The 566877-nt window shown below is 52.5% G+C and overlaps 1 protein-coding gene and 64 non-coding genes across 65 annotated transcripts; 36 read left to right on the forward strand and 29 right to left on the reverse strand.

Moving 5' to 3' along the window:
• The first annotated feature begins 1480 nt into the window (after positions 1-1480).
• LOC120375373 (zinc finger protein 850-like) lies at positions 1481-478956 on the forward strand. The gene is made up of 3 exons (XM_039495995.1): positions 1481-1504; positions 12562-13436; positions 477950-478956. Exons 1-3 carry the CDS (start codon positions 1481-1483, stop codon positions 478881-478883), a joined length of 1833 nt encoding a protein of 610 aa, XP_039351929.1. The 3' UTR covers positions 478884-478956.
• On the forward strand, positions 20527-20598 carry TRNAG-UCC. The gene has a single exon. It is a non-coding gene; the product is annotated as a tRNA-Gly (tRNA).
• TRNAI-UAU lies at positions 28815-28908 on the forward strand. The gene is made up of 2 exons: positions 28815-28852; positions 28873-28908. It is a non-coding gene; the product is annotated as a tRNA-Ile (tRNA).
• On the forward strand, positions 64395-64466 carry TRNAE-UUC. The gene has a single exon. It is a non-coding gene; the product is annotated as a tRNA-Glu (tRNA).
• TRNAA-UGC lies at positions 65710-65781 on the forward strand. The gene has a single exon. It is a non-coding gene; the product is annotated as a tRNA-Ala (tRNA).
• On the forward strand, positions 69013-69085 carry TRNAM-CAU. Its single transcript has one exon. It is a non-coding gene; the product is annotated as a tRNA-Met (tRNA).
• On the forward strand, positions 70329-70401 carry TRNAK-UUU. Its single transcript has one exon. It is a non-coding gene; the product is annotated as a tRNA-Lys (tRNA).
• On the reverse strand, positions 93476-93547 carry TRNAE-UUC. The gene has a single exon. It is a non-coding gene; the product is annotated as a tRNA-Glu (tRNA).
• Positions 101584-101655, reverse strand: TRNAT-UGU. The gene has a single exon. It is a non-coding gene; the product is annotated as a tRNA-Thr (tRNA).
• On the reverse strand, positions 129897-129969 carry TRNAV-AAC. Its single transcript has one exon. It is a non-coding gene; the product is annotated as a tRNA-Val (tRNA).
• Positions 134131-134202, forward strand: TRNAA-UGC. Its single transcript has one exon. It is a non-coding gene; the product is annotated as a tRNA-Ala (tRNA).
• TRNAK-UUU lies at positions 135426-135498 on the forward strand. The gene has a single exon. It is a non-coding gene; the product is annotated as a tRNA-Lys (tRNA).
• TRNAS-AGA lies at positions 150909-150990 on the forward strand. Its single transcript has one exon. It is a non-coding gene; the product is annotated as a tRNA-Ser (tRNA).
• Positions 152806-152899, reverse strand: TRNAI-UAU. The gene is made up of 2 exons: positions 152862-152899; positions 152806-152841 (listed from the first exon to the last, which is right to left on the reverse strand). It is a non-coding gene; the product is annotated as a tRNA-Ile (tRNA).
• On the reverse strand, positions 155428-155500 carry TRNAF-GAA. Its single transcript has one exon. It is a non-coding gene; the product is annotated as a tRNA-Phe (tRNA).
• Positions 156642-156714, forward strand: TRNAR-CCU. Its single transcript has one exon. It is a non-coding gene; the product is annotated as a tRNA-Arg (tRNA).
• On the forward strand, positions 168685-168766 carry TRNAS-GCU. Its single transcript has one exon. It is a non-coding gene; the product is annotated as a tRNA-Ser (tRNA).
• TRNAI-UAU lies at positions 188567-188660 on the forward strand. Its single transcript has 2 exons — positions 188567-188604; positions 188625-188660. It is a non-coding gene; the product is annotated as a tRNA-Ile (tRNA).
• Positions 192035-192116, reverse strand: TRNAS-AGA. The gene has a single exon. It is a non-coding gene; the product is annotated as a tRNA-Ser (tRNA).
• On the forward strand, positions 199995-200067 carry TRNAK-CUU. Its single transcript has one exon. It is a non-coding gene; the product is annotated as a tRNA-Lys (tRNA).
• Positions 222236-222317, reverse strand: TRNAS-UGA. Its single transcript has one exon. It is a non-coding gene; the product is annotated as a tRNA-Ser (tRNA).
• TRNAR-CCU lies at positions 227604-227676 on the forward strand. Its single transcript has one exon. It is a non-coding gene; the product is annotated as a tRNA-Arg (tRNA).
• Positions 236153-236234, reverse strand: TRNAS-AGA. Its single transcript has one exon. It is a non-coding gene; the product is annotated as a tRNA-Ser (tRNA).
• On the reverse strand, positions 249688-249760 carry TRNAR-CCG. Its single transcript has one exon. It is a non-coding gene; the product is annotated as a tRNA-Arg (tRNA).
• Positions 253423-253516, forward strand: TRNAI-UAU. The gene is made up of 2 exons: positions 253423-253460; positions 253481-253516. It is a non-coding gene; the product is annotated as a tRNA-Ile (tRNA).
• TRNAS-AGA lies at positions 255364-255445 on the reverse strand. The gene has a single exon. It is a non-coding gene; the product is annotated as a tRNA-Ser (tRNA).
• TRNAC-GCA lies at positions 257429-257500 on the forward strand. Its single transcript has one exon. It is a non-coding gene; the product is annotated as a tRNA-Cys (tRNA).
• LOC120376221 lies at positions 269368-269531 on the reverse strand. The gene has a single exon (XR_005587126.1). It is a non-coding gene; the product is annotated as a U1 spliceosomal RNA (small nuclear RNA).
• LOC120376001 lies at positions 273216-273331 on the forward strand. The gene has a single exon (XR_005586928.1). It is a non-coding gene; the product is annotated as a U5 spliceosomal RNA (small nuclear RNA).
• LOC120376246 lies at positions 275271-275434 on the reverse strand. Its single transcript, XR_005587150.1, has one exon. It is a non-coding gene; the product is annotated as a U1 spliceosomal RNA (small nuclear RNA).
• On the forward strand, positions 277023-277207 carry LOC120376401. The gene has a single exon (XR_005587282.1). It is a non-coding gene; the product is annotated as a U2 spliceosomal RNA (small nuclear RNA).
• LOC120376439 lies at positions 277909-278095 on the forward strand. Its single transcript, XR_005587317.1, has one exon. It is a non-coding gene; the product is annotated as a U2 spliceosomal RNA (small nuclear RNA).
• Positions 280403-280595, forward strand: LOC120376513. The gene has a single exon (XR_005587376.1). It is a non-coding gene; the product is annotated as a U2 spliceosomal RNA (small nuclear RNA).
• On the reverse strand, positions 294427-294591 carry LOC120376279. The gene has a single exon (XR_005587179.1). It is a non-coding gene; the product is annotated as a U1 spliceosomal RNA (small nuclear RNA).
• Positions 296795-296876, forward strand: TRNAS-AGA. The gene has a single exon. It is a non-coding gene; the product is annotated as a tRNA-Ser (tRNA).
• On the reverse strand, positions 300186-300259 carry TRNAF-GAA. The gene has a single exon. It is a non-coding gene; the product is annotated as a tRNA-Phe (tRNA).
• Positions 328626-328789, forward strand: LOC120376192. The gene has a single exon (XR_005587099.1). It is a non-coding gene; the product is annotated as a U1 spliceosomal RNA (small nuclear RNA).
• Positions 333174-333369, reverse strand: LOC120376395. Its single transcript, XR_005587275.1, has one exon. It is a non-coding gene; the product is annotated as a U2 spliceosomal RNA (small nuclear RNA).
• On the reverse strand, positions 336632-336703 carry TRNAE-UUC. Its single transcript has one exon. It is a non-coding gene; the product is annotated as a tRNA-Glu (tRNA).
• TRNAL-CAA lies at positions 338899-339007 on the reverse strand. Its single transcript has 2 exons — positions 338970-339007; positions 338899-338944 (listed from the first exon to the last, which is right to left on the reverse strand). It is a non-coding gene; the product is annotated as a tRNA-Leu (tRNA).
• TRNAK-CUU lies at positions 343643-343721 on the reverse strand. Its single transcript has one exon. It is a non-coding gene; the product is annotated as a tRNA-Lys (tRNA).
• Positions 345189-345297, reverse strand: TRNAL-CAA. The gene is made up of 2 exons: positions 345260-345297; positions 345189-345234 (listed from the first exon to the last, which is right to left on the reverse strand). It is a non-coding gene; the product is annotated as a tRNA-Leu (tRNA).
• Positions 349217-349288, reverse strand: TRNAE-UUC. Its single transcript has one exon. It is a non-coding gene; the product is annotated as a tRNA-Glu (tRNA).
• Positions 349941-350013, reverse strand: TRNAK-CUU. Its single transcript has one exon. It is a non-coding gene; the product is annotated as a tRNA-Lys (tRNA).
• On the reverse strand, positions 362881-362952 carry TRNAA-UGC. The gene has a single exon. It is a non-coding gene; the product is annotated as a tRNA-Ala (tRNA).
• TRNAE-UUC lies at positions 364180-364251 on the reverse strand. The gene has a single exon. It is a non-coding gene; the product is annotated as a tRNA-Glu (tRNA).
• Positions 369809-369881, reverse strand: TRNAK-UUU. Its single transcript has one exon. It is a non-coding gene; the product is annotated as a tRNA-Lys (tRNA).
• Positions 392480-392551, reverse strand: TRNAG-UCC. The gene has a single exon. It is a non-coding gene; the product is annotated as a tRNA-Gly (tRNA).
• Positions 423511-423583, reverse strand: TRNAF-GAA. Its single transcript has one exon. It is a non-coding gene; the product is annotated as a tRNA-Phe (tRNA).
• Positions 424741-424813, forward strand: TRNAR-CCU. The gene has a single exon. It is a non-coding gene; the product is annotated as a tRNA-Arg (tRNA).
• TRNAQ-CUG lies at positions 427134-427205 on the forward strand. The gene has a single exon. It is a non-coding gene; the product is annotated as a tRNA-Gln (tRNA).
• On the forward strand, positions 431067-431139 carry TRNAK-UUU. Its single transcript has one exon. It is a non-coding gene; the product is annotated as a tRNA-Lys (tRNA).
• TRNAS-AGA lies at positions 436199-436280 on the forward strand. Its single transcript has one exon. It is a non-coding gene; the product is annotated as a tRNA-Ser (tRNA).
• A 5429-nt stretch (positions 478957-484385) lies between the features above and the next one.
• On the forward strand, positions 484386-484458 carry TRNAK-UUU. Its single transcript has one exon. It is a non-coding gene; the product is annotated as a tRNA-Lys (tRNA).
• Positions 484459-490497: 6039 nt separating this feature from the next.
• On the reverse strand, positions 490498-490571 carry TRNAI-AAU. Its single transcript has one exon. It is a non-coding gene; the product is annotated as a tRNA-Ile (tRNA).
• Positions 490572-507864: 17293 nt separating this feature from the next.
• TRNAD-GUC lies at positions 507865-507936 on the forward strand. The gene has a single exon. It is a non-coding gene; the product is annotated as a tRNA-Asp (tRNA).
• Positions 507937-509097: 1161 nt separating this feature from the next.
• TRNAD-GUC lies at positions 509098-509169 on the forward strand. The gene has a single exon. It is a non-coding gene; the product is annotated as a tRNA-Asp (tRNA).
• A 12361-nt stretch (positions 509170-521530) lies between these two features.
• Positions 521531-521720, forward strand: LOC120376398. The gene has a single exon (XR_005587279.1). It is a non-coding gene; the product is annotated as a U2 spliceosomal RNA (small nuclear RNA).
• A 10661-nt stretch (positions 521721-532381) lies between these two features.
• TRNAS-UGA lies at positions 532382-532463 on the forward strand. The gene has a single exon. It is a non-coding gene; the product is annotated as a tRNA-Ser (tRNA).
• A 1516-nt stretch (positions 532464-533979) lies between these two features.
• On the forward strand, positions 533980-534052 carry TRNAF-GAA. The gene has a single exon. It is a non-coding gene; the product is annotated as a tRNA-Phe (tRNA).
• Positions 534053-535971: 1919 nt separating this feature from the next.
• Positions 535972-536044, forward strand: TRNAR-UCU. The gene has a single exon. It is a non-coding gene; the product is annotated as a tRNA-Arg (tRNA).
• A 5748-nt stretch (positions 536045-541792) lies between these two features.
• Positions 541793-541865, reverse strand: TRNAY-AUA. The gene has a single exon. It is a non-coding gene; the product is annotated as a tRNA-Tyr (tRNA).
• A 1615-nt stretch (positions 541866-543480) lies between these two features.
• TRNAT-UGU lies at positions 543481-543554 on the forward strand. The gene has a single exon. It is a non-coding gene; the product is annotated as a tRNA-Thr (tRNA).
• A 5473-nt stretch (positions 543555-549027) lies between these two features.
• On the forward strand, positions 549028-549100 carry TRNAV-AAC. The gene has a single exon. It is a non-coding gene; the product is annotated as a tRNA-Val (tRNA).
• Positions 549101-551033: 1933 nt separating this feature from the next.
• On the reverse strand, positions 551034-551105 carry TRNAG-UCC. The gene has a single exon. It is a non-coding gene; the product is annotated as a tRNA-Gly (tRNA).
• Between the last annotated feature and the right edge of the window lie 15772 nt (positions 551106-566877).

Genomic DNA, 566877 nt, shown 5'->3' on the forward strand with positions numbered 1-566877 from the left:
AAGGTCGGTGGGACGCGGGGGGGGGTTGAACTGTCCTGTCCCAGGAAATCCCCCGGGGGGGGGCGGGGAGTGAATTGGCTCCTGTCCCTGTTGGCGCCTCTCGCCCCCCCCGGCACAGAGTCTCTCCGGTTCTGCCCCGTTTCTCTCTCGGGGTCTCGCTCGGGCTGTAACATCCGGGGAGATTCGCCCCCCCCCCATCCGCGCTCTCGGCTCCCCTGTCCCCCCCCCCCCGGTCTCTCCATGAGTCTCCAATGTCCATTTAAAATCGCCCCGATGGGGTTCCCCCGTTTTCCCGGCAGCGATTGGGCCTGGTCCGGGGGGGAACTTTTTGCCCTGGGTCAGGCCCCCGCACGTGGCTGCCCCTGGCGGGGGGGTGAGATGCCGGGTCTCTGCCGGGGGGGCGGGCGGGGCCCGTGTCCCCCGTGGGGGCTGCCCGGACCCCGGTGTCCCAGTTACTGCCCCCAACTACCACCTGCCCATCCCCCACTGCTGCCCCCTTCCCTCCTCCAGGGACCTGCCAGCTCCCCCCCCCCTTTGCCCTCTTAAAGCAGCTCCTCACAGGGCTCCCTGCTGCCTGTGGGAATGGTGCGGGGGAGCCATCACTTTCTGTATATGTATTGGATAGTAATATAAAATCCAGTCCAACAGTCCCGCTTTTCCATCTAGTTATTCAGGTGATAACTTTCTGCAGCTGGTCCTAGCCCCTTGGGGCAGCCCTGGGCCCTGTTAATACAAATTCTACCACAGACTCCAGGTAACTGAAAGACCTCTGAGAAAGTGCTGGGGACTGGCAAGAAAGTGACTCTACACAAACAGCCTCTCCTCCCATTAGCAATTGCCAGGAGCAAATCCAGCCATGGGAGAGCAAAGCCCCCAGGAATGGGACTTTCCCAGCCAGAGGGGCAGGGAGAGAGGACAGGGGAAAGAGAGACTGAAAGGGGCAGTGGGAGAAATGTGTCGGGGGGGGGGGGGAGATTTCCAGCTCTCTAGTCCACCCAGACACATGTATCGCACCATCCCTGGGCAGAACCACTTTCCAGTGAACAAGAAAAGGCTCAGACAGAGGAAAAGCCAGTTCCTGACTCCATATTCCCCCTGCTGGGGTGTGACTGCCCTGGGGTCAGTGTCCGAGGGAATCCCCCACAATGACTGATTTGGTTCTGCTCTTTTCCAGCCTTGTGTTCAGAGACTTTGTTATGCGATCGGGGGAGGGAGAAGGGAGGTTAAAAATCTCTCTGTGGGCTTAGCCCGGCAGGAGGGGCCAGCTCCACACTGTAATAAAGAGATTGAGCATTTTCCCAGCATGGCAGAATCTAGGATGTCTGTCTGCAGGGAAAGGGCCTGGGAGAATCATCCTGGGAAATTAACTAAAGCCTGTTCTGTAACCCCCACAACTGCCGTTCTCACCTTCCCAGGCTGCAGAATGACGTCCATGTTTCACTCCAGCTCATCCCATCCTCCCATGGGACAGGGGAGAGAAATGGCTGCAGAGGAGGCTGTTCAGGTAGGAATTGTCGGGGGGGTAGCTGGTGGGTTCCTGCAGGAGGGAGAGGGACAGCAAATACACCGGAGATAGGAAGTTTTGCACAGTCTGGTTTGGAGCCGGGCAGGAAATGCACAAGGTGGGGAAGGGAGGAGGACAGCTTGTGACATTCCTGCTGGAGGGAGTTTAAGAAATGGCCCAGATTCTAGGAACAGACCCATGAGATTAGGAGGTGGAAATACCCTAATTTGTGAAACAGAAAATAACCCTCCTACATGGGGCTATGGAAAACTGACCAGACTCCCAGTGCTGGAGCCTGACCTGACTAATCAGTGGCTGCTGTGAGATATGAAGGGGGCACCCATCAGTGAGGTTTAGGGGAGATTCCCCTCCCTTCATATCCAGCTCCTCACAATGAGGAGGGTGTTGGGCTTCCTGCTAGGGGCTCCATCTCCTCTATTGGTCTGTGGCTCGTAGGGGTATGACGGATCTGCTGGGAGAGAAAAGGGGCTCTCGCTTCGTCCCCTTAACCTGGTGTTTCCAGGATGCTCTGAGTGGGGTGGAGGTGGGACTCTGACTGTGATCCACCCAGAGCTTGCATTTGATTGGCTCCTCTCCCCCACAAATAGTGGGGTTGTGAGTGGGGCATCAGGTACTGAGTGCTGGACCCTTGCTCTTTCAGGGACCAGTGACCTTTGAGGAGGTGGCTTTGTATTTCTCCAGGGAAGAGTGGGCTCTGCTGGACTCTGCTCAGAGAGCCCTCTACAGAGACGTCATGCAGGAGAACTATGAGAACGTGACCTCCCTGGGTAAGGATTCCTGTCCCCTCAGTTCTTGGAAGGGGAAATGAAGAGATACGGTTCATGCCAGCCCCACAATGCCACCTCTGCTCTGTCCTGTCTCTGCATCACCCCAATATGCCAGTGACCCACACACACTGCCACAGACCCTCCCCTGCTGCAGAACACAGGAGCAGTATTGCACAGTGTCAAATATCTCCTGTTTGCATAAGTAAACTTCTTTGAGATGGGGTGACCACATCTGCACGCAGTGTTATGCTCCTACAAAGCACACGGGATCTTTATAGAGGAAGGTAAATACACAGCATTTATTGAGAATACAACAGTTAGCATATCTCTCTCTCACACACACTCACACTCTCTCTCTCTCTCTCTCTCCCAGAGCTGTTCATGGTTACCAGTCTGTTGTAGCTCGAGTCAGTCTAATGGCCAATTACACTGAGCACGAGTGTGGGGCTGGGCTCTTGTTGGTCGCAATCCAATGCTCTGGGAGTCTGGCAAGATGAACCCAAACTCCCATGGCCAAGCACCCTGGTTCTTATAGGGTTTTTTCCTTTGTTGAACTCTATGGATTTTGCTGTATCTGTTTGTGATCGGTTACTTCTTAACTGGTGTAAACATTCCAGTGCACCTCTGAGAGGGTCAGCCTGTCCTTTTGTTCTCATTTAATCAATTGTCCTCAGGGGTGCCAGCCTTGACCTCAGGGTCATCAATCTGCCCTTCATTATTGTCATAGGTCTCACCCCCACTTGGAGCTGTTGGGTTCCAATATGGGGACCTGCATGGATTTCTCTAAACTTAAATCCTAGTTTAGATCTGGTAAAAGCTGCCACCACCCAATAATGTACGTGTATTGGGACACAGTCCTTCCCCAAAATCCTTGGGGATCCCAAGAGCCCCAAATCCATGGAGATCTTACACCTAGGAGAAATAAACCATTCCCCCCTGCGTCCTCCCCCGTCCCTTTTCCTAGGAGAGATACCGGGATCCAACTACAGAGGATGCCTCCTCCTACCCTTTCCCTGAGAATCCACCCAAGGAAAGATCAACCAAGTTCTTAACAGAAAAGATTTATTAAAAAATAAAAAGAAAGTAACTTGTCTCTGTAATCCAAGATGGAACAATACACAGGGTCTAAACTTATTAATCTCTGGAGAGAATCCCCCCCTCCTTTCTTTCTCAGTAAAAGCAAAGTAACAGCAAACAGAAATAAAGAATTTCCTTCAGCAAACACACAATTGCAAATGTAGAAATCAAATTATAAGACTAATCCGCCTTTCTAATTAATACTCACTATTGAATAGTAGGAACTACTCCAGGAGAACCTGGAGACGTCTGGCCTCTCTTCCATCCAAAAAGAGAACGCAGAGCCAACAAGGAACACAGACAAAGGCTTCCCTCCACAGAGATTTGAAATTATCCTCTCCCTTGATTGGTCCTCTGCTCAGGTGTTTCTCAGGTTACTGAGCTTGTTAACCCTTTCCAGGGAAAAGAGACCTTAACCCTGATCTGTTTATTTATGACAATTATGGATGCGCGTTGATGATTCTTTGATGTCCTTTAAGTCTCTTGACTCCTTCTTCCTTGACTCTGGCTATAACAATGGCCTTTACACCTTCTCTTTTCCTGATGCATACATCCTCATTCACACAAACCCACTGAGAATACAAACAGTAGTATTTTATATCGAGCAAAAAGGCATTGCAAATGAAACCTTGCCTTCAATGTTTCTCTAATCTACTTAACATAGACACAATAGAGAATCCTGTCTCTTATTTACTAAACCTTAAAACAAAGACGTAGATTTAACTAGAGTGCCTAATTTGTAATACATAGAGGAAACCACAGTAGACAGTGTAACTTATCCTAAAACAAAAGGTGACCATAATCAGTCAGGAGGATTGTTCTGGTCTGTCATTCCTTTCTGCTATTCAAACAGGGTGGCTGACAGGATGAAATCAAATCGTACATTAAATTCTCCCAGTACATTATAAAATCCAGCTCCTACAGCCGTATTCGAGATGTGGGCGTACCATAGATTTATATACAGGCAATATGATATTTTCTGTCTTTTCTATCCCTCGCTTAATGATTCCCAGCATTCCGTTCGCTTTTTGACTGCTGCTGCACATAGAGTGGATGTTTTCAGAGAACGAGCCATGACTCCAAGATCTCTCTGTTGAGTGGAAACGATAATTTAGACCTCATCATTTTGTATGTCTAGTTGGGATTATGTTTTCCAATGGGCTGCACTATGTGCTATCCTGACAGCTAGTACTGCTGAGATCCTGCATTCAGTACTATCCCTGCCCTTCCTGTTCCCTTTCTCCACTGAACCCCACCAGCCCATGCTTCCTGTTCCCAGCTTCCCCAGGACTCTCTCATTGTCTCTGGACCTCTCCGTCAGCAAGAAGCAGTGGCAGGGAGACTTGCCCTCTCTCTGGAGTCTTGGATTTCTGGGACATGGATTTACTTTCTCTGTGTTTTGGGAGCCTCTTTGAAATTGACATTAAGCACAGTGCAACCTGGAGTGTTGAAAAGCTGTGTCCCCTCAGTTTCCCAAGCTGGGGTGACTTTTACACTGTTTTACTGTGAGAGCAGCCACTCCTGGGCAGTTAACACACAGTCTCCAGCATGCAACTCACTCCCAGCTACACAGTATTTAGTGCTGCTAGTCAGCGACTCAGGAGTTACAGTGCAGCACAGGAAAACCCCAGAAAAGTCTCTGTTCCCAGACTTCCCCCAGAAATGTGCATCTTTCCCTGTCCAGCACACCACTGAACAAGGCAAGCTCATATCACGTCTGTCATTTCATCAGCGGAAACTGACATGCACCAGCCTTGTTATCCCATGTAGATGAGTGGACTCATCCCTGCGGCACCCCCTGCTGGTGACTTCTGGGAATTAGCTCATTCCAGCTCCCGCGCACCCTCTGCAGGCCGGTGATCCGCCTGTCCTCTGGCCCCCCATGTCCCTCCCTGGACCTGGTGCCCCTTTTACCTGGGGTGCTGCCCTCTGGCAGTAACCCCTCAGTCTTAGGGTCTCCCCTCCCCAGGGAACTCCCACCCTCTATGTTTATGTATTGGACTGTAATATAAAATCCGATCAAACAGTCCCCCTTTTCCCTCTAGTTATTCAATAGCTGCCCAGCCCAGGTGATGACTTTCTGCAGCTGGTACTAGCCCCTTGGGGCAGCCCTGGGCCCCGTTAATACAAATTCTACCACAGAGTCCAGGTAACTGAAAGTCCTCTGAGGAAGTGCTGGGGACTGGCAAGAAAGTGACTCTACACAAACAGCCTCTCCTCCCATTAGCAATTGCCAGGAGCAAATCCAGCCATGGGAGAGCAAAGCCTCCAGGAATGGGACTGTCCCAGCCAGAGGGGCAGGGAGAGAGGACAGGGAAGGAGAGACTGAAAGGGGCAGTGGGAGAAATGAGTGGGGAGAGAGATTTCCAGCTCTCTAGTCCACCCAGACACATGTATTGCAGCATCCCTGGGCAGAACCACTTTCCAGTGAACAAGAAAAGGATCAGACAGAGGAAAAGCCAGTTCCTGACTCCATATTCCCCCTGCTGGGGTGTGGCTGCCCTGGGGTCAGTGTCAGGAATCCCCACAGTGACTCCTTTGGTTCTGCTCTTTTCCAGCCGTGTTCAGAGACTTTGTTATCCGATTGGGGGAGGGAGAAGGAAGGTTAAAAATCTCTCTCTGGGCTTAGCCTGGCAGGAGGGGCCAGCTCCACACTGTAATAAAGAGATTGAGCATTTTCCCAGGAGGGCAGAATCTAGGATGTCTGTCTGCAGGGAAGGGCCTGGGGGAATCGTCCTGTGACATTAACTAAAGCCTGTTCTGTAACCCCCACAACTGCCGTTCTCACCCTCCCAGGCTGCAGAATGACGTCCATGTTTCACTCCAGCTCATCCCATCCTGCCATGGGACAGGGGAGAGAAATGGCTGCAGCGGAGCCTGTTCAGGTAGGGATTATCGGGGGGTTGCTGGTGGGTTCCTGCAGGAGGGAGAGGGACAGCAAATACACCGGAGATGGGAAGATTTGCACAGTCTGGTTTGGAGCAGGGCAGTAAATGCACAAGGTGGGGAAGGGAGGAGGACAGCTTGTGACATTCCTGCTGGCGGAGTTTAATAAATGGCCCAGATTCTAGGAACAGACCCATGAGATTAGGAGGTGGAAATACCCTAATTTGTGAAACAGAAAATAACCCTCCTACATGGGGCTAGGAAAACTGACCAGACTCCCAGTGCTGGAGCCTGACCTGACTAACCAGTGGCTGCTGTGAGATATGAAGGGGGCACCCACCAGTGAGGTTTAGGGGAGTTTCTCCTCCCTTCATATCCAGCTCCTCACAATGGGGAGGGTGTTGGGCTTCCTACCAGGGATCTCTCCCTGGTCCCTGCTAGGGGCTCCATCTCCTGTATCGGTCTGTGGCTAGTAGGCGTGTGATGGATCTGCTGGGAGAGAAAAGGGGCTCTGTCTTAGTCCCCTTAACCTGGTGTTTCCAGGATGCTCTGAGTGGGGTGGAGGTGGGACTCTGACTGTGATCCGCCCAGAGCTTGCATTTGATTGGCTTCTCTCCCCCACAAATAGTGGGGCTGTGAGTGGGGCAGCAGGTACTGAGTGTTGGACCCTTGCTCTTTCAGGGGCCAGTGACCTTTGAGGAGGTGACTGTGTATTTCTCCAGGGAAGAGTGGGCTCTGCTGGACTCTGCTCAGAGAGCCCTCTACAGAGACGTCATGCAGGAGAACTATGAGAATGTGACCTCGCTGGGTAAGGATTCCTGTCCCCTCGGTTCTTGGAAGGGGAAATGAAGAGATACGGTTCATGCCAGCCCCACAATGCCACCTCTGCTCTGTCCTGTCTCTGCATCACCCCAATATGCCAGTGACTCACACGCACTGCCACAGACCCTTCCCTGCTGCAGAACAGTTTGGGAAGAGAGCACAGGAGAAGTGTCACACAGTGTCAAATATCTCCTGTTTGCACAAGTAAACTTCTTTGAGATGGGGCGACCACATCTGCACACAGTGTTATGCTCCTACAAAGCACATAGGATCTTTGTAGAGGAAGGTAAATACACAGCATTTATTGAGAATACAACAGTTAGCATATGCTTTTTAGTCACCCACCCGTGATGTTCATAGTTACCAGTCTCTTGTAGCTCGAATCAATCTAATGGCCAGTTAGATTGAGCACGAGTGTGGGGCTGGGCTCTTGTTGGTCACGATCCAGTGCTCCTGGAGTGTGGCAAGACAAACCCAAAGTCCCATGGCCAAGCACCCTGGGTCTTATAGGCTTTTTTCCTTTGTTGAACTCTATGGATTTTGCTGTGTCAGTTTGTGATCGGTTACTTCTTAAGTGGTGTAAACATTCCAATTCACCTCCGAGAGGGTCAGCCTGTCCTTTGTTCTGATTTAATCAATTGTCCTCAGGGGTGCCAGCCTTGACCTCAGGGTCATCAATCTGCCCTTCGTTATGGATGCGCGTTGTTGATTCTTTGATGTCCTTTAAGTCTCTTGACTCCTTCCTTGACTCTGGCTGTAACAATGGCCTTTACACCTTCTCTTTTCCTGGTGCATACATCCTCATTCACACAAACCCACTGAGGATACAAACAGTAGTGTTTTATATCGAGCAAAAAGGCATTGCAAATGAAACCTTGCCTTCAATGTTTCTCTAATCTACTTAACATAGACACAATAGAGAATCCTGTCTCTTACTTACTAAACCTTAAAACAAAGAAATGTAGATTTACCTAGAGTGCCTAATTTGTAATACATAGAGGAAACCATAGTAGACAATGTAACTTATCCTAAAACAAAAGGTGACCATAATCAGTCAGAAGGATTGTTCTGGTTTGTCATTCCTTTCTGCTATTCAAACAGGGTGGCTGACAGGATGAAATCAAATCATACATTAAATTCTCCCAGTACATTATAAAATCCAGCTCCTACAGCCGTATTCGAGATGTGGGTGCACCATAGATTTATATAGAGGCAATATGATATTTTCTGTCTTTTCTATCCCTTGCTTAATGATTCCCAGCATTCCGTTCGCTTTTTGACTGCTGCTGCTGCACATTGAGTGGATGTTTTCAGAGAACTATCCATGACTCCAAGATCTCTCTCTTGAGTGGAAACAGCTAATTTAGACCTCATCATTTTATATGTCTAGTTGGGATTATGTTTTCCAATGGGCTGCACTATGTGCTATCCTGACATCTAGTACTGCTGAGATCCTGCATTCAGTACTGTCCCTGCCCTTCCTGTTCCCTTTCTCCACTGAACCCCACCAGCCCATGCTTCCTGTTCCCAGCTTCTCCAGGACTCTCTCTTTGTCTCTGGACCTCTCCGTCAGCAAGAAGCAATGGCAGGGAGACTTGCCCTCTCTCTGGAGTCTTGGATTTCTGGGACATGGATTTACTTTCTCTGTGTTTTGGGAGCCTCTTTGAAATTGAGTGTCTGTGACATTAACTACAGTGCAATCTGGAGTGTTGAACAGCTGTGTCCCCTCAGTTTCCCAAGCTGGGGTGACTTTTACTCTGTTTTACTGTGAGAGCAGCCACTCCTGGGCAGTTATCACACAGTCTCCAGCATGTAACTCGCTCCCAGCTACAGTATTGAGTGCTGCTAGTCAGCGACTTAGGAGTTACAGTGCAGCACAGGAAAACCCCAGAAAAGTCTCTGTTCCCAGACTTCCCCCAGAAATGTGCATCTTTCCCTGTCCAGCACACTACTGAACACTGCAAGCTCATATGAAGTCTGTCATTTCATCAGTGGAAAATGACATGCACCAGCCTTGTTATCCCATGTAGATGAGTGGACTCACCCCTGCGGCACCCCCTGCTGGTGACTTCTGGGAATTAGCTCATTCCAGCTCCCGTGTACCCTCTGCAGGCCGGTGATCCGCCTGTCCTCTGGCCCCCCATGTCCCTCCCTGGACCTGGTGCCCCTTTTACCTGGGGTGCTGCCCTCTGGCAGTAACCCCTCAGTCTTAGGGTCTCCCCTCCCCAGGGAACTCCCACCCTCTATTCCCACCTTGGCTCAGTATAAGGCCAGTCATCGTCTAGCCCCACCCCCTGGGGCAGGCTGCAGTATCAGCCACTCATCACTGGCAAGGACGGTTTGGACCGGCTGCCTTTGCCTACCGCTGGGCTGCCCTCTGCAACCCCCCAGTACCTATTGCCTTCTGCTAGGCCGCGGCCTGGGGCTTTCCAGGCTGGAGCTCCCTAGCTCCTCTGCCTTTCCCCAGCCCTGCTCCACTCAGGTACCCTGTGTCCAGCTCCCTGCAGCCGGGCCCATCTCCCTCTAGAAACAGAGAGAGATTCTATCTGCCCCTGGCTTCTCTGCCTTTATAGGCCAGCTGAGTCTGTTTGGGGCGTGGCCCCAGCTGCAACCACTTCCCCCAAGCAGCCCAGCCTAAAAGCTGCTTTCTCCAGCCACAGCCCCCTCCCAGGGCTGTTTTTAACCCTTCAGAGCAGGAGCGGACGTCCACCCCGCTACATCCCAAATGCAGTTTCCAACACACTTTAATCCAAACACGCTAGTTGGATAAAACAATAAAACAAGATTGTTAATTACCAAAAAAAAAGATTTTAAGTGACTACAGGTAACAAGTCATAAAAGTCAGAATTGTTTACAAAAGAAATGCAGATAAACCACAAATAAATTTGTTAGTCTCTAAGGTGCCACAAGTACTCCTGTTCTTTTTACAAACTAACGTGTAAGTCAGGGGTGGGTAAACTACGGCCCACAGGCCACATCCGACCCCTGAGCTCCCGGTCGGGGAGGCTCCCCCGTCCCCTCTCCTCCCCTCCTCTCCCCTGTTGTCCCCTCGCCCCCGCTGTCCCCCTGCAGCCTCAACATGCCGCGCCACCAGCGCTCTGGCCCACCGCTCCTGGGCAGTGCTGCAGTGGTGGGGCTGCGAGCTCCTACTGCTCTGAGTGGCATGGTAAGGGGGCTGGTCTGCGCGCTCCTGAGGGACCCCGTGTCTAGCTGCAGCAGGCCGCGTGGCTGTGGTAAGGGGGCCAGGGCCAGGGGGTTGGATAAGGGGCAGAGAGCCCTGGGGGGCAGTCAGGGGACAGGGAGCAGGGGACGATTGGGCGGGTGGTCAGGGGATGGAGAACTGGGGGGTTTGATAGGCGTAGGAGTCCCGGGGTCTGTCGGGGGTGGGGGTGTGGATATGGGTTCATATCCAGGACCCCACCCCCTACCCAACCCCGCTGCTACCTGTCCCTTGACTGCCCTGACCTCTATCCACCCCCCTGCCCACTGACAGACCCTTGGGACTCCCACACCTATCCAGCCCCCGTCCTCCCAGAACCTCCGCCCCATCCAACTGTCCCCTGACTGCCCCCTGGGACTCCCTGCCCCTTAGCCAACGCCCCCACCTCCTTACCATGCTGCTCAGAGCAGCGTGTCTGGCAGCCACGTGGACCACGCAGAGCCAGACACACTGCCCCGCAGGAGCGCACAGCCCCGCCCAGCAGGAGCGCTGCCCGCACGGTGGTGTGGCTGTGGGGGAGGGGCTAGCCTCCCCAGCCAGGAGCTCAGGGACCGGGCAGGACGGTCCTGTCTGCTGGATGTGGCCCGTGGGCCGTAATTTGCCCATCCCTGATCAAGGGCATAAACCTGTTGAGTCAGCAAGACATGCAGGGGTATGTCTGTGTGCTGAGACTTCCGAGTCTTTTCCATGCCCTGTGCTGTGAAGCTTGTGTTTGGGACACAGGTAGTACAAGCCACATGGCAAAAGGAATATAAAGGGCAGCTGCATCATCTCCATTTTGTCTTCAATCCCTCTTCCTACCTCTGGAGCAACTTCTCTACAAATTGAAGCCTGAAACAAAGGACTGAAAGACCCATCGAGCTTGTGGATGTGTTCCAGATGGACTTTCAAGCCAGCAGCTCAACAATACTGCTAATAACCTGATATATAGATTTTGGAATGCATCTCACTGCTTTCCCATTTAACAACTTTTTTAGTGTCGTGTCCTGTCTTGTCTTTCCATGCTAAAGGATTGGCTGGCAGTGTGGTCTTTTGGGTAAGATCCAAACCTATAGTGATCTTGTAATGTGGCTGACCTTTTGGGGTCAGAAAAACATTTTGTATATGAGCAGAGTTTTTAAATAACCTCTCACTGTACTGGACCTAGGTGCTGATTGGGAGTCGGAGAACTGGAATGCAATAAAGGGGGCCATGTGATTTCTTTTTTCAGCTTCTCGATAACCCGTGTGTGGGTTCAGAAGCACAGTTTGTGACTGGTCGTTGAGTTTAACTTCAGTGTTAACCACCAGTTTTGGGAGCATCTGCTCTCCCTTTTTCAGCCTGCCCTGACCCTGGCATTTTCAGTGTGGACTGCCCCAGGCACACCCGTCACACTAAGCACTGAAGTTAAATTAATAGAATGTTTTTTATGACAAAGTTATGAAATCAAGTGACCTCCTTTGTTTTCTTTCATCTGAGCAGGGTTTCCAATTTCCCAACCTGATGTGATCTCCCAGCTGGAACAAGGGGAAGAGCCATGGGTCCCAGACCTCCAGGGTTCAGAGGAAAGAGAGATCCTGAGAGCTCCCTGCACAGGTGAGGAAACATTAAACCAACTCAGAATCTGTAAGTGCCTGAAGGAAACATCTGGGATGCCCTACAATGCCCTTGGAAGGTCTCTCAGTTCAATATTGTCCCTAGCAGGGGTCGTATCCTTAGGGTAAATATAGCTCATGGCTTCCTGTAGACCCTAGCAGACACCAGGCAGTAGCTTCCTCCCTTCCCCCTGTGAATTTGGATGGGATGTGAAGCCTGAATTGATCCCCTCCTCTCTCCTGTTTGGGGAAGAACTTGGGGGAGTTCAGTTCCTGATTTTTATTTGACCTCTCTCCAGTACTTGTATTGGTTTGGCCTTCCCCTTTCCATCCCTGTTTGAGGTTTCTGTCTCTATCACAGCAGGTGACGCAATGGTATGTGAGAAAGAGGAGCAGAATTCTCAGCAGGAAAATGTTGAGCAAGTGGATAAACACCGAGAATTATCGCAAAGATCGAAAAAGAATGTGTCCTGGAGTCATGAGCAGGAAAAATCCCATGACATTCAGCACAGACCAGAAGGAGAGCAGGGAAACCAGCCAGGGGAGAAAGTGGGTAAATGTATTTCCTGTCAGGAAACTAAGAAGGACCTCAAGGAAACCACAACACAACAGGAAATCCTCAGCAGAAAGAGAAAAAATACATGCAGTGAGTTTGGGGAAAACGTATGTGATTACTCCATCCTTATAAAGCATCACAGAATCCACACAGGGAAGAGGCTCTATGAATGCAGTGAGTGTGGGAAAACCTTCAATCGCAGTTCAAACATTCTTAACCATCAGAGTATCCACACAGGGGAGAGGCCCTATGAATGCAGTGAGTGCGGGAAAACCTTCAGTCAAAATTCACACCTTATTAGGCATCAGGGAATCCACACAGGGAAGAGACCCTATGAATGCAGTGAGTGTGGGAAAAGCTTCACTAGCAGTTCAAGCCTTTCTAAACATCAGAGAATCCACACAGGGGAGAGGCCCTATGAATGCAGTGACTGTGGGAAAACCTTCAGTTGCAGCTCAATCCTTCTTACCCATCAGAGAATCCACACAAGGGAGAGGCCCTATGAATGCCGTGAGTGTGGAAAATGCTTCACTAGCAGCTCAGGCCTTACTAAACATCAGAGAATCCACACAGGGCAGAGGCCCTATGAATGCAGTGAGTGTGGGAAAACCTTCAATTGCAGCTCAAACCTTCTTACCCATCAGAGAATCCACACAGGGGAGAGGCCCTATGAATGCAGTGACTGTGGGAAAACCTTCAGTTGCAGCTCAATCCTTCTTACCCATCAGAGAATCCACACAGGGGAGAGGCCCTATGAATGCCGTGAGTGTGGAAAATGCTTCACTAGCAGCTCAGGCCTTACTAAACATCAGAGAATCCACACAGGGCAGAGGCCCTATGAATGCAGTGAGTGTGGGAAAACCTTCAATTGCAGCTCAAACCTTCTTACCCATCAGAGAATCCACACAGGGGAGAGGCCCTATGAATGCAGTGAGTGTGGAAAATGCTTCACTAGCAACTCAGGCCTTTATCAACATCAGAGTATCCACACAGGGGAGAGGCCCTATGAATGCCGTGAGTGTGGGAAAACCTTCAATCGCAGCTCAGTCCTTTATCAACATCAGAGAATCCACACAGGGGAGAGGCCCTATGAATGCAGTGTGTGTGGGAAAAACTTCACTAGCAGCTCAAACCTTTCTAAACATCAGAAAATCCACACTGGTGGAGACCCTATAAATGCAGTGAGTGCGGGAAAACCTTCTGTGGGCACTTAGCCCATGTTAGTCATCAGAGAATCTGCAAGGGAGATCAACAACATAAACACCTCTAGGGCTATCAATACTTTTTTTTTCTCTAATAATTTTCCTGATTCCCACATAGTAACTTTTAAAGCTGTTTGAACTGTTTGCAGCATGGTTATCCCTCAGTTTGATCAGAGGAGTGGCCCATTTTTGCCTTTTGCAGTTTGCCCTGTTTTGAGGTGGACCCATTTGTCCTTTCTATCAACTCCATTATCCCATGAGTAATTCGAGTGTGCCCTTCCTATCAGGAACCAGAGAGCATCACATTTATACTATTCTTCCTATTTCAAAGTTATTGTCAGTCACCAGTGATACAGATTGTATCATTGCCAGTTGTTCTCACGTTGCTCTGGGTTGTGCTGAAGAGCAGATATAATGGGAATTTTTCAAATTATAGTTAAATGAAGAGGAGCAGGGGCAGGAAAAAAAGTGTAATTTCAGCCTCTGTGACACTGGAAGGAGATGGGGAGACGCAGAGATTCCCTCCTTCCCCATCACTGCAGAACTGTTACCTTTTGTCTGAGCCATGCAGAGGTTATCATCATCCCATTCTATCCATCCACTTCTCAAAGTGTCCTGTGAGGACGAGTTCTCAGCTGTCTGTGCTTGGAGATGATGCTTTGACTTCTTTAATCGTATATCAGAGTTGCTATGACTGGAGATGAAAGTGTCAAAGACCTGGAAGGGGAATTCAAATGGATCCCAAACACAGTGTGCTCATTGGGAGTTTAAATCCCAGGTTCCATCTATTGGTAAAGCCACTTCTGGCAAGGTGAGTGGTTTTGTCCCCCATTATGGCAATGCTCGGATACTAAAAATTTTGTAAATAACATAACTGGCTATTGAGACAGTGCTGAGTGAAGTATGTTTGAATGGATCAGAGGAGAATGTGATGGGAGAATCTCTTGTCCTGATTCTGAATAATCAGATGTAACCTGCTCTGGAATTTCACTTCACACTTCCATTGCCGTGTATTCTATCTCTCTGTGATGTGGGTTTCTATCTTTCCTGAAGGCTGTTTGGTCACTCAGTTGGATATTAGTTTAGTTTGATAGGATGTAGCTCAGATTTATTGGAGAATTTAAGACAAATGACTATTTGCTAAAGTCATCATTTCTCACTTCAGCTTTGCTTTTTCCCCATCCCTGCATGATGTCATGGAGAAGGTTGGAGTGCAGTTCTGTCAGCATTAGAGAACTCTCCAATTTACTGGACAGGCTAACAAAGAAACAGCAGTGATTTAAAATCTCTACTCAGAAATGGTGAACAACAGCGAAACCCCAACTAACTGAAGGAAGTGCATATGATCACTGTGTAGTTCAATTGTTTAAGTCAATATTGTCCCAGATGTTCTGGGGAGAAAATTCCATGGTAAGTGATTACCACACTTGTAGGCACAATGCCCATGTATTTGGTTCCAAAGCCTTTGTAACCCAGGCCCTACAGAAGATCTTTCCTAGCTAATCTTATTGTATCGGAGATGCTGCCCTTCATGATGCAGATGTTGAGGAAATAGAAGTGGAGTTTTGTTGAATTTATCCTTTGTAGGTGCTAAAAATGTATATCAAATCAAATCAGTTTTGGAAATCTAATAGCTGCAGAAAAATAGCTATTTTTGAATAGAAACTCCAACTCTGGTCACTAATGAAGATTGTGATCCAGCCCTGTATCCAGTCCCTTGCCTGAAACTGTGCCACCAAATTATAGAAAAGCTTGGCATGTTTTGGTAAGCCTCCATGTTTTGGTAAGCCTCACTAACACTGCTGAGATTTGGAGTGGTTTTGTAAAGGATTCTACTTCGGAGAAGTGTAAATTTACCCTAACCAAGACCAAGGATTTGGAAAGAGCTGGGGCTGAAAGAGTCCACATCCCGTTCTTGGTTTCCACCCCAGTAAAGGAAGCTATGGTGACCAATGACCCAAGGAAAATTGTTTGTACAACTCCATTTCCTAGTTCAGTGTCACTGATTACAGTTCCAAAGGATGCCAGGTTACATTGAGAACAATCATCCTTTACCATTTGGATCCAAAGAGAGAGAGCTTCAAAGGACATTCCTTCCCCGTGGATCCCAAACTGGCTGCCTGATTGGGTAACAAGGACTTCAAGGCTGTAGAAATGATGGTAACCAATGAGGCAATGAATGTATCAGGCTCCAATTTCAGACTTCCGGATACTCGCATGTTGAGTTCTGGTTCTATGGTTTTGTGTCTGATGCTATGGCTACACAATAAAGCTGATGTTGGTGCAGCTGCGCTGCTGTAGCGCTGCTATTACAGACGCTTTCAGCCAATGGGAGAGATTTCTCCTATCGGACTTGATTAGTCCAACCCTCGCAAGCGGCAGTGGCTCTTTTGGCAGGAGAAGTTCTGCTGCTGATGTATAGCTATCTACACAGGGGGTTAGGGCTGTGTAACTACATTGCTCAGTGGTGTGGATTTTTCACACATCGGAGTAATATAGTTAACCGATAAATGTCTTTAGTGTAGACCAGACAGTTCTCTCTTGTGTTTTATGCATTTACATCACTTCTCTATCTTCTCTCACTTTGAAAGATTAAAAGTGTGACACGAGAGGTATTTTTCCTCATGATGCAAAGATTCCCACATAGGAGACCCCTTCCACCAACACATACTGCAGAAGATCCTGAGATATCTGAACTCACAGAAGTGGTTGGGACAAACCACATCTTGAGCCAAGGTTCAGTTGTTGGCAATGGGCATTAGAAGAAAACTAACATATATGATAAGAATTTGTGATCTTTGAATATGTTTTTATCATCTATTAAAATGAGATTATTGGTGAAGTTATTGGTTAAAGAAGAAGAGACTAAATGTGTGATAATCTGAAGTATTTTGGAAAACTGAAAGTTGTCTTGGTTTTTGTTTGTTTTGTTAGTCGTACAGGAAATGATGGCTAATCTTGAAAAGTTAATTTGATTTAATTTACCCCCTGTAATATAAAGGGTTCTGGTAGAAAACCTCACTCCAAAGGTTGGGGTGGGAGAATGTGTGTGAGAAAGTGTGTATAAGAGAATATTGGCCCAGTATAGATTTTAATATTTTATGTTTTCAAATAGAATTTATTTTGTTTAGTTTCGAAGTCAATTTCTGTTCAAAGGAAAGCTACTCGAGGTGACAAGTTGTATAAGTTTTTACCCACTTAGACTGTAAGGGTCACTGTCTTCCCCACTTCTCTAATTTGCAAAGGAAAGGCCTGACATCTGTCACAGGATGTGTCCAGCAGGTAGAACAGCTGCACTCATCAACCATCAATATAAAGAAAAAGACTGAAATCCATTGCCTTTCAGGTCAATAAGCCAGCTAAAGGCTGGTCGATGTAGAAAAGCTCTGTTGGCAGAGCCACATCTCTCAGGGGTGTGAAAAGTCCTCTCCACTGAGAGAAGTCGTTAATGTGACCTGAGCCCCAGTGTAGGTAGTGTTGGGTTGTCAGAAGAATATTTCCAGTGTTTGAAGTGTAGAGACTCTTAACATCAATTCCAATTTTGACCCATCTCCCTATATGTGAGAAAGTTACTCGTATGGAGGGGGAGCCAGCTGTCCGCTCACCTGGTTCCTCAACTGTAGCTACAGCTCTTAGTGCCCATGAATGCAAAGACTGAGAGAAATGGAGAGTTCCAGCCATTGTCATTTTAGTATCTTATTGTTCCTCTCTCTGTTTTTTGTGCTGGCCTTTCTGTTCTATCAGGATGTGACTGTATAGCTCAGTGCATCTGTGACAAAAGCTCATTGGTGCCAATTGGCAAAGGGGGTCACTGTTCTTCACAAGCAACTCCTGTGTCAGACCTGACAAACTCCCCAGAGCTAATACACTGCTTTTATGATAGTTATCCAGGAAGCATAGCAGTGAGATCTCTACTGAAAGCTTGTAAATTATTGATACTCCTACTCACTGCGAGAGGTGTGTCCAAGTCATAGTTAAGGGGTAATGTAAGTACATGGAAAATTATGCCCATATGTTATTGTTGTGAAAGTGAGTCACCCCAATCATAGGTCTTGTTGGGGACGGCCCATTCCAGTGGGAGGGAATTGGCACCTCTCCCTTGCTAGCCAGTTATGTGATGTATTGCTCCATTGTCAGCCTCTGCACCAACCCAGAAAAGCCAATAGAAAACCATCAAAGACAAATTATAGACATTGAAACCCTGTGGAAGTGACAAGGACAATATGAGAATGAGTAGATCGTCCTTTCTGTGAATATAAAGACAAAAGACTGATTCAGTTCATAACAGGGTGGAGAAAAACACTCTAGGTCCATTCACCAAGGAGATTCCTAATGACCAGTGATGCTTCATGAAAGGCAGGGCCATGGCGCCTAGGGACTAGCAATCAGTGAAATTGACTGACGTGTGAGGTGAGAATCTACTTAGATAGGAAAGGTAACTATTAAAAAGTGTAGGTTACATTTTCTGATTTTGTTTAGTTGGTAACAGTTGGTTTCCATCACTCACATTTGTTTGTTTAAATCTCTATCGGTTGTTAAATAAATTTCTGCTTGTTTGATAACTATACTCAAGTGCTGTGTGAGATACAGTAGCCGTGGTCCACAGTAAAACTAGTAACCGGGGATATACCATTGCTTTGGGCAGAGAGAATCTGGGATTTCTCTGAGTATCTGGTGATCTGGGCTGGACCCCAGAGGGAGACACATTGAAGGAACTCAGGGGTTAGGGTGGCTGCTGTAGCTCAGAGGAGGGTTCTTGAGTTCCTGAAGGGCTGGGTGAGTTTGGTCACTAACATCCAGCTGCCAAATGCAAAACTCCCTCTTCCTAGTGGCAGGTGGCAACAAGGAGACTCTCAGCCCTCAGCTCCCTGAGAAGGGTCACAATATGTCTCTATGTTGATTCACCTGTCAAATTCACACAGGAAAGCTCCCTATAGCATAAAACTCTGCCATATGAAATCATGGAACATGTGCTCTTCACTCTGTGAAAGCACGTAAAGAATCCAAGCGCTGGAGGACAGGGTTTGGGCCCAGAGTGACCTAGACAAATTGGAGGATTGGGCCAAAAGAAATCTGAGGAGGTTCAACAAGGAGAAGTGTAGAGTCCTGCACTTAGGAAAGAAGAATCCCCTGCACTGCTACAGCCTGGGGACCGACTGGCTAAGCAGCAGTTCTTCAGAAAAGGACGTGGGGATTACAGTGGATGAGAAGCTGGATATGAGTCAACGGTCCCCTTGTTGCCAAGAAGGCTAACAGCAGATTGGGCTGCGTTAGTAGAAGCATTGCCAGCAGATTGAGGGAAGTGTGTTCATTTCAAACCTGCAGCTTATTCATTTCATTTGGTGACCCCTACTAGTTCTTGTGTTATGAGAAGGAGTAAATAATACTCCCTTCCTTGGTCCTTTAGAAGATATTATGTGACCCCCTCCTCCTTGTGTCTCATGTCTTGGGACCAACATGGATACAACAACACCGCAAACAACAAGGTTCAAAGTCAATGCACATGGGAGAAGCATCTTGTGTTTCATTCCTTATGTCCTAGTCCCATCGTGTGGCCATTTCCTTTTCTTCCTTTCTGTCAAAAGCTTTGGTGTTTTGCACAGAAACATTATTTCCCCAGGAGAGACCCAGGAGTGAGGGCTGCATTCCTGTGCCAAACAGTCACTGGAAGGGGGCAGACAAAAACCTTTAGGATGAGGCATCCGTCACTGTCAAAAATCATCTTCCTCCTGTGGTTCCGCGGGCAGCAGGAGCAGCCGCAGCTCGGTGGCCCCCGGCAGCAGCACTCCTGGGGTGGCCGGAGCAGCAGCAGGCCCCCTGGGGCTCCCCCCGCCGGGGCAGCAGCTGGAGTGGCAGCAGGTTGGCAGGGCTTCTCCCCTGGTAGCTGGTGCTCATTATCCATCAAATAAATCAAAACACTTCCACCTGCAAGTGGATTTAGCCCAGGACCCTCAGAGTCACCAGCTCTTACACCCCCCACTGAGCTCTCTGGTCAGGTGCCCTAGAGCCGGAAGCCTCCTGTTTAGATCCTAAAATAGCATTTTTGCACTGGGGGGGGGGCCTGAAATTTAGGACTGGACATTGCAGCTCCACTGTTATTTTATTGAATTGCTTCAAAACAGCAAGTCAAGATAGTCTCCTAAGTGCCAGGCTCTCTGCCATGGAAACAGCTGCCCCTGCTCTCCAGGAGTCTGTGCGTTCCACCCAGCAAAGTACAAACCTCTGCACTGAAGGGGGGTCAGACAGTGATGGTAACACAAATCTTCCGACTGTTAACCCAAGTCCCTTCCTTTCTTTAACCCAGGGCGTGCCAGTCAACTGTGAGCCATGGTGTTATCTTCATCTTAAAATACCTCTCAGGACATTGAACAGAGGAAGTGAAACCCTCTCCCCCGAATGGCTCCCTGTTGAGGCGTTGTACCGTACCTGCCCCTGGAGCCTGTCTGGTTTTATATCCTTAGAGCTTTTTCTCTTCAAACCCCTTATCCCAATCTATGGGCCACCTCCACATTTCAGAGTTTAGAATTTACTGTCATCACCCTCGTATGGCACTTTCCATGTGACTGAGACAAAGTGAGGGGGGGAAGCTCTATGGCTAATGAAAGCCGATGCTTTGGGTGAGGCTTGAACTCATAACCCCAGCAGTGCACCTCCCTCACTAGCCAGGTGTGCCCCTGTAAGTGCTTCATAGACAAGCTTGGGAAGTGTAGGGTAGTTACCTGTGTCTGTGGTTAACCACTTAGGTGACCTAATTGAGAGGCTGATGGTTCAAACCCAGGGGAAGATAGAGGTAGTTTTTTTTTAGTGATGAGACTCCAGTACATTTTAACAGGCAGTAAAATGCCTCAATTCTGGTCTAGCCTCATTGGACAAGCATAAGTAGCACTTTTGCCAGATGCATTGGTGGTATAATGGTGAGCATAACTGCCTTCCAAGCAGCTGACCTGGGTTCAATTCCCAGTCAATGCAGGTAAGTGATGTTTTCTCCGCTGGGAATGGGTTTAATTTCACTCACATTGTATCACCTTAGCAATGGAATGAGAGAATCAATGTCCTGCAGCTCATTAAACACCCAGTGGAGAAAGAAAGGGGTGGGACTATACAATGAGCAGGTGGAGTCATCCTGGTATTGCAGTATTTGGGTTTTTTTTTCCTTTACTTCCCTCTCCCTTTTAGACTCAGAGCCTTTAAGGTCAGAAGGGACCAGTGTGATCATCTAGTCCGACCTGCTACACCTTGCAGGCCAAAAGACACCACCCACCCACTCCTGTAATAGACCCGGGAGGGGAGGCAGCTCTGTGCACTGCCCCTCCCCCAGGCAGCACATGGAGGCCCTCTGCTCCCCTCCCCCAATGGGTGTGCAGAGATGTGCCAGCAGCACTGAGGTGGCTCCCTGCCCACTCTGCCTCCGTCCCTCCGTGCCACTCCCAGAAATGGCCGGCATGTCCCAGCATCCCCTGGGGTGGGGGGAGTGTCTCCATGCACTGCCCCTGCCCCGAGTACCAACTCCACAGATCCCATTGGCCAGGAACTGCAGCCAATGGGAGCTCTGGGGGCAGCGCCTGCAGGTAGCGGCACACGGAGACCCCCTGGCCTCGCCCACCTAGGAGCTGCTGCCAGAGGGTTGTGTGTACTGGTCACTTTGGGAGCTGCACTGCCCGGGGTAAGCGCCACCCCTCCTGTACCCAAACCCCCTCCCCCAGCGCAGAGCCACGCACCCAAATTTCCTCCAGAGCTTTGCATGTCTTCCTTTCATCCAGAACCATCCTTCTTCTCCTGGGCTGCAAGTAGCCATCCCTGGGAAGCCAAGAGGCAGGCACAGGATTCTGCCTCCCAGCAGCCAACCGCACCTCCCCAGGCTTTGCAGAACGACTGGTGGTGCTCTACTAACCCCACCTAGCCACACTGAGGCACTTAGCTTCTGCCCTGCCTTCCTCAGCTCGACTTTCCTCTTTTGCCCCATTCCTGCCTCACTTCCTCCTTTGGCAAGTCACACAAAGGAGGCAGCAGGAAGAGCCGGCCGCCATAGGCCAATCTCCAAGGGCAGAGGAGACCAAGCCACAAATCTTCAAAAGGTGACTGGCCAAGATCCTCTAGCTTTCCCGTGCTGATGCCAAGGCTTTTCTCAGCTCATTTCACCACCTTCTGCCCTGCAGGGGTTGAGTTTATCGTAGGTGTTACCCAAAATTGGGCCAGCTAGTAAGCATAGGGAGCACTAATGACCCACCAGAGTTTGGCAGAAAGCAGCACATTTATTATACTGACAGCTAAGCTCAAAAGAAGAAGTGGGGGGTGTCACACTCACACTTGTATACTCACGCTCCCTGGACAGGCACAGCACTGGAGATGTCAGGATTCGGCAAGGTAAGTGTCCCACAGCACAGCTATGGATGGTGTGATGAAGGTAACTCTTCCTGAGGCACAATGAAATACAACGCAGAGAACCACTGGCCAGGCGGTCCGGGCAAAGGGCATTCACTGGAGGTACAAGCTTGTGAGTGCTCTCCTGAGCACAGGGCCCCTTCCCTTTTAAGGACCTGCACCTCATGGCCTGCGACTAGAGATGACTTGGCTGCATCTGGTTGGTCACACTCCACCTTGGGCAGTGTCCATGCTCTGGGTGTGTGATCGCTGCCTAATTCGAGTCCCAGACACCTTGTCTACCTGGGAGCTCTTCTGCTCTTCAACCAGCCCATTCATCCCACGAGCATTCCAGGGGGGAGCGGGATAAATGACTAAATGAAAGAGTAACATGGCTTTAGTTATAGAATTTTAATTGAACAGCTGTTGCATGTCCACCCTATGCCCCTGTGTCACCAGAGCACATCCATGCTAGCATCTCTTGGATTGCCACAGAGAGCAGTGCATTGTGGGTAGCCATCCCACTGTGCAGCTGGCTGCAGGGTGCTTTGGGAAGGGTTTGCAATGCCTCACAGGCTGGTACAGCATCACATGATGCAGGTTTCTATCCCATTGTTCCATGGGCATCCTACTAGATTGCCAGCTGCTTTTCAACTGCAATGTGCGTGGTGGGGTAGAGAGCGTGTGTGTGTGGGGGGGGGGGAGAGACAGTGTGTGCGTTGCGGAAGAGTGAGTGTGTCGCACACTGCCTCTAAGTTTAGACAGCTGCTGGAAGCAACCAGTCCTGAGGCAGGGGACAGGCCCGACATCAGCCCCCCTTCTCTCACTGCCTCAGCTCAGCACAGCTCTGTCACACACACACTGCTGCCTGCTTAGCTCTGTGTCAGGGGTGCTGGAACAGGGGGTTTAGAGGGCCATGGTCCCACCACTCTTTACTGGCTGTTAGGACAAATGATGGGGGGGGGAGGGTGCAGTCTTGGGGAAGAGGCGTCTGTGGGTGTGGCCTCGGGGGGAGAGGTGCTGTGAGTGGGGGTCCTTAGGGAAGGGGTGTCATGGGGGTGCCACAGTTCAGACAACGGTGCCCCCCCACCACTGTAAGGAAGCTTCTGCCGCCCCTGCTCTGTGTTGGCAGAGCGGGAGAGAGCAGCATCCATGGCAGTGATTTGCTCCCCGGGGCTCTGGCAGGGGGGCTCAGGAGGTGATTTAAAGGGCCTGGGGCTCCGGCCGCTCCAGAGAGCCCTGGACCCTTTAAATCACCAGCCTGGGGAAGCCGGGCGGGGCTGGCACAGCGTACTGGCTCTTGCCGGTACCCCATACCGGAACATACCGGCTTACTTTCACCTCCAGAAGGTCCTCACGTGGATCAAGAACTGGTTAAAAGACAAGAAACAAAGGGTAGGAATAAATGGTCAGTTTTCAGGATGGAAACAGGTAACTAGCGGTGTCTGTACTGGGACCAGGACTAGTAAACATATTCATAAACGATCTGCTAAACAGTGAGCTGAAAAATTTTGCAGATGATCCAAAACTACTGGCTTGCTGCCTAGAACGAACGCTCCTTGAGTGGGGTGATCCACAGGGAGTAGCTCAAACCTCCACAGTGCTTGGCCAGGGGCAGGACATTAGCACAGCAAGGGAGGGGTGCGGCAGTGACATCACAAAGGCCTTTTGCAGGACTTCAGACTATTGGTCAAAGGTGGTGGGGAGGTGGTGACCTCACAGAGAGATGCTGACATCAGCCAGGCAGGACAGGGGCGAGGGGCCAGGGAAACCTCAGAGACCCCTGTGGCTTTGCTTCAGCAAGTCTCCTTCTCCAGGTCTCTCTTTGAGGACTGAGAGAGAATTCGGGTTCACGTACGTGAGCGCCAGGAGGAACCTCTTTCAAGTTTTCTCCTTCCCTTTTCCTGATTTTACTAGAAAACAGCCATCCCTGTTTAGAAGGTAAGAGCCTCCTCTAGGTTTGAAACCTGTTCAGTCTGATCCATCTGGTGACAGTTGAATTCTAGGCATGGAAAACACGAATTTAAGGAGCCAGAATTTAATCCACACCTGGGATTTTTCCCTTAGAATCACTGGAGTCATTAGGGTTTGTCCTTTTTGTTTCACCTTTTCCTCCATCCATCTCTTCCTCCTTTCTCTTTTTCTCTTGCTTCTTTTGTCTTTTCACCTGTTCCCCTCCCAACACCGGGAACAGGATGTGTATGTGTGTGTTGCGGGGGAGCGCTCTGCAGCTCCCACTGTGGGAGGTCCACCCAAAAATGTGGGGCTGAAATAGTGCTCGGGCAGTGATCCCCACCAGTGACCTGGGCCATCCTTTTGGGCTCTCTGGTGAGAACCCTCAGCCTCCTGTCCTCAGTCTCTACCCTGTTTGGCTGAGCAGGGGGTTATTGACAGGGAGGAGACTCAGGTCCTTGTTGTTCTCTTTTAAGACCAAGGAAATAAGTCATAACCTGTTATATGTTTGACAGATTTTGCTGCTTTGCTGCATTAATGGTCTCTGAGGAGTTCATGATTCTCTCTAACATTGCAGTTCTCCTCAAATACTTGCTGAATAATTACTGTGCACTGTTGTTGGTCTGGAGCTCATCTGAGAGCACTTTATTCAGGTCATTCAATGTGTGAAATTCAAGATCTGACAGTCAGTTTGAAAAATCAGGGCTCTTGGGTCCTATTCCCAACTCTGCCACTGACTGGCTGTGTGACCTAAGACAAGTCAATTCTCCTTTCTCAGCCTTAGCTTCTCCCTCTTTCAAGTAGGGATAATAGTGATCCGCTCCTACCTACCTCACGGTGGGTGGAGGATGGGGATCCATTGGAGAGTGTCACTAGGAGTATCAGAGGGGCCGTGTTAGTCTGGATCTGTAAAAGCAGCAAAGAGTCCTGTGGCAGCTTATTGACTAACAGACGTATTGGAGCATGAGCAACTGCACATGGCTAAGCAAAGAGAACAAACCCCAAATCCCCCCTGTGCTTTGGGAGCCAGGTTTGCGGTGGGAATTCTGTAGTTCAGATGACTTCACACCTGGGCATTGTGATTCTTTACCAGTTTCTCTGGCATTGGAGCAGTTTTGTGCTCACAGCTGTGATGGCCGAGTGGTTAAGGCGTTGGAGTTGAAGTCCAGGTTCAAATCCTGATCACAGCGAGGCCTGTGTTTTAGCCAGTCCCTCACCCGGGCAATACCTCTGTACACCCCCCTGAGACACACTCAATTTTCTCCCCACCCCAAGTAAATCCTGTTCTGCTCCTTTCATAGAGATCCCTGGGACACCCCCTCACACTGTGTCCCTGAGGGGTCAGGCAAACTCTCAGCGCCTGAAGCCTCTGCCACTCACCTGGTGCCCCATTGATCAGCCATAGCCCTGGTTCTGCTCCTCTCTCTAGAGTGTGAAAGGAGCCAAGTCAGCGACTCCATGGGAGCTACGGGGCTGCAGAACCAACAGAGGAAAAAATAGGAGCTCAGCGCCCACTGGCAGCCACCTCCCCCCCACACTCCGCCACTACAGGCCTTGCTGACAAGCTCCTCCTCTTCCCCTTCAGCACCTGCCAGTGATCAGCTGTTCAGTGGAGTGCAGGAGGCGCTGGCAGGGGATGGGGAGGAGCAGAGATGGGAAGAGGTGGGGGAGGGAGAGGAATGGGGCAGGAAGGTGCAGGGCGGGAAGAGATGGGACAGGGGTGGGGGTGTGGGGGACGGGGTGGAGTGGGGGCAGGACCTGGGGTGGAAAGGGGGGATTTGTCCTGGGCCCTGCACCCCTCTAGGGCCGGCCCTGAAGGGAAGCACCGACTATCACAGTGACAATAGAAGTGACCAGCATTGCGGGGGAGGCTGAGGGAGATCCGCACTCACCAGGTCTCTTCTCTCCCCCACGGTGAGCCAGACACTGCTCTCTCCTGGCTCTCACTCTAGCAGCTGGACGCCAAGGAGCCATTTCCCCACAGGAAGTGCATCGAGTGCCCCTGTGGTGCTGGGGGGGCTGGCGCTGCTGCTGCCTGTGGGGGCTGGCAGGGGGGCTGATGTCTGCACAGACTCTCAGCTGCCAGGCCGGAGGGGGCACTTGGGACCTTACCAGACCGGCTCAGTGAAGACGGGGGGTTGACAGAGCAATACAGACGCTCTCCAGAGCACGGAGCAGCAGCTGCCCATGCAGCCAGGCAATGAGCATTTCCCACAGCCTGGAGCCGAGGGGGAGGCGGCAGCTGCTGTTCCAGCTCCTCGGGGACAGGCCCTGTCAGCCAACAGCCACTTCTTACTCCCCACAGCTAAGTTTTTTGGGGCTCCTGGAGTGGGGTCCTTCACTCGCTCCAGGGGCCCCAGAGCTTCTTCTGCTCCCAGTTTTCGCCGGCTGGGACTCGCCACTGAAGTGCAGCCGGGTCTTCGGCGATGAGGGCCCTTCCGTTCCAGGACCTGCCAATGAAGTGCCCTGAAGACCTGGCTGCACTTCGGCGGCGGGTCCGCTTTGGCAGTAATTCGCCGGCAGGGGGCCTCCGCCGCGGGTCTTCGGGGCACTTCGGTGGCGGGTCCCAGAGCAGAAGGACCCCGCACCACCGAATTACCGCTGAAGCGGGGGCCCCCCACCTCCGAAGACCCCAGGCCCCCAGAATCCTCTGGGCAGCCCTGGGGGAGCCAGTCAGTGTGTGACTGTACGACTGGATCAAACAACAGCTGGCCGAGTTCCAGGAGATGAGTCAATAGAGGAGGAGAGAGAGTCCCGCGAGAGGAAGCTGCTTGTTGGAAGCAATAAGTGCAGAGTGCAAACCAGCCAGCTGAGAGTCACAGGGGTCTAGAAAATGAAATAGCAGCAGGTCCCATGGTGTAATGGGCAGCACTCAGGACTCTGAATCCTGGAATCTGAATTCAAATCTCAGTGGGACCTCTTAGATATATGTTGCTTTGCTACAAAGCCCTGGAGCTCAATGTGTTTGGTTACCTTCTCTCAAGGTGAACTAGAGTGAGTTTTTTTCCCCTCACGCTGGGTGACTGATGCCCACTGGCCTGGCTGGTTCAATGGGCTGGCGGCTATAGGTTGGGGTCCCAGAACTTAACAGTCTGGCTAGAGATTCCTGCGGGTTGATCATATGGTTGTTTCTCGCTGCTTCACCTGATGTCCACAACTTTGATCCCTGCAGCTGCCACATGCCACATGCTTCTGCTTGCCCACATGGCATTCAAAGGAAGGAGGGCCAAGGCCAGGCTTCATAGTCAGGGAAAGGCAGGAGGGAGGCAGAGTCCCAGGCTGGAGCCCAACACACCTCTCCTCCTCTGGGCACCTGGAGCAGAGGCGGCTCGTGGTGCTGACAGCTCCAAGGGAAGGCTTAAAAGCCACAGAGCAACCAGGGGCAGGGCAAGAGGAGGGGAGAAGCATGCCTATGAGTAGCCAGCAGACAGCCTGGCATGCCGAACCCTCACTGAAGGCCACCCACAGACCAGCATTCGTTCTGCAGCCAGCCAGCATCACAAGGTGGTTGGAAAGCAGGTAGGGCCTATGACCGGTCCCACTCAATGGGCTTCTTTTGGCGGTGGGGCAGGAGATATTTCCCCAAGAGGCTCTTTCCCAGCTGCTGAGAAGCACAGAAGTACCCGGTGTTTGCTCTTGCGGTGAAAGGGGTTAATACGTTTAGGCGGCCTGGCTAGCTCAGCTGGCAGCACCTCTGGCTCTTACTCTGAAGGTTGAAGTTACAGTTCCCTGTTTGGGTGCTTGGGGCTCCTCTTCAACAATACAACACACAATCTGCTTAAGCCCCCACCCAGTAACCTGGGGAAACTAATCCTGGCCACTGGGTGCCCCTAAGAGGCGATACTTTCCCCACTCACAACCACTGAGTGTAGAAAAGAAACTTTAATAAAAAGGAGGAAAATCACCTTGTATTAACTTGGGAAAACACCACAATCAGGATTCATAACACAACACTATGAGCAAAACACCCCCCCACAGTGCGCTGGGCAGTGGCCTTTTGCCTCGGGCTCCTAAATCCAGACACCAGAAGCTCTGTGGATGTGCCCCTCCCTTCACTGCACCTCACCCACAGCTGCTGTCCTGGGTCACTGAAAACCCAGAGTTCACCTCTCACCTCCCGGGGGGAAAGCCCCTTTCTCCCTCCGCTGTCTGGCCACATTGCCGGCCACTTGCTGTTCCCCCCGTCACTGCTCTGCTGGCCACCCTCTCTGCTCTGGGACGTCTTGTGGTCCCACCAGGAACAGAACAGGCTCCCTAAAAGTAGCAGCCGCCAGAGCCCGAACAGTAGCCCCACCCCTTCCACTCGAGGCCACGCCCCTGCACCACCCCTCTCCCCAAGACCCCACTCTTACGCTGCCTCTTCCCCCCAAGACCCCACCTCCCGCTCACTGCTCTCCGTCCCCTCCCCCCCTCACTCGCCCTTACGGTCATTACAAAGTGGCAAGGCAGAGCCCTCCCATTTTTAAAAGTCCTGGGGTGTTGTTCCCCCCTGTCCAGGCACCCCTGGGGCCCTGCACTTCACACAGCTCTCCCTGATTTCAGCTGTTAGTGAGGGAGCCTCACTGCTAGCGCAGACTGGGCAGTTTCTTGCATGAGAGACACTGTCCCAAAGCAGGACTAATGCTTAGAGCTGATTCTCAGTGATTTCAGCTCTGTTGGTCTGCAGCAAGACTCTCCATTGAGTCTTAACCAGCTCTGTTATTACACAGGAAAGAACAAAAGGGTCAGATGGTGCCTGGAACCCTTAAGAAGAATCCACCCCACCAAGTACAACACTTGTCGCTACCTGCTCTCAGCCCCACTGAGAATGTTTTGGGGTCACTCCTTGCCTGTATCAACCTATGGGACTGGGAGGCCAACAATTTATAGGTGCTCCAGTGGTGCAATTGGTTAGCGCACAGTACTTATAGGGCAGTGCTGAGAGGAGCTATGCTGAGGTTGTGAGTTCAAACCTCACCTGGAGCACTGGTTTTCATTAGCCAAATGGCTTCACCCCCTTATTTGGCCCTGTGAAATGTACAATTCCAGCCCAGGGACACTGAGGAGGAGTCAAAAATGCCCCCTTCACTTATTACCTCCTCTCCGGAGCGCAGGTCAGAATCTACCATCCTTTCTCCCCACCCCAGCACCTGTGCCAGGATCCCTCAAGCGGAGCCTGGAGTCCTGCCCATCCTTGACCCCTGAGCCTGGAGGGAGAGGAGCAAGGAGCCATTGTTACAGGGCTTTCCCTCCCCCCACCCACTTCCCTGGCTCTTGTCACACAGACAGCAAGCAGCAAAAGACCAGAAGTCGGAAGCGCAGACAAAGGGATGTTTACTGGGGTTAGTTTCCAAGCCAGCAGATTTCAAAGCCCTTCACACCAGTCGGGCTTATCTCTATACACCGACAGAGTCTGTTCCACGTTGTTCCCTTCCCAGCTCTGACACTGCAGAGCATTTACCCCACATCCCTACAGACAATTCTTTCCTGGGTGCTGGCGGGTGAGTCCTGCCCACATGCTCAGGGTTTAGCTGATCCCCATATTTGGGGTTGGGAAGGAATTTTCCTCCAGGGCAGGTTGGCGGAGACCCTGGGGCGGGGGCGGGTTCACCTTCTTCTGCAGCATGGGGCACGGGTCACTTGCTGGAGGATTCTCTGACCTTGAAGTCTTTAAACAACGAGTTGAGGACTTCAACAGCTCAGACATAGGCCAGGGGTTTGTTACAGGAGTGGGTGGGTGAGAGTCTGTGGCCTGCGTTGTGCAGGAGGTCGGACTAGATGATCATAATGGTCCCTTCTGACAAAGTCTATGAGTCTATGAGCTCTGACACTGCAGCGTGTTTACCCCATGTCCCCTTCCCAGCTCTGACACCGCAGAGCTTTGGCTGTGTCCCTGTTCCCGTTCCTATTCCCATCCCCGTTAGCATGATTCCAATTTCCTCTTCCACTTCCTGTCTGACCCCAGTTTACACAGTAATATTGTCAGCTAGACCTTAACCAATCATTGTAACTAACCAATTCTAACCTATTGTAACAGAATTCTCTAACCAATTACATCCCACTCCCCTAATTAACTTACACCCAGCAAAATTAACTCGGCATCAGCCAGAAACAATTAGAGAACCAGAGAGATTGACACTAGAAAAGTGGGGGCCAGAAAGATAAACCCTACAGAAATGAGGGTTTCCCAACCACAACCATTGAGAAAGGATTTCTTGCCAGACCGGATGCTCTCTTAAGATCTGTTTCGTTATCTGGTGGTGATGGGCACTATCGGGACAGGATCGTCTTCCTAACAGCCCAACCCCACCTTAGTTCAGTGTGACGGGTTTGGGAGGTGAGGATGGGACCGTTCGCTTCCCAGCTTATGGCTGCCCCTGCTGCTTAGCCAAAGGCCTTAGCCTACGAACAAGGCTCAGACTCTCCGAGGGAGAGAAGGCCCAGACGCAGGCAGACTGGGATTTTGGGTCTTTCTTTTATAGCCCTGTCACTAGCTAAGTGATAAAAATACACCTGAGTTCTTAAAGTCTAGTCCTGTACAGGCAGCCTGAATATCTCTAGTCTAACAGCCATCGGTCCCTGTGGGAAAATGATCTATTCAGGGTTGTCCCTAGACATTTTGGTGCCCTACACGGCACCCCCGTCCCCCAGCCCGAGCTGACAGAGCGGAGCAGGCTGGGGCCAGGTCACTCCACTTCCCGCCACCCAGTAATTGCAGGGCAGGCCTGACCCCACACTCACGGCGCGGCGGGAAGTGGAGTGATCCGGCCCCAGCCTGCTGCACTCTGCTCCCAGCCTTGGAACTTGGGGGTGGGGGAAAACACCCCCCAGCACTCACCAGTGGCGGGGCTGGGAGCTGGTGGAGCAGAGCAGGCTGGGGCCAGGTCGTTCCACTTCCCACTGCTCGGTGAGTGCAGGGTGCGCCTGATCCCTCCTGCCGTCCACCGGGATGTAGCTCAGGGGAAGGGGCGGAGTGGGGGGGGGGATGGGGTGGAGCAGGGGTGGGAAGAGGGGGGTGTGGGCAGAGGGGGGGCTTTGGGGAAGAGGCGGAGCAGAGGCAGAGGCAGCTTTCCTGGCCGGCTCAGCCAGCCAGGGGATCGAGTTCGCCGCTGGAGAAGTACGCAGCTGCGTAGGGCACCAGGAAATTTGGGGCAATTTGGTGCCTCAGATTTCCTGGCGCCCTACAGAGCTGCGTAGTTTGCATATGGGTAAGGACGGCCCTGTATCTATGTAGCTCACTGAGTGGTTGGTGGGCTGAGTTCCCCCGTGCTGGAGCTTTCCAGGGATGAGATTTTGATGAATTTCAACAAGAAGAAAATCTCCCCTGTTCCTGTTTGTCACCTTGGCCCCTTCTTGTGCCCACCTCAGCCTCTGTTCTTCCTGCTAGGGGAGATACAGAGCCAAGCCCCCATCTTCCTGAGTCACAGAGTCTGTGGCCACCTCTGAACTATTGCCACTGGAGAGCATGACTCCCACTTCTTCCCCAGAGGGGCTGCAACAGCAGCTACCCAGTTGGGTTTGGGGGTGTCAGAGATCCAGGCTATAGGGTGCAGGGGATCCAGGGCCTATAAGTCCCCTGCCTGAGGGGAGGCCAGTGCATGTGGTGGGCCATAAGCACCACAGGTTTTAACCCTGTCTGCTTCCTTCCCCACGGCTCTGATTTCGATGACACTGAAGTCCCCCTGTGGCTGGGGAGATGGATTTGTGGGCCCAGCACAGTGCAGTGGGCTTCCAAGACAGCCTGTAATTCAGCAAGAGCTTTGCAACTGGGCCTTGGGCTGGGGGTGATTTTCTCTCCTCGCAGCGGATGGGGGATGCGCTGGGACCAGCTCCTGGCTCTGTTTCTGGGAGCTGGTTTCCCGTGAGGACACACCAGACATCACTGCTCTCTGCCTAGGGGAAAACCCCCTGGGAATGTGCTCCTGGCCCAGCCGATCTGGAAGGGTAAACGGGATAGTGGACAACACAGCAATGTGGGGGTAGGCCCCTGAGAGAACAAAGGGGGTGAGAGCAGAGACGAGAACTAGAGATGGGGGAGGAGACAGGGTCTCGAGGGAGGGAACAGCTGGAGAGAACCAAGGAGCGCAGTGGACAAGTCTGCCATGTGAATACTAGTGGTCACAGGTGATCTGCAGAAAACCCACAGCCAGCTGGTCCCGTGGGGTGATGGTCGGCCCTCGCGACTCTGACTCTCACAGTCCCAGTTCAGAGCTTGGCAGGATCTGCTGGAGCTGCGTCGTATTGCTACGAAGCCCTGGAGGCCCTACTGCTCAGCTTCCCAATTGCACAAAAGTCTCTCTTTTCCCTCCTGCTGGGTTACTAATGCCCACTCAAGGGAGATCTTTGGTCCAGATGGCCCCCTGCTATTGAACCCGAGAATCCAGCTAGAGATGCCTTCCCTCCTTTGGGCTGACTCATCGCTGCATTCCTGGCTGCCTCAGCTGATGACCACAGGCTCTTCGGCACCCCGGCCCCTAGCCCAGGGCAGGTGGAGGGTTTGGAGCTCCCCACAGAGCCTTGGGCTCCCTAGGTGGCTTTTACCATGGCCCGACTTCAGTGTCTGTCCTGGCTTGGGGGCAAGGCCTCCAGGGGAAGAAGAGAGTTGGGGCCATGGAGAAGGGCAGGGCCTCGGGGCTCCCCCACTTCTACCGAAGTTCCGGTGCTTTTGCTCAGGAGCAGAGGCTGCATCATTGTTTAAATCTAAACCAACTCCAGATGGGGGTGGAGACATTCCCCGGGATCTCAGGCCGAACCTGCAGCCCTCAGCTGTTGCTGCTGGAGGGTGTGAAGCCCTTTCACTCGTATTGCCTAGTGTCCCTAGCTCTGAGGCCTTCATCTCTCCTCGTCCTGAGGGACCTTCCACTCCATTCCCAACCCACCTCCTAATTATCCAGGGGCTCTTCTCCCAGAAGAGGATCACTCAGGGGCTGGATCCCTCTTTGCCTTTTCTGTGTGTCTAGCACAGTTCGAGGTGCCCATGGGTGGGGTGTTTGATCACAATGACCCTACGTGGAGCTGCCATTCAGCTTCCCTCATTTCGTCTCATCTTTCATTTTTTCAATCCCTCATCACCATCCTCCCAAGCACATTTCAATTGCCGCCACATCCCTTAACCAGGCAGCGTCCCTGTAGTGTGGGCTGCTGTCTGCATAGGTCCTTTCTCAATCTTTCTCACCCTCTTGTCTTGAGTCTCCTGTGTCTCTGCTTTCTAAGCACAGACTAACTCTGGCTGTTCAGAGGAGGGCAGGACCATGCCTATGTGTGGCCAGCAGGCAGCGACAAAGACCCCTAGCCAGCCTGCTCCCTGCCATGCCAAACACCCACTGAAAGCCACCCACAGATCAGCATGCGAGGCGGCTGCTGATGCTCTGTGGCCACCATCAGAAGATGGTAGGAAAGCAGGGCCAGCCCCCCTGGTGGGGCCTCTGACCGTTCGTGCTATAGGTGGTCACTTTTGCAGTGGGGCAGGAGATTTTTCCCCAAGAGGCTTTCCCCAGCTGGCAAGAAGCAGAGAAACACCCAGGCTCCCAAGGCGCTATGTAGCAAACCCCCTCCAGCACAGGGACAGGCGCACACTTGGAAGAGGGAAAGTGCTCCACACTCTAGCCTGGGAAGCTGCCCATTTTCTTTGGCAAGTCAGGAATGGCAAAGGCGAGACTGAAGCACCTGGGGCTCATGCCCCATCCTTTGTGATGCCCGACCCCCAGCTCCTTCCCAGAGCTCTAGCTGAAGCCAGAGCATTGGCCTGAGCGGCCAAGAAGAGGTTCCAGCCCTGAAGGGAGCAGGACTTTCAGCACAATGGTAAAACTGCAGAAACACAACCACCGAGGAACTTGAACCTTCAATCGCCTGATCCGAAGCCAGATGCCTTCTCCATTAGGCCACGTGGTCACATAAGAAAAAGATCTCTCCAAGAACTTCTTTAGAGAAGACGGACCCTGTGTTTCTCAGACTCGGGTCATCTACTGAGGGCTGTTGAGACTCTCTGGGCACAAGAAGTGGCGTTCCCAGCCAGATGTGAGACTTAATTCTATGGAGCCAGGTGCAGGGCTTTGGCAGGGAGGCTCAAGCATGGATGATTGAGGTGCAGCGGATGGACCGGCTGTCTAGGTGTGGAGATTTAGTCACATGAGGCACAGAAGGGAGGAGGAGGAGGAATCCCGCTGATGGTCAGTGGCTGTGCAGAAAAAAGGGTGTTGATTCCCCCATCCTAAATGGGCTGGTTGGCTTGATCCTTCTCCCCTCTGCAGAGCATGGTGGGGATGCAGCTCACCCCTCCTGGGGCAGGAGGGCACAGGTGCAGGGCGCTGGGCTCCGATGCACCTGGAAGGCCGCTCCGGTGGGGTGGGGCAGGGCCGGGCCGGGCCGGGCCTGTGGTTTACGTCCTGTGTTGCCTGGTGCTAGGCCATTTCACAATCCCCAGCCACGCCGCACAGCGCACCCCGAGAGGGGGCAGGGGGCCAAGCAGATGATCCAGCACGAGGGGGGTGAGGATGTGTGGTTGGGGGGAGGAAAAGCCTTGGGCTGCACTGGGGGAGTGCAGAGCAGGGGTGACACCCCAGAAACCTGCAGCAAAGGGATGGACAGGTGGGCTGGGTGGATAGAAGAGGCAGCGAGCCTAAAAGGGGAGTGGTGTCGAGTGGTCAGAGCAGGGAGGGGGCTGGGCACCAGGACCTCTGGGTTCTATCCCTGGCTCTGGGAGTGGAGGGGGGTCTAGAGATGAGAGCAGGGGAACTGGGAGCCAGGACTCCTGGGTTCCATAGTGGTGGCTATTTTTTCCTGTGTCTCCTTCCCTACAGATCCCAGCCCAGCCCCCTAGTGGAATCTGACTGGGGAAGGGGGTTGCCCTGCCACTCCAGACTATGATTCAATCCTCTCCCCCCAAGGGCTCTGACATCACGGAATCTCCCCCACCCAAATCAGAAAGTAGGAGCCCCTCCCCGCATGTGGAGGAACCTAGTGAGTCTCTTGGGGGTTTCTGGTGGAGGTGACAGCACCCACCAGACATCCACTCATGGTTACAAGGAGACCCCTCTGCATCCTCCTGCTACGAGGGGCCAGGGGCGCCCAGCCAGGGTCAGGAGGTGAGATGGGGTCACAGTGGCAGGAAGGGGGCAGAGCTGGGGATGGTGCCAGGTCTGGTGCTGGCTACATGGGGAAAAACCACACTGCTCCCCCGCAAAACACACACACACACCCCTCCCGGTGTTGGGAGGGGAACAGGTGAAAGGACAAAAGAAGCAAGAGACAAAGAGAAAGGAGGGAGGGAAGGATGGAGGAAAAGGTGAAACCAAAAGGACAAACCCTAATGACCACAGTGATTCTAAGGGACAAAATCCCAGGTGCAGAATAAAATTCTGCCTCCTTAAGCTCGTGTTTTCCATGCCTAGAATTCAACTGTCACCAGATGGATCAGACTGAACAGGTTTCAAACCTCGAGGAGGCTCTTACCTTCTAAACAGGGATGACTGTTTTCTAGTAAAATCAGGCAAAGGGAAGGAGAAAACTCAAAAGAGGTTCCTCCTGGCGCTCACGTTCGTGAACCCGAATACTCTCTCAGTCCTCAAAGAGAGACCTGGAGAAGGAGACTTGCTGAAGCAAAGCCACAGGGGTCTCTGAGGTTTCCCTGGCCTCTCGCCTATGTCCTGCCTGGCTGATGTCAGCATCTCTCTGTGAGGTCACCACCTCCCCACCACCTTTGACCAATAGTCTGAGGTCCTGCAAAGGACTTTGTGATGTCACTGCCACACCCTCCCTTGCTGTGCTAATGTCCTGCCCCTGCCCAGGCACTTTGGAGGTTTGAGCTACTCCCTGTGGATCACCCCACTGAAGGAGCATTCGTTCTAGGAAGCAAGCCGGCTAGACAGGAAAACATCAGATGCTGCTCCCAATGCTACACTCAGTTTTTCAGAAATTAGTCGACTTGATGGCCAGAAGAGCATCTAATCTGACCCCTGCATATCACAGACCTTCTGTATGACACAAGATCTACTTTTGGGGCAAACACATTCCAGAAAGGCATCTAGTCTTCATTAAATGACATCAGGAGATGGCGAATCTACCACTTTCCTTGGTAGCTTGTTGCTGTGGTGAATCATCCTCGCTGTTGAATATTTGTGCCTTAGTTGTAATATGAATTTGTCTCTTTTCACCTTCCAGCCATTGGGTCTTGTTAGGCCTTTCTCTGCTGGATTAAAGAGCCCTTTAATACCCAATCTTTTCTCTTCATTAAGGCCCTTCAACGCTTCAATGAAGTCACCTTTCAATCTTCTTTTGATAAGCTAAACAGGTTGAGCTCGTTCATAGCTCACTAGAAGGCATTTTTCTCCAGCCCTCAGAACATTTGGTGGCTCTTTGCTGCCCCAGCTCCAATGTCACAACATCTTTTTCAAATGAGGACACCAAAACTGGAGGCAGTATTCCAGTATCAGTCTCACTGATGCCGTGTCACCTCCTGTGACGTTATTGACATAATCTGTAACTGTATAGATCACCATTGCAACCACTGTTCTATATTTGCAGCCAATATTGTAGATACGTTGTCGTGTAAAGGGTCTAAGGAGAGGCTATGATTTGGCTGATTATAATTATGCTATCTCTAGATGTGTATCATTTTTGTAGTTGACGTTATGAATATTGGCTCTATGCTGCCCGTATTTCAAAGTTGTGCTCTGCTTCCAGGGAACACCCCAGACAAGTTGGTGTCAGTTCTACCTAGCCTGCTTGATGGCTCATTAAGGACCATCAGCTATACAATCAACCCATTGAGAGAAGGCAGATACACTTGTGACTCAGCAAGGTAAGCAGGGACCTGCCTGAGGACAGAACTCTAAAGTTTTTCTAAGGCACATGCTGGATAGAGTGTCCTTGGGACAAAAAAAGCAAACATCACATGGCAAGAGACTATAAAATGCTGATGTCTCATCTTCAATCCTACTTCATACCTCTGGAGGGACTTTGCTACAAACTGAAGCTCTCTACAAAGGACTGAATGACTCATCCCAGCTGTGGATGGACTCCAGAGACTTGATTTGAACCTGCAGTTTATTCCATCACTGCTATCAGCCTGAACCAAGAACTTCACCATTACTGTATGTGAAGGGTTAAAATCCATGTGCATTTTATATAACCACCTGGTCTATGGATTGTGCCAGCTCTTTCCAGGCCCAAAGTCCAGAGTATGGTCAAGGGACCAGAGACCTAGCAAATAGTGATCAGCTAAGAGAAAGCTGGGTAAACAGAAAGCCTTGCTTGCTAAGATAGGCCTGGTCAGCAAATTGCCAGGTGTTGGAGCTAAGAACTAAATAATTGTATCTTATTCAGAGTTGCAAATTGAACAAAGGATCCCTGTTCCTATTGTGTTAGTCTCTCCTGTAGGGAGACGTTCTTCCCACAGATACAGCCTTACATTTAGGAAAAGTTGGCACATGTCAGTATAAGATAGGGCATCCTTCCAGGAACCAATTCCTGCCTTTAGACACACAAAAAACAATCTTTATTGCCATATACTTTCACTGTTTCTTTGTTTTAACCCCTAGGAATGTACCTGGTGGACAATCAAAGGAGTTGCTCCATTCCTATGGACCCCAAATCAGAATTCAACATTTATATTTTATACTAATAACATTTTATCAAAGTATTCATTAAATGTTAACTTGCTAACTTGAGACCATGGGCGGACACATTATGTAACCTGTTAACCACTGGCTAATGTGCTATCTTGTCTTGTTGCAAAACCTATTCTGGGAGTGGAACTGCCTACCCGTCACTTTCCCCCGCCCATGGAAAACCTATATATTCTATTGTAATCAATTGGTTGGCAGTGTCTCTGAGCCTAATAAGCCAGGTGACACTCCGCCAGTGCTGTGTGTAATAAACTCCTATGCTTGACCTCGCTATGGTGTGGATTTATGTTCTTCAGTGGGTAGTGATTGATCTATCAGGGATCCATTTTAACACGTCTTGTATAGAGGCAATAAAATGGATCCCCAATCGCTCTGCCGTCGACTCCAGAACTCCACCGTGGTGAGAGGCAGAAGCGGAGTCAAGTGGGGAGCGGCAGCGGTCGACTTGCCCCCATTCTCATGGCCAGGTAAATCGACCTGAGATACTCCGACTTCAGCTACACTATTCACATATCTTAGGTCGACCTCCCCAGTGTAGACCTAACCTAAGAGAGATCTAAGGGCTGGTCTATGCTAGAAACATCTGTTGGCTTAGCTCTGCCTCTCAGGGGGTGAGAAACCCACCACCCTGAGCAATGTGGTTCAGCGGCCCTATGCCCTGGTGCAGGCAGCGCTAGCTCAGTGGAGGAATTCTTCTGTTCCCTCGCGTCTCTACTCTGAAGGGAGGTGATACTGTCACATTTTATGGGTAGATTTGCCTAGAGGTGAAGCCAATCCCAGCTCCACTTGGCACCAAGTATATGGCGGCACTACAGCAAGTAGAACTCTAGCCCTTCCATAGGTAGGAGGCTTCACACCTGTGTAGGGAGACCCCCATAGATCGTGTGTCTGTTCTTATGGTTTAATTTACACTCACAGCCACTGATAACAGAATTATTGAAAGTTTGGGAGTTAAGAGCTGATAGGTCAGTGGTCCAGTCCCCTCGCAGACGACCCCCCTCCCTCTCGGACAGGGGCAGGTCTGGGATCTCACACCAAATGCTCATTGTGGCTGCTAGATCCTGTGGGCAGCTCATTTAGTTTGCACCGAGGGTTGAGTCCTGCTTTGTGCACCGTGTGTGAGAATGAAAATCCTAAACCGCCCTATGAAATAACAAATGCAGCAGGACGTGGTATTGTCCCTGCCCCAAAGCAGACAGACCCATGGAGAAATGCCATTGAGTCCAGGCTAATACTCCACTGCTATTTTACCATTTTTCCTTGCTAAACTCCCTCCCAACCTTGTGGGGTCCAGAGCCCAGTATTGAGCTTGAGCCGAGATGTCTACACTGCAAATTTACCACCCCACGGCCCTAGCCTGGGAGCCTGCACTGGCACGGGACAGCCGTGGGTGTTTCATTGCAGTGTGGACATAGCCTAGCATTATGTCTACACTGCCATTAACACACCCAAGTCACTATTCTCAAACCCTGGGTCAGTTGATTCAGGCTTGTGGGGCTTGTGCTGCAGGGTTATAAAATTACAGTGTAGACACTTGGGCTTGAGCCCAGCCTCCGAGACCCCACGAGGGGTGAGGGTCTCCGAGCCTGGGCTCCAGTATGAGCCCCAGGAGCCCAAATCAGATCATCCAGGCCAGCCAGGCCAGTGGGATTTTATCACAGTATAGATGCCCTCTCAGGGTATGTCTACACTGCAATGTAAGCCCAGGGTTAGCAGAAGTCATGTCAGCAGCCCCAACACATAAACATAAACCACAAGGGAAAGTCCCACCCCCAAATAAGCTGGGCAGTGTCCTTCTCCCTACGGTTCATAAGTCCAGCAACCAAAAGTCCTTTAACATGAGCCATCCCCTCTCTGTACCCCACTCACAGCTGTTGTCCTTAGTCAGTGCAAGCCCTGAGGTGCCTCTGTAGAGTTCACCTGCCATCCTGGGTGGAAAAGGGGGAAAATAAGAAGGCACCGTACTCACTATGGTGTCTAGGGACTCACTCATCCCTCCACAGCCACCCTGTCCTAACGTTGGTCTGACACCTACATTTTAGTGTTGGGACCCAGGCCCCGGCCCACTTGGCTTTGGAACCCCTGTCCCCTGCCTAGCAAGTGCTATTGAATTGAGGGTGAGTCCCTCAGTCAGGGTCTGCCAAGCACAGTTGTGCTGCCCTTGATTCACACAGCAAGGATAACAACCCTTTATTTCTCCTGCCCCTGTAACATGGAGACTGGGAATCCAACACCAGCCACAAGTGATCATTTCAGCAAGCAACCCAACCTATTTCCAACATACTGTAAAATCCACATGCAGACTCACTGTCTTGTCCAGGCTACACTGCAGGGGCTATTCACAGGTGCGATCCCACTACTGATCAGCATGGGAGATTTGACCTGCTCTGTTTTCAACCTGGGCCGGTTCACCCCTCCTTAGGCAACCTGGGAACCCCAAGCTTCCCCGGGATCACCATATTGATGCTGAACTTAGTGCGGACACCTGATCGGCACAGCCCCCTACAGCCCAGAACTCCTGAGCTCAAGCGATCCGCTGGCCTCAGCCTCCCCAGGAGCTGGGATCACAGGCACCAGCCACAGGGCCCGGCTGGTTACAGGGTCTCCCGCTTCCAACTTCAGGCTCAGCCTGGGAGCTCTGCGCTCTGAGCGGGTGGAAGTGGAGCCTGGAACTGAGCTGATGCACTGAGGGTTATTTGCACTGTGTGCTTCACATGGAGGTGAAAACACGGGGCACAGATCTTTGAGCACAACCCTCGTCCTGAGCAATGGGTGAGGCTGCATAAAGAGAGACCGGCTCCCCCTGGCGGGGCTGCATAAGAACATAAGGACATAAGAACGGCCGTACCGGGTCAGACCAAAGGTCCATCTAACCCAGTATCTGTCTACCAACAGTGGCCAATGCCAGGTGCCCCTGAGGGAGTGAACCTAACAGGCAATGATCAAGTGATCTCTCTCCTGCCATCCATCTCCATCCTCTGACGAACAGAGGCTAGGGACACCATTCTTACCCATCCTGGCTAATAGCCATTTATGGACTTAGCCACCATGAATTTATCCAGTCCCCTTTTAAACATTGTTATAGTCCTAGCCTTCACAACCTCCTCAGGTAAGGAGTTCCACAAGTTGACTGTGCGCTGCGTGAAGAAGAACTTCCTTTTATTTGTTTTAAACCTGCTACCTATTAATTTCATTTGGTGACCCCTAGTTCTTGTATTATGGGAATAAGTAAATAACTTTTCCTTATCCACTTTCTCAACATAACTCATTATTTTATATACATCTATAATGTCACACCTTAGTCTAATCTTTTCCAAACTGAAGAGTCCTAGCCTCTTTAATCTTTCCTCATATGGGACCCTCTCTAAACCCCTAATCATTTTAGTTGCTCTTTTCTGAACCTTTTCTAGTGCTAGAATATCTTTTTGAGGTGAGGAGACCACATCTGTACACAGTATTCGAGATGTGGGCGTACCATGGATTTATATAAGGGCAATAATATATTCTCAGTCTTATTCTCTATCCCCTTTTAATGATTCCTAACATCCTGTTTGCTTTTTTGACCGCCTCTGCACACTGCGTGACATCTTCAGAGAACTATCCATGATAACTCCAAGATCTTTTCCTGACTCGTTGTAGCTAAATTAGCCCCCATCATGTTGTATGTATAGTTGGGGTTATTTTTTCCAACGTGCATTACTTTACATTTATCCACATTAAATTTCATTTGCCATTTTGTTGCCCAATCACTTAGTTTTGTGAGATCTTTTTGAAGTTCTTCACAATCTGCTTTGGTCTTAACTATCTTGAGTAGTATATTATCATCTGCAGACTTTGCCACCTCACTGTTTACACCATTCTCCAGATCATTTATGAATAAATTGAATAGGATTGGTCCTAGGACTGACCCTTGGGGAACACCACTAGTTACCCCTCTCCATTCTGAGAATTTACCATTAATTCCTACCCTTTGTTCCCTGTCCTTTAACCAGTTCTCAATCCATGAAAGGACCTTTCCTTTTATCCCATGACAGCTTAATTTATGTAAGAGCCTTTGGTGAGGTACCTTGTCAAAGGCTTTCTGGAAATCTAAGTACACTATGTCCACCGGATCCCCCTTGTCCACATGTTTGTTGACCCCTTCAAAGAACTCTAATAGATTAGTAAGACACGATTTCCCTTTACAGAAACCATGTTGACTATTGCTCAAGAGTTTATGTTTTTCTATGTGTCTGACAATTTTATTCTTTACTATTGTTTCAACTAATTTGCCCGGTACCGACGTTAGACTTACCGGTCTGTAATTGCCGGGATCACCCCTAGAGCCTTTTTTAAATATTGGTGTTACATTAGCTAACTTCCAGTCATTGGGTTCCGAAGCCGATTTAAAGGACAGGTTACAATCCTTAGTTAATAGTTCCGCAACTTCACATTTGAGTTCTTTCAGAACTCTTGGGTGAATGCCATCTGGTCCCGGTGACTTGTTAATGTTGAGTTTATCAATTAATTCCAAAACCTCCTCTAGTGACACTTCAATCTGTGACAGTTCCTCAGATTTGTCACCTACAAAAGCCAGCTCAGGTTTGGGAATCTCCCTAACATCCTCAGCCGTGAAGACTGAAGCAAAGAATCCATTTAGTTTCTCCGCTATTACTTTATCATCTTTAAGCGCTCCTTTTGAATTTTGATCATCAAGGGGCCCCACTGGTTGTTTAGCAGGCTTCCTGTTTCTGATGTACTTAAAAAACATTTTGTTATTACCTTTGGAGTTTTTGCCTAGCCGTTCTTCAAACTCCTCTTTGGCTTTTCTTATTACACTCTTGCACTTAAGTTGGCAGTGTTTGTGCTCCTTTCTATTTGCCTCACTAGGATTTGACTTCCACTTTTAAAGGAAGTCTTTTATCTCTCACTGCTTCTTTTACATGGTTGTTAAGCCATGGTGGCTCTTTTTTAGTTCTTTTACTGTTTTTCTTAATTTGGGGTATACATTGAAGTTGTGCCTCTATTATGGTGTCTTTAAAAAGGGCCCACGCAACTTGCAGGGATTTCACTTTAGTCACTGTACCTTGTAACTTTTGTCTAACTAACCCCCTCATTTTTGTATAGTTCCCCCTTTTGAAATTAAAGGCCACAGCGTTGGGCAGTTGAGGTGTTCTTCCCACCACAGGGATGTTGAAAGCTATTGTATTATGGTCACTATTTCCAAGCGGTCCTGCTATAGTTACCTCTTGGACCAGCTCCTGCGCTCCACTCAGGATTAAATCTAGAGTCGCCTCTCCCCTTGTGGGTTCCCGTACCAGCTGCTCCATGAAGCAGTCATTTAAAGTATCGAGAAATTTTATCTCTGCATTTCGTCCCGAAGTGAAATGTTCCCAGTCAATATGGGGATAATTGAAATCCCCCACTATTATTGGGTTCTTAATTTTGATAGCCTCTCTAATTTCCCTTAGCATTTCATCATCACTATTACTGTCCTGGTCAGGTGGTCGATAATAGATCCCTAATGTTATATTTTTACTAGAGCATGAAATTTCTATCCATAGAGACTCTATGGAACCTGTGGATTCGCTTAAGATTTTTACTTCATTTGAATCTACACTTTCTTTAACATATACTGCAGCGGCTCTTCACAGGGGCAGTCCCACTGCCCAATGGGTACCAGAGTTTTGCCAGCCTCCCTTCCTGGCCTGACCTGGTTCCCCTCTCCCCAGCGGGACCTGGTGACCCTAAACTTCCCAGAAACCAGCATAGCGAGACTAATCTGAGCACAGACACCTGCTCAGCACCCCGGGGTGCAGCCCTGAACTCCGGCAATCAGCTACACTCAGCTGCCCACCTAACAAGCGTTACACGCAGGAGCCTTCATGCCCCGCGTGTTCAGGTCCCTCCCAGCTCCAGCTTTAAACTCCGCTGCTCAGTTCTAATCTTTGGCTACACGGGGGCAGCATGGAGCTCAGCCAATGCCTCCCGTTGCTGGTTGCGTTTCCCACTCCTCGTGGCAGGTTCACACCCCGCAGGCAGATCTCTGAATCGGAGCCGAACCGTTCCCCAAATCCAGCGCTTTAGCAGCAGCTTTGCTAGGAAAGCGCTGATGTCACCAAGTAAAGTAAGAGCCAGAGCGCTGTGTCCAGGATCTTCTATCGGGCCCCTCACCGTGGTGTCTGTCAGGCACAAAGGGAAACCAGGGAAATGTTTTCAGGGCGTTTAAGGGCAGAAGGGGCCATTAGCTCAGCTAGTCTGACCCCCGAATAACACAGAATTACACCATGACACGTATTGATCCCACAGACCTTAGATAGATCAAAGCGTTTCAGCCCTCAGGACGGAGGCTAAACTGGGTGCCAGAGGCAGCGAACAAGGGGCCCCCAAGGCAATGGCAGGGAGCTGACGAGGTGAAATATGCCCAGATGATCCCAGCAGGCGACCCACCCCCATGCCTCAGAGGTGGGAGTCCCTGTTCCTCCTGCCCTTAAGAATCTCTGGTGGTAAGTGGGTCCCCCCAGTTCCCCAGATAAGAATCCTCCATGTGGTTTCCCTGGCTTCACCTCCAGATAAGAACATTGTGTGGAGGGAGTGGGAGGAAGGTTGTCTGGCAGATATGTAAAGGGGGACTGTGTCTCCCTGTCTGGCCCAGGCTCCTGGGAGGAAGTGATCTCAGTGTGTCTGGCTGTCTCCATTCCTCCCACCCATAAGAATCCCTGGTGTGGGTGCACCCTAGACCATTAAGGATATCTGGGGGTGGGTGTCTCTCTCCCCCTAGTCAGGATCTCTGGGACGTGCCTGTATAAAAGGAGACTTTGACTCACCCAGGCTGGGCTGCCATCATGGAACAGACCAGGTCCTTCTGTGGAGGGTTTGTGTTCCTCCAAGGACGTGATCTCAGTGTGTGTGGGTGTCCCTGTCCCTTCAACCCTTAACAATCCCCGGTGTGTGGGTGCGCTGGGCCCCATTATAATACCCTCTGTCTTACCCCCCATGAGGGATCCATTTGATGTGGGTGTTCTCCACACTACCGGGGGTGTCTGGTGCCCCTGTCCCTGCTGGTTAATAGTGGAGTGTGTGGGTGTCCCCCCGCCCGTTAAGGATCCGTGTTGTGCGGATGCCCCCGTTCTTCTCATTAAGAATGGTGCAATGGAGCATATGGGTGTGTCCCCCACCCCATGAACTAGCTCCCGTGTGTGGTTCCCCTGCCCCCATCCAGCCTCTGTGGTGTGTGGGTGTCGCTGTTCCTCTTTTCAAGATCCGTGTGCAGGGGGGGTCCCTCCCCCCAAGTCAGAATCCCCAGCATGTGGGTGCTCCCATCCCCACTCCAGGCTCTGCGGGGGGGGGGGGGGTCTTAAAAGAGACCGTGTCTCACTGTCTTGCCCAGGCTATGCTGCAGGGGCTACTCACAGGCACAACCCCACTACTGATCAGCACAGGAGTTTTGACCGGCTCCATTTCTGACCTGGGCCGGTTCACCCCTCCTTAGGCAACCTGGAGACCCTGAACTTCCCAGGGATCACCCTATTGATGCCGAGCTTAGTGCGGACACCCGATCGGCACAGCCCCCTGCAACCCAGAACTCCTGAGCTCAAGCGATCCACCAGCCTCAGCCTCCCCAGGTGCTGGGATCACAGGCACCAGCCATGGAGCCCGGCTTATTTTGCTGCCTGGCAGCTGGAGCTTTAAACTCTGCTTGTGAGCTCTGTGCCTTGGCCAGACAGGGACAGCCTGGAACTGGGAAATGCTCCTGCTCCCCCCGCCCCCGTCTCATCTCGAGCTGCAGGCGCCGCTGTCCTGCCAGGTAAGATCCCGGATGTTTCGGTGCCCCCATCCCCCGTCCAGGTGTCCGGGTACCTCTGCCCCCCATACAGAATCCTGGGTGTGTGGGTGTCCGTCCCTCTGCAGAGGATACCGGAGTGTGGATGCCCTTGTCCCCCCCTACAACATCCTGGGTGTGTGGGTGCCACTCTCCCCCCCAGCAGATCTCTGGTGGGTGGGTCCCCAGGGTGTGAGTGCTCCCATCCCCCGATACAGGCTGGGGGAGGGGGGGGGTATAACTGGCTCTCCCTGTCCTGCCCAGCCGGTGCTACAGCCATAGGCAGCAGGTTTGTATAATTTTTGGTGGGGCCCAAAATGGTGGTGCCCCCCCACTCCTCCCGCCCTGTAAGCCGATATAAAATGAAGCTACAAAGCATCAGTGCCACAAGATTACAAAGGTCAATTAAAAGTGGAAAGTCAGAAGCAGCACTTGCCTACTTCAATATACAGTATTATATTTTGTTACACCTGTTGTGATGAAGTGGAAATGTCCTTAATATTTTCTCTGAATACTGTATGGGTGCCTCAGTTTCCCCTGCAAGATGCCAACTGAAGGTGTTGGGGACAAAGAGATCAGGTGGCCTCCTTGTCCGGAAGAGACACAGAGGCCAGAGGAGGGAGTGTCAGTTTGGAGCTGGCTGGGGAAATGGGGAGAGACCCAGAACTTGGTTCTGGGCACCCCACCCCCCAAGATGGACCTGACAGAGGGGTTCTGTTTTCTGTACCTACAAGCTCTGTTTAAACTGTGTTCCCGTCATCTAATAAACCTTCTGTTTTACTGTCTGGCTGAGAGTCACATCTGACTGCGGAGTTGGGGGTGCAGGGACCTCTGGCTGCCCCAGGACTAGCCTGGGCAGACTTGCTGTGGAAAGTGCATGATGTGGAAGGACATGCTGAATGCTCGGAGGTCAGACCCAGGAAGGTGTAAGCTTCTTGCCCTGGAGACAGTATGCTCCAAGAGAGGAGGCTCCCCCAGAGTCCTGACTGGCTTTGTATGGAGTTGTTCCAAAGCATCACAGCATCCCCTTCCACACCATGCACTTCCCAGAAGTCCGCACAGGCTCTGACACTCCCTCCGCCGGCCTTTGTCTCTTTTCCAGGCATTAGGAGGCCACCCGATCTCTCTGTTCTCCAACACCTTCGGTTGGCACCTTGCAGGGGAAACTGATTTGGGAGAAATGAAGTAAAAGCTGCCCAAACCGAGCTTGAGCACTCCTGAATTTTGAGGTGTTCAAATCTGGAAGGCAGGTGCTGGGGGTGGGAGAGGGCTGTGGGCTCCATGGGGGAGCATGGCAGCAACTGTCTGGAGCTGCATGGAGCCAGATACGCTGGTCTGAGTGGCACAGTAAGCGGTTTGGGGGTTGGAGAAGGGGTAGGGGATTCCGGGGGGCAGTCAAGGGACAAGGAGCAGGGGGGGTTGGCTGGGGCAGAGGTTCGGAGGGGCAGTCAGGGGACAGGCAGCAATTGGATAGGCATGGGAGTCCAGGAGGTTTATCAGGGGACAGGTAGAGGCGTTCTGGGGGGAAGTTGGGTGGGGTCTCAGGAGGGGGCAGTTGGGGACAAGGAGAAGGGAGGCTTAGATAGGGGCTGGAGTCCCAAGGGGCAGTTAGGGGCAGGGGTCTCGGGAGGGGTAATCGGGGACAAGGACCAGTGGTGCTTAGATGGGGTGGGGCCCTGGGGGCAGTTGGGGCAAGGGTCTGGGGAGGGGCAATCAGCGGCCAGGGGTTGGGATTCAATGGGCTCTGGGCTGCTGGCAGCTGCGGGGAGCCCTGAGCCCTTTAAATCCCAGCCGCCTCCCTGGCTGGGATTCAAAGGGCTCTGGGCACTCTGCCCCTGGGGCAGTGCAGAGCCCTCTGACTCCCGGCCGCGGCTGAGATTTAAAGGGCGCTGGGCTCCCCACGGCTGCAGGCAGCCCAGAGCCCTCTGATTCCCGGCTGCGGCTGGGATTTAAAAGGCTCTGGGCTCCCTGCAGCAGCGGGCAGCCCAGAGCCCTCTGATTCCCAGCCGCGGCTGGGATTTAAAAGGCTCTGGGCTCCCTGCAGCAGCGGGCAGCCCAGAGCCCTCTGCTTCCCAGCCGCGGCTGAGATTTAAAGGGCTCTGGGCTCCCCGCGGTTGCAGGCAGCCCAGAGCCCTCTGATTCCCAGCCGCAGCTGGGATTTAAAGGGGCAAAACCTAGCTCCAAATATTGGTGGAGCAGAGCCCCTGATTTTGAATATTCCTGGGGCTTTAGCTCCACGAGCCCATATAAGTTGGCGCCCATGGCCCTGACCCTGACAACCAGCTTCCCTCCGCCTCCTGCTGCACAGCGAGGATCCCACGCGAGAGCCTTTGTGCCCCACGTGTCCAGCCAGGTCCGTTCCAGCTCCAGCTTTCAACTCTGATTGTGAGCTCCCATCTCCGGCCACACGGGGGCAGCACTAAAGGCCTCATCTAAATTTGACCCTTCAGACTGCAGATTATAACCCAGCGGGCAGATTATAGCCCAGGAAGCCAAATCCTTCCCCAAACTGACAGCTGAAGCAGAAGATCCCCTTGGAAAGATCAGGAATTTTGCCTTTAAAAACAAGGAAAATGTGCATTGGTCTCTTCTGTCTACAGCGAGAGATTGAAGAAACTCAATTGATTTCATTGACTGGAGGTTAAGAGGGGATTTAGTCACTGATTTTAAATACACAGTTTTAAAAATTCCCAGAGGGGGGAATATCTGATTTTAAAGGGTTCTTTAATTCACCAGACAAAGGTTGAACACGACCCCCTTGGTTTGCAGTCAATGTCACAAAACGCCAACTGGAAATTACCATTTTTAGCCGTGAGGCTAATTATCTAGTGGAACAAGTTCTGCGCAGGAATTGGTTAAATCCCCATCACTGCCCTGTGTAAATGAAGACCGCAGCTCTTGCTGCAAGACACCTGGTGTGTGAGTGTCCCTGTTCCCCCTTCAGAATCTCTGATACATGGTGCTTCCCTCCTCCCAGTTCAAGATCCCCATCATGTGGGTGCTCCCATCCAGGATCTCTGGTGGGTGTCTCTGTCCCCCACCCCATGAACTAGCTCCCATGTGTGATTTCCCCTGCCTGCCCCCATCCAGGATCTGTGGGTGTCTCTGTTCCCCTTTTCAAGATCCGTGTTGCTTGGGTGCGTCCCTCCCCAAGTCAGAATCCCCAGCGTGTGGGTGCTCCCATCCCCCCTCCAGGCTCTGCGGGGGGTGTCTGTGTAAAAAGAGACCGTGTCTCACTGTCTTGCCCAGGCTACGCTGCAAGGGCTATTCACAGGTGTGATCCCACTACCGATCAGCACAGGAGTTTTGACCTGCTCTGTTTCTGACCTGGGCCGGTTCACCCCTCCTTAGACAACCTGGGGACCCCAAGCTTCCCTGGGATCACCATATTGATGCTGAGCTTAGTGTGGACACCCGATCGGCACAGCCCCCTGCAGCCCAGAATTCCTAAGCTCAAGCGATCCGCCAGCCTCAGCCTCCCCAGGCGCTGGGATCACAGGCACCAGCCACAGAGCCTGGCTTGTTTTGCTGTCTGGCAGCTCGAGCTTTAAACTCTGCTTGTGAGCGCTGTGCCTTGGCCAGATGGGGACAGCCTGGAACTGGGAAATGCTCCTGCTCCCCCCGCCCCTGTCTCATGTCGAGCTGCAGGCGCCGCTGTCCTCCCAGGTAAGATCCCGGATGTTTCGGTGCCCCCCATCCCCTGTCCAGGAGCCCAGGTGTCCGGGTACCTCTGCCCCCCATACAGAATCCTGGATGTGTGGGTGTCCGTCCCTCTGCAGAGGATACCGAGGTGGATGCCCTTATCCCCCTACAAGATCCTGAGTGTGTGGGTGCCACTCTCCCCCCCTAGAAGATCTCGGGTGCGTGGGTGGGTGCCCCTGTTCGCCCTTACAGCATCCCTGGTGCACGGGGGCCTCCCTCCGTCCCAACTCAGGGGCCCCAGGGTGTGAGCGCTCCCATCCCCCGATACAGGCTGGGGTGGGGGAGAGGTATAACTGGGTCTCCCTGTCCTGCCCAGGCGGTGCTACAGCAGCTGTTCACAGGGGCAGCAACCCCACTGTCAACCTGCAGCTTTAACCTGCTCCAGGGGTGACCCATGCGGGTCGGTAGTGAGGGGCACCAGCAGAGCTGGGGGGAGACCAGGGGGCTGCGGGTCGGGAGTGAGGGGCACCGTCAGAGCTGGTTGACGCCTAAGGGGCTGCGGGTCGGGAGTGAGGGGCACCAGCAGCGCAGTAACTGGGGAGCTCAGCGAGGAATCGAGGGGGCTGTGGGTCGGGAGTGAGGAGCACCAGCAGAGCTGTGAGTCTGGAAGTCAGGACTGGGATAGTAGGGGCTGCGGGACGGGAGTGAGGGGCACTGGCAGCGCAGTAACTGGGGAGCTCAGTGGGAAATCCAGGGGGCTGCGGGTCGGGAGTGAGGGGCACCAGCAGAGCTCTGGGTGTGGAGATCAGGATTGGAATAGGAGGGGCTGCGGGTCGGGAGTGAGGGGCAGCAGCAGAACTGTGAGTCTGGAGGTCAGGACTGGGATAGCAGGGGCTGCGAGTTGGGAGTGAGGGGCACCGGCAGAGCAGGAGGGAGACCAGGGGGCTGCGGGTCGGGAGTGAGGGGCACCGTCAGAGCTGGTGGACGCCTAAGGGGCTGCGGGTCGGGAGTGAGGGGCACCGGCAGCGCAGTAACTGGGTAGCTCAGCGGGGAATCCAGGGGCATGCAGGTCGGGAGTGAGGGGCACCAGCAGAGCTGTGGGTGTGGAGATCAGGACTGGGATAGCTGGGGCTGCGGGTCAGGAGTGAGGGGCACCACTAGAGCTGGGGGGAACCCAGGGGGCTGCGGGACGGGAGTGAGGGGCACCGGTAGAGCTGAAGGGAACCCAGGGGTCTGTGGGTCAAGAGTGAGGGGCACCAGCAGAGCTGTGGGTGTGGAGATCAGGATTGGGATAGGAGGGGCTGCGGGTCGGGAGTGAGGGGCACCGGTAGCACAGTGACTGGGGAGCTCCGCGGGAAGCCCAGTCGCTGCAGGTCGGGAGTGAGGGGCACCAGCGGAACTGTGCGTCTGGAGATCAGGATTGGGATAGCAGGGGCTGCGGGTCGGGAGTGAGGGGCACAGTCAGTGCTGGGGGGAACCAAGGGGCTGCGGGTCGGGAGTGAGGGGCACCGTCAGTGCTGGGGGGAACCAAGGAGCTGCGGGTCGGGAGTGAGGGGCACCAGCAGAGCTGTGGGGCTGGAGGTCAGCACTGGGATACCATCCAGCCTGATGGTAAGCGATGCCCAGCTGAGCCCATGGCCAGTACGTCCTGCTCCACCCACGGCCGGGCTGGGAGTCAGGACTCCTGGTTCTTCTCCCCAGCTGTGGCAGGGCAGTGCAGGCTAGTGGTTAGAGTGGGGGTTGGGAGCCAGGGTATCCGGGTCCCACCACTGGCTCTGGGAATGGAGTGGGGGCCAGTCGTGGTGCCCCCCCCCCGGCTTGAAGTGGTTTCCATCCTGTGCAGGGTTTACAGGTTTGTTCACTGGCTCTCAGCACCTCCCACTATACAAATTGTCCCAGTGCCGCTGGGTCTAGTGCTTAGAGCCGGGGAGGCCGGGAGACAGGCAGGGGCGGTGGGTATAAGGGGCCCGGGGAGGCACCTGGCCCGTGCTCCACCCAGAGGCCCTGCTCCCACTCGTCCTCTCCCCCGCAAGGCCCCATCCTCACTCCGCCCTTTCCCAAGCTCCATCCGGCCATATGGGGCCGTGGGGGGAGAGGCCGGGGGTGCAAACGGCAGAGATGCAGGCGGGGGGGCCTTGGGGTGGGGGCGAAGAGGCACAAGTGGCAGGGCCTCGGGGGAAGAGACGTGAGAGGTGGGCGGGGGTCAGGGAGTGGAACAAAGGGGTCCTGAGGGGGCGTGTGGGCGGGGCTGAAGGGGCGTGTGGGCGGGGCTGAAGGGGAGTGTGGGCGGGGTGGAGGGGGCGTGTGGGCGGGGCTTTGGCAGGAGGAGGCTGAGTGGCAGCAGGCCTTGGGGCAGGGCCACAGTCCGGGCAGGCCCAGCCTCCCCAAGTGGAGGAGTCTCAAGCTGCCCATGGAGCCAGGACTCCTGGGTTCTATTCCTGGCTCTCCCCCAGACTCCCAATCTGAGCTGGTGCAGCCCATCTCGCCCTCCCTGGTGCCTCAGTTTCCCCCGTGTGAGACGGGTCCCAGTGTGAATGGCTGCAGAGCCGTGGAGAATCTCGTCCCTTCTCCTGGCGGCTCCTTGGTAGCCCTGGGGAAGCAGCCAACTGCTGCAGCCCCTGGCTCCCGTCTGGGCAGCCCGGGGTGGGGGTGGGATCTGGGCAATGGGAAGAAGGGGTCTAGTCACTGCACCCCCCCCATGCACACTGCTGGGGGCTCTGGTCACTGCAGCCCCAACCTCACACTGGAACTGGGCGGGGGAAGGTTTCTTCTCGCGCTCCCATTGGTCAGGGCTCTGCCTCCTCTTCCTATTGGCTGTCTCGGGAGAGGCGGAGTTTCCGAGAGGGCGTCACGTGGCCTTGAAGCGTTCGCGAGGTGGCTCCTGAGCAGCCCAAACTCCCCCCCGAGCTCCCCTCCCCCACCGCCGCCCCTCCCCCTCCCTGCCCCGCCCCCAACCCCCTCGAGCTCCCCTCCCCACTGCCGCCCCTCCCCTCTCTGCCCCGCCCCAACCCCTGAGCTCCCCCCAGGGCCGCCCATCCCCTCTCTGCCCCGCCCCAACCCCTCCTGAGCTGCCCTCCCCAGTGCCGCCCATCTCCTCTCTGCCCCTGCCCCCAACCCCTGAGCTCCCCACCCCGGTGCTGCCCATCCCCTCTCTGCCCCCGCCCCAACCACCCCCGAGCTCCCTCCCCAGTGCCGCCCATCCCCTCTCTGCCCTGCCCCAACCCCGAGTTCCCCAACCCCGGTGCCGCCCATCCCCTCTCTGCCCCCACCCCAACCACCCCGAGTTCCCCCTCCCAGTGCCACCCATCCCCTCTCTGCCCCGCCCCAAACTCCCTGAGCTCCCCTCCCCACTGCCGCCCATCCCCTCTCTGCCCCCGCCCCCAACACCCCCAAGCTCCCGTCCCCAGTGCCGCCCATCCCCTCTTCTGCCCCGCCCCAAACACACCCCGACACTGCTCCTGGTTTTGGGAGGGGAACAGGAGAAAGGACAAAAGAAGCAAGAGACAAAGAGAAAGGAGGGAGGGATGGATGGAGGAAAAGGTGAAACAAAAAGAACAAACCCTAATGTCCCCAGTGATTTTAAGGGACAAAATCCCAGGTACGGAATAAAATTCTGCCTCCTTAAGCTCGTGTTTTCCATGCCTAGAATTCAACTGTCACCAGATGGATCAGACTGAACAGGTTTCAAACCTCGAGGAGGCTCTTACCTTCTAAACAGGGACGGCTGTTTTCTAGTAAAATCAGGAAAAGGGGAGGAGAAAACTCAAAAGAGGTTCCTCCTGGCGCTCACGTCCGTGAACCCGAATACTCCCTCAGTCCTCAAAGAGAGACCTGGAGAAGGAGACTTGCTGAAGCAAAGCCACAGGGGTCTGTGAGGTTTCCCTGGCCCCTCGCCCCTGTCCTGCCTGGCTGATGTCAGCATCTCTCTGTGAGGTCACCACCTCCCCACCACCTTTGACCAATAGTCTGAGGTCCTGCAAAAGGCCTTTGTGATGTCACTGCCACACCCCTCCCTTGCTGTGCTAATGTCCTGCCCCTGGCCAGGCACTTTGGAGGTTTGAGCTACTCCCTGTGGATCACCCCACTCAAGGAGCGTTCGTTCTAGGCAGCAAGCCGGCTAGACAGGAAAACATCAGACGCTGCTCCCAATGCTACACTCAGTTTTTCAGAAATTAGTCGACTTTATGACCAGAAGAGACCATTAGAGCATCTAATCTGACCCTCCTGCATATCACAGGCCTCCTGTATGACACAAGAGCTACTTTTGGAGCAAACACATTCCAGAAAGGCATCTAGTCTTCATGAAATGACATCAGGAGATGGCGAATCCACCACTTTCCTTGGTAGATTGTTCCTGTGGTGAATCATCCTCGCTGTTGAATATTTGTGTCTCATTTGTAATATGAATTTGTCTCTTTTCACCTTTCAGCCACTGGGTCTTGTTATGCCTTTATCTGCTAGATTAAAGAGTCCTTTAATACACAACCTTTTCTCTCCATTAAGGCCCTTCAACACTTCAATGAAGTCACCTTTCAATCTTCTTTTGCTAAGTGAAACAGGTTGAGCTCACTAGAAGGCATTTTTCTCCATCCCTCAGAACATTTATTGGCTCTTTGGTCATCAGACTCCTGAACTGTAGCTGGATGTGGCTCTTGTTCTTCTGCACAGCACAGCTCCTGGAGAAGAGGGATCTTCAAATGTACATTCCTATGATACCTTTGTTTAATTGATGAAAACATAAACTAGACAGTTAGAGGATTGGAACTGATTTCAGCTGATGGACAGCTTTGCTAGGTTTTTGTGCATTTGGACAGTGAAATGTTGAGTGTTTACATTCATATCAAGCACCCCTGTATAGTGGAGCTCCTGAACATAATGAAGAATGGAAATGAAAATGTTTTCCTTTTTTAAAAAAAAAGAAAGAAGGTTATAAGTGAACACTGGGGCTTGAATCAAGGATCACTTGATCTACCATCAAGCACTGTACCACTAAGCTATACCCCCATGACCATGGACTCATGATCTCCAAGACTTTGAAGGACAGACCCTGCTTCCTCGAGATCCTTTGCCATTCCCAGACCACAGGTGGTTTTAAAAATGGGGTTTGATTAAACTTCTTAAATGTGGTGAACACCACAGCTTGCACACCCACCGATATAGCTTCTCCCACTGACATAGCTGCCACCTCTTGGGGAAGTGGATTAACTACACCCCCAGGAAAACTCTCTCCCCTCAGCATAGAGCAGTGGTTCTCAAACTGTGGGTCAGGACCCCAAAGTGGGTCATAACCCTGTTTTAATGGGGTCACCAGGGCTGGCATTAGACTTGTTGGTGCCTGGGGCTGAAGCCAAAAGTCTGAGCTCCACCACCCAGGGCTGAATCCCTCAAGCTCTGGTTTTGCCCTCCCCCAACTGGATAAGAGGGCACAGTGTGAAATGTTTGGGGACCACTGTTTTAGGGTGACGTTCTCAATCACTTCTATGAAGTCCAATGAAAGCTATTCCTCACCCACCTACCCCTCCATCAGGACCGACTAGGTATGTTCTGCTGCCCTTCACTCATACAGGAAGGATAATAACATTTCATTCCACTCAATCCTAAAGTGATTTGTAACCCGCCACCAGCCAAAACTGGTCATTCTGGGAAAGCGGCCCCATCATGCTGCATAGCTAGGCAGAGTAGGTGTGTCTGTGCAAACACCGTCTGTTCCTGAAGTCTTTCCCCCAGCTCCTCACTAGATGTGAAGGGGGAGCTCATTCAGCCTCTGCTTCCGCTTAGTATTTAAAAACTCCTTATTGTCCCTATCTCTGCTGTAGCAGAGCAGGAGCTGGAAGAAATTGTTACGGCAGAGCTAGGCATTGTTTATGCTCGCTTTCTCAGCTCCGGTTATTATCGGTCATTTTGTATCAGTTCTAGCCAAGTATGACCGGTTTAGACTGCCAAGTGAAGAGTCCTTGGCGGTGGGCCATGGGAAACAGGTGTGTGAAGTAGAGAGTTATGTTTTATTATGTCTATGCTGCTTTGCTGCTAGTGGGATTAAATAGAAGCTTGTTTTTATTAAGTTTGGACTTCGACCCAGGCCGACTGGTAGGGTGCTGGGATCCCCATATCAGTGGCCGCAACGAGCGGAGTCCCCGTTGCCGGTGTGTCACGGTATCCTTCATTAAAAACCAATTACTCTCAGTGTGGAGTCGGTCTCGTTCTTACAGAGTACCTTGGGCTAATTTGTGGGCAACAACAAGTGGCGCAGCGAGCAGGGTACTCTGTGAGACGATGCCGTTTTGGTCGAAGGCAGGGGAGGTAGGGAAGCCGTCGCTGTCCCTACAGCGCATACCGGGGTGGCCCCAGTCGGAGCGTTGGGGACCGGTTGCGCGGGTTTTGGCAGGCTGGGCGGCTCCAGCCGATTGGCCGGAGTTCCAGAAGTCGGCTGAGGTTACCCCATAGCGGTTACTCGAGGGGTTGCAGCGGCTGCGGACAGGCCGGCGGTCTGGGACGGAGCGGCGAGCAATGGGGGAGCTGGGATGGCTCCTCCTCACCGCGCTCCGGGCTCAGGACGAAGAGGTGCTCCGCTTGCGGCGGGCCCTGGAGGGGAAAACGTCCGAGTGCACGGCTTTAGTTGAAGCTCGTGCTGTGGCTCAGGAGGTTGTTACCTCCCAAGCAGAACGAGCCCAGGAGTTGACAAGACGATGCGAAGTGCTGGTGGCCCGCATGGCGAATAAGCGGCGGCTTAAGTTGGGGCGCCGGCCGGTGACCACGGCGCAGGTGCGGGCGGTGACTGCGGCCCCTTCTTGGGACCCCGCCACCTGGGATGGTAATATATGGGACTCTTCCTCCTCATCGGATGAGGAGGAGGGGGAATCAAAACTTATGATAGCCCGCGCCCGTCCGGTACGGGAGTTGCGGGCAGAAGGTGACCAGCTGCAGCCCCCGGTCTGGCGGACGTACAAAACAACGGAGTTACAGGAGATTGTGAAAACATTTCGACAAGAGCCGGGTGAGAATGTCTTAGGCTGGCTGGTCAGAGTGTGGGACTGCGCGGGGAACACGGTCCTACTTCTCCAGATGGAGTTGCAGCAGCTAGGAGTCCTTTCTCAAGACTCACAGGTACGCGCACAGCTGTCAAATCCCCCGCAACCCCAGGAGAACGGGATTGAGATAGAAGCCCCATCTCTGTACCGCTGGCTAGCGGTGGCGGTAGATGTAGCCTATCCGTCAGTGGGCGAGCTAGAGGCTCTAGTAACTCCCTGGAAGACCATGATTGAAGGGGTGCGGGCCCTCCGACAGTTGGGAATGGCGTGGGCTGTCGGGATGGGGGGCACAGAGGGACCTGACGACATTCCGGTCTCTAAATCGACTAAAGCCACTCTTCTACGTTTAGCCCCGGATTAATTGAAGCCCTCCCTCCTTGCGGTCGTTATGGCAGCAGATGGGCGAGTGGGTGAATTGGCGATTACTTTTACACAGTTAGAAACGGCGTTAGCCGGAACGCGGCCGCGAGCCGTTCGGGCTTCTAAAGGACAGCAAGGGAAGGAGCCCGCCGGGGGGGGCAGGAAAAAGGGGAGGTGCGGGTACCCCAGAATATTTTGTGGCAAGACCTGTTGCGAGCTGGTGTTTCCAGGGATGATATTAATGGCAAGCCGACCGTAGACTTATACAAACGGTGGATGCAGCTGCCCCCCTCGAAGAGAAGCGTTGGGGCCGAGGGGGAAAAGGGAGTGGATCACACTGATACAAGTGAGTTGCCCCCTCCACCAGCTGAATGGCGACTCCCGAGACCCTATTGAGGTGGGGGCGGGTCCTCCGCCCCGCGTGTGGCAGCGGTCGCACCAGGGAGGGAGGCGGGGGACCAACGCCCCTATGTACCTCTCACGATACGTTGGCCGAGGGGAGGTGTGCAGCATGTATTGGCATTGATTGATACAGGGGCTGAGGTCACTATTCTGCATTCAGCGCAGACTCACGGCCATGTGGCCATGGTGAGGGGCCTTGGAGGGGCCGAGATTCAGGCATATGAAGTTACTGTTACGTTTACTATGGGGAAGGCACCCCCATTTCGGGCCACAATTCTAGCTGCAGCTATACGGGAGTATATCTTGGGTATTGATGTTTTGCGAGGCCGGTCTGTGGATACGCAGTACGGTCTCTTCGCCTTTGGCCACCCTCGGTATGTGAATGCAGCACGAATACAAGAAGTGCGATTACTGACTATTCTGCGGGGTGCTCCACGCTGGGAGCCGGTGATCTTACCACCCCCAACAGCTGTGGTTTACAGGAAACAGTACCGTCTCCCTGGAGGGGAGGAAGAAATTACCCAGACAGTGGATGCCTTGCTAGACGCTGGGATTATTAGACCTGCGTTGAGCCCCTACAACAGCCCCATTTGGCCAGTGAGAAAGCCAGATGGAACGTGGCGAATGACAGTGGATTATAGAGAGCTTAATAAAGTGACTCCCCCGTTGGCAGCTGTTGTGCCGGACATAGTAACCGTGATAGAGCATATAGCAGCAGCTGCCCAGCCATGGCATGCTGTTGTGGACCTTGCTAATGCTTTTTTCTCAATTGCTATTGCCCCCAGCTGTCAGGATCAGTTTGCTTTTTTATGGCAAGCTCGTCAGTATACCTTTTGTGTATTGCCCCAAGGATGGAAGCACTCCCCCACAATTTGTCACCAGCTGGTCAGTGCGGATTTGGCCCGAGTGCAACTACCTCCTATGACCCACAGTTACCATTACATTGATGATGTTATGGTCTCTGGCCCCTCCCGGGAAGTAGTGGCCGATGCTTTGCATGCAGTAGCTACCGGCTTGGAGGGTCGAGGCTGGACCCTGAACCCACAGAAGATACAGGGTCCGGCTCAGACTGTTATTTTCTTGGGGATTATGTGGGCAGGAACGGAGCGGCAAATTCCCCAGAAGGTGCGGCAAACGGTCCAGGGATACCCCGTGCCGCAGACCAAGAGGGAATTACAAGCGTTTCTAGGTCTTTTGGGGTTTTGGCGGGCTTTTATTCCTCACCTTGCATTTTTGATGCGGCCACTGCAGACCCTCGTTCGTAAAGCAGCTCCCTGGAAGTGGGAGCGCAGCCATCAGACTGCATTTGAATTGTGCAAGGATGCGTTGTTAACACATGCCCGGCTCCACGCCCCCTTGCCAGGGGTTCCTTTTGAGTTGGAGGTTACCACTGTGGCAGATGTGGCGTCCTGGGGGCTGTGGCAGCCAGTGGGGGGCCAACAGAAAGAGCCAATAGGTTTTTGGTCCCGAACCCTAAAAGGGGCAGAACCTGGATATACTCCGTTGGAAAAGCAAATTTTGGCAGTTGTGTGGGCGCTACAGGATACCGAGCGCATAACCGGCCCCACGCCAGTAGTGGTGCGGACGCCCATCCCGTTGGGCCGTTGGGTGCAAGAGGATTCCGGCCAAGTGCAGACTGGCGTGGCGCAAAGTTCCACTCATTTTAAGTGGCAGCATTACCTGCAAAAGCGCATGTTGCTCGGCCGACCTGCAATCTCCACCCCCCATGCTATATTGTTGGGGGCGGTTACTTTTGAACATGTGCCCTCCCTTACGGATGATTTGCCCCCCGTGGAGGACCCAGCACCCCCCTCACCTGTAACGGAGGCCCCGTCAGTGGACCAGCTGTCGGTTGAAGAACGCTGTTATGTGTGGTTTACAGACGGATCAGCAGCCTACACTGCCCAGGGGACCCGGCGATGGAGAGCCATTGCGTATGCCCCATACGCGGACATTGTGGCTATGGCATGGGGAACAGCTGGATCCAGCCAGTGGGTGGAATTGAGGGCGGCGACCTTGGCTATTGAAGGGTCCCCGCCACGTGTGTATTTATACACTGACAGCTGGGCGCTGTACAAAGGTCTCCGTACTTGGATAACAGCCTGGGAAGCTAAAGATTGGGAACTAGCTGGCCGGCCTTTGTGGGGGGCGACTCTTTGGCAGCAGCTGTTAGAGTATGCCAAACGAGCCCCTCTGGCTGTACGTCATGTGGACACTCATACCAAAGCTGATACAACGGAGGCCCACTGGAATGCCGCAGCTGATGAAATGACTCGTAGTGAGGCGGTTCAGATGGCAGAGCGCTACCATGTGGAGGGGGGCCATCGCGGAGCCCATGCAACCCGATATGCAGCATCAAGACATGGCGTTTATCTCCCACTGGCCGCATGCCGTACTGCCCGTGCGAGTTGTTCAGTATGTTCCCATGTAACGCCCCTGGCCCTTCCGGGGCCAACCGGCCACATTTATCGGGCCACCGGCCCCTGCCAAGATTGGCAGGTAGATTATGTTGGTCCGTTGCCCCGGGAACGACGTTGGTGTTATGCACTGACAGCAGTGGATACCTATACTGGAGTGTTATTTGTGCACCCAAGCGCATCAGCAACAGCAACAACTACATTGACTGCGCTGCAACAGTTGTGCTCTCGTTATGGGACCCCTCATTCATTGCAAAGTGATCAAGGTACCCATTTTACAGCTCAGTCTGTTCGTACCTGGGCTGCTGATGTTGGTATTGACTGGCACTACCATCTTCCGTATGCGCCAACTGCAAGTGGTCTCATAGAACGTCTCAATGGGCTTTTGAAGGACCAAATTCGCCGTCTTACACCCACTCATACACTACGAGGGTGGACGGGGGTGTTGGAGCAGGCGATCTGGTTGCTTAATAATCGCCTGCTGGGGGGAGGCCAAACACCTTTTCAGCGGTTAGCAGTGGCCCCCCAGATACCAACTGTTTTGCGGATGGAACTCCAGAATACACCAGGAGTTGTAGACCCAACGCAAGGTATAGTGGTGTTACATGCCCAGAGCACCTGTACTGTGCCGGTGGGACACACAGTGGTCCCCTGGCCTGATCAGTCGCAGTTGTGGTGTACCCCTCCCTGCCTGTTTTATGTATCACCGATTGTTAAGGATATAAGGTGCTATCCCCCGTATTGGCTGAGCACTGATCGCTCCTTAAGTTGCTTTACATGTGCAAATGAGGGCACTGAGCCTGTGCAATGGGAGCAAGGGGAGGCATTATGTAAACTTATTCCGTTACCTCCTGCAGGTGTGGAGTTACAAGCCCCGAGTGATACAGCATGGCACGTTCTGGCAAGCGTGTGGTGGACGATACCACAACGCGATCCGCAAGCTGCCGTGGTTCTAGCAACAGGAGATGGCTGGATTTATATTTTACCAGACGGAGAGGATTATCCCCGAATGGTTTCATTATCACGTTTGTCACAGCGCTCCTTGTAAGGGGCAGCGCTGCTTACAGTGATACATTATCTGAGAATGCCTGGATGGTGTTGGCACAAAATGCTGTGAATGCAACTGCCTTTTGCCTCCCTCGAGTGTATGCTGTGGGGGCCCTTATGGAAACTTGTTTTGTGGGTGTTTGTACTGATTTGGATGTGTTAAGACAACACTCGTGGCTGTATGCAATTCCCAAAGATTGGTCATATAAGAATTTGTATGCCCTAGGTCCTGGAGCTGCTACATACACCATGGATGCAAGCATGTATTCCTTTCGCTTAGCCAATGTGACAACCGCTGGAATGTGTGTGTATTTTGTGAATGCTCGACAGGTGGCAGTGAATCACACCAATAATGAGTTAATTTGCCGCCATAAAAGTGAGGCATCTTTTGCATATGGGCATATGAAATTACCTACAGGCTGGTTTTTGCTGTGCGGCCGTACTGCGTTTACATATGTTCCTGCCAATAGTTCTGGGGGTCCATGTGCTATTGGTCGAGTAGCCCCCCTTCTTTTTCCCCATCCGGAGGAAAGTGCTAAAGGCCGATACCGTTATCGGCGGGGGAGTATTCCTCTAGATTCCACCTGTAAGGCAGAAGTTACTTTGTTTTCAGAACAAGAGGCGGCAGCCCTTACTTTTACCTTGATTGGTCTTCCAGGCATGGTAGCACATAATTATCATGCTATAGTGCATCTTGCTTGTGTTGTGGCCAAGGCTCTTAATTTAACCTCTACTGCTCTTGCTTTATTGACACAGGAACTTGGAGAAGTTCGACGAGGGGTGTTGCAGAATCGTATGGCTATTGATTATTTGTTATTGAGACATGGTCATTCCTGTATGGATTTTGCTGGCATGTGTTGTTTTAATATTACAGATGTAGAGCCTGCAGTTAATGAGGATGTAAAGCACCTTCAGCGTTTGGCAGACGGCATTCGTCAGCAGCAGGAGGATTCCTGGCTGTGGTCCTGGTTGTCATCGTTGCGTGGATGGACTGCTCATATAGTTCAGGGTGTAATACTTGGTATTATATGTCTGTTTAGCCTTGCTTGCTTGTATGTATGTTGCCTATGTAGTAGACGTTGTTGTGGTATGGCCCACGCCCTGGTAAGGCCCTCTTGGTCCTTGGAGTCGCTGGAGAAAGCGAGGGGAGGATTGTAGCAGAGCAGGGAGCTGCGGAAGAAATTGTTACGGCAGAGCTAGGCATTGTTTATGCTCGCTTTCTCAGCTCCGGTTATTATCGGTCATTTTGTATCAGTTCTAGCCAAGTATGACCGGTTTAGACTGCCAAGTGAAGAGTCCTTGGCGGTGGGCCATGGGAAACAGGTGTGTGAAGTAGAGAGTTATGTTTTATTATGTCTATGCTGCTTTGCTGCTAGTGGGATTAAATAGAAGCTTGTTTTTATTAAGTTTGGACTTCGACCCAGGCCGACTGGTAGGGTGCTGGGATCCCCATATCAGTGGCCGCAACGAGCGGAGTCCCCGTTGCCGGTGTGTCACTGTATCCTTCATTAAAAACCAATTACTCTCAGTGTGGAGTCGGTCTCGTTCTTACAGAGTACCTTGGGCTAATTTGTGGGCAACAACAACATCCCACTCCTGACATTTTACCATTTAATTCTATCTGGAGAAAATGGCCTCACTTCAATCTCCTTTGCAACAATAGAACCCCATTTGCTTAGCTTTGCTATTCCAGTAGTTGTGAGAGAAGCTCCAAACCAGGGGGAAACAGGGCCTGTTCTCTCGACCCATCAATTTTTGTCTTCCTTCATTCCAAGCCATTTTCTCAGATACGTCCGTATTTCCCACACTTTTATGAAACTTTAGGGTCATCACTTAATTGCCACACAACTGTACTTATGAAGTGAAGTGAAACACAACATTTTTTGGATATTCTTGCAGAAGAGTTTTGCTTTCTGACCTGGAATTGAACAGGGGCTGCCCGAGGGGGACAATGCTGTTCCCTTTTCTTCACTCATTCAAAAAACATGAGTTCTTGGTGCCCTTTGTTTCCCTGTTCTTCAAACACCTGTCGGGGTGGCCTAGGGAGACTTGGCCCTGACTCTCGGGGTCCTTCCCTGCCCCACCTTTCTATATGATTCTGTTGTGGGGGTTTGTGCTGTGTCATTGTTCCATGCTGAGCTGTTTTGCACAGTGTCACTTTGCACTCTGATGCATTGCTTCATGTTGTATGGTCTTTGCACCGCCTTGTGTTGCGTTGGTTTGAGCTGAGCTCTTTTGCAGTGTGTCATTTTGCCCCTGGGGCGTTCATTTGCATGGTGCTGAATTGTCGGGCTTTGCACTCCTACGTGTTGTCACTTTGTGCTGTGGAATGTCAGTTCACGCTGAATTGTTAGATGTTACATTGGGGTGTTTCCACTTTTGTTGTTGTTTATATTATATTGCGATAGCATCGAATTACAGAGCTGTACGGCTGCAAGGGCCCTGGAGAGGTCATGAAATCCAGCCCTCTCTGCTGAGGCAGGGCCAAGCAGAGACGATGCGTCAGGGCCATGTGGGATCAAGTGCCCACAGCAGCCGGCCCAGGCAGGGAGCAGAAGGAGGGAACCAGAGCCAGAGCAGGTTGTCTATGGGACCAAGTATATGGAGAGTATCCTTGACAGAGGTTTGGTCAACCTGTTCTTAAAAACCTCCGAGGACAGAGACTCCACAGACTCCCTTGGGAGCCTATTCCAGAGCTTAACTACACTCAGAGTTAGAAAGCTGTTCCCAACATCTAACGTGAATCTCCCTGGCTGCAGATTAAGCCCATTACTTCTTGTCCTACCGTCAGTGGACATGGAGAACAATTGATCGTTGTCCTATTTATAAAGACCAAACTTTTCTCTCTGCAGTCATCCATTAAATGGTTATTATCCCCTCTTCTTGCCTGGGGTAAAATGGAAGAGGAGAAAATTCTATTTGTTCTTACTTCATGTTTTACTGAAGCTCAGAGAGGAAGGAACCTGATCTGCCTTAGATTGTAGAGCGGACAGAGAATTTATTTCATTTTGGGCTGTGACTATAAGCATAAGAGTGACACCTAAGAGCTGTTGCTGCTGCCCAATATGGGGCTTAAACTTATGCTGGTAGGATTAAGAGTCTCATGCTCTACCAACTGGGCTGGCCGGATTTGAAGTCAGTAAAGTGCCCAGTCGCAGTGTAGAAGGAGCCCTGAGGGCATTTATTTGCGGAGCTGAGGTTCCCTGTCTGACATTTGCCTTCTTTCCTGGTTCATTATGTCTCCAGCGAGAAAACCGGAGCTGTCACAAGGCTGGTTAGATGCTGCTCTCTAGCCCAGAGAGCTGGGGTTGATTTAACATGCTGTCGCCATCATCTGGTCAGAGTAACCAGCGGGGAGGGTGGCATTTAGGATTCTCCCACCAGTGGGAGGTGCTGTTGGACTCATCTAGTGGGGGAGAGTCTGAAAAAGCTTCTCAGCTCCCAGAGAGGGGGTAGACAAGCCAGTTCCCCACACACACATTTTCACAGGGAATCAGGTCCCCTGAGGAAAAACTCAAAAGAAGCCTGACCCAGGAGTGTCAGAGAAGGGAATCACAGTTTGCCTTAAGAGGTGGGTGAGGGAAACCTGCAGGTCCTTAGATCCCTCCAGCGCCTGATAGAACCATTTCTGGGGAAGATCTGGGGAAGCCGAGGAGGACAAGGAGACGGGAAAAGGGCTTGCAGCTGTTGTGCAATCACCATGCTCCCAGCAGAAGGGTCCAGGGGGGTCAGCACTCAGAACTCACAAGATGGCAAAGCTCAGAGCCCCGTTACATGGAATCCAAATGTGATCAGCTCACACCCAGGGGGAGCAACACCCCTCCCTTGGTCTCTATGCCAGAGCTCCTATCAAATCAGTGTCCTTCCTGCAAGAGTCGGCTGCTGAGAGGGTTGCAATGGGTTAAATGAAGGCAGAGGAAGATTGTTCCTCATGGGGTTTTTTGTGTGTCTCTGTGATCCTGCTGGAGGAAGCATGATTTGAGTTCGTTTCAGTGGCTTGGGTTGGGCTCAGGTTGTGACCCTGAGTACAGGGATTCCTGCACTTTCTGCTCCCAGCCCCTCAGGGAATGGACAATGGAACAGTTTCAGAAAGTGGATAGAAAGTAGCCTAAGAAAGTGTAGCATAAGAGAGAAGAAAAATAACATCAGTTCCCTGGTGGTCTAGTGGTTAGGATTTGGCATTTTCACTGCCAAGGCCTGAGTTCAATTCCCAGTCAGGGAAAAGTGACTTTAAACCAGAAATGCTTCAGTTATTCTTCACTTGCAATGTAAATGAATCCATGGTATTTCCCTGATTCCCCCATCTTCCCACTGTCTCCATGGCAGGGCTGACTTCAGGCACCACAGCAGCAAGCAGGTGCCTGGGGCAACCAATGGAAAGGGGAGGCTTCAGCAGCAGTTTGGCCCTCTTGGAGGGAAGGACTTGCTGCTGATTGCAGCTTTTTTTTCCCCCCTCTGCTTGGGGCGGCAAAAACGCTGGATCTGGCCCTGCTCCATGGAAGACAATTTGTTAAATCCCAGATGAGTGCAGTTCTATCAGTTCTCAGCCTGAGTCATTAGGTCTTAATCCTGAGGATATTGTCCCACCATGGGGCCATTTCCCACCTCTCTTTCCTAGGGAAGCACAATTTTCCTTGCACAGACATTGGAACAGCAAGATCTTTCTCTGTCCCTTGTGCAAAGCAGGGGCCAAATTCCATGGAAACAATGGACAAGCAGGGGGTCCTGGGCACATCCAGCCCTGGCCGTGAGATGTTCCCTCCCCTCTTTCTTTATGCCCCTGTTGTTATTTCATGGATTGTCTGGGATGGGGGAAAAGCTGAGTTCACTCCAGCTGGAGGGGAAAAAGGACCCTGAAAATCTCAGGACCCAACCCCTGCTACCAGGATCACCGAGGTGCTGGGGATTTGAGTAGGAAAGGGACTGTGTGAATTGTCAAGGTGGGGAATGAATAACAATCTACCACAAGATCCACCTCATTAACCACTGACACAGGCTAATCCTGCTGTCGATAGAAGGGAAACTGGGAATGATTCTTTGCTGTTCAGCCATGGAAACAGTGACCCAATTGCACCGCAGTGAATGTGCTGGGGAAAGCTGGACTTCACAGGCAGGTGGAAACACCTGGAGCTCCCCACCCCACTTCTGCCGCCAGGGTGAGGTGTTGAGCTGCTCACAGCGTCCCCCACCATGACCTTGCAGCAGGGGGTGGCAGCACCGCCCCACCCAATGCAGGGGAGAGGGCTGAGCGTATCTCTGCACCCTGAGTCCAGGGCACAAACTCTCTCTGCCCCACACATAGAATCTGGCCCTGCTGCAAAGTGACCCCTATGAACAATTAACCTCCAGGAGAGCAGGATTGGCCCTCAGAGAGGGGAATGGGCTTCTCGTGATGCTTATAGGTCACTGGATGCAGTGGAAACAGGAGGGCTCTGAGTGTAACCCATAGCCCCCCTAAACCATCTGAGGATGTAGCTCAGTGGTAGAGCACATGCTTTGCATGTATGAGGCCCTGGGTTCAATCCCCAGCATCTCCAAGTTCATTTTTTCACCCTGGTGTTTTGCTCATGCCCAGCGGAGATGTGGCCCAGCAGTCTCCCTGCACCAGTTTCAATCCTGCTCACTAAGGGGCAAGTGCCAATTGCATGGAAGGTCTGGGGGGTGGTTTCTGCTCCTAAGTCACCTTGGTACATGTAAGACTCCCACCCGCTGTGCTGCTTGGGACAAGGGTAGATGAGAAGGGCGAATCCTCCAGCACTGGAGGGAAAGGTCCCATCTGCACAGACTGAGAGGCAAGGAAACACAGGGGCAGTCAGTGCTCAGGGAGGAGAGAGGTCAGTGATTTACACCCACCGGGGACACTGTCTTTTTGAGGCGAGTGCAGTTTGCTTGGGATGATGCTGATGATGGATAGAAAAAAGGCTGGAGTCAATGACAGACGAGACCACAGAAGGGGAAGGGGAATGACAGCCCCACAGAAGGTCCTGGGTGCTCAGATGCCCCAGTTATTGCACCCTGGCCTGTCACAGAGAGAGAAAAGACCCAGCGGGACCCAGCCCCCCTACAGTGATCCCATGGACAAGAACCTGGCTGGGAGTGGGGTGAAGGTTTCCTCTGGGCAAAGGGGAGCTGAAATCCCTCAGTGTCCTGGAATTTAAGCAATGGAAGCTTCAAACCCTGCACGGGTGTGGGCTGAGGTGCATCATCAGAAGGTTGGGCTGGACAGGGGCGGCAGGTTTGTACAATTTTTGGTGGTGCCCAGAATGGGACCAAGTCCTGCCCCACCCCCCACACACACGTGCCTAAGGCTCTGGGAGGGAGTTTGGGTGTGGGAGGGAGAGGGGCTGGGCTCTGGGAGAGTTTGGGTGAAGGGTCTGGACTCAGTCAGGGGGTTGTGCTGCAGGAGGGTGTGCAGGGGGCAAGCTCTTGGAGGGAGTTTGGGTGCAGGTGTGGGGTCTGGGTTGGGGTTGGGGGTGCAGGAGAGGGTGAGGGGTGCAGCATTTACCTCGGGCATCTCCCAAAAGCAACCTGCACCCTCCTCTGGCAGCAGCCCCTAAGCGGGAGGGCCAGGGGTGTCTCTGTGCATGGCTGCCCGCAGACTTCACCCTTGCAGCTCCCATTGCCACAGCTGGCAGAGTTGGCACTCAGGGCGGGGCAGCGCACGGAGACCTCCCCCACACCAGGGACGTGCCAGCCACTCCCGGGAGTGGTGAGCCACATGGAGTGAGGGCGGGCAGGAAACCGCCTTAGTCCCCTTGTGCTGCTGGCGGTGGTGGCGGGGGTCCCCGGGCCCTTTTAAATTGCCCAAGGGCGGCAGGCAGCACTGAGGGGGACACTCCCAAGGGCCTAACGTTGCTTTGCACAATGATAAATCTTGGAACAGGACAGAAATGAAATGGCAGCAGAACCTAAGGAATTAAAAGCCTCCGGATTCTTGTGTGTGCACTGACTCCAAACGGAAACTGTAATTTGACTCGCTTTGTGTCTGCGGCTGGTAAAATATCAAGGCAAAATCATTCCAGTGATCGTGACCCTGGGATTGAGGAGGCTTTGGTGTTATTAAAATGTAACTAGCATGTTACACTTGTGTTTTTAAAGGTGGCTTCCCCATGCAATCCCAAGTTGTTCTTCCCACAGCTGGCTGATGGGGGGCAGCAGGGGATCTCCCCAATCTGGGGGAATCTCTCTGGGCCCCACTGTTAATTCTCCATCCTTTCTCCCCCTAACCATGCCCACCCCTCCCCACCCCATTATCAGTGTTTTGGAGCAACCCCCCCTCCCTCCCTCCCTTTATGGGATACAGACTCTGTGACAGAGACTAACTGGGGCTCCTCTCTGCATGGCCCCAATGGGGAAGGAAAGAGACTGGAGGGAGGGGGAGAAGACGAGCAGAAGGAGTCAAATGGGGCTAAACCAAAACAGAGGAGATTTTCTTTCTGTCAAAATGTCCTGGAGTCTCATGGCTGAAAAGCCGCATCTTGAGTTAGGTTTGATGCATCAACCTTTCAATTACCAGGCAAAGGTGTGAATCACAGAGACTGATAACTGCCTGCTTCCCAGCTTTGCCTAAGAGGCACCTGCAGTGGTGCAACTGGTTAGCGCAGAGGGGGCTACTGCTGGGATTATGAATTCAAGCCTGTCCTGGGATCTCACCCCCACTTTGAGCTTGTGGGTTCAAAGATGGGGACCCGACTTGGTTTCCCTCTAAACTAAAATCCTAGTTTAGATCTAGTAAGCTGCCACCACTCAATCAGGGAATGTGGATTGAGACACAGTCCTTCCCCAAAATCCTAGGGGATTCCAAGAGCCCCAAATCCATGGAGTTCTTACACCCAGGAGAAACAAACCATTCCCCCTGCTTCCTCCCCCCTCCCTTTTCCTAGGAGAGATACCAGGATCTAACTACAGAGGGATACCTCCCCCTTCTCTTTCCCTGAGAATCCACCCAAGGAAAGACCAAACAAGTCCTTAATAGAAAAGAATTTATTAAAGACTAAAAAGAAAAATACAGAATCTCTATGAGCCCAAGCTGGACACTCATAGGGTCTAAGCTTATCAATCTCTGGAGAGAATTCCCCCTCCCCCCTTTCTCAGTCAAAGCAAAATCAGCAAACAGGAATAAAGCATTTCCTTTAGCAAACACACACTTGCAAATGTAGAAAACAAATCATAAGACTAATTCGCCTTTCTAATTAATACTCACTATTAATTAGTAGAAACTACTCCAGGAGAACTTGGAGACATGACTGGCCTTTCTTAGATTCAAAAAGAGTTCTGAGACAAACAAAGAAAACACAGACAAAGCTTCCCTCCACAGAGATTTGAAATTATCTCGTCTCTGATTGGTCCTCTGGTCAGGTGGTCACCAGGTACTGCATGTTAACCCTTTACAGGTAAAACAGACTTTAACCCTTAACTATCTGTTTATGACAAAGCCTTATTTGGAGCACTGGTTTTTATTACCTGTGTAGTTTCCCCAACTTGCTTTGCTTAATTTGCATGGAAAGTGCCCTACTAGGAAAAGGAGAGTAAGTTCTAAAATGTGGAAGTAGGTGCATAGCTTGGAAACATCCCCCCTGTGCTGCCATTAGTTCCAGTAGATTGTTCACTGGCAGCCTGAATTGATTTCTTTGCTGCTGTGAAAGCTGCCAGGAAAAGTCTCTGGTCACCAGAGCTCCCTGCTTCTTCCAGCACATCCCTGGCTCCTTCCCTGCCCCAGTCACTGCTGTAGGAGGGTCCTATATACACTGAGCCGAAAACTTTTCCAAGCCTTCTTAGCGCAGTTGGTAGCGTGTCAGTCTCATAATCTGAAGGTCCTGAGTTCAAGCCTCAGAGAAGGCAATGGCTTCTGCTCCCTGCTTCAGATTTTCTACAGGAAATCAGAGAAAAGAAACTAGAGGAGAGTGGTTTCTAGACACCCTCCCACCCATCTCACACACACACACACACACAGAGACTTTTCTAAGGCATTTTCTTTTCCTTCTCTATGGACCTTGTATTTTTCACAGAGCAAAATAAAACAAAAACATGCAAGTCCAAGCCTAATACAGTATGAAACTCAATACAGATCAAATCTCACCCTCAGAGATCTTCCAATACGCTTATTTTGCAGACTAGACTTATTTAATGTCTGGGCCCAATCTTTTCACCTCGTATAGTCCGTGTTCCAGCTCAGGTGGTAGCTAGGGGATGTCTCATGACTGCAGCCATGTTTGTTCAGTTCCACCCCCTTATACAGCTTTGGTACAAGGCAGGAATTCTTGTCTCTCTCTTGGGGAAGAGCCCCAGGTTTAAGATGGATTCCTGTACCAGGTGACATGGTCACATGTCCTGTGAGACCCCCAAGCCTTCATTCTTCCTGGCCTGACTCACAGATGGTTCAGGACAGAGCCATCTCCAGTCAATTGTCCTGGTTAATAGGAGCCATCAAGAGTCCAAACCACTATTAATGGCCCACACTTTGCATCATTACAACAGGACCTCAGAGTTATAGTTCATAGTTCTAGTTTCAGATCCAAGAATGATCGGTTCATACAAATAGGATGATCACACACAGTAGATTATAAGCTTTGTAATGATACCTTACAAGAGACCTTTTGAATGAAGCATAGTCCAGTCACTTTATATTCACACTCATTAGCATATTTTCATAAAATCCTATGGACTGCAACGTCACAGCTGGAAAAGGGTTTCTGCGGCACCTGGGAGCAGTTGAGTTTCATGTTCAGGCTGTGGTATGAGTTCCTCCAGGTTTCTCGTAAGCACACAGGGACCTTCGCGGGTGCTCTCGATACAGGAATGGCCCCGACACGATAAAGTGATGGGGATTGCATTTTCCTTTTTTATTTCTGTATTTCCAATGACATTTCTGTTTGTGATTTCGTTTTGCTTTGTATAACTGTGTTTTCTCAGGGATTTGATATTTAACTGAAAAAAGAATAAGGCCTCAGGGCGCCGGATGGAGGAGCAGGCTGGGGCTAGGACTGCTAAGAGAGTGAGAGTAGCAGGTTTTCTGTATTGTTTCCTGCCCTCATTTTCATGACTAGTTTCTCTTCTGCATGAAATTTGCTTTTTTTATGTGTAAGCCTGGCTAGCTCAGTTGGTAGAATATCAGACTTTTAATCTGAGGGTCCAGGGTTCAAGTCCCTGGTCAGGTAAAGGGAACAGTTCCCCACAAAAGGAAAGAAGGCATCTCTCCAAGATGTTATTTGATATCACCTTTTTCCCCAGGACTTGTTCTTTCCTAGGAAGGGCCATGTACTGCCTGGGACTGAAGGGGCAACTTCCTCACATGGCCACTGGCCTCTCAGGCTGGATTAAGAAAGGCCTCTGGGAGCTGCAGCAAACTGCTGCATGACAACTTGGTGAGCAAAGGCAGGGCTGCCCCCACAGGGTCATCCTCACCAGAGCTCAGCAGAGGTCTGGGGGTTCCCTATTGGTCCCATGGTGTAAGGGCAGCACTCGGGACTTTGAATCCTGCAATCTGAGCTGAAGTCTCGGTAGGATCTGAGGGCAATTCCTGTGCCACAAACCCTGCTGGGTCTTCCAAGGCTCGATCTTGCTTTCTCAAAGGCCATGAAAGCCTGTCTTTTACCCGCTAGCTGTTGTGACTTGAGCACAAGAGGGACGTTTGATCCAGAAGCCTGGCCGTGCCTGGAGTCCTGTAGGTAGGGATACAAGCTCCATTTCCTCTGAGTCCTGAAGCTGGGCTGCAGCCTGGCCTAGGAGGCAGCCCTATTGGTTGACCTACTGGCCCAAAGTCACTCAGGCGGCGTTGGTGTTCCCCAGGGATGCTGAAGGGCCTAAGGGAGGGAGGCTCAATACTCCCCCCATCAGGCAGGGCGGAAGAGGAGGGCTGCAAGCAGGGCCGGCTTTAGGCCGATTTGCCCGATTCCCCCGAATTGGGCCCCGCGCCTGAGAGGGCCCCGCGCCGGCAGCGTCTCCCGGAAGCAGCAGCTGTTGTTGCTAGGCAACGAGAGACCCTGGCCGGCTGAGGCAGAGGCAGCCGCCTGGGTGTTGCAGGTCAGGGGGGGGGAGGGGGAAGGCACATGTGCTTTGCAGCCCTCCTTCCCCTCCCCCACCCCCAGCACTCACCTGGAGGAGACGCCGAGGGGGCTTCCTGTCCGGTGGGAGACAGGAATCTCTGCCGTGCACCTCACTCACCTGAGCAGCTGCTGGGGCTTCCAGCCGTGAGTGTCTGACCCTGTGATTCCCCGGAGGGTTGTAATATTGGGCTGGTTCTGTGGTTTTCGTGGTGTTGCTGTTTGAGGGTGAGTTGGTGCCTGCCTGTGTCTGGTTCAAAACTAAAGTCGGGATCATGTAACCCAGGAAAAAAGCCCCGAGCCGGTACTTAGTGCTGTGAACTCCAGGTGAGAGAGAGAGGGAGGTTTGGAGGAGGAAACCAAATACATCAAGAGGGGAGAATGCGAAAGGTCTGCAACAGGCAGGCTGAGACTTCTCTCCCCCGCGCCCCCCTCCGGCAAGAGGGGAAACTGAGGCACGGAGTGATCTGATTCCCCTCTCCAAATTATTTTGCACAGGAAGAGGACTGGGGCTTCTATCCAGACCAGTTCCCTTCCCATCAACTCTGCTTTCCCTGCTGCAAGACCGCTGTAGGGGCTGAATATTTCCATAAAACTATGGCTCCTTTGTTTGCCCTACAACAATAAATTAGACCGGCTTGGGGGGGGCTATCCCCCCCCAAAGCTGTGTGGATATTAAGGTTTTTTTGAGGGGGGGCATGATAATATACCAGACCAATCAAATGCCCAGCTCAGCTTTCTAGCCATCCAGCAGCTCTAGGCAGGGAAGGAAGGTGCTCTTGGTGCAGAGTGGTTGCAAAACAGGGGTGAATTTAGCGGGGAGAGTCCGGTTAAGATCCCGCCTGATGCAGCCATACAGAATCGCTGGAAGTGCTGGGAGAGGCCAGGAGTGGAAACAGGTGGCCTGAGGGTGGGGGGACATTTGTCCTCAGTTCTGGGCTCTGGGATGGACTAGGCTGGGTGGTGGGTTCAGTCTAGTCTTCCAGCCTGTTGCTCTCACTGGGGTTTGTGGTTTTCATCTGGCTCCACCGAAAAGAGCAAACAAGCCCAGTAGAAAAGCGGGGTGAGAGAGGCGGGAAAGGGTGTGTAATGGGTTAAAGTGACCCATCAACGAAAGAGTAAAACCAGAGTTTGACTGGGTTTCCCCCCAGCCACCACTCCTGCAAACACTGGGCAAGGAGCAGCCCCATTCCCCACCGAGGCTATGGTGAGGGGCAGCAGAGGAGGAAGGAAGCCACATGTGATGGCAGTCCCCTCCCCTCCCCTCCCCCTCCCAGCACCCACCACCCCCTCTCCGGCCCCCAAACTCTGTCCCAGAGCCTGCACCCAGCCCTCTGCACTCCCTCCCAGAGCCTGCACCCCTCCACCCTTCCTGCACCCCACCTGTGCCCCAGCCCAGAGCCTGCACCCAGCACCCAAACTCCGTCCCACTCAGCCTGGGCAAAGCTCTCCTCCGTCTGGCTCCCAGCCCCTCTCCAAGGGTTGCAGGTGTCTGGAGGTGCTGCCTTCCACACCTTCCTAATTCACTCCTCATTCATTCAACAGGGCAACTGATTACAAAGTGGGGGGAAGATCTTATTCTACTCCAAGCAAAAAGACATTTTTCTTTTACCTTAATTACACTACCTTTAGGGCCTGCTATAACATATTACCAAGGTTCAATACAAAGTCATATAAAAGTTATACAAAAATGCATAATGCAGAGATTTATCTACAACTGCATTGATTGACTGCAATGTGCAGTAATATAGTGACCCCTGGGTCTTTGAATGAGGCGTTATACTTGGAGGGAAGGGTGAGGGGGTGAGTGGGCAAAGAGGCGAGCAGTGAGCCAGCAGGAGTTCTCGGGGGGGGCAGGGGGGTTTCTGGCAGGGGAGGGAGAAGGTGAAAGGAGGCGAGTGGTGGGGGGGGACTGACTAGGAGGGATGCAGCAAGCCAGCGGGGGCTAGGGGTGAAGAAGGATGTGATGGTGGGGCTGAGCAGGAGGGTGCAGGTCCTATTTTACTGCTGTGATCTGGTCACCCCATGTGTGCTGTTTCTTCCTCCCCGCCCCTGAACCTTGTTTCAATGGGGCAGAGCTGGGAAGGAGGGTTTGTTTCCACAGGGCCGGGTGGCGCTGGAGGGGGGGGAAGGATGGGGGCAATTTTATAATAATAAGGAAATAGTTTATACATTTTAATAAAATAAACATTAGTGAAGAAAATCAGTTGTACAACTATCAAAACAAATTATTTTCCTAATATGAAAGTGCAAATCAGCTAATTAATATATGATGCAATGTCTGTAATAGATAATTTTGTTATTATTATTTATATAGTCATGGAAAGTAAATAATACATGGAAGAAATGAAAGGGGGTTTTTTAAGTGTGTTTTTGTTTTAGTCATCCCTGCCGGGGCCCCATCAAAACTTCAAATTGGGCCCCGCACTTCCTAAAGCCGGCCCTGACAATGAGGCTAATCATCTAGTGGAACAAGCTCTGCAAGGGACGTGGTTAATTCCCCATCACTGCCCTGTGTAAATGAAGACCGCAGCTCTTGCTGCAAGACACCTGGTGTGTGGGTGTCCCTGTTCCCCTTCAGAACCTCTGGTACATGGTGCTTCCCTCCTCCCAGTTCAAGATCCCCAGCGTGTGGGTACTCCCATCCAGGATCTCTGGTGGGTGTCTGTCCCCCACCCCATGAACTAGCTCCCGTGTGTGGTTTCCCCTGCCTGCCCCCATCCAGGATCTGTGGGTGTCTCTGTTCCCCTTTTCAAGATATGTGTTGCTTGGGTGCGTCCCTCACCCCAATACAGAATCCCCAGCGTGTGGGTGCTCCCATCCCCCCTCCAGGCTCTGCGGGGGGTGTCTGTATACAAAGAGACCGTGTCTCACTGTCTTGCCCAGGCTACGCTGCAGGGGCTATTCACAGGTGCGATCCCACTACTGATCAGCACGGGAGTTTTGACCTGCTCTGTTTCCGACCTGGGCCGGTTCACCCCTCCTTAGGCAACCTGGGGACCCTAAGCTTCCCCAGGATCACCATATTGATGCTGAACTTAGTGCGGACACCCAATCGGCACAGCCCCCTGCAGCCCAGAACTCCTGAGCTCAAGTGATCCGCCAGCCTCAGCCTCCCCAGGAGCTGGGATCACAGGCACCAGCCACAGGGCCCGGCTTGTTTTGCTGTCTGGCAGCTCGAGCTTTAAACTCTGCTTGTGAGCTCTGTGCCTTGGCCAGACAGGGACAGCCTGGAACTGGGAAATGCTCCTGCTTCCCCCGCCCCCGTCTCATGTCGAGCTGCAGGCGCCGCTGTCCTCTGATGTAAGATCCCGGATGTTTCGGTGCCCCCCATCCCCTGTCCAGGAGCCCAGGTGTCCGGGTACCTCTGCCCCCCATACAGAATCTTGGATGTGTGGGTGTCCGTCCCTCTGCAGAGGATACCGGAGTGTGGATGCCCTTGTCCCCCCCACAAGATCCTGAGTGTGTGGGTGCCACTCTCCCCCCCTAGAAGATCTCGGGTGCGTGGGTGGGTGCCCCTGTTCGCCCTTACAGCATCCCTGGTGCACGGGGGCCTCCCTCCGTCCCAACTCAGGGGCCCCAGGGTGTGAGCGCTCCCATCCCCCGATACAGGCTGGGGCGGGGGAGGGGTATAACTGGGTCTCCCTGTCCTGCCCAGGCGCTGCTACAGCAGCTGTTCACAGGGGCAGCAACCCCACTGTCACCCTGCAGCTTTAACCTGCTCCAGGGGTGACCCAGGCGGGTCAGGAGTGAGGGGCACCAGCAGAGCTGAGAGTCTGGAGGTCAGGACTGGGATAGCAGGGGCTGCAGGTCGGGAGTGAGGGGCACCGTCAGAGCTGGTTGACGCCTAAGGGGCTGCGGGTCGGGAGTGAGGGGCACCAGCAGCGCAGTAACTGGGGAGCTCAGCGAGGAATCGAGGGGGCTGCGGGTTGGGAGTGAGGGGCACCGTCAGAGCTGGAGGGAGCGCAGGGGGCTGCGGGTCAGGAGTGAGGGGCACCAGCAGAGCTGAGAGTCTGGAGGTCAGGACTGGGATAGCACGGGCTGCGGGTCGGGAGTGAGGGGCACCGTCAGAGCTGGTTGACGCCTAAGGGGCTGCGGGTCGGGAGTGAGGGGCACCAGCAGCGCAGTAACTGGGGAGCTCAGCGAGGAATCGAGGGGGCTGCGGGTCGGGAGTGAGGGGCACCAGCAGAGCTGTGAGTCTGGAGGTCAGGACTGGGATAGGAGGGGCTGCGGGTCGGGAGTGAGGGGCACTGGCAGTGCAGTAACTGGGGAGCTCAGCGGGAAATCCAGGGGGCTGCGGGTCGGGAGTGAGGGGCACCAGCAGAGCTCTTGGTGTGGAGATCAGGATTGGGATAGGAGGGGCTGCGGGTCGGGAGTGAGGGGCAGCAGCAGAACTGTGAGTCTGGAGGTCAGGACTGGGATAGCAGGGGCTGCGGGTCAGGAGTGAGGGGCACCACTAGAGCTGGGGGGAACCCTGGGGGCTGCGGGTCAGGAGTGAGGGGCACCGGTAGAGCTGAAGGAAGCCCAGGGGTCTGTGGGTCAGGAGTGAGGGGCACCGGCAGCACAGTGACTGGGGAGCTCTGCGGGAAGCCCAGTCGCTGCAAGTCGGGAGTGAGGGGCACCAGCAGAGCTGTGGATCTGGAGATCAGGATTGGGATAGGAGGGGCTGCGGGTTGGGAGTGAGGGGCACCGTCAGATTGGTGGACGCCTAAGGGGCTCCGGGTCGGGAGTAGGTGGCAGCAGCAGAACTGTGAGTCTGGAGTCAGGACTGGGATAGCAGGGGCTGCGGGTCGGGAATGAGGGGCACCGGCAGAGCTGGAGGGAGACTAGGGGGCTGCGGGTCGGGAGTGAGGGGCACCAGCAGAGCTATGAGGCTGGAGGTCAGGACTGGGATAGTAGGGGCTGCGGGTCGGGCGTGAGGGGCACCGGCAGCGCAGTAACTGGGTAGCTCAGCGGGGAATCCAGGGGGCTGCGGGTCGGGAGTGAGGGGCAACAGCAGAGCTGTGGGTGTAGAGATCAGGATTGGGATAGGAGGGGCTGCGGGTCGGGAGTGAGGGGCACCAGCAGAGCTGTGAGTCTGGAGGTCAGGACTGGGATAGCAGAGGCTGCGGGTCAGGAGTGAGGGGCACCACTAGAGCTGGGGGGAGCCCAGGGGGCTGCGGGTCGGGAGTGAGGGGCACCGGCAGCGCAGTAACTGGGGAGCTCAGCAAGGAATCCAGGGGGCTGCGGGTCGGGAGTGAGGGGCACCAGCAGAGCTGTGGGTGTGGAGATCAGGATTGGGATAGGAGGGGCTGCGGGTCAGGAGTGAGGGGCACCAGCAGAGCTGTGGGTCTGGAGGTCAGCACTGGGATACCATCCAGCCTAATGGTAAGCGATGCCCAGCTGAGCCCATGGCCAGTACGTCCTGCTCCACCCACGACCAGGCTGGGAGCCAGGACTCCTGGTTCTTCTCCCCAGCTCTGGCAGGGCAGTGCAGGCTAGTGGTTAGAGTGGGGGGTTGGGAGCCAGGGTATCCGGGTCCCACCGCTGGCTCTGGGAAGGGAGTGGGGGGCCAGTCTTGTGCACCCCCCGGCTTGAAGTGGTTTCCATCCTGTGCAGGGTTTACAGTTTTGTTCACTGGCTCTCAGCACCTCCCACTATACAAATTGTCCCAGTGCCGCTGGGTCTAGTGGTTAGAGCCGGGGAGGCCAAGAGCCAGGCAGGGGCGGTGGGTATAAGGGGCCCGGGGAGGCACCTGGCCTGTGCTCCACCCAGAGGCCCTGCTCCCACTCGTCCTCTCCCCCGCAAGGCCCCATCCTCACTTCACCCTTTCCCAAGCTCCATCCGGCCACATGGGGCCGTGGGGGGAGAGGCCGGGGGTGCAAATGGCAGAGAGGCAGGCGGGGGCCTTGGGGTGGGGGTGAAGAGGCACACGTGGCAGGGCCTGGGGGGAAGAGACGTGAGACGTGGGTGGGGTCAGGGAGTGGAACAAAGGGGTCCTGAGGGGGTGTGGGTGGGGTGGAGGGGGCCTGTGGGCGGGGCTGAAGGGGGGGTGTGGGCAGGGTGGAGGGGGAGTGTGGGCGGGGCTGACGGGGCGTGTGGGCGGGGCTGAAGGGGGCGTGTGGGCGGTGTGGACGGGGCGTGTGGGCGGGGCTTTGGCAGGAGGAGGCTGAGTGGCAGCAGGCCTTGGGGCAGGGCCACAGTCCGGGCCCGCCCAGCCTCCCCAAGTGGAGGAGTCCCAAGCTGCCCATGGAGCCAGGACTCCTGGGTTCTATTCCTGGCTCTCCCACAGACTCCCAATCTGAGCTGGTGCAGCCCATCTCGCCCTCCCTGGTGCCTCAGTTTCCCCCGTGTGAGACGGGTCCCAGTGTGAACGGCTGCAGCGCCGTGGAGAATCTCGTCCCTTCTCCTGGCGGCTCCTTGGGAGCCCTGGGAAGCAGCCACCTGCTGCAGCCCCTGGCTCCCGTCTGGGCAGCCCGGGGTGGGGGTGGGATCTGGGCAATGGGAAGAAGGAATCCCCCCTTCCCCCACCCCACCCCGGGGACATGGGGGGAGGCTGGTGCTGCGGGGGCAGGGAGTCCTGCAGCCCTCGCAGGAGAAGGGCAGGTTCCCGGCTTGGCTGCTGATGGGGCGGGGTGGGGGCACTGCTGGACTGGGGCTCCCCCTGCGGGGTGGAGATGGAGCACGGCCTGCTGGGAGCGGACGTCTCCTCTGGATGGGGAGGGTGACACTGGCCAAATTGTGGGAGCCCTGTCCCCAGACAAGGGAGGGGCCTCTCAGCCTTGCCGGCTTGTCTCTCTTTCACCAGGATCGGCCCAGCACCTGGCCTGGCCCAGACCCCCTTCCTCAGCGCCAGCAGCTGCCCATTGTGGGGAGTGGAGCGGCCGGGGTGGGGCCTCTCAAGCCCCGGGGAGCAGGGCCGGGGCACTGGGGGCAGAGGCTGCGATGGGGAGGTGGGTTGGAGAGATGTCGGGGTGAAGCTGGGACTCAGGGGAATGGGGCAGGCTGCAGGGAGGAAGTGTGGGGGCCACCGGAGGAGCTGGGGCTGGGAAGCTGCGGGGACACAGCGGTGGGGTAGTGGTGACACCGCAGGGGGCTGCTCAAGAGGCAGTGGGCTGGGGGCAGGGCGGGAGCTCGGACAGGGGTGGGGTCAGGCTATTGCGGGTCTCCCTGTGAATGGCACCAGACTGCCGGGACCCCCACGGCCGGCAGCCCCCCGGCGGGGGGGTCGGGTCAGTGCAGCCCCCCCCCCCCGCTGCACCCTGTTGGGGGGTCTAGTCACTGCAGACCCCCCCGATGCACCCTGCTGGGGGCTCTGGTCACTGCAGCCCCGCTGCACCCTGCTGGGGCTCTGGTCACTGCAGCCCCCGCTGCACCCTGCTGGGGCTCTGGGCACTGCAGCCCCACTGCACCCTGCTGGGGTCTGGTCACTGCAGCCCCCGCTGCACCCTGCTGGGGCTCTGGTCACTGCAGCGCCCCGATGCACCCTGCTGGGGCTCTGGTCACTGCAGCCCCCGATGCACCCTGCTGGGGCTCTGGTCACTGCAGCCCCGCTGCACCCTGCTGGGGCTCTGGTCACTGCAGCCCCGATGCACACTGCTGGGGCTCTGGTCACTGCAGCCCCGCTGCACCCTGCTGGGGCTCTGGTCACTGCAGCCCCGATGCACACTGCTGGGGCTCTGGTCACTGCAGCCCCCGCTGCACCCTGCTGGGGCTCTGGTCACTGCAGCCCCCGCTGCACCCTGCTGGGGTTCTGGTCACTGCAGCCCCCGCTGCACCCTGCTGGGGCTCTGGTCACTGCAGCCCCGCTGCACCCTGCTGGGGCTCTGGTCACTGCAGCCCCAACCTCGCACTGGAACTGGGCGGGGAGGCAGGTTTCTTCTCGCGCTCCCATTGGTCAGGGCTCTGCCTCCTCTTCCTATTGGCTGTCTCGGGAGGCGGAGTTTCCGAGAGGGCGTCACGTGGCCTTGAAGCGTTCGCGAGGCGGCTCCTGAGCAGCCCAACCCCCGAGCGCCCCCTCCCCAGTGCCGACCATCCCCTCTCTGCCCCGCCCCCAACCCCCAGGCTCCCCCTCCCCAGTGCCGCCCATCCCCTCTCTGCCCCGCCCCAACCCCCAGAGCTCCCCTCCCCAGTGCCGCCCATCCCCTCTCTGCCCCGTCCCCAACCCCTGAGCTCCCCTCCCCGCTGCCGCCCATCCCCTCTCTGCCCCGCCCCAATACCCCCAGGCTCCCCCTCCCCAGTGCCGCCCATCCCCTCTCTGCCCCCGCCTCCAACACCCCCGAACGCCCCCTCCCCGGTGCCACCCATCCCCCTCTCTGCCCCGCCCCCAAACACCCCCCCGAGCTCCCCCTCCCCCAGTGCCGCCCATCCCGCTCTCTGCCCCCGCCCCTAACACCCCCAGGTTCCCCCTCCCCAGCGCCGCCCATCCCCTCTCTGCCCCTGCCCCAAACACCCCAGGCTCCCCTCCCCAGTGCCGCCCATCCCCAGGCTCCCCCTCCCCAGTGCCGCCCTCCCCTCTCTGACCCCGCCCCAACACCCCAGGCTCCCCTCCCCAGTAAGGCCCCCTCTGCCCCGCCCCAACCCCACCCCGTGGTTCCACCTCCCCAGTGCCGCCCATCCCCTCTCTGCCCCGCCCCAACCCCTGAGCTCCCCTCCCCAGTGCCGCCCATCCCCTCTCTGCCCCGCCCCAACACTCCCCAGGCTCCCCTCCCCAGTGCCGCCCATCCCCCAGGCTCCCCTCCCCAGTGCCGCCCCACCACCTCTCTGACCCCGCCCCAACACCCCCGAACTCCCCTCCCCAGTGCCGCCCCTCCCCTCTTCTGCCCCCGTCCCCAACACCCCCATCTCCCCTCCCCAGTGCCGCCCATCCCCTCTCTGCCCCGCCCCCAACACCCCAGGCTCCTCGATGCCGCCCATCCCCTCTTCTGCTCCCGCACTCAAACACCCCAGGCTCCCCTCCCCAGGGCCGCCCATCCCGTCTCTGCCCCCACCCCCAAACACCCCAGAGCTCCCCCTCCCCAGTGCCGCCCATCCCCTCTCTGCCTCCGCCCCTAACACCCCCAGCTCCCCTCCCCAGTGCCGCCCATCCCCTCTTCTGCCCCACCCCAAACACCCCCAGGCTCCCCTCCTCCAGTGCTGCCCATCTCCTCTCTGCCGCCGCCCCAACACCCCAGAGCTCCCCGATGCCGCCCATCCCCTCTTCTGCTCCCGCACTCAAACACCCCCAGGCTCCCCCTCCCCAGTGCCGCCCATCCCCTCTCTGCCCCTACCCCAAACACCCCTGAGCTCCCCTCCCCAGTGCCACCCATCCCCTCTCTGACCCCGCCCCAAACACCCCCAGGCTCCCCTCCCCAGTGCCGCCCATCCCCATCTCTGCCCCGTCCCCTAACACCCCCAAGCTCCCCTCCCCAGTGCGGCCCTCCCCTCTCTGCCCTGCCCCAACCCCTGAGCTCCCCCTCCCGGTGCCGCCCATCCCCTCTCTGCCGCCCCAACCCCCAGGCTCCCCTCCCCAGTGCCGCCCATCCCCGCTCTGCCCCGCCCCAACCCCCAGGCTCCCCTCCCCGCTGCCGCCCATCCCCTCTCTGCCCCGCCCCCAACACCCCCAGGCTCCCCTCCCCGCTGCCGCCCATCCCCTCTCTGCCCCGCCCCCAACACCCCGAGCTCCTCCCCGCTGCCGCCCATCCCCTCTCTGCCCCAGCCCCCAACACCCCCAGGCTCCCCCTCCCCAGTGCCGCCCATCCCCTCTCTGCCCCGCCTCCAACACCCCCGAACGCCCCCTCCCCGGTGCCACCCATCCCCTCTCTGCCCCGCCCCAAACACCCCCAAGCTCCCCTCCCCAGTGCCGCCCATCCCCTCTCTGCCCCGGCCCCTAACACCCCTGAGTTCCCCCTCCCCAGCGCCGCCCATCCCCTCTCTGCCCCTGCCCCAAACACCCCCAGCTCCCCACCCCAGTGCCGCCCATCCCCGAGCTCCCCTCCCCAGTGCCGCCCCTCCCCTCTCTGACCCCGCCCCAACACCCCCAGGCTCCCCCTCCCCAGTGCGGCCCCCTCTGCCCCGCCCCAACCCCCACCCCGTGGTTCCCCTCCCCAGTGCCGCCCATCCCCTCTCTGCCCCGCCCCAACACTCCCCAGGCTCCCCCTCCCCAGTGCCGCCCATCCCCGAGCTCCCCCTCCCCAGTGCCGCCCCTCCACCTCTCTGACCCCGCCCCAACACCCCCGAGCTCCCCTCCCCAGTGCCGCCCCTCCCCTCTTCTGCCCCGTCCCCAACACCCCGATCTCCCCTCCCCAGTGCCGCCCATCCCCTCTCTGCCCCCGCCCCAACACCCCCGAGGTCCTCGATGCCGCCCATCCCCTCTTCTGCTCCCGCACTCAAACACCCCGAGCTCCCCCTCCCCAGTGCCGCCCATCCCCTCTCTGCCCCTACCCCAAACACCCCTGAGCTCCCCCTCCCCAGTGCCACCCATCCCCTCTCTGACCCGCCCCCAAACACCCCCAGGCTCCCCCTCCCCAGTGCCGCCCATCCCCTCTCTGCCTCCGCCCCTAACACCCCCAGCTCCCCCTCCCCAGTGCCGCCCATCCCCTCTTCTGCCCCCACCCCAAACACCCCAGAGCTCCCCTCCTCCAGTGCCGCCCATCTCCTCTCTGCCCGCCCCAACACCCCAGAGCTCCCCGATGCCGCCCATCCCCTCTTCTGCTCCATGATCAAACACCCCAGGCTCCCCTCCCCAGTGCCGCCCATCCCCTCTCTGTCCCTACCCCAAACACCCCTGAGCTCCCCTCCCCAGTGCCACCCATCCCCTCTCTGACCCGCCCCAAACACCCCCTGAGCTCCCCTCCCCAGTGCCGCCCATCCCCTCTCTGACCCCGCCCCAAACACCCCCAGGCTCCCCCTCCCCAGTGCCACCCATCCCCTCTCTGACCCCGCCCCAAACACCCCCAGGCTCCCCTCCCCAGTGCCGCCCATCCCCTCTTCTGCCCCCACCCCCAAACACCCCCTGAAATCCCCTCCCCAGTGCCGCCCATCCCCATCTCTGCCCCGTCCCCTAACACCCCCAAGCTCCCCTCCCCAGTGCCGCCCATCCCCTCTTCTTCCCCAAACACCCCCGAGCTCCCCTCCCCAGTGCCGCCCATCCCCTCTCTGCTCCCGCCCCAACACCCCCAACCTCCCTTTCCCCTCTCTGCCCCCATCCCCAAACACCCCCAGGCTCCCCTCCCCAGTGCCGCCCATCCCCTCTTCTGCCCCGCCCCATCATCCCCAGGCTCCCCCTCCCCAGTGCCGCCCATCCCCTCTCTGCCCCGCCCCCAACCCCTGAGCTCCTCCCCGTGCCGCCCATCCCCTCTGCCCCGCCCCCAAACACCCCCAAGCTCCCCGATGCCGCCCATCCCCTCTTCTGCCCCTGCCCCAACACCCCCAGGCTCCTCCTCCCCAGTGCCGCCCATCCCCTCTCTGCCCCGTGCCCAACCCGCCCGAGCTCCCCTCCCCGATGCCGCCCATCCCCTCTTCTGCCCCGCCCCAACACCCCAAGCTCCCCCAACCCCAGTGCAGCCCAAACCCCAATTATGCCCCCGCCCCAAAAACACCCCCACACAGTTCCCGGTTTTTGGGGGGGCACAGGAGAAACGACAAAAGAAGCAAGAGACGAAGAGAAAGGAGGGAGGGATGGATGGAGGAAAAGGTGAAACAAAAAGAACAAACCCTAATGTCCCCAGTGATTTTAAGGGACAAAATCCCAGGTGCGGAATAAAATTCTGCCTCCTTAAGCTCGTGTTTTCCATGCCTAGAATTCAACTGTCACCAGATGGATCAGACTGAACAGGTTTCAAACCTCGAGGAGGCTCTTACCTTCTAAACAGGGACGGCTGTTTTCTAGTAAAATCAGGAAAAGGGAAGGAGAAAACTCGAAAGAGGTTCCTCCTGGCGCTCATGTACGTGAACCCGAATACTCTCTCAGCCCTCAAAGAGAGACCTGGAGAAGGAGACTTGCTGAAGCAAAGCCACAGGGGTCTCTGAGGTTTCCCTGGCCCCTCGCCCCTGTCCTGCCTGGCTGATGTCAGCATCTCTCTGTGAGGTCACCACCTCCCCACCACCTTTGACCAATAGTCTGAGGTCCTGCAAAAGGCCTTTGTGATGTCACTGCCACACCCCTCCCTTGCTGGGCTAATGTCCTGCCCCTGGTCAGGCACTTTGGAGGTTTGAGCTACTCCCTGTGGATCACCCCACTCAAGGAGCATTCGTTCTAAGCAGTAAGCCGGCTAGACAGGAAAACATCAGACGCTGCTCCCAATGCTACACTCAGTTTTTCAGAAATTTGTTGACTTTATGGCCAGAAGAGACCATTAGAGCATCTAATCTGACCCCCCTGCATATCACAGGCCTCCTGTATGACACAAGAGCTACTTTTGGGGCAAACACATTCCAGAAAACCATCTAGTCTTCATTAAATGACATCAGGAGATGGAGAATCCACCACTTTCCTTGGTAGCTTGTTCCACTGGTGAATCATCCTCGCTGTTGAATATTTGTGTCTTATTTGTAATATGAATTTGTCTCTTTTCACCTTCCAGCCACTGGGTCTTGTTATGCCTTTCTCTCCTAGATTCAAGAGCCCTTTAATACCCAATCTATTCTCTCCATGAAGGCCCTTCAACACTTCAATGAAGTCACCTTTCAATCTTCTTTTGATAAGCAAAACAGGTTGAGCTCACTAGAAGGCATTTTTCTCCATCCCTCAGAACATTTATTGGCTCTTTGGTCATCAGACTCCTGAACTGTAGCTGGATGTGGTTCTTGTTCTTCTGCACAACACAGCTCCTGGAGAAGAGGGATCTTCAAATGTACATTCGTATGATACCTTTGTTTAATTGATGAAAACATAAACTAGACACTTAGAGGATTGGAACTGATTTCAGCTGATGGACAGCTTTGCTAGGTTTTTGTGCATTTGGACAGTGAAATGTTGAGTGTTTACATTCATATCAAGCACCCCTGTATAGTAGAGCTCCTGAACATAATGAAGAATGGAGATGAAAATGTTTTCCTTTTTTTAAAAAAAAGAAAGAAGGTTATAAGTGAACACTGGGGCTTGAATCAAGGATCACTTGATCTACCATCAAGCACTGTACCACTGAGCTATACCCCCATGACCATGGACTCATGATCTCCAAGACTTTGAAGGACAGACCCTGCTTCCTCGAGATCCTTTGCCATTCCCAGACCAGAAGTGGTTTTAAAAATGGGGTTTGATTAAACTTCTTAAATGTGGTGAACACCACAGCTTGCACACCCACCGATATAGCTTCTCCCACTGACATAGCTGCCACCTCTTGGGAAGTGGATTAACTACACCCCCAGGAAAACTCTCTCCCATCAGCCTAGAGCAGTGGTTCTCAAACTGTGGGTCAGGACCCCAAAGTGGGTCATAACCCTGTTTTAATGGGGTCACCAAGGCTGGCATTAGACTTGTTGGTGCCTGGGGCTGAAGCCAAAAGTCTGAGCTCCACCACCCAGGGCTGAATCCCTCAAGCTCTGGTTTTGCCCTCCCCCAACTGGATAAGAGGGCACAGTGTGAAATGTTTGGGGACCACTGTTTTAGGATGACGTTCTCAATCACTTCTATGAAGTCCAATGAAAGCTATTCCTCACCCACCTACCCCTCCATCAGGACAACGTAGGTATGTTCTGCTGCCCTTCACTCATGCAGGAAGGATAATAACATTTCATTCCACTCAATCCTGAAGTGATTTGTAACCCGCCACCAGCCAAAACTGGTCATTCTGGGAAAGCGGCCCCATCATGCTGCATAGCTAGGCAGAGTAGGTGTGTCTGTGCAAACACGGTCTGTTCCTGAAGTCTTTCCCCCAGCTCCTCACTAGATGTGAAGGGGGAGCTCATTCAGCCTCTGCTTCCGCTTAGTATTTAAAAACTCCTTATTGTCCCTATCTCTGCTGACATTAGATTTCTCCTCCTGTCTTTTCCTTGATAGTTCTGATGAGGTGGCTTAGTGGTTAAGGTGATGGACTGCTAGTCCATTGTGCTCTGCACGCGTGGGTACAAATCACATCCTCATCAGATGCATTTAGTCATTACTCCTCCTTTGTAGACAACCATGTCCCCGTTTGGTACAATGACAGATCAAACAATGTTGCTTCTTGCAAACAAAAACCTTCTCAGAAACTCAGAACTCTCTTGCTTTAAATAAAATGTCTAAATCCCAGATTTCTTAAAAAAAGAAAAATTCTCTAGTCCTGTATTTCTTAATTTATATCTCAAAAGGGAACATCCTCATCATCTCCCCCAAACACCCTGGGACCAGCCCAAATTATTAAAATACCCTCAACCCGAGCAAGGCCAGAGCAGTGACCCACAGCTAGTGTCTAGGCCAAGCTGTTCTGAAGGAGGCAACTCAAACATTTTCTCCCTGCTTCCCTTGGCAAGGTCTGACTGGGAAAAAAAAATTCCCCAAACTGAAAAACCAGTACTAATCTGTTTGGGGACTTTGGTTTGAAAGTATTATTGTTATTATTCTCTTCTGAATCAGTTCAGTTGAGTCTTTGTCCTCCAGGTGTGTTTCCAGCTAAAACCACATTGAGGGGACTGGACCGCTGACCTATCAGCTCTTAACACCCAAACTTTCAGTAACTCTATTATCAGTGCCTGTGAGTGTAATTTAAACCATAGGTTCATCTAGCTCTGAATCTTGTCTTCTGACAGTAGCCAATACCAGGTGCTCCAAAAGCCAGTCTTTAAGGTACCACCGGGAGTTGAACCCAGGATCTCTTGTTTACAAAACAGGCGCTTTAACCAGCCAAGCCATGGTAACTACTGTTGCTTAAAGCAGCGTGTTTGCTCACACCTGACTCTCTGCCAATCCCCACTGGGCCCTTACAAGTGTTGCTCGTGTTTGGCTTCTGTAAAGCAGAGGAGCAGGTGAAGTTTTGCTCCCAAGGTGTGTGTGCGATTCTTTGGACAGGTCTACACTATGAAATTAGGTTGGTGTAATTACATTACTTAGGCTGGCAATGCAGTTCTATCAACCTAATCCCGGTGTAGATAGCAGCTCAGCTGTCAGAACTTTCTGGAGCTATGAAAGGAGAAAGGTCCGGCCTCTGTAGCAGGAATGCAGGGCAGGCGAGTTCATGGTGGGTTACTGGTGGAGACCAGTTATGGTGATATAATGACCAGCAGCATTTACACTGACAATTTGGCACAAAGCTCTAGGCCTCTTGTCGAGGTGGTTTTATTTTGTCGCCAGACGTGGCATTGCAGTGTGTGCACCAGCCAAAAGCTGCTGACCGAGGGAGCGTTGTGTGTTTTTCACACAGCTGAGCAATATAATGATGCTGAAATAACTTTGTAGTGCAGACCTGGCCAAAGATATATATATATATATATATATATACACACACACACACACACACACACACACACACACACACACACACACACACACACACACACACACACACACACACACACACACACACACACACACACACACACACACACCTTGCAAGGAAAACCTCACCTGCTCCTCTGCTTTGCAGAATCCAACACAAGCAAAGCTTTTCAGGCCCCAGTGGGGATGGCAGGGAATCAGGTGTGGGCAGAGAGTGTCCCTGAGCCACAAGCAGGCAACATGGCTTAGCTGGCTAAAGCACCTGTCTTGTAAACAAGAGATCCTGGGTTCAACTCCGAGTGGTCCCTTGTTGAGTCCTTGCTTCCTCTTGGAGCACCTGGTATTGGCAGCTGTCAGAGAACTAAATGGGCCTTTGGTCCAGCCCAGTATGGCTGTTTCAATTACACTCACAGGCACTGATAATGGAATTACTGAGAGTTAAGAGCTGATAGGTCAGTGGTCCAGCCTGTCACAGATGACCCCCTCCCTCTGGGACAGGGGCAGGTCTGGGCTCTCACACCAAAGGGCTCATTGTGGCTGCCAGAATCTCTGAGCAGCTCATTTAGTTTGCACTGAGGGTTGAGTCCTGCTTCATGCACCATGTGTGAGAATGAAAATCCTAAACCGCCCTTTGAAATAACAGATGCAGCAGGATGTGTTATTGTCCCTGCCCCAAAGCAGACAGACCAATGGAGAAATGCTGTCAAGTCCAGGGTAATACTCCACTGCCAGTTTATCTTTTTTGCTTGCTAAACTCCCTTCCAACCTTGAGGGCTCCCAGAGCCCAATATTGAGCTTGAGCTGAGATGTCTACAGTGCAAATTTACCACCCCATGGCCCTAGCCTGGGAGCCTGCACTGGCACAGGAAAGCCATGAGTGTTTCATTGCAGTATGGACATAGCCCCAACCCACTCAGCTTTGGAACCCATGTCCCCTGCCTAGCAAGTGCTATTGAACTGAGGATGAGTCCCTCAATCAGGGTCTGCCAAGCACAGTTGTGCTGCCCTTGGTTCACACAACAAGGATAACAACCCTTTATTTCTCCTGCCCCAATAACATGGAGACTGGGAATCCAACACCAGCCACCAGTGATCATTTCGGCAAGCGACCCAACCTATTTCCAACACACTGTAAAATCCACATGCAGACTCATACACGAAACCTTGCAAGAAAATCTTCCTGGGGGGGTCTGAAGCACCTGCTGCTGGAGGGATTGAGGGAGCTGTGGGTTGGGATTGAGGAGCAGCATGAGGAGGGGGGTCTGTGGGTTGGGATTGAGAAGCAGTGTGAGGAGGAGGGGCCTGTGGATTGGGATTGAGGGGCACCGGGAATAGGAGGGGGCTGTGGGTTGGGACAGAGGAGAAGGGTGAAGAGGAGCAGGCTCTGGTTGGGAGTGAGGAGCAGTGAGCATAGGAGGGACTGAGGGTTGGGACTGAGGGGCACTGGGAAAAGAGGGGACATGGGTTTAGGCTGAAGAGCATCTTTATTTGGGGATCCAGCAGGACAGGGGAAGGCAGCAGGTGATTCTAATTCCTTAGGGATATTCTATGTGTGTGTGTGTGTGCAAGGGAGGAACATGCTCTATGCCCAGAGGCCTTTATTCCTCCAGGCTGCAAGGACAGAGGGGCTGTCAGGAAGTTGCCCTTCAAACCCACACACAAAAAGGCCCTTCTGAGGAAAGAGAAAATCCTGAAGAGAAAAAGTAACATCAAAGAGGACATGGGAAAGACAGTGTAAGATCTTGGTGAGTAGTTTATCACCTGACCAGGGACTTGAACCCTGGACCTTCAGATTAAAAGTCTGATGCTCTACCAACTGAAAGCAGCAAAGAGTCCTGTGGCACCTTATAAACTAACAGATGTTTTGAAGTATGAGCTTTCATGGGTGAATACCCACTTCAGCTAGCCAGGCTCATGAAGAAACAGAGCAAGTTGGTGCAGAGGAGAAACTAGTAAAGAAAACAAGAGCGGGAAACAATATGGGAAACCTGCTGCTCTCTCTGGCCCGGTCAACACTGTGAGTTTATATCGAATTTAGCAGCGTTAAAGGGCATTAACCCTGCACCCGTCCACACAACGAAGCCCTTTATATCGATATAAAGGGCTCTTAATACCGACATCTGTACTCCTCCCCGACGAGGGGAGTAGCGCTGAAATCGGTATTGCCATGTCGGATTAGGGTTAGTGTGGCTGCAATTCGATGGTATTGGCCTCCAGGTGCCATCCCACAGTGCACCATTGTGACTGCTCTGGACAGCAATCTGAACTCGGATGCACTGTAAAATCGGAATAATCCCGTAGTGTAGACATACCCTGTGATTAACAACATTGGTGGCTAATTGAAAGGCTGATGGTTCAAACCCAAGTGAAGATGGAGGTGATTTTTTTAGTCATGAGGGTTTTTTTTAGTGATGAGAATCCAGTACATTTTAACAGGCAGAAAAATCTCTTCAACGCTGGTCTAACCTCATTAGGTAAGCATAAGTGACACTTTTGCCAGATGCATTGGTGGTATAGTGGTGAGCATAGCTACCTTCTAAGCTAGTTGACCTGGATTCAATTCCCAGCTAATGCAATGATGTGATGTTTTCTCTGCTGGGAAGTGATTTAATTTCAGTCACATTGTATCAGTTTATCAATGGAATGAGAGAATCCATGTGCTGCAGGTCATTCAACACACAATGGAGGAAGAAAGGGGCAGGACTATACAATGAGCTGTTGGAGTCATCCTGATATTACAATGTTTGGTTTATTTTTTAAAAAACTTCCTTTACTTCTATCTCCCTTTTAGACTCAGAGGCTTTAAGGTCAGAAGGGACCAGTGTGATCATCTAGTCCGACCTGCTGCACCTTGCAGGCCAAAAGACACCACCCACCCACTCCTGTAACAGACCCGGGAGGGGAGGCAGCTCTGTGCTCTGCCCCTACCCCAGGCAGCACATGGAGGCCCTCTGCTCCCCTCCCCCCATGGGTGTGCAGAAATGTGCCAGCAGCACTGAGATGGCTCCCTGCCCACTCTGCCTCCGTCCCTCCGTGCCACTCTCAGAAATGGCCGGCATGTCCCAGCATCCCCTGGGGTGGGCGGAGTGTCTCCATTCACTGCCCCTGCCCTGAGTACCAACTCCACAGCTCCCATTGGCCAGGAACTGCACTATAACAAGAGTGAGCAGTTAAGGTGAGCTATTATCAGCAGGAGAAAATAACCTTTTGTAGTGATTATTGGGATGGCCCATTTGCAACAGTTGACAGGAAGGTGTGAGTAACAGTAGGGGGACAAATAAATATGGGGAAATAGTTTGACTTTGTGTAATGACCCATCCACTCCCAGTCTTTATTCAAGCCTAATTTAATGGTGTCCACTTTGCAAATTAATTCCACTTCAGCAGTCTGTCGTGGGAGTCGGGTTTGAAGATTATTTGTTGTAATATTGTGACTTTTAGGTCTGTAAATGAGTGACCAGAGAAACTGAAGTGTTCTCTAACTGGTTTTTGAATGTTATAATTCTTGACATGTGATTTATGTCCATTTATTCTTTTACGTAGAGACTGTCTGGTTTGGCCAATGTACATGGCAGAGGGGCATTACTGGCACATAATAGCATATATCACATTGGTAGATGTGCAGGTGAATGAGCCTCTGATAGTGTGGCTGAAGTGATTAGGTCCTATGATGGTGTCCCCTGAATAGATATGTGGACAGAGTTGGCAAAGGGCTTTGTTGCAAGGATAGGTTCCTGGGTTAGTGTTTTTTGTTGTGTGGTTGCTGGTAAGTATTTGCTTCAGGTTGGGGGGCTGTCTGTAAGCAAGGACTGGCCTGTCTACCAAGATCTGTGAGAGTGAGGGATAGGTTGTAGATCCTTGATGATGCACTGGAGAGGTTTCAGTTGGGGGCTGAAGGTGAAGGCTAGTGGGGTTCTGTTACTTTCTTTGTTGGGCCTGTCCTGTAGTAGGTGATTTCTGGGTACTCTTCTGGCTCTGACAATCTGTTTTTTCACTTCAGCAGGTGGGTATTGTAGTTTTAAGAACAGCTGATAGAGATCTTGTAGGTGTTTGTCTCTGTCTGAGGGGTCGGAGCAAATGCAGTTGTATCTTAGAGCTTGGCTGTAGGCAATGGATTGTGTGGTGTGCTCTGGTGAAAGGTAGAGGCATGTAGGTAAGTATAATGGTCAGTAGGTTTACGGTATAGGGTGGTGTTTATGTGACCATCGCTTATTAGCACTGTAGTGTCTAGGAAGTGGATTTCTTGTGTGGACTGGTCCAGGCTGAGGTTGATGGTGGGATGGAAATTGTTGAAATCATGGTGGAATTCCTCAAGGGTTTTCTTTTCTATGGGTCCAGATGATGAAGATGTCATCAGTGTAGCGCAAGTAGAGTAGGGGCATTAGGGGATGAGAGCTGAGGAAGTGTTGTTCTAAGTCAGCCATAAAAATGTTGGCATACTGTGGGGCCATGCGGGTACCCATAGCAGTGCTGCTGACTTGAAGGTATACATTGTCCCCAAATCTGTTATGAGTGAGGACAAAGTCACAAAGTTCAGCCACCAGGTTTGCCATGACATTATCGGGGATACTGTTCCTGATGGCTTGTAATCCATCTTTGTGTGGAAAGCTGGTGTAGAGGGCTTTTTGGCCTGCTGCTTCTCTGTCTGGGAGGTTTTTGTCAGCCCTGGCACACAAAAAGGGCATCATTGCGAGCGCCCACGAAGGCGAGATGAATTTTTGCCTGCCTTGCTCAGCTTGACTTGCTTCCTCACCCCATTCCTGCCTTAGATCCTGGGTCACCTGGTGGCTGAAGATGGTCCATTGTCTCAAGCGGTGCCAGAGCCTGACACAGTGCCCCGGGCAGCCTTTGCTCTGCACATGCTGGCCGTGCACATTTGCAAATACTTTAAAGCTCCTGTCAGTAAGTTCTGGGGACAGTTGCTCACCTTCACAGGAAGCTCCTTAAAATTGGCCTGTCTCACCCAGTGGTACATTGACCTCTGTTCAGACTGAGCCGAAGGGGGGCGGGCCTCGCTGCTGTGGCCGCCACTGCTGTGAGGGTGGCCACTGTTGCGGATGAAGCCATCCTTCAAGCACCTTCCGCCTAGCCACCCACTGAAAATACTGTAGGGTGTAAGGTGGGGGTAGAAGAACACTGGGGGGGGCTCCTCCTTCCCCCACCATTCGCCATCCCATACCCGGTGCTGCACCCAGTGGGGTAAAAAGAAAATACGGCCATATCGGAAGAGTCAGTTGCGTTCTTTGCGGTTGCCCCACCGTTCCCCTCGGGCCTGACCTGACCTCCAGCTCAGCCACCACTGAAAATTGAAACACAAAACAGTAGAGCCGTACAAGGCTTCAAAGCCCACCAGGCCCAACCCCTCTTCTAATACGGCAGAAAAGCCGCACTTCTCCTGACTAGGCAGGGACGTCCTATGGCCCCACAAGAAGTGGAAGGCCACCGTGTTCGGTCTCAGCAGCACTCGTGGAGCAGAGGGAAATACCTGGCTGAGGAAATTCCCCACAGATGGGTCTTGAGCATCACAACCTTGTAGGTAATGACAAGGTCCACTTACGCCACCGGCTGAGCCATTCCTCACAGGCCAGCAACCATTTCTCCCAGTTCGCGTTCCCCACCTCAACCCCAACCGAACGCTAGAAGGCCCAGCCATCAACCTGCCCACTCTTGCAGCCCTCCTCTTCCGCCCTGACTGATAGGGGGGAGTATTAAGCCTCCCTCCCTTAGGCCCTTCAGCATCCCTGGGGAAGACCAACACCGCCCAAGTGACTTTGGGCCAGTAGGTCAACCAATAGGGCTGCCTCCCAGGCCAGGCTGCAGCCCAGCCTCAGGACTCAGAGGAAATGGAGCTCGCATCCCTCCCTCCAGGACTCCAGGCATGGCCAGGCTTCTGGATCAAACGTCCCCTCTTGTGCTCAAGTCACAACAGCTAGTGGGCAAAAGACAGGCATTCATGGCATTGGAGAAAGCAAAATAGAGCCTTGGAAGAGCCCTTCTATCTGCAGCAGGATTAGCCTGTGTCAGTGGTTAATGAGGTGGATCTAGTTGTAGATTGTTATTCATTCCCCACCTTGACAATTCACACAGTCCCTTTCCTACTCAAATCCCCAGCACCTCAGTGATCCTGGTAGTGGGGGTTGGGGCCTGAGATTTTCAGGGTCCTTTTTACCCTCCACCTGCAGTGAACTCAGCTTTTCCCCCATCCCAGACTATCCATGAAATAACAACAGGGGCATAAAGAAAGAGGGGAGGGAACATCTCACGGCCAGGGCTGGATGTGCCCAGGGCCCCCTGCTTGTCCATTGTTTCCATGGACTTTGGCCCCCTGCTTTGCACAAGGGACAGAGAAAGATCTTGCTGTTCCTGTGTCTGTGCAAAGAAAATTGTGCTTCTGTATGAAAGAGAGGAGGGAAATGGCCCCATGGTGGGACAATATCCTCAGGATTAAGACCTAAGAACTCAGGCTGAGAACTGATAGAACTGCACTCATCTGGGATTTAACAAATTGTCTTCCATGGAGCAGGGCCAGTTCCAGTGTTTTTGCCACCCCAAGTGGAAAAAAAAATAAAAAAGCTGCAATCAATGGCAGCTCTACCTCTGCTGCTTTTGGCCACAAGTCCTTCCCTCTGAGAGGGACGAATTGCTGCTGAAGCCTCCCCTTTCCATTGGCCGCCCCAGGCACCTGCTTGCTGGGCTGGTGCCTGGAGCCAGCCCTGCCATGGAGACACTGGGAAGATGGGGGAATCAGGAAAACACCACGGATTCGTTTATGTTGTAAGTGAAGAATAACAAAAGCGGTTCTGGTTTAAAGTCACTTTTCCCTGACTGGGAATTGAACCCAGGCCTTGACAGTGAAAGTGCCAAATCCTAACCACTAGACCACCAGGGACAGGCAGATGCTGTTTTTCTTCTCATTTATGTTACACTTTCTTAGGCTACTTTCTATCCAATTTCTGAAGTTGCTCCATTGTCCATTCCCTGAGGGGCTAAGAGCAGAAAGTGCAGGAATCCCTGTACTCAGGGTCACCACCTGAGCCCAACTCAAGCTACTGAAACAAGCACAAATGATGCTTCCTCCAGCAGGATCACAGAGACACACAAAGAAAACCCATGAGGAACAATCCTCCTCTGCCTTCATTTACCCCATCACAACCCTCTCAGCAGACAACTCTTGTGGGAAGGACGCTGAGCTGATAGGAGCTCTGGCATAGAGACCAAGGGAGGGGTGTTGCACCCCTTCAGTAAGAGCTGGTCACATTCTGACTCTGGAGGAGGAGGGAAAAGCGATGGCCACATGATGGGGCCAGTATGTACCACAACATGGTTCTTTTATGTGGGATGACTCTGAACATTGACTGATCTCCACTCCCTTGGATTTGAAGAGATGTTTAGTTGTGCACTTAGGAGGCTGAAGCAATTTTATGGATGGTGACACTATGATTAAAGGGTTATTTAATGTTGTAGAAATTGTTAAAAACACTGAGCTTAAACTGGAACTGCCTGTTATTAAAGGCTGGTTTCCGCACCTCAGTTCCATAAGCTCTGCTAGAAACACCCTGGGTTCTCTCCTGCCTCGGTGGGAACTGGAGGGAATCGTCCCCTGCTGCCCTTGGCTCCAGGCTGGTTTTTCTGGGGAGGGGGCGTGGAATTGATTTGTTTGCTGTTGAGAAGGGAGCCGGGCCAGCTCTCAGGGAACGAGAACTCCCAGCATCTTCCCAGCCCAGCCCAGGCTGCTGCCCTGTCCCAGCCTCTGTTCCCCTGGGGGCCCTGCGTGTTTGACTCTAGAGCAGGCCGGGAGCAGCAGCTGAGGCAGAGGACAGCCTGGGCCGGGCAGATAAGAAGGAGTTTAGCAAGCAAAAAAGGTAAAATGGCAGTGGAGTGTTACCTTGGACTCGACGGCATTTCTCCATTGGTCTGTCTGCTTTGGGGCAGGGACAATAACACGTCCTGCTGCATTTGATATTTCAAAGGGAGGTTTAGGATTTTCATTCTCACACACGGTGCACAAAGTAGGACTCAACCTTTGCTGTAAACTAAACAAGCTGCTCACATGATAGCATGACCCCGAACTGCCCAGAATCACCTGATTGATGCCGAGCTTAGCACAGACACCGGCTCAGCCTGGCAGGGAGCTGCCCTAAGCCATGACAATCAGCTTCCCTCCGCCTCCTGCTGCACAGCGAGGGTCCCACGCGAGAGGCTTTGGGCCCAGTTTGTTCAGGAGCGTCCCAGGCTCCAGCTGTAAACTCTGCTGGTCAGTTCTGATCTTTGGCCACACGGGGGCGGCACTAACGGTCCCATCTAAACGCTGTTTGCGTTCGACCCTTCGGATCGCAGATTGTAACCCGCGGGCAGATCTCTGAGCGCAGCCAAATCCATCCCCAAACTGAACATTGAAGCAGCAGCTCCCGTTGGAAAGATCAGGATTTTTGCCTTTAAAAACAAGGGAAATGTCTCCAGCGAGAGACTGAAGAAGCTCAATTGATTTCATTGACTCCATGAATGTTCTTCTGTGTCCCCCTAGGAGTCATGCCCCACATTTTGGGAACCACTGAACCCTACTGGCTAAGCAGGGGCTAGTGATGCCAAAGCCCAGGGAAAGGGAGAACAAGTGCGGGGCCCCCAGCACTGGAGCCATGTGAGGGGCTGCAGGAGAGGGGCAATGGCTGGTGGCCCAGGGAGTTAAGGGCAAAGGGGGCACAGGAGGGGGCAGGAGTTAGGGGAGAAGGAGGCGCAAGGGTTGGGAGTGCAGGAGCTAGCGGTAAAGGGGGAGGGGAATCGTCCAGGGGCAATGGGGAAGTGCCAAAGTACAAGCTTTGCCCAGGGCACCATTTTCCCTAATGCTGGTCTGAGCAAACAATTGGAAATGACCCTTCAGTGAGACCAGAACCATAGTGTAGAAAAGCCCCTTTGTTAAGTGGTGGTGGCTGAGGGCTTAGGGAGATGGGTTAGAAAACAACGGGCGTTTTTCTGTGGAGGTTTGATTCTTGCCTGCTAGGCCAGGCTGGGGTGTGGTGTCTCCATGGCTGTACTTCCAGTGTCTGATCTGCCACAGGGAGCCAAGTCTAGACATACTCAGAGGCTCTATGCCAGGGTTTCTCAAACTTCCTTTCACTACAACCCCTTTTTGCAAAAAAAAAAAAAACTTACTACATGACCCTAGAAAGACGCACCAAGCCCCTCTACACTGGGCACAGGCAGAGGAGACAAAGCCTGAGCCCTGCCCCAGTTAGGGGAGGGCAAAACCAGAGCTTGAGGGATTCAGCCCTGGGTGGTGGGGCTCAGACTTTTGGTTTCAGCCCCAGGCCCCAACAAGTCTAATGCCAGCCCTGGCGACCCCATTAAAACAGGGTTATGACCCATTTTGGGGTCCTGACACAGTTTGAGAACCACTCCTCTATACTGAGGGGAGAGAGTTTTCCTGTGGGTGCAGTTAATCCACTTCCCAAGAGGTGGCAACAATGTCAGTGGGAGAAGCTATATCGGTGGGTGTGCAAGCTGTGGTGTTTGCCACATTTAAGAAGTTTAATCAAACCCCATTTTGAAAACCACCTGTGGTCTGGGAATGGCAAAGGAGCTCGATGAATCAGGGTTTGTCCTTCAAAGTCCTGGACATCACGATTCCATACTCCTGTTGTCATTGGGGATATTGCTCAGTGTTAGAGTGCTTAACTGCAGTTTTCACATAGTCCTCAGTTCAAACCCCTGTGTTCTCTTATAACCTTCTTTTTTTTTTTTTTTAAAGTTAAACATTTTAATTTCCATTCTCCATTATGTTCAGGGGCTCCTCTATACAGGAGTGCTTGATATTAATGTAAACACTCAACATTTTGCTGTCCAAATGCATAAAAACCTAGCGAAGCTGTCCATCAGCTGAAATCAGTTCCAATCCTCTAAGTGTCTAGTTTATGTTTTCATCAGTTAAACAAAGGTATCATACGAATGTACATTCGCAGATCCCTCTTCTCCAGGAGCTATGTTGTGCAGAAGAACAAGAACCACATCCAGTTGCAGTTCAGGAATCTGATGACCAAAGAGCCACGAAGTGTTCTGAGGGCTGGAGAAAAATGCCTTCTAGTGAGCTATTGAATGAGCTCAACCTGTTTAGCTTATCAAAAGAAGATTGAAAGGTGACTTCATTGAAGTGTTGAAGGGCCTTAATGGAGACAAAAGATTGGGTATTAAAGGGCTTTTTAGTGTAGCAGAGAAAGGCACAACAAGACCCAATGGCTGGAAGGTGAAAAGAGACAAATTCATAATAGAAATGACACAAATATTCAACAGCGAAGATGATTCACCACAGGAACAAGCTACCAAGGAAAGTGTTGGATTTGCCATCTCCTGATGTCATTTAATGAAGACTAGCTGCCTTTCTGGAATGTGTTTGCCCCAAAAGTAGCTCTGGTGTCATACAGGAGGCCTGTGATATGCAGGGGGTCAGATTAGATGCTCTAATGGTCTCTTCTGGCCATAAAGTCGACTAATTTCTGAAAAACTGAGTGTAGCATTGGGAGCAGCGTCTGATGTTTTCCTGTCTAGCCGGCTTGCTGCCTAGAACGAACGCTCCTTGAGTGGGGTGATCCACAGGGAGTAGCTCAAACCTCCAAAGTGCCTGGGCAGGGGCAGGACATTAGCACAGCAAGGGAGGGGTGTGGCAGTGACATCACAAAGGCTTTTTGCAGGACCTCAGACTATTGGCCAAAGGTGGTGGGGAGGTGGTGACCTCACAGAGAGATGCTGACATCAGCCCGGCAGGACAGGGGCGAGGGGCCAGGGAAACCTCAGAGACCCCTGTCGGCTTTGCTTCAGCAAGTCTCCTTCTCCAGGTCTCTCTTTGAGGACTGAGAGAGTATTCGGGTTCACGTACGTGAGCGCCAGGAGGAACCTCTTTCGAGTTTTCTCCTTCCCTTTTCCTGATTTTACTAGAAAACAGCCATCCCTGTTTAGAAGGTAAGAGCCTCTTCGAGGTTTGAAACCTGTTCAGTCTGGTCCATCTGGTGACCATTGAATTCTAGGCATGGAAATTTATTTTGTCCCTTAGAATCACTGGGGTCATTAGGGTTTGTCCTTTTGGTTTCACCTTTTCCTCCATCCATCCCTCCCTCCTTTCTCTTTGTCTCTTGCTTCTTTTGTCCTTTCTCCTGTTCCCCTCCCAACACCAGGAGGGGTGTGCGTATGTGTCTCAGGGGAGTGCTCTGCAGCTCCCACTGTGGGAGGTCCACCCAAAAATGTGGGGCTGAAACAGTGCTCGGGCAGTGATCCCCACCGGTGACCTGGGCCATCCTTTGGGCTCTCTGGTGAGAACCCTCAGCCTCCCGTTCTCAGTCTCTACCCTGATTGGCTGAGCAGGGGGTTATTGACAGGGAGGAGACTCAGGTCCTTGTTGTTCTCTTTTAAGCCCAAGGAAATAAGTCAGAACCCGTCATATGTTTGATGAATTTTGCTGCTCCTCTGCATTAATTGTCTCTGAGCAGTTCATGATTCTCTCTAACATTGCAGTTCTCAAATACTTGCTGAATATTTATTGTGCACTGTTGTTGGGCTGGAGCTCATCTGAGAGCACTTTATTCAGGTCATTCAGTGTCTGAAATTCAAGATCCGATGGTTAGTTTGAAAATCAGGGCTCTTGGGTCCTATTCCCAACTCTGCCACTGACTGGCCGTGTGACCTAAGACAAGTCAATTCTCCTTTCTCAGCCTTAGCTTCTTCCTCTTTCAAGTAGGGATAATAATGATCCGCTCCTATCTACCTCACGGTGGGTGGGGATCCATTGGAGAGTGTCACTAGGAGTAGTGCATAATATGCGGTGTCCTATCACGTTTACTCAGAGCAGATTATGACATAATAGAATAGCTGAAATAGTCTATTTGATTTGTATTTTTTTATTTTGAAATTGTTAAGAGCAGCAATTACTTAGCTCAGACTGAAGCATCTTATCTAATGTTTGAGATCTAAGTGTCTCCTCTTTGTGTGCGACGAGACAATTTAACACACTGTGACAAACAGGAGATGCTTTTGTTTTGCAACAAAATATTTTTGCAAAGAACTTTCATCTCACTTGTTTTGATTTCGAGAAACAAACTGGTTTAGTCTGAAGGGGATTTTCTGACAGAAATGGTTTCAATGAAATTTCCCCACCATCTCGATTCCTGGGCTCTATCCCTTTCTCTGTTTGTTTTTTTTTTTTGTCCATTAGAACAGGAGTCAGGGCTGTTGGCTTCTCTTTCTGGCTCTGCCACCACCTTGCTGTGTAGGCCCTTGGGAAGGTCACTTCCCTTCTTTGTACTTCAGGCTTCTCCCCATCTGTCCAATGAGAACAGGGACAGTTCTCGAACTCTGGGCAGTCATTTTCAGCCGGGCCCCGGCAGGGATAACTAAAAATTTATATATATATATATATATATGTATATATAAAAAAGACTTTCATTCCTTAGGAACCGGTTCCCTATAAAAAGTTCTGATTTAAGGGATGTGCCACAGTATGTATTTTTTGTACCAATAGTGTTACCATGCGTCCGTATTTTCCCAGGAGGAATTTTTAAATTTTAAAAATTCCTCCCAGACAGTGATTTAAGAACCAAAATGCCTGACATGTCCAGGAAAATACGGGTGTATGTTAACCCTACCTAAAGTTCTTTTTTAAAAAGATGGGCCTGAACTAGAAACGAGCTCCGTTTTACATGTGTGGGTCCCTGCCACTCCCTGGGGGTGTGCTAGGGTGACCAGATGTCCTGATTTTATAGGGACAGTCCCAATTTTTGGGACTTTTTCTTATATAGGATCCTAATAACCCCCACCCCCTGTCCCGATTTTTCACACTTGCTGTCTGGTCACCCTAGGGTGTGCACATGTGTGGGTTCCAGCTGCTCCCTGCCCCCCTCATTGAAGCAGGTGTGCAGGGTTACTGCCCTGGGAACTGCAGGCACCAGTGGACATGGGGCTGGCTGGAGGCAGGGCAGGAGCTGACTGGAGGTAGGGTCTGGCTGCAGGCAGGGCAAGGGGTGCGGGGCTGGCTGGAGATGGGGTGTGCGGAACTGGCTGGCTTCAGGCAGGGGGGTGCAGCAGGGGTTGGCTGCAGACAGGGCAGGAGTTGCAGGGCCGGTGGTGTAGGGCTGGTGCGGGCAGCGGGGTGTGGGGAGCTGGCTGTCTTCAGGCAGAGCCGCAGGGGGTACGACGGGTTGGCTGGAGACAGGGCACGGGGTGCAGGGCTGGCTGCAGGGGGTGCGGGGCTGGTGCAGGCAGGGCAGGGGGTGCAGGGCTGGCTGGAGATGGTCTGGCTGTGGGCAGGGGGTGTGGGGCTGGCTGGAGGCAGGGGCTGGTGCAGGCAGGGCAGGGGGTGCAGGGCTGGCTGGAGATGGGCTGGCTGCAGGCAGGGGGTGCAGGGCTGGCTGGAGGCAGGGGCTGGTGCAGGCAGGGCAGGGGGTGCAGGGCTGGCTGGAGATGGGCTGGCTGTGGGCAGGGGGTGTGGGGCTAGCTGTGGGCAGGGGCTGGTGCAGGCAGGGCAGGGGGTGCAGGGCTGGCTGGAGATGGGCTGGCTGCAGGCAGGGGGTGCAGGGATGGCTGGAGACGGGCTGGCTGTGAGCAGGAGGTGTGGGGCTGGCTGGAGGCAGGGACTGTTGCAGTCAGGGCAGGGGTGAGGGGCTGGAGGCAGGGCAGGGGGTGTGGGGCTGGCTAGAGGCAGGGGCTGGGGCAGGCAGGGCAGGGGGTGAGGGGCTGGCTGCAGGCAGGGGGTGCAGGTACAGAAGGTACAGCCCACCCTGTACGGTAAGTGCCCCCTCCTCCTCCCTCAGCACCGGGGTAGCAGCAGCAGCACGGGGCTTGGGGGCTATTTAAATGGCCCGGGGCTCCCCTGCTTCCACCGCCCCGGCCCTGTAAATAGCTGTGGGAGCCCTGGGGAAGCAGCGGGGCTCTGGGGGCTATTTAAAGGGCCGGGGCGGTAGAAGCAATGGGAACCCCGGACTTTTTAAATAGCCCCCAGCGCCCCGCAGCCCTACCCCAGCCCCTGCTGGGAGCCCCAGGCCCTTTAAATTGCCCCCTGGGGAAGCCGAGCCACCCCAGTGCGGCGAACCGGCTCTTGCTGGTACACGGTACCGGGGCTTGGGCACGGGGCCCTCTTAGGGGTGGGGCCCAATTCAGGGGAATCGGGAGAATCGGCCTAAAGCTGGCCCTCTGTGGGGGTGGGGTGGGGTGGGGCAGAACTTGGTCCCATTCTGGGCACCACCAAAAATTATCCAAACCTGCCGCCCCTGTCCAGCCAAACCTTCTGCTGATGCACCTCAGCCCACACCCCTGCAGGGTTTGAAGCTTCCATTGCTTAAACTCCAGGACACTGAGGGATTTCAGCTCCCCTTTGCCCACAGGGAACCTTCACCCCACTCCCAGCCAGGTTCTTGTCCATGGGATCACTGTAGGGGGCTGGGTCCCGCTGGATCTTTTCTCTCTCTGTGACAGGCCAGGGTGCAATAACTGGGGCATCTGAGCACCCAGGACCTTCTGTGGGGATGCCATTCCCCTTCCCCTTCTGTGGTCTCGTCTGTCATTGACTCCAGCCTTTTTTCTATCCATCGTCAGCACCATCCCAAGCCAGCTGCACTTGCCTCAAAAAGACAGTGTCCCCTGGTGGGTGTAAATCACTGACCTCTCTCTGAGCACTGACTGCCCCTCTGTTTCCTGGCCTCTCAGTCTGTGCAGATGGGACCTTTCCCTCCAGTGCTGGAGGATTCGCCCTTCTCATCTACCCTTGTCCCAAGCAGCACAGCAGGTGGGAATCTTACATGTATTGAGGTGACTTAGGAGCAGAAACCCCCCCAGACCTTCCATGCAATTGGCACTTGCTCCTCACTGAGTAGGATTGAAATTCCTGCAGGGAGACTGCTGGGCCACATCCCAGCTGGGCATGAGCAAAGCAGCAGGATGAAAAGAACCTGGAGATGCTGGGGATTGAACCCAGGGCCTCATACATACAAAGCATGTGCTCTATCACTGAGCTACATCCCCAAATAGTCTTTGTTTGCTATGGGTTACACCAGGGGTAGGCAACCTATGGCACGTGTGCCAAAGGTGGCACACGAGCTGATTTTCAGTGGCACTCACACTGCCCAGGTCCTGGGCACCAGTCTTGGGGGCTCTGCATTTTAATTTAATTTTAAATGAAGCTTCTTAAACATTTTAAAAAAAACCTTATTTACTTTACATACAACAATAGTTGGTTATATATTATAGACTTATAGAAAGAGACCTTCTAAAAACATTAAAATGTATCACTGGTATGCGGAACCTTGAATTACAGTGAATAAATGAAGACTCGGCACAGCACTTCTGAAAGGTTGCTGACCCCTGGGTTACACTCAGAGCCCTCTTGTTTCCAGAGCATCCAGTGGCCTAAGAGCAGCATGGGGGACACATTCCCTGCTCTGAGGGCAAACCTGCTGTCCTGGAGGCTGCTGGTTCTTAGGGTCACTTTGCAGGGCCAGATTCGATGTGTGGGGCAGAGAGAGTGGGTGCCCTGGATTCAGGGTGCAGAGATATAATCAGGTCTCTCCCCTGCATTGGGTGGGGGGTGCTGCCACCCCCCGCTGGAAGGTAATGGGAGGGGAGGGGCGCTGTGAGTCACTCAACACCTGACCCTGGTGGCAGCAGTGCTGTGGGGAGCTCCAGGTGTTTCTAGGATCTGCTTTTTCCACCTGCCTGTAAAGTCCAGCTTTCCCCAGCACATTCACTGCGTGCAATTGGGTCACTGTTTCCATGGCTGAACAGCAAAGAATCACTCCCAGTTTCCCTTCTATCTGCAGCAGGATTAGCCTGTGTCAGTGGTTAATGAGGTGGATCTAGTGGTAGATTGTTATTCATTCCCCACCTTGACAATTCACACAGTCCCTTTCCCATGCAGATTCCCAGCACCTCAGTGATCCTGGTAGTGGGGGTTGGGTCCTGAGATTTTCATGGTTCTTTTCCCCTCCACCTGGAGTGAACTCAGCTTTTCCCCCATCCCAGACAATCCATGAAATAACAACAGGGGCATAAAGAACGAGGGGAGGGAACATCTCACGGCCAGGGCTGGATGTGCCCAGGGCCCCCCGCTTGTCCATTGTTTCCATGGAATTTGGCCCCCTGCTTTGCACAAGGGACAGAGAAAGATCTTGCTGTTCCTGTGTCTGTGCAAGGATAATTGTGCTTCTGTATGAAAGAGAGGCAGGAAATGGCCCCATGATGGGACAATAGCCTCAGGATTAAGCCCTAAGGGCTCAGGCTGAGAACTGATAGAACTGCACTCATCTGCGATTTAACAAATTGTCTTTCATGGAGCAGGGCCAGTTCCAGTGTTTTTGGCACCCCAAGCAGAAAAAAAAATAAAAAAGCTGCAATCAATGGCAGCTCTACCTCTGCCGCTTTTGGTAGCAACTCCTTCCCTCTGAGAGGGACTGAGAGGGCCAAATTGCCGCTGAAGCCTCCCCTTTCCATTGACCAGCCCAGGGACCTGCTTGCTGCGCTGGTGCCTGGAGCCAGCCCTGCCATGAAGACGCTGGGAAGATGGGGGAATCTGGAAAATAACATGGATTTGTTTACATTGCAAGTGAAGAATAATTGAAGCTTTTCTGGTTTAAAGTCAGTTTTCCCTGCCTGGGAATTGAACCCAGGCCTTGGCAGTGAAAGTGCCAAATCCTAACCACTAGGGAGGTGATTATAGGAGCTGTCTCTCTTATACTACACTTTCTTAGGCTACTTTCTATCCAATTTCTGAAGCTGCTCCATTGTCCACTCCCTGAGGGGCTAAGAGCAGAGAGTGCAGGAACCCCTGTGCTCAGGGTCACAACCTGAGCCCAACCCAAGTCACTGAAACAAACTCAAATGACGCTTCCTCCAGCAGGATCACAGAGCCACACAAAAAGAACCCATGAGGAACAATCCTCCTCTGCCTTCATTTAACCCATTGCAACCCTCTCAGCAGCCGGCTCTTGCGGGAAGGACTGAGCTGATAGGAGCTCTGGCACAGAGACCAAGGGAGGGGTGTTGCTCCCCCTGGGTGTGAGCTGATCACATTCTGACTCTGTGTAACGGGTCTCTGAGCTTTGCCATCTTGTGAGTTCTGAGTGCTGAGCCCCCCGGACCCTTCTGCTGGGAGCATGGGGATTGCACAACAGCTGCAAGCCCTTTTCCCGTCTCCTTGTCCTCTTCGGCTTCCCCAGACCTTCCCCACAAATGGTTGTATCAGGTGCTGGAGGGATCTAAGGACCTGCAGGTTTCCCGAACCCACCTCTTAAGGCAAACAGTGATTCCCTTCTCTGACACTCCTGGGCCTGGGCTTCTTTTGAGTTTTTCCCTAGGGGGCTTGACTCCCTGTGAAAATGTGTGTGTGGCGTGTGGGGAACTCAGACTCAGACTCTCCCCCACTAGATGAGTCCAACAGCACCTCCCCTTGGTGGGAGATTCCTAAATTCCACCCTCCCACCCTGGTTATTCTGACCAGCTGATGGCGGCAGCATGTTAAATCAACCCCAGCTCTCTGGTCTAGAAAGCAGCATCTAACCAGCCTTGTGACAGCTCCGGTTTGCTCGCTGGAGACATAATGAACCAGGAAAGAAGGCAAATGTCAGACAGGGAACCTCAGCTCACAAATAAACACCCTCAAGCTCCTTCTACACTGCGACTGGGCAGTTGACTGACTTTAAATCTAGCTAGCTCAGTTGGTAGAGCCTGATGCTCTTAATCCCACCATCATAAATCCAAGCCCCATGGTGGGTGGTAGCGACAGCCCTTAGGTGTCACTCTTCTGCTAATAGTGACAGACCAAAATGAAACAAACTCTCTATGCTCTTCGGCAGGTCATGTTTCCTCCTCTCTCTGAGCTTCAGTAAAACATGAAGAGAGACCAAACTGACATTTGCACCCTCCGTTAAGAGAGGAATTTCTCCTCTTCCATTCTACCCCAGGCAAGAAGAGGGGATAATAACCATTTAACAGATGACTTCAGAGAGAAAAGTTTGGTCTTTATAAATAGGACGATGATCCATTGTTCTCCATGTCCACTGACGGTAGGACAAGAAGTAATGGGCTTAATCTGCAGCCAGGGAGATTCACGTTAGATGTTGGGAACAGCTTTCTAACTCTGAGTGTAGTTAAGCTCTGGAATAGGCTCCCAAAGGCGTCTGTGGAGTCTCTGTCCTCAGAGGTTTTTAAGAACAGGTTGAACAAACCTCTGTCAAGGATACTCTACATATACTTGGTCCCATAGACAACCTGCTCTGGCTCTGGTTCCCTCCTTCTGCTCCCTGCCTGGGCCGGCTGCTGTGGGCACTTGACCCCACATGGCCCTGACGCATCGTCTCTGCTTGGCCCTGCCTCAGCAGACAGGGCTGGATTTCATGACCTCTCCAGGGCCCTTGCAGCCGTACAGCTCTGTAATTCGATGCCATCGCAATATAATATAAACAACAACAAAAGTGGAAACACCCCAATCTAACATCTAACAATTCAGCATGAACTGACATTCCACAGCACAAAGTGACAACACGTTAGGAGTGCAAAGCCCGACAATTCAGCACCACGCAAATGAACGCGTCATAGGGCAAAATGACACACTGCAAAAGAGATCAGCTCAAACCGACACAACACAAGGCAGTGCAAAAACCATACAACACGAAACAATGTGTCAGAGTGCAAAGTGACACTGTGCAAAACAGCTCAGCGTGGAACAACAACACAGCACAAACCCACACCACAGAATCATATAGAAAGGTAGGGTTGCGAGGGAACCTGAGAGTCAGGACCAAATCTCCCTAGGCCACCCCTGACAGGTGTTTGAAGAACAGGGAAACAAAGGGCACCACGAACGTATGTTTTTTGGATGAGCCAAGAAAAGGGAGCAGCATTGTCCCCCTTGGGTAGCCCCTGTTCAGTTCCAGGTCAGAAAGCAAAACTCTTCTGCAAGAATATCCAAAAAATATTGTGTTTCACTTCACTTCATAAGTACAGTTGTGTGGCAATGAAATGATGACCCTAAAGTTTCATAAAAGTGTGGGAAATACGGATGTATCTGAGAAAATGGCTTGGAATGAAGAAAGACAAAAAGTGATCAGTCGAGAGAACAGGCCCTGTTTCCCCCTGGTCTGGAGCTTCTCTCACAACTACTGGAATAGCAAAGCTAAGCAAATGGGGTTCTATTGTTGCAAAGGAGATTGAAGTGAGGCCATTTTCTCCAGATAGAATTAAATGGTAAAATGTCAGGAGTGGGATGTGAAACCACATGTCCATGCAGAGACCAGAACACCCAAGGGATTGGAAAAAAAAGAGTCTTATAACTAGCACTTTAGACCAGTCCACCATCCTGATACCACAAAGAATATGACTTATGAACCCTAGTTTTCATTAATAGTTGATTAACTCTTTAGGGTGGTCAAGATGGCACATCTCTTTCAACTCCTAGAGACCTTCTACAGCACAGCTGATTTTTAGACACACTCACCCGGACCTAAAGTTACACGTTTCCTGGAGCTCCATGAGTTCTGCGGTGTTGTAATGTCCCTGCTCACATTTTAAGTGAACAAAAGATGGGGGCTGGCATTCTGAAACAGTAATGGTGAACCTCAAAATCCTGCCCTGGGGGCCAGACAGTTAAGCAACCAGCACCCACAACCTCTACCATGATAGCATCCTGTCTGGGAACAACTCACTTACCAACAGCTGGGGTGTGAAATCCCCATTTCTTTGTTGTTCTGTCACTGTAGTCCCCTCTTTCCTATTGCTTGTCTGTATAATCTCTGTCTGGTGCTGTGACTGTTTCTGTCTGCTGTATAATTAAATTGTTGGGTGTAAACCAATTAAGGTGGTGGGGTATAATTGGTTAGATAATCATGTTACAGTATGTTAGGATTGGTTAGGTACATTTCAGTAAAATGATTGGTTAGGGTATAGCTAAGCAGAACTCCAGTTTTACTAAATAGTCTGCAGTCAATCAGGAAGTAAGGGGGGGAATGGGGATGGGGATGGGGATGGGGATGGGGGTAGGGGAACTGGAATTCTGTTTTGCTAAGGCGGGGAATAGGAACAGGGAATGGGAACAGGGACACACGCAAGTCTTTGTGGTGTCAGAGCTGGGAAGGGGGATCCTGAGGAAGGAAATTGGAATCATTGCTTGCTGGAAGTTTACCCCAATAAACATTGAATTGTTTGCACCTTTGAGCGTCGTGCATTGCTGCTCTCTGGTCACGTGAGAAGGACCAGGGAATGGGAGGGTGATGGGATAAACCCTCTAACAAGTACCTCTTATTTTGCTGCCTGGCAGCTGGAGCTTTAAACTCTGCTTGTGAGCTCTGTGCCTTGGCCAGACAGGGACAGCCTGGAACTGGGAAATGCTCCTGCTCCCCCCGCCCCCGTCTCATGTCGAGCTGCAGGCGCCGCTGTCCTCCCAGGTAAGATCCTGGATGTTTCGGTGCCCCCCATCCCCCATCCAGGAGCCCAGGTGTCCGGGTACCTCTGCCCCCAGACAGAATCCTGGATGTGTGGGTGTCCGTCCCTCTGCAGAGGATCCCGGAGTGTGGATGCCCTTGTCCCTCTCTAGAAGATCCTGGGTGTGTGGGTGCCACTCTCCCCCCCCAGAAGATCTCTGGTGGGTGGGTCGCCAGGGTGTGAGAGCTCCCAGCCCCCGATACAGGCTGGGGGAGGGGGGGTATAACTGGCTCTCCCTGTCCTGCCCAGGCGGTGCTACAGCAGCTGTTCACAGGGGCAGCAACCCCACTGTCACCCTGCAGCTTTAACCTGCTCCAGGGGTGACCTGCTTCACCCTCCTGTGGGAGCCTGGGGACCCCGAACTTCCCAGAGTCACCTGATTGATGCCGAGCTTAGCACAGACACCGGCTCAGCATGGCAGGGTGCAGCCCTGACCATAGGCGGCAGGTTTGTATAATTTTTGGTGGGGCCCAAAATGGTGGTGCCCCCCCCACTCCCGCCCTGTAAGCCGATATAAAATGAAGCTACAACACGTCAGTACCACACGATAACATGTTTGGTTATGGGGTCGGGGGTTCCAGGGGCCAGTCACGGGACATGGAGCTGGGGGGGTTGGAGGGGGCATAGGTTTGGAGGGGCAGTCAGGGGACAGGCAGCAATTGGATAGGCATGGGAGTCCAGGGGGTTTATCAGGGGACAGGTAGGGGGTGGGGTGCTGGGGGAAGGTGGGGGGGGGTGTGAGGAGGGGGCAGTTGGGGACAAGGAGAAGGGAGGCTTAGATAGTGGCTGGGGTCCCAAGGGGCAGTTAGGGGCAGTTGTCTCAGGAGTGGGTAATGGGGGACAAGGACCAGTGGTGCTTAGATAGGGGGTGGGGGTCCTGGGGGGCAGTTGGGGCAGGGGTCTGGGGAGGGGCAATCAGCGGCCAGGGGCTGGGATTCAAAGGGCTCTGAGCGGCTGGCAGCTGCGGGGAGCCCTGAGCCCTTTAAATCCCAGCCGCTGCGGCTGGGATTCAAAGGGCTCTGGGCTCTCTGCCCCTGCGGGCAGTGCAGAGCCCTCTGACTACCGGCCACGCCTGAGATTTAAAGGGCTCTGGGCTCCCCGCGCTTGTAGGCAGCCCAGAGCCCTCTGATTCCCGGCCGCGGCTGGGATTTAAAGGGCTCTGGGCTCCCCGCGGTTGCAGGCAGCCCAGAGCCCTCTGCTTCCCAGCCCTGGCTGGGATTTAAAGGGCTCTGGGATTCCCGCGGTTGCAGGCAGCCCAGAGCCCTCTGATTCCCGGCCGCGGCTGGGATTTAAAAGGCTCTGGGTTCCCCACCGCAGCGGGCAGCCCAGAGCCCTCTGATTCCCAGCCGCGGCTGGGATTTAAAGGGCTCTGGGCTTCCCGCGGTTGCAGGCAGCCCAGAGCCCTCTGATTCCCGGCCGCGGCTGGGATTTAAAGGCTCTGGGCTTCCGCGGTTGCAGGCAGCCCAGAGCCCTCTGATTCCCGGCCGCGGCTGGGATTTAAAACTCTGGGCTCCTGCAGCAGCGGGCAGCCCAGAGCCCTCTGATTCCCAGCGGCTGGGATTTAAAGGCAAAACCTAGCTCCAAATATTGGTGGAGCAGAGCCCTGATTTTGAATATTCCTGGGGCTCTAGCTCCACGAGCCCATATAAGTTGGCGCCCATGGCCTGACCCTGACAACCAGCTTCCCTCCGCCTCCTGCTGCACAGCGAGGATCCCACGTGAGAGCCTTTGTGCCCCACGTGTCCAGCCAGGTCCGTTCCAGCTCCAGCTTTCAACTCTGCTTGTGAGCTCCCATCTCCGGCCACACGGGGCAGCACTAACGGCCTCATCTAAATTTGACCCTTCAGACCGCAGATTATAACCCAGCGGGCAGATTATAGCCCAGGAAGCCAAATCCTTCCCCAAACTGACAGCTGAAGCAGAAGATCCCCTTGGAAAGATCAGGAATTTTGCCTTTAAAAACAAGGAAAATGTGCATTGGTCTCTTCTGTCTACAGCGAGAGATTGAAGAAACTCAATTGATTTCATTGACTGGAGGTTAAGAGGGGATTTAGTCACTGATTTTAAATACACAGTTTTAAAAATTCCCAGAGGGGGGAATATCTGATTTGAAAGGGTTCTTTAATTCACCAGACAAAGGTTGAACACGACCCCCTTGGTTTGCAGTCAATGTCACAAAACGCCAACTGGAAATTACCATTTTTTAACCGTGAGGCTAATTATCTAGTGGAACAAGCTCCGCACGGGAATTGGTTAAATCCCCATCACTGCCCTGTGTAAATGAAGACCGCAGCTCTTGCTGCAAGACACCTGGTGTGTGAGTGTCCCTGTTCCCCCTTCAGAACCTCTGGTACATGGTGCTTCCCTCCTCCCAGTTCAAGATCCCCATCATGTGGGTGCTCCCATCCAGGATCTCTGGTGGGCGTCTCTGTCCCCCACCCCATGAACTAGCTCCCATGTGTGGTTTCCCCTGCCTGCCCCCATCCAGGATCTGTGGGTGTCTCTGTTCCCGTTTTCAAGATCCGTGTTGCAGGGGGGCGTCCCTCCCCCCAAGTCAGAATCCCCAGCGTGTGGGTGCTCCCATCCCCCCTCCAGGCTCTGCGGGGGGTGTCTGTATAAAAAGAGACTGTGTCTCACTGTCTTGCCCAGGCTATGCTGCAGGGGCTATTCACAGGTGTGATCCCACTACTGATCCGCATGGGAGTTTTGACCTGCTCCGTTTCCAGACCTGGGCCGGTTCACCCCTCCTTAGGCAACCTGGGGACCCCAAGCTTCCCTGGGATCACCATATTGATGCTGAACTTAGTGCAGACACCCAATCAGCACAGCCCGCAACTCCTGAGCTCAAGCGATCCACCAGCCTCAGCCTCCCCAGGAGCTGGGATCACAGACACCAGCCACGGAGCCTGGCTTGTTTCACAGCCTGGCAGCTGGAGCTTTAAACTCTGCTTGTGAGCTCTGTGCCTTGGCCAGATGGGGACAGCCTGGAACTGGGAAATGCTCCTGCTCCCCCCGCCCCCGTCTCATGTCGAGCTGCAGGCGCCGCTGTCCTGCCAGGTAAGATCCCGGATGTTTCGGTGCCCCCTTCCCCCGCCCAGGTGTCCGGGTACCTCTGCCCCCCCCTACAGAATCCTGGGTGTGTGGGTGTCCGTCCGTCTGCAGAGGATCCCGGAGTGTGGATGCCCTTGTCCCCCGCTACAAGATCCTGGGTGTGTGGGTGCCACTCTCCCCCACTAGAAGATCTCTGGTGGGTGGGTGGGTGCCCCTGTTCGCCCTTACAGCATCCCTGGTGCACGGGGGCCTCCCTCCGTCCCAACTCAGGGGCCCCAGGGTGTGAGCGCTCCCATCCCCCGATACAGGCTGGGGCGGGGGAGGGGTATAACTGGCTCTCCCTGTCCTGCCCAGGCGGTGCTACAGCAGCTGTTCACAGGGGCAGCAACCCCACTGTCAACCTGCAGCTTTAACCTGCTCCAGGGGTGACCCATGCGGGTCGGGAGTGAGGGGCACTGGCAGCGCAGTAACTGGGGAGCTCAGCGGGAAATCCAGGGGGCTGCGGGTCGGGAGTGAGGGGCACCAGCAGAGCTCTTGGTGTGGAGATCAGGATTGGGATAGGAGGGGCTGCGGGTCGGGAGTGAGGGGCAGCAGCAGAACTGTGAGTCTGGAGGTCAGGACTGGGATAGCAGGGGCTGCGGGTCAGGAGTGAGGGGCACCACTAGAGCTGGGGGGAACCCAGGGGGCTGCGGGTCGGGAGTGAGGGGCACCGGTAGAGCTGTGAGTCTGGAGGTCAGGTCTGGGATAGCAGGGGCTGCGGGTCGGGAGTGAGGGGCACCGTCAGAGCTGGTGTACGCCTAAGGGGCTGCGGGTCGGGAGTGAGGGGCACCGGCAGCGCAGTAACTGGGGAGCTCAGCGAGGAATCCAGGGGGCTGCGGGTCAGGTGTGAGGGGCACCAGCAGAGCTGTGGGTGTGGAGATCAGGATTGGGATAGGAGGGGCTGCGTGTCGGGAGTGAGGGGCACCGGCAGCACAGTGACTGGGGAGCTCTGCGGGAAGCCCAGTCGCTGCAAGTCGGGAGTGAGGGGCACCAGCAGAGCTGTGGGTCTGGAGATCAGGATTGGGATAGGAGGGGCTGCGGGTCGGGAGTGAGGGGCAGCAGCAGAACTGTGATTCTGGAGGTCAGGACTGGGAAAGCAGGGGCTGCATGTCGGGAGTGAGGGGCACCGTCAGAACTGGTGGACGCCTAAGGGCCTGCGGGTCGGGAGTGAGGGGCACCAGCAGAGCTGTGGGTCTGGAGATCAGGATTGGGATAGCAGGGGCTGCGGGTTGGGAGTGAGGGGCAGCAGCAGAACTGTGAGTCTGGAGGTCAGGACTGGGATAGCAGGGGCTGCGGGTCGGGAGTGAGGGGCACCGGCAGAGCTGTGAGTCTGCAGGTCAGGACTGGGATAGCAGGGGCTGCGGGTCGGGAGTGAGGGGCACCAGCAGAGCTGTGGGTCTGGAGGTCAGGACTAGGATAGCAGGGGCTGCGGGTCAGGAGTGAGGGGCACCGTCAGTGCTGGGGGGAACCAAGGGGCTGCGGGTCGGGAGTGAGGGGCACCAGCAGAGCTGTGGGGCTGGAGGTCAGCACTGGGATACCATCCAGCCTAATGGTAAGCGATGCCCAGCTGAGCCCATGGCCAGTACGTCCTGCTCCACCCACGGCCGGGCTGGGAGTCAGGACTCCTGGTTCTTCTCCCCAGCTGTGGCAGGGCAGTGCAGGCTAGTGGTTAGAGTGGGGGTTGGGAGCCAGGGTATCCGGGTCCCACCGCTAGCTCTGGGAAGGGAGTGGGGGCCAGTCTTGTGCACCCCCCCCGGCTTGAAGTGGTTTCCATCCTGTGCAGGGTTTACAGGTTTGTTCACTGGCTCTCAGCACCTCCCACTATACAAATTGTCCCAGTGCCGCTGGGTCTAGTGGTTAGAGCCGGGGAGGCCGGGAGCCAGGCAGGGGCGGTGGGTATAAGGGGCCCGGGGAGGCACCTGGCCCGTGCTCCACCCAGAGGCCCTGCTCCCGCGCGTCCTCTCCCCCGCAAGGCCCCATCCTCACTTCGCCCTTTCCCAAGCTCCATCCGGCCACATGGGGCCGTGGGGGGAGAGGCCGGGGGTGCAAACGGCAGAGAGGCAGGCGGGGGGGCCTTGGGGTGGGGGCGAAGAGGCACAAGTGGCAGGGCCTCGGGGAAAGAGACGTGAGAGGTGGGCGGGGGTCAGGAGTGGAACAAAGGGGTCCTGAGGGGGTGTGGGCGGGGCTGAAGGGTGTGTGGGCGGGGCTGAAGGGGAGTGTGGGCGGGGTGGAGGGCGTGTGGGCGGGGCTTTGGCAGGAGGAGGCTGAGTGGCAGCAGGCCTTGGGGCAGGGCCACAGTCCGGGCCCGCCCAGCCTCCCCAAGTGGAGGAGTCCCAAGCTGCCCATGGAGCCAGGACTCCTGGGTTCTATTCCTGGCTCTCCCGCAGACTCCCAATCTGAGCTGGTGCAGCCCATCTCGCCCTCCCTGGTGCCTCAGTTTCCCCCGTGTGAGACGGGTCCCAGTGTGAACGGCTGCAGTGCCGTGGAGAATCTCGTCCCTTCTCCTGGCGGCTCCTTGGTAGCCCTGGGGAAGCAGCCAACTGCTGCAGCCCCTGGCTCCCGTCTGGGCAGCCCGGGGTGGGGGTGGGATCTGGGCAATGGGAAGAAGGAATCCCCCCTTCCCCCACCCCACCCCGGGGACATGGGGGGAGGCTGGTGCTGCGGGGGCAGGGAGTCCTGCAGCCCTCGCAGGGGAGATGGGGCAGGTTCCCAGCTTGGCTGCTGATGGGGGCGGGGTGGGGGGCACTGCTGGACTAGGGGCTCCCCCCTGCGGGGTGGAGATGGAGCACGGCCTGCTGGGAGCGGACGTCTCCTCTGGCTGGGGGAGGGTGACACTGGCCAAATTGTGGGAACCCCTGTCCCACCCCCCAGACAAGGGAGGGGCCTCTCAGCCTTGCCGGCTCCTCTCTCTTTCACCAGGATCGGCCCAGCACCTGCCTGGCCCAGACCCCCCTTCCTCAGCGCCAGCAGCTGCCCATTGTGGGGAGTGGAGCGGCCGGGGGGTGGGGGCCTCAAGCCCCGGGAGCTGGGCCGGGGCACTGGGGGCAGAGGCTGCGATGGGGAGGTGGGTTGGAGAGATGTCGGGGTGAAGCTGGGACTCAGGGGAATGGGGCAGGCTGCAGGGAGGAAGTGTGGGGCCACCGGAGGAGCTGGGGGCTGGGAAGCTGCGGGGACACAGCCGGGGGTAGTGGTGACACCGCAGGGGGCTGCTCAAGAGGCAGTGGGCTGGGGGCAGGGCGGGAGCTCGGACCGGGGTGGGGGGGTCAGGCTATTGCGGGTCTCCCTGTGACTGGCACCAGACTGCAGGGAACCCCACGGCCAGCAGCCCCCCTGCTGGGGGATCTGGTCAGTGCAGACCCCCGCTGCACCCTGCTGGGGTCTAGTCACTGCAGCCCCCGCTGCACCCTGCTGGGGTCTGGTCACTGCAGCCCCCCCCCGATGCACCTTGCTGGGGGGTCTGGTCACTGTAGCCCCCCCCCCGCTGCACCCTGCTGGCGGCTCGGCTCACTGCAGCCCCCCCCCGCTGCACCCTGCTGGGGGCTCGGGTCACTGCAGCCCCCCCCCGCTGCACCCTGCTGGGGGCACTGGGCACTGCCGCCCCCCCCCGATGCACCCTGCTGGGGCTCTGGTCACTGCAGCCCCGATGCACCCTGCTGGGGCTCTGGTCACTGCAGCCCCCCCCGATACACCCTGCTGGGGGCTCTGGTCACTGCAGCCCCCCCCGATACACCCTGCTGCGGGGTCTGGTCAGTGCAGCCCCCCCCCGATGCACCCTGCTGGGGGCTCTGGTCACTGCAGCCCCCGCTGCACCCTGCTGGGGCTCTGGTCACTGCAGCCCCCGCTGCACCCTGCTGGGGTCTGGTCACTGCAGCCCCGCTGCACCCTGCTGGGGATCTGGTCACTGCAGCCCCCAACCTCACACTGGAACTGGGCGGGGAGGCAGGTTTCTTCTCGCGCTCCCATTGGTCAGGGCTCTGCCTCCTCTTCCTATTGGCTGTCTCGGGAGGCGGAGTTTCCGAGAGGGCGTCACGTGGCCTTGAAGCGTTCGCGAGGCGGCTCCTGAGCAGCCCAAACACCCCCAGGCGCCCCTCCCCACTGCCGCCCATCCCCTCTCTGCCCCGCCCCAACCCCAGCTCCCCTCCCCACTGCCACCCATCCCCTCTCTGCCCCGCCCCCAACCCCCAGCTCCCCTCCCACTGCCGCCCATCCCCTCTCTGCCCCGCCCCCAACCCCCAGGCTCCCCTCCCCACTGCCGCCCATCCCCTCTCTGCCCCGCCCCAACCCCCAGGCTCCCCACCCCCACTGCTGCCCCTCCCCTCTCTGCCCCGCCCCAACCCCAGGCTCCCCTCCCCACTGCCGCCCTCCCCTCCTGCCCCCGCCCCAACACCCCTGAGCTCCCCTCCCCACTGCCGCCCCTCCCCTCCCTACCCCGCCCCCAACCCCAGGCTCCCCTCCCCACTGCCGCCCATCCCCATCCCTGCCCCGCCCCCAACCCCCAGGCTCCCCTCCCCACTGCCGCCCATCCCCTCTCTGCCCCGCCCCCAACCCCTCCTGAGCTCCCCCTCCCCAGTGCCGCCCATCCCCTCTCTGCCCCCGCCCCAACCCCCAGGCTCCTCCCCAGTGCCGCCCATCCCCTCTCTGCCCCGCCCCAACCTCCCGAGCTCCCCTCCCCAGTGCCGCCCATCCCCTCTCTGCCCCGCCCCAACCCCCAGGCTCCCCTCCCCAGCGCCGCCCATCCCCTCTCTGCCCCTGCCCCCAACACCCCCAGGCTCCCCTCCCCAGTGCCGCCCATCCCCTCTCTGCCCGCCCCAACCCCAGGCTCCCCTCCCCAGCACCGCCCATCCCCTCTCTGCCGCTGCCCCCAACACCCCAGGCTCCCCCTCCCCAGTGCCGCCCATCCCCTCTCTAACCCCACCGCCAACACCCCCGACCTTCCCCTCCCCAGTGCCGCCCATCCCCTCTCTGCCCCGCCCCAACCCCCTCCCGAGCTCCCCTCCCCAGTGCCGCCCATCCCCTCTCTGACCCCGCCCCAACACCCCCAGCTCCCCTCCCCAGCGCTGCCCATCCCCTCTCTGACCCCGCCCCAACACCCCTGAGCTCCCCCTCCCCAGCGCTGCCCATCCCCTCTCTGCCCCTGGCCCAAACACCCCCGACCTTCCTCCCCAGTGCCGCCCATCCCCTCTCTGCCCCGCCCCAACCCCTTCCCGAGCTCCTTCCCCAGTGCCGCCCATCCCCTCTCTGACCCCGCCCCCAACACCCCCAGGCTCCCCTCCCCCAGCGCTGCCCATCCCCTCTCTGACCCTGCCCCAACACCCCCGAGCTCCCCTCCCCAGCGCTGCCCATCCCCTCTCTGCCCCTGGCCCAAACACCCCCAGCTCCCCTCCCCAGTGCCGCCCATCCCCTCTCTGCCCCTGCCCCAAACACCCCCAGCTCCCCCTCCCCAGTGCCGCCCATCCTGATCTCTGCCCCTGTCCCCTAACACCCCGAGCTCCCCTCCCCAGTGCCGCCCCTCCCCTCTCTGACCCCGCCCCAACACCCCCAGGCTCCCCCTCCCCAGCGCCGCCCATCCCCTCTCTGCCCCTGCCCCAAACACCCCAGAGCTCCCCCTCCCCAGTGCCGCCCATCCCCTCTCTGCCCCCGCCCCTAACACCCCCAGCTCCCCTCCCCAGCGCCGCCCATCCCCTCTCTGCCCCTGCCCCAAACACCCCCGAGCTCCCCTCCCCAGTGCCGCCCATCCCCTCTCTGCCCCGCCCCTAACACCCCTGAGCTCCCCTCCCCAGTGCCGCCCATCCCCTCTTCTTCCCCAAACGCCCCGATCTCCCCCTCCCCAGTGCCACCCATCCCCGTCTCTGCCCCTGTCCCCTAACACCCCAGAGCTCCCCCTCCCCACTGCCGCCCATCCCCTCTCTGCCCCGCCCCAACCCCCTCCCGAGCTCCCCCTCCCCAGTGCCGCCCATCCCCTCTCTGACCCCGCCCCAACACCCCCGTGATTCCCTCCCCAGTACCGCCCATCCCCTCTCTGTCCCCGCCCCTAACACCCCCAGCTCCCCTCCCCAGTGCCGCCCATCCCCTCTCTGCCCCGCCCCCAGCACCCCGTGATTCCCTCCCCAGTGCCGACCATCCCCTCTCTGTCCCCACCCCTAACACCCCCAGCTCCCCTGCCCCAGTGCCGCCCATCCCCTCTCTGCCCCTGTCCCCAACACCCCCCAGCTCCCCTCCCCAGTGCCGCCCATCCCCTCTCTGACCCCGCCCCCAACACCCCCGAGCTCCACCTCCTCCAGTGCCGCCCTCCCCTCTCTGACCCCGCCCCAACACCCCCAGGCTCCCCTCCTCCAGTGCCGCCCCTCCCCTCTCTGACCCCGCCCCCAACACCCCAGAGCTCCCCTCCCCGATGCCGCCCATCCCCTCTCTGCCCCTGTCCCCAACATCCCCAGCTCCCCTCCCCAGTGCCGCCCATCCCCTCTCTGCCCCCGCCCCAGACACCCCCAAGCTCCCCTCTCCCAGTGCCGCCCATCCCGTCTCTGCCCCGTCCCCTAACACCCCAGGCTCCCCCTCCCCAGTGCCGCCCATCCCCTCTTGCCCCCGCCCCAACACCCCCGACCTCCCTTTCCCCTCTTCTGCCCCAGCCCCAAACACCCCCGAGGCCCCTCCCCAGTGCCGCCCATCCCCTCTGCCCCCGCCCCAAACACCCCAGGCTCCCCAATGCTGCCCATCCCCCTCTTTTGCCCCTGCTCCAACACCCCCCGAGCTCCCCCTCCCCCAGTGCGGCCCATCCCCCTCTCTGCCCCGCCCCCAACCCCCCCCGAGCTCCCCCTCCCCCAGTGCCGCCCATCCCCTCTCTGCCCCGCCCCAACCCCCTCCCCAGTGCCGCCCATCCCCTCTGCCCCCGCCCCAAACACACCCTGACACTGCTCCTGGTTTTGGGAGGGGAACAGGAGAAAGGACAAAAGAAGCAAGAGACGAAGAGAAAGGAGGAAGGGAGGGATGGAGGAAAAGGTGAAACAAAAAGAACAAACCCTAATGACCCCAGTGATTTTAAGGGACAAAATCCCAGGTACGGAATAAGATTCTGCCTCCTTAAGCTCGTGTTTTCCATGCCTAGAATTCAACTGTCACCAGATGGATCAGACTGAACAGGTTTCAAACCTCGAGGAGGCTCTTACCTTCTAAACAGGGACGGCTGTTTTCTAGTAAAATCAGGAAAAGGGAAGGAGAAAACTCGAAAGAGGTTCCTCCTGGCGCTCACGTGCGTGAACCCGAATACTCTCTCAGTCCTCAAAGAGAGACCTGGAGAAGGAGACTTGCTGAAGCAAAGCCACAGGGGTCTCTGAGGTTTCCCTGGCCCCTCGCCCCTGTCCTGCCTGGCTGATGTCAGCATCTCTCTGTGAGGTCACCACCTCCCCACCACCTTGGACCAATAGTCTGAGGTCCTGCAAAAGGCCTTTGTGATGTCACTGCCACACCCCTCCCTTGCTGTGCTAATGTCCTGCCCCTGGCCAGGCACTTGGGAGGTTTGAGCTACTCCCTGTGGATCACCCCACTCAAGGAGCGTTCGTTCTAGGCAGCAAGCCGGCTAGACAGGAAAACATCAGACGCTGCTCCCAATGCTACGCTCAGTTTTTCAGAAATTGGTCGACTTTATGACCAGAAGAGACCATTAGAGCATCTAATCTGACCCCCTGCATATCACAGGCCTCCTGAATGACACAATAGCTACTTTTGGAGCAAACACATTCCAGAAAGGCATCTAGTCTTCATTAAATGACATCAGGAGATGGCAAATCCACCACTTTCCTTGGTAGCTTGTTCCTGTGGTGAATCATCCTCGCTATTGAATATTTATGTCTTATTTGTAATATGAATTTGTCTCTTTTCACCTTCCAGCCACTGGGTCTTGTTATTCCTTTCTCTGCTAGATTAAAGAGCCCTTTAATACACAACCTTTTCTCTCCATTAAGGCCCTTCAACACTTCAATGAAGTCACCTTTCAATCTTCTTTTGATAAGCTAAACAGGTTGAGCTTGTTCAATAGCTCACTAGAAGGCATTTTTTCCAGCCCTCAGAACATTTGTCATCAGACTCCTGAACTGCAGCTGTATGTGGTTCTTGTTCTTCTGCACAACATAGCTCCTGGAGAAGAGGGATCTGCAAATGTGCATTCATATGATACCTTTGTTTAATTGATGAAAAAATAAACTAGACACTTAGAGGATTGGAACTGATTTCAGCTGATGGACAGCTTCGCTAGGTTTTTATGCATTTGGACAGTGAAATCTTGAGTGTTTACATTCATATCAAGCACTCCCGTATAGAGGAGCCCCTGAACAGAATGGAGAATGGAAATGAAAATGTTTTCCTTTTTTTAAAAAAAAGGAAAGAAGGTTATAAGAGAACACTGGGGTTTAAACTGAGGATCACTGGAGCTGCAATCAACCACTCTACCACTGAGCTATACCAGCACAATGAGCTGAATAGAGAATTGTGATCTCCAGGACTTTGAAGGACAAACCCTGCTTCATCGAGGTCCTTTGCCATTCCCAGACCACAGGTGGTTTTAAAAATGGGGTTTGATTAAACTTCTTAAATGTGGTAAACACCACAGCTTGCACACCCACCGATATAGCTTCTCCCACTGACATAGCTGCCACCTCTTGGGAAGTGGATTAACTGCACCCACAGGAAAACTCTCTCCCCTCAGCACAGAGCAGTGGTTCTCAAACTGTGAGTCAGGACCCCAAAGTGGGTCATAACCCTGTTTTAATGGGATCGCCAGGGCTGGCATTAGACTTGTTGGGGCCTGGGGCTGAAACCAAAAGTCTGAGCCCCACCACCCAGGGCTGAATCCCTCAAGCTCTGGTTTTGCCCTCCCCTAACTGGGGCAGGGCTCAGGCTTTGTCTCCTCTGCCTGTGCTCAGTGTAGAGGGGCTTGGTGCGTCTTTCTAGGGTCATGTAGTAAGTTTGGTGTTTTTTTTTGGTTTTTTGTTTTTTGTTTTTTTTTTTTTGCAGAAAGGGGTTGTAGTGAAAGGAAGTTTGAGAAACCCTGGCATAGAGCCTCTGAATATGTCTAGACTTGGCTCCCTGTGGCACATCAGACACTGAAAGTACAGCCATGGAGACACCACACACCAGCCTTGCCTAGCAGGCAAAAATCAAACCTCTACAGAAAGATGCTTATTGTTTTCAAACCCATCTCCCTAAGCCCTCAGCCACCCACACTTAACAAAGGGGCTTTTCTACACTATGGTTCTGGTCTCACTGAAGAGTCATTTCCAATTGTTTGCTCAGACCAGCATTAGGGGAAATGGTGCCCTGGGCAAAGCTTGTACTTTGGCACTTCCCCATTGCCCCTGGACGATCCCCATTCCCCTTTTACCGCTAGCTCCTGCACTCCCAACCCTTGCACCTCCTTCACCCCTAACTCCTGCCCCTGCTGTGCCCCCTTTGCCCTTAACTCTCTGTGCCACCAGCCATTGCCCCTCTCCTGCAGCCCCTTCACATGGCTCCAGTGCTGGGGGCCCCGCACTTGTTCTCCCTTTCCCTGGGCTTTGGCATCACTACCCGCTGATTAGTGAGTAGGGTTCAGTGGTTCCCAAAAAGTGGGGCAAGACTCCTAGGGGGACACAGAGGAACATTCATGGAGTCAATGAAATCAATTGAGCTTCTTCAGTCTCTCGCTGTAGACATTTTCCTTGTTTTTAAAGGCAAAAATCCTGATCTTTCCAATGGGAGCTGCTGCTTCAATGTTCAGTTTGGGGAGGGATTTGGCTGCACTCAGAGATCTGCCCGCGGGTTACAATCTGCGATCCGAAAGGTCGAACGCAAACAGCGTTTAGATGGGACCGTTAGTGCCGCCCCCGTGTGGCCAAAGATCAGAACTGACCAGCAGAGTTTACAGCTGGAGCCTGGGACGCTCCTGAACAAACTGGGCACAAAGCCTCTCACGTGGGATCCTCGCTGTGCAGCGGGAGGCGGAGGGAAGCTGATTGTCAGGGCTCAGGGCAGCTCCCTGCCAGGCTGAGCCGGTGTCTGCGCTAACCTCGGCATCAATCAGGTGATTCTGGGAAGTTCGGGGTCCACGGGCTCCCACAGGAGGGTGAAGCAGGTCACCCCTGGAGCAGGTTAAAGCTGCAGGGTGACAGTGGGGCTGCTGCCCCTGTGAACAGCTGCTGTAGCACCGCCTGGGCAGGACAGGGAGAGCCAGTTATACCCTCCCCCCAGCCTGTATCGGGGGATGGGAGCACTCACACCCTGGGGACCCACCCACCAGAGATCTACTGGGGGGGAGAGTGGCACCCACACACCCAGGATGTTGTAGGGGGGGACAAGGGCATCCACACTCCGGGATCCTCTGCAGAGGGACGGACACCCACACATCCAGGATTCTGTATGGGGGGCAGAGATACCCGGACACCTGGGCAGGGAAAGGGGGCACCGAAACATCCGGGATCTTACCTGGCAGGACAGCGGCACCTGCAGCTCGACATGAGACGGGGGCGGGGGGAGCAGAAGCATTTCCCAGTTCCAGGCTGTCCCCATCTGGCCAAGGCACAGAGCTCACAAGCAGAGTTTAAAGCTCCAGCTGCCAAACTGCAAAGCAAGCCGGGCTCTGTGGCTGGTGCCTGTGATCCCAGCTCCTGGGGAGTCTGAGGCTGGCGGATCGCTTGAGCTCAGGAGTTCTAGGCTGCAGGGGGCTGTGCCGATCGGGTGTCCGCACTAAGTTCAGCATCAATATGGTGATCCTGGGGAAGCTTGGGGTCTCCAGATTGCCTAAGGAGGGGTGAACCAGCCCAGGTCGGAAACAGAGCAGGTCAAAACTCCTGTGCTGATCAGTAGTGGGACTGCACCTGTGAATAGCCCCTGCAGCGTAGCTTGGGCAAGACAGTGAGACACAGTCTCTTTTTAGACACCCCTACCCCGCAGAGCCTGGAGTGGGGGATGGGAGCACCCACACGCTGGGGAATCTGACTTGCGGGTTAGGGACGCACCCAAGCAACACGGATCTTGAAAAGAGGAATAGCGACACCCACACACCACAGAGCCTGGATGCGGGCAGGGGAACCACACACGGGAGCTAGTTTATGGGGTGGGGGACACACCCATATGCTCCGTTGCACCATTCTTAATTAGAAGAACAGGGGCATCCGCACAACACGGATCCTTAACGAGCTGGGGGACACCCACACACTCCACTATTAACCAGGAGGGACAGGGACACCAGACACCCCCAGTAGCGTGGAGAACACCCACATCCACCGGATCCCTCATGGGGGGTAAGACAGAGGGGATTGTAATGGGTCCCAGCGCACCCACGCACCAGGGATTGTTAAGGGTTGAAGGGACAGGGACACCCACACACACTGAGATCACGTCCTTGGAGGAATGCAAACCCTCCACAGAAAGACCTGGTCTGTTCCATGATGGCAGCCCAGCCTGGGTGAGTCAAAGTCTCTTTTTATACAGGCACGTCCTAGAGATCCTGACTAGGGGGAGAGAGACACCCACCCACCAGAGATCCTTAATGGTCTAGGGTGCACCCACACACCAGGGATTCTTATGGGTGGGAGGAATGGAGACAGCCAGACACACTGAGATCACTTCCTCCCAGGAGCCTGGGCCAGACAGGGAGACACAGTCCCCCTTTACATATGTAAGGGGACTGTTGCCCCCTTACTAACATTCAGTGGGGGTGTTTTGGTTGCTAGCTCCCAGCACTAAAAGGGGAGGGATCGATGGCAAATCAGGACCCTGAGACTGACAGTCCCCAGGAACAATGGCAAGAGGCCAATGCTCCAGGTCAGCCTGATTGACAGGGCAGGCCGGCTAATCAGGAAGACAGAAGGCCAGGGTGGGTCCCGTCCTCCATGTGAGCAGGAATGTGCCGGAGTCAGACGGAGTGGGGCCGAGCTAAGGAGAAAGCAGGGGCCCAAGCTGAGCTGGAGAGCAGAGCCGGGCCAGATCCATAGGGGCCACAGGCACAGCGCAGAGAGAGCAGACCCTGTGCTGGGAGCGGAGCTGGAGCCAGAGAGCCAGAGGCACAGCCCAGAGAGAGCAGATCCTGTGCTGGGAGCGGAGCTGCAGCCAGAGAGCCAGAGGCACAGCCCAGAGAGAGCAGACCCTGTGCTGGGAGCAGAGCTGCAGCCAGAGAGCCAGAGGCACAGCCCAGAGAGAGCGGATCCTGTGCTGGAAGCGGAGCTGGAGCCAGAGAGCCACAGGCACAGCGCAGAGAGAGCAGACCCTGTGCTGGGAGCGGAGCTGGAGCCAGAGAGCCAGAGGCACAGCACAGAGAGAGCAGACCCTGTGCTGGGAGCGGAGCTGGAGCCAGAGAGCCAGAGGCACAGCACAGAGAGAGCAGACCCTGTGCTGGGAGCGGAGCTGGAGCCAGAGAGCCAGAGGCACAGCACAGAGAGAGCAGACCCTGTGCTGGGAGCGGAGCTGGAGCCACAGAGCCAGAGGCACAGCGCAGAGAGAGCAGATCCTGTGCTGGGAGCAGAGCTGCAGCCAGAGAGCCAGAGGCACAGCACAGAGAGAGCAGACCCTGTGCTGGGAGCGGAGCTGGAGCCACAGAGCCAGAGGCACAGCCCAGAGAGAGCAGATCCTGTGCTGGGAGCAGAGCTGCAGCCAGAGAGCCAGAGGCACAGCCCAGAGAGAGCAGATCCTGTGCTGGGAGCAGAGCTGCAGCCAGAGAGCCAGAGGCACAGCACAGAGAGAGCAGATCCTGTGCTGGGAGCAGAGCTGCAGCCAGAGAGCCAGAGGCACAGCCCAGAGAGAGCAGATCCTGTGCTGGGAGCGGAGCTGCAGCCAGAGAGCCAGAGGCACAGCCCAGGGAGAGCAGATCCTGTGCTGGGAGCGGAGCTGCAGCCAGAGAGCCAGGTGTAGTGAGCAACTGGGGCCAGCCAAGGGGGGACCTTGGGCAAAGGGCCCAGCACAAAAAGACACCCCCAGCCAAGGGTCCATGCAGGCCAGGCTGGGAGGGGGACCTTAACCTGACTGGGGGGCTGGCACTGGGAAGAAGGATCCCACCACCCAAAGCCCGGAGGTGTGTGGTCACCACCATTTCAAGTGTCCCACCCACAGCATCCCTGCAGCACAGCCAGGGCCTGAGAAGGAGGCCTGGGACCTACAAGGAACAGACTGCAAAGGGCCTTGATGTCCAGAGACATTGTTTGTAATGTTCCCTGCCACAGAGCAGGGTGATGTGTTTCCCTATAACCGTTCCCATTTATTCTTATTCTTTTCTTCAAATTGATTGTTAAGTAAACAACTTGTATTTGCTTTAAATTGTCTGGAATAATCAGTGGGTCAGGGAGGTGCCCAGTGCAGAGAGGGTACCCCGGAGTGGGGACACCTTAGCCCCTGTCCTAGGTGGCCACAGCAGGGTTGGGGGTTGAGCCCCCCAGGAATCCTGGGTCCAGTATTGTTGGGGCTACGAGAACTCTGCCAGACAGGAGAGTCCTCAAGGGCAGGGAGGCCTCTGGGTAAAGGAAGTGGGAGCGAGGACTCAGATCCTTTCGCTAGCCCACTTCACCGGGGTAGCACAGAAGCCAGGAAAGTTCCCCACAATAGCGGGACCATTCCCCCGCTTACACATATCTGCCAGACAACCTTCCTCCCACTCCCTCCACACAATGTTCTTATTTGGAGGTGAAGCCAGGGAAACCACATGGAGGATTCTTATCTGGGGAACTGGGGGGACCCACTTACCACCAGAGATTCTTAAGGGCAGGAGGGACAGGGACTCCCACCTCTGCAGCATGGGGGTGGGTCGTCTGCTGGGATCATCTGGGCATATTTCCCCTCATCAGTTCCCTGCCATTGCCTTGGGGGCCCCTTGTTCACTGCCTCTGGCACCCAGTTTAGCCTCCTTCCTGAGGGCTGAAACGCTTTGATCTATCTAAGGTCTGTGGGATCAATACGTGTCATGGTGTAATTCTGTGTTATTCGGGGGTCAGACTAGCTGAGCTAATGTCCCCTTCTGCCCTTAAACGCCATGAAAACATTTCCCTGGTTTCTCCTTGCGCCTGACAGACACCGCGGTGAGGGGCCCAAGAGAAGATCCTGCACACAGTGCTCTGGCTCTTACGTTACTTGGGGACGTCAGCACTTTCCTAGCAAAGCTGCTGCTAAAGCGCTGGATTTGGGGAATGGTTCGGCTCCGATTCAGAGATCTGCCTGCGGGGTGTGAACCTGCCACGAGGAGCGGGAAACGCAACCAGCAATGGGAGGCGTTGGCTGAGCTCCAGGCTGCCCCCGTGTGCCAAAGCTTAGAACTGAGCAGCGGAGTTTAAAGCTGGCGCTGGGAGGGACCTGAACATGCGGGGCACGAAGGCTCCTGCGTGTAACGCTTGTTGGGTGGGCAGCTGAGCGTAGCTGATTGCCGGAGTTCAGGGCTGCACCCCGGGGTGCTGAGCAGGTGTCTGTGCTCAGGTTGGCCTCGCTATGCTGGTTTCTGGGAAGTTTGGCGTCGCCAGTTCCCCCTAGGGAGAGGGGAGCCAGCCCAGGAAAGGAGGCCGGCAAAACTCTGGTACCAATTGGCAGTGGGACTGCCCCTGTGAAGAGCCGCTGTAGCCCCGCCAGGGAGAGCTCTTTATGCAGCCCCCCCCCCCGACCCCATTCCTCAGGACAAGGGTTGTACTCAAAGATCTGTGCCCCGTGTTTTCACCTCCGCGTGAAGCGCACAGTGCAAATAACCCTAAGTGCATCCGCTCAGTTCCAGGCTCCACTTCCACCCGCTCAGAGCGCAGAGCTCCCAGGCTGAGCCTGAAACTGGAAGCGGGAGACTCTGTAACCAGCCGGGCCCCGTGGCTGGTGCCTGTGATCCCAGTGCCTCGGGAGGCTAAGACTGGTGGATCGCTTGAGCTCAGGAGTTCTGGGCTGCAGGGGGCTGTTTCAATTGGGTGTCCACACTAAGTTTGGCATCAATATGGTGATCCCAGGGAAGCTTGGGGTCCCCAGGTTGCCTAAGGAGGGGTGAACCGGCCCAGGTCGGAAACGGAGCAGGTCAAATCTCCCGTGCCGATCAGTAGTGGGATCGCGCCTGTGAGTAGCCCCTGCAGCTTAGCCTGGGCAAGACAGTGAGACACGGTCTCTTTTTATACAGACACCCCCCCCCCCGCAGAGCCTGGAGGGGGGGATGGGAGCACCCACACGCTGGGGATTCTGACTTGAGGGAAGGGACGCACCCAAGCAACACGGATCTTGAAAAGGGGAACAGAGACACCCACAGATCCCGGATGGGGGCAGGCAGGAGAAACCACACACGGGAGCTAGTTCATGGGGTGGGGGACAGAGACACCCACCAGAGATCCTGGATGGGAGCACCCACATGATGGGGATCTTGAACTGGGAGGAGGGAAGCACCATGTACCAGAGGTTCTGAAGGGGGAACAGGGACACCCACACACCAGGTGTCTTGCAGCAAGAGCTGTGGTCTTGATTTACACAGGGCAGTGATGGGGAATTAACCACGTCCCTTGCGGAGCTTGTTCCACTAGATGATTAGCCTCATTGTCAACACTATGAGTTTATATCGAATTTAGCAGTGTTAAATCACATTAACCTTGCACCCATCCACACAACGAAGCCCTTTATATCGGTATAAAGGGCTCTTTAAACCGGTTTCTGTACTCCTCCCTAACGAGAGGAGTAGCGCTAATATCGGTATTACCATATCGGATTAGGGTTAGTGTGGCCGCAATTCGATGGTATTGGCATCCGGGCGCTATCCCACAGTGCACCATTGTGACCGCTCTGGACAGCAATCTGAACTCGGATGCACTGGCCAGGTTGACAGGAAAAGCCCTGCGAACTTTTGAATTTAATTTCCTGTTTGCCCAGCGTGGAGCGCTGATCAGCACAGGTGACCATGAAGTCCCAGAATCAAAAAAGAGCTCCAGCATGGACCATATGGGAGATACTGAAACTGATCTCTGTATGGGGAGCTGAATCTGTTCTATCAGAAATCGGTTCCAAAAGACAAAATGCCAAAGCATTTGAAAAAATCTCCAAGGCCATGATAGACAGAGGCCACAACAGGGACTCAATACAGTGCTGAAACTTAAGGAGCTGAGACAAGCGTACCAGAAAGCCAAAGAATGAAATGGACGCTCACGGAGGGAGGGGCGACTGACGTCTGTAGCTATCCCACAGTTCCCGCACTCTCCGACAACCATTTGAATTCTTGGCTGAGTTCCCAAAGCCTGAAGGGTCAAAAACATTGTTGCGGGTGGTTCAGGGTTTATGTCGCCCCCTCCTCCCCCCATGAAAGCAAAGGGAAAAAAATCATTTCTCGCCTTTTTTCAATGTCACCGTATGTCTACTGGATTCTGCTGTCAGACGCGGTGCTGCAGCGCTACACAGCAGCATCCCCTTCTCTTCCCTTGCGGACGGCAGATGGTACACTAGGACTGGTATCTGTCCTCGCCGTCCTGTGAGTGCTCCTGGCTGGCCTCGGTGATGTCACCCGAGGGCGCCTGGGCAAAAATGGGAATGATTCCCAGGTCATTCTCTTCTTTAAGCTTTGTCTAATGGAGATTCAGTCCTGCCTGGAATATCATAGCAGCTGGAGGCTGCCCTCCCTTCCCCCCTTTGAGCTCTACTTGCAGAGGCAATAAAGTCAGTGTTGTTTCAAATTCCTGCATTCTTTATTACTTCATCACACAAATGGGGGGATAACTACCACGGTAGCCCAGGAGGGGTGGGGGAGGAGGGAAGCAATGGATGGGGTTGTTGCAGGGGCACCCCCTAGAATGGCATGCAGCTCATCATTTCTGCCAGATGTCGGGGGCTCTGACCTGGAGCGGCCGTTTGCTTCTCTGGTTCTTTTGTAGGCTTGCCTGATAATCTAGACAGGACTGACTCTCCCTTTAGACAAAACTTAAAGAAGGAAATGACCTGGGGAGTCATTCCCATTTTTGTCCATGTGCCCCCAGCCAACCTCACCAAGGCAAGCCAGGAGAACCCATGATAGCAGCAAATGGTACAGTATAACTGGCAACTGTCATCGTCAACTTGCAAAGCAGCAGATGGGACGGTATGGCTGGTAACCATCTCTGCTAACTTGCGAAAGGCAAGGGGATGCTGCTGTGTAGCGCTGCAGTACCGCGTCTGTCAGCACCATCCAGTAGACATACGGTGACAGTGAAAAAAGGCTGAACAAGCTCCATGGTTGCCGTGCTTTGGCGTCTGCCCGGGCAATCCAGGGAAAATGGCACGAAATGATTGTCTGCCGTTTCTTTCATGGAGGGAGGATTGAGTGACGACATTTACCCAGAATCACCCACGACACTGTTTTTGCCCCATCAGGCACTGGGATCTCAACCCAGAATTCCAATGGGCGGGGGAGGCTGTGGGAACTATGGGATAGCTATGGGATAGCTACCCACAGTGCAACGCTCCGGAAATCGACACTAGCCTCAGTACATGGATGCACAACTCCGAATTAATGTGCTTAGTGTGGCCGTGTGCACTCGACTTTATACAATCTTTCCAAAAAACAGTTTATGTAAAATTGGAATAATCCCATAGTGTAGACATACCCTGTGATTAACAACTTTGGTGGCTAATTGAAAGGCTGATGGTTCAAACGCAGGTGAAGATGGAGGTTGGTTTTTTTTAGTGATGAGAATCCAGTACATTTTAACAGGCAGAAAAGCGCCTCAATGCGGGTCTAGCCTCATTGGGCAAGCATAAGCAATACTTTTGCTAAATGCATTGGTGGTATAGTGGTGTGCATAGCTGCCTTTCAAACAGTTAATCTGGGTTTGATTGCCAGCCAATGCAAGGATGTGATGTTTTCTCTGCTGGGAATTGGTTTAATTTCAGTCACATTGTATCAGTTTACCAAGGGAATGAGAGAATCAATGTGCTGCAGGTCATTAAAAACCCAGTGGAGGAAGAAAGGGGCGGGACTATACAATGAGCTGTTGGAGTTATCCTGGTATTACAATGTTTGTTTTATTTATTTTTAAAAAATTCTTTACTTCCCTCTCTCTTTTAGACTCAGAGCCTTTAAGGTCAGAAGGGACCAGTGTGATCATCTAGTCCGACCTGCTGCACCTTGCAGGCCAAAAGACCCCACCCACCCACTCCTGTAATAGACCCGGGAGGGGAGGCAGCTCTGTGCACTGCCCCTACCCCAGGCAGCACATGGAGGCCCTCTGCTCCCCTCCCGCAATGGGTGTGCAGAGATGTGCCAACAGCACTAAGGTGGCTCCCTGCCCACTCTGCCTCCGTCCCTCCGTGCCACTCCCAGAAGTGTCCGGCATGTCCCCATCCCCAGGGCGGGGAGAGTGTCTCCATTCATTGCCCCTGCCCCGAGTACCAACTCTGCAGCGGCCATTGGCCAGGAACTGCAGCCAATGGGAGCTCTGGGGGCGGTGCCTGCAGGCAGCGGTGCACAGAGACCCCCTGGCACGGCCCACCTAGGAGCTGCTGCCAGAGGGTTGTGTGTACCGGTCACTTTGGGAGCTGCACTGCCCGGGGTAAGCGCCACCTCTCCTGCACCCCAACCCCCTCCCCCAGCGCAGAGCCAGCACCCCACACCCAAATTTCCTCACAGAGCTTTGCTTGTCTTCCTTTCACCCAGAACCGTCTTTCTTCTCCTGGGCTGCAAGTAGCCATCCCTGGGAAGCCAAGAGGCAGGCACAGGATTCTACCTCCCAGCAGCCAACCGCACCTCCCCAGGCTTTGCAGAATGACTGGTGGTGCTCTACTAACCCCACTTAGCCGCACTGAGGCGCTTAGCTTCTGCCCTGCCTTCCTCAGCTCGACTTTCCTCTTTTGCCCCATTCCCGCCTCACTCCCTCCTTTGGCAAGTCACACAGAGGAGGCAGCAGGAAGAGCCGGCCGCCATTGGCCAACCTCCAAGTGCAGAGGAGACCAAGCCACAAGGCTTCAAAAGGTGACTGGCCAAGGTCCTCTAGCTTTCCCCTGCTGATGCCAAGGCTTTTTCTCAACTCATTTCACCACCCTCTGCCCTGCAGGGGTTGAGTTTATCGCAGGTGTTACCCAAAATTGGGCCAGCTAGTCAGCGTAGGGAGCACTAATGACCCACCAGAGTTTGGCAGAAAGCAGCACATTTATTATACTGACAGCTAAGCTCAAAAGAAGAAGGCGGGGGTGTCACACTCACACTTGCATACTCACACTCCCAGGACAGGCACAGCACTGGGGATGTCAGGATTCGGCAAGGTAAGTGTCCCACAGCGCAGCTATGGACGGTGCGATGAAGGTAAATCTTCCTGACGCACAATGAAATACAACGCAGAGAACCACTGGCCAGACGGTCCAGGCGAAGGGTATTCACTGGAGGTACAAGCTTGTGAGTGCTCTCCTGAGCACATGGCCCCTTCCCCTTTTAAGGACCTGCACCTCATGGCCTGCGACTAGAGATGACTTGGCTGCATCTGGTTGGTCACACTCCACCTTGGGCAGTGTCCATGCTCTGGGTGTGTGAGTGCTGCCTAATTAGCGTCCCAGACACCTTGTCTACCTGGGAGCTCTTCTGCTCTTCAACCAGCCCATTCATCCCACCAGCATTCCAGGAGGGAGCAGGAGGGGGAAAGCCACTTCAAAGGCATTCAGAGAGGGACAGGAGACAAAAGTGGGAGCAGGGGAATTATAACAGACCTTTTGAGCATAGAAATCACTGCTGCTCCTACAACAGCAGGGACAGGCCAGTAGGAGCTGGGAAAAACAAGCCAGCATGTTTCTGCCTGGTTTTGAACCAGGGACCTTTTGCGTGTTAGGCAAACGTGATAACCACTCCACTACAGAAACTCTGTCATAGGTATCTCCCCCTCCCTTCATAAGAACATAAGAATGGCCATACTGGGTCAGACCAAACGGCCATCCAACCCCGCATCCTATCTGCCAACAGTGGCCAATGCCAGGTGCCCCAGAGGGACTGAACCTAACAGGTAATGACCAAATGATCTCTCTCCTGCCATCCATCTCCACCCTCTGACAAACAGAGACTAGGGACACCATTCCTTACCCATCCTGGCTAATAGCCATTCATGGACTTAACCTCCATTCATTTATCTGCAAAAAGAAAGAGGAGTACTTGTGGCATCTTAGAGACTTACAAATTTATTTGAGCATAAGCTTTTGTGGGCTAAAACCCACTTCATCAAATGCATGCAGTGGAAAATGCAGCAGGAAGATATATACACAGAGAACATGAAAAAATGGGTGTTGCTATACACACTATAACAAGAGTGAGCAGTTAAGGTGAGCTATTATCAGCAGGAGAAAATAACCTTTTGTAGTGATTATTGGGATGGCCCATTTGCAACAGTTGACAGGAAGGTGTGAGTAACAGTAGGGGGACAAATAAACATGGGGAAATAGTTTGACTTTGTGTAATGACCCATCCACTCCCAGTCTTTATTCAAGCCTAATTTAATGGTGTCCACTTTGCAAATTAATTCCACTTCAGCAGTCTCTCGTGGGAGTCGGGTTTGAAGATTATTTGTTGTAATATTGCGACTTTTAGGTCTGTAAATGAGTGACAAGAGAAACTGAAGTGTTCTCCAACTGGTTTTTGAATGTTATAATTCTTGACATGTGATTTATGTCCATTTATTCTTTTACGTAGAGACTGTCTGGTTTGGCCAATGTACATGGCAGAGGGGCATTACTGGCACATAATAGCATATCTCACATTGGTTGATGTGCAGGTGAATGAGCCTCTGATAGTGTGGCTGATGTGATTAGGTCCTATGATGGTGTCCCCTGAATAGATATGTGGACAGAGTTGGCAACGGGCTTTGTTGCAAGGATAGGTTCCTGGGTTAGTGTTTTTTGTTGTGTGGTTGCTGGTAAGTATTTGCTTCAGGTTGGGGGGCTGTCTGTAAGCAAGGACTGGCCTGTCTCCCAAGATCTGTGAGAGTGAGGGATAGGTTGTAGATCCCTGATGATGCACTGGAGAGGTTTCAGTTGGGGGCTGAAGGTGACGGCTAGTGGGGTTCTGTTACTTTCTTTGTTGGGCCTGTCCTGTAGTAGGTGATTTCTGGGTACTCTTCTGGCTCTGACAATCTGTTTTTTCACTTCAGCAGGTGGGTATTGTAGTTGTAAGAACAGCTGATAGAGATCTTGTAGGTGTTGTCTCTGTCTGAGGGGTTGGAGCAAATGCAGTTGTATCTTAGAGCTTGGCTATAGACAATGGATTGTGTGGTGTGCTCTGGTGAAAGCTAAAGGCATGTAGGTAAGTATAATGGTCAGTAGGTTTACGGTATAGGGTGGTGTTTATGTGACCATCGCTTATTAGCACTGTAGTGTCCAGGAAGTGGATTTCTTGTGTGGACTGGTCCAGGCTGAGGTTGATGGTGGGATGGAAATTGTTGAAATCATGGTGGAATTCCTCAAGGGTTTTCTTTTCTATGGGTCCAGATGATGAAGATGTCATCAGTGTAGCGCAAGTAGAGTAGGGGCATTAGGGGATGAGAGCTGAGGAAGCGTTGTTCTAAGTCAGCCATAAAAATGTTGGCATACTGTGGGGCCATGCGGGTACCCATAGCAGTGCTGCTGACTTGAAGGTATACATTGTCCCCAAATCTGTTATGAGTGAGGACAAAGTCACAAAGTTCAGCCACCAGGTTTGCCGTGACATTATCGGGGATACTGTTCCTGGTGGCTTGTAGTTCATCTTTGTGTGGAACGTTGGTGTAGAGGGCTTTTTTGGCCTGCTGCTTCTCTGTCTGGGAGGTTTTTGTCAGCCCTGGCACACAAAAAGGGCATCATTGCGAGCGCCCACGAAGGCGAGATGAATTTTTGCCTGCCATGCTCAGCTTGACTTGCTTCCTCACCCCATTCCTGCCTTAGATCCTGGGTCGCCTGGTGGCTGAAGATGGTCCATTGTCTCAAGCGGTGCCAGAGCCTGACACAGTGCCCCGGGCAGCCTTTGCTCTGCACATGCCGGCCGTGCACATTTGCAAATACTTTAAAGCTCCTGTCAGTAAGTTCTGGGGACAGTTGCTCACCTTCAGAGGAAGCTCCTTAAAATTGGCCTGGCTCACCCAGTGGTACATTGACCTCTGTTCAGACTGAGTCAAAGGGGGGTGGGGCTCGCCGCTGTGGCCGCCGCTGCTGTGAGGGCGGCCGCTGTTGCGGATGAAGCCATCCTGCAAGCACTTTCCACCTAGCCACCCACTGAAAATCGTGTAGGGTGTAAGGTGTGGGTAGAAGAAAACTAGAAGGGGGGCCTCCCCCTTCCCCCACCATTCGCCATCCCATACCCGGTGCTGCACCCAGTGGGGTAAAAAGAAAATACGGCCATATCGGAAGAGTCAGTTGCATTCTTTATGGTTACCCTGCCATTCCCCTCGGGCCTGACCTGACCTCCAGCTCAGCCACCACTGAAAATTGAAACACAAAACAGTAGAGCCGTACAAGGCTTCAAAGCCCACCAGGCCCAACCCCTCTTCTAATACGGCAGAAAAGCCGCACTTCTCCTGACTAGGCAGGGACGTCCTATGGCCCCACAAGAAGTGGAAGGCCATCGTGTTCGGTCTCAGCAGCACTCGTGGAGCAGAGGGAAATACCTGGCTGAGGAAATTCCCCACAGATGGGTCTTGAGCATCACAACCTTGTAGGTAATGACAAGGTCCACTTACGCCACCGGCTGAGCCACTCCTCACAGGCCAGCAACCATTTCTCCCAGTTCGCGTTCCCCACCTCAACCCCAACCAAACGCTAGAAGGCCCAGCCATCAACCTGCCCACTCTTGCAGCCCTCCTCTTCCGCCCTGACTGATAGGTAGGATTATTAAGCCTCCCTCCCTTAGGCCCTTCAGCATCCCTGGGGAAGACCAACACTGCCCAAGTGACTTTGGGCCAGTAGGTCAACCAATAGGGCTGCCTGCTAGGCCAGGCTGCAGCCCAGCTTCAGGACTCAGAGGAAATGGAGCTCGCATCCCTACCTACAGGACTCCAGGCATGGCCAGGCTTCTGGATCAAACGTCCCCTCTTGTGCTCAAGTCACAACAGCTAGCGGGCAAAAGACAGGCTTTCATGGCATTGGAGAAAGCAAGATAGAGCCTTGGAAGAGCCCTTCTATCTGCAGCAGGATTAGCCTGTGTCAGTGATTAATGAGGTGGATCTAGTTGTAGATTGTTATTCATTCCGCACCTTGACAGTCCCTTTCCTACTCAAATCTCCAGCACCTCAGTGATCCTGGTAGCAGGGGTTGGGGCCTGAGATTTTCAGGGTCCTTTTTACCCTCCACCTGGAGTGAACTCAGCTTTTCCCCATCCCAGACAATCCATGAAATAACACCAGGGGCATAAAGAAAGAGGGGAGGGAACATCTCACGGCCAGGGCTGGATGTGCCCTTGTCCATTGTTTCACTGAGGTGCTGGGAATCTGCATGGGAAAGGGACGGTGTGTATTGTCAAGGTGGGGAATTAATCACAATGATCAACAAAAGCCACCTCATTAACCACTGACACAGGCTAATCCTGCCGCAGATAGAAGGGAAACTGGGAGCGATTCTTTGCTGTGCAGCCATGGAAACAGTGACCCAATTGCACCGCAGTGAATGTGCTGGGGAAAGTTGGACTTCACAGGCAGGTGGAAAGAGCAGATCCTAGAAACACCTGGAGCTCCCCACAGCACTTCTGCCACCAGGGTCAGGTGTTGAGCGACTCACAGCGCCCCCCCCCAACACATGACCTTCCAGCAGGGGGTGGCAGCACCCCCCACCCAATGCTGGGGAGAGGGCTGAGTGTATCTCTGCACCCTGAGTCCAGGGCACCCACTCTCTCTGCCCCACACATCGAATCTGGCCCTGCTGCAAAGTGACCCCTAAGAACCAGCAGCCTCCAGGACAGCAGATTTGGACGCAGAGCAGGGAATGTGTCCCCTATGCTGCTCTTAGGCCACTAGGTGCTCTGGAAACAAGAGGGCTCTGAGTGTAACCTATAGCACACATAGCCCATCTGGGGATGTAGCTCAGTGGTAGAGCACATGCTTTGCATGTATGAGGCCCTGGGTTTAGTCCCTAGCATCTCCAGGTTCTTTTTTTCACCCTCCTGCTTTGCTCATGCCCAGAGGGGATGTGGCCCAGCAGTCTCCCTGCAGGAGTTTCAATCCTGCTCAGTGAGGGGCAAGTGCCAATTGCATGGAAGGTCTGGGGGGGTTTCTGCTCCTAAGTCTCCTCTGTACATTTAAGATTCCCACCCGCTGTGCTGCTTGGGACAAGGGTAGATGAGAAGGGAGAATCCTCCAGCACTGGAGGGAAAGGTCCCATCTGCAAAGACTAGACTTATTTCTTGTCTGGGCCCCATCTTTTCACCTGGTATAGTCCTTGTACCAGCTCAGGTGGTAGCTAGGGGATGTCTCATGACTGCAGCCATGTTTGTTCAGTTCAACCCCCTTATACAGCTTTGGTACAAGGCAGGAATTTTTTCTCTCTCTCCTGAGGAAGAGCCCCAGGTTTAAGATGGATTCCTGTACCAGGTGACATGGTCATATGTCCTGTGAGACCCCCAAGCCTTCATTCTTCCTGGCCTGACTCACAGATGGTGCAGGACAGAGCCATCTCCAGTCAATTGTCCTGGTTAATGGGAGCCATCAAGAGTCCAAACCACTATTAATGGCCCACACTTTGCATCATTACAACAGGACCTCAGAGTTATAGTTCATATTTCTAGTTTCAGATCCAAGAATGATCGGTTCATACAAATAGGATGAACACACACAGAGTAGATTATAAGCTTTGTAATGATACCTTACAAGAGACCTTTTGAATGAAGCATAGTCCAGTCACTTTATATTCACACTCATTAGCATATTTTCATAAAATCCTATGGAGTGCAACGTCACAGCAGGGAAAGGGTTTTACTGCAGCACCTGGAAGCAGTTGAGTTTCATGTTCAGGCTGTGGTATGAGTTCCTCCAGGTTTCTCGTAAGCACACAAGGATCTTAGCGGGTGCTCTCAATACAGGAATGGCCCAGACATGATAAAGTGATGGGAATTGCATTTTCCTTTTTTATATCTGTATTTCCAATGACATTTCTGTTTGTGATTTCGTTTTGCTTTGTATAACTGTGGTTTCTCCTGGATTTGATATTTAACGAAAAAAGAATAAGGCCTCAGGGCTCTGGATGGAGGAGCAGGCTGGGGCTAGGACTGCTAAGAGAGCGAGAGTAGCTGGTTTTCTGTATTGTTTCCTGCCCTCATTTTTATTGACTAGTTTCTCTTCTGCATGAAATTTGCCTTTGTTTAAATGTGAGCCTGGCTGGCTCAGTTGGCAGAGCATCAGACTTTTAATCTGAGGGTCCAGAGTTCAAGTCCCTGGTCAGGCAAAGAAACACTGTCCTCCTGTGACATCCCCAAAGAGTTTCAGAAGGACTCTCCTTGACTTTAGTTTTTCCTTTTCAGGACATGGCCTTTCCCAGGAAGAGCCTGGGACTGAAGGTGCTACTGCCTCACCTGTCCACTGGCCTCAGTCTGGAGGAAGAAAGGCCTCTGGGCCTGCAGCAAAGTGCTGTGTGCTGACTTTTTCAGCAAATGCAGGGCTGGCCAGAGAGGCATGTTCCCACTGAGTCCTCCCTGCCAGAAAAAATTGTCCCCACAGACAGGGGCAGCTCCAGGCCCCGGCACGCCAAGCGCATGCTTGGGACAGCAAGCCGCGGGGGGTGCTCTGCCGGTCACCACGAGGGCGGCAGGCAGGCTGCCTTCGGGGGCATGCCTGCGAAGGATCTGCTGGTTCTGCGACTTCGGGGGACCTCCCGCAGGCAAGCTGCCGAAGGCAACCTGCCTGCCGTGCTTGGGGCGGCAAAATGCCTAGAGCCGCCCCTGCCCACAGAGTCCTCCCTGCTGGAAGTCTATAGTAATCAACAGGTGCTCTGCTGGTCCCATGGTGTAAGGGCAGCACTCAGGACTTTGAATCCTGCAATCTGAGTTGAAGTCTCAGTGGAATCTGAGAACAATTCCTGTGCCACAAACCCTGCTGGGTCTTCCAAGGCTCTGTCTTGCTTTCTCAAAGGCCATGAAAGCCACTACAAAAGGTTTTTTTCTCCTGCTGATAATAGCTCACCTTAACTGATCACTCTCGTTATAGTGTGTATGGCAACACCCATTTCTTCATGTTCTGTGTGTGTGTATATATATGTATATATGTATATATATATATATATATCTTCTTGATGTATTTTCCACTGCATGCATCCAATGAAGTTGGTTTTAGCCCAGGAAAGCTTATGCTCAAATAAATTTGTTAGTTTCTAAGGTGCCACAAGTACTCCTTGTTCTTTTTGCAGATAAATTAATGGAGGTTAAGTCCATGAATGGCTATTAGCCAGGATAGGTAAGGAATGGTGTCCCTCACCTCTGTTTGTCAGAGGGTGGAGCTGGACGGCAGGAGAGAGATCACTTGATCATTACCTGTTAGGTTCAATCCCTCTGGGGCACCTGGCATTGGCCACTGTTGGCAGATAGGATGTGAGGTTGGATGGACTTTTGGTCTGACCCAGTATGGCCATTCTTACGTTCTTATGAAGGAAGGGGCAAAGCCCTGCGACAGAGTTTCTGTAGTGTAGTGGTTATCATGTTTACCTAATGCACAAAAGGTCCTTGGTTCAAAACCAGGCAGAAATATGCTGGCTTAATTGTCCCAGCTCCTAGTGGCCTGTCCCTGCTGTTGTAGGAGCAGCAGTGATTTCTATGCTCAGAAGGTCTGTTATACTTCCCCTGCTCCCACTTTTGTCTCCTCTCCCTCTCTGAATGCCTGTGAAGTGGCTTTTCCCCTCCCGCTCCCTCCTGGAATGCTCGTGGGATGAAGGGACTGGTTGAAGAGCAGAAGAGCTTCCAGGTAGACAAGGTGTCTGGGACGCTAATTAGGCAGCGCTCACACACCCAGAGCATGGACACTGCCCAAGGTGGAGTGTGACCAACCAGATGCAGCCAAGTCATCTCTAGTCGCAGGCCACGAGGTGCAGGTCCTTAAAAGTGGAAGGGGCCCTGTGCTCAGGAAAGCACTCACAAGCTTGTACCTCTAGTGAAGGCTCTTTGCCTGAACCGCGTGGCCAGTGGTTCACAGCGTTGCATTTCATTGTGCCTCAGGAAGACTTACCTTCATCACACCATCCATCATGGCGCTGTGGGACACTTACCTTGCAGAATCCAGACATCTCCAGTGCTGTGCCTGTCCTGGGAGTGTGAGTGTGACACCCCCTGCCCCCCCTTCTTTTGAGCTTGGCTATCAATATAATAAACGTGCTGCTTTCTGCCAAACTCTGGTGGGTCATTAGTGCTCCCTACACTGACTAGCTGGCCCAATTTTGGGTAACACCTGCGATAACCCCAACCCCTGCAGGGCAGAGTGTGGTGAAATGAGCTGAGAAAAAGCCTTGGCATCAGCAGGGGAAAGCTAGTGGATCTGGGCCAGGCACCTTTTGAAGCCTTGTGGCTTGGTCTCCTCTGCACTTTGAGGTTGGCCTATGGCAGCCGGCTCTTCCTGCTGGCCTCCTCTGTGTGACCTGCCAAAGGAGGGAGTGAGGCAGGAATGGGGAAAAAGAGGAAAGTCGAGCTGAGGAAGGCAGGGCAGAAGCTAAGTGCCTCAGTGCGGCTAAGTGGGGTTAGTAGAGCACCACCAGTCGTTCTGCAAAGCCTGGGGAGGTGCGGTTGGCTGCTGGGAGGTAGAATCCTGTGCATGCCAACCACTTCTGGGAGCGGCACGGAGGGATGGAGGCAGAGAGGGCAGGGTGCCACCTCAGTGCTGCTGGCACATCTCTGCACACCCACTGGGGGAGGGGAGCAGAGGGCCTCCATGTGCTGCCTGGGGTAGGGGCAGAGCACAGAGCTGCCTCCCCTCCTGGGTCTGTTACAGGAGTGGGTGGGTGGAGTCTTTTGGCCTGCAAGGTGCAGCAGGTCGGACTAGATGATCACACTGGTCCCTTCTGACCTTAAAGGCTCTGAGTCTAAAAGAGAGAGGGAAGTAAAGGATTTTTTTAAAATAAATAAAACAAACATTGTAATACCAGGATGACTCCAACAGCTCATTGTATAGTCCCACCCCTTTCTTCCTCCACTGGGTGTTTAATGACCTGCAGCACATTGATTCTCTCATTCCCTTGGTAAACTGATACAATGTGACTGAAATTAAACCAATTCCCAGCAGAGAAAACATCACATCCCTGCATTGGCTAGGAATCAAACCCAGGTCAATTGCTTGAAAGGCAGCTATGCTCACCACTATACCACCAATGCATTTACCAAAAGTGTTACTTATGCTTGCCCAATGAGGCTAGACCCGCATTGAGGCACTTTTCTGCCTGTTAAAATATACTGGATTCTCATCACTAAAAAAAAACAACCTCCATCTTCACCTGGGTTTGAACCATCAGCCTTTCAATTAGCCACCAAAGTTGTTAATCACAGGGTATGTCTACACTATGGGATTATTCCAATTTTACATAAACTGTTTTTTGGAAAGATTGTACAAAGTCGAGTGCACGCGGCCACACTAAGCACATTAATTCGGAGGTGTGCGTCCATGTACTGAGGCTAGTGTTGATTTCCAGAGCGTTGCACTGTGGGTAGCTATCCCATAGCTATCCCATAGTTCCCACAGTCTCTCCCGCCCATTGGAATTCTGGGTTGAGATCCGAATGACTGATGGGGCAAAAACAGTGTCATGGGTGATTCTGGGTAAATGTCGTCACTCAATCATCCCTCCATGAAAGAAACGGCAGACAATGATTTCGTGCCATTTTCCCTGCATTGCCTGGGCAGACGCCAAAGCACGGCAACCATGGAGCTTGTTCAGCCTTTTTTCACTGTCACCGTATGTCTACTGGATGGTGCTGACAGACGCAGTACTGCAGCGCTACACAGCAGCATCCCCTTGCCTTTTGCAAGTTAGCAGAGATGGTTACCAGCCATACTGTCCCACTGCTGCTTTGCAAGTTGACAATGACAGTTGCCAGTTATACTGTACCATTTGCTGCTGTCATGGGTTCTCCTGGCTTGCCTTGGTGAGGTTGGCTGGGGGCACATGGACAAAAATGGGAATGACTCCCCAGGTCATTTCCTTCTTTAAGTTTTGTCTAAAGGGACAGTCAGTCCTGTCTAGACTATCAGGCAAGCCTACAAAAGAACCAGAGAAGCAAACGGCCGCTCCAGGTCAGAGCCCCCGACATCTGGCAGAAATGATGAGCTGCATGCCATTCTAGGGGGTGCCCCTGCAACAACCCCATCCATTGCTTCCCTCCTCCCCCACCCCTCCTGGGCTACCGTGGCAGTTATCCCCCCATTTGTGTGATGAAGTAATAAAGAATGCAGGAATTTGAAACAACACTGACTTTATTGCCTCTGCAAGTAGAGCTCAAAGGGGGGAGGGGAGGGCAGCCTCCAGCTGCTATGATATTCCAGGCAGGACTGAATCTCCTTTAGACAAAGCTTAAAGAAGAGAATGACCTGGGAGTCATTCCCATTTTTGCCCAGGCGCCCTCGGGTGACATCACCGAGGCCAGCCAGGAGCACTCACAGGACGGCGAGGACAGATACCAGTCCTAGTGTACCATCTGCCGTCCGCAAGGGAAGAGAAGAGGATGCTGCTGTGTAGCGCTGCAGCACCGCGTCTGACAGCAGAATCCAGTAGACATACGGTGACATTGAAAAAAGGCGAGAAATGATTTTTTTCCCTTTGCTTTCACGGGGGGAGGGGGGGGGCGACATAAACCCTGAACCACCCGCAACAATGTTTTTGACCCTTCAGGCTTTGGGAACTCAGCCAAGAATTCAAATGGTTGTCGGAGAGTGCGGGAACTGTGGGATAGCTACAGATGTCAGTCGCCCCTCCCTCCGTGAGCGTCCATTTCATTCTTTGGCTTTCTGGTACGCTTGTCTCAGCTCCTTAAGTTTCAGCACTGTATTGAGTCCCTGTTGTGGCCTCTGTCTATCATGGCCTTGGAGATTTTTTCAAATGCTTTGGCATTTTGTCTTTTGGAACTGATTTCTGATAGAACAGATTCAGCTCCCCATACAGAGATCAGTTTCAGTATCTCCCATATGGTCCATGCTGGAGCTCTTTTTTGATTCTGGGACTTCATGGTCACCTGTGCTGATCAGCGCTCCACGCTAGGCAAACAGGAAATTAAATTCAAAAGTTCGCAGGGCTTTTCCTGTCAACCTGGCCAGTGCATCCGAGTTCAGATTGCTGTCCAGAACGGTCACAATGGTGCACTGTGGGATAGCGCCCGGATGCCAATACCATCGAATTGCGGCCACACTAACCCTAATCCGACATGGCAATACCGATTTCAGCGCTACTCCCCTTGTCGGGGAGGAGTACAGATACCGGTATTAAGAGCCCTTTATATCGATATAAAGGGCTTCGTTGTGTGGATGGGTGCAAGGTTAATGCGATTTAACACTGTTAAATTCGATATAAACTCATAGTGTTGACAATGAGGCTAGTGGAACAAGCTCCGCAAGGGACGTGGTTAATTCCCCATCACTGCCCTGTGTAAATCAAGACCGCAGCTCTTGCTGCAAGACACCTGGTGTGTGGGTGTCCCTGTTCCCCCTTCAGAACCTCTGGTACATGGTGCTTCCCTCCTCCCAGTTCAAGATCCCCATCATGTGGGTGTTCACATCCAGGATCTCTGGTGAGTGTCTCTGTCCCCCACCCCATGAACTAGCTCCAGTGTGTGGTTTCCCCTGCCTGCCCCCATCTGGGATCTGTGGGTGTCTCTGTTCCCCTTTTCAAGATCCGTGTTGCTTGGGTGCGTCCCTCCCCCCAAGTCAGAATCCCCAGCGTGTGGGTGCTCCCATCCCCCCCTCCAGGCTCTGTGGGGGATGTCTGTATAAAAAAGAGACTGTGTCTCACTGTCTTGCCCAGGCTACGCTGCAGGGGCTATTCACAGGCAAGATCCCACTACTGATCAGCATGGGAGTTTTGACCTGCTCCGTTTCCAACCTGGGCTGGTTCACCCCTCCTTAGGCAACCTGGAGACCCCAAGCTTCCCTGGGATCACTATATTGATGCCAAACTTAGTGTGGACTCCCAATTGGCACAGCCCCCTGCAGCCCAGAACTCCTGAGCTCAAGCGATCCACCAGTCTTAGCCTCCCGAGGCACTGGGATCACAGGCACCAGCCACGGGACCCAGCTGGTTACAGAGTCTCCCGCTTCCAGTTTCAGGCTCAGCCTGGGAGCTCTGCGCTCTGAGCGGGTGGAAGTGGAGCCTGGAACTGAGCTAATGTGCTGAGGGTTATTTGCACTGTGCGCTTCACATGGAGGTGAAAACACGGGGCGCAGATCTTTGAGCACAACCCTTGTCCTGAGGAATGGTGGGGGGGGTGCTGCATAAAGAGAGACCGGCTCTCCCTGGCGGGGCTGCAGCGGCTCTTCACAGGGGCAGTCCCACTGCCAATTGGTACCAGAGTTTCTAAAGCCTTCTTTCCTGGGCTGACCTGTCTCCCCTCTCCCTAGGGGGATTGGCGATCCCAAACTTCCCAGAAACCAGCATAGCAAGGCCAACCTGAGCACAGACACCTGCTCAGCACCCCGGGGTGCAGCCCTGAACCCCGGCAATCAGCTACACTCATTTGCCCACCCAACAAGCGTTACACGCAGGAGCCTTCGTGCCCCGTGTGTTCAGCTCCCTCCCAGCGCCAGCTTTAAACTCCGCTGCTCAGTTCTAAGCTTTGGCCACACGGGGGCAGCCTGGAGCTCAGCCAACGCCTCCCGGTGCTGGTTGCGTTTCCCGCTCCCCGTGGCAGGTTCACACCCCGCAGGCAGATCTCTGAATCGGAGCCGAACCGTTCCCCAAATCCAGCGCTTTAGCAGCAGCTTTGCTAGGAAAGCGCTGACGTCCCCAAGTAACGTAAGAGCCAGAGCGCTGTGTCCAGGAGCTTCTATTGGGCCCCTCACCGTGGTGTCTGTCAGGCGCAAGGAGAAACCAGGGAAATGTTTTCATGGCGTTTAAGGGCAGAAGGGGCCATTAGCTCATCTAGTCTGACCCCCGAATAACACAGAATTACACCATGACACGTATTGATCCCACAGACCTTAGATAGATCAAAGCGTTTCAGCCCTCAGGATGGAGGCTAAACTGGGTACCAGAGGCAGCGAACAAGGGGCCCCCAAGGCAATGGCAGGGAACTGATGAGGTAAAATATGCCCAGATGATCCCAGCAGGCGACCCACCCCCATGCTACAGAGGTGGGAGTCCCTGTTCCTCCTGTCCTTAAGAATCTCTGGTGATAAGTGGGTCCCCCCAGTTCCCCAGATAAGAATCCTCCATGTGATTTCCCTGGCTTCACCTCCAGATAAGAACATTGTGTGGAGGGGGTGGGAGGAAGGTTGTCTGGCAGATATGTAAAGGGGGACTGTGTCTCCCTGTCTGGCCCAGGCTCCTTGGAGGAAGTGATCTCAGTGTGTCTGGCTGTCTCCATTCCTCCCACCCATAAGAATCCTTGGTGTGTTGGTGCACTCTAGATCATTAAGGATCTCTGGTGGGTGGGTGTCTCGTTCCCCTAGTCAGGATCTCTGGGCCGTGCCTGTATAAAAGTAGACTGACTCACCCAGGCTGGGCTGCCATCATGGAACAGACCAGGTCCTTCTGTGGAGGGTTTGCGTTCCTCCAAGGACGTGATCTCAGTGTGTGTGGGTGTCCCTGTCCCTTCAACCCTTAACAATCCCTGGTGCATGGGGCCCCATTACAATCCCCTCTGTCTTACCCCCCATGAGGGATCCGGTGGATGTGGGTGTTCTCCACGCTACTGGGGGTGTCTGGTGCCCCTGTCCCTCCTGGTTAATAGTGGAGTGTGTGGGTGTCTCCCTGCCTGTTAAGGATCTGTGTTGTGCGAATGCCCCCGTTCTTCTCATTAAGAATGGTGCAATGGAGCATATGGGTTTGTCCCCCACCCCATGAACTAGCTCCCGTGTGATTCCCCTGCCCCATCCAGGCTCTGTGGTGTGTGGGTGTCACTGTTCCCCTTTTCAAGATCTGTGTTGCAGGGGGGTGTCCCTCCCCCCAAGTCAGAATCCCCAGCGTGTGGGTGCTCCCATCCCCCCCCTCCAGGCTCTGCGGGGGGTGTCCGTATAAAAAGAGACTGTGTCCCACTGTCTTGCCCAGGCTATGCTGCAGGGGCTATTCACAGGTGCAACCCCACTACTGATCAACATGGGAGTTTTGACCTGCTCCATTTCTGACCTGGGCCAGTTCACCCCTCCTTAAGCAACCTGGGGACCCTAAGCTTCCCTGGGATCACCATATTGATGCTGAACTTAGTGCGGACACCCGATCGGCACAGCCCCCTGCAGCCCAGAACTCCTGAGCTCAAGTGATCCGCCAGCCTCAGCCTCCCCAGGCGCTGGGATCACAGGCACCAGCCATGGAGCCCAGCTGCTTTTATTGCTTGGCAACTGGAACTTTAAACTCTGCTTGTGAGCTCTGTGCCTTGGCCAGACAGGGACAGCCTGGAACTGGGAAATCATCCTGCTTCCCCCGCCCCCGTCTCATGTCTGGGTGCAGGCTCCTCTCTACTCTCATGTAAGATCCCAGATGTTTTGGTGCCCCCCATCCCCCATCCAGGAGCCCAGGTGTCCAGGTAACTCTGCCCCTCCTACAAGATCCTGGGTGTGTGGGTGCCACTCTCCCCGCCAGTAGATCTCTGGTGGGTGGGTCCCCAGGGTGTGAGTGCTCCCATCCCCCAATACAGGCTGGGGGAGGGGGTATAGCTGGCTCTCCCTGTCCTGCCCAGGCGGTGCTACAGCAGCTCTTCACAGGGGCAGCAACCCCACTGTCACCCTGCAGCTTTAACCTGCTCCAGGGGTGACCTGCTTCACCCTCCTGTGGGAGCCCGGGGACCCCGAACTGCCCAGAATCACCTGATTGATGCCGAGCTTAGCACAGACACCGGCTCAGCATGGCAGGTGCAGCCCTGAGCCCTGACAATCAGCTGCCCGCAGCCTCCTACTGCACAGCAAGGATCCCACGTGAGAGGCTTCGTGCCCCGCGTGTCCTGCCAGGTCCCTCTCAGCTCCAGCTTTCAACTCTGCTTGTGAGCTCCCCTCTCTGGCCAGACGGGGGCAGCACTAATGGCCTCGTCTAAATTTGACCCTTCAGACTGCAGATTATAACCGAGCGGGAGATTATAACCTAGGAAGCCAAATCCTTCCCCAAACTGACAGTTGAAGCAGAAGATCCCATTGGAAAGATCAGGATTTTTGCCTTTAAAAACAAGGAAAATGTGCATGTTCTCTTCTGTCTACAGCGAGAGATTGAAGAAGCTCAATTGATTTCATTGCCTGGAGGTTAAGAGGCGATTTAATCACTGTTTTAAATACATTTTACAAATTCCCAGAGGGGGGAATATGTGATTTAAAGTGTTCTTTAATTCACCAGACAAACACTGAACAAGACCCCCTGGGCTTGTGGTCGATGTCAGAAAATGCCAACTGGAAATAACCATTTTATAACCGTGAGGCTAATTATCTAGTGGAACAAGCTCTGCAAGGGAGGTGGTAAATTCCCCATCACTTGCAGTTTGTAAATCAAGACTGCAGCTCTTGCTGCAAGACACCTGGTGTGTGGGTGTCCCTGTTCCGCGTTTCGGGATCCCTGGTACATGGTGCCTCCCTCCCACCAGTTCAGGGTCCCCACAATGGGTGCTCCCATCCCCCCCATACAGTCTCTGCGGGGGATGGAGGGTGTCTAAAAAGAGACCGTGGTACTGTCTTGCCCAGGCTAAGCTGCAGGGGCTACTCACAGGCGCGATCCCAGTACTGATCAGCACGGGAGATTTGACCTGCTCCGTTTCCAAACTGGGCCGGTTCACCCCTCCTTAGGCAACCTGGGGACCCCAAGCTTCCCAGGGATCACCATATTGATGCCAAACTTAGTGCAGACACCTGCTCGGCACAACCCCCCATGGCTGGGAGCTCTGGGATCCACCCACAGTAGCTGGGAGCTGTGGGGTCCATCTGTGGTGGCATGGGCCTGTAGGAGCCCCTTCCGACACTGGTGGCTGATAGCTGTGAGGCCCCCACCGGCCGACAGCTCCAGTCTTGCTGCCCCAGGGCTGAGGCGGAAAATGTCACTGAGATCTCTGAAAGTCACAAATTCTGTGACCCCCTTTATATAATCTTAGCCTTAATAGTTGTTGACTGTCTCTCTCGATCTAGTGGTCTGCCCTAGCGCAGATGGGACAGGGAAGACAGAAGCTCACCCCCCAGCACAGGTTTGGGCAGAAATGGCTCTTGGGCTATTTGCTGAGCATGCAGAGGACTTGTCCAGGCCAGTGGAGCAGCTCAGCCAGATGAGGAGCTGGAAGAAGGAGACCTGAGCAGCCTGGAGATCCCTCTTTTTCTCCACAGCCACTGCCTATCAGCAGGATTCCTCCTTCTCCTCAGTGAGACCAAATCTAAGCACCTAGACAGCTGGTCTGTCCACTGCACCCCAATCCCTCATGCCTGAGCCTCCCTGCCAAAGTCCTGCACCTGGCTCCAGAGAATTAAGTCTCACATCTCGCTGGGAACTCGACTTCTTGTGTCCAGAGAGTCCCCACTCAGTAGAGGACCTGAGAAACACAGTGTCTGCCTTTTCCAAATAAGTGCTTGGAACAGTTTTGTTCCTGTGGCCTAATGGATAAGGCATCTGACTTCTGATCAGGGGATTGAGGGTTTGAGTCCCTTGGTGGTTGTGCTTGTGCAATTCTACCTTTGTGCTGAAAGTCCTGCTCCCTTCAGGGCTGGAACCTTTTCTTGGCCGCTCAGGCCAATGCTCTGGCTTCAGCTAGCGCCCCAGGAAGGAGTTGGGGGTTGGGCGTCACAAAGGCTGGGGCATGAGCCCCAGGTGCTTCCAGTCTCTCCTTTGCCCTTCCTGACTTGCCAAAGAAACTGGGCGGCTGCCCGGGCTAGCGTGTGGAGCAGTTTCCCTCTTCCAAATGTGCGTCTGTCCCTGTGCTGGAGGGGGGTTGCTACATAGCACCTTGGGAGCCTGGGTGTTTCTCTGCTTCTCGCCAGCTGGGGAAAAGCCTCTTGGGGTAAAATCTCCTGCCCCACTGCCAAAGTGAGCACCTGGAGTGGGAACAGTAAGAGGCCCCACCAGGGGGGCTGGCCCTGCTTTCCTACCATCTTCTGATGTTGGCCACAAAGCATCAGCAGCTGGTTGTGGGTGGTTTTCAGTGGGGGTTCGGCATGCCAGGGAGCAGCCTGGCCGGGTGTCTTTGTGGCTGTCTGCTGGCTACGCATAGGCATGGTTCTCCTCTCCTCTTGCCCTGCCCTTGGTTGCTCTGTGGCTTTTAAGCCTTCCCTTGGAGCTGTCAGCACCAGCCGCCTCTGTCCTAGGTGCCCAGAGGAGGAGAGGTGCTGGGCTCCAGCATGGGACTCTGCCTCCCTCCTGCCTTGCCCTAACTATGAAACCTGGCCCTGACACTCCTTTCTTCAAGCGCCACATGGGCAAGAGGAAAAGTGTGGTAGAAAGCACAAGGGCCAAACTTGTGGGCATCAGAAATCCCAAACACCCAGTCAAACCATAGCCACTTCTAGACCCCATTCCAACCAAAGACCTGGCTCCAGTGGGTATGAGTCACTCAGCACAAGGTAAACAACTCATTCTTAGACCACTGGAGATAGGAAAGGGCTTGGATCTCCAGGGATTTACAACAAGGTCCCACTGAGATTTGAACTCAGATTCCAGCCTGCCAACCATTACACGATGGGACCAGCTTGTGCTAGTTTCTCTGAACATTGGTGACCCTATCATAGAATACCAGGGTTGAAAGGGACCTCAGGAGGTATCTAGTCCAACCCCCTGCTCAAAGCAGGGCCTATCCACACACAGATTTTTATCCTAGATCCCTAAATGGCCCTCTCAAGGACTGAGCTCACAAACCTGGGTTTAGCCGGCCAATACTCAAACCACTGAGCTCTCCCTCCCTCACAGGGTCAGCTTGTGTAAGGGACTGTTGGCCCTTTACTAAAACTGAGTGGGGTTTTTCTCAATAGAAGAGGGAAGGGCCAATGGGAAATCAGGACCCTGAGACTGACAGGCCCTTGGGGCGATGGTCACCAACTGGTAGGGAACAAGTGAGAATTTGTTAATGAGTAAAATTCCTGGTGAAAATTGGCAAAGCCGTGGAGAGTTTGAAAAGTTCCAGTGAATTTACACACAAAGATACAAACAGAGAGACAAATAGAGAGAAAGAGAACATCACAGACTGCACAGGCCCACACAGACATAAACAAAAACCAAACCCACACAGCACACAGAGCCATATACACATAAGGGAAAGCCACAGAAAACATAGAACAAATCCACACCAAAAAGTACAGCAAAAGCCCACAACAGGAAAGCACAAAACCACATACCAAAAGAATACTTAGCAAAAAACAATCTGCATGCAAAAATCATACACACACACACACACACACATACAACTATATGGCATCCACAAAAATTACACAGGACCCACATGCACATCAACACGACAGTCAACAAAAACCCAACATACCGAAAGCCAGGCAGGGTTTGAGTCTCACAGTGAAGAGGGTGAGCACACAGGTGGTTTGGGGAGCAAAGACTGAGGGGGAGTCGGGGGCAGTGCTCTGGGCTCTGCCTGACCCCTCCTGACACAGGCGGCTGGTGGAGAGCAGAGCCTGGTAGATCTGTGGAATCTGCCCTGCTCTCTGTAAAGCAAGGGGACCTCGGTGTCTTCTGAGCTGCAATTGTATTTTCTGCAGGGCAAAATGATTGGCAGAAGCCATTTGCTTAAAGGAAACTAGTGCTGTAGGTGAGGTTTGAACTTACAAGCTCAGTATGACTCCACTCAGCACTGCTCTGTAAGTACTGGGCCCTAACCCATTCCACCGCTGGACCCTGTTTTTAGGAGCTTGTCTCCATGTTTCATGGGTGGATTAGCGGGGGGGGGGGGTTGCATAAGCTAAAACAAATCCATATTAAAGGCTGCAGGATGGCAGCAGCAGAGGTGGGGAGCCTCCTTCCATGTGATAGAGCTGGTTCCCCCCTCCATTGCTCAGGGGAAGGTTGGAGCTTTAAGCCCACCGGGTGCTGGAACGTCCCATGGGTGAGATTAACGGGACTCTTGGGAAGGGAGGGGAAGTCTTTTCTATCCCTGCCTAGCTCCATTGGTCTCCTGTGGCCCTTTCGGCTCCCTGCTCCCCTGTTGGGGAGATGCAGAGACAAGCCCCCATCTGGGTGAGTCACCGAGGGGCTGTGTCCCATGGCGTGTGGGGGAGAGGGAGAGGGGGAGGGGTGGGATGGGGCTCAAGGGGAGAATGTTGTGTGTGACAGTGTGTGGGGGAGGGGGAGGGTGTGTTCCTTGGGATAGAAATGATGGAAAACACAGGGGCAGTGACAGTGAAGCCCCGTGTCTGAGTGTTATGACCCTGTGTGGTGCTGCCGTTCACCTTCCCCTCCTATGGGCTCAGCTTTCATTGAATCCAGCATTTTTTCACCTGTCCTCACCACAGAGGTGTCCCACGTGCCTCAGCTACCGAGTGTCCCTCTTAGAGACCCCGAGGACTGGAACTGATTTCAGCTGCTGGACAGCTCTGCTAGGTCTTTATTCATTTGCACAGGAAAATGCTGAGTGTTTAAATTCATTTCAAGCCCCCTCCCGCCCACCCGCCAGCGAACTCCTGAACATACTGGAGATGGGTCTGGAAATCGATTTTCATTTGAAAAAGCTTTTTAAGAGAATCACTTGGATTGGAACTAGAAACCTATTACCCTGCAGGGAAACATTCACCCACTGAGCTATACTCTCAACAAAGAGTGTCTTGTATATCCCAGAGCAGGAACAGTTTTTAACCTGGGGGTTAGTAAACTTTCTCTCTGTACAAACACCACAGTTTACAAACTCCCCACCCCCGCTCTGTGTCACCAGAGCACAACAACAACTCTCCTTGGAGCACACACAGCTCCCCAGCTCCCTGCCCGTCAGTCTCTCCAGCATTGCTCCAATCCCTTAAAGCAGGGTCTCAACCTCAATTTACCTTAGGGCCGGTGCCAGTCCTCCAGTCCTCCCAGTGGGCCAATAATGTCACTCATACTGCCCAGAACCCGCCTCCCAAAACTCCACCCCCCACCTGCCTAAGGCTCTGGGAGGGAGTTTGGGTGGGGGGAAGAGGTCTAGGGTTCAGGCCCTGGGCTGGGGCTGGGGATTGGGGTGCAGGCTCTGGGAGGGAGTTTGGGGGTGGGAGTGAGTATATGAGGAGGGGGTGGGGGTGCAGGCTCAGGAAGGGGTCAGGAGTGTGGTGCTTACCTGGGGCTCCAAGGTGGGGCAGGCTGGGGAGCGTCCGCATGCTGCTGCCCCCAGGCATCACCCCCACAGCGTCCCATTGGTCACAGGGGTGAAAAGGCAGGGGCAGCGCGCGGAGGCACCGACCCACCCTGCCCTGCCATGGGGAGGGGCCAGCAGCCACTGGAGCGAGCAGGCAGATGCTGCTCAGCTCCGCTGCACTGCCAGGGCCCCTGGGGGGGGAGCGCCTTGGGGCAGCAGGTGGGGCCGAGGGAGTGACCCGGTCCCAAAACTGCTGGAGCCCCACGGGCGAGACCTGGGAACCAGGACTGCCAGCCAGACAAACACCTTTAAGAGGAGGCGTCCCTCTGCCTGTCAAAAACTGATCTTCCTCCTTCAGTTCAGTGACAGCCTGAATTGTTCCTTATCCCGGCAGAGCCAGAGGACTGAAAGCAGCAACATCAAACCCCTGTGTAGCTCGCAGGAATGGACATAAACACTCCCTGGTATCTGAGGAGATGTTCAGCTTTGCCCTTGGTCAACTACAAGGCTAAAGGGAAAGGAGGTGGCGCCAGATATAAAGAGTGAAACACGACACATCATAGTTATGCCCATGGCGGCTGCAAAATCTTTTGATGTACTTCTTCTTATCAGCAGTGTATTGTTTTCTCTGGAGCCTAAGCCTTGACCAAGAAATTTGTACTTTGCTAAAATAATTGACTGCCCTGGTGAAGACAGTGGACTTGACACCCACTGGGGTGTCCCTACACAGGTACAAGTACTAACAACAGTGGCTGCCTTTTAGCCATAGATTTTAATCAGGGCAATAAATTGAAACAAACCCCTGTTAAATCATTTCTCAGCCCGAGTCCTTCACCCACATTCCATAGAGCATTGGGCCACCATGTGGACGTTTCATGTCTGACCTCAGTTTCACACAGAGACAAAATTTCCTTTGCACAGATCCATAAACAGCAAAACCTCCCTGTGTCTCTGGTCTGAGCCAGGGCATTCGATGCCAGTGAACCTTTTTCTCCTGCAATGGCGACGGTCAGACAGAGGGGTCATGGCACCTGCATCCCTGCCAGGGAGATATTGGCTCCGCTCTTTCTTTCTGCTGCTGTTGTTAGTCCATGAAACATCAAGGGTGGAATGCAAGGCTGAGTTCACGCACCGGCCCTCTGAAAAATTTCAGTGCCCCAGAGAAATCCTGCCCCCGGCTATTGGAACGATGTGCTGGAGATTTGACTAGGAAAGGGACTGTCTGAATTGTCAGAGTGGGGAATGAACAACAATCTACAGCAATGTCGTTCACACAAACACACTCTCATGCTGCTCCAGCCGGAAGGGAAATGGGCAGGAATTCTTGCTGTTCAGCCAAGGACACACTTACACTAATGCAGCCATGAGTGTGCTGGGGAAGCTGGTCTGAGCAAACAATTTGAAGTGACAATTCAGTGAGAACAAAATCATCATGCAGTGAAACACACCCACGTCAAGTAGTTGTGGCCGAGTGGTTAAGGCGATGGACTAGAAATCCATTGGGGCCTCCCTGCGCAAGTTCGAATCCTGCTAACTACGCAAGCGCTGCGCTGCTGCTGTTGTTATTATTGCAGTCTTAGTGCCTGAGCATCCACAGTGCCAACTGGAGATAAATCTAGTTTCACTCTGTCTACACTTAAAACGCTGCCGTGGGACTGCTATAGCACTTTGGAGTAGACGGTGACTGGAGGGATTTTCCCATCCCTGTAATAGCTGCATGGACAGAACAATTCTTCATTTTCTTTAGCACTATCTAACCCGGGATTAGGTCACCTTAACTATATGGGTTTGTGGGGGGGTCACACCCTGGGAGACATCGCTTTGCCAGTTCAGTGCCCAGCGTACACCAGCCCTTAGATCCCTCTTGGTATTTCAATGCAGGCACTGACCTGTGAGAGGAAAACATCAGCTCACAAACACAGAGACTGAATTTCCCACATTTAATCTCACTGCACTTTCCAGAAAGTCACAAAATTCAATTCATTCTTGCTAGGACAGAGAAAAAATAAGTGACACTAAGTTTTTGGCTTGATTAAATAAAATTAAGTGTTTAATTAATATAGTAAAAAATCTGTACTGATTCCTCTAACACCATAGCGTGAAATAGGAACAGAGACAAATCTTGTCAGTGACAACTAATTTCACAAATGATCTTCCCATTATTAATTTCCACATTGCCCCTATTGGAGGTCTGGGCATCTCCAATGTCATTGCTCTGCGTTCACCTTCCCCTAGAATTGTTCTCGGACATTCGACTTCCTCTGCAGCGTGGGGCTCGGGTCACTTGCTGGAGGATTCCCTGCACCTTGAGGTCTTTAAGCCACAATTTGAGGACTTCAATAACTCAGACATAGGTCAGGGGTTTGTTACAGGAGTGGGTGAGTGAGATTCTGTGGCCTGCATTGTGCAGGAGGTCAGACTAGATGATCATAATGGTCCCTTCTGACCTTAAGTCTATGAATCTATGAATCTAGTCCCAAATTTGGAAAACTGTGCAGTTCAGCATGAGAATAGTGACCCCGTCTCCTTCCTGCACTTGCTCCACAGCAGCTTCTCTACCTGCATTCACCCCAGCACTGCAGTGCAGCCGCCCAGGGTTCAGCAGGGGCCCCTGGCAAGGACAGTGGGTGCAGCTAACAGCCCAGTGTGCCTGGCCCTGAGGCAGCTGTAAAAAAGCAACCCCCCCCCGCCCAGAAGTACAGAGACTGAATTCCCCAACTTTAACATCATGACCCCATGTAGAAAGCCACACGTGTCAGTTGTATTTTCACAGGGAGATGCAAAAATCAAGTGACCAATTTTTAAGTTGAGTAAATAAAGTTGAGGAGATAGTTATTAACCTCACAAAAATGTACTAAAGATCCCTCAACATAACACCTGAAGGTGAACTATGAACAGAGACAAACCTTGTCAGCAAAGGCTCATTTCCCAAACGATCCTCAAAATGTTACTAATTCCCACCCCTCCTCCGCAGGAGCTCTGTGCAGTGTCACTGTTCTGCAGGCAGCTTCCCATTAAATGCTGTTGTGGGACATTCCCAGGCCTGGAAATGTACGAACGACAGAATTTGAAGAGCAAACCTGGCTCCCCGCACCAGGCGGGATTTGAGTGTTTTGTCCCCGTCACTTAGTCTTTGTCAATAGTACAGACGCCAGGGGCAGGACTCCAGGCTCTGCTTGAGGGATCCTGGCACAGGGGCTGGTGGGGAGTAAGGATGGTAGATTCTGACCTGGAGAGGAGGTAATAAGTGAAGGGGGCATTTTTATTAGCCCCCTCCTGAGGGTCCCCAGGGCTGGAATTCTACATTCCACAGGCCAAATGAGGGGGTGACACCACTTGGTTAATGAAAACCAGTGCTCCAGGTGAGGTTTGAACTCACAACCTCAGCATAGCTCCTATCAGCACTGCCCTATAAGTACTGTGCGCTAACCAAGTGCGCCACTGCAGCACCTGTTAAATAGGATTCTCTGAGACTCCTAGGTTGATACAGGCGAGGAGTGACCCCAAAACATTCTCAGTGGGGCTGAGAGCAGGTAGCGACAAGTGTTGTACTCAGTGGGGTGGATTCTTCTTAAGGCTTCCAGGCCCCATTTGACCCTTTTGTTCTTCCCTGTGTAATAACAGAGCTGGTTCAGACTCAATGGAGAGTCTTGCTGCAGACCAACAGATCTGAAATCACTGATAACCAGCTCTAAGCATTAGTCCTGCTTTGGGACAGTGTCTCTCATGCAAGAAACTGCCCAGTCTGCGCTAGCAGTGAGGCTCCCTCACTAACAGCTGAAATCAGGGAGAGCTGTGTGAAGTGCAGGGCCCCAGGGGTGCCTGAACAGGGGGGAACAACACCCCAGGTGCCCAGAGAAGGAGAGGTGTGTTGGGCTCCAGCCTGGGACTCTGCCTCCCTCCTGCCTAGCCCTGACTGTGAAGCCTGGCCCTGGCCCTCCTTCCTTTAAATGCCATGTGGGAAAGAGGAAGAGTGTGGCAGCTGCAGGTACAGAGATCAAAGTTGTGGACATCAGGTGAAGCAGCGAGAAACAACCATCCGGTCAACCCGCAGGAATCTCTAGCCAGACTGTTAAGTTCTAGGACCCCAACCTATAGCCGCCAGCCCATTGAACCAGCCGGACCAAAGACCTATCTCCAGTGGGGATCAGTCACCCAGCAGGAGGGAAAAACCTCACTCTAGTTCACCCTGAGAGAAGGTAGCCAAGCACATTGAGCTCCAGTGCTTTGTAGCAAAGCAACATATCACCACGAGGTCCCACTGCGATTTGAACTCAGATTCCAGGATTCAAAGTCTTGAGTGCTGCCCATTACACCATGGGACCTGCTGCTATTTCATTTGTTAGACCCCTGTGACTCTCAGCTGGCTGGTTTGCACTCTGCACTTATTGCTTCCCACCATCAGCTTCCTCTCGCGGGACTCTCTCTCCTCCTCCAGCGACTGTGGTCCTGCTCTACCGGATCCATGGGTCCTGCCCTGAGTCCCTGCATCCCCCTGCTTTGTCTCCATTCCCTGCAGGCTGCAAAAATGTCAGGGGAGTCTGCTCCTCCCTTCACTCGGTGCTCCCGCTCATATCAGCCAACTGCAGCCTCATCTCCTGGAACTCGGGCAGCTGTCGCTTGATCCGATTGTACAGTCACACGCTGACTGGCTCCCCTGCCTGGATGCTCTTGTGGAAATCCCACAGGTGACGCTGCAGGACTTGGCACTGTTGGTTTCTTTAATGTTGTGGTGTTTCCCCAGCCACCGGAACAAAGCAGCCAACTCCTCCCTCACCGACTCCCACCAATCCCCCTGGTTGCCACAGAACCCTCTGATGCTTTCCTGTTCTGCCAACACTGCCAGGCCTCACCCCCCTGCTCCTTTATCTTGCAAGCTCTGGATGTTCAGTTTCCAATGTCCTCTGCCCTGGGTCAGGGAATTGCCCACATTGAGCACACGGTGAGAGTTGCATGATCCGAACAGTCCATTGGCACCACCCTGCACTGGGCTGTCGACGTGCTCTCCTTCACGGAAATCCGGTCAATGCGACTCCTGGCCTGTCCCCGCAGAAAGGTGTATCCCCTCTGCGGCTGGTGTGAGCTCAGGTCAGAGGAATAGGAGGCTACCGCCCGCCCTCCACTCGTTGCATTACGGAGAAACACGTCCTCTGAGCCGATCTCACTACAGACCTGCGCCAGGCAGTGCTCATCATAGAAGAGTTTCCTCTGACGGTCGGGAAAACAGGACCAGCAGTCCTCAGGCCGGTGCAACAATTGAAATCCCCCCCGACACCAAACACCGTGCGGTCTAGAAGAAGGGAGCCAGTTCCTTCATAGAACTTTCCTTTCATGCCTTATCTGGGGACCATACACACTAAAATAGCAGTAACCAGTGCCATGGAGCACAAAGCCCACCAGTAATGCCCTCCCTGGTCGGAGCTCCAGCACCTTCTGTACTCGCACTGCGAATGTGAAGAACAAGACTCCAACCCCATCATTCTTCCCTGGCCTGGAGGACCAGAGAGATGGGCCCTTCCTCCAATCACCCTCTGCCCATCAAGCTACCCTAGAGTTGTTAATGTGCATTTCCTGAACACCCACCATGTCCAAGCCCAGCTGCTCCAAGGCACTGAACATCAAGTGCCTCCTCCTGTGCCCCCAACTCCCTTCCACAGGGCCACTTTCACACATGCCCCTTCCCTGGTACTGCCCTCCCTCAGCTGCACAGAAGAGTTTTCATCCTCTATACCTGCCTGTCACTGCCCAGCACCCCCTCTAGCACTCTCTTCCTGCCATATTGGGTCCACCAATAACTCACTTAGGAGAGACAGCTCCTGTCCCTCATTGTTAAATGTCAGGCCAGCCAATTAGGGGCAGAAGCCCACAATATCTTTTCCTACTGCAGAGCCCAAGCTCAGGGACTCACCTTGGGTGCAGGGACCACTGTGCTCCCAGAAAACAAGCCACCACTGGGCAAAGAGGGATGAAAGGGCCTGCCAAAGCCTGGGATTGAACCAGGGACCTTTAGAACTTCAGTCTAACACTCTCCCAACTGAGCTACTTTGGCAGCTGTATAGCAGCCTTTTGGCCTGTTGCTTCTCTGCCCGAGATATTTTTGCAGCAGTTGCACACAAAAAGGACGTCATTGTGAGCGGCCCATGAAGACAAGACTCGCTTTTCCCTGCCTTGCTCAGCCTGACTTGCTGCCTCACCCCGTTCCTGCCCTAGTGCCCGGGTTGACCTGGTGGTGGAAGGGGACTGGGGGCCAGTGGCGCGGGGAGGAGGTTGAGCTGGACCCTGACCTAGACTAGACCCTGGCGGTGAGAGTCTGGCCACCACTTGCCGCCCCACCCTGTTGTCCTGGCTTCCCCCTCTGGGCATCATTTCGGGAGGGAAGTGGTGCTTCTGCCTCCCCTCCCCGATTTTCACACCGCAGAGGAGTGCGAACAGGAAAATGAACGGCTGCTCCACACCCCCACCGGAGGAACCCGGCACCCTTAGCTGCTCCCTTGGCTCCCCCCCAGCTATGCTACTGAGTGGAAGCGTCCTGTGCCCATCACACAGAGGTCAATTAATCAAAACCCTCTTCTGCCAGCACCAGGCCTCCTGCTTCTTACACTGGGCCTGCAAGCGAGGGGGCGGTTGGCACAGCGCCAAGAGTCTAACCTGTGAGGCAGGAGGCGGCTGACGCCCACAGCCTGCTGGGAGCTCCCAGAAGTTATTAAGGGACAGAGACTCCTCAATGCCCTTAGTAACAAGGGTTTGGGGGTCACCGAGGCCAGTAAGGGGGTCACTGTGTCGGCCTTATAACCCTGGGTGTCAGGTCACTGTGCAGCTTTGAACTAGAGCTCGGATCCCAACAACCAACCAGCAGCCCACAGCCTCCCCCTGGGTCTGCCCCACCTGGTTCCTCCTTACAGGCCGACCTTACCCCCCTTCCAGCCCCGGATTCACCCCCTAATCATCCTACTGCCGCTCAGAGCCACAGATGTGGAGGTGCTGAAGGAGGGAGGGGTGACTCTAGGGTGCGGTTCTTCTCCAAAGATGGCTGGCAGAAAGGTGGTGCTCAGCTCTGTCCGTTGCCTCCCTGCCAGGGGATGCAGACGTTTCTGTAAGGCCATTAAATGGGGTATTTGGCTTCTGAGTGAATGTGAGGAATGTGCAACCATGAGAGAGAATTTCCATCCCTCATTCTCCTACTCTTCAGGGCCCCAGTGGCCTAATGGATAAGGCATTGGCTTCCTAAGCCAGAGATTGTGGGTTCAAGTCCCATCTGGGGTAAAAAAATCCCTTTCCCGTTGTATATTGCAAAGAAACATGGTGTTATTTTCACCAAGGAAGCTTGGAGACATTTGAACCCAAAGTACTGGATCTTGGGAACAATCCCCCAGAAACAGTATCTTCCACTTGACAAATGCTTTCTAGACCCATCAGTAGCAAACACTTAATACTAGTGTTTGTCTGAGAATAGAAGGAAGGGGAGTGTTTACGCCGACACCTCAATTAGAGAAACAGACAAAAAAGCAAGACTGTTCTGAAAGAGAATGGATCTGTCTGGAGACAAAGCAGACCCTGAGAATGAGCAACAGTGTGAAAAGAGGTTCAAATGTGTGTTATGTTTTAGTTAGATTGGTCTGGCAAATGTCAAGAAAATACCAATGCTCGTAGACTGATGCAGACACTGGCTGCTTCTGATCTTTTACTGAGAATTCATTGAGAAATATTTTCCTTAACTCTGTTATGGAATATTGGGTGGGCTATGAAGGCACCATTCCTCCTGCTTTCGCCCTTCGAGACAACACGGCTACATGGCATGCGGCCAGTGCTCACCTTCCAGTCAACTGCTAGAGAAGACAACACAGACAGGGATGGCAGCAGGGCAGACTGGAGCTCCATGGAGATGGTGGGACCAGGTCTCATCAATGGGGAGGTGGCCACCCCACCATGCACAAGGCTGAGCCAGCCAGTGTGGTGTGTGCTTCACCGTGCCCCTACTCACTGCACATGTTGGGGGGGGGCAGTTACTGAGTTCGGTTGGTCTGGCAAATTTAGGGCTTGGCTACACTTGCAGAGGTAGAGCGCTGGGAGTTAAACCACAGCAGGGAAACCGCTGCCGTGTGTTCACACTGACAGCTGCAAGCGCACTGGAGTGGCCACATTAGTGGCCAAGTGTAGCCGAGCCACTAGACTATGTCACTTGTGTGACTTACTTGTGCTATTGTAATAAATACAATAGACGTGCAATGGTCAGAAATTGCACCAGCAGAGAAGTATATTGCAGGGAAACCGTAAGGAAATTAAGAGTTTAAATTATCCTCCACATGTCCCGCGTCCCACTAAAATGAATCCAACCCACAGGGCACATGGGCAGAAGTATCGGTGTCAGGATGCTACATTGTTAGCACAGTAAATGAAGCTGCAAAATAAATGATGTTTAAATGACCTCACTCTATTTTTTACAATCCGGTATTAAGTGGTAATAGATACAGATGGACACCAGGCAGGGTCGTTTGGAAGACGAAGCTTTTATGCTTCCATTGTCCACCACTGTCAAGTTTTAGCAAATTAGGACAAGTCAGCAAATAAGAACAACCTCAGGGCTCAGTAACTGCTGCAGGTAGCAAAGTCCTACAGGGAGCATTTTCTGGCACTACACCTGTGCAGCTCTGCTCCCCGGCTCTTCTCTGGCTCCTGCTCTCTCCTTAGCTCTGCCCCACTCTGGCCCAGGCAGTTCCAGCTCCCACAGAAGATGGGACCCCCTGGCCTGGTGACTCCCTCATTACACTGCCTGGCCTGTCAGTGCGGCTAACTTGGAGCTTTGGCCTCTCCCCATTGCCCCTGGGGACTGTCAGTCTCAGGGTCCTGATTTCCCATTGGCCCTTCCCCCTTCTATTGGGACTGGGAAGTAGGCAACCAAAACCCCCACTAAGTTTTAGTAAGGGGTCAACAGTCCCTTACTCAAGCCAGCCCTGTGAGGGTCACCGATGCACAGAGACAGCAGCATGAGCTGGTCCCATGGCGTAATGTTCCATGGGCATCCTACTAGATTGCCAGCTGCTTTTCAACTGCAGTGTGGAGACTGTTTGTCTGTGGGGAGAGATAGTGAGTGTGTTGGGGAAGAGTGAGTGTGTTGAGGTAGGTAGGAGAGGATCATTATTATCCCTACTTGAAAGAGGGAGAAGCTAAGGCTGAGAAAGGAGAATTGACTTGTCTTAGGTCACACGGCCAGTCAGTGGCAGAGTTGGGAATAGGACCCAAGAGCCATGATTTTTCAAACTAACCATCGGATCTTGAATTTCAGACATTGAATGACCTGAATAAAGTGCTCTCAGATGAGCTCCACACCAACAACAGTGCACAGTAATTATTCAGCAAGTATTTGAGGAGAACTGCAATGTTAGAGAGAATCATGAACTGCTCAGAGACCATTAATGCAGAGAAGCAGCAAAATTCATCAAACATATGACTGGTTCTGACTTATTTACTCGATGTTAAAAGAGAACAACAAGGACCTGAGTCTTCTCCCTGTCAATAACCCCCTGCTCAGCCAATCAGGGTAAAGACTGAGGACGGGAGGCTGAGGGTTCTCACCAGAGAGCCCAAAGGATGGCCCAGGTCACCAGTGGGGATCACTGCCCGAGCATTATTTCAGCCCCACATTTTTGGGTGGCCCTCCCACAGTGGGAGCTGCCGAGCACTCCCCCGCAACACACACACACACACCCCTCGCTCCTGGTGTTGGGAGGGGAACAGGTGAAAGGACAAAAGAAACAACAGACAAAGAGAAAGGAGGAAGGGATGGATGGAGGAAAAGGTGAAACAAAAAGGACAAACCCTAATATCACCAGTGATTCTAAGGGACAAAATCCCAGGCACGCAATAAAATTCTGCCTCCTTAAGCTCGTGTTTTCCATGCCTAGAATTCAACAGTCACCAGATGGATCACACTGAACAGGTTTCAAACCTCGAGGAGGCTCTTACCTTCTAAACAGGGACGTCTGTTTTCTAGTAAAATCAGGAAAAGGGAAGGGGAAAACTCTAAAGAGGTTCCTCCTGGCGCTCACGTTCGTGAACCCGAATACTCTCTCAGTCCTCAAAGAGAGACCTGGAGAAGGAGACTTGCTGAAGCAAACCCACAGGGGTCTCTGAGGGGTCCCTGGCCCCTCGCCCCTGTCCTGCCTGCCTGATGTCAGCATCTCTCTGTGAGGTCACCACCTCCCCATCACCTTTGACCAATAGTCTGAGGTCCTGCAAAAGGCCTTTGTGATGTCACTGCCACACCCCTCCCTTGCTGGGCTAATGTCCTGCCCCTGGTCAGGCACTTTGGAGGTTTGAGCTACTCCCTGTGGATCACCCCACTCAAGGAGCATTCGTTCTAAGCAGTAAGCCGGCTAGACAGGAAAACATCAGACGCTGCTCCCAATGCTACACTCAGTTTTTCAGAAATTTGTTGACTTTATGGCCAGAAGAGACCATTAGAGCATCTAATCTGACCCCCTACATATCAAATGCCTCCTGTATGACACAAGAGCTACTTTTGGGGCAAACACATTCCAGAAAGGCAGCTAGTCTTCATTGAATGACATCAAGAGATGGAGAATCCAGCACTTTTCTTGGTAGCTTGTTCCTCTGGTGAATCATCCTCACTGTTGAATATTTGTGTCTTATTTCTAATATGAATTTGTCTCTTTTCACCTTCCAGCCACTGGGTCTTGTTATGCCTTTCTCTGCTCAATTAAAAAGCCCTTTAATACCCAATCTTTTGTCTCCATTAAGGCCCTTCAACACTTCAATGAAGTCACCTTTCAATCTTCTTTTGATAAGCTAAACAGGTTGAGCTCCTTCAATAGCTCACTAGAAGGCATTTTTCTCCAGCCCTCAGAACACTTCGTGGCTCTTTGGTCATCAGATTCCTGAACTGCAGCTGGATGTGGTTCTTGTTCTTCTGCACAACATAGCTCCTGGAGAAGAGGGATCTGCGAATGTACATTCGTATGATACCTTTGTTTAACTGATGAAAACATAAACTAGACACTTAGAGAATTGGAACTGATTTCAGCTGATGGACAGCTTTGCTAGATTTTTATACATTTGGACAGCGAAATGTTGAGTGTTTACATTCATATCAAGCACCCCCGTATAGTGGAGCTCCTGAACAGAATGGAGAATGGAAAAATAAATGTTTTCCTTTTTTTAAAAAAAAGAAAGAAGGTTATAAGAGAACACAGGAGTTTGAACGAAGGACCACTTGAGCTGCAGTCAGGCACTCTACCACGAAGCTATACCCCCATGACAACAGGAGTATAGAATTGTGATCTCCAGGACTTTGAAGGACAGACCCTGCTTCATTGAGCTCCGTTGCCATTCCCAGACCACAGGTGGTTTTAAAAATGGGGTTTGATTAAACTTCTTAAATGTGGCAACCACCACAGCTTGCGCACCCACCGATATAGCTTCTCCCACTGACATAGCTGCCACCTCTTGGGGAAGTGGATTAACTACACCCACAGGAAAACTCTCTCCCCTCAGCATAGAGCAGTGGTTCTCAAGCTGTGGGTCAGGACCCCAAAGTGGGTCATAACCCTGTTTTAATGGGGTTGCCAGGGCTGGCATTAGACTTGTTGGTGCCTGAGGCTGAAGCCAAAAGTCTGAGCCCCACCACCCAGGGCTGAATCCCTCAAGCTTTGGTTTTGCCCTCCCTTAACTGGGGCAGGGCTCAGGCTTTGGCTCCCCCCTGCCCCTGCCTGGTGTGGAGGGGCTTGGTCCCTCTTTCCAGGGCCATATAGTAAGGTTGTTTTTTTTTTAGCTGAAGGGGGTTGCAGTTGTCGGGGACTCGAACCCCAACAGCGAAGTTCGTTGTCTGACCGCAGAGAGACCAGGCAACACCAGCAAGGTCCGATCAAAAGTTCTTTATTGACAAGTGCACGTATCAGTAAAGAACAGCTCGTATCCGAAAAGAACCAGCCCCCCCTTTACAGCTTAGTATTAGCTTATATAGACAGTTTTATTACGTCATAGATCATTCACTAGAGCAATCCACCCCCTTTGTCTAACAACTAGAAATTAGACACCTTTTAATATACACGCATGCCTAGTCTCTACAGCATTGAATTGTTAATATCTCAACAAGCGCCAAAGGTTAGGAATGTGAGGGAGTTAAAAACACACCGAACACTAAACCAGGGAGTTAGTCAGAACTGTGAGATGCTTGTGTTTCTTATCAGTACTTGAGACAGTTTGTCTCTCAACATAACACAGCTGGTCCCAGCCCCTTCACTTATTTTATTCTTTCCCAGGGCTTTATGAAACATGCTGACTTCAGTCAGATTGACATAACTGGTTTTTGTGCTACATCTTTATTCAGGCCTAACAATCCCCCCTTTGTCCCTAGAGGACCAACGGGACTCTTGGGACAACAAATGATCACTTGGCAGGGCACAACCGGGTTACGGTTTCTTCAGTTGCAGACGAAGCTTCAAATCGCCTTCAGGGGTAACAGTTCATTGGTCTGGGGCACTGACTATAAATCAGTTAGGTATACCAAGGGGTCTAATGTCCCAGATGTCTCGGTAAATAATTCAGTCCCACACGCCTCCTCCCCATGGACCCGGCAGGATCTGGTATGTGGGAGCCCACACCCACCCTAACCGGTCCAAATGCTTGGAAGGAGCACTGTGAATGTCCACACTTCCATCCAGAAAGTGTCCAAGTATGTCTTCATGACCACAGATCAGATGGTACTCCTGTGTGTCTGTAAGGGCAGTGGGCCAAGTCCAGTGCTCAGGATCAATTTAAACATACTAGATCCCACTGCAATGCCATTCCAGCCTCAGTGATATTTAGTACCATCTCTGTCAGTAACTTCTGGGTCACAGAACTAAGGGTGGAAATGACATGTAACTCACCAACTCCAGCCTGTACTTAAGATAGCTGAGCATCAAAAATAAGTCTAGTGGCCTTTTCTAGTTGGCCCAATTTCTCATCATTTTCTTGGCCTTTAAGAATATTCCAAATGGCAGTGTACCATTGGCCCCTAGACCACAGGGATTTGGTCAATTCTCTTTCTTTCCAGAGGAAATAACCCAGGCCCTCTGTTGTGCTAATCTAATGGCAGCCCCTTGTGAGCAATCTGGGTATGTAAAAGCGATCTGAAAACTGGATAAGGACAATGCTATTCAAAATGCAATGAGGGAGGGCAATACATGCTGAAGGATTTATCCAAAACACAGGGCGCAGCCTGTAGAATAAACCCCAAAATCCAATTAATACCACAGTTCCAAACATAAGTCCCACAAATTTAGTCCTGCCAGTGTGTAATTCTTTGTTTCGTCACCAGGGTCAGTTCTCAATGTCCTTTCTGGTCAGGAATTCCTGGACTTTGGCAATGTCAGTGGAGTGAGTGTTTCTTCGTCTTTCCCACAACAGATGTAGTTTAGCATTCTACAGGGGAGAGATTATCAGTACATCACCCTGTAATGGTTTTGCTTCTTTTAGAAAAATTCAAAGGCACAATAGATTTGTCCGTGGACAAGGGAGAGGTTCAACCAGCACGTCACCTTGTCCTTTTGCCATGCTGTTCAGAAGCACAATAGAACTAGAAAAAAGAATAGGCTTATCATCAGTAGGAGAATTCTTGTGAGGTGGAGGGGTCTTTTTGCAGAGAGAATCCTGGGTCCAAACAGTCAGTCTTTGGCACTTCACAGCGGTGTTGGTAGTCAGCAGGACTCAATACGGGCCTTTCCAGCATGGAGCCAAGGCAGTCTTTCGTTGATGGATCTTTATGTAGACCCAGTCTCCTGGTTCCAAGGAGGGGCAGGCTGCTAGGATCGTTGGGTTGTTTCTTCTTTACCTGTGAGAAAAGAAACCTAACACATTGCATTAGTATCTTTGCAGAGTTTACAAATTTTATAGCTGCATGGGCAAATTTAAGTCCCCCCTTTGTTCCTTTTGAGGGTTAGCCAAGTCTTAGCTGTGAGGAGTGTCCTTGACGTCTCATCTTTAAACCAAGCATGTTAACTATTTTTTTCTCAGTCAACTTGTCCTTTTTCCTTTTCCCTCCTCGGCTGTTTTTTTTTTTTTTTGTAACCTACAAAAGAAACTTTTACTTTTTACTTATGTACCTTTTGTTAACAATGAACACATACACATTGCTGTTATACAGTACCTTAGTGTTATTATTTAATATATGCCACATATACCCTTTAACTAAAATAACCTTATGACAGAGCTTTAAAACAACAAACCAGGACAAGCACACCCACTTTGATGAGTTCATTCAATACAAACTCTAGTCCAATAGCTTCCCACCATCCCCAGCCCTCTGGCTAGAAGTCTGAGGTAGCCAGAAGGATCCCATGTACAATATGGGGAGTGGGTTAACTTTCCATGCCCTTGCTTTCAAAGACTGTTAATATGCAAATTTCAATAACAATTGTCAATTAAAAGGTTTGGCCAATGTAGTATCTTTCTCCTACTTAAGAAAATGTATAAGACTTTAGTATATCACATTTTTCTGATGCATCCAAACACTTTGTATTCTAAGTTGAACAAAACAAATATCTGCATTTTAATCCAACACTGCTGCTTGATTTTAAATCAGACCATCCCATAAAAATATTAAACACATCAATTTTGGCCACAGGACAAACACCACAAGACAGAACATAGAACACAAAACACAATTTTTACTGTGCCAGCAAATCATGGTACGTTGAATGCTGTTCAGCCGGCATCAGTGTTCTCTGATTATCTGAAAGACAGAAACAGAAGTCTACCCCTTCTGGGCAGGCAATCATTACTAAAAATATACAAAGACTTTTGTTGATTTTAGGCAAAACAAGGGAATTACCCCATATTAATTAGATAATTTGCATTAATACAGATGCTCACTGGCTCGCTTTGTACTTGTAACTCCTGCTTGTAAACACTGAAAGAAAACATCATCACTCACAGTGCTCTTAGAGCCTAATACAATTTTAATTACATAGCACTGTATACATTCTTCAGCTAATTTAACAAAATTGTTCATAGCCAAATGATTGCAATCTAATAATTTCTTTGCCTGAATTTATTTACAAACATTTCAAAGACACCAAGAACTTTTCTCTTTAGTATGTTTACAAAGTTCAACTGCTGTTCCCTCCAGCAACTAAAGAGTTAACTTTTCACTGTGCCTTAAATCACTTGCTTGTCCTTTCAACAACCACTTACCAACTCAGATCACCATTCCAAATATTCTTCTGAGTATATGAACCCCTATGCGTATACTTACTTACTCTGTTCTTTCACTACACCCGAAAAGTTTTCAACCTGTTTAACAATTCGTCTGTCTGTTGCCTGGCCGCCTGGGCCCGATCCTTTTTTCCTCGCTGAACCGTCACTACCAGTGTAGCCAGGAGGGTGGGCTTCGTAACTAGCCCCCACCCTTCTGGTCTTTGCCCTAAAACATTTCTACTCACAAAACTACTTGAGTCCTCCCCTGTGAGGCTTGCCACCTGGGCAAAACACATGGCCCACTGGCGTTGAACTATTCAATTTCCTCTTGTAGCAAACACACTGCTGTTACAACATATGCTGAGCACAAATGGTTAAATTTTAACAAGTCCCTGAAGGACTAGTACTTGCTTAGCCAGGGCTTCCTTTTCTAACTGGAAATCCTGTCTCAAGGCCTGCAACTTGCCCTGGCGCAGGTTTGAGTTGCCGCCTGGTTCATGTTCCATGCTCTTAATTGCTCAATTCTAGTTATCAAGTACATATCTCGTCCCTTTTCTCCAACTACTCTATTGCCCAGTCCTGCTACGACTGGGGGCAGATCCACCTGCCACCCTTCCGGTCAACCAGGGTGGAGAGAAAAATGCTAAACCCCTCTCCAGTTCTCAGACTCACTGCAGTTGAGAGTGGGCTCACCTTTAATCATGCAATCCTCAACATATAAGACCAACAGTACCAAACAAAACAAACATAAAATAACAAGGGTAAAACAGATAGATGGTGTAAATTCTATAGGGCTCCCCTATTCTCAATTGCTCACCAAACTGTGACAAATTTGTTACCAATTTATCTACTGCAGGACGTTGGGGGAACACACCATATAATCAAATTTTAAAGCTTCATTAGAAATAATAAAACAACAATGAAGAGTGTTGGGAACACTCCCACATTACTCAGGAAGAACATGAATACTTCAACCCTTAAGCCACTTTAATACTCACACGTCCAAACTGGCCACGTCTGTATAACGTTCAGAGAAGGGGAATAGGCAGACGGGAGATTATCCTGTATACAGCTTGTCCAGAATTTCCAACATGCTTCCGCTCTTGGGAGAGCTGTTTTTTACACCCTGGAATCTCCTCCAGTGTCTCTTTCAGAGAGTCCAGTTCAGATTCCAGCCTGTGGCTTCTCCTGTTTCACCAAGTCAGGCTGAATTTCAAATTAACCCGTTCCTAGACAAATTGCTCACACTGTGTCAGAGGCTTTTCTTTGGTGATTAAAAGCTCCTTTGAGATATATGATCTTATCTAGATTAAAGGTACCTTCTAATGGGCATTGTTTAGATAGATTTTCACGCGTGTAAAGATTCCAATTCTCTAAATACCTGCAGGTTTTAGGACCATAATGTACGTACATGTAACATGCTGGGGTACCCTTAGGGGGTGAGGTGGAATATTTAGACTGTCCCTCCCCCATTTTCCACACACACACACACACACACCAAGGCCATTATTTCCTATTACCACGATGCATCTTATCTTGCTGCACAGTCAATAAATTCAGATGGCGTGAGACCAACAGAGACAGACATCCCCATGGAGTTCCTCCCAGTGTGGCTCTGGGGCATATGCTGGGGGATTTTTACAAGAGCTCTCCATACAGCTTTAAACATACAGCTCCAAAAGCTACCTGGTTCCAGAAATCTTCTTTCAATCTTTAAGTATTAGAGACAATGGGGCATCCCCCAGACACTTACTGCCAACTTGTTCCATTTTGTAAGGGGACTCTAACCCCCACCTCCCGCGTCGAGCGCTCACTTACCTCTCCAGGGGACTCGAACACCTGGACTGGGACTCAAACCCAGGCTGGGACTCTAACCCAGACTACTTGGATCCTGTGCAAACCTGGACTGGGACTCTAACCCAGACCTGGACTGGGACTCTAACCCAGACCTAAGTTGTCAGGGACTTGAACCCCGACAATCTGCACTGGGACTCTAACCCAGGCAACCTTAACCCTACTCAACGGGTAGGTGGATGTTGCTGGATTTCTACGAGCTTCAGCTGGTTCACAGAACTCGCCTTATCGCCGACGCAGAGATCAGATTACCAGGCAAGGCTCCTCTAAACCAGAGGATGCGCGCTGCGTTGCCTCAGAGTCTGATCCCCCGCCGGAGAGTCAGACAAAGTCCCGACCGGAGTCGCCAAAGATGTCGGGGACTCGAACCCCGACAGCGAAGTTCGTTGTCTGACCGCAGAGAGACCAGGCAACACCAGCAAGGTCCGATCAAAAGTTCTTTATTGACAAGTGCACGTATCAGTAAAGAACAGCTCGTATCCGAAAAGAACCAGCCCCCCCTTTACAGCTTAGTATTAGCTTATATAGACAGTTTTATTACGTCATAGATCATTCACTAGAGCAATCCACCCCCTTTGTCTAACAACTAGAAATTAGACACCTTTTAATATACACGCATGCCTAGTCTCTACAGCATTGAATTGTTAATATCTCAACAAGCGCCAAAGGTTAGGAATGTGAGGGAGTTAAAACACACCGAACACTAAACCAGGGAGTTAGTCAGAACTGTGAGATGCTTGTGTTTCTTATCAGTACTTGAGACAGTTTGTCTCTCAACATAACACAGCTGGTCCCAGCCCCTTCACTTATCTTATTCTTTCCCAGGGCTTTATGAAACATGCTGACTTCAGTCAGATTGACATAACTGGTTTTTGTGCTACATCTTTATTCAGGCCTAACACAGTGAAAGGAAGTTTGAGAAACCCTGGCATAGAGCCTCTGAATATGTCTAGACTTGGCTCCCTGTGACACCGTGGGTGATCAGACACTGAAAGTACAGCCATGGAGACACCACACACCAGCCTTGCCCAGCAGGCAAGAATCAAACCTCCACAGAAAGATGCTTGTTGTTTTTTAACCCATCTCCCTAAGCCCTCAGCCACCACCACTTAACAAAGGGGCTTTTCTACACTATGGTTCTGTTCTCACTGAAGGGTCATTTCCAATTGTTTGCTCAGACCAGCATTAGGGAAAATGGTGCCCTGGGCAAAGCTTGTACTTTGGCACTTCCCCATTGCCCCTGGACGATCCCCACTCCCCCTTTACTGCTAACTCCTGCACTCCCAACCCTTGCACCTCCTTCACCCCTAACTCCTGCCCCCTCCTGTGCCCCCTTTGCCCTTAACTCCCTGGGCCACCAGCCATTGCTCCTCTCCTGCAGCCCCTTCACACGGATCCAGTGCTGGGGGCCCCACACTTGTTCTCCCTTTCCCTGGGCTTTGGCATCACTAGCCCCTGCTTAGTGAGAAGGGTTCAGTGGTTCCCAAAATGTGGGGCATGACTCCTAGGGGGACACAGAGGAACATTCATAGGGGCACCTCAGGGCCTGAGCCAGCCCCCATGGAGGGAGCAGCACTGAGCCCCACTCTGTCCCAGCTCTTCCCCAACCCCACCCTCAGCCTGGGGCTCTGGCTCCCAGCTCAGCCTCGACCCCCTTACCCCTCTCTGCACCCCTCTCCCCAGCAAGCAACGGCCCCACTCCCAGCCTCGGTTTCTGACTGTGGTTTCCGAGGGTCCACAGCCATGGATAAGAGGGCACAGAGTGAAATGTTTGGGGACCCCTGGTTTAGGATGATGTTCTCAATGGCTTCTATGCAGTCCAATAAAAGCTATTCCTCACCCACCCAGCCCTCCATCAGGACGGACTAGGTATGTTCTGCTGCCCCTCACTCATACAGGAAGGATAATAACATTTCATTCCACTCAATGCTAAAGTGATTTGTAACCCACCAGCAGCCAAAACTGGTCATTTTGGGAAAGTGGCTCCATCATGCTGCATAGCTACGCAGAGTAGGTGTGTCTGTGCAAACACGGTCTGTTCCTGAAGTCTTTCCCCCAGCTCCTCACTAGATGTGAGGGGGGAGCTCATTCAGCCCCTGCTTCCGCTTAGTGTTTAAAAACTCCTTATTGTCCCTAGCTCTGCTGGCCTTAGATTTCTCCTCTTGTCTTCTTCTTGCCAGCTCAGATGAGGTGGCCGAGTGGTTAAGGTGATGGACTGCTAATCCATTGTGCTCTGCACGCATGGGTTCGAATCCCATCCTCATCGGATGCTTTTAGTCATCGCCCCTCCTTTGTAGACAAACATGTACCCCTTTGGTACAATGACAGATCAAACAATGTTCCTTCTTGCAAACAAAAACCTTCTCAGAAACTCAGAACTCCCTTGCTTTAAATAAAATGTCTAAATCCCAGATTTCTTAAAAAAAAATTCTCTAGTCCTGTATTTCTTAGTTTTTATCTCAAAAGGGAACATCCTCATCATCTCCCCCAAACACCCTGGGACCTGCCCAAATTATTAAAATACCATCAACCCGAGCAAGGCCAGAGCAGTGAACCAGAGCTAGTGTCTAGGCCAAGCTGCTCTGAAGGAGGCAACTCAAACATTTTCTCCCTGCTTCCCTTGGCAAGGTCTGACTCAGAAAATAAAATTCCCCAAACTGAAAATTTTCTGCTGAAAAACCAGTACTAGTCTGGTTGGGGACTTTGGTTTGCAAGTATTATTGTTATTATTCTCTTCTGATTTCTGAGTCAGTTCAGTTCAGTCTTTGTCCTCCAGGTGTGTTTCCAGCTGCTGAGTTGTGGGGGAGAGAGGCCAAGTCATGATGTCTCTTCCCCTCTTTCATAGTTTCTGCCAACTTGCTAGGAAGCTCCTTTGCTACGATGTGAGTCAAGCAGTGTCCATTGTCGCTGTGCTATCTCGGAGAAGCCTGCATTGTACACGGTTCCTGGGATAGTCCTTGGGAGTGTGGATCCCTTCAATGGGCCAGCAGTGAGTCTGGCTCCTCCCTTGTCGCACCTGAAAGGCTGGTGGGGGGCATTTCCCAACCTCATAACATATCTCAGTAACGCACACAGAGCAAAACTTCATAACTTCCCAACCAATGCGAGCACACACAATCCAACACAATATTAATGTTCAACAGATCAAGACTTTTGAAATGATACTTCACCAGGCAGACTTTGTACAAACCATGTCATCATTATATGAGAGTGGTGAATATGGGGCTTGCAGGGTGCTGCTTTGAGCACAGCGTGCCACACCTGGGCTTACACTGCAATGGAGACGTCCCTTTAGAGTCCATCTCTCCTGGGATAAAGATGGCAGCAGGGCTGGGCTGGGTCATCTGACTTGGGCTCCTGGAGTTAAAGCTGAGGGGCTAAAAACAGTGGGGCAGATATTTGTGTTCACGCTGAAGCCTGGTTCAGAAACCCTCACCCCTCATGGGGCCTCAGAGGTTGGGCTCAAGCCCATTTGTCTGCATTGTAATTTTATAGAGGTTGGGAGGGAGTTTAGCAAGTGGAACTGGTAAAACCACACTGCAGGGACTGGACCACTGACCTATCAGCTCTTAACACCCAAACTTTCAGTAACTCTATTATCAGTGCCTGCAAGTGTAATTTAAATCATAGGTCCATTTAGCTCTGAATCTTCTTTTCTGACAGTAGCCAATACCAGGTGCCCCAAAAGCCACTCTTCAAGGTACCACTGGGAGTTGAACCCACAATCTCTTGTTTACAAAGCAGGTGCTTTAACCAGCTAAGCCATGGTACCTGCTGTTATTTAAAGCATCCTGTTTGTCCACACCTGACTCTCTGCCAATCCCCACTGGGCCCTGACAAGTGTTGCTCCTGTTTGGTTTCTGTAAAGCAGAGGAGCAGGTGAAGTTTTGCTCCCAAGGTGTGTGTGTGATTCTTTGGACAGGTCTACACTATGAAATTAGGTTGGTGTAATTACATTACTTAGGCTGACAATGCAGTTTTATTAACCTAATCCCGGTGTAGATAACAGCTCAGCTGTCAGAACTTTCTGGAGCTATGAAACAGGAGGGACCCAGCCTTTGTAGCAGGAATGCAGGGCAGGCGAGTTCACGGTAGGCATGGTGGGATAGTGGTGGAGACCAGTTATGGTGATATAATGACCAGCAGCATTTACACTGACAATTTGTCACTTTAAGTTTGCTGCAAAAAGCTCTAGCCTTCTCATTGAAATCATTTTATTTTGTCACCAAATCAGGGCAATTTTGTCGCCAGACGTGGCATTGCAGTGTGTGCACCAGCCAAAAGCTGCCGACCGAGGGAGTGTTGTGTGTTTTTCACACACCTGAGCAATATAATGATGCTGAAATAACTTTGTATAGTGCAGACCTGGCCAAAGATTCATACACACACACACACAGCTTGCAAGGAAAACGTCACCTGCTCCTCTGCTTTGCAGAATCCAAACACATGCAAAGCTTGTCAGGCCCCCGTGGGGATGACAGGGAGTCAGGTGTGGGCAGACACTGTGTTTTAGCCACAGGCAGGCACCATCGCTTAACTGGCTAAAGCACCTGTCTTGTAAACAGGAGATTCTGGGTTCAACTCCCAGTGGTGCCTTCTTGATTAACTTTTGGGGCACCTGGTATTTGCGACTGTCAGAGGATAAAACACAGAGCTAGGTGGGCCTTTGGTCCAGCCCAGTATGGCTTTTTAAATTATACTCACAGGCACTGATAACAGAGTTACTGAAAGTTTCAGAGTTAAGAGCTGATAGGTCAGTGGTCCAGCCTGTCACAGATGACCCCCCTCTGATACCAGACACCTCTGTGTTTTTGGGGAACCAGGGTGCAATATCCAGCCTGACTCATGAAAGACTCCCCCCAACCCCCAGCCTCTGCTTAAACCAAAACCCATCAGAGAAAAAAAAACTTGCAGAGAGCAGTGAAGGGTATTGGGAGACACACCTAGACTCCTCCTGACAAGGGTGACAAGATTAAGACATCCCCATTAGCATACAGAATGGAGAGCAGAGACAACTCCCCTAGCCTCATCTGCATGAAAGATGGGACAGGAAGACATCTCAATTTGCATACAGAATGGAGAACCAAGAACCACACTGAATTCTGGGACCAGAAAAAGCAGGGAAGCACTGCATCATGGGAATCTCTGCTCCAGATGCTAATGAACCTATGTCTGCACACACCCAGCTCAGCAATTACCAGACCAATTCTAGTAATGAATCCCTAACTGATATCCAAATAGTGAAGTCGCCTAGTGGCATTGTGAGCTCCCTGGAAGAAAACACCACCCATAGCCAAGAGTGATCAGCTCCTTTTGTCTATTCTAAAGAAAACCCTTGAGTCATCAGCTTACCTATAAACAAATCTAGTCTTCTCCCTTGAAGCACTGTATTTTCTCTACAAAAATCCCTACTTACCTTCCAGTAAGGCCTTGGCTACACTTGCAAATTTGCAGCGCTGCAGCAGGGTGTGAAAACACACCCTCTCCAGCGCTGCAAATTGTGGCGCTGCAAAGCGCCAGTGTGGTCAAAGCCCCAGCGCTGGGAACGCGGCTCCCAGCGCTGTCCGTTATTCCCCACAGGGAGGTGGAGTACGGACAGCGCAGGGAGAGCTCTCTCCCAGCGCTGGCACTTTGACTACACTTAGCGCTTCAAAGCGCTGCCCCGGCAGCGCTGCCGTGGCAGCGCTTTGAAGTGCAAGTGTAGCCAAAGCCTCAGGGTTCTGATGCTTAGATCCAAACTAGGCATCAGTTCCACTGGAACTCCATCTTCTCCTGGATGATCGTGCTGGGGACTCTGCCTGTCTCCTCCCTCAGGCCCCTCAGCTACCACCATCACCTGGGAACCCCGACCAGTTCAAGCCTCATGGAGTGGTGAGATCCCCTTCTCTCTCTCTCTCTTTTCAATTTTCCTGTCTACCTTAGGTATTAACCTTTAATAATGTATGTTATGCTGGTTTAGCCTCCTTGTGTAGTTATCACCAGTATTCAATAAATAATTTGTATGGTTAAGCTGGTTGCTTCTCTCTCTCTTGCTGAACCTCACTCTTTTGTGTTTTTAGCTTCCCCCATTCACTCTGCAGCAATGCTGCTTTTACCTAAGCTAAAGATCCCTGCAGCGCCCAGAATACTGTGGGGTTTGCTCATCAAGTAAGTTACTGCCAGTACAATGGTGATGTGAGAGTGGGGACAGGGCCGTGCTGAATCTGGGACACATCAGGGTAACAGCTTGAAAGTGCTGCTTGACCCAGTCCATGGAGCCCAGGGGCATGTAAGGAGAGTCAGCTTGAAAGTGCTGCTTCATCCAGCCCAGTGAGTCCAGGGACATATAAGGGGTCAGCTTGACAGTGCTGACTGACCCGGTCCGCTCAAACTTGCTCTGTTAATTTATGTGTGGGTGGGTGTGTGTTCAGCCGGTTCTTGGGCTGGAGAAACCCAGCCCTAGGGAACCTAGGTCCTGCAGGATAGCTCCATTGGGGGGGGACTTGTAGAAGGGAGGAGTAGAGCTCCAAATGAACACACAAAGTGACACAAGCAGCACATTGACAGAATTACAGAAACCCTTCCCCAGAAAAGTAACCCGAATAAATGAGCGTACCCCAAAGTAAGGGGCAAATCTGGTAACACTGTTACTTCTCTGTCCTGGAGGTTTTTGCAGCAGTTGCACACAAAAAGGACGTCATTGGGAGTGGCCCATGAAGACAAGACTCACTTTTGCCTGCCTTGCTCGGCTTGACTTGCTGCCTCACCCCGTTCCTGCCCTAGTGCCCGGGTTGACCTGGTGGTGGAAGGGGACTGGGGGCCAGGGGTGCGGGGAGGAGGTTGAGCTGGACCCTGAGCTAGGCTAGACCCTGGTGGTGAGAGTCTGGCCACCACTTGCCGCCCCACCCTGTTGTCCTGGCTTCCCCCACTGGGCGTCATTTCGGGAGGGAAGTGGGGCTTCCGCCTCCCCTCCCCGATTTTCACACCGCAGAGGAGTGCGAACAGGAAAACGAACGGCTGCTCCACACCTCCACTGGAGGAACCCGGCGCCCTTAGCTGCTTCCCCTGCTCCTCCCCCAGCTGTGCTACTGAGTGGAAGCGTCCTGTGCCCATAACACAGAGGTTGATCAATCAAAACCCTCTTCTGCCAGCACCAGGCCTCCTGCTTCTTACACTGGGCCTGCAAGCGAGGGGGCGGCTGGCACAGCACCAAAAGTCTAACCTGTGAGGCAGGAGGCGGCTGATGCCCGCAGCCTGCTGGGGAGCTCCCAGAAGTTATTAAGGGACAGAGACTCCTCAATGCCCGTAGTAACAAGGGTTTGGGGGTCACCGAGGCCAGTAAGGGGGTCACTGTGTCGGCCTTATAACCCTGGGGTCAGGTCACTGTGCAGCTTTGATCTAGAGCTCAGATCCCAACAACCGACCAGCAGCCCACAGCCTCCCCCTGGGTCTGCCCCACCTGGTTACTCCTTACAGGCCGACCTTACCCCCCTTCCAGCCCCGGATTCGCCCCCTAATCATCCTACTGCCACTCAGAGCCACAGCCGTGGAGGTGCTGAAGGAGGGAGGGGTGACTCTAGGGTGGGGTTCTTCTCTAACGATGGCTGGCAGAAAGGTGGTGCTCAGCTCTGTCAGCCACCTGCCCAGTTGCCTCGCTGCCAGGGGGTGCAGACGTTTCTGTAAGGCCATTAAATGGGTATTTGGCTTCTGAGTGAATGTGAGGAATGTGCAATCATGAGAGGGAATTTCCATCCCTTTTGCCACTGCTTTTCAGTGGCCTAATGGATAAGGCATTGGCTTCCAAAGCCAGAGATTGTGAGTTCAAGTCCCATCTGGGGTGAAAAATTCTTTCCTTTTTGTATATTGCAACAAAGCCTTGGTGTTATTTTCCCCAAGGAAGCTGGGAGACGTTTGAACCCAAAGTACTGGATCTTGGGACCAATGCCCCAGAAACAGCATCTTCCACTTGACAAATCCTTTCTAGACCCATCAGTAGCAAACACTTAATACTAGTGTTTGTCTGAGAATAGAAGGAAGGGGAGTGTTTACTCCGACACCTCAGTGAGTGACACAGACAGAAAGAGCAAGGCCGTCCTGAAAGAGAATGGATCTGTCTGGAGACAAAGCAGAACCTGAGAATGAGCAACAGTGTGAAAAGAAGAACTTCAAATGTGTGTTAGGCGTTAGTTAGGTTGGTCTGACAAATTTCAAGAAAATACCAATGCTCGTAGACTGATGCGGACACTGGCTGCTTCTGATCTTTTACTGAGAATTCATTGAGAAATATTTTCCTTAACTATGTTATGGAATATTGGGTGGGCTATGAAGGCACCATTCCTCCTGCTTTCGCCCTTGGAGACAACATGGCTACATGGCATGCGGCCAGTGCTCACCTTCCAGTCAACTGCTAGAGAAGACAACACAGACAGGGATGGCAACAGGGCAGACTGGAGCTCCGCGGAGATGGTGGGACCAGGTCTCATCAATGGGGAGGTGGCCACCCCACCATGCACAAGGCTGAGCCAGCAAGTGTGGTGTGTGCTTCACTGTGCCCCTACTCCCTGCATGTGGTGGTGGAGGGCAGTTACTGAGTTCGGGTGGTCTGGCAAATTTAGGGCTTGGCTACACTTGGGCGCTGGGAGTTAAACCACAGCAGGGAAACCGCTGCCGTGTGTTCACACTGACAGCTGCAAGCGCACTGGAGTGGCCACATTAGCAGCTCTGGCAATGCCACAGAGAGCAGTGCACTGTGGTAGCTATCCCAGTGTGCAAGTGGCTGCAACGTGCTTTTCAAATGGGGGGCGGGGGTGGAGTGTGACAGGGAGTGTGTTGTGTGTACGTGGGGGGAGCGACAGTGTGTTTGGGGGGCTGAGAGTGTCTCAGCATGCTGTCTTGTGTGTTCGGACAGCAGCAGACCCCCCTCTATCACACACACTCACAACAGCAGCATTCCACACTAATGGCTGCTTTGTCCCGGAGCAGATAAGCAGCCAGCTGTCAGAAACGGAGCTTTGAAAGGGGATATCCGCATGCCTGCAGCCGATTTCAAAACAATGACCAGAGTGGGCACTTGACTTCAGGGGATTATGGGACATTTCCTGAGGCCAATCACAGTGCAGTGATGCAACACGTCGTCCACACTGATGCCCGGGTATTTCAGCAGGGCTCAGCAAGCTTTATGCTTCTCATGGAGGTGGATTACCGGGAGCGCTCCACCTACAGAGCCCAGGCGCTCCATGTGCCTTGCCAGTGTGGACCCCTCAGGAGTTAGGGCGCCCGGGGCTGCTTTAATGGGCTCTAACTTGCAAGTGTAGCCAAGCCCCTAGACTATGTCACTTGTGTGACTTACTTGTGCTATTGTAATAAATACAATAGACGTGCAATGGTCAGAAATTGCACCAGCAGAGACTTATATTGCAGGGAAACTGTAAGGGAATTAAGAGTTTAAATTATCCTCCACATGTCCCACGTCCCACTATAATGAATCCAACCCACAGGGCACGTGGGCAGAAGTATCAGTGTCAGGATGCTACATTGTTAGCACAGTAAATGAAGCTGCAAAATAAATGATGTTTAAATGACCTCACTCTATTTTTTTACAATCCTGTGTTAAGAGGTAATAGATACAGATGGACACCAGGCAGGGTCGTTTGGAGGATGAAGCCTTTATGCTTCCATCCCCCACCACTGTCAAGTTTGAGCCAATTAGGACAAGTCAGCAAATAAGAACAACCTCAGGTCTCAGTAACTGCTGCAGGTAGCAAAGTCCTACAGGGAGCAGTTTCTGGCACTACACCTGCCCAGCTCTGCTCCCTGGCTCTTCTCGGGCTCCTGCTCTCTCCTTAGCTCTGCCCCACTCTGGCCCAGGCAGTTCCAGCTCCCACGGAGGATGGGACCCCCTGGCCTGGTGACTCCCTCATTACACTGCCTGGCCTGTCAGTGCAGCTAACTTGGAGCTTTGGCCTCTCCCGATTGCCCAGGGGACTGTCAGTCTCAGGGGCCTGATTTCCCATTGGCCCTTCCCCCTTCTATTGGTGCTGGGAACTAGCCAACCAAACCCCCACTAAGTTTTAGTAAGGGGCCAACAGTCCCTTACTCGAGCCGGCCCCGTGAGGGTCACCAATGCACAGAGACAGCAGCATGAGCTGGTCCCATGGTGTAATGTTCCATGGGCATCCTACTAGATTGCCAGCTGCTTTTCAACTGCAGTGCGGAGACTGTGTGTGGGGAGAGACAGTGAGTGTGTTCGGGAAGAGTGAGTGTGTTTAGATAGGTAGGAGCGGATCATTATTATCACTCCTTGAAAGAGGGAGAAGCTAAGGCTGATAAAGAAGAATTGACTTGTCTTAGGTCACACAGCCAGCCAGTGGCAGAGTTGGGAATAGGACCCAAGAGCCCTGATTTTCAAACTAACCATCGGATCTTGAATTTCAGACATTGAATGGCCTGAATAAAGTGCTCTCAGATGAGCTCCACACCAACAACAGTGCACAGTAATTATTCAGCAAGTATTTGAGGAGAACTGGTGAGGCCTCATTTGGAGTACTGTGTCCAGTTTTGGGCCCCACACTACAAGAAGGATGTGGATAAATTGGAGAGAGTCCAGCGGAGGGCAACAAAAATGATTAGGGGGCTGGAGCACATGACTTATGAGGAGAGGCTGAGGGAACTGGGATTGTTTAGCCTGCAGAAGAGAAGAATGAGGGGGGATTTGATAGCTGCTTCCAACTACCTGAAAGGGGGTTCCAAGGAGGATGGATCTAGACTGTTCTCAGTGGTAGAAGATGACAGAACAAGGAGTAATGGTCTCAAGTTGCAGAGGGGGAGGTTTAGGTTGGACATTAGGAAAAACTTTTTCACTAGTAGGGTGGTGAGGAACAGGAATGCGTTACCTAGGGAGGTGGTGGAATCTCCTTCCTTAGAGGTCTTTAAGGTCAGGCTTGACAAAGCCCTGGCTGGGATGATTTAGTTGGGTTTGGTCCTGCTTTGAGCAGGAGATTGGACTAGATACCTCCTGAGGTCCCTTCCAACCCTGAGATTCTATGATTCTATGAACTGCAAGGTTAGAGAGAATCATGAACTGCTCAGAGACAATTAATGCAGAGAAGCAGCAAAATTCATCAAACATATAAGTGGTTATGACTTATTTACTTGGTCTTAAAAGAGAACAACAAGGACCTGAGTCTCCTCCCTGTCAATAACCCCCCTGCTCAGCCAATCAGGGTAGAGACTGAGGACAAGAAGCTGAGGGTTCTCACCAGAGAGCCCAAAGGATGGCCCAGGTCACCGGTGGGGATCACTGCCCAAGCACTATTTCAGCCCGACATTTTTGGGTGGACCTCCCACAGTGGGAGCTGCCGAGCACTCCCCCGCAACACACACACACGCGCGCACACACACACACCTCGCTCCTGGTGTTGGGAGGGGAACAGGAGAAAGGACAAAAGAAGCAAGAGACAAAGAGAAAGGAGGAAGGGATGGATGGAGGAAAAGGTGAAACAAAAAGGACAAACCCTAATGACCCCAGTGATTCTAAGGGACAAAATCCCAGGTGCGCAATAAAATTCTGCCTGCTTAAGCTCGTGTTTTCCATGCCTAGAATTCAACGGTCACCAGATGGATCAGACTGAACAGGTTTCAGACCTCGAGGAGGCTCTTACCTTCTAAACAGGGACGTCTGTTTTCTAGTAAAATCACGAAAAGGGAAGGAGAAAACTCAAAAGAGGTTCCTCCTGGCACTCACGTATGTGAACCCGAATACTCTCTCAGTCCTCAAAGAGAGACCTGGAGAAGGAGACTTGCTGAAGCAAAGCCACAGGGGTCTCTGAGGTTTCCCTGGCCCCTTGCCCCTGTCCTGCCTGGCTGATGTCAGCATCTCTCTGTGAGGTCACCACCTCCCCACCAATAGTCTTTGACCAATAGTCTGAGGTCCTGCAAAAGGCCTTTGTGATGTCACTGCCACACCCCTCCCTTGCTGGGCTAATGTCCTGCCCCTGGCCAGGCACTGTGGAGGTTTGAGCTACTCCCTGTGGATCACCCCACTCAAGGAGCATTTGTTCTAGGAAGCAAGCCGGTAGTTTTGGATCATCTGCACATTTTGTCACTTCACTGTTTATTAGATCGTTTATGAATATGTTGACTAGTACTGGTCCCAGTACACACACCACTAGTTACCTGTTTCCATCCTGAAAACTGACCATTTATTCCTACCCTTTGTTTCCTGTCTTTTAACCAGTTATTGATCCACATGAGGACCTTCCGGAGGTGAAAAATCAGGTATTTTTAGCACTTTGGTTTTTTTATGACAACATATTGTTAAAAATTTTTGGGGGTGTTTTCTGAGTTTACACATGTGAGTTTGTCTTGCTGGAGGATTGTTTTAAAAGCTGGGTTTCTTCTGTTTGTTATGACTCTTTTCAACAATATGAGGGATGAATGCTTTTTGGACTGAGGGTCTGTTTGGGAGATGGTTGGTTGGGGGGGGGGGGTTGTGTGTGGGGGGGACACACAGATTGGTAATATTTGAGGTCACATGTATATCAATAACTGGTTGAGTTACACAGACTTCTCCCCTCCCAGGCTACGTTCCATGTATCTTGACTGAGCCTGTCGCCCATCATCCCAGAGCTGAAGCCTGAGCCCCACCGCACGTGGGGAGGAGGGGAACTCCCACTGGTTGCCGGCTCCTGCCGTGTTTATGACTCCGGAAGGGGGTAGGGACCAGCCCCTGCAGGCAGCCCGGGGGAAGAGCCGCTGCTTTGCTGCCCCCGACTCCCCCTCAGTTACAGCCCAGGAGGCTGTGGCCACAATAAAAGCCCCTGGTGGCCACACTTGAGAAATGCTGGAGCTTCACAGTAAACAAATCCCAGCAGGTTTATCACACCCTGTCCCCCACCCTGGGGATTTCCTGCCCTCTCCCACCCAGACCAACCTTCCCGGAAGTTCCCACCCCCTGTGTATTTACTGCCCTTTCTCCCCGCCAAGGGAACCCGCCAGCAACTCCCTGATAATCCCTCCCTCAACTGGCTCCACTGCAGCCATTTCCCTTCCCTGGCCCCTGGGAGGACGGAATGAGCTGGAGCAAAACATGGATGTTGCGCTGCAGCCTGTTAGGGCAAAAAGGGCAACTGGGAACATGTCAGAACAGGAAATAATTTCCCAGCACAATTCCCCCCAGGCTCTTTCCCTGCACACGGATATTCCAGCTCATCCTGCATGGGACAGAAACATTTAAATCTAGGGCTGTCAATTAATCACAGTTAATTTACGCAATTAACTTTAGAAAAATCATAATTAATCTCAGTTTTAATCACACTGTTAATAGAATACCAATTGAAATTTATTATATTTTGTTTTTCTACATATTCAAATATATTTATTTCAATTACAACATAGAATACGAAGTGTACAGTGCTCACTATATATAGTTTTATTGCAAATATTTACACTGTAAAATATAAAGTACTGTAGTGCAATCTCTTTATCATTAAAGTGCAACTTGCATATGTAGATTTTGTTGTTGTTGTTGCAGAAGTGCACTCAAAAAGAAAACAATGCAAAACTTTAGAGTCCAGTCAGTCCTACTTCTTGTTCAGCCAATCGCTAAGACAAACAAGTTTGTTTACATTTACTGGAGATAATGCTGCCCGTGTCTTATATACGTCACCTAAAAGTGAGAACAGGCTCTCTCATGGCACTTTTGTAGCCAGCATTGCAAGGTATTAACGTGCCAGATATGCTAACAACCATATGCCTTCATACTTCAACCACCATTCCAGAGGACATGCTCCATGCTGATAACGCTTGTTAAAAAAATAATGCATTAATTTGTGACTGAAGACCTTGATGAAGAACTGTATGTCTCCTGCTCCATGGTTCTATCCGCATTCTGCCATATATTTCATTTTATGGCAGTCTTGGGTGATGCCCCAGCACATGTTCACTTTAAGAACACTTTCACTGCAAATTTGACAAAAAACACACAGAAGGTATAATGGGAGATTTCTAGAGACAGCTACAGCGCTCGAGCCAAGGTTTAAGAATCTGAAGAGCCTTCCAAAATCCAAGAGGGACGAGGTGTGAAACATGTTGTCAGAAGCCCTCAAAGAGCAACACTCTGATGCAGACACTGCAGAACCTCAACCACTAGACAGGAAAATCAATCTTCGGTGGGTGGCATCTGACTCAGATGAGGAATATGAATGTACTTTGGCTCGTTATTGAGCAGTACCTGTCATAAGAATGTCCCTGGCCTCTGATTGCTAGAAGCTGGGAGGGGAGAACAGGGGCTGGAGCTCTCCATGGCTGCCTGGTCTGCTCACTCCCTCTGAAGCCCATAGCCAGGGCCAGCCTTAGGGGTGGGTGCCACCAGGGAATTGCCCAGGGGTAGCGTCACCCCCGGACAGACCTGAATGAGTCCTTCCCCCAGCCCCCCCCCGCTGTGCCCGCCCCCAAAGCCCCGCCCGGTCACTGCCCACCCCCGTGTGGGGGCACCAGCACTGTGCCGGGTCGTGATGGGAAATTGTCCAAGCTGGCCCAGGAGAGACGTGTGTGTCCCTGCTGCCCCCTGCTGGTGGGGCTGAGCCCCGCTCTGTGTGTGTGTGTGTGGGTGGGTGGGTGAGACACTGTTTGTATCCAGTAGGAAATGGCTTTGCAGCAAGTGACACTGACACACACACACACAGACTTACAAAGGGACTCACACAATCCCAAGAACACTCACACACAACACACCCAGAGGGACATGCTAGCCCAACCCCAAAGAGAGAAACAATCACACCCCCAGCCGCACTCACAATCACCCCCCCACACCACAATATTCACAATCGTGCACAGACACACAACTGCACACAGTTCACTCCCACTGCTCCCAACACAAGGACCTCCTGCCCCACACAGCGTGTGCCAAGGCCTGTGGAACTCACTGCCACTGGACAGCTACCAATGAGAATGATCTCCTCGTGTTGGATCATCTCCTTGGCCCCCCACTCCCTTTCAGGGCGCGCTGTGCGGCATGGCTGGGGATTGTGTAATGGCCCAGCACCAGGCAATGCAGAACGGACACCACACGCCCTGCCCTGCCTCACCTGAGCTGCTCTCCAGGTGCATCGGAGCCCAGTGCCTGCACCTTGGCCCTCCTGCCCCACAGGGGGTGAGCTGCAGCCTCTGCCACACTTCACAGAGGGGAGAAGGGTCAGGCCAGCCAGCCCTTGTAAGATGGGGAAATCACCACCAGGGTCAATGGTATGGGGGCTGTGACATACAGAGAAACGGTTGTCGCGCCGGCAGAAGGCAGCAGAGCACACACACACACAATTGCAAACATACACGAACACACACCTTCACTGCACCTCACCCACAGCTGCTGCCCTGGGTCAGTGAAAACCCAGAGTTCACCTCTCACTTCCCGGGGGGAAAGCCCCTTTCTCCCTCCTCTGTCTGGCCACATTGCTGGCCACTTGCCGTTCCCCCCTGTCACTGCTCTGCTGGCCACCCTCTCTGCTCTGGGACGTCTTGTGGTCCCACCAGGAGCGGGGCAGGCTCCCTAAAAGCAGGGCCGCCCAGAGGATGCGGGGGCCTGCGGCAAAGCGGGGGAGCGGACATAAAAAAACACGCCTCCCGCTGTGGCGCTTGTACTCACTGGGCGGCGTCCGAGTCTTCAGTGGCGGCGGGTCCTTCACTCGCTCCGCGTCTTCGGCAGCACTGAAGGACCCGCCGCTGAAGTGCTGCCAAAGACCCGGATCACCGCCCGGTGAGTAAAAATTAAAAAGGTGCCTTGTGGGAACTTGGCAGATAAGTATGTGAGAGCTGAAGTGTTTAGACTTCAAGGTCGAGGCTAGTTTTTATCTGCTGGTAGGCAGTAAATAGGATGATAAGTCAAACAGGTGTTAGGATGATAATTACCCTATGGGGTTACAGCTGCGGCTGTGTAAATTTTTGTTAACCAATTAGCAATTGCTTGCTTGCCTGCTTCAAGAGTATAAAGATGTATGCTGGAAAGAAATAAAGGACCTTTTGCTGCCAATCAAACTGACTGAAGAGCTTTGCTCATATACGCCTGCGATGCAACAAATGGTGACCCCGACGTGATTGAATGAGGATAGTGTTGGTGGCCTGAACTGAAAGGAGGAAAAGGAGGCGCACCTGAGTCTCAGTGTCGAGCGGCTAGGAGCCGCAGGGCGTCCGAAAAGAGGGGCGCACCTGAGCTCAGTGTCGAGCGGCGGCTGCAGGGCGTCCGAAGAGAAGGGCGCACCTGAGTTCAGTGTCGAGCGGCTAGGAGCCGCAGGGCGTCCGAAAAGAGGGGCGCACCTGAGCTCAGTGTCGAGTGGCAAGCCGCAGGGCGTCTGAAAAGGGAGGCACACCCCAGCCCAGAGGTGAGCAGCTAATATGGGAACCACTGCATCAGCGGAAGAAAGGACGGTGCATGAATGTTTGATGCGCATCGCGGAGCGGCAGGGAGAGAAGCTCCCCTCTAATACGTTATCCCGTCTGCTGCGGTGGGGACGGAGAAGGGGACTTTCTGTTCAACCAAGTACAATTTTTGATAAAACTGTTTGGGAGCGGCTAGGCTCCGAGCTTTGGAAGTCGGTGGCTCAGGGCGATAAGGAGGCCTTCTCCCTGAGTCCAGTATGGAATAAGGCGAAGGAGATAGTAGAAACTCTCACGGCCGAGGCAGGAGTGCAGGCGGCCCTTTCTGAGCTTTGCCGCCCAACGCCCGGAATGCCTTCTGTGTTGCCGGTTGGAGCCAGAGAGTTTTTCGGTGGTGAGGACACGGTGATACCTTTGGCTTCCAACCCCTACCCTATGGATGATGTTGCCCCTGCTACGGCCCCACTACCCTCCAATGTGGCTATCGGCCCCGACATGATTGATCCTGCTACGGTCCCGTTACCCCCCGATACGCCCGAGCCTATGGAGACAGCCTTGCCGTATGCACCCCCTCCAAAGCCATGCCGTGTCCACGGGGCCTGGGGGTGCCACGATTGCGGGGGGACAGAGGAGGCTCGGGTGGAACATGTGCCATCGAACCCATATCCCGATTTGACTACGTTTACTCAGTTTACTCAGTCTGATGCCTTCTATAAGGAGATGGAGCGCCAGGGTCGACAGCTGCAGCATATATGTGACAAGTTGGACCAATTGGAAAGTCTTCCACCTGGATCATCGCGATCGCATCTTCACAAGCGCTTTCATTCGACTCGCCCCCCCGCCCCACCTGGCCCCGGGGACCCTCCAACTGGGGACCCTCCGGATCCGGTACAGCGCTGGCATGGGGTTTTAAGAGAAGCCATCCTTGAAGGTCTAACACCTGAGGCCTTTCCGGTGATTACGCCAGACCCTCAACACCCTAATTATAGACGGTGGGCCCTTTGGACTGGAAGTTGATCCGTGAGGCACAGAAATCGATCATGGCTTATGGACTAGATAATCCGTATGTACAGTCTATCATTGAACAGGTATTTGCTGGCCAAGCAATGTGTCCGTATGATGCGATTAAGCTAGCTGACATGCTTCTTACACCTACACAGAAATTGTTGTGGAAAGATGATTGGGCTAAGAGAGTTGACTTGGCTCTTGTCCGCAATTTGGATTTACCGGATGATGATCCTCGGCGCGGGCCACTGCTGATATGTTTTTGGGAGCCGGTCGCTTGTTGACCCGCATTTGCAAGCCCGCCTCGATCCCCGGATCCTGCAGCAGTCGCAGGAACTGGCTTTGGCTGCCTTTAAAGCGGTGCCCCAGATGGGAAAGCCGAGCCCTCCCTACGCTAAAATTATGCAAGGCCCATCGGAACCGTATTCCACCTTTTTGGATCGCCTTCGAGAGGCTATTGATAGATCTCCTAATCTGACGCCAGAGGCCAGAACTGCAGTTGGACTTGATCTTGCAACCCAGAATGCAAATCCCACTTGCCGCCGTATATTAGCCACCTTGCCCAAGACTGTGACCCTGATGGAAATGATTGAGGCATGTGGTAGGGCCGCTATGCTTGAGGAGACGGATAAGGCAGCAATTCATGCTAAGGCACAGGCCTCTGCACTGGCCGTGGCGTTACAACCCCTGCTCGGGCGACAGCGGGGGGCTAGAAAACCGACCCGGCCAGCCGGCCCTGTTTTGTTGCGGAAAACCCGGCATTTCCGGCGGGACTGCCCTATGCAAAATGAGCAGCGGGCCTCTGATGTGTTACCTGAAGCTGCAACTGGCGCTTGCACACGATGTGATAAGTTTGGACATCGCGCCGACTGTTGGGCGCATAAGAAGGATGGAACACCGCTGCCGGAACGGATCACGGAGCGCCCTCGGAGGAGCGCGACGACACAAGTGCCTCCACCCGCCAACCCGCTGCCTGGAACACCTCCCGAGCAACCTGCGTGGCAGTGCCGGAGTGGATTTGGCCACAGCGACAGATGTAGTTTTAGAGACTGACGAGGTTCAAGTTCTTCCTTCCAACACCGATGGTCCATTAGGATTTGGCCTGAGTGCCCTTTTGATTGGCCGCTCGTCAACATCAAAACAAGGTATTTTTGTTTTGCCTGGCCTTATTGATGCCGACTATACGGGGAATATTGGGATAATGGTACGTGCCCTTTGTCCCCCTGTGACTATAACTGCTGGTACACGTCTTGCTCAGTTAATACCTTTCAAGGGATGTGTGCCCCGATCGACCCCGATTGACCGCGGGTCTCGAGGGTTTGGATCCACTGGCCCTCCCCAAACTGCCTTTGCTATGGACATCACTTTGCGCAAGCCCACCCGAACCGCTCGGCTTCAGGGATCCGATGGGCGGCAGATCACTCAGGAAGCTTTTATTGGGGATGCAATGCAGAGTGGGGTAACTGAGGCACCTGGGACGACAGAGGTAGAAGATCCTGTGTTTACCTTGGAATCAGAGCCCACTGAAGCGGTTGCAGCTGAGGCCCCCATGCAGAATGATGTAGGAGATGCGCCATCTAACCTAGTATCAGAATGCCCAGGGGCAGTTGTAAATGGGGCCCCTCTACAGAGCGCCATGTGTCCTCAAGAACTGCCTGTGTGTGGAAAGGGAGACGAAGAGGAGCAAGAGAATTTAGCTGTGCAGCTGGCAGATACTGGCTCACCCATTTTTAGTATTGAAAGCTCTGGGGCTCAAAAAACATTTGTGCCTGTTACAGCTGCAGCAATTGAAGAACAAATCATTGCAGAAACTGTAACATCTATGGAAACCTCAGCTGAAACTTTAAAGCCTTTAGAAGCAGTGCCTGGAAAACTATTTCCTGAACTAGTCCAAGATATTACCACTGCTCATTCAGGATTTGAGGCTGCAAACAGTAGGACTGAAGAAACTGCAACAGTGTCAGTATTAGAGATGACTGCTGCAATGGTGGATGGAATGACTGAGAAAGCAACAAGATGTACACACCCTGAGCCCCTGGAGGACAACTGCTTGTTAGCTGTGCCAGGATCCTTTTTGTTTGATCCTCCCTGAATGATTTAATTGATTGAAATAATTTTTGCTTTGCCTGAATGTATAGGATGATATCCTGATAATTTCCCCCGTAGAACTTGAACCACGATGGTGGTGGACCAGAAGAAAAAACACTCACATCATTGATATTGCCAATGTCTAGAAATTCCTGACTAAAAGGGCATTGAGAACTGACCCTGGTAAAGAAGCAAAGAATTGCACACTGGCAGGAAAAAATGTGGGACTCCTGCTAAAAAATGTGGTATTGATTGGATTTTGGGGTTTATTTTACAGGCTGCGCCCTGTGTTGTGGAATTTTTTTTAGCATGTATTGCCCTCCCTAATTGGATTGTAAATGGTATTACCCCCCCCCCCATTACTACCCCTGTTTTTTAGAGCCTAATTGTTTTTTGTTTTTAAAGTTTGAGAAAACTCAGCCAAAAGGTTTGTTGAGTATTCTCAAAGGGGGGGGGGAGTTTATGGTGTTATTTAGGCATAAATTTAGGTAATTTGGGAGAATGGCTTTGAATTTATGTGACCCAAAATACCTTTATGTAAAGTGCTTTGGATCGGGCCCAGGCAGGCACGCGATAGATAGAGAACTTGAAGAGGAAAAAAGGATCGGGGCCAGGCGGCGGGCAACAGACAACAAGCTTGGAATACTGGTTGATAACCTTGAGGGTGTAGTTGATAGAAAAGGTAATTAACTACTAGCGAGTAATGTTAGGCAGAGTACAAAGTTAACTCTGTGGTTGCTGGAGGGAATAGCAGTTGAATTTTGTAAAGATGCTAAAGAGAAAAGTTTTTGGTGTTTTTGAAATGTTTGTAAATAAATTTAAGCAAAGAAATTAGTTTGCAATTGTTTGGTCATAAATAATTTTGTTGCATTAGTTGAAGATTGTATATTGTGTTATGTTATTGTAATTGTATTAGGCTAAGGGTATATAAGAGGTGATTTTGGTCGGGTGTGATAAAAGGTAGAAGTTAATAGTAAGAACCCTTAAGCTGTGAATAGCTTTGAATTTAGAAGTAAGCCAAGATGCAATTGTATTACTGTAAATGATTTAATTGATGAAGTGATTCTGTTTTGTCTGAAATTAATAAGGGTATTTGTGTATTTTAAGTAATGATTGATTGCCCAGTAGGGGTATATTTGTTTTTGTATTTTAGATAATTGAGGAATATGGATGTTAGCTGCTTAGTACTTGATATACCATGCATTTGTTTACAGAGTTAAATTTATGTTATGTGTTTTATGTTTGTTTGTTTGTTTCTTTGTTTGTTTCTGGCCAGAATTGTTTTTTGCGTTTTATGTGGTTTATGTTGTGTTTTTCTAGGACCCCCCCCCTCCCTCAGTGTCAGTTTGATCACCTGACATCTGAGGGATGATTTGGTAATAGAAGTTTGCCACAAGTTGGTGTGCTATAGAGAAGGGGGGAATCCTGTAGAATTTACACCATTTATTTGTTGTGCTTTGTTTTTGTTTGGTGTTGTTGGGGTTATGTTAAGAATTGCATGGTTATATAGGTTGGTTTTATAAAGTTTTAATTTTGGTTTGTGATAGATTGTAGTGTTATGATGTTATGAGTTGGGAATGTTTTGCTTATGCCTTTTTTCTTTTTTTTATTTTTTTATTTTGAGAAAAGGCGGGAGATGTGGGAACTTGGCAGATAAGTATGTGAGAGCTGAAGTGTTTAGACTTCAAGGTCGAGGCTAGTTTTTATCTGCTGGTAGGCAGTAAATAGGATGATAAGTCAAACAGGTGTTAGGATGATAATTACCCTATGGGGTTACAGCTGCGGCTGTGTAAATTTTTGTTAACCAATTAGCAATTGCTTGCTTGCCTGCTTCAAGAGTATAAAGATGTATGCTGGAAAGAAATAAAGGACCTTTTGCTGCCAATCAAACTGACTGAAGAGCTTTGCTCATATACGCCTGCGATGCAACAGTGCCTCTAGCCAGGGAAGGGATTCTTGGCCAGGGCTTGTGGGGCAAATTGCCCCACTTGCCCCCCGCACTTGCCCTGCCTAAAAGTAGCGGCCACCAGAGCCCAAACAGTAGCCCCACCCCTTCCACTCGAGGCCACGCCCCTGCCCCACCCCTTATTCCCAAGGACCCAGTCTTACGCTGCTTCTTCGCCCGAGACCCCGCCTCCCGCTCACTGCTCTCCACCCCTCCCCCCCGCACTCGTCCTTACGGTCATTACAAAGTGGCAAGGCAGAGCCCTCCCATTTTTAAAAGCCGTGGGGTGTTGTTCCCCCCTGTTCAGGCACCCCTGGGGCCCTGCACCTCACACAGCTCTCCCTGATTTCAGCTGTTAGTGAGGGAGCCTCACTGCTAGCGCAGACTGGGCAGTTTCTTGCATGAGAGACACTGTCCCAAAGCAGGACTAATGCTTAGAGCTGGTTCTCAGTGATTTCAGATCTGTTGGTCTGCAGCAAGACTCTCCATTGAGTCTGAACCAGCTCTGTTATTACACAGGGAAGAACAAAAGGGTCAAATGGGGCCTGGAACCCTTAAGAAGAATCCACCCCACCAAGTACAACACTTGTCGTTACCTGCTCTCAACTCCACTGAGGATGTTTTGGGGTCACGCCTCGCCTGTATCAACCTAGGGGTTTTGGAGAATCCCAATTAACAAGTGCTCCAGTGGCGCAATTGGTTAGCGCATAGTACTTATAGGGCAGTGCTGAGAGGAGCTATGCTGAGGTTGTGAGTTCAAGCCTCACCTGGAGCACTGGTTTTCATTAACCAAGTGGTGTCACCCCCTCATTTGGCCTGTGGGATGTAGAATTCCAGCCCTGGGGACCCTCAGGAAATGCCCCCTTCACTTATTACCTCCTCTCCAGGTCAGAATCTACCATCCTTACTCCCCACCAGCCCCTGTGCCAGGATCCCTCAAGCAGAGCCTGGAGTCCTGCCCCTGGCATCTGTACTATTGACAAAGACTAAGTGACAGGGACGAAACACTCAAATCCCGCCTGGTGCGGGGAGCCAGGTTTGTTCTTCAAATTCTGTCATTTGTACATTTCCAGGTCTGGGAATGTCCCACAACAGCATTTAATGGGAAGCTGCCTGCAGAACAGTGACACTGCACAGAGCTCCTGTGGAGGAGGGGTGGGAATTAGTAACATTTTGAGGATTGTTTGGAAAATGAGCCTTTGCTGACAAGGTTTGTCTCTGTTCATATTTCACCTTCAGGTGTTATGTTGAGGGATCTTTAGTGTATTTTCGTGAGATTACCGTATTTTTCCGTGTATAAGACTATACTTTTTCCTAAAATCCTTAGCCTAAAAATTGAGGGTAGTCTTATACACGGAAGTAAGCCTCCTGTTCCCTGCCCTCTGACCCCCCCAACCCCTATCCATCCCCCCCACCCCGGAACTCCCCTGCCCTCTCTCCAACACCCCCTCCCTGCCCCCTTACCGTGCTGCCTGCACGTGGCTGGTGGCGCTACTATCCATCCGCGGCTGGAGCTCGGAGCGCGGGGCCGGGCAGTGTCCGGAGCCGGGCATCCGGGTAGGTGGGGTCGCGGCCGCCGCAGTGCCCGGACCGCACTACCGGAGCCGGGCAGCTGGGGACGCGGGGAGCCGGGGAGCGGGCGGCTGGGGAGCCAGGGAGCCGGGCGGCTCCCCGCGTCCCCGGCTGCCCGGCTCCGGTAGTGCGGTCCGGGCACTCGGCGGCTGGGGACCGGGGGAGCCGGGGAGCCGGGCGGCTGGGGACGCGGGGAGGGGAGCCAGGCGGCTGGGGAGCCAGGCGGCTCCCCAGCCGCCCGCCTCGGCTCTCGCGTCCCAGCTGCCCGGCCCGGTAGTGCGGTCCGGGCACCGCGCGGCTAGGGACTGGGGGAGCCGGGCGGCTGGGGAGCCGGGGAGCCGGGCGGCTGGGAGCCAGGCGGCTCTCAGCCGCCCGCTCCCGGCTCCCGCGTCCCCAGCTGCCCGGCCCGGTAGTGCGGTCCGGCACCGCGGCAGCTGGGGACTGGGGAGCCGGGGAGCCGGGCGGCTCCCCAGCCGCCTGGCTCCCCACCTCCCCGCGTCCCCGGCTGCCCGGCTCCGGTAGTGTGGTCCGGGCACAGCGGCGGCTGGGGACCGAGGGAGCCGGGCGGCTGGGGACCGAGGGAGCCGGGGAGACGGGGAGCCGGGCGGCTGGGGACGCGGGGAGCTGGGGAGACGGGGAGCCGGGCGGCTGGGGACCAGGGAGCTGGCGGCTCCCGCCTCCCAGCCGCCTGGCTCCCGGCCCGGTAGTGCGGTCTGGGCACTGCGGCGGCTGGGGACGCGGGAGCCGGGCGGCTGGGGACGCGGGGAGCCGGGCGGCTGGGGACGCGGGGAGCCGGGGACCCGGGGAGCCAGGCGGCTGGGGACGCGGGGAGCCGGGCGGCTCCCCGCCACCCCGGCTCCGGTAGTGCGGTCCGGGTACTGCAGCGGCTGGGGACACGGGGAGCCGGGCGGCTGGGGACCGGGAGAGCCGGGCGGCTGGGGACCGGGAGAGCCGGGGAGCCGGGCGGCAGGAGTCGCGCGGCCGGGGAGGGACGCGGCAGGAGCCGGGCAGGGCTGCCGCCGGAGACCAGCCGGGCGCACGGCCCTCGTCCTTCCCTCTACCCCTACCTCCGCGTCCTCTTCCTGGGCCTGAGCAGCAAAGTCGGGGGGGACAGCTGCAGTGCGGCTGGAGGGAAAAGAAAACAAAACAAAAAAACCTGGGGCATGGCCGGAGCGGCAAAGCAGGGGAGAAAAAAAAACAAAAACCTGAATTTGGGGTTAGAAAAGTGGGGGCGTCTTATACATGGGGGCGTCTTATACATGCAAAAATACGGTAATAACTATCTCCTCAACTTTATTTACTCAACTCAAAAATTGGTCACTTGATTTTTGCATCTCCATGTGAAAATACAACTGACGTGTGGCTTTCTGCAGGGGGTCGTGATGTTAAAGTTGGGGAATTCAGTCTCTGTACTTCTGGGGGGGTGGGTTGCTTTTTTACAGCTGCCTCACTGCCAGGCACACCGGGCTGTTAGCTGCACCCACGGTCCTTGCCAGGGGCCCCTGCTGAACCCTGGGCGGCTGCACTGCAGGGCTGGGGTGATTCTGCAGGTGGAGAAGCTGCTGTGGAGCAATGTAGAGCAGGTGCAGGAAGGAGACGGGGTCACTATTCTCATTCTGAACTGCACCGTTTTCCAAATTTGGGACTAGATTCATAGACTTAAGGTCAGAAGGGACCATTATGATCATCTAGTCTGACCTCCTGCACAATGCAGGCCACAGAATCTCTCTCATCCACTCCTGTAACAAACCCCTAACCTATGTCTGAGTTATTGAAGTCCTCAAATTGTGGCTTAAAGACCTCAAGGTGCAGGGAATCCTCCAGCAAGTGACCCGAGCCCCATGCCACAGAGGAAGTCGAACGTCTGAGAACAATTCTAGGGGAAGGTGAACGCAGAGCAATGACACTGGAGATGCCCAGACCTCCAATAGGGGCAGTGTGGCAATTACTTACTAATGGGAAGATCATTTGTGAAATTAGTCGTCACTGACAAGGTTTGTCTCTGTTCCTATTTCACGTTATGGTGTTAGTTAGAGGAATCAGTACAGATTTTTACTATATTAATTAAACACTTAATTTTATTTAATCAAGCCAAAAACTTAGTATCACTTATTTTTTCTCTGTCCTAGCAAGAATGAATTGAATTTTGTGACTTTCTGGAAAGTGCAGCGAGATTAAATGTGGGAAATTCAGTCTCTGTGTTTGTGAGCTGATGTTTTCCTCTCACAGGTCAGTGCCTGCATTGAAATACCAAGAGGGATCTAAGGGCTGGTGTACGCTGGGCACTGAACTGACAGAGCAATGTCTCCCAGGGTGTGACCCCCCCATCAAACCCATATAGTTAAGGTGACCTAAGCCCGGGTTAGATAGTGCTAAAGAAAAGGAAGAATTGTTCTCTCCATGCAGCTATTACATTGATGGGAAAATCCCTCCAGTCACTGTCTACTCCAAAGTGCTATAGCAGCACCACAGCAGCATTTTAAGTGTAAACAGAGTGAAACTAGATTTATCTCCAGTTCGCACTGTGGATGCTCAGGCACTAAGACTACAATAATAACAACAGCAGCACAGCGCTTGCGTAGTTGGCAGGATTCGAACCTGCGCAGGGAGACCCCAATGGATTTCTAGTCCATCGCCTTAACCACTCGGCCACAACTACTTGATATGCAGCCATTTCACTGCATGATGATTTTGTTCTCACTGAATTGTCACTTTAAATTGTTTGCTCAGACCAGCTTCCCCAGCACACTCACGGCTGCGCATGAGTGTAAGTGTGTCCTTGGGTGAACAGCGAGAATTCCTGCCCATTTCCTTTCTGGCTGGAGCATGATGGGAGTGAGTTTGTGTTAATGACATTGCTGTAGATTGTTGTTCATTCCCCACTCTGACAATTCAGACAGTCCCTTTCCTAGTCAAATCTCCAGCACATCGTTCCAATAGCAGGTGGCTGGATTTCTCTGGGGCACTGAAATTTTTCAGGGGGCTGGTGCATGAACTCAGCCTTGCATTCCACCCTTGATGTTTCATGGACTAACAACAGCAGCAGAAAGAAAGAGCGGAGCCAATATCTCCCTGGCAGGGATGCAGGTGCCATGACCCCTCTGTCTGACCATCGCATTGCAGGAGAGAAAGGTTCACTGGCATGGAATGCCCTGGCTCAGACCAGAGACACAGGGAGATTTTGCTGTTTATGGATCTGTGCAAAGGAAATTTTGTCTCTGTGTGAAACTGAGGTCAGAAATGAAATGTCCACACGGTGGCCCAATGCTCTAGGGAATGTGGGTGAAGGACTCGGGCTGAGAAATGATTTAACAGGGGTTTGTTTCAATTTATTGCCCTGATTAAAATCTATGGCTAAAAGGCAGCCACTGTTGTTAGTACTTGTACCTGTGTAGGGACACCCCAGTGGGTGTCAAGTCCATTGTCTTCACCAGGGGCAGTCGATTATTTTAGCAAATTACAAATTTCTTGGCCAAGGTATAGTCAAGGCCTAGGCTCCAGAGAAAACAATACACTGCTGATAAGAAGAAGTACATCAAAAGATTTTGCAGCCACCATGGGCATAACTATGATGTGTCGTGTTTCACTCTTTATACCTGGTGCCACCTCCTTTCCCTTTAGCCTTGTAGTTGACCAAGGGCAAAGCTGAACATCTCCTCAGCTACCAGGGAGTGTTTATGTCCATTCCTGCGAGCTATACAGGGGTTTGATGTTGCTGCTTTCAGTCCTCCGGCTCTGCTGGGATAAGGAACAATTCAGGCTGTCACTGAACTGAAGGAGGAAGATCAGTTTTTGACAGGCAGAGGGACGCCTCCTCTTCAAGGTGTTTGTCTGGCTGGCAGTCCTGGTTCCCAGGTCTCGCCCGTGGGGCTCCAGCAGTTTTGGGACCAGGTCACTCTCTTGGCCCCACCTGCTCCCCCCCAGGGTCCCGGCAGTGCAGCAGAGCTGAGCAGCACCTGTCTGCTCGCTCCAGTGGCTGCCGGCCCCTCCGCATGGCAGGGCAGGGTGGTGCTGTGCTTCCGCACGCTGCCCCCACCCCGAGCCCCTGCAGCCAATGGGACGCTGTGGGGGTGATGCCTGGGGGCAGCAGTACATGGAGGCCCCCCCAGCCTGCCCCACCTTGGAGCCGCAGGTAAGTGCTGCATCCCTGACCCCCTCCCAGAGCCTGCACCCCCTCCCCCTTCCCACATGTCCCCTCCCGCCTGCCCCCAAGCTCCCGCCCAGAGCCTGCAACCCCACCCCTCCTCCTGTTCCCGCTACCCCCTGCCCCAGCCCAGAGCCTGCACCCTGCACCCAAACTCCATCCCAGAGCCTGCACCCCCGAAACCCCTCCCCCACCCAAACTCCCTCCCAGAGACCAGCCTCTCACCCCTTCTGCACCCAAACTCCCCCCAGAGCCTGCACCCCAATCCCCAGCCCCAACCCAGGTCCTGCACCCTAGATCTCCTCCCCCCACCCAAACTTCCTCCCAGAGCCTTAGGCAGGTGAGGGGCAGAGTTTTGGGGGATGGGTTCTGGGCAGTATGAGTGACATTATTGGCCCATGGGAGGATTAGAGGACTGGCACTGGCCCTGTTCTGGGCTATACAGGACACTCTTTGTTGAGATTATAGATCAGCGGTTGAATGTTTCCCTGCATGATAATGGGTTCCTAATGCCCTCCCTGGTCAGAGCTCCAGCACCTTCTGTACTCGCACCATGAATGTGAAGAACAAGACTCCAGCCCCATCCTTCTTCCCTGGCCGAGGACCAGAGAGATGGGCCCTTCCACCAATCACCCTCTGCCCATCATCCTATCCCAGTCCTGACCTCCAGCCTCACAGCTCTGCTGGTGCCCCTCACTCCCGACCTGCAGCCCCCTGGGCTTCCCCCAGCTCTCATGGTGCCCCTCACTCCCGACCCGCAGCCCCTGCTATCCCAGTCCTGACCTCCAGACTCACAGCTCTTCTGGTGCCCCTCACTCCCGACCCACAGCCCCTGCTATCCCAGTCCTGACCTCCAGACTCACAGCTCTGCTGGTGCCCCTCACTCCCGACCCGCAGCCCCTGCTATCCCAGTCCTGACCTCCAGAATCACAGCTCTGCTGGTGCCCCTCACTCCCGACCCGCAGCGCCCTGGGCTTCCCCCAGCTGTACCGGTGCCCCTCACTCCCGAACTGCAGCCCCCTGGGCTCCCACTGAGCTCTGCAGTCACTGCACTACTGGTGCCCCTCACTCCCGACCCGCAGCCCCTGCTATCCCAGTCCTGACCTCCAGACTGACAGCTCTGCTGATGCCTCTCACTCCCGACCTGCAGCCCCTGTAAAACTGATGAATGAAATTGTTTTTAATTGTTCAGTTTATCCATGTAACTTCTGTTCACCATTCACTACACTTGTCTATATTGTAACTTCTGTTTGCCATATTGTAATTCAAACCCCGTTTTAAAACGCTCACTTCATTTTGTAATAGCTTCCTCCAACCTTCATTTTTGCAAACCCTGCTGTACTCTTATTAGTTTAGGTTAGATGTGTGAATGAGGCATGTGTGGATGATGGAATCAACCTCCAGCCCCAGCCTGTCCTGATGAAATAAAGTTCAAACCCCACCGGCTGAAGATGCAGACAGGAGCCCTAACAAAGTAAGAAGAGGCCACCCTAAAAAGAAAAGGTGCAATAGAAGGAAGATCAATGCCAGGTCCCGGGCTGAAAGTCACGCCTGCAATTGACGGGTGATCGCTCACCAAACCCAGAGGCAGTGACACAGCAAGACCTACAGGCTCTGGATTCAAACTAAAGCCTACAAAAAGGACAGGTGAGATGGGAGACTTTGGAGGGTAACATTCTGCTGCCAACATGGAAGGATGTCGGTGCAGGCCCCACAGAGACCCAGCTCGTCCTTGTGCCCGGCTTTCCTGGCCAGTTACCGCCACAAGCTACGAACCCAAGCTGCAAACTCAAGTCACAAACTCAAGCTGTGTTCAGGGCTGGTAACTATGCAGCAGCTGCAGAACATCTGATGGATGGGGGTGTGTGTGTGTGTGTATAGGTATTAGGTATAATGTGTGTGTGTATAAGGATTAAAATATTAGTTACTGGCCATAAATCGCACTGTTCTCATAATAATTGTGGCGTCTTTGTCTTTCCCTCTGAAAAGCTCCTGTGTAGCTTTGTCTGTCCAACACTTGTGGCTTGTCCAGGCAGGCTCCAAGCAGGGGACACCAGGTGCTGCAGGGCGGCTGCCCCCCAACACCACAGCAGGGGGGCCAGAAGCAGCAGCAGCAGCAGCGGGGTCATAGGGGGCGGGGCGCTGCCATGCGGGGCCCACGTCCCGCTCTCTGGGGCTCCACTCCCTCTGGGGCTACCCTGCCCTGGCTCCTCAGCCTCCTGCCAGGACAGTCCCCCGGCTCTGCCCTCCCAGGTCCCAGCTGGTCCTGGAGGCGGGAGCCCTGGCTGGAGGGACCCTGGGCTGAGGCCCGGCCCAGGAGCCCCACTGCTTACCCCGACCCTGCCAGCGCCCGACCAGCTGGAGGTGAGGGGGGAGTGGGCAGTCAGCACTGGTGGGGGGGTGCCCAGGGCCGGGGCAGTAGGGGTGGGGTGGGGTGCGGTGAGGGAGAGAGCCCAGCACTGGGGCAGCAGGGGTTGTGGGTGGGGGGACACTGGGGGGTGGGGGGTGAGAGCCCAGGGCTGGGGTGGGGGGCACCCCAAATTTTTTTTGCTTGGGGCAGCAAAAAGCCTGGAGCCGGCTCTGCAGGTGGAAGCCCCCACTCTGTGGTCCTGCTGGGGAGCTCAAAGCCAGGTACTTGCCTCAGGTAAAGGAGCTTCCAGAGGACAAGCTGCCCCTGTATAAAGAGAGATGAAAGTACCCATCAAAGGCCAGGATTGAACCAAGGACTTTAAGGTTTTGAAGCTAACGTTCACCCAACCAAGCTACTTTGGCAGCTGCGTAGGACTGTTGGGGTTTGATGCTTCTCTGCCTGGGATGTTTTTGCAGCAGTTGCACACAAAAAGGATGTCATTGTGAGGTGCCCATGAAGACAAGACTCGCTTTTGCCTGCCTTGCTCAGCTTGACTTGCTTCCTCACCCTGTTCCTGCCCTAGTGCCCGGGTTGACCTGGTGGTGGAAGGGGACTGGGGGCCAGTGGCGCGGGGAGGAGGTTGAGCTGGACCCTGAGCTAGACTAGACCCTGGCGGTGAGAGTCTGGCCACCACCTGCCACCCCACCCTGTTGTCCTGGCTTCCCCCACTGGGCATCATTTCGGGAGGGAAGTGGGGCTTCTGCCTCCCCTCCCCGATTTTCACACTGCAGAGGAGTGCGAACAGGAAAACGAACGGCTGCTCCACACCCCCACCGGAGGAACCCGACGCCCTTAGCTGTGGGGAGTAAGAAGTGGCTGTTGGCTGACAGGGCCTGTCCCCCAGGAGCTGGAACAGCAGCTGCCGCCTCCCCCTCGGCTCCAGGCTGTGGGAAATGCTCATTGCCTGGCTGCATGGGCGGCTGCTGCTCCGTGCTCTGGAGAGCGTCTGTATTGCTCTGTCAACCCCCCGTCTTCACTGAGCCAGTCTGGTAAGGTCCCATGTGCCCCCTCCGGCCTGGCAGCTGAGAGTCTGTGCAGACATCGGCCCCTCTGCCAGCCCCACAGGCAGCAGCGGCGCCAGCCCCCCCAGCACCACAGGGGCACTCGATGCACTTCCTGTGGGGAAATGGCTCCTTGGCATCCAGCTGCTGGAGTGAGAGCCAGGAGAGAGCAGTGTCTGGCTCACCGTGGGGGAGAGAAGAGACCTGGTGAGTGCGGATCTCCCTCAGCCTCCCCCGCAAGGCTGGTCAGTTGTATTGTCACTGTGATAGCTGGCCCTAGAGGGGTCAAGGGCCCAGGACAAATCCCCCCTTTCCACCCCAAGCCCTGGCCCCATCCAACCCCCACCCCCCCACCCCTGTCCCATCTCTTCCCGGCCTGCACCTTCCTGCCCCATTACTCTCCCTCCCCCACCTCTTCCTCTCCCTGCTCCTCCCCCTCCCTGCCCAGCGCCTCCTGCACCCCACTGAACAGCTGATCACTGGCAGGTGGGAGGTGCTGAAGGGGAAGAGGAGGAGCTTGTCAGCAAGGCCTGTAGTGGGGCGGGGGAGGGAGGAGTTGGCTGCCAGTGGGCCCTGAGCACCTATTTTTTCTCTGTTGGTTCTGCAGCCCCGTAGCTCCCATGGAGTCGCTCACTTGGCTCCTTTCACACCCTAGAGAGAGGAGCAGAACCAGGGCTATGGCTGATCTATGGGGCACCAGGTGAGTGGCAGAGGCTACAGGTGATGAGAGTTTGCCTGACCCCTCAGGGACACAGTGTGAGGTGGTGTCCCAGGGATCTCTCTGAAAGGAGCAGAACAGGATTTACTTGGGGAGAGAATTGAGAGTGTCTCAGGGGGTTGTACAGAGGTATTGCCTGGGTGAGGGACTGGCTAAAACACAGGCCTTGCTGTGAGCAGGATTCGAACCTGCACAGGGAAACTGTAGTGGATTTTGACTCTAACACCTTAACCACTCAGCCATCACAGCTGTGAGTGTGAAATTTCCCCAGTGCCAGAGAAACTGGTAAAGAATCCCAATGCCCAGGCGTGAAGTCATCTGAACTACAGAATTCCCCCCGCAAACCTGGCTCCCAAGGCACAGGGGGGATTGGGGGTTTGTTCTTTTTGCTTAGCCATGTGCAATCGCACAGAGAGCAGGTTTAAAAGTCTCCCCTCCCACAGAGCGGGAAGGGGAAATGATTCTCAACTTGAAGCCTGATGTTGGGTGACCAGAGGTCCCGATTTTATCGGGACTGTCCCGATATTTGCTTGTTTGTCCCACGTCCTGACCGATGTTTGGTCGGGACACTGGACAAACGAACAATTTTGCCCTCTGCTCCGGCACACAGGCAGAGCCCGGAGGGACACTCGCCCCCGACTCCACCCCTCCTTCCCCATTGGATCCTCCCCAAATCCCGCCCTGGCCCTGCCCCAGCCCCACCCCTCAATGCCCCATTGGATCCCTCCCCAAATCCTCGCCCTGGCCCTGCCCCCAGCCCCACCCCCTCACTGCCCCATTGGATCCTTCCCCAAATCCTCGCCCTGGCCCTGCCTCTTCCCCAAGCAAGCGGCATCCTCCTCCCTCCCAGGTTTGCAGACGGGCCATGGCCATGGCCGGGAGCGCAGCATGGAGGGAGCAGGGCAGCGCAGTGGGGCTGGGGGCAGCACGGAGCAGGCAGGACCCATGTGGGTGGTGGGTGGAGACACACGTGGGGCAGACATCCTCCTGCCGGGAGGACCCGGGCCTGGCTGCCTGGTTCGCCCCTTGCCCGGTAGCTGCAGGAGGGACCTGGAGTGCAGCTCGGCTGCAGAGCTCGGAGCCCAGGCTGGGCCCAGGAGCGAGGGGATGGGGGAGCTGGGGGTGTATCGGGGGTCGGAGCCAAGAATTGGGTGGAGACGGGGCTGTGCCACTGCTGCCTGGTGGTGGTGGGGAGCCTCTGGCGTTTTTTTTTTTAGCTCTGCCGCCGGCTTTTTATTTTTTTGCTCAGCCCCCCGCGTCCCGATATTTCATCTTTGACATCTGGTCACCCCAGCCTGGTGTGAATGAGGATGTCTGGACCAAGGGGCCAGGGACTGGCCTTTGCTAGAGAAACCTCTGTCAAGTTTTAGCCAATTAGGATAAGTCAGCAAATAAGAACAACCTCAGGTATCAGTAACTGCTACAGGTAGCAAAGTCCTACAGGGAGCAGTTTCTGGCACTACACCAGTGCAGCTCTGCTCCCCGGCTCTTCTCGGGCTCCTGCTCTCTCCTTAGCTCTGCCCCACTCTGGCCCAGGCAGTTCCAGCTCCCACGGAGGATGGGACCCCCTGGCCTGGTGACTCCCTCATTACACTGCCTGGCCTGTCAGTGCGGCTAACTTGGAGCTTTGGCCTCTCCCCATTGCCCTGGGGACTTTCAGCAAAGGCAAGACTGGAAGCACCTGGGGCTCATGCCCCAGCCTTTGTGACACCCACCCCCCAACTCCTTTCCGGGGCTCTAGCTGAAGCCAGAGCATCGGCCTGAGCGGCTAAGAAGAGGTTCCAGCCCTGAAGAAAGCAGGACTTGCAGCACAAAGTGAGCACAACCACGAGGGGACTCAAATCCTGAATCATCCGATCCACAGGGAGATGCCTTATCCTTTAGGCCACATGATGAGGGGGTCTAAGCTCTTCTTTGGAAAAGCCGGACACTGTGTTTCTCAGGTCATCTGCTGAGGGGGCCGAGACTCTCTGGGCACAAGAAGTTGAGTTCCCAGCGACACGTGAGACTTAATTCTCTGGAGCCAGGTGCAGGGCTTTGGCAGGGAGGCTCAGGCATGGGGGATTGGGGTGCAGCGGACGGACCGGCTGTCTAGGTGCGGAGATTTAGTCGCACTGAGGCACAGGAGGGAGGAGGAGGAGGAGGAATCCTGCTGACAGGCAGTGGCTGTGCAGAAAAAGAGGAGGGGATCCTGGGACTTTTTTTGCCTCCCTTTTGCCTGCCTGCTCACTCTTGTGCTGAACGGTGAAGGTTTTTTTCAACAAGCCCAGATAGCTCAGTCGGTAGAGCATCAGGCTCTTAATTTGAGGGTCCAGGGTTCAAGCCCCTGTCTGGGTGCTCAGCTTTTAAGTTCCCTTGTGTGCCAGGAGCCAAATTCTGTTCACAGCCACACAGGGATTCCCAGAAGCTGTGGCCATTTCCTGGAAAGGTTCCTTTCCTTAGCAATCAGGAGAGAGGCCACATCCACAGGAGCAGGTGTAGAAAGTGCAGTCTCTGGCTGCCAGGAAGCGCTGTGGGGGCAGGTGCTGAGAAAGCCCAGAGGGGGAGCAGCAGAGATGAGGGGAAGAGAGACAGAGAAGCAATGAGGACAGAGGGCAAGGGTAAAGGGGGCATCTGGTCTGGCTATTGTGGGGAACTTCCCTGGTTTATACACGACCCTGGTGGAATTGGCCAGGGGAAGGATCTGAGTCCCCACCCCCTTACCCAGAGGCTGCCTGACCTCGAGGACTGTTAGGATACAGATATTCAGGCTTGTCTGCAGAGGCCTGTACTTTCAGAATTTAGGTGTATTTTTATCACTTAGCTAGTTATAAAGATATAAAAGAGAGAATAAAAAATCACTGTCTGTCTGTGTAATGGCCTTCTCTTACTGTGACAGTCTGAGGCCTGGTTCTTCGGCTAAGCAGCAAAGGCAGCCATAAGGTGGGAAGTGTATGGTCACATCCTCACATTCCCAACTAGTCACACTGAAATAAGGTGCTATTGGGCTGTGAGGAATACAATCCTGTCCTGATATTCCATCACCTCCAGAGAAAGGGAAACTTAGTTTGGTAGCATCCTGTCTGGCAAGAACTCACTTATCAATAGACGCAGCTGGAAAACCCTTATGTCTGTATAGATGTAGTTGTGAAATCCTCCCTTCTGTATTGTTTTGTATGTTTATTTGCATGGTCTCTGTCTGGGTCTGTGATTGTTTCTGTCTGCTGTATAATTCATTTTGTTGGGTGTAACCAGTGAAGGAGGTGGAATATAACCATGTTACAGTATATTAGGACTGGTTAGTCTAGAGAAGGAGTGAGGGTGCCAGGCGGCGCGGCGGTCGGGGCCGTGTGGTGAGTGTCCCGCTGAAGCGCTGGCCGCCCCCCTTCTCTCTCCCTCCCCTTCCCCCCCCCCACTAGACCGGGCGCGCACTCTGCAGCACAGGGAGTCCACTGGCTCCGGCCACCCTGTGGGGTTTTTTGTTTTTCCTGCTTTGCCGGCCGCGCCGTTGTTTTTCCCCACCCCGGCTTTGCTGCTCCAGCCCCACCGTTTTTGTGTTGTCCCCGCCCCCACTTTGCTGCTCCAGCTGTGCCGTCTCCCAGCTTTGCTGCTTCAGCCCCACCGTTTTTGTGTTGTCCCCGCCACTTTGGCACTCCAGCCACGTCGTGTCCCCCACTTTGCCACTTCAGCCACGCCATATCCCCCCACACACCCCCGCTTTGCCGCTCCACCCGGGCCGTTTTTCCCCCCCTGTTTTGTTGCTCCGGTGGCCCCACCCCCTGTTTTTTTGGTTGGGGGGGGCAAAAAGGCAGAGCCGGCCCTGCCCCCACCTGACTCCTGCCATCTTTACAGGGGCCTGACAAGCTTTACTTGTGTTTGGATTCTGCAAAGCAGAGGAGCAGGTGAGGTTTTCCTTGCAAGTTGTGTGTTAGTCAATCTTTGGCCAGGTCTGCACTACAAAGTTGTTTCAGCAGAATTACATTGCTCAGGTGTGTGAAAAACACACAACGCTCCCTCGGTCGGCAGCTTGTGGCCGGTGTACACACTGCAATGCCACGTCTGGCGACAAAACTGCCCTGTTTTGGTGACAAAATAAAACGACTTTGATGAGAGGTCTAGAGCTTTTTGCAGCAAACTTAAAGTGACAGAGTAGACGCTGCTGTTCATTATATCACCATAACTGGCCTCCTCCAGTATCCCACAATGCCCGCCATGAACTCGCCTTCCCTGCATTCCTGCTACAGAGCCATGGGCCCCTCCCCTTTCATCGCTCTGGGAAGTTCTCACAGCTGAGCCTGCTGCTCTGCTCCAGCAGCCAGGAGCAAATCACTGCCATGGATGCTGCTGTCTCCCGCCCTGCGAACACAGAGCAGGGTGGTGGGAACTTCCATACATTGTGTGGGGGGGGGGCACTGGCATCCGAACTGTGACGCCCCCATGACACCCCTTCCATCAAGGAGGCTCTTACCTTCTAAACAGGGACACCTGTTTTCTAGTAAAATCACTAAAAGGGAAGGAGAAAACTTGAAAGAGGTTCCTCCTGGCGCTCACGTCCGTGAACCTGAATACTCTCTCAGTCCTCAAAGAGAGACCTGGAGAAGGAGACTTGCTGAAGCAAAGCCACAGGGGTCTCTGAGGTTTCCCTGGCCCCTCGCCCCTGTCCTGCCTGGCTGATGTCAGCATCTCTCTGTGAGGTCACCACCTCCCCACCACCTTTGGCCAATAGTCTGAGGTCCTGCAAAAGGCCTTTGTGATGTCACTGCCACACCCCTCCCTTGCTGGGCTAATGTCCTGCCCCTGGCCAGGCACTTTGGAGGTTTGAGCTACTCCCTGTGGATCACCCCACTCAAGGAGTGTTCGTTCTAGGCAGCAAGCCGGCTAGACAGGAAAACATCAGACACTGCTCCCAATGCTACACTCAGTTTTTCAGAAATTAGTCGACTTTATGGCCAGAAGAGACCATTAGAGCATCTAATCTGACCCCCTGCATATCACACGCCTCCTGTATGACACAATAGCTACTTTTGGGGGCAACACATTCCAAAAAGGCAGCTAGTCTTCATTAAATGACATCAAGAGATGGAGAATCCACCACTTTCCTTGGTAGCTTGTTCCTGTGGTGAATCATCCTCGCTGTTGAATATTTGTGCCTTAGTTGTAATATGAATTTGTCTCTTTTCACCTTCCAGCCATTGGGTCTTGTTATGCCTTTCTCTGCAAGATTAAAGAGCCCTTTCATACCCAACCTTTTCTCTCCATTAAGGCACTTCAACACTTCAATGAAGTCACTTTTCATTCATGAAGGACTCCCCGCCGCCGAAGACCCAGAGTGGAAGAATCTCCGAGGCCCGGACCCCACGAGAGTTTTCCAGAGCTCCCGGAGTTAGTGAAGGACCCCGCTCCAGGAGCCCCAAAAACTCTTGTGGGGCCCCTGCAGGGGACCAGGGCAAATTGCCCCACTTACTCCACCATCTGGGCCCCTGATGAGACCTGGAGCTACTGTTATTTCAGGACTCCTGTGAGACCCTCAGCTGGTTGGTTTGCACTCTGCTCTTGGGACTCTCTCTCCTCCTCCCTCTCTGCTGCTCTCCCCTAGACATTGAACCCAGCCCTTGCTGCTGCCAACACCAACTGGCAGAAGGGCCTATAAGTCCCCTGCCTGAGGGGAGGCCAATGCATGTGGTCGGCCATAAGCAATATGATATTTTCTGTCTTATTCTCTATCCCTTTCTTATGATTCCCAAGATTCTCTTTGCTTTTTTGCCCGTCGTTGCACACTGAGTGGATGTTCTCAGAGAACTATCCGCAGTGACTCCAAAATCCCTCACTTGAGTGGCAAAAACTATTTTTGGCCTCATCATTTTATATGTATAGTTGGGATTATGTTTTCCAATGTGCATCACTTTGCATTTATCAACAAATCTGTCATTTTGTTGCCCTTTCACCCAGTTTTGTAAGCTCTTTTAGTAACTCTTCGCAGGCTGCTTTGGACTTAACTTTCCTGAGTAGTTTTGGATCATCTGCAAATTTAGCCACCTCGCTGTTTACCCCTTTTTCCAGATCATTTATGAATATGTTGAATAGTACTTGTCCCAGACCCCCGGGGGGCACCACTATTGACCTCTCTGCATTTTGAAAACTGATCATTTATTCCTACCTTGTTTGTAACCAGTTATTTACCCATGAGAGGACCTTCCCTCTCATCCCATGAGAGTGTAATAGAGCAGAATAGGGCTTCCTTGGGTGTGGGCGTGAATTGACAATATATCAGGGGGTTGTGCACATTTATTGTCCTGGTGAAAAAGTGTGTCTGATACTCAGTCTTTGCTGCTCCTACCAGCTGTGACTGCTGAGGACATTTTCCTTCTCTGCTCCAGGGTCTCTCTTCTGCCAGATTCTCAAAAAGTCAGGCCCCCTGCAGACTATGGCAGAGCAGTTTGGTAATAGGCTGCAGGACTCACCACGTAAGAATGTCGCTGCTGTAGCACCTTGACTGTCCATGGGCCAAATCCTGCAGCCCTGGATAACCTCCCATTGATGGCAATGGGAATTGAGCCTTTGTAAGTAGCTGCTGGTACCTGAGGTCTCAGTTACGGATTAAACTGGTGGCAAACACAGCTTCAGCTAAAGAAGAGAAGGATATAAGTGAAAGAGCAAAGCCGGCCATCCGGGGAGCTGCTGCAGTCCCATCACCACAGCTGGAATGGAGAAGAGGAAAAACTCCCTAAAGTGCTGGGAGCAGCCCCGAGAAAAGGAAGTTTGTCAGTGAGATCAGTAGCAATAACTGTGAAATGACAGAGTGCTTTCTCCTCTGTGCCAACATGGCTGAATTATGTTACTTTACTGTGAGATAAAGCTTTAAAATATCCTGCTCTAATTTCAGGATGGGTCTGTAACCATAACTGGACTCTGTGGGAAGTGGCCTCTGGATAGTGGCCTTTGGGCAGAGCTGGCTGAAGAGCCTTCCTACTCACCAGGAGATCCTGGCTTGACCTGCCAGTTCTCCCTTGCTGAACCTAGTTTGTTTGTCAGGTTCCTTTCTTTTATTTCTTCTAATGAAAAGAAAAGACCTCACTGCACAATCCCTGTAAGTGCTTGTTCAAGACACAGAGACCCTTCCTTGCAGCTAAGTCTTGGAAAGTGTTAAGTGGTAAATCTGGAGCTGATGGAAAGGTTACCATGACTCAGAGTTGAGCTGAAGCTGCTGTGACTGAAACACAGAGCACTAATCAGTATCCGATCACAGCAGCTTGTGGGAGAAGCACATGTTAGAAGCCCTCTGTCAGCTCAGCTGTGGCTTTCTGTGCACTGAGCCAGCCTGCTCAAGGTCTGCAAGTCTTGAGGGAAATGGGGAACAGTTTTACTTTGGAATTTGAAGGTGTAGTCTTGGACCATCAAGTGGAGTGGTTGCAAATGGCCTGCTGGGGAAGGCACCATGGCTTAATAGGCTAAACCACCTGTCTAGTAAACAGGAGATCCTGGGTTCAACTCCTAGTGGTGCCTTGTTCTATAGCTTTTGTCTCCTCTGCTCACATTTTCCTGTGTCTTCCTAGGAAACAGAAGAGACCTCTCTTGACAATCCAAGTAATTGCTTGTGAAGGAAAAGGCTTCTTTCCAACGGAGCATTGGAGAGAGTCAAATCCTCAGTCTGGTGTTGATGAAAAGGCTATTGGCATTGACAAGGAGGTTGCTTCCGCTGCAATCTGCTGTGACAGGAGAGCCTGTGTTGTGCAGCCATGCAATTCACTGGGGATATCTGTGCACAGAGCCCCTTCTAGAGGGTTCTCTGCAGGGCTTGCAGGAAATGGAGAGTGACAGTCCTTTCACCTTTCATGTTATTGTTGATGAAAAATGGAGCAGTTCGGGGAGGAGTCCCAGAGCGTGGCACCATGGCAGAGCTTGCCAAGAGAGCTGCTGGATAAAGAGCAGATTCAGGATCCAGCATCTAGTGCTGCCTTGCTGAACGTGCCTCCTCTTGTCCCCTTTTGGTCAATCTTTTTTGTTAACGGAGAAGCCCGACTCTGGCTAGCCATACAAATGCTTGCAAAAGAAACGGGTCTTTTTGCTGACAACTGTCAAAAGGAGGCTTTGGATAAACATGGAAACAAGGTCAAGGTCACTGTAACTCATCTTGCATGTGCAGCTGTTGAAGCTACAAGGCAGAGCACTAAGCACAGTATTACCACGGCTGGTCACAGCAGGGTCTCTGTGTGGTGGGATCCGCGGGGTACAATCCCAAACTGTGGAACTGCTCTGTCCTCTTATCTCTCCAGCCTGGGCTGTGTCTTACAATGCTGCACTAGTGACAAGCAGCAAAACCCCCTCCATGTGCTGTGATCACTCAGCCAACAACATGCAGCAATGCACCCAACTAAGTTGCATGAATGCTTTATAAGCCACTCCTCAATTATACATAGAGAGACACCAGCATATCTCCCCAGCCCTCAGCCTTGCACCTCAGAAATGTACCATCTTACACTGCTCAAAACCTCTTGAAAAGTGCAAGCTCATTAATTAATTCACCACTTCCTCAAAAAGAAAGTGAACATGCACCAGCCTTTTTAATCTGAGCAGCTTTCCCAAGCACTTTGAACAATTTCACAAGTAAGTATAAAACATTAAAATAAGTTTATTAACTACAGAAAGATAGATTGTAAGTGATTATAAGTGTTAGGCAGAGAGGTCAAAGTTGGTTACGTAAATGAAAATAGAATCTTAGTGTGACATTCTAGACCTTTGGGGGAGCGGCTGTAACCCCCATATTCCTCATTTTCATATAATTGTGATCTTACATATAGAGCATGACTTGTAAGGTATCGGGGAAAGGATATGATCTGCTGAAAGTCATTTCTCTACCCATAGATGTATACCATTCATGCATATGAAGTTATGAGAATTGTGTAGTATGGTTGTCACTATGCTGTAAGCAGTGATGAGCTGCCAAAATATTAACAACCGGTTCCCTCCTTCTCACCTCACGAGGGGGTCGTGCCCCCCCAGGAGGTCATGCCCTATCCAACCCCCCCATGTTTTTGACACCCCCCCAGGACCCCTGACCCATCCCCCCCTTTCCCTGTCCCCTGACTGCCCTTTGCAGCCCCATCCAACCCCTCCTCTCATTCTTGATGGCCCCCCGGGACCCCTGCCCCATCCAACCACCCCTTCTCTCTGTCCATGAGTGCCCCCACCACCTCATCCAACCCCTGCTCCTTCCTGATTGCCCCCCGGGATCCTTGCCCCCATTCAATCCCCCTGTTCCCTGCCCTCTGACCACCCTGACCCCTATCCACCCCTCCACAACCAACCAAATACCCCCCTCCCTGCTCCCTGCCCCCTTACCACACTGCCTGGGGCCGGGACCGGGTCCACTCCGCCGGGACCTCAACCGGCCCTGCGGGCCCCGACTCCCTGGGCCGGGCCGGCACCGGGGCCAGAGCTGCTCAGCCAGCACCGGGGCCCGAGGCGCGAGGCCCAACTCCCCGGGCCGGGCCCGAGCTGGGGGTGCTTAGCTGGGACCGGGCTGGGGCACTTGGCCAGGGCCAGAGGGAGCCATTCCACCCCTGCACCCAGCTTACCTGCCTGCTGCTTTTTTCTGGCTTCCCATGAACATTTGATTCGCAGGAAGCAGAGGAGAAGGAGGGCAGAGCACTCAGGGGAGAGGGGGAGGTGAGCTGGGGCCAAGCAGACAGCTGCCTGAGCCTTTGTTAAATTTAAAAGCTTTTTAGAGCCAGTTGTCCTGGAACCACCGATTCTAAAAAGGCTTTTAAACTTAACAACCGGTTCTTGTGAATGGGTGTGAACTGGCTGGAGCTCACCACTGGCTGTAAGTTGGGGGAATCAGCCATCACCTGCATGAAGCCACACATGGAGAACTGCTCAACCTTGCTTGGAAAGACACATGGTGCTGGGCCCCCCATCCAACTGAAGTCTTCAGTGTCACAGTGACCCAAGGTGTGTGCACAGAATGGGGATGGTGTATGTGTGGGTGGGTGGATGGATGGATGAATTGATTTCTGCATGTGTTTGTGTGGTTTTCTGCAAGGGTTTTGTGTGTGGGGGGGGGGGTGTTATTACAGCTCTGGGGGTTGTGTTTGTGGCTGTGCAAATGTGTGTGTGTTCATGTGGCTGGATTTGTGCATGTATTTGCATCTGTTAGTAGCTGTGTTGATGTTGGCTGGATTTATGTGGGTGTTTGTGTATGTTTGCAATTGTGTGTGTGTGTATGTGTGTGCGAATGGTCAGCTGCCCTCTGCCGGTGCAACAACCATTTCTCTATATGTCACAGCCCCCATACCATCGCCCCCGGTGGTGATTTCCCCATCTTACAAGGGCTGGCTGGCCTGACCCTTCTCCCCTCTGCGGAGTGTGGCGGGGGCTGCAGCTCACCTCCTATGGGGCAGGAGGGCCCAGGTGCGGGGCACTGGGCTCCGATGCACCTGGAGAGCAGCTCAGGTGAGGCGGGTGTGACGGAGCGATTCTGGCGGGACCCAACTGAGAGTGCCAAATCAGGACCAATTGCTTAAACAGGGCAGTTACAGCCCTAGGCTGGGGTTTTTCCACCTCTAAGGCAAACCAAACCAGCCAGACAAAAGGGACTTTGGTCTCACCCCACTGGCTAACCACAAGTCACACGAGCAATTTCCTTAGACACTCCAGTCTCCCAGTATCACCACCAGTGCACTCGTCCTGGGGATAAATGGTTATGAAAACCAACACCCCAATAAAAGAAAAAGGTTCCCTCGATCCCAAAGGACCAAGCCCCAGACCCAGGTCAATATACACATCAGATCTTACCCACAAATCACGCTGTTGCCAATCCTTTAGAATCTAAAATCTAAAGGTTTATTTACAAAGGGAAAAAGGTAGAGAAGAGAGGTAGAATTGGTTAAATGCAATCAATTACATACAGTAATGGCAAAGTTCTTAGTTCAGGCTTGCAGCAGTGCTGGAGTAAACTGCAGGTTTGGATTAAGTCTCTGGAATACATCCCCCACCGGGATGGGTCGTTCAGTCCCCTGTGTAAAGCTTCAGTTTGTAGCAAAGTCCCTCCAGAGGTCAGAAGCAGGATTGAAGACCAGATGGAGATGAAGCATCAGGCTTATATAGACTTTTCCAGGTGTAAGAATCTCTTTGTCTTCACTGTGGAAATTTACAGGCAAAAATATGGAGTCTGGGGTCACATGGGCCAGTCCCTGCATACTTTGCTGAGTCACAAGGCGTGTCTGCCTTCTATCCATGGGTCCATTGTGTCCTTAATGGTCCTTAATGGGCCATCAAATAGGCTAGGCAGAGCTAACACCAGCTTGTCTGGGAGGCTTCCCCCAGAAGCACAGCACAAACTTGAAATACTGACAGCATAGAGCCAACATTCATAACTTCAACTAAAAATGATACAGACATACAGACAGCATAATTATAACCAGCAACCCGGAACCTGGTCTTAGACACCTTATATGACCCCCTTTACTTAGGATTTGGTGCCACTATAGGACCTTGGTTGCAACCCATGTTCTATATGGTCCCAATTTATATCAATAACGTCACACCCCCAACGCAAAATTGATGCAGGAAGGGATGACAAAACATCGCTGACTGCATCCCAAGAGCCCCCTTTCCTTGGGTCTGTCTCACTACAGCTAGTGTTGGGCTAGAGGCCGTACCAGTGTATAACCGAAATGGTTTATCAAAGTCATGTTCAATAACATGAATGGATCTCTTTACAAACTCAAGGTATAACTTGGTTAGCTTTTGCAGCATGGTTCCTGTATGTTTCATGTGATCTTGCCAAGAGCTAAAGAAAATGGCTACTTTATCCATACCAGTTCTGGCCAATGTTTTGAACCCAAATAACATTAAACCAATGTAGATATTGAGGTTGTTCATAGTACAGGAATCTTGGCATTTAGCCATGAAAGCAATATGGTAGTGTGCCTCAGTTTCCCCTTTCATACAGCACATCAGGTCTGGAATGTATTTTCCCCTGTGAAAAGTTCCAACACTGTTTACATGCATTAACTGTGAAACATCAGTATAGCAAGGCCCTTTAACATAAAGTGTGTTTTCATTTATTCCTTTCAACATGTTTGAGGGATTTTCCAAAAGATTAGGCACATTGTACATTGTTACAGTTCTTGGCCATAGCAACACATTAGTTACAAAAATTAGCATTAGCAATAACAACAAATTCATTGCAAGTGTCCATTTACAATCATGTTTGTCATGCCACACCCTTGGCTCAATACCATTGGAATTTGGGCATTTTAGGGTTAACCTGTGGGTTCCCTTTGCAAAATTCAGTCTTCTCTTTCCTTCTTGTTCTTCGGGATTAAACCCTGATTTCTCTTGCTTAACAGAGATCACCGGCTGATGGGGTGGGCCCTCTGTGCTAACAGCTATTAGCAAGTCTTTCTTCTCCCTGCCAGCCAAGTAATTCGCATCAACACAGACACTAGCTTTTAACTTCTTAGCTGCTATGGATTCCACGGCTGGACTTTGTCTTACAGAGATACCACACAAATCCAAAGAGTCTGAGGGTGAGAGCTGGCTTGCTCTCCCCTGCCTCCTCAAGCATTCAGCCATAAAACTGTTCTGCTTTGAAAAACCAGTAACTGAATCTGTCCTCAGACCCTGAAGCACAGACTGCTCACTTACCGATTCAGCATGGAGACATTCCTGTCCCAACAGCATTGTCTCCCCAACAAGCTGGCTACACACAGCCAGGTGGTTATAGGGCTGCTCAACTTCCTTAACAGCTTCTACTCCACCTGAGACCTTTTCAAAGCTGCCCACACTGGATCTCTCAAAAGGAAAGTCAGTGGATCCATTCACAACAGAAAATTTCTGGCTGTTAGGAACTGAAACTTTCTTGATTAAATCACTTTTACACCCTTCAGTTGCAGTAAACTGCTTGCACAGGCTACCATGAGGATTCCTTTCCCTAGGAGCTTCTCTAAGCAGCAATTCACCCCTCTCAGAAATTCTGCCCTTCCCCTCTTCACCTAGGGCTTGCTCTACAGGAACACTTCCCTGAGCAACCACAGCCGTTTTCTGGGTCTCACTTACACTTAGACTCACTTCAGGCCCCACAGGCGGATTTCTACACAATCCCCTTTTAGGCACATTGCCTCTCCCAACAGATAAGCTGCTGCTCTTTTCACTACACTGAGCTACTTTTAGCAAATCACAGTTACCCATTTCAGGTTTACTTCTACAAGCTGCACTAGCCAACAATTCATTACCCATTACAAATTTACCCTCTCCTTCCTCAGTTAGGGATTTAACCTGACCATCTACTTTAATCTGCTCCTGAGAAACATTTTCCTCACCAATGAGATCTTTCTGCTCTTGATCTAACTCCAGATTCACTTCTGAGACATCAGACAGACATTCAGAAACTTCATTCCCAGACACACTGCTTCTTGGCACAGACAAACCTTTGGAGCAACCCACCTCAGGCAAATCATTGCCCACAATAGACACAGGTTTAAGATCATTCCTCTCCTGTGACTGGCTACCTGGACTGAACAAATCTTTAACATTTTCCCCAATTAAAAGATCTTTAGGCAATAACTTCCTGACGCCAGCTATCGATTCATGCTGAGCCCCATTCCACTCAAGGTGGATTCTGGCTAAAGGCACACGGACAGTAAACTCACAGAGGATCACAACATTCACACTCTGATTTGGTAAATAATCTTCCTCTTTGACCAGATCCGCTCTAACAAGAGTGATGTTAGAAGCCATAGTTTGCCCTAAACAGCTTTTACCATTGACTTTTACACTCTCATACATAGCACTGGCACAATTTATGGGGCCACCCCCTACTGAACCCACAGTAACAGCATTGACATAAAAGGTGGCATTGTTGGGGTACATTTGGTTACCCCCAGACAACTGCTCAGAATTATACAACATACCAAAATTGTTACAAACTGGACTTTCAAGAGGATACAGTCTCTGCTGTTCTTCCATTGCTTTTTTGACTTGGAGTTGGAGTCTAGCTGTCTCCTGTTGCATCTGTCGAGTTTTCTCCTCAGCAGCCAGCAGCTCCAGACGCCTCTTACGAGCTTTTCTTCTCTTAGCAACTTCTTTCTTTCTCTCATCAGCCTCTTTCTCCATTCAATTTCTGCCAGTTCTTCCTCATAATCAAACTGCAGGCTGTCTCTCAAGGCTTGCAGTTTCCTTGCTTTTCCTGATGCTTTCTGTCTCATGGTCACTGATCTTTAACCAACCAAACTCTCAATCCCAAAGTTAAAATTTGGACAGCATGGGGTTCTGACCCAAAGCTTAATTGACCTGGTTCTGTGGATCCAAGCACGACTACGCCACTGTGACGGAGCGATTCTGGCGGGACCCAACTGAGAGTGCCAAATCAGGACCAATTGCTTAAACAGGGCAGTTACAGCCCTAGGCTGGGGTTTTTCCACCTCTAAGGCAAACCAAACCAACCAGACAAAAGGGACTTTGGTCTCACCCCACTGGCTAACCACAAGTCACACAAGCAATTTCCTTAGACACTCCAGTCTCCCAGTATCACCACCAGTGCACTCGTCCTGGGGATAAATGGTTATGAAAACCAACACCCCAATAAAAGAAAAAGGTTCCCTCGATCCCAAAGGACCAAGCCCCAGACCCAGGTCAATATACACATCAGATCTTACCCACAAATCACGCTGTTGCCAATCCTTTAGAATCTAAAATCTAAAGGTTTATTTACAAAGGGAAAAAGGTAGAGAAGAGAGGTAGAATTGGTTAAATGCAATCAATTACATACAGTAATGGCAAAGTTCTTAGTTCAGGCTTGCAGCAGTGCTGGAGTAAACTGCAGGTTTGGATTAAGTCTCTGGAATACATCCCCCACCGGGATGGGTCGTTCAGTCCCCTGTGTAAAGCTTCAGTTTGTAGCAAAGTCCCTCCAGAGGTCAGAAGCAGGATTGAAGACAAGATGGAGATGAAGCATCAGGCTTATATAGACTTTTCCAGGTGTAAGAATCTCTTTGTCTTCACTGTGGAAATTTACAGGCAAAAATATGGAGTCTGGAGTCATATGGGCCAGTCCCTGCATACTTTGCTGAGTCACAAGGCGTGTCTGCCTTCTCTCCATGGGTCCATTGTGTCCTTAATGGTCCTTAATGGGCCATCAAATAGGCTAGGCAGAGCTAACACCAGCTTGTCTGGGAGGCTTCCCCCAGAAGCACAGCACAAACTTGAAATACTGACAGCATAGAGCCAACATTCATAACTTCAACTAAAAATGATACAGACATACAGACAGCATAATTATAACCAGCAACCCGGAACCTGGTCTTAGACACCTTATATGACCCCCTTTACTTAGGATTTGGTGCCACTACAGGACCTTGGTTGCAACCCATGTTCTATATGGTCCCCATTTATATCAATAACGTCACAGCGGGCAGGGCATGCGGTGTCCGTTCTGCATTGCCTGGTGCTGGGCCATTGCACAATCCCCAGCCACGCCGCACAGCGCACCCCGAGAGGGGGCAGGGGGCCAAGCAAATGATCCAGCACTAGGGGGAGAGGATGTGTGGTTGGGGGGAGGAAAAGCCTTGGGCTGCACTGGGGGAGTGCAGAGCAGGGGTGACACCCCAAAAACCTGCAGCAAAGGGATGGACAGGTGGGGTGGGTGGATAGAAGAGGCAGCGGGACTAAAATCTAAAAGGGGAGTGTGGGGTCTAGTGGTCAGAGCGGGGGAGGGGGGTTGGTGGTCAGAATTCCTGGGTTCTATCTCCAGCCCTGGGAGGGGAGTGGGGTCCAGGGGTTAGCGTGTGTGTCGGGGGGGAGCCAGGACTCCTGGGTTCTCTCCCTGGCTCTGACTCTCTCTTGTACAATCCCTCGGCAGTTACCCAACTCACCAGCATGTGGGAGCGAGGGGCTGGGGCCGGGTTGCGACATGGCCCAGAGTCCCGTACTGCCCCTTTGTTACCCAACCCGGGGCAGGGTGGGGGATGGCCTGGGAGACCTGCTAAGAAAGGCGCTGGTGGGTTTGTGTGTGTGTCATGCTGCCCCTGCTGGATAGACCCCACTAGGTCAGAACCAGTCTCAGTCCAGGTCAGACCCTGGGAGCCCAGCCCCCTCTGTCGCCACGGCCATGTCTATTGGTCTCCTGGAAAGGTCCATTCTCATGGGTAGCTGTCCAGTGGCAGTGAGTTCCACAGGCCTCGGCACACGCTATGTGGGGCAGGAGGTCCTTGTGTTGGGAGCAGTGGGAGTGAACTGTGTGCGGTCGTGTCTCTGCGCACAATTGCGAATATTCTGGTGTGTGTGTGTGTGATTGTGAGTGTGGCTGGGGGTGTGATTGTTTCTCTCTTTGGGGGTTGGGCTAGCATGCCCCTCTGGGTGTGTTATGTGTGAGTGTTCTTGGGATTGAGAGTCCCTTTGTGCGTCAATGTGTGTGTGTGTGTCACTTGCTACATGATACAAAATCCTGCAAAGCCGCCACACACACACCCACACCCACACACCCACACCCACCCCCCCCCACCCACACACACACACACACTGGGACTCAGCCCCACCAGCTGGGGGCAGCAGGGACACACACGTCTCTCCTGGGCCAGCTTGGACAATTTCCCATCACGACCCGGCACAGTGCTGGTGCCCCCACACGGGGGTGGGCAGTGATCGGGCAGGGGGGGCAGATGTGCTGGATTCAGAAGGAAGCACTTTGGGAAAATCAGTCACGGCCCTTAGCAGAGCTGGGACACAGACCCAGTGACCCCTGCACCACCCTGGGAGGGGAGTGGGGTCTAGTGGTCAGAGCAGGGAGGGGGCTGGGCACCAGGACCCCTGGGTTCTACCCCTGGCTCTGGGAGTGGAGGGGGTCTAGAGCAGGGAGACTGGGAGCCAGGACTCCTGAGTTCCATAGGGGAGACTGTTTTTTTTCCTGGGCTCCCCTCCCTAGAGATCCCAGCCCAGCCCCCTAGTGGAGAGTGAGTGGGAGCGGGGGAAGTTGCTCTCCCACTTCAGAAACATGATTCAACCTCCCCTCTACCATGGGCTGTGACATCATGGACCCCTCCCTCCCCCAGGCAGGCAGTAGAAGCCCCACCCCACCAGAGAAGGGGGGGATCTAGTTGCACCCACAACAATCCCACTCACGGTTGCAAAAAAAACCCACATCCCCACAGACCCCTGCTAGGACAGGATCTGCTGCTTTCTTTTCACCATGAGCTGCTCCCCGCCAGGCACCACACCCCATTCACACCCCTTTGGTCACTAGGTAGCTCAGTGGCAATCACTGCCCCGAAGTGACTCCGGCGCAGGCACCCACAGCACGAACTCCCCACACCGGATTCTATCCACACGCAGAGAATTCTCTCCGCCGGGCTCCTTCGGTTCCTCTCGCTGCTCTCCGTCCTGCCGCCCGACACTGCTCATCTGCATAGCCCCGCCCATGGACACGTGACACCTTCTGTCGTTTTGGTCTCCAGTGAATGAGTCGCCTGCAGAGAGTGAACACGTCACCGCACGTCACAACCCCAGCGCACGTCACAGCCGCTGGGCGGGGATTGTCTGTGAGCCCCGCGCTGGGGGCGGGGCTTCAGGGAGAGACCCAGCCCCATAGACAGACTGGGGCAGGGAGCTATTGGGGGAAGGGAGAAGGGGGGAGGGAGAGACCCAGCCCCATAGACCCGTAGGGGCAGGGGATATTGGGGTCAGGAGGGGAGAAGGGGGGTTGGCAGAGACCATGGCCCCACTCGGGGGGGGAGGGCTGTTGGATGGAGCCATATGGAAATACCCCCAATATCTCCCTGCCCCTACAGGTCTATAGGGCTGGATCCCTCCCTCCCCCTTTCTCCCCTCATTTCCTGCCTCTGGGGGTCTATGGAGATGGGTGTCTCCTCTGCCATCCCCTCTCCTACGCCCCCCCCCCATATCCCGCTGCCTCTGGGGCTCTGTGGGGCTGGGTCTCTCCCCCCTCCATCCCCTCCCCTGCCCCCAATATCCCTCTGGGGCTCTGTGGGGCTGGGGCTCTCTCCCTGCCCCTGTGCTCCCCCCTGCACACGATGTCCTGGGAGTGACTCACATTCCCTGGACCAACATGTCACACACCCCCCCCCCACCCGACATGTCTCCCTCCACCCCACCCCATTGCCCCTGCACCCCTGGCTGGGTCTCTGCCAATCCCCCTTCTCCCCTCCTGCCCCCAATATCTCCCTGCCCGTATGGGTCTATGGGGGTGGGTCTCTCCCTCCCCCTTCTCCCCATCCCCTCATCCCTTCCCCAATAGCTCCTGCCCCAGGCTGTCTATGGGGCTGGGTCTCTCCCTGAAGCCCCGCCCCCAGCATGGGGCTCACAGACAATCCCCGCCCGGCGGCTGTGACGTGCGCTGGGGTTGTGACGTGCGGTGACGTGCTCACTCCCTGCAGGCAACTCATTCGCCTGAGACCAAAACGACAGAAGGTGTCACGTGTCCATGGGCGGGGCTATGCAGATGAGCAGTGTCTGGCGGCAGGACGGGGAGCAGCGAGAGGAACCGAAGGAGCCCGGCGGAGAGAATTCTCTGCGTGTGGACAGAATCCGGTGTGGGGAGTTCGTGCTGTGGGTGCCTGCGCCGGAGTCACTTCGGGACAGTGATTGCCACTGAGCTACATATTGACCAAAGGCGTGTGAATGGGGTGTGGTGCCTGGCGGGGAACAGCTCATGGTGGGAGCAGCAGATCCTGTCCTAGCAGGGGGCTGTGTGGGTGTGGGGTTTCTGTGCAACCATGAATGGGCGTTTTGTGGGTGCAACTAGACCCCCCCCTTCTCTGGTGGGCGGGGCTTCTACTGTCTGCGGTGTTCCATGATGTCACAGCCCATGGGGGATGGTTTTGAATCATGTTTCAGAAGTGGGAGAGCAACTTCCCCCGCTGCCACTCACTCTCCACTAGGGGGCTGGGCTGGGATCTCTAGGGAGGGGAGCCCAGGAAAAAAAACAGTCTCCCCTATAGAACCCAGGAGTCCTGGCTCCCAGTCCTCCTGCTCTAGATCCCCTCCACTCCCAGGGCCAGGGGTAGAACCCAGGGGTCCTGGTGCCCAGCCCCCTCCCTGCTCTGACCACTCGACCCCACTTCCCTCCCAGGGTGGTGCAGGGCTCACTGGGTCTGTGTCCCAGCTCTGCTAAGGGCCTTGACTGATTTTCCCAAAGTGCTTCCTTCTGAATCCAGCACATCTGCCCCCCCCGCCCAGTCACTGCCCACCCCCGTGTGGGGGCACCAGCACTGTGCCGGGTCGTGATGGGAAATTGTCCAAGCTGGCCCAGGAGAGATGTGTGTGTCCCTGCTGCCCCCAGCTGGTGGGGCTGAGCCCCACTCTGTGTGGGGGGGTGTGTGTGGTGGCGGCTTTGCAGAATTTTGTATCCTGCAGCAAGTGACACACACACATATTGACGCACAAAGACACTCACACAATCCCAAGAACACTCACACACAACACACCCAGAGGGACATGCTAGCCCAACCCCCAAAGAGAGAAACAATCACACCTCCAGCCACACACACCAGAATATTCACAATCATGCTCAGAGACACAACTGCACGCAGTTCACTCCCACTGCTCCCAACACAAGAACCTCCTGCCCCACACAGCATGTGCCGAGGCCTGTGGAACTCACTGTCACTGGACAGCTACCCATGAGAATGGACCTTTCCAGGAGACCAATAGACATCGCCGTGGCGACAGAGGGGGCTGGGCTGGGCTGGGCTGGGCTGGGCTGGGCTGGGCTGGGCTGGGCTGGGCTGGGCTGGGCTGGGCTGGGCTGGGCTGGGCTGGGCTCCGCTCCGCTCCCAGGGTCTGACCTGGGCTGAGACTGGTTCTGACCTAGAGGGGTCTATCCAGCTGGGAGCAGCGTGACCCACACACAGACCCACCAGAAGCGCCTTTCTTAGTGGGTCTCCCAGGCCATCCCCCACCCTGCCCCGGGGTGGGTAACAAAGGGGCAGCACAGGACTCTAGGCCGTGTCACCCCAGCCCCAGCCCCTCGCTCCCACACGCTGGCGAGTTGGGTAACTGCCGAGGGATTGCACAAGAGAGAGTCAGAGCCAGGGAGAGAACCCAGGAGTCCTGGCTCCCCCCCGACACACACTCTCACCACTGGACCCCACTCCCCTCCCAGGGCTGGAGATAGAACACAGGAATTCTGACCAGCAACCCCTCGCTCTGACCACCAGACCCCACACTCCCCTTTTAGATTTTAGTCCCGCTGCCTCTTCTATCCACCCACCCCACCTGTCCATCCCTTTGCTGCAGGTTTTAGGGGTGTCACCCCTGCTCTGCATTCCCCCAGTGCAGCCCAAGGCTTTTCCTCCCCCCAACCACACATCCTCACCCCCTCGGGCTGGATCGTCTGCTTGGCCACCTGCCCCCTCTCGGGGCGTGCTGTGCGGCGTGGCTGGGGATTGTGCAACGGCCCAGCACCAGGCAACACAGAACGGACACCACACGCCCTGCCCCACCTCACCTGAGCTGCTCTCCAGGTGCATCGGAGCCCAGTGCCTGCACCTTGGCACTCCTGCCCCACTGGGGGTGAGCTGCAGCCCCTGCCACACTCCGCAGAGGGGAGAAGGGTCAGGCCAGCCAGCCCTTGTAAGATGGGGAAATCACCACCGGGGTCGACGGTATGGGGGCTGTGACATACAGAGAAACGGTTGTTGCGCAGAAAGAGGGCAGCAGAGCACACGCGCGCACACACACACACACTTGCAAACATGCACAAACACATGCATGAATCCAGCCACACACGCTCACTCACACTTGCTAATATACACAAACACCCGCACAAATCCAGCCAACATCAACACAACTGCTAACAGATGCAAACACATGCACAAATCCAGCCACATGAACACACACACTTGCACAGCCACAAACACAACCCCCACAGCTGTAATAACACCCCCCCATACACAAAACCCTTACAGAAAACCACACATACACAAATACATGCAGAAATCAATCAATCAATCCATCCATCCACACACACACACACACACACACACACTCCATCCCCATTCTGTGCACACACCTTGGGTCACTGCAACACTGAATACTTCAATTGGATGGGGGGCCCAGCACCATGGCTATTCCCTGCCCCCCAGGGCTCGCAGGGGGTGGATTGGGGGGGCACAGGGGGCACAATCCAGTGCCAGCCAAGGGGGGCGGGGTTAGAGGTGGAGATGAGGCCATGGTTTGTGCACCACTCGGTTCCTGGCACAGTCTCCTTTTAGGATTTGCATTTCTTGGTAGTTTTCACCTCATCACCACTTCCTGCCCAGCTCCCTCCTGCTGTGCAAGATGGTTTGGGGGGGAAGGGGGGATGGGAAGAACCCAGGAGTCCTGGCTCCCAGTCCCACCTGTGCTAAGCTACGAGACTCCACTCTAACCCCAGTACTGGAACTGGAACCTAGGAGTCCTGACACCCATCTTCCTTTCCTCTAACCACTAGACCCCACTCCCCCCTTTTAGGGAGCCAGGACGCCTGGGTTCTGGCCCCAACTCTGGGAGCAGAGTGGGGTCTAGTGGTTAGAGCAGGAGGAGCCAGGAGACCTGGGTTTTATTCTCAGTGCTGCTGTGTGACACTGGGTCTGTTTCTCCTCCCACTTTTTGGGTATGGAGCCTGTAAACTCTCTGGGGCATGGCCTGTATCTTGCTGTGTCTGGGCAGCACCTGGCCCCAATGGGGGCCTTGATTCTGCCTTGTCAACGGCAGCGCAGAAAGCCCTAGTGCCAAAAGAAGATGTGGGGCGGGGGAGGGGAGGAAGCTTTGCAAAAATCGGTCACACCAATAGGAAACCAGCCCCAGCAGTTTGTGACCTCACTTCCCAAAATTAGACACACACACACACACACACACACACAGCCCCTGCTCAAACCACCCCCTTTGCCAATGCACCACCTCACCTCGTCCAGGCAGGTCTAGATGGGAAGCTCCATGTGGGAGCGGTGATGGACGGCACCATCAAGGTAGGTTCTGGAGATGGTCCTCCAGGTATGGGCGTCTCGGCTCCAACTGGTACTGGGCTCACGCTGGGCTGTGTTCAGTTCCTCTCTCTGGTGTGCGCCCCGGCTCCACAAATGCCCCCGCCCCCTGCTCTTTCCTTCTGGTACTAAAAATATCCTCTTCCTTCGCCCCAGAGAGACACACCCACGGTGCTGCTTAGCACACGGCTTCCCCCCACCTTCCCCCATTCCCAGGAGCGTGCAGGAAGGGAGTCATGATTGGGGAGAACCCGTGTCCAGAGGGGAGGGTATGGGGGGGTGGGCTTGTCACCTCCTCGCAGCATGGAAGTGCCAGTAGACACCTATGGATGGTCAACCCAAGCAGGGCCAGGACGGAAATGGGAGGACTGTGCCCCCAACATGGAGAATCGGGTGCAACCTTACTTAACGGGTCAGTCTGTCCTTTCTCTGACTCTCCCATTCCAGCTTCAACTAGCGCTTGTGGTTCATTCGTTCTTTTTCATTCCTTTCTTTCTCTAGCTTATATGTTCTTGCTTTCTTTTTTCCCCTCTACCTTTCATGCTCTTCCTTTCTTTCCTTCTTTTTCTAATTTTTTTTCTCTCCCTTTATTTCTTTCTCTGCCTTTCACGTTCTTTTCGCTCTCTCTCTCGCTGGTTATTTTTTTCACTCGCTCTTTTTCCTCTCTCCTTCCAAGCCAAGTGTGTTCTCCTTGCACATAGATTTTGACAGGTTTTCCTCCTGATCAGCAAGTGGATTAAGCACGTCTTCAGTGGGGGTTTGGCATGGCAGGGAGCAGGCTGGGTGTCTTTGTGGCCGTACATACGCATGGTCCTCTCCTCCTTTGGCCCTGCCCTCAGTTGCTCTGTAGCTTTTAAGCCTTCCCTTGGAGCTGTCAGCACCAGCTGCCTCTGCTCTAGGTGCCCAGAGGAGGAGAGGTGTTGCTGGGTTACTTTCACAGATGCCCCTTCCCTGGTACTGCCCTTGCTCAGCTGCGCAGAGGAGCTTCCATCCCCAATCCCTGCCTGTCACTGCCCAGCAGCCCTCTGGCACCATTCCTGAGGGTCACCCTGCCTTGCTCTCTCCCTGCCGTGTTGGGAAAGACAGCTCCCATCTCTCCTTGGTAAAGGTCAGGTGGGCCAACTAGGGGCAGAAGCCCATTCTATGTTTTCCTACTGCAGAGCCCAAGCTCAGGAACTCACCTTGGATGCAGGGCACTGCTGTGCTCCCAGAAAACAAGGCACCACTGCACAAAGACCAAAGAAAGGGCCTGCCAAAGCCTGGGATTGAACCAGGGACCTTTAGATCTTCAGTCTAACGCTCGCCCCACTGAGCTACTTTAGCAGCTGCATAGAAGTCTTTTGGCCTGTTGCTTCTCTGTCTGGGATGTTTTTGTCAGCAGTTACACACAAAAAGGACAGGAAAACGAACGGCTGCTCCACACCCCCACCGGAGGAACCCGACGCCCTTAGCTGTGGGGAGTAAGAAGTGGCTGTTGGCTGACAGGGCCTGTCCCCGAGGAGCTGGAACAGCAGCTGCCGCCTCCCCCTCGGCTCTAGGCTGTGGGAAATGCTCATTGCCTGGCTGCATGGGTGGCTGCTGCTCCGTGCTCTGGAGAGCGTCTGTATTGCTCTGTCAACCCCCCGTCTTCACTGAGCCAATCTGGTAAGGTCCCAAGTGCCCCCTCCGGCCTGGCAGCTGAGAGTCTGTGCAGACATCAGCCCCCCTGCCAGGCCCACAGGCAGCAGCAGCGCCAGCCCCCCAGCACCACAGGGGCACTCAATGCACTTCCTGTGGGGAAATGGCTCCTTGGCGTCCAGCTGCTAGAGTGAGAGCCAGGAGAGAGCAGTGTCTGGCTCACCGTGGGGGAGAGAAGAGACCTGGTGAGTGCGGATCTCCCTCAGCCTCCCCCGCAAGGCTGGTCACTTCTATTGTCACTGTGATAGTTAGTGCTTCCCATCAGGGCCACCCGCAACAACTCCTCCCCTTCCTTCCAAGGCCCTGCCCCCACTCCACCCCTTCCCCCAAGCTCCCACCCCTGTCCAATCTCTTCCCAGCCTGCACCTTCCTGCCCCATTCCTCTCCCTCCCCCACCTCTTCCTCTCCCTGCTCCTCCCCCTCCCCGCCCAGCGCCTCCTGCACCCCACTGAACAGCTGATCTCTGGCAGGTGGGAGGTGCTGAAGGGGAAGAGGAGGAGCTTGTCAGCAAGGCCTGTAGTGGGGGGGAGGGGAGCTGGCTGCCAGCGGGTGCTGAGCACCTATTTTTTCTCTGTTGGTTCTGCAGCCCCGTAGCTCCCATGGAGTTGCTGACTTGGCTCCTGTCACACTCTAGAGAGAGGAGCAGAACCAGGGCTATGGCTGATCTATGGGGCACCAGGTGAGTGGCAGAGGCTTCAGTTGCTGAGAGTTTGCCTGACCCCTCAGGGACACAGTGTGAGGGGGTGTCCCAGGGATCTCTATGAAAGGAGCAGAACAGGATTTCCTTGGGGTGGGGAGAGAATTGAGAGTGTCTCAGGGGGTTGGACAGAGGTATTGCCCAGGTGAGGGACTGGCTAAAACTCCAGCCTCGCTGTGAGCAGGATTTGAACCTGCGCAGGGGAACCCTATTGGATTTCAACTCCAACGCCTTAACCACTCGGCCATCACAGCTGTGAGCACAAAACTACCCCAATGCCAGAGAAACTGGTAAAGAATCACAATGCCCAGGCGTGAAGTCATCTGAACTACAGGATTCCCACCGCAAACCTGGCTCCCAAAGCACAGGGGGGATTGGGGGTTTGTTCTCTTTGCTTAGCCATGTGCAGTCGCACAGAGAGTGCGTTTAAAAGTCTCCCCTCCCACAGAGCGGGAAGGGGAAATGATTCTCAACTTGAAGCTTGATGTGAATGAGGATGTCTGGACCACAGGGCCAGGGACTGGCTTTTGCTATAGAAACCAGTGACACATGGAGCCAGGCTAAGGAAAATGTTTCCTGGAGTCAGTAACTGGATTAGCAGCAGTGCAGAGAAATGTCTCACAAGAGGAGTCAGTGCATTGGTGGTTCGGTAGCAGAAGTCACGGCGGAGGAGGTCTAGCTTTGGTTTCTGGCCAATAGAGGGGTGAGTTTTATTGTCTCAAAATTACAGTAGAAAAATTCAGCCCCAAACTGGGTGTGGTGGGGCTTTCTCTGGTTTGTTTTGTTTTTCTCTTTTGAAATGTCCTTGATCATTTTTCTGGAAAAACTATTTGGACAAGGCCAAGGAAGAGTTAGAACAATTACAAATCTCCATGGGAGTGAGGGAGTCTCTCAGCACGGGGGGAGGGGTGGAGATTTTCATGGAGGGGAGTTGAGGAGATAAATGAGAGGCTTTTGCTCCAGCAGAGGGAGCAGCTTGGCAGGTTCATTTTTACCAAGTGAATCCCCCCACCCCACACACACACACGTTGCTTCCCTGCTGCTGCTGCCCCAGCTCAAACCCCACTGTCACCCCCAGCATGTGACCTACAGCTTCCTGCTGACAAAGCCCTCATCTATCAGAGACAAAATCCCCTCGTCTGCCCCTTCTCCCAGCTGAGCCCTCCCCCCACAGAGCCCAGGACAACCCTGACCTAGCCATGCCGGGGGGTCGGGCTTAATCTTCAAGGCCGAGCACAAAACCTTCAGCCGGGCACGTTTCGCTCCCTTCCCACCTCGGCCCAAGCGGCAAGGGAGAAACGGATGAGACACGACGGCTGGAAGACGCCTCCCTCCCACTTCTCTATAGCCTGCTGTGACGTTATTAATATGAACTGGGACCGTAGAGATCATTGTTGCTACCACTGTTATGTATGTGCAGCAAATATTGTGCAAAGGTTGGCGTGTGAGGTGTCTAGGACAAGGTTATGATTTGCTGGTGATAATGACGCTGGCTGGATGTGTGCACCATTTTTGTAGCTGAAGTTATGAACATGGGCTATGTATTTGTATCTCAAATGTATTTGATTCCAAGTAGCCTCAGTGTTGTCAGCCCCCAACTCCTTCAGGAGCCCATAGCAAAGAGACACCCCCCCCCCCCACTGTCCTGGACTCCCTGGGAGGTGCCTCCCACCCCCCACCCAATGGAGCACCAAGGATTACAGTGGCAGCATCTAGTGACAGTGGGGTTCAGTGGCTCAGGCCAGACACCTGAGCTGGGGACCCACCCCCATAGCACTGCTCGAGGGCCTGGGCCTGGGGTGTTCACAGCCCCCTCCTCACCCCTCCCTGAGCCCAGCCTGGCTCCTCACCTGGAACAAAGCAGAAGCGTCCGTCGGCCTCGCTGCTGTCCGAGTCGCAGGCGCTGCTGCTGTCCCAAGGGGAGCGGGCCGAGCTGCTGGGGCTGGGAGAGGGATCCTCCACCTCCTGCCCTGGGAAGGCTGGAAGGTCCCACTGACCGGGCAGGGCGATGCCTCCTGCTGGAAATGGGGGCTGGGCTCCTGGGGCCGCTGCTGCCCACACAACAAGCCCTGGAGCCACCCTGCCCGGTTCTGCTCCTGGGCTGGGTCCTGCCTGCCCAGCCGCATCCTGGCCCAGCTCCATTTTGGCCTGGCCGGTGCCTCTCCCACCTCAGCGCCTGCGCCGGGAGCAGGTTTCCTCTTCCAGAAGGCTGGGAACTTCCACCTCCTGGTCCGGCCGGGAGCTCCTTCCCCGCCAGTGGGGACGGAGGGGCCGCTCCGCTCCTGGGGAAGATGGCAGCTGCTTCCTCAGGCTCTGGGGCCACTGGCAGAGCCTTCTTCCTGAACATCCTAAGGAGCCTGGGAGTCTGGGGTCAGGGCAGTCTCTCACTAACCAGCCTGTTTGGTCTCTCCCCATCCCTGCCCCAGCCAGAGCAGCTCCTCCTCCCCCCACAGGGGTGCAGGGAGTGCAAGCTACACACATTGGCAGGAGTTCATTGCATGATCTGCTCCCCCTCAACGTTCCCCCTCCTCATCCCTGGGGCTGCAAGAACCGGGGAGTCTCGTCCTTTTCGAGCACTGGGGTCAGTCACAAAGACCATCGGTCACTTTGGACAAGCAGCTCCCTCCTGCCAGCCCAGGACACACTCACACCTCCCCCCCACAACCCCGCCCAGGCTAGAGAAGGAACAGAACCCAGGAGTCCGGACTTCTCCTGGGAAACCATTCCCCACTTCAAAGTCCCTCGGCATAGCAAGGCCAGGCCCCCCTCGGTTCCCATCGATTTCCATGCTCAGCAGCTCCCCGGGTCTGGCCCTGCTCAGAGACTCTCAGCCTGGGGAACAGTCTCCCACAAGGGAAGGGCTGGGAGCCCCATTGCTGGGACCTTGCCAAACACACTGGAGACGGCTCTGGAGAAGCCCCTCCCCGGTCTGAGAGTGAGGAGCTCGTGGGGGCTGTTTACAAATCCAATCTCCTTTGGGAGAGATTCTCTCCCCCTCTTTCTGCCTCTCCCCAGACAGACAGGGGGCGCCACCGAGGAGCCCTAATGCCACTCACTTGCTCTGGTGACGGAGCGCTGGATGGAGGATGTTCAGTGTCGTCCCTCGCCCTTCTCCTCACTCTCCAAGCCAAGGCAGGCTGGAGAGGGGGGTGGTGACCTGAGGAGTTACCCTGCCCAGCCAGCAGCCAGGGTGATGGCACTGGGCGATCGGCTGGCTGGGAAAACAAGAGTCTGTCTCATTGCCAGGGAAAGGAGAAACTTGGCCAGCAGCAGGGGGTGTAGAACACCGCCCTAGGGCAGGGGTGACAGCGCCTCCAGGATCCTGACATCCCAGCACTTTACACACCTTCCTGGAGCCTCCCAACCCCCCTGGGCTGTCGGGACTGTGACCCCAACCCCACTGATGAGAATCAGGCCTGGGGAGGGGAAGCTAGTGGCTCAGGGTCACACCAAGTGTCAGAAGGATGGGTGGGACCCAGCAGTCCTTCTTTCTAGGCCCCTTCGCTAACCACTGCTGCACACTCCCTCCCACAGCTGGCAATTACAAGCAGCCCTCATGGCCGCTCCCCCTGCCTTTGAGAGGGAGTGTGCTCCGCTGGAGTGACTGGGCCAGGGGATTGGGAGTTAGGACTCCTGGGTTCCTTTGCTGGGGATTTAGTACTTTCCCGCTAGTGGAGAGTGCTGGGAGAATCCCCCAGCCAGAGCTGCTCTGACAGCGCTAAGCAGCATCTGACCATTCAAGGGTGGAGCGCACGGCCCAGGAGGAGGAGTGTTTGGCTCTGGGGTTTCACTTCAGCCCAGTCTAGAGAGAGGGGCCCAGCCATGGAGTTTGGCTCAAGAAGACCAATTCTCCAATTTGTTAAGGGTGTTTTGAATTCCAATCCTGTGCTCCAAAGTGCTTGGTGTCAGTTGCCAATTTTAGAAGCATGCTCTCCACTCCATCTTCCAAATCAGTAATGAAAATATTGACTAGTACCGGACCCCGGACTGATCCCTGCCGGACCCACTAGGTTCACCCTCTCCGTTGGACAGCCAGACATGGAGACGGGCTCTTGGAGTCTGGGCTTTCAACCAGCTGTGCACCCACATGACACTGATTGCATCTAGACCGCATTTCCCTCGTTTGCTTGTGAGAATATCCTATGGGACTGTATCAAAAGCCTTAGTAACACTGAGATAGATCCCATCTACTGTTTATCCACCTCCACTAGGCCCAGCCCTAGGGAACCTAGGTCCTGCAGGATAGCTCCATTGGGGGGGGGGGGACTTGTAGAAGGGAGGAGTAGAGCTCCAAATGAACACACAAAGTGACACAAGCAGCACATTGACAGAATCACAGAAACCCTTCCCCAGAAAAGTAACCTGAATAAATGAGCATTCCCCAAAGTAAGGGGCAAATCTGGTAACACTGTTACTTCTCTGTCTGGGAGGTTTTTGCAGCAGTTGCACACAAAAAGGATGTCATTGTGAGTGGCCCATGAAGACAAGACTCGCTTTTGCCTGCCTTGCTCAGCTTGACTTGCTGCCTCACCCCATTCCTGCCCTAGTGCCCGGGTTGACCTGGTGGTGGAAGGGGACTGGGGGCCAGTGGCGCGGGGAGGAGGTTGAGCTGGACCCTGAGCTAGACTAGACCCTGGCGGTGAGAGTCTGGCCACCACTTGCCGCCCCACCCTGTTGTCCTGGCTTCCCCCACTGGGTGTCATTTTGGGAGGGAAGTGGGGCTTCTGCCTCCCCTCCCCGATTTTCACACCGCAGAGGAGTGCGAACAGGAAAACGAACGGCTGCTCCACACCCCCACCGGAGGAACCCGGCGCCCTTAGCTGCTCCCCCTGCTCCCCCCCAGCTATGCTACTGAGTGGAAGCGTCCTGTGCCCATCACACAGAGGTCGATTAATCAAAACCCTCTTCTGCCAGCACCGGGCCTCCTTCTTCTTACACTGGGCCTGCAAGCGAGGGGGCAGCTGGCACAGCACCAAGAGTCTAACCTGTGAGGCAGGAGGCGGCTGACGCCCGCAGCCTGCTGGGGAGCTCCCAGAAGTTATTAAGGGACAGAGACTCCTCAATGCCCTTAGTAACAAGGGTTTGGGGTTCACCGAGGCCAGTAAGGGGGTCACTATGTCGGCCCTATATCCCTGGGTGTCAGGTCACTGTGCAGCTTTGAACTAGAGCTCGGATCCCAACAACCAACCAGCAGCCCACAGCCTCCCCCTGGGTCAGCCCCACCTGGTTACTCCTTACAGGCCGACCTTACCCCCCTTCCAGCCCCGGATTCGCCCCCTAATCATCCTACTGCCACTCAGAGCCACAGCCGTGGAGGTGCTGAAGGAGGGAGGGGTGACTCTAGGGTGGGGTTCTTCTCTAACGATGGCTGGCAGAAAGGTGGTGCTCAGCTCTGTCAGCCACCTGCCCAGTTGCCTCGCTGCCAGGGGATGCAGACGTTTCTGTAAGGCCATTAAATGGGGTATTTGGCTTCTGAGTGAATGTGAGGAATGTGCAATCCTAAGATGGAATTTCCATCCTTCTTTTTACTGCTTTCCAGGGCCCCAGTGGCCTAATGGATAAGGCATTGGCTTCCTAAGCCAGAAATTGTGGGTTCAAGTCCCATCTGGGGTGACAAAACTCCTTCCTTCTTGTATATTGCAACAAAGCCTTGGTGTTATTTTCACCAAGGAAACTGGGAGACATTTGAACCCAAAGTGCTGGATCTTGGGAGCAATCTCTGAGAAACAGCATCTTCCACTTGACAAATGCTTTCTAGACCCATCAGTAGCAAACACTTAATACTAGTGTTTGTCTGAGAATAGAAGGAAGGGGAGTGTTTACTCCGACACCTCAGTGAGTGAAACAGACAGAAAGAACAAGGCCGTCCTGAAAGAGAATGGATCTGTCTGGAGACAAAGCAGAACCTGAGAATGAGCAACAGTGTGAAAAGAAGAACTTCAAATGTGTGTTAGGTGTTAGATAGGTTGGTCTGACAAATTTCAAGAAAATACCAATGCTCGTAGACTGATGCGGACACTGGCTGCTACTGATCTTTTACTGAGAATTCATTGAGAAATATTTTCCTTAACTATGTTAGGGAATATTGGGTGGGCTATGAAGGCACCATTCCTCCTGCTTTCGCCCTTCGAGACAACACGGCTACATGGCATGCGGCCAGTGCTCACCTTCCAGTCAACTGCTAGAGAAGACAACACAGACAGGGATGGCAGCAGGGCAGACTGGAGCTCCGCGGAGATGGTGGGACCAGGTCTCATCAATGGGGAGGTGGCCACCCCAGCATGCACAAGGCAGAGCCAGTAAGTGCGGCGTGTGCTCCACGGTGCCCCTACTCCCTGCATGTGGTGGTGGAGGGCAGTTACTGAGTTCAGTTGGTTTGGGAAATTTAGGGATTGGCTACACTTGCAGAGGTAGAGCGCTGGGAGTTAAACCACATCAGGGAAACCACTGCCGTGTGTTCACACTGACAGCTGCAAGCGCACTGGAGTGGCCACATTAGCAGCTCTGGCAATGCCACAGAGAGCAGTGCACTGTGGTAGCTATCCCAGTGTGCAAGTGGCTGCAACGTGCTTTTCAAATGGGGGATGGGGATGGAGTGTGACAGGGAGTGTGTTGTGTGTACGTGGGGGGAGCGACAGTGTGTTGGGGGGCTGAGAGTGTGTCAGCATGCTGTCTTGTGTGTTCGGACAGCAGCAGACCCCCCTCTCTCACACACATTCACAACAGCAGCATTCCACACTAATGGTTGCTTTGTCCCGGAGCAGATAAGCAGCCGGCTGTCAGAAACGGAGCTTTGAAAGGGGATATCCGCATGCCTGCAGCCGATTTCAAAACAATGACCAGAGTGGGCACTTGACTTCAGGGGATTATGGGACATTTCCTGAGGCCAAACACAGTGCAGTGATGCAACACGTCATCCACACTGATGCCCGGGTATTTCAGCAGGGCTCAGCGAGCTTTATGCTTCTCATGGAGGTGGATTACCCAGAGTGCTCCACCTGCAGAGCCCAGGTGCTCCATGTGCCTTGCGAGTGTGGACACCTCAGGAGTTAGGGCACCCGGGGCTGCTTTAATGGGCTCTAACTTGCAAGTGTAGCCAAGCCCCTAGACTATGTCACTTGTGTGACTTACTTGTGCTATTGTAAACATACAATAGACGTGCAATGGTCAGAAATTGCACCAGCAGAAAAATATATTGCAGGGAAACCATAAGGAAATTAAGAGTTTAAATTATCCTCCACAAGTCCCGCGTCCCACTAAAATGAATCCAACCCACAGGGCACGTGGGCAGAAGTATCGGTGTCAGGATGCTACATTGTTAGCACAGTAAATGAAGCTGCAAAATAAATGATGTTTAAATGACCTCACTCTGTTGTTTACAATCCTGTGTTAAGAGGTAATAGATACAGATGGACACCAGGTAGGGTCGCTTGGAGGACGAAGCCTTTATGCTTCCATCCCCCACCACTGTCAAGTTTTAGCCAATTAGGACAAGTCAGCAAATAAGAACAACCTCAGGTCTCAGTAACTGCTGCAGGTAGCAAAGTCCTACAGGGAGCAATTTCTGGCACTACATCCCACTACTGATCAGCACAGGAGTTTTGACCTGTGCCGGTTCACCTCTCCTTAGGCAACCTGGGGATCCCAAGCTTGCCCGGGATCACCATATTGATGCCAAACTTAGTGCGGACACCCAATTGGCACAGCCCCCTGCAGCCCAGAACTCCTGAGCTCAAGCAACCCGCCGGCCTCAGCCTCCCCAGGCGCTGGGATCACAGGCACCAGCCACAGGGCCCGGCTGGTAACAAGGTCTCCCGCTTCCAACTTCAGGCTCAGCCTGGGAGCTCTGCGCTCTGAGCAGGTGGAAGTGGAGCCTGGAGCTGAGCTCATGCGCTGAGGGTTATTTGCACTGTGCGCTTCTACATGGAGGTGAAAACACGGGGCACAGATCTTTGAGCACAACCCTCATCCTGAGGAATGGGGGGGGGGCTGCATAAAGAGAGACCGGCTCTCCCTGGCGGGGCTACAGCGGCTCTTCACAGGGGCAGTCCCACTGCCAATTGGTACCAGAGTTTTGAAAGCCTCCTTTCCTGGGCAGGCTCCTCTCTCTCTAGGGGGACTGGCGACCCCAAACTTCCCAGAAACCAGCATAGCGAGGCCAACCTGAGCACAGACACCTGCTCAGCACCCCGGGGTGCAGCCCTGAACTCCGGCAATCAGCTACGCTCAGCTGCCCACCCAACAAGCATTACACGCAGGAGCCTTCGTGCCCCGCGTGTTCAGCTCCCTCCCAGCGCCAGCTTTAAACTCCGCTGCTCAGTTCTAAGCTTTGGCCACACGGGGGCAGCCCGGAGCTCAGCCAATGCCTCCCGTTGCTGGTTGCGTTTCCCACTCCTCGTGGCAGGTTCACACCCCGCAGGCAGATCTCTGAACCGGAGCCGAACCGTTCCCCAAATCCAGCACTTTAGCAGCAGCTTTGCTAGGAAAGCGCTGACGTCCCCAAGTAAAGTAAGAGCCAGAGCGCTGTGTCCAGGATCTTCTATTGGGCCCCTCACCGTGGTGTCTGTCAGGCGCAAGGAGAAACCAGGGAAATGTTTTCATGGCGTTTAAGGGCAGAAGGGGCCATTAGCTCAGCTAGTCTGACCCCCGAATAACACAGAATTACACCATGACACGTATTGATCCCACAGACCTTAGACAGATCAAAGCGTTTCAGCCCTCAGGACGGAGGCTAAACTGGGTACCAGAGGCAGCGAGCAAGGGGCCCCCAAGGCAATGGCAGGGAGCTGACGAGGTGAAATATGCCCAGATGATCCCAGCAGGCGACCCACCCCCATGCTGCAGAGGTGGGAGTCCCTGTTCCTCCTGCCCTTAAGAATCTCTGGTGGTAAGTGGGTCCCCCCAGTTCCCCAGATAAGAATCCTCCATGGGATTTCCCTGGCTTCACCTCCAGATAAGAACATTGTGTGGAGGGAGTGGGAGGAAGGTTGTCTGGCAGATCTGTAAAGGGGGACTGTGTCTCCCTGTCTGGCCCAGGCTCCTGGGAGGAAGTGATCTCAGTGTGTCTGGCTGTCTCCATTCCTCCCACCCATAAGAATCCCTGGTGTGTGGGTGCACCCTAGACCATTAAGGATCTCTGGTGGGTGGGTGTCTCTCTCCCCCTAGTCAGGATCTCTGGGGCATGGCTGTATAAAAAGAGACTTTGACTCACCCAGGCTGGGCTGCCATCATGGAACAGACCAGGTCCTTCTGTGGAGGGTTTGCGTTCCTCCAAGGACGTGATCTCAGTGTGTGTGGGTGTCCCTGTCCCTTCAACCCTTAACAATCCCTGGTGCGTGGGTGCGCTGGGCCCCATTATAATCCCCTCTGTCTTACCCCCCATGAGGGATCCGGTGGATGTGGGGGTTCTCCATGCTACTGGGGGTGTCTGGTGCCCCTGTCCCTCCTGGTTAATAGTGGAGTGTGTGGGTGTCCCCCAGCTCGTTAAGGATCCGTTGTGCGGATGCCCCTGTTCTTCTCATTAAGAATGGTGCAACGGAGCATATGGGTGTGTCCCCCACCCCATGAACTAGCTCCCGTGTGTGGTTCCCCTGCCCCCATCCAGGCTCTGTGGTGTGTGGGTGTCGCTGTTCCTCTTTTCAAGATCCGTGTTGCTTGGGTGCGTCTCTAACCCGCAAGTCAGATTCCCCAGCGTGTGGGTGCTCCCATCCCCCACTCCAGGCTCTGCGGGGTAGGGGTGTCTAAAAAGAGACTGTGTCTCACTCTCTTGCCCAGGCTACACTGCAGGGGCTATTCACAGGTGCAATCCCACTACTGATCAGCACAGGAGTTTTGACCTGCTCCGTTTCTGACCTGGGCCGGTTCACCCCTCCTTAGGCAACCTGGAGACCCCAAGTTTCCCCGGGATCACCATATTGATGCTGAACTTAGTGCGGACACCTGATCGGCACAGCCTCCGGCAGCCCAGAACTCCTGAGCTCAAGCAATCCGCCAGCCTCAGCCTCCCCAGGAGCTGGGATCACAGGCACCAGCCATGGAGCCCGGCTTGTTTCATAGCCTGGCAGCTGGAACTTTAAACTCTGCTTGTGAGCTCTGTGCCTTGGCCAGATGGGGACAGCCTGGAACTGGGAAATGCTTCTGCACCCCCCGCCCCCGTCTCATGTCGAGCTGCAGGCGCCGCTGTCCTGCCAGGTAAGATCCCGGATGTTTCGGTGCCCCCTTTCCCCGCCCAGGTGTCCGGGTATCTCTGCCCCCCATACAGAATCCTGGGTGTGTGGGTGTCCGTCCCTCTGCAGAGGATCCCGGTGTGTGGATGCCCTTGTCCCCCCCTACAACATCCTGGGTGTGTGGGTGCCACTCTCCCCCCCGTAGATCTCTGGTGGGTGGGTCCCCAGGGTGTGAGTGCTCCCATCCCCCGATACAGGCTTGGGGGGGGGTATAACTGGCTCTCCCTGTCCTGCCCAGGCGGTGCTACAGCAGCTGTTCACAGGGGCAGCAACCCCACTGTCACCCTGCAGCTTTAACCTGCTCCAGGGTGACCTGCTTCACCCCTGTGGGAGCCCGGGACCCCGAACTGCCCAGAATCACCTGATTGATGCCGAGCTTAGCACAGACACCGGCTCAGCCTGGCAGGGAGCTGCCCTGAGCCCTGACAATCAGCTTCCCTCCGCCTCCTGCTGCACAGCGAGGATCCCACGCGAGAGGCTTTGTGCCCAGTTTGTTCAGGAGCGTCCCAGGCTCCAGCTGTAAACTCTGCTCGTCAGTTCTAATCTTTGGCCACACGGGGGCGGCACTAATGGTCCCATCTAAACGCTGTTTGCGTTCGACCCTTCGGATCGCAGATTGTAACCCGCGGGCAGATCTCTGAGTGCAGCCAAATCCCTCCCCAAACTGAACACTGAAGCAGCAGCTCCCGTTGGAAAGATCAGGATTTTTGCCTTTAAAAACAAGGAAAATGTCTGCTGCGAGAGACTGAAGAAACTCAATTGATTTCATTGACTCCATGAATGTTCCTCTGTGTCCCCCTAGGAGTCATGCCCCATTTTTTGGGGACCACTGAACCCTACTCGCTAAGCAGGGGCTAGTGATGCCAAAGCCCAGGGAAAGGGAGAACAAGTGTGGGGTCCCCAGCACTGGAGCCATGTGAAGGGGCTGCAGGAGAGGTGCAATGGCTGGTGGCACAGGGAGTTAAGGGCAAAGGGGGTACAGGAGGGGCAGGAGTTAGGGGTGAAGGAGGTGCAAGGGCTGGGAATGCAGGGGCTAGCGGTAAAGGGGGAGTGGGGATCGTCCAGGGGCAATGGGGAAGTGCCAAAGTACAAGCTTTGCCCAGGGCACCATTTCCCCTAATGCTGGTCTGAGCAAACTATTGGAAATAACCCTTCAGTGAGACCAGAACCATAGTGAAGAAAAGCCCCTTTGTTAAGTGGCTGTGGCTTCGGTAGATGGGTTAGAAAGCAATAGGCATCTTTCTGTGGAGGTTTGATTTTTGCCTGCTAGGCAAGGCTGGTGTGTGGTGTCTCCATGGCTGTACTTTCAGTGTCTGATCTGCCACAGGGAGCCAAGTCTAGACATATTCAGAGGCTCTATGCCAGGGTTCCTCAAACTTCCTTTCACTACAACCCCTTTTTGCAAAAAAAAAAAAAAAAAAAACAAAAAACTTACTACAGTACACTAGAAAGACGCACCAAGCCCTCTACACTGAGCACAGGCAGAGGAGACAAAGCCTGAGCCCTGCCCCAGTTAGGGAGGGCAAAACCAGAGCTTGAGGGATTCAGCCCTGGGTGGTGGGGCTCAGACTTTGGTTTCAGCCCCAGGCACCAACAAGTCTAATTCCAGCCCTGGCGACCCCATTAAACAGGGTTATGACCCACTTTGGGGTCCTGACTCTCAGTTTGAGAACCACTGCTCTATGCTGATGGGAGAGAGTTTTCCTGTGGGTGCAGTTAATCCACTTCCCAAGAGGTGGCAGCTATGTCAGTGGGAGAAGCTATATCGGTGGGTGTGCAAGCTGTGGTGTTTGCCATATTTAAGAAGTTTAATCAAACCCCATTTTTAAAACCACCTGTGGTCTGGGAATGGCAAAGGAGCTCAATGAAGCAGGGTCTGTCCTTCAAAGTCCTGGACATCACAATTCCACACTCTTAGGGCTAGTCTACACTTACCAGCCGGGTCGACGCGGTGAGTTCGACTTCTCGGAGTTCGAACTATCGCGTCTAATCTGGACGCGATAGTTCGAACTCCGGAAGCGCCGCGGTCGACTCCGGTACTCCACCACTGCAAACGGCGGTGGCGGAGTCGACCTTGGAGCCGCGGACTTCGATTCCGCGGCGTCTGGACGGGTGAGTAGTTCGAACTAGGGTACTTCGAATTCAGCTACGCTATTCATGTAGCTGAACTTGCGTACCCTAATTCGACCCCGCTTCTTAGTGTAGACCATCCCTTAGTGTCATGGGGATATTGCTCAGTGGTAGAGTGCTTAACTGCAGTTCAAATAGTTCTCAGTTCAAACCCCAGTGTTCTCTTATAACCCTCTTTCTTTTTTTAAAAAAAAGGAAAATATTTTCATTTCCATTCTCCATTATGTTCAGGGGCTCCTCTATACAGGAGTGCTTGATATTAATGTAAACACTCAACATTTTGCTGTCCAAATGCACAAAAACCTAGCAAAGCTGGCCATCAGCTGAAATAAGTTCCAATCCCCATGACAAGGTTTGTCTCTGTTCATATTTCACCTTCAGGTGTTATCTTGAGGGATCTTTAGTATATTTTTGTGAGGTTAATAACTATCTCCTCAACTTTATTTACTCAACTTAAAAATTGGTGTCACTTGATTTTTGCATCTCCCTGTGAAAATACAACTGACACGTGTGGCTTTCCACAGGGGGTCATGATGTTAAAGTTGGGGAATTCAGTCTCTGTACTTCTGGGAGGGGGTGTTGCTTTTTTACAGCTGCCTCACTGCCAGGCACACTGGGCTGTTAGCTGCACCCACTGTCCTTGCCAGGGGCCCCTGCTGAACCCTGGGCGGCTGCACTGCCGTGCTGGGGTGACTCTGCAGGTAGAGAAGCTGCTGTGGAGCAATGTAGAGCAGGTGCAGGAAGGAGACGGGGTCACTATTCTCATTCTGAACTGCACAGTTTTCCAAATTTGGGACTGGATTCATAGATTCATAGACTTAAGGTCAGAAGGGACCATTATGATCATCTAGTCTGACCTCCTGCACAATGCAGGCCACAGAATCTCACCCACCCACTCCTGTAACAATCCCCTAACTTATGTCTGAGTTATTGAAGTCCTCAAATTGTGGCTTAAAGACCTCAAGGTGCAGGGAATCCTCCAGCAAGTGACCTGAGCCCCATGCCGCAGAGGAAGTCGAATGTCCGAGAACAATTCTAGGGGAAGGTGAACGCAGAGCAATGACACTGGAGATGCCCAGACCTCCAATAGGGGCAATGTGGAGATTAATAATGGGAAGATCATTTGTGAAATTAGTCGTCACTGACAAGATTTGTCTCTGTTCCTATTTCACGCTATGGTGTTAGTTAGAGGAATCAGTAGAGATTTTTACTATATTAATTAAACACTTAATTTTATTTACCCAAGCCAAAAACTTAGTATCACTTATTTTTTCTCTGTCCTAGCAAGAATGAATTGAATTTTGTGACTTTCTGGAAAGTGCAGCGAGATTAAATGTGGGAAATTCAGTCTCTGTGTTTGTGAGCTGATGTTTTCCTCTCACAGGTCAGTGCCTGCATTGAAATACCCAGAGGGATCTAAGGGCTGGTGTACGCTGGGCACTGAACTGGCAAAGCGATGTCTCCCAGGGTGTGACCCCCCCCCACAAACCCATATAGTTAAGGTGACCTAAGCCCGGGTTAGATAGTGCTAAAGAAAAGGAAGAATTGTTCTGTCCATGTAGCTATTACAGGGATGGGGAAAACCGTCCAGTCACTGTTTACTCCAAAGTGCTATAGCAGTGCCACAGCAGGATTTTAAGTTTAGACAGAGTGAAACTAGATCTGGCTCCAGTTCGCACTTGTGATGCTCAGGTACTAAGACTACAATAATAACAACAACAGCACAGTGCTTGCGTAGTTGGCAGGATTCGAACCTGCGTAGGGAGACCCCAATGGATTTCTAGTCCATCGCCTTAACCACTCGGCCACAACTACTTAACATGCACTTATTTTGCTACATAATGATTCTGTTCTCACTGAATTGTCACTTCAAATTGTTTGCTCAGACCAGCTTCTCCAGCACACTCATGACTACACATCAGTGTAAGTGTCCTTGGCTGAACAGCGAGAATTCCTGCCCATTTCCCTTCCGGTTGGAGCATGATTAGAGTGTGTTTGTGTGAACGACATTGCTGTAGATTGTTGTTCATTCCCCACTCTGACAATTCAGACAGTCCCTTTCCTAGTCAAATCTCCAGCACATCGTTCCAATAGCAGGGGGCAGGATTTCTCTGGGGCACTGAGGGCTGGTGCGTGAACTCAGCCTTGCATTCCACCCTTGATGTTTCCTGGACTAACAACAGCAGCAGAAAGAAAGAGCCGAGCCAATATCTCCCTGCAGGGATGCAGGTGCCACGACCCCTCTGTCTGACCATCGCCATTTGCAGGAGAGAAGGGTTCACTGGAATCGAATGCCCTGGCTCAGACCAGAGACACAGGGAGGTTTTGCTGTTCATGGCTCTGTGCAAAGGAAATTGTGTCTGTGTGAAATTGAGGCGGGAAATGAAACGTCCACATGGTGGCCCAATGCTCTAGGGAATGTGGGTGAAGGACTCAGGCTGAGAAATGATTTAACAGAGGTTTGTATTTATTGCCCTGATTAAAATCTATGGCTAAAAGGCAGCCACTGTTGTTAGTACTTGTACCTGTGTAGGGACACCCCAGTGGGTGTCAAGTCCATCGTCTTCACCAGGGGCAGTCGATTATTTTATCAAGGTACAAATTTCTTGGTCAAGGCCTAGGCTCCAGAGAAAACAATACACTGCTGATAAGAAGAAGTACATCAAAAGATTTTGCAGCCACCATGGGCATAACTATGATGTGTCGTGTTTCACTCTTTATATCTGGCGCCACCTCCTTTCTCTGTAGACTTGTAGTTGACCAAGGGCATAGCTGAACATCTCCTCAGATACCAGGGAGTGTTTATGTCCATTCCTGCGAGCTACACAGGGGTTTGATGTTGCTGCTTTCAATCCTCTGGCTCTGCCGGGATAAGGAACAATTCAGGCTGTCACTGAACTGAAGGAGGAAGATCAGGTTTTGACAGGCAGAGGGTCGCCTCCTCTTAAAGGTGTTTGCCTGGCTGGCAGCCCTGGTTCCCAGGTCTCGCCCGTGGGGCTCCAGCAGTTTTGGGACCAGGTCACTCACTTGGCCCCACCTGCTGCCCCCAGGTGCTTCCCCCCCCCAGGGGCCCCGGCAGTGCAGCAGAGCTGAGCAGCATCTGTCTGCTCGCTCCAGAGGCTGCTGGCCCCTCCCCATGGCAGGGCAGGGTGGGGCTGTGCCTCTGCGTGCTGCCCCCGCCCCGAGCCCCTGCAGCCAATGGGACACTGTGGCGGCGGTGTCTGGGGGCAGCAGCATGCGGAGGCCCCCCAGCCCGCCCCGCCTTGGAGCCCCAGGTCAGCGCCACACTCCAAACCCCCTTCCTGAGCCTGCACCGCCACCCCCTCCTCACATACCCCTTCCTCCCCCCAAACTCTCTCCCAGACCCTGCACCCCAATCCCCAGCCCAGACCCTGCACCCAATCCCCAGCCCCAGCCCAGGGCCTGCACCCTAGATCTCCTCCCCCCACCCAAACTCCCTCCCAGAGCCTTAGGCAGGTGAGGGGAAGAGTTTTGGGGGGCAGGGTCTGGGTGGTATGAGTGACATTATTGGCCCACTGAGAGGACTGAAGGACTGGCACTGGCGCTAAGGTAAATTGAGGTTGAGACCCTGCTTTAAGGGATTGGAGCAATGCTGGAGAGACTGACGGGCAGGGAGCTGGGGAGCTGTGTGTGCCCCAAGGAGAGTTGTTGTTGTGCTCTGGTGACACAGAGCGGGGGTGGGGAGTTTGTAAGCTGTGGTGTTTGTACAGAGATAAAGTTTACTAACCCCCAGGTTAAAAACTGTTCCTGCTCTAGGCTATCCCTGACACTCTCTGTTGTGAGTGTAGGTCAGTGGGTGAATGTTTCCTTCTAGGATAATAGGTTTGTAGTTCCAATCCAAGTTATTCCCTTTAAAAACTTTTTCAAATGAAAATCAATTTCCAGACCCATCTCCAGTATGTTCAGGAGTTCGCTGAATTGGGGTGGGTGGGGCTTGAAATGAATTTAAACACTCAGCATTTTCCTGTGCAAATGAATAAAGACCTAGCAGAGCTGTCCAGCAGCTGAAATCAGTTCCAGTCCTCGGCGTCTCTAAGAGGGACACTCGGTAGCTAAGGCATGTGGGACACCTCTGTGGTGATGACAGGTGAAAAAATGCTGGATTCAATGAAAGCTGAGACCATAGGAGGGGAAGGTGAACGGCAGCACCACACAGGGTCATAACACTCAGACATGGGGCTTCACTGTCACTGGCCCTGTGTTTTCCAGTATTTCTATCCTAAGGAACACACCCTCCCTCTCCCCCACACACTGTCACACACAACCTTCTCCCCTTGAGCCCCATCCCACCCCTACCCCTCTCCCCCACACACGCCATGGGACACAGCCTCTCGGTGACTCACCCAGATGGGGGCTTGTCTCTGCATCTCCCCAACAGGGGAGCAGAGAGCCGAAAGGGCCACAGGAGACCAATGGAGCTAGGCAGGGATAGAAAAGACTTCCCCTCCCTTCCCAAGAGTCCCGTTAATCTCACCCATGAGACATTCCAGCACCAACCTTCCCCTCAGAAATGGAAGGGGGAACCAGCTCTAGCACATGGAAGGAGGCTCCCCACCTCTGCTGCTGCCATCATGCAGCCTTTAATATGGATTTGTTTTAGCTAATGCAACCCCCCACACACTCCGCTAATCCATCCATAAAACATGGAGACAAGCTCCTGAAAACAGAGTCCAATAGTGCAATGGGTTAGTGTCCAGTACTTCCAGAGCAGTGCTGAGTCAAGTCATGCTGAGGTTGTGAGTTCAAACCTCACCTACAGCACTAGTTTCCTTTAAGCAAATGGCTTCTGCCAATCATTTTGCCCTGCAGAAAATACAATTGCAGTTCAGAAGACACCGAGGTCCCCTTGCTTTACAGAGAGCAGGGCAGATTCCACAGATCTACCAGGCTCTGCTCTTCACCAGCCGCCTGTGTCAGGAGGGGCCGAGCAGAGCCCAGAGCACTGCCCCCGACTCCCCCTCAGTCTTTGCTCCCCAAACCACCTATGTGCTCACCCTCTTCGCTGTGAGACTCAAACCCTGCCTGGCTTTCTGTATGTTGGGTTTTTGTTGTCTGTCGTGTTAATGTGCATGTGGGTCCTGTGTGATTTTTGTGGATGCCATGCATAGTTTTGTGTGTGTGTGTGTGTGTGACTTTTGCATGCAGATTGTTTTTTGCTAAGTATTCTTTTGGTATGTGGTTTTTGTGCTTTCTTGTTGTGGGCTTTTGCTGTATTTTTTGGTGTGGATTTGTTCTATGTTTTGTGTGGCTTTCCCTTAGGTGTATATGGCTCTGTGTGCTGTGTGGGTTTGGTTTTTGTTTATGTCTGTGTGGGCCTGTGCAGTCTGTTATGTTCTCTTTCTCTCTAGTTGTCTCTCTGTTTGTATCTTCATGTGTAAATTCACTGGAACTTTTCAAACTCTCCACAGCTTTGCCAATTTTCACCAGGAATTTTACTCATTAACAAATTCTCACTTGTTCCCTACCAGTTGGTGACCATTGCCCCAGGGGCCTGTCAGTCTCAGGGTCCTGATTTCCCATTGACCCTTCCCCCTTCTATTGGGACTGGGAACTAGCCAACCAAAAAACCCCACTCAGTTTTAGTAAAGGGCCAACAGTCCCTTACACAAGCTGGGCCTGTGAGGGAGGGAGAGCTCAGTGGTTTGAGTATTGGATGGCTAAACCCAGGTTTGTGAGCTCAGTCCTCAAGAGGGCCATTTAGGGATCTAGGATAAAAATCTGTCTGTGGATTGGCCCTGCTTTGAGCAGAGGTTGGACTAGATACCTCCTGAGGTCCCTTCCAACCCTGGTATTCTATGATAGGGTCACCAATGTTCAGAGAAACTAGCACAAGCTGGTCCCATGGTGTAAGGGTTGGCATGCTGAAATCTGAGTTCAAATCTCAGTGGGACCTTGTGGTAAATCCCTGGAGATCCAAGTGCTTTCCTATCTCCAGCTGTCTAAGAATGAATTGTTAACCTTGTGCTGAGTGACTCATACCCACTGGAGCCAGGTCTTTGGTTGGAATGGGGTCTAGAAGTGGCTATGGTTTGACTGGGTGTTTGGGATTTCTGATGCCCACAAGTTTGGCCCTTGTGCTTTCTACCACACTTTTCCTCTTGCCCACATGGCGCTTGAAGAAAGGAGTGTCAGGGCCAGGTTTCATAGTCAGGAAAGGCAGGAGGGAGGCAGAGTCCCAGGCTGGAGCCCAGCACCTCTCCTCCTCTGGGCACCTAGGACAGAGGTGGCTGGTGCTGACAACTCCAAGGGAAGGCTTAAAAGCCACAGAGCAACCAAGGGTAGGGCAAGAGGAGGGGAGAACCATGCCTATGTGTGGCCAGCAGACAGCCACAGAGACACCCAGCCAGGCTGCTCCTGCTCCCTGCCATGCCGAACACCCACTGAAAACCACCCACAGCCAGCTGCTGATGTGGCCAACATGAGAAGATGATAGGAAAGCAGGGCCAGCGCCCCTGGTGGGGCCTCTTACCGTTCCCACTCATGGTGCTGACTTTGGCAGTGGGGCAGGAGATTTTACCCCAAGAGGCTTTTCCCCAGCTGGCGACAAGCAGAGAAACACCCAGGCTCCCAAGGTGCTATTTAGCAAGTACCCTCCAGCACAGGGACAGGCGCACACTTGGAAGAGGGAAACTGCTCCACACTCTAGCCCGGGCAGCCGCCCATTTTCTTTGGCAAGTCAGGAAGGGCAAAGGCAAGACTGGAAGCACCTGGGGCTCATGCCCCAGCCTTTGTGACACCCAACCCCCAACTCCTTCCCGGGGCTCTAGCTGAAGCCAGAGCATTGGCCTGAGCGGCCAAGAAGAGGTTCTAGCCCTGAAGGGAGCAGGACTTTCAGCACAAAGGTAAAACTGGACAAACACAACCACGAAGGGACTTGAACCCTCAATCGTCTGATCCAAAGTCAGACAACTTACCCATTAGGCCATGTGGTCACAGGAACAAAACCTTTCCAAGTACTTCTTTGTAAAAGGCAGACACTGTGTTTCTCAGGTCCTCTACTGAGGGGGGCCAAGACTCTCTGGGCACAAGAAGTCGAGTTCCCAGCGAGATGTGAGACAATTCTCTGGAGCCAGGTGCAGGACTTTGGCAGGGAGGCTCAGGCATGAGGGATTGGGGTGCAGCAGACAGACCAGCTATCTAGGTGCTTAGATTTGGTCTCACTGAGGAGAAGGAGGAATCCTGCTGACAGGCAGTGGCTGTGGAGAAAAAGTGGGATGTCCAGGCTGCTCAGGTCTCCTTCTTCCAGCTCCTCATCTGGCTGAGCTGCTCCAACGGCCTGGACAAGTCCTCTGCATGCACAGCAAATAGCCCAAGAGCCATTTCTGCCCAAACCTGTGCTGGGGGGTGAGCGTCTGTCTTCCCTGTCCCATCTGCGCTAGAGCAGACCACTAGATTGAGAGAGACAGTCAACAACGATTAAGGCTCAGATTATATAAAGGGGGTCACAGAATCTGTGACTGTCAGAGATCTCAGTGACATTTTCCGCCTCAGCCCTGGGGCAGCAAGACTGGAGCTGTCGGCCGGTGGGGGCCCCACAGCTATTAGCCACCAGTGTCGGAAGGGGCTCCCACAGGCCCATGCCACCACGGATGGACCCCACAGCTCCCAGCTACTGTGGGGGGATCCCAGAGCTCCCAGGTACCACATGTGACAGGGGGACCCTGGAGCTCCCAGTCGGGTGACTGCGTTATAAGTCCGGTCAGCCATGCTGCGGGGCTCAGGCAGGCTGGTCCCTACGTGTCCTAGGGCACCGCACTGTGCCCTGGAAGTGGCCAGTAGGTCCCCCCCGCTGCACCGCTGACCAGGAGCCGCCCGAGGTAAGTCTGCACCCCCCCCCCCGGCCCCAGCCCTGAACCCCCCCACTCCCAGAGCCCCCTCTTGCACCCCAGAGCCCTCACCCCTCTGCACTTCAACCTCCTGCCCCAGCCCAGAGCTTCCTCCCACACCTGGAACCCATCATCCCTGCCCCCACCCCAGAGCCATCACCCCGTCCTGGACCCCAACCCCCTGCCTCAACCCACAGCCCCCTCCTGCACTCTGAATCCCTCGGCCCCACCCTGCAGCCTGGAGCCCCCTCCGCCACCCCAAACCCCACATCGCCCCCCAGCACCCACAGGCAGACCCAGGAGCTCCCACCAGCCAAGGGTGGCGGGGAGCCCCCAGCCCCACCCCACTGGGTATGGACCCTGCAGCTCCTACGAGCGGACCCCAGAGCTCCCAGCCACTGCGGATGGACCCAGGGTTTCCCAACAGGCCTTGATGGCGGGAGGGCCCCGCAGCCCCACGTCGTTGCTCACAGACCCTGCAGCGCCGCAGCCCCGGGAGCTCCCGGCCGCCCCGGGCAGGAGAGGAGCCCCCGGCGCTCAGACACCGCAGGCAGAGCCCGGAGCTCCCAGTCACCGGGGGGGGGGGGTGAGGAGGAGCCGCAGCCCCCGGCCAGTGCAGGGGGCCCCGCAGCTCCCAGCCGCCGCGGGCGGGCGGACGCCAGAGCCCCCCGCTGCCATCGGGACCCCGCGGCCGCCCCGGGCAGGACCCGTCACCCCGCGACCGGCAGGAAACAGCCGCGCGCGGAAGCGCCTCGCGCCCTGTGACCCCCCCCCCCGGTGCTGCGGCTTCTCGCCGGGCGGGAGGCGGCGCCGCGGCTGCGGTCTCGGTCCCTCCGCCCGGCAGCGGGACCCGCCCCGCGCGGCCTCGCGCCGCTTCTCGCGGGCGGCGCTGAGCTCTGAGCGCACAAGGCCCTGGCGGCTCCGCCCCGCATCGCTGTCAGACAACGTCACCAATGGGAGATGAGCCTGTCAGAAACGTCAGTTGGGGAGGGCCCAATGGGAGACCAGCTTTCAGAGACCCGCCCCGGGCTAGGGCCAATGGGAGATCAGCTGTCAGAAAACAATAGGCAGCCCGGCACCAGCCAACCAGGAACCGCCCCTCATCTCAAGCACCCAGACAGCCCCGCCCCCCCCCCAGTCCGATGCCCCACAGCAGCACCCAGCGCCGGGGGGCTCGTGTCGTGCCCCACAGCCACCCCCAACGCAGAGTCGCAATTCCCCTCCCCCACCGCTGCTCTTCTTTAGTTAACGAGAACCCCGCCCAGAAACCGGGGAAAACACTTTCTGCTCCCCCCAATCCCCCCACCACCCCGCAGCCCCTTCCCCATGTCTGGCAACACGCTCCCAGCTCAGGGTGACCACACACCCCATCGGGGCAGGCTCCGCTCAGCCCGGCTCCCCACAGCCTGCACTAAACATGTGGGGCCCAACCCCAAAACTTACTCCTATTTTACCCCAATGGCCCCAAACTGCCGCTTTTAATATATGCAAATAAGGTGCTGCCACGCTCAGGCCACGCCCCAGCTCTCCAGTGGAGCCACCCGGCAGAGAACCAGGTGATATTTAAATTAGCCAGGACGTCACTCAGTCATTGCCCTCTGCTCCCAGCAGGTGGCGCCGGAGAGCTCCGAACTCGCTCACTTCCCTTTCTCGCGTCGGTTTCAGCCCCGGGTTACAAACGCACCAACCGGGGAGCAGGAGTGCGGGGCTGCTCCAGGGTGACCAGATGTCCCATGTTTAAAGGGACAGGCCGGTCTGGGAGGACTTTTTCTTATATAGGAGCCTATTACCCCCCCCCACCCCGGTCCCGTTTTCAACAGTTTCTTCAGCCGGTCCTTAGTTTCTGCTTGGTAAAGGCAAGTCAGTGGGGTCCATCGGTCAGAAAAAGAGTACCAGGACTTCTTGCTGGGCGCCAGGGTCCAGAAGCAGCGCATTCCCTCCTGGAAAGGGCTGTGTTGGGAATGTCCGTCCAGTGCGCGTTGAAGGGAAGGATCTGTGTGCCTGGGAAGCTGCGTCCCTCCAGAGGCACTTGAGAAGCCAAAGGGGCCGTGGGTGAGTTTGTGATGAGGTGAGTGTGAAGTGTGGAAGGGGGAGGGTGGCAAGAGGCGGTTTTGAGAGGAACCAAGGCGCGGCTGCGCTGGTAGGCAAGGGGGGCAAGTTTGTACAAATTTTGCTGGTGCCCAGACCCCGCCCCCCAACTCTGCCCCCCAAACTCCGCCCCCACCTGCCTAAGGCTCTGGGAGGGGGCTCGGCGGGGGAGGTCTGGGGTGCAGATCCTGGGCTGGGGATTAGGGTGCAGGAGAGGTGCAGGGTGCAGGCTTTGGGAGGGAGTTTGGGTGCTGGGTGCAGGCTCCGGGGTGGGGCAGGGGGTGGGTGTGCAGGAGGGGGTGAGGGGTGCAGGCCTTGGGACGGAGTTTGGGTGCAGGCTCTGGTCTGGGGTGGGGAGTAGGAAGGGGAGGTGGTGCATGCTCGGGGCGGGTGTTGGGGGAGTGGCGGGAGTGCAGGGTGAGGGCTGTGGGGCTGAGGATGAGGGGGTCATGATGCAGGAGGGGGCTCAGGGCTAGGGAAGAGGGTTGGGCTGTGGATGAGGGGTTCATGCTGCGGGGGGGGCTCAGGACTGGGGCTGAGGATTAGGTGCGGGGGATGAGGGCTCTGGCTGGGGAGGAGGATCAGGGTGCGGGGATGAGAGGTTCATGCTGGGGGCTCAGGGCTGGGGCAGAGGATTAGGTGCAGGGGATGAGGGGTTTATGATGTGGGGCGCTCAGGGCTGGGGCTGAGGATTAGGTGCGGGGGATGAGGGCTCTGGCTGGGGAGGAGGATCAGGGTGCGGGGATGAGGGCTCTGGCTGGGGAGGAGGATCAGGTGAGGGGATGAGGGCTCCGGCGGGGGATGAGGGGTTTGGAGCATTGGGGAGGCTCAGGGCGAGGGCAGGGTAAGGGCAGCCTGCCTTGCCATTAGTGATTGGCAGGCACTAGGACCCTGCGGCAGCAGACAGCAGTTCTGCCGGGAGCCCTCCGGCAGCACAGAGCATGCTGGGGAGAGCGCGGCTGCTTTCTGCCAGGCAGGGACGCGACGCGGCGGGCGGGTGGCAGGCGGGGGCTGAGACCTGCTCCAGGCAGGGTCGCTGTGGCGGGGGTGGGGAGGCCCGTGGGGGCCGGGGGCCAATCCAGGCAGGGACGGGGGAGAGACCCAGCTCCAACTATTGCTGGAGCAGGGCCCCCAGCCCTGAATATTCCTGGAGCCCGGGCACCGCACACAGATATAACCTGCCGCCCATGCTGGTAGGGGAGGGCAAGGTCCCAGGCGGGTGTTGTGTGAGGAGCTGTGTAGACCCGAAAAGACGTCGTGCTGGGCAAGGGCAGGTGAGGAGGGCCAGGGCTTTTCCCAGGGCTGTTGCTGCGGCCAAAGCCTTTGGGAAGCAGAAGAGGGCCAGGGGTGCTGTTGCCTGCTGGGGCCCATGCGACGGTGTAGGTGTACGCTGACCATAGCTGGTCTGTGGGAGCGGGGGCCACTCCACGTGCCCCTTTCCTCGTTAGTATAGTGGTGAGTATCCCCGCCTGTCACGTGGGAGACTGGGGTTCGATTCCTGATGGGGAGGGTGACCCCTTTTGCAGGGGGGACAAAGAAATCCCTGGCCTGCCCACCACATGCCTTGCATTCTCCTTCGACGGCGCTTGAGAAGCCAAAGGGGCCGTGGGTGAGTTTGTGATGAGGTGAGTGTGAAGTGTGGAAGGGGGAGGGTGGAAAGAGGTGGTTTAGAGAGGAAAAAAGGTGCTGCTGATCCATAGAGACATGGACAGGCAAAGCTGTTTTGAACACAAAAGTCGGGAATCAGCTCAGGGTACGGTATAGCACATGCATGCAGCGGTTAGACAAGCAACAGCAAGGAACTGGACTGCTATGGAGTGAAAGTTCTGTGGAAGGAACCGAAAAGAGCACCGGGGCTGTGTATAGCGCTTGCATACACTTTCTTTGGCCTGTTTTCCTATAAGAGTTAGCAGTGAGAGATTGTTAGTCACAGGTCAGTGGGTGGGTTTGTGCAAACTAGGAGTGTACAGGGAACTGTCATTGAACAGAAGGAAGGAGAGAAACCAGCAAGAGGAAGGAGGCTGAAAGACTTCTCTGGCTTTGAACAGAATTGTGCCTTAATAGTTCTTGCTTTGAAGTTCTCCATTGGCGTCATTTCTGTGAAGTGATCCTCACTTAGAGTTACCTAGTTCTCAAAGTCATGTGAATGGTGTTTGGTGCGTGTCTGGGAGCTCGTCATGGCGAGGTAGAAAGCGGTGGGGGCAGAGGGGTTGTGTAACATCCAAGGGTGTCAGAATTGATGCTTGGCTCTTTAGAGCTCAGATCAAAGGGTATAGTCCCACTGACTTGGGGGTGGTAATAATTGGTCTATTGGGTTTTGATTTGTTGTCTTTTGTTTGGATGTAATAAATCAATGCCCAACTATGTTTCAGTTGACCCTTGATCAAAGGGTATATTCACACTATCCACTCGGTTGGTGGGTGACAATTGATTGTTTGGGCTTTGGTTTGTTGTGTTTTGTCTGGATGTAATAAATCAATCCCCAAATGTGCTTTTGTTGACTCTGAAACTTTACTAGGGTAAGAGGTGGAAGTGGAGTGGATGGGGGAGCCACAGCTGTCAATCCTGTGCTGTGAGAACAGGAGATAATTCAAAATAAGGTATATCAACTTCAGCTACACTATTCCTGTAGCTGAAGTTGTGTATCTTACATTGACACCCCTCCTCCCCAGTGTAGACCAGTCCAAAGTGTAAGTAGTCTCTTAGCCTATCCAAGGCTGTGATCAAGTGTCTTGGGGTCTATCTACACTATGAAATTAGGTCACATTTATACAAGTTGGTTTTTTAGAAATTGTTTTTATACAGTTGATTGTGTGTGTCCCAACACAAAGTGCTCTAAGAGCATTAAGTCAGTGGACTGCATCCATAGTACGGAGGCGAGCATCGACTTCCAGAGCATTGCAATTTGGGTAGCTGTGGGTAGCTACCCCACAGTTCCTGCAGTCTCCCCCATCCATTGGGATTCTGGGTTGATATCCCAATGCCTGATGAGGCAAAAACAGTGTCATGGGTGATTCTGGGTACCTGTCCTCAGATCCCCTCTCTCTCCTCCCTCCCTTCCTCCATGAAAGCAACAGCAGACAATCATTTCACACCTTTTTCCTGGGTTACCTGAGCAGACGCCATACCACTGCAAGCAGGGAACCCGCTCAGCTCACTGTCACCGTCGTCTCCTGGATTCCGGCAGACATGGGACTGCATTGCTACACAGCAACAGCTCATTGCCTTTTGGTAGCAGTGTGTGCTATGATTAGTAGCCATTCTCCTCAGTGCTCTTTTAACCAATCTCGTGAAATCAGTTGGAGTGCCTGGGCAGACAAAGGAGTGACTCAGCCAGGTCATTTCCATCTTCTGCCAAGCACCTAGAAGATGATGATGACTAACAGTTATACTGCACCGTTTGCTACCAGCCTAAGATTTAAAAGCTAGATGGATCAAAACAAGAAATTGACTTGATTTGTTTTGTGAAATCAACAACCTGCTAAATCCAGGGTTTTGAGTTCAATCCTTAAGGGGGCCATTCTGTATGATAGTTGTTTGTGTTTCTTCTTGATGCAAAGCCACCTCTTTTGTTGATTTTAATTCCCTGTAAGCTATGTTGTCAGTCACCCCTCCCTCCATCAGAGCAACAGCAGACTATTGTTTTACGCCTTTTCTCAGCGCAGATTCAGAACCAGAAGCTGCAAAAGCAAAACCAGGCAAGGAGGCAACAGCAGTGCGGTGATGAGAGTGATGAGGACATAGACATGGTCATAGACTTCTCACAAAGTACGGGCCAGGCAATGTGCCCCGGCAATGTGCACATCATGCTGATGAGCTCTGCATGGTCCCCTGTGCTGATCAGCATGCCACGCTGGACAAACAGGAAATGATATTAAAAAGTTTGCGACCCTTTTCTTGTCTACCTGGCCAGTGCAACTGAGTTGAGAGCGCTGTCCAGAGCAGTCACAATGGAGCACTCTGGGATAGCTCCCGGAGGCCAAGACTGTTGAATTGTGTCCACACTACCCTAAATTCGACCCAGCAAGGCCGATTTCAGTGCTAATCCCCTCGTCAAAGGTGGAGTAAAGAAATTGATTTAAAGAGCCCTTTAAGTTGAAAAAAAGGGCTTCGTCGTGTGGATGGGTCCAGGGTTAAATCGAGGTAACGCTGCTAAATTTGACCTAAAGTCATAGTGTAGACCAGGCCTTAGAGGGATTTTATAGCTACTGGCTGGCTGGCTGGGTGCCCACCCACCCTTTCATTGATTACACTTGGTAACTACTAAGCAGAAGCACAGAATCATAGAGTGATTTGCTGAGTCTCCTGCAGGCTTCCTAACGGCACAGCAGGGCTGCTCTTGGTTCTGTACAATGGTGTTTTGTTTAGCAGTGACTGTGAAGGGACTTCCAGCTATTTGGCCGTGGGAACTCTGGACACCCTGTCTTAGCTGTGTATGGCTGTATTGCTTGTAGATTTATATATTCTGTATTGATGTTACCAAATGGAGTATTTTGTAGCTGTCTGCTATAATTTGTTTAACTTGTACGAAATATGAATATGTTCCCTCAGACTTAGCCACCTGCCTTTCACACACGCCCTGCTCCTCACTCTCTGGGGTGGGAACAAGCCACCAGCATGTGTCCCCATTGGATTTTTTTTATTTAATTACTTCTCATTGTTAAATTATTTATGAGTGTTTTTAAAATTTCATTGCAATGCGTTTTCTTCCTGCCACTGTCACCTGGCAGCTAAGGGATGTGAGATTCTCCTCCATTGCGTTTCTGCCCACGGAAAAAGAAGAGAGATCACACGTCAGTACCTTTGGAAATAAAAGCAACCTGGAAACAAGCCAGCTGTCTCCTCCGTGTGCAGTTTGTGTCTCTTTTGCTGCAGTTGATGTGTGTGCAGCATGTGTGGTGCACAGGGGCACTGTGTGCTCACATGGGAATTCACCACCCTTGGTGCAGGATTTGACTTGTTCCTGGAGTGAATGTAGCACTGTGGAGTGTCAGGCACAGGCTGCATGACCCCTTCCATTTATCCTTGGTGCAGATACAGCCCAGGCAGCGCTACTGCAACCTCCCATCCTGCTGCCCTCCACCATCATCTGCACAGCCCACCTGTCAGGGCAGGAGGGGAATGTTGCTCCATGGATCCTGCTTCTCAGATGGGGCTGCCCTGGGATGGGGGTATGTGGTTGCATCCATTAGGTCACCAGACTGAGCCTTCTAATATCCTTGGTGATTGTTCCCAAGATCCAGGACTTTGTGCTCAAACAAAGAAACATCTCCCAGCTTCCTGGTTGAAAATAAGGCCCTTTCCTTGCAATATAGAGGAAAGAAGTAGATCTTCACCCCAGATGGGACTTGAACCCACAATCTCTGGCTTCGGAAGCCAATGCCTTATCCATTAGGCCACTGGAGCCCTGATGTACAGCTGTTGATGAGATGGAAATTTCCTCTCATAAATGCACATTCTTCACATTTGCTTCAACACTAAATAGCCCCTTTATGTGCCTTAGAGAAATGTCTGCACCCCCTGGCAGCGAGGCAACTGGGCAGGTGGCTGACAGAGCTGAGCACCACCTTTCTGCCAGCCATCGTTAGAGAAGAACCCCACCCTAGCGTCACCCCTCCTCCTTCAGCACCTCCACGGCTGTGGCTCTGAGTGGCAGTAGGATGATTAGGGGGTGAATCCGGGGCTGGAAGGGGGGTAAGGTCGGCCTGTAAGGAGTAACCAGGTGGGGCAGACCCAGGGGGAGGCTGTGGGCTGCTGGTTGGTTGTTGGGATCCGAGCTCTAGATCAAAGCTGCACAGCAACCTGACACCCAGGGTTATAAGGCCGACATAGTGACCCCCTTACTGGCCTCGGTGACCCCCAAACCCTTGTCACTAAGGGCACTGAGGAGTCTCTGTCCCTTAATAACTTCTGGGAGCTCCCCAGCAGGCTGCAGGCGTCAGCCACCTCCTGCCTCACAGGTTAGACTCTTGGCACCGTGCCAGCCGCCCCCTCGCTTGCAGGCCCAGTGTAAGAAGCAGGAGGCCTGGTGCTGGCAGAATAGGGTTTTGATTGATCGAACTCTGTGTTATGGGCACAGGACGCTCCCACTGTGTCCCTCTGCTGGCTTTTCTTCAGCAGCGCCTAGCGGCCCTGGCTCCAGGCTAGCGCCTGGTGAGCTCTGGCACTGGCAGGAAGCGCTGCAGGGTGCTGGGCAGCGGCCCTGGCATACCAGCTGCTGGTAGGTGTCTCTGTGGTATCATGGGTCAGTGAGTGCAGCTGTTAATGGAAAGGAGGGGGGGTTATGCTCCCCCAGGGATGTCACTGAGGCTCCTCATGGGCTCCTCAAGGTCTGCTGGGAGCCGTGATGTCCCCCTTTTGCCACGTTGAAGGCTCCCTCCTGGACACAGTGGATTCACCTGCTGCCTACAAGAGTGTGGGGGCCGCGCTGCAAAAGCGCATCTCCCAGCAGCCATGCCAGAGCCTCAGGTTTAATCCTCAAGGCCGAGCGCAAAACCTTCAGCCGGGAACATTTCGCTCCCTTCCCGCCTCCGCCCAAGTGGCAAGGGAGAAGCGGAGGAGACACGCCGGCTCAGAGACGCCTCCTCCCACTTCCCTGTACGCTGTGCAAAGCTCTTGGCCTGCCTCATGCCTCGTCAGGAAAGCACGGCCATGCGGCCCAAGCCTGAGTCACGTCCGCGGCCTGGCCCGCCTCGCCCCGGCTGACGGCGCGCAGAGCTACGCGAGTCAATGGCAGGTCGAGTCGGGAGCCTCGGCTCGTTCCCCTGACAGCCACACACACAGCGCTGCCTAGTGCCCCCAGAGCCTCCCTCGTGTTCTCCCGCAGCAGCCGCCTGCCGGTGTGGGTGGGAAAAGGGGACCAGGAAGCACTGCAGCCTCATTCCTGGACAGGAGGCCCTCGCCACGGCCAGGCCTGCCTCTTGCCTTCAGCCCAGGCAGCCAGAGGTGCCAGGAAGCTCCCTGGCAGGCCTCTGCCTCAGCCAGGAAATAAGGAAAAGGCCATGAATGAAGAAGTCAGGAAATAACAAGGAAATGAAGAGGTTTGTCGAATGGGTTTCTGCCCGATTTACCATCTTCTCAGCTACCGCTCAAAGTTAAAGACCTAAAGTCGACCTATCGGCATAAGTACAGATGGTTAGATGGGAATTAAAAGGAGCTGCTGTCACAAGTGTTAGGTGCCTGTAAGCAGCATGCAGACCGTTTAAAAACACCGCAATTAGAGGCTCAGATGAAACGTTTGCCCTAAATCAGAAACAACAATAGGACGACCAGCAGAACGCCACTCTAGGTACATGGCAGAGTAATGGAGGCCGTTAGAGGCAAAAAGTCATTCCTCAAAATTTGGAAATCAGATCCTAGTGAGGATAATAGGAAGGTGCACAAACTCTGGCCTGTTAAGTGTCAAAGTCTAACAAGTCAGGACAAGAAAGAATCTGAGAAGCAACATGCTAAAGACACAGAAGCTAAGCATAAATCCGGTCAGTGCGAGTCCTGGTCTGTCCCCGCAGAAAGGTGAACCCCCTCTGTGGCTGGAGTGAGCTCCTCTAAGCCGACCTCACTACAGACCTGTGCCAGGTAGTGCTCATTGTAAAAATGTTTCCTCTGAAGGTTGGGAAAACAGGACCAGCGGTGCTCAGGCCGGCTGACACAATTAAAATCCCCCCCAACAACAAACATCATGCAGTCCAGAGGAAGGGAGCCTTTGATCTTCTCTCTCATGCCTTAACTGGGGACCATACACACTAATATAGCAGTAATCAGTGCCACAGAGCACAAAGCCACCAGCAATGCCCTCCCTGGTCAGAGCTCCACCACCTTCTGTACTCGCACCGTGAATGTGAAGAACAAGACTCCAGCCCCATCATTCTTCCCTGTCCAGGAGGCCTTTCCTCCAATCAACCTCTGCCTATTGAGCTACCCTAGAGTTGTTAATGTGCATTTCCTGAACACCCACCATGGCCAAGTCCAGCTGCTCCAAGGCACTGAACAGCAAGCACCTCCTCCTGAGCCCCCAAATCCCTGCCACCTTCCACATGGCCACTTTCACAGATGCCCCTTCCCTGGTAGTGCCCTTGCTCAACTGCGCAGAGGAGTTTTCATCCCCAATGCCTGCCTGTCACTGCCCAGCAGTCCTCTGGCACCATTCCTGAGGGCCACCACGTTCGGAAAGACAGCTCTCATCTCTCAGGGCCCCATGAGAATACAGTATTGCAACTTTTTTAATGGAAAGGGCCCCCAAAATTGCTTTGCCCTAGGCCAGCCCTGCTCACCTTGGGTGCAGGCACCGCTGTGCTTCCAGAGAACAAGCTGCCGGAGGCTGGGGTTAAACCAGGGACCTTTAGATCTTCAGTCTAACACTCTCCCAACTGAGCTACTTTGGCAGCTGCTTAAAGTATTTTGGCCCACTGCTTCTCTGCTCGGGATGTTTTTGCAGCAGTTGAAAAGCAGGTAGGAAAGCAGGGCCAGCCCCGAGTGGGGCCTCTGACCGTTCCCACTCAAGGGCTCCTTTGGCAGTGGGGCAGGAGATATTTCCCAAGAGGCTCCTACGCTGCCTCATCCCCAAGACCCCTCCTCCCGCTCACTGCTCTCCGTCCCCTCCCCACCCTCACTCGCCCTTATGGTCATTAGAAAGTGGCAAGGCAGAGCCCTCCCATTTTTAAAAGCCCTGGGGTGTTGTTCCCCCCTGTTCAGGCACCTCTGGGGCCCTGCACTTCACACAGCTCTCCCTGATTTCAGCTGTTAGTGAGGGAGCCTCACTGCTAGCTCAGACTTGGCAGTTTCTTGCAGGAGAGACACTGTCCCAAAGCAGGACTAATGCTTAGAGCTGGTTATCAGTGATTTCAGATCTGTTGGGCTACAGCAAGACTCTCCATTGAGTCTTAACCAGCTCTGTTATTACACAGGGAAGAACAAAAGGGTCAAATGGGGCCTGGAACCCTTAAGAAGAATCCACCCCACCAAGTACAACACTTGTCGCTACCTGCTCCCAGCCCCACTGAGAATGTTTTGGGGGTCACGCCTTGGCTTTATCAGCCTAGGGGGGTTTCAGAAAATACAATTCAACAGGTGCTCCAGTGGTACAATTGGTTAGTGCACAGTACTTATAGGGCAGTGCTGAGAGAAGCTATGCTGAGGTTGTGAGTTCAAATCTCACCTGGAGCGCTGGTTTTCATTAACCACATGGCATCACCCCCTCATTTGGCCCTGTGGAATGTAGAATTCCAGCCCCGGGACACTGAGGAGGGGAGGAGTGGGAAATGCCCCCTTCAATTATTACCTCCTCTCCAGAGTGCAGGTGAGAATCTACAATCCTTTCTCCCCCTCCTCCCTGCCAGCCCCTGTGCCAGGATCCCTCAAGCAGAGCCTGGAGTCCTGCCCCTGGCGTCTGTACTATTGACAAAGACTAAGTGACAAAGACAAAACACTCAAATCCCGCCTGGTGTGGGGAGCCAGGTTTGCTCTTCAAATTCTGTCGTTGGTACATTTCCAGGCCTGGGAATGTCCCCCAACAGCATTGAATGGGAAGCTGCCTGCAGAACAGTTACACTGCACAGAGCTCCTGCGGAGGAGGGGTGGGAATTAGTAACATTTTGAGGATAGTTTGGGAAATGAGCCTTTGCTGACAAGGTTTGTCTCTGTTCATATTTCACCTTCAGGTGTTATGTTGAGGGATCTTTAGTATATTTTTGGGAAGTTAATAACTATCGCCTCAACTTTATTTACTCAACTTAAAAATTGGTGTCACTTGATTTTTGCATCTCCCTGTGAAAATACAACTGACACGTGTGGCTTTCTACACAGGGTCATGATGTTAAAGTTGGGGAATTCAGTCTCTACTTCTGGCCGGGGGGGTGTTGCTTTTTTACAGCTGCCTCACGGCCAGGCACACCGGGCTGTTAGCTGCACCCACGGTCCTTGCCAAGGGCTCCTGCTGAACCCTGGGCAGCTGCACTGCAGTGCTGGGGTGACTCTGCAGGTGGAGAAGCTGCTGTGGAGCAATGTAGAGCAGGTGCAGGAAGGAGACGGGGTCACTATTCACATTCTGAGCTGCACAATTTTCCAAATTTGGGAATAGATTCATCGATTCATAGACTTAAGGTCAGAAGGGACCATTATGATCATCTAGTCTGACCTCCTGCGCAACGCAGGCCACAGAATCTCACCCACCCACTCCTGTAACAATCCCCTAACCTATGTCTGAGTTATCGAAGTCCTCAAATCGTGATTTAAAGACTTCAACGTGCAGGGAATCCTCCAGCAAGTGACCCGTGCCCCATGCTGCAGAGAAAGGCGAATGTCCGATAACAATTCTAAGGGGAAGGTGAATGCAGAGCTATGACATTGGAGATGCCCAGACCTCCAATGGGGGCAGCGTGGAAATTAATAATGGGAAGATCACTTGCAAAATTAGTCATCACTGACAAGCTTTGTCTCTGTTCCTATTTCACGCTGTGGTGTTAGTTAGAGGAATCAGGACAGATTTTTACTATATTAATTAAACACTTAATTTTATTTAACCAAGACAAAAACTTAGTGTTACTTATTTTTTCTCTGTCCTAGCAAGAATGAATTGAATTTTGTGACTTTCTGGAAAGTGCAGCGAGATTAAATGTGGGGAATTCAGTCTCTGTGTTTGTGAGCTGATGTTTTTCTCTCACAGGTCAGTGCCTGCATTGAAATACCAAGAGGGATCTAAGGGCTGGTGTACGCTGGGCACTGAACTGGCAGAGTGGCGTCTCTCAGGGTATGAAACCCCCCGTCTACCCATAGAGTTACAGTGACCTAAGCCCTGGTTAGATAGTGCTAAAGAAAAGGAAGAATTGTTCTGTCAATGCAGCTATTACAGGGATGGGAAAACCTCTCCACTGACTGTCTACTCCAGAGTGCTATAGCAGGTGCCACAGCAGCATTTTAAGTGTAGACAGAGTGAAACTAGATTTAGCTCCAGTTTGCACTGTGAATGCTCAGGCACTAAAACTAGAGTAATCATAACAACAGTGCAGTGCTTGCGTAGTTGGCAGGATTTGAACCTGCGCGGGGCAACCCCAATGGATTTCTAGTCCATCGCCTTAACCACTCGGCCACAACTACTTGATGTAGAATTGTTTTACTACACGATAATTCAGTTCTCACTGAATTGTCTCTTCAAATTGTTTGCTCAGACCAGCTTCCCCAGCACATTCATGGCTGTGCATCAGTGTAAGTGTGTCCTTGGGTGAACAGCGAGAATTCCTGCCCATTTCCCTTCTGGCTGGAGCAGGATGAGAGTGTGTTTGTGTTAATGACATTGCTGTAGATTGTTGTTCATTCCCCACTCTGACAATTCAGACAGTCCCTTTCCTAGTCAAATCTCCAGCACATCATTCCAATATCAGGTGGCAGGATTTCTCTGGGGCACTGAAATTTTTCAGGGGGCTGTTGCATGAACTGAGCCTTGCATTCCACCCTTGATGTTTCATGGACTAACAACAGCAGCAGAAAGAAAGAGCCAAGCCAATATCTCCCTGGCAGGGATGCAGGTGCCACGTCCCCTCTGTCTGACCATCGCATTGCAGGAGAGAAGATTTCACTGGAATCGAATGCCCTGGCTCAGACCAGAGACACAGGGAGGTTTTGCTGTTCATGGATCTGTGCAAAGGAAATTGTGTCTCTGTGGGAAATGGACGCAGGAAATGAAACACCCAATGCCCTAAGAAATGTGGGTGAAGGACTCGGGCTGAGCAATGATTTAACAGGGGTGTGGTTCAATTTATTGGACTGATTAAAACTATGGCTAAAAGCCCCCTGTAACAGAGGTTGCGGGACAGGACAGGCAGTTCTGCGCACAGTGTTCAGAGCTGCCCTGTATCTGCCCTTTCTCTGCCCCGCCCCTGCTCCCAGAATGCACCAGGCCCTGGACTGAACTCTTCCCCTGCCGGCCGAGCTGGTTTCGTTTGCTGTGATCCTGTTGGCTTGGCAGGGGGGGAAGTGACAGTCCCACCCCAGAGCCAACGCCCCCCTGTCACCCAGCCCCCTGACCCCCAGCAGGGCAGATCAGCCAGGAGCTGGGCCCTGCCAGGCACTCAGGGGCGTCTCCCCTGCAGCTGGGGGCTCTCCCCAGCGTGGTCTGTGGGAGCTCGCACACTAACGGGGCAGCGGCAGCAGCCACATGGTGGGTTGGGCTGGTGACCCGGGTCCATCTCCTGGGGTTGGCTGGGTTCATGCTCAGGCGACTGGCCCCAGCCACCGGCCGAGCCCCACGGCCACGCTGCTGCTGCTACTGCACTAGCCCCTCACTCCCCCATTCCCTCACTGAAGCCAGGAGAAGGTTTGCAGGGAGGAGGGGTTGACTAATATCCCAGAGCTGATTCTCCTCACAAAGGGGTGTGTGCATGTGGTGGGTGCCGTGTGCAACGCCCTGTGCCCATGAGGAGGGGACCGGAGCTCTGCCGGCAGGAAGATTTATCCTGCAGGAGCCCTGCCTCCCTCCCCCAGGGGTTCCCCTGGAACAGAGAAGCTTTGAATCCTCGCTGGAGACTAGAGAAGCCCGAGCAGCACGAGCTGCCTGGCAGAGGTTCTGGATCAGGGCTTCACGGGCACATTGGGTTCATTCCCTCAGGGCTGCCCTGCCCAGTGCCAGGGCTGCTCTCACTCCCCAGCACAGAGGGGGCTGCAGGCTCTTTGCCAAGCTGGGTCCCAGCTCAAGGCAGATTTAACACTAGCAGGGGGCCCAGGCATGTGCTGGTGCCGCTCACGGAGGGAATCTGGGCCAGAGACTGATTAGAAATTGGGTAACACTAAAGTGGGACTAGACAGACCCTTGCTGGGACGTGGCGGGTAGGTAGCCCCCATTGTGTACCGTGCCCTCACCGAGAAGTCTCTGGGAGAGTGGATTCTTCTTAATGGGCCACCAGCACGTCTCGTTGGTCCTGATGTCGGCTGCTCCTTTGCTGATACTGACAAGCTAGTTGTGGGTCTTTCCCACTCACCCCATAGCTCCGGAATGCACAGACAGCAACACTGGTGTGGAAGAAATGAACGCCACTCTCAGGTTTCAAGATCCTTAAGATCACTGACTTGCCAACATAATTGTTGGGGGGTATAGCTCAGTGGTAGAGTGTTTGACTGCAGATTAACTGGTCCTTGGTTCAAATCCAAGTGCCCCCCTTAAAAGCCAGGTCCTTCAACAAAAAGAATTGCATATCCATTTCCATTATGTTCAGGAGCTTCCCCTGACTAGGGATCCCTAAAATGAATGGAAACACTCAACATTTTCCTGTGCAAATGCATAAAAACCTAGCAAACATGTCCCTCCGATGAAATCAGTTCCAATCCTCTAAGTGTCTAGTTTATGTTTTCATCAATGAAACAAAGGCACATGAAGACATATTTGCAGGTCCTTGGCCTCCATGGGCTACAATGTGCAGAAGAACAGGAACCACATCCATTTGGGAGGCATGGACTAGTCTGTATTACATTTGGTAAGTAAGTTGCCATTGGGACTGAAAACTCTACTGGAGGTGGACAGGAACCTCTTAGAAAAATAAAATAACCAAGATATACCAAACTCCCTGTTACACATTCAATCCTCTCTTTTTTCTATTCTATTAAACTGGGAGCAAGTTACCAGTGACCCAAGGCTGGGGCGGAAGGAGGGTGCAGGTGGGGGGAGGAGCCCAGGGCTGGGGCAGCAGGGGGTGTGTGGGTGGGGGAGCACGGGTAGGGGGAAAGGGGAGAGTCGAGAGCTGGGACAGCACAGGGTGTGTGTGGGGGAGAGCCTAGGGCTGGGGTGGCAGGGGGGTGAGGGTCAGGGGGTAGAGCCCAGGGCTGGGGCAGCAGGGGGGTGCGAGTGGTGGGAGGCCCAGAGCTGGGGAGGCAGGGGGTGCTCAGAGACCATTAATGCAGAGAAGCAGCAAAATTCATCGAACATAGAACTGGTTCTGACTTATTTACTTGGTCTTCAAAGAGAACAACAAGGACTTGAGTCTCCTCCCTGTCAATAACCCCCTGCTCAGCCAATCAGGGTAGAGACTGAGGACAGGAGGCTGAGGGTTCTCACCAGAGAGCCCAAAGGATGGCCCAGATCATTGGTGGGGATCACTGCCCGAGCACTATTTCTGCCCCACATTTTTGGGTGGACCTCCCACAGTGGGAGCTGCAGAGCACTCCCCCGCAACACACACACACACACACACACACCTCGCTCCTGGTGTTGGGAGGGGAACAGGAGAAAGGACAAAAGAAGCAAGAGACGAAGAGACAGGAGGGAGGGCGGGATGGAGGAAAAGATGAAACAAAAAGGACAAACCCTAATGTCCCCAGTGATTCTGAGGGACAAAATCCCAGGTAGCAGAATAAAATTCTGCCTCCTTAAGCTCGTGTTTTCCATGCCTAGAATTCAACTGTCACCAGATGGATCAGACTGAACAGGTTTCAAACCTCAAGGAGGCTCTTACCTTCTAAACAGGGACAGCTGTTTTCTAGTAAAATCAGGAAAAGGGAAGGAGAAAACTCGAAAGAGGTTCCTCCTGGCTCTCAGTCCTCAAAGAGAGACCTGGAGAAGAAGACTGGCTGAAGCAAAGCCACAGGGGTCTCTGAGGTTTCCCTGGCCCCTTGCCCCTGTCCTGCCTGGCTGATGTCAGCATCTCTCTGTGAGGTCACCACCTCCCAACCACCTTTGACCAATAGTCTGAGGTCCTGCAAAAGGACTTTGTGATGTCACTGCCACACCCCTCCCTTCCTGTGCTAATGTCATGCCCTGGCCAGGCACTTTGGAGGTTTGAGCTACTCCTGTGGATCACCCCACTCAAGGAGCGTTCGTTCTAGGAAGCAAGCCGGCTAGACAGGAAAACATCAGACGCTGCTCCCAATGCTACACTCAGTTTTTCAGAAATTAGTCAACTTTATGGCCAGAAGAGACCATTAGAGCATCTAATCTGACCCCCTGCATATCACAGGCCTCCTGTATGACACAAGAGCTACTTTTGGGGCAAACATTCCAGAAAGGCATCTAGTCTTCATTAAATGACATCAGGAAATGGCAAATCCACCAATTTCCTTGGTAGCTTGTTCCTGTGGTGAATCATCCTCACTGTTGACTATTTGTGCCTTATTTGTAATATGAATCCTTGGTCTGGCTCCCAGCCCCTCTCCAAGGGTTGCAGCTGTCTGGAGGTGCTGCCTTCCACGCCTTCCTCAGTCACCCCTCATTCATTCAATAGGGCAATTGATTACCAAGTGGGGGGAAGATCTTATTCTACTTCTAGCAAAAAGACATTTTTCTTTTACCTTAATTATACTACCTTAGGGGCCCGCTATAACATACTACCAAGGTTCAATATAAAGTGATATACAAGTTATACAAAAATGCATAATGCAGAGATTTATCTACAACTGCATTGATTGACTGCGGTATGCAGTAATATAGTGATCCCTGGGTCTTTGAATGAGGCTTTATACTTCGGGGGGGGGCGAGTCGGGGTGAGCGGCGAGTCGGAGGCGGGCGGATGGGTAAAGAGGCGAGCAGTGAGGCAGCAGGGATTCTAGGGGCGGGCATGGGGGTTTCTGGCAGGGGAGGAAAGAGGTGAAAAGAGGTGAGTGGTGGGTGGGGGACTGACTAGGAGGGACGCAGCAAGCCAGCGGGGGGCTAGGGGTTGAAGAGGGGTGTGATGGTGGGGCCGAGTGGGGTGGGTGGGTGGGTCCTATTTTACCTCTGTGAGCTGGTCACCCTGTGCGCGCTGTTTCTTTCCCCCTCTACAGGCTTCCACATACCATCAGTGCCTTGCTAGTGGGCCATGCACCGTGAGAGATCTCTTCTCTTTGTGTGTGACTGTGAGTGTTTCTCTTGTGCGTGAATTTATTCAACAAAATCTTGAGTTTCGTAATGGCTACCATGAGTGAAAAGAAAAAGAGAATCAGAGCACAGCGTTTTCAACACTGAATGGACGAATAAATACGTACATACTGAGAATGATACGGTTACTAAAGTAAGCTTTCAAATTTCTAAGGAAATTGCTGCTCCTGGGAAATGCTTCACAGAAGGCAAGTTTTTAAAAAAGTGTATCTTGATTGCTGTATCTGAGTTATGTCCAGAAAAGAGGGGAATATTTGAGAATGTCAGTCTATCACGCATGACTGTACAGAGAAGAATAGCTGACATTTCTACCAATCTAAGTGATCAGTTAAAGCAGAGAGTCAGTGAATTCTGCTTTTACTCCCTAGCTATGGAGGAAAGCACCGATTTAAAAGACACCGCCCAACTTCTTATTTTTATTAGAGGTATTGATAATAACTTTGCAATTTCTGAAGAACTTGCTGGCATGTGCTCCATGACGGGTCGCACAACCGGAAAAGAAATCTCCAGTGAAGTGATAAAGTCCATGAATGATAACTCGGGATTAGATTTCACAAGCTTGGTGGCCATTTGTACTGAGGGTGCTCCAGCTATGTGTAGAAAAAATGTTGGTGCAGTTGTTATTCTTGAAGAATTTATTGGGAGACAAATAACCAAACATCACTGCATTTACATCAGCAGGTTTTGTGTAGCAAAGTCTTAAAATCTGAGCATGTCATGTCAGTGGTAGTTTCCATGTTAAACTACATCCGTTCTAGAGGACTAAAAACATAGGACATTTAGAGCCTTTCTTGAAGGGGTAGACGCCGAGTGCAGCGACTTGATCTACCATACGGAAGTGAGGTGGTTGAGTCGAGGAAAAGTGCTCCGCCGTTTCATTGCTTTGAAAGAGGAGGTAGCAAAATTCCTAGAAAATGGGCCAGTAAAATTCCCAGAGCTTGAAAATGAGTCCTGGAATCAAGATCTCTTTTTCTTTTGTGATATTACAGCCACCTGAATGATCTCAACATTCACCTTCAGGGAAAAAATCAACTTCTATTTCAAATGTGCGCAGCAGTGATAGCTTTCAAAATGAAACTGAAATTTTTCAGAAGTCAGCTGTCAAAAGGTGAAATGTGTCACTTGTGAACAGCATATCCCTCAGCACAAACCTGCCGAATTAGGAGAAAAATATGCAAAGCACATTAATCTTTTGATTGAAGAATCTGACAGAAGACTTACTTTGTCTAAAGAATTCGTCCAGTTGAAGCTGATTGAAGATCCCTTTTCTGTGGATCCAGAGGAAGTGCCACTAGATTTGCAGTTGGAGGTTACTGAATTTCCATGTTCGGCAGTTTACCGAAATAAGCACAGAGAAAGCAGCCTGCGGACTTCTACAAAAGTCTGGACAATGAAAATACAAGAATCTTATCGAAGTTGCACTGAAAACATTCAGCATTTTTGGAAGCACTTTCATACGTGAACATTTTCCATCATGAACATGCAACGTTCTTCTCTGACTGATGACCATTTGGAAAACATTATGAAAATATCCACTTCAAATATGACCCCCGAATACGACAAGCTTGTTGCCGAAGAGAGATGTACTATCTCTCATTAAATTTGCAAGGGAATTATGAAAAGTACAAATGTTTTCTTTCAATGAAACAGGTGTTTTTCAGTTTTACATAATTCATAAAAAAATTAAAATAATTTTAAAAATTGTTTGCTTTAATTGAAAAATTCTTAGTAAAGTATCACCCCGCCTCAACCTTCCCTTTCGGCCCACAGCTGTTTCAGCGGGTCGGTGCTAGGGCCGGAGGGTTTGTTTCCGTGGGGCTGGGCAGTGCTAGGGGGGAGTGTTTCCGTGGGCCGAGTGACACTGGGTGGGGTGTTTCTGTGGAGCCGGGCGGTTTCAGCCCTCAGCTGTTTTCTTTGGAGCAATATGGCCCTCGCCGCTTTATGAGTTGTGCAGGCCTGATGTGTAGGGCGTTTCTCTTGTGTGGATTCTCTGATGTCTGATAAGGTCTGAGCTCCGACTGAAGCTTTTCCCGCACTCAGGGCATGGGTAGCGCGTCGCTCGGGTGTGGATTCTCTGATGTGCGTTAAGGGTAGAGCGCTGGCTGAAGCTTTTCCCACACTCAGAGCACGTGTAGGGCTTCTCCCCTGTGTGGATTCTCTGATGTCTGATCAGGTATGAGCTCCAGCTGAAGCTTTTCCCGCACTCAGAGCATGGGTGGGGCGTCTCTCCGTTGTGGATTCTCTGATGGGTGATCAGGGCAGAGATGTCACTGAAGCTTTTCCCACACTCAGAGCATATGTAGCGCGTCTCTCCCGTGTGGATTCTGCGATGTGTAATGAGGTGTGAGCGCCGATTGAAGCTTCTCCCACACTCAGCGCATGTCACATGTGGTGGCTGGGAGCTCTGGGATCCACCCACGACAGCTAGGAGCTCTGGGGGCATCCTGCTGCTCACAGTAGCTGGGAGCTGTGGGGTCCATCCGTGGTGGCATGGGCCTGTGGGAGCCCCTTCCGACACTGGTGGCTGATAACTGTGAGGCCCCCACCGGCCTACAGCTCCAGTCTTGCTGCCCCAGGGCTGAGGTGGAAAATGTCACTGAGATCTCTGAAAGTCACAAATTCTGTGACCCCCTTTATGTAATCTTAGCCTTAATCGTTGTTGACTGTCTCTCTCAATCTAGTGGTCTGCTCTAGCGCGGGTGGGACAGGGAAGACAGACGCTCACCCCCCAGCACAGGTTGGGCAGAAATGGCTCTTGGGCTATTTGCTGTGCATGCAGAGGACTTGTCCAGGCCGGTGGAGCAGCTCAGCCAGATGAGGAGCTGGAAGAAGGAAACCTGAGCAGCCTGGACATCCCACTTTTTCTCCACAGCCACTGCCTGTCAGCAGGATTCCTCCATCTCCTCAGTGAGACCAAATCTAAGCACCTAGAGAGCTGGTCTGTCCGCTGCACCCCAATCCCTCATGCCTGAGCCTCCCTGCCAAAGTCCTGTACCTGGCTCCAGAGAATTGTCTCACATCTCGCTGGGAACTCGACTTCTTGTGCCCAGAGATTCTCGGCCCCACTCAGTAGAGGACCTGAGAAACACAGTGTCTGCCTTTTCCAAATAAGTGCTTGGAGAGGTTTTGTTTTTCTAACCATGTGGCCTAATGGCTAAGGCGTCTGACTTCAGATCAGACAATTGAGGGTTCGAGTCCCTTTGTGGTTGTGATTGTGCAATTTTACCTTTGTGCTGAAAGTCCTGCTCCTTTCAGGGCTGGAACCTCTTCTTGGCTGCTCAGGCCAATGCTCTGGCTTCAGCTAGAGCCCCGGGAAGGAGTTGGGGGTTGGGTGTCACAAAGGCTGGGGCATGAGCCCCAGGTGCTTCCAGTCTTGCCTTTGCCATTCCTGACTTGCCAAAGAAAATGGCTGCCCGGGCTAGAGTGTGGAGCAGTTTCTCTTTTCCAATTGTGCGCCTGTCCCTGTGCTGGAGGGTACTTGCTAAATAGCACCTTGGGAGCCTGGGTGTTTCTCTGCTTCTCGCCAGCTGGGGAAAAGCCTCTTGGGGTAAAATCTCCTGCCCCACTGCCAAAGTGAGCACCTGGAGTGGGAACAGTAAGAGGCCCCCCCAGGGGGGCTGGCCCTGCTTTCCTACCGTCTTGTGATGTTGGCCACAAAGCATCAGCAGCTGGCTGCAGGTGGTTTTCAGTGGGTGTTTGGCATGGCAGGAGCAGCCTGGCTGGGTGTCTCTGTGGCTGTCTGCTGGCCACGCATAGGCATGGTTCTCCCTCCTCTTGCCCTGCCCTTGGTTGCTCTGTGGCTTTTAAGCCTTCCCTTGAGCTGTCAGCACCAGCCACCTCTGTCCTAGGTGCCCAGAGGAGGAGAGGTGCTGGGCTCCAGCCTGGGACTCTTCCTCCTGGCGGTCCCTGACTATGAAACCTGGCCCTGACACTCCTTTCTTCAAGCGCCATGTGGGCAAGAGGAAAAGTGTGGTAGAAAGCACAAGGGCCAAACTTGTGGGCATCAGAAATCCCTAACACCCAGTCAAACCATAGCCACTTCTAGACCCCATTCCAGCCAAAGACCTGGCTCCAGTGGGGATGAGTCACTCAGCACAAGGTAAACAACTCATTCTTAGACAGCTGGAGATAGGAAAGCACTTGGATCTCCAGGGATTTACCACAAGGTCCCACTGAGATTTGAACTCAGATTTCAGCATGCCAACCCTTACACCATGGGACCAGCTTGTGCTAGTTTCTCTGAACATTGTTGACCCTATCATAGAATACCAGGGTTGGAAGGGACCTCAGGAAATCATCTAGTCCAACCCCCTGCTCAAAGCAGGGCCAATCCACAGCCAAATTTTTATTCCAGATCCCTAAGTGATCTTCTCAAGGACTGAGCTAACACACCTGGGTTTAGCAGACCAATACTCAAACCACTGAGCTCTCCCGCCCTCGCAGGGCCAGCTTGTGTAAGGAGACTGTTGGCCCTTTACTAAAACCGAGTGGGGTTTTTTTTTGGTTGGCTAGTTCCCAGTCCCCCAATAGTTCCCCCAATAGAAGGGGAAGGGTCAATGGGAAATCAGGCCCTGAGACTGACAGGCCCCTGGGACAATGGTCACCAACTGGTAGGGAACAAGTGAGAATTTGTTAATGAGTAAAATTCCTGGTGAAAATTGGCAAAGCTGTGGAGATTTTGAAAAGTTCCAGTGAATTTACACATGAAGATACAAACAGAGAGACAACTAGAGAGAAAGAGAACATCACAGACTGCACAGGCCCACACAGACATAAACAAAAAACAAACTCACACAGCGCCATATACACATAAGGGAAAGCCACACAAAACACAGAAAGAACAAATCCACACCAAAAAATACAGCAAAAGCCCACAACAGGAAAGCACAAAAACCACATACCAAAAGAATACGTAGCAAAAAACAATCTGCATGCAAAAGTCATACACACACCCACGCACACAAAACTGTGCATGGCATCCACAAAAATTACACAGGACTGTCATAGGTTTATTCCCCACTTTGAACTTTAGCTTTCACAAGATGGGGACCTGCATGGACTCCTCTAACATAAAATCCTAGTTTAGATCTGGTAAAGCTGCCACCAACCAAAAATATAGTGTTTTGGTACACTTTCCATTCCTTCCAAACCTTCCCTGGGAACACAGATCCAAGCTCCTTGAATCTTAACACAAAGGGAAATAATCCATTCCCCCCTCCCCTCTCCAAGTCCTTAGGAGAGATACCTGGATTCAAACTCCGTGAATCAAACAAAGAGAGATTCCCTATCCCCCTTCCTTTCCCCTAATCCTTGGGGAAAATACCTTGATTCAAATTCCTTGAATCAAACAAAGAGGGATTCACTTTTCCCCCCTCCCCTTCCCCTGAAAATCCAAACAAGGGAAGAAATTAATCAAGTTCTAAAAAGAAAAGATTTTATTAAAGAAAGAAAAAAAAGTACACTATCTCTGTATTACCAGGATGCAAAAATACAGGGTCTAACTTATAAACCTGGAGAGGCTTCCCCCCACCTCTTTTCTCAGAATAATCAAAGTAACAGCAAACAGAAATAAGGATATTTCTTCAGCAAACACACAATTGCAAATGCAGAAATTAATTTATAAGACTAATTCGCCTTTCTAATACTCATTATACTGAATAGAAGAAAACACTTCAGGAAACTTTGGAGAACTTGAAGAATATGTCTGGCCTCCCTTAAATCCAAGAAAGAACGACAATCCAAACAAAGGACACAAACAAAGCCTTCCCTCCACAGAAATTTGAAATTATCTTGTCCCTTGATTGGTCCTCTGGTCAGGTGTTCATCAGGTTATTGAGCTTGTTAACCCTTTACAGGTAAAAGAGACCTTAACCCTTAACTATCTGTTTATGACAAGGACCCACATGCACATCAACATGACAGACAACAAAAAACCCCAACATACAGAAAGCCAGGCAGGGTTTGAGTCTCACAGTGAAGAGGGTGAGCACACAGGTGGTTTGGGGAGCAAAGACTGAGGGGGAGTCGGGGGCAGTGCTCTGGGCTCTGCCTGACCCCTCCTGACACAGGCGGCTGGTGGAGAGCAGAGCCTGGTAGATCTGTGGAATCTGCCCTGCTCTCTGTAAAGCAAGGGGACCTCGGTGTCTTCTGAGCTGCACTTGTAGTTTTTGCAGGGCAAAATTATTGGCAGAAGCCATTTGCTTAAAGGAAACTAGTGCTGTAGGTGAGGTTTGAACTCACAACCTCAGCATGACTCCACTCAACACTGCTCTATAACTACTGGGCACTAACTCATTGCACCACTGGAGCCTGCTTTCAGTAGTTTGTCTCCATGTTTCATGGATGGATTAGCAGAGTGGGGGGGTTGCATTAGCTAAAACAAATCCGCATTAAAGGCTGCAGGATGGCAGCAGCAGAGGTGGGGAGCCTCTTTCCATGTGATAGAGCTGGTTCCCCCTTCCATTGCTGAGGGGAAGGTTGGTGCTTTGAGCCCACCCGGTGCTGGAATGTCCCATGGTTGAGATTAACGGGACTCTTGAGAAGGGAAGAAAAGGGAAGGGAAGTATTTTCTATCCCTGCCTAGCTCCATTGGTCTCCTGTGGCCCTTTCGGCTCTCTGCTCCCCTGTTGGGGAGATGCAGAGACAAGCCCCCATCTGGGTGAGTCACCGAGAGGCTGTGTCCCGTGGTGTGTGGGGGGGGAGAGGGGTAGGGGTGGGGTGGGATGGGGCTCAAGGGGAGAAGGTTGTGTGTGACAGTGTGGGGGGGAGGGGGAGGGTGTGTTCCTTAGGATAGAAATAATGGAAAACACAGGAGAAGTGACAGTGAAACCCCGTGTCTGAGTGTTATGACCCTGTGTGGTGCTGCCGTTCACCTTCCCCTCCTATGGTCTCATCTTTCATTGAATCCAGCATTTTTTCATCTGTCCTCACCACAGAGGTATCCCACATGCCTCAGCTACCGAGTGTCCCTCTTAGAGACGCCGAGGACTGGAACTGATTTCAGCTGCTGGACAGCTCTGCTAGGTCTTTATTCATTTGCACAGGAAAATGCTGAGTGTTTAAATTCATTTCAAACACCCTGCCCCCATTCAGCGAACTCCTGAAAATACTGGAGATGGGTCTGGAAATTGATTTTCATTGAAAAAGATTTTAAACGGAATCACTTGGATTGGAACTACAAACTTATTATCCTGCAGGGAAACATTCAACCACTGACCTACACTCACAACAGAGAGTGTCATGTATAGCCCAGAGCAGGAACAGTTTTTAACCTGGGGGTTAGTAAACTTTCTCTCTATACAAACACCAAAGCTTACAAACTCCCCACCCCCGCTCTGTGTCACCAGAGCACAACAACAGCTCTCCTTGGAGCACACACAGCTCCCCAGCTCCCTGCCCGTCAGTCTCTCCAGCATTGCTCCAATCCCTTAAAGCAGGGTCTCAACCGCACTTACCTTCGGGCCAGTGCCAGTCCTCCAGTCCTCCCAGTGGGCCAATAATGTCATTATACTGCCCAGAACCCGCCCCAAAACTCTGCCCCTCACCTGCCTAAGGCTCTGGGAGGGAGTTTGGGTGAGGGGAGGAGGTCTAGGGTGCAGGCCCTGGGCTGGGGATTGGGATGCAGGATGGGTGCAGGCTCTGGGGGGAGTTTGGGTGCAGAACGGGTGAGAGGCTGGTCTCTGGGTGGGTTTTTGGGGGGGGGTGGGGTTCTGGGGTGCAGGCTCGGGGATGGAGTTTGGGTGCTGGGTGCCGGCTCTGGGCGGGGGCAGGGGGTAGCGGGAACAGGAGGAGGGGTGGGGTTGCAGGCTCTGGGCGGAGCTTGGGGCAGGCGGGAGGGGTGTGTGGAAGGAGGAGGGTGCAGGCTGTGGGAGGGAGTTTGGGGCTGGGGGTATGGAGGAGAGAGTGCAGGCTGTGGGAGAGAATTGGGGCAGGGGTGTGTGAAGAGGGGAGCAGGCTCTGGGAGGGAGTTTGGGAGAGGGAAGAGGTATGTGGGGAGGGGCTGGCAGTGCAGGCTCTGGACGGGGTCAGGATGCAGCACTTACCAGAGGCTCCAAGGCAGGGTGGGCTGGGAGGCCTCCGTGTACTGCTGCCCCCAGACACCGCCCCCGAAGCGTCTCATTGGCTGCAAGGATTCAAAATTAGAATGAAATTACAGCAAGTTTTCAGCATAAATGAAGTCAAACCCTAAAGATTTCAGAACACAACTGCTACAAGGAGCCACGAGGGAAGCAATACAAAGTCAACCTTGTCTCAGAGACAGGCAGTTAAACAATTTCTCTTTTTTAAAGCAGCATAATCTCCCACAACGGACGGGCACTGTTCCCGGAGAAAGGTCCTGGAGAGGGTTTTCCTCGTTGGTGCCGGCCATCCACCTCCCCGAAAGGCGGGAGCTAGGTCAACGGAAGAATTCTTCCGACCAAGGCGCGGACTGATGTAGCCGTGCCGATTTACGTTCCCCGTGCAGACCAGGCCCGAGGGTCGGTGCGTGCTGAACAGTTAAGTCAAAACAGCTCCGTCCGTCAGAGGTGTGCAAAAGGGAAAACCCGCTCCTGGGCAACGCGGCCACGCCACCCTAACCCCCAGCGTAGCTAAGGGCATTCGGGGAGGCGGTGGGTGGGCCTAAAGCGACGGAAAGCCCTCCTCCAGCACGGGGTTGTGACAGCCTAGTCTCCGTAGCACAGACAGGGTGGCCACCAAGAGACAGGAACAGACAGCGAAAGCCAAAGCGGCCCCAGGGCAGGGGGCGAGGCTGCCTGTTGGACGAGGAGACCAGGTGGGACAGGCGTTTTGGACAGACCATCCTCCCGTCAAAGGAGGAAGAGCCTGAGAAGAAGGGCCGGGCAAGAAGCTACAAGCAGGGAAAGAGGCAGAGCAGGCAGGCAGGCAGCTCCCCTTAGAGCCCAGGAAGGCACCGGTCCAAGCCTCCCAAAAGCAGACTAGAGAGCAGATCAGCTGCAAAAGACCAGAGAAAGCCAAGAACACAGAGAGACCCAAGTAAAGTTTCAGAGCTGAGCTTTGCTTACAAGGAGGAACGTGTGACAAAGATACCTAGAAGTACAGGGCCTGTGGAAAAGAGCACTCCCAAAGACCCAGAATAACAACTGCTTTCCTAAGAATCTGCTTTGCAGCACACTAAGCCTAAACAGCCCACTGTCAGTTATCTATTGTTCAAACCAATCACCAGGGGAGAGCGCGAACACAGTCCCACACTATCACAAATTATGCAGTTGAGTTTCCCGCATTTGGGGAAATCGCAGGGGTCAGCACACCCACAGTGCAATGGATGAGCCTCACCCTGGGAAAACCACCTTTGTGATCACGGTATCTCCCCTGCCAGGTAAGTATGAGTTCCTGCTGCCTGGCCGCCGCCCGCCCTCGCTCGCCCCGCACTTATAACACAGGGGGCGGACCGCCGCGCCCCCACCGCCGGCCTCGCCCACACCGGCCCCCACTGCTGACAGCTGCCCCGACGCGGCCCCCGGAGACCGTCCCTTCCCCACGCCGAGCTCCCGGTGCCAAAGTCGGGCCCTGCCTGGCAGCCTGCGTCCGCTCCCACGATGCTCTGCTCGCACACAGATCTGCATACCTGCTCACGCGGCTCCGCCCCTCCGCTCGGGCCCCTCCCCCTGCCCGCCCGGGCCGCCGCTCTTGCGTGCTCAGCTCTTTCAGCTCAGATGGGTTGTAGTGCTCAGATCGAGTGCGACAGACCTTAACTTTGCCATGTGAGGGTCATTCTATCCCCATTACCTGGCTTGCTTATTTATACCTATGACTGTCTTTAACTGTTGTATGCGTGATGTACCCTCACTGCTTGCTGACTGTATCTTGAACTCACCCACAGTATACCCCACATTGGGGACATTGCACACTGTATAAGTTATGTGCTGTCCAATAACACACTTGATCTTAGCCATCCCCCTATACTCTGTATGTCACCCCTGATGACCAGTAACTGATATTACAAACTCTCTGTATTATCTATTCTTAAACATTTTCTAATAAACATTTAAAACTAAAATTGCCCTATACTCTGTATGTCACCCCCGATGACCAATATCTGACGTTTCAACTCTCTGTATCGTTCATTTTCAAATATTTTCTAATAAACTCTTAAATCTTGGCCTATCCAAGGCCGTGATCAAGTGTCTTGATGTTTTTGGTCTTTTGGCCTCGAGATGAAAACCTTGTCTGTGTCTTGGGAACCTTGAGGTAAAAAATTATCTAAGTTGTAGCGGGTCCCGTCCCGGGAAGCCAGGCCATCGGAGAGACGACGTGGCCCACCTGCTGCTAGGGAAAGAGTGCAGCTTGCATTTCGCTTCTCTCTCGCTCTCTCCCCACCGGAAGTTGGTCCAATACAAGAATGACCTCCCCTGCCTTGTCTCACGTCAGTTTCTCCTCAGGGCAGAAGGTCGGGTGTTGTCAGCCACTCTCCAGAAACTGGACGGTCACTCGATCCCTTTTGTTACCTGCCAAGTGAGGCTGAGTGCACTGGCAGGCAGCGCCGTTTGAAGAAGTGGAAGATTGGACAAATGACCAGGGAGGAGTATAAAAATATTGCTCAGGCACGCAGGAGTGAAATCAGGAAGGGCAACTCACGCTTGGAGTTGCAGCTAGCAAGAGATGTTAAGAGTAACAACAAGAAGGGTTTCTTCAGGGATGTTAGCAACAAGAAGAAAGTCAAGGAAAGTGTGGGCCTCTTACAGAATGAGGGAGGCGACCTAGTGACAGAGGATGTGGAAAAAGCTAATGTACTCAATGCTTCCCCACCCTCCCTTCGTGATTTTGTCTTCACGAACAAAATCAGCTCCCAGACTGCTGCTCTGGGCAGCACAGCATGGAGAGGAGGTGACCAGCCCTCTGTGGAGAAAGAAGTGCTTCGGGACTATTTAGAAAAGCTGGATGAGCACAAATCCATGGGGCTGGATGCGCTGCATCCGAGGGTGCTAAAGGAGTTGGCGGGTGTGATTGCAGAGCCACTGGTCATTATCTTTGAAAATTCATGGCCATTGGGGGAGGTCCCAAATGACTGGGAAAAGGCTAATATAGTGCCCATTTTTAAAAGAGGGAAGGAAGAAGGAGGATCCGGGGAACTATAGGCCAGTCAGCCTCACCTCAGTCCCTGGAAAAATCATGGAGCAGGTCCTCAAGGAATCAATTCTGAAGCACTTAGAGGAGAGGCAAGTGATCAGGAGCGGTCAGCATGGATTCAGCAAGGGCAAGTCACGCCTGACTAACCTAATTGCCTTCCGTGAGGAGAGAACTGGGTCTGTGGATGAGGGAAAAGCAATGGATGTGTTCTTCCTTGACTTTAGCAAAGTTTTTGATACGGTCTCCACAGTAATCATGTCGGCAAGTTCAAGAAGTTTGGGCTGGATGAATGGACTATAAGGTGGACTATAAGCTGGCTAGGTCCTCGGGCTCAACGGGTAGTGATCAATGGCTCCACGTCTAATTGGCAGCCGGTCTCAAGCGGCGTGCCCCAAGGCTCGGTCCTGGGGCCGGTTGTGTACAATATCTTCGTTAAGGATCTGGAGGATGGCGTGGACTGCACTCTCAGCAAGTTTGCAAATGTCGCTAAACTGGGAGGAGCGGTCGATACGCTGGAGGGTACGGCTAGGCTACAGAGGGACCTAGACAAATTGGAGGATTGGGCCGAAAGAAACCTGATGAGGTTCAACAAGGACAAGTGCCCAGTCCTGCACTTAGGACGGAAGAATCCCGTGCACTGCTCCAGACTAGGGACCGAATGGCTAGGCAGCAGTTCTGCAGAAAAGGACCTAGGGGTTACAGTGGACGAGAAGCTGGATAGGAGTCGACAGCATGCCCTTGTTGCCAAGAAGGCTAACGGCATTTTGGACTGTATACGTAGGGGCATTGCCAGCAGATCGAGGGAAGTGGTCGTTCCCTTCTCTTCGACGTTGGTGAGGCCTCATCTGGAGTACCGTGTCCGGTTTTGGGCCCCACACTGCAAGAAGGATGTGGAAAAACTGAAAAGAGTCCAGCATAGGGCAACAAAAGTGATTAGGGGGCTGGAAGACATGATTTATGAGGAGAGGCTGAGGGAACTGGGATTGTTTAGTCTGCAGAAGAGAAGAATGAGGGGGGAGTTGATCGCTGCTTTCAGCTACCTGAAAGGGGGTTCCAAAGAGGATGGATCTAGACTGTTCTCAGTGGCACCAGATGACAGAACGAGGAGCAATGGTCCCAAGTTGCAGTGGGGAAGGTTTAGGTTGGATCTTAGGAAAACCCTTTTCCACTAGGAGGGTGGTGAAGCACTGGAATGGGTTCCCTAGGGAGGTGGTGGAATCTCCTTCCTGAGAGGTTTTTAAGGTCAGCCTTGACAAAGCCCTGGCTGGGATGATTTAGTTGGGGATTGGGTTGGACTAGATGACCTCCTGAGGTCCCTTCCAACCCTGATATTCCATGATTTGAAGCTGTTCCCGTGTATCAAGGTGATCTGCAGCTCAGCGAACCCCAAGGATCTGAGCGAGGCGAGCTACTTTGCAGCAGAGGCAGACCAAGCAGCAGGTACAACACGGGGTCGCACCCCGGCCGGCAGATAGAATCTCATGTGCAAGATCCCGGCTCCTGTTCCTTTGCAAAGTGTGTGCGTTTGCTCCGGGTTTTAGCTGTGGGCCAAGTGCCCTCTAGCTTCTCGTCCGGGCTCCGTCCTCCATGCGCCTGGGCATCAGCGGGACTGTCTCAGGAGAGCAGCTGCCCCATCCCAATCTCCGCCCAGCCAGAGAAGGAGCAGAGGCAGCCCGGAGAAAAGACTCCTTTGAGCGCCAGAGACGGCCGGAGCATCTTATTTGCATAGCCACAGTGCATTGCGTGCAGCGAAGCGAGTCCCTGGTCGAGGGGCTGGTTTTGCTCCCTGTGTCCCCGGTTTCGATGATCCAACTCGGGCTGCCAATCGGTTCAATTCCATTTCCTCTGAAAGCTAGCGGGGTAGCGGGCTGGGAGAGTAGTCACCCTGACTTTTGGGAGCGTAGGCGGTTGCCCCGGCAGCGCCTCTGCCACTTGCTCTACATACTCTGCTTTCTTTTCAGTTCGTATAAATCTTTCGCCTTTTACTAAAGATTTCCGTGGAGAGGAATGTTGATGAGTTTGTACCCAATTTTTTAAGGCTTTGCTTTGGCAAGGCTGTTGCCTGCTGTAAGAAAAACAGAAGAGTGCTTCCTGAGCTGGTTTTACTGGCTGAAGCTTTTCTATAGTATGAAAAAAGTATAGTAGGGGGCACCTGGCATTGGCTGCTGTCAGCAGACAGGATACTGGGCTAGGTCTTTAACTTGGACGGGTAGCTGGGAAGACGGTCAATCAGACAGGACCCGTTCAACAAACCTTTTCATTTCCTTGTTATTGCCTGACTCCTTTAATTCTTTTCCTTTTCCTTATTTCCCAGCAGACCGACTAGCCACCAGATTTGGGTGCTAGCAGAGGGACCTGACGAGCTCCTTCTTTTGGGCAGCGTTGAACATGCCAGGGCACAGTCAGCTTCTGGATGCTCACCTGAATGTAACGCCTAGCTGTCACCTTTATTTCTGTTTCTTACCTCTTTTGGACCATCCATCTTTGGTCTGACCCGTAGGATCCCTGCATTAGGAGAGATGGCTAATTAATGAGCCCATAAACCTTGGAAATCAAATGAAACCTGAAGTCCGTAGAAGACCTCGAAAGGCCCTTGGGGGGTGGAGTGCGAGCTGAGGAAGAGTTCCCTGCACAGCTTACCTCTCCATTCTCGTTTTACTGTCCTGAGCGCAAAAGCCAGGAAGCAGCTCCGGGTAGGGAGGGGATACCATATGTGTGCAGTGGTTAGACAGGAAACAGCAAGGAACTGGACTCGTATGGAGTGAAACTGTAAGCATCTTCTGTATGCCTGATGACTGCAGGTTTGAGAGAGTTATGTGGGAAGTGGAGGCTTTCGGTGGGCTTTCAGAGGAAATGTAATGGAAAGGCAGCCGAAAGTGGAATCCCAGGTTTTTAAACAATCCTCCACTAACACACCAAACAGCTCAGGTCTAGTTACTCATTGAAAATTAGAATAAAGTTACAGCAAGATTTCATCATAAATGAAGTCAAACCCTAAAGATTTCAGAACACAACTGCTATAAGGAGCCACGAGGGAAGCAATACAAAGTCAACCTTGTCTCAGAGAAAGGCAGTTAAACAATTTCTCTTTTTTAAAGCAGCATAATCTCCCCAAACGGAAGGGCACTGTTCCTGGAGAAGGGTCCTGGAGAGGGTTTTCCTCGTTGGTGCCGGCCATCCACCTCCCCGAAAGGCGGGAGCTAGGTCGACGGAAGAATTCTTCCGACCAAGGCGCGGACTGATGTAGCCGCGCCGATTTACGTTCCCCGTGCAGCCCAGGCCCGAGGGTCGGTGCGTGCTGAACAGTTAAGTCAAAACAGCTCCGTCCGTCAGAGGTGTGCAAAAGGGAAAACCCGCTCCTGGGCGACACGGCCACGCCACCCTAACCCGCAGCGTAGCTAAAGGGCATTCGGGGAGGCGGTGGGTGGGCCTCAAGTGACGGAAAGCCCTCCTCCAGCACGGGGTTGTGACAGCCTAGTCTCCGTAGCACAGACAGGGTGGCCACCAAGAGACAGGAACAGACAGCGAAAGCCAAAGCCGCCCCAGGGCAGAGGGCGAGGCTGCCTGTTGGACGAGGAGACCAGGTGGGACAGGCGTTTTGGACAGGCCGTCCTCCCGTCAAAGGAGGAAGAGCCCGAGAAGAAGGGCCGGGCAAGAAGCTACAAGCAGGGAAAGAAGCAGAGCAGGCAGGCAGGCAGGCAGCTCCCCTTAGAGCCAAGGAAGGCACCGGTCCAAGCCCCCCAAAAGCAGACTAGAGAGCAGATCAGCTGTAAAAGACCAGGGAAAGCCAAGAACACAGAGAGACCCAAGTAAAGTTTCAGAGGTGAGCTTTGCTTACAAGGAGGAATGTGTGACAAAGATACCTAGAAGAACAGGGCCTGTGGAAAAGAGCACTCCCAAAGACCCAGAATAATAACTGCTTTCCTGAGAATCTGCTTTGAAGTACACTAAGCCTAAACAGCTCACTGTCAGTTTTCTGTTGTTCAAACCAATCATCAGGGGAGAGCGTGAACGCAGTCCCCCACTACCACAAATTATGCAGTTGAGTTTCCCACATTTGGGGAAATCGCAGGAGTCAGCACCCCTGCAGTGCAACGGATGAGCCTCACCCTGGGAAAACCACCTTCATGATCATGGCATCTCCCCTGCCAGGTAAGTATGAGTGCCTGCTTCCTGGCCGCCGCCCGCCCTTGCTCGCCCCACACTTATAATACACGGGGCGGACCGCCGCGCCCCCCCCCACCGCCGGCCTAGCCCACACCGGCCCCCACTGCCGACAGCTGCCCCGACGCGGCCCCTGGAGACCGTCCCTTCCCCACCCCGAGCTCCCGGTGCCAAAGTCAGGCCCTGCCTGGCAGCCTGCGTCCGCTCCCACGATGCTCTGCTCGCACACAGATCTGCATACCTGCTCACGCGGCTCCGCCCCTCCGCTCGGGCCCCTCCCCCTACCCACCCGGGCCGCCGCTCTTGCGTGCTCAGCTCTTTGAGCTCAGATGGGGTGTAGTGCTCAGATCGAGTGCGACAGACCTTAACTTTGCCATGTGAGGGTCATTCTATCCCCATTACCTGGCTTGCTTATTTATACGTATGACTGTCTTTAACTGTTGTATGCATGATGTACCCTCACTGCTTGCTGAAGGTATCTTGAACTCACCCACAGTATACCCCACATTGGGGACATTGCACACTGTATAAGTTATGTGCTGTCCAATACCAAAGTACTAGCATCCCCCTATACTCTGTATGTCACCCTTGATGACCAATAACTGATGTTACAAACTCTCTGTATTATCTATTCTTAAACATTTTCTAATAAACTTTTAAAACTAAAATTGCTCTATACTCTGTATGTCACCCCCGATGACCAATATCTGACGTTTCAACTCTCTGTATCATTCATTTTCAAATATTTTCTAATAAACACTTAAATCTTGCCTATCCAAAGCCGTGATCAAGTGTCTTGATGTTTTTGGTCTTTTGGCCTCAAGATGAAAACCTTGTCTGTGTCTTGTGAACCTTGAGGTAAAAAATTATCTAAGTTGTAGCGGGTCCCGTCCCGGGAAGCCAGGCCATCGGAGAGACGACGTGGCCCACCTGCTGCTAGGGAAAGAGTGCAGCTTGCATTTCGCTTCTCTCTCGCTCTCTCCCCACCGGAAGTTGGTCCAATACAAGAATGACCTCCCCTGCCTTGTCTCACGTCAGTTTCTCCTCAGGGCAGAAGGTCGGGTGTTGTCAGCCACTCTCCAGAAACTGGACGACCACTCGATCCCTTTTGTTACCTGCCAAGTGAGGCTGAGTGCATTGGCAGGCAGCGCCGTTTGAAGAAGTGGAAGATTGGACAAATGACCAGGGAGGAGTATAAAAATATTGCTCAGGCACGCAGGAGTGAAATCAGGAAGGGCAACTCACGCTTGGAGTTGCAGCTAGCAAGAGATGTTAAGAGTAACAACAAGAAGGGTTTCTTCAGGGATGTTAGCAACAAGAAGAAAGTCAAGGAAAGTGTGGGCCCCTTACAGAATTCGTGTACAGAATTCGTGCCCATGACTATCTGTAACCTGTTTGTATGAGTGATGTACCCTCACCGTTTACTTACTGTACCTTGAACTGAACCACCGTATACCCCGCATTGGGGACATGACAGACTATGTATATGTATGTGCTGTCTAACACCAAAACGTCAACATCCCCCCACAATCTGTATGTAACCCCCAATGACACAATAGCTGACACATCAAACACTTTGTATCGTTTATTTTAAATATTCTCTAATAAAATTTAAATCTGTTCTTATCAGTTTAATATCTGATATGTCCTTTATTTGAGGACTGTATATTAAATTGATTTTTGGAACAGGGAGTTGGAATAGGAGCTTGCTCCATCCGCTCCACGCATCAGCCTGGTATTGCAGTACTTCTGGGCACGGTGCACCTCCCCCAGGGAGAACATACTGGTTTAAAAAAAACAGATCAAAATTCTTTATGCTCTGTAAAGCTCTGTGCTTCTCGGCTCCTTGGAGCTAAGATCAAAAGCATAGTGTCTGTGCTTATCAGTTTCGGCTCTTTGAGCTCAAATGGGGTGAGTAGTCTCTTGGCCTATCCAAGGCCGTGATCAATTGTCTTGATATTATTGGTCTTTTGGCCTCGAGATGAAAACCTGGTCTGTGTCTTGGGAACCTTGAAGAAACATTATCTAAGTTGTATCTGGTAGGTCCTTTATTTGAGCTCAGGTCGAGTGCGACAGACCTTAACTTTGCCATGTGTGGGTCATTCTATCCCCATTACCTGGCTTGCTTATTTATACCTGTGACTGTCTTTAACTGTTGTATGCGTGATGTACCCTCACTGCTTGCTGACTGTATCTTGAACTCGCCCACAGTATACCCCACATTGGGGACATTGCACACTGTATAAGTTATGTGCTGTCCAATACCAAAGTACTAGCATCCCCCTATACTCTGTATGTCACCCCTGATGACCAATAACTGATGTTACAAACTCTCTGTATCATCTATTCTTAAACATTTTCTAATAAACATTTAAATCTATGCTGTCCAATACCAAAACGCTAATATCCCCCCACAACCTGTATGTTACCACCAATGACACGATAACTGACGCTTCAAACACTTTGTATCATTCATTTTCAAATATTCTCTAATAAACTTTAAATCTGTTCTTATCAGTTGAACATCTGATATGTCCTTTATTTGAGGACTGTATATTAAACTGATTTTTGAAACAGGGGGCTGGAATAGGAGCTTGCTCTGTCCACCCCATGCATTGACCTGGTATTGCAGTGCCTCCAGGACCGGTGGTGCCTCTCCTTCTGGGGAGAATCTTCTGGTTAGAAAAGCAGAAAGAATTTTACTGTAATGATGCCCCTTTAGAGCATATTTGTTCGAGTTGTTGAAAACAGATTGGAAACCCTTGTCTTCTTTACAATAAAATATTGTTATGTTTTCTTGGGGTCTAATGTTTTGTGAGGCTGTCGATAGATATGTGAGGTTCTTTGTCTTGCTAGAGGATTGTTTAAGGAGCTGGGATCCTTTTTTTCTGCGGCGAGTCTTTTCAACCGTTAGTATGAGGGATGAAGGCTTTCCGGGCTGTTGGGGAGATGGTTGGTTGGTTGGTTGTTTTGTTTGAACGCACAGGCAGAGACGGCGCTGTTTAAAGCTGCTCCCGTGCATCAGGTCAGGTTAGCTGCAGCTCACCGAACCCCGAGGATCTCAGGTAAGCTACTTTGTAGCAGAGGCAGACCAAGCAGCAGGTACAATGCCGGGTCGCACCCCGGCTGGCAGATACAATCTCAATGACCGAGAGACGTTGTCCGTTGGACCGTATGAACTCGAACCGTAAACTCACTGAACGTTAAATCTCACCAAATGAGGGTCAACCCAGCCCCATCATCGTATCCACTCGTTATACTCCACACCTGAACATAGCCGTCATATGAACAACCTACCCTCCTATCTCAGTGTCTGTACGTTGACCCGTTAACCTTTTACTCCCAATCGGGGCTATGGCAGATGATGTATTCCTTACGCCACCTGATCTTAAACTGAATTTTGCACCCCCTCGACAATCTGTACGTTATTCCCTGACCACCAGAAACTTCTACGCCTAAACTCTGTGGCCTACACTTTTAAAAACAAACAAACAAACAAATGAAAAAAAAAACCCATCATCTTAGTAAAACCAGAGGCTACCAGGAGGTTCAACCCGCTGCTCACTGCAGGACCGATCCCCCACTAAAGGGCCCCCCTCTGGGGTTGAGCTTGCAACCCTGGGTTTAGCAGGCTAATGCTCAAGCCCCCGAGCTACCCCTCCCCCCTACGTTGACACTTGCTCGCGATCCCGGCTCCTGCCCCTTTGCAAGGTGTGTGCGTCTGCTCCTGGGTTTTAAGCCTGCTAACCCAGCGGGGCCCGATTGCCCTCTGGCTTCCCGCCCGGCTCCCTCCGCCATGCGCCTGGGCGTCAGCGGGACTGTCTCAGGAGAGCAGCTTTCCCCCTCCCCCGCATCCCAATCTCCGCCCAGCTGGGGAACGCAGCCCTGAGAAAAGACTCCTTTGAGCGCTGGAGGCCGGCGGGGAACTCTCATTTCCATACCCACGGTGCACTGCGTGCAGCGAAGCGAGTCGCTGCTCAAGGGGCTGGTTTTGCTCCCAATGTCCCCGGTTCCCATGAGCCAATTTGGCATTTAAATCGGTTCAATTAAATTTCCTCTAAAAGGGAGAGGTTTAGTGGGGCTGTCGGTGTAGTTACTCCGAGTTGAGCGGAAGGCGCCTTTCCCCTGGCAGTGCCTCTGCAGGTTGCTCTGGTTTCTCTTCAGATGGTATAAATCTTTTGTCTCCCTCTGCTTCCCCGCTCCCGAAAAGCACAAGCACAGCTTTTCCTGGAGAGTAACCGTTATGCGTTTCCGCCCCAGTTTTGTGAGATTGTTATTTCATGTCGTGGGAAGAAAGCAGAATGGGGGTCGGACTTTTGCACCTTGAACAGAGCGGTGGTGTGTGTTTCCTTGACTAGCTGCTGCCTGTTTGTGGCTGGGAGGCAACCCTTACCGATGATGGCAGGGGGACAGCTCTCTCTTGTGTTCTGCAGTGATGCTGCAATTTTTTGTTGTGCCCCTCCCCTGCTGCAAGCCAGGCAGGCAGGCTTGGTGGCCCGCGGAGGTGGGTCGAGCCCAGGTTTCCTTTGGCAGACGCCTGGTTGAGAACCGGTGCTGTATCTTATAGGGATCTTAGTCATCTCTTGTCTAAGCTGACAAGCCCTAATGTCTGTAGTCTCGTCTCATACTTTGGAAGCCTGCTATTTACCCCTTTCAGTTGTAAAAACTGACTCTTGATTCCTACCCTTTCTTTCCTATCTGCTAACCAGTTACTGATCCATGAGAGGGAGGGGCTTGAGCCGTCTGGAGTAGCTCGTGACTGTGAGTGGCAACCTCAGGGCAGACTGTTGAGAAGCAGGGCACAACCCCCAAAATGGTTGTACGTTCTAGACTGAGATTTCACCAAGTGTCAGATACTGGATGATGTGCCTTTTATGACTTTTTAAACCCAAACTTGCGATTTGGGGATAATTTAAGCATTCTGTGCAGAGGACTAGAAATACTTTTATTAACCTGTAGTTTAGATCATTTTAACATTCGCTGGAATCACAGTTTTAAATCTGTTCTTATCACTTTAATAACTGATACTTCCTCTATCTCAGGACTAGCTATTACACTGATTTTTTGGAATAGGAGACGGAATAGCAGCTTCCTCCATCCACTGCACACAGCGCCCCGTTATTGCGGCACTGAACCTCCAGGAACGGTGGGCCTCCCTATGGGGAGAATATCGTGGTTGAAGAGCAGCGAAGAAAAGTCGTGTTGTCTGTGTTACCATTTGGTTTGTACTAAGAGTATGGTTTCGAGTCATCTGTGACTCTTTCATCAGTTATTAGTTACATCTTATGATTAAGCCTCTGAGCTGAAAGGCTGCTCTTGCAGATTTTACTTTGTCGTTGTTTGTAGGTCAGTTAAACAGCTGCTTTCTTAGTCTATTCTGTGTAGGTTCTTAAACTGCTCTCTTTAGTATACCTTCCAGAATTAATGGCATGGTTTGGCTCGTTCTTTCCCTCGTCTCCCCACAGAAGAGAAAATTTCCATCCCTTTTCCCATTGGGAAAATGCCACCCTCTTAACCTAGGAAACAGTCTCTATAAATGTTTTGCCCAGACGAGGGCTACTTCATAGGAGCAGAAGAGGAGGAAGGTTGTGGCCCTTTGAGTCACATTCCTAGCGTGACTCAAGGACAATAATTAAAGAAAAAACGAGTGGCGGGGGTATGAGCGGCCTCGGGGCAGCAGGTCAGTGGGTGGGTTTTTGTGGAAAGGAGGAGCGTACAGGGAACTGTCTCTTTTTTTCTTTCTTTTTTTTTTTTTAACAGAATTGTGTGTTAAGGGTTCTTGCTTTGAATTCTTCCACTGGAGTCATTTTAGGGAAGTGAGCCTCACTTAGAGTTACCTCGCTACGGTGTTCGTTGCGTGGCTGAGTGCTCGCCCCGGCGAGGTAGAAAGCGGTGGGGGCAGGGGGTGTGCGCGTGCCGCAAAGCCCGAGCATCACTTCTCGGCTCTTTGAGCTAAGATCAAGCTGGGTATGGAGCGAAGATCGGCGAGAGCCAGGAGTTCTGGTACCGCGGATCGGGACGGAAGACAACACCATCGTCAGCCCTGGAGCCAGAGGCATGCTGGAGAAGACCCTGAAGGCCGCCGTCCACGCGCTCTACGTGGACACCCTGAAGAAAAAACCTGACCAGGGCAAGGCCTTCGAGGTGACCAGCAAGTGGGACTCCAGCAACCACTTCCTCCCCGCAGGCAGCTTCACCCGATTCGCCGACTGGCGGTTCATACACCGCGCCCGGCTGAACTGCGTCCCTCTCAACGGAGCCGTCCGCCACGGGAACCGGGACAAACGCTGCCGGAAGTGTGGCTACGCCATGGAGACCTTGCCGCACGTCCTATGCAGCTGCAAGCCCCATGCCAGAGCCTGGCAGCTGCGCCACAACGCCGTCCAGGACCGCCTGGTGAAGGCCATCGCCCCGCACCTGGGAAAGATCGCCGTCAACCGCGCCATTCCTGGCACCGACAGCACGCTGCGCCCGGACATCGTCGTCACGGACGAGGATCGGAAAAAGATCATCCTCGTCGACGTGACGATCCCGTTCGAAAACAGGACCCCGGCCTTCCGCGAGGCCCGATCCCGCAAGCTTGAGAAATACGCCCCCTTGGCGGACACCTTGCGGTCAAAGGGCTACGAGGTCTGCACCGAGGCCCTGATTGTGGGGGCCCTGGGCGCCTGGGACCCTTGCAACGAACGTGTGCTTCGGACCTGTGGGGTGGGCCGTCGTTACGCACAGCTCATGAGACGCTTAATGGTCTCGGACACTATTCGCTGGTCCAGAGACATTTACACAGAGCACATCACCGGCCACCGCCAATATCAGGAATGAGCGGGCGTGACTCTGTGCACACGATGGGGGGACGAGACCCCTGGACCCCCCCGTCGGACTCTATCCCCTAAGCCCCGAACCCACCAAACTGTACTCCACCATATGAGGGTCGTCCCAACCCCATTACTCAGCCTGCTTATTCGTGCCCATAACTATCTGTAACCTGTTTGTATGAGTGATGTACCCTCACCGTTTACTTGCCTGTACCTTGAACTGACCCACCGTATACCCCGCATTGGGGACATGACAGACTATGTATATGTATGTGCTGCCTAACACCAAAACGTTAACATCCCCCCACAATCTGTATGTAACCCCCAATGACACAATAACTGACACATCAAACACTTTGTATCGTTTATTATAAACATTCTCTAATAAAATTTAAATCTGTTCTTATCAGTTTAATCTCTTTTAATATGAGATTTCATACTGAGGGGACCTGACTATGTCTCAAGGGACAGACCCTGTGGCCCCTGCACTACAGCCCGGGGAACCAAGCCCTGTTCAGAAGCATTCTGCTGCCCTGCACAGGCTCCCAGCTATAGTAGCCCCTAGGATTCCAGGAACATGCCGAGCCAGGAAGTCCGAGGACCGAGGTGCTGTCGGAAGGAGCTCCCGTATCCCAAAACCGATGGAGCGAGACCCCGCCACGTGGTGGAGCAGGCGCCATGCTCCCCAGCCACCAGTGGACAGCACCGCTATCTGCTTGCCGCCAGATAAACTCCCATCTGCTCATCAGCAACCACAGCCTGAGAAGCCTGTTCCTGAGGACCAGCAGCTGAAAGGAAGCATCCCTGACGACCGGCAGCTGCAAGGAGCCCACCCCACTGCAGAGCGCCATCTGGAGGAACCTACAGCCTCACCATCTCTAACACCAGCTGGAGCCCATTCCCGCCCGCCTCAACTGCCGGAGGAGACGCCCACGGACCAACCGCTACTCCTCATGGGTAAGTGCCCCACTGCACCCCAGCCCCGGCCCCTGCTGGGGGACCCCCCCACAGCCCCCCTCCCAGGAGCTGCCTGCACTGCGCTGCTGCTGCAGGGGTTGCCTGAGGAGCCCCACCGCGTGCTCCGGCCACTGCCAGAGACGCGGAAGAGTCCCTGCTGCAAGCCCCGCCACGTGTCCCAGCTGCTGCTGCCCGGGGATCCCAGCCCCACGCCCCGGCTGCCGCGCGGCCAGATCGCTGCTCCCGATCCCCTGGGGGACTCCTGCCCCGCGCCCCGGCGGCTGCCCGATCGGCCCGGGGAGCCCCTCGGCGTGCCTCCGCTGCCGCTGCCCTGGGATCTCAGCCCCACGCCCCGGCTGCCGCCGCCTGATCGCCCCGGGCAGCCCCTCAGCGTGCCTCCGCCGCGGCTGCCCGGGGATATCCGCCGGCCGCTGCCGAGCCGCCCGAGATCCCAGCCCCAGCCCGGCGGCCGCTACCGGAGCCGCCCGGGATCCCAGCCCCACGCCCGGCGGCCGCTGCCAGAGCCGCCCGGGATCCCAGCCCACGCCCGGCGGCCGCCGCCTGATCGCCCGGCGGCCCCAGGGTGCCTCCGCGCGGCTGCCGGGGATCTCGGCCGCCACTGCCGGAGCCGCCCGGGATCCCAGCCCCACGCCCGGCGGCCGCTGCCGGAGCCGCCCGGGATCGGCCCCACGCCCGGCGACCGCTGCCCGAGCTGCCGGGGGTTCCCAGCCCCACGTCCCGCATGCCACCGCTGCGTGGACTGCCCAGGGACTCCTGTGCCCTGCCCCGGCGGCCACTGCCTGAGCTGCCGGGAGATCCCGGCCCCGCACCCCGGCTGCCGCCGCCTGATTGGCCCGGGGAGCCCCTTGGCGTGCCTCCGCCGCCGCTGCCCAGGGATCCCAGCCCCATACCCCGGCGGCCGCTGCCTGAGCCGCCCGGGGATCCCAGCCCCATCCCTCGGCGGCCGCTGCCTGAGCCGCCCGGGGATCCCAGCCCCGCGCCCCGGCTGCCGCCGCCGCTTGGGCTGCCAGGAGACTCCTGTCCCCTGCCCCGGCAGCCGCTGCCCGAGCCGCTGGGGGATCCCAGCTCCACGCCCCGGCTGCCGCTGCCCGGGGCTCTAGGGGACTCCTGCCCCGCGTCCCGGCTGTCGGCTTCGCTCCGGCAGCCTGAGGTGCATGGCCACGTGCTCCAGCCGCTAACGGCTGAGCTGCCGGGGGATCCCTGCCCCAGGCCCCAGCCGCCTGTGCGGTCTGGGGAGCCCCGCTACGTGCTCTGGCCGGAGCTGCCAGGGGATCCCTGCCCCACGCCCCAGCTACCGCTGTCGGAGGGGCTCTGCCGCAAGTTTTCCCCTTTTTTCCCCGTTTTTCCCCTTTTCCCACCACCCCGGCAGGCGGCTGCTGCGGGAGAACACGAGGGAGGCTCTGGGGGCGCTGGGCAGCGCTGTGTGTGTGGCTGTCAGGGGAAAGAGCCGAGGCTCCCGACTCGACCTGCCATTGACTCGCGTGGCTCTGCGCGCTGTCAGCCGGGGCGGGGCGGGCCAGGCCGCAGACGTGACTCAGGCTTGGGCCGCATGGCCGTGCTTTCCTGACGAGGCATGAGGCAGGCCAAGAGCTTTGCACAGCGTACAGGGAAGTGGGAGGGAGGTGTCTTTGAGCCGGCCTGTCTCCTCCGCTTCTCCCTTGCCACTTGGGCGGAGGCGGGAAGGGAGCGAAATGTTCCCGGCTGAAAGTTTTTGTGCTCGGCTTTGAGGATTAAGCCTGAGCCTCCGGCACGGCTGCTGGCAGATGGGTTTCTGAATGGCATCCAGCCTGCTCTTTGGACCACCAGCTGAAAGCACTGAGGCCAAGAGGCAGCAAAATGGGACCTTTGAGGCTCCCCCCACAGGCCTCGGGGAAATCAAAGAAGTAGCACAGGCTTAGCTCCGTCCGTGGGTGGGCTCAAACCACCATCATTTTAATTAACAGCCCAACGCGCTGACCCCTTGCATCACAGAGACACAGACAAGTAAGGCTGTATTGAGCACAAAAGTCAGGAATCAGCTCAGGGTTCGGTATAGCACATGTATGCAGTGGTTAGCCAAGCAACAGCAAGGAACTGGACTGTTATGGAGCGAAAGTTCTGTGGGAATGAACCGAAAAGAGCACCGGGGCTGTGGTACAGTGCTCGCATACACTTTCTTTGGCCTGTTTTGCTGGAAGTGTTAGCAGAGCGAGATTGTTAGTTACAGGTTAGTGGGTGGGTTTCTGCAAATCCTGGACTCTGGGACCAGAGCAGGGGGGGGAACAACTTTTGTGGCAGACGCACCATCTCTGCAACCAACATTTGCTACCTCACTCCATAACACTACCCCCAGAGCAGCCTTTTACCTCTCAGGGCCAAAATATACCATGAAAGAGATGACATGGCATAAGCTTAGGGCAAGTGATTTTAACACTGCAGCACTAACAACAATTCTAAAAAATTTAAAATTGCTTCTGTCTTTCCACACCTGGAATAGCAAATGCAAGAACAAAACATACATCCATTTCTATCTCCCACAACTTTTTGCCGTTTGGAACCCAGACCCCTTAATGGTGAGTACTTTTCAGGCGAGGGTTAAGCTCTCGGGCCTCAAATGCCAGGTACAGTTACTCTGTCCTTGATGCAAACTAAACAGGAAAATACACTTGATTACCCCTGCTTCCTCTCCCACAATGCTCTGCTCGCACACATGCTCACGTGCCTCTGGCCCTCCAGTCAGGCCCCTCCCGCTGCCTGCCTGCCTGGCCCGGTGCACTCCCCTGGCCAGCCCGGGCTCTTCGGCGCTGAGAGCCTGGCTGACAGCCCCACCAGGGGCCCTTGCCGAAGTGCTGCCTGGTCCCTGCTGGGGCCTCTGCTGGGCCCGCTGTCCGCGGCAGGCGGACGGGCGGCTGCGTCAGGGGCTGCAGCCCAGCTCAGAAAAGGAGGGGGCCAGACAAAGCTGGAACCTGATTTCAAGAACACTTCAGTGATGCCTGAGAGTCCTAGCCAGGTCCAGTCCCAGGAATGATCAAACCTGAGATTTAAATCGGTTCAATTAAATGCTCTGCCGGTGCCCCTGACTCCCTGCCCGCAGCCCCTGCTATCCCAGCCCTGAGCTACCAGTCAGCGCTCTGCCTGTGCCTCTCACTCCCAGACCACAGCTCTGGCTTGTCGCTGGGGCGCTGGGCAATGCGGTGGAAGTGCGCGATACACAGCCAGTCCGGATTCTGCGGGAGTTTCCTTTCTCTGAGCAGGCTGTCTGCAGGGCAAGAAGCTTATGAAGCTTCAACCTTCCTAGGTCTGACCCTTGAGCATTCAGTATCCCTGTCCCACCAGCCGCATCCTGCTGTGCGACCGCACATGGCTAAGCAAAGAGAATGAACCCCAAATCCCCCCTGTGCTTTGGGAGCCAGGTTTGCTGTGGGAATTCTGTAGTTCAGATGACTTCACACCTGGGCATTGTGATTCTCTGGCATTAGGGCATTACTGTGCTGATGGCTGAGTGATTAAGGCGTTGGAGTCAAAATCCAATAGGGTTCCCCTGCGCAGGTTGGAATCTTGCTCACAACGAGGCCTATGTTTTAGCCAGTCTCTCACCGGGACAATACCTCTGTACAACCCCCTGAGACACTCTCAATTCTCTTCCCACCCCAAGTAAATCTTGTTCTGCTCCTTTCATAGAGATCCCTGGGACACCACCTCACACTGTGTCCCCGAGGGGTCCGGCAAACTCTAAGCACCTGATCCGTCTGCTACTCACCTGGTGCCCTATAGATCAGCCATAGCCCTGGTTCTGCTCCTCTCTCTAGAGTGCAAAAGGAGCCAAGTCAGCGACTCCATGGGAGCCATTTCCCCACAGGAAGTGCATTGAGTGCCCCTGTGGTGCTGGGGGGCTGGTGCTGCTGCTGCCTGTGGGGCTGGCAGGGGGGCTGATGTCTGCACAGACTCTCAGCTGCCAGGCCGGAGGGGGCACTTGGGACCTTACCAGACTGGCTCAGTGAAGACGGGGGCTTGACAGAGCAATACAGACGCTCTCCAGAGCACGGAGCAGCATCCGCCGATGCAGCCAGGCAATGAGCATTTCTCACAGCCTGGAGCCGAGGGGGAGGCGGCAGCTGCTGTTCCAGCTCCTCGGGGACAGGCCCTGTCAGCCAACAGCCACTTCTTACTCCCCACAGCTAAGGGCGTCAGGTTCCTCCGGTGGGGGTGTGGAGCAGCCATTCGTTTTCCTGTTCGCACTCCTCTGCGGTGTGAAAATTGGGGAAGGGAGGCAGAAGCTCCACTTCCCTCCCGAAATGACGCCCAGTGGGGGAAGCCAGGACAATAGGGTGGGGCGGCAAGTGGTGGCCAGACTCTTGCTGCCAGGGTGTAGTCTAGCTCTGGGTCCAGCTCAACTTCCTCCCTGTGCCACTGGCCCCCAGTCCCCTTCCACCACCAGGTCAACCCGGGCACTAGGGCAGGAACTGGGTGAGGCAGCAAATCAAGTCAAGCTGAGCAAGGCAGGCAAAAGTGAGTCTTGTCTTCATGGGCCACTCACAATGACGTCCTTTTTGTGTGCAACTGCTGCAAAAAACTCCCGGAAAGAGAAGCAACAGGCCAAAATGCTCCTACATAGCTGCCAAAGTAGCTCAGTTGGGAGCGTATTGGGCTGAAGATCTAAGGGTTGTTTGTTCAATCCCAGACTTCAGCAGGTCCTTTCATCCCTTTTTGTACAATGGTGGTTTGTCTTCTGGGAGCACAGGGGTGCCTGCACTCCAAGGTGAGTCTCTGAGCTTGGGCTCTGCAATAGGAAAAAAAACTGTGTGCTGCTGGCCTCACCTTTTCCAATGAGGGATGGGAGCTGTCTCTCCTACATGAGTTATTGGTGGACCCAAGGTGGCAGGAAGAAAGTGAGGCAGGGTGGCCCTCAGGAATAGTGCCAGAGATGGTGCTGGGCAGGGATTGGGGATGAAAAGTCCTCTGTGCAGCTGAGCAAGGGCAGTGCCCTGGAAGGGGCATCTGTGAAAATGGCCATTTGGAAGGTGGAAGGGATTTGGGGGCCCAGGAGGAGGCACTTGATGTTCATTGCCTTGGAGCAGCTGGGCTTGGACATGGTGGGTGTTCAGGAAATGCACATTAACAAGTCTAGGGTAGCTTGATGGGCAGAGGGTGATTGGTGGAAGGGCCCATCTCTCTGGTCCTCCAGGCCAGGGAAGAATGATGGGGTTGGAGTCTTGTTCTTCACATTCATGGTGCGAGTACAGAAGGTGCTGGAGCTCCAACCAGGGAGGGCATTACTAGTTGGCTTTGTGCTCTGTAGCACTGGTTATGGCTATATTAGTGTGTATGGTCCCCAGTTAAGGCGTGAAAGGAAAGTTCTATGAAGGAACTGGCTCCCTTCCTCTAGACTGTTTGGTGTTGATCAGGATTTCAATTCCCTGACCCAGGGCAGAGGATATTGGAAGCTGAACATCCAGAGCTTGCAAGATAAAGGAGCAGGGGGGGAGGCCTGGTGGTGTTGGCAGAACGGAAAAGCATCAGAGGGGGATTGGTGGGAGTCGGTGAGGGAGGAGTTGGCGGCTTTGTTGTGGCAGTCGGGCAAACACCACAACATTTAAGAAACCAATGGTGCCAAGTCCTGCAGCGTCGCCTGTGGGATTTCCACAAGAGCATCCAGGCAGGGGAGCCAGTCAGCGTGTGACTGTACGACCGGATCAAGCGACAGTTGCCCGAGTTCCAGGAGATTAGGCTGCAGCTGGCTGATATGAGTGGGAGCACTGAGTGAAGGGAGGGGTGGCCTCCCCTGACATTTTTGTGGCCTGCAGGGAATGGAGACAAAGCAGGGGGATGCAGGGACTCAGGGCAGGACCCAGAGATCTGGTAGAGCAGGACCACAGTCGCTGGAGGAGGAGAGAGAGTCCTGCGAGAGGAAGCCGCTGGTGGGAAGCAATAAGTGCAGAGTGCAAACCAGCCAGCTGAGAGTCACAGGGGTCTAGAAAATGAAACAGCAGCTGGTCCCATGGTGTAATGGGCAGCACTCAGGACTCTGAATCCTGGAATCTGAGTTCAAATCTCAGTAGGACCTGCTGGAGATATGTTAGCTTGCTGCAAAGCCCTGGAGCTCAATGTGCTTGGCTACCCTCTCTCAGGGTGAACTAGAGTGAATTTTTTCCCTCCTGCTGGGTGACTGATGGCCACTGGAGATAGGTATTTGGTCTGGCTGGTTCAATGGGCTGGCGGCTATAGGTTGGGGTCCTAGAACTTAACAGTCTGGCTAGAGAGTCCTGTGATTTGACCATATGGTTGTTTCTCACTGCTTCACCTGAAGTCCTCAACTTTGGTCCCTGCAGCTGCCACACTTTTCCTCTTGCCCACATGGCATTTAAAGGAAGGAGTTCCAGGGCCAGGCTTCATAGTCAGGTCTAGGCAGGAGGGAGGAAGAGTCCCAGGCTGGAGCCCAGCACACCTCTCCTCCTCTGGTCACCTGCAGCAGAGGCAGCTGGTGCTGACAGCTCCAAGGGAAGGCTTAAAAGCCACAGATCAACCAAGGGCAGGGCAAGAGGAAGGCAGGAGCATGCCTATGCGCGGCCAGCAGACAGCCACAAAGACACCCGGCCAACCTGCTCCCTGCCATGCCAACCCCCCAGTGAAGGCCACTCACAGACCAGCATTCGTTCTGCGGCCAGCATCACAAGGTGGTTGGAAAGCAGGGCCAGCCCCCGAGTGGGGCCTCTGACCGTTCCCACTCAAGGGGCTCCTTTTGGCAGTGGGGCAGGAGTTATTTCCACCAAGAGGCTTTTTCCCAGCTGCTGAGAAGCACAGAAGTACCCGGTGTTTGCTCTTGCGGTGAAAGGGGTTAATACGTTTAGGCGGCCTGGCTAGCTCAGCTGGCAGCACCTCTGGCTCTTACTCTGAAGGTTGAAGTTACAATTCCCTGTTTGGGTGCTTGGGGCTCCTCTTCAACAATACAACACACAATGTGCCTAAGCCCCCACCCAGTAACCTGGGGAAACTAACCCTGGCCACTGGGTGCCTCTAAGAGGCCATACTTTCCCCACTCACAACCACTGAGTGCAGAAAAGAAACTTTAATAAAAAGGAGGAAAATCACCTTGTATTAACTTGGGAAAACACCACAATCAGGATTCATAACACAACACTATGAGCAAAACACCCACCCACAGTGCACTGGGCAGTGGCCTTTGGCCTCGGGCTCTTAAATCAAGACCCCAGAAGCTCTGTGGATGTGCCCCTCCCTTCACTGCACCTCACCGACAGCTGCTGTCCTGGGTCAATGAAAACCCAGAGTTCACCTCTCACCTCCTGGGGGGAAAGCCCCTTTCTCCCTCCACTATCTGGCCACATTGCCGGTCACTTGCCGTTCCCCCCTGTCACTGCTCTGCTGGCCACCCTCTCTGCTCTGGGATGTCTTGTGGTCCCACCAGGAGCGGAACAGGCTCCCTAAAAGCAGGGCCGCCCAGAGGATTCAGGGGTCTGGGGCAAAGCGGGGGAGCGGACATAAAAAAAAGGCGCCACCTGCTGCGACTCTTGTACTCACTGGGCGGCGTCCAAGTCTTCAGTAGCAGCGGGTCCTTCACTCGCTCTGCGTCTTCGGCAGCACTGAAGGACCCACCACAGAAGTGCATCCGAAGACCCGGAGCGCTGCCAGGGAAAGGATTCTTGGCCAGGGTTTGTGGGGCCCCTGCGGGGCCCAGGGCCTTGGGCAAATTGCCCCACTTGCCCCCCCAGGAAGGCCCTGCCTAAAAGTAGCGGCCACCAGAGCCCAAACAGTAGCCCCACCCCTTCCACTCGAGGCCATTCCCCTACCCCACCCCTTCTCCCCAAGGCCCCATTCCTGCGCTGCCTCAGCCCCTCCTCCAGCTCACTGGTCTCCGTCCCCTCCCCCCATCATTAGCCCTTACTGTCATTACAAAGTGGCGAGGCAGAGCCCTCCCATTTTTAAAAGTCCTGGGGTGTTGTTCCCCCCTGTTCAGGCACCCCTGGGGCCCTGCACTTCACACAGCTCTCCCTGATTTCAGCTGTTAGTGAGGGAGCCTCCCTGCTAGCGCAGACTGGGCAGTTTGTTGCATGAGAGACACTGTCCCAAAGCAGGACTAATGCTGAGAGCTGGTTATCAGTGATTTCAGATCTGTTGGTCTGCAGCAAGACTCTCCATTGAGTCTTAACCAGCTCTGTTATTACACAGGGAAGAACAAAAGGGTCAAATGGGGCCTGGAACCCTTTAGAAGAATCCACCCCACCAAGTACAACACTTGTCGCTACCTGCTCTCAGCTCCACTGAGAATGTTTTGGGGTCACTCCTTGGTTTTATCAGCCTAGGGGGTCTCAGAAAACACTGATTGACAGGTGCTACAGTGGCACACTTGGTTAGCATGCAGTACTGAGAGGAGCTATGCTGAGATTGTGAGTTCAAACCTCACCTCTAGCACTGGTTTTCATTAACAACATGGCATCACCCTCTCATTTGGCCCTGTGGAATGTAGAACTCCAACCCAGGGAACCCTGAGAAGGAAAGGAGTCAATAATGCCCTCTTCCATTATTACCTCCTCTCCAGAGCTCAGGTCAGAATCTACAATCCTTTCTTCCCCCAGCCCCTGTGCCAGGATCCCTCAAGCAGAGCCTAGAGTCCACCATGGCGTCTGTGCTATTGAGAAACACTAATTACCACAATCTAGTTGAAACAGGGTCAGTATGAAGTCTACCCTGCCATCTGTTGTCAAGGCCTTTTTGGGCTGATGTCATTTACATGGTTACACCCACCCCGGATTGCATGATGGGATTGCTTGTCCAAATGGCCATTTCAGTTGCTGCGGGATCCCCAGTCTCTTTCTTATTGCAGCAGGAGTAATCCAGTGTATTTTCCTGTTGATTTTGGATCAAGGACAGAGTAACTGTACCTGGCATTTGAGGCCTGGGAGTGTCACCCTCGCCTCAAAAGTACTCACCGATAAGGGGTATGGGTTCCTAATGACAAAATGTGGTGGGTAGAAATGGTTTTTTGTTGTGGTTTTGTGTGTTTTAGTTTGGTTGATGTCCTTTCTGCTGTTCCTGGTGTAAAAAAACAGACGGTTTTGAATCTCTTAAAATTGTTGTTGGTGCTGCAGTTCCTCATCATAAGCTTATGCCATTAGATTTTTTTTCACAGTGTATTTTGGTTCTTAGAGGTAAAAGGTTGCTCTGTGTGTGGTGTTGCAGAGTGAGATAGCAAATGTTAATTACAAAGTTGGTGCATATCCTGCAAAAGTCATGTGCCCCCACCACCGTGGTTCTGGTTGCAGTCAGGGCCTTCTCTTGTTAGAAAGGAGATGAAGCCTCTTCTGGTAAACTAGCATTTCACACTTGGTAATGCTTCTCTCCTGACTGGTGGCGGGGTTTAGTGCCAATGCTTATATATCACCTTACAACATGGGCTACGGCTATTATAGGTGAGAATAATGCATGCAGCAACTCACGAGCTTGTCATAAACTCTAAACACGTTTTTATAAAGCTAATGCCTGTTTTAACAACACTAACAAACAGGTGAGCAAGACTAGTTTCCAGCCATGCGTTTGTCACTTTTCAGTAAGGCCTAGGGGCCTTGGCATGAGCTGGCACCTGGTCTGCCAGTGTCAGAAGAGGATCTGCCCTCTCTTATCCCCAGGTGTCCGTACTGGGAGCAGTACTGTTCAACTTATTCATAAATGATCTGGGGAAAGGGCTAAACAGTGAGGTGGCAAAATTTGCAGATGATACAAAATTGCTCAAGAGAGTTAAGTCCCAGGCAGACTGCCAAGAGCCACAAAGAGAGCTCACAAAACTGGGTGACGGGACAACTGAATGGCAGATGAACGTCGGTGCTCATAAGTGCAAAGTAATGCACATTGGCAAACATAATCCCAACTATCCCTATAAAACGATGGGGTCTAAATTAGCTGTTACCACTCGAGAAAGAGATCTGGGAGTCATTCTGGATAGTTCTCTGAAAAAAATCCACTCAATGTGCAGCGGAGCGTTGGGAATCATTAAGAAAGGAACAGGTAATAAGACAGAAACTATCATATCACCTCAATATCAGTCCAGGGTATGCCCACATCTTGAATACTGCATGCTGATGCGGTCGCCCCAACCTCAAAAAAGATATATGGGAATGGGAAAGAGTCAGAAACGGAAAACAAAGATGATGAGGGGATATGGACCAGCTTCCGTCTAAGAAGAGATTCATAAGATTGGGACTTTTCATCTTGGAAAAGAGACGACTAAAGGGGGATACGAGGGAGGTCTATAAAACCATGACCGGCGTGGAGCAAGTAAATAAGGAAGAGTTATTTACTCCTGCTCATAACACACGAACTAGGGGTCACCAAATGAAATTAATAGGCAGCAGCCTTATAACAAACAAAAGGAAGTCTTTCTTCACGCACCACACAGTCAACCTGTGGAACTCTTTGCCAGAGGATGTCGCAAAGGCCAAGACTGTAACAGGGATCAAAAAAGCACTAGATAAATTCATGGAGGATAGGTCCATCTATGGTGCGGGTCGGTGCGTGCTGAACAGTTAAGTCAAAACAGCTCCGTCCGTCAGAGGTGTGCAAAGGGGAAAACCCGCTCCTGGCTGATGCGGCCACGCCTACCCTAACCCCCAGCGTAGCTAAGGGCATTCGGGGAGGCGGTGGATGGGCCTAAAGTGACGGAAAGCCCTCCTCCAGCACGGGGTTGTGACAACCTAGTCTCCATAGCACAGACAGGGTGGTTACCAAGAGACAGGAACAGACAGCGAAAGCCAAAGCGGCCCCAGGGCAGGGGGCGAGGCTGCCTGTTGGCTTAGGGGACCAGGTGGGACAGGCATTTTGGACAGGCCGTCCTCCCATCAAAGGCTGAAGAGCCTGAGAAAGAGGGCCGGGCAAGAAACTACAAGCAGGCAAAGAAGCAGAGCAGGCAGGCAGGCAGCTCCCCTTAGAGCCAAAGAAGGCACCAGTCCAAGCCCCCCCAAAAACAGACTAGAGAGTAGACCAGCTGCAAAAGACCAGGGAAAACCAAGAACACAGAGAGCCTTATAAGGCCCGAGTAAAGATTCAGAGCTGAGCTTTGCTTACAAGGAGGAATGACAAAGGTGCCCCAAAGTACAGGGCCTGTGGAAAAGAGCATTCCCAAAGGTACAGAAAAAAAACCTGCTTTTGTTAGAGTCTGCTTTGCCTAAGCAGCCCACTTTTGGTTTTCTGTTGTTCCAACCAATTACTAGGGGAAGGCACGAACGCAGTCACCCACTACCACAAATTATGCAATTAAGTTTCCCACATTTGGGGAAATCACAGGGGGTCAGTACACCCATAGTGCAATGGATGAGCCTCATCCTGGGAAAACCACCTTTGTGATCATGGTATCTCCCCTGCTAGGTAAGTATGAATTCCTGCTGCCTGGCCGCTGCCCGCCCTCGCTCGCCCCGCACTTATAACACACGGGGCGGACCGACCGCCGGCCTCGCCCACACCGGCCCCCACTGCCGACAGCTGCCCCGACGCGTCCCCCGGAGCCCCTCCCTTCCCCACGCTGAGCTCCTGGTGCCAAAGTCGGGCCCTGCCTGGCAGCCTGCGTCCGCTCCCACAATGCTCTGCTCGCACACAGATCTGCAAACCCGCTCCCACGGCTCCACCCCTCCGCTCGGGCCCCTCCCGCTGCCCGCCCGGGCCGCCGCTCTTGCCTGCCCTGTAGTGGTAGCCGGGTCCCGTCCCGGGAAGCCAGGCCATCAGAGAGACAACGTGGCCCACCTGCTGCTGGGGAAAGAGCGCAGCTTGCATTTTGCTTCTCTCTCTCTCGCTCTCTCCCTCTCTCTCTCCCCCCACCGGAAGTTGGTCCAATACAAGAATGACCTCCCCTGCCTTGTCTCACGTCAGTTTCTCCTCAGGGCAGAAGGTTGGGCGTTGTCAGCCACTCTCCAGAAACTGGACGGCCACTCGATCCCTTTTGTTACCTGCCAAGTGAGGCTGAGTGCACTGGCAGGCAGCGCCGTTTGAAGAGGTGGAAGATTGGACAAATGACCGGGGAGGAGTATAAAAATATTGCTCAGGCACGCAGGAGTGAAATCAGGAAGGGCAACTCATGCTTGGAGTTGCAGCTAGCAAGAGATGTGAAGAGTAACAACAAGAAGGGTTTCTTCAGGGATGTTAGCAACAAGAAGAAAGTCAAGGAAAGTGTGGGCCCCTTGCTGAATGAGGGAGGCGACCTAGTGACAGAGGATGTGGAAAAAGCTAATGTACTCAATGCTTCCCCCCCTCCCCCTTCCCCGTCTTCATGAACAAAATCAGCTCCCAGACTGCTGCACTGGGCAGCACAGCATGGGGAGGAGGTGACCAGCCCTCTGTGGAGAAAGAAGTGCTTCGGGACTATTTAGAAAGCTGGATGAGCACAAATCCATGGGGCCGGATGCGCTGCATCCGAGGGTGCTAAAGGAGTTGGCAGTGCTGCAGGCTCCTTTGGTCAGTTCCCATGCAACTGTGTTGGGGGAAGGGCAGTGACAGCCTGAATTGTTCCTTATCCCGGCAGAGCCAGAGGACTGAAAGCAGCAACTTCAAACCCCTGTGTAGCTCGCAGGAATGGACATAAACACTCCCTGGTATCTGAGGAGATGTTCAGCTTTGGTCAACTACAAGGCTAAAGGGAAAGAAGGTGGCGCCAGGTATAAAGAGTGAAACACGACACATCATAGTTATGCCCATGGCGGCTGCAAAATTTTTTGACGTACTTCTTCTTATCAGCAGTGTATTGTTTTCTCTGGAGCCTAGGCCTTGACCAAGAAATTTGTACTTTGCTAAAATAATCGACTGCCCCTGGTGAAGACAATGGTCTTGACACCCACTGGGGTGTCCCTACACAGGTACAAGTACTAACAACAGTGGCTTCCTTTTAGCCATAGATTTTAATCAGGGCAATAAATTGAAACAAACCCCTGTTAAATCATTTCTCAGCCCAAGTCCTTCACCCACATTCCCTAGAGCATTGGGCCACCATGTGGACATTTCATTTCTGACCTCAGTTTCACACAGAGACAAAATTTCCTTTGCACAGATCCATGAACAGCAAAACCTCCCTGTGTCTCTGGTCTAAGACAGGGCATTCGATGCCAGTGAACCTTTTTCTCCTGCAATGGCGACGGTCAGACAGAGGGGTCATGGCACCTGCATCCCTGTCAGGGAGATATTGGCTCCGCTCTTTCTTTCTTTCTGCTGCTGTTGTTAGTCCATGAAACATCAGGGATGGAATGCAAGGCTGAGTTCACACACCAGCCCTCTGAAAAATTTCAGTGCCCCAGAGAAATCCTGCCCCCTGCTATTGGAACGATGTGCTGGAGATTTGACTAGGAAAGGGACTGTCTGAATTGTCAGAGTGGGGAATGAACAACAATCTACAGCAACGTCGTTTACACAAACACACTCTAATCCTGCTCCACCCGGAAAGGAAATGGGCAGGAATTCTCGCTGTTCACCCAAGGACACACTTACACTGATGCGCAGCCGTGAGTGTGCTGGGGAAGCTGGTCTGAGCAAACAATTTGAAGTGACAATTCAGTGAGAACAAAATCATCATGCAGTGAAATGGACACATGTCAAGTAGTTGTGGCCGAGTGGTTAAGGTGATGAACTAGAAATCCATTGGGGTCTCCCTGCGCAGGTTCAAATCCTGCCAGCTACGCAAGTGCTGAGCTGTTGTTGTTGTTATTGTAGTCTTAGTGCCTGAGCATCCATAGTGCAAACTGGAGATAAATCTAGTTTCACTCTGTCTACACTTAAAACGCGGCTGTGGCACTGCTATAGCACTTTGGAGTAGACAGTGACTGGAGGGATTTTCCCATCCCTGTAATAGCTGCATGGACAGAACAATTCTTCCTTTTTTTTAGCACTATCTAACCCGGGCTTAGGTCACCTTAACTATATGGGTTTGTGGGAGGAGTCACACCCTGGGAGACATCGCTTTGCCAGTTCAGTGCCCAACGTACACCAGCCCTTAGATCCCTCTGGGTATTTCAATGCAGGCACTGACCTGTGAGAGGAAAACATCAGCTCACAAACACAGAGACTGAATTTCCCACATTTAATCTCGCTGCACTTTCCAGAAAGTCACAAAATTCAATTCATTCTTGCTAGGACAGAGAAAAAATAAGTGATACTAAGTTTTTGGCTTGATTAAATAAAATTAAGTGTTTAATTAATATAGTAAAAATCTGTACTGATTCCTCTAACTAACACCATAGCGTTAAATAGGAACAGAGACAAATCTTGTCAGTGACGACTAAATTTCACAAATGATCTTCCCATTATTAATTTCCACATTGCCCCTATTGGAGGTCTGGGCATCTCCAGTGTCATTGCTCTGCGTTCACCTTCCCCAGGATTGTTCTCGGACATTCGACTTCCTCTGCGGCATGGGGCTCGGGTCACTTGCTGGAGGATTCCCTGCACCTTGAGGTCTTTAAGCCACAATTTGAGGACTTCAATAACTCAGACATAGGTTAGGGGTTTGTTACAGGAGTGGGTGAGTGAGATTCTGTGGCCTGTATTGTGCAGGAGGTCAGACTAGATGATCATAATGGTCCCTTCTGACCTTAAGTCTATGAATCTAGTCCCAAATTTGGAAAACTGTGCAGTTCAGAATGTGAATAGTGACCCCGTCTCCTTCCTGCACCTGCTCTACATTGCTCCACAGCAGCTTCTCTACCTGCAGAGTCACCCCAGCACGGCAGTGCAGCCGCCCAGGGTTCAGCAGGGGCCCCTGGCAAGGACAGTGGGTGCAGCTAACAGCCCAGTGTGCCTGGCCCTGAGGCAGCTGTAAAAAAGCAACACTCCCCCCAGAAGTACAGAGACTGAATTCCCCAACTATAACATCATGACCCCCTGTAGAAAGCCACACGTGTCAGTTGTATTTTCACAGGGAGATGCAAAAATCAAGTGACCAATTTTTAAGTTGAGTAAATAAAGTTGAGGAGATAGTTATTAACCTCACAAAAATATACTAAAGATCCCTCAACATAACACCTGAAGGTGAAATATGAACAGAGACAAACCTTGTCAGCAAAGGCTCATTTTCCAAACAATCCTCAAAATGTTACTAATTCCCACCCCTCCTCCACAGGAGCTCTGTGCAGTGTCACTGTTCTGCAGGCAGCTTCCCATTAAATGCTGTTGGGGGACATTCCCAGACCTGGAAATGTACCAATGACAGAATTTGAAGAGCAAACCTGGCTCCCTGCACCATGCGGGATTTGAGTGTTTTGTCCCTGTCACTTAGTCTTTGTCAATAGTACAGACGCCAGGGGCAGGACTCCAGGCTCTGCTTGAGGGATCCTGGCACAGGGGCTGGGTGGGAGAAAGGATGGTAGATTCTGACCTGGAGAGGAGGTAATAAGTGAAGGGGACATTTTTTATTAGCCCCCTCCTGAGGGTACCCAGGGCTGGAATTTTACATTCACAGGGCCAAATAAGGGGGTGAAGCCACTTGGTTAATGAAAACCAGTGTTCCAGGTCAGGCTTGAACTCACAACCTCAGCATAGCTCCTCTCAGCACTGCCCTATAAGTACTGTGCACTAACCAATTGTGCCACTGGAGCACCTCCTAACTATGATTTTCTGAGACCCCTAGGTTGATACAGGCGAGGAGTGACCCCAAAACATTCTCAGTGGAGCTGAGAGCAGGTAGCGACAAGTATTGTACTGGGTGGGGTGGATTCTTCTTAAGGCTTCCAGGCCCCATTTGACCCTTTTGTTCTTCCCTGTGTAATAACAGAGCTGGTTCAGACTCAATGGAGAGTCTTGCTGCAGACCAACAGATCTGAAATCACTGATAACCAGCTCTAAGCATTAGTCCTGCTTTGGGACAGTGTCTCTCATGCAAGAAACTGCCCAGTCTGCGCTAGCAGGGAGGCTCCCTCACTAACAGCTGAAATCAGGGAGAGCTGTGTGAAGTGCAGGGCCCCAGGGGTGCCTGCACAGGGGGGAACAACACCCCAGGTGCCCAGAGGAGGAGAGGTGTGTTGGGCTCCAGCCTGGGACTCTGCCTCCCTCCTGCCTAGCCCTGACTGTGAAGCCTGGCCCTGGCCCTCCTTCCTCTAAATGCCATGTGAGCAAGAGGAAGAGTGTGGCAGCTGCAGGGACCAAAGTTGTGGGCATCAGGTGAAGCAGCAAGAAACAACCATATGGTCAACCCGCAGGAATCTCTAGCCAGACTGTTAAGTTCTAGGACCCCAACCTATAGCATCCAGCCCATTGAACCAGCCAGACCAAAGACCTATCTCCAGTGGGTATCAGTCACCCAGCAGGAGGGAAAAACCTCACTCTAGTTCACCTTGACAGAGGGTAGCCAAGCAAATTGAGCTCCAAGGCTTTGCAGCAAACTAACATATCTCCAGAAGGTCCCACTGAGATTTAAACTCAGATTCCAGGATTCAAAAGGTCGGAGCTCCACCACCTTTTGTACTCACACTGTGAATGTGAAGAACAAGACTCCAACCCCATCATTCTTCAGTGGCCTGGAGGACCAGAGAGATGGGCCCTTCCTCCAATCACCCTCTGCCCGTCAAGCTACCCTGGAGTTGTTAATGTGCATTTCCTGAACACCCACCATGTCCAAGTCCAGCTGCTCCAAGGCAATGAACATCAAGTGCCTCCTCCTGGTCCCCCAACTCCCTTCCCCATGGCCACTTTCACAGATGCCCCTTCCCTGATACTGCCCTCCCTCAGCTGCACAGAAGAGTTTTCATCCTCTCTACCTGCCTGTCACTGCCCAGCACCCCCTCTAGCACTCTCTTCCTGCCATATTGGGTCCACCAATAATTCACTTAGGAGAGACAGTTCCTGTCCCTCATTGTTAAATGTCAGGCCAGCCAATTAGGGGCAGAAGCCCACAGTATCTTTTCCTACTGCAGAGCCCAAGGACTCACCTTGGGTTCAGGGACCACTGTGCTCCCAGAAAACAAGCCACCACTGTGCAAAGAGGGATAAGAGAACCTGCCAAAGCCTGGGATTGAACCAGGGACCTTTAGATCTTCAGTCTAACGCTCTCCAAAACTGAGCTACTTTGGCAGCTCTATAGCAGGATTTTGGCCTGTTGCTTCTCTGCCCGAGATATTTTTGCAGCAGTTGCAGACAAAAAGGACGTCATTGGGAGCGGTCCATGAAGACAAGACTCGCTTTGGCCTGCCTTGCTCAGCTTGACTTGCTGCCTCACCCTGTTCCTGCCCTAGTGCCTGGGTTGACCTGGTGGTGGAAGGGGACTGGGGGCCAGTGGCGCGGGGAGGAAGTTGAGCTGGACCCTGAGCTAGACTAGACCCTGGCAGTGAGAGTCTGGCCACCACTTGCCGCCCCACCCTGTTGTCCTGGCTTCCCCCACTGGGCGTCATTTCGGGAGGGAAGTGGGGCTTCTGCCTCCCCTCCCCGATTTTCACACCGCAGAGGAGTGCGAACAGGAAAACGAACGGCTGCTCCACACCCCCACTGGAGGAACCCGACGCCCTTAGCTGCTCCCCCTGCTCCCCCCCAGCTATGCTACTGAGTGGAAGCGTCCTGTGCCCAGCACACAGAGGTCGATTAATCAAAACCCTCTTCTGCCAGCACCGGGCTTCCTGCTTCTTACACTGGGCCTGCAAGCGAGGGGGCAGCTGGCACAACACCAAGAGTCTAACCTGTGAGGCAGGAGGCGGCTGATGCCCGCACCCTGCTGGGGAGCTCCCAGAAGTTATTAAGGGACAGAGACTCCTCAATGCCCTTAGTAACAAGAGTTTGGGGGTCACCGAGGCCAGTAAGAGGGTCACTGTGTCAGCCCTATAACCCTGGGTGTCAGGTCACTGTGCAGCTTTGATCTAGAGCTTGGATCCCAACAACCAACCAGCAGCCCACAGCCTCCCCCTGGGTCTGCCCCACCTGGTTACTTCTTACAGGCCGACCTTACCCCCCTTCCAGCCCCGGATTCGCCCCCTAATCATCCTACTGCCACTCAGAGCCACAGCCGTGGAGGTGCTGAAGGAGGCAGGGGTGACTCTAGGGTGGGGTTCTTCTCTAAAGATGGCTGGCAGAAAGGTGGTGCTCAGCTCTGCCAGGGACCTGCCCAGGTGCCTCGCTGCCAGGGGATGCAGACGTTTCTGTAAGGCCATCAAATGGGGTATTTGGCTTCTGAGTGAATGTGAGGAATGTGCAATCCTGAGAGGGAATTTCCATCCTTCTTTTTACTGCTCTTCAGTGGCCTAATGGATAAGGCATTGGCTTCCTACGCCAGAGATTGTGGGTTCAAGTCCCATCTGGGGTGAAAAGCTCCTTCCTTCTTGTATATTGCAACAAAGCCTTGGTGTTATTTTCCCCAAGGAAGCTGGGAGACGTTTGAACCCAAAGTACTGGATCTTGGGAGCAATCCCCCAGAAACAGCATCTTCCACTTGACAAATCCTTTCTAGACCCATCAGTAGCAAACACTTAATACTAGTGTTTGTCTGAAAATAGAAGGAAGGGGGGTGTTTACTCCGACGCCTCAGTGAGTGAAACAGACAGAAAGAGCAAGGCTGTCCTGAAAGAGAATGGATCTGTCTGGAGACAAAGCAGAACCTGAGAATGAGCAGCAGTGTGAAAAGAGGTTCAAATGTTTGTTAGGTGTTAGTTAGATTGGTCTGGCAAATGTCAAGAAAATACCAATGCTAGTAGACTGATGCAGACACTGGTTGTTTCTGATCTTTTACTGAGAGTTCATTGAGAAATATTTTCCTTAACTATGTTATGGAATATTGGGTGGGCTATGAAGGCACCATTCTTCCTGCTTTTGCCCTTGGAGACAACATGGCACCTTCCAGTCAACTGCTAGAGAAGACAACACAGACAGGGATGGGCAGGGCAGACTGGAGCTCCATGGAGATGGTGGGACCAGGTCTCATCAACAGGGATGTGGCCACCCCACCATGCACAAGGCTGAGCCAGCAAGTGTGGTGTGTGCTTCACCATGCCCCTACTCACTGCACGTGGTGGTGGAGGGCAGTTACTGAGTTTGGTTAGTCTGGCAAATTTAGGGCTTGGCTACACTTGCAGAGGTAGAGCACTGGGAGTTAAACCACAGCAGGGAAACCGCTGCCGTGTGTTCACACTGACAGCTGCAAGCGCACTGGAATGGCCACATTAGCAGCTCTGGCAATGCCACAGAGAGCAGTGCACTGGGGTAACTATCCCAGTGTGCAAGTGGCTGCAACGTGCTTTTCAAATGGGGGTGGAGTGTGACAGGGAGTGTGTTGTGTGTACGTGGGGGGAGTGACAGTGTGTTGGGGGGCTGAGAGTGTGTCAGCATGCTGTCTTGTGTGTTCAGACAGCAGCAGACCCCCCTCTCTCACACACACTCACAACAGCAGCATTCCACACTAATGGTTGCTTTGTCCCGGAGCAGATAAGCAGCCGGCTGTCAGAAACGGAGCTTTGAAAGGGGATATCCGCATGCCTGCAGCCGATTTCAAAACAATGACCAGAGTGGGCAATTGACTTCAGGGGATTATGGGACATTTCCTGATGTCAAACATAGTGCAGTGATGCAAAACGTCGTCCACACTGATGCCAGGGCGTTTCAGCAGGGCTCAGCAAGCGTTATACTTCTCATGGAGGTGGATTACCAGGAGCGCTCCAGCTGCAGAGCCCAGGTGCTCCATGTGCCTTGCCAGTGTGGACACCTCAGGAGTTAGGGCACCCGGGGCTGCTTTAATGCGCTCTAACTTGCAAGTGTAGCCAAGCCCCTAGACTATGTCACTTGTGTGACTTACTTGTGCTATTGTAATAAATACAATAGACGTGCAATGGTCAGAAATTGCACCAGCAGAGATGTATATTGCAGGGAAACCGTAAGGAAATTAAGAGTTTAAATTATCCTCCACATGTCCCGCATCCCACTAAAATGAATCCAACCCACAGGTCACATGGGCAGAAGTATCAGTGTCAGGATGCTACATTGTTAGCACAGTAAATGAAGCTGCAAAATAAATGATGTTTAAATGACCTCACTCTATTTTTTACAATCCGGTATTAAGAGGTAATAGATACAGATGGACACCAGGCAGGGTCGCTTGGAGGACGAAGCCTTTATGCTTCCATCCCCCACCACTGTCAAGTTTTAGCCAATTAGGACAAGTCAGCAAATAAGAACAACCTCAGGGCTCAGTAACTGCTGCAGGTAGCAAAGTCCTACAGGGAGCATTTTCTGGCACTACACCTGCGCAGCTCTGCTCCCCGGCTCTTCTCCGGCTCCTGCTCTCTCCTTAGCTCTGCCCCACTCTGGCCCAGGCAGTTCCAGCTCCCACGGAGGATGGGACCCCCTGGCCTGGTGACTCCCTCATTACACTGCCTGGCCTGTCAGTGCGGCTAACTTGGAGCTTTGGCCTCTCCCCATTGCCCCTGGGGACTGTCAGTCTCAGGGGCCTGATTTCCCAGTGGGCCTTCCCCCTTCTATTGGGACTGGGAAGTAGGCAACCAAAACCCCCACTAAGTTTTAGTAAGGGGTCAACAGTCCCTTACTCAAGCCGGCCCTGTGAGGGTCACCGATGCACAGAGACAGCAGCATGAGCTGGTCCGATGGTGTAATGTTCCATGGGCATCCTACTAGATTGCCAGCTGCTTTTCAACTGCAGTGTGGAGACTGTTTGTGTGTGGGGAGAGATAGTGAGTGTGTTGGGGAAGAGTGAGTGTGTTGAGGTAGGTAGGAGAGGATCATTATTATCCCTACTTGAAAGAGGGAGAAAAATAAGGCTGAGAAAGGAGAATTGACTTGTCTTAGGTCACACAGCCAGTCAGTGGCAGAGTTGGGAATAGGACCCAAGAGCCCTGATTTTCAAACTAACCATCAGATCTTGAATTTCAGACATTGAATGACCTGAATAAAGTGCTCTCAGATGAGCTCCACACCAACAACAGTGACAGTAATTATTCAGCAAGTATTTGAGGAGAACTGCAATGTTAGAGAGAATCATGAACTGCTCAGAGACAATTAATGCAGAGAAGCAGCAAAATTCATCAAACATAGAACTGGTTCTGACTTATTGACTTGGTCTTCAAAGAAAACAACAAGGACCTGAGTCTCCTCCCTGTCAGTAACCCCCTGCTCAGCCAATCAGGGTAGAGACTGAGGACAGGAGGCTGAGAGTTCTCACCAGAGAGCCCAAAGGATGGCCCAGGTCACCGGTGGGGATCACTGCCCGAGCACTATTTCAGCCCCACATATTTGGGTGGACCTCCCACAGTGGGAGCTGCCGAGCACTCCCCCACAACACACACACACACCTCGTTCCTGGTGTTGGGAGGGGAACAGGTGAAAGGAGCAAGAGACAAAGAGAAAGGAGGGAGGGATGGATGGAGGAAAAGGTGAAACAAAAAGGACAAACCCTAATGACCACAGTGATTCTAAGGGACAAAATCCCAGGTGCGGAATAAAATTCTGCCTCCTTGAGCTTCTGTTTTCCATGCCTAAAATTCAACTGTCACCAGATGGATCAGACTGAACAGGTTTCAAACCTCAAGGAGGCTCTTACCTTCTAAACAGGGACGGCTGTTTTCTAGTAAAATCAGGAAAAGGGAAGGAGAAAACTCGAAAGAGGTTCCTCCTGGCGCTCACGTCCGTGAACCCGAATACTCTCTCAGTCCTCAAAGAGAGACCTGGAGAAGGAGACTTGCTGAAGCAAAGCCACAGGGGTCTCTGAGGTTTCCCTGGCCCCTCGCCCCTGTCCTGCCTGCCTGATGTCAGCATCTCTCTGTGAGGTCACCACCTCCCCACCACCTTTGACCAATAGTCTGAGGTCCTGCAAAAGGCCTTTGTGATGTCACTGCCACATCCCTCCCTTGCTGTGCTAATGTCCTGCCCCTGGCCAGGCACTGTGGAGGTTTGAGCTACTCCCTGTGGATCACCCCACTCAAGGAGCGTTCGTTCTAGGAAGCAAGCCGGCTAGACAGGAAAACATCAGATGCTGCTCCCAATGCTATGCTCAGTTTTTCAGAAATTAGTCAACTTTATGGCCAGAAGAGACCATTAGAGCATCTAATCTGACCCCCTGCATATCACAGGCCTCCTGTATGACACAATAGCTACTTCTGGAGCAAACACATTCCAGAAAAGCATCTAGTCTTCATTAAAAGCAGCAAAGAATCCTGTGGCACCTTATAGACTAACAGACGTTTTGCAGCATGAGCTTTCGTGGGTGAATGCCCACTTCGTCGGATGCAAGAGTGGAAATTTCCAGGGGCCGGTAAATATAAGCAAGCAAGAAGCAAGCTAGAGATAACGAGGTTAGATCAATCAGGGAGGATGAGGCCCTGTTCTAGCAGTTGAGGTGTGAAAACCAAGGGAGGAGAAACTGGTTCTGTAGTTGGCAAGCCATTCACAGTCTTTGTTTAATCCTAAACTGATGGTGTCAAATTTGCAAATGAACTGAAACTCAGCAGTTTCTCTTAGAAGTCTGGTCCTAAAGTTTTTTTGCTGGAGGATGGCCACCTTAAGATCTGCTATTGTGTGGCCAGGGAGGTTGAAGTGTTCTCCTACAGGTTTTTGTATATTGCCATTCCTAATATCTGATTTGTGTCCATTTATCCTTTTCCTTAGAGACTGTGCAGTTTGGCCGATGTACATAGCAGAGGGGCATTGCTGGCATATGATGGCATATATTACATTGGTGGATGTGCAGGTGAATGAACCGGTGATGGTGTGGCTGATCTGGTTAGGTCCTGTGATGGTGTTGCTGTTGTAGATATGTGGGCAGAGTTGGCATCGAGGTTTGTTGCATGGATTGGTTCCTGAGCTAGAGTTACTGTTGGGGCCTGGGGCTGAAGCCAAAAGTCTGAGCCCCACCACCCAGGGCTGAATCCCTCAAGCTCTGGTTTTGCCTCCCTACCTGGGGCAGGGCTCAGGCTTTATCTTCCCTGCCTCTGTCCAGTATGGAGGGGCCTGGTCCCTCTTTCCAGGATCATGTAGTAAGTTTTTTTTTGGCAGAAGGGGGTTGCAGTGAAAGGAAGTTTGAGAAACCCTGGCATAGAGCCTCTGAATATGTCTAGACTTGGCTCCCTGGGGCATGGTGGGTGATCAGACACTGAATGTGCAGCCATGGAGACACCACACACCAGCCTTGCCTAACAGGCAAGAATCAAACCTCCACAGAAAGACGCCCGTTGCTTTCTAACCCAGCTCCCTAAGCCCTCAGCCACCACCACTTAACCCCACTCTTCTTTTACCACTAGCTCCTGCACTCCCTACCCTTGCACCTCCTTCACCCCTAACTCCTGCCCCCTCCTGTGCCCCCTTTGCCCTTAACTCCCTGGGCCACCAGCCATTGCCCCTCTCCTGCAGCCCCTTCACATGGCTCCAGTGCTGGGGCCCCACACTTGTTCTCCCTTTCCCTGGGCTTTGCCATCACTAGCCCCTGCTTAGCGAGTAGGGTTCAGTGGTCCCCAAAATGTGGGGCATGACTCCTAGGGGGACACAGAGGAACATTCATGGGGGCACCTCAGGGCCTGAGCAAGCCCCCATGGAGGGAGCAGCACTCAGCCCCACTCTGTCCCAGCTCTTCTCCAACCCCACCCTCAGCCTGGGGCTCTGGCTCCCAGCTCGGCCTCGACCCCCTTACCCCTGTCTGCACCCCTCTCCCCAGCAAGCCACAGCTCCATTTCCAGCATCGGTATATGACCGCGGCTTCCGAGGGTCCACAGCCATGGATAAGAGGCACAGTGTGAAATATTTGGGGACCACTGGTTTAGGATGATGTTCTCAATCACTTCTATGAAGGCCAATAAAAGCTATTTCTCACCCACCCACCCACCCAGCCCTCCATCAGGACCGACTAGGTGTGTTCTGCTGCCCTTCACTCATGCAGGAAGGATAATAACATTTCATTCAACTCAATCCTAAAGTGATTTGTAACCCACCACCAGCCAAAACTGGTCATTTTGGGAAAGCGGCCCCATCATGCTGCATACCTAGGCAGAGTAGGTGTGTCTGTGCATACACGGTCTGTTCCTGAAGTCTTTCCCCCAGCTCCTCACTAGATGTGAGGGGGGAGCTCATTCAGCCCCTGCTTCCACTTAGTATTTAAAAACTCCTTATTGTCCCTATCTCTGCTGGCCTTAGATTTCTCCACCTGTCCCTTTCTTGATAGTTCAAGTGAGGTGGCTGAGTGGTTAAGGTGGAGGACTGTTAATCCATTGTGCTCTGCCTGAATGGGTTCACATCCCATCCTCATTGGATGCATTTAGTTGTCACCCCTCCTTTGTAGACAACCATCTCCCCCTTTGGTACAATAACAGAGCCAACAGTGTTGCTTCTTGCAAACAAAAACCTTCTCAGAAACTCAGACCCCCCCTTGCTTTAAGTAAAATGTCTAAATCCCAGATTTCTTTAAAAAAAATTCTCTAGTGCTGTATTTCTTAGTTTTTATCTCAAAAGGGAACATCCTCATCATCTCCCCCAAACACCCTGGGACCTGCCCAAATTATTAAAATACCCCCAACCTGAGCAAGGCCAGAACAGTGAACCAGAGCTAGTGTCTAGGCCAAGCTGTTCTGAAGGAGGCAACTCCAACATTTTCTCCCTGCTTCCCTTGGCAAGGTCTGACTGAGAAAACAAAATTCCCCAAACTGAAAATTTTCTGCTGAAAAACCAATACTAGTCTGGTTGGGGACTTTGGTTTGCAAGTATTATTGTTATTATTTTCTTCTGTTTCTGAGTCAGTTCAGTTCAGTCTTTGTCCTCCAGGTGTGTTTCCAGCTGCTGAGTTGTGGGGGAGAGAGACCAAGTCATGATGTCTCTTCCCCTCTTTCATAGCTTCTTCCAACTTGCTAGGAAGCTCCTTTGCTACCATGTGAGTCAAGCAGTGTCCATTATCACTGTGCTATCTCGGAGAAGCCTGCATTGTACACGGTTCCTGGGATAGTCCTTGGGAGTGTGGATCCCTTCAATGGGCCAGCAGCGAGTCTGGCTCCTCCATTGTCACACCTGAAAGGCTGGTGGGGGGCATTTCCCAACCTCATAACGTATCTCAGTAACGCACACAGAGCAAAACTTCATAACTTCCCAGCCAATGCGAGCACACACAGTCCAACCCGATATTAATGTTCAACAGATCAAGACTTTTTAAATGATACCTCACGAGGCAGACTTTGTACAAACCATGTCATCATTATATGAGAGTGGTGAATATGGGGCTTCCAGGTGCTGCTTTGAGCACAGCGTGCCACACCTGGGCTTACACTGCAGTGGAGACGTACCCTTAGAGTCCATCTCTCCAGGGATAAAGATGGCAGCAGGGCCGGCCTGGGTCATCTGACTTGGGCTCCTGGACGTAAAGCTGAGGGGCTAAAAACTGGTGCAGATATTTGTGTTCACGCTGAAGCCTCGGTTCAGAAACCCTCCCCCCTCATGGGGCCTCAGAGGTTGGGCTCAAGCCCATATGTCTGCACTGTAATTTTATAGAGGTTGGGAGGGAGTTTAGCAAGTGGAAATGGTAAAACCGCATTGAGGGGAGTGGACCACTGACCTATCAGCTCTTAACACCCAAACTTTCAGTAACTCTATTATCAGTGCCTGTGAGTGTAATTTAAACCATAGGTCCATCTAGCTCTGAATCTTCTCTTCTGACAATAGCCAATACCAGGTGCCCCAAAAACCACTCCTTAAGGCACTACTGGGAATTGAACCCAGGATCTCTTGTTTACAAAAGAGGTATTTTAACCAGCTAAGCCATGATACCTGCTATTTCTTAAAGCATTGTCTTTGCCCACACCTGACTCTCTGCCAATCCCCACTGGGCCCTGACAAGTGTTGCTCATGTTTGGATTCTGTAAAGCAGAGGAGCAGGTGAAGTTTTGCTCCCAAGGTGTGTGTGTGATTCTTTGGACAGGTCTACACTACAAAATTAGGTTGGTGTAATTACATTACTTATCAGAGGGGTAGCCGTGTTAGTCTGGTTCTGTAGAAGCAGCAAAGAATCCTGTGGCACCTTATAGACTAACAGATGTTTTGTAGCATGAGCTTTCGTGGGTGAACACCCACTTCTTCGGATGCAAGCAGTGGAAATTTCCAGGGGCAGGTGTGTATATATAAGCAAGCAAGAAGCAAGCTAGAGATAACGAGGTTAGATCAATCAGGGAGGATGGGGCCCTGTTCCAGCAGCTGAGGTGTGAAAACCAAGGGAGGAGAAACTGGTTCTGTAATTGGCAAGCCATTCACAGTCTTTGTTTAGTCCTAAACTGATGGTGTTAAATTTGCAGATGAACTGGAGCTCAGCAGTTTCTCTCTGGAGTCTGGTCCTAAAGTTTTTTTGCTGGAGGATGGCCACCTTAAAATCTGCTATTGTGTGGCCAGGGAGGTTGAAGTGTTCTCCTACAGGTTTTTGTATATTGCCATTCCTAATGTCTGATTTGTGTCCATTTATCCTTTTCCTTAGAGACTGTCCAGTTTGGCCGATGTACATAGCAGAGGGGCATTGCTGGCATATGATGGCATATATTACATTGGTGGACGTGCAGGTGAATGAACCGGTGATGGTGTGGCTGATCTGGTTAGGTCCTGTGATGGTGTTGCTGGTGTAGATATGTGGGCAGAGTTGGCATCGAGGTTTGTTGCATGGGTTGGTTCCTGAGCTAGAGTTACTATGGTGCGGTGTGCAGTTGCTGGTGAGAATATGCTTCAGGTTGGCAGGTTGTCTGTGGGCGAGGACTGGCCTGCCACCCAAGGCCTGTGAAAGTGTGGGATCATTGTCCAGGATGGGTTGTAGATCCCTGATGATGCGTTGGAGGGGTTTGAGCTGGGGACTGTATGTGATGGCCAGTGGAGTCCTGTTGGTTTCTTTCTTGGGCTTGTCTTGCAGTAGGAGGCTTCTGGGTACACATCTGGCTCTGTTGATCTGTTTCCTTATTTCCTCATGTGGGTACTGTAGTCTTGAGAATGCTTGGTGGAGATTTTCTAAGTGTTGGTCTCTGTCTGCGGGTTAGAGCAGATACGGTTGTACCTCAGTGCTTGGCTGTAGACAATGGATCTTGTGGTGTGCCCGGGATGGAAGCTGGAGGCATGAAGGTAGGCATAGCGGTCGGTAGGTTTTCGGTATAGGGTGGTGTTAATGTGACCACCACTTATTTGCACCGTGGTGTCTAGGAAGTGGACCTCCGTGTAGATAGGTCCAGGCTGAGGTTGATGGAGGGTGGAAGCTGTTGAAATCGTGGTGGAATTTTTCCAGAGTCTCCTTCCCATGGGTCCAGATGATGAAGATGTCATCAATGTAGCGTAGGTAGAGAAGGGCGTGAGTGGACGGGAGCTGAGGAAGCGTTGTTCCAGGTCAGCCATAAAAATATTGGCATATTGTGGGGCCATGCGGGTGCCCATAGCGGTGCCACTGATCTGGAGATATATATTGTCATTAAATTTGAAATAGTTGTGTGTGAGGATAAAGGCACAGAGCTCAGCAACCAGTTGTGCTGTGGCATCATCAGGGATACTGTTCCTGACAGCTTGTATTCCATCAGTGTGTGGGATGTTTGTGTAGAGAGCCTCTACATCCATGGTGGCTAGGATGGTGTTCTCTGGAAGGTCACCAATGCATTGTAGTTTCCTCAGGAAATCAGTGGTGTCACGGAGATAGCTGGGAGTGCTGGTAACATAGGGTCTGAGTAGAGAGTCCACATATCCAGACAGTCCTTCAGTGAGAGTTCCAATGCCCGAGATGATGGGGCGTCCAGGATTTCCGGATTTGTGGATCTTGGGTAGTAGATAGAATAACCCTGGTCGGGGTTCTAAGGGTATGTTGATTTGTTCCGGTGTTAGTGTAGGGAGTGTCCTGAGTAGATGGTGCAGTTTCTTAGTGTATTCCTCAGTGGGATCTGAGGGAAGTAGCCTGTAGAATTTGGTGTTGGAGAGTTGTCTGGCGGCCTCCTTTTGGTAGTCAGACCTGTTCATGATGACAACAGCACCTCCTTTATCAGCCTCTTTGATTATAATGTCAGGATGGTTTCTGAGGCTGTGGATGGCATTGCGTTCTGCACGACTTAGGTTGTGAGGCAAGCGATGTTGTTTTTCCACAATTTCTGCCTGTGCACGTCGGCGGAAGCATTCAATGTATAGGTCCAGACTGTCATTTCGACCCTCAGGAGGAGTCCATGTGGAGTTCTTCTTCTTGTGCTGTTGGTGGGAGGGTAACTGTGTATCAGTGCGCTGTTCAGTGTTGTCCTGGAAGTATTCTTTGAGTCGGAGACGGCGAAAGTAGGCTTCCAGATCGCCGCAGAACTGTATCATGTTGGTGGGGGTGGCAGGGCAGAAAGAGAGTCCCCGAGATAGGACAGACTGTTCTTCTGGGCTGAGTGTGTGGCTGGATAGATTGACGATATTGCTGGGTGGGTTAGGGGTATCACGGTTGTGGCCCCATGTGGCAGGTAGGAGTTTAGACAGCTTACAGTCCTTTTTCCTTTTTAGAGAGGTGAAGTGGGTAATGTAGATATCAGATCCCACTGAGGAATACACTAAGAAACTGCACCATCTACTCAGGACACTCCCTACACTAACACCGGACCAAAGTTGTGGGCATCAGGTGAAGCAGCAAGAAACCCAACCACCAGGTCAACCCGCAGGAATCTCTAGCCAGGCTGTTAAGTTCTAGGACCCCACCCTCTAGCGGCCCAGCTGGACCAGAGACCCATCTCCAATGGGCACCAGTGACCCAGGAGGAGGAGAAAAAAACATCCACTCTAGTTCAGCCAGGGAGAGGGTAACCAAGCACCTTGAGCTCCAAGGTTTTGCAGCAAACCACCGTACCTGCCAGAGGTCCCACTGAGATTTGACCTCAGATACCAGGATTCAAAGTCCTGAGTGCTGCCCATTACACCATGGGACCTGCTGCTGTTTTGCTTTCTAGACCCCTGTGACTCTCAGCTGGGTGGCTTCCACTCTGCACTTATTGCTTCTCACCAGCGGCTTCCTCTTGCAGGACTCTCTCTCCTCCTCCAGCAACTGTGGGCCTGCACTACCGGATCCGCGGGTCCTTCCCTGAGTCCTCCCCATCCCCCTGCTTTGTCTCCGTTCCCTGCAGGCTGCAAAAATGTCAGGGGAGGCCGCCCCTCCCTTCACTCGGTGCTCCCGCTCATATCAGCCAACTGCAGCCTCATCTCCTGGAACTCGGGCAGCTGTCACTTGATCCGATCGTACAGTCACACGCTGACTGGCTCCCCTGCCTGGATGCTCTTGTGGAAATCCCACAGGCGACACTGCAGGACTTGGCACCGTTGGTTTCTTTAATGTTGTGGTGTTTCCCCAGCCGCCGGAACAAAGCCACCAACTCCTCCCTCACCGACTCCCACCAATCCCCTGGTTGCCATAGAACCCTCTGATGCTTTCCCGTTCTGCCAGCACCGCCAGGCCTTGCCCCCCTGCTCCTTTATCTTGCAAGCTCTGGATGTTCAGCTTCCAGTATCCTCTGCCCTGGATCAGGGACAGGGGCGGCTCCAGGCACCAGCGCAGCAAGCGCGTGCCTGGGGCGGCAAGCCACAGGGGGTGGTCTGCTGGTTGCTGTGAGGGTGGCAGTCAGGCTGCATTTGGCAGCATGCTTGAAGGAGGTCCTCTGGTAATGTGGATTAGGCGGCATGCCTGCGGGAGCTCTGCCAGTCCCGCTGCTTCAACGGCAATTCAGCGGCGGGTACGATGAAGGCACGGGATCGGCAGACCTCCCGCAGGCATGCCGCCGAATCCACCTTACCAGAGGACCTCCCGCAGGCATGCCGCCGAATCCACCTTACCAGAGGACCTCCCGCAGGCATGCCGCCGAATCCACCTTACCAGAGGTCCTCCCGCAGGCATGCCACCGAATCCACCTTACCAGAGGACCTCCCGCAGGCATGCCACCGAATCCACCTTACCAGAGGACTTCCGGCAGGTGTTGGGATAGATCTGTATTACATTATATACTAATGTTAGATGTGTAGAAAGTGTGACTAGAAAGGAGCAGTGTGACAGTGCTGCCTGTGGGAGCCAGCTGATGTCACTCAATCAGGGTGAACTGCAAACAGAACGGAGCAGACAAACCCCAAATGCTGGTGGTTATTCCAATACTTAGATTTACCAACCAGCACAAAACAGCTTCTGTAGCACCTCACTGGTTACTCAGAATTCCAAACAATCCCTTAAAGTGCCCAGCCTCAGGCCTCCGTCCAGACACACACGTCAGATATGATGATGATTCCTGAAAATCTGATCTCATCATATAAAAGAAAAGGTTCTTCCAATCCCAAAGGATCAGCCACACACCCAGGTTCAATTATAACTTAGATCTTACCCAAAATACACGCTACAGCCAATTCTTATTAACTAAGCTAAAATTTATTTAAAAAGAAAAGAGAGTGAGTGTTGGTTAAAAGATCAATATACAGACAGACTTGAATTCAATTCTTGAGGTTCAGATGCATAGCAGACGTGAGCTTGTAGTTGCCAAAAGTCCTTTTAGAAATAGTCCAGAGGTTATAGTCCAATGTCCATATTCAGGGTGGTTCCAGTCAGTGACTCGGGATCTCAATCCTTATGGCTTAAGATTTCCCCATCTTGAAACCCAAAGCAGATCTGAGATGAAGCAAGATCATGTCCCAGGCTTCTTATATATTTCCAGCAGCCTTTCAGCCTGAGAAAACAACAGGCTTAACTTCTTCTCCCAAACATCCTGGCAATTAGCACAGGGTAATTTACCCATTAAACAGTTCCGATCCAGGTTAGCACAACCTTCAAAGAGACACAGAGACAATAATACTATTTTACTCAAGTATCATCATAAATGTTAATATACCTTTTTTTGATCTTTGAATTAAAACTACAGCAATAGACAAGACTTGTTTGCTGACATCACAAGCCCTGAGCAAACATCTCCCCTTCTACCTCTAACAATGCAGACTTGCATTTCAAAGCTCTATTCATTTACAGAGTTCTTAAGGTTCACCCATGGGTCAGGTCAGTGGGTGAGGTGAGTTAATTAACACTTTCTGGCCCTGTCACCTTTCAATGAAATACTATATTACACTCATAACGTCAGGGGAGGTCAGGACTGGGATGGCAGGGGCTGCAGATCAGGAGTGAGGGGCACTGTCAGAACTGGAGGGAGAGCAGGGGGCTGCGGGTTGGGAGTGAGGGGCACCAGCAGAGCTGTGAGTCTGGAGGTCAGGACTGGGATGGCAGGGGCTGCGGGTCGGGAGTGCGGGGCACCGTCAGAGCTGGAGGGAGCGCAGGGGGCTGCGGGTCGGAATGAGGGGCACCAGCAGAGCTGTGAATCTAGAGGTCAGGACTGGGATAGCAGGGGCTGCGGGTCTGGAGTGAGGGGCACGGTCAGAGCGGGAGGGCGCACCGGGGGCTGCGGGTCGGGAGTGAGGGGCACCGTCAGAGCTGGAGGGAGCGCAGGGGGCTGCGGGTCGGGAGTGAGGGGCACCAGCAGAGCTGTGAATCTAGAGGTCAGGACTGGGATAGCAGGGGCTGCGGGTCGGGAGTGAGGGGCACCCTCAGAGCTGTGAGTCTGGAGATCAGGACTGGGATAGCAGGGGCTGCGGGTCGGGAGTGAGGGGCACCAGCAGAGCTGTGAGTCTGGAGGTCAGGACTGGGATGGCAGGGGCTGCGGGTCAGGAGTGAGGGGCACCATCAGAGCTGTGAATCTGGAGGTCAGGACTGGGATAGCAGGGGCTGCGGGTCGGGAGTGAGGGGCACCATCAGAGCTGGAGTGAGCGCAGGGAGCTGCGGGTCAGGAGTGAGGGGCACCATCAGAGCTGTGAGTCTGGAGGTCAGGACTGGATAGCAGGGGCTGCGGGTCGGGAGTGAGGGGCACCACTAGAGCAGGGGGGAACCCAGGGGGCTGCAGGTCGGGAGTGAGGGGCACCATCAGAGCTGTGAGTCTGGAGGTCAGGACTGGGATAGCAGGGGCTGCGGGTCGGGAGTGTGGGGCACCACTAGAGCTGGGGGGAGCGCAGGGGGCTGCAGGTCGGGAGTGAGGGGCACCAGCAGAGCTGTGAGTCTGGAGGTCAGGACTGGGATAGCAGGGGCTATGGGTCGGGAGTGAGGGGTGTCACGGAGTCCCTGGGCGATGCTCTGGAACTGCTCCCCACAAAGCCACGCAGGACTCTGGGGAGCCTCCTCTCCCTTGGAGCAGACTGTCTTCAGGGGAAAAAGCTCACACGGCTTCACCTCCTGGGTCTCTCCTTGGAGCATTCAGCATCCTCTGCCCCTCCGTGCACTTCCCACAGCGAGTCCGCCCAGGTGGGGTCCTGGGGGGGCCAGAGGGTCCTGCCCCCCCACTTCGCAGTCAGATTTGACTCTCAGCCAGCCAGTAACACAGAGGTTTATTTAGATGACAGGAACACAGTCCAAAATAGGTCTTGCCAGTACAGACAACAGGACACCCTTTAGTTAGGTCCATCTGGGGCCCCAGGGAGGCCACAGGCTCATTGGGAGGCCCAAGCCCCATGGGGGCTCCCCTCCATTTCCCAGCCAGAAAACTGCCAACCCCCCTCCAGCCCCTCCTCTCTGGGCTCTGTCTCCTTCCCAGGCCAGGAGGTCACCTGATCTCTTTGTTCTCCCACACCTTTAGCATCCCCCTGCAGAGGGGACGGGCCTGGCCATTAGTTGCCATGGAGACTTCGTCACATGACCCACTCTAGACGAAGTGAGGCAGAGTTTTGGCCAACGTCAGTTTGGAACAGCCCGACTGAGCCCGGCAGTTTTCTCAAAGTATCTGCTGTTGTAAACCGCATGTAGTGTGGACGTGCGAACCCCAAAGGTATCAAACATGAAAGACACATAAGGCCAATTACGGGGAGGTTTCCATGGCCAGGCCTGAGGGTTAAGCAGCTGGGCTCTAACAGCTGCCTCCTCAAAAGGAAAAGGGACCTCAGCACCCATAAAAATAACTGGTTGCAAAAATCAATCATCCTGCATCCATCACCACTTTAAATTCTGACCTCTCCTGCCCGATGTGTCTTTGTTTAGCAAACAAGTGAACTGGGGAACTCTGTGGCTGTTACCCTCTAACTCAGGAGAAGGTTACACATCTTGACTCAAGCAATTTTCCTCTTCACAGAATATTTATTTTAAAGTTTATCAACATAAATTCCATTTGAAATAGAAATATTTACAGTCTACACTGGGGCTCTATTTTCATACATGCTATTTCTCTCCCGTGTTCCCCCACTCTAATTCCTTTGGAGTGAGGTTTTACTTTTCAAGATTAGCCACCATTTCCGATATAGGAGGAGGAGCAGCGAGAGAACTAGAAGAAAACCTGAATTATATTGTAACACTGAAAGTTATCACATAATCAGCCTCTTACTTTACACTAATTAACTTCATGTTTAATTTCATTGTCGCTGGTAACAATTTATTCAAAGATTATAAAATATAAACCTATAGGGCAGTTTTCTCTTAATTCCCATTTCCACCCAGTGAGCTTTGTGTGAAGTCACATTCTGCAATAACCTAGGAGCCTTCCATTTCTGTGAGTTCATTTCACCCTGGGTCTTCTCCCAAAAGTGTGGGTAGAAGGGCTCTCATGCTAGTGGGTAGGCTGCATCATGAGAAAACCACCTGTGCTCTATTTCCACACCTTCTAATCTTTCAAAGTAGCAGGAGGTGGAGAAGTGATACAAATGCTTAAGACTTAATAGCAAAACTAAGAGACCAAACCACAGAGCCAGGACTCAGCATTCATGAATCCTGCGGTCTGAACTTGGAATCTGATACATTCCCTCATTGGCTACCATCATTTGCCCAGTATGGAAGTGCTTCTTGTCCAACAAGGCAGCCAGATTGGGACCCATAGGCATGGAATGGCTCTGAAGGAATCAGCTGTGTCTCTCTGTGCTTCATGAAACTTTGGATCCAAATGGTAAAAGACAGTTGTGCTGAATTTAATCATGGCGTCCTTTAGGAGTGACCAATGCCACTTAACTAGGGAGCAGCGTTCTAAAAATAGTTTACCTGGGCCACAGGTCACCATAGCTTCCATCTCTAGGGTGAAAATAAATATCTGCAGTTTCTCCCCGAGTTCTTGTCGAATCTTTGAACTTTCTTGGAGTAATTTTACACATCTCTGGTATAGAATTCTTCACCAACCACACAACGTATCAATAGTGATAGTGAGGTACAACTCCCCCAACTATGCCCTTTCATTTCTTTAATCTGGTGGCACAGATTTAAATTAGGGACTAAATTCAGGTGCAGTTTAGAATCCCTGTAAAACACCAAATGTCAGGTATCTATGGAAAATAGGTCTCTTTCTGCAGCTATAGAACATTCAACACGGATTTCATTTTCTACATATTTGCAGCATCTCCCAGGGGTGAGCTGAACCGAAATGTCACTTCCATTTCCCCATCCCCACCTAGACAGGAATTGCATTTCCCAAATAATAGGCAACACGCACCTGATTAGGAAGGTGATATCTTCAGGAGTCCCCTCCTGCAGGGCCTGGGCCACAACTGCTTTGGGGGCCAAATGCAGGGGTATCGTGCTTAGTTCCAAGCCATTTGCTGGGGACTCGTCTTCCCAGCCCTTTAGAAAAAATACTGACCTAACCAATTGAACAACAGGGGGATTGGGATGGTGATGGGGAATAAAGAACAGGGAGCTGCAAAAGGCAGAAGCAGGCAACTCATCTAGGGGAGCTGAGAGACCACAGTGAACATGGTGCAAAGGTCGCTCTGTGGGAATTCGCAATTGTGATTTTTTAAAAAACAATCTTTGTCCAGCCGGAATCAAGGTATTTCTTACAATTCTCTCATATGTGGATTTTCTTATGTCTAACAAGGTGTGAGCTCCGATTGAAGCTTTTCCCGCACTCAGAGCACGTGTAGGACGTCTCTCCACTGTGGATTCTCTGATGAGAGATGAGGGCTGAGCTATAACTGAAGCGTTCCCCACACTCAGAGTATGTGTAGGGCACCTACCCGTGTGGATTCTCTGATGTGTGATCAGGGCAGAGCTCTGCTTAAAACTCTTCCCACACTGAGCGCATGTGTAGGGCGTCTCTGCTATGTGGATTGTCCGATGTCTGATAAGGTTGGAGCTCTGACTGAAGCTTTTCCCGCACTCAGAGCACATGTAGGGCTTCTCCCCTGTGAATTCTCTGATGTGTGAGAAGGTCTGAGCTCCATTGAAGCTGTTCCCACACTCATGGCACATGTAGTGTGTCTCTTCCAAGTTGATGCTCTCGCGTGTAATAAGGTCTGAGAGGCTACTGAAGTTCTCCTCTGGCCTCTGCTGAGTCTCACAGGCTTTTGTTCTTTCTGGGAGTGCACAACTTCTGGAAACATTCCCTTTGGGTCTTCCTGATAACGTCCCATGTGGTTCTACTTGCTCAGCATCTTCCTGCTGGGGAGTCTCCTCGTTCTCACTTGCCATCCCACCGCCTGATGGGAGACAAAGAGAATCCAGACATAGGTCACTCCCTGCGCCGGAGAGAAAGGAATCTCAGAGAGAGGAATGGAAAAAGGTGTGAACAAACCAAAATATGTGCGGGAGAAATCAAAGCTATCAGGAGCTGATTTTCCCCAAACCCTTCCCCAGAGCAGAGAGAGGAAGGGATCAGTTCTGGGTGTGCATCTCACCAGAACTCTCAGGGGAAAGTGAGATTGGGGAGGGACCTGCTGCCAGTTGCCAGTCAGAATAGGAGGGAAGCCATGAGTGACATCTGCCTAATGATTCCACATCTGCAGGGAACAGTTTTGAACTTGGAGCGCTTACAACTTGCAGAGTCTTTGTAGGGCATCCCAAATGTTTCCTGTATTCACAGACAGTTGTTGAGACGGTTCACCCAATTCCTCACCTGTGCACACAGCTCTCAGGAGCACTTTTTTCTAGAGCCATAGAGGTCTGAGACTCACGGCTGTTCCCCTCATTCCAGCTGCGAGATCACATCAGGTTTGGAAACTGGAAACCCTGAGAAGGGAAAGAAAAAAAGGAAGGTCCATGGAATTTGTGGGATACTTGTCACAAGGAATATTCCATGGTTTTAACCCCAGCTCATTTTTAAGACGTAACACCCCAAGGCCGGCTTCCTTGGCTCAAAGTGGCAGAAGAGTTATTATTATAACTCATATTCATGACCTTAGTGCCTAAGAGCCAATGAACCATGGGCCCCTGTTGTGCTAGGCACAGCACAAACCCAGAATAGAAGATGGCCCAGGCCCTGAAGAATTTACAGTCTAAATAGACAAGACAGACACAGATGAGGGAAGAGGTGGAACCCACCAGCAGAGTGAACTATGTGAAGGCAGAGGGACAGATCTGATGAACACAGGTATAGAACTTGAGACTATTGTATTTAATGTTATGACTAGGGCCAGTGTTTTCCGGAAATTGCTGCTATTACTGCATTTCCCCCTGAAATTACTCTTCATTTCTGGAATCACCCTTCGTATCTAGAATAGCTGAACAGAAGGTGGTTGGGGATGCAGGGTCACAAACCCCACATTTCTGCCTGGAGACCCCTGACTCCTCCCCAGGGCACAGGACAGAGGCTGGGGGCTGGCTGCTTTTGAGACTTGCTGCCAATTTCTTCCCTCCTCATACAAGTCTGGGCTCAGAAAAAACACTGGAGCTTCCCCTTGGGAGACGGGGCACTTGGCAGTGGGACACTGGGCACCCTCATCGTGCTGCAGCGCAGACGGCATCAACAGCACCTCTCCCCTGCTCCTCTCCCCTGCACACAGCTGATTCATGCCCTGTCTCCCCAGCAAACAGCCGGCTCCAGGCTCTCAATGCCCAGGGTCTGGGCCCCACCTTCCCCACACAGCTGGCTCCTGTCCCCTCCCCCCAATGCACTTTCCGGCTGTAAAGGATTATATGTTGCTCATGCTTGTCAATTACTCTGTTTTCGCTGCCAGCAAACACTGGCCCTACTTATGACTGTTATCTGTATCTTTGAGCCAGCCCTTGAAAGCACGAATACTTCACAGACTGTGGTGCTGAGATGGGCCAGATGATACCGGGGAGGCTGAGGATGGGGATGGGTGTCCTGTGCAATCTGGTGTCACTAAGGCTGGATCTCAAGGCTGGTTATGCAGAACTCCATCTTCTGAAGCTTTGCCCCGCACAGAAAGGGGCAGTGACTGATTTTACCTCTTTCGGGAGACTGAAGATGACAGACTTTTTGGGGAGAAACAGTTGAGTTTGAGCTGACTGAGAAGGGCCTTTTTGGGCTACAAACTGACATGACCTGATAACCCAGACGTAAGCTTTTAAAGAAGGTTTTTAATATACTTTGGAATGATCGGGGATTCCCAAGAAAAATTTTGATGCTTTTCTTGCTTTATATCTTTTCCCCATAAGGCACAATGCCACTGTCATGGATCCACAGGATCTGTGCAATGCCCTGGCCTTTAAACTGTCCTTGGCAGGTGCCCCTTGAGTGCACTAGACCCCCAAGGGCTCCCACTCTTCCACAAGGACAGGCCATGTAGCTTCAGCACCTGAGACTGAGCCTCTGGCTTCAACACTCCTATTTCAACCTGTGAGCTCTGCCAGCAGGTCCAGCCGAACTACACTCCTGTTCAGAGACTGTTCCTCAGTCAATGCACAGAGCAAGTTTGTGTTGTGACACTCGGCAGACTTTTAAAACATAGCAGGGTTCATTAGTCAACTGAAATACAGCACTGAACGTCTTTAGATTAGCAAAGAGAAGCAAATACGACGATATAGTCCATACTGGGCAATGCCCTTGAGCCAGGCTGCTGTAGAAAACAGTTTGGTTTCCTTTCACTGAGCCTGTCCATTTGTCTTTGCTCCAGTAGAGCTCCCTGTGTCTGCAAACCCAGTTCTTCCTGCTCCCAAAAACATAACGAGTCCGTGTATGTTTCACTCAGCCAAGCTGAGATCCTCCCATGGACAGGTGACAATTATTCCCTTGTCTCTGTCAGGTATTCCACTGATGTAGGTTGGTCCCAGCCTGTCCTTAATGACCCATTCATATCACCCCATGACAGCTCCGTGACAAAACACCTCATGTCTCCTGCTCTTTATAATCATGGCAATACCAACCACAGAGGGAAACTGAGGTGTGTATTGGCATCACCAAAATTCCTGCCTCTCTCACACACACACGGCTCACAGCCCTTGGAGAGAAAGCAAAGCTCGGGAACTGGAGGTTAGTCCAGTGAACACAGTGGAGGACAAGCTGCAATCCTCACACCCTGGTCAAACAGGAGAGGCATGTGGGTCCCCACCCATAGAGAGGGGCTGGCTAGAGGCCTGATACCCGAGAGGCCATTCCTTGAGCAGACCATGGAGGCAGGTCAAAGGCTTCGCTACCCCAGAACTGTGGCATCGCAAAAGCACATTTTGGGGAATTAGGAAATCTAGTGACTCAGGTGTAATGGGAGGGAGAATTAAACTCCCCCAGTGTATGGAGAAGGCTGGGGAATTAAACACTAAAATTCAGGAGCAACAGCCCCTAATTCTTCCGAAAAGAAGGAAGTTTGGGGTGGGCTTTAGCAATTAGGTTGCACCACATTCATAGATTGGAATTATTAATTAATAAGTGATGTAAATCATGAGTATTAATGCTTGATGCTTAATTATGGACTTCCCAAAGGCCACGTATGGGTTGGGGCAGCTATTGACATTCTTGTAGTCAGAGAAAAGGAGCAGATATGGTATATAGCCATCCTAAGGAAGTGGATAAAATACCTCTCCTAGTTACCAGTTTTTCATTTTGTCGGGTCCCTGAGACAGTGTAAACTGAAGCAGGGCTCCCTTCTGATGGGCTCCCTTGCCCGTCGATCTTTCTTTCCAATGGTGTCCGTATCTTGTAAGTATGCACAGTGCAAAACCCTCTTTACTGTACTTATCTTAGTTTAATCGTTACGTGTATTGAGCCTGGCCTATGATTTCAGTTATAACTGTCTGGATTAAATCACGTTTCTGCGCGTTTCACCAAATTCCATCTTCTCAATTAACTCTGAGTAGCCCTGTACAAGGGCAAGTTGTGCCCCAACCTGTAATCTTATGTGTGTAGAAACTGTCCAGGCTACACCACCGCCCTGTGACATCATCAGCCAAGCGCCCATTGGTGCCTGGGAGGTGGCCCTGGTGTGGGAGGGAGGATTCAGCAAGGACTCCGGGTCGGAGGCCGGGGTCACTGTGCATTGAGATGGGGAGGTCATATGGGGAGGGGGGTAATGAGTGGGAGAGGGAGGTCAAGAGTTATAATAATAATAATATTTGGTGGGGGGAAAACGTTTAATGAAGTGAAACTGAACAGAAAGAAAACTGGAGTGGAGGCTCTAAAGCAACAAGGCTTGGGTAGGGATTTGGGGTTAAAGGTCTGGGATCCCCCAGAGCTCTGGATCCCCAAACCTCTCCTCCCTCCCACTGACCCCCCCACCCCGCTTCCCGGGTGCCCTTCCCCACACTCCTCCCCTTCTTCCCACTACTCTCAGCTGGCACCACCTCCGGCCACCTTGGGAGCTTCTTGTGTTCCCTCCTCGTCTCTCACAACCTCCTCCCTCCCTGCTGCTTCTTAGCTCTAACCCTGCACACCCCCTCCCCATGTCCTGGCACCCCAGAATTATCTACTCCTCCCTTCTCCTCCCCTCCCACGGCTCTGTTCTCCCTTCACCCGTGGGCTCCAGAATGGCAACTTTATACACTCTCCTATCAAAAGAGGAGCTCACCTGACTGTCACACAAGCCAGGCATGAGTCACACACCTATTAACTCAATTTAGAATTCTACAGGTGGCGTATTTTCCTCCTAAAATGAGGAAACGGCATGAAAGCTACAGTGATTAATGTAGTTATTAAGGTATCCTATAAGGATACATTAAATGCAATTTTAAAATGACTGTTGGCACCAAAAAGGCAAATGTCCAAAAATTATTCTAGTGGGTGGGGGATAAGGCAAAAAAAGTGGGGCAAGGGAACTCGTCAAAACTTGTATGACAATTAAAGGTATAAAGTTATCACTACTCAGGTTTTTTAGAGCCCCCACAGCTTCTAATAACCCAGGGGACAGGAATCCTTACCCAGCGAGGTCACCGTCTCATAGTTCTCCTGCATGACATCCCTGTACAGGGCTCTCTGAGCAGGGTCCAGCAGAGCCCCCTCTCTCCTGGTGAAATACACAGCCACCTCCTCGAAGGTCACCGGCCCCTGAAAGAGTGAGAGTCCAACACTCAGTACCTGCTGCCCCACTCACAGCCCCACCACAACCCCACATGGGGGAAAGGAGCCAATCAAAGGGAAGCTCTGGGTGGCTCATGGTCAGGAGTCCCACCCCCACCCTGCTCAGAGCAGCCAGGAAACACCAGGGGGAGGGGACGAAGCGAGAGCCCCTTGTCTCTCCCAGCAGATCCATCAGCCCCCTACTAGCCACAGACGGATACAGGAGATGGAGCCCCTAGCAGGGCGCAGGGAGAGCTCGCTGGCAGGGAGCCCAACGCTGTTCTCATTGTGAAGAGCTGGACAGGACCAGACTTAGTGGGGGGCAGACGACATGACGGTCCAGGGGGGCCTTGCTGAGGGGTGTCCTGTCTCTCCTCCCCCCACTTCTCTTCAGCTGGCTGCCCCTGCACCTGTTCCTGCAGCCCTGCCCCCTCCCCCACTGGGAGCTGCCCCTGCCAAGCTGCTCCCAGGAGCCTCCCGTGTGCCGTGCGGTGGGGGGGGGGGAGTTTGCTGATGTCAGGGTGGCCCCACCCTCCTGCCTCTGCCCAGTCTCTGCTGAGCTGAGCGGGTGGGACAAGAGTCTGTGCTGCTGCCTCTGGGTCAAAAGTGGGAGCTGCTGGCCCCTGCTGCTGTGTGCACGAGCTTTCGGACTAGTGAGTGCCGCTGGGCTGGGAGTGACAGCGGGTGTGTCTCACCCCCGCCCCCCCACACACTCACCCCACAATAGACACTTCAATTACTGTTATTACTTCTTTTTACTTCCTGTCAAAATGCACAAAGTGCACATAGTCTCTGTAATTTTATTCTTTCACATTCGGTCAGGATGACAGTGCTGGTATTTTAGCTTTCTAACTGGTCTGTGCATTTCAAAATTTTATTTCTGTCTTATGCTTAAATTCAATTCTTTGAGTAATGAGTTCTAAAATGCCTCACCTGTCCTGGCTGGAGTAATTATCATTATTACTGTTATTACCGTATTGTGCTTTGTCATTCATTATTTAAAATGGTACAGTCAAATAACAGACTCTACATTTTGCATGTACTTACCTTAGCAGGGCTCATTTAAAAAAAAATTAGCTAAACTCAAAACTTTAGACACTGTGCAGATGAAGATCACTTATCTTCAGATTGTATTTTTAAATCTGTCTGTAAAGTAACTTACAATGTCTATGAAAATAAATACAGTTCCAAGTATGATACTAATAGCAATGATGGAGTGAAATGTTAGTGAGTCACCTACATGATAGTGACTAGTTAACACAAATGCCGAAATAACTAGAGAAATAAATTCCCATTCATAAAACAGAGAAAAAAATCTTTAATCCCCTATGTAAACTAAGTAAATATGTTTTCAGTGGAATGAAAAACAATTGACTAAAATAGAGGAGATAATGGCAGTAACATGGAGCGTGTCTGTTAGAGAAAGTAAGCAGATTTTATTTATTTTTATTTATCTCTACTAAAGACGGGGTAAAAAGTATCAACCTTGTGTTTCTGATACCTGCATTAAAGCTCCAGAACTGATACCTCAAGGCTTGGGATAGGGAATATCTTGCTGTATTGTCTCCTGATTGTTCTAAATTTACTTTTAAATTTAATATGTGGCTGTATTAAGATTATGGGAAAAGAGGTACCAAGTGGTAACAGGGTGAACAATTAGCAGGAAGATTAATTTTAAATAATTTTTTTTGTAAAGGCACCTCTGTTTCCAAATGTGCCTTAACCACAGGATACAGGTTGTGTGTCAATGCTAATGAGGTATAATCAGAATCACATTATAAAAAGGGGGTGCCCAGAGCAGGAAAACTGAGCTCCCTATGGGAAATTCCAGCAGGAACCATCCCTCTACTGATGATCAATCCATGCGAGACACCTCAGACCCTAATACTATTGAACAGGATGTGAGTAGAACTAGAGTTGTAACTTTTGCACAGATCTTTATAGAATGTCTATATGCTGCAGCTTGGGTATTCATAACCTTAACTGTAACTTCAATAAAACTTGTAAAACCGACTAGACCTTGTACCTGTGAATGTCTGTGTGGTCACTCCCCTTGGTCTGTGTGTGTTCCTAGAGACTGTACATTTGAAGCAAGTAGCAGAGGCGACTTTCACTCTGTTAAGCTTGAAACTGTCGCCACCAGAGCCGACCCCGCGGCGGTGTAATGCCACATTACAAACTGCACTTTAAATAAAAGGCTGCACAATACACCACACACCAGGCCACCCTCACTTCTGCGCTGCTGCTGCTGGCGGTGGCATGGCCTTCAGAGCTGGGCGCTCGGCCAGCACCCGCCGCTATCAGGCCGCCCTGCCAGCGCTTAATTTGTGCCATGGCTGAGCTCTGGCACCTCTTTCAATACAAATTAAGCAATAGAGGGAGGCACTGGGGCCTGGACGTGATGGTGGGGAGCCCGTGAGGGCCAGGGGTGGTGGGGGGCACCAAAATACAAGTTCACCCAGGGTGCCATTTTCTCTAAGGCCAGCCCTGGAGCTGGGTATGGGGGAGGGGCATATCCCCTAAGGCCGTGGTTCTCATGCAGGGGTCCCTGGACCTCTGGGGGGCTGCGAGCTGGTTTCAGGGGCTCCTCCAAGCAGGGCCAGTGTTAGACTCGCTTGGGCCCAGGGCAGAAAGCCCAAACCTCCCTGCCTGGGGCCATGAGCCCTGCCACCAGGGGCTGAAGCCAAAGCTGGAGCAATTAGCTCTGTGGGGGGCCCTGTCACATGGAGCCCCAGGCAATACCCCTGTTTGCTACCCCCTAACACCAGCCCTGGCTTTTCTGTGCAGAAAACCAGGCATATGCAGGGCAGTGGGGGTTTTATAACATGTTGAGGGGCCTCAGAAAGAAAACAGTTGAGAACCCCTGACTAAGCCTCATTGGTGGGTGCCCCTCTACATCTCACAGCCGCCGCTGGTTAGTCGGGTGAGGCTCCAGCCTTGGGATTCTGCTCCCTTTACCTAGCCCCACCTAGGTGTGTTCTTTGCTCTTCCACAAATCAGAGCATTTCCACCTTCTAACCTTATGGGTCTGTTCCTAGAATGGAAGCCACATATTAAACAAGTCCCAACAGGTTTGCTACACCCTGGCTTCCTCCCATTCTCCACCCTGTGAATTTCCTGCCCCACACCAACCTCTAAACCAGACTGCCCAAGCCTCCCACCTCCTCTGTATCTGCTGTCACTCTCCCTCCAGCAGGAACCCACCAGTAACCCCCAATAATCCCTACCTGAATGGGATCCTCTGCAGCCATTTCCCTTCCCTGTCCCATGGGAGGATGGGATGAACCGGCGCGAGACATGAGCGTCATTCTGCAGCCTGGCAGGATGAGAAGGGCAGTTGTGGATGTTTCAGAACTGGCTTTAGTTCATTTCACATCACAATTCCCCCAGGCCCTTTCCCTGCAGACAGACATCCTAGACTCTGCCATGCTGGAAAATGCTTGATCTCTTTATTACAGTGTAGACCTGACCCCTCCTGCCAGGGGTAAATCCACAGACGTTTTTCAGCCTCTGCAGTAATAAAGTCTCTGAACAAAATGCTAGAAAGGAGCAGAACCAAAGGGGCTGGGCAGGCTCCATAGGGGACACTGGTTCCTCCTTCCCCACCGGTGCCCCAGCCATGCCCTGTGGCTGGCAGAGAACGGCCACCCCATCTCCACCCCAGAGGGAGCTGTGTCTCAGGGCTCCCCCAAACAGCACCCAGGAACCCCCATCCCTTTTGGGGAATGACTCAGGGCAACAATTTCCCACCCAAACAAAGACGAATTGCTGCTGATGAAATGGGGGGTGGGGGGAAGCCCCCCAAATATGAGGAGAATTTAAATCGACATTTGAAAATTATAGAAAAAAAATCAGGAAAAATAAGAGACTAGAGAGTCAACAATTTTAGGAAAAACGAGGGAATCTCCTTGGGTTTGACAGTTCTGTGTGGTAAGGGGAGAGAAAAGGGGGAGAACTAGAGAGACTTGTTACCAGTGCTGGGGAGGGAAGTGGCACAGACAGGAGAAGGAGGCAGGTATCTCCCCCCCCGACTCACACACACTCTCCCCCTGGACTTTCCCGGCTGCACAGAGACCGTTCAACCCCCGCCTGCCCCACTGCCCTTCCCCCGCCTGCAGCTCCGGCTTCTCCCCTCCCCGCCAGCCACACAACGGGGAACCCCCGGGCCCCAGGCTCTGGCCCCACCTGGATCCCAGCGGGGCCGGGGGCAGATCCTGCTGCAGCGGAGAACAGCGGCTCCGCTCCGGCCCGGGCGGCTCCAACGCTGCTGGCAGCACGTGACCACCAGGGAGCAGCTGCTGAGCCCGGGCTCTCGCGTCACAATGTGCCAGAGCCCCGCCCCCGGGAGCTGCCCCGTCCCCGGGCTGTGTCAGAGCCCCGCCCGCAGGAGCTGCCCCGCCCCCGGTCTGTGTCAGAGCCCCGCCCCCAGGAGCTGCCCCGCCCCCGGGCTGTGTCAGAGCCCCGCCCCCAGGAGCTGCCCCACCCCCGGGCTGTGCCAGAGCCCCGCCCCCAGGAGCTGCCCTGCCCCTGTCTGTGCCAGAGCCCCGCCCCCAGGAGCTGCCCAATGTCCCATCTCTGGGCTTTGTTCTCCTGCCTCCTTGTTCCCAGCACCCACCGCTCCCAGCTGCTCCCTTCCTGTGTCTGCAAACACCCCCCCGGGCCGGCTGCAGCGCTCGCTGGGGCTGTCTCCAGTGGCTGAAGTTGCCTCCATCTCTGCTTTACCTGGGGGGGGGGAGAGAGACAAAGCGAGGAGATGGTCCCAGGGTGTGAAAGCAAAATTAGGGGGCTGGGAAAGAAGGACTGTTTGGAAAGGAGGGTTTTTTGCGAGGGGAGGGGAGGTCATTCCTGTATGGGACCAACTGCCGGTGGGGGGAGAGAGAGAGAGAGAGAGAAGCGACACGCAAGCTGCGCTCTTTCCCCAGCAGCAGGTGGGCCACGCCGTCTCTCTGCTGGCCTGGCTGCCCGGGACGGGACCCGGCTACCACTACAGGGCAGGCAAGAGCGGCGGCCCGGGCGGGCAGGGGGCGGGGCCCGAGCGGAGGGGCGGAGCCGCGGGAGCGGGTATGCAGATCTGTGTGCGAGCAGAGCATTGTGGGAGCGGACGCAGGCTGCCAGGCAGGGCCCGACTTTGGCACCGGGAGCTCGGTGTGGGGAAGGGACGGTGTCCGGGGGCCGCGTCGGGGCAGCTGTCGGCAGTGGGGGCCGGTGTGGGCGAGGCCGGCGGTGGGGGTGCGGCGGTCCGCCCCGTGTGTTATAAGTGTGGGGCGGGCGGTGGCCAGGCAGCAGGAACTCATACTTAGCTGGCAGGGGAGATACCATGATCATGAAGGTGGTTTTCCCAGGGTGAGGCTCATCCATTGCACTGCGGGTGTGCTGACCCCTGCGATTTCCTCAAATGTGGGAAACTCAACTGCATAATTTGTGGTAGTGGGGGACTGCGTTCGCGCTCTCCCCTGCTGATTGGTTTGAACAACAGACAACTGACAGTGGGCTGTTTAGACTTAGTGCACTGCAAAGCAGATTCTCAGGAAAGCAGTTGTTATTCTGGGCCTTTGGGAGTGCTCTTTTCCACAGGCCCTGTACTTCTAGGTATCTTTGTCACACGTTTCTCCTTGTAAGCAAAGCTCAGCTCTGAAACTTTGCTTGGGTCTCTCTGTGTTCTTGGCTTTCCCTGGTCTTTTGCAGCTGATCTGCTCTCTAGTCTGCTTTTGGGGGGGGGCTTGGACAGGTGCCTTCCTTGGCTTTAAGGGGAGCTGCCTGCCTGCCTGCCTGCTCTGCTTCTTTCCCTGCTTGTAGCTTCTTGCCCGGCCCTTCTTCTCGGGCTCTTCCTCCTTTGACGGGAGGACGGCCTGTCCAAAACACCTGTCCCACCTGGTCTCCTCGTCCAACAGGCAGCCTCGCCCCCTGCCCTGGGGCCGCTTTGGCTTTCGCTGTCTGTTCCTGTCTCTTGGTGGCCACCCTGTCTGTGCTACGGAGACTAGGCTGTCACAACCCCATGCTGGAGGAGGGCTTTCCGTCGCTTGAGGCCCACCCACCGCCTCCCCGAATGCCCTTTAGCTACGCTGCGGGTTAGGGCGGCGTGGCCGTGTCGCCCAGGAGCGGGTTTTCCCTTTTGCACACCTCTGACGGACGGAGCTGTTTTGACTTAACTGTTCAGCACGCACCGACCCTCGGGCCTGGGCTGCACGGGGAACGTAAATCGGCGCGGCTACATCAGTCCGCGCCTTGGTCGGAAGAATTCTTCCGTCGACCTAGCTCCCGCCTTTCGGGGAGGTGGATGGCCGGCACCAACGAGGAAAACCCTCTCCAGGACCCTTCTCCGGGAACAGTGCCCTTCCGTTTGGGGAGATTATGCTGCTTTAAAAAAGAGAAATTGTTTAACTGCCTTTCTCTGAGGCAAGGTTGACTTTGTATTGCTTCCCTCGTGGCTCCTTATAGCAGTTGTGTTCTGAAATCTTTAGGGTTTGACTTCATTTATGATGAAATCTTGCTGTAACTTTATTCTAATTTTCAATGAGTAACTAGACCTGAGCTGTTTGGTGTGTTAGTGGAGGATTGTTTAAAAACCTGGGATTCCACTTTCGGCTGCCTTTCCATTCCATTTCCTCTGAAAGCCACCGAAAGCCTCCACTTCCCACATAACTCTCTCAAACCTGCAGTCACCAGGCATACAGAAGATGCTTACAGTTTCACTCCATATGAGTCCAGTTCCTCGCTGTTTCCTGTCTAACCACTGCACACATATGGTATCCCCTCCCTACCCGGAGCTGCTTCCTGGCTTTTGCGCTCAGGACAGGAAAACGAGAATGGAGAGGTAAGCTGTGCAGGGAACTCTTCCTCAGCTCGCACTCCACCCCCCAAGGGCCTTTCGAGGTCTTCTACGGACTTCAGGTTTCATTTGATTTCCAAGGTTTATGGGCTCATTAATTAGCCATCTCTCCTAATGCAGGGATCCTACGGGTCAGACCAAAGATCGATGGCCCAAAAGAGCTAAGAAACAGAAATAAAGGTGAGCGCTAGGCATTACATTCAGATGAGCATCCAGAATCTGACTGTGCCCTGGCAAGTTCAACGCTGCCGAAAAGAAGGAGCTCGTCAGGTCCCTCTGCTAGCACCCAAATCTGGTGGCTAGTCAGTCTGCTGGGAAATAAGGAAAAGGAAATGAATTAAAGGAGTCAGGCAATAACAAGGAAATGAAGAGCTTTGTCGAACGGGTTCTGTCTGATTGACCGTCTTCCCAGCTACCCGTCCAAGTTAAAGACCTAGCCCAGTATCCTGTCTGCTGACAGCGGCCAATGCCAGGTGCCCCAGAGGGAATGAACAGAACAGGGAATCATCAAGTGCTCCATCCCCTGTCGCCCATGCCCCGCTTCTGGCAAACAGGGATACCTAGCTAGGGATACCGCTGGCAAAGCGCCATAGATGGACCTATCCTCCATTAATTTATCTAGTGCTTTTTTGAACCCTGTTATAGTCTTGGCCTTCACGACATCCTCTGGCAAAGAGTTCCACAGGTTGGCTGTGTGGTGCGTGAAGAAAGACTTCCTTTTGTTTGTTTTAAAGCTGCTGCCTATTAATTTGGTTTGGTGACCCCTAGTTCGTGTGTTATGAGAAGGAGTAAATAACTCTTCCTTATTTACTTGCTCCACGCAGTTCATAGTTTTATAGACCTCCCTCGTATCCCCCTTTAGTTGTCTCTTTTCCAAGATGAAAAGTCCCAGTCTTATGAATCTCTTCTTAGATGAAAGCTGGTCCATATCCCCGCATCATCTTTGTTGTCCGTTTCTGAATCTTTCCCATTCCCATATATCTTTTTTGAGATTGGGGCGACCGCATCAGCATGCAGTATTCAAGATGTGGGCATACCATGGATTGATATTGAGGCGATATGATAGTTTCTGTCTTATTACCTGTCCCTTTCTTAATGATTCCCAATGCTCCGCTGCACATTGAGTGGATGTTTTCAGAGAACTATCCAGAATGACTCCCAGATCTCTTTCTCGCGTGGTAACAGCTAATTTAGACCCCATCGTTTTATAGGGATAGTTGGGATTATGTTTGCCAATGTGCATTACTTTGCACTTTTGAGCACCGACGTTCATCTGCCATTCGGTTGTCCCGTCACCCAGTTTTCTGAGATCTCTTTGTGGCTCTTGGCAGTCTGCCTGGGACTTAACTCTCTTGAGCAATTTTGTATCATCTGCAAATTTTGCCACCTCACTGTTTAGCCCTTTCCCCAGATCATTTATGAATAAGTTGAACAGTACTGCTCCCAGTACAGACACCCGGGGATAAGAGAGGGAAGATCCTCTTCTGACACTGGCAGACCAGGTGCCAGCTCATGCCAAGGCCCCTAGGCCTTACTGAAAAGTGACAAACGCATGGCTGGAAACTAGTCTTGCTCACCTGTTTGTTAGTGTTGTTAAAACAGGCATTAGCTTTATAAAAAACGTGTTTAGAGTTTATGACAAGCTCGTGAGTTGCTGCATGCATTATTCTCACCTATAATAGCCATAGCCCATGTTGTAAGGTGATATATAAGCGTTGGCACTAAAGCTGTAAAAAACCCCTTGCCGCCGCCACGCCACCAGTCAGGAGAGAAGTATTACCAAGTGTGAAATGGTAGTTTATCAGAAGAGGCGTCATCTCCTTTCCAACAAGAGAAGGCCCTGACTGAGACATCAGGCAAGCCACTGTGGATCATCCGTGGACAAAAGACTTGGTTGATTGCTCCTCCTCACACACCTCCGAGGAGGCAGAGCCCTGCACAAACACTTGCCCCCATCAGCTTGAGCTCTGGGGGAATGGAATAAAAATCCCTGTCAGGAAGAAACTGTTGTTCCCCCCTCCCCACGATGCTGCTTGGACTTCAGGGAGACGGCACACCTTCTAAGCAGCAGCAAGGGATCCTGGCTGTTTGGCTAGGGTTAGCCCTAAAGGACATACAGAGCTTGCGTGTTACAGCAGCTTCTACTACCCCTGGGTAGCAAGATAGAGTCAGGGTGCCCAAGGGGTCTGTCTGTGACTCCATGTTAAGGCTGTTCTAGTGCCTGAGGAGTTCACACTTGATACTTGGTGGGTGAAATTAAAGTGAGGAGCCCCGCTGCCTGCCAGCCCCAGGCGCCGGGGGCTGCTGCTCTCTGGGGCTCTGGCCACACTAGAAAGGTAAGTTTCTAGCTTGCCTGGTTCAGAAAACCAGAAGGGAAAGAAAGAGAACCCACATTACATTTTTTAAAAAAAGAATCCTCCTGATTTGTAAGCCACTGTCATGATTTGGGGGATTTTCCAATAGCGAGGATGGCAACAATGAGAAGCTAAGGGTTATTATGTAGCATTTAGATTACAGTAGGCTTGGGGGGGGGGAAATCAGGATTGGGGCCCCTGTGTGCTGGGTGCAGCACGACACCTAGTGCCTTGTCTTGATCTTACGAACCAAGATACATAGAACGTAGGCCGGGTGGGGAGAAGTCTGTGTAACTCATGCAGTTGTGGATATACACGTGACCTCAAATATTACCAACCGCCCCACCCCACCCCCCAAAAATACAAAAAAAAAACAAAAAAATCCCATCTCCCCAACAGACCCAGAATCTGGAAAGCATTTGTCCCTCATACTGTTGAAAAGACTCACAGCAGAAAGAAGGAGTCCAGCTTCTTAAATAACTCTCTAGCAAGAAAAAGAAGAACCTCTAACATCTATAGACTCACAAAACACTTCCAAGAAACTGTAAAGAAAGAAAAACACCCAGATTTTTCTGCTACTTCAAAAAACATTTGCTTTAAAGAAAGTATCACAGTTCAACTCTTTTCTGCTTTTCTAACCAGAAGGTTCTCCTCTAAAGGAGATACACCGATCCTGGAAGCACTGCAATACCAGATCAATGCATAGGGCAGACAAAGCAAGCTTCTGTTCTAACCCCCCCTGCTTCAAAAATCAAGTTAATATACAGTCCTCACATCAAGGATGTATCAGAGATTAAACTGATAAGAACAGACACAACACTTTGATCTGAGCTCCAAGGAGCCCAAAAACAATACTCACATTCTGCTATGCACGCACACCCCTGCGCCCACCCATTTCGACCTCACCAGGACGAGCTCCCAGAACCGCAACAACCACCACAACTCGGGAACTCTACCTGAGAATCACTTCCCCAAAATGACTCCAGTGGAAGACTTCGAAGCAAGAACCCTTAACACACAATTCTGTTCAAAGACAGACAAGTCTTGCAGATGCCTTCCTCTCCCTGGTTTCCCCTCTATACTCCTAATTTCCATAAAGCCACCCACTGACCTGGACTACCAATCTCTCACTGTTAACTCTTACAGCAAAACAGGGTAAAGAAAGCCTATGCAGGCGCTATTCCACAGCCCCGAGGCTCTTTTCTGCTCCTTCCCACAGAACTAGCTCAAACAGACAGTCAATTGCATCAAAGCAATTCCTTGCCATTTGGGGCATTGGTGCCCCTTAGTCCCTCTGAGGTGATCGGCTGGTTCCTTCTGGCCTGAAACGCTAGGAATCTGACTCAAAGGGCCACAGCCTTCCTCTTCTTCTGCGCCTATGAACTAGCACTCATCTGGGCAAAACGTTGACCGTTTCCTAAGTTAAAACACTGGTGTTTTCCCCACAGGAAAGGGATGGACAATTTCTCTTCTGTGGGAAGACGAGGGAAACCATGCAATCACCTTCTGGAAGGTATATTAAGGAGGGCGGCGGAAGAGCCCTCACGGACTAGACTAAGAAAGCAGCTCTTGAACTGACCTTCCAACAATGACAAACTAAAATCTGCAAGAGCAGCCTTTCAACTCAGGGGCCCAATAAGAAGCCGTTACCAATAACTAACCGAAGAGTTACAAATGACTCCAAACCATACACTTTTAGGAAAAACCAAACGTTAACACAAACAACAACGCATTTCTTTGCTGCTCTTCAACCGTGATACTCTCCTCCACCGTTCCTCCCAAAAACATACAAAACCAAAGAGCCAGTAGAATGCACATCACAAAACAGTCCCCTGCTAGCTAGGAAACAATCTCACTAACATGAGAATCTTAAAGTAAATAAACCATTTTCAGAGCTCTGAGCTTTTTTCATATACTATAGATAAGCTTCAGCCAGTGACACCAGTTCAGGTAGCCCCCTTCTGTTTTTCTCACAGCAGGCAACAGCCTTGCCAAAGCAAAGCCTTAAAAAATTGGGTACAAACTCATAAACATTCCTCTCCACGGAAAAATGCAAAGGGAAATAGGCTGGCCAGGGGCATGAGGACAATGGCCCAGACAAACGGGGAGGGACTTGGTCCAGGGGTGGAGGAAGACAGAAAAAGGGACAGGCATGGGATTGGCTTCCTGTCTTTTTCCCTTTGCTCAGCATTTTACCTGTGACTGTAATGGGGAGACTTGAGAAATACCTGTGATGCTGGCGAGGTAGGTAGCTGCCCTGAGAGCACAGAGCTGAGCATTTTCCACTGGGTTGCTGCCTGCACCCCCAGCGCCTGGCCATGATCGTATAGTGGTTAGTATTCTGCGCTCTGGCCGCTGCAGCCTAGGTTCGAATCCGGGTCACGGCATTGCTTTTTGGTGGGGAGGGGCTATCCTGCAGCACGCCTCGTGGCTCAGTCTGATGGCGTCCGTTTGCAAAGAGAGCCATCAGCCGGTCCTTAGTTTCTGCTTGGTAAAGGCAAGTCAGTGGGGTCCATTGGTCAGAAAAAGAGTACCAGGACTTCTTGCTGGGCGTCAGGGTCCAAAAGCAACGCATTACCTCCTGGAAAGGGCTGTGTTTCGAATGTCCATCCAGTGCGCGTTGAAGGGAAGGATCTGCGTGCCTGGGAAGCTGCGTCCCTCCAGAGGCGCTTGAGAAGCCAAAGGGGCCATGGGTGAGTTTGCGATGAGGTGAGTGTGAAGGGTGGAAGGGGGAGGGTGGCAAGAGGAGGTTTTGAGAGGAAAAAAGGTGCTGCTGAGCTGGTAGGTGAGGGTAAGGTCCCAGGCGGGTGTTGTGTGAGGAGCTGTGTAGGCCCGAAAAGGCGTTGTGCTGGGCAAGGGCAGGTGAGGAGGGCCAGGGCTTTTCCCAGGGCTGTTACTGCAGCCAAAGCCTTTGGGAAGCAGAAGAGGGCCATCTCGCTAGACGGTTAAATTCACAACTCTTTCAACTCCCAGAGCCCTTCTACAGCACAGATGATTTCTATACACCTTCACCGTGAGCCAAATTGGCAGGTTTCCGGGAGCCCTGTGAGTCCGATGTTGTTTTAGTCTCCCTGCTGATTTATTAGGAGAATAAAAGATGGACACCAGAACTGAGGCAGACTACGGACACCGCATTCTGAGAAAACAATGGTGAACCTCCAACTCCAGCAGTGTGGGCCACATAGACAAGTAACCAGCACCCACAATCTTTACAAGCTTTTTTCCAAAATAACTCATCTTTTGGAAAAATAGGTTGAGCCTTTTTGACAATCTGGCTAAAGATTTTAGTGCCTAACTGGGAGCCTAGTTCTTCTGCAAATCTGGCCCTAGCGGTGGGTGTGAGACCTTCTGAAAATTCTGGCCAATGTGTCTGGAAGCTCCAAGAAGCATCGCAACTTTGAGCATTTACTAGAACAGGATGAACAAAACCTTCCTTCCTTGACCTACAATCACCTTGATTCCAGGTTGAGGTTTCAAGAGAATTGATTTGATTCTTAGATGCACTGCGAAACAAACACCCTCCTGTAGACATTGGAAGGGGGAGGCTGAAATGGATCTGCCACTAAACCACGTTGCCTTTCATCAGTAGCCACCTGAGCAAGAGGGTAACCACTGGCCTAGAGGTGAAAGGCCCATAGCCCATGCTCAGAAGCCTTCAGCGGCTAGATCTTAGGAATGGAAAAGCAATGATCTTTCTCCGGGTGTTACTTCCAAAGACTTGTATATAGCGCTGGGTGAAAGGTTTTTGGATGAATATTATATTTAGTGAAATATTTTGGTGGACCCAAAATGATTGTTTGGTTTGGTTTGGTTTCACCAAGAAAAGTGAAAAGAAAAGAAAAAGATCTTGGGTCAAAGTGCAATGTTGTTCTAATGTAGGTTAGGCTCGGTAAGAAGGAAAAACTAAATTGTTTGCACAAGTAAGTGTATTTGTGTAAAAGGGTGCAGAGGCTGGGCTTTAAGGGGCAGATAGCCATATTGTAGTAGTTGGAAGCTTTGCTTTCCCCATGGCCTCTAAAGAGTTTCCAAGCATTCTGAAGGAGGCCAGGAAGTTGCATTCTTCTGGTTGAACTCCAAGCGAGGAAGGCAAGGTAGACTTTTGTTGAAGAGGATAACTCCCTGACCGGGAATCGAACCCCGGCCGTGGCGGTGAAAGCACCAAATCCTAACCACTAGACCACCAGGGAGATGACAGTTAGGGGGGTTGGGCATAACTTTCTAGGCCTACTTTCTGTCCAACTGAGGCCATTCGTTCGTCTTCAAAGGAGGTTAACACAAGCTCTGAGCTCTTCGTTTCCTTACGGTTCCCTTCCTATTTTTAGCACTGATATGAAAAAGAAACAGAAAACATATTAAGACAATTTCCAGTATTGTTATACATTGAGGCCATGTCTTTTTTTTAAAAAAAAAAACGGTTTTGTTGCTATCTTGTTTTACTCTCCATGGGCTTACAGAAATGTATGAGGGATGAATAAGATGTGGTGGAATCGTCAGCCTTAAGCAATCTCCATCCCAATGAAGAGGGCTGGTGGAGGATTTGAGAAAGAAGCAGTTATCTCAACTACTGAGCGCTGGCGAAGATATAGAAATAAGTAGAGAAGCTCTAGATGGCTGCTCAGGGGGAGGGGGGCAATCAGCTTCTGAAAGGTTATTTTTTCCCTCTCTTGCCTGGGCTAGAAGAGACTCAACTCTCTTAGGACCATGGAATTGTCAATGTGTCTTGTCTTCATGATGTACTAAAGGTCTGAGACCGCCTCAGCTGGTTGAGAGGACAAAGAGTGGATTCCGTTATGCTCTGAGACTCTAAGGGAGAGAGTGATGTCGAAGAGTGCAAGATGAACCGCCCAATGTGGGGCTTGAACCCACGACCCTGAGATTAAGAGTCTCATGCTCTACCGACTGAGCTGGTCCTCAAGGGGTAGCAAAGGCACAGACAGTGCAAAAGAGCGAAGGAAGTTTCTTTGCATGCTGAGATTCGTTTCCTGACATTTGCCTTCTTTCCTGGTTCCTTCGCGCTCCAGCTAGCAAACAGGGCCCGTTCCAAGGCTAGTTAGATGCTGGTGTCTAGACCAGAGAAGTGGGAAAATCATCTAGCAGCTGCTCAGAGAAACCTGGGTGGGAGGGTGGAATTTAGGATTCTCCCACCAGGAGGAGGTGCTGTTTCTCAGAAAAAGCTTCTCAGCGCCCAAAGAGGGGGCAGAGAAGACAGTTCCCCGCCGGCCGCCAGACACATCTTTTCGCAGGGAATCAGAACCCCCTGGGGTAAAACTCTTCCAAGGATGTGCGGCTCCAGGAATGTCAGAGAAGGGAAGGACTGTTTGCTTTAGGAGGTGGGTGCGGGAACCTGCAGGTCCTTAGGTCCCTCCAGCGTCCGATGAAAGCATTTGGGGGGAAGGGGCCGGGATAGACAAAGACAGGAAAGACGGGCTTGCGGCTCCTGTGCAAACACCATGTTGCCAGCGGTCCAAGAGAAGCGGGTGGGGGTTCGAGCATTTTGGCTGCTTCCTGAGGGCACGGAACTCACAACCTGGCAATGCTCAGAGCCCCGTTCCTCGGGAGTTTTCTTTGTGTTGGTCTTGTGATGCTGAGGAGGAAGCTGAAGCATCATTTGAGTTTGTTTCAGTGCCTTCGGTTGGGCTAAGGTTGTGACCCTGAGCACAGGGTTCCAGCTCTTAACCCTGAGGGAATGGACAATGGACCAACTTAATCTGTTGGACAGAAAGTAGCCAGAAAAATCTAATGATGCTTCCGGTTCCTCCGTCAGGATCACAAGAGAAACACAAAAATCCCAAGAGGAACAATTCTTCTCTGCTTTGTTACCTCCATCGCAACCCTCTCCACCTCTTCTTCTGCCTACCTAGCGGCTCTTTGATGGAGAAAGATCCTGGAGCGGATAGAATTTCTGAGATACAAACTGAGAGAGAGGCTTTGAGACCTCCTGATAGGATGTTGACACAATCTAACAGGGCTCTTGGTTGTAGCTGCCTCCTGTCTCTGCTCCCTATGTTGTCAATTCTGTGCCCTCATGAAGCAGCCAAACCAGAGTACGTAGAGCACCCAGTTTAGGGCTCAAGCCCAAACCCTGAGACTAAGAGTCTTACCTTCCCTTTATCAGTGTCTACTGTACTGCTCCCTTCTTCCTCCACCTGTATATGTTTGACATCCATACCTGCCCAAGATCAAGCAATGCCAACTTTCTGGTGGGGAATAAACTGGAATTTACCCAACTAGGTGCCTTGAGCGCATGGATTCCGAAGGTATTTACGATTCCCTCTAACTTCTCTTGCCGCTACTCTAAGAAAGCTCCTAAACAAGGGCTCTTCCAATATGTTACAAGGGCAATTGAAACCAGGCCACCCCTTGAGGTGGAATCAAGAGGTTGTGTCAGGAGTGGGATTTGAACCCACGCCTCCTGCAGGAGACCAGAAGCCCCAGTTGTGGGAAAGACAGAGCCTTGAGTCTGGCGCCTTAGACCACTCGGCCATCCTGACGCTGGGGCAAAAGCAGCTCTCTCAACCCTCCTTTTCTTCAATATTGTATGAGCCGCTCAAGGAGGCCAAGACAGCATCTCTCGTTCACCACCTACATCACATCTGGGTTTTAGACACCATCACCCTCATCTAAAGTTTCAGGTTTCCTACAACCCTGTGCCTTCTGAGGTGTTCTAATCTCCCCCCTCACTTATTAGATGGACACTAGGACAGAGGCAGAATAGAGACACTTAGCTTAATGAGAACCTCAAACTCCAGCACGGTGGGCCACAGAGTCAAGCAGCCAGCACTCACAATCGGTACCGGCCTTGTTTGGGTTTTTTTCCCAAACTAGCTCAGCACTCAGGGTGTTGAGCCATTCTGGAAATCTTGCTAAAGAGTTTGGAGCCTGAATGGGTGTTGAGTTCTTAATAAAACCTTGTTTTTGTTTTGTTTCCCAAGAAAATTGGGGACAAAAGATTAATCTAGGTGAACCTGGATGTTTACTGCTGTTTTCGTTCAGCTCCACTAGGCTCTTTCGAAAGCTGGTCCGTTCCCCATTACAGAGGTCCAAGCAGAGAGAGTGAAGGAACCCTGTGCTCAGCATCACAACCTGAGCCTGAGGAAAAGCACTGAAACACGCTCAAATGACGCTTTAGGTTCATCCATCATAATCACAAGAGCAAGACGAAGACATCTCAAGAGGAAGAGTCCTCGGCTTTCATTTACCCCATCGCAACCCTCTTCACTTCTTTTTCTGCCTACCTAGAGGCTCGTCCAGGAAAATCACTCAACTGATTATAATTTGGGCAGAGAAACCCAGGCAGGGCTTGTGCTCCCCTCCATGTGAGCGGATAGCACTCTGACTTCTCACGGGTCTCTCAGCTTTGGCTTCCCCAGTTTGTCAACTCGGTGCAGGCAGGAAGCAGGCTCTCCTCGGCTTTGGCAAGCCACTTTCTGTCCAAATTGGGAAACCGGTCCAGTCTCCATTCCCTGTGAGAACAAGAGCAGAGAGTTCACCAGCTGAACCCAATCCGAGGCATTGAAAAAAATGGAATTATGCTTCCCGTTCCTCCGTCAGGATCACCAGGGAAACACACCAAAATCCCAAGAGGAACAACTCGTCTCTGTTTTATTTACCCCCAACGCAATCCTCTCCGCTTCTTCTGCCTCCTCGAGGCTCTTCCAGGACAAAACTCATTGAGCTGATAGGATTTGGGGATGGAAACGGAGAGAGGGGGTTTGACACCTCCTGAGAGGATGTGGACGCGATAGAACAGCTCTCTCGGTTTTAGAAGCCTCCTAGCCTGGCTCTTTTGTCAATTCTGTGCCATCAGGAAGCAGCGAAAGCAGGGTAGGTAGGGCACCCGGTGACGTTGCACTCCATACGTTTTATGAAAAGATGCTTATAAGTGTGAGTATGATGTAAGTGGAATATACTTGATTCAAAAGGTCTCTTGTAAGGTATCATAACAAAGGTTCTAACCTACTGAATATATGCCTCCTATTTGTATGCATGTCTCATTCTTGTCTCTGAAGCTGGAAATATGAAGTCTAACTCTGAGGTCCTATTGTAATTGTGCAAAGCGTGGGCCACTAATGGTGGTTTAAAACCTTGACGGCTCCCATTGACAATTGGTTGTAAATGGTTTATTGACCTGCAAACCTTCCTGTGTACGTGTGGGCCAACCCAGCAAGAATGGAAACTAGGGGGTCTTACAGAGACCACGATAGTGGAATCCATCTTAAATCTGGTATTTTTCCGTTTAGAAGGAAGGGTGAGGACCCAGAGAGACAAAAGATTCCCGCCTTATGCCAAAGTTATAAAAGGGGGTGAAGCAGGACAAAGGGGCTGCCAGTCATGAGAAAACCCCTGCCAGTCATGAGAAAACCTAAGATGTCTGCTGGAAGTAACAAAGACCGAAGCAGGGGAAAGGATTGGGCCCAGACTAGGCAGGAGTCTAGTCTGTGAAAGAAGCTGATTGGAACACCTCTGAGGGTGAGCTATTCCCTGGAATCAGTTTCTTAATGTATTAGGCTTAGGCTTGCGTGTTTTGTTTTAGTTTGCTTGGTGACTTCCTTTGTTCTGTCTGTTATTACTTGAAATCACTTCACTCCTACTTTTTAACCTTAATAAAAATGACTTTTGTTTATTAATAAACCCAGAGGAAGTGATTAATCCCTGGGGGAGCAAACAGCTGTGCATCTCTCTATCAGTGATCTAGAGGGTGAAGAATTTAGAATTTACCCTGTATAAGCTTTATAGAGAGTACAAGGGATTTATTTGGGGTTTTGGATCCCACTGGGAGCTGGGTGCTGGAGACAGGTGCTGAGCTGTTTTGAGTTAAAGTCTGCAGCTTTGGGGGTGTGGCCCAGAGCCTGGGTCTGTGTTGCAGCAGGCTAGGGAGTCTGGCTCAACAAGGCAGGGTTCTGGAGTCCCAAGCTGGCAGGGAAAACGGGCTCGGAAGTAATTTCAGTCCCAAGGGGATCTCTGTGACCGAACCCATCACAGTGGCGTAGTCGAGCAGGATATGTGCACAGCTGATTGCTTTGAGACACTGGTAGTGATTTTTAAGCGTGTTGCCCGGAGGACAGACAAAGTGCTTATTCGGGAAAGGGAAGATGACAACTTTGGTTGCCAAATTGGCTGGGAAAGCTCTGGATATATTCAGTAAGCTGCCTATTGCTGATGCTTCAAACTATGGTCTATTTAAGGAATTGGTTTTGAAACAGTTTCAGATTAGGCCCGAAACCTAGAGGGTTAAATTCACAACTCTTTCAACTCCCAGAGCCCTTCTACAGCACAGATGATTTCTATACACCTTCACCGTGAGCCAAATTGGCAGGTTTCCGGGAGCCCTGTGAGTCCGATGTTGTTTTAGTCTCCCTGCTGATTTATTAGGAGAATAAAAGATGGACACCAGAACTGAGGCAGACTACGGACACCGCATTCTGAGAAAACAATGGTGAACCTCCAACTCCAGCAGTGTGGGCCACATAGACAAGTAACCAGCACCCACAATCTTTACAAGCTTTTTCCAAAATAACTCATCTTTTGGAAAAATAGGTTGAGCCTTTTGACAATCTGGCTAAAGATTTTAGTGCCTAACTGGGAGCCTAGTTCTTCTGCAAATCTGGCCCTAGCGGTGGGTGTGAGACCTTCTGAAAATTCTGGCCAATGTGTCTGGAAGCTCCAAGAAGCATCGCAACTTTGAGCATTTACTAGAACAGGATGAACAAAACCTTCCTTCCTTGACCTACAATCACCTTGATTCCAGGTTGAGGTTTCAAGAGAATTGATTTGATTCTTAGATGCACTGCGAAACAAACACCCTCCTGTAGACATTGGAAGGGGGAGGCTGAAATGGATCTGCCACTAAACCACGTTGCCTTTCATCAGTAGCCACCTGAGCAAGAGGGTAACCACTGGCCTAGAGGTGAAAGGCCCATAGCCCATGCTCAGAAGCCTTCAGCGGCTAGATCTTAGGAATGGAAAAGCTTAATGATCTTTCTCCGGGTGTTACTTCCAAAGACTTGTATATAGCGCTGGGTGAAAGGTTTTTGGATGAATATTATATTTAGTGAAATATTTTGGTGGACCCAAAATGATTGTTTGGTTTGGTTTGGTTTCACCAAGAAAAGTGAAAAGAAAAGAAAAAGATCTTGGGTCAAAGTGCAATGTTGTTCTAATGTAGGTTAGGCTCGGTAAGAAGGAAAAACTAAATTGTTTGCACAAGTAAGTGTATTTGTGTAAAAGGGTGCAGAGGCTGGGCTTTAAGGGGCAGATAGCCATATTGTAGTAGTTGGAAGCTTTGCTTTCCCCATGGCCTCTAAAGAGTTTCCAAGCATTCTGAAGGAGGCCAGGAAGTTGCATTCTTCTGGTTGAACTCCAAGCAAGGAAGGCAAGGTAGACTTTTGTTGAAGAGAATAACTCCCTGACCAGGAATCAAACCCGGGCCGTGGCGGTGAAAGCGCCAAATCCTAACCACTAGACCACGAGGGAGATGACAGTTGGGGGGGTTGGGCATAACTTTCTAGGCCTACTTTCTGTCCAACTGAGGCCATTCGTTCATCTTCAAAGGAGGTTAACACAAGCTCTGAGCTCTTCGTTTCCTTACGGTTCCCTTCCTATTTTTAGCACTGATATGAAAAAGAAACAGAAAACATATTAAGACAATTTCCAGTATTGTTATACATTGAGGCCATGTCTTTTTTTAAAAAAAAAAACGGTTTTGTTGCTATCTTGTTTTACTCTCCATGGGCTTACAGAAATGTATGAGGGATGAATAAGATGTGGTGGAATCGTCAGCCTTAAGCAATCTCCATCCCAATGAAGAGGGCTGGTGGAGGATTTGAGAAAGAAACAGTTATCTCAACTACTGAGCGCTGGCGAAGATATAGAAATAAGTAGAGAAGCTCTAGATGGCTGCTCAGGGGGAGGGGGGCAATCAGCTTCTGAAAGGTTATTTTTTCCCTCTCTTGCCTGGGCTAGAAGAGACTCAACTCTCTTAGGACCATGGAATTGTCAATGTGTCTTGTCTTCATGATGTACTAAAGGTCTGAGACCGCCTCAGCTGGTTGAGAGGACAAAGAGTGGATTCCGTTATGCTCTGAGACTCTAAGGGAGAGAGTGATGTCGAAGAGTGCAAGATGAACCGCCCAATGTGGGGCTTGAACCCACGACCCTGAGATTAAGAGTCTCATGCTCTACCGACTGAGCTAGTCCTCAAGGGGTAGCAAAGGCACAGACAGTGCAAAAGAGCGAAGGAAGTTTCTTTGCATGCTGAGATTCGTTTCCTGACATTTGCCTTCTTTCCTGGTTCCTTCGCTCTCCAGCTAGCAAACAGGGCCCGTTCCAAGGCTAGTTAGATGCTGGTGTCTAGACCAGAGAAGTGGGAAAATCATCTAGCAGCTGCTCAGAGAAACCTGGGTGGGAGGGTGGAATTTAGGATTCTCCCACCAGGAGGAGGTGCTGTTTCTCAGAAAAAGCTTCTCAGCGCCCAAAGAGGGGGCAGAGAAGACAGTTCCCCGCTGGCCGCCAGACACATCTTTTCGCAGGGAATCAGAACCCCCTGGGGTAAAACTCTTCCAAGGATGTGTGGCTCCAGGAATGTCTGAGAAGGGAAGGACTGTTTGCTTTAGGAGGTGGGTGCGGGAACCTGCAGGTCCTTAGGTCCCTCCAGCGTCCGATGAAAGCATTTGGGGGGAAGGGGCCGGGATAGACAAAGACAGGAAAGACGGGCTTGCGGCTCCTGTGCAAACACCATGTTGCCAGCGGTCCAAGAGAAGCGGGTGGGGGTTCGAGCATTTTGGCTGCTTCCTGAGGGCACGGAACTCACAACCTGGCAATGCTCAGAGCCCCGTTCCTCGGGAGTTTTCTTTGTGTTGGTCTTGTGATGCTGAGGGAGGAAGCTGAAGCATCATTTGAGTTTGTTTCAGTGCCTTCGGTTGGGCTAAGGTTGTGACCCTGAGCACAGGGGTTCCAGCTCTTAACCCCTGAGGGGAATGGACAATGGACCAACTTAATCTGTTGGACAGAAAGTAGCCAGAAAAAAATCTAATGATGCTTCCGGTTCCTCCGTCAGGATCACAAGAGAAACACAAAAAATCCCAAGAGGAACAATTCTTCTCTGCTTTTGTTACCTCCATCGCAACCCTCTCCACCTCTTCTTCTGCCTACCTAGCGGCTCTTTGATGGAGAAAGATCCTGGAGCGGATAGAATTTCTGAGATACAAACTGAGAGAGAGGCTTTGAGACCTCCTGATAGGATGTTGACACAATCTAACAGGGCTCTTGGTTGTAGCTGCCTCCTGTCTCTGCTCCCTATGTTGTCAATTCTGTGCCCTCATGAAGCAGCCAAACCAGAGTACGTAGAGCACCCAGTTTAGGGCTCAAGCCCAAACCCTGAGACTAAGAGTCTTACCTTCCCTTTATCAGTGTCTACTGTACTGCTCCTTCTTCCTCCACCTGTATATGTTTGACATCCATACCTGCCCAAGATCAAGCAATGCCAACTTTCTGGTGGGGAATAAACTGAATTTACCCAACTAGGTGCCTTGAGCGCATGGATTCCGAAGGTATTTACGATTCCTCTAACTTCTCTTGCCGCTACTCTAAGAAAGCTCCTAAACAAGGGCTCTTCCAATATGTTACAAGGGCAATTGAAACCAGGCCACCCCTTGAGGTGGAATCAAGAGGTTGTGTCAGGAGTGGGATTTGAACCCACGCCTCCTGCAGGAGACCAGAAGCCCCAGTTGTGGGAAAGACAGAGCCTTGAGTCTGGCGCCTTAGACCACTCGGCCATCCTGACGCTGGGGCAAAAGCAGCTCTCTCAACCCTCCTTTTCTTCAATATTGTATGAGCCGCTCAAGGAGGCCAAGACAGCATCTCTCGTTCAACACCTACATCACATCTGGTTTTAGACACCATCACCCTCATCTAAAGTTTCAGGTTTCCTACAACCCTGTGCCTTCTGAGGTGTTCTAATCTCCCCCCTCACTTATTAGATGGACACTAGGACAGAGGCAGAATAGAGACACTTAGCTTAATGAGAACCTCAAACTCCCGCACGGTGGGCCACAGAGTCAAGCAGCCAGCACTCACAATCGGTACCGGCCTTGTTTGGGTTTTTTTCCCAAACTAGCTCAGCACTCAGGGTGTTGAGCCCTTCTGGAAATCTTGCAAAAGAGTTTGGAGCCTGAATGGGTGTTGAGTTCTTAAGAAAACCTTGTTTTTGTTTTGTTTCCCCAAGAAAATTGGGGACAAAAGATTAATCTAGGGTGAACCTGGATGTTTACTGCTGTTTTCGTTCAGCTCCACTAGGCTCTTTCGAAAGCTGGTCCGTTCCCCATTACAGAGGGTCCAAGCAGAGAGAGTGAAGGAACCCCTGTGCTCAGCATCACAACCTGAGCCCGAGGAAAAGCACTGAAACACGCTCAAATGACGCTTTAGGTTCATCCATCAGAATCACAAGAGCAAGACAAAGACATCTCAAGAGGAAGAGTCCTCGGCTTTCATTTACCCCATCGCAACGCTCTTCACTTCTTTTTCTGCCTACCTAGAGGCTCGTCCAGGAAAATCACTCAACTGATTATAATTTGGGCAGAGAAACCCAGGCAGGGCTTGTGCTCCCCCTCCATGTGAGCGGATAGCACTCTGACTTCGTCTACGGGGTCTCTCAGCTTTGGCTTCCCCAGTTTGTCAACTCGGTGCAGGCAGGAAGCAGGCTCTCCTCGGCTTTGGCAAGCCACTTTCTGTCCAAATTGGGAAACCGGTCCAGTCTCCATTCCCCTGTGAGAACAAGAGCAGAGAGTTCACCAGCTGAACCCAATCCGAGGCATTGAAAAAAATGGAATTATGCTTCCCGTTCCTCCGTCAGGATCACCAGGGAAACACACCAAAATCCCAAGAGGAACAACTCGTCTCTGTTTTATTTACCCCCAACGCAATCCTCTCCGCTTCTTCTGCCTCCCTCGAGGCTCTTCCAGGACAAAACTCATTGAGCTGATAGGATTTGGGGATGGAAACGGAGAGAGGGGTTTGACACCTCCTGAGAGGATGTGGACGCGATAGAACAGCTCTCTCGGTTTTAGAAGCCTCCTAGCCTGGCTCTTTTGTTGTCAATTCTGTGCCATCAGGAAGCAGCGAAAGCAGGGTAGGTAGGGCACCCGGTGACGTTGCACTCCATACGTTTTATGAAAAGATGCTTATAAGTGTGAGTATGATGTAAGTGGAATATGTTTGATTCAAAAGGTCTCTTGTAAGGTATCATAACAAAGGTTTTAACCTACTGAATATATGCCTCCTATTTGTATGCATGTCTCATTCTTGTCTCTGAAGCTGGAAATATGAAGTCTAACTCTGAGGTCCTATTGTAATTGTGCAAAGCGTGGGCCACTAATGGTGGTTTAAAACCTTGACGGCTCCCATTGACAATTGGTTGTAAATGGTTTATTGACCTGCAAACCTTCCTGTGTACGTGTGGGCCAACCCAGCAAGAATGGAAACTAGGGGGTCTTACAGAGACCACGATAGTGGAATCCATCTTAAATCTGGTATTTTTCCGTTTAGAAGGAAGGGTGAGGACCCAGAGAGACAAAAGATTCCGCCTTATGCCAAAGCTATAAAAGGGGGTGAAGCAGGACAAAGGGGCTGCCAGTCATGAGAAAACCCCTGCCAGTCATGAGAAAACCTAAGATGTCTGCTGGAAGTAACAAAGACCGAAGCAGGGGAAAGGATTGGGCCCAGACTAGGCAGGAGTCTAGTCTGTGAAAGAAGCTGATTGGAACACCTCTGAGGGTGAGCTATTCCCTGGAATCAGTTTCTTAATGTATTAGGCTTAGGCTTGCGTGTTTTGTTTTAGTTTGCTTGGTGACTTCCTTTGTTCTGTCTGTTATTACTTGAAATCACTTCACTCCTACTTTTTAACCTTAATAAAAATGACTTTTGTTTATTAATAAACCCAGAGGAAGTGATTAATCCCTGGGGGAGCAAACAGCTGTGCATCTCTCTCTATCAGTGATCTAGAGGGTGAAGAATTTAGGAATTTACCCTGTATAAGCTTTATAGAGAGTACAAGGGATTTATTTGGGGTTTTGGATCCCACTGGGAGCTGGGTGCTGGAGACAGGTGCTGAGCTGTTTTGAGTTAAAGTCTGCAGCTTTGGGGTGTGGCCCAGAGCCTGGGTCTGTGTTGCAGCAGGCTAGGGTGTCTGGCTCAACAAGGCAGGGTTCTGGAGTCCCAAGCTGGCAGGAAAACGGGCTCGAAGTAATTTCAGTCCCAAGGGATCTCTGTGACCGAACCCATCACAGTGGCGTAGTCGAGCAGGATATGTGCACAGCTGATTGCTTTGAGACACTGGTAGTGATTTTTAAGCGTGTTGCCCGGAGGACAGACAAAGTGCTTATTCGGGAAAGGGAAGATGACAACTTTGGTTGCCAAATTGGCTGGGAAAGCTCTGGATATATTCAGTAAGCTGCCTATTGCTGATGCTTCAAACTATGGTCTATTTAAGGAATTGGTTTTGAAACAGTTTCAGATTAGGCCCGAAACCTAGAGGGTTAAATTCACAACTCTTTCAACTCCCAGAGCCCTTCTACAGCACAGATGATTTGTATACACCTTCACCGTGAGCCAAATTGGCAGGTTTCCGGGAGCCCTGTGAGTCCGATGTTGTTTTAGTCTCCTGCTGATTTATTAGGAGAATAAAGATGGACACCAGAACTGAGGCAGACTACGGACACCGCATTCTGAGAAAACAATGGTGAACCTCCAACTCCAGCAGTGTGGGCCACATAGACAAGTAACCAGCACCCACAATCTTTACAAGCTTTTTCCAAAATAACTCATCTTTTGGAAAAATAGGTTGAGCCTTTTTGACAATCTGGCTAAAGATTTTAGTGCCTAACTGGGAGCCTAGTTCTTCTGCAAATCTGGCCCTAGCGGTGGGTGTGAGACCTTCTGAAAATTCTGGCCAATGTGTCTGGAAGCTCCAAGAAGCATCGCAACTTTGAGCATTTACTAGAACAGGATGAACAAAACCTTCCTTCCTTGACCTACAATCACCTTGATTCCAGGTTGAGGTTTCAAGAGAATTGATTTGATTCTTAGATGCACTGCGAAACAAACACCCTCCTGTAGACATTGGAAGGGGGAGGCTGAAATGGATCTGCCACTAAACCACGTTGCCTTTCATCAGTAGCCACCTGAGCAAGAGGGTAACCACTGGCCTAGAGGTGAAAGGCCCATAGCCCATGCTCAGAAGCCTTCAGCGGCTAGATCTTAGGAATGGAAAAGCTTAATGATCTTTCTCCGGGGTGTTACTTCCAAAGACTTGTATATAGCGCTGGGTGAAAGGTTTTTGGATGAATATTATATTTAGTGAAATATTTTGGTGGACCCAAAATGATTGTTTGGTTTGGTTTGGTTTCACCAAGAAAAGTGAAAAGAAAAGAAAAAGATCTTGGGTCAAAGTGCAATGTTGTTCTAATGTAGGTTAGGCTCGGTAAGAAGGAAAAACTAAATTGTTTGCACAAGTAAGTGTATTTGTGTAAAAGGGTGCAGAGGCTGGGCTTTAAGGGGCAGATAGCCATATTGTAGTAGTTGGAAGCTTTGCTTTCCCCATGGCCTCTAAAGAGTTTCCGAGCATTCTGAAGGAGGCCAGGAAGTTGCATTCTTCTGGTTGAACTCCAAGCAAGGAAGGCGAGGTAGACTTTTGTTGAAGAGGATAACTCCCTGACCGGGAATCGAACCCGGGCCATGGCGGTGAAAGCGCCAAATCCTAACCACTAGACCACGAGGGAGATGACAGTTGGGGGGGTTGGGCATAACTTTCTAGGCCTACTTTCTGTCCAACTGAGGCCATTCGTTCGTCTTCAAAGGAGGTTAACACAAGCTCTGAGCTCTTCGTTTCCTTACGGTTCCCTTCCTATTTTTAGCACTGATATGAAAAAGAAACAGAAAACATATTAAGACAATTTCCAGTATTGTTATACATTGAGGCCATGTCTTTTTTTAAAAAAAAAACAGTTTTGTTGCTATCTTGTTTTACTCTCCATGGACTTACAGAAATGTATGAGGGATGAATAAGATGTGGTGGAATCGTCAGCCTTAAGCAATCTCCATCCCAATGAAGAGGGCTGGTGGAGGATTTGAGAAAGAAGCAGTTATCTGAACTACTGAGTGCTGGCGAAGATATAGAAATAAGTAGAGAAGCTCTAGATGGCTGCTCAGGGGGAGGGGGGCAATCAGCTTCTGAAAGGTTATTTTTTCCCTCTCTTGCCTGGGCTAGAAGAGACTCAACTCTCTTAGGACCATGGAATTGTCAATGTGTCTTGTCTTCATGATGTACTAAAGGTCCGAGACCGCCACAGCTGGTTGAGAGGACAAAGAGTGGATTCCGTTATGCTCTGAGACTCTAAGGGAGAGAGTGATGTCGAAGAGTGCAAGATGAAATGCCCAACGTGGGGCTTGAACCCATGACCTTGAGATTAAGAGTCTCATGCTCTACCGACTGAGCTAGTCGGGCTAGGCCTCAAGGGGTAGCAAAGGCACAGACAGTGCAAAAGAAGAGCGAAGGAAGTTTCTTTGCGTGCTGAGATTCGTTTCCTGACATTTGCCTTCTTTCCTGGTTCCTTCGCTCTCCAGCTAGCAAACAGGGCCCGTTCCAAGGCTAGTTAGATGCTGGTGTCTAGACCAGAGAAGTGGGAAAATCATCTAGCAGCTGCTCAGAGAAACCTGGGTGGGAGGGTGGAATTTAGGATTCTCCCACCAGGAGGAGGTGCTGTTTCTCAGAAAAAGCTTCACAGCGCCCAAAGAGGGGGCAGAGAAGACAGTTCCCCGCCGGCCGCCAGACACATCTTTTCGCAGGGAATCAGAACCCCCTGGGGTAAAACTCTTCCAAGGATGTGCGGCTCCAGGAATGTCAGAGAAGGGAAGGACTGTTTGCTTTAGGAGGTGGGTGCGGGAACCTGCAGGTCCTTAGGTCCCTCCAGCGTCCGATGAAAGCATTTGGGGGGAAGGGGCCGGGATAGACAAAGACAGGAAAGACGGGCTTGCGGCTCCTGTGCAAACACCATGTTGCCAGCGGTCCAAGAGAAGCGGGTGGGGGTTCGAGCATTTTGGCTGCTTCCTGAGGGCACGGAACTCACAACCTGGCAATGCTCAGAGCCCCGTTCCTCGGGAGTTTTCTTTGTGTTGGTCTTGTGATGCTGAGGGAGAAAGCTGAAGCATCATTTGAGTTTGTTTCAGTGCCTTCGGTTGGGCTAAGGTTGTGACCCATTCATATATATAGTATGAACTATATACACTAACTATACTACAAACGAATAAAGTTAACTACAACTATATAAATCTGAACTATATATACAAGAATTAACGAGAGAAACTACGAGTAGCTAGGGAAGTGGAGGTCAGCTAAGCCGCGCTCCACTGTTCCAACGATCGACACGGGCAGTAAGAAGGAACTGAGGAGCGGGTGGGTCAGCAGTGGTATATATCTGGCGCTATAGCGGCGCCACTCCAGGGGGCACCCATCTGACCCACCGAGTGTTGCTTGGGTAAAAATCTTCCGACGAACGTGCACACGGCGTGCGCACACCTAACTGGAATGCATATGAGCAATCACTCGAGAAGAACTCCTTCTTTCTTGTATATTGCAAAGAAACCTGGTGTTATTTTTCACCAAGGAAGCTGGTAGATGTTTGAACACAAAGTATTGCAGCTTTGGAACAATCCCCCAGAAATCGCATCTTCCCCCCCTCCACCCCGGAGCTTCCCTGCCTGAACGTAAAGAGTGCGCAGCGCGCGTCTCTCTCCCTTGCTGCTGCTGCTGCCGCCGCCTAAGGGCTACAGCATAAGAGCAGTGCTAGCTGCTGTAGCACCTCAGGAGGGAGGGGACCCTGCCGTTTTTGGCAGCCCTCCTCTCCCGCTACCTGGAGGAGACACGAAGGGGACTTCCGGCCAGGAGACGGACATCACTCACCTTAGCAGCTGCTGGGGCTTCTGTGAGTGTTTGACCCTATGATTCCGCCCCCGCCCCTGCCCCTGCCCCTGCCCCATGCTGGGGAAGGGACAGCCCCATCCCACATCCACAGTGAAGTTATGGTGAGGGGCAGCAACATGGAAGGCCACCTGTGATGGCAACCCCCCCCATCCAGTACCCATCATAGAGGAGGTGAGTGAGCTTTCTGGACCTGAGAGGGGCCCTACGAGCATGTGCAGTGACTGTGGTGCAGAGTGAGTGTGCTGTGGGGGCAGAGGGGCAGAGGAGGGGTCCCTCCCCTGGAGCTTGCTGCTGCCAGTGGTGGTGATGGGGAGTCCTCTCTGGCCCTAGCCCTGGGGCAGCCTGTCTGCACCCCAAGTTCCTCATCCTCAGCCCTGCCCCACCCCAAAGCCTGCACTCCCAGCACCGAGCACACTCCTGCACTGTGAACCTCTCATCCCCAGCCCCACCCCAGAACCCTCACCCGAGGGGAAAAACATGCAACTTAAATTTGGTGGTCAGTTTGGGGTATCATTTTGTTTAGCACGATACTTGACTATTTTACACCCCTTCAAAGTATGTAACTGGTCGTATACAGGTGTTACGAAGTGGGAATGTGCTTAATGTTTTCTCTGAATACTGTCTGTGTGCCTCAGTTTCCCCAATGCATTTCTTAAGGCTCTAGATGGTGGGATAAGGGGGTGTGATTGTTGTAAAGCCCTAGAGGGCCAGTGTGATGGTGTCTGCACAGAGAATGGCCGAAACCCTGTCTCCAGGCAACTGATGGCCTGAGCCCCTCCCCTGCAAAGGTGCCAGCTGAAGGTGTTGGAGACAAAGAGATCAGGTGAGCAGAGAGGAGTGGGGCTGGAGGGGTTTGGGAGTCTGGAGCTGGCTGGGGACCAGGCGTGAAGTGCAGACAAGGGGGGTCTGGCTCACTGCCCCCAGAATGGACCCGGCCTAGGGGTCCGGTTCACTGTACCTACAAGCTCTGTTTTACACCCTGTTCCTGTCATCGAATAAATCTCTGTGTTACTGGCTGGCTGAGAGTCACGTCTGACTGCAAAGTGGGGCAGGACCCTCTGGCTTCCCAGGACCCCACCTGGGCGGGCTCGCTGTGGGAAGCGCACAGAGGGGCAGAGGATGCTGAATGCTCCAAGGAGAGACCCAGGAAGGTGAAGCCGTGTGAGCTTCTTGCCCAGAAAAGTCTGCTCCGAGGAGAGGAGGCTCCCAAAGTCCTGCCTGGCTTGGTGGGGAGCAGTTCCAGAGCATCGCCCAGGGACTCCGTGACACCCGGTACCCACCACAGGGAAGGCGAGTGGGCTTTCTGGACCTGAGAGAGTCCCTAGGAGCATGTGCAGTGACTGTGGCGCAGAGTGAGTGTGCTGCGGGAGGTGGGGACGATGGGTCCCTCCTCTGGAGCTTGCGGCTGCCGGTAACAGGGAGGGGGGTCCTCTCTGGCCCTAGCCCTGGGGCAGCCTGTCTGCATCCCAAGTTCCTTATCCCCAGCCCTGCCCCACCCCAGTCCCTGCACCCCCAGCCCTGAGCACCCTCCTGCACTGTGAACCCCTCAACCCCAGAGCCCACACCTGAGGGGAAAAACATGTAACTTAAATTTGGTGGTCAGTTTGGAGTATCATTTTGTTTAGCACAATACTTGACTATTTTACACCCCTTTAAAGTGTATAACTAGTTGTATACAGGTGTTACAAAGTGGGGCTGTTCTTAATGTTTTCTCTGAATACAGTGTGGGTGCCTCAGTTTCCCCTGTGCATTTCTCAAGGATCTAGATGGTGGGATAAGGGGGTGTGATTGTTGTAGAGCCCTAGAGTGCTAGTGTGATGCCGTCTGCACAGAGAATGGCTGAAACCCTGTCTCCTGGATACTGATGGCCTGGGCCGCTCTCCTGCAAGGTGCCAACTGAAGGTGTTGGAGAACAGAGAGATCGGGTGGCCTCCTAATGCCTGGAAAAGAGACAAAGGCCAGAGGAGGGAGTGTCAGTGCCTGTGCAGACTTCCGGGAAGCGCACGGTGTGGAAGGGGATGCTGGGATGCTTTGGAACAACTCCATACAAAGCCAGTCAGGACTCTGGGGGAGCTTTCATCGGAGCAGACTGTCTCCAGTGCAGGAAGCTTACACCTTCCTGGGTCTGACCTCGAAGCATTCAGCCCTTCCACACTGTGCGCCTTACGCAGCGAGTCTGCCCAGGCAGGTCCTGGGGCAACCAGAGGTCCCTGCACCCCCAACTCCACAGTCAGACGTGACTCTCAGCCAGACAGTAAAACAGAAGGTTTATTAGATGACGGGAACACAGTTTAAACAGAGCTTGTTGGTACAGAAAACAGGACCCCTCAGTCAGGCCCATCTTGTGGGGTGGGGAGCCCAGAACCAAGTTCTGGGTCTCTCCCCATTTCCCCAGCCAGCTCCAAACTGACACTCCCTCCTCTGGCCTCTGTGTCTCTTCTGGACAAGGAGGCCACCTGATCTCTTTGTCCCCAACACCTTCAGTTGGCATCTTGCAGGGGAAACTGAGGCACCCACACAGTATTCAGAGAAAACATTAAGAACATTCCCACTTTGTCACAACAGGTGCAACAAAATATAATACCGTATATTGAAGTAGGCAAGTGCCGCTTCTGACTTTCCACTTTTAATTGACCCTTGTAATCTTGTGGCACTGACGCGTTGTAGCTTCATTTTATATCGGCTTACAGGGTGGGAGCGGGGGGGCACCACCATTTTGGGCCCCACCAAAAATTATACAAACCTGTCGCCTATGGGCGGGCATGGGGGTTTCTGGCAGGCGAGGGAGAAGGTGAAAGGAGGCGAGTGGTGGGTGGGGACTGACTAGGAGGGACGCAGCAAGCCAGCGGGGAGCTAGGGGGTGAAGAGGGGTGTGATGGTGGGGCCCAGCAGGGAGGGGGCAGGTCCTATTTTACTGCTGTGATCTGGTCACCCCATGTGCAGTTTCTTCCTGCCCCCACCGAACCTTGTTTCGACGGGGCGGAGCTGGGGAAGGAGGGTTTGTTTCCACGGGGCCGGGCGGCGCTGGGGGGGGGGAAGAAGGGGGCAATTTTATATTAATAAGGAAATGTTTTATAAATTTTAATAAAATAAACATTAGTGAAGAAAATCAGTTGTACAACTATCAAAACAAATTATTTTCCTGATATGAAAGTGCAAATCAGCTAATTAATATATGATGCAATGTATGTAATAGATAATTTTGTTATTATTTATATAGTCATGGAAAGTAAATAATACATGGAAGAAATGAAAGGGGTTTTTTTTAAGTGTTTTTTTGTTTTAGTCATCCCTGCCGGGGCCCCATCGAAACTGTTCAAATTGGGCCCCGCACTTCCTGAAGCCGCCCTGGCAATGAGGCTAATCATCTAGTGGAACAAGCTCCGCAAGGGACGTGGTTAATTCCCCATCACTGCTCTGTGTAAATGAAGACCGCAGCTCTTGCTGCAAGACACCTGGTGTGTGGGTGTCCCTGTTCCCCCTTCAGAACCTCTGGTACATGGTGCTTCCCTCCTCCCAGTTCAAGATCCCCATCATGTGGGTGCTCCCATCCAGGATCTCTGGTGGGTGTCTCTGTCCCCCACCCCATGAACTAGCTCCCGTGTGTGGTTTCCCCTGCCTGCCCCCATCCAGGATCTGTGGGTGTCTCTGTTCCCCTTTTCAAGATCCGTGTTGCAGGGGGGCATCCCTCCCCCCAAGTCAGACTCCCCATCATGTCAGTGCTCCCATCCCCCCTTCCAGGCTCTGCGGGGTGTGTGTGTGTGTGTCTAAAAAGAGACTGTGTCTCACTGTCTTGCCCAGGCTACACTGCAGGGGCTATTCACAGGTGCGATCCCACTACTGATCAGCACAGGAGATTTGACCTGCTCTGTTTCCAACCTGGGCCAGTTCACCCCTCCTTAGGCAACCTGGAGACCCCAAACTCCCCCGGGATCACCATATTGATGCTGAACTTAGTGCGGACACCCGATCGGCACAGCCCCCTGCAGCCCAGAACTCCTGAGCTCAAGCGATCCACTGGCCTCAGTCTCCCCAGGAGCTGGGATCACAGGTACCAGCCATGGAGCCTGGCTTGTTTCTCAGCCTGGCAGCTGGAACTTTAAACTCTGCTTGTGAGCTCTGTGCCTTGGCCAGATGGGGACAGCCTGGAACTGGGAAATGCTTCTGCTCCCCCTGCCCCCGTCTCATGTCGAGCTGCAGGCGCCGCTGTCCTGCTAGGTAAGATCCTGGATGTTTCGGTGCCCCCTTTCCCCGCCCAGGTGTCCGGGTACCTCTCCCCCCGCGTACAGAATCCTGGATGTGTGGGTGTCCGTCCCTCTGCAGAGGATCCCGGAGTGTGGATGCCCTTGTCCCCCCCTACAACATCCTGGGTGTGTGGGTGCCACTCTCCCCCCCGTAGATCTCTGGTGGGTGGGTCCCCAGGGTGTGAGTGCTCCCATCCCCCGATACAGGCTGGAGGGGGGGTATAACTGGCTCTCTCTGTCCTGCCCAGGTGGTGCTACAGCAGCTGTTCACAGGGGCAGCAGCCCCACTGTCAACCTGCAGCTTTAATCTGCTCCAGGGGTGACCTGCTTCACCCTCCTGTGGGAGCCCGGGGACCCCGAACTTCCCAGAATCACCTGATTGATGCCGAGTTTAGCACAGACACCGGCTCAGCATGGCAGGGAGCTGCCCTGAGCCCTGACAATCAGCTTCCCTCCGCCTCCTGCTGCACAGCGAGGGTCCCACGTGAGAGGCTTCGTGCCCAGTTCGTTCAGGAGCGTCCCAGGCTCCAGCTGTAAACTCTGCTGGTCAGTTCTAGTCTTTGGCCACACGGGGGCGGCACTAACGGTCCCATCTAAACGCTGTTTGCGTTCGGCCCTTCGGATCGCAGATTGTAACCCGCGGGCAGATCTCTGAGTGCAGCCAAATCCCTCCCCAAACTGAACATTGAAGCAGCAGCTCCCATTGGAAAGATCAGGATTTTTGCCTTTAAAGACAAGGGAAATATCTGCAGCGAGAAACTGAAGAAGCTCAATTGATTTCATTGACTCCATGAATGTTCCTCTGTGTCCCCCTAAGAGTCATGCCCCACATTTTGGGGACCACTGAACCCTACTCGCTAAGCAGGGGCTAGTGATGCCAAAGCCCAGGGAAAGGGAGAACAAGTGCGGGGCCCCCAGCACTGGAGCCATGTGAAGGGGCTGCAGGAGAGGAGCAATGGGTGGTGGCCCAGGGAATTAAGGGCAAAGGGGGCACAGGAGGGGGCAGGAGTTAGGGGTGAAGGAGGTGCAAGGGTTGGGAGTGCAGGAGCTAGCAGTAAAGGGGGAGTGGGGATCGTCCAGAGGCAATGGGGAAGTGCCAAAGTACAAGCTTTGCCCAGGGCACCATTTTCCCTAATGCTGGTCTGAGCAAACAATTGGAAATGACCCTTCAGTGAGACCAGAACCATCGTGTAGAAAAGCCCCTTTGTTAAGTGGTGGTGACTGAGGGCTTAGGGAGATGGGTTAGAAAACAACAGCCACTTGTCTGTGGAGATTTGATTCTTGCCTGCTAGGCCAGGCTGGGGTGTGGTGTCTCCATGGCTGTACTTCCAATGTCTGATCTGCCACAGGGAGCCAAGTCTAGACATACTCAGAGGCTCTATGCCAGGGTTCCTCAAACTTCCTTTCACTACAACCCCTTTTTGCCAAAAAAAAAAAACCAAAAAACTTACTACATGACCCTAGAAAGACGCACCAAGCCCCTCTACACTGAGCACAGGCAGAGGAGACAAAGCCTGAGCCCTGCCCCAGTTGGGGGAGGGCAAAACCAGAGCTTGAGGGATTCAGCCCTGGGTGGTGGGGCTCAGACTTTTGGTTTCAGCCCCAGGCACCAACAAGTCTAATGCCAGCCCTGGCGACGCCATTAAAACAGGGTTATGACCCACTTTGGGGTCTTGCCCCACAGTTTGAGAACCACTGCTCTATGCTGATGGGAGAGAGTTTTCCTGGGGGTGCAGTTAATCCACTTCCCAAGAGGTGGCAGCTATGTCAGTGGGAGAAGCTATATCGGTGGGTGTGCAAGCTGTGGTGTTTACCACATTTAAGAAGTTTAATCAAACCCCATTTTTAAAACCACCTGTGGTCTGGGAATGGCAAAGGAGCTCGATGAAGCAGGGTCTGTCCTGCAAAGTGCTGGACATCATGATTCCATACTCCTGTTGTCATGGGGATATTGCTCAGTGTTAGAGTGCTTGACTGCAGTTCAAATAGTCCTCAGTTCAAACCCCCGTGTTGTCTTATAACCTTCTTTCTTTTTTTTTAAAAAGTTAAACATTTTCATTTCCATTCTCCATTCTGTTCAGGAGCTCCACTATACAGGAGTGCTTGATAACAATGTAAACACTCAATATTTTGCTGTCCAAATGCACAAAAACCTAGCAAAGCTGTCCATCCGCTGAAATCAATTCCAATCCTCTAAGTGTCTAGTTTATGTTTTCATCAGTTAAACAAAGGTATCATACGAATGTACATTTGCAGATCCCTCTTCTCCAGGGCTATGTTGTGCAGAAGAAGAAGAACCACATCCAGCTGCAGTTCAGGAGTCTGATGACCAAAGAGCCACAAAGTGTTCTCAGGGCTGGAGAAAAATGCCGTCTAGTGAGCTATTGAACGAGCTCAACCTGTTTAGCTTATGAAAAGAAGATTGAAAGGTGACTTCATTGAAGTGTTGAAGGGCCTTAATGGAGACAAATGATTGGGTATTAAAGGGCTTTTTAATTGAGGAGAGAAAGGCATAACAAGACCCAGTGGCTGGAAGGTGAAAAGAGACAAATTCATATTACAAAAAGGCACAAATATTCAACAGTGAGGATGATTCACCTCAGGAACAAGCTACCAAGGAAAGTGGTGGATTCTCCATCTCCTGATGTCATTTAATGAAGACTAGATGCCTTTCTGGAATGTGTTTGCCCCAAAAGTAGCTCTGGTGTCATACAGGAGGCCTGTGATATGCAGGGGGTCAGATTAGATGCTCTAATGGTCTCTTCTGGCCATAAAGTCAATTAATTTCTGAAAAACTGAGTGTAGCATTGGGAACTGTTTCTGATGTTTTCCTGTCTAGCCGGCTTGCTTCCTAGAACAAACGCTCCTTGAGTGGGGTGATCCACAGGGAGTAGCTCAAACCTCCAAAGTGCATGTGCAGGGGCAGGACATTGGCACAGCAAGGGAGGGGTGTGGCAGTGACATCACAAAGGCTTTTTGCAGGACCTCAGGCTATTGGTCAAAGGTGGTGGGGAGGTGGTGACCTCACAGAGAGATGCTGACATCAGCCAGGCAGGACAGGGGCGAGGGGCCAGGGAAACCTCAGAGACCCCTGTGGCTTTGCTTCAGCAAGTCTCCTTCTCCAGGTCTCTCTTTGAGGACTGAGAGAGTATTCGGGTTCACGGACGTGAGTGCCAGGAGGAAGCTTTTTCGAGTTTTCTCCTTCCCTTTTCCTGATTTTACTAGAAAACAGCCATCCCTGTTTAGAAGGTTGAAGCCTCCTCGAGGTTTGAAACCTGTTCAGTCTGATCCATCTGGTGACAGTTGAATTCTAGGCATGGAAAACACGAACTTAAGAAGGCAGAATTTTATTCCGCACCTGGGATTTTGTCCCTTAGAATCACTGGGGTCATTAGGGTTTGTCCTTTCTGTTTCACCTTTTCCTCCATCCATCCATCCCTCCCTCCTTTCTCTTTGTCTCTTGCTTCTTTTGTCCTTTCTCCTGTTCCCCTCCCAACACCAGGAGGGGTGTGCGTATGTGTCTCAGGGGAATGCTCTGCAGCTCCCACTCTGGGAGGTCCACCCAAAAATGTGGGGCTGAAATAGTGCTTGGGCAGTGATCCCCACCAGTGACCTGGGCCATCCTTTGGGCGAGAACCCTCAGCCTCCCGTCCTCAGTCTCTACCCTGATTGGCTGAGCAGGGGGTTATTGACAGGAGACTCAGGTCCTTGTTGTTCTCTTTTAAGCCCAAGGAAATAAGTCATAACCAGTCATATGTTTGATGGATTTTGCTGCTTCTCTGAATTAATTGTCTCTGAGCAGTTCATGATTCTCTCTAACATTGCAGTTCTCCTCAAATACTTGCTGAATATTTATTGTGCACTGTTGTTGGTCTGGAGCTCATCTGAAAGCACTTTATTCAGGTCATTCAGTGTCTGAAATTCAAGATCCGATGGTTAGTTTGAAAATCAGGGCTCTTGGGTCCTATTCCCAACTCTGCCACTGGCTGGCCGTGTGACTTAAGACAAGTCAATTCTCCTTTCTCAGCCTTAGCTTCTTCCTCTTTCAAGTAGGGATAATAATGATCCTCTCCTACCTACCTCACGGTGGGTGGGGATCCATTGGAGAGTGTCACTAGGAATAGTGCATAATATGCGGTGTCCTATCACGTTTACTCAGAGCAGATTATGACATAATAGAATAGCTGAAATAGTCTATTTGATTTGTATTTTTTTATTTTGAAATTGTTAAGAGCAGCAATTACTTAGCTCAGACTGAAGCATCTTATCTAATGTTTGAGATCTAAGTGTCTCCTCTTTGTGTGCGACGAGACAATTTAACACACTGTGACAAACAGGAGATGCTTTTGTTTTGCAACAAAATATTTTTGCAAAGAACTTTCATCTCACTTGTTTTGATTTCGAGAAACAAACTGGTTTAGTCTGAAGGGGATTTTCTGACAGAAATGGTTTCAATGAAATTTCCCCACCATCTCGATTCCTGGGCTCTATCCTTTTCTCTGGGTTTTTTTTTTTTGTCCATTAGAACAGGAGTCAGGACTGTTGGCTTCTCTTTCTGGCTCTGCCACCACCTTGCTGTGTAGGCCCTTGGGAAGGTCACTTCCCTTCTTTGTACTTCAGGCTTCTCCCCATCTGTCCAATGAGAACAGGGACAGTTCTCGAACTCTGGGCAGTCATTTTCAGCCGGGCCCTGGCAGGGATAACTAAAAATTTATAAGACTTTCATTTCTTAGGAACCGGTTCCCTATAAAAAGTTCTCATTTAAGGGATGTGTCACAGTATGTATTTTTTGTACCAATAGCGTTACCATGCGTCCGTATTTTCCCAGGAGGAAATACAGATGTATGTTAACCCTACCTAAAGTTCTTTTTTAAAAAGATGGGCCTGAACCAGAAACGAATTCCGTTTTACATGTGTGGGTCCTTGCCACTCCCTGGGGCTGTGCTAGGGTGACCAGATGTCCTGATTTTATAGGGACAGTCCCAATTTTTGGGACTTTTTCTTATATAGGATCCTAATAACCCCCACCCCCGTCCCGATTTTTCACACTTGCTGTCTGGTCACCCTAGGGTGTGCACATGTGTGGGTTCCAGCTGCTCCCTGCCCCCCTCATTGAAGCAGGTGTGCAGGGTTACTGCCCTGGGAACTGCAGGGCACCAGTGGACATGGGGCTGGCTGGAGGCAGGGCAGGGGCTGACTGGAAGTAGGGTCTGGCTGCAGGCAGGGCAAGGGGTTCGGGGCTGGCTGGAGATGGGGTGTGTGGGACTGGCTGGCTTCAGGCAGGGGGGTGCAGCAGGGGTTGGCTGGAGACAGGGCAGGGGGTGCGGGGCCGGTGGTGTAGGGCTGGTGCAGGCAGGGGTGTGTGGGGCTGGCTGGCTTCAGGCAGGGCCGCAGGGGCATGCGGCAGGGATTGTCAGGGCTGGAGATGGGGTGTGCGGGACTGGCTGGCTTCAGGCAGGGGGGTGCAGCAGGGGTTGGCTGGAGATAGGGCAGGAGGTGCGGGGCCGGTGGTGTAGGGCTGGTGCGGGCAGGGGGGTGTGGGGAGCTGGCTGGCTTCAGGCAGGGCCGCAGGGGGTACGACAGGGGTTGGCTGGAGACAGGGCACGGGGTGCAGGGCTGGCTGCAGGGGGTGCAGGGCTGGTGCAGGCAGGGTGTGCAGCAGGGACTGGCTGTGAGCAGGAGGTGCAGAGCTGGCTGGAGATGGGCTGGCTGCAGGCAGGGGGTGTGGGGCTGGCTGGAGGCAGGGGCTGGGGCAGGCAGGGCAGGGGGTGAGGGGCTGGAGGCAGGGCAGGGGGTGCAGGGCTGGCTGGAGATGGGCTGGTGCAGGCAGGGGGTGTGGGGCTGGCTGGAGGCAGGGGCTGGGGCAGGCAGGGCAGGGGGTGAGGGGCTGGAGGCAGGGCAGGGGGTGCAGCAGGGGCTGGCTGCAGGCAGGGGGTGCAGGTACAGAGGGTACAGCCCACCCTGTACGGTAAGTGCCCCCTCCTCCCTCCCTCAGCACCGGGGTAGCAGCAGCAGCCCGGGGCTTGGGGGCTATTTAAATGGCCCAGGGCTCCCATTTCCACTGCCCCGGCCCTTTAAATAGCTGTGGGAGCCCTGGGGAAGCGGCGGGGCTCTGGGGGCTATTTAAAGGGCCGGGGCGGTAGAAGCAATGGGAACCCTGGACTTTTTAAATAGCCCCCAGCGCCCCACAGCCCTACCCCAGCCCTATCCCAGCCCCTGCTGGGAGCCCCAGGCCCTTTAAATTGCCCCCTGGGGAAGCTGGGCCACCCTGGTACAGCGCACCAGCTCTTGCCAGTACGCAGTACCAGGGCTTGGGCAAGGGGCCCTCTTAGGGGTGGGGCCCAATTCAGGGGAATCGGGAGAATCGGCCTAAAGCTGGCCCTGTGTGGGGGTGGGGTGGGGTGGGGCAGGACTTGGTCCCATTCTGGGCACCACCAAAAATTATACAAACCTGCTGCCCCGTCCAGCCCAACCTTCTGCTGATGCACCTCAGCCCCCACCCATGCAGGGTTTGAAGCTTCCATTGCTTAAACTCCAGGACACTGAGGGATTTCAGCTCCCCTTTGCCCAGCGGGAACCTTCACCCCACTCCGAGCCAGGTTCTTGTCCATGGGATCACTGTAGGGGGGCTGGGTCCCGCTGGGTCTTTTCTCTCTCTGTGACAGGCCAGGGTGCAATAACTGGGGCATCTGAGCACCCAGGACCTTCTGTGGGGCTGCCATTCCCCTTCCCCTTCTGTGGTCTCATCTGTCATTGACTCCAGCCTTTTTTCTATCCATCGTCAGCACCATCCCAAGCAAGCTGCACTCGCCTCAGAAAGAGAGTGTCCCCTGGTGGGTGTAAATCACTGACCTCTCTCCTCCCTGAGCACTGACTGCCCCTCTGTTTCCTGGCCTCTCAGTCTGTGCAGATGGGACCTTTCCCTCCAGTGCTGGAGGATTTGCCCTTCTCATCTACCCTTGTCCCAAGCAGCACAGCCGGTGGGAATCTTACATGTACTGAGGTGACTTAGGGGCAGAAACTGCCCCAGACCTTCCATGCAATTGGCACTTGCCCCTCACTGAGCAGGATTAAAACTCCTGCAGGGAGACTGCTGGGCCACATGCCAGCTGGGCATGAGCAAAGCAGCAGGGTGAAAAAAAGAGCTTGCAGATGTTGGGGATTGAACCCAGGGCCTCATACATGCAAAGCATGTGCTCTACCACTGAGCTACATCCCCAGATGGGTTGGAGGTTACACTCAGAGCTGTCCTATTCCCAGAGCATCCAGTGGCCTAAGAGCAGCATGGGGGACACATTCCCTGCTCTGAGGGCCAAACCTGCTGTCCTGGAGGCTGCTGGTTCTTAGGGGTCACTTTGCAGCAGGGCCAGATTTGATGTGTGGGGCAGAGAGAGTGGGTGCCCTCTCCCCTGCATTGGGTGGGGGGTGCTGCCACCCCCTGCTGGAAGGTAATGGGAGGGGAGGGGCACTGTGAGTCTCTCAGCACCTGACCCTGGTGGCAGCAGTGGGGTGGGGAGCTCCAGGTGTTTCCACCTGCCTGTGAAGTCCAGCTTTCCCCAGCACATTCACTGTGGTGCAATTGGGTCACTGTTTCCATGGCTGAGCAGCAAAGAATCGCTCCCAGTTTCCCTTCTATCGGCAGCAGGATTAGCCTGTGTTGGTGGTTAATGAGGTGGATCTAGTTGTAGATTGTTATTCATTCCCCACCTTGACAATTCACACAGTCTCTTTCCTACTCAAATCCCCAGCACCTCGGTGATCCTGGTAGCAGGGGTTGGGTCCTGAGATTTTCAGGGTCCTTTTTCCCCTCCACCTGGAGTGAACTCAGCTTTCCCCCATCCCAGACAATCCATGAAATAACAACAGGGGCATAAAGAAAGAGGGGAGGGAACATCTCACGGCCAGGGCTGGATGTGCCCAGAGCCTCCTGCTTGTCCATTGTTTCCATGGAATTTGGCCCCCTGCTTTGCACAAGGGACAGAGAAAGATCTTGCTGTTCCTGTGTCTCTGCAAGGAAAATTGTGCTTCTGTATGAAAGAGAGGCAGGAAATGGCCCCATGATGGGATAATAGCCTCAGGATTAAGACCTAAGGACTCAGGCTGAGAACTGATAGAACTGCACTCATCTGGGATTTAACAAATTGTCTTCCCTGGAGCAGGGCTAGTTTCAGTGTTTTTGCCACCTCAAGCTGAAAAATAAATAAAAAAGCTACAATCAACTGCAGCTCTACCTCTGCTGCTTTTGGTGGTAAGTTCCTTTGCTCTGAGAGGGCCAAACTGCCCCTGAAGCCTCCTCTTTCCATTGCCCACCCCAGGCACCTGCTTGCTGTGCTGGTGTCTGGAGCCAGCCCTGCCATGGAGACACTGGGAGAATCAGGAGAATACTAGGGATTTGTTTACACTGCAAGTGAAGAATAACTGAAGGTTTTTTGGTTTAAAGTCACTTTTCCCTGACTGGGAATTGAACCCAGGCCTTAGCAGTGAAAGTGCTAAATCCTAACCACTAGACCACCAGAGAGGTGATGGTGGTGTTGTTCTTCTCACTTATACTACACGTTCTTAGGCTACTTTCTATCCATTTTCTGAAACTGCTTCATTGTCCATTCCCTGAGGGGCTAAGAGCAGAGAGTGCAGGAACCCCTGTGCTCAGGGTCACAACCTCAGCCCAACCCAAGTCACTGAAACAAACTCAAATGATGCTTCCTCCAGCAGGATCACAGAGCCACACAAAAAAAACCCCCATGAGGAACAATCCTCCTCTGCCTTAATTTACCCCATCGCAAACCTCTCAGCAACCCGCTCTTGTGGGAAGGACTGAGCTGATAGGAGCTCTGGCATAGAGACCAAGGGAGGGGTGTTGCTCCCCCTGGCTGTGAGCTGATCACATTCTGACTCCGTGTAATGGGGCTCTGAGTTTTGCCATCTTGTGAGTTCTGAGTGCTGAGCCCCCCGGACCCTTCTGCTGGGAGCATGGGGATTGCACAACAGCTGCAAGCCCTTTTCCCGTCTCCTTGTCCTCCTCGGCTTCCCCAGACCTTCCCCACAAATGGTTCTATCAGGCGCTGGAGGGATCTAAGGACCTGCAGGTTTCCCTCACCCACCTCTTAAGGCAAACAGTGATTCCCTTCTCTGACACTCCTGGGCCTGGGCTTCTTTTGAGTTTTTCCACAGGGCACCTGATTCCCTGTGAAAATGTGTGTGTGGCATGTGGGGAACTCAGACTCAGACTCTCCCCCACTAGATGAGTCCAACAGCACCTCCCCTTGGTGGGAGAATCCTAAATTCCACCCTCCCACCCTGGTTACTCTGACCAGCTGATGGCGACAGCATGTTAAATCAATCCCAGCTCTCTGGGCTAGAAAGCAGTATCTAACCAGCCTTGTGACAGATCCGGTTTGCTCGCTGGAGACATAACGGACCAGGAAAGAAGGCAAATGTCAGACAGGGAACCTCAGCTCACAAATAAACACCCTCAGGCTCCTTCTACACTGCGACTGGGCAGTTGACTGACTTGAAATCTAGCTAGCTCAGTTGGTAGAGCATGATGGTCTTTCAGGGTGTGAAAAACCCCCAAACCAGTATAATTAAGCTGACCTAAGCCATGGTTAGATAGTGCTAAATGAAAGGAAAGATTGTTCTGTCAATGTAGCTATTACAGGGATGGAAAACCCCTCCAGTTACTGTAGCAGCTGTCTACTCCACAGTGCTAGAGCAGTGTCACAGCAGCATTTTAAGTATAGCCAGCCCCATGGTGAGACCAGATCTGGCTCTGTGGACACTCAGGTACTAGCAACATACTAATGCCTCCATAGTTGGCAGGATTCAAACCTGTGTGGGGAGACCTCAATGGATTTCTAGTCTATCATCTTAGCCACTCAGCCACAAATACTTAATATACAGTTACTTCACTACACCATGATTCTGTTCTCACAGAATTGTCACTTCAAATTGCTCAGACCAGCTCCCCCAGCACACTCATGGCTGCATTAGTGTAAGTGTGTCCATGGCTGAACAGCAAGAGTTCCTGCCCATTTCCCTTCCAGCTGGAGCATGATGAGAGTGTGTTTGTGGTTAATGACATTGCTATAGGTTGTTGTTCATTCCCCACACTGACAATTCAGACAGTCCCTTTCCTATTCGAATCTCCACCATATCATTCCAACAGCCGGGGTCAGGATTTCTCTGGGGCACTGAAATGTTTCAGGGGGTTGAACTCAGTCTTGCATTCCATCCCTGATGTTTCATGGACTAGCAGCAGCAGCAGAAAGAGCTGAGCCAATATCTCACTGTCAGAGGTGAAGGTGGCCACGTCCCCTCTGTCTGACCATCGCCATTGCAAGAGAGAAGGTTTCAATGGAATCGAATGCCCTGGCTCAGACAAGAGACACAGGGAGGTTTTGCTGTTCATGGATCTGTGCAAAGGAAATTGTGTCTCTGTGTGAAATTGAGGAGGGAAATGAAATGTTCACATGGTGGCCCAATGCCCTAACGAATGTGGGTGAAGGAGTCGGGCTGGAAAATTTACAGGAGTTCGTATCAATTTATTGCCCTGATTAAAATCTATGGCTAAAAGGCAGCCACTGTTGTTAGTACTTGAGCCTGTGTAGGGACACCCCAGTGGGTATCAAGTCCATTGCCTTAACCAGGGATAGTCGATTATTTTATTAAGATCTAAATTTCTTGGTCAAGATATAGTCAATGTCTAGACAGCAGAGAAAATAATACACCAATGATAAAAAGAAGAATTTAGAAATAATTTGCACTATGGGCATAACTATGATGATTGTCTCGTGTTTCACTCTTTATATCTGGCACGACTGCCTTTACCTTTAGTTTTGTAGTTTACCAAGGATAAAACTAAACATCTCTTCAGATACCAGGGAGTGTTTGTGTTCATTCCAGTGAGCTACACAGGGGTTTGATGTAGCTGCTTTCAATCCTCTGGCTCTGACCTGATAAGTAACATTTCAGGGTGTCACTGAACTGAAGGAGGGAGATCATTTTTTGACAGATGACGCCGCCTCTTAAAGGTGTTTGTCTGGCTGGCAGCCCTGGTTCCCAGGTCTCTCCTGAGGGAAGAAAGTTTCTGTGCAAAATATTAAAACTTTTAACAGAGAGGAGGGAAAGGCCATGGCCACATGATGGGGCCAGTATGTACCACAACATGGTTCTTCTATGTGGGATGGCTCTGAACATTGACTGATCTCCACTCCCTTGGATTTGAAGAGATGTTTAGTTTTCATTTAGGAACCTATAAGGCTGAACCAATGTTATGGATGGTGACACTACGATTGAAGGGTTATTTAATGTTGTAGAAATTGTTAAAAACACTGAGCTTAAACTGGAACTGCCTGTTATTAAAGGCTGGTTTCCCCACATCAGTTCCATAAGCTCTGCTAGAAACACCCTGGGTTCTCTCCTGCCTCGGTGGGAACTGCAGGGAATCGTCCCCTGCTGCCCTTGGCTCCAGGCTGGTTTTTCTGGGGAAGGGGGCGTGGAATTGATTTGTTTGCTGTTGAGAAGGGAGCCAGGCCAGTTCTCAGGGAACAAGAACTCCCAGAATCTTCCCAGCCCAGCCCAGGCTGCTGCCCTGTCCCAGCCTCTGTTCCCCTGGGGCCCCTGCATGTTTGACTCTAGAGCAGGCCGGGAGCAGCAGCTGAGGCAGAGGACAGCCTGGGCTGGGCAGATAAGAAGGAGTTTAGCCAGCAAAAAAGGTAAAATGGCAGCGGAGTATTACCTTGGACTCGACGGCATTTCTCCATTGGTCTGTCTGCTTTGGGGCAGGAACAATAACACGTCCTGCTGCTTTCGTTATTTCAAAGGGCGGTTCAGGATTTTCATTCTCACACACGGTGCACAAAGCAGGACTCAACCTTTGGCATAAACTAAACAAGCTGCCCACAGATTCTGGTAGCCACAATGAGCATTTGGGTGAGAGCTCAGACCTGCCCCTGTTCCATAGGGAGGGGGTCATCTGTGTGGGGACTGGACCATTGACCTACCCGCTCCTAACTCCTAAACTTTCATTAACTCTATTATCAGTGCCTGTGTGTGTTATTTAAACCATAAGAAAAACCACACTGGGCCAGACCAAAGGTCCATCTAGCTCTGAATCTTGTCTTCTGACAGTAGCCAGTACCAGGTGCCCCAACAACCAGTCAACAAGGCACCACTGGGAGTTGAACCCAGGATCTCCTGTTTACAAAACAGATGCTTAGCCAGCTAAGACATGGTGCCTGTGGGTAACTATAACACACTGTCTGCCCACACCTGACTCCCTACCACCGCCACCAGGGCCTGAGAAGCTTTGGCTTGTGTTTGGATTCTGCAAAGCAGAGGAGCAGTTGAGGTTTTCCTTGCAAGTTGTGTGTGTGTGAATCTTTGGCCAGGTCTGCACTAAAAAGTTGTTTCAGCAGAATTATATTGCTCAGGTGTGTGAAAAACACACAACGCTCTCTCGGTCGGCAGCTTGTGGCTGGTGCACACACTGCAATGCCATGTCTGGCGACAAAACTGCCCTGTTTTGCTGACAAAATAAAACGACTTCAATAAGAGGGCTAGAGCTTTTTGCAGCAAACTTAAAGTAACAGAGTAAACGCTGCTGTTCATTATATCACCATAACTGGCCTTCCCCAGTATCCCAAAATGCCCGCTGTGAACTCGGCTGCCCTGAATTCCTGCTACAGAGTCATGGGCCCCTCCCCTTTCATTGCTCTGGGAAGTTCTGACAGCTGAGCCTGCTGCTCTGTTCTGGCAGCCAGGAGCAAATCACTGCCATGGATGCTGCTCTCTTCCGCACTGCGAACACAGAACAGGGTGGTGGGAACTTGCTTACATGGGGGGGGGCACCGGCATCTGAATGTGACACCCCCATGACACCCCTTCCCTCGAGGAGGCTCTTACCTTCTAAACAGGGATGTCTGTTTTCTAGTAAAATCACTAAAAGGGAAGGAGAAAACTCAAAAGAGGTTCCTCCTGGCGCTCACGTCCATGAACCTGAATACTCCTTCAGTCTTCAAAGAAAGACCTGGAGAAGGAGACTTGCTGAAGCAAAGCCACAGGGGTCTCTGAGGTTTCCCTGGCCCCTCGCCCCTGTCCTGACTGGCTGATGTCAGCATCTCTCTGTGAGGTCACCACCTCCCCACCACCTTTGACCAATAGTCTGAGGTCCTGCAAAAGGCCTTTGTGATGTCACTGCCACACCCCTCCCTTGCTGTGCTAATGTCCTGCCCCTGGCCAGGCACTTTGAAGGTTTGAGCTACTCCCTGTGGATCACCCCACTCAAGAAGCGTTCATTCTAGGAAGCAAGCTGGCTAGACAGGAAAACATCAGACGCTGCTCCCAATGCTACACTCAGTTTTTCAGAAATTAGTCGACTTTATGGCCAGAAGAGACCACTAGAGCACCTTATTTGACCCCCTGCATATCACAGGCCTCCTCTATGACACAAGAGCTACTTTTGGGCAAACACATTCCAGAAAGGCATCTAGTCTTCATTAAATGATTTCAAGAGATGGAGAATCCACCACTTTCCCTAGAAGACATTTTTCTCCAGCTCTCAGAACATTTGGTGGCTCTTTGCTATTGAACGAGCTCAACCTGTTTAGCTTATCAAAAGAAGATTGAAAGGTGATTTCACTGAAGTGTTGAAGGGCCTTAATGGAGAGAAAATATTGGGTATGAAAGGGCTCTTTAATCGAGCATAGAAAGCCATAACAAGACCCAATGGCTGGAAGGTGAAAAGAGACAAATTCATATTACAACTAAGGCACAAATATTCAACAGCGAGGATGATTCACGACAGGAACAAGCTCCCAAGGAAAGTGGTGGATTCTAATTCTAATTCCTTATGAATATTCTGTGTGTGTGTGTGTGTGCAGGGGAGGAACATGCTATATGCCCAGAGGCCTTTATTCCTCCAGCCTGCAAGGACAGAGGGGATGTCAAGGAGTTGTTCCTTCAATCCCCCCCACAGAAAGGCCCTTCTTAGGAAAGGCAAAATCCTGGAGAGAAAGAGTAACACTGAACAAGACTCCAGAAAGACAGATTTTTATAATCACAGGGAGAAGTTTTTCAGCTTGACCAGGGACTTGAACCCTGGACTCTCAGATTAAAAGTCTGATGCTCTACCAACTGAGCTAGCCAGGCTCAAATATAAAAAGTGCAAGATGATGCAGAGGTGAAGCTAGTTAAGAAAAAGTGAAATGGCCACAATAGGGGAAACCTGCTGCTCTCTCTCTTCCCAGCCCTGGCCTGGCTGGGTATTAGTGCTGGTTAAAAAGACAGGACAATATCGGCATCTACCAGCCATTCATAGCTGTACAAGACTCAGGCACAATACAGAGGTGCCCATCTGTAAGTGTCAAATGGTTGGATTGGCTAATGCAGCCTGTAGACGTCCAGGGCACACTGGGATATCGAGCCAAGTGTCCATAACCATCATCATTTCAAAGGGATAATGATAATGGGAGCAAGGTTCACAACTGACTCAGCAGTTGCATACAAAGGTGCATGTTTGGCAGTTACGTTGGCTTAGGTTGGCCACCCCAGTCTAGATGTACAAAAAGCCAAAGAGGAGTTTGAAGAACGGCTAGCCAAAAACTCCAAAGGTAATAACAAAATGTTTTTAAGTACATCAGAAGCAGGAAGCCTGCTAAACAACCAGTGGGGCCCCTTGATGATCAAAATTCAAAAGGAGCGCTTAAAGACGATAAAGTCATTGCGGAGAAACTAAATGGATTCTTTGCTTCAGTCTTCACGGCTGAGGATGTTAGGGAGATTCCCAAACCTGAGCTGGCTTTTGTAGATGACAAATCTGAGGAACTGTCACAGATTGAAGTGTCACTAGAGGAGGTTTTGGAATTAATTGATAAACTCAACATTAACAAGTCACTGGGACCAGATGGCATTCACCCAAGAGTTCTGAAAGAACTCAAATGTGAAGTTGCGGAACTATTAACTAAGGTTTGTAACCTGTCCTTTAAATCGGCTTCGGTACCCAATGACTGGAAGTTAGCTAATGTAACGCCAATATTTAAAAAGGGCTCTAGGGGTGATCCCGGCAATTACAGACCGGTAAGTCTAACGTCGGTACCGGGCAAATTAGTTGAAACAATAGTAAAGAATAAAATTGTCAGACACATAGAAAAACATAAACTCTTGAGCAATAGTCAACATGGTTTCTGTAAAGGGAAATCGTGTCTTACTAATCTATTAGAATTCTTTGAAGGGGTCAACAAACATGTGGACAAGGGGGATCCGGTGGACATAGTGTACTTAGATTTCCAGAAATCCTTTGACTAGGTCCCTCACCAAAGGCTCTTACGTAAATTAAGCTGTCATGGGATAAAAGGAAAGGTCCTTTCATGGATTGAGAACTGGTTAAAGGACAGGGAACAAAGTGTAGGAATTAATGGTAAATTCTCAGAATGGAGAGGGGTAACTAGTGGTGTTCCCCAGGGGTCAGTCCTGGGACCAATCCTATTCAATTTATTCATAAATGATCTGGAGAAAGGGGTAAACAGTGAGGTGGCAAAGTTTGCAGATGATACTAAACTACTCAAGATAGTTAAGACCAAAGCAGATTGTGAAGAACTTCAAAAAGATCTCACAAAACTAAGTGATTGGGCAACAAAATGGCAAATGAAATTTAATGTGGATAAATTTAAAGTAATGCACATTGGAAAAAATAACCCCAACTATACATACAACATGATGGGGGCTAATTTAGCTACAACGAGTCAGGAAAAAGATCTTGGAGTTATCGTGGATAGTTCTCTAAAGATGTCCACGCAGTGTGCAGAGGCGGTCAAAAAAGCAAACAGGATGTTAGGAATCATTAAAAAGGGGATAGAGAATAAGACTGAGAATATATTATTGCCCTTATATAAATCCATGGTACGCCCACATCTCGAATACTGTGTACAGATGTGGTCTCCTCACCTCAAAAAAGATATTCTAGCACTAGAAAAGGTTCAGAAAAGAGCAACTAAAATGATTAGGGGTTTAGAGAGGGTCCCATATGAGGAAAGATTAAAGAGGCTAGGACTCTTCAGTTTGGAAAAGAGAAGACTAAGGGGGGACATGATAGAGGTATATAAAATCATGAGTGGTGTTGAGAAAGTGGATAAGGAAAAGTTATTTACTTATTCCCATAATACAAGAACTAGGGGTCACCAAATGAAATTAATAGGCAGCAGGATTAAAACAAATAAAAGGAAGTTCTTCTTCACGCAGCGCACAGTCAACTTGTGGAACTCCTTACCTGAGGCGATTGTGAAGGCTAGGACTATAACAATGTTTAAAAGGGGACTGGATAAATTCATGGTGGCTAAGTCCATAAATGGCTATTAGCCAGGATGGGTAAGAATGGTGTCCCTAGCCTCTGTTCGTCAGAGGATGGAGATGGATGGCAGGAGAGAGATCACTTGATCATTGCCTGTTAGGTTCACTCCCTCAGGGGCACCTGGCATTGGCCACTGTCGATAGACAGATACTGGGCTAGATGGACCTTTGGTCTGACCCGGTATGGCCTTTCTTATGTTCTTATTATGTGCCAGTAAGTGTGGCGTGTGCTCCACGGTGCCCTTACTCCCTGCATGTGGTGGTGGAGGGCAGTTACTGAGTTAGGTTGGTTTGGGAAATTTAGGGCTTGGCTACACTTGCAGAGGTAGAGCGCTGGGAGTTAAACCACAGCAGGGAAACCGCTGCCGTGTGTTCACACTGACAGCTGCAAGCGCACTGCAGTGGCCACATTAGCAGCTCTGGCAATGCCACAGAGAGCAGTGCACTGTGGTAGCTATCCCAGTGTGCAAGTGGCTGCAACATGCTTTTCAAATGGGGGACGGGGTTGGAGTGTGACAGGGAGTGTGTTGTGTGTATGTGGGGGGAGTGACAGTGTGTTGGGGGGCTGAGAGTGTGTCAGCATGCTGTCTTGTGTGTTCGGACAGCAGCAAACCCCCCCTCTCTCACACACACTCACAACAGCAGCATTCCACACTAATGGTTGCTTTGTCCCGGAGCAGATAAGCAGCCGGCTGTCAGAAAAGGAGCTTTGAAAGGGGATATCCGCATGCCTGCAGCCAATTTCAAAACAATGACCAGAGTGGGCACTTGACTTCAGGGGATTATGGGACATTTCCTGAGGCCAAACACAGTGCAGTGATGCAACACGTCATCCACACTGATGCCCGGGTATTTCAGCAGGGCTCAGCAAGCTTTATGCTTCTCATGGAGGTGGATTACCAGGAGCGCTCCACCTACAGAGCCCAGGTGCTCCATGTGCCTTGCGAGTGTGGACCCCTCAGGAGTTAGGGCACCCGGGGCTGCTTTAATGGGCTCTAACTTGCAAGTGTAGCCAAGCCCTTAGACTATGTCACTTGTGTGACTTACTTGTGCTATTGTAATAAATACAATAGACGTGCAATGGTCAGAAATTGCACCAGCATAGAAGTATATTGCAGGGAAACCATAAGGAAAATAAGAGTTTAAATTATCCTCCACATGTCCCGCGTCCCACTAAAATGAATCCAACCCACAGGGCACATGGGCAGAAGTATCGGTGTCAGGATGCTACATTGTTAGCACAGTAAATGAAGCTGCAAAATAAATGATGTTTAAATGACCTCACTCTATTTTTTACAATCCGGTGTTAAGAGGTAATAGATACAGATGGACACCAGGCAGGGTCGCTTGGAGGACGAAGCCTTTATGCTTCCATCCCCCACCACTGTCAAGTTTTAGCCAATTAGGACAAGTCAGCAAATAAGAACAACCTCAGGGCTCAGTAACTGCTACAGGTAGCAAAGTCCTACAGGGAGCAGTTTCTGGCACTACACCTGCGCAGCTCTGCTCCCCGGCTCTTCTCGGGCTCCTGCTCTCTCCTTAGCTCTGCCCCACTCTGGCCCAGGCAGTTCCAGCTCCCACAGAGGATGGGACCCCCTGGCCTGGTGACTCCCTCATTACACTGCCTGGCCTGTCAGTGCGGCTAACTTGGAGCTTTGGCCTCTCCCCATTGCCCCTGGGGATTGTCAGTCTCAGGGGCCTGATTTCCCATTGGCCCTTTCCCCTTCTATTGGGACTGGGAACTAGCCAACCAAAACCCCCACTAAGCTTTAGTAAGGGGCCAACAGTCCCTTACTCGAGCAGGCCCCATGAAGGTCACCGATGTGCAGAGGAAGGTGTATGAGTTGGTCCCATGGTGTAACGGGCAGCACTCAGGTCTCTGAATCTTGCAATCTGAGTTCAAATCTCAGTGGGACCTTGTGGTAAAGCCCTGGAGCTCACAGTGCTCCACTTCCCTGTCTCCAGCTCTGCAAGAGCCATTTTTTCCCCTCCTGCTGGATGGGTCAGGGCTCTAGAACTGGCTACTGACAGCTGAGGGTTGGCATTCTCATGGCTTCACCTGATGCCCACAAGTCTGGCACTTGCCTCTGTGCTTTCCCTCTTGCCCACCTGGTGCTGGAAAGAAGCAGGGCCAGAGCCAGGCTTCATAGTCAGGGCTGGGCAGGCTGGAGCCCAGCACCTCTCCTCCTCTGGGCACCTGGAGCAGAGGCGGCTGGTGCTGACAGCTCCAAGGGAAGGCTTAAAAGCAGCGGAGGTCAGGGCAAGAGGAGGAGAGGACCATGTCTATGTGTGGCCAGCAGACAGCCACAGGGCCAGGCTGCTCCCTGCTGTGCTGAACCCCACTGAAGGCCACCCGCAGGCCAGCATGCAGGGTGGCTGCTGATGCTCTGTGGCCAACATCAGAAGAGGGTAGGAAAGCAGGACCAGCCCCCTGGTGGGACGTCTTATGGTTCCCACTCCAGGTGCTCACTTTGGCAGTGGAGCCGCCCATTTTCTTTGGCAAGTCAAGAAGGGCAAAGGCGAGACTGGAAGCACCTGGGTCTCAGGTCCCAGCCTTTGTGACACCCAACCCCCAACTCCTTCCTGGGGCTCTAGCTGAAGCCAGAGCATTGGCCTGAGCGGCCAAGAAGAGGTTCCAGCCCTGAAGGGAGCAGGACGTTCAGCACAAAGTGAGCACAACCACGAGGGGACTCAAATCCTGAATCATCCGATCCACAGGGAGATGCCTTATCCTTTAGGCCACATGATGAGGGGGTCTAAACACTTCTTTGGAAAAGCCGGACACTGTGTTTCTCAGGTCATCTGCTGAGGGGGCCGAGACGCTCTGGGCACAAGAAGTCGAGTTCCCAGCGACAAGTGAGACTTAATTGTATGGGGCCAGGTGCAGGGCTTTGGCAGGGAGGCTCGGGCATGGGGGATTGAGGTGCAGCGGATGGACCGGCTGTCTAGGCACAGAGATTTAGTCTCCCTGAGGAGGAGGAGGAATCCTGCTGACAGGCAGTGGCTGTGAAGAAAAAGACGAGGCCTTTTTTTGCCTCTCTTTTGCCTGCCTGCTCACGCTTGCCTGCACACTGGGATAATCACTCTTGTGGTGAATGGTGAAGATGTTTCCTAGCAAGCTCAGGTAGCTCAGTTGCTGGAGCATCAGGCTCTTAATCTGAGGGTCCGGGGTTGAAGCCCCTGTCTAGCTACCCAGCTTTTAAGTTGCCGTGTGTGCCAGGAGCCAAACTCTGTTCACAGCCACACAGGGATTCCCAGAAGCTGTGGCCATTTCCTGGAAAGGTTCCTTTCCTTAGCAATCAGGAGAGAGGCCACATCCACAGGAGCAGGTGTAGAAAGTGCAGTCTCTGGCTGCCAGGAAGTGCGGTGGGGCCAGGTGCTGAGAAAGCCCAGAGGGGGAGCAGCGGAGATGGGGGGAAGGGAGAGAGAGAAGCAATGACAACAGAGTACAAGTGTAAAGGGGGCATCTGGTCTGGCTATTGTGGGGAACTTCCCTGGTTTATACACGACCCTGGTGGAATTGGCCAGGGGAAGGATCTGAGTCCCCACCCCCTTACCCAGAGGCTGCCTGACTTCGAGGACTGTTAGGATACAGAGATTCAGGCCAGTCTGCAAAGGCCTGTACTTTAAGAATTTAGGTGTATTTTTATCACTTAGCTAGTTATAGAGGTATAAAAGAAAGAATAAAAAATCACTGTCTGTCTGTGTAATGGCCTTCTCTTACTGTGACAGGCTGAGGCCTGGTTCTTGGGCTAAGCAGCAAAGGCAGCCATAAGCTGGGAAGTGTATGGTCACATCCTCACATTCCCAACTAGTCACATTGAAATAAGGTGCTATTGGGCTGTTAGGAATACAATCCTGTCCTGATATTCCATCACCTCCAGAGAAAGGGAAACTTAGTTTGGTAGCAGCCTGTCTGGCAAGAACTCACTTATCAATAGACACAGCTGGAAAACCCTTATGTCTGTATAGATGTAGTTGTGAAATCCTCCCTTCTGTATTGTTTTGTATGTTTATTTGCATGGTCTCTGTCTGGTTCTGTGATTGTTTCTGTCTGCTGTATAATTAATTTTGTTGGGTGTAACCAGTGAAGGTGGTGGAATATAGCCATGTTACAGTATATTAGGACTGGTTAGTCTAGAGAAGGAGTGAGGGTGCCAGGCGGTGTGGTGGTCGGGGCCACGTGGTGAGTGTCCCGCTGAAGCACTGGCCACCCCCCTTCTCTCTCCCTCCACTCCCTCCCCTTCCCCACTAGACCGGGCGCGCACTCTGTGTTGTCCCCGCCCCACTTTGCTGCTCCAGCTGTGCCGTGTCCCTCCCCAGCTTTGCTGCTCCAGCCCCACCATTTTTGTGTTGTCTTCCGCCACTTTGCCACTCCAGCCACGTCGTGTCCCCCCCCCCCGCTTCGCCGCTTCAGCTGCGCCGTATCCCCCCCCACACCCCTGCTTTGCTGCTCCACCCGTGCCGTTTTTTCCACCCTGTTTTGTTGCTCCGGTGGCCCCACCCCATTTTTTTTTGCTTGGGGCGACAAAAAAGCCAGAGCCGGCCCTGCCCACACCTGACTCCCTGCCATCTCTACCGGGGCCTGACAAGCTTTACTTGTGTTTGGATTCTGCAAAGCAGAGGAGCAGGTGAGGTTTTCCTTGCAAGCTGTGTGAGTGAATCTTTGGCCAGGTCTGCACTACAAAGTTGTTTCAGCAGAATTATATTGCTCAGGTGTGTGAAAAACACACAACGCTCCCTCGGTCGGCAGCTTGTGGCTGGTGTACACACTGCAATGCCACGTCTGGCGACAAAACTGCCCTGTTTTGGTGACAAAATAAAACGACTTCGAGGAGAGGTCTAGAGCTTTTTGCAGCAAACTTAAAGTGACAGAGTAGACGCTGCTGTTCATTATATCACCATAACTGGCCTCCTCCAGTATCCCACAATGCCCGCCGTGAACTCGGCTGCCCTGCATTCCTGCTACAGAGCCATGGGCCCCTCCCCTTTCATCGCTCTGGGAAGTTCTCACAGCTGAGGCTGCTGCTCTGCTCCAGCAGCCAGGAGCAAATCACTGCCGTGGATGCTGCTCTCCGGGAACTTCCATACATTGGGGGGGGGGGCACCGGCATCCGAACTGTGATGCCCCCATGACACCCCTTCCCTCGAGGAGGCTCTTACCTTCTAAACAGGGACGTCTGTTTTCTAGTAAAATCACTAAAAGGGAAGGAGAAAACTCGAAAGAGGTTCCTCCTGGCACTCACATACGTGAACCCGAATACTCTCTCAGTCCTCAAAGAGAGACCTAGAGAAGGAGACTTGCTGAAGCAAAGCCACAGGGGTCTCTGAGGTTTCCCTGGCCCCTCGCCCCTGTCCTGCCTCGCTGATGTCAGCATCTCTCTGTGAGGTCACCACCTCCCCACCACCTTTGACCAATAGTCTGAGGTCCTGCAAAAAGCCTTTGTGATGTCACTGCCACACCCCTCCCTTGCTGTGCGCTAATGTCCTGCCCCTGGCCAGGCACTTTGGAGGTTTGAGCTACTCCCTGTGGATCACCCCACTCAAGGAGCGTTCGTTCTAGGTAGCAAGCCGACTAGACAGGAAAACATCAGACGCTGCTCCCAATGCTACACTCAGTTTTTCAGAAATTAGTCGACTTTATGGCCAGAAGAGACCATTAGAGCATCTAATCTGACCCCCTGCATATCACAGGCCTCCTGTATGACACAATAGCTACTTTTTGAGCAAACACATTCCAGAAAGGCATCTAGTCTTCATTGAATGATATCAGGAGATGGAGAATCCACCACTTTCCTTGGTAGCTTCTTCCTGTGGTGAATCATCCTCGCTGTTGAATATTTGTGCCTTAGTTGTAATATGAATTTGTATCTTTTCACCTTCCAGCCATTGGGTCTTGTTATGCCTTTCTCTGCGAGATTCAAGAGCCCTTTCATACCCAATCTTTTCTCTCCATTAAGGCACTTCAACACTTCAATGAAGTCACTTTTCATTCATGAAGGACCCCCCGCCGCCGAATTGCCGCCGAAGACCCAGAGTGGAAGAATCTCCGGAGGCCCGGACCCCACGAGAGTTTTCCAGAGCTCCCGGAGTTAGTGAAGGACCCCGCTCCAAGAGCCCCAAAAAACTCTTGTTGGGGCCCCTGCGGGGACCAGGGCAAATTGCCCCACTTACTCCACCATCTGGGCAGCCCTGATGGGACCTGGAGCTACTGTTATTTCAGAGCTTGCCAAGAGACCTGCTGGATAAAAAGCAGATCCAGCATCCAGTGCTGTCTTGCTGAACGTGCCTCCTCTTGTCCCCTTTTGGTCAATCTTTTTTGTTAATGGAGAAGCCCGACTCTGGCTAGCCATACAAATGCTTGCAAAAGAAACGTGTCTTTTTGCTGACAAGTGTAGAAAAGAGGCATCGAATAAACATGGAAATAAGATCAAGGTCGCTGTGACTCATCTTGCATCTGCAGCTCTTGGAGCTACAAGGCACTAAGCACAATATTACCACGGCCGGTCATAGGAGAGTCTCTGTGTGGTGGGATCTGTGGGGTTCAAACCCAAACAGTAGGACTGCTCTGTCCTCTTATTTCTCCAGCCTGGGCTGTATCTTACAATGCTGCACTAGTGACAAGCAGCAAAACCCCCTCCATGTGCTGTGATCACTCAGCCAACAACATGCAGCAATGCACCCAACTAAGTAGCATGAATGCTCTATAAGCCACTCCTCAATTATACAAAGAGAGACACCAGCATATCTCCCCGGCCCTCAGCCTTGCACCTCAGAAATGTACCATCTTACACTGCTCAAAACCTCTTAAAAAGTGCAAGCTCATTAATTAATTCACCACTTTCTCAAAAAGAAAGTGAACATGCACCAGCCTTTTAAATTTGAGCAGCTTTCCCAAGCACTTTGGACAATTTCACAAGTCAGCATAAAACATTAAAATAAGTTTATTAACAACAGAAAGATAGATTGTAAGTGATTATAAGTGTTAGGCAGAGAGGTCAAAGTTGGTTACACAAGAAATGAAAATCGAATCTTAGTGTGACATTCTAGACCTTTGGGGGAGCGGCTGTAACCAACATATTCCTCATTTTCATATAATCGTGATCTTACATATAAAGCATGACTTCTAAGTTATCAGGTGAAAGGATATGATCTGCTGCAAGTCATTTCTCTACCCATCTATGTAGACCATTCATGCATATGACGTTATGAGAATTGTGTAGTGTGGTTGTCACTATGCTGTAAGTTGGGGGAATCAGCCAGATATTAGCTGCCCAGTGGCAACAGCAAGGAAAGTAACCAACACCCAGACAGGGTGTCAAACAACCCATCAACAGCCATTGTCCAGCAAGGGAGCTACAATGCAATGACTCACCTGCACGAGGCCACACGAGGGGAATTGCTCAACCTTGCTTGGAGAGACCCAGTGATGCTCACCTGACTCTGAAGGGCGGGGGGGGGGGGCAAAGCCAAGAGGGAAGAAAGGACATGATAAAAGGAGAGACATTCACCAGGCTTTTCCTCTCTCTCCAGCTCCACTTACAGACATCACCACACCAAGCAACTGAAGCGCTGATCAAAAGGGAGAGCCTGGCTGAAAAGCAACCAGCCAGCCTGTGGTGAGAAGCATCTAAGTTTGTAAGGGCATTGAAAGGGTTAAGATCAGCTTAGAATGAGTTTTGCTTTTATTTCACCAAAACAATGAGGAGTCTGGTGGCACCGTAAGGACTAACGGATTTATTTGGGCAAAAGCGTTTGTGGGTAAAAACCCCACTTCTTCAGATGCATGGGGTGAAAACTGCAGATACAGGCATAAATATTTATTGGAACATGACATGAAGGAAGTTACCTTACAAGGGGAGAACCAGTGTTGAAGGCCAATTCAGTCAGGGTGGATGCTGTCCACTCCCAATAATTGATGTGGACGTGTCAATACCAAGAGAGGGAAAATTGCTTTTGTAGTGAGCCAGCCACTCCCAGTCCCTATTCAAGCTCAAATTAATGGTGTTAAGTTTGTAAATAAATTGTAACTCTGCAATTTCTCGTTGAAGTCTGTGTTTGAAGTTTTTTCAATGGCCACTTTTAAATGTTAATGAATGTGAATGTGTTAGTGAATGTATAAATGTGTTATTAATTATGCAAGTCCCATATGGTCTAGTGGTTATGAGTCCTGGTTTTCGCCTATGTTCAATTTCCAGTGAGGAAAAAGTGCACATCTTTTGCTGAGAGGGAAGAAAGGAATAGAAAGGGATCCTGCCAGCAGGGGAGTTGGACAGTGTTAGGAGAGGATCCCAGAAGGGGGTCAGAGGTCTGACAGGATATTTGGGAAGGATCCCAGGTGTGTGTGAAGTTGACACTCTGGAGAGCACAGGCCTGGTATGGGGAGTGGGAAGAGGGAATGTGTCTCTCTCTAAACTCACCACTGGCAGACTAGGCAGGATTGAAAGAATTATGTGTTTGTTGGTAAACTTCAATTTCTGTGTAAACACACAACCCAATGGCAAAATATTTCCATTGATAATAATCAAAATTGACAGATGGGCAAAGTAAGAAACATGCTGCTTGAGAACTTATCCTGTTCTAATCCTATATGGGTCCTTTCTGCCTTAGATACCACCAGGTGGGTGTTTCATTTCCCTCCCCATTTTCACACAAAGACACAATTTCCTTTGCATGGATCCATGAACAGCAAAACCTCCCTGTGTCTCTTGTCTGAGCCAGGGCATTCGATTCCAGGGAAACCATCTCTCCTGCACTGGCAATAGTCAAACAGAGGGGATGTGTCCACCTTCCCTCCCACCCCCCTGCCCCCCGGCAGTGAGATATTTTCTCTCCTCTTCATACTGCTGTTGTTATTCCATGGGTCATCAAGGATAGAATAAAAAGCTGAGTTTGCTCCAGGGTGAGGAAAGAAAGGAGCCACCAACTCCCTGAAAAATCTCAGTGCCCAGAGAAAACCTTCCCTGCTATTGGAATCACTGATGTGCTGGCGATATGTTGGGAAAGGGACTGTCTGAATTCCCAAGGCAGGGAATGAACAATCTACAGCAACATCATTAACCACAGACACATTCTAGCCATGCTCCAGCCAGTAGGGAAATGGGCAGGAATTCTTGCTGTTCAGCCACAGCCACACGCACAGAGCTGCACAGCAGTGAGTGTGCTGGGGAAGCTGGTCTGAGCAATTGGAAACGACTCTTCAGTGAGAACAGAACCAGAGTGTAGAAAGGCTCCTGTGTTAAGTGGTTGTGGCTTAGGGAGCTGGACTAAAAAACCATGGGTGTCTTTCTGTGGATTTTTGATTCTTGCCAGCTAGGGAAGGCTGGTGTGTGGTGTCTCCATGGCTGTACTTTCAGTGTCTGATCACCTACAGTGCCCCAGGGAGCCAAGTCTGGACGTATTCAGAGCCTAAAGACAAGTCAACATTTCACACATTGAGTCTATGCTGCTGCAGCTCAGTAATGGAGATGCTCTATGCCAGGGTTTCTCAAAGTTCCTTTCACTGCAACCCCCTTCTGTCAAAAAACTTACTACATGGTCCTTGGGAAGGGAGGTGGAAGGATGCCATATCTTATACTGACATGTGCCAACTTCTCATAAACTGAAGGTTGGATCTGTGGGAAGAACATTCCCTACAGAAGAGACTAACACAATAGGAACAGGGATTCTTTGTTCAATCTGCAACTCTGAATAAGACACAATTATTTAGTTCTTAGCTCCAACACCTGGCAATTTGCTGACCAGGCCTATCTTAGCAAGTGAGGCTTTCTGGTTACCCCAGCTTTCTCTTAGCTGATCACGATTTGCTAGGCCTCTGGTCCCTTGACCATACTCTGGACTTTGGGTCTGGAAAAGAGCTGGCACAATCCATACACCAGGTTGTTATGTAAAATGTACATGGATTTTAACCCTTCACACACAGTAATGGAAAAGTCCCTGGTTCAGGCTTGTAGCAGTGATAGAACAAACTGCAGGTTCAAATCAAGTCTCGGGAGTCCATCCACAGCTGGGATGGATCATTCAGTCCTTTGTCTAGAGCTTCAGTTTGTAGCAAAGTCCCTCCAGAAGTATGAAGCAGGATTGAAGACAAGATGGAGATGAGGCATCAACCTTTTATAGTCTCTTGCCATGTGGTTTTTGCTTTCTTTGTCCCAAGGACACTCTGTCCAGCACGTGGCATAGAAAAACCTTAGAGTTCTGTCCATAGGCAGGTCCCTGCATACCTTGTTGAGTCACAAGGCATATCTGCCTTCTGTCAATGGGTTGATTGTATAGCTGATGGTCCTTAATGACCCATCAAGCAGGCTAGACAGAACTGACACCAACTTGTCTGGGGTGTTCCCCGGAAGCAAAGAACAAGTTTGAAATACGGGCAGCATAGAGCCAATATTCATAACGTCAACTACAAAAATGATACACATCTAGAGATAGCATCCTTATAAGCAGCCAATCATAACTTCTCCATAGACCCCTTACACGACAACCTTTCTACCATATTGGCTGCAAATATAGAACAGTGGTCGCAGCAGTGATCTATACAGTTACAGATTATGTCAATAACGTCACAGGAGGTGACACGGCATCAGTGAGACTGATACTGGAATACTGCCTCCAGTTTTGGTGTCCTCATTTGAAAAAGATGTTGTGAAATTGGAGCTGGGGCAGCAAAGAGCCACCAAATGTTCTGAGGGCTGGAGAAAAATGCCTTCTAGTGAGCTATTGAAAGAGCTCAATCTGCTTAGCTTATCAAAAGAAGATTGGAAGGTGACTTCATTGAAGCGTTGAAGTGCCTTAATGGAGAGAAAATATTGGGTATTAAAGGGCTCTTTAATCGAGCAGAGAAAGGCATAACAAGACCCAGTGGCTGGAAGGTGAAAAGAGACAAATTCATATTACAACTAAGGCACAAAAATTCAACAGCGAGGATGTTTCACCACAGGAACAAGCTACCAAGGAAAGTGGTGGATTCACCATCTCTTTATATCATTCAATGTGTTTGCCCCAAAAGTAGCTATTGTGTCATACAGGAGGCCTGTGATATGCAGGGGGTCAGATGAGATGCTCTAATGGTCTCTTCTGGCCATAAAGTTGACTAATTTCTGAAAATCTGAGGCCTGGTCTACACTAGGACTTTAATTCGAATTTAGCAGCGTTAATTCGAATTAACCGTGCACCCGTCCACACCACGAAGCTATTTAATTCGACATAGAGGGCTCTTTAGTTCGACTTCTGTACTCCTCCCCGACGAGGGGAGTAGCGCTAAATTCGACATGGCTATGTCGAATTAGGCTAGGTGTGGATGCAAATCGACCTTAGTAGCTCCGGGAGCTATCCCACAGTGCACCACTCTGTTGACGCTCTGGACAGCAGTCCGAGCTTGGATGCTCTGACCAGCCACACAGGAAATGCCCCGGGAAAATTTGAATTCCTTTTCCTGTCTGGCCAGTTTGAATCTCATTTCCTGTGTGGACATCGTGGTGAGCTCAGCAGCACTGGCAACGATGCAGAGCTCTCCAGCAGAGGAGTCCAGGGAATCTCAGAGTAGAAAGAGGGCCCCAGCATGGACTGACCAGGAAGTCTTGGATCTCATTGCTGTGTGGGGCGATGAGTTCAGCTTCGGAGCTGCGCTCCAACAAACGGAATGCAAAGACCTACGAGAAGGTCTCCAAAGCCATGGCACTCAGAGGATACAGCCGGGATGCAACGCAGTGCCGCGTGAAAGTCAAGGAGCTGAGACAAGGCTACCAAAAAATCAAAGTGGCAAAAGGAACCTCCGGAGCCCACACCACTGCCCCACCAGTGTCCGTGGACTCTGAGGATGGGATAGTGTCGACGGCCAGTTCCTCGGCGATGTTCGCAGATGGGGAAGATGAGGAAGGAGATGAGGAGGGGGGGCAGTCGACAGCGCTTACAACGCTGATTTTCCAGACAGCCAGGATCTCTTCATCACCCTCACTGAGATCCCCTACCAACCCTCCCCAGCCGTTACCCCGGACCCTGAATCAGGGGAAGGATCAGTCTGTAAGTGCTTTAAACATGTTAACATTTATTTTTAATGGAGCAGGAATAGTTACTAGTTGAAAAGAAGGTCAACATATATGGGGATAGAACAGAAATCCTCTTGGGAGATCTCCGAGAAGCTCTCCTGGAGGTAATCGAAAAGCCTACACATGAGGTTCCTGGGGAGAGCTGCCTTATTGGGTGCTCCGAAGTAGCACACTTTTCCGCGCCAGGCTTTCATCTGGTACTCCGGGACCATTGCCTCAACGAGCATGGCAGCATAGGCCCCTGGTTTGTGCTCGCTTTCATGCAGCATGCGCTCTCTCTCTTTCTGTGACCCTCCTCAGGGTGATCTCGCTCAGAGACTCCTGCATTTAATTAGAGTAAGTTGTTTACTATTAGTATTGGGAGTGCTTCACTGTTCCTTTGCACTTTACAGCCACGTGGTGGAGGCTGCAGAGTGTCAGCATACAGGGATCTTTCCCAGGGAACAGAGGCGAAGGGGTGGAACAGGGGCAGAGTTTATGCTTTCAGGATTGCCTGCAGCAAGAGGACAGTGGTATACATTCACTTTTAAGCAGCCAAAAGTCTTTGGCTTACCATGCCTGGCTGCTCCACGGATTCTGCTGTCCTGCCCCACTTGTCTGATCTGCAGTGCAATCCCCCAGGCAATGAAAGCAAATTCCGAAAATTTGAACTGTCCCTGAATGAGTGCGCATGAGATAGGCGGTGTGCATGGTCTTGTTCACAGAGACTGACTAGACTATGTTTCTTCTTTGCAAAAATGTATCTTTGTAAGGAATTCACTCCCTTTTTCCCATCACACTGCTGCAACTGTATCCCGACCTGCTCCAGCATGCCCCTCACAGAGGCTGGCGCAGATTAGGCGACGCAAGAAAAAGACACGGGACGAGATGTTCGCTGAACTTATGGGCTGCTCCTGAGCCGAGGCGGCCCAGCAGAGCCAGTGGAGGGAGAACCTTTCCCAGCAGCAGCGCTCACACAGCGAATGGGAGGACAGATGGCGTCTGGAGGACCAGCAGGTGACTCAAACGCTGCTTGGACTAATGAGGGAGCAAATGGACACGCTCCGGCGCCTTGTCGATGTTCTGCAGGACCGCAGGCAGGAGGACAGAGCCCCCCTGCACTGTATCTGCAACTGCCCTCCCCCGCCACAAAGTCCAATACCCCCCCTCACCCAAAATAACAAGAAGGAGGTGTGCCAATGGCCGTGAACACTGTCATTCCACCCCAGCACAGTGCTCTAGTACCAAAAAGCACTCATTCGCTAAATTTTGAGAAGTCCTTCCCTTTCTGGGTCACCCAAGGCCAAATCCCAGTTTCATCCCCTAACTGTGTAGTTGATTATTAAAAATAGTTTGCTGTTCATTACTGTTTCCGTCATGTTTCTTTGAAGAAGACTTTGTGTGAAGCGGGGGGAGGGCTTTGGTAATTGCATAGCACAGTCACCATTACCAGGGTACAGAAACGGGGGCAGGATCTACAGCAGGTCAGCAGGTCACAGCACACAGTGTCACACAGCAGGTCTCACACACACCGTGCAGTCACTAGGCACCCTGGTCGGTCTGACAGTAGAGCAGCTCCCCGCAGAAATGCTGTCTGCTGCCCCAGGGTCCTAGCGCCTGCCATCCACAAATGGCAAGGCAGGTTGCCCTTACCCTGCCCTTCCACCATAGCCCTGAGCCTCTCCAATGCCCCAAACCCTCAGCCCCAGCCAGAGCCCTCGTCCCCCTACACCTCATCCCCCTTCCCACACACCCCGCACCCCTTCCTACGCCCCCAGCCTAGAGCCTGCACCCCTCACCCCTTCCGGCACACCCCCCGGGAACCGTCCGCCCCCCAGTCCTCCCCCGCCACAAGGCCACATAGCCCCCGCACACAGAGTCCCGAAAAGGAGGGATGGCAGGCTCCATTGAAACATCCAGTCCGGCACTGCAGACCGCTCTAGGAGCAGGAGCCTGTCATTCCTCGAGTGCAGAAGCGGTGTTAACATCACTGCACACCCTACCCACCACAGTCTGCGTCCCTATTTCAACCCTTTAATGTGAACTCATTAGTAAAGAAAACGTTGTTAATTAACAATATTCCATTAACTTTATTTTTAAATGTGTGTTGGAAGGGGGGAAACGTGGTGAACGGGGTATGTAACCGCAAAAGAAAGTCAACAGTAACTGAAACAGGGGCAGGTTCAGCTTCTCTGTAAAGAAACTGAACAGTCACAGGTTACCCTGCTCTCTGAGGAATCTATCTTTCAAAGCCTCTTGGATGCACAGCGCTTCCCGCTGGGCTCTTCTAATTGCACAGCTGTCTGGCTGAGCGTAATCAGCAGCCAGGCAATTTGCCTCAGCCTCCCATCCCGCCATAAAGGTCTCCCCCTTGCCCTCACAGAGATTGTGGAGCACACAGCATGCAGAAATAACAATGGGGATATTGGTTTCGCTGAGATCAGAGCGAGTCAGTAAGCTCCTCCATCTCCCCTTGAGACGTCCGAAAGCACACTCCATCACCATTCTGCACTTGCTCAGCCGGTAGTTGAAGAGTTCCTTCTCAGTGTCCAAGGCGCCTGTATAGGGCTTCATGAGCCAGGGCATTAGCGGGTAGGCTGGGTCCCCGAGGATCACTGTAGGCATCTGCACATCCCCAACAGTTATTTTGTGGTCCGGGAAGAAACTACCTTCCTGCAGGCGTCTAAACAGACCAGAGTTCCTGAACACACGCGCGTCATGAACCTTGCCCTGCCACCCGATGTTGATGTTGGTAAAACGTCCCCTATGGTCCACCAGTGCTTGCAGCACCATTGAAAAGTAGCCCTTTCGGTTTATATACTGGCTGGCCTGGTGGGCCGGTCCCAGGATAGGGATGTGAGTCCCATCTATAGCCCCACCGCAGTTTGGGAATCCCATTGCGGCGAAGCCATCTATGACAACCTGGACGTTTCCCAGGGTCACTACCTTTGAGAGCAGGAGCTCAACGATTGCGTGGGCTACTTGCATCACAGCAAGCCCCACGGTAGATTTGCCCACGCCAAAGTGGTTTGCTACTGACCGGTAGCTGTCTGGTGTAGCAAGTTTCCAGAGGGCTATGGCCACTCGCTTCTGCACAGTCAGGGCTGCTCGCATCCGGGTGTCCTTGCACTTCAGGGCAGGGGACAGCAAGTCACACCGTTCAAGGAAAGTGCCCTTACGCATCCTGAAGTTTTGCAGCCACTGTGATTCATCCCAGACCTGCAGCACTATGCGCTCCCACCACATAGTGGGACCGCATAGTGCTGCAGGTCTGGGATGGGGAGGGATAGCTCAATGGTTTGAGCATTGGCCGGCTAAACCCAGGGTTGTGAGTTCAATCCCTGAGGAGGCCACTTAGGGATCTGGGGCAAATATTCATCCTGCTAGTGAAGGCAGGGGGCTGGACTTGATGACCTTTCAAGGTCCCTTCCAGTTCTAGGAGATTGGTATATCTCCAATTATTACCTATTTTTTTTTATTACCTATTACCACCAGTCCATGCTTGTTTCCCTGGGCCAGAATCGCCGTTCCACAGCATGAACATGACCCATTGCCACCATGATCTCCACGGCGCAGCGTACCGTGCTTTCTGAGAGGTCTGTGCCACTCTGTGACTTCATGTCCTCACCGCGCTGCCGGAGCCGCCTCGCCCGATTTCTCAGCATCTGACTGTTGAAGAGGTGTACAATAAGGTGCGAGGAGTTGACAACGGTCATAAGTGCAGCGATGATCGCAGCGGGCTCCATGATTGCAGTGGAGTGCTGTGGCATCCGCGCTGTCACTAACAGGAAAAGTGCGCGAACTGATTTCCCGCCGGCGGGAGTGACGGTTGAATGCTGACAGTTACCCAAGACCACCCTCGACACAGTTTTTCCCCCAGCAGGCATTGGGGGGAAATCCCAGAATTCCAATGGGCAGCGGGGAGTGCGGGAACTGTGGGATAGCTTCCCACAGTCCACTGCTTCCACCCTGACGCTGTCCCTGTTAGTGTGGACTCACAAAGTCGAATTAGTGTCCTTAGTGTGGACGCACAAATTCGACTTTGTAAGGTCGATTCTACAAATTTGAATTAACTTATATCAAACTAATCTGGTAGTGTAGACATACCCTAGGAAAGTGTAACATAAGTGAGAAGAAAAACATCTTTGTTATTTCCCTGGTGGTCTAGTGGTTAGGCTTTGGCACTTTCACTGCAAGGGCGAGGGTTCAATTCCTAGTCAGGAAAAAGTGACTTTAAATCAAAACTGCTTCAGTTATTTTTCACTTACAAAATAAACAAATCTATGTTTTTTTCCTGATTCCCCCATCTTCCCACGATTCACCCACAAAAGCTTATGCTCCTGTATGTCTGTTAGTCTGTAAGGTGCCACAGGACTCTTTGTCTTTTTGAGGTGAGTGCAGCTTGCTTGGGATGGTGCTGACGATGGATAGAAAAAAGGCTGGAGTCAATGACTGATGAGACCACAGAAGGGGAAGGGGAATGGCAGCCCCACAGAAGGTCCTGGGTGCTCTGATGCCCCAGTTATTGCACCCTGGCCTGTCGTAGAGAGAGAAAAGACCCAGCGGGACCCAGCCCCCGTACAGTGATCCCATGGACAAGAACCTGGCTGGGAGTGGGGTGAAGGTTCCCTCTGGGAAAAGGGGAGCTGAAACCCCTCAGTGTCCTGGAATTTAAGCAATGGAAGCTTCAAACCCTGCAGGGGTGGGGGCTGAACCTTCAAACCCTGCAGGGGTGGGGGCTGTCCAGCCCAACCTTCAGCAGAAGGTTGGGCTGGACAGGGGAGGCAGGTTTGTATAATTTTTGGTGGTGCCCAGAATGGGACCAAGTCCTGCCCCACACCCCACACACACCTGCCTAAGGCTCTGGGGTGGAGTTTGCTGAGGGAGGGAGAGGGGCTGGGCTCTGGGAGAGAGTTTGGGTGCAGGGGCTGGGCTCAGTCAGGAGGTTGGGGTGGAGGAGAGTGTGCAGCTGTGGGAAGAACAACTTGGGATTGCTTGGAGAAGCCACCTTTAAAAACACAAGTGTAACATCCTAGTTACATTTTAATAAGACCAAATTAAATGGTGCAGGACAGAGCCAGCTACAGTCTATTGTCCTGGACAATAGGAGCCATCAAGAGTCCAAACCACTATTAATGGCCCACAATTTGCATCATTACAACAGGACCTCAGAGTTATAGTTCATATTTCTAATTTCAGATCCAAGAATGATCGGTTCATACAAATAGGATGAACACACATCGTAGATTATAAGCTTTGTAATGATACCTTACAAGAGACCTTTTGCATGAAGCATAGTCCAGTCACTTTATATTCACACTCATTAGCATATTTTCATAAAATCCTATGGAGTGCAACGTCACAGAAGGGAAAGGGTTTTTCTGCGGCACCTGGGAGCAGTTGAGTTTCATGTTCAGGCTGTGGGATGAGTTCCTCCAGGTTTCTCGTAAGCACACAGGGACCTTCGCGGGTGCTCTCGATACAGGAATGGCCCAGACATGATAAAGTGATGGGAATTGCATTTTCCTTTTTTATTTCTGTATTTCCAATGACATTTCTGTTTGTGATTTCGTTTTGTTTTGTACAACTGTGTTTTCTCCTGGATTTGATATTTAACGAAAAAAAGAATAAGGCCTCAAGGCACCAGATGGAGGAGCAGGCTGGGGCTAGGACTGCTAAGAGAGCGAGAGTAGCAGGTTTTCTGTATTGTTTCCTGCCCTAATTTTTCTTGACTAGTTTCTGTTCTGTACAAAATTTGCCAATTTTTCACATGTGAGCCTGACTAGCTCAGTTGGTAGCGCTTTGGACTTTTAATCTGAGGGTCCAGGGTTCAAGTCCCTGGTCAGGCAAAGAAACACTTTCCCTCTATGACACCCCTGAAGAGTTTCAGAAGGACTTTCCTTGACTTTAGTTTTTCCTTTTCAGGACATGGCCTTTCCTAGGAAGGGCCCTTTACTGCCTGGGACTCAAGGTGCTACTGCCTCACCTGTCCACTGGCCTCACAGTCTGGAGGAAGAAAGGCCTCTGGGCCTGCAGCAAAGTGCTGGGTGCTGACTTTTTGAGCAAATGCAGGGCTGGCCAGAGAGGCATGTTCCCACTGAGTCCTCCCTGCCAGAAAAAATTGTCCCCACAAACAAGGGCGGCTCCAGGCCCCAGCACGCCAAGCGCGTTCTAGGGACAGCAAGCCGCGGGGGGTGCTCTGCCGGTCACCGCGAGGGCGGCAGGCAGGCTGCCTTCGGCGGCGTGCCTGCAAAGGGTCCACTGGTCCTGCGACTTCAGCGGACCTCCCGCAGGCAAGCCGCCGAAGGCAACCTGCCTGCCGTGCTTGGGGCGGCAAAATGCCTAGAGCTGCCCCTGCCCACAGAGTCCTCCCTGCTGGAAGGCTACAGTAATCAACAGGTGCTGTGCTGGTCCCATGGTGTAAGGGCCAGCACTCAGGACTTTGAATCCTGCAATCTGAGTTGAAGTCTCAGTGGAATCTGAGACCAATTCCTGTGCCACAAACCCTGCTGGGTCTTCCAAGGCTCTGTCTTGCTTTCTCAAAGGCCATGAAAGCCACTACAAAAGGGTTTTTTCTCCTGCTGATAATAGCTCACCTTAACTGATCACTCTCGTTATAGTGTGTATGGCAACACCCAATTTTTCATTGTCTGTGTGTTATATATATATATATATATATATATATATATATATATATATATATATATATATATATATCTTTCTGCTGTATTTTCCACTGCATGCAATGAAGTTGGTTTTAGCCCAGGAAACCTTATGCTCAAATAAATGTGTTAGTTTCTAAGGTGCCACAAGTACTCCTTGTTCTTTTTGCAGATAAATTAATGGAGGTTAAGTCCATGAATGGCTATTAGCCAGGATGGGTAAGGAATGGTGTCCCTAGCCTCTGTTTGTCACAGGGTAGAGATGGATGGCAGGAGAGAGATGACTTGATCATTACCTGTTAGGTTCACTCCGTATGGGGCACCTGGCATTGGCCGCTGTTGGCAGATAGGATGCGGGGTTGGATGGACCTTTGGTCTGACCCAGTATGGCCATTCTTACGTTCTTATGAAGGAAGGGGCAAAGCCCTGCAACAGAGTTTCTGTAGTGTAGTGGTTATCATGTTTACCTAATGCACAAAAGGTCCTTGGTTCAAAGCCAGGCAAAAACATGCTGGCTTATTTTTCCCAGCTCCTCCTGGCCTGTCCCTGCTGTTGTAGGAGCAGCAGTGATTTCTATGCTCAAAAGGTCTGTTATACTTCCCCTGCTCCCACTTTTGTCTCCTCTCCCTCTCTGAGTGCCTGTGAAGTGGTTTTCCCCCTCCCGCTCCCTCCTGGAATGCTCGTGGGATGAATGGGCTGGTTGAAGAGCAGAAGAGCTCCCAGGTAGACAAGGTGTCTGGGACGCTAATTAGGCAGCACTCACACACCCAGAGCATGGACACTGCCCAAGGTGGAGTGTGACCAACCAGATGCAGCCAAGTCATCTCTAGTCGCAGGCCATGAGGTGCAGGCCCTTAAAAGGGGAAGGGGCCCTGTGCTCAGGGGCGCACTCACAAGCTTGTACCTCCAGTGAATGCCCTTTACCCGGACTGCTTGGCCAGTGGTTCTCTGCGTTGTATTTCATTGTGCCTCAGGAAGACTTACCTTCATCGCACCATCCATAGCTGCGCTGTGGGACACTTACCTTGCAGAATCCTGACAGCTCCAGTGCTGTGCCTGTCCTGGGAGCGTGAGTATGCGAGTGTGAGTGTGACTCCCCCCTGCTTATTTTGAGCTTAGCTGTCAGTATAATAAATGTGATGCTTTCTGCCAAACTCAGATGGGTCATTAGTCCTCCCTACGCTGACTAGCTGGCCCAATTTTGGGTAACACCTGCGATAACCCCAACCCCTGCAGGGCAGAGGGTGGTGAAATGAGCTGAGAAAAAGCCTTGGCATCAGCAGGGGAAAGCTAGAGGATCTGGGCCAGTCACCTTTTGAAGCCTTGTGGCTTGGTCTCCTCTGCCCTGGGAGGTTGGCCTATGGCGGCCGGCTCTTCCTGCTGCATCCTCTGTGTGACTTGCCAAAGGAGTGGGTGGGTGGGGTGTTTTGGCCTGCAAGGTGCAGCAGGTCGGACTAGATGATCACATTGGTCCCTTCTGACCTTAAAGGCTCTGACTCTAAAAGGGAGAGGGAAATAGAGGAATTTTTTTTAAAAAATAAACCAAACATTGTAATACCAGGATAACTCTAACAGCTCATTGTATAGTCCCGCCCGTTTTTTCCTCCATTGTGTGTTGAATGACCTGCAGGATATAGATTCTCTCATTCCCTTGATAAACTGATACAATGTGACTGAAATAAAACCAATTCCCAGGGGAGAAAAATCACATCCCTGCATTGGCTGGGAATCGAACCCAGATCAACTGCTTGGAAAGCAGCTATGCTCACCACTATACCACCAATGCCTCTGACAAAAGTGCCACTTATGCTTGTCCAATGAGGCTAGAGTAGCATTGAGGAGATTTTCTGCCTGTTAAAATGTACTGGATTCTCATCACTAAAAAAAAACACCTCCATCTTCACTTGGGTTTGAACAATCAGCCTTTCAATTAGCCAACAAAGTTGTTAACCACAGGGTATGTCTACACTACGGGATTATTCCGATTTTACAGAAACCGGTTTTTGGAAACAGATTGTATAAAGTCGAGTGCACGCAGCCCCACTAAGCACATTAATTCGGCGGTGTGCGTCCATGTACTGAGGCTAGTTTTGATTTCCAGAGCGTTGCACTGTGGGTAGCTATCCCATAGCTATCCCATAGTTCCCGCAGTCTCTCCCGCCCATTGGAATTCTGGGTTGAGAGCCGAATGACTGATGGGGCAAAAACAGTGTCATGGGTGATTCTGGGCAAATGTCGTCAGTCAATCCTCCCTCCGTGAAAGCAACGGCAGAAAATAATTTCGCGCCCTTTTCCCTGGATTGCCCGGGCAGGCGCCATAGCACAGCAACCATGGAGCCCGTTCAGCCTTTTTGCACTGTCACCGTATCTCTAGTGGATGGTGCTGACAGAAACGGTACTGCAGCGCTACACAGCAGCATCCCCTTGCCTTTTGCAAGTTAGCAAAGATGGTTACCAGCCATACCGTCCCGCCTGCTGCTTTGCAAGTTGACAATGACAGTTGCCAGTTATACTGTACCATCTGCTGCTGTCATGGGTGCTCCTGGCCGGCCTCGGTGAGGTCAGCTGGGGGCGCATGGGCAAAAATGGGAATGACTCCCCAGGTCATTCCCTTCTTTATGTTTTGTCTAAAGGGAGAGTCAGTCCTGTCTAGACTATCAGACAAGCCTACTAAAGAACCAAAGAGGCAAATGGCCGCTCCGGGTCAGAGCCCCAGACATCCCACAGTAATGATGAGCTGCATGCCATTCTAGGGGGTGCCCCTGCAACAACCACACCCATTGCTTCCCTCCTCCTCCACCCCTCCTGGGCTACCGTGGCAGTTATCCCCCATTTGTGTGATGAAGTAATAAAGAATGCAGGAATTTGAAACAACACTGACTCTATCGCCTCTGCAAGTAGAGCTCAAAGTGGGAGGGGCAGGCAGCCTCCAGCTGCTATGATATTCCAGGCAGGACTGAATCTCCATTCAGTCTTTTTTCACTGTCACTATGTCTACTGGATGGTGCTGACAGACGCTTAAAGAAGAGAATGACCTGGGAGTCATTCCCATTTTTGCCCAGGCAACCCCCGGGCCACCTCACCGAGGCCAGCCAGGAGCACTCACAGGATGACGATGACGGATACCAGTCCTACTGTACCATGTGCCGTCCGCAAGGGAAGGGAAGTGAAGGAGATGCTGCTGTGTAGCGCTGCAGCACCATGTTTGCCAGCAGCATCCAGTAGACATACGGTGACATTGTTTTCATGGGGGAAGAGGGGACGATGACCAGGGCCGGCTCCAGAGCCCAGCGGGGCAAGCACCCGCATGGGGCGACCCTTTCCCAGGGGGGCGGCAGGCTGGGCCGGCGGACCTGCCGCAGTCATGCCTGCGGGAGGTCCACCGGAGCCCCGGGAGCAGTGGACCTCCCGCAGGCATGACTGCGGACGGTTCGCTAGTCCCGCGGCTCGGCTGGACCTCCCGCAGGCATGCCTGCTGCAGCTCAACCGGAGCCACCGGAACAGCGAACCGCACGCAGCTGCGGGAGGTCCAGCCGAGCCGCGCGACCAGTGGACCCTCCGCAGTCATGCCCGCGGGAGGTCCGCTGCTCCCGCGGCTCGGGGGCGCCTCCTGGGCATGACTGCTTGGGGCGGCCAAATTTGTAGAGCCGCCCCTGGCGATGACATATACCCTGAACCACCCGCGACAATGTTTTTGACCCATCAGGCTTTGGGAACTCAGCCAAGAATTCAAATGGTTTTCGGAGAGTGCGGGAACTGTGGGATAGCTACAGACGTCAGTCACCCCTCCCTCCATGAGCATCCATTTCATTCTTTGGCCTTCTGGTACGCTTGTCTCAGCTCCTTAAATTTCAGCACTGTGAGTCCCTGCTGTGGCCTCTGTCTATCATGGCCTTGGAGATTTTTTCAAATGCTTTGGCATTTCGTCTATTGCAACGGAGTTCTGATAGAACAGATTCATCTCCCCATACAGAGATCAGCTGCACTATCTCCCGTATGGTCCATGCTGGAGCTCTTTTTTGATTCTGGGACTGCATGGTCACCTGTGCTGATCGGCGCTCCACGCTGGGCAAACAGGAAATGAAATTCAAAAGTTCGCAGGGCTTTTCCTGTCAACCTGGCCAGTGCATCCAAGTTCAGATTGCTGTCCAGAGTGGTCACAATGGTGCACTGTGGGATGGCACCTGGAGGCCAATACCATTGAATTGTGGCCACACTAACCCTAATCCGAAATAGCAATACCGATTTCAGCGCTACTCGCCTCGTCGGGGAGGAGTAGAGATTCCAGTGTTAAGAGCCCTTTATATCGATATAAAGGGTTTCATTGTGTGGACGGGTGCAGGATTAATGTGATTTAATGCTGCTAAATTCAATATAAACTCATAGTGTTGACCAGGCCAGAGAGAGCAGCAGGTTTCCTCTATTGTTTCCCACTCTTGGTTTCTTGACTAGTTTCTCCTCTGCACCAACTTGCTCTTTTTGTTCTGTGAGCCTGGCTAGCTCAGTTGACAGAGCATCTGGCTTTTAATCTGAGGGTCCAGGGTTCAAGTCCCTGGTCAGGTGATAAACTACTCACCAAGATCTTAAACTGTCTTTCTCACATCCTCTTTGATGTTACTTTTTCTCTTCAGGATTTTCCCTTTCCTCAGAAGGGCCTTTTTGTGTGTGGGTTTGAAGGAGCAACTTCCTGACAGCCCCTCTGTCCTTGCAGCCTGGAGGAATAAAGGCCTCTGGGCATAGAGCATGTTCCTTCCCTGCACACACACACACACACACACACACACACACACACAGAATATCCCTAAGGAATTAGAATCACCTGCTGCCTTCCCCTGTCCTGCTGGATCCTCAAATGAAGATGCTCTTCAGCCTAAACCCATGTCCCCTCTTTTCCCAGTGCCCCTCAGACCCAACCCTCAGTCCCTCCTATGCTCACTGCTCCTCACTCCCAACCAGAGCCTGCTCCTCTTCACCCTTCTCCTCTGTCCCAACCCACAGCCCCCTCCTATTCCCGGTGCCCCTCAATCCCAACCCACAGCCCCCTCCTATTCCCAGTGCCCCTCAATCCCAACCCACAGGCCCCTTCTCCACACGCTGCTCCTCAATCCCAACCCACAGCCCCCTCCTTCCCTCCAGCAGCAGGTGCTTCAGACCCCCTCAGGAAGATTTTCTTGCAAGGTTTCGTGTAGGAGTCTGCATGTGGATTTTACAGTATGTTGGAAATAGGTTGGGTTGCTTGCCGAAATGATCACTTGTGGCTGGTGTTGGATTCCCAGTCTCCATGTTACAGGGGCAGGAGAAATAAAGGGTTGTTATCCTTGTTGTGTGAATCGAGGGCAGCACAACTGTGCTTGGCAGACCCCGATGGAGGGACTCACCCTCAGTTCAATAGCACTTGCTAGGCAGGGGACAGGGGTTCCAAAGCTGAGTGGGCTGGGGCTATGTCCACACTGCAATGAAACACCCACAGCTGTCCCGTGCCAGTGCAGGCTCCCAGGCTAGGGCCCTGGGGTGGTAAATTTGCACTGTAGACATCTCAGCTCAAGCTCAAGCTCAGTATCAGGTTCTGGGAGCCCTCAAGGTTGGGAGGGAGTTTAGCAAGCAAACAAGGTAAAATGGCAGTGGAGTATTACCCTGGACTCAATGGCAGTTCTCCATTGGTCTGTCTGCTCTGGGGCAGGGACAATAACACGTCCTGCTGCTTTCGTTATTTCAAAGGGCGGTTTAGGATTTTCATTCTCACACACGGTGCACAAAGCAGGACTCAACCCTCGGTGTAAACTAAACAAGTTGCTCACAGATTCTGGCAGCCACAATGAGCCATTTGGTGTGAAATCCAAGACCTGCCCCTGTCCCAGAGGGAGGGGGGTCATCTGTGATGGGCTGGAACACTGACCTATCAGCTCTTAACTCCCAAACTTTCAGTAACTCTATCATCAGTGCCTGTGAGTGTAATTTAATCAGCCACACTGGGCAGGACCAAAGGCCCATGTAGCTCTGTGTTTTATCCTCTGACAGTTGCAAATACCAGGTGCCCCAAAATTAATCAACAAGGCACCATGGGGAGTTGAACCCAGGATCTCCTGTTTACAAGACAGGTGCTTTAGCCAGCTAAGCCATGGTGCCTGCCTGTGGCTAAAACACACTGTCTGCCCACACCTGACTCCCTGCCATCCCCACTGGGGCCTGAGAAGTTTTGCTTGTGTTGGATTCTGATGGAGGGGTAGGTGGGTGAGGAATAGCTTTTATTGGACTTTGTAGAAGTGATTGAGAACGTCACCCTAACCCAGTGGTCCTCAAACATTTCACACTGTGCCCTCTTAGCCATGGCTGTGGCCGCTCGGAAGCTGCGGTCAAGAACCGAGGCTGTGAGTGGGTCAGTTGCTTGCTGGGAAGAAGGGTGCAGACAGGGGTTAGGGGGGTCGAGTCCAAGCTGGGAGTCAGGGGCCCAGGCTGAGGGAGGGGTTGGGGAAGAGCTGGGACAAAGTGGGGCTGAGTGGTGCTACCACCCTGCCCTCCATGGGGGCTGGCTCAGGCCCTGAGGTGCCCCCATGAATGTTCCTCTGTGTCCCCCTAGGAGTCATGCCCCACATTTTGAGGACCACTGAACCCTACTCGCTAATCAGGGGCTAGTGATGCCAAAGCCCAGGGAAAGGGAGAACAAGTGCGGGGCCCCCAGCACTGGAGCCATGTGAAGGGGCTGCAGGAGAGGGGCAATGGCTGGTGGTACAGGGAGTTAAGGGCAAAGGGGGCACAGGAGGGGCAGGAGTTAGGGGTGGAGGAGGCACAAGGGTTGGGAGTGCAGGAGCTAGCCGTAAATGGGGAGTGGGGATCGTCTAGGGGCAATGGGGAAGTGCCAAAGTACAAGCTTTGCCCAGGGCACCATTTTCCCTAATGCTGGTCTGAGCAAACAATTGGAAATGACCCTTCAGTGAGACCAGAACCATAGTGTAGAAAAGCCCCTTTGTTAAGTGGTGGTGGCTGAGGGCTTAGGGAGATGGGTTAGAAAGCAATGGGCACTTGTCTGCGGAGGTTTGATTCTTGCCTGCTGGGCAAGGCTGGTGTGTGGTGTCTCCATGGCTGCACGTTCAGTGTCTGATCACCCACAGTGCCACAGGGAGCCAAGTCTAGACATATCCAGAGGCTCTATGCCAGGGTTTCTCAAACTTCCTTTCACCGCAATCCCCTTCTGCCAAAAAACTTACTACATGGCCCTGGAAAGAGGGACCAAGCTCCTCCACACTGAGCAGAGGCAGGGGAGACAAAGCCTGAGCCCTGCCCCAGGTAGGGGAGGGCAAAACCAGAGCTTGAGGGATTCAGCCCTGGGTGGTGGGGCTCAGACTTTTGGCTTCAGCCCCAGGCACCAACAAGTCTAATGCCAGCCCTGGCGACCCCATTAACACAGGGTCACATCCCACTTTGGGGTCCTGACTCTCAGTTTGAGAACCACTGCTCTATGCTGATGGGAGAGAGTTTTCCTGTGGGTGCAGTTAATCCACTTCCCCAAGAGGTGGCAGCTATGTCAGTGGGAGAAACTATATCGGTGGGTGTGCAAGCTTGTGTATCACATTTAAGAAGTTTAATCAAACCCCATTTTTTAAACCACTTGTGGACTGGGAATGGCAAAGGACCTCAATGAAGCAGGGTCTGTCCTTCAAAGTCCTGGTGATCATGAATCCATACTCCTGTTGTCATGGGGGTAGAACTCAGTGGTAGAGTGCTTACCTGCAGCTCAAGTGCTCTTTGGTTCAAACCCGAGGGTCCCCTTATAACATTTTTTCTTTTTTTTTTAAAAAAAGGAAAACATTTTCATTTCCATTCTCCATTATGTTCAGGAGCTCCACTGTACGGGGGTGTTTGATATGAATGTAAACACTCAACATTTCACTGTCCAAATGCACAAAAACCTAGCAAAGCTGTCCATCAGCTGAAATCAGTTCCAATCCTCTAACTGTCTAGTTTATGTTTTCATCAATTAAACAAAGGGATCATACGAATGTACATTTGCAGATCCCTCTTCTCCAGGAGCTATGCTGTGCAGAAGAACAAGCTACAATTCAGGAGTCTGATGACCAAAGAGCCACCAAATGTTCTGAGGGCTGGAGAAAAATGCCTTCTAGGGAGCTATTGAAGGAGCTCAACCTGTTTAGCTTATCAAAAGAAGATTGAAGGGTGACTTCATTGAAGTGTTGAAGGGTCTTAATGGAGAGAAAAGATTGGCTATTAAAGGGCTGTTTAATCGAGCAGAGAAAGGCATAACAAGACCCAATGGCTGGAAGGTGAAAAGAGACAAATTCATATTACAAATAAGATGCAAATATTCAACAGCGAGGATGATTCACCTCAGGAACAAGCTACCAAGGAAAGTGATGGATTTGCCATCTCCTGATGTCATTTAATGAAGACTAGATGCCTTTCTGGAATGTGTTTGCCCCAAAAGTAGCTCTTGTGTCATACAGGAGGCCTGTGATATGCAGGGGGTCAGATTAGATGCTCTAATGGTCTCTTCTGGCCATAAAGTCGACTAATTTCTGAAAAACTGAGTGTAGCATTGGGAGCAGTGTCTGATGTTTTCCTGTCTAGCCGGCTTGCTTCCTAGAACGAACGCTCCTTGAATGGGGTGATCCACAGGGAGTAGCTCAAACCTGCGAAGTGCCTGGGCAGGGGCAGGACATTAGCCCAGCAAGGGAGGGGTGTGGCAGTGACATCACAAAGGCCTTTTGCAGGACCTCAGACTATTGGTCAAAGGTGGTGGGGAGGTGGTGACCTCACAGAGAGATGCTGACATCAGCCAGGCAGGACAGGGGCGAGGGGCCAGGGAAACCTCAGAGACCCCTGTGGCTTTGCTTCAGCAAGTCTCCTTCTCCAGGTCTCTCTTTGAGGACTGGGGGAGTATTCGGGTTCAGGTACCTGAGCGCCAGGAGGAACCTCTTTCGAGTTTTCTCCTTCCCTTTTCCTGATTTTACTAGAAAACAGCCGTCCCTGTTTAGAAGGTAAGAGCCTCCTCGAGGTTTGAAACCTGTTCAGTCTGATCCATCTGGTGACAGTTGAATTCTAGGCATGGAAAACACGAGCTTAAGGAGGCAGAATTTTATTCCGTACCTGGAATTTTGTCCCTTAGAATCACTGGGGACATTAGGGTTTGTTCTTTTTGTTTCACCTTTTCCTCCATCCCTCCCTCCCTCCTTTCTCTTCGTCTCTTGCTTCTTTTGTCCTTTCTGCTGTTCCCCTCCCAAAACCAGGAGCAGTGTCGGGGTGTGTTTGGGGCGGGGGCAGAAGAGGGGGATGGGCGGCACTGGGGAGGGGGAGCTTATGGGGTGTTGGGGGCAGGGGCAGAAGAGGGGATGGGTGGCACTGGGGAGGGGGAGCTGGGGGTGTTAGGGGCGGGGGCAGAGAGGGGATGGGCGGCACTGGGGAGGGGGAGCCTGGGGGTGTTTGGGGCGGGTCAGAGAGGGAGGGGCAGCACTGGGGAGGGGGAGCTCAGGGGTGTTTGGGGCAGGGGCAGAGAGGGGATGGGCGGCGCTGGGGAGGGGAGCCTGGGGGTGTTTGGGGGAAGAAGAGGGGATGGGCAGCACTGGGGAGGGGAGCCTGGGGGTGTTTGGGGGTGGGTGCAGAAGAGGGGATGGGCGGCACTGGGGAGGGGAGCTGGGGGTGTTAGGGGACGGGGCAGAGACGGGGATGGGCGGCACTGGGGAGGGGAGCCTGGGGGTGTTTGAGTGGGAGCAGAAGAGGGGATGGGCGGCATCGGGGAGCCTGGGGTGTTGGGGGCAGGGGCAGAAAGGAGATGGACGGCACTGGAGGAGGGGAGCCTGGGGGTGTTTGGGGTGGGGGCAGAAGAGGGGATGGGCGGCACTGGGGAGGGGAGCTGGGGGTGTTTGGGGCGGGGTCAGAGAGGGGAGGGGCGGCAGTGGGGAGGGGAGCCTGGGGTTGGGGGCGGGGCAGGAGGGGAGGGGCGGCACTGGGGAGGGGAGCTGGGGGTGTTGGGGGCGGGGCAGAGAGGGGGAGGGGCGGCAGTGGGGAGGGGGAGCTCGGGGGGGGTTGGGGGCGGGGCAGAGAGGGGATGGGCGGCAGTGGGGAGGGGGAGCCTGGGGGTGTTGGGGCGGGGCAGAGAGGGGATGGGCGGCAGTGGGGGAGGGGAGCTTGGGGGTTGGGGGCGGGGCAGAGAGGGGAGGGGCGGCTGTGGGGAGGGGCGCTGGGGGTTGGGGCGGGGCAGAGAGGGGATGGGCGGCAGTGGGGAGGGGAGCCTGGGGGTTGGGGACGGGGAGGAGGAGGGGCGGCACTGGGGAGGGGGCGCTGGGGGTTGGGGCGGGGCGAGAGGGGATGGGCGGCAGTGGGGAGGGGAGCCTGGGGGTTGGGGACGGGGAGGAGGAGGAGGGGAGGGGCGGCACTGGGGAGGGGGAGCCTGGGGGTTGGGGCGGGGCAGGAGGGGGAGGGGCGGCAGTGGAGGAGGGGAGCTGGGGGGTTGGGGCGGGGAGGAGGGGATGGGCGGCAGTGGGGAGGGGGAGCTGGGGGGTTGGGGCGGGGCAGAGAGGGGAGGGGCGGCAGTGGGGAGGGAGCCTGGGGGTTGGGCTGCTCAGGAGCCGCCTCGCGAACGCTTCAAGGCCACGTGACGCCCTCTCGGAAACTCCGCCTCTCCCGAGACAGCCAATAGGAAGAGGAGGCAGAGCCCTGACCAATGGGAGCGCGAGAAGAAACCTTCCCCCCCCCGCCCAGTTCCAGTGTGAGGTTGGGGGCTGCAGTGACCAGAGCCCCCAGCAGGGTGCATCGGGGGGGGGCTGCAGTGACCAGAGCCCCCAGCAGGGTGCATCGGGGGGGGGCTGCAGTGACCAGAGCCCCCAGCAGGGTGCATCGGGGGGGGGGCTGCAGTGACCAGAGCCCCCAGCAGTGTGCATCGGGGGGGGGGGCTGCAGTGACCAGAGCCCCCAGCAGGGTGCCTCGGGGGGGGCTGCAGTGACCAGAGCCCCCAGCAGGGTGCATCGGGGCTGCAGTGACCAGAGCCCCAGCAGTGTGCATCGGGGGCTGCAGGGACCAGAGCCCCCAGCAGTGTGCATCGGGGGGGGGGCCTGCAGTGACCAGAGCCCCCAGCAGGTTGCATCGGGGGCTGCAGTGACCAGAGCCCCAGCAGGGTGCATCGGGGCTGCAGTGACCAGAGCCCCAGCAGTGTGCATTGGGGGCTGCAGTGACCAGAGCCCCAGCAGTGTGCATCGGGGGCTGCAGTGACCAGAGCCCCAGCAGGGTGCATGGGGCTGCAGTGACCAGAGCCCCAGCAGTGTGCATCGGGGGCCTGCAGTGACCAGAGCCCCAGCAGTGTGCATCGGGGGTGGGGCTGCAGTGACCAGAGCCCCAGCAGGTTGCATCGGGGCTGCAGTGACCAGAGCCCCAGCAGGGTGCATCGGGGGCTGCAGTGACCAGAGCCCCAGCAGTGTGCATCGGGGGCTGCAGTGACCAGAGCCCCAGCAGTGTGCATCGGGGCTGCAGTGACCGGAGCCCCAGCAGGGTGCATCGGGGGCTGCACTGACCAGAGCCCCAGCAGGGTGCATCGGGGGAGGGAGCTGCGGTGAGCAGAGCCCCCAGCAGGGTGCATCGGGGGGGGGGGAGCTGCGGTGAGCAGAGCCCCCAGCAGTGTGCATCGGGGGGGGGCTGCACTGACCAGAGCCCCCAGCAGGGTGCATCGGGGGCTGCAGTGACCAGAGCCCCAGCAGTGTGCATCGGGGGCTGCAGTGACCGGAGCCCCAGCAGGGTGCATCGGGGGCTGCACTGACCAGAGCCCCAGCAGGGTGCATCGGGGCTGCAGTGACCAGAGCCCCAGCAGTGTGCATCGGGGGGGGCTGCAGTGACCACAGCCCCCAGCTGGCTGCATCGGGGGGGGGGGCTGCAGAGACCACAGCCCCCAGCAGGGTGCATAGGGGGCTGCAGTGACCAGAGCCCCAGCAGTGTGCATCGGGGCTGCAGTGACCAGAGCCCCAGCAGGGTGCATCGGGGGCTGCACTGACCAGAGCCCCAGCAGGGTGCATCGGGGGAGGGAGCTGCGGTGAGCAGAGCCCCAGCAGGGTGCATCGGGGGAGCTGCGGTGAGCAGAGCCCCAGCAGTGTGCATCGGGGCTGCACTGACCAGAGCCCCAGCAGGGTGCATCGGGGGCTGCAGTGACCAGAGCCCCAGCAGTGTGCATCGGGGCTGCAGTGACCGGAGCCCCCAGCAGGGTGCATCGGGGCTGCACTGACCAGAGCCCCAGCAGGGTGCATCGGGGCTGCAGTGACCATAGCCCCCAGCACTGTGCATCGGGGGGGGGCTGCAGTGACCAGAGCCCCCAGCACTGTGCATCGGGGGGGGGGGCTGCAGTGACCGGAGCCCCCCGCAGGGTGCATCGGGGGCTGCAGTGACCAGAGCCCCCAGCAGTGTGCATCGGGGGCTGCACTGATCAGAGCCCCCAGCAGTGTGCATCGGGGGAGCTGCGGTGAGCAGAGCCCCAGCAGGGTGCATCGGGGCTGCAGTGACCGGAGCCCCAGCAGGGTGCATCGGGGCTGCACTGACCAAAGCCCCAGCAGGGTGCATGGGGCTGCAGTGACCAGAGCCCCAGCAGTGTGCATCGGGGGCTGCAGTGACCAGAGCCCCAGCAGTGTGCATCGGGGCTGCACTGACCAGAGCCCCAGCAGGGTGCATCGGGGGCTGCACTGACCAGAGCCCCCAGCAGTGTGCATCGGGGCTGCAGTGACCAGAGCCCCCAGCAGGGTGCATCGGGGGGGGCTGCAGTGACTAGACCCCCCAGCCGGGTGCGTCGGGGGGGGCGGCACGGACCCGAGCCCCCAGCAGGGGGGGTGCCGGCCGTGGGGTTCCCTGCAGTCTGGTGCCAGTCACAGAGAGACCCGCAATAGCCTGACCCCACCCCTGTCCGAGCTCCTGCCCTGCCCCAGCCCACTGCCTCTTGAGCAGCCCCCTGCGGTGTCACCACTACCCCCGTCTGTGTCCCCTGCAGCTTCCCAGCCCCCAGCTCCTCCGGTGGCCCCACACTTCCTCCCTGCAGCCTGCCCCATTCCCCCCCTGAGTCCCAGCTTCACCCCCCGTCATCTCTCCAACCCACCTCCCCCCATCGCAGCCCCTGCCCCCCCAGTGCCCCGGCCCTGCTCCCCGGGGGGGGCTTGAGAGGCCCCCACCCCCCGGCCACTCCACTCCCCACAATGGGCAGCTGCTGGCGCTGAGGAAGGGGGGTCTGGGCCCGGCCCGGTGCTGGGCCGCTCCTGGTGACAGCGAGACGAGCCGGCAAGGCTGAGAGGCCCTCCTTGTCTGGGGTGGGACAGGGGCTCCACAATTCGGCCAGTGTCACCCTCCCCCATCCAGAGGAGACGTCCGCTCCCAGCAGGCCGTGCTCCATCTCCACCCCGCAGGGGGGAGCCCCCAGTCCAGCAGTGCCCCCCACCCCGCCCCCGTCAGCAGCCAAGCCGGGAACCTGCCCCTTCTCCCCTGCGAGGGCTGCAGGACCAGCCTCCCCCCATGTCCCCAGGGTGGGGTGGGGGAAGGGGGGATTCCTTCTTCCCATTGCCCAGATCCCACCCCCACCCCGGGCTGCCCAGACGGGAGCCAGGGGCTGCAGCAGTTGGCTGCTTCCCCAGGGCTACCAAGGAGCCGCCAGGAGAAGGGACGAGATGCTCCACGGCGTTCACACTGGGACCCGTCTCACACGGGGGAAACTGAGGCACCAGGGAGGGCGAGATGGGCTGCACCAGCTCAGATTGGGAGTCTGCGGGAGAGCCAGGAATAGAACCCAGGAGTCCTGGCTCCATGGGCAGCTTGGGACTCCTCCACTTGGGGAGGCTGGGCGGGCCCGGACTGTGGCCCTGCCCCAAGGCCTGCTGCCACTCAGCCTCCTCCTGCCAAAGCCCCGCCCACACGCCCTCCACCCCGCCCACACTCCCTTCAGCCCCGCCCACACGCCCCTTCAGCCCCGCCCACACGCCCCTCAGGACCCCTTTGTTCCACTCCCTGACCCCGCCCACCTCTCACGTCTCTTCCCGAGGCCCTGCCACTTGTGCCTCTTCACCACCACCCCAAGGCCCCCGCCTGCCTCTCTGCTGTTTGCACCCCCGGCCTCTCCCCCCACGGCCCCATGTGGCCGGATGGAGCTTGGGAAAGGGCGGAGTGAGGATGGGGCCTTGCGGGGGAGAGGACGAGTGGGAGCAGGGCCTCTGGGTGGAGCAAGGGCCAGGTGCCTCCCGGCCCCTTATACCCACCGCCCTGCCTGGCTCCCGGCCTCCCCGGCTCTAACCACTAGACCCAGCGGCACTGGGACAATTTGTATAGTGGGAGGTGCTGAGAGCCAGTGAACAAACCTGTAAACCCTGCACAGGATGGAAACCACTTCAAGCCAGGGGGTGCACAAGACTGGCCCCCACTCCCTTCCCAGAGCCAGCGGTGGGACCCGGATACCCTGGCTCCCAACCCCCACTCTAACCACTAGCCTGCACTGCCCTCCCACAGCTGGGGAGAAGAACCAGGAGTCCTGACTCCCAGCCCGGCTGTGGGTGGAGCAGGACGTACTGGCCATGGGCACTTACCATTAGGCTGGATGGTATCCCAGTGCTGACCTCCAGCCCCACAGCTCTGCTGGTGCCCCTCACTCCCGACCCGCAGCCCCTTGGTTCCCCCCAGCACTGACGGTGCCCCTCACTCCCGACCCGCAGCCCCTGCTATCCTAGTCCTGACCTCCAGACCCACAGCTCTGCCGGTGCCCCTCACTCCCGACCCGCAGCCCCTGCTATCCCAGTCCTGACCTCCAGACCCACAGCTCTGCCGGTGCCCCTCACTCCCGACCCGCAGCCCCTGCTATCCCAGTCCTGACCTGCAGACCCACAGCTCTGCCGGTGCCCCTCACTCCCGACCCGCAGCCCCTGCTATCCCAGTCCTGACCTCCAGACCCACAGCTCTCCTGGTGCCCCTCACTCCCGACCCGCAGCCCCTGCTATCCCAATCCTGATCTCCACACCCACAGCTCTCCTGGTGCCCCTCACTCCCGACCAGCAGCCCCTTGGTTCCCCAGCACTGACGGTGCCCCTCACTCCCGACCCGCAGCCCTGCTATCCTAGTCCTGACCTCCAGACTCACAGCTCTGCCGGTGCCCCTCATTCCCGACCCGCAGCCCCTGCTATCCCAGTCCTGACCTGCAGACCCACAGCTCTGCCGGTGCCCCTCACTCCCGACCCGCAGCCCCTGCTATCCCAATCCTGATCTCCAGACCCACAGTTCTGCTGGTGCCCCTCACTCCCGACCTGCAGCGACTGGGCTTCCCGCGGAGCTCCCCAGTCACTGTGCTGCCGGTGCCCCTCACTCCCGACCCGCAGCCCCTCCTATCCCAATCCTGATCTCCACACCCACAGCTCTGCTGGTGCCCCTCACACCCGACCCGCAGCCCCCTGGATTCCTCGCTGAGCTCCCCAGTTACTGCGCTGCCAGTGCCCCTCACTCCCGACCCGCAGCCCCTTAGGCGTCAACCAGCTCTGACGGTGCCCCTCACTCCCGACCCGCAGCCTCTGCTTTCCCAGTCCTGACCTCCAGACTCACAGCTCTGCTGGTGCCCTTCACTCCTGACCCACAGACCCCTGGGTTCCTTCAGCTCTCCCGGTGCCCCTCACTCCCGTCCCTCAGCCCCCTGGGTTCCCCCCAGCTCTTGTGGTGCCCCTCACTCCTGACCCGCAGCCCCTACTATCCCAATCCTGATCTCCACACCCACAGCTCTGCTGGTGCCCCTCACTCCCGACCCGCATCCCCCTGGATTCCTCGCTGAGATACCCAGTTACTGCGCTGCCGGTGCCCCTCACTCCCGACCTGCAGCCCCTACTATCCCAGACCTGAGCTCCAGACTCACAGCTCTGCTGGTGCCCCTCACTCCCGACCAGCAGCCCCTACTATCCCAGACCTGACCTCCAGCCTCACAGCTCTGCTGGTGACCTCACTCCCGACCCGCAGCCCCCTAGTCTCCCTCCAGCTCTGCCGGTGCCCCTCATTCCCGACCCGCAGCCCCTGCTATCCCAGTCCTGACTCCAGACTCACAGTTCTGCTGCTGCCCCCTACTCCCGACCCGGAGCCCCTTAGGCGTCCACCAGCTCTGACGGTGCCTCACTCCCGACCCGCAGCCCCTGGTCTCCTCCTGCTCTGCTGCTGCCCCTCACTCCCGACCCGCAGCCCTCCTATCCCAATCCTGATCTCCAGATCCACAGCTCTGCTGGTGCCCCTCACTCCCGACTTGCAGCGACTGGGCTTCCCGCAGAGCTCCCCAGTCACTGTGCTGCCGGTGCCCCTCACTCCTGACCCACAGACCCCTGGGCTTCCTTCAGCTCTACCGGTGCCCCTCACTCCCGACCCGCAGCCCCCTGGGTTCCCCAGCTCTAGTGGTGCCCTCACTCCTGACCCGCAGCCCTGCTATCCCAGTCCTGACCTCCAGACTCACAGTTCTGCTGCTGCCCTCACTCCCGACCCGCAGCCCCTCCTATCCCAATCCTGATCTCCACACCAAGAGCTCTGCTGGTGCCCCTCACTCCCGACCCGCAGCCCCCTGGATTTCCCGCTGAGCTCCCCAGTTACTGCGCTGCCAGTGCCCCTCACTCCCGACCCGCAGCCCCTCCTCGCCCCGTCCTGACCTCCTGCCTCACAGCTCTGCTGGTGCCTCACTCCCGACCCGCAGCCCCTCGATTCCTCGCTGAGCTCCCCAGTTACTGCGCTGCTGGTGCCCTCACTCCCGACCCGGAGCCCCTTAGCCCCCAACCAGCCCTGCCGGTGCCCCTCACGCCCGACCCGCACCCCCCGCTATCCCAGTCCTGAGCTCCAGACTCTCAGCTCTGCTGGTGCCCCTCACTCCAGACCCGCAGCCCCTGCGCTCCCTCCAGCTCTGACGGTGCCCCTCACTCCCGACCCGCAGCCCCCTCGATTCCTCGCTGAGCTCCCCAGTTACTGCGCTGCTGGTGCCCCTCACTCCCGACCCGCAGCCCCTTAGGCGTCAACCAGCTCTGACGGTGCCCCTCACTCCCGACCCGCAGCCCCTGCTATCCCAGTCCTGACCTCCAGACTCTCAGCTCTGCTGGTGCCCCTCACTCCCGACCCGCATGGGTCACCCCTGGAGCAGGTTAAAGCTGCAGGTTGACAGTGGGGTTGCTGCCCCTGTGAACAGCTGCTGTAGCACCGCCTGGGCAGGACAAGGAGACCCAGTTATACCCCTCCCCCGCCCCAGCCTGTATCGGGGGATGGGAGCGCCACACCCTGGGGCCCCTGAGGTGGGACGGAGGGAGGCCCCCGTGCACCAGGGATGCTGTAAGGGCGAACAGGGGCACCCACCCACCAGAGATCTTCTAGGCGGGGAGAGTGGCACCCACACACTCAGGATCTTGTAGGGGGGGACAAGGGCATCCACACTCTGGGATCCTCTGCAGAGGGACGGACACCCACACATCCAGGATTCTGTATGGGGGGCAGAGGTACCCGGACACCTGGGCTCCTGGACAGGGGATGGGGGGCACCGAAACATCCGGGATCTTACCTGGCAGGACAGCGGCGCCTGCAGCTCGACATGAGACGGGGGCGAGGGAAGCAGGAGCATTTCCCAGTTCCAGGCTGTCCCTGTCTGGCCAAGGCACAGAGCTCACAAGCAGAGTTTAAAGCTCCAGCTGCCAAGCTGTGAAACAAGCCGGGCTCTGTGGCTGGTGCCTGTGATCCCAGCGCCTGGGGAGGCTGAGGCTGGCGGATCGCTTGAGCTCAGGAGTTCTAGGCTGCAGGGTGCTGTGCCGATCAGGTGTCCGCACTAAGTTCGGCATCAATATGGTGATCCCAGGGGAGCTTGGGGTCCCCAGGTTGCCTAAAGAGGGGTGAACCGGCCCAGGTCAGAAATGGAGCAGGTCAAAACTCCCCTGCTGATCAGTAGTGGGATCACACCTGTGAATAGCTCCTGCAGTGTAGCCTAGGCAAGACAGTGAGACACAGTCTCTTTTTATACAGACACCCCCCGCAGAGCCTGCAGGGGGGATGGGAGCACCCACACGCTGGGGATTCTGACTTGGGGTGAGGGACGCATCCAAGCAACACATATCTTGAAAAGGGGAACAGAGACACCCACACATCCTGGATGGGGGCAGGCAGGGGAAACCACACATGGGAGCTAGTTCATGGGGTGGGGGACAGAGACACCCACCAGAGATCCTGGATGGGAGCACCCACATGATGGGGATCTTGAACTGGGAGGAGGGAAGCACCATGTACCAGAGGTTCTGAAGGGGGAACAGGGACACCCACACACCAGGTGTCTTGCAGCAAGAGCTGCGGTCTTCATTTACACAGGGCAGTGATGGGGATTTAACCAATTCCTGCGCAGAACTTGTTCCACTAGATAATTAGCCTCACGGTTAAAAAATGGTAATTTCCAGTTGGCGTTTTGTGACATTGACTGCAAACCAAGGGGGTCGTGTTCAACCTTTGTCTGGTGAATTAAAGAACCCTTTCAAATCAGATATTCCCCCCTCTGGGAATTTTTAAAACTGTGTATTTAAAATCAGTGACTAAATCCCCTCTTAACCTCCAGTCAATGAAATCAATTGAGTTTCTTCAATCTCTCGCTGTAGACAGAAGAGACCAATGCACATTTTCCTTGTTTTTAAAGGCAAAATTCCTGATCTTTCCAAGGGGATCTTCTGCTTCAGCTGTCAGTTTGGGGAAGGATTTGGCTTCCTGGGCTATAATCTGCCCGCTGGGTTATAATCTGCGGTCTGAAGGGTCAAATTTAGATGAGGCCATTAGTGCTGCCCCCGTGTGGCCGGAGAGGGGAGCTCACAAGCAGAGTTGAAAGCTGGAGCTGGGAGGGACCTGGCTGGACACGCGGGGCACAAAGGCTCTCGCGTGGGATCCTCGCTGTGCAGCAGGAGGCGGAGGGAAGCTGATTGTCAGGGGTCAGGGCTGCACCTGCCATGCTGAGCCGGTGTCTGCGCTAAGCTCGGCATCAATCAGGTGACTCTGGGAAGTTCGGGGTCCCCGGGCTCCCAAAGGAGGGTGAAGCAGGTCATCCCTGGAGCAGGTTAAAGTTGCAGGGTGACAGTGGGGTTGCTGCCCCTGTGAACAGCTGCTGTAGCACCGCCTGGGCAGGACAGGGAGAGCCAGTTATACCCCCCCCAGCCTGTATCGGGGGATGGGAGCACTCACACCCTGGGGACCCACCCACCAGAGAGCTACTGTGGGGGGAGAGTGGCACCCACACACCCAGGATCTTGTAGGGGGGGACAAGGGCATCCACACTCCGGGATCCTCTGCAGAGGGACGGACACCCACACATACAGGATTCTGTATGGGGGGCAGAGGTACCCGGACACCTGGGCGGGGGAAGGGGGCACCGAAACATCCGGGATCTTACATGAGAGGAGAGAGGAGCCTGCACCCAGACATGAGATGGGGGCGGGAGGAGCAGGAGCATTTCCCAGTTCCAGGCTGTCCCCATCTGACCAAGGCACAGAGCTCAAAAGCAGAGTTTAAAGCTCCAGCTGCCAAGCAGCAAAACAAGCCGGGCTCCGTGGCTGGTGCCTGTGATCCCAGCTCCTGGGGAGGCTGAAGCCGGCGGATCACTTGAGCTCAGGAGTTCTGAGCTGCAGGGGGCTGTGCCGATCGGGTGTCCGCACTAAGTTCAGCATCAATATGGTGATCCTGGGGGAGCTTGGGGTCTCCAGGTTGCCTAAGGAGGGGTGAACCGGCCCAGGTCAGAAACGGAGCAGGTCAAAACTCCTGTGCTGATCAGTAGTGGGATCGCACCTGTGAATAGCCCCTGCAGCGTAGCGTGGGCAAGACAGTGAGACATGGTCTCTTTTTAGACACCCCCCACAGAGCCTGGCTGGGGGGATGGGAGCACCCACACGCTGGGGATTCTGGCTTGGGGGGAGGGACACCCCTCTGCAACACGGGTCTTGAAAAGCGGAACAGTGACACCCACAGAGCCTGGATGGGAGCAGGGGAACCATACATGGGAGCTAGTTCATGGGGTGGGGACACACCCATATGCTCCATTGCACCATTCTTAATGAGAAGAACGGGGCATCCGCACAACACGGATCCTTAACGAGCTGGGGACACCCACACACTCCACTATTAACCAGGAGGGACAGGGGAACCAGACACCCCCAGTAGCGTGGAGAACACCCACATCCACCGGATCCTCATGGGGGTAAGACAGAGGGGATTGTAATGGGGCCCAGCGCACCCACGCACCAGGGATTGTTAAGGGTTGAAGGGACAGGGACACCCACACACACTGAGATCACGTCCTTGGAGGAAAGCAAAACCTCCACAGAAGGACCTGGTCTGTTCCATGATGGCAGCCCATCCTGGGTGAGTCAAAGTCTCTTTTTATACAGCCACGCCCCAGAGGTCCTGACTAGGGCGAGAGAGACACCCACCCACCAGAGATCCTTAATGGTCTAGGGTGCACCCACACACCAGGGATTCTTATGGGTGGGAGGAATGGAGACAGCCAGACACACTGAGATCACTTCCTCCAAGGAGCCTGGGCCAGACAGGGAGACACAGTCCCCCTTTACAGATCTGCCAGACAACCTTCCTCCCACTCCCTCCACACAATGTTCTTATCTGGAGGTGAAGCCAGGGAAACCACATGGAGGACTCTTATCTGGGGAACTGGGGGGACCCACTTACCACCAGAGATTCTTAAGGGCAGGAGGAACAGGGACTCCCACCTCTGTAGCATGGGGGTGGGTCGCCTGCTGGGATCATCTGGGCATATTTCACCTCGTCAGTTCCCTGCCATTGCCTTGGGGGCCCCTTGTTCGCTGCCTCTGGCACCCAGTTTAGCCTCCTTCCTGAGGGCTGAAACGCTTTGATCTGTCTAAGGTCTGTGGGATCAATGTGTGTCATGGTGTAATTCTGTGTTATTCGGGGGTCAGACTAGCTGAGCTAATGGTCCCTTCTTCCCTTAAACACCATGAAAACATTTCCCTGGTTTCTCCTTGCGCCTGACAGACACCACGGTGAGGGGCCCAGTGGAAGATCCTGGACACAGCGCTCTGGCTCTTACTTTACTTGGGGACGTCAGCGCTTTCCTAGCAAAGCTGCTGCTAAAGCGCTGGATTTGGGGAACGGTTCGGCTCCGATTCAGAGATCTGCCTGCGGGGTGTGAACCTGCCACGAGGAGCGGGAAACGCAACCAGCAACGGGAGGCATTGGCTGAGCTCCAGGCTGCTCCCGTGTGGCCAAAGCTTAGAACTGAGCAGCGGAGTTTAAAGCTGGCGCTGGGAGGGACCTGAACACGCGGGGCACGAAGGCTCCTGCGTGTAACGCTTGTTGGGTGGGCAGCTGAGTGTAGCTGATTGCTGGGGTTCAGGGCTGCACCCTGGGGTGCTGAGCAGGTGTCTGTGCTCAGGTTGGCCTCGCTATGCTGGTTTCTGGGAAGTTTGGGGCCACCAGTTCCCCCTAGGGAGAGGGGAGCCAGCCCAGGAAAGGAGGCCGGCAAAACTCTGGTACCAATTGGCAGTGGGACTGACCCTGTGAAGAGCCACTGCAGCCCCGCCAGGGAGAGCCGGTCTCTCTTTATGCAGCCCCCCTCCGACCCCATTCCTCAGGACGAGGGTTGTGCTCAAAGATCTGTGCCCCGTGTTTTAACCTCCATGTGAAGCGCACAGTGCAAATAACCCTCAGCGCATCAGCTCAGTGCCAGGCTCCACTTCCACCCGCTCAGAACGCAGAGCTCCCAGGCTGAGCCTGAAGTTGGAAGCAGGAGACGTTGTAACCAGCCGGGCCCCGTGGCTGAGCCTGTGATCCCAGCGCCTGGGAGGCTGAGGCCGGTGGATCGCTTGAGCTCGGGAGTTCTGGGCTGCAGGGGGCTGTGCCGATCAGGTGTCCGCACTAAGTTCAGCATCAATATGGTGATCCCGGGGGAGCTTGGGGTCTCCAGGTTGCCTAAGGAGGGGTGACCCGGCCCAGGTCGGAAACGGAGTAGGTCAAAACTTCTGTGCCAATCAGTAGTGGGATCGCACCTGTGAGTAGCCCCTGCAGCGTAGCCTGGGCAAGACAGTGAGACACGGTCTCTTTTTATACAGACACCCCCACAGAGCCTGGAGGGGGGATGGGAGCACCCACACGCTGGGGATTCTGACTTGGGGGGAGGGATGCCCCCTGCAACACGGATCTTGAAAAGGGGAACAGAGACACCCACAGAGCCTGGGGCAGGCAGGGGAAACCACACACGGGAGCTAGTTCATGGGGTGGGGGACAGAGACACCCACCAGAGATCCTGGATGGGAGCACCCACATGATGGGATCTTGAACTGGGAGGAGGGAAGCACCATGTACCAGAGGTTCTGAAGGGGGAACAGGGACACCCACACACCAGGTATCTTGCAGCAAGAGCTGTAGTCTTGATTTACACACGGCAGTGATGGGGAATTAACCAAATCCCGTGCGGAGCTTGTTCCACTAGATGATTAGCCTCACTGAAGTACCCAGATCTTTTAACAATAAGAAGTGAAATGAAATGGCCACATGATGGCAACAGAACCTAAGAAACGTGTTAGTCTCTAAGGAGCCACACGTACTCCTGTTCTTTTTGAGGATACAGACTAACACGGCTGCTCCTCTGAAACCTGAGATGAGAAGCCATGTTCTTGTTCAATGTGCATTGAAGCTGAAAAGGGAGATGTTTCCTCTTTGATTCCTAAGCCCCCAACTCTAATCCACTAAACACCCCTTTCCTCCCACAGCCAGGACTAAAACCCAGGAGTCATAACTGGTGGCCCCCCCCCTTAACCTTCTCTCTGTGAGGAGGAAGAAGCTCTGAGACCCCTGGGCAGTCCCCTTGCCACCCTGCCTGGGCTGCACTTGAAACCCAATGGGGTTTCCTTGGGCAGTTCTGAATCTTGCTCCCAGGAAGGGTGTAATTTTAGGAGCAGGTTCCAAATAGTGCAATTAACCAGCCAGAAGGGGCAGCAGGTATCGGTGTAGGAGCCATTGAAATAATCACAGCAAAGTAGTTCAGGGAAACTGTTATTAATGAAGTGTGAGTGAAAGGTGAGAATCTGATGGTGTCAGTGTCACACTAGAGGGCGCTGAGATGGTTTTAAATTTGTCATCCAACCCAGCCACCACCTAGCACATGGTTTAACCTCTTCTTCTCTTACCGTTGCTCCTTATCAGGGAAGGGGAGAGAGACAACGAGCAATAGAAACAGAGACCTAGTGACCGACCCAACCTTTCTTTGCTCTGCAGTCACTCATCTTGCATCTGCGGCTGTTGAAGCTACAAGGCAGAGGACTAAGTACAACATTTAAACTGATGTTTGACCTCAGAGAATAAAACAAATGTGTCTGTAGAAAGAGGGGAGTCGAGTTCAATCCCCTGTCACCATCGATGTGCAAACCAGGAACCTGTTGGTGTCACTAGGCCTAAGTAAACCAAAGTTGTGAATTTGGGCCTGAGTGAACCCAAGTTCTTCCATGCTGTGAACTTTAACTAGCCTAAAGGCTTGGCTACACTTACAAATTTGCAGCGCTGCAGCAGGGTGTGAAAACACACCCTCTCCAGCACTGCAAATTGCGGCGCTGCAAAGCGCCAGTGTGGTCAAAGCCCCAGCGCTGGGAGCGCGGCTCCCAGCGCTGTCCGTTATTCCCCACAGGGAGGTGGAGTATGGACAGCGCTGGGAGAGCTCTCTCCCAGCGCTGGCGCTTTGACTACACTTAGCGCTTCAAAGCGCTGCCGCGGCAGCACTGCCATGGCAGCGCTTTGAAGTGTAAGTGTAGCCAAAGCCTAAGATGCTAACAAAACAGCAAGCAAAATGTGTAACTGTCAGCTGTCTCAGCTTGCAGCTGCAGGACAGTTTGAAACAGCAAAAAGCGGCGGGAGGAGGGGAGGGGAGGAGGGGAGGGGGAGGAAAATCTGCACGCGTCTGTGCTGTGAAGGCCATAGATAAATATGCAAATGGGAACTTTTCTAACACGCTGAGATGTAATGTTTAAAGTAACTGCTGTTGGGAAGGGAGGGGTGAGGGGGAAAACCAAACAAAAGGCTTACACAAACAAGGGGGGTATAAATGCTGGGACCCCTCCTGCGCGTGGGTGTGCAGGATTTGAGATGCTTTTTCTCCCTGGCACCTTTTTTTGAGCTCAAATAAACGTGGTTTGCTTCTCCACCCTGGTGTGTTAATTAGTGCGACGCACACTGGGCAACGAACCCTGCTGTTGCTCCGCCTCGGGCCCTTTGAGCCGGCAACAAACCTGTTGCTTTGCATTCCTGATGTGTCACCATCATGTGGCTATTCTGTCTCAGCCCCTTTAATTAAAAATTGTGTTTTTTCATAGAAACTATATTTTCCTTGTAGAGACACAGGGGCAGATTAATCTACAAAGGGAAGGTGATTCCAAGGCAGTTCTGGAGGAGAAGGGAACGTTTTCAGCATCACTAAATTATTTTGTTGTGCCTCACAGAGAGAGAGAAAATAAACCTATTAATTTGAGCTACCGACACAGTTCACAGCATGAAATACACAATTTTGTGTTCAATGAGTTGTGTTCAGTTACATAATATGAAAAATATGTATTGGGCAATGCATGAAAACCTCACTGCATTGAACAACCCACCTGATCTAGTCAATGTACTACAGAATATTTAAAGAAGTTAAGAAAGATGTGCTTATAAATTAATGTGTTGTGCCATTTACACACACACAAGACACAGAAGAAACTGAATTATTTGAGCTACTAAAATTTCCATTTTCTCACAGCATTTTAGGTCTCAAGGTTGTTTTAATTTGCTTATTTTTTTGGAACTAGAAATGGGGAAAGAGTACACTGAAGTCAGTGGAATTACCGCAGTGAGGGATTAGTCACATTTTTTGCCACTAACAAAACCTTTGTTAACACAGAGTTAACTTTGACAGTGAATATCTCTTACCTTCCAGAACATCGAGTTCAGTAAAACTCAAACTCTGGAAAAACAGGGAATACAGAGTGAGGGTACATGCCTAGATAACCTTAACTCTGCCCTCTAGAAGAGAATCCCTGATAGCATATGAGAACAAGGAAAGGTTTGGGGACAAATTACAGCTACTTCCCAAGAGTTTGTTTCTTCTGTAATTAATTGACCCTGGCCCCATCCATTGATCCTGGCCTGGTGTCTGGCTGTGGAATTTACTATTTACTATTTTTATCCCAGCATATTTAAAGATGAAACTGCTTTACAAAAGCTCCTTTATTCTAGGTGATACAAACAGGTCACTTCCCAGCTATTTCAAGGAGATGGAATTTTCCTGACCCACAGGGAACTTAAACTAACATGCTCAAGATCACACATTCCTTAGGAGAAAAGGAAGGAGAAAAAAAAACCCCACCAAACCGTTGCTGTTTCTACCCAAATGATCAATGAGACCAGAAAGTGAGACTGTGCAATTAGCTGTCTGGGACTACACTGACTCTGCAGTTACTTGGATGCAGACACACCCAGCTCTACGGTTGGTAACGTACAGAGACTCTGCTGCTGCTCATGAACTAGCAGCACATGACCTCTAAACAGCTGCCATTCGAATGTATCTGAAAGTCACAAGGAACAAAGATCTGTGTTAAAGGAAGGCTGCCATTTATTAGAGCCCCAGTTGATGCCATGTGCACAAACAGAGGATTGAATGTGTAACAGGGAGTTTGTAAATCTTGGTTCTTTTAGTTTTGTAACAGGCTCCTGTCCACCTCCAGTAGAGTTTTCAGTCCCAATGGCAACTTACTTACCAAATGTAATACAGACTAGTCCATTCCTCCCACGTGGATGTGGTTCTTGTTCTTCTGCACATTGTAGCCCATGGACCTGCAAATGTGTCTTCATGTGCCTTTGTTTAGTTGATGAAAACAAACTGAGACACTTAGGCCTGGTCTACACTAGGACTTTAATTCGAATTTATCAGCGTTAATTCGAACTAACCGCTCAACCGTCCACACCAGGAAGCCATTTAATTCGAACTAGAGGGCTCTTTAGTTCGAATTTGGTACTCCACCCCGGCAGGTGGAGTAACGCTAAATTCGCACTTGCTAGCTCGAATTAGGCTTGGTGTGGATGCTAATCGAACTTAGCAGCTCCGGGAGCTATCCCACAGTGCACCACTCTGTTGACGCTCTGGACAGCAGTCCGAGCTTGGATTCTCTGGCCAGCCACACAGGAAATGACCCGCGAAAATTTGAATTCATTTTCCTGTCTGGGCGGTTTGAATCTGACGTTCTGGTTGCACATCGGGGCGAGCTCCGCAGCACCTGCAATGATGCAGAGCTCTCCAGCAGAGGAGTCTGGGCAATCCCAGACTAGAAAGAGGTCCCCAGCATGGACTGACCGGGAAGTCCAGGATCTGATCGCTGTGTGGGGCGAGGAGTCTGTGCTCTCGGAGCTGCGCTCCAACAAGCGGAACGCGAAGACCTTCGAGAAGGTCTCTAAAGCCATGAAAGACAAAGGATACAGCCGGGATGCGATGCAGTGCCGCGTGAAAGTGAAGGACCTAAGACAAGGGTATCAAAAGTCAGAGCGGCAACGGACGCCCGAGCCCAGCCCCAGACATGCCGCTTCTACGAGGCACTGCATGCCATTCTAGGTGGGTCTGCCATCAGTGCCCCACCAGTGACGGTGGACTCCGAGGACGGAATAGTGTACCGGGACAGTTCCTCCTCCCTGTTCGCCGATGGGGAAGATGAGGAAGGGTCTTTTGAGGACGGCGCAGGCGACATCGAACCCACTCCCGCTTTCCCTGACAGCCAGGATCTCTTCATCACCCTCACAGAGATCCCCTACCAACCGTCCCCGCCCGTGAACCCGGACTTGGAATCAGGGGAAGGATCAGGCGGTAAGTGCTACAAACAGGGAAACATTTATTTTTTAAGAAACAGGTATATATATATAAAAATAGAAATACTATATAAAAATTTTTAAATATCAAACTATACAAACAGTAGGTCTACACATATAGGGATCGAGCAATAATCCTCTGGGGACAGTTCAAAAAAGCTCTCAGAGAGCAGCTGGAAAAGCCTCAGCAGGAGGTTTCTTGGGAGAGGTGCTTTATTGGGTGCTCCGTGGAAGCACACTCTTCCACTCCAGGCCATCCGAAGGTAAAGGGGGACCATCGCCTCTACGAGCATGGCAGCGTATGGTCCTGGACTGTGCAGGGCTTCTGTTAGCATCCGCTCTCTCTGAGTCCGCCTGACACGCCTCAGGGTAATGTCGTTCTGGAAGTGCTGCATCTAATTAGGGGAATTAGTGTACTGTTACTATTGTGAATGGTAGACTTTTACTTTGCATAAGAATGACCCTCGCTTAACAGACTTTTACTTTGCATAAGAATGACCCTCGCTTAACAGACTTTTCCTTTGCATAAGAATGACCCTCGCTTAACAGCCACGTGTTGGAGGCCACAGAGGAAAAGCATACAGTGATCTTTCCCGTGCACTGGCGGGAGGGGCCGCAAAACGGTCATCTTTTCTGCTTTGCACATTGCCTCCAGCAGGAGAGCACAGCTAAGCACTAACTGATAAGCACTCTGTACTGTAAGGCTTACCAGGACTTTGTGCAAGAGGGATGCAGCTGTCTCTCCTCGCTTGTGCGCTATCCAGTGCAATGGCGCCGCCAATGAGAGCGTATTCCGAAATCTCGCACTAGTTCTGAGATCTCCTGAGACTTGGTTCCCTCTTTGGTCTTCTTAACTGAAACTGACTAGACTGTGTTTACTGTTGGCAAACATGTATTTGTTCAAGGAAATCACCTACTTTTTCGCATCACACAGCTTCGGCTCCTTCCCGGACTGCCCCGGCATCCCCTCGCAGAGGCTGGCTCAGATTAGACGCCGAAAGAAAAAGACTAGGGATGACATGTTCCAGGAACTGATGGCCAGCGACAGAGCGGAGGCGGCAGAGCAGAGATAGTCGAGGGAGAGCCTGTGTCAGCAGCATCGCACACACCTGGAACGGGAGGATAGGTGGCGGCAGGAAGACCAGCAGGCGACTCAAACGCTGCTTGGTCTAATGAGGGAGCAAACGGACACGCTCCGGCGCCTTGTAGATGTTCTGCAAGACCGCAGGCAGGAGGAGAGAGCCCCCCTGCAGTGCATCTGCAACCGCCCTCCAACGCCAGGAAGTCCTGTCCCCCCCTCACCCAAAGTTACAAGAAGGAGGGGCGGTAGGGGCCGTGAGAACTGTCCCTGCACCGCAGCACACCGATAATGTTCGAGACAACTCTCGCGCTGTAAATTTGTACAAGCTCTTTCCTTACAGCATCAACCAGTCCCAACTCCAAGTTCAAACCCCCCACTGTGTACTACATTATTAAAAGCGGTTTGGTGTTACTGACTGTTTCCGTCACGTTTCTGGTGTCAGAAGACTTTCTGTTGTTGTGTGTGTGTGTGTGGGGGGGAATTGTAATTTCAGTGCATAGCCCACAGTGCCATGCTACAGACTTGGCTGCAGGGTCAACTGCAGGGCACACACAGACTGCAGTCACTAGGCACCAGGGACAGTCTGTGTGGTGTATGCTGCCCCGGGTCTTTCCTTGATGTGTATGCTTGTGCAGGGTCCTGGTGCCTGCCATCCCCGAATGTAAAGGCAGGCTTCCCTTCACATGCACTTGGACCGTAGTCACGATCCTCCCCGGTGCCCTGAGCCCCAAAAAGAGACCTCATCCAGGGGCAGATACTCACCCTTCCCCCACCACCCAAAAACCATCCAACGCCCAAACCCACAGCCGTCATGTTAACCCCTATCCAAAGACGGCACCCCTCGCCCCTTCCTGCAAACCCACCCATCAGTGCACACCTTACCCAGCACAGAATGCTTCCATGTTTCAACGAAGAAAGAGAAATGCAAAGTCAACGAAAGATTTATTATTAATTACTAAAACATGTCCTTAGTTTTAAAATGTCCTTCGGAAGTGGGGGAAACTTGGTTTATGATCAGGCTCTCTTAAAATCAAGTGGACAGTCACAGGTTACCCTGCTCTGCGAGGAAACTCGCTTTCAAAGCCTCCCTGATGCATATCGCTTCCCGCTGGGATATTCTCTCAGCACGGGTGTCTGGCTGATCGTAAACAGCAGCCAGGCGATTTGCCTCAACCTCCCAAGCGGCCAAAAAGGTCTCGCCCTTGCTCTCACAGAGATTGTGGAGCACACAGCAAGCAGCAATAACTACGGGGATATTCTTTTCGCTGATGTCCGAGCGAGTCAGTAAGGTCCGCCATCTCCCCTTGAGACGTCCGAAAGCACACTCCACCACCATTCTGCACTTGCTCAGCCGGTAGTTGAAGAGTTCCTTTTCACTGTCCAAGGCGCCTGTATAGGGCTTCATGAGCCAGGGCATTAGCGGGTAGGCCGGGTCCCCGAGGATCACTGTAGGCATCTGCACATCCCCAACCGTTATTTTGTGGTCCGGGAACAAAGTGCCTGCCTGGAGGCGTCTAAACAGACCAGAGTTCCTGAACACACGCGCGTCATGAACCTTGCCCACCCACCCGACGTTGATGTTGGTAAAACATCCCCTATGGTCCACCACAGCTTGCAGCACCATTGAAAAGTAGCCCTTTCGGTTAATGTACTCGCTGGCCTGGTGGGCTGGTGCCAGGATAGGGATGTGAGTCCCATCTATAGCCCCACCGCAGTTTGGGAATCCCATCGCGGCGAAGCCATCTATGATGACCTGGACATTTCCGAGAGTCACTACCTTTGAGAGCAGTTGCTCAACGATTGCGTGGGCTACTTGAATGACAGCAATCCCCACAGTAGATTTGCCCACGCCAAAGTGGTTCGCTACTGACCGGTAGCTGTCTGGCGTGGCAAGTTTCCAGAGGGCTATGGCCACTCGCTTCTGCACACTCAGGGCTGCTCGCATCCTTGTGTCCTGGCGCTTCAGGGCAGGGGACAGCAAGTCACACAGTTCAAGGAAAGTGCCCTTACGCATCCTGAAGTTTCGCATCCACTCTGTGTCATCCCAGACCTGCAGCACTATGCGGTCCCACCAGTCTGTGCTTGTTTCCCGGGCCCAGAATCGCCGTTCCACACCATGAACTTGACCCATTGCCACCATGATCTCCACTGCCCGGCGTACCCTGCTTTCTGAGAGGTCTGCGGCACTCTCCTCACCGTGCTGCTGGAGCCTCCTCACCCGGTTTCTCAGCATCTGACTGTGGAAGAGGTGTACGATAAGGTGCGAGGAGTTGACAACGGCCATAAGTGCAGCGATGATCGCAGCGGGCTCCATGCTCGCAGTGCTGTGGCGTCCGCGCTGTAACCGACCAGACAAGGGCACAAACAGATTTCCCGCCGGCGCTTTCAAGGAAGACAGGGAGGGTGTGATTGACGGTTCAATGACGACACATTTTTCCCCCCAGCATGCATTGGGGGGAAATCCCACAATTCCAATGGGCAGCGGGGAGTGCGGGAACTGTGGGATAGCTTCCCACAGTGCACCGCTTCCAAAGTCGAAGCTGGCCCCGTGAATGTGGACTCAGAAGTTCGAATTTGTGTATTTAGTATGGATACACAAATTCGACTTATTAAGGTTGAATCCACAAATTCGACTTAAGTAGATTCGAAATAGTCCTGTAGTGTAGACAAGCCCTCAGACAAACACTAGTATTAACTGTTTGCTACTGATGGATTTAGAAAGCATTTGTCAAGATGCCATTTCTGGGGCATTTTTCCCAAGATCCAGTATTTTGTGTTCAAACATCTCCCAGCTTCCTTGGTGAAAATAAGGCTAAGGTTTCCTTGCAATATACAGGTAGTTTTTCACCCCAGATGGGACTCAAACCCACAATCTCTGACTTAGAAAGCCATTGCCTTGTCCATTAGGCCACTGGGGCCCTGTGAAAAAATGGAAATTCAATCTCATAAATGCATATTTCTCATATTAACTTGGAAGCCAAATACCCTCTTTCTGCACCTTACAGAAATGTCTGCATCCCCTGGCAGCGAGGCTACTGGGGAGGTCGCTGACAGAGCTGAGCACCACTTTTCTGCCAGCCATCTTTAGAGAAGAAGGCTCTTTCCCCTGACAGCCACACACACAGCGCTGCCTAGCATCCCGAGAGCCTCCCTCGTGTTCTCCCGCAGCAGCCGCCTGCCCGTGTGGGTGGGAAAAGGGGACGAGGAAGCACTGCGGCCTCAGGCTGGGACAGGAGGCCCTCGCCACGCCCAGGCCTGCCTCTTGCCTTCAGCCCAGGCAGCCAGAGGTGCCGGGGAGCTCCCTGGCAGGCCGCCACCTCACCCAGGAAATAAGGAAAAGGGGATGAATGAAGAAGTCAGGAAATAACAAGGAAATGAAGAGGTTTGTCGAACAGGTTTCTGCCCAATTTACCATCTTCTCAGCTACCGCTCAAAGTTAAAGACCTAAAGTCGACCTATCGGCATAAGTACAGATGGTTGGATGGGAATTAAAAGGAGCTGCTGTCACAAGTGTTAGGTGCCTGCAAGCAGCATGCAGACCGTTTAAAAACACCGCAATTAGAGGCTCAGATGAAACGTTTGCCCTAAATCAGAAACGACAATAGGACGACCAGCAGAACGCCACTCTAGGTAAACGGCAGAATAATGGAGGCTGTTAGAGGCAAAAAGTCATTCCTCAAAATTTGGAAATCAGATCCTAGTGAGGATAATAGGAAGGTGCACAAACTCTGGCCTGTTAAGTGCCAAAGTGTAACAAGTCGGGCCAAGAATGAATCTGAGAAGCAACATGCAAAAGACAAAAAAGCTAAGCATAAATCCGCTCAATGCGAGTCCTGGTCTGTCCCCGCAGAAAGGTGAACCCCCTCTGTGGCTGGAGTGAGCTTCTCTAAGCCGACCTCACTACAGACCTGTGCCAGGCAGTGCTCATTGTAAAAATGTTTCCTCTGACGGTTGGGAAAACAGGACCAGCGGGCCTCAGGCCGGCTGACACAATTAAAATCCCCCCCCAACACCAAACACCATGCAGTCCAGAGGAAGGGAGCCTTTGATCTTCCCTCTCATGCCTTAACTGGGGACCATACACACTAATATAGCAGTAACCAGTGCCACAGAGCACAAAGTCCACCAGTAATGCCCTCCCTGGTCGGAGCTCCACCACCTTCTGTACTCGCACCACGAATGTGACTCCAGCCCCATCATTCTTCCCTGGCCAGGAGGCCCTTCCTCCAATCACCCTCTGCCTATTGAGCTACCCTAGAGTTATTAATGGGCATTTCCTGAACACCCACCATGGCTAAGTCCAGCTGCTCCAAGGCACTGAACATCAAGCACCTCCTCCTGGGCCCCCAAATCCCTTCCACATTCCACACGGCCACTTTTACAGATGCCCCTTCCCTGGTACTGCCCTTGCTCAGCTGCACAGAGGAGTTTTCATCCCCTATTCCTGCCTATCACTGCCCAGAAGCCCTCTGGCACCATTCCTGAGGGTCACCCTGCCTTGCTCTCTTCCTGCCATGTTGGGAAAGACAGCTCTCATCCTTAAAGGTCAGGTGGGCCAAATAGGGGCAGAAGCCCATTCTATGTTTTCCTACAGCAGAGCCCAAGATCAGAGACTCACCTTCAGGGCCACCCAGAGGGGAGGCAAGTGGGGCAATTTGCCTCAGGCCCTGCAGGGGCCCCGTAATAATACAGTATAGCCACTTTTTTTTAAATGGAAGGGGCCCCCAAAATTGCTTTACCCCACGGCAGCTCTGCTCACCTTGGGTGCAGGCACCACTGGGCTTCTAGAAAACAAGCTGCCCCTGCACAAAGAGGATGAAAGCACCTGCCAAAGTCTGGGATTGAACCAGGGACCTTTAGATCTTCAGTCTAACACTCTCCCAACTGAGCTACTTTGGCAGCTGTATGCCAGTGTTTTGGCCTGTTGCTTCTCTGCCCGGGATGTTTTTGCAGCAGTTGCACACAAAAAGGACGTCATTGGGAGGTGCCCATGAAGACAAGACTCGCTTTTGCCTGCCTTGCTCAGCTTGACTTGCTGCCTCACCCCGTTCCTGCCCTAGTGCCCGGGTTGACCTGGTGTTGGAAGGGGACTGGGGGCCAGTGGCGCGGGGAGGAAGTTGAGCTGGACCCTGAGCTAGACTAGACCCTGGCGGTGAGAGTCTGGCCACCACTTGCCGCCCGCCCCCCCCTGTTGTCCTGGCTTCCCCCACTGGGCGTTATTTCGGGAGGGAAGTGGGGCTTCTGCCTCCCCTCCCCGATTTTCACACCGCAGAGGAGTGCGAACAGGGAAACGAACGGCTGCTCCACACCCCCACCGGAGGAACCCGGCGCCCTTAGCTGCTTCCCCTGCTCCCCCCCCAGCTATGCTACTGAGTGGAAGCGTCCTGTGCCCATCACACAGAGGTCGATTAATCAAAACCCTCTTCTGCCAGCACCAGGCCTCCTGCTTCTTACACTGGGCCTGCAAGCGAGGGGGCGGCTGGCACAGCACCAAGAGTCTAACCTGTGAGGCAGGAGGCGGCTGATGCCTGCAGCCTGCTGGGGAGCTCCCAGAAGTTATTAAGGGACAGAGACTCCTCAATGCCCTTAGTAACAAGGGTTTGGGGGTCACCGAGGCCAGTAAGGGGTCACTCTGTCGGCCTTATAACCCTGGGTGTCAGGTCACTGTGCAGCTTTGATCTAGAGCTCGGATCCCAACAACCAACCAGCAGCCCACAGCCTCCCGCTGGGTCTGCCCCACCTGGTTACTCCTTACAGGCCGACCTTACCCCCCTTCCAGCCCCAGATTCGCCCCCTAATCATCCTACTGCCACTCAAAGCCACAGCCGTGGAGGTGCTGAAGGAGGGAGGGGTGACTCTAGGGTGGGGTTCTTCTCTAAAGGTGGCTGGCAGAAAGGTGGTGCTCAGCTCTGTCAGGGACCTGCCCAGGTGCCTCGCTGCCAGGGGGTGCAGACGTTTCTGTAAGGCCATTAAATGGGTATTTGGCTTCTGAGTGAATGTGAGGAATGTGCAATCCTGAGAGGGAATTTCCATCCTTCTTTTTACTGCTCTTCAGGGCCCCAGTGGCCTAATGGATAAGGCATTGGCTTCCTAAGCCAGAGATTGTGGGTTCAAGTCCCATCTGGGGTGGAAAAACTCCTTCCTTCTTGTATATTGCAACAAAGCCTTGGTGTTATTTTCCCCAAGGAAGTTGGGAGACGTTTGAACCCAAAGTACTGGATCTTGGGAGCAATCCCCCAGAAACAGCATCTTCCACTTGACAAATGTTTTCTAGACCCATCAGTAGCAAACACTTAATACTAGTGTTTGTCTGAGAATAGAAGGAAGGGGAGTGTTTACTCCGACACCTCAGTGAGTGAAACAGACAGAAAGAGCAAGGCTGTCCTGAAAGAGAATGGATCTGTCTGGAGACAAAGCAGACCCTGAGAATGAGCAACAGTGTGAAAAGAAGAACTTCAAATGTGTGTTAGGTGTTAGATAGGTTGGTCTGACAAATTTCAAGAAAATACCAATGCTCGTAGACTGATGCGGACACTGGCTGCTTCTGATCTTTTACTGAGAATTCATTGAGAAATATTTTCCTTAACTATGTTATGGAATATTGGGTGGGCTATGAAGGCATCATTCCTCCTGCTTTCGCCCTTCGAGACAACACGGCTACATGGCATGCGGCCAGTGCTCACCTTCCAGTCAACTGCTAGAGAAGACAACACAGACAGGGATGGCAGCAGGGCAGACTGGAGCTCCACGGAGATGGTGGGACCAGGTCTCATCAATGGGGAGGTGGCCACCCCAGCATGCACAAGGCTGAGCCAGTAAGTGTGGCGTGTGCTCCACGGTGCCCCTACTCCCTGCATGTGGTGGTGGAGGGCAGTTACTGAGTTCGGTTGGTTTGGGAAATGTAGGGCTTGGCTACACTTGCAGAGGTAGAGCGCTGGGAGTTAACCCACAGCAGGGAAACCGCTGCCGTGTGTTCACACTGACAGCTGCAAGCGCACTGGAGTGGCCACATTAGCAGCTCTGGCAATGCCACAGAGAGCAGTGCACTGTGGTAGCTATCCCAGTGTGCAAGTGGCTGCAACGTGCTTTTCAAATGGGGGACGGGGGTGGAGTGTGACAGGGAGTGTGTTGTGTGTACGTGGGGGGAGCAACGGTGTGTTTGGGGGGCTGAGAGTGTGTCAGCATGCTGTCTTGTGTGTTCGTACAGCAGCAGACCCCCCCACACACACACACACACTCACAACAGCAGCATTCCACACTAATGGTTGCTTTGTCCCAGAGCAGATAAGCAGCCAGCTGTCAGAAACGGAGCTTTGAAAGGGGATATCCGCATGCCTGCAGCCGATTTCAAAACAATGACCAGAGTGGGCACTTGACTTCAGGGGATTATGGGACATTTCCTGAGGCCAAACACAGTGCAGTGATGCAACACGTCGTCCACACTGATACCAGGGCTTTTCAGCAGGGCTCAGTGAGCTTTATACTTCTCATGGAGGTGGATTACCAGGAGCGCTCCAGCTGCAGAGCCCAGGTGCTCCATGTGCCTTTCCAGTGTGGACACCTCAGGAGTTAGGGCACCCGGGGCTGCTTTAATGGGCTCTAACTTGCAAGTGTAGCCAAGCCCTTAGACTATGTCACTTGTGTGACTTACTTGTGCTATTGTAATAAATACAATAGACGTGCAATGGTCAGAAATTGCACCAGCAGAGAAGTATATTGAAGGGAAACCGTAAAGAAATTAAGCGTTTAAATTATCCTCCACATGTCCCACGTCCCACTAAAATGAATCCAACCCACAGGGCACGTGGGCAGAAGTATCGGTGTCAGGATGCTACATTGTTAGCACAGTAAATGAAGCTGCAAAATAAATGATGTTTAAATGACCTCACTTTATTTTTTACAATCCGGTGTTAAGAGGTAATAGATACAGATGGACACCAGGCAGGGTCGTTTGGAGGATGAAGCCTTTATGCTTCCATCCCCCACCACTGTCAAGTTTGAGCCAATTAGGACAAGTCAGCAAATAAGAACAACCTCAGGTCTCAGTAACTGCTCCAGGTAGCAAAGTCCTACAGGGAGCAGTTTCTGGCACTACACCTGCCCAGCTCTGCTCCCTGGCTCTTCTCGGGCTCCTGCTCTCTCCTTAGCTCCGCCCCACTCTGGCCCAGGCAGTTCCAGCTCCCACGGAGGATGGGACCTCCTGGCCTGGTGACTCCCTCATTACACTGCCTGGCCTGTCAGTGTGGCTAACTTGGAGCTTTGGCCTCTCCGCATTGCCCAGGGGACTGTCAGTCTCAGGGGCCTGATTTCCCATTGGCCCTTTCCCCTTCTACTGGGACTGGGAACTAGCCAACCAAAACCCCCACTAAGCTTTAGTAAGGGGCCAACGGTCCCTTACATGAGCCGGCCCCATGAGGGTCACTGATGGCCAGAGAAGGCAGCATGAGCTGGTCCCATGGTGTAATGGGCAACACTCAGGACTCTGAATCCTGCAATCTGAGTTCAAATCTCAGTGGGACCTTGTGGTAAACCCCCAGAGCTCACAGTGCTCCACTTCCCTGTCTCCAGCTCTGCAAGAGCAATTTTTTCCCCTCCTGCTGGATGGGTCAGGGCTCTAGAACTGACACCTGAGGGTTGGGATTCTCACGGCTTCACCTGGTGCCCACAAGTCTGGCACTTGCCACTGTGCTTGAAGGAAGCAGGGCTGGGCAGGTGGAAGCCCAGCACCTCTCCTCCTCTGGGCACCTGGAGCAGAGGCGGCTGGTGCTGACAGCTCCAAGGGAAGGCTTAAAAGCAGCGGAGGCCAGGGCAAGAGGAGGAGAGGACCATGCCTATGTGTGGCCAGCAGACAGCCACAGGGCCAGCCTGCTCCCTGCTGTGCTGAAGGCCACCCACAGACCAGCATGCAGGGCGGCTGCTGATGCTCTGTGGCCAACATCAGAAGATGGTAGGAAAGCAGGGCCAGCCCCCCTGGTGGGGCCTCTGACCGTTCCCACTCATGGTGCTGACTTTGGCAGTGGAGCCACCCATTTTCTTTGGCAAGTCAGGAATGGCCAAGGCGAGACTGGAAGCACCTGGGGCTCATGCCCCAGCCTTTGTGACACCCAACCCCCAACTCCTTCCTGGGGCTCTAGCTGAAGCCGGAGCATTGGCCTGAGCGGCCAAGAAGAGGTTCCAGCCCTGAAGAAAGCAGGACTTGCAGCACAAAGTGAGCACAACCACGAGGGGACTCAAATCCTGAATCATCTGATCCACAGGGAGATGCCTTATCCTTTAGGCCACATGATGAGGGGGTCTAAACACTTCTTTGGAAAAGCCGGACACTGTGTTTCTCAGGTCATCTGCTGAGGGGGCCGAGACACTCTGGGCACAAGAAGTTAAGTTCCCAGCGACAAGTGAGACTTAATTGTATGGGGCCAGGTGCAGGGCTTTGGCAGGGAGGCTCGGGCATGGGGGATTGAGGTGCAGCGGATGGACCGGCTGTCTAGGCACAGAGATTTAGTCTCCCTGAGGAGGAGGAGGAATCCTGCTGACAGGCAGTGGCTGTGCAGAAAAAGAGGAGGGGTTCCTGGGACTTTTTTTGCCTCTCTTTTGCCTGCCTGCTCACTCTTGCCCGCACACTGGGATAATCACTCTTGTGGTGAACAGTGAAGCTATTTTTCAACAAGCCCAGGTAGCTCAGTTGGTAGAGCATCAGGCTCTTTATATGAGGGTCCAGGGTTCAAGTCCCTGTCTGGGTGCTCAGCTTTTAAGTTGCCTTGTGTGCCAGGAGCCAAGTTCTGTTCCCAGCCACACAGGGATTCCCAGAAGCTGTGGCCATTTCCTGGAAAGGTTCCTTTCCTTAGCAATCAGGAGAGAGGCCGCAGGAGCAGGTGTAGAAAGCACAGTCTCTGGCTGCCAGGAAGTGCTATGGGGCCAGGTGCTGAGAAAGCCCAGAGGGGGAGCAGCAGAGATGAGGGGAAGAGAGACAGAGAAGCAATGAGGACAGAGCACAAGTGTACAGGGGGCATCTGGTCTGGCTATTGTGACAAACTTCCCTGGTTTATACACGACCCTGGTGGAATTGGCCAGTGGAAGGATCTGAGTCCCCACCCCCTTACCCAGAGGCTGCCTGACCTGGAGGACTGTTAGGATACAGAGATTCAGGCCTGTCTGCAAAGGCCTGTACTTTAAGAATTTAGGTGTATTTTTATCACTTAGCTAGTTATAAAGGTATAAAAGAAAGAATAAAAAATCACTGTCTGTCTGTGTAATGGCCTTCTCTCACTGTGACAGTCTGAGGCCTGGTTCCTCGGCTAAGCAGCAAAGGGAAGTGTATGGTCACATCCTCACATTCCCAACTAGTCACACTGAAATAAGGTGCTACTGGGCTATTAGGACTACAGTCCTGCCCTGATATTCCTATCACCTCCAGAGAAAGGGAAACTTAGTTTGGTAGCATCCTGCCTGGCAAGAACTCACTTATCAATAGACACAGCTGGAAAACCCTTATGTCTGTATAGATGTAGTTGTGAAATCCTCCCTTCTGTATTGTTTTGTATGTTTATTTACATGGTCTCTGTCTGGGTCTGTGATTGTTTCTGTCTGCTGTATAATTAATTTTGTTGGGTGTAAACCAATGAAGGTGGTGGAATATAATTGGTTAAATAACCATGTTACAGTATATTAAGATTGGTTAGTTAAATTTCAGTAAAATGATTGGTTAAGGAATAGCTAAGCAGAACTCAGGTTTTACTATATAGTCTGCAGTCAATCAGGAAGGTGGGGGGAGGGGGGAAATGGGACCAGGGACTGGGGATGGGGGAATTGGGATCCTGTTTTGCTACAGGGGGAAATGGGAACAGGGGATGGGAACAGAAACAGGGACACAGACAAGGCTCTGTGTTGTCAGAGCTGGGAAGGGGGACACTAAGGAAGGAAACTGGAATCATTGCTTGCTGGACGTTCACCCCAATAAACATCAAATTGTTTGCGCCTTTGGACTTCGGATATTGTTGCTCTCTGTTCATGCGAGAAGGACCAGGGAAGTAAGAGGGTGAAGGAATAAGCCCCCTAACACTGTCATTTGTTGCTCTAGGCTCCATATGTACGTGCACATTCACATCCCACTCCTGACACAATCACTGTCTTCTATCTGACGAAATAGCCTAATTTCAACCTCTCCTGTAACATTACACCACCAACTATTTAGCATTTGTATGAGAGAAGTTGGAAGGAATTCAAACATCTTCAAACGGCAAAACTTTTCCCCCGACCTGGTCAGTGAATTCTATGGTGAGAAACTTTCTGTGCATTTCAGTTTCTTGTATTGTTGGATGGGGCCTGAGGTGCTGGAAGGGAAATGTCCATGGAAAACTTGGACATCACTGTTGTCCGGAAAAAGGCAGGTGTTAGACACAATCGCTTCTCGTATTCCCATGGAATCCGAGTCTAGCTGAAGAATTACTGTCTATTACTGAGATCTTCAGGTCGAGTCAGCACCTTTTAAAAATATTTACTGAGCAAAAAGCCATTCTTTGCCTTGTTGATAAGGACAAGAAGCCCTCTTTGCCTTTCCATTTCAAATGCGAAATGAATGGAGATTTTCATTGAAAAAGTTCTGGTTTTTAGGGGGAATTGAACCCAGGCCATGGCTGTTAAAACACCAGAGCCTACTGCTTAAAGGACCAGGGAGGACTGTTTTTTTCTGACAGCCAGTGTTGTTTTTCTCAGCCTCCTACATCACCAATGTCAGACTCTGAGTGCAGTTAAGCTCTGGAATAGGCTCCCAAAGGCGTCTGTGGTGTCTCTGTCCTCAGAGGTTTTTAAGAACAGGTTGAACAAACCTCTGTCGAGGATACTCTGCATATACTTGGTCCCATAGACAACCTGCTCTGGCTCTATCTGCTACCTTCATCGTGTTTGGATGTAAAGGTGGGAAATGATGGAGAAATTGGCTCCTCTTTCAAGTTTAAATGTTGTAACTTCTACATCTAGACCGGGGTGGCCAACCTGAGCCAACGTAACTGCCAAACATGCACCTTTGTATGCAACTGCTAAGTCAGTTGTGAACCTTGCTACCATTATCATTATCCCTTTGAAATGATGATGGTGATGGACACTTGGCTGAGTATCCCAGAGTGCCCTGGACGTCTACAGGCTGCATTAGCCAATCCAACCATTCGGCACTTGCAGATGGGCACCTCTGTATTGTGCCTGAGTCTTGTACAGCTATGAAAGGCTGGTAGATGCCGATATTTTCCCGTCTTTTTAACCAGCACTAATACCCAGCCAGGCCAGGGCTGGGAAGAGAGAGAGCACAGCAAGTTTCCCCTATTGTGGCTGTCTTGCTTTTTCTTGACTAGCTTTCACCTCTGCACCAACTTGTGTTTTTCATATGTGAGCCTGGCTAGCTCAGTTGGCAGAGCATCAAACTTTTAATCTGAGGGTCCAGGGTTCAAGTCCCTGGCCAGGTGAAAAACTTCTCACTGCGATTATAAAAATCTGTCTTTCTGGAGTCTTGTTCAGTGTTACTCTTTCTCTCCAGGATTTTGCCTTTCCTAAGAAGGGCCTTTCTGTGGGGGGGATTGAAGGAACAACTCCTTGACATCCCCTCTGTCCTTGCAGGCTGGAGGAATAAAGTCCTCTGGGCATATAGCATGTTCCTCCCCTGCACACACAAACACACAGAATATTCATAAGGAATTAGAATTAGAATCCACCACTTTCCTTGGGAGCTTGTTCCTGTCCTGTTGTGAATCGTCCTGGCTGTTGAATATTTGTGCCTTAGTTGTAATATGAATTTGTCTCTTTTCACCTTCCAGCCATTGGGTCTTGTTATGCCTTTCTCTGCTCGATTAAAGAGCCCTTTCATACCCAGTCTTTTCTCTCCATTAAGGCCCTTCAACACTTCAGTGAAATCATCTTTCAATCTTCTTTTGATAAGCTAAACAGGTTGAGCTCGTTCAATAGCAAAGAGCCACCAAATGTTCTGAGGGCTGGAGAAAAATGTCTTCTAGGGAAAGTGGTGGATTCTCCATCTCTTGATGTCATTTAATGAAGACTAGATGCCTTTCTGGAATGTGTTTGCCCAAAAGTAGCTATTGGGTCATACAGGAGGCCTGTGATATGCAGGGGGTCAGATTAGATGCTCTAATGGTCTTTTCTGGCCATAAAGTCGACTAATTTCTGAAAAACTGAGTGTTGCATTGGGAGCAGCATCTGATGTTTTACTGTCTAGCTGGCTTGCTTCCTAGAACGAACGCTTCTTGAGTGGGGTGATCCACAGGGAGTAGCTCAAACCTCCACAGTGCCTGGCCAGGGGCAGGACATTAGCACAGCAAGGGAGGGGTGTGGCAGTGACATCACAAAGGCCTTTTGCAGGACCTCAGACTGTTGGTCAAAGGTGGTGGGGAGGTGGTGACCTCACAGAGAGATGCTGACATCAGCCAGGCAGGACAGGGGCAAGGGGCCAGGGAAACCTCAGAGACCCCTGTGGCTTTGCTTCAGCAAGTCTCCTTCTCCAGGTCTCTCTTTGAGGACTGAGGGAGTATTTGGGTTCATGTACGTGAGTGCCAGGAGGAACCTCTTCGAGTTTTCTCCTTCCCTTTTAGTGATTTTACTAGAAAACAGCCGTCCCTGTTTAGAAGGTAAGAGCCTCCTCGAGGGAAGGGTGTCATGGGCATGTCACAGTTCAGATAACCCCCCGCAATGTAAGGAAGTTCCCACCACCCTGCTCTGTGTTCGCAGGGTGGAAGAGAGCAGCATCCATGGCAGTGATTTGCTCCTGGCTGCCGGAGCAGAGCAGCAGGCTCAGCTGTCAGTACTTCCCAGAGCGATGAAAGGGGAGGGGCCCAGCCTCTGTAGCAGGAATGCAGGGCAGGCAAGTTCACAGCGGGCATTGTGGGATACTGGGGAAGGCCAGTTATGGTGATATAATGAACAGGAGTGTTTACTCTGTTACTTAAAGTTTGCTGCAAAAAGCTCTAGCTCTCTCATTGAAGTCATTTTATTTTGTCAGCAAAACAGGGCACTTTTGTCGCCAGACGTGGCATTGCAGTGTGTACACTAGCCACAAGCTACCGACCGAGAGAGCGTTGTGTGTTTTTCACACACCTGAGCAATATAATTCTGCTGAAACAACTTTGTAGTGCAGACCTGGCCAAAGATTCACTCACACACAGCTTGCAAGGAAAACGTCACCTGCTCCTCTGCTTTGCAGAATCCAAACACAAGCAAAGCTTATCAGGCCCTGGTGGTGATGGCAGGGAGTCAGGTGTGGGCAGACAGTGTGTTTTAGTCTCTCACAGGCATGATGGCTTAGCTGGCTAAAGCATCTGTTTTGTAAACAGGAGAGCCTGGGTTCAACTCCCAGTGGTGCCTTGTTGACTGGTTGTTGGGGCACCTGCTTTTGGCTACTGTCAGAAGACAAGGTTCAGAGCTAGGTGGGCCTTTGGTCTAGCCCAGTGTGGTTTTTCTCATGGTTTAAATTACATTCACAGGCACTGATAATAGAGTTACTGAACGTTTGGGAGTTAAGAGCTGATAGCTCAGTGGTCCAGTCCCCACACAGATGATCCCTTCCTCTGAGACAGGGGCTGGTCTGAACTCTCCCCCAAATGCTCATTGTGGCTGCCAGAATCTCTGAGCAGCTTGTTTAGTTGATGCCAAAGGTTGGATCCTGCTTTGTGCATCGTGTGTGAGAATGAAAATCCTAAACTGCCCTTTGAAATAACGAATGCAGCAGGACGTGTTATTGTCCCTGCCCCAAAGCAGACAGACCAATGGAGAAATGCCGTCGAGTCCAAGGTGATATTCCACTGCCATTTTACCTTTTTTGCTTGCTAAACTCCTTCTTATCTGCCTGGCCCAGGCTGTCCTCTGCCTCAGCTGCTGCTCCCGGCCTGCTCTATAGTCAAACAAAAAATAACCCCAACTATACATACAACATGATGGGGGCTAATTTAGCTACAACGAGTCAAAGATCTTGGAGTTATCGTGGATAGTTCTCTGAAGATGTCCACGCAGTGTGCAGAGGCGGTCAAAAAAGCAAACAGGATGTTAGGAATCATTAAACAGGGGATAGAGAATAAGACTCATATCATAAGACATATATAAATCCATGGTACGCCCACATCTTGAATACTGTGTACAGATGTGGTCTCCTCACCTCAAAAAAGATATTCTAGCACTAGAAAAGGTTCAGAAAAGAGCAACTAAAATGATTAGGGGTTTAGAGAGGGTCCCATATGAGGAAAGATTAAAGAGGCTAGGACTCTTCAGTTTGGAAAAGAGAAGACGAAGGGGGGACATGATAGAGGTATATAAAATCATGAGTGATGTTGAGAAAGTGGATAAGGAAAAGTTATTTACTTATTCCCATAATACAAGAACTAGGGTCATCAAATGAAATTAATAGGCAGCAGGTTTAAAACAAATAAAAGGAAGTTCTTCTTCACTCAGCGCACAGTCAACTTGTGGAACTCCTTACCTGAGGAGGTTGTGAAGGCTAGGACTATAACAATGTTTAAAAGGGGACTGGATAAATTCATGGTGGCTAAGTCCATAAATGGCTATTAGCCAGGATGGGTAAGGAATGGTGTCCCTAGCCTCTGTTCGTCAGAGGATGGAGATGGATGGCAGGAGAGAGATCACTTGATCATTGCCTGTTAGGTTCACTCCTCAGGGCACCTGGCATTGGCCACTGTCGGTAGACAGATACTGGGCTAGATGGACCTTTGGTCTGACCTGCACGGCCTTTCTTATGTTCTTATGTTCTTAACATGCCGGGCCCCAAGGGGAACAGAGGCTGGGACAGGGCAGCAGCCTGGGCTGGGCTGGGAAGATGCTGGGAGTTCTCGTTCCTGAGAACTGGCCCGGCTCCCTTCTCAACAGCAAACAAATCAATTCCACATCCTCCCCAGAAAAACCAGCCTGGAGCCAAGGGCAGCAGGGGACGATTCCTCCAGTTCCCACCGAGGCAGGAGAGAACCCAGGGTGTTTCTAGCAGAGCTTATGGAACTGAGGTGGGGAAACCAGCCTCTAACAACAGGCAGTTCCAGTTTAAGCTCAGTGTTTTTAACAATTTCTACAACATTAAATAACCCTTCAATCATAGTGTCACCATCCATAACATTGCTTCAGCCTTATAGGTTCCTAACTGCACAACTAAACATCTCTTCAAACACAAGGGAGTGGAGATCAGTCAATGTTCAGAGTCATCCCACATAAAAGAACCATGTTGTGGTACATACTGGCCCCATCATGTGGCCATCGCCTTTCCCTCCTCTCTGTTAAAAGTTTTAGTATTTTGCACAGAAACTTTCTTCCCTCAGGAGAGACCTGGGACCAGGGCTGCCAGCCAGCCAAACACTGTTAAGAGAAGGCGTCATCTGTCAAAAAATGATCTCTCTCCTTCAGTTCAGTGACAGCCTGAAATGTTACTTATCCCGGCAGAGCCGGAGGATTGAAAGCAGCTACATCAAACCCCTGTGTAGCTAGCAGGAATGAACAAAAACACTCCCTGGTATCTGAAGAGATGTTTAGTTTTATCCTTTGTTAACTAGAAGACTAAAGGGAAAGGCAGTGGTGGTGCCAGATATTAAGAGTGAAACATGAAACAATGATCATAGTTATGCCCATAGTGACTGCAAAATCTTTCTATATTCTTCTTATTATCATCAGTGTATTATTTTCTCTGGCATCTAGACATTGACTAGACCTTGACCAAGAAATTTGGATCTTGATAAAATAATAGACTATCCCTGGTTAAGGCAATGGACTTGAGACCCACTCGGGTGTCTCCACGCTGGTTCAAGTACTAACAACAGTGGCTGCCTTTTAGCCATAGCTTTTAATCAGGGCAATACATTGATACAAATTCCTGTTAAATCATTTCTCAGCCAGAGTCCTTCACCCACATTCCTTAGGGCACTGGGCCACCATGTGGACGTTTCTTTTCCCTCCTCAATTTCACACAGAGACACAATTTCCTTTGCACAGATCCATGAACAGCAAAACCTCCTGTGTCTCTTGTCTGAGCCAGGGCATTCAATTGTATTGAAACCTTCTCTCCTGCAATGGCAATGGTCAGACAGAGGGGACGTGGCCACCTTCACCTCTGACAGTGAGATATTGGCTCCGCTCTTTCTTTCTGCTGCTGCTGTTAGTCCATGAAACATCAGGGATGGAATGCAAGGCTGAGTTCATGCACCAAACCCCTGAAACATTTCAGTGCCCCTGAGAAATCCTGACCCTGGCTATTGGAAGGATCTGGTGGAGATTCGAATTGGAAAGGGACTGTGTGAATTGTCAGTGTGGGGAATGAACAACAATTTATAGCAATGTCATTCACACAAACACACTCTAATCATGCTCCAGCTGGAAGGGAAATGGGCAGGAACTCTTGCTGTTCAGCCATGGACACACTTACACTAATGCACAGCTGTGAGTGTGCTGGGGGAGCTGGTCTGAGCAATTTGAAGTGACAATTCAGTGAGAAGAGAATCATGGTGTAGTGCAGCAGTTGGACATCAAATAGTTGTGGCCGAGTGGTTAAGGCGATGGACTAGAAATCCATTGGGGTCTCCCCACGCAGGTTAAAATCCTGCCAACTACGGAAACATTAGTGCATTGTAATTAGTGTTGTCTTAGTGCCTGAGCATCTATGGAGCCAGATCTGATGTCACTCTGAGGCTGTCTACACTTAAAATACTGCTGTAGCACTGGGGACTAGACAGCTGCTACAGTGACTGGAGGGGTTTTCCATCCCTGTAATAGCTACATTGACAGAACAATCTTTCCTTTCATTTAGCACTATCTAACCATGGCTTAGGTCAGCTTAATTATACTGGATCCGGGGTTTTTCACACCCTGAAAGACGTACTTGTTAGAGGGTTTATTCCATCACCCTCTGTCAAGGTTCCTTCCCCACTCTGAACTTTAGGGTACAGATGTGGGGCCCTGCATGAACACTTCTAAGCTTAACTACTAGCTTAGATCTGGTCTTGCTGCCACCACTCTCAAACTAGCTCCCTTTCTGGATAGTCTTGAGAGACTGCCTCCCCACGTCCCTGGTGAACAGCGATCCAACCCCTTGGATCTTAACTAGGGCCGGCTCTGGCTTTTTTGCCGCCCCAAGCAAAAAAAAAAAAAAGGAGGTGGGGCCACTGGAGCAGCAAAGCAGGAGGGAAAAAAACGGCACGGCTGGAGCGGCAAAGCGGGGGAGGAGGAGAACACGGCGCGGCTGGAGCAGCAAAGGTGGGGGGAGGACACGGCGCAGCTGAAGCGGCAAAGTGGGGGGGGAGGACACGGCGCGGCTGAAGCGGCAAAGTGGGGGGGGAGGACACGGCGCGGCTGAAGCGGCAAAGTGGGGGGGGAGGACACGGCGCGGCTGGAGCAGCAAAGCTGGGGGGACCAACACAAAAACGGCAGGGCTGGAGCGGGGAGGTGCAGGGGGAAACAACAGCGCGGCCAGCAAAGCAGGGGAAAAACAAAACAAAAAACCCCACAGGGCGGCCGGAGCCAGGGGACTCCCTGTGCTGCAGAGTGTGCACCTGGTCCAGCGGCGGGAAGGGAGGAGCGGGGAGAGAGAAGGGGGGTGGCCAGCGCGTCAGCGGAGCACTCACCACGCGGCCCCGACCGCCACGCTGCCTGGTGGGAGGGCTCCGCTCTGCTCCGGTCCGCGAGGAGGGAAGGACGCGGGCTGCCCTGCCGAGTTTGCTGCAGGGGGCTCGCCTCCTCCACACTGCCACCCCCTACAGGGCGGCCGGAGCAGCAAAAAAAAAAAAAAGAAAAGAAAAGAAAGCGTCCGTGCTGCCATAGGTTTGGGTGGAAGCCGCCCCGTAGAATCTGCCGCCCCAAGCACCAGCTTGCTCAGCTGGTGCCTGGAGCCGGCCCTGATCTTAACACAAGGAGAATTTAACCATCCCCCCTCCTTTCCCCCACTAATTCCTGGTGAGTCCAGATCCAATCCCCTTGGATCTTAAAACAAGGAAAAAATCAATCAGGTTCTTAAATAGAAGGCTTTTAATTAAAGAAAGAAAAGGTAAAACCATCTCTGTAAAATCAGGATGGAAAATAACTTTACAGGGTAATCAGATTCATAGAGCCCAGGTGAACCCCCTCTGGCCTTAGGTTCAAAGTTACAGCAAACAGAGATAAAATCCTCTCAGCAAAAAGGAACATTTACAAGTTGAGAAAACAAAGATAAACCTAACCCGCCTTGCCTGGCTGTTACTTACAAGTTTGAAACATGAGAGACTGGTTCAGAAAGATTTGGAGAGCCTGGATTGATGTCTGGTCCCTCTTAGTCCCAAGAGTGAACAACCCCAAAACAAAGAGCAGAAACACAATCCTTCCCCCCACCAAGATTTGAAAGTATCTTGTCTCCTTATTGGTCCTTTGGGTCAGGTGCCAGCCAGGTTTCCTGAGCTTCTTAACCCTTTACAGGTAAAAGGATTTTGGTGTCTCTGGCCATGAGGGATTTTATAGTATTGTACACAGGAGGCGGTTCCCTTCCCTTTATAGTTATGACACCCTCCCATTCCCTGGTCCTTCTCTTGTGACCAGAGAGCAGCAATACCCAAAGTTCAAAGGTGCAAACAATTCAATGTTTATTGGGGTAAACTTCCAGCAAGCAATGATTCCAATTTCCTGCCTCAGGATCCCCCTTCCCAGCTCTGACACCACAGAGGCTTGCCTGTGTCCCTGTTCCCATTCCCTGTTCCTATTACTATTTGCCCCCCTTAGCAAAACATCATTCCAATTCCCTACCCCATTCCCTTCCCCTTCCCCATTACTTCCTGACTGACAGCAGACTATATAGTAAAACTGGAGTTCTGCTTAGCTATACCTTAACCAAGCATTTTACTGAAATGTAACTAACCAATCCTAACACATTGTAACATGATTATCTAACCAATTATACCCCAACACCTTAATTTACCTTAGTGTACACCCAACAATTTAATTATACAGCAGACAGAAACAGTCATAGAACCAGACAGAGATTATGCAGACAAGCAATAGGAAAGTGGGGACTACAGTGATAGAACAACACAGAAATGAGGATTTCACACCCCAGCTATTGATCAGTGAGTTGTTGCCAGACAGGTAATAAAAATAAAAATAGGTAATAATTGGAGCTATACCAATCTCTTAGAACTGGAAGGGACCTTGAAAGGTCATCAAGTCCAGCCCCCTGCCTTCACTAGTGGGACCAATTTTTGCCCCAGATCCTTGAGTGACCCCCTCAAGGATTGAACTCACAACCCTGGGTTTAGCAGGCCAATGCTCAAACCACTGAGCTATCTGCCCCCCCCCAATGCTATCATGGTAGAGGTTGTGGGTGCTGGTTGCTTAACTGTCTGGGAAGGATTTTGAGGTTCACCATTACTGTCTCAGAATACCAGCACCCATCTTTTGTTCACTTAAAACACAAGCAGGGAGATTACAACACCACAGAACTCATGGAGCTCCAGGAAACGTGTAACTTTAGGTCCAGGTGAGTGTGTCTAAAATTCAGCTGTGCTGGAGAAGGTCTCTAGGAGTTGAAAGAGATGTGCCATCTCGACCTCCCTAAAGAGTTCATCAACTATTAACAAAAACGAGGGCTCATAAGTCAGAGTCTTTGTAGCAGGAGGATGGCGCACTGGTCTAAAGTGCTAGTTTTAAGACTCTTTTCTCCTATCTCTTGGGTGTTCTGGTCTCTGCATAGAGACGTGGTTTCAAACCCCACTCCTGACATGACCATCTGGAGAAAATAACCTCACTTCAATCTCCTGTGCAGCAATAGAACCCTATTTGCTTAGCTTTTCTATTCCAGTAGTTGTGGGAGAAGCTCCAAACCAGGGGGAAACAGGGCCTGTTCTCTCGACCGATCAATTTTTGTCTTTCTTCATTCCAAGCCCTTTCCTCAGATACATCCGTATTTCCCACACTATTTTGTTTAATGTTCTTTGCTTTTATGAAACTTTAGGGTCATCATTTAATTGCCACACAACTGTACTTATGAAGTAAAGTGAAACACAATATTTTTTGGATATTCTTGCAGAAGAGTTTTGTTTTCTGACCTGGAATTGAACAGGGGCTGCCCGAGGGGGACAATGCTGCTCCCTTTTCTTGGCTCATCCAAAAAACATAAGTTTGTGGTGCCCTTTGTTTCCCTGTTCTTCAAACACCTGTCGGGGTGGCCTAGGGATACTTGGCCCTGACTCTTGGCTAGCCAACTACAAAAGCAATTTCTCCTCCCTTGGTATTCACATCTCAACTGCTAGAAGAGGGCCTCATGCTCCCTGATTGAACTAACCTCCTTAGCTCTAGACTGATTCTTGCCTGCATATTTATACCTGCCTCTGCAAATTTCTGCCACATGCGTCTGACGAAGTGGGTATTCACCCATGAAAGCTTATGCTCCAATATGTCTGTTACTCTGTAAGGTGCCACAGGACTCTCTGTCTTTTTGAGGCGAGTGCAGCTTGCTTGGGATGGTGCTGACGATGGATAGAAAAAAGGCTGGAGTCAATGACTGATGAGACCACAGAAGGGGAAGGGGAATGGCAGCCCCATAGAAGGTCCTGGGTGCTCAGATGCCCCCGTTATTGCACCCTGGCCTGTTGTAGAGAGAGAAAAGACACCGAGGGACCCAGCCCCCCTACAGTGATGCCATGGACAAGAACCTGGTTGGGAGTGGGGTGAAGGTTCCCTCTGGGCAAAGGGGAGCTGAAATCCCTCAATGTCATGGAATTTAAGTAATGCAAGCTTAAAACCATGCACAGGTCTGGGCTGAGGTGCATCAGCAGAAGGTTGGGCTGGACAGGGGTGGCAGATTTGTATAATTTTTGGTGGTGCCCAGAATGGAACCAAGTCCTGCCCCACACCCCACACACATTTGCCTAAGGCTCTGGGAGGGAGTTTGGGTGAGGGAGGGAGAGGGGTTGGGCTCTGGGAGAGAGTTTGGGTGCAGGGTCTGGGTTCAGTCAGGGGGTTGAGGTGCAGGAGGGTGTGTGGGGAGCAGGGTCTTGGAAGGAATTTGGGTGTGGGGTGCAGGTTGCTTTTGGGAGATGCCTGAGGTAAATGTTGCACCCTTCACCATCTCCTGCACCCCAACCCCTGCCCCAACCCAGACCCCATACCCTCTGGCAGCAGCCCCTAAGCGGGAGGGCCGGGGGTGTCTCTACGCACCGCTGCCCGCAGACTCCACCCTTGCAGCTCCCATTGCCACAGTTGACAGAGTTGGCACTCAGGGAGGAGCAGCGTAGAGACCCCTCCCACCCCAGGGGCCGAAGGCGTGCCAGCCGTTCCAGGAGTGGTGTGCCACACGCAGCGAGGGCGGGCAGGAAAGTGCCTTAGTCCCCTTGTGCTGCTGGCGGTGGTGGCGGGGTCCCCAGGCCCTTTAAATTGCCCAGGGCGGCAGGCAGGACCAGGGAGCGGGACACTCCCAAGGGCGTAACGTTGCTTTGCACAAGGATAAATCTTGGAACAGGAAACAAATGAAATGGCGGCAGAACCTAAGGAATTAAAGCCTCCGGATTCTTGTGTGTGCACTGACTCCAAACGGAAACTGTAATTTGACTCGCTTTGTGTCTGCGGCTGCTAAAATATCAAGGCAAAATCATTCCAATGAGTGTGACCCTGGGTTTGAGGAGGCTTTGGTCTTATTAAAATATAACTAGCATATTACACTTGTGTTTTTAAAGGTGGCTTCCCCAAGCAATATCAAGTTGTTCTTCCCACAGCTGGCTGATGGGGCAGCAGGATCTCCCAATCTGGGGAATCTCTCTGGGACCCACTGTGAGATCTCCATCCTTTCTCCCCTAACCACACACACCACTCCCACCCCATTATCAGTGTTTTGGAGCGACCCTCCCTCCCTTTATGGGATACAGACTCTGTGACAGAGACTGACTGGGACTCCTCTCTGCGTGGCCCCAGTGGGGAAGGAAAGTGACTGGCGGGGGTGGGGGCGGCGGAGATGGGCAGAAGGAGTCAAATGGGGCTAAACGAGAATTGAGGAGATTTTCTTCCTGTTAAAATGTCCTGGAGTCTCATGGCTGAAAAGCCGCATCTTGAGTTAGGTTTGATGCATCAACCTTTCAATTACCAGGCAAAGATGTGACCCAGAGACTGATAACTGCCTGCTTCCCAGCTTTGTCTAAGAAGCACCTGCACTGGTGCAACTGGTTAGTGCAAATGGGGAAACTGCTGGGGTCATGAATTCAAGCCTTATCTGGCGCCCTGGTTTCTATTACCTGTGTAGTTTCCCCAACTTGCTTTGCTTAATTCACATGGAAAGTGCCCTACTAGGAAAAGGAGAGTAAGTTCTAAAATGTGGAAGTAGGTGCACAGCTTGGAAATATCCCCCCTGTGCTGCCATTAGTTCCAGTAGATTGTTCACTGGCAGCATGAATTGATTTCTTTGCTGCTGTGAAAGCTGCCAGGAAAAGTCTCTGGTCACCAGAGCTCCCTGCGTCTTCCAGCACATTCCTGGCTCTTTCCCTGCCCCAGTCACGGCTGTAGAAGGGTCCTATATGCACTGAGCCTAAAGTTTTTCCAAGCCTTCTCAGTGCAGTTGGCAGCGTGTCAGTCTCATATTCTGAAGGCCTTAAGTTCAAACCTCAGAGAAAATGATTTTTTTTTTTACTCCCGGCTTCAGATTTTCTACAGGAAATCAGAGAAAAACTAGAGAAGAGTGGTTTCTAGACACCCTCCCACCCATCTCACAAACACACACACAGACACTTTTCTAGGGCCTTAACTTTTCCTTCTCTGTGGAGTTTCTATTCTCCACAAAGCAAAATAAAACAAAAACATGCAAGTCTAAGCCTAATACAGATAAAAATCTCATCCTCAGAGATCTTCCAAAAAGCTTCTTTTGCAGACTAGACTTATTTCTAGTCTAGGCCCAATCTTTTCATCTGGTATAGTCCTTGTTCCAGCTCAGGTGGTAGCTAAGGGATTTCTCATGACTGTAAAGCAACAAAGAATCCTGTGGCACCTTATAGACTAACCGACGTTTTGCAGCATGAGCTTTCGTGGGTGAATACCCACTTCTTCGGATGCAAGTGGTGGAAATTTTCCACCACTTGCATCCGAAGAAGTGGGTATTCACCCACGAAAGCTCATGCTGCAAAACGTCTGTTAGTCTATAAGGTGCCACAGGATTCTTTGTTGCTTTTACAGATCCAGACTAACACGGCTACCCTCTGATACTTGACACCATGCAAGGCACTGCATTTAGCCGTATGGAGTGGAAATCCATCAACCTCATGAAGAAACTTGCACAAATACAGACAGACATCATCTTCCTTTCCAAATGCAAACGGATGGACATCATACCAAATGGACTAAAGGTAAAAAATCCACTGCTATCTACATACTACACAGACCACAGTGAGAGATTATGCCATACTCTATCAAAGAAACTGAGGAACCACCTGATCAGCCTCCTATACAGCAAACAGGAAAACATCAAAAAAGAGCTCTCCAACCTGGAGACTCTCATCAATAACCAAACTTCCATACAAACGGACTTCACTAAAATAAGACAGGAGATCTACATCACTCACTTCACCTCTCTACAAAGGAAAAGGACTGTAAGCTGTCTAAACTCCTACCTGCCACATGGGGCCACAACCGTGGTACCCCTAACCCACCCAGCAATATCATCAATCTATCCAACCACACACTCAGCCCAGAAGAAACGTCTGTCCTATCTCGGGGACTCTTTTTTTGCCCTGCCACCCCACCAACATGATACAGTTCTGCGGCGATCTGGAAGCCTAGTTTCGCCGTCTCCGACTCAAAGAATACTTTCAGGACAACACTGAACAGCGCACTGATACACAGTTACCCTCCCACCAACAGCACAAAAAGAAGAACTCCACATGGACTCCTCCTGAGGGTCGAAATGACAGTCTGGACCTATACATTGAATGCTTCCACCGACGTGCACAGGCAGAAATTGTGGAAAAACAACATCGCTTGCCTCATAACCTAAGTCGTGCAGAACGCAATGCCATCCACAGCCTCAGAAACCATCCTGACATTATAATCAAAGAGGCTGATAAAGGAGGTGCTGTTGTCATCATGAACAGGTCTGACTACCAAAAGGAGGCCGCCAGACAACTCTCCAACACCAAATTCTACAGGCCACTTCCCTCAGATCCCACTGAGGAATACACTAAGGAACTGAACCATCTACTCAGGACACTCCCTACACTAACACCGGAACAAATCAACATACCCTTAGAGCCCGACCAGGGCTATTCTATCTACTGCCCAAAATCCACAAACCTGGAAATCCTGGACGCCCCATCATCTCGGGCATTGGAAGCCATCACTGAAGGACTGTCTGGATATGTGGACTCTCTACTCAGACCCTATGCCACCAGCACTCCCAGCTATCTCCGTGACACCACTGATTTCCTGAGGAAACTACAATGCATTGGTGACCTTCCAGAAAACAACCATCCTGGCCACCATGGATGTAGAGGCTCTCTACACCAACATCCCACACGCTGATGGAATACAAGCTGTCAGGAACAGTATCCCTGATGATGCCACAGCACAATTGGTTGCTGAGCTCTGTGCCTTTATCCTCAGACACAACTATTTCAGATTTGATGACAATATATATCTCCAGATCAGTGGCACCGCTATGGGCACCCGCATGGCTCCACAATATGCCAATATTTTTATGGCTGACCTGGAACAACGCTTCCTCAGCTCCCGTCCACTCACGCCCCTTCTCTACCTATGCTACATTGATAGGGAAAATTTCCACCACTTGCATCCGAAGAAGTGGGTATTCACCCACGAAAGCTCATGCTGCAAAACGTCTGTTAGTCTATAAGGTGCCACAGGATTCTTTGTTGCTTTTACAGATCCAGACTAACACGGCTACCCCTCTGATACTTGACTCATGACTGCAGCCACCTTTCTTCTGTTTCACCCCCTTATACAGCTTTGGTACAAGGCAGGAATCTTTCGTCTCTCTCCTGGGGAAGAGCCCCAGGTTTAAGATGGATTCCTGTACCAGGGGACATGGTCATATGTCCTGTGAGACCCCAAGCCTTCATTCTTCCTGGCCTGACTCACAGATGGTGCAGGACAGAGCCATCTCCAGTCAATTGTCCTGGTTAATGGGAGCCTTCAAGAGTCCAAACCACTATTAATGGCCCACACTTTGCATCATTACAACAGGACCTCAGAGTATAGTTCATATTATAGTTCTAGTTTCAGATACAAGAATGATCGGTTCATACAAATAGCATGAACACACTCAGTAGATTATAAGCTTTTTAATGATACTGTACAAGAGACCTTTTGCATGAAGCATATTCCAGTTACATTATATTCACACTCATTAGCATATTTTCATAAAATCACATGGAGTGCAACGTCACAGCAGGGAAAGGGTTTTACTGCGGCACCTGGGAGCAGTTGAGTTTCATGTTCAGGCTGTGGTATGAGTTCCTCCAGGTTTCTCGTAAGCACACAGGGACCTTAGCAGGTGCTCTCGATACAGGAATGGCCCAGACATGATAAAGTAATGGAGATTGCATTTCCCTTTTTTATTTTTGTATTTCCAATGACATCTCTGTTTGTGATTTTGTTTTGCTTTGTATAACTGTGTTTTCTCCTTATTTTGATATTTACCAGGCTAACTAACAGCTAATAACGCGAGACTTCCAAGCAGGGCCTGGGCGAGTGGAAAAGAACTGGAAGAGATGCTGTTTTTCGACCTTGTGTTAGATAAGAATAGAATGCAGACTGTAACAGAAATTGCTGAGAGAAGTAAGAGATCAGAAAGGAATATGTACAAACAAAATACAGTAATGAGCAACAACTGCATGTCACAAAAGGTATAAATGCTTGCCTTAACTGTTTATCTAACCGAGTGTGCCCGTGTGTACTCTCCCGACTAACTGCAGTTGCTCAAAATAAACTGCATAATATAATAGCATTTAACATCCCTGTGGTGGGAAGAACATCTCAATAGCCCAACACTGTGGCATTTAATTTAAAAAAGGGGAACTATGCAAAAATGAGGGGGTTAGTTAAACAGAAATTAAAAGGTACAGTGACTAAAGTGAAATCCCTGCAAGCTGCATGGACGCTTTTTAAAGACACCATAATAGAGGACTGTAACGGGTTGGGACTCACCACCTGGCCCCTCCCGCTGGTGACTCCAGGAATTAGTTCTGTCCAGTGGAGCGCCCCACCCCTGATGGTGTCCCGTCCGTCGTTCTGCCCTCTGTTGCTGTCTCTGGACCCGCGTTGCTGCCAGCTCAGCGGCGTCCTCTTCGAGGCCACTGCCCTCCGGCAGTGCCCCTTAGTCCATCTGCACCCCGTTCCGGGGGTCGGTGATCAGCAGTCCTACACCCCAGCCACTATGTCCAACCACCCTCTGAGTCCAATCCCTCTTGTCAGGGATCTGGGGTAGTACAATGGCCGCTCCCTACGGCCATTGGCTGGGTGTACTGCAAGGAGGAAGGGGGGGGACCCAGGCCCGCCCTCTACTCTGGGTCCCGGCCCAGGGACCCTCTGGCATCAGCCTCGCTGTCCTTCTCTCCCCTCCGCTGTCTGTTTCCCTGGGCCGCTTACCCTATGGCCCCTTGCACCCGCTAGGCCCTTCCCTTCAGGGCCTGCAGCCTGGCAGGCTACGGGCTCAAGCTCTAGCCTCCCCGAGCCCAGGCCAGCACTGCGCTGTCCGCGGTGCTCGTCTCCACCCTTGGAGACTGACCTTCCCCTCCCAAAGGCCAGGGACAGACTGACTGCTCCCTTCCTGCGCAGCCTTTATATATGTCTGAGCCTGGCCCTGATTGGCTGTCTCCAAACTGGGCCCTGATTGGCTCACAATAAGCCCTTTTCTGATTGGCTCCCTGTCTGCGCAGGCACCCTGGCCTGCCACAGCCCACTTTCACAGGGAGTGGGGCAGTCCGCCCCACTACACAGACCAACTTAAATGTATACTCCAAATTAAGAAACACAGTAAAAGAACTAAAAAAGAGCCACCGGGGGCTTAGCAACCATGTAAAAGAAGCAATGAGAGATAAAAAGGCATCTTTTAAAAAGTGGAAGTCAAATCCTACTGAGGTAAATAGAAAGGAGCATAAACACTGCCAAATTAAGTGAAAAATTTAATAAGAAAAGCCAAAGAGGAGTTTGAAGAACGGCTAGCCAAAAACTCACAAGGTAATAAAACGTTTTTTAAGTACATCAGAAGCAGAAAGCCTGCTAAACAACCAGTGGAGCCCCTTGATGATTGACATACAAAAGAAGCGCTTAAAGATGATAAAGCCATTCAGAAGAAACTAAATGGATTCTTTGTGTCAGTCTTCACGGCTGAGGATGTTAGGGAGATTCCCAAACCTGAGCTGGCTTTTGTAGGTGACAAATCTGAGGCACTGTCACAGATTGAAGTGTCACTAGAAGAGGTTTTGGAATTAATTGATAAATTTATCTGTAACAAGTCACAGGAACCAGACAGTGTTCACCCAAGAGTTCTGAGAGAACTCAAATGTGAAGTTGCAGAACTATTAACTATGGTTTTTAACCTGTCCTTTAAATCGGCTTCTGTACCCAATGACTGGAAGATAGCTAATGTAACGTCAATATTTAGAAAGCGCTCTAGAGGTGATCCCGGTAATTACAGACCAGTAAGTCTAACGTCAGTACTGGGAAATTAGTTGAAACAATAAATAGAATAAATTTGTCAGACACATAGAAGAACATAAATTGTTGGGCAAAAGTCAACATGGTTTCTGTAAAGGGAAATTGTGTCTTACTAATCTATTAGAGTTCTTTGAAGGGATCAACAAACATGTGGACAAGGGGGATCCAGCGGACATAGTGTACTTAGATTTCCAGAAAGCCTTTGAGAAGGTCCCTCGCCAAAGGCTCTTATGTAAATTAAGTTGTCATGGGATAAAAGAGAAGGTCCTTTCATGGACTGAGAACTGGTTAAAAGACAGGGAACAAAGGGTAGGAATTAATAGTAAATTCTCAGAATGGAGAGGGGTAACTAGTGGTGTTCCCCAAGGGTCAGTCCTAGGACCAATCCTATTCACCTTATTCATAAATGATCTGGAGAAAGGGGTAAACAGTGAGGTGGCAAAGTTTGCAGATGACACTAAATTGCTCAAGATAGTTAAGACCAAAGGAGACTGTGAAGAACTTCAAAAAGAGTTCACACAACTAAGTGATTGGGCAACAAAATGGCAAATGAAATTTAATGTGGATAAATGTAAAGTAATGCACATTGGAAAAAATAACCCCAACTATACATACAATATAATGGGGGCTAATTTAGCTACAACAAATCAGGAAAAAGATCTTGGAGTCATCACGGATAGTTCTCTAAGGATGTCGACGCAGTGTGCAGAGGCAATCAAAAAAGCCAACAGGATGTTAGGAATCATTAAAAAGGGGATAGAGAATAAGACGGAGGATATATTATTGCCCTTATATAACTCCATGGTACGCCCACATCTTGAATACTACGGACAGATGTGGTCTCCTCATCTCAAAAAAGATATACTGGCATTAGAAAAGGTTCAGAGAAGGGCAATTAAAATGATTAGGGGTTTGGAATGGGTCCCATATGAGGAGAGATTAAAGAGGCTAGGACTTTTCAGCTTGGGAAAGAGGAGACTAAGGGAGAATATGATAGAGGTATATAAAATCATGAGTGATGTGGAGAAAGTAGATAAGGAAAAGTTATTTACTTACTCCCATAATACAAGAACTAGGGGCCACCAAATGAAATTAATGGGCAGCAGGTTTAAAATAAATAAAAGGAAGTTCTTCTTAGTAATAATTGGAGATATACCAATCTCCTAGAACTGGACAGGACCTTGAAAGGTCATTTAGTCCAGCCCCCTGCCTTCACTAGCAGGACCAATTTTTGCCCCAGATCCTTAAGTGGCCCCCTCAAGGACTGAACTCACAACCCTGAGTTTAGCAGGCCAATGCTCAAACCACTGAGCTATCCCTCCCCCCTTCTTCACACAGTGCACAGTCAACTTGTGGAACCTCTTGCCTGAGGAGGTTGTGAATGCTAGGACTATAACAGAGTTTAAAAGAGAACTGGATAAATTCATGGAGGTTAAGTCCATGAATAGCTATTAGCCAGGATGGGTAAGGAATGGTGTCCCTAGCCTGTTTGTCAGAGGGCGGAGATGGATGGCAGGCGAGAGATCACTTGATCATTACCTGTTAGGTTCACTCCCTGGGCTGCTTCTGCTCTACAACTATAATTGTCTTTTTACACCAAAATCACTAACTTGAGCAGCCAATTCCATGTACAGTCCTAGTGGATGTAAGACACAGGTAGCTTTTGTCTCAGGGTAGCTTGTTGGCATCAATTCTCTCTCCCCGACCTGCAGCTGGTGAACATTCCTGGCTGGAGGGACACATGCTCCTACGAATCAAAAGGAAAGGAATTGATAGAAAAGATTATAGGACTGACCCCAAAGAAGGGTGAGCTGCAAAAGGCAGAAGGAGGCAACTCATCTGGGGGAGCTGAGAGACCACGGTGAAGATGGTGCAAAAATCACTATACTGGAATTAGCAAATGTGATTTTTTAAAAAACAAATCTTTGGCCAGCCCTAATCAAGGCATTTCTTACAGTTCTCTTCCATTTGGATTTTCTGATATCCAATAGGGAATGACCTCTGATTGAAGCTTTTCCCAAATGCAGAGCATGTGTAGGGTCTCTCTCCACTGTGAATTCTACGATGTCTGACAAGGTCTGAGCATTCAATGAAGCTTTTCCGCACTCAGAGCATGTGTAGGGTCTCTCTTGTGTGGATTCTACGATGTACGGTAAGGTTTGAGCTCCGATTGAAGCTTTTCCCGCACTCAGAGCATGTGTAGGGCGTCTCTCCTGTGTGGATTCTACGATGTTTGATAAGGTTTGAGCTCCATTTGAAGCTTTTCCCGCACTCAGAGCATGTGTAGGGTGTCTCTCCAGTGTGGATTCTCTGATGTACGATAAGGGTAGCGCTCTGATTGAAGCTTTTCCCACACTCAGCGCATGTGTAGGGCGTCTCTCCTGTGTGGATTCTCCTGTGTGTGATAAGGGTAGATCTCTGACTGAAGCTTTTCCCGCACTCAGAGCATGTGTAGGGCGTCTCTCCGCTGTGGATTCTCCTGTGTGCGATAAGGGTAGAGCTCTGACTGAAGCTTTTCCCGCACTCGGAGCATGTGTAGGGTGTCTCTCCTGTGTGGATTCTCTGATGTGTGATGAGGTTTGAGCGCCAACTGAAGCTTTTCCCGCACTCGGAGCACATGTAGTGCGTCTGTCGAGTGTGGATTCTCTGATGTGCAATAAGGTTTGAGCGCCAACGAAGCTTTTCCCGCACTCAGAGCATGTGTAGGCGTCTCTCTGCTGTGGATTCTCCTGTGTGCGATAAGGGTAGACCTCTGACTGAAGCTTTTCCCACACTCAGAGCATGTGTAGGGCGTCTCTCCTGTGTGGATTCTCCTGTGTGCGATAAGGTTTGAGCTCCAATTGAAGCCTTTCCCACACTCAGAGCACATGTAGGGTCTCTCTCCTCTGTGGATTCTCTGATGTGCGATAAGGTCTGAGCTCTCATTGAAGCTTTTCCCACACTCATGCCATGTGTAACGTGTCTCTTCCAAGTTGATTCTCTTGTGTGTAATAAGGTCTGAGAGGCTACTTAAGTTTTCTTCTGGCCTCTGCTCAGTCTCACAGGCTTTTGCTTTTTCTGGGAGTGCACAACTCCCGGAAACATTCCCTTTGGGTCTTCCTGATAACATCCCATGTGGTTCTACTTGCTCAGCATCTTCCTGCTGGGGTGTCTCCTCGTTCTCACTCGCCATCCCATCACCTGATGGGAGACAGAGAGAATCCAGACATAGGTCACTCTCTGTGCCTGAGAAAAAGGAAATCTCAGAGACAAGAATTTAAAAAGGGATGAAAAAACCAAAATATGTGCAGGAGAGATCAAACCTATCAGGAGCTGATTTTCCCCACACCCTTCCCCAGAGGAGAAAGAAAGGGATCAGTTTTGGTCTGCATCTCACCAGAACATGCAGGGGAAAGCGGGATCAGGTAGGGATCTGCTGCCAGTTGTTAGTCAGGATAGGTGGGAAGCCATGAGTGACATCTGCCTAATGATTCCACATCTGAAGGGAACAATCCTGAACTTGGAGAGCTCACACGGTCTTTGTAGGGCATCCCAAATGTTTCCTGTATTCATGGAGAGTTTTGAGTTGGTTTAACCAAGCCCTCACCTGTGCAGGCAGCTCTTGGGAGCACTTCTTTCTCAGAGCCCTGGAGGTCTCGGACCCACGGCTCTTCCTCTCGTTCCAGCTGCGAGATCACATCAGGTTTGGAATTTAGAAACCCTACGTCAGGCAAAGAAAACAAGGGAGGTCAGTGGAATTTGTGGGATACTTGTCACAAAGAATAGTCCACGGTTTTAACCCCAAATCATTTTTAAGCAGTAACGTCCCAAGGCCGGCTTCCTTGGCTCAAAGTGGCAGAAGAGTTATTATTATTATAAATCATATGCAGTACCTTAGTGCCTAAGGACCAGCTAACAGTGGATCCCCATTGTGCTAGGCAAACTACAAACACAGAATAGTAGATGGCCCATGCCCTGAACGATTTACAATCTAACTAGACAAGACAAGCACAGAATGGGGGAAGGGGTAGAACCACCAGATAACGAAATAGATCTTAAGATGCTTAAAGAAAATGTAGTTTGATAGCATCCTGTCTGGCAAGAAATCACTTATCAATGGTTGTGGTACCCTCATTTCTGTATTGTTTTATCTTTATGTCCACCACTTTTCTGGTTCTTTAATCGTTTCTGCCTGCGGTATAATTAATTTTGCTGGGTGTAAGTTAATTAGGGTAGTAGGATATAATTGGTTAGGTAATTATGTTACAATATGTTAGGACTGGTTAGTTACATTTCAGTAAAATGATTGGTTAAGGTGTAGCTGGGAATATGACTATATAAACTGGGGTCAAACAGGAGGGGGAACGGAAATTGGAATCAGGTTTATTAATGGGGGGGAATGGGAACAGGGACACAGGCAAGGCTCTGTGGCCTCAGAGCTGGGAAGGGGGATGCCGGGTAAACGCTCTGCGGCCTCAGAGCTGGGAACGGGACACCGGGGAACAGACTCTCTGGGCGTAAAGCGATAAGCCCGACTGGTGTGAAGGGCTTCGGAATCTGATTGCTTGGAAATAACCCCAATAAACATTGCACTACCTGCCCTTCGGACTCCTGGTCTTTTGCTGCTTGCTGTCTGCGTGACAAGAACCAGGGAAGTGGGAGGGAAGGAAAACCCTCTAACAAAACTGACACGACCTGATAACTAAGAGGTGAGCCTTAGAGGAAGGCTTTAATACACTTTGTAACTGATGAGGGATTCCCACGAGGACTGATGAGGGTGCAATGGTAAATACACATTTAAATCCTTTTCTTGTTTTATATCTTTTTTCCCATAAGGCTTAACCTCCGGTGCAGTGTCATGGATTCACAGGATCTGTGCAATGCCCTGGCTTTTAAACAGTCCTTGAGAGGTGCCCCTTGAGTGCGCTAGACCTCCAAGGGGTCCCACTCTTCCACAAGGAGAGACCATGTAGCTTCAACACTTGAGACTGAGCCTCTGGATTCAACACTCCTATTTCAATCTCTGAGCTCTGCCAGCAGGTCCCAGCTGAATGACACTCCAGTTCAGAGACTATTACTCATTCATGCTTCAATGCACCTCAGCAAGTTTTTGCTGTGTCACTGGGCAGACTGTTAAAACATAGCAGGGTTTATTAGTTAACTGAAACACAGCTTTAGAAAGGCTTTAGATTAGGACAGAGAAGCAAAGAACACAATATAGTCCATATTGGCCAATGCTCTTGACCCACACTGCTGTTAAAAACAGTTTTGTTTCCTTTCACTTTGCCTGTCCGTTTGTCTTCGCTCCGGTAGAGCTCCCTGTGTCTGCAAACCCAGTTCTTCCTGCTCCCAAGCACATCCAGAGTCCATGTATGCTTCACTCAGCCAAGCTGAGATCCTCCCATGGACAGGTGACAATTATTCCCTTGTCTCTGTTGGGTATTCTATTGATGTAGGTTGGTCCCAGCCTGTCCTTAATGACCCATTCATATCACCCGTGACAGCTCCGTGACAAAACACCACGTCTCCTCCTCTTTATAATCATAGCAATACCAACCACAGAGGGAAACTGAAGTGTGTATTGGCATCATAGAAGTATCACCAAAATTCCTGCCTCTATCACACACACACTGCTCAGAGCCCTTGGAGAGAAAGCAAAGCACAAGAACTGGATGTTAGTCCAGTGAACACAGTGGAGAACAAGCTGCAATCCTCACACCCTGGTCAAACAGGAGAGGCATGTGGGTCCCCACCCATAGAGAGGGGCTGGCTAGAGGCCTGATACCCGAGAGGCCATTGCTTGAGCAGACCATGGAGGCAGGTCAAAGGCTTCGCTACCCCAGAACTGTGACATTGCAAAAGCAGATTTGGGGGAATTAGGAAATCTAGTGGCTCAGGTGTAATGGGAGGGAGAATTAAACTTCCCCAGTGTGTGGAGAAGGCTGGGGAATTAAACACTAAAATTCAGAAGCAACAGCCCCTAATTCTTCCAGAAAAGGAGAATGTAAGAAACAAGAACTGGGCCACGCAAGCTCAGGAGGGACAGGCTCAGAGATCCAAGGAGCCTGGAGGGAAGACAGCTTGTGGCTGCTGCAGATGGGGAGAGGGGGGGACAAGACTCTCCAAACTCTCACTCCTGTTGACCCCCGACCTGATTTTATCATCTACGACCACCATGTCTTGTGGGCAATTTTATACTCGCTAGAGGGAAAATGTCGGAACACGCGTGGAGGGGAAAGGAGGCGATGCAGGTCTACACTACAGCCGGGATTGACGCTCTGAGATCGATCCACCCATGGTCGATTTAGCAGGTGTAGTAAACACCCGCTAAATCGACTGCAGATCGCTCTCGAGTCGACCCCTGTACTCTATCCAGATGAGAAGAGTAAAGTAAGTCGACCCCCTGCAGCTTACACCCTGTGGTAACGTGATCTAAGGTACGCTGACTCCAGCTACTTTATTCACGTAGCTGGAGTTGCGCAGCGTAGGTCGACTGACTGCAGTAGTGTAAACATAGCCAAAGCTTGCTACAGTTAAGGGCCGTATATTAGGTGGAGGCTTTGTGGGAGTAGCTATGCTGAAGTCTGGGATTTATCTGAATAGGCCTAAGGAGAGAATCCCAAGTCAGATATTTTGCACCCTGATTTTGAGAGACTAACGCGTAACCACAAACAGGTGCAACACGCCACAGGATTCTGAAAGCGGGGGTGGGCTTTAGCAATTAGGTTGCTATGCAGTATCTCAACAGTTGGACGCATTCATATATTGGAATTATTAATAACTAAGTGATGTAAATCATGAGTATTAATGCTTGATGCTAAATTATGGACTTCCCAAAGGCTACATATGGGTTGGGGCAGCTATTGACATTATTGTAATCAGAGTAAAGGAGCAGATATGGTATATAGCCATCCTATTACCATAATAAAGTGGATAAATTATCTTTCCGAGTGACCATTTTTTCGTTTTGTTGGGTCCCTGAGATAGGGTCAACTGAAGCAGGGCCTCCCTTCTGATGGGCTCCCTTGCCCCTCGATCTTTGTTTCCAACGGTGTCCACAACTTGTAAGTATGCACAGGGCAAGACCCTCTTTACTATATAGTCTAATTGTTACGTGTATTGAGCCTGGCCTATGATTTCAATTATAACTGTCTGTATTAAATCACGTTTCTGTGTGTTTCACCACATTTCATCCCCTCAATTAACTTTGAGTAGCCATGTACAAGGACAAGCTGTACCCCAATACGTCATCCTATAGGCATAAAAATTGTACAGGCTACACCACCACCCTGTGACATCATCAATAAAGTGCCCATTTGTGCCTGGGTAGCGGCCCCGCGATGGGAGGGAGGATGCATCAAGGACTCCAGATCGGTGGCCAGGGTCGCTGTGCATAGAGATGGGGAGGTTATATGGGGAGGGGGGTAATGAGCGGAAGAGGGAGGTCAAGAGTTAAAATAATAATATTTAGGAAAAAAATGTATAATGAAACGAAACTGAACAGAAATAAAACTGGAGTATAGGCTCTAAAGCTTGGGTAGGGATTCGGGGTTAAAGGTCTGGGATTCCCCACAGCTCCAGAGCCCTAAACCTCTCCTCCCTCCCACTGACCCACCCAGCCCACCTCCTGGGTGCCCTTCCTCCACACTCCCCTCCTCTTTGTCCCATTACTCTCAGCCGGCACCACCTCCTGGCACCTTGGGAACTTCTTGCTTTTCCTCCTCGTCTCTCACAACCTCATCCCTCCCTGCTGCTTCTTAGCTCTAACCCTGCACAGCCCCTCCCCATGTCCTGGCACCCCAGAATTATCTACTCCCCGCTTCTCCTCCCCTCCCATAGCTCTGTTCTCCCTTCACTCGTGGGGTCCTGAATGTCAAAATATACGCTCTCCTATCAAAAACAACAAGGAGTCCAGTGGTGGCACCTTAAAGACTAACGGATTTATTTAGGCATCAGCTTTCGTGGGTAAAAAACTTCACTTCTTCAGCTGCATCTCCTATCAAAAGAGGAGCTCATCTGCCTGTCACACAAGCCAGGCATGAGTCACACACCTATTTACTTTAGAATTCTACAGTCAGCAGATTTTCCTATTGAAAAGGCATCAAAGCTACAGTTATTAATGTAGTTGCTAATGTAGCCAATAAGGATGCATTCAATGCAATTTTAAACGGACTGACAGCACCAAAAAAGGCACATGTCCAAAAATGATACTTGTGTATGGGAGATAAGGAAAAAAAGGGGGGGCAAGGAAACTTGTCAAAACTTGTATGACAAATAAAGGTATAAAGTTATCACTACTCGGGGTCTTCAGAGACCCCTCAGCTTCTAATAACCCAAGGGATAGGACTCCTTACCCAGCGAGACCACCGTCTCATAGTTCTCCTGCATGACATCCCTGTAGAGGGCTCTCTGAGCGGGGTCCAGCAGAGCCCATTCCTCTCTGGTGAAATACACAGCCACCTCCTCGAAGGTCACCGGCCCCTGAAAGAGAAAGAATCCAACACTCAGTACCTGCTGCCCCACTCAAAGTCCCATTATTCACAGAACAGCAGCACCAGGTAAATGGAAGCTCCGCGAGGCACATGTTAACAGAGTCCCACCCCACCTTGTCTAGAGCATCCAGGAGGCATCAGAGAGTAGAAAGAGAGAAACTTTGTGTCTCCCAGCTGACAGACGGAGGCAGGGTCTTCACATTTATCACATACCTACTAGCCAGAGCTTGATATAGGAGATGGGGCTGTCTCTGGACCCTGCTGGTGTCTCCTGGTAGGAATGCCAACACTCTCCAAATAAAATATATGGAAGAAAGGGGAAGTCAATAGTAAAGAATGAAGTGAGAAGGTCAAAATTGTAGAAAACTGGCTATAAGAAATTAATAGAAATACGAAGGAAGTTTTTGAACGTATATTAAGTACAAAATTAATCCTAACAATGGTAGTGGTAAATTACTAGATGGAAATGGCAGAATTATCAAAAATAATGCAGAAGAGGTAAAAGTCCTCAATCAATATTTCTCTCCTGGATTTGGAGAAAAACAGATGCTGTAACTCATATCATAAGATGTTGACGATGACACTCTTTCCATTCCAACAAGAACTCACAAGGACGTTAAACAGCAGCTATTAAAGTTAGACATGTTTAAATCAGCAGGTCCAGATAACTTGTATCCAAGAGTTTTAAAAGGCTTGGTGGAGCGGGTACCCATAGCAGTGCCTCTGTGTGACAACATCTTTATGGCTGACTTAGAACAACGCTTCCTTAGCTCTCGTTCCCTAACGCCCTACTCTACTTACGTTACATTGATGACATCTTTATCATCTGGACCCATGGAAAGGAAGCCCTTGAGGAATTCCACCATGATTTCAATAATTTCCATCCCACCATCAACCTCAGCCTAAACCAATCCACACAAGCGGTCCATTTCCTAGACACTACTGTGCTAATACGCGATGGTCACATAAACACCACCCTATACCAGAAACCCACTGACCGCTATACTTACCTACATGCCTCCAGCTTCCATCCACGACACACCACACGATCCGTTGCCTACAGCCAAGCTCTAAGGTACAACTGTATATGCTCCAATCCCTCAGACAGAGATAAACACCTACAAGATCTCTATCAAGCATTCTTAAAACTACAATACCCATCTGCTGAAGTGAAAAAAACAGATTGACAGAGCCAGAAGAGTACCCAGAAGTCATTTACTACAGGACAGGCTCAATAAAGAAAATAACAGAACGCCACTAGCCATCACCTACAGCCCCCAACTAAAACCTCTCCACCGCATCAAAGATCTACAACCTATCCTTAAAGATGATCCTCATTCTCACAGATCTTGGGAGACAGGCCAGTCCTCGCTACAGACAGCTCCCAAACCTGAAGCAAATACTCACCAGCAACCACACACCATACAACATAAACACTAACCCAGGAACCTATCCTTGCAACAAAGCCCGATGCCAGCTCTGTCCACATATCTATTCAAGTGACACCATCATAGAACCTAATCACATCAGCCATGCCATCAGGGCTCGTTCACCTGCACATCTACCAACGGGATATATGCCATCATGTGCCAGCAATGCCCTTCTGCCATGTACATTGGCCAAACCGACAGTCTCTATGCAAAAGAATAAATGGACACAAATCTGGCATCAGGAATTATAACATTCAAAAACCAGTGGGAGAACACTTCAACCTCTCTAACCACTCAGTGACAGACTTGAAGGTGGCAATTTTACAACAAAAATACTTAAAAAACAGACTCCAAAGAGAGACTGCTGAACTCGAATTAATATGCAAATTAAATACAATTAACTTAGGTTTAAACAGAGACCGGGAATGGTTGGGTCATTACACTAATTGAATCTATTTCCCTATGTTAAGTTCTCCTCACACCTTCTATGGGCCATCTCAATTATCACTGCAAAAGTTTTTTTTCTCCTGCTGATGATAGCTCATCTCAATTGATTAGACTCTTCCAGTTGGTATGCATACTTCCACCTTTTCATGTTCTCCTGTCTGTGTGTTCCATTCTATGCATCCGAAGAAGTGAGCTGTAGATCACGAAAGCTTATGCTAAAATAAATTTGTTAGTCTCTAAGGTGCCACAAGTACTCCTGTTCTTTTTGCGGATACAGACTAACACGGCTGCTACTCTGAAACCTGTATGACATGTGTACTCCTGTGAATAATAGATAGGGGTGGGTATACTAACAGTATGGGTATTTCTATTACTTAATAAGGGTTTGGGGGGTATTGTAATGGATGTAGGCATGTACATACTAACTGAGATAAAAGGAGAGTGACAACCCATCATACCCTACATTACACAAGTCTCAGCGGGTTTGTCACACCCTGTCCCCTCCCTTTCTCCACCCTCAATATTTCCTGCCTCCCACCACCTCCAGCAGCTCCCACCCTCCTATGCATTTACTGCTCCTCTCCCTCCAAGCAGAGCCCACCATCAGCTCCATGATAATCTCTTACCTGAGCCAGCTCCATTGCAGCCATTTCCTGCCCCCTGGGAGGATGGGATGATCTGGAGCAAACGTGGACATTAGTCTGTAGCCTGTCAGGGCGAGAAGGGCAATGTGAGAGAATTCAGATGGGATTTTCATCCATTCCACAAGCCGATTCCCCCCAGGATTTTTCCCTGCTAATGGACATTTTAGGTTCTGCCACACTGTGAAGAACAGAGTGACCTTATTCCAGTACAGGCCTAGCCCCCTCCCACCAGGGTGTAACCCTCTGAGAAATCGTGAAACCCTCCTAGTAACAGTCTCTTTTACACTTATCAAGTTTGTGGGCAATACCAAGCTGGGAGGGGTAGCAAGTGGTTTGGAGGATAGGATTAAAATTCAAAATGATCTGGACAAACTGGAGAAATGGTCTGAAGTAAATAGGATGAAATTCAATAGGGACACCTGCAAAGTACACCGCTTACGAAGGAACAATCAGTTGCACACATACAAAATGGGAAATGACTGCGTAGGAAGGAGTGCTGCAGAAAGGGATCTGGGGATCATAGTGGAACACAAAGTAAATATGAGTCAACAGTGTAACTCTGTTGCAAAAAAAGAAAACATCATTCTGGGATGTATTAGCAGGAGCACTGTAAGCGAGACACGAGAAATAATTCTTCTGCTCTATTTCACACTGATTAGGCCACAACTGGAGTACTGTGTCCAGTTGTGGGTGCCACATTTCAGAAAAGATGTGGACAAATTGGAGAAAGTCCAGAGAAGAGCAAGAAAAATGATTAAAAGTCTAGAAAACATGACCTATGAGGAAGATTGAAAACATTGGGTTTGTTTCGTCTGGAGACGAGAAGACTGAGAGGGGACATGGTAATAGTTTTCAAGTACATAAAGGTTGTTACAAAGATGCGGGAGAAAAATTGTTCTTCTTAACCTCTGAGGGTAGGATTAGAAGCAATGGCTTTAAATTGCAGCAAGGGCTGTTTAGGATGGAGATTAGGGAAAAACTTCCTAACTGTCAGAGTGGTTAAACACTGGAATAAATTGCGTAGGGAGGTTGTGGAATCTCCATCATTGGGGATTTTTAAGAGCAGGCTGGACAAACACCTCTCAGGCATGGTCTAGATAATACTTAGTCCTGCCTTGAGTGTAGGGAACTGGACTGGTGACCTCTCAAGGTCCCTTCCAGTTCTATGATTCTATGAACCAAAGGCCAGAGAAGAGCAGAATCAAAGGAGTCACTTTGGGGGATTCTCCCTGTCATTGTCCCCAAGGCAGCTGTCTCGGGTTTACAAAGTTGTTGGATGCTCCAGCCTTTATACAGTCTTTCCTGGGAGTGCCCCTTTCATGGGCTGGCCTAGTTTTAGCTTTTGGCAAGTGTGACCCTGGGGCTCTGAGACTGGGCCTTCTTGCCTCAGCACATCTTGTTTCTTTCTGTGCCTCCCAGCGAGTCCAAATGACTAGATATTCCTCATACAGACTGTGAACATAAAAATGGCCGACTGCATCAGAGCACTGGTCCATCTAGCTCAGTGGCCAATGCCAGGTGCTTCAGAGGGAAAGAACAGAAAAATCATCAAGTGATCCATCCCCTGCCACCCATTCCCAGCTTCTGGCAAAGAGGCGAGACACACCATCCCTGCCCATCCTGCCTCTGACCCTGGCAGATGAGGTGTTAGCTCTTGCAAAAGCCCCCATGTCTTAATTGAACACGGACAAACACATAGCTGGAATCAGTCTGACTCACCTATGTTAGTATTGTTAAAAGAGGTATTACAATTGTAAGAATGTGTTTAGACTTTATTGAATGCTTGTGAGTTGGTGTCTGGGTTAGTATCTGACTAGTTGCAGGGGGCTGGACTAGATGACTTCCTGAGGTCCCTTCCAACCCTGATATTCTATGATTCTATGACTGGCGGTAACCTGGAAGTGAAATAACCGAAGCAAGTTAAGAAGAGAACGGCATCGGGCATCGGTGGGGGTAAAACATTAGATGGAAAGAACTGACTATGCAAAAAGGAACATCGCAAACTATCAGAGCCCCAGACCCCCGTCCAACTGAACCCACCCCAGCCAGGCATATCAAGCTGGGTCCCTGAAAAATCACCCAGCCCGTCTGGCAGTGAACGCTGCGTGTTCCAGGCGGAGCTATGGTGTGTGCGTCTGCTCTGCTGACGTGCTGCTTTGGTACGGAATGCGCCACGGCCACAGGGAGCAGAGACATGGACTCCTACAAAACACAATCCCAGATACACCTCCAATGCCGCCTCCCCCCTGCCTCCCATCTCCTCCCCCACCTCCACATGGCCATTCTCAGCCCAATGCTAACAGTTCCTCCCAGCCTTCAGCACTATAAATAAATAAAACATGGTGTTACAAAGGTAGATTGTGCCAGAGAAACGTGATCTGGACGTCAATAAGGCTTTTGATACAGTTCCACATGGGAAACTATTCGTTAAATTGGACGATGGGGATTAATATGAGAACCGAAAGGTCAATAAAGAATTGGTTAAAGGGGGTCTACAAGGGGTCATATTGAATGGTGAGTTGTCAGGCTGGAGGAGTTACTAGTGGAGTTCCTCAGATCAGTCTTGGGATCAATCTTACTCAACACTTTTATTAGTGATCTTGGCACAAGAAGTGGGAGTGGGACACAAAGCCGGGAGGGATTGCCACTCTGGAGGAGGACAGGAAAATCATAAAGAAAATCTGCACATCCTTGAAAGCTGGAGTAATAGAAATGGGATGAAAATTAATAGTGCACAAATTCTAGTTGTTAGTCCCCAAGTGCAGAATTTTGCAATAAGCTGGGGATTTATCAACTGGAAGTGACAGAGGAGGAGAAAGACCTGGGTGTATTGGTTGATCCCAGGATAATTATGAGCTGTCAACGTGATGCGGCCGTGAAATAGGCTAATGCAGTCCTAGGATACATCAGGTGAGGTATTTCCAGCAGACACATGAAAGGGTTAGTACTGTTGTACAAGGCACTGATGAGACCTCATCTGAAATACACCTCTACCTTCTGCCCTTAAAGTGTGTGAGCCTATCAACTGTGCCTTGCGTTGCACAGACACTGCTGGAGCTCAGGGCCCCATCGCTGCCCACGGCAGAGACCCTTACTGAGATCAGCACCCACGTTGTGCTGGGCGCTGCAGAGAGAGGGACAGTCCTTGCCCCAAAGAGATCACAGCCCAAGCAGACAATGGGGAGGAGGAAAACAGAGGGGGCTGTGACTTCCCCAAGGCCACCAAGCAGGTCAGGGACACAGCCAGGAACAGACCCCGGTAACGCCAGAGCCCCGTCACCCGCAGCTTGGAAAGGTCCCAGACCCCATTGCATTAGGCTGCAGGAAGAGGTGGTTTGTCCATGGATGCACAGGCTGTCTTGGCAGGGCACCTCAGCGGCAGTCCCTGCACACAGCTGGGTGTGTGGGTCATGGGTCAGGAGAAGTCAGTGTCCAGTGCTGTGGGGCTGTGCTCCTGGCTCATACTTCACTGCTGCCCCTCTCTTGCCAGCTGCACTGTTCAGCCAGCCCCAGGCCTCAGTGAGATACTGGCCCCCCTACCCCTCCACACACCACAAACCTTCAAACCGGGACATGGTGCACCAGTGCCAATCCGAGTGCACTAGTGTAAATTCTGTCTGTACTAAGGGTTTGCACCAGTGCCTAAAACACCAGTGTGGCAGAGCCCTTCAGTGCCCAAACCAGCAGTACGGTGGCACTAGAACTGGGATCTAGTTTTAGCTCCATCACGGACAGCCTGGGTGACCTTGGACACATCAATGTTTCTCCTCCCAACTTTAATTTATTTACCCAGCTGCCCACTCACTGGGGTCTCCTCTCTCTCCAGAGCTGCTCACCACTCAAATCTGTGTGGATGTCCCCAGAGCTAAGGCAGTTCAGCTCGGGAATAGTCTTACAAGGGGGGCTGGGGAGTCTCTTTCCCTGGAAGTTTTTAAGAACAAGTAGGACAAAGCTCTGTCAGAGACAATCTACAGAGACTTGGTCCTGCCTCGGCAGAGAGAGCTGGACTTGATGACATCTTGAGGTCCTGTCCAGCTCTACATTTCTATGATGCTATGAAATAGATACGTATAAAACACAACGTACAGAGTAAAACCCACCACAACATAGTGTCAGGCAATTCAGGGGGACCCCCCCCCCCCCACACACACACACTCCACAGCATAAAATGACAATACAGAAGGGGAAAAAAGCAAAACAATGCAAACTAACACACCCTAGGAGAAAAGTACACAAGGGAAAAGAGCTCAGCTCAAACTAACACAACACAGGCACCAAACAAGCTAAGGCAAAACAATGCACCATAAAACTGCTACACAACATGGTGCATCACAGTTCCAAATGGCACCATGCAAAACAGCTCAGCGTAGAACAGGACACAGCACAAAAGAGAATTATTTCAGTGTAGGCCTGGAAGGGATCTTGAGAAGGCGTCTACTCCAGCCCCCTGTGATGAGGCAGAACCAAGTATCCCTAGACATTCCCAGACTGGTGTATCTCTAACCTGGTCTTAGAAACCTCCAGTGAAGGAAATGCCACAGCCACCCTTGGAAGCCAATGCAAGGCAGACACAGCTCAAAACAAGCTGTACACACACACTCTGGGTTAAGGGGAAGAGGCAAGAATTCTAACAATCTGGGTTCAGTTCCCAGTTTTGCCCCAAATTCTCCATGGAAACTTGAGCAAATTACTTCAGCTCTTGGAGCATCAGTTTCCCCATCTGTAAAATGGAGACTCGCCTCCCACCATTGGCCTATTTAGCCTCTGAGCTTTTTGTGGCAAGGCCTCTCTGTCCCTGTGGGCACGTCTACACTGCAGTCAGACACCGGCGGCTGGCCCGTGCCCGCTGACTTGGGCGCACACGGCTCAGGCTGTGGGGCTGTTTAATGGTGGTGTCGATGTTTTGGCTGGGGCTGCAGCCCAAGGTCTGGCACCCTCCCACCTCGCAGGGTCCTACAGCCTGGCTCCAGCCTGAGCCCAGACATCTACCCGGCAATTAACCAGCCCCTTCGCCTGAACCCTGTGAGCCTGAGTCACCTGCCATGGGCCAGCTGGGGGGTTTAACAGCAGGGTAGAGATACCCTGGGTGTCTGTGCAGCACCTGTCACAATGGGGACCCTGATCTTGGTCAGTGTCTGTGCAGAGCCCTGCACACAGGGGGCCTGATCTCAGTCGGGGGCTCTGCAACTCCCAGCATTACAGGATCCTGGATTTTGTTTAGGGCCCCTGCAGCGACTGGCAAAATGTGGGGCCAGGATCTCTGTCAGGTTCTGTGCAGTGCCCTCTACAGTGGTGGGGCATGATCTGGGTCGGGGTCAGTGCAATGCCAGACCCAACGGGGACACAGATCTCAGTCGAGGTCTCTGAAGTGCCCAGCACAATGGAGGCAGCAGTTTGGGCCACAGTCGTGCACTGCCTGACACAAGGGGGGCTGTGATCTCGGTCCAGGTCTCAGTTTTACCTGGCACAACAGTGGGGTCTGATCTCACCTGGGGTCTCTGCAGCGCCTGGCAGAACAGGGCCACGCTCAGTCCGATAAGAGCCCTGATCTCAGTCACACACCTGGAGAGAAAAGTGGGAAGATTTTCGTGGAGTGGGGCTGGAGTCAGAAGGTCGCTGGCTGTGGGGTCTGGGAATGTAACTGGGGGCTGCTGGGTTGGGCAGGGTGGGGAGGGGGCAGTAGCTGGACTGGGAAACCTGGGGCTGGGCCGTCTCCATGGGGGACACTTGCTTCTCCCCCCCTCCCTGGCCCTTCCCAGCAGAGAGGCCCCCCCCGCCCCCAGAGGTGTCCCTGTCTCAGGGCCCCCCAGCCTCTGCCCATTCACCCTCTGCCCAGCTCAGGAATCACTCGGGGGAACCATTTCCCACCCGCACAAGGACAAATCCCTGCAGGGGAAATGGAAACCCCAAACCCGAGCTCTGAACTGGCCATTGGGGAAGGGGAGAGAAAATGGGGCCCAATCGGGGGGGGGGGGGCAGGGAACTTCTCAGGGGTTGGGGGAGGGGGGGGTCACCCTGGGGGCTGCTCGTGGCTCTAGGGAGAAAGGGGGCAGGGCGGGGGGGGCGGGGGGTCCCCGCGGGGGGGGCAGCGGTAAATCCGAGGGGGTCTCAGCCCCCTTTCTCTCCCCGCTCCTCGGGGTCACTGGCTCCCGGCCACGTCCGGGCTGCACCGACACTTCCCCCGCCCGGTCTGCCCCCGGCAGGCCCCGCCCGGCCCCGCTCCGCCCCCCCCGGTCTCACCCCCCCGCCTCGCGCCGGGACCTGGAGGCTGCAGCTCCGCAGCGGGGGCGGGGCCGGGCCGGGCGCGGGGGGTTAATGAAGGTCTCTCCCGCCTCGATCTGCGCATGCCCAGAGCCCCAGCGGCACAAACCTTCTCCGGCCCGGGAGAGGCTCCAACGGCCCCGCACGAGCCAGGCAGAACCGCTCCGGCTCCCTCGCTGACGTCGCTTCCGCTCCAGGGAGAGTCCGGAACTACATCTCCCAGCCTGCCCCGGGGGCGCGTCCGCCCTCTCCAGCCCGGGTGAGGGCGGGGTCAGCAGCTGGAACTGCGCATGCTCCGTGCGAGCCCCGCTGGGGGCGGGAGAACAAAGCTGCTGCTGCCGCCTCCGTGTGAGCCGGTGAGTGAGAGACCCGGGGGGGGCGGCCACGTGACTCTGCCCCGGGGAACCTGGGAGAAGCCTCGGAGCCGCCTCGGCCCCGGGAGCCGCAGCAGGATCCGCCCCCCCCCCGCTGGGATGGGAGTCCGGGGGGGGGGGTGTCGGGCCCCTGTGGAGGGAGGGGGGTGTCGGGCAGGGGCGGGAGAAGCCGGAGTTGGGGGTGTCGGGCGGGGAAGGTCGGTGGGACGCGAGGAGTGAATTGGCTCCTGTCCCCCTCCTGGCCGCGGGAGGGGGCGGGGGTGGTGGCTCCTGTCCCTGTTGGCGCCTCTCGCCCCCGGCACAGAGTCTCTCCGGTTCTGCCCGTTTCTCGCTCGGGGTCTCGCTCGGGCTGTAACATCCGGGAGATTCGCCCCCGATCCGCTCTCTCGGCTCCCTGTTCCCCCGTTTTACCTGCAGCGATTTGTCCTTGTCCGGGTGGGACATTGTTGCCCCGGGTCAGTCCCCAGCACGTGGCTGCCCCTGGCGGCGGGGGTGAGATGCCGGTTCTCTGCCAGGGCGGGGCGGGAGGGCACGTGTCCCCGTGGGGCTGCCCGGACCCCGGTTTCCCAGTTACTGCCCCCAACTACCACCACAGCCACCAGCCACCTGCCCATCCCCCACTGCTGCCCCCTTCCCTCCTCCAGGGACCTGCCAGCCCCCCCCCCCCGTTGCCCTCTTAAAGCAGCTCCTCACTGAGCTCCCTGCTGCCTGTGGGGGTGGGGGGAGCCATCACTTTGTGTTTATGTATTGGATAGTAATATAAAATCCAGTCCAACAGTCCTGCTTTTCCCTCTAGTTATGTAACAGTAATATAAAATCCCCTCAGATCTTGCTGGTGGTCATAGAATCATAGGGTTGGAAGGGACCTCAGGCAGTATCTAGTCCAACCCCCTGCTCAAAGCAGGACCAATCCCCAACTAAATCCTCCAACAGATTTTTACTGCAGATTTCTAAATGGCCCTCTCAAGGATTGAACTCACAACCCCGGGTTTAGCAGGCTAATGTTCCAACCACCGAGCTATCCCTCTTCCCTCTCTCAGGTTATTAACTGTGTAGTTTCTGACACGTATTCTCTGCAAATCTCAAAGATTGATAAAAATTATCCTAAACCCCACTTTTTCTCCAATTGTCTATTTCTAAATGACTATGGCCTGAGATTTTTCCCTGTCTCTCTAATTATAAAATACTAAGAAAATCTCAAATTTACACCTTTTCTCAGATTCCTGAACATGGATATAAAATATTGGCAAATGTTGCCCATTTTCTCTCTATTCAGTTATCAGATATTGATGTGAAACACTCAGATTTTACCTCGTATCAACAACTGATGTAAAATCCCTCTGATTTTCCACTTTCCTCTCTAAACGGATTTAATACCCATAAAAGCCAGAGGCCTCCCCTGTTTGGGGGATCAGTGGTTCCCAGCTGGTAACAGGAGAGTCGGTTGGACCCTTTTCTTTTCTCCAGCTGGCACTGGGTGAGGAGGTCACTCTGAGTGCAGCGTGGGTCCAGAAGTATCTCAAAGCCCATGACAAATGGTCTCTGGGAGGGGTTGCTTCCCGCAGTGCGAAGATGTAGCTAGTGACAGGGCATGGACCTTTCTTGCCCTTCCATTCTCCTGTTAAAGCAGCACCCCCCAGGGATCCCTCTGCCCGGGTGACTGGCCAGCAGGGGGCAGTGATAACTTTCTATCCACTTAGCAGACACAGTGAGGTAACACTGTTGCTGGGGTAGGGGATGGGGTGTCTGTGTGGGGAGATTGCAGCTGGAGCTGAAGGGACATTGTGGGAGGGGGAGGCCTCTGGGTGACTGGGCAGAGGGTTCTGGAGGTTTGGGGGGGGGGAGGGGTTCTGATGTGCCCAGCCCTGAGGCTGTGGGTCCTGGAGGTGGGTAGCACTGGGGACTTGTTGGTGCAGAACAGTGAGGGTGGGCATCTCTTGGGGAGGCGGGGCAGGGGGCTGGAGGGAGCCTGGTGCTGTGCCAGGTGCTCAGTCGTGCCCAATGCACAGAACTGGGTGGGGGAGTGCCAGGCGCTAGGTCGGGATGCCAGGCAAGCAGAGGGAGGGGTCCCATTGTAAAGCATCAGGGGGTCCCAGGCAAACGGCCTGGCAGATCCTGCTGGAGGGCAGGTGGGGTCCTAGGCAGGCAGTAGGGGAATCCTGGGCAGGCAGTGAGGGACTGAATTCCCAGTGAGGGGTCCCCTGGGGGGGTGGTCCCTGGCTATTGGGGGCTCTTGGTGGGGGGAACCCTTTAGGATTCCCAGCCTGCCAGTGATGGTCTGGTGGGGGTTCTCTGGCCAGTGGGGTGCTGAGGGGTATCTGGAGTCCCTGTTCAGGGATTTTGGGGGATGGGTCCCAGGGAATATTTGGTGGGACCCTGGCTGCGGGATCTGGGGGCTGCTACTAACCATGCTCCTTCTAGCTCATCAGCTTGTGCCAGAATCCTGGCTCCAAGCACGTCCCGGCATTCCTCGTCCAGGCCCAGTCACCCTGATAACTTTCTAGCCACTTATCAAACATCTTGAAAACTCCAGGACCTTCCAGTTCCATTGGGAAAATTTGTGCCCCGAGTCCTTATACTGGATCTGGGGGGTGAGGCAGGTGGGAAGGGGGCTAGAAATGCCACACAATGGTCTCTTCCACAGCATTCTGGACTCCTTCTTTCTGAAATCTGGTTTCATTGAGACCATTTTTAATCCAGAGTGACTCCAGATGGACAGTGGGGCAAATGAGATCAGCAATTCTCCTGTGAGGAGGGCTCTCATTAGCTGCTCTCCCAGAGAGCTAAAGGAGGGAAGCTGCTCAAACGCTCTGTCCCTCTCTGCTCAGGATATTGGGGTTCAGCTTCCTGGGTCAGACGCTGCAGCCTCCATTGTGATCTGGGAGACCAGGCTGAGCAGCTGCTGCTCCCCCAGCTGGATTCTGTCCTGGGATGTGACCTTAATTAAAGCTTTTTTCTCTGCCCAGCCCAGGTAATGACTTTCTGCAGCTGGTACTAGCCCCCTAGGGCAGCCCTGGGCCCTGTTAATGCAAATTCTGAGCCACAGACTCCAGGTTACTGAAAGACCTCAGGGAAAGTGCTGGGGACTGGCACAAACAGCCCTGCCCCCGCCAATTTCTCCTCCCATTAGTAGTTGCCAGGAGAAAATCCAGCCCTGGGAGAGCAAAGCCCCCAGGAATGGGACTGTCCCAGCCAGAGGGGCAGGGAGAGAGGACAGGGGAAGGAGAGACTGAAAGGGGCAGTGGGAGAAATGAACGGGGGGAGAGATTTCCAGCTCTCTAGTCCACCCAGACACATGTATTGCAGCATCCCTGGGCAGAACCACTTTCCAGTGAACAAGAAAAGGATCAGACAGAGGAAAAGCCAGTTCCTGACTCCACATTTCCCCTGCTGGGGTGTGACTGCCGGGGGGTCAGTGTCTGAGGGAATCCCCCACAGTGACTCCTTGGGTTCTGCTCTTTTCTAGCCTTGTGTTCAGAGACTTTGTTACGGGGTGAGGGGAGGCAGAAGGGAGGTTAAAAATCTCTCTCTGGGCTTAGCCTGACAGGAGGGGCCAGGTCTACACTCTAATAAAGAGAGATCAAGCATGTTCCCAGCATGGCAGAGTCTAGGATGTCTGTCTGCAGGGAAGGGGCCTGGGGGAATCGTGATGTGAAATTAACTAAAGCCTGTTCTGAAACCTCCACAACTGCCCTTCTCTCCCTGCCAGGGCTGCAGAATGACGTCCCTGTTTTTCTCCAGCTCATCCCATCCTCCCATGACACAGGGAAGAGAAATGGCTGCAGTGGAGCCAGCTCAGGTAGGGATTATTTTTTGAGGGGGGGTTGGTGGGTTCCTACAGGAGGAAGAGGGACAGCTAATACAGCGGAGATGGGAAGGTTTGCACAGTCTGGTTTGGAGGTTGGAGCGGGGCAGGAAATGCACAGGGTGGAGAAAGGGAGGGCAGGGTGTGACAGACCTGCTGGGAGTTGTTTAATAAGTGGCCTAGATTCTAGGAACAGACCCAGGAGGTTCGGAGGTGGAAATGCTCTAGTTTGTGGAGCAGAAAATAACCCACGTGAATGGGGCTGGGAAAACTGACCAGACTCTTAGTGCTGGAGCCTGACCCGACTAACCAGTGGCTGCTGAGAGATATGAAGGGGGCACCCACCAGTGAGGGTTAGGGGAGATTCCCCTCCCTTCATACCCAGCTCCTCACAATGAGGAGGGTGTTGGGCTTCCTACCAGGGAGCTCTCCCTGGTCCCTGCTAGGGGCTCCCTCTCCTCTGTCAGTCTGTGGCTAGTAGGTGTGTGATGGATCTGCTGGGAGAGATAAGGGGCTCTCGCTTTGTCCCCTCACTCTGATGTTTCCTGGATGCTCTGAGCAGGGTGCGGTGGGACTTTGTTGACTGCAATCCACCTAGGGCTTCCCTTTGATGGGCTCCTCTCCCCACAAATAGTGGGGCTGTGAATGGGGCAGCATGTATTGAGTGTTGGACTCTTGCTCTTTCAGGGGCCGGTGACCTTCGAGGAGGTGGCTGTGTATTTCACCAGTGAAGAGTGGGCTCTGCTGGACCCCACTCAGAGAGCCCTCTACTGGGATGTCATGCAGGAGAACTATGAGAATGTGACCTCACTGGGTAAGGGTTACTGTCCCCTCGGTTCTTGGAAGGGGAAATGGAGAGAGAAGGTTTACGCCAGCCCCACAATGCCACCTCTACTCTGCCCAGTTTCAGCATCACCCCAATATGCCAGTGACACACACACTACCAGAGACCCTCCCCTGCTGCAGAACACTTTGGGAACAGAGCACAGGAGCCATATTGCACAATGTCCAATATCTCCTGTTTGCTCAAGTAAAACTGAGGTTTAAGTGCAGCATAATCAACAGAAGCTTCCTAGAGGTCACCAGATGAAATTAATAGGCAGCAGGTTTAAAGAAAATAAAAGGAAGTTCTTCTTCACACAGCGCACAGCCAACTTGTGGATCTCCTTACCTGAGGAGGTTGTGAAGGCTAGGACTACAACAGCGTTTAAAAGAGAACTGGATAAATTCATGGTGGTTAAGTCCATCAATGGCTATTAGGATGGGTCAGAAATGGTGTCCCTAGCCTCTGTCTGTCAGAGGATGGAGATGGATGGCAGGAGAGAGATCACTTGATCATTGCCTGTTAGGTTCACTCCCTCTGGGGCACCTGGCATTGGCCACTGTCGGTAGACAGGATACTGGGCTAGATGGACCTTTGGATCTGACCCAGTACGGCCGTTCTTATGTTATGTATGTATGTGTGCATTTGGTGCAAGGAGCTCCTGGCCCTCAGAGACCGTGTGAAGGCTTTGGAGGCCAGGGTGTTGGAACTGGAGGAGCTAAGGGAGGCAGAGAAGTATGTTGATGAGGCTTTCCGGGACATTATAGAATTGTCCCAACTCCGGTCAGACAGCCCCCCGCGCTGTTGAGGAGGATGAAAGGCCCAGGGAATGAGAGCAGTCAACGGGAGCAGAGGGAAAGCTTCTCATAGTTGGGACCCTCCTTCCAGATAGTGTTGGGGTAACCTCTTGCACTGAGGTTACCTCACCGGGGGAGGGAACTCCACTCATTAAGAAAAGGCAGCTGTTAGTAATGGGAGATTCGATCATTAGAAACAAGGATATCTGGGTTTGTGATGACCGGGAGAACCGTATGGTGACTTGCCTGCCTGGTGCGTAAGTTGCGGATTTCTCAAGGCATCTAGATCGATTTATGTGTAGTGCTGGGGAGGAGCCAGTGGTCATGGTACATGTAGATACCAATGACATAGGGAAGGGTAGGTGAGACGTCCTGGAGGCCAAATTTAATCTGCTAGGAAAGAGACTGAAATCCAGGACCTCTACGGTGGCATTCTCAGAAATGCTCCCAGTTCCACGCGCAGGGCCAGGTAGGCAGGCAGAGCTTCAGAGTCTCAATGCGTGGATGAGATGATGGTGTAGAGAGATGGGGTTTAGATTTATTAGGAACTAGGGAAACTTTTGGGATGGGACAGCCTATACAGGAAGGATGGGCTCCACCTAAACCAAAGTGGATCCAGACTGCTGGCACTTAACATTAAAAAGGTTGCAGAGCAGTTTTTAAACTAGGAGATGGGGGGAAAGCCAATGCCTGCAGAGGAGCACATGGATCGGACAGAGACTTCTCTTAGAGGAGAGTGTAGTGATAGAGATTTTTCTAGTTTTAGTCAGGAAGAGAGACTGGAAGAGGATAAAATAGGGGCCAGATCAGACGAGAAGCATTCACACACAACAGAATCTGACACATCAGAAAAGGGCAGACAAATAAACAGTGACAAGTTTTTAAAGTGCGTGTACACAAATGCTAGAAGTGTAAATAATAAGATGGGTGGATTAGAGTGCCTCGTGTTAAAAGGGGATATTGACATAATAGGCATCACAGAAACCTGGTGGAGTGAGGACAGTCAATGGGACACAATCATTCCAGGGTACAAAATATATCTGAAGGTCAGAGCAGGTCATACTCGGGGGGTGGGGAGGGGAGTGGCACTGTATGTTAAAGAAAATGTAGACTCAAATGAAGTAAAAATCTTAAATGAAACCGCATGTTCCATAGAATCTCTATGGATAGTAATTCCATGCTCTAATAAGAATATAACAATAGGGATCTATTATCGACCCCCTGTCAAAGACAGTGATAGTGAGGATGAAATGCGAAGGGAGGTTAGAGAGGCTGTCAAAATAAAGAACTCCATAATAGTGGGAGATTTCAATTATCCCCATATTGACTGGGTACGTCTCCTCAGGACAAAACGCAGAGACAAAATTTCTCAATACTTTAAATGACTGTTTCTTGGAGCAGCTGGTACAAGAACCCACTAGGGGAGAAGCAACTCTCCATTTAGTCCTGAGTGGAGAGCAGGATCTTGTCCAAGAGGTAACTATAACAGGACCGCTTGGAAATAGTGATCATAATATAACAAAATTTAACATTCCTGTGGTGGGAAGAACAACTCAACACTGTGGTATTTAATTTCAGAAAGGGGAACTATGCAAAAATGAGGGGCTAGCTAAACAGAAATTAAAAGGTACAGTGACTAGAGTGAAATCCCTGCAAGCTGCATGGATACTTTTCAAAGTCACAATATTAGAAGCCCAACTTAAATGTATACCCCAAATTAAAAAACACAGCAAAAGAATTAAAAAGAGCCACTGTGGCTTGGCTTAACAATGTAAAAGAAGCAGTGAGAGATAAAAAGGCATCTTTTAAAAAGTGGAAGTCAAATCCTAGTGAGGTGTCTATAGAAGGGAGCATAAGCACCGCCAAATTAAGTGTAAAAATGTAATAAGAAAAGTCAAAAAGGAGTTTGAGGAACAGCTAGCCAAAAACTCAGAAGGTAATAACAAAATGTTTTTTAAGTACATCAAAAGCAGGAAGCTGCTAAACAACCAGTGGGGCCCCTGGACAATTGAGTTACAAAAGGAGCCCTTAAAGATGATAAAGTCATTGCAGAGAAACTAAATGCATTCTTTGCTTCAGTCTTCATGGCTGAGGATGTTAGGGAGATTCCCAAACCTTTTGTGGGTGACAAATCTGAGAAATTGCCACAGATTGAAGTGTCACTAGAGGAGGTTTTGGAACTAATTGATAAATTTAACGTAACAAGTCACCGGAACCAGATGGTATTTACCCAAGAGTTCTGAAGGAACTCAAATGTGAAATTGGGGAACTATTAGCTATGGTTTGTAACCTGTCCTTTAAATCAGCTTCTGTACCCAATGACTGGAAGATTGCTAATGTAACGCCAATATTTAAAAAGGGCTCTAGAGGTAATCCTGGCAATTACAGACTGGTAAGTCTAATGTCTCTGCCAGGCAAATTAGTTGAAACAATAGTAAAGAATAAAATTGTCAGGCACATAGAAGAACAAAAATTGTTGGGCAAAAGTCAACATAGTTTCTGTAAAGGGAAATCATGTCTTACTAGTCTATTAGAGTTCTTTGAAGGTGTCAACAAACATGTGGACAAGGGGGATCCAGTGGACATAGTGTACTTAGATTTCCAGAAAGCCTTTGACAAGGTCTCTCACCAAAGGCTCTTACATAAATTAAGTTATCATGGGATAAGAGGGAAGATCTTTTCATGGATTGAGAACTAGTTAAAAGACAGGGAACAAAGGGTAGGAATAAATGGTAAATTTTCAGAATGAAGACGAGTAACTAGTGGTGTTCCCCAAGGGTCAGTCCTAGGACCAATCCTTTTCAACTTATTCATAAATGATCTGGAGAAAGGGGTAAACAGTGAGGTGGCAAAGTTTGCAGATGTTACTAAACTGCTCAAGATAATTAAGACCAAAGCAGACTGTGAAGAACTTCAAAAAGATCTCACAAAACTAAGTGATTGGGCAACAAAATGGCAAATGAAATTTAATGTGGATAAATGTAAAGTAATGCACATTGGAAAAAACGACCCCAACTATACATACAATATGATGGGGGCAAATTTAGCTACAGCTGATCAGGAAAAAGATCTTTTTGTCATTGTGGATAGTTCTCTGAAGATATCCAGCAGTGTGCAGCGGAAGTCAAAAAAGCAAACAGGATGTTAGGAATTATTTAAAAAGGGATAGACAATAATACAGAGAATATCTTATTGCCCTTATATAAATCAATGGAAATAACTAATTTAGAGCCCATCATTTTATATGTATATTTGGGATTATGTTTTCCAGTGGGCTGCACTACGTGTTATCCTGACATTTAGTAGTGCTGAGATGCTGCATTCAGTAATATCCCTGCCCTTCCTCTCCCCTTTCTCCACTGAGCCCCACGCTTATGTTTCCAGCTTCCCCGGGACTCTCTCTTTGTCTCTGGACCTGTCTGTCAGCAAGAAGCAGAGCCAGGGAGACTTGCCCTCTCTCTGGAGACTTCGATTTCTGGGACATTGATTTTCTTTCTATGTGTTTTAGGAGACTTTGAAATTGAGTGTCTGTGACATTAAGCACAGTACAATCTGGACTGTTGAACAGCTGTGTCCCCTCAGTTCCCCAGGCTGGGGTGCCTTTTACACTGCTTTACTGTGAGAGCAGCCACTCCTGGGCAGGTAACACGCAGTCTCCAGCATGTAACTCGCTCCCAGCTACACAGTTTTGAGTGCTGCTAGTCAGCAACTCCCGAATTACAGTACCCCACAGGAGAACCCCAGAAAATTCTCTGCTCCCAGACATCCCCCAGAAATGTGCATCTTGTCCTGTCCAGCACACTACTGAACAGTGGGAGCTCATATGAAATCTGTTATTTCATCAATGGAAAATGACATGCACCAGCCTTGTTATTCCAAATGGAGTTTCCAACACACTTTAATCCAACCACACTGGTTAGATAAAACAATAAACCAAGATTGTTAACTACTGAAGGGAAAAAAAAAGATTTTCAGTGACTACAAGTAATGAGGCATAAAAGTCAGAATTGTTTACGAAAGAAGTGGAAGATAAAACACAAACTAATGTCTAAGTTAACCAGCTAAAATGATTTAAAACAAATGTTTCTCTCACCATCTGCTGAGACAGGCTGGTTTTCCTTTCAGCCGGGAATCCCTCTAACCTGCCCCTGCTGCCCACAGTCAGTTCTTCAGGAGTTGTCATGAGCAGAGGGAAAGGGGGGAGAGAGAGAGAGAGTCTCATGCATTTTCCTCACATCTGTTTATAGTTCAGTCCTTTCTACTAGAAACAAATCCAGTTCTCAGCTGAGTCATGGTGACAGGCTCTCGTAGATATGAGCTTCAAGTGGTCCCTGCGATGGAATGTAAATGTCTTCTTCACACCTTCCCTCTCCTGGAGAATGGCTATTTGACCAGCTGTTTTCCTTGCTGTCTCTGACGAACTTGGGGTTAGGGTTGCAACTTTTTCAGTAATATCATACCGTAAAATCTCATAACTTTACATACAGTGTTGCTACACATTTTAAGGAGGCTATTCAGTAGATTGTCTTTTAAAATGATACCTCGCAAGCCATACAGTGATAAATGAAGGGGAGAAGAGGGATCTCCCTTTTATAAACACCCAGCCAGCCAGATTGCTGTAAAATCCTTGTTGGTGTGACTTCTCTGCTTGCTTTACCTGTAAAGGGTTAACAAGGCCATAGGTAAAAGAAAAGGAGTGGGCACCTGACCAAAAGAGCCAATGGAAAGGCTAGAACTTTTTAAAATGGGACAGTAACTTTCCCTTTGTCTGTTGTTCTCTGGAGAAGGCGACACGGAGTAGCGATGCTGTGTATGGCTTGAAGCAGGTTTGAAAATTCATCTTCCATCCCTAGAAGAAATTATTTGGACAGGGAATGTTTAGACAGACACAATCAGGTTTATATTTTTTTATTTTGGCTTTTGGAGCTCCTCTGTGCTATCCCAGATGCTTTTGTTTGCTTGTAAGCTTTAAGCTGAACCCCCAAGAAAGCTATTTTGGGTGCTTACAACAATTGTTTCTTTAAAGATCTAGCAAAAGCCTAAGTTCCAGATGTGTTGTTTTCCTTTTCAATTTTAATAAAATTTACCTCTTTTAAGAACAGGGTTGGATTTTGGTGTCCTAAGAGGTTTGTGCAAGTTGTTTGATTAGCTGGTAGCTAATATCCTTTGTTTTCTTTCTCAGCTCTTTCCCGGAGGGGAGGTGAAAGGGCTTGAGGGTACCCCAGAGGGAAGAATTCTCAAGTGCTCCTTCCTGGGTCCAAGGGTTTGGGGTTTTTTTGCATTTGGGTGGTGGCAGCATTTACCAAGCCAAGGTCAGAGAAAAGCTGTAACTTTGGGGGTTTAATACAAGCCTAGAGTTGCACAAATTAATTTTAGAATCCTGGTGGCCCCCACTTTCTGCACTCAGGTGACAGAGTGGAGATTCAGCCCTGACACATACTATGAACAAAATTGATCATAATTTTCTAGAAGAGTGAACATAGGGGCACAGACTTGCACAGTGTCTGTCTGTGTGTTCCCAACATATATGTGGGTATTTCAGTCCCTCAAAAGCAAGGTTTTAGGCATCTTCAAACACCTGGGGAACCGGTCCTGGGAATTCACTGGTTTATTAAGTGACACTGTAGGGAATTGAGACACATTTTATATTATTATTATTATTTTATTATAAATACCAATATAATGAAATTGCAATGAATCGTGCTAGATATGCCATGTAAGGTGTCAATGAAAATGTTATGATTTTCCAAGTTTGATAATCTTGTTTCTTTGTATTGTGAGTTATAGATATGTAGGGTATATCTGTATTCCAGACTTGTGTAGTGTTTCTGAGTGACACCCCCAGACATATTGGCATCAGCGCTGCCCAGCCTGTTCGATGGCCCATCCAGGGTCATCAGCTGTACAATGAATCCATTGAAAAGATCAAGGGGAGACACCTCTTGAGTCAGCAAGACATGCAGGGTATGCCTGTGTACTGAGACCTCCAAGGCTTTTCCATGCCATGTGCTGTGAAGCTTGTGTTTGGGACACAGGAAGTAGAAGACACATGGGGAAAGGAATATAAAGGTCAGCTGCATCATCTCCATTTTGTCTTCAGTCCCTCTTCCTACCTCTGGAGCAACTTCTCTACAAACTGAACCCTGGAACAAAGGACTGAATGATGTGGATGTGTACCAGAGAGCCTTTCAAGCCAGCAACTCACCAATACTGCTAAGAACCAGATATAGAGATTTCTGAATGTATCGCATTGTTTTCCCATTTTAACAACTTCCTTTTTCTTTCCTTCTTTTATAATAAACCTTTAGTTTAGATGCTTTCTTGCTTATAAACCTTTAGTTTAGATGCTAAGGATTGGCTGGCATCATAGTATTCTGGGTAAGATCCAAACCTATACAGACCTGGTAATGTGGCTGACTCTGGGGTCAGAAGAACACTTTGTTTATGGGAGCAGAGTTTTTAAATAACCTCTCACTGTGCCGGACCTAGGTGCTGATTGGGAGTCAGAGAACTGGAATGCAGTAAAGGGGCCGTGTGATGTCTTTTTTTCAGTTTCTCGATAACCAGTGTGGGGGATCAGAAGCACAGTTGGTGACTGATCAGTGAATTTAACTTCCGTGTTAACCACCAGTTTTAGGAGCATCTGCTCTCCCTTTTTCAGCCTGCCCTGACCTTGCCATTTTCAGTGTGGACTGCCTCAGGAACACTGGGTCACACTAAGCACTGAAGTTAAATTAATAGTGTTTTTTATGACACAGTCATGTGAAATCAACTGAACTCCTTTGTTTTCTTTCATCTGAGCAGGGTTTCCAGTTTCCAAACCTCATATAATCTCCCAGCTGGAACAAGGGGACGAGCCATGGGTCCCAGACCTCCAGGGTTCAGAGGAAAGAGAGATTCTGAGAGTTCCCTGCACAGGTGAGGAAAGATTAAACTAACTCAGAATCTGTAAGTGCCTGAAGGAAACATCTGGGATGCCCTACAAAGCCCTTGGAAGGTTTCTCAGTTCATTATTGTCCCTAGCAGGGGTCGTATCCTTAGGGTAAATATAGCTCATGGCTTCCTGTAGACCCTAGCAGACACCAGGCAGTAGCTTCCTCCCTTCCCCCTGTGAATTTGGATGGGATGTGAGGGCCAAATTGATCCCCTCCTCTCTCCTGTTTGGGGAAGAGTTTGGGGGAGTTCAGTTCTTGTTTTTATTTGACCTCTCTTCAGTACTTGTATTGGTTTGGCCTTCCCCTTTCCATCCCTGTTTGAGGTTTCTGTCTCTATCACAGCAGGTGACACAATGGTATGTGAGAAAGAGGAGCAGAATTCTCAGCAGGAAAATGTTGAGCAAGTGGCTAAACACAGAGAATTATCGCAAAGATCGAAAAGGAATGTGTCGAAGAGTCATAAGCAGGGAAAATCCTGTGAGATTCAGCACAGACCAGAAAGAGAGCAAGGAAACCAGCCAGAGGAGAAAGTGGGTAAATTTATTTCCTGTCGGGGAACTCAGAAGAGCGTCAAGGAAACCACAACCCAGCAGGAAATCCTGAGCGGAAAGAGGAAAAATACATGCACTGAGTGTGGAAAAACCTTCACTTACAGATCAAATCTTGTTGTTCATAAGAGACTCCACACAGGGGAGAGGCCCTATGAATGCAGTGAGTGCGGGAAAAGCTTCACGAGCAGCTCAGACCTTTCTAAACATCAGAGAATCCACACAGGGGAGAGGCCCTATGAATGCTGTGAGTGTGGGAAAAGCTTTATTACCAGCTCAGACCTTTCTAAACATCAGATAATCCACACAGAGAAGAGACCCTATGAATGCAGTGAGTGTGGGAAAACCTTCACTAGCAGCTCAAGCCTTTCTAAACATCAGAGAATCCACACAGGGAACAGGCCCTATGAATGCAGTGAGTGTGGGAAAACCTTCAATTGCAGCTCAAACCTTCTTACTCATCAGAGAATCCACACAGGGGAGAGGCCCTATGAATGCAGTGAGTGTAGAAAATGCTTCACTAACAGCTCAGCCCTTTCCAAACATCAGAGAATTCACACAGGGGAGAGGCCCTATGAATGCCGTGAATGTGGGAAAACCTTCAATCGCAGCTCAGGCCTTTATCAACATCAGAGAATCCACACAGGGAAGAGGCCCTATGAATGCAGTGAGTGTGGGAAAACCTTCAATCGCAGCTCAGGCCTTTATCAACATCAGAGTATCCACACAGGAGAGAGGCCGTATGAATGCAGTGACTGTGGAAAAAGCTTCACTCGCAGATCAGCCCTCTGTGAACATCAGAGACTCCACACAGGGGAGAGGCCCTATGAATGCAGTGACTGTGGAAAAAGCTTCACTCAAAGATCAGCCCTTTCTGTTCATCAGAGAATCCACACACGGGAGAGGCCCTATGAATGCAGTGAGTGTGGGAAAATGTTCTCTTGGCAATCAGCCCATATTAGCCATCAGAGAATCTGCAAGGGAGATCAATGCCATAAAAACCTCTAGAGCAGGGGTTGGCAACCTTTCAGAAGCGGTGTGCCGAGTCTTCATTTATTCACTCTAATTTAAGGTTTCGCGTGCCGGTAATACATTTTGATGTTTTTTAGAAGGTCTCTCTCTACAAGTCTATATATTATATAACTAAACTAATGTTGTAAAATAAACAAGATTTTCAAAATGTTTAAGAAGCTTCATTTAAAATTAAATTAAAATGTTGATCTTATGCCACCGGCCCGCTCAGCCCGCTGCTGGTCTGGGGTTCTGTTCACTTAGGCCGGCAGTGGGCTGAGCGGGGCCTGCGGCCAGGACCCCAGCTGGGAAGGGTCTGTCAGCCAGAACCCCAGACCGGCAGTGGCTGAGCGGCTCAGCCCACTGCCGCTCAGGGGTTCCATCCGCTGGCTCCTGCCAGCCGGGATCCCGGCTGCCGGACCTGCTCAGCCCGCTGCTGGTGTGGGGTCCCGGCCCTGCCCACATACAGTGGGTACCTACCTTCTCCCTGGTTCTGGCCCATTCTCTTCCTCTCTCTGCACTGAGCTGAGGGTGGGAGTGGACCGAGCACAGGGCTGGGGGTGAAGGGTCTGGCCAGGAGCTAGAATGAGGGAGGGGGCTCAGGGTTGGGGCAGGAGGTTTGGGTGTGGGGGCACTTACCTGGGGAGCTCCCATTTGGCATGAGGGGTGCAGGTGGGAATGTGTGCGGAGGGGTGCAGGAGCTCCCGTTTGGTGCTCAGGGTGAGGATGTGCGGGGTGCATGGGATGTGGGGAGGCTGGGGATGTGTGGGGGTGCCAGATTCAGGGCTGGGGTCGTGGCGGGGTGAAGGAGGCACCCGGGGGCGGGGTGGTACAGGGCTCTGGGCCGGGGCCGGGGGGGGGTGTGGAGGGGGTTAGGGCTCCAGGCAGAAGGCTGGGTGACTGCCCCCCCAAACCCCATCCTCCCTGATCCTTGTCCCTACTACCCCCTCCTTGGACCCCACTCCCTATCTAACCCTCTCTGCCCCATGTCCCCTGACTGCCCCCCTAGGACCCTACCCCCTGCCTCTCCCCTTACTGCCACAACCCTTTTCCACACCCCCCGCACCCAGACAGAACCCCAGACTCCCATGCCTATCCAACCGCTCCCGCCCCTGACAGGACCCCAGAACTCTGGACCCATCCAACCCCCAGCTCCTTGTTCTCTGACCCCCAGAAACCCCCGCCCTAACTGTGCTCTCAGGACCCTCCATGCTCCCTGTTCCCTGACTGCCCTGTCTCCTATCCTTCCCCCACCCCTAACAGACCCGGGACTCCCATGCCCCATCCACCCCCTGCTCCTGACTGCCCTCCAGAGACCCCCACCCCAACCACTCCTCATCCAACCCACCCTGCTTCCTGTCCCCTACACTATAGAAACCAGCTGCTATCAATTTTGGGGCCCTTTTCTAAGGCTTTCTCAGTAGCCGCTAAACCAGCTGATTTGCCTTTGAAGAACAGGGAAACAAAGGGCACCAAGAACTTATGTTTTTTGGATGAGCCAAGAAAAGGGAGCAGCATTGTCCCCCTCGGGTAGCCCCTGTTCAATTCCAGGTCAGAAAGCAAAACTCTTCTGCAAGAATATCCAAAAAATATTGTGTTTCACTTCACTTCATAAGTACAGTTGTGTGGCAATTAAATGATGACTCTAAAGTTTCATAAAAGCAAAGAACATTAAACAAAATAGTGTGGGAAATATGGATGTTTCTGAGAAAATGGCTTGGAATGAAGGAAGACAAAAATTGATGGGTCGAGAGAACAGGCCCTGTTTCCCCCTGGTTTGGAGCTTCTCTCACAACTACTGGAATAGCAAAGCTAAGCAAATGGGGTTCTATTGTTGCACAGGAGATTCAAGTGAGGCTATTTTCTCCAGATAGAATTAAATGGTCATGTCAGGAGTGGGATTTGAAACTACGTCTCTATGCAGAGACCAGAACACCCAAGAGATAGGGAAAAAAGAGTCTTAAAACTGGCACTTTAGACCAGTCCACCATCCTGCTGCTACAAAAAACATGACTTATCAACCCTAGTTTTCATTAATAATTGATGAACTCTTTAGGGAGGTCGAGATGGCACATCTCTTTCAACTCCTAGAGACCTTCTACAGCACAGCTGAATTTTAGACACACTCACCCGGACCTAAAGTTACACATTTCCTGGAGCTCCATGAGTTCTGTGGTGTTGGAATCTCCCTGCTCGCATTTTAAGTGAACAAAAGATGGATGCTGGCATTCTGAGACAGTAATGGTAAACCTCAAAATCCTGCCCTGGGGGCCAGACAGTTAAGCAACCAGCACCCACAGCCTCTACCATGATAGCATCCTGTCTGGGAACAACTCACTGATCAATAGCTGGGGTGTGAAATCCTCATTTCTGTGTTATTCTATCACTGTAGTCCCCATTTTCCTATTGCTTGTCTGTATAATCTCTGCCTGGTGCTGTGATTCTTTCTGTCTGCTGTATAATTAAATTGTTGGGTGTAAACCAATTAAGGTGGTGGGGTATAATTGGTTAGATAATCATGTTACACTATGTTAGGATTGGTTAGTTACATTTCAGTAAAATGATTGGTTAGGGTATAGCTAAGCAGAACTCAAGTTTTACTATATAGTCTGCAGTCAGTCAGGAAGTAAGGGGGGAATGGGGATGGTGGTAGGGGAACTGGAATTATGTTTTCTAAGTGGGGGGAATAGAAACAGGGAATGGGAACAGGGACACAGGCAAGGCTCTGTGGTGTCAGAGCTGGGAAGGGGGACACTGAGGAAGGAAATTGGAATCATTGCTTGCTGGAAGTTTTCCTCAATAAACATTGAATTGTTTGCACCTTTGAACTTTGTGTATTGCTACTCTCTGGTCATGCGAGAAGGACCAGGGAATGGGAGGGTGATGGAATAAACCCTCTAACAAGTATGTCTTTCAGGGTGTGAAAAACCCCAGAACCCCATGGTTAGATAGTGCTAAATGAAAGGAAAGATTGTTCTGTGAATGTAGCTATTACAGGGATGGAAAACCCCTCCTGTCACTGTAGCAATGGTCTTCGCCACAGTGCTATAGCAGGATTTTAAGTGTAGACAGCCTCAGAGCAAGACCAGATCTGGCTCCAGTTTGGCTCTGTGGATGCTCCGGCACTAAGACAACAGTAATGACAATATACTAATGCATCTGTAGCTGGCAGGATTTGAACCTGCGTGGAGAGACCCCAGTCAATTTCTAGTCCATTGCATTAACCAGCGGTAGTTGATTATTTTATCAAGAGCCAAATTTCTTGGTCAAGGTCTAGTCAATGTCTAGACACCAGAGAAAATAATAATAAGAATATAGAAAGATTTTGCAGTCACTATGGGCATAACTATGACGATTGTATCGTGTTTCACTCTATATATTTGGCACCACTGCCTTTCCCTTTAGTCTTGTAGTTTACCAAGGGTAAAACTAAATATCTCTTCAGATACCAGGGAGTGTTTATGTTCATTCCTGCGAGCTACACAGGGCTTTGATGTATCTGCTTTCAATCCTCCAGCTCTGCCGGGACAAGTAACATTTCAGGCTGTCACTGAACTGAAGAGGGGAGATCATTTTTTGACAGGTTACGCCTCCTCTTAAAAGTGTTTGTCTGGCTGGCAGCCCTGGTTCCCAGGTCTCTCCTGAGGGAAGAAAGTTTCTGTGCAAAATACTAAAACTTTTAACAGAGAGGAGGGAAAGGTGATGGCCACATGATGGGGCCAGTGTGTACGACAACATGGTTCTTTTATGTGGGATGACTCTGAACACTGACTGATCTCCACTCCCTTGGATTTGAAGAGATGTTTAGTTTTGCACTTGGGAACATGTAAGGCTGAAGCAATGTTATGGATGGTGACACTACGATTGAAGGGTTATTTAATGTTGTAAAAATTGTTAAAAACTCTTAGCTTAAACTGGAACTGCCTGTTATTAAAGGCTGGTTTCCCCACATCAATTCCATAAGCTCTGCTAGAAACACCCTGGATTCTCTCCTGCCTCGGTGGGAACTGGAGGGAATCGTCCCCTGCTGCCCTTGGCTCCAGGCTGGTTTTTCTGGGGAGGGGACGTGGAATTGATTTGTTTGCTGTTGAGAAGGGAGCCAGGCCAGTTCTCAGGGAACGTGAATTCCCAGCCCAGCCCAGGCTGCTGCCCTGTCCCAGCCTCTGTTCCCCTGGGGGCCCCGCGCGTTTGACTCTAGAGCAGGCCGGGAGCAGCAGCTGAGGCAGAGGACAGCCTGGGCCGGGCAGATGCTAGGAGCAGAGCACCAGAGGCCTCTATTGGCTCCCTCCCCAGCAGCAAACAATCAGTCCCCACCCGCACCCCGGGACAGCAGCCTGGCGCCAAGGGCAGTGCCCACTGGGGGTTTCTCTTTTTCCTGTTCCTGGGGTGAGCAGGGACCTGTGGGTGTTTCTAGCAGAGCAGTTGGAACTGAATTGGGAACCAGCTTTTAATAACAGGCAGCTCAAGTTCAGACTAATTTTGTTACAATTTTCTTTATAATGTAAAATAATTCAAAAGTAAACGGGCAGGAATGATTGGAACTCTTTTCTCCCGGGCATAGAAAGAAACGGCTTTTTGGCTTTTCATGATACGGGAGTCAGGTTCATTCACTGTTCGGAAGCAACGTGCTCAGAAGCCTGTTGTGTTTCATTTCTTAGGTTCTGCTGCTGTCATGTAGCCATTTCCTTCCCTTCCTTTCTGTCCAAAGCGCAGAGCCCAGTCCCTCCAGGGAGAGGACATCTTTCATCTTTCCTTCCTCAACAGCCCCCTTCCCTGGGGAGCCCTTTGCTGGGGTCTGGGTGAGGAACAGCCGTTTTTGAGGATTAATTTCACACCATATTTGGTGTTGATATATAGATTTTACAGCCAGATTAGATCATTAGGTACCTCTGATCTGACCTGATTCAGAACAGAGTCCAGAGAATTTTACCCAGTGATTCCTACAACCACCCCAAGATCTTCTGGCTGAACGAGGAGGGTTCATTCAGAAAGTCATCATGTTTGGATGTAAAGGTGGGAAATGATGGGGAAATTGGCCCCTCTTTCAAGTTTAAATGTTGTAACTTCTACATCTAGACCAGGGTGGCCAACCTGAGCCTGAGAAGGAGCCAGAATTTCCCAATGTATCTGCCAAACATGCACCTTTGTATGCAACTACTGAGTCAATTGTGAACCTTCCCATCATTATCATTATCCCTGTGAAATGATGATGGTGATGGACACTTGGCTCTGTATCCCAGTGTGCCCTGGACGTCTACAGGCTGCATTAGCCAATCCAACCATTCGGCACTTGCAGATGGGCACCTCTGTATTGTGCCTGAGTCTTGTACAGCTGTGAAAGGCTGGTAGATGCCGATATTTTCCCATCTTTTTAACCTGCACTAATACCAGGCCAGGACAGGGCTGGGAAGAGAGAGAGCAGCAGGTTTCCAATTGTTTCCTGCTCGCTTTTTCTTGACTAGCTTCACCTCTGCACCAACTTGCACTTTTCCTATGTGAGCCTGGCTAGCTCAGTTGGCAGAGCATCAGACTTTTAATCTGAGGGTCCAGGGTTCAAGTCCCTGGTCAGGTGATAAACTTCTCACTATGAGTGTAAAAATCTCACTTTCTGGAGTCTTCTTTGGTGTTACTCTTTCTCTTCAGGATTTTCCTTTCCTAAGAAGAGCCTTTGTGTGGGGGGGATTGAAGGAACAACTCCTTGACATCCCCTCTGTCCTTGCAGCCTGGAGGAATAAAGGCCTCTGGGCATAGAGCATGTTCCTCCCCTGCGCACACAGACACACACACACAGAATATCCCTAAGGAATTAGAATCACCTGCTGCCTTCCCCTGTCCTGCTGGATCCCCAAATGAAGATGCTCTTCAGCCCAAACCCATGTCCCCTCTTTTCCCAGTGCCCCTCAGACCCAACCCTCAGTCCCTCCTATGCTCACTGCTCCTCACTCCCAACCAGAGCCTGCTCCTCTTCACCCTTCTCCTCTGTCCCAACCCACAGCCCCCTCCTATTCCCAGTGCCCCTCAGACCCAACCCACAGGCCCCTCCTCCTCACGCTGCTCCTCAATCCCAACCCACGGCTCCCTCCTTCCCTCCAGCAGCAGGTGCTTCAGACCCCCTCAGGAAGATTTTCTTGAAAGGTTTCATGTATGAGTCTGCATGTGGATTTTACAGTATGTTGGAAATAGGTTGGGTTGCTTGCCGAAATGATCACTTGTGGCTGGTGTTGGATTCCCAGTCTCCTTGTTATTGGGGCAGGAGAAACAAAGGGTCGTTATCCTTGATGTGTGAATCAAGGACTCAACCCTGGGTGTAAACTAAATGAGCTGCCCACAGATTCTGGAAGCCACAATGAGCATTTGGTGCGATAGCTCAGACCTTTCCCTGTCCCAGAGAGAGGGGGTCACCTGCAAGGGGCTTGGACCACTGACCTATCAGCTCTTAGCTCCCAAACTTTCAGTAACTCTGTTATCAGTGCCAGTGAGTGTCATTTAAACCATAAGAAAAACCACACTGGGCTAGACCAAAGGTCCATCTAGTTCTGTATTTTATCTTCTGACAGTAGCTAATACCAGGTGCTCTAAAAGCATCTTAACAAGGCACCACTGGGAGTTGAACCCAGCATCTCCTGTTTACAAAACAGGTACTTTAACCAGCTAAACCAGGGTGCCTGCCTGTGGCTAAAGTAGAGTGTCTTCTCACACCTGACTCCCTGCATCCACACCTGGGCCCCACAAAGCAGAGCAGCAGGTGAGGTTTTTCTTGCAAGCTGCGTGTGTGTGTGTGTGTGTGTGTGTGTGTGTGTGTGTGTGTGTGAATCTTTGGCCAGGTCTGCACTACAAAGTTATTTCAACAGAATTATATTGCTCAGGTGTGTGAAAAACACACTATGCTCCCTCGGTCGGCAATGCCACATCTGGTGACAAAACTGCCCTATTTTGGTTACCAAATAAAACCACTTTGATGAGCTTTTTGCAGCAAACTTAAAGTGACAGAGTGTCAGTGTAGACGCTGCTGTTCATTATATCACCATAACTGGCCTCATCTAGTATCCCACAATGCCCTCTGTGAACTCGCCTGCCCTGCATTCCTGCTACAGAGCCATGGGCCCCTCCCCTTTCATCGCTCCGGGAAGTTCTGACAGCTGAGCCCGCTGCTCTGCTCCGGCAGCCAGGAGCAAATCACTGCCGTGGATGCTGCTCTCTCCCGCACTGTGAACACAGAGCAGGGTGGCGGGAACTTCCTTACATGGGGGGGCACCGGCATCCAAACTATGACACCCCCATGACACCCCTTCCCTCGAGGAGGCTCTTACCTTCTAAACAGGGACGTCTGTTTTCTAGTAAAATCACTAAAAGGGAAGGAGAAAACTCGAAAGAGGTTCCTCCTGGCGCTCACGTACGTGAACCCGAATACTCCCTCAGTCCTCAAAGAGAGACCTGGAGAAGGAGACTTGCTGAAGCAAAGCCACAGGGGTCTCTGAGGTTTCCCTGGCCCCTCGCCCCGTCCTGCCTGGCTGATGTCAGCATCTCTCTGTGAGGTCACCACCTCCCCACCACCTTTGACCAATAGTCTGAGGTCCTGCAAAAGGCCTTTGTGATGTCACTGCCTGTCACGGACTCACAGATCGTGCCCACTCTTGGCCCTGTGCGGTCCATGGGGGGTGCCCCTTTCAGTGCGACAGCCCTTCTCGGGGGTCCACTCTCTCTCGGGGTCAGGCCCCTCCACCTCCTGGAGCCGCACCTCTCTGAGCCTTAGCACGTCTGTCTCTCGCCGTGGGCCCCCTCAGGGAGTCCACGCGCTCTGGACCCCCTGGGCCTCCTCATCCCCGAAGGGGTTGATGCCCCCTGTTCTCTAGACCGGAGCGACTCTCAGCCAGCGTAAAACAGGAGGGTTTATTGAGAGTTGAACACAGCACAGGAAACTCTCAGGGCCTCAGGCCTGGCCTCCCTCAGCCCAGCACATCCCAGTCCCCCTGCAGCCAGGTGGGCTCTGCCTGCTTCCCCTCGCCAGCCCCGAGCCCCCCTGCCCCCAGCTGGGCCTCCGATATCCCCGGCCCCAGGCCCCGCCTCTGTCCATTGTCTTTTCTCCAGGTAAACAGGGTTGCCTGGGCCTCCTCCCCTCTCCGCCCCCCTCTGGCTGGAACAGGTTGGTCACGGGGTCCTCTCCCCGCAGCCCATTGTCCTCTCACTGGCCAGAACTGGCTGTGACTCCTGAGCTGGGTCTCCGGGTCACCAGGTCACCAGTCACTGGGGTCTCCATCCTCCAGGCCATCAGCCAGGGTCCCAAGTCCCTCTCCGGTCCTCTGTAGCAACAAACTCCCTCTCCCCTCACCTCGTTAAACCAGTAACACCTGGGGACACTGAGTCCCGCTCCCTGTGCATGCAAACCACTGGAAAACACAGAAAACCCTAAGAAAATCCCCCACTTCGTCACAGAGCCCAGCACCTCTCCTCCTCTGGGCACCTAGAGCAGAGGCGGCTGGTGCTGACGGCTCCAAGGGAAGGCTTAAAAGCCACAGAGCAGCCGAGGGCAGGGCCAGAGGAGGGCAGGACCATGCCTAGGTGTGGCCTTCAGACAGGCACAAAAACACCCAGCCAGGCTGCTTCCTGCTATGCCAAACCCCACTGAAGGCCACCCGCAGACCAGCATGTGGGGAGGCAGCTGATGCTCTGTGGCCAACATCAGAAGATGGTAGGAAAGCAGGGCCAGCCCCCCTGGTGGCGCCTCTTACCGTTCCCACTCTCCATGCTCACTTTGGCAGTGGGGCAGGAGATTTTTCCCCAGCTGGCGAGAAGCAGAGAAACACCCAGGCTCCGAAGACGCTATGTAGCAAGTACCCTCCAGCACAGGGACAGGCGCACACTTGGAAGAGGGAAACTGCTCCACACGCTAGCCCGGGCAGCCGCCCATTTTCTCTGGCAAGTCAGGAAGGGCAAAGGCAAGACTGGAAGCACCTGGGGCTCATGCCCCAGCCTTTGTGATACCCAACCCCCAACTCCTTCCTGGGGCTCTAGCTGAAGCCAGAGCATTGGCCTGAGCGGCCAAGAAGAGGTTCCAGCCCTGAAGGGAGCAGGACTTTCAGCACAAAGGTAAAACTGCATAAGCACAACCACGAAAGGACTCGAACCCTCAATCGCCTGATCCGAAGTCAGACGCCTTATCCATTAGGCCACGTGGTCACACAGAAAAAGGCCCTCCAGGCACTTCTTTGGAAAAGGCAGACACTGACGCATCCAACGAAGTGGGAGTTCACCCACGAAAGCTCATGCTCCAATACGTCTGTTAGTCTATAAGGTGCCACACGACTCTTTGCTGCTTTTGCAGACACTGTGTTTCTCAGGTCAGCTACTGAGGGGGGCTGAGACTCTCTGGGCACAAGAAGTCGAGTTCCCAGTGAGATGTGAGACTTAATTCTCTGGAGCCAGGTGCAGGGCTTTGGCAGGGTGTCATAAAATTCACCCAAGCCCCAGCTGCTTAGATCTAGGAAGCCTCCCTCTCCCATCCCCCCTGTGGCGGGTGGGTTGGTGGGTGCTGGGGGAGGGGGCATTGCCTTCCCATGTGGCTTCCTGCCTCCCCTGTGCAGCCTGCAGCGCCTCACTGGGGGTAGGGGATGGGGCTTCCCCGTCCCCAGCGTGGGGCAGGAGTGAAGGGGCTGCAGGGTGGTGGCTGGGGGGCGGGGACGGAGAGGGCAAGTTGTCACAAAATACACCCAAGCCCCAGCTGCTCAGGTAGGTCTATGAACCCCCTCCCCCATCTCCCCTGTGGTGGGGAGGGGCACTGCCTTCACATGTGGCTTCCTGCCTCCCTGACCCCTGCTGCAGCCTGCTGCCCCTCACCACAGCCTCACTGGGGGACGGTGGGAGGGGATGGGGCTGCCCCCCCTTCCCCAGTGTTGGGCAGGAGTGGGGGCTGGGGCTGGGGTGGGGGCAGGGGGGGAATCATAGGGTCAAACACTCACGGAAGCCCCAGCAGCTGCTAAGGTGAGTGAGGTCCGTCTCCTGGCCGGAAGTCCCCTTCGCGTCTCCTCCAGGTAGGGGCAGGGGAGGGGAGGGCTGCCAAGCACGGCACGGACCCCTCCACTCCCCTCCCCCTCCTGAGGTGCTACAGCAGCTTGCACTGCTATTATGCTGTAGCCCTTAGGCGGCGGCAGCAGCAGCAGCAAGGGAGAGAGACGCGCGCTGCGCGCTCTTTACGTTCAGGCAGGGAAGCTCCAGGGCGGGGGGAAGCTCCAGCCCTGGTGGCGGCGGCGGGGGGGGGGAAATGAGAGGCGGGGGGGCGCTCCAAGCAGGGGAGAAACCTAGCTCCAAATATTGGTGGAGCAGAACCCCTGACTGTGCATATTCCTGGGGCTAAAGCCCATATAAGTTGGTGCCCATGGCCTCCACGAGTGCCAAACTCTGACCAGCTGAACCAGGCAAGCCACGGGAAGCTTCTCAAGGTCTTTCCCTGGTGTGGGCTTGGATGCGAAAAGCACCTGGCCGTTCATCAGCTGTTGCAAGAAGTGTGCAGAGTAGGAGTAGCGATGGGGCTGTAGCTTTCCACAGCATCTCAATTTGGGCAGCTTTCCATTCCCCTTTTCTGTGTAATGTCCCTCCCACGGGTTTCACTTGCGGAGCTGTACGACTCTGGCAGGGTGGCCATTTAGAAATCTTTTCCTTGCTTTTCTTTTTCGCCTGGCCCCAGCGTTAGGACCGTTTGGGTGTTTCAGTGTGTGTGTTTTCCCATTTGGAGGCATTTGGAAGTTTGGAAGGGGAGCCGAAAGAGGCGTCTTTTTCACAAGCAAGTTGGCTTTCTGCACAGGTAGGGCCCTTGGCCGTAAAGCTCAGCTCAGTCAGTGCGTCTGCATGGGGTTCCTCCAGTGCCTCAAGAGCCCGTGCTAAACTCTCGGTGTGGGGCGTTTGGCTTCCGCCAGTCAGAGTGCCGTGCCTGCGTCTTCCCACGGCCGGCTCCCGTGAGGCGCGCATAACTTGGGAGGAAAGGGGTAGAAGAGGAAGCAAGTGAAGCTGACTTTGAGTGCTGGTACCCCTGGATGGAGTGGTCCTCCTGCTCCTTCCTGTCGGAGGGGTGGGCTCGAGTGTGGGCTTGGGGGGTCTGGCTGTGGGCGGTGGGAGGATGGTGTCCAGGGAAGTCTCAAAGGTCACCCTGCACCGGCGGAGTGTGAAGCCTCTCCCCTAGGTTGGGGTGCCGAGTATTAAGCCTTCCTCTGTGGCTTGGGCTGGGGAGCGTGATCCGGCGTCGGGTACATTTGGGTGGAGCTGGTGGCCGGCAAGAATTTGGGCCATCAGGTCAACCCTCTGTGGACAATGGGGGTGAGCCGGCAGGCCTGCGATTTTGGCTACGCGGGCCGGCAGCTCAAGCCTGGCCTCCTATGAGCCTGGAAGGCAGCCGGCCGGGCTCACCCGTCTCCTCCCCAGGACCAAGTTCCTTTCAGGCAGCAGGTGGAGCGAGGAGCCCAGGGAGGAGAGCCCAAGGAGGTGTCCGGAGCCTCCTCCTGCCCGGCGCCTGCGCCCTCGCCCAGCAGGGCTCTTCCCCGCTCCTGGCCCACCTGGTTTTGGCCTCTGCCACCCCTAGCAGTCAGCCAAAAGAGCAGAAGTCACCTTTTCCCTCCTACAGTGGCCAGCATGGGGCTTGAGCCCATGACCTTGGCGTTATTAGCACCATGCTCTAACCAGCTGAGCTAGCCGGCCTACAGGAAGCCCCTCCTTGCCTGACCCTTTTGGAAGGAGTCACTGGCTGGCGCGGGGAATGATGTGGCCTCCATTATCGAATGGATGGATCAAGACACCATCTGCCAAGGTAGGGGAATTAGCTCAAGTGGTAGAGCGCTCGCTTCGCATGCGAGAGGCAGCGGGATCAACACTCGCATTCTCCAGTGGCAAGGCAGCCGCAGGGCCTTCTCTTGCCCTTCTTTTAGAAGCCATGGTCAGTCAGCCGGCTCAGCTCCTCCAGTGGCCTCCATCCCTCTCCCCGCTTGGCCTCCCAAAAAGCCAGCCCTTGCGGAGCAGAAAGCTCTTCCTCCCCGGCCCTTCTCCCCCTTGCGCTGACTGGGAGGCTGGAGACAGCTGGGGGAAGTTAGCTCAAATGGAAGAGCATGGGAGAAGTAGTCAGACCCATACACACATTCTCCAGCCTGCTCTGCTCTGCTGTGCTGTGCTGGGCTCTAGTGGGGGACCTGCACCTTTCTTTCTGAGCTCTCACTGGAGCACAATCCCTTTCCTCCTCCCTCCCTGCTAGTCTACGCCAAGCTCATTGGCCGGGAGGGAGAGCCACTCAAATACAGAATTACTCATATCCCAGGGGTCCATGAAGGGAATGAGGAGATGGGCGGGGTGGCACGCGATACCAGCTCAGCTGAGACCGTGAGACCTCGCAGCCTCCTGATCTCAGGCAGCATGGCAGCCGTGGAGCAGAGCAGAGCAAAGCACGCAGACAGCTTGGAGACAGCCAAAGCGGGGAAGGGCTGCGTTGGTCTGGAAGAGGCAGTCGGTGGCTGTCTATCCTGGCGGAGGCAGGGTCGTTTTGCTGTATGCTGGGCCAGGGGCCAAGGAGCCTGCTAGAGTTGCTGAGCTGGGCCTGCTCCTGGCTTTGCTTGGGTTAGAGGAAAGTGGTGAAGATAAGAACGGCCCTCCTGGGTGAGACCGATGGTCCATCTAGGCCACTATCCCGTCTTCTGACAGTAACCGATGCCAGGCGCTTCAGAGGCAATGGCCAGAGCAGGCAATCGTCAAGTGATCTATCCCTGCGTTGTCTTCTGAAGTTTGGTGCTTGTTTCTGGGGCTAACTCTCAGCCCAGACACACTCCAGGGAGGGAGCGTTGGTGTTTGTGCCGAGGAGCGTGGCTGGGACTCGGACCCCCTTCCCCAGCTCTGGGTAGCGCCTCGCCCCCACCCCCCCATTTCAGGCTGTGTTCTGCTTAAGGCCACAGTGCCCTTGCCTTTTTTTGCCCAGTGCCTGAGAGTCAGGCCAGCTGTGGGGAATTAGCTCAAGCGGCAGAGCGCTCGCTTTGCATGCGAGAGGTTGTGGGGGACGCCGCCCGCATTCTCCAAGCCTGTCGACTAAGGGCTCCTGATGAGCCTGGTGGACGGGAGAGCCGGCCATCTGACTTTTGGCCTTGCTGCACGTAGCGGTCAGGCCGAAAAATCAAAAGCCATCCTCCCCAGGCCCACAGCCACCCAGGGGCTCCTCTGCACCATCTTGCCTGAGCGGGTGGAAGTGGAGCCTGGAACTGAGCTGATGCGCTGAGGGTTATTTGCACTGTGCGCTTCACATGGAGGTGAAAACACGGGGCACAGATCTTTGAGCACAACCCCCGTCCTGAGGAATGGGGGGGGGGGCTGCATAAAGAGAGACCGGCTCTCCCTGGCGGGGCTGCAGCGGCTCTTCACAGGGTCAGTCCCACTGCCAATTGGTACCAGAGTTTTGAAAACCTCCTTTCCTGAGCAGGCTCCTCTCTCTCTAGGGAGACTGGCGACCCCAAACTTCCCAGAAACCATCATAGCGAGGCCAACCTGAGCACAGACACCTGCTCAGCACCCCGGGGTGCAGCCCTGAACTCCGGCAATCAGCTACACTCAGCTGCCCACCCAACAAGCGTTACAAGCAGGAGCCTTTGTGCCCCGTGTGTTCAGGTCCCTCCCAGCGCCAGCTTTAAACTCCGCTGCTCAGTTCTAAGCTTTGGCCACACGGGGGCAGCCCGGAGCTCAGCCAACGCCTCCCGTTGCTGGTTGCGTTTCCCGCTCCTCGTGGCAGGTTCACACCCCGCAGGCAGAGCTCTGAATCGGAGCCAAACCGTTCCCCAAATCCAGCGCTTTAGCAGCAGCTTTGCTAGGAAAGCGCTGACGTCCCCAATTAACGTAAGAGCCAGAGCGCTGTGTCCAGGATCCTCTATTGGGCCCCTCACCGTGGTGTCTGACAGGCGCCAGGAGAAACCAGGGAAATGTTTTCATGGCATTTAAGGGCAGAAGGGGCCATTAGCTCAGCTAGTCTGACCCCGAATAACACAGAATTACACCATGACACGTATTGATCCCACAGACCTTAGACAGATCAAAGTGTTTCAGCCCTCAGGAAGGAGGCTAAACTGGGTGCCAGAGGCAGCGAACAAGGGGCCCCCAAGGCAATGGCAGGGAGCTGACGAGGTGAAATATGCCCAGATGTTCCCAGCAGGCGACCCACCCCCATGCTGCAGAGGTGGGAGTCCCTGTTCCTCCTGCCCTTAAGAATCTCTGGTGGTAAGTGAGTCCCCCCAGTTCCCCAGATAAGAATCCTCCATGTGGTTTCCCTGGCTTCACCTCCAAATAAGAACATTGTGTGGAGGGGGTGGGAGGCAGGTTCTCTGGCAGATCTGTAAAGGGGGACTGTGTCTCCCTGTCTGGCCCAGGCTCCTGGGAGGAAGTGATCTCAGTGTGTCTGGTTGTCTCCAGTCCTCCCACCCATAAGAATCCCTGGTGTGTGGGTGTCCCCCCGCCCATTAAGGATCCGTGTTGTGCGGATGCCCCCGTTCTTCTCATTAAGAATGGTGCAACAGAGCATATGGGTGTGTCCCCCACCCCATGAACTAGCTCCCATGTATGGTTCCCCTGCTCCCATCCAGGCTCTGTGGGTGTCACTGTTCCGCTTTTCAAGACCCGTGTTGCAGGGGGCGTCCCTCCCCCCAAGTCAGAATCCCCAGCGTGTGGGTGCTCCCATCCCCCCCTGCAGTCTCTGTGGTGTGTGGGTGTCTCTGTTCCCCTTTTCAAGATCCGTGTGCAGGGGGGCGTCCCTCCCCCCAAGTCAGAATCCCCAGTGTGTGGGTGCTCTGCGGGGGGAGGGGGGTCTTAAAAGAGACCGTGTCTCACTGTTTTGCCCAGGCTACGCTGCAGGGGCTACTCACAGGTGTGATCCCACTACTGATCGGCACAGGAGTTTTGACCTGCTCTGTTTCCGACCTGGGCCGGTTCACCCCTCCTTAGGCAACCTGGAGACCCTGAGCTTCCCAGGGATCACCATATTGATGCTGAACTTAGTGCGGACACCCGATCGGCACAGCTCCCTGCAGCCCAGAACTCCTGAGCTCAAGCGATCCACCAGCCTCAGCCTCCCCAGGCGCTGGGATCAAAGGCACCAGCCAGGGAGCCCAGCTTGTTTTGCTGCCTGGCAGCTGGAGCTTTAAACTCTGCTTGTGAGCTCTGTGCCTTGGTCAGATGGGGACAGCCTGGAACTGGGAAATGCTCCTGGTTCCCCCGCCCCCGTCTCATGTGGAGCTGCAGGCGCCGCTGTCCTGCCAGGTAAGATCCCGGATGTTTTGGTGCCCCCCATCTCCCATCCAGGAGCCCAGGTGTCCGGGTACCTCTGCCCCCCATACAGAATCCTGGGTGTGTGGGTGTCCGTCCCTCTGCAGAGGATCCCGGAGTGTGGATGCCCTTGTCCCCCCCTACAAGATCCTGGGTGTGTGGGTGCCACTTTCCCCCCCGTAGATCTCTGGTGGGTGGGTCCCCAGGGTGTGAGTGCTCCCATCCCCCGATACAGGCTGGGGGGGTATAACTGGCTCTCCCTGTCCTGCCCAGGCGGTGCTACAGCAGCTGTTCACAGGGGCAGCAACCCCACTGTCAGCCTGCAGCTTTAACCTGCTCCAGGGGTGACCTGCTTCACCCTCCTGTGGGAGCCTGGGGACCCCGAACTTCCCAGAGTCACCTGATTGATGCTGAGCTTAGCACAGACACCGGCTCAGCATGGCAGGGTGCAGCCCTGACCATAGGCGGCAGGTTTGTATAATTTTTGGTGGGGCCCAAAATGGTGGTGCCCCCCCCACTCCCGCCCTGTAAGCCGATATAAAATGAAGCTACAACACGTCAGTACCACAAGATTACAAGGTTGGAGAAGGGGTAGGGGGTTCCAGGGGCCAGTCAAGGGACAAGGAGCAGGGGGGGTTGGATGGGGCAGAGGTTTGGAGGGCAGTCAGGGGACAGGCAGCAATTGGATAGGCATGGGAGTCCAGGGGTTTATCAGGGGACAGGTAGGGGTGGGGTCCGGCGGGAAAGTGGGGGGGGGTCGCAGGCGGGGGCTGTTGGGGACAAGGAGAAGGGAGGCTTAGATAGGGGCTGGGGTCCCAAGGGGCAGTTAGGGGCAGTTGTCTCAGGAGTGGGTAATGGGGGACAAGGACCAGTGGTGCTTAGATAGGGGATGGGGTCCTGGGGGCAGTTGGGGCAGGGGTCTGGGGAGGGGCAATCAGCGGCCAGGGGCTGGGATTCAAAGGGCTCTGAGCTGCTGGCAGCCACGGGGAGCCCTGAGCCCTTTAAATCCCAGCCGCCGCGGCTGGCATTCAAAGGCCTCTGGGCTCTCTGCCCCTGCGGGCAGCCCCGAGCCCTCTGATTCCCAGCCGCGGCGGAGATTTAAAGGGCTCTGGGCCCCCGCAGTTGCAGGCAGCCCAGAGCCCTCTGATTCCCGGCTGTGGCTGGGATTTAAAAGGCTCTGGGCTCCCTGCAGCAGCGGGCAGCCCAGAGCCCTCTGATTCCCAGCTGCGGCTGGGATTTAAAGGGCTCTGGGCTCCCCGCGGTTGCAGGCAGCCCAGAGCCCTCTGATTCCCAGCCACGGCTGAGATTTAAAGGGCTCTGGGCTCCCCGCGGTTGCAGGCAGCCCAGAGCCCTCTGATTCCCGGCTGCGGCTGGGATTTAAAAGGCTCTGGGCTCCCTGCAGCAGCGGGCAGCCCAGAGCCCTCTGATTCCCGGCCGCGGCTGAGATTTAAAGGGCTCTGGGCTCCCCGCGCTTGTAGGCAGCCCAGAGCCCTCTGATTCCCAGCCACGGCTGAGATTTAAAGGGCTCTGGGCTCCCCGCGGTTGCAGGCAGCCCAAAGCCTCTGATTCCCAGCCGCGGCTGGGATTTAAAAGGCTCTGGGCTCCCTGCAGCAGCGGGCAGCCCAGAGCCCTCTGATTCCCAGCCGCGGCTGGGATTTAAAGGGGCAAAACCTAGCTCCAAATATTGGTGGAGCAGAGCCCCTGATTTTGAATATTCCTGGGGCTTTAGCTCCACGAGCCCATATAAGTTGGCGCCCATGGCCCTGACCCCTGACAACCAGCTTCCCTCCGCCTCCTGCTGCACAGCGAGGATCCCACGTGAGAGCCTTTGTGCCCCACGTGTCCAGCCAGGTCGTTCCAGCTCCAGCTTTCAACTCTGCTTGTGAGCTCCCATCTCCGGCCACACGGGGGCAGCACTAACGGCCTCATCTAAATTTGACCCTTCAGACCGCAGATTATAACCCAGCGGGCAGATTATAGCCCAGGAAGCCAAATCCTTCCCCAAACTGACAGCTGAAGCAGAAGATCCCCTTGGAAAGATCAGGAATTTTGCCTTTAAAAACAAGGAAAATGTGCATTGGTCTCTTCTGTCTACAGCGAGAGATTGAAGAAACTCAATTGATTTCATTGACTGGAGGTTAAGAGGGGATTTAGTCACTGATTTTAAATACACAGTTTTAAAAATTCCCAGAGGGGGGAATATCTGATTTGAAAGGGTTCTTTAATTCACCAGACAAAGGTTGAACACGACCCCCTTGGTTTGCAGTCAATGTCACAAAACGCCAACTGGAAATTACCATTTTTTAACCGTGAGGCTAATTATCTAGTGGAACAAGTTCTGTGCAGGAATTGGTTAAATCCCCATCACTGCCCTGTGTAAATGAAGACCGCAGCTCTTGCTGCAAGACACCTGGTGTGTGGGTGTCCCTGTTCCCCCTTCAGAACCTCTGGTACATGGTGCTTCCCTCCTCCCAGTTCAAGATCCCCATCATGTGGGTGCTCCCATCCAGGATCTCTGGGGTGTGTCTCTGTCCCCCACCCCACGAACTAGCTCCCATGTGTGGTTTCCCTGCCTGCCCCCATCCAGGATCTGTGGGTGTCGCTGTTCCCCTTTTCAAGATCCGTGTTGCTTGGGTGCGTCCCTCACCCCAAGTCAGAATCCCCAGCGTGTGGGTGTTCCCATCTCCCCTCCAGGCTCTGCGGGGGTGTCTGTATACAAAGAGACCGTGTCTCACTGTCTTGCCCAGGCTACACTGCAGGGGCTATTCACAGGTGCAATCCCACTACTGATCAGCACAGGAGTTTTGACCTGCTCCATTTCCGACCTGGGCCGGTTCACCCCTCCTTAGGCAACCTGGGGACCCCAAGCTTCCCCAGGATCACCATATTGATGCTGAACTTAGTGCGGACACCCGATCAGCACAGCCCGCTGCAGCCCAGAACTCCTGAGCTCAAGCGATCCGCCAGCCTCAGTCTCCTCAGGAGCTGGGATCGCAGGCACCAGCCACAGAGCCCGGCTTGTTTTGCAGTTTGGCAGCTGGAGCTTTAAACTCTGCTTGTGAGCTCTGTGCCTTGGCCAGACGGGGACAGCCTGGAACTGGGAATGCTCCTGCTCCCCCCGCCCCCATCTCATGTCGAGCTGCAGGCGCCGCTGTCCTCTGATGTAAGATCCCGGATGTTTCGGTGCCCCCCATCCCCTGTCCAGGAGCCCAGGTGTCCGGGTAACTCTGCCCCCCATACAGAATCCTGGGTGTGTGGGTGTCCGTCCCTCTGCAGAGGATACCGGAGCGTGGATGCCCTTGTCCCCCACTACAAGATCCTGAGTGTGTGGGTGCCACTCTCCCCCCCTAGAAGATCTCGGGTGCGTGGGTGGGTGCCCCTGTTCGCCCTTACAGCATCCCTGGTGCACGGGGGCCTCCCTCCGTCCCAACTCAGGGGCCCCAGGGTGTGAGCGCTCCCATCCCCCGATACAGGCTGGGGCGGGGGAGGGGTATAACTGGGTCTCCCTGTCCTGCCCATGCGGTGCTACAGCAGCTGTTCACAGGGGCAGCAACCTCACTGTCAACCTGCAGCTTTAACCTGCTCCAGGGGTGACCCATGCGGGTCGGGAGTGAGGGGCACCAGCAGAGCTGAGAGTCTGCAGGTCAGGACTGGGATAGCAGGGGCTGCGGGTCGGGAGTGAGGGGCACCGTCAGAGCTGGTTGACGCCTAAGGGGCTGCGGGTCGGGAGTGAGGGGCACTGGCAGCGCAGTAACTGGGGAGCTCAGCGGGAAATCCAGGGGGCTGCAGGTCGGGAGTGAGGGGCACCAGCAGAGCTGTGGGTCTGGAGGTCAGGACTGGGATAGCAGGGGCTGCGGGTCAGGAGTGAGGGGCACCACTAGAGCTGGGGGGAACCCAGGGGGCTGCGGGTCGGGAGTGAGGGGCACCGGTAGAGCTGAAGGAAGCCCAGGGGTCTGTGGGTCAGGAGTGAGGGCCACCAGCAGAGCTGTGAGTCTGGAGGTCAGGACTGGGATAGTAGGGGCTGCGGGTCGGGAGTGAGGGGCACCGGCAGCACAGTGACTGGGGAGCGCTGCGGGAAGCCCAGTCGCTGCAAGTCGGGAGTGAGGGGCACCAGCAGAGCTGTGGATCTGGAGATCAGGACTGGGATAGCAGGGGCTGCGAGTTGGGAGTGAGGGGCACCGGCAGAGCAGGAGGGAGACCAGGGGGCTGCGGGTCGGGAGTGAGGGGCACCGTCAGAGCTGGTGGACGCCTAAGGGGCTGCGGGTCGGGAGTGAGGGGCACCGGCAGAGCTGGAGGGAGACGAGGGGGCTGCGGGTCGGGAGTGAGGGGCACCAGCAGAGCTGTGAGTCTGGAGGCCAGGACTGGGATAGGAGGGGCTGCGGGTCGGGAGTGAGGGGCACTGGCAGCGCAGTAACTGGGAGCTCGCGGGAGCCCAGTCGCTGCCGGTCGGGAGTGAGGGGCACCAGCAGAGCTGTGGGTCTGGAGGTCAGGACTGGGATAGCAGGGGCTGCGGGTCAGGAGTGAGGGGCACCACTAGAGCTGGGGGGAACCCAGGGGGCTGCGGGTCGGGAGTGAGGGGCACTGGTAGAGCTGAAGGAAGCCCAGGGGTCTGTGGGTCAGGAGTGAGGGGCACCAGCAGAGCTGTGAGTCTGGAGGTCAGGACTGGGAAAGCAGGGGCTGCGTGTCGGGAGTGAGGGGCACCGGCAGAACTGGTGGACGCCTAAGGGCCTGCGGGTCGGGAGTGAGGGGCACCAGTAGCACAGTGACTGGGGAGCTCCGCGGGAAGCCCAGTCATGCAGGTCGGGAGTGAGGGGCACCGGCAGAGCTGTGGGTCTGGAGATCAGGACTGGGATAGCAGGGGCTGCGGGTCGGGAGTGAGGGGCACCGTCAGTGCTGGGGGGAACCAAGGGGCTGCGGGTCGGGAGTGAGGGGCACCAGCAGAGCTGTGGGGCTGGAGGTCAGCACTGGGATACCATCCAGCCTGATGGTAAGCGATGCCCAGCTGAGCCCATGGCCAGTACGTCCTGCTCCACCCACGGCCGGGCTGGGAGTCAGGACTCCTGGTTCTTCTCCCGAGCTGTGGCAGGGCAGTGCAGGCTAGTGGTTAGAGTGGGGGTTGGGAGCCAGGGTATCCGGGTCCCACCGCTGGCTCTGGGAAGGGAGTGGGGGCGAGTCGTGGTGCCCCCCCCCGGCTTGAAGTGGTTTCCATCCTGTGCAGGGTTTACAGTTTTGTTCACTGGCTCTCAGCACCTCCCACTATACAAATTGTCCCAGTGCCGCTGGGTCTAGTGGTTAGAGCCGGGGAGGCCGGGAGCCAGGCAGGGGCGGTGGGTGTAAGGGGCCCGGGGAGGCACCTGGCCTGTGCTCCACCCAGAGGCCCTGCTCCCACTCGTCCTCTCCCCCACAAGGCCCCATCCTCACTTCGCCCTTTCCCAAGCTCCATCCGGCCACATGGGGCCGTGGGGGTAGAGGCCGGGGGTGCAAACGGCAGAGAGGCAGGTGGGGGGGGCCTTGGGGTGGGGGCGAAGAGGCACAAGTGGCAGGGCCTCGGGGTAAGAGACGTGAGAGGTCGGCGGGGGGGGTCAGGGGAGTGGAACAAAGGGGTCCGGTGGGGGGCGGGTGGGCGGGGCTGAAGAGGCGGGTGGGCGGGGCTGAAGGGGGAGTGTGGGCGGGGTGGAGGGGGCGTGTGGGCGGGGCTTTGGCAGGAGGAGGCTGAGTGGCAGCAGGCCTTGGGGCAGGGCCACAGTCCGGGCCCGCCCAGCCTCCCCAAGTGGAGGAGTCCCAAGCTGCCCATGGAGCCAGGACTCCTGGGTTCTATTCCTGGCTCTCCCACAGACTCCCAATCTGAGCTGGTGCAGCCCATCTCGCCCTCCCTGGTGCCTCAGTTTCCCCCGTGTGAGACGGGTCCCAGTGTGAACGGCTGCAGCGCCGTGGAGAATCTCGTCCCTTCTCCTGGCGGCTCCTTGGGAGCCCTGGGGAAGCAGCCAACTGCTGCAGCCCCTGGCTCCCGTCTGGGCAGCCCGGGGTGGGGGTGGGATCTGGGCAATGGGAGGAAGGAATCCCCCCTTCCCCCACCCCACCCCGGGGACATGGGGGGAGGCTGGTGCTGCGGGGGCAGGGAGTCCTGCAGCCCTCGCAGGGGAGAAGGGGCAGGTTCCCGGCTTGGCTGCTGATGGGGGCGGGGTGGGGGGCACTGCTGGACTGGGGGCTCCCCCCTGCGGGGTGGAGATGGAGCACGGCCTGCTGGGAGCGGACGTCTCCTCTGGATGGGGGAGGGTGACACTGGCCAAATTGTGGGAGCCCCTGTCCCCCCCCCAGACAAGGGAGGGGCCTCTCAGCCTTGCCGGCTCGTCTCTCTTTCACCAGGATCGGCCCAGCACCTGGCCTGGCCCAGACCCCCCTTCCTCAGCGCCAGCAGCTGCCCATTGTGGGGAGTGGAGCGGCCGGGGGGTGGGGGCCTCTCAAGCCCCCCGGGGAGCAGGGCGGGGGCACGGGGGGGCAGGGGCTGTGATGGGGGGAGGTGGGTTGGAGAGATGTCGTGGGGTGAAGCTGGGACTCGGGAATGGGGCAGGCTGCAGGGAGGAAGTGTGGGGGGGGGCCACCGGCGGGGAGCTGGGGGGGTGGGAAGCTGCGGGGGGGCCACAGACGGGGGGGGTAGTGGTGACACCGCAGGGGGGGCTGCTCAAGAGGCAGTGGGCTGGGGGGCAGGGTGGGAGCTCGGACAGGGGTGGGGGGGTCAGGCCGTCGCGGGTCTCCCTGTGACTGGCACCAGACTGCAGGGAACCCCCCAGCCGGCAGCGCCCCCTGCTGGGGGCTCTGGTCACTGCAGCCCCCCCCCGATGCACCTGCTGGGGGCTCGGGTCACTGCAGCCCCGATGCACCCTGCTGGGGCTCTGGTCAGTGCAGCCCCCGATGCACCCTGCTGGGGCTCTGGTCACTGCAGCCCCCGATGCACCCTGCTGGGGCTCTGGTCACTGCAGCCCCCGATGCACCCTGCTGGGGGCTCTGGTCACTGCAGCCCCCGATGCACCCTGCTGGGGCTCTGGTCACTGCAGCCCCGATGCACCCTGCTGGGGGGTCTGGTCAGCGCAGCCCCCCCCCGATGCACCCTGCTGGGGGCTCTGGTCAGTGCAGCCCCCCCGCTGCACCCTGCCGGGGGCTCTGGTCAGTGCAGCCCCCCCCCATGCACCCTGCTGGGGGCTCGGGTCGGGGCAGCCACCCCCCATGCACCCTGCTGGGGGCTCGGGTCACTGCAGCCCCAACCTCACACTGGAACTGGGCGGGGAAGGTTTCTCCTCGCGCCCCCATCGGTCCGGGCTCGGCCTCCTCTTCCCAGGGGCTGTCTCGGGAGCGGCGGAGTTTCCGCGCGGGCGTCACGTGGCCTTGACGCGTTCGCGAGGCGGCTCCGGAGCAGCCCAACCCCCGAGCTCCCTCCCCACTGCCGCCCCTCCCCCTCCCTGCCCCGCCCCAAACACCCCCCCGAGCTCCCCTCCCCCACTGCCGCCCATCCCCCTCTCTGCCCCGCCCCCAACCCCCCCGAGCTCCCCCTCCCCCGATGCCGCCCATCCCCTCCTGCCCCGCCCCCAACCCCCAGGCTCCCCTCCCCACTGCCGCCCATCCCCTCTCTGCCCCCGCCCCAACCCCCAGGCTCCCTCCCCACTGCCGCCCATCCCCTCTCTGACCCCGCCCCACCCCTGAGCTCCCCTCCCCAGAGCCGCCCATCCCCTCTCTGCCCCGCCCCAACCCCAGAGCTCCCCTCCCCACTGCCGCCCATCCCCTCTCTGCCCCCGCCCCAACACACCCCAGGCTCCCCACCCCAATGCCGCCCATCCCCTCTCTGCCCCGCCCCAACCCCACCCCGAGCTCCCCTCCCGGTGCCGCCCTCCTCTTCTGCCCCGCCCCAACACCCCAGGCTCCCCAGTGCCGCCCATCCCCTCTCTGCCCTGCCCCCAACCCCCGAGCTCCCCCTCCCCGGTGCCGCCCATCCCCTCTCTGCCCCGCCCCAAGCTCCCCTCCCGGTGCCGCCCCTCCCCTCTTCTGCCCCGCCCCAACACCCCAGGCTCCCCTCCCCAGTGCCGCCCATCCCCTCTTCTGCCCCGCCCCTAACACCCCCAGCTCCCCCTCCCCAGTGCCGCCCATCCCCTCTTCTGCCCCCACCCCAAACACCCCCGAGCTCCCCTCCTCCAGTGCCGCCCATCTCCTCTCTGCCCCGCCCCAACACCCCCCGAGCTCCCCGTCCCCCACTGCCCCCCAAACCCCACATCTGCCCCCGCCCCAAACACACCCCGGCACTGCTCCTGGTTTGGGGAGGGGAACAGGAGAAAGGACAAAAGAAGCAAGAGACGAAGAGAAAGGAGGGAGGGATGGATGGAGGAAAAGGTGAAACAAAAAAAACAAACCCTAATGTCCCCAGTGATTTTAAGGGACAAAATCCCAGGTACGGAATAAAATTCTGCCTCCTTAAGCTCGTGTTTTCCATGCCTAGAATTCAACTGTCACCAGATGGATCAGACTGAACAGGTTTCAAACCTCGAGGAGGCTCTTACCTTCTAAACAGGGACGGCTGTTTTCTAGTAAAATCAGGAAAAGGGAAGGAGAAAACTTAAAAGAGGTTCCTCCTGGCGCTCACGTCCATGAACCCGAATACTCCCCCAGTCCTCAAAGAGAGACCTGGAGAAGGAGACTTGCTGAAGCAAAGCCACAGGGTCTCTGAGGTTTCCCTGGCCCCTCGCCCCTCTCCTGCCTGGCTGATGTCAGCATCTCTCTGTGAGGTCACCACCTCCCCACCACCTTTGACCAATAGTCTGAGGTCCTGCAAAAGGCCTTTGTGATGTCACTGCCACACCCCTCCCTTGCTGGGCTAATGTCCTGCCCCTGGCCAGGCACTTTGGAGGTTTGAGCTACTCCCTGTGGATCACCCCACTCAAGGAGTGTTCGTTCTAGGCAGCAAGCCGGCTAGACAGGAAAACATCAGACGCTGCTCCCAATGCTACACTCAGTTTTTCAGAAATTAGTCGACTTTATGACCAGAAGAGACCATTAGAGCATCTAATCTGACCCCCTGCATATCACAGGCCTCCTGTATGACACAAGAGCTACTTTTGGGGGCAACACATTCCAGAAAGGCGTCTAGTCTTCATTAACTGACATCAAGAGATGGAGAATCCACCACTTTCCTTGGTAGCTTGTTCCTGTGGTGAATCATCCTGGCTGTTGAATATTTGTGTCTTATTTCTAATATGAATTTGTCTCTTTTCACCTTCCAGCCACTGGGTCTTGTTATTCCTTTCTCTGCTAGATTCAAGAGCCCTTTAATACACAACCTTTTCTCTCCATTAAGGCCCTTCAACACTTCAATGAAGTCACCTTTCAATCTTCTTTTGATAAGCGAAACAGGTTGAGCTTGTTCAATAGCTCACTAGAAGGCATTTTTTCCAGCCCTCAGAACATTTGTCATCAGACTCCTGAACTACAGCTGGATGTGGTTCTTGTTCTTCTGCACAACATAGCTCCTGGAGAAGAGGGATCTGCAAATGTGCATTCATATGATACCTTTGTTTAATTGATGAAAAAATAAACTAGACACTTAGAGGATTGGAACTGATTTCAGCTGATGGACAGCTTCGCTAGGTTTTTATGCATTTGGACCGCGAAATCTTGAGTGTTTACATTCATATCAAGCACTCCCGTATAGAGGAGCCCCTGAACAGAATGGAGAATGGAAATGAAAATGTTTTCCTTTTTTTAAAAAAAAGGAAAGAAGGTTATAAGAGAACACTGGGGTTTAAACTGAGGATCACTGGAGCTGCAATCAACCACTCTACCACTGAGCTATACCAGCACAATGAGCTGAATAGAGAATTGTGATTTTCAGGACTTTGAAGGACAAACCCTGCTTCATCGAGGTCCTTTGCCATTCCCAGACCATGGGTGCCAACTTATATGGGTTCGTGGAGCTAAAGCCCCAGGAATATTCAAAATCAGGGGCTCTGCTCCACCAATATTTGGAGCTAGGTTTCGCCCCTTTAAATTCCAGCCGCGGCCGGGAATCAGAGGGCTCTGGGCTGCCTGCAACCGCGGGGAGCCCAGAGCCCTTTAAATCCCAGCCGCGGCCGGGAATCAGAGGGCTCTGGGCTGCCCGCTGCGGCGGGGAGCCCAGAGCCTTTTAAATCTCAGCCGCGGGAATAAGAGGGCTCTGGGCTGCCTGCAACCGCGGGGAGCCCAGAGCCCTTTAAGTCTCAGCCGCGGCTGGGAATTGGAGGGCTCTGGGCTGCCGCAGGGGCAGAGAGCCCAGAGCCCTTTGAATCCCAGCTGTGGCGGCTGGGATTTAAAGGGCTCAGGGCTCCCAGCGGCTGCCAGCAGCTCAGAGCCCTTTGAATCCCAGCCCCTGGCCGCTGATTGCGCCCGCCCCAGACCCCTGCCCCAACTGCCCCCCAGGACTCCCCCCCCCTATCTCACCACCACTGGTCCTTGTCCCCCATTACCCACTCCCGAGACAACTGCCCCTATCTAAGCCTCCCTTCTCCTTGTCCCCAACTGCCCCCTCCTGAGACCCCACCCAACTTCCCCCCAGGACCTCACCCCCTACCTGTCCCCTGATAAAACTCCGAGACTCCCATGCCTATCCAATTGCTGCCTGTCCCCTGACTGCCCCTTCGAACCTCTGCCCCATCCACCCCTGTTCCTTGTCCCTTGACTGGCCCCTGGAACTCCCTACCCCTTCTCCAACCTTGTAATCTTGTGGCACTGATGCGTTGTAGCTTCATTTTATATTGGCTTACAGGGCGGGAGTGGGGGGGGCACCACCATTTTGGGCCCCACCAAAAATTATACAAACCTGCCGCCTATGTCCCAGACCACAGGTGGTTTTAAAAATGGGGTTTGATTAAACTTCTTAAATGTGGTAAACACCACAGCTTGCACACCCACCGATATAGCTTCTCCCACTGACATAGCTGCCACCTCTTGGGAAGTGGATTAACTGCACCCACAGAAAACTCTCTCCCATCAACATAGAGCCGTGGTTCTCAAGCTGTGTGTCAGGACCCCAAAGTGAGATGTGACCCTGTTTTAATGGGATTGCCAGGGCTGGCATTAGACTTGTTGGTGCCTGAGGCTGAAGCCAAAAGTCTGAGCCCCACCACCCAGGGCTGAATCCCTCAAGCTCAGGCTTTGTCTCCCCTGCCTCTGCTCAGTGGGGAGGGGCTTGGTGCTTGATCCCTCTTTCCAGGGCCATGTAGTGAGTTTTTTTTTTGGCAGAAGGGGGTTGCAGTGAAAGGAAGTTTGAGAAACCCTGGCATAGAACCTCTGAATATGTCTAGACTTGGCCCTGTGGCAGATCAGACACTGAAAGTGCAGCCATGGAGACACCACACACCAGCCTTGCCTAACAGGCAAGAATCAAACCTCCACAGAAAAATGCCTGTTATTGTTTAACCCATCTCCCTAAGCCCTCAGCCACCACCACTTAACAAAGGGGTTTTTCTACACTATGGTTCTGGTCTCACTGAAGGGTCATTTCCAATTGTTTGCTCAGACCAGCATTAGGGAAAATGGTGCCCTGGGCAAAGCTTGTACTTTGGCACTTCCCCATTGCCCCTGGACGATCCCCACTCCCCCTTTACCGCTAGCTCCTGCACTCCCAGCCCTTGCACCTCCTTCACCCCTAAGTCCTGCCCCCTCCTGTGCCCCCTTTGCCCTTAACTCCCTGAGCCACCAGCCATTGCCCCGCTCCTGCAGCCCCTCACATGGCTCCAGTGCTGGGGGCCCCGCACTTGTTCTCCCTTTCCCTGGGCTTTGGCATCACTAGCCCCTGCTTAGCGAGTAGGGTTCAGTAGTTCCCAAAATGTGGGGCATGACTCCTAGGGGGACACAGAGGAACATGCATGGGGGCACCTCAGGGCCTGAGCCAGCCCCTATGGAGGGAGCCCCACTCAGCCCCACTCTGCCCCAGTTCTTCCCCAACCCCACCCTCAGCCTGGGCCCCTGGTTCCCAGCTCGGCCTCGACCCCCTTTCCCCAGCAAGCAACGGCCCCACTCCCAGCCCCGGTTCTTGACTGCGGACTAGGGGGATTAGGGATAGAGGAGGGTGGGGTTACCAAGGTGCATTGTGGGAAGGTGGGATTTAGAGAGCCCAGAGTGGATGGGTGGGGGTGGGTTGGAGTTCCAGCCCCTCTGCCCAGGCAGCTCCCCCAGCCTGACACACACACCCAGCCCCGCACCGCCCCACCCAGGGCTCCTCAGCCCAGAGGAGCCCCGGCTGAGTGAGGAATCAGAGCCCCGAAATTACCCTGGGACCAGCATGATCTGCCCATGACAAAGTGTTGATCCTCGCTCCCCCCAGCCCCACTCTTGACACCCACACACTCCATCCCCATTCTGTGCACACACCTTGGGTCACTGTGACATTGAATACTTCAATTGGATGGGGGGCCCAGCACCATGGCTATTCCCTGCCCCCCAGGGCTCACGGGGCCGATTGGGGGCACAGGGGGCATGATCCAGTGCCAGCCAAGGGTGGATCAGAGGTGGGGATGGGGCTGTGGTTTCTGCACCACCCAGTTTCTGGCACAGGCTCCTTCGAGGATTTGCATTTCTTGATAGTTTTCACCAGTGATGAGCTGCCAAAATCGTAACAACCGGTTCCCTCCTCCTCCTCCTCACCCCATGAGGGGTCATGCCCCCCACCGGGACTCCTGCCCCATCCAACCCCCGCCATGTTCCTTGACAGCCCCCACCCCAGGACCCATGCCCCATCCACCCCCTTCCCTGTCCCGACTGCCCCTTGCCACCACATCCAACTCCTTCTCTGATTCCTGATGGCACCCTGGGACCCCTACCCCATCCAAACACCCCTTCTCTCTGTCCCCTGACTGTCCCTGGAATCCCTATCCCTAACTGCCCCCACTGCCCCATCCAACCCCTGCTCCTTTCTGACTGCCTCCCCGACCAGTGCCCCGTTCAATCCCCCTGTTCCCTGCCCGCTGACCGCTCCGACACTAATCCATTCCCCCCCACCAACTCCCCTGCCCTCTATACAACACAACCTCCCTGTTCCCTTACCGTCCTACCTGGACCCGGGGCCAGCCCCGGGGGCCGGGCAGGCAGGAGCCGCGCCGCCCGGCTGGACCCGGACCCGGGGGGCCGGGCAGGCAGGAGCCGCCCCCCCCCCCCAGCTGGACCCAGCCCCGGGCAAGCAGAAGCCGCCCCGCAGCTGGACCCGGCCCTGGGCAGGCAGGAGCCGCGCCCACCCCGGCTGGACCGGGGCTGGGCAGGCAGGAGTCGTGTCCCCCCCGCGCGGCTGGACCCAGGGACGAGCAGGCAGGAGCCGCCCCCCCGGCCCGCTGGACCCGGGCCGGGCAGGCAGGATTACATGATAATCAGTAAGAACAGAAGGCACAGATATCATTACAAGTAAAACAAACAAAACAAGCTTTCTAGTGACTAAAACTTAACTTCATAGAGTTACAATCTTTATCTAAGCAGGCAAGGTCCCAGGCGGGTGTTGTGTGAGGAGCTGTGGAGGCCCGAAAAGGCGTCCTGCTGGGCAAGGGCAGGTGAGGAGGGCCAGGGCTGTTGCTGCGGCCAAAGCCTTTGGGAAGCAGAAGAGGGCCAGGGCTGCTGTTGCCTGCTGGGGCCCATGCGACGGTGTAGGTGTACGCTGACCATAGCTGGTCTGTGGGAGCTGGACCCACTCACCGTGCCCCTTTCCTCGTTAGTATAGTGGTGAGTATCCCCGCCTGTCACGTGGGAGACCAGGGTTCGATTCCCCGACGGGGAGGGTGACCCCTTTTGAAGGGGGGACAAAGAAATCCCTGGCCTTCCCGCCACATGCCTTCCATTCTCCTTCGACGGCCACTTCCCTTCGCACCCCGCACTGATGACTTTCACATCCAGAGAGACAGTTACCTCGCAAGGACACGCTCGCCCTAGCCAAAGCCTCCCCCGGGGCCTGCACGTGGGGGCACGTTTCAGAGCGGCAAAGGGAAATAGGCTGGCCAGGGCCATGAGGACAATGGCCCAGACAAACGGGGAGGGACTTGGTCCAGGGGTGGAGGAAGACAGAAAAAGGGACAGGCATGGGATTGGCTTCCTCTCTTTTTTCCTTTGCTCAGCATTTGACCTGTGACTGTAATGGGGAGACTTGAGAAAGACCTGTGGCCGCCGGCGAGGTAGGTGGCCGCCCCGAGAGCGCAGAGCTGAGCATTTTCCGCTGGGCTGCTGCCTGCGCCCCCAGCGCCTGGCCGTGATCGTATAGTGGTTAGTACTCTGCGCCGTGGCCACAGCAACCTCGGTTCGAATCCGGGTCACGGTATTGCTTTTTGGTGGGGAGGGGCTATCCTGCAGCACGCCTCGTGGCTCAGTCTGATGGCGTCCGTTTGCAAAGAGAGCCATCAGCCGGTCCTCAGTTTCTGCTTGGTAAAGGCAAGTCAGTGGGGTCCATCGGTCAGAAGAAGAGTCCCAGGACTTCTTGCTGGGCGCCAGGGTCCAAAAGCAGCGCATTCCCTCCTGGAAACGGCTGTGTTTCGAATGTCCGTCCAGTGAGCGTTGAAGGGAAGGATCTGCGTGCCAGGGAAGCTGCGTCCCTCCAGAGGCGCTTGAGAAGCCAAAGGGGCCGTGGGTGAGTTTGTGATGAGGTGAGTGTTAAGTGTGGAAGGGGGAGGGTGGCAAGAGGAGGTTTTGAGAGGAAAAAAGGTGCTGCTGAACTGGTAGGGGAGGGCAAGGTCCCAGGCGGGTGTTGTGTGAGGAGCTGTGTAGGCCCGAAAAGGCGTCCTGCTGGGCAAGGGCAGGTGAGGAGGGCCAGGGCTCTTGCTGCGGCCAAAGCCTTTGGGAAGCAGAAGAGGGCCAGGGGTGTTGTTGCCTGCTGGGGCCCATGCGACGGTGTAGGTATACGCTGACCATAGCTGGTCTGTGGGAGCTGGGGCCACTCACCGTGCCCCTTTCCTCGTTAGTATAGTGGTGAGTATCCCCGCCTGTCACGCGGGAGACCGGGGTTTGATTCCCCGACGGGGAAGGTGACCCCTTTTGAAGGGGGGACAAAGAAATCCCTGGCCTGCCCGCCACATTCCTTGCATTCTCCTTCGACGGCCACTTCCCTTCGCACCCCGCACTGATGACTTTCACCTCCAGAGAGACAGTTACCTCGGAAGGACACGCTCGCCCTAGCCAAAGCCTCCCCCGGGGCCTGCACATGGGGGCACGTTTCAGAGCGGTAAAGGGAAATAGGCTGGCAAGGGCCATGAGGACAATGGCCCAGACAAACGGGGAGGGACTTGGTCCAGGGGTGGAGGAAGACAGAAAAAGGGACAGGCATGGGATTGGCTTCCTGTTTTTTTTCCTTTGCTCAGCATTTGACCTGTGACTGTAATGGGGAGTGTCCTGGTCTGAACCCTCACTTGAAACTGGCCGGTTTCAAAGTGAGGACCAGCATGTCTTCCCCCCACCCCAAAATCCTAGGGTAGGTCTCCCCTTCGGCTGCCACCACCCGGTCAATTCCGTGGGCCGGGACACCCCTGTTCCCCCCCTTGGGGACACAGATCAATTCACAGAGGAGGAACCTTCCCCCTCCCCCCTCTTCCCTCTCTCCAGCCTGCTCCGGAGACAGAGGTGCCTGGATTCAAACGCCTTGAATCTCTACACACAGGGAAGCAGCCCACTTCCCCCTCCCCTTCCCCTGAATTTTCACAAGAGAAGGAATTAACCAAGGCCAAAGAAAAAGAAAGAATTTATTAAAGAACAAAAAGAAAATACAGAATCTCTATGAGCCCAAGCTGGACACTCATAGGGTATAACCTTATCAATCTCTGGAGAGAATCCCCTCTCCCCCTTTCTTTCTCAGTGAAAGCAATATCAGCAAACAGGAATAAAGCATTTCCTTTAGCAAACACACAATTGCAAATGTAGAAAACAAATCATAAGACTAATTCGCCTTTCTAATTAATACTCACTATTAATTAGTAGAAACTACTCCAGGAGAACTTGGAGACATGACTGTCCTCTTAGATTCAAAAAGAGTTCTAACAAAGAACACAGACAAAGGCTTCCCTCCACAGAGATTTGAAATTATCTCGTCTCTGATTGGTCCTTTGGTCAGGTGGTCACCAGGTACTGCATGTTAACCCTTTACAGGTAAAACAGACTTTAACCCTTAGCTATCTGTTTATGACACGCCCCCCAAATCGCCAACAGTGGGAACTACTGGTGGTGATTTCCTCCTAGAACTGTAAAATAAACAGATAAACAAAACACATGCACTATTACATATACTACTAAGTATGTAAACAACAAGGTATGTGACATTGAACAACACTTTGTATGCATTTGACCGGACATACTTGGCAACGTCCTTGCCCATTCCCTCCCAGTGGAAGGAATGTTTTTAACCTGTTTTTGCTTTGTTGACCCCAGAATGCCCACTGGGATGTCACAGCCCAAGCTTAAGAGCTTGTCCCAGTACTTAGTTGGAACTACCAACTGTCTTTGAGGATTATGGCCTTTCTGGTGTCCACCAGAAATAATGTCCTTATATAAAAGTCCTTGTTTTACAACAAACTGGAATTGGGTAGAAGAGCTGAGAGGCGGTGGGTTGCTGCGTGCCGCCGCCCAAGCTGTCTTAAGGCTGTCATCGGCTTCCTGCTCAGTCTGGAACTGTTTCCTTGAAGCTGGAGACACCAGTTCCTCCGTAGACTGTGGACTTGGGCTTGGTCCCTCTGGAAGCGATGTAGGTGATGAGGTTGTTTTCGTTGACTGTGGACCGCTCTCTGCTGGTGCACAAGGTGATATTTCAGGCTCTGGCTGAGCCTCTTGGGTAGAGTTGTCTGCTGCTTCTGCCAGTTTAGGCCCGTTGGCGCCCCCTGGCGGTGGAGTTGCAAGCGCTGGCGTCAGTACTGGCGCTGGTTCTGCCGCTGGTTGCTTTTCCAGTTCCGGTCTTGGGACTGGATGTACTATGGCTGCTGTAGTTGTTGGCATGAGATCCGGTTCCACCACCTCTGTCTGGGTCTTTGGTGGATGGCTCAGGAACAGGGATGGGAGTGCCTGCTTGTTTGGCCTGGCCGCGGGTGACCACTCCCCCTGTTTTTTGCTGTTCAATGTGTCGGGCCAAGTCGTTCCCCAGTAGCATGGGAATCACATGGTTGTCATAGACAGCAAAAGTCCACTTTCCTGACCAGTCCTTGTACTGGTCTTCAGGGATGCTGTACCCATGGCAGGTTCTTTTAAAACTTTTCAAGAAGGCCTCAGTGTTCTCACCTGCCATGTAGGTGGGAAATGTCTTGGGATGGGGAACAGTGCCTTCTGGTGCTGGCCACACCCCTCTGCCGTCAGTGAATTTTATGTGTGGCTTGCTGGTGTTGCTTTTTGGTGCTGGCCACACCCCTCTGCAGTCAGTGAACTGGTTTCCCCAATTCCTAACCCTTTCTAGTCACGAAGAGACTGAATATAAAAAGAACAAAAACTTTTCATTTGCAAATGTGTAGTTGCTGTTTGCTGATATACTGAGAAGACCAAAAAAAACCAAACTGGTTTGTCCTGTTTCTAGCACTTGCTAAGTACCTCACAGTGGGGGTCCTTTCTAACAAGCCTCCTAGAAAAACTTGCACCTCTTTCCTAGCTGTTTTTAAGTGGACAGAAAGAAAAAAGAAAAGAAGAAAAAAAATCCTTTTCTAACACAGCCCATTAGAAAACCTTATTTCCCCCAGCTAAACCCAGCTGTAAATTTGTTTCCAAAAAAAAATCTTCCTCTGGCGAATTAGTCTTATGATTTGTTTTCTACATTTGCAATTGTGTGTTTGCTAAAGGAAATGCTTTATTCCTGTTTGCTGATATTGCTTTCACTGAGAAAGAAAGGGGGAGAGGGGATTCTCTCCAGAGATTTGAAATTATCTCGTCTCTGATTGGTCCTTTGGTCAGGTGGTCACCAGGTACTGCATGTTAACCCTTTACAGGTAAAACAGACTTTAACCCTTAGCTATCTGTTTATGACAGGGAGACTTGATAAAGACCTGTGGCCGCCGGTGAGGTAGGTGGCCGCCCCGAGAGCGCAGAGCTGAGCATTTTGCACAGGGCTGCTAGCCTGCACCCCCAGCACCTGGCCATGATTGTATAGTGGTTAGTACTCTGCTCCGTGGCCGCAGCAACCTCGGTTCGAATCCGCGTCATGGCATTGCTCTTTGGTGGGGAGGGGCTATCCTGCAGCACGCCTTGTGGCTCAGTCTGATGGCGTCCGTTTGCAAAGAGAGCCATCAGCCGGTCCTCAGTTTCTGCTTGGTAAAGGCAAGTCAGTGGGGTCCATCGGTCAGAAAAAGAGTCCCAGGACTTCTTGCTGGGCGCCAGGGTCCAAAAGCAGCGCATTCCCTCCTGGAAAGGGCTGTGTTTCGAATGTCCGTCCAGTGTGCGTTGAAGGGAAGGATCTGTGTGCCTGGGAAGCTGTGTCCCTCCAGAGGCGCTTGAGAAGCCAAAGGGGCCGTGGGTGAGTTTGTGATGAGGTGAGTGTGAAGTGTGGAAGGGGGAGGGTGGCAAGAGGAGGTTTTGAGAGGAAAAAAGGTTCTGCTGAGCTGGTAGGGGAGGGCAAGGTCCCAGGCGGGTGTTGTGTGAGGAGCTGTGTAGGCCCGAAAAGGTGTCCTCCGGGCAAGGGCAGGTGAGGAGGGCCAGGGCTGTTGCTGCGGCCAAAGCCTTTGGGAAGCAGAAGAGGGCCAGGGGTGTTGTTGCCTGCTGGGGCCCATGCGACGGTGTAGGTGTACGCTGACCATAGCTAGTCTGTGGGAGCTGGGGCCACTCACTGTGCCCCTTTCCTCATTAGTGTTGTGTATTTGGTTGTCTTTTTTTTTGTTGCTATGGCAACTGAGTTAGATTATTATGGGTTTGCTCAACCGGTTTCGACCGGCTGAGTGAGCTCTTTGTGTCTGTAAATAAAATGGAGGTTTTGGTTAGCTGCCTGCTCTCTGGCTTCAAGTGATTGCTTCCTACGCCGGTTGCCCCAAGGATTTAACACTGGCGACGAGGATGGGATCCTGGTGCTGCTCCAGTAACAGAAGGAAGTAGAAGTCAAGGTAAAGAACAAACAAACAAAAAAAGCTGCTTGTTTGCACTGACTGTGAAAGTGAAACTAAAAATCATGGCTACTCTGACCAGGCCCCTGGAGCCTTTTGATGAGAATACAGAGCAGTGGCATGTGTATACTGAGCGTTTTGAGCTTTTTGGTATTGCAAATGACATTACAGAAGCGAAGAAGGTGCCAATATTCTTAACTGTTGTAGGGGCTAAAACCTACTCTCTGCTACGCAGCTTACTGCACCCTGTTAAGTCTGAGACTAAATCTTACAGTGACATTGTGGAAATCCTGGGGTCTCATTTCTCCCCAAAACCACTGGTAATTGCTGAAAGATATAGGTTCCACAAAAGAGACCAAAAGGAAGATGAAACAGTTGTACAATTTGTAGCCATTTTAAAAAAGCTAGCAGAACATTGTGAATTTAAAGAGATGTTAAATCATGCCCTGCGTGACAGGTTAGTGTGTGGCCTCTGCAGTGAAGCTATACGGAAGCGCCTACTGACAGAGGCTCAGCTTACATTACAGAAGGCTGTTGATATTGCTGTCTCCATGGAACTGGCTACAAGGGAGGCACAATACATTGGTGCATCCCCTAGGGTGCAAAAAGTGTCACAAGAACTGACCCACAAAACGGTGCAGAGTCAAGAATGTTACTGCTGTGGTAAGCTGGGTCACCAGGCATCAGAATGCTGGTGTAAGGACCTGGTGTGTCGACACTGTGGCAAAAAGGGACACATTGAGTATGCCTGTAAACAAAAGAAAAAGAGGCCTGTGGTCTGGCCGACAAAAAGAGGAACCTTGCATACCCTAGAGCAGACCCAGGATGATCAAGGTGACACCTCCTCACAAGAGGAAGTGCCACTGCATGTTTTGTCTTTGGCAGCGGGCTCACATGAATACTGGGTAACCCCTTTATTGGAGGGCAAACCTATACGCATGGAACTAGACACCGGTGCAGCTGTCTCGCTGGTTCCTGAGACTGTGTATAAGGAAAAGCTACAGCATCTTCCGCTTAAGGCAACAAAAACTGTTCTGAAGACGTATACAGGTTGTCGAAGAAAACTCAGTTCTCGCTTTTTGTTTGGGTGCAGCAAAATTAAATACTTTATTATTTCTCCAGTAATTACCATGGAGGGAGAGAGTGCCATAGGACACAGGGTCCTGGACAGGTCTCTCAACTGGTAAACAATTACATCAAGCCTTTATACCGTTGTTTCAGACAATTTCTAGCAATAATACAGACAGTAAAAAGCAACAAATACATTTTGTTTATACATAAGCTTTTCTGCTATCTCACTAGAAAAACAAGACTGCAAGACTGCATATTGCAAGGTCGTAATAACTTTCACACAATTCACTCTGTCTTACATTATCTTGCTTCCTCACGTCACCAGGGTCACAGTTAACCTAACTCATGCTAACTAACATTCATTAAGATCTCTTCAAAACCTTGTTAATTATTTACTGGCTTCCACACTCCCCCCTTTTGTACTTCTAGTACAACAAACAATTTCAAATCTCAATTCGCATGAAACCATGGACTTCAGATTCTACAGCAAACATGTCAACCGTCATGGGACGTAATGACAATGCATGATTAGCATGAACATGAAAGGTATTGCTATTCTTACGTTATTTACAACAACAACAACAATAATATAATCCTAAATTAACTAACAACACTACAAATAATAACAATCCTATAGGAATAATATAATGGGGCTGTTGTACAATCGTGAACACAAAGCACAAAACATCATACCTAGTACATAAAGTAAACACTCTATAAGCTGTATGAAAGGCATTCCTTCCAGCTTGATATATATTCTAAAGCATGGGAATTTGCCCTTGCAATTCAGAGATTCTTTGAACCTTTGGTAACAATGAAAGCAAATTTTGAAACCAATCAGGCATTATTCTAGTCCAATCAAAATATACCTAAAATCTAAGAGCTACTTGCAATATTCTATCTGCATTCTATCTGCATTCCAATAAATGATATAATTGCCTGCAGCAGTGGTAAGATCAATATGTATATCTTGTCAGGTGTTATTCTAGGGGTACTGTCTATAAATCAGGTAGGTATACCAGGTGGTCTAATTTCCCAGATGTCTCGGTAAATAATTCAGTTCCACAGGCATCCTCCCCATGGACCCAGCAGGATTCAGTATGTGGGAGCCCACACCCACCCTAACCGGTCCATATGCTTGGAAGGAGCACTGTGAATGTCCACACTTCCATCCAGAAAGTGTCCAAGTATGTCTTCATGACCACAGATCAGATGGTACTCCTGACATGTCTGGAAGGGCAGTGGGCCAAGTCTAGTCCAGATCCCACTGCAATGCCTTCCCAGCCTCAGTGATATTCAATACCATTTCTGTCAGTTTCCTTCTGGGTCATAGAACTAAGGGTGGAAATGACATGTAACTCACCAACTTCAGCCTGTACTTAAGATAGCTGAGCTTCAAAAATAAGACTAGTGGCCTTTTCTAGTTGCCCCAATTTCTTATCATGTTCTTGGCCTTTAAGAATAGTCCAAATGGCTACTACACTATTGGCCCCAGCCCACAGGGATCTGTTCAATTCCCTTTTTGTCCAGAGGAAATAACCCAGGCCTTTTTGTTGTGCTAATCTAATGGTAGCCCCTTGTGAGCAATCTGGGTATGTAGAAAACTGGATAAGGGCAATGTCAGGTAAAATCCAACTAGGGAGGGCAATACATACTGAAGGATTTATCCAAAACACAGGGCGCAGCCTGTAGAATAAACCCCAAAATCCAATTAATACCACAGTCCCAAGCATGGGTCCCACAAATTTCCTCCTGCCAGTGTACAATTCTTTGTTTCTTCACCAGGGTCAGTTCTCAATGTCCTTTTCAGTCAGGAATTCCTGGACTTTGGCAATGTCAGTGGAGTGAGTGTGTCTTCTTCTTTCCCAAAACAATCGAGGTTTAGCATCCTACAGGGGAGAGGTTTCCAGCACAGATCACCCTGTAATAGCTGTGCTTTTTCTAGAAAAGTCTAAAGGCACAGTTGGTCTGTCAGTGGACAAGGGAGAGGTTGTCCAGAAGCTGTCCAGAAGCACAGTAGAACTAGAAGAAAGAATAGGCTAATCATCAATAGGAAAATTCTCCTGATGTGGAGGGGTCTTTGTGCAGTGAAAATCCTGGGTCCAAGCAGTCAGTCTGTGGCACTGCACAACGGTGTTGGTAGTCAGCAGGACTTGGAAAGGGCCTTTCCAGCATGGAGCCAAGGCAGTCTTTCGCTGATGGATCTTTATGTAGACCCAGGCTCCTGGTTCCAACGAGTGGCAAGGTTGCACAGGATCCTGTGGTAGTGCTTCCATCACCTGTGCATAAAAAGACTTAACACATTTCATTAGTGCCTGACAATATTTAAGCATTATGTTATCCAGCAAATGAATGTCCATCTGAGCTGGGGTTAGCGGGGGTGCAGTTGGTAGTCAGCATTGGGTGTCCTGTCAAATTTCATGAGGGCTGAGTCCAGTCGTTCGATTGGGAATGGCTCTCATACACCTCAGTGCCAAAAGAAGGGCATCCGGCCACCTTAAGTTCGTTTCAGCACAAATCTGGGCCAGTTTATTCTTTAAAATCCCGCTCTGGCGTTCCACTGTCCCAACTGTGGGTGGTGAGGGCAGTGAGTTGCACATAACTCCTTTACAATCTGTCCAGTAAAAATGAATTCCACGATCACTGTTGATACCCACAGGGATGGCAAAACGTGGCACAAAATCTTTAAGCAAAATGTCACAACAGTCCTGACACCTGCTTTCCTGCAGGGAAAAGCTTCAACCCAAGTGGTAAATACATCAACTAAAACTAATACATATCCATAACCACAACATGTAGACATTTAAATAAAATCAATCTGAATATCTACAAAAGGTCCCCAAGGAGGAGAGGGGGCTGGCCGCTGCACACCAATCTCGTGTAATTGCAGCAACCATTCCCCCCCCCCCCCCTTCCCTTGGTAGGCAGCCAAGCGGTGTCCTTGACTGGGGCCAGCGCATGTTAGCCATTCTCTGGTTGTTTTTTTCCATTTAACCTACAAAGGAAACTTTTACTCCTCAATTATACACCTTTTTCATACCATGAACACATAAACAGTACTGTTATACAGTACAGAAGTATTATCATTCAATGTATGCCACATATACCCTTTCACTAAAATAACCTGATTACAGAACTTTGGAAGAACAAGCCAGGACAAGCACACCCACTTTGAGAAGTTCACTTAATATAACTTCTAGTCCAATAGCTATCCACCATCCCCAGCCCTCTGGCTAAAAGTCTGAGGTAGCCAGAAGGATCCCTCGTACAATATGGGGAGTGGGTTAACTTTTCATGTCCTTGCTTCCAAAGACTGTCAGTATGATTTTAACAACAATTCTCAATTAAAAGATTTGGCCAATGTAGTGTCTTTCTCTTACTGAAGAAAATGTATTAGACTTTAGTATATCACATTTTTCTGATATAACTAAACACTTTGTATTCTAAGATGATCAAAACAAGTATCTGCATTGCAATGCAACATTTTCGCTTGATGTCAAATCAGACCATCTCATGAAAATATTAAACACAACAATTTTTTGGCCACGAGACAAAACACCACAAAACAGAACATAGAACACACAACATAATTGTGACTGCCAGTAAATCATAGTACGTTGAATGCTGTGTAGCTGGCATTAATGTTCTTTGATTATCTGAAAGACAAAAACAGAGGTCCACCCCTTCGGGGCAGTTAAATACTTAAAATATACAAATACTCTTGTTGATTCTAGGCAAAACAGAGGAATTACCCCATATTTTCTCGTATGTGCTTCTTAGACAGCCCTGGTTCAGCGGCCTCTACCTTATCAGTTAGTTAATTTGCATTAACACAGATGCTCTCCGGCTTGTTTTTTTTTTCACTGTTAACTCCTGCTTTTAAACACTGAAAGAAAACATCCCCACGTATAGTGCCTGTAGGGCCTAATAAAATTTCATTACATAGCACTGTATACATTCTTCAACTGATTTAACAAAATCGTTCGTAGCCAAATGAGTGCAATCTAATAATTTCTTTGCCTGAATTCATTCACAAACATGTCAAAGACACCAAAAAACTGTTCTCTTTAGGTTTTTCACAAAGTTCAAGTGCTGTTCCCCCCAGCAAACACAGAGTCAATTTTTCATTTTCCCTTAAAAATCAATTGCTTTTTCCCTTCCAACAGCCACTTTACCAATGCAAATCACCATTCCAAATATCCTTCTGAGTATTTGAAATCCTCATGCTTATATTCACTTACTCCTTCTTTCCACTACACCCTCAAAAGTTTCCAACCTGTTTTCCAATCACTCTGTCTGTTGCCCTCCCGCTTGGGCCCGATCCTTTTTTCCTCGCTGAATCGTCCCGTCCATGGACACGAGTTTGTTCCACAACCAGTTCTTAGCTAGGAGGGTGGGCTACTCAACTAGCCCCCACCCTTCTGGTCTTGTCCCCAAAACATTTCTACTCACAAGACTACCTGAGTCCTCCCTAGTAAGGCTTGCCACCTGGGCAAAAATACATGGCCATTCACTTAACACATAATCCAAACCCCTTTGGGGTCTACCCAGAGACCCACCCATTTGTCTGCTGACACTTAAACAGAAAAGAAAATTACACAGAGAGCAAAGAAAATTACAGTCTAAGCCAAATTTTTCTACTTCTATTACATTGTCCGCTACGGGGGGGGCGGGACTGTAAAAATCTCAGGACAACCTCAGAGCTTCATCGCACACATGGCTTCCACCCTGAGGAATTACGAACGAGAAGTTCAGTTCCGCTCACACACCTAACGCCCAAATGAACAGAACAGAAAAACATCAGTAACCGGTTAAACAAAACAGAGCCAAAGCTAAATAGTGTTTCCTTATTCTATTAGGGCTCACCTTTAACCATACAATCCTTATCATATAATACCAACAATACCAAACAAAGCAAACACAAAATAACAAGGGTAAAACAGATAAATGGTGTAAATTCTGCAGTGCCCCCCATTCTTAATTGCTCACCAAACTGTGACAAATTCCTGTTACTAATTTATCCCTCATGTCAGGTGATCAGACCGACAGAGCATATAATCAAATTTTAAAGCTTCATTAAAAATAATAAAACAACAATGGAGAGTGTTGGGAATGCTCCCACATCACTCGGGAAAAATATGAATGCCCCAAGCCATAAGCCACTTTAATTCTTACACATATCCAGACTGGCATGTCTGTGTATAATGTTCAGAGAAGGGAAATAGGTGGACGGGAGATTATCCTGTATACAGCTTGTCCAGCATTTCCAACATGCTTCCACTCTTGGGATGGCTGTTCTTTTACACCCTGGAATCTCCTGCGGCGTCTCTTTCAGAGATTCCAGTTCAGGTCAGCTGCCTGTCCGGCTTCAGGGTTGCAAAAACTGTTGGATCTCACTGAACCGTTAAGCTTTGCAAATGCAATCTCAGTTTTGTAACTTATACTGCTTTTTGGTTTGCCTTTTTTTTTTATTTTCCACAACCAGCTGGGGCTGAAGCAGTTTTACTTAGCACTTAGCATAGTCCGCACTAATTCATGACCTTGAACACAAAACAACTTCTCCTTTATCTCAGGGCTAAGCCGAATTTCAAATTAACCCGTTCCTAGACAAATTGCTCACACTGTGACAGAGGTTTTTCTTTGTGATTAAAGCTCCACTGAGATATATGATCTTATCTAGAGTGAAGGTACCTTCTAATGGGCATTGTTTAAATGAATTTTCATGCGTGTACAGATTCCAATCATTTAAATACCTGCAGGTTTTAGGACCATAATGTACGTACATGTAATATGCTGGGGCACCCTTAGGGGGTGAGGTGGAATATTTAGACAGTCCCTTACCCATTTTCCACTCACACAGGAGAGACTCACAAGGAAAGGGGAGGGAAGATGGGTTCACACACTCCTAGACCCAGGCAGCTTCCTCGCCGGACTATGCCAGGCTGAGTCAGCCCACCGTGGGTCGGATCTCCTAAAGATCCACTAGTTACCGGGCTAGCCACTCACACTGGTGTACACACACACACACACACCAAGGCCTCTTTTTCTTCCTTTTTCTTTTTCTTTTTAACCCTTTTTCAACCTTTTTATCTCTTTTTTTTTTTTAAACCATGATGCATCTTTACCTGGTCCGGACCAATACCATGAGGCGGTATGACAACCCCTCTTGAGGCGGTAAAAACCCCTCAGCACCGGTGCATTCTAATACATTTACCTATGCATTACCTTATGCATTACCTTATGCATTTCCTTGGCCAACTCAGCAGTTCCCAGTACTGCTATAAACTAACCTTATTGGGGCCTCTCCCCAATACCACTTTGCATCTGATCCTGCTGCACAGTCAATAAGTTCAGATGGCGTGAGCCCAACAGAGAGACAGACGTCCTCAGGGACAGTCCTCCTCCGATACCCCAATAGAGATTTCAAAAGGTCTCATACCTCTCATGTGGCGCCATGGGGTTCGAAGGGGAATGATCCGTAGTAGTTGTCTGTGGGTCCGTGGGCGTTGCCATCCCGGACGAGCCCCCAAATTGTCGAAGAAAACTCAGTTCTCGCTTTTTGTTTGGGTGCAGCAAAATTAAATACTTTATTATTTCTCCAGTAATTACCATGGAGGGAGAGAGTGCCATAGGACACAGGGTCCTGGACAGGTCTCTCAACTGGTAAACAATCACAGCAAGCCTTTATACCTTTTACAGACAATTTCTAGCAATAATACAGACAGTAAAAAGCAACAAATACATTTTGTTTATACATAAGCTTTTCGGCTATCTCACTAGAAAAACAAGACTGCAAGACTGCACATTGCAAGGTCGTAATAACTTTCACACAATTCACTCTGTCTTACATTATCTTGCTTCCTCACGTCACCAGGGTCACAGTTAACCTAACTCATGCTAACTAACATTCATTAAGATCTCTTCAAAACCTTGTTAATTATTTACTGGCTTCCACACTCTGTTGGACTTTATCCCCTGAACCAACCAAACTGAACTCTGCCCTGTGAGAGGCACCCTCTCATCATTACCCAGTCCACTCATTTACTCACGCCCAGGACTATCCATAACCTGTTTGTATGAGTGATGTGCCCTCACTGCTTGCTGGCTGTACCTTGAACCCACCCACCGTATACCCCGCATTGGGGACATGACAGACGGTGTATATGTATATGCTGCCTAACACCAAAATGCTAACATCCCCCCACAACCTGTATGTTACCCCCAATGACACAATAACTGATGCTTCAAACACTTTGTATCGTTTATTTGTAAATATTCTCTAATAAAATTTAAATCTGTTCTTATCAGTTTAATATCTGATAGGTCCTTTATTTGAGGACTGTATGTTAAATTGATTTTTGAAACAAGGGGATGGAATAGGAGCTTGCTCTGTCTACCCCATGCATTGACCTGGTATTGCAGTGTCTCCAGGACCAGTGCCTCTCCTTCTGGGGAGAACTGTGTGGTTAAAAAAGCAGAAAATGTTTCACTCTAAAAATGCTGATTTGAGAAGGATTTTTTTAAAAGTAGTTGAAAAATCAGGTCTTTTTAGTTCTTTGGTTTCTTCATGATAACATATTGTTAAAATTTGTTGGGAGTGTTTTCTGAGTCTACAGATGTGAGTTTCTTTGTCTTGCTGGAGGATTGTTTTAAAAACTGGAATTCTTCTGTTTGCTGTGAGTCTTTTCAACAATATGAAGGACAAATGCGTTTTGGACTGAGGGTCTGTTTGGGAGATGGTTGTTTGGGTGTGTGGGGGGAACACAGATTGGTAATATTTGAGGTCACATGTATATCAATAATTAACTGCATGAGTTACACAGACTTCTCCCCACCCAGCCTATGTTCCATGTATCTTGACTGAGCCTGCCGCCCACCATCCCAGAGCAGAAGCCTGAGCCCCACGGCACGTGGGAAGGTGGGGAACTCCCGCTGGTTGCCTGCTCCTGCAGTGTTTATGACTCCGGAAAGGGGGTAGGGACCAGCCCCTGCAGGCAGCCCGGGGGATGAGCCGCTGCTTTGCTGCCCCTGACTCCCCCTCAATTACAGGAGGCTGTGGCCACAATAAAAGCCCCTGGTGGCCACATTTGAGAAATGCTGGAGCCTCACAGTAAACAAATCCCAGCAGGTTTGTCACACCCTGTCCCCCACCCTGGGGATTTCCTGCCCTCTCCCACCCAGACCAACCTTCCTGGAAGTTCCCACTGTATTTACTGCCCTTTCTCCCCACAAAGGGAACCCGCCAGCAACTCCCTGATAATCCCTCCCTCAACTGGCTCCACCGCAGCCATTTCCCTTCCCCGGCCCCTGGGAGGACGGAATGAGCTGGAGCAAAACATGGATGTTGCGCTGCAGCCTGTTAGTGCAAAAAGGGCAACTGGGAACATGTCAGAACAGGAAATAATTTCACAGCACAATTCCCCCCAGGCTCTTTCCCTGCACACAGATATTCTAGCTTGTCCTGCATGGGACAGAAAAATTCAAATCTAGGGCTGTCAATTAATCGCAGTTAACTTACACAATTAACTTTTTAAAAAATCATGATTAATCTGTTTTAATCACACCGTTAAACAATAGAATACCAATTTAAATTTATTATATTCTTGATGTTTTTCTACATTTTCAAATATATTGATTTCAATTACAACACAGAATACGAAGTGTACAGTGCTCACTATATATAGTTTTATTACAAATATTTACACTGTACAATATAAAGTACTGTAGTGCAATCTCTTTATCATTACAGTGCAACTGGTATATGTAGATTTTTTTTTTGCTGTTGCAGAAGTGCACTCAAAAAGAAAACAATGTAAAGTTTTAGAGTCCAGTCAGTCCAACTTCTTGTTCAGCCAATCACTAAGACAAACAAGTTTGTTTACATTTACTGGAGATAATGCTGCCCGTGTCTTATATACGTCACCTAAAAGTGAGAACAGGCTCTCTCATGGCACTTTTGTAGCCAGCGTTGCAAGGTATTAACGTGCCAGATATGCTAACATCCATATGCCTTCATACTTCAACCACCATTCCAGAGGACATGCTCCATGCTGATAACGCTCGTTAAAAAAATAATGTGTTAATTTGTGACTGAAGACCTTGGTGAAGAACTGTATGTCTCCTGCTCCATGGTTCTATCCGCATTCTGCCATAGATTTCGTTTTATGGCAGTCTTGGGTGATGACCCAGCACATGTTGTTCACTTTAAGAACACTTTCACTGCAAATTTGACAAAACACAAAGAAGGTATAACGGGAGATTTCTAGAGATAGCTACAGCGCTCGAGCCAAGGTTTAAGAATCTGAAGCGCCTTCCAAAATCCAAGAGGGACGAGGTGTGAAACATGTTGTCAGAAGCCCTCAAAGAGCAACACTCTGATGCGAACAGTACAGAACCTGAACCACTAGACAGGAAAATCAATCTTCGGTGGGTGGCATCTGACTCAGATGAGGAATATGAATGTACTTTGGCAGGGGCCATTTCGCCACCCCAAGCACGGTGGCACACCACGGGGGGCGCTCTGCCGGTCGCCTGTCCCGCGGCTTCAGTGGACCTCCCACAGACGTGCCTGCGGATGCTCCACCCCAGCCATGGGACCAGCAGACCCTCCGCCGGCACGCCTGCGGTAGGTCCACCGGAGCTGCCTGCCGCCCTCCCGGGACCAGTAGAGCGCCCCCCGTGGCATGCCGCCCCAAGCACATGTTTGGCATGCTGGGGTCTGGAGCCGCCCCTGTACTTTGGATCGTTATCGAGCAGTACCTGTCATCAGCATGGAAGCATGTCCCTGGCCTCTGATTGCTAGAAGCTAGGAGGGGAGAACAGGGGCTGGAGCTCTCCATGGCTGCCTGGTCTGGTCACTCCCTCTGAAGCCCGTAGCCAGGGCCAGCCTTAGGGGTTGGTGACACCAGGGAATTGCCCAGGGGCACCGTGGTCAAGGGCGGTGCTGTACGGTAGCAGAGAGGTGTGTGCTGCCGGTGTAAAGTCAGAAACTGCTCCCGGCTGGCAGGGGAGTGCTGCCTGGGGTGGTGCCCAGATTTCTCCCTGCTCCCTCCCGGCATAGGAGCATGGGGGGACGGAGGGGAAGAGAAGGGGGAGAGAGCGGATACTGCTCCCCCCCAATGTTCCTCCGTGCCCCCCTAGGTGCTGTGAGGGGGGAGCCAGGAGCGACATCAGGGCTCCCTGCCTCCAGGTCACCTTCCCCACCTGGGCTGCATAAGGGGAGGACAGAGAGCAGCAGCCCAGGTGGGGAAGGTGACCTGGAGGCAGGAAGCCCCGATATCGCTCCTTGCTCCCCCCTCACAGCCCCTTAGCGATGTGCGGAGAAGCAGTGTTCAGGGGCGGTGGGGGGAGCGAGCAGCAATGCCAGCTACTCCGTGCATCCTGGTCAGTTTTCCCAAGTGGGCACAGGAGGGGGGGCAGGGGTTAGGGGAAAAGGGGGCACAGTGCAGGGATTACGGGTGCGGGAGGAGGCAGGGGTTAGGGGTGCAGGGGTTAGGGGCGCAGGGTTAGGCATGCAGAGCTTGGGGTGCAGAGCTTTGGGGCACCAGAGGGTGTGCAGGGTTAGGGGGACAGGAGGGGGCACTGGGGTTTGGGGTGCAGAGGTTAGGAGGCAGGGTGAGGAGTGCAGGAGGGAGGTGCAGGGTTGGGGTGTAGGGGTGCCAGATGTCACAGGTTTGGGGGGAGCACAGGGTTAGGGGTGTAGGGGGCACAGGGTTAGGGGTGAGGGACGTAAGGGTGCTGGAGGGGGTTCAGGGTTGGGGATGTAGGGGTTAGGGGTGCTGGAGGGAGCACAGGGTTAGGGGTGCAGGGTTAGGGACGCCAGAGGTTGGGGATGTAGAGGTTGGGGTGCTGAAGGGAGTGCAGGGGGAGCACAGGGTTAGGGGTGCAGAGGTTAGGGGTGCCAGAGGGGGGCACAGGGTTGGGGCATGGGGGAGGACGCAGGGTGAACAGTGCAGGGTTAGAAGCACAGGAAGGGGCACGGGGCTCTCCTGTGGCCCAATCCACAGGAGACTGACCCCATGTTTAAAGAACAAACCTCTATACTAAGGGCTGCAATATCCACTGGGGTGAGACAAACGGCATCAGCTCCTTGCTGCCCAGCCTGTGAGAGCTGACTGTGCGTCTATAAAGGGAACAGTGAATGGAAGTTAAGTGGCTCCGGGACGCGCTCTGTTAGAGCCCCACCGGGAACAGTGAGCGGAAGTTAAGTTGCCTCCTGTTCTATAACTGATGGGTGGCGGGGGCAGCAGGGATTAGGGGCATGGAGAACGGGGGCGCCTGACAGGCGTTGGGCTGTGGGGTTCCCTGCTGCGGGGTCCCTGCTGCAGCTCCGCAGACTGGAGCCTGCTCCTCCTGTGCAGGGCCAGCTCCAGCTTTTCTGCCGCCCCAAGCAGGAGGGGGGGAAAAGGATAAGCTGTGGCTCTTCGGCAGCAGCTCAACCACACTGCTGCTTCTGCGGCAGTTCGGCGGCGAGTCCTCCCTCCCTTCCTCTTTGGCAGCAATTCGGCGGCAGCTCAAAGACTAAGACAGGGAATGAGGGACCCGCCACTGAATTTCCACCAAAGACCCAGCCGTGCTGCCCCGATACCGGACAGGCCGCCCCTTTGAACTGGCCGCTCCAAGCACCTGCTTGCTACACTGGTGCCTGGAGCCAGCCCTGCTCCCGTGACAAGCAGGGGCTGGTGCAGAGCGTGGCAGGGCAGGGAGATGACATCTCCCCTAAGGGCGGGGCCTTTTCACAGCAAGGGCAGCACCTCCCCGCAGTAGCACAGACCCCACCTGCTCCTCCTGCTTTCTCCTGACACCAGCACCACCTTTCCCAGCACCGCCTCATGGCAGCATCTGCTGCCGGACTCGCACCAGAAATGGGAAGTCTGGGCCGGGCCTGGCAGCGGCTGTCAGGAAATGGAAGCAGGAGACACGACCACTCCCAGGCGCAGGGGGGCCTGTCCTGGCTGGTGGGAGATGGAGGCAGTGGACACTACCACTCCCATGGTGCCGTAGGGTTTTCAGGTGGGGTGCCCCCGAGGATGGGCTCAGGGAGGTTTGGCAGCTTAAAGAACTGAGGGGGGGAGTTGCTTGGAGAAGGTTTGAGGACCAACAGCGAAGGGAAAGTTGGACACTTGCCAGAATACCAGGGAGACAAGGCAGGTGAGGTGATACCTGTTACTGGACCAGCTTTGGAGTCACACAGGGTCTTCTTCATGCAGGGGAAAGGTGCTCAGAGTATCACAGTTCAATAGAAGGTGGAACGCTCTGCCCCGAACACCAGACAGTCCCCTACTTCCTGGAACAGGGGGGCCTGTCCCCATTGTTCTGTAAACAGCCCCACCATGTACCCCAGAGGTGGCTGCATCTTAGCACCAAGACACCAGTGGTCACTGCTCCAGAGGAGATGGTACATACAGGCCACTGCCCTATGTGGCCCCCAGACGTCACAGACTGTGCACTGTCTTAGCTGGTCCCACACGTTACTGCCCCAAGAGGTGAGGTACATACAGGCTACTACTCAAACTGGGCACCTGGGGTCACTGCAGCAGTGGTTGGGGGGATACATGTAGGGCACTGCTGCACATGGCCACCAGGGGGCACTGCTGCAATGGGGGTGGGCAGGGGGGATGATAAACAGGCCACTGCCTGAAGTGGCCACTACCACAATGGTGTGGGGAGAGGGGGAGGGAGATACCAATAGGGCACTGCCACACCAGGGCACCACGGGGAGGTCACTGCTCCAATTAGTAGAGATACACATGGGGTAGTGCCCCAACTGGAGGCCCTACCCCAGAGAGAGAGGGGGCGGGGGAGAGAAGAGGAAATCAAAGGCCACTGCCTCACTTAGCCACCAGGGGTCACTACCTAAATAGGGGACACACACACACACACACAGGGCACTGCCCCACCTGACCAGCAGGGGTCACTGCCCCAATTGGGGGATATACAGAGCGTATTGCCCCACGGGGATGCCAGGGATCAGTGCCTGCCATACCTGGCACAGGAGTAGAGGGGACAGGGTGACCAGATGTCCCGATTTTATAGGGACAGTCCCGATATTTGGGGCTTTTTCTTATGTAGGTGCCTATTACCCTCCACCCCGTCCCAATTCTTCACACTTTCTATCTGGTCACCCTGGAGTGGGGGGAGGGAGGGGAGATGCACACAGGGCACTGCCATACTTGGCCACCAGTGCACATCCCCAGTGGGGGAGTGACACACACCAGGAGCAGGGCTCACTGCCACAAAGGGGTTGGAAGATACCCAGGGCACTGCCTGACACGGCCACCCAGGCACCCTGCCACCTTGGGGGAGGTGAAGAACACACCTCAGGCACTGACTCCTCTGGCTACCAGTGGTCACTGGCCCAATGCAGGGGTTGGGGGGAGTAAATACACCCAGGGGACTGCCCCACCTGGGCAACACGAGTCACCGAGATGAGAGTGGGATATGCAGAGGGCACTGCCCCAATGGCTGATATACATGCAGGGCCCTGCCTCACCTACCCACCAGCGCTCACAGGCGCAATGGCAGTGGTGGGGTCACATAGGCAACTGCCCTCAGTGGCCACCAGGGGTCGCTGCAGCAATGCTAGGGGGGATACATGCTAGGCATTGCTGCCCCTCACCACCAGGAGTCACTGCTCCTACAAGAAGGCACCTACAGGACACTCCCGTGCCTGGCCAGCAGGGGTCACTATCACTGGGGAGGGGCTATGGGGAAGCAGAGAAAGAGCAACTAACTGCAGTGGGGAAAATCGTCATCTACCGGGGAGAAAGAACGGACTCCGCTAGGGCATCGCACCAACTCCGGCCAGGCTGGATACCAGCAATTCGCGGCTGGAGCAGCTCCAGCTAGAGGCTGGGCGGAGGCAGGTGACCTCGGTCTCTGTGCTGAGCAGGATGCTTTGGCAGCGAGGAGGGACAGGGAACCCCCCTGCCAGGGTCTTGCTGCCCAAGGAGGGGGAGATCTGTGGCAGCTTTGGAGTTGCTGGTTCAGCAGCCGTGAGCCGCACGCTTGTCCCTGCCTGAGCTCTCCAGGAGCACATAACACACAGGTGCGCACTGCATGTAGGCACCAGTGTAACGACAGGGCCAGACTCTGCTGAGTGCTGCCTGTGAGAGACAGGGGCAGAGTCAGACGGGCAGATGGGGGCAGGAGATGACAGGGCCAGCGGCCATGAGCTGAACCCATCAAAAGTCCAGCCTGTGATGTCACCATCCGTCCCTGCAGCTCTCCATCTGTCCCGCTGTCCGTCAAACTCTCAACCTCCCATCCATCCCCAATGTATGCCACCCCCCACCCACCCACCCATCTGCCTCACACACTCATCTATTTCCTCATCCATCCTGCAATAGAGGCCGCATGTGAGAGAGAGAGAGAGAACTACGCTTCCCAGAGTGCACCGGGAGGGGGCGCGTTGTCTGAGCACCCTGCCCGTCACTTCCGCTCTGAGACGAGCCAGGAACTACAACTCCCAGCCTGCCCGGGGCCTCCATCCTCCAGCCCAGGTGAGGGCGGGTCCCTGGGTCCACCTGACACCTCCCCCGCAACGCAACTCCTCATCCCCGCCCCGCCCCCAGAGAGCCCCGGCCCCGCCCCCCTCCGGCTCCTGACACGAACTCGCGTGTCCCGAGGTCTCGGCCCCGCCCCCCCCGCCGCGCCGCGCCCCCCTCCCCGCTTCTCCCTTGGCATCGTCTCTCCCCACTCAGGGGGGGGGGGGCTGGTGGATAGAGCCATATGGAAATACAGGGGCTGGGGGCCAGGACTCCTGGGTTCTCCCCCAGCTCAGGGAGAGGGGTAGAGTGGGGGAGGGGCTGGGGTGCCTGCTGCCCTCACAGCAACCAACAGAGCCCCCTGCAGCTTGTCACCCCAACCAGGCACTTGGTGTGCTGGTGCTTGGAGCCACCCCTGGTTCCTCCCCAACCAGACTACTATTGGTTTTTCAGCAGAAAATTTTCAGTTTGAGGAATTTTGTTTTCTCAGTCAGACTTTGCCAAGGGAAGCAGGGAGAAAATGTTTGAGTTGCCTCCTTCAGAACAGCTTGGCCTGGACACTAGCTCTGGTTCACTGCTCTGGCCTTGCTCGGGTTGAGGGTATTTTAATAATTTGGGCAGGTCCCAGGGTGTTTGGGGGAGAAGATGAGGATGTTCCCTTTTGAGATAAAAACTAAGAAATACAGCACTAGAGAATTTTTTTTTTTTTTTAGAAATCTGGGATTTAGACATTTTATTTAAAGCAAGGGGGAATCTGAGTTTCTGAGAAGCTTTTTGTTTGCAAGAAGCAACATTGTTTGATCTGTCATTGTACCCAAGGGGGAGATGGTTGTCTATAAAGGAGGGGTGAAGACTAAATGCACCCAATGAGGATGGGATTTGAACCCATGCATGCAGAGCACAATAAATTAACAGTCCATCACCTTAACCACTCAGCCACCTCATGAGAAATGTCATGAAAAAGACAGGAGGAGAAATCTAAGGCCAGCAGAGATAGGGACAATAAGGAGTTTTTAAATAATAAGCGGAAGCAGAGGCTGAATGAGCTCCCCCCTCACATCTAGTGAGGAGCTGGGGGAAAGACTTCAGGAACAGATCGTGTTTGCACAGACACACCTACTCTGCCTAGCTATGCAGCATGATGGGGCCACTTTCCCAAAATGACCAGTTTTGAATGGTGGTGGGTTACAAATCACTTTAGGATTGAGTGGAATGAAATGTTGTTATCCTTCCTGCATGAGTGAAGGGCAGCAGAACATACCTAGTCGGTCCTGATGGAGGGGTAGGTGGGTGAGGAATCGCTTTTATTGGACTTCATAGAAGTGATTAAGAATGTCATCCTAAAACAGTGGTCCCCAAACATTTCACACTGTGCCCTCTTAGCCAGTTGGGGGAGGGCAAAACCAGAGCTTCAGGGATTCAGCCCTGGGTGGTGGGGCTCAGAATTTTGGCTTCAGCCCCAGGCCCCAACAAGTCTAATGCCAGCCCTGGTGATCCCATTAAAACAGGGTTATGACCCACTTTGGGGTCCTGACTCACAGTTTGAGAACCACTGCGCTGTGCTAAAGGGAGAGAGTTTTCCTGTGGGTGCAGTTAATCCACTTCCCCAAGAGGTGGCAGCTATGTCAGTGGGAGAAGCTATAGCACTGGGTGTTCAAGCTGTGGTGGTTACCACATTTATGAAGTTTAATCAAACCCCATTTTTAAAACCACCTGTGGTCTGGGAATGGCAAAGGAGCTCGATGAAGCAGGGTCTGTCCGTCAAAGTCCTGGAGATCACGATTCTATTCTACTGTTGTGATGGGGGTAGAGCTCAATGGTAGAGTAGTTAACTGTAATTCAAGTGGTTCTTAGTTCAAAGCCCCGTGCCCTCTTATAACCTTCTTTCTTTTTTTTAAAAAAAGGAAAACATTTTCATTTCCATTCTCCATTATGTTCAGGAGCTCCACTATACGGGGGTGCTTGATATGGATGTAAACACTCAACATTTTGCTGTCCAAATGCATAAAGGAGACTAATTTCTGAAAAACAGTGTAGCATTGGGAGCAGCGTCTGATGTTTTCCTGTCTAGCCGGCTTGCTGCCTAGAACGAACACTCCTTGAGTGGGGTGATCCACAGGGAGTAGCTCAAACCTCCAAAGTGCCTAGGCAGGGGCAGGACATTAGCACAGCAAGGGAGGGGTGTGGCAGTGACATCACAAAGGCCTTTTGCAGGACCTCAGACTATTGGTCAAAGGTGGTGGGGAGGTGGTGACCTCACAGAGAGATGCTGACATCAGCCAGGCAGGAGAGGGGCGAGGGGCCAGGGAAACCTCAGAGACCCCTGTGGCTTTGCTTCAGCAAGTCTCCTTCTCGAGGTCTCTCTTTGAGGACTGAGAGAGTATTTGGGTTCAGGTACGTGAGCACCAGGAGGAACCTCTTTTGAGTTTTCTCCTTCTCTTTTCCTGATTTTACTAGAAAACAGCCATCCCTGTTTAGAAGGTAAGAGCCTCCTTGAGGTTTGAAACTTGTTCAGTCTGATCCATCTGGTGACAGTTGAATTTTAGGCATGGAAACCACTAGCTTAAGAGGCAAAATTTTATTCCGCACCTGGGATTTTGTCCCTTAGAACCACTGGGGTCATTAGGGTTTGTCCTTTTTGTTTCACCTTTTCCTCCATCCATCCCTTCCTCCTTTCTCTTTGTCTCTTGCTTCTTTTGTCCTTTCTCCTGTTCCCCTCCCAACACCAGGAGCAGTGTGTGTGTGTGTGTGTGTGTTGCGGGGGAGTGCTCTGCAGCTCCCACTGTGGGAGGTCCACCCAAAAATGTGGGGCTGAAATAGTGCTCGGGCAGTGATCCCCACTGGTGACCTGGGCCATCCTTTGGGCTCTCTGGTGAGAACCCTCAGCCTCCCGTCCTCAGTCTCTACCCTGATTGGCTGAGCAGGGGGTTATTGACAGGGAGGACACTTAGGTCCTTGTTGTTCTCTTTTAAGCCCAAGTAAATAAGTCAGAACCTGTGATATGCTTGACAAATTTTGCTGCTTCGCTGCATTAATGGTCCCTGAGCAGTTCATGATTCTCTCTAACATTGCAGTTCTCCTCAAATACTTGCTGAATAATTACTGCGCACTGTTGTTGGTCTGGAGCTCATCTGAGAGCACTTTACTCAGGTCATTCAATGTTTGAAATTCAAGATCCGATGGTTAGTTTGAAAATCAGGGCTCTTGGGTCCTATTCCCAACTCTGCCACTGACTGGCTGTGTGACCTAAGACAAGTCAATTCTCCTTTCTCAGCCTGAGCTTCTCCCTCTTTCAAGTAGGGATAATAATGATCCGCTCCAACCTACCTCACGGTGGGTGGAGGACGGGGATCCATCGGAGAGTGTCACTAGGAGTATCAGAGGGGCCGTGTTAGTCTGGATCTGTAAAAGCAGCAAAGAGTCCTGTGGCACCTTATAGACTAACAGACGTATTGGAGCATGAGCTACTGCACATGGCTAAGCAAAGAGAACAAACCCCCAACCCCCCCTGTGGTTTGGGAGACAGGTTTGCTGTGGGAATTCTGTAGCTCAGATGACTTCACGACTGGGCATTGGGATTATTTACCAGTTTCTCTGGCATTGGGGCAGTTTTGTGCTCACAGCTGTGATGGCTGAGTGGTTAAGGTGTTGGAGTTGAAATCCAATAGGGTTCCCCTGCGCAGGTTTGAATCCTGCTCACAGCGAGGCCTGTGTTTTAGCCAGTCTCTCACCCGGGCAATACCTCTGTACAACCCCCTGAGACACTCTCAATTCTCTCCCCACCCCAAGTAAATCCTGTTCTGCTCCTTTCATGGAGATCCCTGGAACACCCCCTCACACTGTGTCCCTGAGGGGTCAGGCAAACTCTCAGCACCTGAAGCCTCTGCCACTCACCTAGTGCCCCATAGATCAGCCATAGCCCTGTTTCTGCTCCTCTCTCTAGGGTGCGAAAGGAGCTGAGTCAGCGAATCCATGGGGGCTGCAGAACCAACATAGAAAAAATAGGTGCTCAGCGCCCACTGGCAGCCAGCTCCCTCCTGCCCACTACAGGCCTTGCCGACAAACTCCTCCTCTTCCCCTTCAGCACCTCCCACTTGCCAGTGATCAGCTGTTCAGTGGGGTGCAGGAGGGGCTGGGTGGGGGATGGAGATGGGAAGAGGTGGGGGAGGGAGAGGAATGGGGCAGGAAGGTGCAAGCCGGGAAGAGATGGGACAGGGGTGAGGGCTTGGGGGGAGTGGGGGCAGGGCCTGGGGTGGAAAGGGGGGATTTGTCACAGACCCCTCTAAGGCCGGCCCTGAAGGGAAGCACCGACTATCACAGTGACAATAGAAGTGACCAGCATTGCGGGGGAGGCTGAGGGAGATCCGCACTCACCAGGTCTCTTCTCTCCCCCACGGTGAGCCAGACACTGCTCTCTCCTGGCTCTCACTCTAGCAGCTGGACGCCAAGGAGCCATTTCCCCACGGGAAGTGCATTGAGTGCCCCTGTGGTGCTGGGGGGCTGGCGCTGCTGCCACCTGTGGGGCTGGCAGGGGGGCTGATGTCTGCACAGACTCTCAGCTGCCAGGCCGGAGGGGGCACTTGGGACGTTACCAGACTGGCTCAGTGAAGACGGGGGGTTGACAGAGCAATACAGACGCTCTCCAGAGCACGGAGCAGCAGCCGCCCATGCAGCCAGGCAAGGAGCATTTCCCACAGCCTGGAGCCGAGGGGGAGGCGGCAGCTGCTGTTCCAGCTCCTCGGGGCCAGGCCCTGTCAGCCAACAGCCACTTCTTACTCCCCACAGCTAAGGGTGCCGGGTTCCTCCGGTGGGGGTGTGGAGCAGCCGTTCGTTTTGCTGTTCGCACTCCTCTGCGGTGTGAAAATCGGGGAGGGGAGGCAGAAGCCCCACGTCCCTCCCGAAATGACGCCCAGTGGGGGAAGCCAGGACAACAGGGTGGGGCAGCAAGTGGTGGCCAGACTCTCACCGCCAGGGTCTAGTCTAGCTCAGGGTCCAGCTCAACTTCCTCCCCGCGCCACTGGCCCCCCAGTCCCCTTCCCCCACCAGGTCAACCCGGGCACTAGGGCAGGAACAGGGTGAGGCAGCAAGTCAAGCTGAGCAAGGCAGGCAAAAGCGAGTCTTGTCTTCATGGGCCGCTCCCAATGACGTCCTTTTTGTGTGCAACTGCTGCAAAAACCTCCTGGACAGAGAAGCAACAGGCCAAAATACTGCCACACAGCTGCCAAAGTAGCTCAGTTGGGAGAGCATTAGACTGAAGATCTAAAGGCCCCTGGTTCAATCCCAAGCTTTGGCAGGTTCTTTCATCCTCTTTGTGCAGGGGCAGCTTGTTCTCTGGCAGCACAGTTGTGCCTGCACCCAAAGTGAGCAGGGCTACCCTCAGACAAAGCAATTTTGGGTGCCCCTTCCATTAAAAAAAGTGGCAATACTGTATTCTCTTGGGGCCCCTGCGGGGCCTGGGGCAAATTGCCCCACTTGCCTCCCCTCTGGGTGGCACTGAAGGTGAGTCTCTCATCTTGGGCTCTGCAGTAGGAAAACATAGAATGGGCTTCTGCCCCTAGTTAGCCCACCTGACCTTTAACAAGGAGAGATGGGAGCTGTCTTTCCCAACATGGCAGGAAGAGAGCAAGGCAGGGTGACCCTCAGGCATGGTGCCAGAGGGCTGCTGGGCAGTGACAGGCAGGTAGACGGGATGAAAACTCCTCTGTGCAGCTGAGCGAGGGCAGTACCAGGGAAGGGGCGTCTGTCAAAGTGGCCGTGTGGAAGGTGGCAGGGATTTGGGGGCCCCAGAGGAGGCGCTTGATGTTCAGTGTCTTGGAGCAGCTGGACTTCAACATGGTGGGTGTTCAGGAAATGCACATTCATGACTTTAGGGTAGATCAATGGGCAGAGGGTGATTGGAGGAAGGGCCTCCTGGCCAAGGAAGAATGATGGGGCTGGAGTCTTGTTCTTCACATTCGCGGTGCAAGTACAGAAGGGGCTGGAGCTCTGACCAGGGAGGGCATTACTGGTGGGCTTTGTGCTCTGTGGCACTGGTTACTGCTATATTAGTGTGTATGGTCCCCAGTTAAGGCATGAGAGGGAAGATCAAAGGCTCCCTTCCTCTGGACTGCATGATGTTTGTTGTTTGGGGGGGGATTTTAATTGTGTCAGCCGGCCTGAGGCCCGCTGGTCCCGTTTTCCCAACTGTCAGAAGAAACATTTTTACAATGAGCACTACCTGGCGCAGGTCTGTAGTGAGGTCGGCTTAGAGGAGCTCACTCCAGCCACAGAGGGGGTTCACCTTTCTGCGGGGACAGGCCAGGAGTCGCACTGACCGGATTTATGCTCAGCTTTTGTGTCTTTAGCATGTTGCTTCTCAGATTCTTTCTTGGCCTGACTTGTTACACTTTGACACTTAACAGGCCAGAGTTTGTGCACCTTCCTATTATCCTCACTAGGATCTGATTTCCAAATTTTGAGGAATGACTTTTTGCCTCTAACAGCCTCCAGTACTCGGCCGTTTACCTAGAGTGGCGTTCTGCTGGTCATCCTATTGTCATTTCTGATTTAGGGCAAACGTTTCATCTGAGCCTCTAATTGCAGTGTTTTTAAACGCTCTGCATGCTGCTTGCAGGCACCTAACACTTGTGACAGCAGCTCCTTTTAATTCCCTTCCAACCATCTATACTTATGCCAATAGGTTGACTTTAGGTCTTTAACTTTGAGCGGTAGCTGAGAAGATGGTAAATTGGGCAGAAACCCATTCGACAAACCTCTTCATTTCCTTGTTATTGCCTGACTTCTTCATTCATCCCCTTTTCCTTTTTTCCTGGGTGAGGCGGCGGCCTGCCAGGGAGCTCCCTGGCACCTCTGGCTGCCTGGGCTGAAGGCAAGAGGCAGGCCTGGGTGTGGCGAGGGCCTCCTGTCCTGGCCTGAGGCCGCACTGCTTCCTGGTCCCCTTTTCCCACCCACACCGGCAGGCGGCTGCTGTGGGAGAACACGAGGGAGGCTCTCAGGATGCTAGGCAGCGCTGTGTGGCTGTCAGGGAAAAGAGCCTTCTTCTCTAAAGATGGCTGGCAGAAAGGTGGTACTCAGCTCTGTAAGCGACCTGCCCAGTAGCCTTGCTGCCAGGGGATGCAGACATTTCTGTAAGGTGCAGAAAGAGGGTATTTGGCTTCCAAGTTAATATGAGAAATATGCATTTAGGAGATTGAATTTCCATTCTTTCACAGGGCCCCAGTGGCCTAATGGACAAGGCAATGGCTTTCTAAGTCAGAGATTGTGGGTTCGAGTCCCATCTGGGGTGAAAAACTGCCTCTATATTGCAAGGAAACCTTGGCCTTATTTTCACCAAGGAAGTTGGGAGATGTTTGAACACAAAATATTGGATCTTGGGAAAAATGCCCCAGAAATGGTATCTTGACAAATGCTTTCTAAACCCCTCAGTAGCAAACAATTAATGCTAGTGTTTGTCTGAGACTAGAGGGATGAATAGTGTTTACTCCCACACCTCAGTGAGTGAAACAGATGGAAAGAGGAAGGCCGTCCTGAAAGAGAATGGATCTGTCTGGAGACAAAGCAGCCCCTGAGAATGAGCAACGGTGTGAAAAGAAGAGGTTCAAATGTGTGTTAGATGTTAGTTAGTGTTAGAGGGTTTATCCCTTCACCCTCCCATTCCCTGGTCCTTCTTGCGTACACACAGAGCAGCAATACCCAAAGTCCAAAGGTGCAAACAATGAGATGTTTATTGGATTGAACTTCCAGCAAGCAATGATTCCAGTTTCCTTCCTCAGTGTCCCCATCCCAGCCCTGACGCCACAGAGCCTTGCCTGTGTCCCTGTTCCCATTCTCCCCCTTAGCAAGACATAGGACATATGGTGACACATTTCCTGATAGGGCCAGGCATCAAGGTGGAAGGTGTTGATATTCCATTTGTCCCACTGCTCCTTGCGTAGTACAGTGCCCTGCACCTTCTCTCATACGGGCGTGCCACACCTGTTCCAATTAGCGTTCCAGACTTCCCACTATAGTGGGCCCGGGAAGGTTGGGTCCAGGTTGTCTAGTACAGGGGGGAGGGGCTTACTCCATTACTTCTCGGTTATTTCCATAGGCAACGTATCACAAGTATACTTAGCAATACACCAGCCACTGTAATAATCCACAGCAACACCGAGAGACCTGAGCACTGCCGCATGGTCCAACATCCCGGCCACCACCGAAACACCTCCTCTCCTCCTTCGACAGGGTCAAGCTCTTAACGTGTCCAGTTGCTGGCAGTTGCAATACGCTGCTGCTGCAGGTTTTTGTGCTTTTGTCCATATCATAAGTCCATTGAATGTCCACAGATAAATGGGTTATTGTTCAAACCAACTTAACCACGTGGTGTGGAATCAGGCTGTATGCGCTGGTTCGATTATTCACAGCAGTAAGATTCACAGATCTATCTGTGCGCCAAAGCCCAGAGAGCAGTGTGTAGTGTGGAATTTGGTTAGGGGCTGGTGTAATTGTGCCCCCAGTAATATGTACATTTCCAGCAAAACACCTCAGACACAGTACACCCAATTGTCCACCCCTTGCCACGGGCCATTGGGTGTGCTCCTCCATGGCCATCAGGGAGTGGCAAATTCAAACATCTTCTCTAGATTTACACCATTTTACACACCCCTCCATTGATTCCCAGCGAGCAAATCCCCTTCTCATTATTCCCATAGGGATTGTGGGTCCCACCTTAGCTGCCGATTCACTTCCAGATACCACGGTAGCTATTACACAGGTGCTGGCCTGCTAGTCGAGCATTTTGAATTTCCATACACATCTTCCCCCAGGTCAGCCTTTTGAAGCCACCCCCACCCATGTCATGAGGTTTTCTGTTCATTGAAACACAACAATGCTAACAACAAGACTAACACCACAGACAAACAACACAAAACATAGATTCATGGTATTATGGGTTAGTCTTTTGCTGGCACCAGATTGCTTGTAGAGCGTCTAAAAAACAAAAGAAACAATTTCCACACACACCCCCGGTGGGGACAGATTAGTGCTTAATAATAATAATACCACTTCCTTTTACAAATTTCCTTGCTAATTGCAGGAAAAACAGAAGAATTACCTCCAGGCTGTCCTTATTTTGTTCTATAGTCAGATAGTGAATTACCCCACTCGCGGGTCAGTTTCCCCTCTTGTACAACAGACACGGTTTGCAATAGTTTCTCTGCTGCACCAAGCTTTAAGTTTATCCTCAGGTAACAGCTGAGAGACAACTTTAGATTTAGCTTTAGTACTGTACATACACACACACACTCCTTAGGGTTAACCTGTCCCCCTTATTTTCAGGCTTGACTTGTTTTTTCACCTCCCTTTCCTGGAGGGCCACAATCTGAGTCTTCCAGTAGCTTGTTTGCTGACCAGATGTATTTATTAGTTGCAGCTCCTTTGTGCTGCCACTGATGGGCAGCTCTCTCCTTCCCCCATCAGCTAGGTCATTTGCATTCACACCTGCTTTCGGGCTTGCTTTTGGATCCAAAGCCATCAGCAGCTCAGAGACTGTCTTAAAAGGGACACAATCAACTTCCACCGGAGTTCTGATTACTTTCCACTTTCATCTTCTGCTTCAAAACACACAGATCTGAAAAGAAAGAAACCACAACCTATTGTGGCTCCCTTTGGAGCCCTAATAGGGTTTGAATTAAGTACCATGTTTTGTTTGCATTTCTTTTACCCCTTCTCCAATATACACTGCACACGTCCTGGGAAAATGCACATTCCTTCCATAGTTTAACCTTCATAACATTATGTTACAAACCATAAGTCTCACTTTAGGTTTTTAAAACCTTACACAATTACACAAAACATTTTGTTTTGTCTAACATCCCTTGCACTGCAATAATTTTTCTTTTACACAACTGTACCCCGATTACACGTCCATCTTGTACAACCAGAGCCAGCCAGGGGCAGGCAAGTTAAGTGCCAATAGAAACCCCTGACATTCCTTTAGTGATTTTGCTTACATTACCCAGGAGTCAAATCATTTTGATGAGATTATCTCTCCGCCTGCTGCCTGCAGCCGTCCCCTATAGACCATTTCTGTGGGCAAAGGGCCCATTTCCCCTCAGAATGGCTGTAAAGGCTTATCCGGACAAAACACAGTGGTGGTAGCAGCCACTTTACCTGACCCTCTTGTATAATTTAATTACTAAGCTTCCATCCAACGTGAGTGCGCAGAGCTGCACATACAGTTACATTTATATAACTGGGTTTTATTATTAAACCAACAACTGCCCTTCTTGTAACACCACAACTGTTGCCTTTTACTATTTCCACAACTCTCAAATGTTTCCTTTCCTCCAAACTCTGTATTATTAATGTTTGCAAAACCCTGGGCGGCTGCACTGCCGTGCTGGGGTGACTCTGCAGGGGGAGAAGCTGCTGTGGAGCAATGTAGAGCAGGTGCAGGAAGGAGCCAGGGTCACTGTTCACATTGTGAACTGCACAATTTTCCATATTTGGGAATGTCCGAGAACAATTCTAAGGGGAAGGTGAATGCAGAGCAGTGACACTGGAGGTGCCCAGACCTCCAAGAGGGGGCGGTGTGGAAATTAATAATGGGAAGATCATTTGCGAAATTAGTCATCACTGACAAGATTTGTCTCTTCTTATTTCATGTTATGGTGTTATTTAGCAGAATCAGGACATATTTTTACTATGTTAATTAAACACAGAATTTTATTTAACTAAGCCAAAAACTTAGTATCACTTATTTTTTTCTCTGTCCTAACAAGAATTAAATGAATGTAACCCCTCTGCCAGGCTGAAACAATAGCAGCAAGGGCCAGGTTCAATACCTAGGGGTCCCTTCCCCACAACGTAATGCAGACCAGCTCGAGCCCCCACCCAGTGACCTGGGAAAATCTTACACACCCCTGGGCGCCTAAAGGAGGCAATACTTCCCCTCGCGCAAGCACAGACTCTTGGTGTAGCAGAAAAGGTTTAATTACATAAGATAAACAACAACAAGCATGAAATTTGGAAAATACCTCAACTGGAGTTCATAGGTCAAACCGTGAGCAAAGACCCACCCCAGCAACTTGGGCCGTGTCCTTCTCTCTGGGCCCTTGAGTCCAGCAACCCCCCTAAATCACCCACAGTCCCAAAAGTCCCACAATTCAAAAGTCTCTGTCCCGGGTCAGGCAGCCCAGAGTTCAAGAGTCTCTTTGCAGAGGTCCCCCTCCCCAGCCTAGGTAGAAAGGGGCACCTTACGTGGTTCGGGGCCAGCTGCCCTGCCTCTTCGTGGGGTTCTGCTTCCACTAGTCGTCCCCGCAAACAGCTCAGCTCCGCTTACTCTGTGGGCTGCTCCACTCTGCCAGCTGCTCTGGTCCACCAGCTGTCCTGTGATCCGCTCCAGCCATCCTCACGAGCTGCTCAGCTCCACTCACCCGGTGGCTGCACAAACTGCTCCACTCTGCTCGGCCAGTATTGCTTCAGGCTCCCCCACTCATCAGCACAGTGCTCTCAGCTCAGCAAGTCCAGCTCTTTAGTGATTTCAGCTCCACTCATTAGCACAGTGCACTCAGCTCAGCAAGTCCAGCTCTTCAGTGATTTCAGCTCATAGTAGGGGAGCCCCAGTACCAGTGAATTCAGCTCAGTAACCTGCATCTAGATTCTTAAGAGAATCAAAAGTTAACTCTGACATTCCACAGTGGAGAAAAGCATAGATAGAACTGGTGCTTCTGACTCACACAAAGAGCCTGCACCACCAAGTACAGATACCTGTCCCCAGCCTCTCTCTTTTCAATGGGTTTTGGAACCCATGTGCCCCATCTAGCAAGCGCTATCCAGCTGACAATGAAACCCCCCATCACAAGACAATTTTGTAGTTCCCCATTTACCCAATCAGGGTGACAACATTTCATTCCTCCTGCCCCAATAACAACAAAATTGGGGCTCCCACAGCTGTGAAAATAACCATCCCATGCTGCTTTGCGGTATGCTAAGTGGGGTGGGAGTGCCCATGCAAATAACCGAAATACCAATGCAACACTTTCCGCACTCCCCATAATTTACCACCAGATGTCAGGGTGGGGCTCATCCTGACTCTGCTTACATGTAATTAATTGACCCTGGCCCCATCAATTGATCCTGGCCTGGTGTCTGGCTGTGGAATTTACTATTTACTATTTTTATCCCAGCATATTTAAAGATGAAACTGCTTTACAAAAGCTCCTTTATTCTAGGTGATACAAACAGGTCACTTCCCAGCTATTTCAAGGAGATGGAATTTTCCTGACCCACAGGGAACTTAAACTAACATGCTCAAGATCACACATTCCTTAGGAGAAAACGAAGGGGAAAAAAACCAAACCCCACCAAACCGTTGCTGTTTCTACCCAAATGATCAATGAGACCAGAAAGGGAGACTGTGCAATTAACTGGCTGGGACTACACTGACTCTGCAGTTACTTGGATGCAGACACACCCAGCTCTACAGTTGGGAAACGTACAGAGACTCTGCTGCTGCTCATGAACTAGCAGCACATGACCTCTGAACAGCTGCCATTCGAATGTATCTGAAAGTTACAAGGAACAACGATCTGTGTTAAAGGAAGGCTGCCATTTATTAGAGCCCCAGTTGATGCCGTGTGCACAAAGAGAGGATTGAATGTGTAACAGGGAGTTTGGTAAATCTTGGTTATTTTATTTTTGTAACAGGCTCCTGTCCACCCCCAGTAGATTTTTCAGTCCCAATGGCAACTTACTTACCAAATGTAATACAGACTAGTCCATGCCTCCCAAGTGGATGTGGTTCTTGTTCTTCTGCACATTGTAGCCCATAGAGGCCAAGGACCTGCAAATGTGTCTTCATGGGCCTTTGTTTAGTTGATGAAAACAAACCTAGACACTTAGAGGATTGGAACTGATTTCAGCTGGGGGACATGTTTGCTAGGTTTTTGTGCATTTGCACAGGCAAACATTGAGTGTGTCCATTCGTTTCAGGGATCCCTATTTAGGGGAGCTCTTGAGCATACAGGAAACAGAATTATTTTTATTTAAGAAATTGGGACACTTGGATTTGAACTAAGGCCCACTTGATTTATAGTCAAACACTCTACTACTGAGCTATACCCCCATGACATTTGCAGTGGCAAGTCAATGATCTTAAGGATTTTGAAGGACGGGCTCTGCCTCAGCGAGCTCCTTTTCTATTCCCAGGCCACAGGGGTTTTAAAAATGGAGTTTGAGTAAACTTTATATACACATGTAGATACCACAGCTTGCACACCCACCAACATAGCTTCCCCCACTGACAGCTACCACCTCTCGGGGAGATGGGTTAACTGCACGGACGGGACAGTTCTCTTCCCTCCGCTTAAAGCATCTTCATTATTTATGAATAGGTGGGAAATAACCTCCTGAATGGACAGGAACCAATGTATCAGATATTGCTGTGTCTGCATTCAATATTGGTAATATTGCGCTGGATTAGTAGGAGCATTGCAAGCAGATAGAGGGAAGTGATTATTCCCCTCTATTCAGCACTGGTGAAGCCACATCTGGAGCATTGCATTCAGTTCCCCCCCACCCACCCTCTCTGCCCCTCCCCTGAGACCCACCCTGTCCATCCAAACAGCGTCTGATGTTTTCCTGTCTAGCCGGCTTGCTTCCTAGAATGAACGCTCCTTGAGTGGGGTGATCCACAGGGAGTAGCTCAAACCTCCAAAGTGCCTGGCCAGGGGCAGGACATTAGCCCAGCAAGGGAGGGGTGTGGCAGTGACATCACAAAGGCCTTTTGCAGGACCTCAGACTATTGGTCAAAGGTGGTGGGGAGGTGATGACCTCACAGAGAGATGCTGACATCAGCCAGGCAGGACAGGGGTGAGGGGCAAGGGGCCAGGGAAACCTCAGAGGCCCCTGTGGCTTTGCTTCAGCAAGTCTCCTTCTCCAGGTCTCTCTTTGAGGACAGAGAGAGTATTCGGGTTCATGTACGTGAGCGCCAGGGGGAACCTCTTTCAAGTTTTCTCCTTCCCTTTTTGTGATTTTACTAGAAAACAGCCATCCCTGTTTAGAAGGTAAGAGCCTCCTCGAGGGAAGGGATGTCCTGGGCGTGTCACAGTTCGGATGCCAGTGGCCCCCTACACTGTAAGGAAACTCCCACCACCTGCTCTGTGTTCGCAGGGCGGGAGAGAGCAGCATCCACGGCGGTGATTTGCTCCTGGCTGCCGGAGCAGAGCAGCAGGCTCAGCTGTGAGAACTTCCCAGAGCGATGAAAGGGGAGGGGCCCATGGCTCTGTAGCAGGAATGCAGGGCAGGCGAGTTCACAGCGGGCATTGTGGGATACTGGCAGAGGCCAGTTATGGTGATATAATGAACAGCAGCGTCTACACTGACACTCTGTCACTTTAAGTTTGCTGCAAAAAGCTCTAGACCTCTCATCGAAGTCGTTTTATTTTGTCAGCAAAACAGGGCAGTTTTGTCGCCAGACATGGCATTGCAGTGTGTGCACCAGCCACAAGCTGCCGACCGAGAGAGCATTGTGTGTTTTTCACACACCAGAGCAATATCATTCTGCTGAAACAACTTTGTAGTGCAGACCTGGCCAAAGATTCACTCACACACACTGCTTGCAAGGAAAACATCACCTGCTCCTCTGCTTTGCAGAATCCAGACACAAGCAAAGCTTGTCAGGCCCTGGTGGCGATGGTAGGGAGTCAGGTGTGGGCACACAGAGTGCTTTAGTCACCCACAGGCACCATGGCTTAGCTGGCTAAAGCTTCTGTTTTGTAAACAGGAGATTCTGGGTTCAACTCCCAGTGGTGCCTTGTTGGCTGGATGTTGGGGTACCTGTTATTGGCTACTGTCAGAAGAGAAGTTTCAGAGCTAGATGGGCCTTTGGTCTGGCCCAGGGTGGTTTTTCTTATGGTTTAAATAACACTCACTGGCACTGATAATAGAGTTACTGAAAGTTTGGGAGTTAGGAGCTGATAGGTCAGTGGTCCAGTCCCCTCACAGATGACCCCCCTCCCCTCTCTGGGACAGGGGCAGGTCTGAGCTCTCACCCAAATGCTCATTGTGGCTGCCAGAATCTGTGGGCAGCTTGTTTAGTTTACAGCAAAGGTTGAGTCCTGCTTTGTGCACCGTGTGTGAGAATGAAAATCCTAAACCTCCCTTTGAAATAACGAATGCAGCAGGACGTGTTATTGTCCCTGCCCCAAAGCAGACAGACCAATGGAGAAATGCCGTCGAGTCCAAGGTAATACTCCCCTGCCATTTTACCTTTTTTGCTGGCTAAATTCCTTCTTATCTGCCCGGCCCAGGCTGTCCTCTGCCTCTGTTGCTGCTCCCGGCCTGCTCTAGAGTCAAACACGCAGGGCCCCCAGGGGAACAGAGGCTGGGACAGGGCAGCAGCCTGGGCTGGGCTGGGAAGATGCTGGGAGTTCTCGTTCCCTGAGAACTGGCCCGGCTCCCTTCTCAACAGCAAACAAATCAATTCCACGTCCCCTCCCCAGAAAAACCAGCCTGGAGCCAAGGGCAGCAGGGGACGATTCCCTCCAGTTCCCACCGAGGCAGGAGAGATAACAGGCAGTTCCAGTTTAAGCTCAGTGTTTTTAACAATTTCTACAACATTAAATAACCCTTTAATCATAGTGTCACCATCCATAAAATTGCTTCAGCCTCCTAAGTGCCCAACTAAACATCTCTTCAAATCCAAGGGAGTGGAGATCAGTCAATGTTCAGAGTCATCCCACATAAAAGAACCATGTTGTGGTACATACTGGCCCCATCATGTGGCCATGGCCTTTCCCTCCTCCTCCAGAGTCAGAATGTGACCAGCTCACACCCACGGGGAGCAACACCCCTGCCTTGGTCTCTATGCCAGAGCTCCTATCAGCTCAGCGTCCTTCCCACAAGAGTTGGCTGCTGAGAGGGTTGCGATGGGGTAAATGAAGGCAGAGGAGGATTGTTCCTCATGGGTTTTCTTTGTGTGGCTCTGTGATCCTGCTGGAGGAAGCATCATTTGTGCTTGTTTCAGTAGCTTGAGTTGGTCTCAGGTTGTGACCCCGAGTACAGGGATTCCTGCACTCTCTGCTCTTAGCCCCTCAGGGAATGGACAATGGAGCAGCTTCAGAAATTGGATAGAAAGTAGCCTAAGAAAGTGTAGCATAAGTGAGAAGAAAAACAGCATTTGCCCCTCCCTGGTGGTTAGGATTTGGCACTTTCACTGCCAAGGCCTGGGTTCAATTCCAAGTCAGGGAAAAATGACTTTAAACCAGAACTGTTTTTGTTATTCTTCACTTACAACATAAACGAATCCATGGTATTTTCCTGATTCCCCCCATCTTCCCAGTGTCTCCATGGCAGGGCTGGCTCCAGGCACCAGCCCAGCAAGCAGGTGCCTGGGGCGGTCAATGGAAAGGGGAGGCTTCAGCAGCAATTGGTCCCTCTCAGAGGGAAGGACTTGAGGCCAAAAGCGGCAGAGGTAGAGCTGCCATTGATTGCAGCTTTTTTATTTTTTTTTCCACTTGGGGTGGCAAAAACACTGGAACTGGCCCTGCTCCATGAAAGACAATTTGTTAAATCCCAGATGAGTGGAGTTAAATCAGTTCTCAGCCTGAGTTCTTAGGTCTTAATCCTGAGGATATTGTCCCATCATGGGGCCATTTCCCTCCTCTCTTTCATACAGAAACACAATTTTCTTTGCACAGACACAGGAACAGCAAGATCCTTCTCTGTCCCTTGTGCAAAGCAGGGGGCCAAATTCCATGGAAACAATGGACAAGCAGGGGGCCCTGGGCACATCCAGCCCTGGCCGTGAGATGTTCCCTTCCCTCTTTCTTTATGCCTCTGTTGTTATTTCATGGATTGTCTGGGATGGGGGAAAAGCTGAGTTCACTCCAGGTGGAGGGTAAAAAGGACCCTGAAAATCTCAGGCCCCAACCCCTGCTACCAGGATCACTGAGGTGCTGGGGATTTGAGTAGGAAAGGGACTGTGTGAATTGTCAAGGTGGGGAATGAATAACAATCTACAACTAGATCCACCTCATTAATCACTGACACAGGCTAATCCTGCTGCAGATAGAAGGGCTCTTCCAAGGCTCTATCTTGCTTTCTCCAATGCCATGAAAGCCTGTCTTTTGCCCGCTAGCTGTTGTGACTTGAGCACAAGAGGGGATGTTTGATCCAGAAGCCTGGCCATGCCTGGAGTCCTGTAGGTAGGGATGCGAGCTCCATTTCCTACTGGCCCAAAGTCACTTGGGTGGTGTTGTCTTTCCCCAGGGATGCTGAAGGGCCTAAGGGAGGGAGGCTCAATACTCCCCCCATCAGTCAGGGCGGAAGAGGAGGGCTGCAAGAGTGGGCAGGTTGATGGCTGGGCCTTCTAGTGTTCGGTTGGGGACGAGGTGGGGAATGCGAACTGGGAGAAATGGTTGCTGGCCTGTGAGGAGTGGCTCAGCCGGTGGCGTAAGTGGACCTTGTCATTACCTACAAGGTTGTCATGCTCAAGACCCATCTGTGGTGAATTTCCTCAGCCAGGTATTTCCCCCTGCTCCACGAGTGCTGCTGAGACCGAACACGATGGCCTTCCACTTCTTGTGGGGCAATAGGACGTCCCTACCTAGTCAGGAGAAGCGTGGCTTTTCTGCCATATTAGAAGAGGGGTTGGGCCTGGTGGGCTTTGAAGCCTTGTACGGCTCTACTGTTTTGTTTTTCAATTTTCAGTGGGTGGCTGAGCTGGAGGGCAGGTCAGGCCCGAGGGGAATGGTGGGGCAACCGCAAAGAACGCAACTGACTCTTCCGATATGGCCGTACTTTTTTTACCCCCCTAGGTGCAGCACCGGATATGGGATGGCGAATAGTGGGGGAAGGGGGATGCCCTCCCCCTCTAGTGTTCTTCTACCCACACCTTACACCCTACATGATTTTCAGTGGGTGGCTAGGTGGAAGGTGCTTGCAGGATGGCTTCATCCGCAACAGTGGCCACCCTCACAGCAGCGGCAGCCACAGCAGCGAGGCCCCCCCACATTTGGCTCAGTCTGAACAGAGGTCAATGTACCACTGGGTGAGACAGGCCAATTTTAGGGAGCTTCCTCTGAAGGTGAGCAACTGTCCCCAGAACTTACTGACAGGAGCTTTAAAGTATTTGCAAATGTGCACGGCCGGCATGTGCAGAGCAAAGGCTGCCCGGGAGCACTGTGTCAGGCTCTGGCACCGCTTGAGACAATGGACCATCTTCAGCCATCAGGCGTCCCAGGATCTAACGCAGGAATGGGAAGAGGAAGCAAGTCAAGCTGAGCAAGGCAGGTAAAAATTCATCTCGCCTTCGTGGGCGCTCACAATGATACCCTTTTTGTGTGCCAGAGCTGACAGAAACCTCCCAGACAGAGAAGCAGCAGGCCCAAAAGCCCTCTACACCATCATTCCACACAAAGATGGACTACAAGCCGTCAGGAACAGTATCCCTGATAATGTCACGGCAAACCTGGTGGCTGAACTTTGTGACTTTGTCCTCACTCATAACAGATTTGGGGACAATGTATACCTTCAAGTCAGCAGCACTGCTATGGGTACCCGCATGGCCCCACAGTATGCCAACATTTTTATGGCTGACTTAGAACAACACTTCCTCAGCTCTCATCCCCTAATGCCCCTACTCTACTTGCGCTACACTGATGACATCTTCATCATCTGGACCCATAGAAAAGAAAACCCTTGAGGAATTCCACCATGATTTCAAGAATTTCCATCCCACCATCAACCTCAGCCTGGACCAGTCCACACAAGAAATCCACTTCCTAGACACTACAGTGCTAATAAGCGATGGTCACATAAACACCACCCTATACCATAAACCTACTGACCATTATACTTACCTACATGCCTCTAGCTTTCACCAGAGCACACCACACAATCCATTGTCTACAGCCAAGCTCTAAGATACAACTGCATTTGCTCCAACACCTCAGACAGAGACAAACACCTACAAGATCTCTATCAGCTGTTCTTACAACTACAATACCCACCTGCTGAAGTGAAAAAACAGATTGTCAGAGCCAGAAGAGTACCCAGAAATCACCTACAGGACAGGCCCAACAAAGAAAGTAACAGAACACCACTAGCCGTCATCTTCAGCCCCCAACTGAAACCTCTCCAGTGCATCATCAAGGATCTACAACCTATCCCTCACTCTCACAGATCTTGGGAGACAGGCCAGTCCTTGCTTACAGACAGCCCCCCAACCTGAAGCAAATACTTACCAGCAACCACACAACAAAAAACACTAACCCAGGAACCTATCCTTGCAACAAAGCCCGTTGCCAACTCTGTCCACATATCTATTCAGGGGACACCATCATAGGACCTAATCACATCAGCCACACTATCAGAGGCTCGTTCACCTGCACATCTACCAATGTGATATATGCTATTATGTGCCAGTAATGCCCCTCTGCCATGTACATTGGCCAAACCAGACAGTCTCTACGTAAAAGAATAAATGGACATAAATCACATGTCAAGAATTATAACGTTAAAAAACCAGTTGGAGAACACTTCAGTTTCTCTGGTCACTCATTTACAGACCTAAAAGTCACAATATTACAACAAATAATCTTCAAACCTGACTCCCACGAGAGACTGCTGAAGTGGAATTAATTTGCAAAGTGGACACCATTAAATTAGGCTTGAATAAAGACTGGGAGTGGATGGGTCATTACACAAAGTCAAACTATTTCCCCATGTTTATTTGTCCCCCTACTGTTACTCACACCTTCCTGTCAACTGTTGCAAATGGGCCATCCCAATAATCACTACAAAAGGTTATTTTCTCCTGCTGATAATAGCTCACCTTAACTGCTCACTCTTGTTATAGTGTGTATGGCAACACCCATTTTTCATGTTCTCTGTGTATATATCTTCCTGCTGCATTTTCCACTGCATGCATCTGATGAAGTGGGTTTTAGCCCACAAAAGCTTATGCTCAAATAAATTTGTAAGTCTCTAAGGTGCCACAAGTACTCCTCTATCTTTTTGCAGATAAATGAATGGAGGTTAAGTCCATGAATGGCTATTAGCCAGGATGGGTAAGGAATGGTGTCCCTAGTTTCTGTTTGTCAGAGGGTGGAGATGGATGGCAGGAGAGAGATCATTTGGTCATTATCTGTTAGGTTCAGTCCCTCTGGGGCACCTGGCATTGGCCACTGTTGGCAGATAGGATGCAGGGTTGGACGGACCTTTGGTCTGACCCAGTATGGCCATTCTTATGTTCTTATGAAGGGAGGGGTAGATGCCTATGACAGAGTTTCTGTAGTGTAGTGGTGCTCACGTTTGTCTAACACACAAAAGGTCCCTGGTTCAAAACCAGGCAGAAACATGCTGGCTTGTTTTTCCCAGCTCCTACTGGCCTGTCCCTGCTGTTGTAGGAGCAGCAGTGATTTCTATGCTCAAAAGGTCTGTTATAATTCCCCTGCTCCCACTTTTGTCTCCTCTCCCTCTCTGAATGCCTGTGAAGTGGCTTTCCCCTCCCGCTCCCTCCTGGAATGCTGGTGGGATGAATGGGCTGGTTGAAGAGCAGAAGAGCTCCCAGGTAGACAAGGTGTCTGGGACGCTAATTAGGCAGCACTCACACACCCAGAGCATGGACACTGCCCAAGGTGGAGTGTGACCAACCAGATGCAGCCAAGTCATCTCTAGTTGCAGGCCATGAGGTGCAGGCCCTTAAAAGGGGAAGGGACCCTGTGCTCAGGAGAGCACTCACAAGCTTGTACCTCCAGTGAATACCCTTCGCCCGGACCGTCTGGCCAGTGGTTCTCTGCGTTGTATTTCATTGTGCCTCAGGAAGATTTACCTTCATCGCACCGTCCATAGCTGCGCTGTGGGACACTTACCTTGCAGAATCCTGACATCTCCAGTGCCGTGCCTGTCCTGGGAGTGTGAGTATGCGAGTGCGAGTGTGACACCCCCTGCCCCCGCTTATTTTGAGCTTAGCTGTCAGTATAACAAATGTGCTGCTTTCTGCCAAACTCTGGTGGGTCATTAGTCCTCCCTACGCTGACTAGCTGGCCCAATTTTGGGTAACACCTGCGATAAACTCAACCCCTGCAGGGCAGAGGGTGGTGAAATGAGCTGGGAAAAAGCCTTGGCATCAGCAGGGGAAAGCTAGAGGACCTGGGCTGGTCACCTTTTGAAGCCTTGTGGCTTGGTCTCCTCTGCCCTTTGAGATTGGCCTATGGCGGCCGGCTCTTCCTGCTGCCTCCTTTGTGTGACTTGCCAAAGGAGGGAGTGAGGCAGGAATGGGGCAAAAGAGGAAAGTCGAGCTGAGGAAGGCAGGGCAGAAGCTAAGTGCCTCAGTGCGGCTAAGTGGGGTTAGTAGAGCACCACCAGTCGTTCTGCAAAGCCTGGGGAGCTGCGGTTGGCTACTGGGAGGTAGAATCCTGTGCCTGCCTCTTGGCTTCCCAGGGATGGCTACTTGCAGCCCAGGAGAAGAAAGACAGTTCTGGGTGAAAGGAAGACAAGCAAAGCTCTGTGAGGAAATTTGGGTGCGTGGTGCATGCTCTGCATTGGGGGAGAGGGTTGGGGTGCAGGAGGGGTGGCGCTTACCCCGGGCAGTGCAGCTCCCAAAGTGACCGGTACACACAACCCTCTGGCAGCAGCTCCTAGGTGGGCCGTGCCAGGGGGTCTCTGTGCACCGCTGCCTGCAGGCACCGCCCCCAGAGCTCCCATTGGCTGCAGTTCCTGGCCAATGGCCACTGCAGAGTTGGTACTCAGGGCAGGGGCAATGAATGGAGACACTCCCCCCGCCCCGGGGATGCTGGGACATGCTGTCCATTTCTGGGAGCGGCATGGAGGGACGGAGGCAGAGTGGGCAGGGAGCCATCTCAGTGCTGCTGGCACATCTCTGCACACCCATGGGGGGAGGGGAGCAGAGGGCCTCCATGTGCTGCCTGGGGGAGGGGCAGTGCACAGAGCTGCCTCCCCTCCCGGGTCTATTACAGGAGTGGGTGGGTGGGGTCTTTTGGCCTGCAAAGTGCAGCAGGTCGGACTAGATGATCACACTGGTCCCTTCTGACCTTAAAGGCTCTGAGTCTAAAAGGGAGAGGGAAGTAAACAAAGTTTTTTAAAAAAATAAACCAAACATTGTAATATCAGGATAACTCCAACAGCTCATTGTACAGTCCTTCCCCTTTCTTCCTCCATTGTGCGTTGAATGACCTGCAGCACATTGATTCTCTCATTCCCTTGGTAAACTGATACAATGTGACTGAAATTAAACCAATTCCCAGAAGAGAAAACATCATATATATCTCTGCATTGGCTGGGAATCGAACCCAGGTCAACTGCTTGGAAGGCAGCTATGCTCACCACTATACCACCAATGCATCTGGCAAAAATGTCACTTATGCTTGCCTAATGAGGCTAGAGTAGCATTGAGGAGATTTTCTGCCTGTTAAAATGTACTGGATTCTCATCACTAAAAAAAAAACACCTCCATCTTCACTTGGGTTTGAACCATCAGCCTTTCAATTAGCCACCAAAGTTGTTAATCACAGGGTATGTCTACACTACGGGATTATTCCAATTTTACAGAAACCAGTTTTTGGAAACAGATTGTATAAAGTCGAGTGCACGCGGCCCCACTAAGCACATTAATTCGGTGGTGTGCATCCATGTACTGAGGCTAGCGTCAATTTCTGGAGCGTTGCACTGTGGGTAGCTATCCCATAGCTATCCCATAGTTTCTGCAGTCTCTCCCGCCCATTGGAATTGTGGACTGAGATCCCAACGCCTGATGGGGCAAAAACAATGTCGTGGGTGATGCTGGGTAAATGTCGTCAGTCAATCCTCCCTCTGTGAAAGCAATGGCAGACAATCATTTTGCGCCCTTTTCCCTGGATTGCCCAGGCAGACGCCATAGCACGGCAACCATGGAGCCCGTTCAGCCTTTATTCACTATCACCATATGTCTACTGGATGGTGCTGACAGACGCAGTACTGCAGCGCTACACAGCAGCATCCCCTTGCCTTTTGCAAGTTGGGAATGGTTGGGTCATTACACTAATTGAATCTATTTCCCTATGCTAAGTTCTCCTCACACCTTCTATGGGCCATCTTAATTATCACTTCAAAAAGTTTTTTTTTCCTCCTGCTAATGATAGCTCATCTCAATTGATTAGACTTTTCCTGTTGTTATGCATACTTCCACCTTTTCATGTTCTCTGTATGTATAAATATCTCCTGTCTGTATGTTCCATTCTATGCATCCGAAGAAGTGAGCTGTAGCTCACGAAAGCTTATGCTAAAATAAATTTGTTAGTCTTTAAGGTGCCACAAGTACTCCTGTTCTTTTAGCAAAGATGGTTACCAGCCATACTGTCCCGTCTGCTGCTTTGCAACTTGACAATGACAATTGCCAGTTATACTATACCGTTTGCTGCTGTCATGGGTGCTCCTGGATGGCCTCGGTGAGGTCGGCCGGGTGCACATGGACAAAAATGGGAATGACTCCCCAGGTCATTCCCATCCTTAAGTTTTGTCTAAATGGAGAGTCAGTCCTGTCTGGACTATCGGGCAAGCCTACTAAAGAACCAGAGAGGCAAATGGCTGCTCCAGGTCAGAGCCCCAGACACCCCACAGAAATGATGAGCTGCATGCCATTCTAGGGAGTGCTCCTGCAACAACCCCACCCATTGCTTCCCTCCTCACCCACCCCTCCTGCACTACTGTGGCAGTTATCCCCCCATTTCTGTGATGAAGTAATAAAGAATGCAGGAATTTGAAACGACACTGACTTTATTGCCTCTGCAAGTAGAGCTCAAAGGCGGGAGGGGAGGGCAGCCTCCAGCTGCTATGATATTGCAGGCAGGACTGAATCTCCATTAGACAAAGCTTAAAGAAGAGAATGACCTGGGAGTCATTCCCATTTTTGCCCAGGCGCCCCTGGGCGACGTCACCGAGGCCAGCCAGGAGCACTCACGGGATGACGATGACTGATACCAGTCCTACTGTACCGTCTGCTGTCTGGAAGGGAAGGGAAGGGAAGGGGATGCTGCTGTGTAGCGCTGCAGCACCGCGTCTGACAGCAGCATCCAGTAGACATACGGTGACATTGAAAAAAGGCAAGAAATGATTTTTTCCCCTTTGCTTTCACAGGAGGAGGGAGGGGGGGAACAACATATACCCTGAACCACCCGCAACAATGTTTTTTACCCTTCAGGCTTTGGGAACTCAGCCAAGAATTCAAATGGTTTTCGGAGAGTGCGGGAACTGTGGGACAGCTACAGACGTCAGTCGCCCCTCCCTCCGTGAGCATCCATTTCATTCTTTGGCTTTCTGGTATGCTTGTCTCAGCTCCTTAAGTTTCAGCACTGTATTGAGTCCCTGTTGTGGCCTCTGTCTATCATGGCCTTGGAGATTTTTTCAAATGCTTTGGCATTTTGTCTTTTGGAACCGATTTCTGATAGAACAGATTCAGCTCCCCATACAGAGATCAGTTTCAGTATCTCCCATATGGTCCATGCTGGAGCTCTTTTTTGATTCTGGGACTTCATGGTCACCTGTGCTGATCAGCGCTCCACGCTGGGCAAACAGGAAATTAAATTCAAAAGTTCGCAGGGCTTTTCCTGTCAACGTGGCCAGTGCATCCGAGTTCAGATTGCTGTCCAGAGCGATCACAATGGTGCACTGTGGGATAGCGCCCGGATGCCAATACCATCGAATTGCGGCCACACTAACCCTAATCCGACATGGCAATACCGATTTCAGCGCTACTCCCTTCGTCGGGGAGGAGTACAGATACCGGTATTAAGAGCCCTTTATATCGATATAAAGGGCTTCGTTGTGTGGATGGGTGCAAGGTTAATGCAATTTAACACTGCTAAATTCGATATAAACTCGTCGTGTTGACAATGAGGCTAATCATCTAGTGGAACAAGCTCCGCAAGGGACGTGGTTAATTCCCCATCACTGCCCTGTGTAAATGAAGACCGCAGCTCTTGCTGCAAGACACCTGGTGTGTGGGTGTCCCTGTTCCCCCTTCAGAACCTCTGGTACATGGTGCTTCCCTCCTCCCAGTTCAAGATCCCCGTCATGCGGGTGCTCCCATCCAGGATCTCTGGTGGGTGTCTCTGTCCCCCACCCCATGAACTAGCCCCCGTGTGTGGTTTCCCCTGCCTGCCCCTATCCAGGATCTGTGGGTGTCTCTATTCCCCTTTTCAAGATCCGTGTTGCTTGGGTGCGTCCCTCCCCCCCAAGTCAGAATCCCCAGCGTGTGGGTGCTCCCATCCCCCCTTCCACGCTCTGTGGGGGGTGTCTGTCTAAAAAGAGATTGTGTCTCACTGTCTTGCCCAGGCTGCGCTGCAGGGGCTATTCACAGGCACAATCCCACTACTGATCAGCACGGGAGTTTTGACCTGCTCTGGGCTGGTTCACCCCTCCTTAAGCAACCTGGGGGCCACAAGCTTCCCCAGGATCACCATATTGATGCTGAACTTAGTGCGGACACCCGATCAGCACAGCCCCCTGCAGCCCACAACTCCTGAGCTCAAGCGATCCACCGGCCTCAGCCTCCCCAGGAGCTGGGATCACAGGCACCAGCCACGGGGCCCAGCTGGTTACAGGGTCTCCCGCTTCCAGTGTCAGGCTCAGCCTGGGAGCTCTGCGCTCTGAGCAGGTGGAAGTGGAGCCTGGAACTGAGCTGATGGGCTGAGGGTTATTTGCACTGCGCACTTCACACAAAGGTGAAAACACGGAGCACAGATCTTTGAGCACAACCCTCATCCTGAGGAATGGGGGGGGGCTGCATAAAGAGAGACCGGCTCTCCCTGGCGGGGCTGCAGCAGCTCTTCACAGGGGCAGTCCCACTGCCAATTGGTACCAGAGTTTTGAAAGCCTCCTTTCCTGGGCTGGCTCCCCTCTCTCTAGGGGGACTGGCGACCCCAAACTTCCCAGAAACCATCATAGCAAGGCCAACCTGAGCACAGACACCTGCTCAGCACCCCGGGGTGCAGACCTGAACTCCAGCAATCAGCTACGCTCAGCTGCCCACCCAACAAGCGTTACACGCAGGAGCCTTCGTGCCCCGCATGTTCAGCTCCCTCCCAGCGCCAGCTTTAAACTCCGCTGCTCAGTTCTAAGCTTTGGCCACACGGGGGCAGCCTGGAGCTCAGCCAACGCCTCCCGGTGCTGGTTGCGTTTCCCGCTCCTCGTGGCAGGTTCACACCCCGCAGGCAGATCTCTGAATCGGAGCCGAACCGTTCCCCAAATCCAGCGCTTTAGCAGCAGCTTTGCTAGGAAAGCGCTGACGTCCCCAAGTAACGTAAGAGCCAGAGCGCTGTGTCCAGGATCTTCTATCGGGCCCCTCACTGTGGTGTCTGTCAGGCGCAAGGAGAAACCAGGGAAATGTTTTCATGGCGTTTAAGGGCAGAAGGGGCCATTAGCTCAGCTAGTCTGACCCCGAATAACACAGAATTACACCATGACACGTATTGATCCCACAGACCTTAGATAGATCAAAGCGTTTCAGCCCTCAGGAAGGAGGCTAAACTGGGTACCAGAGGCAGCGAACAAGGGCCCCCCAAGGCAATGGCAGGGAACTGACGAGGCTAAATATGCCCAGATGATCCCAGCAGGCGACCCACCCCCATGCTGCAGATGTGGGAGTCCCTGTTCCTCCTGCCCTTAAGAATCTCTGGTGGTAAGTGGGTCCCCCCAGTTCCCCAGATAAGAATCCTCCATGGGATTTCCCTGGCTTCACCTCCAGATAAGAACATTGTGTGGAGGGGGTGGGAGGAAGGTTGTCTGGCAGATCTGTCAAGGGGGACTGTGTCTCCCTGTCTGGCCCAGGCTCCTGGGCGGAAGTGATCTCAGTGTGTCTGGCTGTCTCCATTCCTCCCACCCATAAGAATCCCTGGTGTGTGGGTGCACCCTAGACCATTAAGGATCTCTGGTGGGTGGGTGTCTCTCTCCCGCTAGTCAGGATCTCTGGGGCATGGCTGTATAAAAAGAGTCTTTGACTCACCCAGGCTGGGCTGCCATCATGGAACAGACCAGGTCCTTCTGTGGAGGGTTTGCGTTCCTTCAAGGACGTGATCTCAGTGTGTGTGGGTGTCCCTGTCCCTTCAACCCTTAACAATCCCTGGTGCGTGGGTGCGCTGGGCCCCACTACAATCCCCTCTGTCTTACCCCCCATGAGGGATCCGGTGGATGTGGATGTTCTCCACGCTACTGGGGGTGTCTGGTGCCCCTGTCCCTGCTGGTTAATAGTGGAGTGTGTGGGTGTCCCCCCGCCCGTTAAGGATCTGTGTTGTGCGGATGCCCCCGTTCTTCTCATTAAGAATGGTGCAATGGAGAATATGGGTGTGTCCCCCACCCCATGAACTAGCTCCCGTGTGTGGTTCCCCTGCCCCCATCCAGGCTCTGTGGTGTGTGGGTGTCGCTGTTCCTCTTTTCAAAATCCGTGTTGCAGGGGGGCGTCCCTCCCCCCAAGTCAGAATCCCCAGCGTGTGGGTGCTCCCATCCCCCCCTCCAGGCTCTGCGGGGGGGGGGGTCTTAAAAGAGACCGTGTCTCACTGTCTTGCCCAGGCTATGCTGCAGGGGCTACTCACAGGCACAACCCCACTACTGATCAGCACAGGAGTTTTGACCTGCTCTGTTTCCGACCTGGGCCAGTTCACCCCTCCTTAGGCAACCTGGAGACCCCAAGCTTCCCCAGGATCACCATATTGATGCTGAACTTAGTGCGGACACCCGATCGGCACAGCCCCCTCCAGCCCAGAACTCCTGAGCTCAAGCGATCTGCTGGCCTCGGCCTCTTCAGGAGCTGGGATCACAGGCACCAGCCACGGGGCCCAGCTGCTTTTATTGCTTGGCAGCTGGAGCTTTAAACTCTGCTTGTGAGCTCTGTGCCTTGGCCAGACGGGGACAGCCTGGAACTGGGAAATGCTCCTGCTCCCCCCGCCCCCGTCTCATGTCGAGCTGCAGGCGCCGCTGTTCTCCCAGGTAAGATCCCGGATGTTTCGGTGCCCCCTTCCCCCACCCAGGAGCCCAGGTGTCCGGGTACCTCTGCCCCCCATAGAGAATCCTGGATGTGTGGGTGTCCGTCCCTCTGCAGAGGATCCCGGAGTGTGGATGCCCTTGTCCCCCCCTACAACATCCTGGGTGTGTGGGTGCCACTCTCCCCCCCAGCAGATCTCTGGTGGGTGGGTCCCCAGGGTGTGAGTGCTCCCATCCCCCGATACAGGCTGGGGAGGGTATAACTGTCTCTCCCTGTCCTGCCCAGGCGGTGCTACAGCAGCTGTTCACAGGGGCAGCAACCCCACTGTCACCCTGCAGCTTTACCCTGCTCCAGGGGTGACCTGCTTCACCCTCCTGTGGGAGCCTGGGGACCCCAAACTTCCCAGAATCACCTGATTGATGCCGAGCTTAGCACAGACACCGGCTCAGCATGGCAGGGAGCTGCCCTGAGCCGTGACAATCAGCTTCCCTCCGCCTCCTGCTGCACAGCGAGGATCCCACGCGAGAGGCTTTGTGCCCTGCGTGTCCAGCTAGGTCCCTCCCAGCTCCAGCTTTCAACTCTGCTTGTGAGGTCCCCTAACTCCACCAGAGAGGTCCTTTGGGGCCATCTGCCTGTCCCAAGTCAGGGTAAAGGAGGAGGGTTGGGCGTGGGGCTAGCAACTCCACCCTGTAAAAATCAGCTTGCTACAGAAACGCCAACAATAGAGTTAACAGAGACTTTTAGCCTAGAAAAAGAAGGGTCTTCAACTCAAAGATGCATGACGCTGGGTGGTGAAAGCCGCGAGGAAGCCACTAAGCCGATCACCCTTCTTGCAGCCAGGAGGATTACCATCGGCACATGGAACGTGAGGACCATGTACGAGTCAGGAAAGACGGCGCAGGTTGCAGCAGAGATGAGGAGCAACAACCTGACCCTACTAGGCATTAGCGAGACAAGATGGACACAAGCTGGACAGAGACGACTGTTGACAGGAGAGCTGTTGCTGTATTCAGGACATGAAGAGAGCGACGCACACCACACACATGTTGTCCAAGCAGGCACAGAGAGCACTGATTGGTTGGGAGGCACATGGTCCCAGGATCATCACAGCATTCTTCAGAACTAAAATGAAGAGGATTAAGATGAATGTTGTTCAGTGCTACGCTCCAACCAATGACAGTGAAGAGGAGGACAAAGACTACTTTTACAACAGACTCCAGAAAATATTAGAGACTCTCCCAGACAAAGACATTACCATCCTTATGGGAGACTTTAATGCCAAAATTGGACCTGATAACACAGGATACGAACAAGTCATGGGGACCCATGCTCTGGGAGAGATGAGTGAGAATGGAGAGAGATTTGTGGATCTGTGTGCACTTAACAATCTGGTCATAGGAGGCAGCATCTTTCCTCACAAGCGGATCCACAAGAGTACCTGGGTATCGCCAGCAGGCATGACAGAAAACCAGATCGACCATGTCTGCATTAGCAAGAATTTCAGAAGATCCTTGCAGGACGTTAGAGTTAGAAGAGGAGCAGACGTGGCGTCCGACCATCACTTAGTGGTGGCCAGATTGAAGCTGAAGCTGAAGAAGAACTGGATAGACGCGTCAGACAGAAGAGCGAAGTACAACGTCAACCTTCTGAAGGACCATAAGACCAAGGAAGATTTTGGATTGACGCTGAAGAATAAGTTTTCAGTACTACAGGATCAGTCTGAGGAAGAGGAAGACAGTGTACTCAACAGATGGCAGAAAGTGAGAGACACACTTAGGTCAGCATGCCAGGAAGTGCTTGGAATTAAGAAACACCAGCAGAAAGAGTGGATCACAGCAGAGTCCTTGACAAAGATAGAAGACAGAAAGAAGAAGAAGGCAGCAGTCAACAACAGCAGGACTAGAGCAGCAAAGGCCAAAGCTCAAAAAGAGTATGCTGAAGCCCACAGAGCAGTGAAGAGGAATATTAGGAAAGACAAGAGAGATTATGTGGATGGACTGGCAGCAGAAGCAGAGCAGGCAGCATACAGCGGTAACATGACACAGCTGTATGCGATACTACCAAGCGACTGTCTGGAAGGTTCAGCAAGCCAGAACGTCCCGTTAAAGACAAGCAGGAAAGTCTATAACAGGAATAGAACTACAGATGAACAGATGGGCGGAGCACTTTGAGGAACTCCTGAACAGACCAGCACCACCAAATCCACCAGACATCGACCCAGCCAACGAGGACCTCCCAATCAATTGCGATAAACCAACCAGAGACGAGATCAGAAAAGCCATCACCATGATGAAGAACAGGAAGGCGGCTGGACCTGACGATATCCCAGCAGAGGCCCTGAAAGCAGACCTGGATGCCTCAGTGGAAATGCTGTACCCCTCTTTGAGAAAATATGGGAAGAAGAAGTGATTCCGGCTGACTGGAAAGAGGATATCTCATCAAAATCCCCAAGAAAGGAGACCTCAGCAACTGTGCCAACTATAGAGGAATCACACTCCTGTCGGTGCCAGGAAGGTCTTCAACCGAGTCCTCTTAGAGAGAATGAAGGATGCCGTCGATCCACAGCTACGAGATGAACAGGCAGGTTTCCGGCAGAACAGATCATGCACGGACCAGATAGCAACGCTCCGCATCATAGTCGAGCAGTCTATGGAGTGGAACTCCTCGTTGTACATCAACTTTGTTGACTATGAGAAAGCATTCGATAGCGTGGATCGAGAGACCCTCTGGAAGCTCCTTCGGCACTATGGCATCCCAGCAAAGGTGGTCAACCTGATCAAGAATTCATACGACGGCATACACTGTAGAGTGATCCATGGAGGGCAGCTCACAAACAGCTTCCAGGTGCGAACCGAGTCAGACAAGGATGCTTGTTGTCACCACTTCTCTTTCTTCTCGTCATCGATTGGATTATGAAAACATCCACTTACAAGCGTAGGAATGGAATCCAATGGTCATTGTGGACCCAGCTTGATGACCTGGACTTTGCCGACGACCTTGCACTCCTTTCGCACAGTAAACAGCAGATGCAAGAGAAGACCAACGTAGTGGCAGCCACGTCATCACAGGTTGGCCTCAACATCCACAAGGACAAGACCAAGATCCTTAGGATCAATTCCATCAGCAACGACCCAGTCACACTGAATGGAAGCCCCCTGGAAGAAGTGCAGTCCTTCACCTACCTAGGTAGCATCATCGACCAGCAGGGTGGCACAGACGCAGACATCAAAGTAAGGATTGGTAAGGCAAGAGCAGCCTTCTTACAGCTCAAGAACATCTGGAGCTCCAGAGAGCTGTCTTTGGCAATAAAGATTCGACTGTTCAACTCCAACGTGAAATCAGTCTTACTGTATGGAGCTGAAACCTGGAGGACAACCAAAACAACCACCAGGAAGATCCAGACCTTCATTAATAGCTGCCTCAGAAGGATTCTCCAGATCCGCTGGCCAGACACCATCAGTAACATCCACCTCTTGGAGAGGACCCATCAACTCCCAGCAGTGGAAGAAGTTAGAAGGAGAAGGTGGGGCTGGATAGGACATACGCTACGCAAGCAGCCAACCAACATCACCAGACAGGCACTGCAGTGGAACCCCCAAGGCAAGCGGAAAAGAGGCCGCCCAAGAAATACCTGGCGACGCGACCTTCAGGTTGATAGCAAAAAAATGGGCTATACCTGGAACCAGCTAGAGCGAATGGCCCAGGATAGAAGACTATGGAGATCTGTTGTTGGCGGCCCATACCCCGGTTGGGGTGACGGGCATGAATGAATGATGATGAATGAAGCCCACAGAGCAGTGAAGAGGAATATTAGGAAGGACAAGAGAGATTATGTGGATGGACTGGCAGCAGAAGCAGAGCAGGCAGCATACAGCGGTAACATGAAACAGCTGTACGATACTACCAAGCGACTGTCTGGAAAGTTCAGCAAGCCAGAACGTCCCGTTAAAGACAAGCAGGGAAAGTCTATAACAGGAATAGAACAACAGATGAACAGATGGGCGGAGCACTTTGAGGAACTCCTGAACAGACCAGCACCACCAAATCCACCAGACATCGACCCAGCCAACGAGGACCTCCCAATCAATTGCGATAAACCAACCAGAGACGAGATCAGAAAAGCCATCACCATGATGAAGAACAGGAAGGCGGCTGGACCTGACGATATCCCAGCAGAGGCCCTGAAAGCAGACCTGGATGCCTCAGTGGAAATGCTGTACCTCTTTGAGAAAATATGGGAAGAAGAAGTGATTCCGGCTGACTGGAAAGAGGATATCTCATCAAAATCCCCAAGAAAGGAGACCTCAGCAACTGTGCCAACTATAGAGGAATCACACTCCTGTCAGTGCCAGGGAAGGTCTTCAACCGAGTCCTCTTAGAGAGAATGAAGGATGCCGTCGATCCACAGCTACGAGATGAACAGGCAGGTTTCCGGCAGAACAGATCATGCACGGACCAGATAGCAACGCTCCGCATCATAGTCGAGCAGTCTATGGAGTGGAACTCCTCGTTGTACATCAACTTTGTTGACTATGAGAAAGCATTCGATAGCGTGGATCGAGAGACCCTCTGGAAGCTCCTTCGGCACTATGGCATCCCAGCAAAGGTGGTCAACCTGATCAAGAATTCATACGACGGCATACACTGTAGAGTGATCCATGGAGGGCAGCTCACAAACAGCTTCCAGGTGCGAACCGGAGTCAGACAAGGATGCTTGTTGTCACCACTTCTCTTTCTTCTCGTCATCGATTGGATTATGAAGACATCCACTTACAAGCGTAGGAATGGAATCCAATGGTCATTGTGGACCCAGCTTGATGACCTGGACTTTGCCGACGACCTTGCACTCCTTTTGCACAGTAAACAGCAGATGCAAGAGAAGACCAACGTAGTGGCAGCCACGTCATCACAGGTTGGCCTCAACATCCACAAGGATAAGACCAAGATCCTTAGGATCAATTCCATCAGCAACGACCCAGTCACACTGAATGGAAGCCCCCTGGAAGAAGTGCAGTCCTTCACCTACCTAGGTAGCATCATCGACCAGCAGGGTGGCACAGACGCAGACATCAAAGTAAGGATTGGTAAGGCAAGAGCAGCCTTCTTACAGCTCAAGAACATCTGGAGCTCCAGAGAGCTGTCTTTGGCAATAAAGATTCGACTGTTCAACTCCAACGTGAAATCAGTCTTACTGTATGGAGCTGAAACCTGGAGGACAACCAAAACAACCACCAGGAAGATCCAGACCTTCATTAATAGCTGCCTCAGAAGGATTCTCCAGATCCGCTGGCCAGACACCATCAGTAACATCCACCTCTTGGAGAGGACCCATCAACTCCCAGCAGAGGAAGAAATTAGAAGGAGAAGGTGGGGCTGGATAGGACATACACTACGCAAGCAGCCAACCAAAATCACCAGACAGGCACTGCAGTGGAACCCCCAAGGCAGGCGGAAAAGAGGCCGCCCAAGAAATACCTGGCGACGCGACCTTCAGGTTGATAGCAAAAAAATGGGCTATACCTGGAACCAGCTAGAGCGAATGGCCCAGGATAGAAGACTATGGAGATCTGTTGTTGGCGGCCCATACCCCGGTTGGGGTGACGGGCATGAATGAATGAATGAATGTGAGGTCCCCTCTCCGGCCACACGGGGGCAGCACTAACGGCCTCATCTAAATTTGACCCTTCAGACCGCAGATCATAACCCAGCGGGCAGATTATAGCCCAGGAAGCCAAATCCTTCCCCAAACTGACAGCTGAAGCAGAAGATCCCCTTGGAAAGATCAGGAATTTTGCCTTTAAAAACAAGGAAAATGTGCATTGGTCTCTTCTGTCTACAGCGAGAGATTGAAGAAACTCAATTGATTTCATTGACTGGAGGTTAAGAGGGGATTTAGTCACTGATTTTAAATACACAGTTTTAAAAATTCCCAGAGGGGGAAATATCTGATTTTAAAGGGTTCTTTAATTCACCAGACAAAGGTTGAACACGACCCCCTTGGTTTGCAGTCAATGTCACAAAACGCCAACTGGAAATTACCATTTTTTAACCGTGAGGCTAATTATCTAGTGGAACAAGTTCTGCGCAGGAATTGGTTAAATCCCCATCACTGCCCTGTGTAAATGAAGACCGCAGCTCTTGCTGCAAGACACTTGGTGTGTGAGTGTCCCTGTTCCCCCTTCAGAATCTCTGGTACATGGTGCTTCCCGCCTCCCAGTTCAAGATCCCCATCATGTGGGTGCTCCCATCCAGGATCTCTGGTGGGTGTCTCTGTCCCCCACCCCATGAACTAGCTCCCGTGTGTGGTTTCCCCTGCCTGCCCCCATCCAGGATCTGTGGGTGTCTCTGTTCCCCTTTTCAAGATCCGTGTTGCTTGGGTGAGTCCCTCACCCCAAGTCAGAATCCCCAGCGTGTGGGTGCTCCCATCCCCCCCTGCAGGCTCTGCGGGGGGGATGTGTCTAAAAAGAGACTGTGTCTCACTGTCTTGCCCAGGCTACACTGCAGGGGCTATTCACAGGTGCGATCCCACTACCGATCAGCAGGGGAGTTTTGACCTGCTCTGTTTCCGACCTGGGCCGGTTCACCCCTCCTTAGGCAACCTGGGGACCCCCAGCTTCCCCAGGATCACCATATTGATGCTGAACTTAGTGCGGACACCTGATCGGCACAGCCGCCTGCAGCCCAGAACTCCTGAGCTCAAGCGATCCACCGGCCTCAGCCTCCCCAGGCGCTGGGATCACAGGCACCAGCCACAGGGCCCGGCTTCTTTTATAGCCTGACAGCTGGAGCTTTAAACTCTGCTTGTGAGCTCTGTGCCTTGGCCAGACGGGGACAGCCTGGAACTGGGAAATGCTCCTGCTTCCCCCGCCCCCGTCTCATGTTGAGCTGCAGGCGCCGCTGCCCTGCCAGGTAAGATCCCGGATGTTTCGGTGCCCCCTTCCCCCGCCCAGGTGTCCGGGTACCTCTGCCCCCCATACAGAATCCTGGGTGTGTGGGTGTCCGTCCCTCTGCAGAGGATCCCGGAGTGTGGATGCCCTTGTCCCCCCCCCACAAGATCCTGGGTGTGTGGGTGCCACTCTCCCCCCCTAGAAGATCTCAGGTGCGTGGGTGGGTGCCCCTGTTCGCCCTTACAGCATCCCTGGTGCACGGGTGCCTCCCTCCATCCCAACTCAGGGGCCCCAGGGTGTGAGTGCTCCCATCCCCCGATACAGGATGGGGCGGGGGAGGGGTATAACTGGGTCTCCCTGTCCTGCCCATGGGGTGCTACAGCAGCTGTTCACAGGGGCAGCAACCTCACTGTCAACCTGCAGCTTTAACCTGCTCCAGGGGTGACCCATGCGGGTCGGGAGTGAGGGGCACCAGCAGAGCTGAGAGTCTGGAAGTCAGGCCTGGGATAGCAGGGGCTGCGGGTCGGGAGTGAGGGGCACCGTCAGAGCTGTTTGACGCCTAAGGGGCTGCGAGTCGGGCGTGAGGGGCACCAGCAGCGCAGTAACTGGGGAGCTCAGCGGGAAACCCAGGGGGCTGCGGGTCGGGAGTGAGGGGCACCAGCAGAGCTCTGGGTGTGGAGATCAGGATTGGGATAGGAGGGGCTGCGGGTCGGGAGTGAGGGGCAGCAGCAGAACTGTGAGTCTGGAGGTCAGGACTGGGATAGCAGGGGCTGCGAGTTGGGAGTGAGGGGCACCGGCAGAGCAGGAGGGAGACCAGGGGGCTGCGGGTCAGGAGTGAGGGGCACCGTCAGAGCTGGTGGACGCCTAAGGGGCTCCGGGTCGGGAGTAGGGGGCAGCAGCAGAACTGTGAGTCTGGAGTCAGGACTGGGATAGCAGGGGCTGCGGGTCGGGAATGAGGGGCACCGGCAGAGCTGGAGGGAGACTAGGGGGCTGCGGGTCGGGAGTGAGGGGCACCAGCAGAGCTGTGAGTCTAGAGGTCAGGACTGGGATAGCAGGGGCTGCGGGTCGGGAGTGAGGGGCACCGGCAGAGCTGGAGGGAGACCAGGGGGCTGCGGGTCGGCAGTGAGGGGCACCGTCAGAGCTGGTGGACGCCTAAGGGGATGCGGGTCGGGAGTGAGGGGCACCAGCAGAGCTGTGAGTCTGGAGGTCAGGACTGGGATAGTAGGGGCTGCGGGTCGGGAGTGAGGAGCACCGGCAGCGCAGTAACTGGGTAGCTCAGCGGGGAATCCAGGGGCATGCGGGTCGGGAGTGAGGGGCACCAGCAGAGCTGTGGATGTGGAGATCAGGACTGGGATAGCAGGGGCTGCGGGTCAGGAGTGAGGGGCACAACTAGAGCTGGGGTGAACCCAGGGGGCTGCGGGACGGGAGTGAGGGGCACCGGTAGAGCTGAAGGAACCCAGGGGTCTGTGGGTCAGGAGTGAGGGGCACCAGCAGAGCTGTGAGTCTGGAGGTCAGGACTGGGAAAGCAGGGGCTGCAGGTCGGGAGTGAGGGGCACCATCAGAGCTGTGAGTCTGGAGGTCAGGACTGGGATAGGAGGGGCTGCGGGTCGGGAGTGAGGGGCACCGGCAGAGCTGTGAGTCTGGAGGTCAGGACTGGGATAGGAGGGGCTGCGGGTCGGGAGTGAGGGGCACCGGCAGCGCAGTAACTGGGGAGCTCCGCGGGAAGCCCAGTCGCTGCAGGTCGGGAGTGAGGGGCATCAGCAGAGCTGTGGGTCTGGAGATCAGGATTGGGATAGGAGGGGCTGCGGGTCGGGAGTGAGGGGCAGCAGCAGAACTGTGAGTCTGGAGGTCAGGACTGGGAAAGCAGGGTCTGCATGTCGGGAGTGAGGGGCACCGTCAGAACTGGTGGACGCCTAAGGGCCTGCGGGTCGGGAGTGAGGGGCACCAGCAGAGCTGTGGGTGTGGAGATCAGGATTGGGATAGGAGGGGCTGTGGTTCGGGAGTGAGGGGCACCAGCAGCACAGTGACTGGGGAGCTCTGCGGGAAGCCCAGTCGCTGCAAGTCGGGAGTGAGGGGCACCAGCAGAGCTCTGGGTGTGGAGATCAGGATTGGGATAGGAGGGGCTGCGGGTCGGGAGTGAGGGGCAGCAGCAGAACTGTGAGTCTGGAGGTCAGGACTGGGATAGCAGGGGCTGCGAGTTGGGAGTGAGGGGCACCGGCAGAGCAGGAGGGAGACCAGGGGGCTGCGGGTCAGGAGTGAGGGGCACCGTCAGAGCTGGTGGACGCCTAAGGGGCTCCGGGTCGGGAGTAGGGGGCAGCAGCAGAACTGTGAGTCTGGAGTCAGGCCTGGGATAGCAGGGGCTGCGGGTCGGGAATGAGGGGCACCAGCAGAGCTGAGAGTCTAGAGGTCAGGACTGGGATAGCAGGGGCTGCGGGTTGGGAGTGAGGGGCACCGGTAGAGCTGGCGGGAGACCAGGGGCTGCGGGTCGGGAGTGAGGGGCACCGGCAGAGCTGGTGGACGCCTAAGGGGCTGCGGGTCAGGAGTGAGGGGCACCAGCAGAGCTGTGAGTCTGGAGGTCAGGACTGGGATAGTAGGGGCTGCGGGTCGGGAGTGAGGGGCACCGGCAGCGCAGTAACTGGGTAGCTCAGCGGAGAATCCAGGGGCATGCGGGTCGGGAGTGAGGGGCACCAGCAGAGCTGTGGATCTGGAGATCAGGACTGGGATAGCAGGGGCTGCGGGTCAGGAGTGAGGGGCACCACTAGAGCTGGGGGGAACCCAGGGGGCTGCGGGACGGGAGTGAGGGGCACCGGTAGAGCTGAAGGGAACCCAGGGGTCTGTGGGTCAGGAGTGAGGGGCACCAGCAGAGCTGTGAGTCTGGAGGTCAGGTCTGGGATAGTAGGGGCTGCGGGTCGGGAGTGAGAGGCACCAGCAGAGCTGTGAGTCTGGAGGTCAGGGCTGGGATAGGAGGGGCTGTGGGTCGGGAGTGAGGGGCACCGGCAGCGCAGTAACTGGGGAGCTCCACGGGAAGCCCAGTCGCTGCAGGTCGGGAGTGAGGGGCATCAGCAGAGCGGTGGGTCTGGAGATCAGGATTGGGATAGGAGGGGCTGCTGCGGGTCGGGAGTGAGGGGCAGCAGCAGAACTGTGGGTGTGCAGATCAGGATTGGGATAGGAGGGGCTGCGGGTCGGGAGTGAGGGGCACCGGAAGCACAGTGACCGGGGAGCTCCGCGGGAAGCCCAGTCGCTGCGGGTCGGGAGTGAGGGGCACCAGCAGAA

The sequence above is a fragment of the Mauremys reevesii genome, linkage group 12, assembly GCF_016161935.1.
Source record: "Mauremys reevesii isolate NIE-2019 linkage group 12, ASM1616193v1, whole genome shotgun sequence".
Lineage (NCBI taxonomy): Eukaryota > Metazoa > Chordata > Testudines > Geoemydidae > Mauremys > Mauremys reevesii.

Coding starts and splice junctions, on each gene's coding strand:
- LOC120375373 (XM_039495995.1), top strand. CDS start 1,481: ATGGCTGCAGAGGAGGCTGTTCAG. Junction 1,505..12,561: donor CTGCAGAGGAGGCTGTTCAG/GTAGGAATTGTC, acceptor ATCCTTATAAAG/CATCACAGAATCCACACAGG. Junction 13,437..477,949: donor ACAGGGGAGAGGCCCTATGA/ATGCCGTGAGTG, acceptor GAGGAAAAATAC/ATGCACTGAGTGTGGAAAAA.